The following is a 576,716-nucleotide window of genomic DNA, read 5'->3' on the forward strand; positions in this document are numbered from 1 at the left end:
AGCTTCTCTCCCATGGAACCTGTCATCTTGGCAACCCCCTTGTTCTCAGGCCTTGCAGCCCCTCACACTGTAAAATACTTTTTGCAACTATTTTAGTGTAATATGTTGCTGTCCCCAGCACACAGTCTTCTAGCCAAAATCCCATATCTCTTGGGAAGCAGGTGGCCTCATGAGAAGTGTAACTAAAGCACCAGTCCTGGAGAGCTAATTCTTCATATTTATGGGTGTGTCTAAGCTACTCTACCATGTACCCAACAGTCTTAGGACTTGATAGACAGCAGTAGAACCACCTGCCTAGTTTAGTGTTCATGCATCATCTCTACACAAGGTCTTCGTTCATTTTGCAAACATTTCCTTTAGTAACTCTTGTGTTTGCTCTGTACCAAGGACATACACTATTGCTTTGTGGAATGCTCAACTGTCCTGGGAACAGCTTCATAAGAAGGAACAGTCAGGATCTGATTCTCGCTTCAATAGCTAATGCACGTCATGCCCCTCCACCATGTGCTCTGGCATCATGATTTACTCTGATGGCAAGCAGGACTGCAGTTTGATTTTAGTAAATGACAGAACTTTCAGGAATGGGTCTAGTGTTGTGAGTGGAAAAACCAATCACTTCAAAGTCGGTAACTATCTCTAAAGCAGCAGGCAGCAGACCCTGTCATCTTAGAGTTAAACTTGAGGCAGATGGGAGGGTGGTGCCTGGGGTTGTGGCAGAGGTCAGTCGTAGTGCAGGGTGGACCTGAAGGTAGTGCCTGTAGGTGGGGTAGTTGTCAGTGGGAGTACTAGGAGGATGGTGGACTAAACGGTGGTGCCTGGGGTTGGGGCAGAGGTCTGTGGGGGCACTGGCAGGAGGGCAGACTTCAGGGTGGTGCATGGGGTTGTGGAAGAGATCAATGGGAATACTGGGTGGACTTAAGCATAGTGCCTGGCGTTGTGACAAATGATGTCAGGGGGTACTGGGAGGAGAGCAGACTTGAGCGTGGTGGCTGGGGTTGTGGCAGAGGTCAGTGGGGGCAATCGGTGAACCTGAGGGTGGTGGCTGGGGCGTGGCAGAGGTCAATGGGGGTACTGGGAGGAGGGCAGACATGAGGGTGGTGCCTGGGGTTGTGACAGAGGTCAGTGGGGGTACTGGGAGGACCTGAGGGTATGATATGACATGATATGGCATTTCTAACGGTATCAGGTAATATTATCTCCACCATAAATATCGCCGTACATATGGTCTTCGGGAACGGCCATAGGCGATATTTTTGGTGGGGATAATTTATGGGGTAAATGGATGGGGGGGTTGCGGGGGTGTCCCCTGCTCCCTTTTAAAATATATGGGGGCTGCGGGGGTGTCCCCCGCAGGTTCCATGGGGTAATATTGCCGCAAAAATATGGCGAAATTTTTGTACGGCGATATTATCACATGGAACCTTTATAACGCACCTATTCACAAGTGTTTCAAGGGTGATGCCTGGGGTTGGAGTAGAGGCCATTGGGGGTATTGGGAGGAGGGTGGCCTTGAGGCTGGTGCCTGGGGTTGGGGCACAGGTTTGTGGATCAGTGGGGGTACTGGGAGAAGGGCAGACCTGAGGGTGGAGCCTGAGGTTGCGGCAGAAGTCAGTGGTGGTACTGGTAGGAGGGGGGACTTGATCATTTTGCCTGGAGTTGTGGTAGAGGTCATTGGGGGTACTGGAAGAAGGGTGGATTAGAGGGTGGTGCCTAGGGTTGTGGCAGAGGTCTGTGGGGCTACTGGATGGGCCTGAAGGTGGTGCCGGGGTGTGGCAGAGGTCAGTGCAGGTAATGGGAGGAGGGCGGAATTGAGGGTGGTGCCTGGGATTGTGGCAGAGGTCAGTGTGGGTACTGGGTGGACCTGAGGGTGGTGCCTGGGGTTGGTGTAGAGGCCAGTGGGGGTACTCAGAGGAGGGTGGACTTAAGCTGGTGCCTGGGGTTGGGGCAGAGGTCAGTGGGGGTACTGGGAGAAGGGTGTGCCTGAGGGTGGTGCCTGGTGTTGGGGCAGAGGTCAGCAGGGGTATTGGGAGGAGGGCGGACTTGAAGGCGGTACCCAGGGTTTGGGGCAGAGGTCAGTTGGAGTACTGGGAGGAGGACAGACTTGGGGGTGGTGCCTGGGTTTGTGGCAGACATCAGTGGGGGTACTGGGTGGACCGGAGGGTGGTGCATGGAGTTGTGGCAGAGGTCAGAGGTGGTACTGAGGACCTGGTGGACATGCAGGGGGTGGCTGGGGTTGTGGCATAAATCAGAGGGGATACAGGGAGGAGGGCGGACTTGAGGTTGGAACATGGGGTTGCATCAGAAGTCATTGGGGATACTGGTAGAAGGGTCTACTTGAGAGTGGTCCCTGTAGTTGTGGCAGAGGTCAGTAGGGGTACTGGATGGACCTGAGGGTGGTGCCGGGGGTTGCAGCAGAGGACAGTTGGAGTAATGGGAGGAGGGCGGTCTTGAGGGTGGTGCCTGGGGTTGAGGCAGAGGTCAGTGGGTGTACTGGTAGGAGGGCGGACTTGAGTGCTTTGCCTGGGTCGTGGCAGAGGTCAATGGGGGGTTACTAGGTGGACCTGAGGGTGGTGCCTGGGGTTTGTGGCAGAGATCAGTGGGGGAACAGGTAGGATGGTGGGCCTGAGAGTGGTGCCTGGTTTTGGGGCAGAGAAGGCAGGCAGACTTGATTGCAGGGTCCCGGGTTTGGGGCAGAGGTCAGTGGGGGTACTTGGAGGAGGTTAGACTTGAGGGTGGTCTTGGGGTTGTGGCAGAGGTCAATGAGGGTACTGGGCAGACCTAAGGGTGCTGCCTGTGGTTGTGGCAGAGGTCAGTGGGGGTACCAGAAGGAGGGCAGACTTGGCAGTGGTGCATGGGGTTGTGGCAGAGGTCATTGGTGTTATTGAGGGCAGGGCGGACATGAGGGTGGTGCCCGGGGTTGCAGTAAAAGTCAGTGGGGATACTGGAAGGAGGGCAGACTTGAGGTTGGAACCTGGTGTTGCAGCAGAAGTCATTGGGGGTACTGGTAGAAGGATGGACTTGAGAGTGGTGCATCTGGTTGTGGTAGAGGTCAGTAGGGGTATTGGACTAAAATGAGGGTGGTGCCTGGGGCTGGAGCAGAAGTCAGTGGGAGTACTGGGAGGAGGGTGATATTGAGGGTGGTGCCTGGGGTTGAGGCAGAGGTCAGTGGGGGTACTTGGAGGAGGTTAGACTTGAGGGTGGCACCTGGGGTTGTGGCAGAAGTCAGTGGGTTTCTGGCCAGACCAGAAGGTAGTCGCTGGGGTTGCGATAGAGGTCAGCAGGGGTACTAAGAGGAGGGTGGACTTGAGAGTCGTGCCTGGGGTTGGTGCAGATATCAGTGCAGGTACTTGGAGGAGGGTAGATATGAGGGTGGTGCCTGAGGTTGCAGAAGAGGTCAGTGGGGTACTGGGTGGACCTGAGGGTGGTCCCTGGGTTTGGGACAGAGGTCAGTGGGGTACTGGGAGGAGGGCAGACTTGAGAGTGTGCCTGGGGTTGGGGCAGATGTCAGTGCAGGTACTGGGAGGAGGGCAGACTTGAGGGTGGTGCCTGGGGTTGTGGCAGAGGTCAGTGGGTGTACTGAGGGGATCTGTGGGTGGTGCCTGGGGTTGGAGCAGAGGTCAGTGGGGGTACTCGGAGGAGAGCGGACTTGAGGGTGGCATCAGGGGTTGAGGCAGAGGCCAGTTGGGGTACAGGGCGAAGGGTGGAACTGATGTTGGTGCCTGGGGTTGCAGCAGAAGTCAGTGGGGGCACTGGGAGAACGGCAGACTTGCGGGTTGTGCCTGGGGTTGTGGCAGAGGTCAGTGGGGGTATTGGTAGAAGGGTGGACTTGAGGCTGGTGCCTGGGGTTGTGGCAGAGGTCAGTGGGGGTACTGTTAAAAGGGCAGACTTGATGGTGGTGCCTGGGGTTGTAGCAAAGGTCAATGGGGTACTGGTAAGAGGGCAGACTTGATGGTGATGCCTGGGGTTGTGGCAGAGGTCAGTGGGAGTACTGAGGGTACCTGGGGGTGGTACCTGGGGTTGGAGCAGATGTCAGAGGGGGTACTGGGAGGAGAGTGGACTTGAGGGTGGCACCAAGGGTTGAGGCAGAGGAGGTACTAGGAGAAGGATGGAACTGATGTTGGTACCTGGGGTTGCAGCAGAACTCAGTGGGGGTACTGGGAGGTTGGCAGACTTGAGGGTTTTGCCTGGGATTGTGGCAGAGGTCAGTGAGGGTACTGGGAGGAGGGCGGACTTGAGGATGGTACCTAGGGTTGTGGCAGAGGTCGGGGGTTACTGGTAGGAGGGTAGAATTGAGGGTGGTGCCTGAGGTTGTGTTGTAAGTGGTGCCTGGGGTTGTGGCAGAGGTCAGTGGGGGTACTGGTAGGAGGGCAAACTTGAGGGTGGTGCCTGCGGTTGTGCTGAGGATGGTTCCTGGGGTTGTGGCAGAGGTCAGTGGGGGTACCTGGAAGACCAGAGTCTGGTGCCTGGGGTTGTGGCAGAGGTCAGTGAGGGTACTGGGGGAATGGCAGACTAGAGGGTGGTGCCTCTGGTTGAGACAGAGGTCAGTGGGGGTACTGGGAGGAGGTCAGACTTTAGGATGGTGCCTGGGGTTGTGGCAGAAGTTAGTGGTGGTACTGATAGCAGGGTGAACTTGAGGGTGGTGCCTGCGGTTGTGGCAGAGGTCACTGGGGGTACTGGGAGGAAGGTGGTTCCTGGAGTTGTGGCAGATGTCAGTTGGGTACTGGTTAGAGATCATCTTCAGGGTGGTACCTGGGGTTGTGGCTTATGTCAGTGGGGTACTGGGCAGACTTCAGGGTTGTAATTGGGGTTGGGTGGAGGTCAGTGGGAGGACTAGGGGTGGTGGACTTGAGGGTGGTGCCTGGGGTTGGGGCAGAGTTCAGTGGGGGTACTGATGGGAGGGCAGACTTGAGGGTGGTGCCTGGGGTTGTGGCAGAGATTAGCGGGGTTACTGGGAGGAGGGTGGTGCCCGGGGTTGTGGCAGAGGTCAGTGGGGTTACTGGCAGGAGAGCAGACTTCAGGGTGGTGCCTGGGGTTGCGGCAGAGGTCGGTGATGTGACTGTGCGGGTTTCATGGTTGAAAATGTGGTTGGGGCAGAGGTCATTGGGGGTACCAGTAGGAGGGTGGACTTAAAGGTGGTGTCTGGGGCCAGGGTTAGTGGGGGCATTGGGAGGAGGGTGGACTTGAGGGTGGTGCCTGGGGTTGTGACAGAGATTGGGGGTACTGGTAGGAGGGCAGACTTGAGGATGGTGCCTGGGGTTGTGCTGTAAGTGGTGCCTGTGGTTGTGGCAGAAGTCAATGGGGGTACTGGTAGGAGGGCACACTTGAGGGTGGTATATGGGGTTGCGCTGAGGGTGGTTCCTGTGTTGTGACAGAGGTCAGTGGGGGTCAGTGGGGGTACTGGGAAGACCTGAGGTTGGTGCCTGGGGTTGTGGCATAGGTCAGTGGGGTACTGGGAAGACCTGAGGGTGGTGCCTGGGGTTGGGGCAGAGGTCAGTGGGGTACTGGGGGGATTGCAGACTTTAGGGTGGTGCCTGGGTTTGTGGCAGAGTTTAGTGGTGGTACTGATAGCAGGGCGGACTTGAGCGTGGTGCCTGGGGTTGTGCTCAGGGTGCTGCCTGGGATTGTGGCAGAGGTCAGTGAGGTTACTGGGAAGACCTGAGGGTGGTGCCTGGGGTTGTGGCAGAGGTCAGTGAGGGTTCTGGGGGGAGGGCGGACATGAGGGTGGTACCTGTGGTTGGGGCAGAAGTCAGTGGGGATACTGGTAGGGGGCAGACTTGAGGTTGGTGCCTGGGGTTATGACAGTGATCAGTGGTGGAACTGGGTGGGCCTGAGGATGGTGCCTGTGTTTGGGGCAAAGGTCAGTGGGGGTACTGGGAAAAGGGCAGACTTGATGGTGGTGCCTGGGTTTGGGGCCAAGACCAGTGGGTGTACTGGGAGGAGCACAAACTTGAGGGTGGTGCCTGGGGTTGTGGTAGAGGTCAGTGGGGTACTGGGAGGAGGGCGGACTTGAGGGTATTGCCTGGGGTTGTGGCAGATGTCAGTGGGGATACTGGGAGGAGGGCAGACTTGAGGGTGGTGCCTGTGTTTGGGGCAAAGGTCAGTGGGGGTACTGGGAAAAGGGCAGACTTGATGGTGGTGCCTGGGGTTGGGGCAGAGGTAACTGGGTTTTGTTGGGATGAGGGCAGACTTGAGGGTGGTGCCTGGGTTTGGGGTCAAGGCCAGTGGGTGTACTGGGAGGAGCACAAACTTGAGGGTGGTGCCTGGGGTTGTGGTAGAGATCAGTGGGGTACTGGGAGGAGGGCGGACTTGAGGGTGTTGCCTGGGGTTGTGGCAGAGGTCAGTGGGGATACTGGCAGGGACGTCATTTAGAGGTCACCAGAGGTCGCAACTGCAACCTCTGAGGTCTCCCTTGCGACCTCTACAAAATAAAGAAAATAAAAAAAGTTTTTTTTTGTAATGCAAGCTCCTGGGCTGTGGCCAGCACCATGTGGCTATTTACTTCTGGAGTGGCTGGCTTTCTTGTTCAGGCCCCTTTAAAAAAAGAAGAAAAATAAGAACAGAACAGGAGTGCCACAAGTCTAAAACTTTCAGCACTGACCCTAAATAAGAAATAATAGGAATACCAAATAATGTGTCTTTCTGGAATTCTATACAATAATTGTTAGACTCATTAAAGGTTTATTTCAGGCACACTACAGGGGGTGAGTCACTGATTTAGTCTGTTCTTAAATGCCTCAACCCAGCCTTTCATTCTTCTGAGGTTGATAAATGAGTATCAGCACAGGTTGGGTGATATTGGGTGTATATTTTTTCTATATAAAGCGCTTAAGCGTAAGTGCTATGAAATAACACATCATTATCCTTTGGTCATGGACGTCTGCTTGCATTCACAGTAATTTGGTAATATGGGCCTATACACACTGATCTTAACGATACATATGACGATCCATTCTTGTATGAAATGTACATCACATTATAGTGATATCATGACCATATTTTTCGTAGTGTACAATGCTATGTGATGCCACGTCCTGTTTTGTCAATGGGTGAAAGGTCGTGTTCTATCGCTTCCCGCGATATCCCTTCGGGGTGGGGTCAGATGACATCACTTCCTGATGTCATCAGGGGGTCAACGGTCGTGTGATGTCACTTTCGCTGCCCCTGGCATTTTGGTGAAATGACGTCCCTGGATACTGGTAGGAGGGCAAACTTCACGGTGGTGCGTGGGGTTGTAGCAGAGGTCAGGGGGGGTACTGGGAAGACCTGAGGTTGGTGCCTGGAGTTCTGGCAGCCATCAGTGGGGGTAGTTGGAAGACCTGAGGGTGGTGCCTGGGTCTGGGGCAGAGGTCATTGGAGGTACTGGGGGGAAGGCAGACTTTAGGGTATTGCCTGGGGTTGGGGCAGATGTCAGTGGGGTACTGGGAGGAGGGTAGACTTTAGGGTGGTGCATGGGGTTGTGGTAGAGGTTAGTGGTGGTACTGGTAGGAGGGCGGACTTGAGAGTGGTGTGTGGGGTTGTGCTGAGGCTGGTGCCTGGGATTGTGGCAGAAGTCAGTGAGGTTACTGGGAAGACCTGAGGGTGGTGCCTGGGGTTGGGGCAGAGCTCAGTGGGGATACTGTGAGGAGGTCAGACTCTAGGGTGGTGTCTGGGTTTAGGGCTAAGGTCAGTGGGGTACTGGGAAAAGGGTGGGCTTAATGGTGGTGCCTGGGGTTAGGGCAGAGGTCACTGGGTTTACTGGGATGAGGGTGGACTTGAGGGTGGTGCCCGGGTTTGGGGCAAAGGTCAGTGGGTGTAATGTGAGGAGCGCAAATTTGAGGGTGGTGCCTAGGGTTGTGGTAGAGGTCAGTAGGGTATTGGGAGGAGGGCAGACTTGAGGGTTTTGCCTGGGGTTGTAGCAGAGGTCAGTGGGGATAATGGTAGGAGGGCAAACTTGAGGGTGGTCCTGATGTTGTGGCAGAGGTCAGTGTGGGTACAGAGCAGACTTAATGGTGGTGCCTGGGGTTGGGGCAAATGGGCTTACTGGGAGGAGGTAGGATGTGAAGGTGGTGTCTGAGCTTGTGTCAGAGGTCAGTGGGGGTACTGGCAGGTGGGCAGACTTGAGGTTGGTGCTTTGAGTTAGAGGGGACGAGGCACAGTTTCTAAGGGGTTTGCGAGTGCTGCGAGTGCTGCTTTGAGTAAGTGGTTGAGGCACAGTTTCGAAGGGTTTGCAGGTGGTGCTTTGAGTTAGGGGGGACGAGACACATTTTTTCCAAGGTTCGCGAGAGCTGCTTTGAATTCCGGGCCGAGGTGCCATTTGGAGGGGTTCACGGGTGTTGTTTTGAGTTAAGGGGGCCGAGGCACAGTTTCTCCAAGGTTTGCGAGGGCTGCTTTGAGTTACGGGGACGAGGCGCAGTTTAGAGGGGTTCACAGGTGCAGTTTCGTTGGGGTACTGGCACAGGAATTGTCGCAGGAGAGCAGTGGCGGTAACAGTAATTACTTGTAAGTAATCCATGATTACTTTTTTGCATGGTCCGGTGCAAAGCTTCTTTGACGGCACTAATTTTGCTTGCCATGGGGTCATGTTGTAGGCGTTCCGGGCGCAACTCGTTTTTCTTTGTGTTGCACGTTTCTCTGTGCTTTTAAATCTATGAATCGGCTCCCCGCAATGTTCTTGTAAATCAGGCACAGTGAGTCAAACAAACGAGGCCTTGAAAAAGACACTGGGCAGTGTCTATTTTTCAGTGTGGTAAAGGAGTCTGCCCTTGTGCTTTAAAACAATCTTCCGTGCGCTGCATGACAGCTGTGCCGATAAGGTCTGAGCCGCAAAATACACTTTCTTGAAAACAAAAGTGTGTTTTTCCACGTTCCATGACCTTAGAACTTGACCTTTTTATGCCTTAGGCTGCTGCTACTTCACAAAAAAAAAATGAAGGGAAATCCGAAAGTTCCAGTGTGTTAGTGAAATGAAGGCTGTCCTGGAGTGAAAGCTTTGTTGAAATGGTGTCCTTGATTTCCCAACCTGAGGCCTGTAGAAACTACGCTAAAGGCATTGGGTCATTCCGAGGTTGGAGGTAAGGAATTACCGGTAAGGGTGCCGATGCCGGTAATCCCTTACCTCCATATTCCGAGGTCCCTTTGGGGGTCCTTCCTTACCTCCTGCTTTTACCAGGAGTAAAGTACGGCACCCGCAAAGGTACTTCGGAGGTAATTGCGGTACCGTAATTTACGGTGCTGTAATTACCTCCTTCCCCATTCCCATTGAGCCCTATGGGGCAGAAATGGGAATGGGGAAGGGCAAAGGGTGAATGGGGAATTACCGGTCCCTCCAACCCTGGAATGGACCGGTAATTACTCCATTCACCATGCCGGATTTGGGACGGTTTCGGAGGCAACCATGGAGCTAATTACTCCATGGTTAGCTCCAAACCCGGAATGAGGCCCATTTTGACACTTCAAGTATTAATACGCAGGTTGCTAGTATACACCAGTAAACATTGCCACTGAAATAAGTCCATTAGCTATGTTTTAACACCAACTGTATCTTCAGAAAAAATTCCAGACATTTTGTAGGTCTTATTTGGGGACTTTATTTAATGCCACATAGACTCACCTGTTGGCAATATGCATGGAAGCTATGGGTGTGGGAGGGGCATAATACTGGGAATAAACATCATAACTGGTCCCACAAGAAAATGGAACGTTAAAGCCGTCTGGTTCACTGCACATTTTCTCTGTCATATTCAGAAGCGTGCATACGCGGGAGCTCGTGCCTGAGCTCACTCTTTTCTTGATGCCTTTGCACAGGTAGGTGCGATGTGCACAGGTGCATAGAAACTTGATGTGCTCATAGAACAGGTTTACGGCTACTCATTCGCGATGCGCCAGTTACAAACTTTCCGCAATTCCACGTAGGCGTGATTTGGTCTCCCTACATGCAACTAATTGGAAGCGTGAATGGGAAGGCACGGTTCAATTGGTCTTTATTTTAAATTTAAAATGTATATTATAAATTTCCGTGCTTTAAATCACAATTTACTAGGTTGTTCATAAAGCTTGGTTGATTTTTAGTTTAGGCTATTAAGCGCTACCCATAAGCTGATACTATAGCATTGGAGTGCAGACAGGGAGAAACGGCATATGATGGACGCGTGTAGGTGTTGTTTGGTTATTTGCTGACCCATTGACTGCCCATGGCCATGTTAATCCCTATGGCCATTCCCATCCAGGTCCTGCCCCATCCTGAAAAACACCTCCTCATGGGAACTCTTTGATCTTGCTTTAACAAGCCATACCATCAAACTTTGCACAGAAGTGCCTGGCAGTGTTTTTCAAAGCAGTCTTCTGAGAGTTAATGACTTAATTGGAGCTGTAAATATGCTTCTGGTGTGATAAAAATGACTTATTAACAAGGGGGGTCCTGGGAGTCCCTCTGCCAGACATTAGTCCTGGTTACGTGAGACTTACCCAGACTCTTTAGCTCACTATCTTTCACAGAGAAGAAATATCCCAAACATATCAGTCTTTGTCCTGCCCTGGGGCAGTCCAGCACCGAAATGCTAGGCAATTCTCCTCTGAACAAGAGTACCAACAGAAACCCCAGACACGTGTTTCAGTCTGGTTGGACCTCATCAGTAGGGTGGATCTGTGCCTCTCTAAGAATAGTGAGCAAGGGGTCCACGTCTGGATTCCCCTAGTAACTTAGGGTGAGACCCAAAGTTACTTAAATATGCAAATTAACAAGGGGGGTCCTGGGAGTCCCTCTGCCAGACATTAGTCCTGGTTACGAGAGACTTACCCAGACTCTTTAGCTCACTATCTTTCACAGAGAAGAAATATCCCAAACATATCAGTCTTTGTCCTGCCCTGGGGCAGTCCAGCACAGAAATGCTAGGCAATTCTCCTCTGAACAAGAGTACCAACAGAAACCCCAGACACGTGTTTCAGTCTGGTTGGACCTCATCAGTAGGGTGGATCTGTGCCTCTCTAAGAATAGTGAGCAAGGGGTCCACGTCTGGATTCCCCTAGTAACTTAGGGTGAGACCCAAAGTTACTTAAATATGCAAATTAACAAGGGGGGTCCTGGGAGTCCCTCTGCCAGACATTAGTCCTGGTTACTGAGAGACCTACCCAGACTCTTTAGCTCACTATCTTTCACAGAGAAGAAATATCCCAAACATATCAGTCTTTGTCCTGCCCTGGGGCAGTCCAGCACCGAAATGCTAGGCAATTCTCCTCTGAACAAGAGTACCAACAGAAACCCCAGACACGTGTTTCAGTCTGGTTGGACCTCATCAGTAGGGTGGATCTGTGCCTCTCTAAGAATAGTGAGCAAGGGGTCCACGTCTGGATTCCCCTAGTAACTTAGGGTGAGACCCAAAGTTACTTAAATATGCAAATTAACAAGGGGGGTCCTGGGAGTCCCTCTGCCAGACATTAGTCCTGGTTACAGAGACTTACCCAGACTCTTTAGCTCACTATCTTTCACAGAGAAGAAATATTCCAAACATATCAGTCTTTGTCCTGCCCTGAGGCACTCCAGCACCGAAATGCTAGGCAATTCTCCTCTGAACAAGAGTACCAACAGAAACCCCAGACACGTGTTTCAGTCTGGTTGGACCTCATCAGTAGGGTGGATCTGTGCCTCTCTAAGAATAGTGAGCAAGGGGTCCACGTCTGGATTCCCCTAGTAACTTAGGGTGAGACCCAAAGTTACATAAATATGCAAATTAACAAGGGGGGTCCTGGGAGTCCCTCTGCCAGACATTAGTCCTGGTTACGAGAGACTTACCCAGACTCTTTAGCTCACTATGTTTGGGATATTTCTTCTCTGTGAAAGATAGTGAGCTAAAGACTCTTGGTAAGTCTCTCGTAACCAGGACTAATGTCTGGCAGAGGGACTCCCAGGACCCCCCTTGTTAATTTGCATAAAAATGACTTAACCAGGTCTTCCTTCAGTTTATAAGTGTCCCTCACAGAAGTCCTGGAAAAGCCAACAGTTTTGGCTTGTGTATAAGTATTAGGCATATGCCCAGGTACTTGCGCCATGTTGCACCTGGTACCATCAATAGCCAGTTAATACCACTACGGCAGTGCCTGAAAAGTGTCTTTCCCATGCCTACACAAACGCCAGAACTGTTGGCATTGCCAATGCTTGTTTCCTCTGCAGGTTCACGCAGACACCTGAAAGAGCAGGTACAGCTGCCGACATATGATACACGTGCTTTGCCTGCCTAAGTGGACCAGGGGCTGTTAATCATAGAGCTTAACTCCACCTGAAGCTAAATTGCTAGTCATGCAAACTGCTGGCAAAGCGGCCATTCAAGTTTTTCGAGCCCCAGCAATCGCCACACCCAGCTTTAGGACTCGTGGCACATGACTTTTGAACATTGCAGGGAGCACAGATCCAATCCGGGGTGGGGGGCGGTTGGAAAATGTGTGCTCACATTAACGCGTATTACAGGCGTACATGCAGTCAAAAGAATAAAAGATGCCAGTGGAAGCTTTACGTGTTTGCCGAAGTGTCCGGGCCTTCCAGAGGTTGGCTGCCCTGGGTATACTCTGGCAGGGGTCATGCTAGCGTCACCTTTACAAACCATCTTTCCTACGTGGGGGTATTTTACGCTGCTGCCTCTACACAAGAGCAGATCTTTTTCGACTCTTCTAGAACAATCCAATTTTAAAGCCGCAGAGTTTAGTGTTTTTGGTTATTGTGCTATTTCATTGACAATATGCTCGTGTGCCGTTGCTATACAGGTCTGAAACGCTGACGCGCAAGTGATTTAAAACGCGTCTTTCGATGGGATGGCGCCAGGTTCGATGGGATTGGTCAGGCTATCTAAGGTGTGCGCCAGTGCTAAAAAATGCCCTTAAACCTAATAGTACTAGCTTTTCTGCCTGTGTAATCTGGAATAGAGCAATAGAGTATTGCCCATATCTCTAATGATTTTTGCCCAGTGGGATAATTGATGCAGTCTGATTTTTGTAAATTGTTTGCTGATTGGCAGCCGAGTGGCATGCAAAAAGAAAACGTATTTTGCCTGATAGTCCTATCTTTCACAACAGAAAAGCCAATAACCCTTTTTGTGTGTTCCTTATTTCAGAAACAGAAAAAAAAATAGTTTGTGTTCATGGTTTTCTTTCCTTGGTTCAAAATGTCATGGAAGGTGGGGTATAGATATATTTGGGGCACACCCTACTTGCTCTATTCCCTTTCATGTTTGTCAGAAATAAGTGCCAAAACTCTATCACTCCATTTAAACAATCTTTATGTAATATGGAGTGTGCAGAACGGCTTGCTCCATTCCATAATACACACGTAGCAAAATTGGCCCTAAGGGTATTTGCCCCATTTTTTACAGTCGTGGAAATATTAGATGGGTATCCTCATTTTAAATGGGGCGGAGTGGTGAATCAGGTCACAAAAGCAAGATGCATTTTTTTTAATTGTGTTTATTGGTTAAATAAAACCTTTTATATAAATAACAATTCTCATACAATTGTACAAATTGAGTTTTCCATGCAAGCCAAAAGAAATGTAAAAGAGCAAAATCAACTGCAAGACCAAACCCTCAATTTCTTTAAAATGTCTTTCCACAAATAATACAGATTACAATTCATCAACAATTTATGTCCCATAAAAATATAAAACCAGAATTCACCAGTTTGGATAGAGTGTACCCGAACACCATAAACTCTTTCATATAGTATATTGAGCTTTTCACAAGGTCTCTGGAGGATAGCTCATGGGCAACAATGCTGAGCAACACAGGTTCGATCCCCAGATCCACGCTTAGAAATCTCTGGGTATTAAGCGCGTTATAAATAACCCATTACAATTAGTAAATAGATGTCTAGGGCTTTCAACTTCCCTTTTACACAATCTGCACAGCCCATCCTCATAAAGTAAGTTAATCCAAGCACCCAGATTCATAAATGGGGGGAGTTCATTAAACCTTAAAAGCATTAAAAAGTGTGTGACCTCTACATTTTGCAGGTTTTTAATGTCATTACAGGGAGTGTCCACAGAAATGGATTGCCTGGAATATTCATCATATCTTGACTTCTTAGATGAGTAGACACATCTTTCGTTTCTATCCCAAATCGCTGCTTTGTTTTTTACTTCATTAAATTTAGTAGTCAGGTTGTTGGTAGTATCACACGTGCACCCTATATTTTCCAGAAAAATATCAATGTCATTACTCCACTCTTTCAAAGCCACAAAGCTTTCAAAGGGGCCTTCTTTAGTCAAGAAATGTGCATGTAAGGATTTAGTTTTATCCTGACTCATTAGAATTTTAATATAGAGGTTAAATGTTCAATTCTTTTTTCCTTGTAGCTAGGGAAATAATACCTAGGTCACTACAGTTAGTTTTGACCGGGACAGATTGAGACAGTCCTAGCTTAGTTCCCCATATCTTTCCCTCTAAAGTGCTTAGCTAAGTTGTTTCTTTCGAGATATAAATCTCTAGGCCTTATAAAATGGCCGGCACCACACATGTGTTATACAGTTGTATCAGCCCTTCAGTTGACTGACCTCCCGGTTTTGAATGAAAGTTTTTATTGCCTTGAACTTCATTAATACACTATCTGTAAGAGAATTAGAGAAGATCTCTGTACTCATGTTATCAGTAATCATTGAGCCAAGGTAAACATAGCTCGAAACGTCCTCATTTATTTTGCCTTGTATAGACCAATTAAACCTTTTTATATTTTGTCTGTTGGATTTGATAGTCATAATCTTGGTTTCAGCAAAATTTATAATCAATCCATTCTCAAAGGAGAACTTTACTAGCACCTTTAAGCTGTTTTGTAGACCCAAAGCTGTTTGGACAAATAAAACAACATCGTCCGGGTATGAAAGCCATGCCACCGGGTATTGTGCTATACCTGACAGATTATTCTTACAGTTCTGCAGTGCTGAGCCTAAGCCTGCTAGGTATATGTTGAAGAAGGTAGGGGTGAACGTAAAGCCTTGTTTTAACTCATGGTTAACCTGAAAATCATCACCTAAATCACCTTCCTGGTTTATTCTAATCTGAACTGTGTTGTCCTGATAAAGTGATTTAGCAAAATACAAAATTTGATTATTCAGTTTTCCTACATTCATTTTTCCCCATAAAGTTTGACGATTTACAGTGTCAAAAACTTTAATAAAATCAACAAGACACATATAAAGAGTCCTATTTCTATCCAACAGAGTGCCACAAATAAAAAACATGAAAATCCATTAATTAGTAAATGTGCTAAAACCCTTTCTGAACCCAGATTGACAAATACTGAAAATCTTCTCCTTCTCAATCCATATATCAATCTACTGTAAAAGTAATTTACTGAAGATCTTGGCACTAGAATCACTCATGGCTAGAATTTTATAATTCTCTGGAGAATCTCTTTGGCCTTTCTTATAAATAGGGATCAGCTGTGAGTGTTTCCAAGAGATAGGGATCCGACCCATGGTCGCAATGTTCTGGTAAATGACAAGCAGGATGGGTGCCCGGAAACTGGGATGGGCTTAAATAAAGCGTTTGGCATACCATACAGACATGGAGCCCTGGATGGTTTTAAGTCTTTGATTATTTTTTCAATGTCCTTCAGTGAGAATTTAAAACCCCTCTGTCTTCAATATCAAAATAATTGTCATTTTCTTCCAATATCCTCGCTCCGAAGTAACATTTTAAAATATGATTCTCCAATACATCACTCGAGATAGGGTTAATTTCTCTTCCTGTTAATTGATTCATATTGTGCCTTTGGTAAATATACCAACATTTTTTGGAATCTTTACCTTTTAAGACAGAGAACATAACGTTCCACTGGATGGAGGCCTTAGTGCCACTCTGCATCGTATACCAATGTTTAAAGTAAAGTCTTAATTTCCTAATCTCGCAATATTGCTCAGTGCCCACCTTCATGTTTTTCTTACCCAACGAATATGCTTTGCTAATTGTTTCTTCTTCAGTGCTACTTTTGGATCATATTTTTTCTGGTGTGTTCTATTTGCCGAGTGGAAATTTTTCCTCTGAGTAATTGCAAAATTAGAAATAAAACACTGGATGATTTGGTAAAATGAATAATTATTTTCAAAGTTCCTAACATTTCCTTTCATTACCCAAGACAACAAGCTTAAACCTATTCCTGGCAAATTGCCTTCCGTCTACCTAATTCTATTACCACTGTTACAAATTGAGAATTTTTCAACCTGTTGAGTAGGGGGAGGTAATGACAGAATTCTATAATTCTGTAGAGAATGCTTTTATGCCTTGCTTGACCCCTTAGCCCTATTTTCCTGAAGTGACAAGATGGAGGAGGGGCATGGCACAGAGATAAGAACTCTGATGTGCAGTCCACCACCGTCCCATCAGTGCTTCCTATTATTTCATGCTCGCTTCACATTTTCATACAGGGGTAAAATTAATAGATTCCTATCCACCATGGGTAACTGGGGTGCTCGTGTGCAGGTCAGAAACTGGAGTGCTCCTGTGCAGATCAGGAATTGTGATGCGACTGCGAAGAGTGGACACTGAGGCAGATCAGAAAGTGCAGCACTTCTGTCCAGTTCAGAAACTGCATTTTTTTCTGTGTAGGTCAGAAACTGTGATGCTCCTGTGCAGATCACAAACTGTGATGCTCCTGTGCAGATCACAAACTGTGGTGCTCCTGTGTGGATCAGAATTTTTGGTGATCCAGTGCAGACCAGAAACTGCACTTTTCCTGAAGATCAGAAACTATGGTGCTCCTGTACAGATCAGAATCTGTGACTTTCCTGTGCAGATCGAAACTGTAGTGTTCCAGCAGATCGAACTGGGGTGCTCCTGTGGAGATCAGAAACTGTGACGCTCATGCGCAGATTGGGAACTGAGGTGCCTGTCTGCAAATCAGAATGTGCTGCACTTCTGTCCAGTTCAGAAACTGCAGTGCTTCTGTGCATATCAGAAAATGTGGTTCTTGTGTGCAGATCAGAAACAGCAGTGTTCCTGCAGATCAGAAACTGTGGCGCTTCAGTGCAGACCAGAAACTGCACTGTTCCTACAGGTCAGAAACTATGCTACTCCTGTGGAAATCAGAAACTATGACACCCCTGTGCAGATCAGAAACTGCAGTATTCCTGCAGATCAGAAACTGTGGTGCTACTGCGGATCAGAAATGGTGGTGTTATGTGCAGATCAGAAACTGTGGCGCTCCTGTGCAGATCAGAAAGTGCAGCACTCCTGTCCAGTTCAGGAACTGCAGTGCTTGTCTGCATATCAGAAACTGTGACCATCCTTTGTAGATCAGAAACTGCAGTGTTCCCGCAGATCGGTAACTGTGGTGCCTTTGTGAAAATCAGAAATTGTGACACTGCTGTGCAGATCAGAAACTGAGGTGCTCCTCTGCAGATCAGAAACTGCTGAACTCCGCTCCAGTTCAGAAACTGCAATGCTTTTGTACAGATCAGAAACTGTGGCACTCCAGTTCAGATCAGAAACTGCAGTGTTCCTGCAGATCGTGAACTGTGGTGCTCCTCTGCAGATCAGAAACGGTGGCGCTCCTCTGCAGATTACAACCTGTGGCGCTTTGGTGCAGATCAGAAACTGCAGTGTTTCTGTGGATCAGAAACTGTGACACTCCTGCACAGATTGTACACTGAGGCACTCCTCTGCAGATCAGAAAGTGCAGCACTCCTGTTGAATTCAGAAATTGCCGTGCTTCTGTGCAGATCAGAAACTGGAAAACCCACGTGCAGATAAGGAACTGAAGTAATCCTGCAGATCAGAAACTGAGGCGCTCCTCTGAACATCACAAACTGTCGCACTCCGGCCCAGTTCTGTTACTGCGGTGCTTTTGTGCAGATCAGAAACCGAGGCTTACCTGCCGCAAACGGAAACTGCAGTGTTCCAATGCAGTTCAGAAAGCACACCTCACCTTGGATTTTAGTATACAAATATAATTTATTCAACGTTTGCATGATTGGACAATGGACTGAAGGCTGGATCAGAAAGGGAAAATATGCATTTTGCACACCATAGTTGCACACTAAAATCTTAGTGCCTAGACACATGTATAACTGGAATAACAAAGGATCGCCCATCCCAAACTTGCATATCAATGCTTCATAATAGCAGTAGACTATCTGTAACAAAGTTAAACGCTCAAATCTTCGGTGATATTTGTACATTGAGACATTGCTTCCGGAGCAGTAAAGTTACAGCATAAATGCAGTATTTTAGAAATACCAGACATTTGGCTTTTAGAAAAATATAAACATTTAATTTCGTTCCTGTTTGGTGGAGGGAAATGCACCTAGTGCGAAAGGGGTACCCCCTTGCTGTTGCATGCAGAAAAATGCGCAAAAAGGTTCAGTTCTATCCTGCTTTGCACTGTGCATTTCCATGCACTAAAAGGGGGAGAGCGTGACCAGTTTAGCTGCTCACAGGCACAATCTCTTTGGGGCTCCTCTGGGTCTTTTTGCCCTGTAAGAGAAAGGGTTGTACAACTGCACTATTTTACTTATACAACCGTAATGATGGTGTTTTTAGCAGCATTTTAGAAATACCAAAAATGCTAAGTATTTCACTACTCATAACCAGAACGGTCTTCTTCGTGGGGTGGGGCTGTGGCAATCTCGATTTTTAAGAAGGGGGATTGGCAAAAGCTTCACTGCTACTGGCCCATCACCTTGCTCGATAGCCCTCTAAAGGTTTTTCAGAAAGATTGATCTAGCCAAAGTGGATGCTGGGTGAATGATAATAATATAGTTTCCCCTATCCAATATGGCTTTAGAGAAGCTTTGAAATGGATCTCCAGGCACTCCACTTGTGCTTGATATTTGCCAAGTCCTTTTTTAAGGATAGGGAAACTAATTGCAGCGCATTCATGGACCTCTCCACATCCTTTGCTATGGTCGTCAGGTCTAAGCTGTGGAGAGTGATTTTGGAGATGGTTATTCCCCTAACACTTGAGAATTTTAATTGTGTTGCATAATTCGAACTAAGCGGTGGTGCGATATAGCAGAGGTGTGGAAACAACTGAATACATTAGCATTCAAAGGGGAGTCAGGCAGGACTGTGTCCTTGACCCACTCCCCTTTTATTATTTTCACACTTTGTTAAAGAAATGAGACATCTAGGCAACATGAGGTTATCAGTAATAGTGAATGCCGATGATATGGTCCTGATCTCCAGCACCTCGGTCGGCCTATAGAAACCTTTTACTGCCTATACGGTCTATGCGACCAGGTTGTTGCTCAAAATCAATGCTGCTAAATTGGCGTCCATTGCATTTTGCAAAACAGGAAGATCCTGCTCAGCTCTTAAGGTTTGGACTGGATCAGACCCAATTCAGTGTGTTAAATCTTATATTCACTTAGGAGTCATTTGTCATGAATCCATTATGGGTCATGAGTAGGGGTAGTCCAAATCCACAGAAACCTTTGTGAAAATTTGCGGAAATATTTGTCATATTTCTGCAGAGTTGGACATGCCATAGTTACAGAGTGGAAATCTGCTGAACGTGTCCAAACATTTCAAAATATACAGGTAATTGGATCATTTTGAAAGTCTGTGCAAATAAGAAATCTGCATTTTCTACAGAATACAGAATAATTGCAGCACATCATTTGACTGTCGCTAGTCATGAGCATCTGAACAAATCAACTACTAAAGTGGGCAAGGTACTGTGAAACATATTTAGTTTCTGCCATTTGTACAAATCCTAAAAAAAACATTCTTATTCTGAAGGTATACAAGGACAAAGCTGTCCTCGTGGTAATGTATGTATCAGGTCTATGTGGTTTTACCAGTTTACGTTTATTTCAAAAACAGGAAAATAGATTTTGCCCAAAAATATTTGGTCTCCCCAATCTTCTACTACTTTTCCATCACACAGAAAAGTGGGTTTCAAATGTACAGAAGATTGAAGTCATCTCAATCCAGAATACTTGAACAACCTGTGGGTATCACCGTAATGCATTTCTCACGAGTAAACATGGTATGCCAATGGCAATCATGTTTGCAAGAAGAATCTGTGAGAAGGTGTTTAAAATTAGTAAACTTGTAGAGGGTTGTGGCCGAGTAATTCACCAGGGAGCATGAGAAAGGGGTACATGAGGATGATTAGTGAATACCTCATTATTTTAGACTAGCTGTCCCTGGCCACGCATTGCTGTGGCTCAGTCTGGTTAAATGGAAAAGAAAGAAAAGAGAAAGGGCACGTTTCTAATATGTTTCATTTCACAATGGCTCTGGCGGTTCTCCAAGTTGAGGCAGTTTAACTTTCCCAGTGGCGCAACACATTCCTTTCGTTTCTCCATTAAATTTCAGAGCCTTGCAATAAGGACACACTTCAGTCATGGTGTCGATGAGAACATGCCAGCTCAAACTATAATCATCAGCTGGGTTGTACCGGAATGCAAGGCGATTGTATTTGTGTGATTTCTGAGCACAGAGTTGTGTGTGACGCTGATCTGCTGTTTCTCGTTGACGTCTTTCAGCCACTCTTAGCCTGTCACGTTCATTCTATTGAGAACGAAGCAGATTTGATGCTGCAGAACGCGATCGCAGTGCTTGCAACCATGCATCTTGAAGTCTGGCTGCACGTCGCTCTGCTTATTTCTCGGCGAGTATTTGAACCATGGAAACATTGAAATGGAATCATAAAATATTTAGTATAGCATGCGTTGCTTTTACATCCAACAGATGGTGCCGTTTTTCAGAAAAAGTAAGTTTTTACCTGTCACAGGTGTGACATTTCTGTATAGGAGGTATATAAAAACATGCGTCTATTCGAATGCAACGGTGTGTCAAAATGTCAAAGCAATCGGTGAAGAACTTTTGGAGATTAAACATTTTGAACAAATGAACATTTACATTTGTATTTAGATAGATAGATAGATAGATAGATAGATAGATAGATAGATAGATAGATAGATAGATAGATAGATAGATAGATGTGTAGAAATTCATTTTTTGGTGCACATTTTTCCAAAATGTGCATGAAGAACTTGCAAGGAGACATTCAAATTTAGGTCTCCTGTGAGGTGTTTAGCCACATGCATGAAAATAGGGTTTGTGAGGACCGTGATTAAGGTCCTAGTATTTTTTTATATGGTATAGGAATTCTTTGTTGATGACATTTCTTCACGTTCTCAGGCGAAGAAATGGTGAACATATAATGCAGGGTAGCAGCTCTTGCTTTTACAATGTATCTACCAAAGAGAATTGTCTATATCCCTTTCAAAGGATATTCTATCATAAATTGAACCAGTTTCCATATACTGGTAAATGAAAAGAACCTGTAGTGCAGCTTCGACTCTTGATAGTCAAGCTTGTTGAGTACGGATTTGGGAATCAGAAAGAGCAGCCAATTAGATATTGAGACCACGAGAGAGCACTTTTTTAAAAAAAAAATATTTTTATTGATTTTATACACGCATCATATAACTTGTGGCATGTAAATTGAGAGCGCTGCGAGCAGCTTTACAGTGCTTATAAGTACATGTAATAAACAGAAAGCACATAAACAACAACAACAGGTCAGAGAAATGTTCATGGGAAAGGCAGGTAGGGGAGGAGTGCGCAGATAGGAGCTCTTAGTTGGGTGAAGGTGGTCAGGGGGACTGTTCATGCTTCAGGATCATGTTGGGAGCGGAAGAAGGGTTCCACAAAGTCCTTGGCTTTCGTTGTTTCATCTCTGGACTTACGAGCAGGAGAGAGACTCCCAGGTCAATACCTCTGTTGTGCCCTTCCACCCTTCTTTTCAGTCAACTTTATCCATCCATCGTAGAGAGGGTGGTTGTCGGGCCAGGCCTGGGTATTTCTGAGTATAGTCCAGGAAAGGGGGCCACGTCTGGAAGAATTTGTCTCTATTCCCAAACCGGAGTGCAGTTATTTTTTCTGCTGCTATTATGTCCCAACATTTCGTCCACCACATTTGTACTGCCGGACCCTCTGGATTTTTCCAAAGCCAGGCCACTGAGATCTTTGCGGCCGTCAGCAGGTGGGAGCATAGTTCTGCTCTGTGCCCTGATAGAGGGAATTGGCCCTCGCCGCTTGCTACTAGTAGGACAATACCCGGATCCCATGGGATTGTCAGGCCTGTGATCCTGTTGATTTGATCTAACACGGCTTTCCAAAATTGGGTGGCCTTGGGACATGTCCAGAACAGATGATATAGCGTGCCTTTGACTGGGCATCCTCTCCAGCACGACGATGGGATTGACGGATTGCATTTATTGAGCGATTCTGGGGTCCGGTACCACCTGTAACAAACCTTGAATGCCCCCTCCTTGTTGTATACACATTTCGAGCTTCTATGTGCTCTCATCCAGATGTGGTCCCAGTGATTGGTAAAATGACAATTGAAACTGAGGCCATCCTTGAGGTTTTTTGTGACTTCAGTTATATAATATTTGCTGTGGAGTGTTGGAACAACTTCCACAGGTTAAATACTCATCACCGGTGCAGATGAGCTTTGCAATATTTTCATGTAGTGGTGATATTGAATGGGCCATTGTTTCTTCTTGCCTGAATGGGTTCCTACATGGTAGATGAGATGGAGAACCTATCATCTTCCTCTTCTGCTCTTTCTATTCAATTATCCCCAGGACTGGCGTATCCCATTGCCATTGCTTTCATTCTTCCTAGCCAAGTGAGAAGTGAGCAATTGGCTTCAGGACGCAATCATGGCTGTCGTTGGGTGCCTATTTTTACTCTTTTTTGGACTGAACTAGTTTTGGTGTGCGTGAGCCTACAAGCATCTTTGGTTTGGTGTATGCAGCTCTTTTGCACTGTTTGCAGGGGTTTTCAGTCCTTTGGCAAGAAACTGGTGTGGCATTAGGTACTTAGGTTATTGAACACGGATAGGAAGAGTGCAACGAACAGACCATACTAGGTGACTGTCAGAATAATCTTTACAAATGATTTACAGTGACTCTAAACACCCAAAGGTTTTGTAGGGCCATCATCCACATGAAAACTGTTGCACTATAACCTTAAAGTGGGTTTATTTTTTAATGTGTTTACAAAATACTTGCAAGCATTATGTACCTTAAACTAGAATTGTTTCATATGCATCAGCGTGGTCCTGGCATTTGGCTATTAACGAGGAAGAGTCCATTGACAGCATCTGTTAGATGTACACACTCTTCTAGGTACAAAGCTGATATATAAAATTAGAAGTTCTTATTGGAAATCTAGAGCATACCGCGATGTATTCAGAGGGTAACATAACTGACATTTCTTAAGTTTCTCAACTTTAGAATAACATTTGGTAGTCCACTCCCATTTTTTCTTCTGGAAAAAAAAGGAAGTGTGTGGATACAATTCCATCATTTTTCAAAATCATGCTGCATAGCTAGTAACAAAGAAAATCCCCAGGTGTGGCAAGATTATTATTATTGACTCGACAATGAATGACAAAAACGTCAGGGCGCTTCTGAATGGCTATGAGGATAATTTTGGAAAAACCTGGTGCCATTTCAAATCATGTTTGCCAAGCCAATCAATTCTAACATTGCGGCGATCCAGATCAATGTAATTTGTGTTCGAGTGCAACACATCATACGCCAGTGGATCCCGGGATATCCAAGTATGCAAACAGTTTTGCTCTGACAATCCATGTCTCATGTGTCATGTCTCATACTCATGGGAGGATAGCTCAGTGGCAAGGTGCTCTCCTTAGAAAGCGACATGGAGCAACACAGGTTCGCTCCACCGGATCCGCACTTAGAAACCTCTGGGTGTTAAGCGTGTTATAAATATCATATCATTTGTAAAGGAAGCCCAAGGTAAATGTGAGAAGACATTTCTGGTGGTCAGGTTTGTGAGTTTTGGAGAGAAAAGTATTATTTGCCCCATTGGCTGTGATTAATGCAGAATCCAGTGTAGGGTTTGTATTGTAACTTGGTAGGATATTTTGAAAGGTGTTTGATCTTTGGAACCGTGTTGTGAAATTGGAGAACGTTTTGGTAGTTTACTGTGAATGCAGTGCTGGTGGCCAATTTGATGGCTTCTGATCTGGTCGTATTACCATGCCTGCTTTTTTCTCTCACCAACTTCCATTTTGGGGCTTCCATTCAGTTAATATGCCCTTCCCCTAGGTGATGGAGTGCATGCGCTATTCTCTGCTGTTTAAAAAAGAAAAACAGTGAATATATATATATTTTTTAGATCAGTTCGAGTAGTGAACATTCCATTTGACGTTCGGTGGGCTGAATTAAAAGTGGTATGTATTTTGAAATATTATCCTGCCATTTTTAAGGGGTTGTATTGAATATTATGTGTCAGTCAAAATGTGTGCTCTTGTCATTTTGAAAAATATCTTTTGATAGTAACTTGATGTGTGTATAATCCATTGTGCAGGTTTATTTATGTGTACAATGTATGATTTCAACAATGGATTTTCTTAGCAGTATATTATATTTCGTCAATTCGTATGACGGTGGCAATTTTGAGATTTGTGTTTTTTTGTTTGATATTGTAATGTGCTTCAAATATAAGAACAAAAGATATTGGAAATTAAACATGTGATTTTAGGGATGCCCTGTGGGGACATCGATCAAGAAGTAATCCAAGGCAGACTCTATAAGAAACTGCTAGTTGTATGTGGCCTAAACTTACAGAGGATGGGGGAAAAATGGGGAGTTAATGAACCAAAATCACAGATTTCTACACACCTGAGGCTGTCCCCTTCATAAACTAGAGCTTCCTGCCCAGTCTCTCATTCCTCTTCTTTGAAAGGGTCTGCTTCGAGACTCCATGGTCCCCCACCCAGATCTCAGGATTAGGTCTTCTCAGTCTCAGTCTTCAGGGATCCCAAACTCTTTGTCTCCGTCTTCTCTGCCCTATTCTTTTCAGTGTCGCTAGTTTTCAGGGGATTCCCACACTATCTTTTCATGATCTCCTTGCTTGAATACTCCTCTTTGCCTGCGGTGTCTCAGGTTCGTGAAAAAGCTGATCTCTTGATGTAATTCAGAGCCAAGGAGGAGGTTATCTATGTTTCCCTAAAACCCGAGTTCCTGGGAGATGGTTGCACTTTCCTCCCAGGGTCTTCGTCTTGGTCTCCTACTTCACCTCTTTGAGCGGCTAAGTGCCTAGGGCCAGGCGGGCCCTGTTGAACCTTACTGTTCTGTCTTTCTAAATGTATCTTTCTCACCTCCACCAGCTGTTTTCTAATCTTTTGCTCAGGCTTTTCTTGGATCGTTGTGAGGGTTTGCGCTTGTGTCCTGGAACTGGTGAGTGGTTGGGATTTACTGCCCCTAATAGACACAGCGGAGCTTGTCTTGGAATTTAGGCAGTGGTCGAAGTGGGCGGGAGCGGTCGGGAGCGGTGCTCCTCTACTTCTTTTAATTAAGTTTTACCGTTCCTATACTTTTTATTTTAAAAAGAAACCGTTCTGGAACGGTTTCCTTTTAAAATAAAAATGTCGGAAGAGGTTGGCACTTGGACTTTATTGTGCATAGGAGGGGGCGTGGCGATGGGGTCTACGGGGAGCGGTGCAGGACAGTAGGGAACTTAGTTCCACTACTTCTTTTCGTACACTTCCACCACTGAATTTAGGGGGCCAGCCAATCCGGTCAACCATCTTGGAATTCACTCCCCTTCTTCCACTACTGCAGCTCTTCTGATTTGTTTGGGTATTAGGTTTTGTTTATCCCTGAGTATCACGATTGGTAGGGCAGAGTGGTTGGAAATTGTAGGGCCACCGTGATCCAGAGGCTCCTAATATTTTCCATTAAAGGGACAGTATTTGGAATAAGGTTGACTTTTTGATTTTCCCCTGCCACATGACAGGGGCTAACGGAGAGTGTCCTCCCCATAGCACCCCCAGGCCAATCATCCTCTGGATTGTGGAGGTACACAGCCTCCTTAGAAACCCCCTAGCAGTCCACAGATGTCACAGCACCATCTCACCTTGTGTAGTGTGCATCACATGTACGGTCCTACCAGAGCCTCGTTTTGAGTCCCACTCGGTTCAAAAGGAGCACGGGAGTTCCACCAGGTGCGTCATAATTCTCCAGCTCCATGGAAGTGACAATGCCTTGGATGGCAGCCCCTGTGTCTCACGCTTACCGGCTCCTGCTACCATCCCATTCTGAAGGGTATTGACTCTCCTGCCGGCCCTATCTGGGGGTTCGTGTTGCCTGCTCTTGTGCATGGCCCCATCTTGCTCTGCTTGCCTTGGGTCTTCCCTCTCATTTCTGCCATCCTTTCTCCAGTGCCTGGACCAGACCTTCTCTTCTCTGCATCATCCTTGTGCCTGATTTTACTTCCTGGCTCCTGGGCTGCCCACGTTCAGTGTTCGCACTGCCTGGCACCACATTAATATGTGGGTTGTCCCTACTTGTGGTGTTGGGAGATCACTCCCATTTGCTAGCTGGAGTTATCATCCTGACTAGTAACGGGGGTGGTTTTCCTCAACGTTTGCACCCACCACATTCCCACGCTACTCTCGATCTCCAGAAGACCCAGATAACAGGAACGCGGGAACAACAGGGGTCGGGGGGTGCACTTTGACACCAGAGTCAGGCAGTGGACATCTGCACAGAGTTGACAGTAGATTTCATTTGTTTTCTGAAGGTACATAAAAACCCAGTGTTTAAGCAATATTAATGTGAAGATAGTTGCTTAAAATGTGCTTGCGGTATCATTGTCTTTTGATTGTCAGCTTATCTGTCTTCATTGCGTCTAGTGGGTTACTTTATGGCTGCTCTTACAATCTGGTGCACTAGGTCGGGAAGAAGAACTGTGAAGTCTTAATTTGGCCACTTTAAGGATGATGCACATAAAATGCTGCAGATTTATTTATTTTCAGGAACGCGAATGTTACTTGAAATTAATACTATTGGAGAATTGTGTTGTATTTATCACAAGTAGACATTCTCTGTCGTGATTAGCACAAGCATCTGGGCAGCACTTAAAACCAAAACTCATTTTTTAATCTTGTGCCCTCACACCAACACCGACTAACTCGCCTTACATAAAAGGGACACTCATGTTCAATTCAAAATATTTATGCTTTAAAACATTGTTGTAACTTCTCTTAGTTAAATTGTGTTTTAGTACAACGCAGCCAATGGAAAAAAAAATCAAACTTCTAGCTTCCTGGTGCACAATCTTCTTCTTGTAAGTAGGTGCTCGAATACAACCGCCTTAAAAAGAAAGAAATGAAAGCTGCCTTTTTGACATCTTCAAAATAAGGAGTGGCAGACATGCTTTTTTCCAACATCTGCATCAGTGTTGCCAAGCCATCTAAATAAAAATATCTACTTTCTTTCGAGCTGACTCAGATGCATTTGCCTGCTTTACTGAGAACGATAAACATAATTGGTATCTACCTTAAATTTATTATGAGAAAACAGGCAGTAAAACAACTCCGGTGTATATTCAGCCATGGGCATATCAACACAGTAGCAGGTATATGGGAGCAGGGTGATCACTGCAGATATGTACCCTTCTGTGTAAAGATGCAATGGCATAGTTATGCAGTATATAAGTGCCAAGTTTGTACAGTGATTATACAGATATAACCCTACCATACTGGAGACCAGCTGCAGGCACACAGCAACTGCCCTGGCGAATGAAACTCTCTAAGAGCTGTTAATGTCAGGCTTTTCCGCTATGCTGTGAATGGTAGCAGATTCTACAAGTTTGGCGGTGCAGGAAAAAAAGTGGCGGTTATTACATCACTGCCACTTTTTTGGCCGATAACTGAATTACTGCAGTTTTCCCTGCACCGCCGAATTATAACTTTGGGGGTCAAGTGGAGGGTTTACCTCCAATAAACTGGAGGTGAATCTGCCACTTTCCCTCCAAAAGTCAGTGGCTTTACCGCACAGCAATTCCAACAGTGGTAAATCTTCCAAAACACCCATACTTAAAAATGGGGAGTTGCCACCACTTGTAATCCCGTAGCAAATCCACGGGAACAAATGTCTGTAATGGTCCTTGAGTTTGTCAGTCATTCGTGAATTTACTGTCAAATTACCACTAAACTCGGAATGCGGCACTCATTCTCCAAACCCACCCTTAGGACCTATGCTACCAATGGGAGACCATGATAGGGTTGAGGTGGGTTTAGACCCAGGAGGGACTCCATTGATTCATGAAAAAGAATCAGGGAGACAAGTAAAAGTGGAACAAAGGAAGGTCCTGGCTGGCTCTTGTTTAGTGAGGCAGTAGCGAAAATCATGCATTTTACTGTCCAAATTTGCAAAGTTGGAAATTCTAAGTATGATAGAACACACTCATTTTTACAGATGGTAGAATTCATGCAGTGGTTGTAAAATATATTCCATCTGATTGCTTACATACAGAATACAATGTATTTGGAACTCATATATATTTGAACTTTTTCTATTTGTATATTTGAGTTAAGGTTGAAAGTTAGTGCATATATGCACTGATAATCTGAAAATTATGTTTAAAATAAAAAACAGTGAACATTGTGCTACTACAGGTCTGGCGGTAACCATGCCGGTAAAACCGGCAGGTTGCCACCAGACACATAATGAATTACCGGCACCTGACTTCCCGGTGCCGCCGGGCTATTCCGAGTCCGGCGGCCGGGAAGTCAGGCGCCGATCATTTTTTTATTCCCCATTCCCATTGAGTCCCATAGGACTCAATGGGAATGTTGAACATGGAAGCACCGGCACCATTAATAATGGTGCCGGTGCTTCCGTGAAACTCTGCAGGCGGGTGCCATTCTACCCGCCAGGTCTGACCTTGGCGGGCGGGACGGCACCCGCCCGCAGAGTTGTACTGTGTCGGTCCGGAAACACTGGTGCCGGTACCGGCACCAGAGTTTCTGGACCGGCACAGTCGTTATGAGGCCCAATGTGTCTGACAGAAACTTCTACAGTTTATGTAGGTAGGTAGGTGAAACATTTATCCTTAACAAAATAAGTAAAGTCAGTTCTAGAGTCATGTATTTTTTTCAAATGTATTTATTATTGAGTTTCCAAAGTACATAACAGAATCCTCTTCCCCAACCACTCTTTCCCTCCTCCCTCCCTCGGCGGAATAGGCAGAGTACATTTAGCACATAGCTCATTTTGCCCGTACACTCATAGCAACCCCAACAAGCGTAATCTCTGTCGGCACATGGAATCACGAAAGTCATTATGTAGAAATGTAAGAACAGGACCCCAGTCTTACCTAAATTGTATTTGGTACCCTTAAATTGAATAAGCAACCCTCTCTCAGGCCACACAATTGCAGATCTTCATGATCTAATCCTGTTCGGTTGGGGGGGTCTTTGCGTTTCCATCTTTGCGCTACCACCAATAGGAAGGTGATGCTTGGTATCATGTATGCTTTTCTCTGTGGTTTTGGCGAAATTCTCTCATTTACATCTCCCATCTCCTTACGTAATGTATTAAAAGGTGTTTAAACATTACTGCAATTACATTTAATGTAGTAGCTTTATGGCAATGTCAATATCAGGTAGGAATGTCGTGAGCAAAAGTAATATATCCAAATGGTGGGCAAATACTAGCAATATGGATAATAGTAATGCTTCACAATTGTACTTTGCAATAGGGAGATTTACCTCTTTCTAATGTACTGCAATTGAAGGATTATTCACCCTACTACCCAAACCCCTATTCACCCTTTACTAGGACGTGGACCCCTTTTCTCTGCTAGAGCAACCACCACTTCCATTGCCCTATTCAACACCGTCCTTCTGAAGCGGAATTAAAAACTACAGGTTGGCTCGAGGGAAATCCCTCATGCCCAAGAAATGGAAGAGTCCAGGAATGTGACCCATTACTGCTTTGATTAATTGATTTCCAAAGCAGGGATAGGTATGTGGATTTCTGCAGCTTCCAATGCACTCTTCACTCATTACAGGCTGGGAACAGGGTTTAATTCCATGATGACATCAAAACCAAGCATTACATTCCTGGACCTTAGATGGAATGGGATTGGGTGAACAGTACCGGCACATTTACATCCTATAATGGACATGTGATCGTATTGGCCTGGCCATATCAGGTAGCTCTGCCTGGTACCACCCAGAGGAGGCTAGTTTGAGCCTTCTCAGCTTGGGAAAATGACCAGCACATGAGCACTATGATGGGTGGAGAGAATGGCTTCAGGGTACCGCCCGTTTCCCACTAAAGTTACCACTTCTCTGGCTCCTCTGGCCCTGAGCAAGGACATTCCTACCTTCCGAAGTTGTACTGTTACATTTTTGCAACTTCTGTCTTCAGTTTGATGGGAACAACAGTTTCTGCCTGCCTCAGATGAGTAGGCCTTGTTCCCCAGGTTCAGATCATGTTTGTAGGGACCGTAGATTTGAGTTTCTCTGTTTGCATTTACAAAGAATTTCAGCTCCTGGACCTTGCAGGTGTCTTATCCTTTCTGTTTACTCAAAACACTTTCTCCCAGCGTCCTTGGCAAAGTTGGGCACAGTAACTGCACTGTCAGCCCTGTATGCGTTTCTTAGGGAATTCAGTGCGTCAGGCCTCTCCCTGTGTTTTGAGCCTTTCCAATGCCTTCCATTCACTTCAATGCAGTTGTGGCTTCCATCTTTATTTTCATAGCTGTTCATGTTAGTTCCTTTTAGGTTTCTGCAATCAGTACATGTGTGTTCGTTTGCACCTAGCTAATGCCGCTATGTGTGTGTTCAGCCATGTCACCTCTTCCTGATTACTTTGGTGATGTCATCAAGTTTTGGTCCGTGGGGCTGCTTCAGTGGGTGGCATCTGTCATCTTGGGAGTACGCTGGGGGGGGTTGAGGTCCCCTCAAGACTTCTCATTGTGAAAGCCGATAGCCATGAAAAGAGAGGAGAGTGCCTTCGTTTTCATAGTAGCCATTCTGCTTTGCATTTTTTAAGTAGTGGAACAGCCACTGTGCCATTTCATTTGGTACTATAAATAGTATGCAGGGGTGAAATCACTTCTAAGCTGTTCGGTGGGTGGCTTTACTGCCTAGTATTCATATTGAGACCCATGTAAAAGCTCTTGCTTCGCTTCAGTCTGCAACTTGAGTTTTGGGCCATTACCTAGTTTTAACTACCCTAACTTTGGAGCGTGTGTCTTAATGAATGCACAGTATCTTCCCTTCAGAGAGTTAGAAACTCTGTTGTGCAAATTCTAACCACCATGAGTAGATTACCTTCCATGATTTTATTTTGCTCTTGCTGTTTTTTTCAGCTTTCTAACTAAACTAAGAATGTAGGCTCTTCTTCTTCCTAAACTCCTACCTGCTAGTGTGTGCTCAGACACCCATTATGCAATTGTAGCATTGATGAAGAATGTGTTTTAAATGAAAGGTTTTAGCTTTCCTAAACATATGTCTTAACTACCTTTTAATCTTTTTCATGAGTAGACTATGTTCTTTTCTTGTACATATATTGCAGACAGCCTGAGCGATCTTACAGTGTGTTTGGACATTACAAGATACATTGTAATATTTGAGAAGATGCCTTCAAGGGACTGTCAGCCGCAGCAGAAGGGGTATGCCAGCTATGTATAGGGAAGCATTGTTCAAGTTGAAAAAATACTGATAATACCTCATTAACTCAAATGTGTGAGATAATGTGGAAGTTGCTGGTCAAGATGCTAGACCAGTATAGATAGCAATTAAAGAACCTGTCATGAAAGCAGTCAGTGCAGTAAAAGATATTTATGGATCCTCAATTAGACAAAAGCTTCCAAAAAACCGAAGAAAATAAAGAAACCAAGAAAACATGTGTTAATCTGATTTTGTAATGCAGTCATGGTCAGGAAATAGTCTTATATACGAACTAGATCAAAGGCTGTGCATCAAAGGATCAATTATGGTATAGTTTTCTCCAATCTTTGGAAAACATTGAAATAATCAGATATGTCATGAATGCTTTGAAGAAAAATGGCAACTAGTAAATGTCATTGAAATGTCTTTGAGAGGTTTTGAAGTTAAAAATGGGATGAGTGAAAAGGAAGAAAATAAACAGCACGAGTCAAACAAAAAAGAAGGTGCTTCAGATGCTGCTCATTTTGCAATTAGGGAACCTGTGGTTCAATGGAAGTTTACTTCTTGGTGCAATGTTCATCAAGAGTCTTGTACACGTTCGCAATCCTTCCTTACTTGGTTTCACAACATCGACAGTGTTAAAAACCAGATCAGAATACTGCAAACCATAGAGGAGTATGAAATATGAGACTTCACTAGTTTATGGTGTCCCTCTTTAGCTTGTTCGGCCAAAGGACAATGTGCTAGTAAGTTCCATCACATTGCTATGTTGGCTGTGCATCATTCTAGAATGTCACACCTTCGTTTGGAACTGTATTTCTGCAAAGCACCATCTCTTGCTCTTGCACTTTTGAGTAAAGTACGTGGACTTTGCACACCAGGTATATTTCAGTTCAGACACTTGCACTGAAGGGTGTTGATTGCTCAAATTAAACTCTCACTTCCAGAGAAGGTTCAGGGTTTTTTATTGATTTCCTTTGCAGGGTGCTAGGACCATCCATCACGTTCTTGTCTAGAGATAGAATTTCCCACCCTAATCCATGCATACCCAGTTCCCTGGTTAGTAAACAGAGAATATAGACCATTACTGTCTAGTTTCTAACATAACTGCAGAGAGGCAGATAATTGTGTGAAGAGAAGGAGGCAAATGCTCTATGAGAAGTTCTGCCCTGTTTTGCCTATATGTTGGGAACCGTATATTGTGACAAGTAAAACACCAGTAATGATGCCTATAACACAAAAAGCCTTTGAGACAAGGTATCCATTGAGAAAACCCTTTCTCAAGTATCTTCGGAGAGCTGATGGTCTCTTAGGGGAGATCCCTGAAGACGTGTAAAGATGAATGAAAGAGAAGATTGGTGACATCACATGAAGCAAAGACGACGTGCCAACAAGAGATGCCAAGAGAGAAGGTGAATGGACCGTATAGAATCTGATAACGAAGTAAAGAATCGAGTAACCTTTCATGTGCGAAATGAAGATTGCACTTGTAAAGAGCATTGAAGAAAATGCAAACCATTTTATAAACTGTACAGATGCTGCAAAGCAAGTAGACTAAGAGTGATGATGGATGTGAGGCTAATTAGGTGGGGAGACATGGTCAAGTCCATCCACTGACAGCTGGGGTCCCAGCTTGCATGCTGCTAGTGAGTGGAATATTCGAGAAGGGTACAAGCATGCCAACCAATTATAGAGGGCCACGTAGCAAAGAGCCCTATAGTTTCAGAGCCAAAGAAACGTTGTGTATTTGACGACAATGAAGATGACATGCACTAGGGGTGGGCATAGTTGTCCACCTAACTATAGAGACCCAATCACAATCATATCCCACATAGAAAGTAAACCTGATGTTCCCTGTAGACCTATCACAATCCCAAGTAAGTCTTCTTTCTTTCTAATTTGCCACGTAGTATGACATCAATGATGACAAGTTTTTACTATATAAATGTATTTTTTCATCTGATGCATTGACAGATTATGTTGTGCGACGTCCATTGATGTCCGTTGTACTCCCTATTTTAGACAATTGATAATAAAACAGTTTTGCTTGCCAACTTCCTAAGTCAGTCTTATTATTTGGCATAAGAGTAAATTCTGCATCCCCATCCATCTAATAAAGCACTACTTCCCTTAAAAGGGACATACCAGTTCAGGTGGTAGCAGAGATAGGATGGTTAGAACCATTGCTTAGTAGGTTTCCAGAGTCTCAGATGATCAGACACCCTCTGCCATCTAGCCAGAATAATGCAAGGTTTCCTGTGGAGAGCGTCTGATATAGAATACTTGCAAGAGAATCGAGACAGGTGGGACGAAATCCCTCCTGGTTTCCAGAGGCACTTTACGGACGAAAGGCGAAAGTGGTCAATTGGAGGAGGGGAGACGATACCAAAGGCCTCGAGCTGAAGAGCGAATGGTGAGTAGACTCAGCGGAATGGCAAATTAAGGGGATGGGATTGTGGTAACAAAGATTGTTTAAAGTAAAACAAAGAGTGTTTTGAGAGCCTTGTCTTCCTACCTCAAGTCAGGTTTAGAGGAAGTCACTTCAAACCCCAATCGGGATAAAAATAGGCAGCACATAAACAGGTTATTGATAGGTAATGACAAACTCCAATTTGAGTATTTTTAGGGGCCTTAATGAAGAAGAGTACCATGGTAATGTAAAAAGAGTGGACTAGTCTGCCTGTCTGTGTGTTGTGTATTGAAAGGAAGAGTGTCGAAGAGCAACAAGAATAAGCTGTGCAAAGTTGAAGTAGAGATTACAAATGATTGCCTATCTTGGGTCATTGTCGGCACTGATGCAAAGATAGATTGAGGTTATTGAAAATAGAGGTTTTCAGCGGCAAAGGTTGGAGCTCATATTTGTTGTTTTTCTGAAACATATTTGTGCAAACGCTGGTAAGTATTGACAGTCAATTGAGACTCGTCACAATGGGAAATGTTACTCCACTGATGCACCTGTGTAAAACACTGCCAAAGCATTTGCCCAAGCTCAAACAGTACAATGCAGAATGGGAAAGGGCACAACAGATAAAATGTTGATGCCATGGCCGCAAGGGGGGTCACTGTCAAAAGCGGTATTGCAACACATGACCACATACTTGCATGCTGTGTACCCACGGAAGAAATTGTATAAGAGGCTAGCTATTTTAGAGCTTTGGAAGATGTACCAGGAGGAGAGGGAGGACCCGCCTCCAGAGGAATGCATGCTTAGCAAGCGTAAGGAGGAAGTTGTCGACCCTTCTGCTCCCCTTACCTCACCTGATGTAAATGGTGATAGTACTAAAGATATAAGACTGTATCCGTTAAAGAAACTGAAGGCGACAACCGGGTATAGTAAACCGATATATGAACCGCCTGCTTATAGCAGTGACGATAGCCCAGAAGAAACCAAGAGAAAAGAAGAGATTGTTAGGATCTTACAGGATAAGGAGGGGAAATGCGAACGATCAAATGTAACCACAGACATAGAACAAGAGATCAAGAGAAGGAAAGGAGAAAAGGATAGAGTTGATGAAATAGCGCTCGTGCAGAATGAATGGATGGGAGGACAGATATTGCTCAAGCTAGATGGGAAAATATTGAAGAAGTCAGGCAGAAAGAAGATCAAGACAAACAGGATAGAAAGACAAGGAACAGGAAGGAAGTCGGAAAGAAGATGAACACAAGAGAAAGAGCAGACAGAGGTGAGATGTATCAGGAAGAGCAGCAAAAGAAGGAAGAAAGGGCAGAGGAGCAAAGAAAATATAACAGACAGAGCAATCGAAGAACGAGATAGGCAAAAAAGGAAGCAAGAAGAGGAGGAATTGCAGAAATGAAGGGATAAAAGGATGCAGAGATGAAGGGAAGAGGAAGAACAAAGAGCAAAAGAAAGAAGAGAGGAGGAAGACAAGAAGAAGAAAGTTTGATGGGAGGCAAGAAAGAGAAGGGAGTTAGATGAAGAATTGGAGTGAAAAAGGAGACACCGAGAACGCGCTATGGATCGCATCCAGAAAGAATTAATGAAACTGAATCCAGTATTACATTGGGGCAATATAGAGGAGTTTCCTCTGTTAAAAGAGGCAACGCCAGGGCCATCTAGGGTAGCCTTAGAAGAACATTTTGACGTAGGGAGCATTTGAGATAGGATCGATAAGGCCTATCAAGACTTAAGGGAAGGTAGCAAATTGGAAAGCAGAAGAAAGGGAGATTGATCCTTGGCCTTCCTATCACGAAGAAAGAGACCCGTTTAGTCTCGAGCATAGAGCCTTGTCCTGAGACAGGCTGACTTTAAATAAGGATGAAGGAGGCGAGAGTCACACTAGCTGGGGGCTAGATATGTCAGATGAGGAGAGAGAACCCTTCCACAGGGAGGAGGGAGGAAGCGCACGTGGTCCCAAGGGATGCCTGCAGGCAGACAAGGAAGTGAGATGGTCTGATCTAGAGCAGCCTAAAGATAGGATGCCATATCACATGGCTTATCCAGAGCATCCTTAAGGACGATCGTGTAGTGAGAAGGGAGAGTCACCACCATATGTGAGCAGGCTGAGGTCATTGTCAGGCAGAAGGCAATCAGGACCCATTGTCCCCACTATGGATAGGCAGACGATGGGAGCCGATTGCGGATTAGGGTTCACGCAGTTCCCTTTATTGGAGAAAGGAGGGGCCAAACCAGATTATATTCCATGGCCGTAAATGGATAAGGATAACTTAAGATGTAAACTTCCCAGTTTAACGGCAGGGGCAGGAAAATGGATTTATGAGCTAGAGAAAATGTAGGAGGAAATACTTTAGCAATAGGGGACATTAAGGGTCTCCTAGCAGCTATTTCTTGGGAAAGAGCTGATGACATTTGGATGAGAGCAGGCTATTCAAGTGTCACGGCACATAACACAACGTACGATGGAGTGCAATTTACCAATTGTAGAGCAGATGTCTGGAGAGCTCTCAGGGTGCAGTATCTGGCACATTCGACATGGGTGCAATTATGGCACGTAAGATGAAAGAAGATGAAGATCTGCTTGCTTACATTCAAAATATTCAGAAGCGGTGGATTCTTGAAACGCGTGAATGGTGCGGAAAGACAGTGGCAGCATTCTACCATATTTTATGTCAAGGGTTGCCAGAGCAGGTACAGAGGCAGCTCAAGAAATTAGTGGTAATGGAAGCGAGACCATAGGCAGAAATACAGTTGACCATAGTGCATCCCTGCCGGCTATTGCAGGAGAAAAACAGGAAGAGGGAAGATGATATAAAACTTGAGGAAGCTAAGTTAGTTCAGAAAAAAACGGTCAAAATACACCATAGAAGCAGCGGTATTAACAAGCGGAGAAGAACTGGGAATACAACAAGCACTGGGTACATCACAGGCAAATAAACAGTGCCAGGTGGACCAAGGGGGGAATGGATTCATGCCACGAGGCAGAGGAATGGGTTATAGAGGAAGGGGTGGCTTTCAGAATAATCAAGGCAGATTTCAGAATGTGCAGAACGATAATCAGAATGTGCAAGGAAGATATAACCAAGGAGGGCTGGTCAGAAGGGCTCCTCCTGTATGTTGGAGATGTGGGATGACAGGACACACTGCATGGATGTGTGGAAGCCAGGGGTATGTACAAAATGGGTTATTCTCGGTTCCATGTGTTAAAATACCCGCAAAAATATCACCATACAAAAATATCACCATATTTTGCAGCGATATTAAGGCATGCAACCTGCGGGTGATACCCCCGCAACCCCTGCATTATTTTTGAAGGAGTGGGGGACACCCCCGCAACCCCTGCTCCCAAAAATCCCAAAAATGATCCACCCAAAAAATATCGCCTATGGCCGTTCCAAACGACCATATATACGGCGATATTTTTGGTGGGGATAATATTACCTGATACCCAATTCTCAAGAGGGGGGGACAGCTTATCCTCCAGCATATAGCTTACAAGCTAGGGGCGGGTTCGCCCAAGATCAGACAGTGCAACAGGCACAGCAATCACAGCAAGCACCATTGAATCCACTGAAGGGACAGTCACAGCATGCACCCATGCAGATACAGCAGAATACAAATATGGGGCAGTTATTGACACCTATAATAGAGGGTGTCACTGTAGTGGGAGGAAGCCCTTTTACTGGTATGGGGATATGTATGTACCCACAATAGGACAGCTGACAGGATGACCTGATGTGTTCAGTACTATCAGTAACACCAGACCCCCAAGAGGAACCAAGGTTTTATGTGACGATAGGAGGCAAATCCTTTTCTTTTTTAGTAGACACTGGGGCTACCCGTTCATGTATACGAGAGGGAAAATACCCAATGTCCGGAATTGCCATGACTGCTCAGGGATTCTCTGGAGCTACGACGCATGTTCATTTTACTGACAAATGATCAGTCTCTATAGGAGAGTGTGACTTATCTGTTCCATTACTGTATTCAAGGCAGACACCAGTTAACATTCTGGAGTGAGATTTAATGACGAAACTTAACATGACAATTTCTTTTACTGGTGAAGGCATAGTGTGTTCTGCTCCAGGGATACATTATATGAATGTGGGCAAATTTATATTGACATTTACAGGGCAAATGGCTCTGCGAGGAGTGCCACTAGAGCCAGAAGGTTTTCTTTATGGGATACGCATTCTGTTAACATGGCTACCCGTCCTAGTGGGAAAGATTATGAGAATACCTGAGAGTTTTTATTCAGGCCACAGATACCTATGGACGAAGAGGGGGGACAGACTATTCCCCTAGAATTAGATGCAGCCATAGTACAAGGGGAAATGGCCATGCTCGGAAGAACAGATGACGAGGGCAGGCCATGGAGAACAGTGATTGCCATTGGGGAAGGCTGTAGACTGACAGACGTCAATGAAGAAGACATGTTTACAGACAACCTAGAAGATGATGAAGTGATATTTGAGATGAGTATAACATATTGGATCAGAATAGAGAAAAGAGAGGTTCCACAGTGAATGATGATAATGCAGCAGAATCCAGCATTTTTTGACAAAGATTTAGAAAAAGTGCCCAGTGCTTTGTGGACTACAGGCCCCTATGACATAGGCCTATTGAAGGGGGTAGGGGAGGTTAAGGTAAAGCCGAAGCCAGGAGCAATTTTACCTCGAGCAAGACAGTACCCAATGTCTTGAAAGGCAGATGAAGGAATTTTTAAGACTATTTCAGCACTGATGGAACAAGGTATCTTAGTGATGTCAGAATCACCATGCAATACCGCGGTGTATCCTGTCAAAAAATCAAAGGGGTGGTCATGGAGATTTATTCAAGATATGAGACTGATTAACCTGATTGTAGAGACAGAGTTTCCTTTAGTTCCTAATCCGGTGACGATATTATGTAGCATCCCAGCAGAAGCACAATATTTCACGGTGATTGACTTGAAAAATTAGTTTTTCTCTATTGTTGAGAGAGTATAAGTGAGGCCAGATATACCAGGTTCCTTTCGGGCAGTGGTCGCTGTATGGCCGTGCCTGCGGCCTACGTCCACACTAGTGGTGTGAGATATACATACCATAGGCTGTGTGATTGCTCAGCTGGGCAATATTTCTCCAAGTCTAGAATTGGGAGTCCTATACCAATGGGCCTAGGTTTCATAAGGTGGCAGGTATCCAAATATATTAAACCAAGATGGATTTTACACCTAGATTTGAGAGTCCTGTATAGTGGAGGAAAGGCTGATGTTTCACAGTGCAGTGGTGTAAGAATATGGTAAAAGAAGATGGAGGTTACGCCTAGATTATGAGAGTCCTGTATAGAGGGAAGAGAGGCATAGGTATCACAATGCGATAGGATTAATCGTACAGTAAACCAAGATGGAGGCTACACCCAGATTTGAGAATGGTGCACAGTGGGAGAAAGGCCTATGTTCCACAGTGCGGTAGGTTTAAGCATATGGTAAACAAAGATGGAGGCTACACCTATATTTTAGAATCCTGTATAGTGGGCAAGAGGCCTAGGTTTCAAAACTCAGGAGGCCTCATCATATAGTCAACAAAGGAGGAGGCTACACTTAGGTTCGAGAATCCTGCATGGTGGTGGGGCCAGACGCTCCACAAGCCTATAGGTTTCAGCCTGTAGTACAGTAGGTTTCCGTAGTGTAGCAGTCATCTATGGTTTGTTGTACCTAGGTTTGAGACTAAATTTGTATTGGGAGATTGCTAGTGTTGAGAGCTTCCCTGAATGAGCGGTGCAGGTTAATAGTGGCAGTGATTACTTAGTGGTGGGCGTGTGCTACCCTGCGCTACTTATCTCATTGTTAGTCCACTCTCATGTGGGCTGGCGGGCGGGGGCGCAGAGAGAATGTTGTGGGTTTGCCACAGCGAGAGCTGCTGGCTTACCTGGAGTGCTTGTCAGGTGGGAGTGTTGTTATGTGCCACAACGAAAGCTGCTGGCTTACCTGGAGTAATGGTCGGCGGCTTTTTTTTTTTAGCAATATGTGATAGTGTGTGAGGTGAAAACCACTGCGAGAGCTGCCGGTCCCATAGATGCGATTGATGTGGGGGAATTTATTAGTGGTGTATTCACACGGTGCAGTGGGTTAGGAGAGTATTGGGAAGAGCCAGGTTCTAAGGGCCTTCCGGAATTTCAGGTGGTTTTCAGTGTTTCTAATGTGTAAGGGAATGGAATTCCAGATGATTGGCGCTTGGATGGAGAAGGAGGAACTGCCAAGCATTGTGGAGCTGTGGGGTGGGTCACTAGGCGAAATGCAGTGCGAGATCTGAGGTTTCTGGAAGGTTGGTAGGGGACAATTTTGTCTCACAGGAATTCGTAGCCGATGTTGTGGATTGCGTGATGGGGGATACACATGGCTTTGAAGGAAAGTCGTTGAGCAATAGGGAGCCAGTGGAGGACTCCCAGGATAGGGCTGATGTGTTCTCTGGCGGCCACGTTAATGAGCAGGTGTGCTGCTACATTTTGGATTCTTTGGAGTTTCCTTAGTTGGGATGCCGGGACACCCAAGTAGAGGCAGTTTGCATAGTCTAAGCAGGAGAGGATGATGGAGTTGATGGCTGAGGTGGGGATAGGTGAGGTAGGCGAAGACCTGCCTGAGGATACGTAGGTCGAAGAAACAGGTTTTGGATATGCTGGTGGTGTCTTGGGTGAGGGATAAATCGGAGTCAAATTTGCATCCAAGGTTTTTAACCAAGGTTGAGGGTGCCAGTGCTTCACCTAGTGATTCAGGTCACGGGATTGGTTGGGGGATGAGTGATGTTTTCCCGCAGACTAATATTTCGGTTTTCCCAGGGTTGAGGATGAGGTGGTTGGTTATCATCCAGTGATCAATGTCAGAGAGGCACGATGACAGGTCCGGGCTGCCAATCCTTCGAGTTTGGGATTTTGCAGGTGATCTGGGTATCATTTGCATAGTTGTAGCAGGTAAGGTTGTACAAGCGGATGACTGCGGGAATGGGTTGTATGTAGAAATTGAAGATTAGCGGTGACCTGGATGCTCCTTGGGGGACACTTTTACAAACTGGGCGTGCTATGGATGTGAACTGGTCGAGATGCATGATTTGCAACCGGTTAGAGATGAAGGAAGAAATCCACGAGAAGGCTGTGCTTTTGATTCATAGTGTTTGTAGTCTGACTAATAGAATTGAGTGTTCAATGGTATCGAAGGTCTAGCAGGATGAGAACCATGCAGCCGTCTGCGTCAGCTGCTCTTTGTAGGTTGTCCCAGATAGAGACTAGGGAGGCTTCTGTTCCCCTTAGTGGTCTGAAACCAGATTGTGCAGGGTCTAGGAGGTTGTTAGCTTCGTCAAATTGGTCAAGCTGTTTGTAGGCCACGCGGTCAATCAATTTGGCGATGAAATGCATATTGGAAATAGGTCGCTAGTTTTGGGGAAGAAGTGGGTCAAGCAATGTTTTTTGAGAATGGGCTTGGTGTAGCATGTTTTTAGGGCTTTAGGGAATGATCCTGATGTGAGTGAGTGGTTAAGGATTGCGCGTGTGATGTTACCTGCGCAGGTGTAGGTTCATATTTTTTTGAGCATTGCGGGTGGGCACGGGTCTTCCGGGGAGCCTGACGGGCGGCTGACTGCTACAAGTGACAGGAAATCAAGGTGTGTGATGGGGAGAAAGAGTAAAAAGAAGATTGTGATTGTTGCATGGTTTGTGTGAGGAGCTGAGGGCGAGTGGGCGGTGGTGGTAGTGTTTTTAGTTTGGCGATGATAGCGTTGTGTCTTTCATTGAAGAAGTGGAGTGAGAGGGTGTCGCATAAGGCTTGGGAGCTTGGAGAGGACAGGGGAGAGCATGAGGGGGATTTGAATTCTGCTATGTACTCAAACGCAAGACGCACAAGAATACACATAAAGATTGCTTAATGCAGAATGCACCTAAAATGAGTGACCACGTGAAACAAGATGGACGGCCCAGCCACGTTCGGGTGAATAGGAGACATTGAGAGGCCTCGGTGTTGCAGGAGGACCTGGTTCACCGAGTTAGCAGGAAAGCCTAAACTGAACAGCTCAGACAATAAGTGCATATGTTTCGCCAAGTTTACTAGGGAAAGAAAGGTTTCAATCAGCACCCACAATTACAGACAATAACAGTTCCCAGGCGTGAGACACAGGTCTCTTACATTAAGCAAAAGAAACAAGTAACATTGGAAAATGAGATTCCCACTGACTCTGACTCAATATTGAGAGGAAAGTAGCTCAAAGAAATCTCTAGAGACCAAGAAATGTAGGACACCTGCATTATTAAGGGCTAAGAATCCTTGTCAATACCAGGTAGAATGATTCAAAATGTGGTCTCCTCGTACGTGACCTACAGTTGGAGGATAATGCCTACTCATTAGATTCATAAACAGACTGACTGAGACCTTCGTTCCCATCCAGTTCTCGGGACAAATGTTACAAGATAATGCGAGGTTGAAAGCTAAACATCCTGGCTTGCAGTCTAGAGAATCAGAAATGGTCACCTCACTGGGACAAGTAGCACCTTGGTGCCATTCTCACCACCCCCAATTGTTGCTCATGTGCTGGTAACCTTCCTAAATGCCAAGGCTGATAAAGACACCACGGACCAATCTCTACCCACTTTTAACACTCATCTATCAATGTTGCAGCAGCCAATTACATTGCATTGTGATGACATGATTTTAATTGTATCATTTTTATAGGTGGTCTCATGCGGAGCCACCAGACAGAGTGCAGCCAGCAAATGTACCAACGCCTAAAGAATGTATAACTAGTTGATTCCCCTAACCAATCCTTTCCCACCTTAGGTTGTCTAAGATGAAACATCACCTGTGATGTCATACTCAGTTTTAAGCTACTTTCAAGTTTGGAGTTACTCGAGAGATGGGAGCTCGGCTTGATGTCCAGAGCTGTCCCTGTTTTATATGGTTTTTGTTAAATAAAACAGGTCTTTGTCACATGTTTGGACCCTCCCTTGGCATTCCCTCTTTGCTTTTCCACAGAGAGTTTCCAACCCACTTTAACATAACTGTTAAGGATAACCCAAAGGCCATTGCCATCTCTATTTAAGCTCCCTCTGGTATTTTCTAAACAAACCCCACTTTATAGATGTTAATAAGTATAGGATTAGGGGATGTGCCTTTCAGACACTCTACCCGACTAGGTGTGCTTTCTCTTACACCCCTGATGTTCCTCTCCCTGTGTCTGTATGCTATTCACACCTCTCTGCTGAGAAGAATCCTATTGATCCTTCACTAAAACCTTGCCTAAAGTCTCCTTCCAGGTGGCCAGGGAATATGCAGATTCTTCCTGATCCTGACCTTAGGGATGGTGTACTACAGGGGGATCACCTGGGAGGAGACAGGGCCCAGGGTGGTGAGGAGATCACCTGGGGTGTGACACTGTATTTGTCCTCTGAAAGGAAGTGCATTTCTGGGTTGCCAAAACAGATGATGGCATATTGCCATTATGGTGTCCCTGACCCTCATAAGATCTGCGACCAGTGGTGGGTACAAGCTTTGTTAAATCTGAGCAAGCCTTGTCAACAGAAAGATCTTTTAAGAATAAATACCCTCCTTACTCCCTAAGGTATACTGTAAAAGGATCTAGAGAAAAAGCCTTCAATCAAATGACTTCCTCTGTAACAACTAATTTGACAGTCCATCTTTTAATACGTTTAAGGGAAATAGACCTGCCCTTAAAATTAACACAATTGTGGAAAGAAACAATTTTGTTGAAGAGGACTACAAGTCCCATAATTCCTCAAGTACTGGGTTTAAGAAGATGGCTGAAGAGGCATGTTGTAGCAGTAGTCAGGCAATTAAGCCTAACAGCCCACACCTGAAGGAACCTGGGAGGCATAAAAGGCCCCCGCAGGTGCAGGCCGTTAGAAGGAGTGGAAGGAGCTGGTACTGTGACTGGAATGTGAGCTGTAGCAGTAGTAACAGACGGAATAAAGCACAACGCTGGCAAGGCAAAAGTGGGAGAACAAGAGTGACGTCAGAACGTGGAGACAACAGATTTCACCTGCTTGTTCTGAGACAGCCCTGTTCCCCCAAAATCTGAAGTGCAGAGGCTGGGTAGCGGAATGGGTGCAGGCGAGTTGTCTTTCCCCATGTGAGCCTGATTGCTGTGGTTGCCGTGCAGCGAAAATGCTGGCGAACAAGGAGCAGTTGTCATGCCGTGGGTTTCAGGAGTGACATGGGCTCCAGAAACTTGTGGCCGGATCGGAGACACCTTTTGCAGAGGTAGGGTTTGGGTCCTTCAGAAGCCTGAAGCAGTAGAAGTTGTGGCAGAAGTTGGGATAGCACTGAGACCCGCAGAGCAAGTTTCACAGAAGCTGATAAGTGAAGCTCAGCATTCTAATACCATCTGCGAACATTGCAGGCAACAGTATTCCGCTCCCTGTTTACTTGTATAAGAGTTAGAGCGAGTAAAAGTGGTTTGCTGAAACCGAAACACCTGAACAATGGAAATGTAGCACTCACGTATAATGTGAAAGATCTTTTACCCGTGAAAGAAGCTAACATTGCTTAAACCCATTGTTCACACTTTAAAAGATTGTTACTGACTCAAGGAGTGGTGGAGTGTCTCTAATTATGGCAGAGGGAAAGCTGTGAAGACTATTACTGTATACCTAAGATTGACAATACAATTATTGAAACCTTTAACTTTTGAAAACTAGGCGTGGTCGCGTGTGCCTAATTGTGATTCCCAAAGGAGGACCTGACTTTATCCTTCACTTTCACATGGGGATACAATTCAATACAAGTGTTTAAACCTTGTTAAACCTAAGGAAAGCCTGAACTATATTCTTTACTTTAGCATGGCATACCTTTAATTTCTAAGAAGTTAAAGTGTGTAAAGTATTGAAGAAGAGAACAATCATTGCCCAAGCCACGTATCTCCCCATATTAATAGTGAAACCAACCTTTCTCAGAGTTGAAAGCAATCTAACTATACTGTGAAGTTAACAACTGTTCACTGGCCTAAGTTACAAGTGTGCACACATTACCTGAAGCCATGAGATGGGTGCCAATGCTTCTGGGTAATTACTTGGGCTGATAACTAGCAGAAAGAAAGGTGTAGGTAAGGTTGGGGAAGGGAAACTGACTGCTTGTAAAGACTATTTTGAAGTTGACACAACCTGTAGTGTCGGAGGCTGTAGAAGACAGAGAAAAATGAGTCTTAAAGGCAAACCCAGGTTATCATTGTGGCTGACAGACAGGAGGGCCAAAGTGGCTGCCCCTTTTTGAAGAGAGTTTTTCAGAGGAAGTGTGCCTTGCCTACTTGATGTTGTTTAAGTACTTTAAATGATGTCTTGTCAAAGCCTGTCTAGAAGCACAAATCAATTAAGCTGTGGTAGTAGTCTGAAGTGCTAAAGCTGTGGTGATATATCCAAGTCTCAGTAGAATCAACATTGTAGTAGTCTAAACGAAGTGGAGTACTGTGAGGCAAAGATAACTGTCTTCATAGTGTGTCAAGTAGAAATGGAGTTGTTGAAGTGGAAGCAGCAGCACTAAGAAGTCATCCTGACAAATATACTATTATGAGGTCTAAAACTATAACCAAGAGAATACTAACTGTAAATCAAGATCTGTATATGACGGACAGTTGTGGATATTGCATTTCTTTTTTAACTATGGCACTTCTTCCTGAAGAGGGGACAAAAGCATGGGCTGGGGTTGTCATTGGTGCTATTTGGTGGAAAAGGAAAGTGGATATTTCACCAAGGAGAAGAGATTTGCTATCATTGGAACTTTAGTTAACAAACATTTACATTGACTTTGAAATATCAATAACTGATTTGAGACATTTCTTTCTTTCATTGAACATTAGCAGAATTGATCTTAAATCATGGGGAAGGGAAATCACCCAAGACATTATAAGGTTATTCAAAAACTGTGAATGGTTTTCATATTATGTTGTATTGCCATATATTTACTTTGTATATTTGTTGCTTAGCATGAGGGCGAGTTATCCTGTGTTATAGTGAATCCCCTTAGCTTTGGTTAGACAGATGAACCCATAGACCTGGGTCCTTTAAGACTAGGCAGCTATACTTAGAGATGGACGGGGATGCCGAACTTACTCGTATATCAATAAATCAAACTGACTCAGGAAGTTGGCAAAACTTGGTACCGTTTATTTGCAATTATCTAAAACAGGGAGTTACAACAGACATCAACGGACGTCGCAAAGCATGATCTTGGTGAATTTAATAAAAACACAACTTCTATAGTCAGAACTCGTCATCATTCACATCACACTATGTGGCAAACTACAAAATCCTACATAGGATGTGATAGGCTTACAGGGAACATCTAGGTATACATTCCATACTGACAGGGGTTATGATTGGGTCTCTAACATCAGGTGGACAACTAAGCCCTCCTCTAGTGCACGTCATCTTCATTGTCACAAAATACATGATGCTTCATTGGTTACACAAACTATAGGGCTCTCTGTTACATGGCCCTCTTGGTTGGCACGCTTGTACCCTTCTGGAATATTCCACACACCACCAGCAGCACGCATGCTGGTACCCCAGGTGCCTGTGGTTTGGTCTTGACCAGAACTTCCCCCCAATTAGCCTGACATCTATTACCACTCTTGCGGTGTGCTTCTCAATTAAGGCTTTGAACTTGGCCTTGCAGAAGCCCTCTGTGCCTGAGAATAAAGGGGAGTATGGCATGGTTTTATCTTCTGGTTTCGGTATAGCTCGACCCAAAGTCTATTTCAATCTGAACTTGTGACTGGAGACCACGTTTTCGAGCTCTTTGCTACATATAATACTATTCAATGATGAACTCTTGACGCCTTCAGTGTTTTTTTCATTCCACCTCAAACAGAAGTTTGTTTCTTTCTCACGCTCATATAGCTTCACAGACAACCAGGCTCACAGCGGCCTTGACTCTTGGTGCTCAGCCAGCCAGCCTTTCTTGGATTCTCCTTCACCATTAGCTATTGTCTAACTCCGCCACTCTGAAACCCTTTCCATTCACAGGGTTCAAGGTTTGCTAAAGTGCATTGTGGAACATCCACATTCTATATATTTCTATGTATATACATTGGCACATTGCCGAAATCTATTCACTATGTAGCCAGCCTCAAGATGACTTTATCTACTTGCGTTACAGCCTCTGTACAATTGTAAAATGACTTTGCATTTTCTTCAGCGTTTCTTGCATGAGCATCTTCGTTTCGATCCTGAAATATTGCTCATCTTTGACACCTCCTCTTCAGATCTCATGGAATGTCTATGTCCTTTTGTCGTTTGTCTTTTCTGGGTGCGTCAGTGGTGCTTTTCATGACGTCAAGAGGCCTCTTTCTCCATCCATTTTCACACTTCTTCTGGGACTCTATCCAGAAGACCATCATATCTTCGTGAATGAATATAGGGTTTTCTCAGTGGATACCTTGTTTCAAGAATAATTTGTAGTACAGGCATCCTCACTGGTACTGCCCATGTCACAATTTCCGGTTCCCAACATATAGGCAACATGGGGGCAGAGCTTCTGGTAGGGGCTTTTGACCCTTCATCTACACTCCTCCCTCTGGGCAATTCATCGACCACTCTCACATCAATCTTCACATCAAGACATCCTCGTCTCAAGAAATGCTTTTTTGGAGTCCATATCTTTATGACTCCTTTCAGGCATCCTGCTGATTTCACATGCTCATCAACACCCCAGGTAATAAGACTACATTGCCCATTTGGACTGCAACAAATCCATCTTTCCACATGCTTCTTGTGGTTCTTCAGATACAGGAACTTCGTTCCCTCAGGTGCATGAATACTGGCTTTTGCCTAGTCTCTGATTTCTTCATCTGTTATCTCTTTAGGTTTGAATCCGGATTCGACATCAATCACGATCTTCATTCCTACCGCTTTCTTCGCGGTCTTCTTGCATTGTGTGATTATTATTCTGATCACACAGAACCCAAACACGATCACCAACAAGGCTCCAGAGAACTTGAAAACGTTCGCCATCCATTGTGGAACCCATGAGAAAATTGACGCGAACCAGCTGTCATCATCAATGTCTTCCACTTCGTCTTCCATCTTGTAATGTAGGTTAATCAGCGTCGTTATGGCCTCCATCAAGGTGCCATTCTCATCATCGTAAGAAGGTATGAATGTGCAACATGATTCTCTGATTTTGGCACAAACACCTCCATCCTTAGCTGTAATCATATCCAAGACATATCTGTTCTGTAGAGTCATCAGTCGTATGGCTCTTAGCTCTTCCTTGATACTATTCAATCTCTATATCTTGGTGTTGATAGTCTGCAGAAGCTCCCATCTGGTTATCTGTAACCATTTGGTATTCTCCATCGTCTGGATCCCAGGCATAAATATAATAGTAAAAACTGAAGAAGTCTTGCTGAACAATCTGTGTTCATATGGAATGGCCTCAAAGGCTTCTTTCGATTTGGCTGAGAAATAATTTTCTCTCTTCATTCGATTTAGGAGTTCAGCAGATCTCCTTTTCCTCAGGTGAGCATCTGCTTTAGGAAACTCTCCAATATTCGGATCACTCTTTGGACTCACTACTGCTGGAACATGGACGATCACAATGGAACATAGTCCTCCCCAGTCTCTGGCCAGCTTCATGTATGATCTGGATCTGCAGGCCCAATAGTGATCCATTATCACAACTGCCCCGTCATTCATTCCTGGTACATCAAAGATTCGACCGCTCTGTTGATTCTATCAGACTTTTCTTGTACCATTATTTCTGAAACATAGTTCTGCACTAGCCAAAGGCACTATCTGTAATGGGCATCTTTTCTCTTTGACCCACGTCAGAAGCTTTGCAAGTCTCGGCCAGAGCGGTTTGCATCCATTTTCCACTCATTCAATAACTGGCTTGTGACGACCAGTTACTGCCAGAGCTCTGCACATGACTATGCCTTCTTCCCAGCCACCTGAGAAAGTACTGCTGCCAGATTCTCATATGCCTCTTTCCTTGTAGCTTCAAACTTCCTCATCAGTCTTTCCTTGGCAGTTGAGTTTCCTATTTTTCTCCCATCTGATTCCAGCTCCCTTCATGCCAGGTTGGTCATATCTTATCACATTATTTCTGGTGTGTGCTCTTTCTCTTTTCTTTAAGTCTTGAACATAGTCATCTTCATCTGGGGATGACCATTCTGTCACCCATACCAAGGATGCTGTTCGACCCTGGAACTGACCTCTTGTATGACAGAGTGCAAGGTTGTGAGGCAATGAGCTGTTTGAGCATCTATTTCAATTAGGTATGAATATCTTACACTTTCCCATAGCATAAGGCAGGAGTGCATATACATAGCAATCCTCCTTAGAAGTGCTTTTCCCCACTTCTTTCATGTGCTGATACCACATGTTGTTCCCCAAATGCGCTGTACTTTCTAAATAATCATTTAATTCATAATTATCCTCCCTTGCACTTCTCTTAGGTCTCTTTCTTGCCAGATGAGCTTGTATAAGCAACTCATGAAACACATCGGTATACATTCTTCCTACTGGGGGAAACCTTGGGGCACTCGTCAGAGAAATCGGTGCCTTCACGTGAGCTACTGGAGTAAGAACAATCACATAAGGCCTTGGCCTTCTTACAGTGTCTAATTCTGCAAAAGTAACTGGAGTCGGAAGGATTAATGCAACTCCTTCCCTTCTGGAACCATTAAAGTAAACAGTGTGGATCAATAGAAACAGAAAAAGATAATGGATGCTGAACAGTCATAGATTATGCACCAATACATTGGGCTCCCATCGATGTCTCTCCACCCACATGTCATTGACTCTGCTCACTTTCTGGAACTTAAATAGGCTCTATAGACCTGCCTGTAATTACTTTTAAGGAAGGAAAAACTTGTTTTATTCAGGCAATCTCGTTAGATGCTCCAGTAGTTGTCAAATTTGCTCTATGATCTCCACAAGTAATTGGGTGATTGCTGGACAATTTATAGGATCTCACATAAAAACATAAATGTTAGTGTTTCGCCAACAAGATAAGGATGTACTTTAAGTATATAGTAAAAGATCATGACAAGTAGTTTTGTAGGCACCGTCGTTGGATAGGACCATCTGTGCATCCGGAAAGATGTACAGGTAGTAGTCTGATCTGCTCTATAATTGCTGGCAATAATCGTCGGGCCATTTTTAGGATCTTGGACAAACGTATGTATATCAATGCTCCTCCCAACAAGAGCAGGGTAAGCTCTGAGTGTAAATATGAAGACAGCAAAATGTAGTCTGGGTATGTCAACATCTGACAGCACCATGGGCACATCCAAAGAAAAACTCAGTGAGAAAAGAGTCGGGGAACTGCTCCCTCTTCCAGTCATCAAGCAGAAAGTCTAAATCAGGCATTTTTCGTTTGCTCCAGCACTCCACAGTCCAATGTCAGCAAGCTCCTGTGGCTCAAGAACAGTGACTTTCTAACTCCTTGCTAGCAGCTACAAAGAGTGTTTCAGTGGAGCCACAATCCAAATGTACACTTTCATCTGTCTACTGGACAGTCTTTGTGTCCCTCTTCCTTGATCCAGTCTGCGTGTGCTGAACTTCTTCTCCTTGACTTGCTTCCGAATGGGTTCAGTGTGTGACGGTCTATCCACCATAGATTTTCACATCTAGGTGTATCCAAGCTCGTCTGCCTAGGACCTTGACTTCTGATGGAGTAATGTCCTCCACAACGAAAGGGCCGCTAAATCTGGGTTTGTGCCACTTTCTTGTAAAAGTCCTTATTAGAGCATTTTCTCCAGCAAACAATTTAGTTACACATAGTCTCTCAGGTCCGGTTGCTGTATGGTCTTCATCTGTGTTCTAAAACCGACACCCCTTCCGCTTGACTTGATCTGAAATGATAGAGATACTAGCGGTCATACATGTTAAGCACTCACGTAACTCATTTCCTAACAATTCTGCAGTTGTCTGGGCATTACTCCTAGTCCTTGATGGAGGAGTCAGAGGCATTCTCATTCACCTCCCTGTAACTAATTTGTGGGGTGTGAGGTGGTTGTCAGCTGGGCTGATTTCTTAATGCATATAATGCAAGGGGCAGGAATGCAGCCACCCCTTCTTCAGGGTCAGTTTCAACTTTGCTAGTCTCTCCGTGAGCAGACCGTTGAGGCTCTCACTTTTTCCATTCGCTTGCAGGTGATAAGCATTAGACACAAGTTTTCTTCTGCTTATCAATAAGCTAATCTGTTCAAATACCTCATTCACAAAACGGAGACATTGGCCCTCATTACAAGTCAGGCGGTGGACCATGGTGCTACTAGCACCATGGTCCATGCCGGATTCCGCCATGGTGGATGGCGGAATTACCGCCCCATTCCAAGGTGAGTGGGGCGGTAATTCCCCATTCACCATTTGCCCTTCCCCATTCCCATTTTTGCCCCATAGGGCATAATGGGGATGGGGAAGGCGCTAATTACGGCACCGTAAATTATGGTGCCGTAATTAGCACCAAGGTCGCTTAGCGCCTTAGACTTTAACGCCTGCAAAAAGCAGCCGTTAAAGTGTGAATCAGGCGTTAAGGGTTAACGGCGCCAACGGCACCGTTAAACCCTTAATGCCTGACTTGTAATGAGGGCCATTATCTGATCTCAACACCTCACATACTCCCCATCTAGGAAATACTAACTTTGCAGCACAAGTGGCATCAGGATGCGTGCATGGACCAGCTTCAATCCATCTCGAAAACGGGCACACTATCACTATCATATTCCTATATCCATTACAAATCTACAGCATATCAACAGAATCGATATATAAATGCTGAAAAGGACCATTTGGTCAGTGAATAACTCCTCCGACTGTTCACAGCATGTGCCCAGCAGTAAACGTTTGACATATGATGCACTTTACAACATAAAAAGCAACGTGTTCTAGCAGGTTTGGTACAAACCAGTTCTCCGCAATGGTTGCTGTGAGGCTCTCCCTAAGTGACATGCGCAGGGTAGTATAGCTGTTCTAAAGCCACCCTTAATAAGGCTACAGGCATCACCGGTTTACCAGTGCTGTCTTGTTGCCACAGTGCTTCAGAAGGGGATAAAGAACACCTCCTCCGCCTCCACAGGTCTTTCTCTTCCTGTGGAGCTCCACCTTGCACCTCCATTAACTGTGTTTGTGACAAATGATTAAAGCTTTCATTCACAACCAATATTCAACCATTTTCTCTTACACATCAGGAGTATCAAAAATAGAAATATCAGAAGAATATGCAACTCTTTTGGCCTCTTTGTCTGCGGCTTGGTTTCCAGGTGAAATAAAGTCAGTTCTCTTAGTGTGTGCTGCGCACTTAACTATTGCGATGGCTACCGGGAGTTGTAGTGCTTTAATAAGCCTGTCCAATAACGCGGCTTGTTGCACTGGAGGGCCGCTCGGAGGTAGCCCCTCCTTTTCATACATGCTAACCCTGCGTGCACGGTTGACATCATGTAGGCAGAGTCACTGTACACTGTCACTTCCTGCCCTGCATGATTCTCGAGCGCAACAACAAGCGTCACTAATTCTGCAGCCTGTGCTGAAAAATGAGACGGTAATCATGCACTTGCTTCCACCCACTTCAAATTCCCCATTGGCTCTGTGTCTTACCACAGTTTAGCCTGAATGTCTTTCTCCATCAGTTTGATCGATCTTCAAAGAACCATCAATAAACAGAACCTCCCCAGCTGCTAGAGCATTTTCCTTCACTCTCAGGGTTTCGTCATAAAATTCCCCATAGTTTGAGCAATCATGCACTTGCTCATCTACTGCCAGTGGTTCGGCTAAAAACGTGTCAGGATTCACCCTTTTACACCTGACTATTTTGATCGCTGGATTTGATACAGCCACCTCATAAGCAGAAGCTCTTTGAGACGTCAGTGTACCATTAGGTTTCTCCAAAGCAACAAGCAGAGTATGCTCAACAAATAGTGTCATGGAACACACAATCACTATGCTTGCAGATTTCTCGATAGCGAACGCGGCTGCCGCCAATGATTGTTCGTAAGGGAAGTGACCCCTCATAACTGGGTCCAGAATCCCACTGTAATATTCTATGGATGTATACCCCAATGTACTTCTCTGTCTGAGTACTGCTGTCATGACTGTCCATTTGTGTACGAGAATAAAAATAACTTTTTTAGTTCATCAAACCCTTCCTCCATTTCCTCAGTCCATTAAATTGTTTTCCTTATTCACCCGTGCCTTTCTTAAGCCCTGCAACAAGGGTCTTGTGTATGAACTATAATCAAATTACCCATGCTCCAACATAATTACATAGTCCTGAAAACTTTTCCATTTGCTTTATCGTGTGCGGTTTTGATGTTTTCAAGATCGCCTCAGCTCTTTTAGGTGTAACTTTCTTTTCTTCATGCAAGATTAACTGTCCTATGTACAACACCTCTTCCTGACAGAACTGCAATTTCTCTTTATCCACCTTATATCCTTTGTCTGCTAAAATAATTATTAGCTAATTCGAGTCTTGTCCGTCCTATTCTTCTATGTTGCTACAGACCAAAATATTGTATACATACTGCAGCACAACACTTGGCAAATCGATATTGCTTAGGTCCATCTGCAGGACCCACTTGAAAATCGATGGAGACTCACAGTACCTGTGGGGCAAACATTTACTTTTCAGCTTAGTCTGACGGAATGTAAATGACGTAAGATGTTGGGAATCTTTATGCAACAGGATTGAGAAAAATGCATTTTTCAAGTCAATCACCGGTAAATATTGCGCTTCCGGGGGAATGCTGCACAAAACTGTCACAGGATTCAGAACTAGAGGAAACACTGTCTCTAAAATCTGGTTAATCGGCCTCATATCCTGAATTAAACGCCATGACCCACCCATTGATTTCTTAATCAGATACACTGCGGTATTACATGGTGACTCCCACATCACTAAGATATCTTGTTCCATCATAGCCGATATAGTCTTGAAAATAACCTTGTCTGCCTCTCGAGACATGGGACACTGTCTTGCTCGAGGTAGAATTGCTCCTGGTTTCAACTTAATTTTCACTTCTCCCACCCCTTTTAACAGGCCTACATCATAAGGGCCGTAGTCCATTAGGAAATTGGTACTTTCTCCATAGCCTGATCAATAAAATGCAGGACGCTGCTTGTGGGATGTTTTTACCCATGCATCCAAGCCTTAACATAAAACTGTGCGTTACTGGCATTGAAAACATCATGATGGCCAGAACTCCCCAGAGAGTGCACAGGGAAAACATGAAGAATAGGCTGCCACCCATTTTTGCCTATATTGTGAGCCCAGGTGGGCACTGCCTAAAACCACCATTGGGCTACACACACAGTAGCCTGAAACCATTGGGAATGGCAATGCTGATTGCCAAAAGCAACCCAGAACTGTGGGGAATTCATTTTCTTAATGTCAAAAATTGATGCAATACCGGTACTCACCACTATCAGAAAGCCAGCGTTTTAAAACCACCAGACTTTTGTGTAACACTGAACAGATGAACCCAAACCAGGCCAAGGAAAGACTTGCTAAGAGGTGGATACAATGTAAAACTATATTCTGAAATGACTTGAAGGAAGTCATTATTTAATGTATATGTAAAAATTGTAAGTTTGATTTAAACTGGGAACTAAAGTGACATTTAGCTGAATTCTGCCTGACAACTACCCCCGACAGGAGAAACCTGCTCAGCCACTCTTCCCAGGCCTAGCTGCATCCTGCTGCCCCTGCCAAAAGGAGATGACACCTCTCTGATTGAATTAAGGGAGGGGTACCTGCAGACTGCAGGAGATTGAACAAAGCCCTGTCCTGGGCTAAGGCAAATGTTATATTGGGGGGTCGTAAAAATGGCTTCCTCTTGGGGGAAACTGGGAGGGGCAGTGCTTCTGCTAGCAAGCTGAGCTTGGGGGAAGTGGATAAACCAGTTATTCCACCATGTGATGTGGGAAGCCACACCCCTTTTTGACCAGGGCATAATTTTAAAAAGATAGATAACTCATAGTGCGGACTGGTCAAAATTATATAAATAATATCATTATTCTTGGGATTTTTCCTGGCACATTTTAAGAGGTGTTAGGACCCTGTGGTGTATTCTGGGGGGTTTCTAACGGAAAATAGGGTCTTACTCCAAATATCTGCATGTTAAAAATCTGACACTTCATCAATTAATGTCCAAACTCCTTGCGCACATTTGTGTAATTATTGGTAAATGTCCGACATTGGTAAACCGACCAAAAAGTGCAAAATGTTGTCATTTCTGAATCCCAGCTCGCAGGAACATGGTGCTTGAACAGAGACCTGTATTAATTCATCTGTAATATGTACATGTAATGTCAACCACTTGTGTATCTGGGAAATATGTATTTGAATCAAATATAGATTTGTGGGCAAACTGACCAGGGGAGGATCCTCTGACCCATAAACAGACCTCATCATGATGACAATCCATTTCCTTCCCCCAATCATGGGAGAGAGGAGGAATTGGCCAATGATAAGTGAGAGGGGCAGGTTTAGTTATGACCAACACACGCACCCACTTTCTAAAGACATAAAAAGAGCCACTGGAAGCCAGACAGGACATTCACTTTCCACTTTCTTGCGGGAAGCTTTGCCGGGAGACTCCAGACTTCAAATCCATCAACCTCCAGAGATCAGAGATCCAGAGAGACCAGAGATCCAGAGAGACCCGAACTGTGCAGTGCTGAGAGCAGAACCAGAGACCAGACTGCTGTTCAGAACCACCCGCCGGAAGTTCAGTCCAACCTGACAGACCTTGACGGCTCACTGTACTCACTGTGCAAAACCAATTTATTAGTTTAAAATAATCTAATCCAAACTATTTTAGCCTATTAGGACTGCCTCCTAGAATCGTGTCATTCTGTCATCTTTAAAACTGAAAACTGTCATCTGTCATTCTGAGCTTTAAAATTTCAAATCCGAAAAACTACCTTTATTAAATCGGCCGCATCTCTGGAACCGTTTGTGCTAGGAGCGAGATTCTAAGCTTTCCAACAAGCCTTGAACCGACTTCCTACTCCTTATAGTGCCTTCGTAATCGCACTCGACGCACGCGACTAAATTTGCCGCGATTTGACATTTTGCACAATTTCAGCCACGTGTAAAAATCAGCAGCTCCTTGCTTTCCTTTGCTAAAATTCGTTTTAACCTTCTAGTTACTCATAGAGCATTGCTAAAGTGAGCCTGAACTAATATCAACTAGATATCACCCACCCTGAACCTCTAGAGGGAAATAAAAGCATTTTTAGCAAATTTCTCACTTCATTGTCATCACATTCAAATCATTTTGGGCCTGTGTTTCAAACTTCTACCTGTTTTCCTCTAAGCTTGCTGGGGGGGAACTGAACTGAATTACATTTGATTGCATTCCTGAGGACTGTATGCTCTCCTTTTCCATCTCCTTACCTTGCATAAAGGGGGTTGGGGGTGAATTGTCAAAGAAAAGTGATAACATTGTCTTTTATTGAAGTCATATCAAGTTTATTTTCTGTACTGCATTTTCATTCAACTTGCATTATCCTTGAAGCCATAAAAGAATTCTCAGTTATTGTATCCTCTCTATATCACTTCTAAGCCATCAAAAAGAGTGTACCACTGTAACATTATCCATTGTTGATCATTATCATCCTCACAAGTGTGCTATCAAATATTAATCTACTATAAAAAAGTGTGATAGATATATATTGTTTAATTTTCAAATAAACCTTTTAAATTTGCAAAACAAACCTACTTCTTGGCTCAGCGGGGTCGGGGGGATTCTGAGAGAGGGGTGTGATATAAGGGTTGTCATCCAGAGTACATGAACTGGACATACAAATATATAAATAAGGGCTTCCCTTGGGCATCCCAGACAAGGCACCGACTTAGTGGGGTTGCTTGATTGGAGTCACTTAGAGAGTGGGGGCTCGTCCGGGATCTTCTGGGTTAGATTTAGCACTTGTGCAGCTTAATACAGTGTGCTAACTGACGGGATACATACATCCGGTCGGATCACCACGCTGTGGTATGCTGTAAAGCACTCCTCAAAGGAACGCTCTAAGGAAACAGTCTGTTTTGCAAAATAAAATACAAACTTCTGTAAGTCAGGAAGGAACTCAAAGTCCAGAATGACGACCTTGGTAGATATGAAGATAGCTAGGGAGCACTTCTTACATAAACTGTTTGTGAGAGGTGAATGGTCTGAGCAGGACCAAAATGTATGGTTGCAGGCGATCACACAACAGGTCACTACAACTGGGTCAGATATGTGGAGAGATCAGGGTCCCTTACATGCGGCCCTGAGTGAACTATATATAGGTTCTAAGGCCAAAGATGAACACAATAAGATTGCCAGGATAGCGGCATATTTGTATCTATATATGGGAGCCATGCAGGACAAATGTGCTGAAGGCCAAGATCTGGCAAATAGGCAACAGTTGGCGTTAGAAAAGGCCCAATCTGACCTGGACTCTTCTGAGCAGAGGCTGCACAGGAGCCAGGAGTCAGAAAATGATAGTAGACAGTACATCATTAAAATAAAGGAGGAAATGGATATCCTGCAACAGGAAAAGGCTGACCAGGATACCAGAATTCTGGCCTTGCAGAAGGAGCACCAAGACAGTTTGGACTCCCTACTGCAGAGCCAGAAAAAGCTGGAGCAACAATTAGATTTCAATAGGGCATGTGCTGAGCAGGTAGTCACCCTGCAAAGCCACCTAGATAGGGAAAAGGCAGAGAGCAATAAATTGATCCTGAAAGACCTGGATACCCAGGCAGAGTTTGATCAAGAGCGCCAGAAAGCTGGTGCCCTTCAAAGGCAAAGGGACGACCTGGTGGCACAGATGCAGACTTTTAGTCAGGAAAGGGACACCTTAGGCCAGGAAGTCTGCCAATTAAAATAAAAAATTGAAGAAAATCACCTGGCTCTCCAGGGGCTGGATGACCACCAAAAAGAGCATCACGACTTGCTAGAGCACACCAGGAGGGTGGAGGAGGCTCTGGCAAGAAAGGAGCAGGCCAGTAGGGATGGGACTCAGGAGGTAACCCTCCTGCAGCAGAGACTGGCCCAATACTCCAGGACCAATCAGGAGGCACAGAGAGAAAATGAGGCTCTCTGTCAGCCCAATGATAGGCTCCAGCAACAGGTAGCCATGCAGGCGAGAATGATAGAGTCTAGTAAGGCCTTAACTGAGGAACTGAAAGTACAGGCTCTTGCATTGCAACAGGGAGCAGGGGCTGACAGAGATGAGGTTCGCTGGGAAAGGGAAACTCCTGAGCATAACCTCAGGAGCCCTGGTACCAGAGGCCTTCATCTCTCCCAGTCCCTAGACTCTGCCACCCCCATGTCCCCTGGCGCGCATGAGCACAGGACCACAGGAATGGCAGATTACTATCCAGCCAAAAGTATGGGGCATGAGCCTATGAAGGCCAGTACCACCCAGGAATGGAGGGGCGGGCATCCGGGTATGGGCACCCAAGCACAGTGCAATTTAGTGGGGAACCCCAGGAGAGTAGGCCCATTAAGGGCATCCTGAAGACCTCTGCCCAGTTAGGTCAGTGGGGGGGTACCCATCAAATCCTGGCAGCAAGAAGGGATCTGAAGACTCCTCTGAGCATTACAGGACACAGGAGACCAGGTCCCCACATTCTGCCAGCCATTCCCAGGCTCGCAGAATCCAGGAAAACCTGGAAGATCAGACGGGCACCTCTGGGAGCAGTGCTTCGGAGTCAGAGGATGAATGGACCAGGGTGACCCGAACCAAAAAGGCCAATAAGGCAAAAAGGGCCTTTCTTAAGGACCCATTGAAACAAATAAAGGCAATAAGGAGTGTCATCACGCCTTATCATAAGAACGCAAAGTATTCTGTTTGGGAACACTTGGAGCTCTATGAGCAAATGATGGAGACTTTCCGTTTGAAGGACAGCAGTAGCTGCATCCAGTACGTCAAATGGACATTCTCCCCAGAATACTCCAGTTTCTTTGCAGGGCTGGAGGACCAAAACCTTTCAAGATGGTCCGCATATAGGGCGGCCATCTTGAAACATTTTTCTGTTCATAGAACTCCTCAAGAGGCTTGCAAGGCAGCCTACAATTTGCAATGTGGGCAGGATCAGGCTCCACAAGAATTCGTACAAGAATTTAAGCGTGCCTTTGCGCAGACCACCAGAAGGGTGTGCACTGACAGCAGAGAATTTGTTAATACTTTTTTCCATGCCTTGCCCAAATACATCATGACCCAGCTAGTGAGAGATTTTCACGAGAAGAGGTCACTAGACTGGGTCATTGAACAGGCTACCCGGATCTATGAGGTGCAGAAGCCCAGAGAAAATAAAAGTAATGCGCAGAAAAACCCCAAAACCAACAGCACCCCTGCTGCTGCTAAGGTGGCAGAGGTAAAGGTTGTCCCTCGCTCCCCTGATTATGTAAGTCCCCGCTACAAGGGAAACCGACCCATCCTGGGTTATGTGTGGACTCCTCCAGCCCAAGGGAGGAGGGGTCCAGCCAAGCACCTGACCCAGGGAACTTCCCTCCTAACGTCCCCCAGGAAGGCAGAAATTCACCAAACCCTGGGCAGAACTTTTTCCCCAGGTATCCACCCAATTTCCAGCCCCAAAATCATCCATCCTTCGTTCCCCAATTCCCTGAGCCCAGACAACCTAATCCGGGAGAGGGGAGGCCAAGGGTGGAGGGGTACCCGAATCTTCCCAACCCAGGGTATTACCAGAGAAGGGATAGCTACCCTTCCCGGGATCAGCCCAGGGGAGAAAATAGAGCTCTGTATCAGCCCGTGCGGGTTTCCCCAGTTAGAGCGCCAGGCCCAAAATATGGCACGGGATCTGGGTCACATACTGAGGGCTCAACAGAACCCTCAGATGAGCATGCCACCACAAAATGCCCCAAACTCTGGACCTGGTGCTCCAGAACAATGACGGGGGCAGCACCCCGATAACCCACCGGTTCCCAGGGAGGAGGCACAAGGGAAAGGGGGGTGTAAAGCCTTGGAGGAAGCTTCCTTCCCAACTTGTAAACAGCCCCTGGAAAACCAGGAACCGGAAACTAAATCTCCTTCCCTGAAAACCTGCCTCCCAAGGAGCAGAGGGGGGTAGGAGAAACAAAGGACCCAAACAGACCCACTTTGTGGAGGAGGTACAGGTCTTCCAATTTGAGGGAGAGGGATCCTCAGAAGAACCTGGGGAAAGGATCTTCTCCTTCAGAGATGGGGGAACTCCTCCCAAGGAAAAATGGGTCCAAGGGATGCCAATTCAGACTGGGGAGATGTGGAGACTGAGCTATCGCTGCCCATCATCTCATCCCAGAACCGACAATACCAAAATCCCATGGGTCACACCCATCCTGATGACTGCCTCCAAAAAGGGGGGGCGGCCCAGAACCCGAAACCATTTCCAGTTGCCAACTTTTTCTTTCAGATTCCCCAGGCTCTCCACAGAATTCTGCCCAAATCTCTTCGCTAGCAATGTCCAAAACTGGAAAGTTAGCCCACCAGTGGTCCAAAAATGTGCATTATCTGTGCTCCCTTGAGGAGAAGGAGGGAAGATATTATGCCCTGGTACAAGTACAGGGGCAGGGTACAATTTCGGCACTGGTGGACACTGGATCCCAAGCTACCCTTCTGTCCAAAAGGGCCTTTGATGAACTAAATGCAGGAAGGGGGGAGAATTACCATATTCCTCTCACCTCTCTTCCTGGACAACTGCAGAACTTTGACGGGAAGGAAATTCCTGTCGAGGGGACGGCAGACTTGGACATTAAAATTGGGCGACACAAGGTGAAATACCCAGTCATAGTAGTGACTCCAGAGGGCACCCCTTGTTTACTAGGGAATGACCTCCTGAGAAGGTTGTCACCCCTAATAGATTGCGTAAACAGGGTCCTCTGGACCCAGACTAGCCGACCAATAAAATTAAAACAGAGTGTCAACCATGTTAGTTTAAACTGCACCTGCCACATGGTTGAACAAAAATCTGACCAAGTAGAATTTCACTTCCAGAACAACCAAATTCCAGACGTGACAGTAATAGCAGTAGGACAACAGACTGGTGATGGGGGGTCCGCTCTATTTCTGAAAATCAATCTTCCTTCCAGTTTAAGGTGGTATTCCACACTGGAAGGAAACACTCTGAAATTCTTTACCAATCCACATTCAGACACTCCCACTCCTATAGTCCGGAAAGATGTGAAATCAGCTCAGAGCATGGCTGATATTCAGCAAATTGGAGAGCAGTTGTTCATCCCTGTTCAGTTAAATGATGGGAAGGACTCTGTTCTCGCTCGAGTGTGTGTGAACAATGGTAAGAGCTTCATCAGCGAAGCCATGTTCCGGCAACTCCCAAAAGATCCAGCCATTCCCACATTCAAACTGATAGACAAATGGGAAATGGATCTGGAAACACCTAATTCCAAACAGCTCCTGACAAGCAGGTGTATGCTCAAAATCTCCATTGGCAACAAGAGCATAGTCCATAATTGTTTGGTCGTGCGAGATGTCACTGCCGCCTTTTACTTAGGCAGTGACATTCTCAATCGCTTTGCCATTAGTTTGGACCTAATAAACTTCAAAGCTTGGTCCTGATTAGCAGATAATCCCATGGGTTTGATGATCCAGAAACAGCATTTAGGTCAGCTCAATTGCTACCTTATGCAGTTGAAATTCAGATTAAGGAGGAAGTCACCATCCCAGAAAGGACCCGACAATTCTCCCTGGAAGTGAAAGTTAAAAGAGGACAAAAATTGAAAAACCCTGATGCTTATATTCATCTAAATGCTCCTCTTCAACAGAAAGGGTTAGGGGTAAACCCAACACCATTAATCAACATAGAACATGACACCATTCCAATAGAGGTGGATAACAGCGACTTAAAGAGTATTACTCTAGCTGCAGGCACCATTATTGGAATGGCGGTTGATGACCGACATTTCTCCATTGATTTAGGAAATTAACTGTTAGGACCAATCCCCAAGGACTGTTTTGACAGTGACAGTGATGACAATACAACACCAGACAGGATTTTCACCCGGCATGGGGGGGGAACTTCCTGGTGTACACTTCTTGCCCTTATGGTAAGGAAGATGTGACTTGTGACTTCAAAGGGGATGAGGTGATTTTCCAGGTCTGTGAGGGCTGCCTTTCCCACCTGAAGCCTCCGGTCCAAATCAGCACTCTGACCAGGGACTTCTCCACCCAGCTGGAGGAGGCCACAGAGATAGCAAAACCAGAAGTCTTTCCAAGCTTCAGGCAGATGGTGGAAGAGAGAGTCAACCTAGCTGAGGCCTGCGTGACTCTGGAACAGAAGCAAAAATTGAAACAAGTTTTCTTGGATTTCCAAGATCTCTTTGCGGTAGACTCATATGACTGTGGTCGCACCGACATCCACACAACAACAATTCCCACGGACCCTGGCATGACTCCAGTGTTTGTGAAGCAATATCGCTTGCCTCTCGCATCCATGTAGTCCCTTACTGAAATAATTAAGAACCTTGAGTCCCGGGGAATAATCCGTCCAGTACACAGCACCTTCAATAATCCGGTGCTGGGAATATTGAAGCCAAACGGCCAGTGGAGACTCTGCGCCAACCTTAGGGAACTCAACAAACGGGTCCATACTTCCTGATGGCCTCTGCCCTACATTGACCAAGGGCTGGCCCAGATCCAGGGGTCACAGGTATTCACAGCAATAGACCTGACCAATGGATACTGGACCGTGCCTATCAGTAGGGAGGACCAATACAAACTGGCTTTTACCTTTGGGGGCCAGCAGTACACATGGACCCACACTCCCTTCGGATACCTCAACTCCGGCAATGAATTCAACATTTTCCTACATAAGGCCATGCCCGACCTGGGTGCGAGGGGTAACCTGGCTTATGTAGATGATGTCCTCATCAAAAGTTAATCGGTGGAAGAACACATAGCGGAGATCTGTTATGTTCTGACACAGTTGAGGGCCGCCGGAGCAAAACTTTCCTTTCAGAAAGCACAGTGGTGTAGAACCCGTGTTAATTTCTTGTGGCATGAGATTACTCCTCAGGGTCTCTGTCCCCAAGAAAAGAAAGTGGAAGCACTCCAGAAACTGAAGGATCCCACAACTCTGCAGGAACTAAGGAGCCTCCTTGGACTGACGAATTACAGCAGAAAGTTCATTGAAGGCTACGCAGAGATCACTAGACCTCTGATTCATCTCTTGAAGGGGGGGTCAAGTGGGAATGGGGTCCAGAACAATCCGAGGCAGTAAGACAACTCAAGAGAAGCCTCTCACAAGCGCCTTGTCTAGCTTACCCTGTCAGAAACAAGGAGTTCTTCCTGGTGACAGGGTTCTCTAATACATGCTTGTCGGCAGTATTATACCAAAAGCATGACAAGGTCAATAAAGTAATCTCCTATGCGATCAAAACTTTATCCTCTGTGAAGGAAAAATTCAACGATTGTGAGAAGGCACTCCTGACAACGGTGTGGGCATTGAAGAATTACCGCCCGTTTATCCAGGGAGAACACATCAGAGTGGAGACTCCACACCAGCCTCTGCAATATCTCCAAAGTGACAGAATCCGTGTCGGAAATGTGAGTAATTCCCTAATTACTTCCTGGATTCTGTCAATGCAAGGCTTTCCTGTGGAGGTCAGATATGGCCAAAACAAGAAGAGTCCCCTCGTGCAAGGTCTGGCTGACTTGCATGATTGTGCCAGAGAAAACTGTCTCGAGGACGAAAGTCTAAAAATCAAGGACAACATGGAGGCATATGTGGATGGATGCTCTTACCAGGTTGACAACAACAGGGAGAAAGAACTGGTGGCCGGCGTAGGGAATGCATGGGTGAATGAGTCCCCAGAACCCTCCGCTGGATACAAAATAGGTCCCCGAAGTAGTCAGGTGGCAGAATTAATGGCTGTGCATCAAGGCATCCTCACTGCTGCCCAAAATCAACTCCACAAACTGGTCATAATCACAGATTCGGATTATGTACGGAACGGGTTCGTAGATCACCTGGTTAACTGGAAAACCAGAGGCATGCTATGTGCTAATAACAAACCTTTGAAACATGGGAAGTTAATTCAAAACATTGATGACCTGGTCACCTCAAATGGGATGACCATCTACTGGAAAAAGATTAAGGATCATTCCAAAGTAGAGGGACCAGACAAAACTGGAAATGACTTAGCTGATCAGCTGGCCAAAACCGGGGCCATCCAAGGTGATCTTATAGAAATAGAGTCCCTGTTGGGGGAAATCCAGGTCACTGCTATCACTAGGTCCCAGACAAATGCTCACAATGATCTTTCAACTGCACAATGGAGTAAGGAAACCCCTGATGCTGATTTGATTAAAGCTCAGAAGGGGGATCCAATAATTGGTAAGTTTTACCAACACATTGAGGACTCTGAGAACTTTCCCCTGGCGGATACCGATTACATTGGGAAGGAGGACCTTAGAGTGTTGATGAAATGTCCAAAGATGTTCCGAATCCAAGACGGTTTGTTGGTAAGGAAATCCCAAGCTGGCCATGATCAGTGGGTGGTCCCTACCTCATTCCAAAGCATGATGTTAAGTCACACCCATGATGCGGCCACCGCCGGTCATGGGGGTTTCACACAACACTGGAAATCTTAAGAGAGGTTGCATACTGGCCACACATGGGCCAGGACCTCGAACAATACTTGAAGGGGTGTCTGGTGTGTGCACAATTTCAGCCATCATCCCTCACACACCGTGCGCCTCTCCAAAAGAGGGGGATGACACTGCCATGGTCAGATTTGCAAATCGACTTTGTAGGCCCTGTAATTCGCTCGTCTAGAGGAAACAAGTACATGTTGACCGTTAGATGCTTGTTTACCAAGTGGGGGGAATGTCTCCCAGCCCCAAACTGCAAGGCAGAAGCAGCAGCTGCCCTGATGATTAACCACATCTTTTCCCGTTTTGGTCTACCTCAAAGGATTGAGTCAGACAGAGGTAGCCATTTCACCAGCGAGGTAATGACAAAGATATGGGAGATACTGGGTGTTAAAAGGAAGCTACATATTGCTTACCGGCCAGCTTCTTCTGGAGCAGTAGAGAGATACAACCGAACCATTGTGAGCATATTAAAAACGTTTGTGGCAGATTCTGGGCCAAGTTGGGATATCTGATTACCTTTGGTCCTAATGGCCATCAGATCTACCCCTTCATCTGCAACTAAAATGTCACCATTTGAGTTGATGACCGGACGCAAGATGGTGCTTCCCCAGCATCTGCTCTACAGGACCCAAGAGAAGACACTGATAAATGCTTCCACAACTCATGAGTATGTGGAGAATTTAAGGAAACACCTTCAGCATGCTTTTGCCTATGCTCAGCGGAATCTAGAAAGATCAGCTGATAGCATGAAAACCCACTACGACCTGAAGACTACCAGGAAGGAATATACTGTGGGGGACCGGGTCTATCTATACAATTTCCAAAGGAACCAGGCCAAACAGCGAAAATGTTTGCCTACATGGAAGGGACCGTTTGAAATTATAGACAAGATCTCCCCTCTAGCGTATAAGATCCGCATCCCCAAAGGTAGTCTGGCGGAAGAGCAAGACAAATGGGTACATATAAATCAGCTAAAGTGTTGCCATCCCAGGCACACTCTTCAGCACCTGGAGGAGTCCTCTGCAATACCAGAGGGGACCGCTCCAGATTAATTCAGTTCCCATCCTAAAATATCCCACATATAGTCTCTAAAATATTATGATTGGAAAAAAAAATGTTTCATGATGATATCTTGTTTTTCAAAATAAGAATGCTATGATCTATTCTCGTGATTTATAAAATGTATATGTCGCCCCACTATATCAATAGTGGTGGAAAAATGTCTATGAATGGGTATTGCTGCTTTTGCTTTGTCGTCCTAGGAGAGAGAAAACCTGGAGACTGGCCAAGGAGGTGACCTGGGGATCGGGAGCTAAGATCCGAGGGGCCCGGGGTACCGTCCAATCCTCCCATCAGGACCAGCAAGGAGAACTGATTGATCGACTGGAGGGAGGAAAAGATGCTGAACTGTGCCATCTACGGAATTGGAAGAAGATGCGGCGAACATCCCAGATCTTGCAAATTCCATCACTGAAAGATCAGAATGGCCATCGCAAGAGGGGGGGCTTGTGGGATGTTTTTACCCATGCACCCAAGCCCTAACATAAAACTGTGCGTTACTGGCATTGAAAACATCATGATGGCCAGAACTCCCCAGAGAGTGCACAGGGAAAACATGAAGAATAGGCTGCCCCCCATTTTTGCCTATATTGTGAGCACAGGAGGGCACTGCCTAAAACCACCATTAGGCTACACACACAGTAGCCTGAAACCATTGGGAATGGCAATGCTGATTGCCAAAAGCAACCCAGAACTGTGGGGAATTCATTTTCTTAATGTCAAAAATTGATGCAATACCGGTACTCACCACTATCAGAAAGCCGGCGTTTTAAAACCACCAGACTTTTGTGTAAAACTGAACAGATGAACCCAAACCAGGCCAAGGAAAGACTTGCTAAGAGGTGGATGCAATGTAAAACTATATTCTGAAATGACTTGAAGGAAGTCATTATTTAATGTATATGTAAAAATTGTAAGTTTGATTTAAACTGGGAACTAAAGTGACATTTAGCTGAATTCTGCCTGACAACTACCCCCGACAGGAGAAACCTGCTCAGCCACTCTTCCCAGGTCTAGCTGCATCCTGCTGCCCCTGCCAAAAGGAGATGACACCTCTCTGATTGAATTAAGGGAGGGGTACCTGCAGACTGCAGGAGGTTGAACAAAGCCCTGTCCTGGGCTAAGGCAAATGTTATATTGGGGGGTCGTAAAAATGGCTTCCTCTTGGGGGAAACTGGGAGGGACAGTGCATCTGCTAGCAAGCTGAGCTTTGGGGAAGTGGATAAACCAGTTATTCCACCATGTGTTGTGGGAAGCCACACCCCTTTTTGACCAGGGCATAATTTTAAAAAGATAGATAACTCATAGTGCGGACTGGTCAAAATTATATAAATAATATCATTATTCTTGGGATTTTTCCGGGCACATTTTAAGAGGTGTTAGGAACCTGTGGTGTATTCTGGGGGGTTGCTAGCGGAAAATAGGGTCTTACTCCAAATATCTGCATGTTAAAAATCTGAAACTTCATCAATTAATGTCCATACTCCTTGCGCACATTTGTGTAATTACTGGTAAATGTCCGATATTGGTAAACTGACCAAAAAGCGCAAAATGTTGTCATTTCTGAATCCCAGCTCGCAAGAACATGGGGCTTGAACAGAGACCTGTATTAATTCATCTGTAATATGTACATGTAATGTCAACCACTTGTGTATCTGGGAAATATGTATTTGAATCAAATATAGATTTGTGGGCAAACTGACCAGGGGAGGATCCTCTGACTCATAAACAGACCTCATCATGATGACAATCCATTTCCTTCCCCCAATCATGGGAGAGAGGGGGAATTGGCCAATGATAAGTGAGAGGGGCAGGTTTAGTTATGACCAATGCACACACCCACTTTCTAAAGACATAAAAAGAGCCACTGGAAGCCAGACAGGACATTCACTTTCCACTTTCTTGCGGGAAGCTTTGCCAGGAGACTCCAGACTTCAAATCCATCAACCTCCAGAGACCAAAGATCCAGAGAGACCAGAGATCCAGAGAGACCCGAACTGTGCAGTGCTGAGAGCAGAACCAGAGACCAGACCACTGTTCAGAACCACCCGCCGGAAGTCCCGTCCGACCTGACCAGACCTTGACGGCTTATTTCAAAAAAATAGTGTGAGTACTCACTGTGCAAAACCAATTTCTTAGTTTAAAATAATCTAATCCAAACTATTTTAGCCTATTAGAACTGCCTCCTAGAATCGTGTCATTCTGTCATCTTTAAAACTGAAAACTGTCATCTGTAATTCTGAGCTTTAAAATTTCAAATCCAAAAAACTACCTTTATTAAATCGGCCGTATCTCTGGAACCGTTTGTGCTAGGAGTGAGTTTTAACTGTCATCTTAAAGCTAAGATTCTAAGCTTTCCAGCAAGCCTAGAACTCCTTATAGTGCCTTCGTAATCGCGCTCGACGCACGCGACTAAATTTGCCGCGATTTGACATTTTGCACAATTTCAGCCACGTGTAAAAAAACAGCAGCTCCTTGCTTTCCTTTGCTTAAATTTGTTTTAACTTGCTAGTTACTCATAGAGCATTGCTAAAGTGAGCCTGAACTAATATCAACTAGATATCACCCACCCTGGACCTCTAGAGGAAATTAAAAGCATATTTAGCACATTTCTCACTTCATTGTCATCACATTCAAATCATTTTGGGTCTGTGTTTCAAACTTCTACCTGTTTTCCTCTAAGCTTGCTGGGGGGGAACTGAACTGAATTATATTTGATTGCATTCCTGGGGACTGTATGCTCTCCTTTTTCATCTCATTACCTTGCATAAAGGGGGGGGTGAATTGTCAAAGAAAGTGATTACATTGTCTTTTGTTGAAGTCATATCAAGTTTATTTTCTGTTCTGCATTTTCATTCATCATTGCATTGTCCTTGAAGCCATAAAAGCATTCTCAGCTATTTTATCCTCTCTATATCACTTCTAAGCCATCAAAAAGAGTGTACCACTGTAACATTATCCATTGTTGATCATTATCATCCTCACAAGTGTGCTATCAAATATTAAACTACTATAAAAGTGTGATAGATATATATTGTTTAATTTTCAAATAAACCTTTTAAATTTGCAAAACAAACCTACTTCTTGGCTCAGCAGGGTTGGGGGGATTCTGAGAGAGGGGTGTGATATAAGGGTTGTCATCCAGAGTACATGAACTGGACATAAAAATATATGAATAAGGGCTTCCCTTGGGCATCCCAGACAAGGCACTGACTTAGTGAGATTGCTTGATTGGAGTCACTTACATACTGCACAAGCATCATCTTCTGTGGAATCTCTCGCCTTTCTGTCCTGATCCAATACGTAATGCTCATTTCGAACACTACTTCGTCATCTTATGGGTCATCTTTAAACATATCCTCGTCAGTGACGTCAGTCAATCTATATCCTTCCCCAACAGCAATTACCATTCTCCATGGCCTGCCCTCATCATCAAATCCTTTGAGCATGGCCAACTCCCCTTGCCCTATGGCTGCCTGTAATTCCAAGGGAAAAAACTGTCCCCCTCTTCAGCCATAGGTATCTGTGGCCTGAACAGACATTCATCAAGTATTCTCCTAATCTTGCCCACTAATCCAGGTAACCATGTTAAAAAATGTTTCCCCTTACTGAAAAACTTCAGGCTCTAACAGCGCTCCTCGCAGAGCTATTTGCCAAGTAAATGCCATGATAAATTCACCCCTATTTAAATAATGTATTCCTGGCATTGAACACACTATGCCTTCACCAGTGGAGGAAATCATCATATTTAGCTTCATCATTAAATCTCGGCCCAGTATATTAACTGGTGTCTGCCTTGAATACAACAACGAGACAGACATATCACACTCTCCTATAGAGACTGGCGATTTCTCTGTAAAATGAACCCTACTTGTAGCTCCAGAGAACCCTTGAGCATTCATGGCATTTCCTGATAATGAAAATGTTCCCTCTCGTGTACATGAGCGAGTTTGCCTCAGTGTCTACTAAAAAAGTTCACCAAAGAGGCTACCACCCAACTGTTATCAAAAAGGCAGTACAAAAAGCAGAGAAAGACTCCAGAAACTATTTACTTACTGACAAACCAAAATCCAAACTGGACTTTCCGAAGCCTAAATTCATCACTACATGCGACACGGAGGTAAAATCTCTAACGAAAATACTAAAAAAAACACTGGAACTTCCTTGAAATAGATCCTAACGTAAGAAAACATGTGGATGAAAAACCACAAATCAGCTTTTGACGAGCACCAACAATTAGAAATAAAGTAAGCCCAGATTTTTTGCATCATCTACCAAAAGCTCAACTAACTCAAATCTTCACAAATTAACCACTATTTGGAACATTTAAATGTGGTAACTGTAAGCTTTGTCTCCTCATGGACCATGGTAAAAAAGAAATAATGCTTCCTAATGGTTTCGTGAGAAAATTGAAAGGATGCAGCAACTGTAACACAACATATGTTGTATATGGGATTATCTACACTTGTCTGAAAATGTATATTGGTAGTACCAAGAGAACTTTGAAAATTAGAATATTTGAACATCTGAGGGCAATAAAAAAAATAGGGACCTCCAGAATTTCAAAGAAGAAAACTTGAAAATATTTGGAATAGAGAATGTCAAAAAACATCCACGAGGAGGTAATAGTGAAATTCTCCTTCGGAATACAGAAGCACAATGGATTTGTGATATGGACACGGTCACCAATGGCATTAACTCGGACACAGAGATGTCTCATTGCTTATGAACAGCATTATTCATTTTTCTCAAGCATTTACTAAGTATTATAGTACCCGGTGAAAATGACTACTTGAAATAACAGGTTACTCATTTTAAAATGAGCCTTGCCAAACTTAAGAGCATTTCTTTTCTCTTTTCTCTACCTTTGATTCTTGAAACCACCTTTCTATTTTTTGTCTTTTCCCAAACCATTTCTCACATTTACTTTGCCCAATAACTAAGAAATGTTTAATCATCAAATTATAAAAACGTAAATTGCTAGCCAAAATATACTCACTACTTCTACCACAGTTGAAACTAAACTGTAAAAAATATATATCTTCCTAATAAATTACAACATTGCATAATTAAAAATAGAGCACTCGCTGGACATAACTTTTTTCTTTTTTTTGACCGCGAGTACATCATCGCGCTAACGCAATGACGTCATCACTCAACTGTGCGACGTGAAACGTCATCGCGATTGGCGCATATAAATAGCGTAGAGCCACCACACGAACTATGCTCCCTACAGGAAGGATTGTCGATCTAAACAGCCAGACCCAAAGCCTAAAACCTACTTTTTCAAATCTGGCAGACCACAAGCCTTTGTCACAAAGAGACCACTTTCAGATAGGACCATACCGCAGAATGCCAGTACAAAACACTCACAAACCTTCAATATTCTTGCTGGGTGCCACAATTCACTTAGGTCAAGACATCATTGTGATATTAAAATGTCTTGGAAAGCTGAATTTGTCAAAGAAACATACACAGCAAAAGTTGCCTGCCTGTGGAATCTGTCACAATTTGGGCACAGTACCCACGGCTGCATGAATGACAGCTGTCAGAAGCCTGCAATAGAAACTGTAAACTTGTACAAACTGAAATCAAATGGTTGAAAACTAAGTGGCCTTTTACTGAGAGTAACCTATGTTGTAATTGTTTAAATGCCATGGTTTAGAATCTGGAATAAGTGTTGTAGCTGCTTGTTTTGAAATTACAAGTTTGTTTGAAGCAAAGGAAAAATGCAACAGAATAACATTTGAATTTAAGCCTGACTAAAAGCAACCAAACCAGTATAACAGCTTCCCCCCACAGAGGCAAGGCCTCTCCCTTCTGCTTCCCTCCACCAGGAAATCACACCTAAGTGATGATTATAGGGTGGGAGGAGAATTTGGACTGCAGGGGGAAGGAGACAATGGACATCCTCCAGCTTCAGGAACTGCCAAGTGTGAAGGGTCGTAACAAGGCTTGGCCCCAGGAGGAACTGGGAGGAGACTGTGTCAGGAACTGTGAATGGAAGCTTTGGAAGCGCTGGAAGCGTTGACTTGCGTGCGCTCTAGTCCTCACCCAACATGGTGGCCGTGCCTTTAAATTCTGGCTCCTCCCACAAACCGATGCGTTGTATCTGTTACACTACGCTCCGGTTTGTGTGGAACTTCGTTCGTGAATTTCCTCCATGCCATTCCTCCTCTGCTGCTGCCTTTGCCTTCCCTGTGCCTACCTTCTGTGTTCACCTTTAGTATTCTCCCAGGTTCCTGTTTCCTGGGTCTTTCTACTTCTACCTTGTGTATATTTTTTTTCCTCACCTGTTCTTACGGCTCCGACGTGCCTGAGCTACAGCCTCCTACGTCTCTTGTTTTCCGCCGAAGCATTCCATTCAGTTGGCTCGGCGTTTTCTGACTTTCGGCTACTCTTCACTCTACATTTCTCATTTGCAAGCTTGCTTGCGCTCTGCAAGCATATTCCTTTTCTTTTTCTGCTTGTGGCCTGGGTATTTTCTTGCACACTCTTTCCATACTTCCTCTTTTCCTACATCTTTTCACTATTATTTACGGGCATTCCTGTCCATTCTTTCCTCTGCTTGCCTCTATTGTGTTATCAATTTGAAAGGGTACCCCTACTTCTCTCCGGAAACCCTACTGTCACTGCCGAGTTTACAGACTCTCTCCATCGGTGTTGGAATCCGACTTTCTTCGGTTTCTGCTGGAAACAGACATACATTGCTTTGTGAAAGGTACACACAGCTCCCTAATTGAACCCATCTGGAAACAGGGTTTTTTCTGCCTTCGTGCTTTTTCCCTGGAACTAGGACTGGTCCCCTGGGGGTCCCCGCGGACAGGTTTCCATCTCTGCCAAGGTGGCCTCCGGATGGGCCAGACCCTATCTACATGAAAAGAAAGTCAAGACACCAAAGGACAAGACTCCAATAAGGAGGAAGGACCGCAAGAAGACGGGGTTGAATCCTAAGGAATCCGCCACAGAAGATTCAGATGAGGAGGAAGGGGAGAAGGCCTCTAATATTGACACACTGTTTCTGATGTGCAAGGAGATAGAAGGAGGTGGAGACAAACAACCATTTGTTGCTTTACAAGGACCAAAGGCACATTTTAAAAAGACTGATAATTTACTGTGTAAAATTGTCAAACACACAAAAATAACAGAATTGTTAGTGTAAATATTGGCTGCACATTTTAAAAGGCGCTGGAACTCTGTGACATGTTCCAGGAAGAAACGGCGGAAAATGTGATATCACACCAAATATATTTTTGATAGAAGCATGAAACTTCATACACTTATGCCTATATTCAATGCACACATTTGTAGAAATTTGCTCCTAAATTGAACATTGTGTTCCAGATAAAAAGGGCAAAATTCTGTAAAAAGCAGACACAAGATCTTACAGCAACGGGGTTTGGAGGAGTATCTGCCACACAAAATATGTAATCTATATATGTTATTATTATAGAGGTTGCACACATGGAAATATGTATTGTACCAAAAGTAGATTTTGTGTTCAAGAGGCTAGGGGTGGACTCTAGGCCTCATAAACCCACATCATAAAGATGACATGCTGTTTTTCTCCTCCTATCAAGGCAGAGAGGAGACCCTGACCAATCCCTGGCAGGGGGGCACACTTAGGCTAAACCAGCACACACACCCCTTTATCATAACCATAAATAGAGACAGCTGAGCACTCAAAAGAGACACAGAAATTCACCCACTAACCGATTGCTGGCGGAGCACCCTGCAGCAGGACCATCCATCTTCCTTGCTCCAGACTCTAGTGGTTTGACAAGGCAGAAAGGCCCCTTCATAGCTGAACAATTCTCAGCTAGGCCTTAAAATACCAGAACCAGAACCCCAGAAACTTAAGGGGAATCAAAGATACAGCCGGGCTGTGCTGTACTGCTTGCCTGCTGAAAATAATTATCATCAGAACCAAGAGATCCAATCCAGTCCTGTGCCGAGCTGTGACCAGAGCCATTGCAGACCCGATCCAGTCCCATGCCGTGCTGGGAACAGACCTGGTCCAGTCCGGTGTGCCCAGCATTCTGTCCTGACCAGAATCCCTGACCAGAATCCTGACGGTTCAGTTCAAACCATATATAGGGAGTATCTATAGAATAGAACTGTGTCACTAGTCTATGTACCTGGCTTAGTCCAATCCCTATCTTAAATCCATCCTATCTTGTCTTCAGAACCTGCATTGTTAGAAATATTTTTGAATTGCCTAAACTCTCTATCCTATACCTACTATCTTTCTCCTGTGCTGGTATTGTTAAACCTATCTTTGCGCTGATATTTTCATCTGAAGTAGGCGAGCTCCACTGCAGGCAGTCGCCCTGATTCAGTGGCTGTGTTCCTGTGTGGTATTCATTTATTCATAGTCATCCTCTAGTGTAAGAAATCCTTTTTGTGATTTTAAAGTGCATTCCTGTTCCCATTCTTGCGCCTATTTTGAAAAAACGACCTCCACTAAAACGTCCATAACTTCAATTGTTATGTTAGAAACAAAATTGTAGCTAACATCCACAGCTTTAATTTGCATCTAAAACCACATTCCAAATCCATGTAGTTCTCCGGTAATAGCGATTATCGTGAACGGAAAGGTTGCTGCGAATTTTCGTTTAGGGAATTTCTGACACGTGTAAAACTGCTTTTGATTGCTTCTGACCTCAGTTTTAAGATTTCACATTGCTTCTTAGTATTAAATCATTGCTAGTGTTTGTCTGTAACTATCTAAAGCGGCTCCCATAAGAATTTAAACAATTTCAGCAATTTAGCCCATATTTAGTGTTTTACCCACTCCATTCTCAAGATCACTTTAAAACCATTGTGACAGCTTGCCAATCAATTCTGTTTTTCTCTTGTGTTGCTGGGGGGGGAAATTGGGATTGATATTCTGTGTTGAATTCTGCCATTCCTGAATACCTGCTCTCTCCTCCTATCGCTTTACATTGCCTATTGGGGGGGTTAAGGGGTGTGCAGGGGTAAATAGTAACCACCCTGCAATTTGATCTGAACATACTCACAAAGGTATTATTTCTGTGCTGAATTGTTTTGCTCACTATTGCTCCTTGTGCATTAAAGAGATTGCTTAGTGTTACAGCATCCTATTGGTGATTATTGTATACTCATTAAACATAGTGTGATTAATTTGTAACTACATAAATAAATATTTTATCTTTGCAAACCAGCCTGATTCCTGGTTCAGTGTGACCGGGGGGGGGGGGTGTTCCAACAGAGGGGCGTGTTATGAGTGGTACATCGTTCAGAATAATAGAACTTTTAGACACAAATAAATAAGGATTTCAGTTGTGCATTACCCGCTAGGCGTTGACTTAGGTGAAGTGCTGGATTGAAATCACTTACAATCTTTTCTTTCTCTCTTTTTTCTTTTCCATTTGTCATGTATGGCCACTTTAGCAAACCAATCCAAACCGCAAAGAAAATTGTTATTTCAGTAAAACAAGTGTGATTTTGAACACTATATGAATACTTTTTCCAAACCAAAGGAGCAACCCTTCTGATAAGGGTAAGGGATTACTTGTTTAAGTACAAAAGCATTTTTCCCTTTGTTTGTGCAATATGTTGAATTAAGCAGTAAACATTATGTAAATTAACACCAATGTCAAATTTGAATTCCATTCTAAACTATCGGAATGGTGAAACACGTGAAGAGAGAGAACTTTGAAGAGAGACAATTTTGAAAATAAGGAGAATAATACATATGTGAAATTAGCAACAAACTGAAGTATTTAATTTTTCATTTCTCAAGACTGGCATCTAACAAACAAGGAAACCAAACAATCTAAGTTGGCGCAAAGATACTTTATCCCAACACTATTTTTTCAAGTAAAAAAGAGAAGGATTTGCCTCCTATGGTAACGTAAACCCTTGGTTCCTCTGATTGGCCTCACTGATAGTACAGAACACATGAAGTCACCCTGTGAGCAGTCCTATTGTGGGTACATACTTATTCCTGTGCCTGTAAAATGATTCCCACCGTCAATAGTGACACCCCCTACCTCTAGGAGTCAATAGCTGTCCTGGGTTTGTGCTCTGCTGTATCTGCATGGGTGCATAGTGCTTACTGTGGTTTCAAAGACTGTTGGGTTTGTGGTGCTTTTGCTTGATATACTGTTTGATCTTTGGCAAACCCGTCTCTGCTTTGTGGGCTATGTGCTGGAGGATAAGTGTCCCCACTCTTGAGAATTGCCCATTCAGTACATACCCTTGGCTCCCAAATGATCGCGCAATGTGTCCTGTTATTACACATGTCCAACACACAGATGGGGAGGTCTTGTAATGTGCCCTCTTTGCATGCCTTGATTATCATTCTGCACATTCGGAAAGCTGCTTTGTTTATTCTGAAAGTTTCCCTAATTATTCTGAAAGCCTCCTCTTCCACTGAAACCTCCCCTGCCTCTCAGCATAATTCTGTTCCCTCCTTGATCCTTCTTACATTGGTTATTTACCTGCGACATACCTGCTTTCTGCTGTGACCCTAGGACCTCCCCGCTAGTCAATATTGCCCCTTCTATAGCATATTTACACAGCTTTTTCTGTACTTGTTTCCTCAAGCTTCCTAGCATCATCATCTTTCGATTTTTCTCTTGTAGCAGTCGACAATGATGCTCAATGGTCAGCTCTATTTCTGGTCGTGGCTTTGCTTCCATACCCACCAACTTCTTAAGCTGTCTCCTCACCTGATCTGGCAATCCCTGACACAAAATATGATAGAATACAGGTATCAATTTCCCCCAAGGCTCTCACGTCTCCAAAGACCATCACTGGTTACAAGGGAAATTAAAATTCTGAATATAAGCAAGCAGATCTTCGTCTTCATGCATTTTACGTGCCATAATTGCACCTATATCTGACGTATCAGGATATTGTACTCTAAGCGCTTTCCAGACAGATGCTCTACAATTATTAAATCGTGCCCCATCATGCACTGTGTTCTCTGATGTGACACTTGAGTATCATGCTCTCGTCCAAATGCTGTCAGCCCTTTCCCCCCCCCCCCCCAAGTATAATGCTAGAAGACCATTAATGTCCCCTATAGCTAATGTGTTTCCTCCTGTCAGTTTTTCTAATTCATGGATCCATTTCCCCAGCCCCGATGTTAAACTGGGCAATTTACATCTTAAACTGTCCTTATCCATCTGGGGCCATGGGATATACTATGGTCTGGCCCCTCCTTTTTCTAACAAGGGAAATTATGAAATCCCAAAATCGCAATTGTCTCCCATCATCTGCCTATTCATAGTAGGGACAATGGTTCCCTTTCGCCTTCTTCCTGGTAATGACCTCAGCCTGCTCACATAGGGTGGCGAGTCAACCCTCTCACTAAGAGGTCACCTTTTAGGCCGCTCTTGCCTCGTGACTGGGCACTTTCAGATCGATCGTCTTTCCTTGTATTTCTTGATTCACTTTTTGTCCTCATCTCCTAATAAGCCTTCTCGATTCTGTCTCTGATGCTTTCTATCTCAATATTCTCCTCTAGATTTACTCTAGGGGATCCTGGCATTGGGTCTTGCGAAGGGAGTAACTCCTCTATGTCCTCCCATAATAATACTGGACTCAACTCCATTAGCTCTCTCTCAATGCGATCAATGTCGCGTGTCCTCTGTCTTCTTTTTCATTCCATTTCCTCATCTAATTCTCTTTGTTTCTTTGCTTCTTCCCTAACCCTTTCTTCTTCCTGTTTTTTCATTTCTCTTCTCTCATTTGCCCTACGCACCTCTTCATCTCTGCGTCTTTGCATTCTTTTACCTCTTCATTTCTGTGCTTCCTCTTCTTCTCTTTTCAAGCATATCTCGTTCTTCGATTGCTCTCTGCCTATTGTCATATTTTCTTTGCTCCTCTGCTCTCTCTTCCTTCCTTAGCTGTTCTTCCTGATACATTTGTTCCCATCTTTGTCTACACTTTCTTTTATACTCATCTTCTTTCAATTGTTTCTCTTGTTCCCTGTCTTTTTTATCTTGCTCGTCTTGATCGTCCCCTTGCCTTACTTCCTCGATGCTCTTCCCTCAAGTTTGAGCAATATCTGACCACCCATCCATTCATTCTGTATGAGAGCTATCTTGTCAGCTTTATCTTTTTCTCCTTTCCATCTCTTAATTTCTCGTTCTATATTTAGGGTCACAGTTGGTCGTTCACTTTTCTCTTTGTCCCATGGGACTTTAGAGATCACATCTTTTTCTAGAGTTCTCTCTGGACTCTCATCACTGCTATACGCAGGTGGCTCATGTATCGGATTACTGTATCCTGTCGCTACTTCAAGCTCTCTTAATGGATACAATCCTTCATCTTTCACACTATCGCCATTTACTACAGGCGCGGTAGGGGGAGCAGAAGGCTCAACACCCCCCTCTTTACACTGGTTAAGCATCCAGCCTTCAGGAGGCGGGTCTTCCCATTCCTCCTGATACATTTTCCATAGCTCTAGGCTAGCTAACCTTTTTTCCAATTTCTTTCCTGTGTACGCAGCGTGCAGGTATGTGGTCATGTGTTGCAAAACTGCTTTTGACAGTGATCCCCTTGTGGCCATGGCATGAACATTTGATCTGCTGTGCCCTTAACCCATTCTGCACTATATTGCTTAAGCTTGTTTTGGCAGCTGTTTGCACAGGTGCATGAGCAGAGTACCATCCTCCATTATGACAGGTCACAAACGACTGTCAATACTTAGTTATTTTACACGGAAAATACTTTTCAGAAAAACAATATAATATGAGCATGCACAATTGCCGCTCCAAACCTCTATGTCGCACTTTACTTCAATCTTCTTATTCAATCGACACCATTAACTAAATAAATACATCCGATGTTCCGAGACCCTTAAAAGCCTACTGGGTCAACGGATCTTAAACCATCCTAACTCTGCTACCAGGTGAACTCATAGACCTGGGTCCTTTAAGATGAGGCAGCTATACTTAGAGATGGATGGGGATGCAGAACTTACTCATACATCAATAATCAAACTGACTCAGGAAGTTGGCAAAACGTAGTACTGTTTTATTTGCAATTATCTAAAACAGGGATTTACAACAGACATCAACGGATGTTGCAAAGCACGATCTCAGTGAATTTCATAAAAAACACAACTTTTATAGTCAAAACTCGTCATCATTGGCGTCACACTATGTGGCAAACTACAAAAATCTGCTTGGGGATGTTTTAGGCTTACAGGGAACATCTAGGTATACGTTCCATACTGACCGGGGTTGTGATTGGGTCTCTAACATCAGGTGGACAACTACGCCCTTCTCTAGTGCAAGTCATCTTCATCGTCGCAAAATACACAACGCTTCACTGGTTACAAAAACTATAGGGCTCTCTGTTACATGGCCCTCTATAATTGGTTGTCACGCTTGTATCCTTCTGGAATATTCTACACGCTAGCAGCACGCAGGCTGGTATCCGAGGTGCCTGTGTGCTGGTGTTGACCATAGCTTTCCACCCAATTAGCCTGACATCTATCATCACTCTTGTGGTCTGCCATTCAATTAAAGCTTTGAACTTGGTCTTGCAGAAGCTCTCTGTGCCCGAGAATAAAAGCGAGTGGGGCATGGTTTTATCTTCTGGTTTTGGTGTAGCTCGACCCAAAGTCTATTTCAATCTGACCATGTGACTGGAGACCAAGTTTTCAAGCTCTTTGCTGCATAGAATACTATTAAATGATGAACTCTTGACGCTTTCAGTGTTTTTCATTCCACCTCAAACAGAAGTTGGTTTCTTTCTCACGTTCATTTACCTACTTGACAGATAACCAGGCTCATGGTGGCTTTGACTCTTGGTGCTGGGCCAGCCAGCCTTTCTTGGATTCTCCTTGGCCATTAGCTATTTTCCAACTGTGCCACACTGAAACCCTTTCCATTCACGAGGTTCAAGCTTTGCTAAAGTGCATCGTGGAACATCCATGTTCTATGCATTCCTATGTATATGCATTGGTGCATCGCCGCAATCTATTCACTACATAGCCAGCCTCAAGATTACTTTATCTACTTGCTTTACAGCCTCTGTACAATAGTACAATGACTTTGCATTTTCTTCAGCGTTTCTTGCATGAGCATCTTCATTTCGATCTCAAAATATTGCTCATCCTTGACACCTCCTCTTCAGATATTATAGAATGTCTATGTCCTTTTGTCGTTTGTCTTTCTGGGTGCATCAGTGCTGCTTTTCATTATGTCATCGGTCCTCTTTCTCCATCCATTTTCACACTTCTTCCGGGACTCTAGCTAGAAGACCATCATATCTTTGTGAATGCATATAGGGTCTTCTCAGTGGATACCTTGTTTCAAGAATTCTTTGCGGTACAGGCATCCTCACTGGTACTGCACGTGTCACAATTCCCAGTTCCCAACATATAGGCAACATGGGGGCAGAGCTTCTGGTAGGGGCTTTTGACTCTTCCTCCACACAGGGAAATCCTCAGTAGACTAGTGAGAGTGAGGAATTTTGATTATATTTTCTTTATTAAAATGGCATATGTTGATACATTATCAAACAGTTGTCTTCCTCCCATTACAGGCCCCTCACATAGGGTGTCAGAAATGGGATAGAGTCAGCTGATACAAACTGGGGATCCACTGTGTATATGGCAAACTCTGATCAAACAGAAGTCAGAAAAGGGTTGGTCTCAGCACATCCCTCCTTCTCGTGCCACTTGTGCTTCCTATTCAAAACATGGCTCTGATGCCTCCCGTACAGGGGAGGAAAGGAGATTTAATTTGTCATAAATAGAAACAAGAGAATAAGATCCCTTGTAACCAGTGATGAATATTGGCATATCTGGGAGTTAGGAGAATAACATAACTTCTCGCAGTGTAGGGTCCAATCATATTCCTTTTATAAGTGAAGACAGATTTAAATCAGTCCAACTCTCTATCAGTGGACTGGAACCCCTAGAATGACAGAGTGAACCCCTTCTCTATCCCCATTCTCGGATGGGGTTTGTTTTTCAACCCCTAACCAACTGGGCCATTCTTCCCACTAGGAAACATGTGGAGGGTAACACTTATAATCTCTTCTTTCTCCGGGTTTATCAAGTACCCAGTAGGGATAAAAGCATGATTTTCCTAGAGCTCATGGTGGAACTTCCATCTTGCTCAGCTTTGTATCTCATGCACATAAGTGGAGAGAGATAAAAGGGAATGTTAGGGTGCTACTTCTGATGTTTGGTGAGAAAGAAAGGAAAAATTGCCCCTTTGAATTTGTCGCATAGATTAGTATAAATTAAGAGAGGTGAGCTAGTTGGACATTTGGTACATGAAAATCCATGGAACTCTCCGCCCCAGTCTGATATTAGGCAAGGAGATGGAGAGAATCCAGAAAAACAACTTGAGATGAGAGGGCAGGGGGGCATTTTTTCATCTGACTCACAGAGGGTAACGGAGAACATTTCTGAATCCAATTACAGACAGAATGAGTCAAGCTTAATACAGGAAGAAAGTAAAACTCCAGAAATCTCCATAACATAAGAGACTCCTCTCCCTGAGAGAACAGGAACTTGTAATACACCTGAAACATGAGCATATAAAGAATGCAGGTGACCCGAGGGGGGTGACAAAGGTGTGGATCTCGAAGAAGTCAAAATGGACAGAAGAGATGAAGAAGATTGAGGAAGAGGAGTTGGTCGAGAACTCTACCAGATGGGGGGGATGTGGAGGAGCAGACAAATACATCATTGTTAAGCTCTGCCACCTCACCTCTGTCATGTTGGAACGACAGTGAAAGAATCATATGTATGACACCAGGCACTGTCCCGATGCCACATTGAGTGTACGAGAGATGTTACACACTCAGACAACCCTATTGAATGTAGCCTCGCACTGAGACAGTAGATGGATGTTGACATACCGCAATTAACAGTGAGGAACTGTAAAGAAAATCTAACAGTTGCAGAGACACATGGACGCACTGAAAAGATCTACATATTTTCAAAAGAATAAAAGATATAACTGCATCAACAAGAGAAACATGTAATCAAGTCTGAAAAACTCATGAGTATCAAAAAAACAAGTGAGAAGAGGTGAAGTAAATGTACATATGTGGAAACACAAGGTAAGGAGACATATAGAAGCTTGCTGCGATATAACATATAATGTGACTAGAGTGAGCATGTGGAAAAAGATGGATGTTGGACTCGTATTGAATCTAACCGAGCTACCTGGGAAACAGACCAAGGCTGCAGAGACAGGAGACGCTGGAAAAACAGCTTCATGTGAAGGATGGGGGAGAGCCTCTTGGCTTGGGATCAAGGATGTCGATCAAGGAATAACTGCAAGGCACAAAGGGGGTCAAGAGGATAAGCCTTGGACATGAGACATATTTCTCTTTGATTAAGATAAGAAGAAAATATTCACAAGTGGCAAGTATTGGATGATTAAAAATGTAGAAAGCATATGCAAGATGGAGTGATCAAGTCTCCAGAAGCCAAGAGGAATAATATCACCTAGTACAATTAAATCAAATAGCAGCAAATAAGAGGTCGAAATTGACAAATTTGTGGTCTCCTCACACATGACTCAGAGGGTGAAAACAAGGGCTGTTCATTAAACTATACAATAAAGTACTACTTTGCCATATTCTTTGGGTCTGTCCGGTTATTTGAGTCTGGGGCAGTGCCTTAAGCAGCACTACAAAATGAGCCGGGGATCATCAATGGGGCATGGCCTAATGGTGGGGGTCCTGCTGGCTCATTATGCCACGCCCACCTGACGATCCTCAGCTCAATGGGCTCCTGGCACCCTTGCCAGGCAGCCTTTTGTAGAGGTCAGCACCCTCTCCCCTTTGGGGAGAGGGTGCTGGTCCCAGCATTTATTTTCTATAGGCTTGCCTGGCAGGGGGCAGTGCCTCGCCAATTCAGCCTTAATGGTGGCATTGCACCTCGCCAGCTGGGGAGGGACAGCGTCACCATTGAGGCTGAAAGGGTGAGACCGCTGGAAGCAGATGCCTTTTTCCTAAAGACTGAAACTCCCGCGAATCTGCGGGACTTTCAGTATTTAGAAAGCAAGGCCTCTGCTTCCAGCGGTCTCATGTTTTCTCCATAATGGTGGAGCCGGCCCACGGCATCTCTTCCTTAAAGGGATGCCTTGTAGGTGCGGTGCCACCATTATGGCTGAAAGGCATTTTTTTCTGAAGCCTGAAGCACTCGCACACGAGCGAGACCTGCAGGCTGTAGGAAAAAAAAAACCTTTTTGGGTAGTGGCTGGGGCTTCCAGGGGAGATTGGTGGGCCCCGGCAGGGGCCCGCCTCAAAATTAAATTTCGGAGCCTGCCGGGTCCCAGCCCCGGCAGGCCCCGGCACACTTAAAGCCCTGGTCTGGGGTCATTTAGTATGGTAATTCCATTCTGCGCATAATAAACGCTTCAAGGTGCTATTGCACAGTGGTCTTAACGTTTCTGTGCTAAGAACTGTAAAGGGACATAGGTATTTTGAAAGCACATGCAAAGCATCAGTTAGCTCCCTAAATCTATGCCCTCCTCCAGGAAAATAACATAAAACACACCAAACAGTTTAAAAATATCTGCCTTATTTTCACATGTTCATATTTACAACACCAAAAAGAGTTTATTTTAGGCAGAATTTAACATTTTTCTTACATTATATATGAAGCATGCCTTTGTCAAACAATTAACCCAGATAACCACCTTTGTTATGATGCTTTAAGTCTTGAAAGTAGATTTTCAAGATCCACAGCGATTTTTGGCCTCTGTTGAATTGCATTCGGGTATTTGTAGTCTTCCATTCAAGGGGGGTGGGGGGGAATAATGCCACAATTGTAAACTTTTTGCTTAGCATAATTCATTTGTGTGAATACTTTACTATGGTTTGTGTACTTTTCAAGTTATCTTTATAAAACAGAGTATTGTTGATAGCCAAACGTGGGGCTAGAGGGGAGTTGTGGGTCATGAATATTTACACAGGATGTGGCGGGAGAGGTAACAGTCTTGGAGAATGGAGAGATATTTTCTCTGGTTATGGCCGTGTGCGGATTTTCAGGGCACAAGTCATGGATACATGTGGGTGGACATTGTCTGCCCACTTTTTTCAGAGGGTGGACACAACCCCTGTGGGTGCTTTTGAGTCCAGCATTGCAAGAAATGTGCTTGCTCAAGTGTTCGGCTACTAGGATTTCACCGCAAGTTGTCATGTTTCCAGTGGAAAAGTCCAAAAACAAAGGGGCCCGGAAAAAGTATCACCCTCAACAGGGATATAATAGCTGCAACACACAGCACCTAGGTGCTGTGTATTATGTTTCCAGTGCAGACACTTACCCACAAGACAACATAAAAGTGTCACTAAAGTACACGTCTCCTGCTTGGATTTTATTTCCTTGGAATGTTTTATTATAAATTGTTGGGTTTAAGGGGTGGGCACTTTTTCTACTTTGCGATCATAGTTATTGGACATTCTCCTCTCTCTGGTTATTTTTCCAGTTTGATTTAAAAAAATTAAAGGAAAATGCTCATTTGTCTTGTGCACTTTCTTCTAAGGGGAAAAGTCAATTGAACTAAATGTGTATATTTCACTTTAAGATATGTTCGCTTACTGTGCATATATTAATGGGTGGCAGCTTTTGATTTGCGCTCCACGGGGCAAAGATTGTCACACTGAGTGAAATGAGAGAGCTGTACCCATCTCTAGGTCGAAACAACACATTTTACAGCAAGAATAGGAAAAAATCCATATGATTTTCAGGAAAGTCTAAACATATAACATCTCAGGAACAGTCACCTAGCCTGATGTGTTGTCTTTGCAGCATTCTGCTGCTCTCACACACGAAAAACAGATTTAGCCTGCACACCCCCCCCCTCCAATCAAGGGTCAGGTGGTCCATTAATGAGGCTACCTTCCCATTCTGAAGTGAGCAGCACTTGCTCATTTTGCAAGATGCACGCCAACACGTCACCAGGCCTGAACACAGCAGGAGAGGATAGTGACAGTGAGCATGGCAAGGAGAACAGGTACAACTACAGCGTCTGCACCCATGTACTCAGCGCCTATGCACATAAAATTGAGCCCAATCCACACTTTTTTTTAGGACTTGAGCCCTGTTAATTTTGTTAACATTTGAAGACCTGAACATTTGCTTACTCTCAGTGCCTCAAGATCTCCCAGGTAAATAGGCTCTATCGTACTATATAGAAATCCTGCAGTAGACACAACCTACCGTCTGGCCCAGGGCCAATGCCTGCTCCGACATGACATCCTTCGAACTTTCTTGGTGGTTTTCTTTTGTAAACGATTGGAAGGCGAAAAACAAAGGTCTGGAGGGTTGCCCAGGGCAATGCCAGAGATTAAGATTAATTCTAAACCTTCCAGCCATCACCCATTTTGCTTTGCTCAGTCACCACAAGTGGGACGGGTATGCCCAGACGTGGGTCCCGTGCCTACCGGGCCCAGAGACCCAAGCTACCCCTCACTGATGAGGCCCAACAAGGCTGAAACACATCTGGGGATGCGTGCTGAAGCGACGTGACCAAGCAGTTCGGACTGGACTGCCACTTTTGAGGTGGGACCAAGCTTGATTTGCATACGGTCTTTTCCCTTTTATAATGAATTGGCAGGCGAAGAACGATGTTCTGGATGGTTGCCCAGAGCAATGCCAAAGGTTAAGATTCATTATAAACCTTACAGCATTCACCTCTTTTGTTTTGCTGGAGTTTTTCTTTTGACAGTTAAAATAATTTGTATATGTAGCTTCTGAAATAAAAGCTTATTGTTAGTTTGGAAAATATGGCCCAATATATACACAATAAAAATTAAAACAATTGGGAAACACCTGCAAAGACAGCAGTTAGCTTCCATTAGCAAAACACAGTGACCATATTTTTGCAATGCTTTCCACAGTCAGTTGGTGTTGTCAAAACAAAGTTTCAATTTTACCATTTACACACAATATTTCATCCAATTACATCTGGGAAGAAATGTGTTCCAAGTTCCTGAATTGCAGACTGGTCTCAAATCCCAGCTTCTTCATTTAACCAAAGTGTTTGCTCCCGGCCAAATCCTTTTCTCTGTCAAATTCAAAAGTCTATTTGAGGTATTCAGCTCACACGGTCTGCTACAATTCATATACTGGACGTCATTGTTTATTTCTATCCTGCCTTACTCATGGCAAAATGTTTTATTTAACTTCCCGTGATACCTTTCATAATGAAGACTCATTCTACAATACAATGTTCTGTAATATTACTATTTTTATGCAAACAAAGCCCCACCTCCCCCTCCCTTTTCTCCACCCAGAGCCAGGTCCAGGACCTAGCCAGCCCCATAGGGTGCGCTAGAGGGACAGCCTGCATAGCGGGTGGCCCCTTGCCCCCCCTGGGGGGTATCGAGCAGCTCTCCTCCTCCCTTGGATACAGAAGGGGCATCCCCAGGCACAACCGCACGCGGTTTCAGGCTCGAGGGAGAACTGCTTGGCTCTTTCACTTTGTTGCAGCCCCCCCACCCAAAGTCCCACCCTCCCTCTCCCTTCTATCAGGCACCCAGCAATTGTTTCCCAACTAAGTAGAATAGTGGAGCAAAGGAATGGGGCTCTTTGAGGAGGTTGCAGTAAGTACGTCAATAGTAAGAAATGTATGAATACGAGGATAACATTTACTTTTCAGCAACATGTGGAATTCTGTAAGATAACAAGCATTGTTGTTCATAAAATGCTGTAATTATGTTACTAACTTTTCTTTTTCTGTCACAGGCAGAGTTACAGGGCGGTCCTAGCCGGGGAGGAGCTTTGACGCTGCCGTTTCGGCCACAGGCGGTACCCGATGGCCGCACTCGAGCCAGGTTCGATGCGACGGGCACTGAGTCCCTTATGGACAGGTGACACTTCACGTCAACGAGATTCAGTGGCCCTGGAATATTGCTGCCTGGCAGTTTACAACCAGAGGCGGACATCCAATACTCTGCAAAACCGGAAGTGACACGTGTCACCCGGGGACAATAACATGTAATGCAAGCCCGAAAAAAACCAAAAGGGCTACCTTAGAAGTCTAAGGAGATGGCTTTACTTAGTGACTGGAACCGCCCCAAATTGTTTATGACTCCATAAATGTGATCTTATGTTTCCAAAATAGATACAAGTGTATCTGTGATTCTTATAAAGAATGTAACCATTGTAAGCATCTATGTCTTGGACTCTAGGGCGAGGGAGTGGGGCAGAGTGGGGGATGGCCCCGCTATGCAAATCCCTGGCTGCCTGTGCCCCACCCATACATTTGTGAAGTTGGCACCCATGCTGCAGTGATTGCGAACGAATCACTTGGGGGGGGGGGGCTTCTATGTCACAAACCTTCTTCCGCATTGAAATTTAGTGTCCCGGCCATTCCAGGTTTCAGAGATGTAAAAACATAAAAAATTCCGACCACTGTGTGACTAGGTTGGATAGTTTATAATAGATTTACTTTGAATTGGCTGTACACTGTATGTCCTCATTGTGAGCTGCGAAAACACCACTGTGAAACTGCATCGGTGTAACTTAAACGCTCACTTAGTTTCGTTTTTTTGTTTGTACAGTTCAGGGTTGGAGTGCGGGGCACACCATCGGGCAACGCAGTCCCTCCAGTTCTCCCTCCTTCCACCTGAACCTTGCACAACAGGGCTGGCCTGGGAAGGTTCGGCGGCTGTGCAGGTGAGCGGGCGGGGGAGGGAGTCATCCTGCAGGGGGGAGGAACTGGAAAGACAACACTCAGCGCAGGCCCGGCAGCTCGTGCCTCAGACGCCCAGAACCAGCAACCTTATTTAAAAAATTGTAAAAAAAAAAAAAAAAAAAAAACGCGAACACAGACACCGAGGTGTGGCTTTCGCCTCCACACGCTCCCAGTGCCAAACCAGGAGGGGCAGGCCGAGCACCTGCCATCCCGCCTGGTCTTTACCACACGAGCAGCGACTCTTGCCGGGGCAGGAGGGCCAGTGTTTCCAGCACCTTCCGTGGCAAGTTGCGGCCGCTGTGCAGCGCTCCTCGGCGGCGCCGCCTCAGTCTACCCACCTGTGGCCAGCAGCAGCAGGAGGAGGAGGTGGGACAGAGCCTGGCTCCGTGACTGTCCCTCCCCCCCTGCCCTTCTTTGGTTACACTCTCCTGCCTCGGCCTCCCCTCCTTGTTTGTTTTTCTTGGTGCGGGCGCGGCGCCACTTGGAGCCGGGGAGATGAGCATGAACGGGGGGTCCATGACCAGGCTGAACACGCTGGGCCGGCTGACCCACGCGGACTCGGGCCACGAGCTGAACGGCGGCACCCGCTACGAGATGAACTCGGGCAGCAGGTACGAGATGGGAGGAGGAGGAGGAGGAGGCGGCGGCGGCGCCGCCGCCATGTACAGCTACTCCATGGGACCCTCCGTGGACGGGGGTGGCGGCGGCATCTCCCAGAAGGTCTACTATGAGCAGCAGCAGATGCATTCCAGCGCAGGGGGCTACGCAGCAGCAGCAGGAGGAGGAGGAGGGTAAGAGCACTACTACCCCCACAAAACTGCACTGCCCATGTCTCTCACCGGCTCGCCCGCTGTCTCCAGCTTCCCCCGAGCGTCAGGTGTAAGCGGCTCTCGCCGCGCTTTGTAGTGTAAAGCCCGCATTGATTTAAACAAAAAACAACTTGGGAAAAGTGTGCCCCCCATCTATTCCTACCCGATGGGCGCAACCTGAGATCTCTGCGCCCCCCCCCTTTCACTCCTGGGGTAATTGAAATCTGGAGGTGCCCCATGCGGCAGTGGTTTGATCACCGGCTCGCGTTATTCGCTTGTGTTCCGGGACTGTGCTTTGTGATTGGGGCAAAGCGAAACCACAGCTTGCAGAGAAGAGTAGTTGGAGGGAGACATAAGATCACCTGGCAAGGGCCAACTTGAAATCGTCAGCGCTAATACACACCCCTTCGCCCCCCCCATGTGTAACACGCGGGAGCAAGGGTGCCTCTCAGCAAACCAGTTTCCTGGAGTTAATTCAGACGTTTTAAGAGAGAACACTGTCCGATTCCCACACATTCCAATCACGGAGATGTGTGTGCATATGTGTATTCCAGCCCTAGGCTGTGTTGGTACCGAAGGCTGGAGACACAAAAACAATTGTTCTCTTCATTGAACACTTGGGCGTGCGCGCACCTGTTGGCGTGTTTCAATTTTTCCATTTTTAAATACTTTCTATTATACACTTTTTGCTTTAATGTATGCGGATTATGCTAGTGTTAACCCACTCGTGAGTGTGATATGTCGCGGGGGGGCGCCGTGTAGCTAGATGTGCCGATAAGACTTCATGACATATGGGGACAGGCCAAATAAAACGAAGCAGTTCATGGCAGTCGCGTCAGGAATCAACGTTAGTCAACAGACAAAAGTAGAGGGACTGCCTATGAAAGGGGATGTGTAACGTCACAAGCACTCCAGCAGAGAAGCTTTTGTGCACACCAACTACCAAACCCCACTGCACCTCCCCCTCCCATTAGAATGTAGGCGCCAAACCATGAAGTCACTAATGACCCATCGATCAGTTTTGTGCGCTACATTCTGATTGAGGGGAAGGGGCTGGTCTTGACGGCAGAGGGACCTTAACAACTCTTTATTGTTGATTGTGGCCCTGTGTGTGTGCAGTGCAGGCGAACACAGCACTGCAGACAGTGCAGAGTGAGTAGCCCAGCTGACCAAGCGTGGCCCAGGAATTCAGAGGAGGGACCCAGGCCCCCCCTTGTTCGCCCTACCCCTAGCTACATCACTGGTTAAAGTGCATCGCTGCAAATTGGTGTTTTTCGTAACATGCTAGAGCGAATCCTATTCTGGTTGTTAAAAGGTTTGCGGGGTGCATGGTGTCTTCTGCTTTTCTACACTTAGATTATACCCCTAGCTTTTAAAAAAATAATAATAATAAATAAATCTCTAATGGTGCCCCCAGTTGTCACGTCACAAAGTTGCCCTCCAGGGACGTAATTTCACCAAAATACCAAGGGTTGCGTAAGTGACATCACATGACTCTTGATGTCCCCGAAGTGACATCACGGGAAGCGATGGAACACTACCTTTCACCCCTTGACAAAACAGAAAGTGGCATCACATAGCATTGTTACGAAGTACTCCACGAAAAGTGTGGTGATATCACTGTAATGTGATATACATTTTGTGCACAAATGGATCGCCATATGTATCGTTAATATCAGTCTGTATAGGCCCATATTATCAAACTACTGTGAATGCAAGGACATGTCCAAGGCCAAATGATAATGATGTGTTATTATATAGCACTTACGCTTAAGCGCTTTATATAGAACAAATATGCATACAATATCACATAACTTGTGTTGGTACTCATTTATCAACTTCAGAAAGATAAAAGGCTGAGTTTGCCTTGACTAGATTCGAACCTGCACCTTGCTGATCACACACACATCGCAGCAGCAAGTGCTCAACCCTCTGAGCTATTTTATGTAGTGGATACCATTAATCTGGTAACTGAGATTTAACAGCAGGCCAGTTCATCTGCAGGTCTGGTGCAAAGTTGGCCACATTTCAAGCCTGCATGGATCTACTTTTCAGGCTTCAGAGGTTGGCAAAATACATAACCGTGGGAGGGTTCATAACACTGTATTAAAGAATTTAGAGTAGTGCTGGGAAAGCAGCGCCCTCAGACGGAATCCTGCACTCTGGGCACGCGTTACCTCCTACATGAAAACAAACATCCTGAACAGCCTGCCAGGGAGCTAGGAAAGATAGACACATTACAACAAAGCATCAATTGTGGCACAATGAAATCGAGGGCCACTTTATGTGCTATGGTCCAACATTTCTACACTGTACACAAGTTTTTAGGCGCAAGGATTTTGTCAAGTGACCAAGGACACAGAGATGGAATGTCTTGTGATGACGTAACGGAGAGAGCGGCAAACAAAAAAAAAAACATGCTATAGCTGCAACTTGCGAAAAGCAAAATGCATAGTCCAAAATGGATGCTTATTCTACTCTTAATGCTTTTTGGAAGTTTTTGTCTGCATTTTGAATTTGAGATGTTTAAGAACAGACTAGATGAGTGACTCACCCCCTGGAGTGTGACTGAAATAAACCTTTAATGAGCCTAGTAATTATTGTGTGGAATTCCAGAAAGAGTAATAATTTGTTATTCCTATTCTCTCTTATTTAGGGTCACTTCTCAAAGTATTACACTTGTGGAACCCCCTGTATTTTTAAGAGGCCTATACAAGAAATCTAGCCACTCCAGAAACAAAGATCCACATGTCGCTGGCCACAGCCAAGGAGCTTCAATTGTTTCTTAAAAACATGTATCTTTTAAAAACTTTTTTTAGGGGTAGCAAGGGAGACCTAAGGGTTCGAAGAGCTGCCGACCCCCAAATGACATCCCTGATAACACCCCCTCCCCCTTTAAATGGCACATTTTTCATTCCAAGTTCTGCAGCTGGGTGGCGGTGCTTGCAGCCGTGGCCTGGCCAGTGTTTCGCCACATGGAGGGCCTATGGAAGAGATCAGGAGACAGAAATGGGGGCACTTTTACTTAATACATGCTTGCTTTTGCATGCTACCGCAGCAAGTTTAAGTATGAGCTTTTATAGGCTATCTACATTACACTGTGCATAGCCAATGTTTTGCCCTGCTAAATGGTACATCACTTAGACAGTTCAGGAAAGGGCTCAAAGACCTTCCTCTTCAAGGAATGGCTCCTCCTTAACACCAAGGTCCACACATCCTGACCTCCCCACTCTACATGTGAATCGGGGATCTGCTACCCCCAGTCTCCCCACCACACCCCCTGGTTGCTTGTAGGTCCCTCGATGCCAATTGCCACACTCGCCCACTCCTTTTTCTCTGCTTCACTCACTGTATTCTATGATTGTAAAGCGCTCTGTTGCATCCTGAAGCAAAGTCTGCACTCAGTAAATGCCATTATAATAATAATACTCCTTTCTCACTGTGCAAGGATGAAAGGCAGACCGGACCATGCCAGAACTCAAACACATGCATGCATGTTCTATAAAGACTTTGGGGCTATGTACAGATAAAAACCTGGCACAATGGGAGGGACCCTCTTGATTGACCTCCCTTGGCCCTCGTTAGTTTGATAACAAGTCGCGTGATTATAATCCCATACATACATGGGTAAACATTTTCTCTTCTGCCACATAACAGTAATCTACATTCAAAATAACTGCTGAGTGAAAGACCACTCGCCAACTTTTCTCATCAACTTTTTATTTCACCCTCTTCTTTTGTTAAGGATTGCTGAAGCGGAGCTCTTCAATCATGCTCTGGCATTGTCGACACATCTTAGTTTGCATGCCTGTGTAGTGTATACATAGGAGTACAAGTGTCATAAGGCAGGGACTCGATTATTTAACACCTGGCATGCACCAGATTGAGCTCCTGCTCAAAACAGGTGTGATACTATCAAGACACCATAGATCAGGGGTCTGCAACCTTTGGCTTTCCAGATGTTTTGGACTGTGACTCCCATTAGCCCTAGCCAGCATAGTCAGTGTGAGGGAACATGGAACTTCTAGCCCAATACATCTGGCGAACCGCAGGTTGCAGACACCTGCCCTAGATTATATGTGATCAAATTAACCCATTTATAGTGATTATACAAAACATGCATGCAGCTTGCTTTTAAGTACGAACTGCATGGTGTCTACAGTGCCAAAAAATGTGTTTGTGCATCAAATGATATGATATTTTATTTATATCGTGCCCATACACACGTGTTTCAGGGCGCGACGAGGCAAGGGAGGGGTACAAGGGAGAAACAAAACATCGATCTTACTAGGCCCAGTGACATTGAGAACGTGCAAGTGTAGGAGGATGTAGGGGGGGAGTGCAAGGGGCAGAGGGGGAAAAGTGCTGAACATGTGATCAACAGTAGGTAGTGCGGCCAGCAAGCCAGCAAATGGCAAGTACAAGAAAAAGGTACAGACAACGGGTGTCTATGAGTGCAGGAAAGGGATTGCAGATATAGACCCAAGTACACAGGTTGCCAGGAAGCAGTGCGGGTGTGTGGCTGGGTGGCCAGGGATCTGAGCCTGAAATCGGAGGGTAGACGGGTGCCCAGTGTCGAAACAGAAAGACCAGCAGGGTAGAGGAAGAGAGAAGGCAAAAGCAAAGAGGAAGGTCTTGAGGTGCTTCCGGACCCAAACATGGTTCGCCTTAAGTTTCAGGGAGGCTGTTCTGGAGGGAGGCCCCAGCCAAAGAAAGAGATCTACCCCCGACCCGTTGCTTGGAAAAGCGACTGACCCTGAGGGAGTTAAAGTTGGAAGAGCGAAGAGCTCTAGTAGGAAGGTATTTCCAGAGAGTTGAAGGTATTGTGGACCCAGGCCCCAGAAGGCCATGTGGACAATGCAAAGGGTCTTGAACTTAATCATTGCAGCCACAGGGAGCCAGTGAAGACATTTCAGGGCTGGAGAGATAGAGATAGGATCCCAGGGCTTGAGGCCAAGGACAAGTCTCGCAGTCCTGTTCTGGATGAGTTGCAGAGGGCGGAGAGTAGAAGCAGGCAGTTTTAGAAAGAGGCTGTTACAATAGTCCAGCCTAGAGAGAACCAGAGTTCTAGAGACAGTGAGCTTCTGGGGGAAGGAGAGGAAAGGAAGAATACCTCTGAGGAGGTGCAGTTGGTAGTTTGACTTCTTAGAGACATCGGAGATGTGTGGGGAAAAGGAAAGAGTGGAGTCGCAGATGACCCAGAGTTCTTAGCAAGAAACAAGCTTATATGCACTCATCAGTTGTCGCGAACAGCTGAGCTAGACTAGAATGGCACGTTGGTCCCTAGTGCATTAAGGGTGGCTCTTGTACCTCCTGCCATGCCCTGTTTATGTCACTGACTTGCTAACACTTTAAGTCTTCCACTTAGCAGCAAATGTTAACAATTAGTTGTCCTGGATGCAACTACCACCTTTTGCTCATATGTGCCTTTAAAAATGAGTTGCTGGGCCGCAACATTGAACCGTGCCTCACTGGACACTTGGATCTGGAGAGATGTGTGCATGCGGACAGGGGGTGACAGTACACACCCATTGAAAGAACTAACCCTCGTGCATCCGTACCATGGCCAAAGACGTGTATGACAATTAATTAAATGTCTTTGGGGCGGGGGCATTTCGGAGGAGTGGCTTTGGATGAGAAGTGGATTCCCTGATCTTGCAAAGGTTCCTCCGATGCCTCATTCTACTCGCAAACAAAACGAGATATCTTTGAACCCCGAAAAAGGCCTGAAGATGCACTAAAGCAGGGAGCCAATTTGTCCAATGGCCTTGGTTTTGTTTGCACATACCCAATTTGCGGATGCTAGGAGGATACTCGGGCAATACGAATAACCGCTATGCTTGTCGAGCTCTGCCTCTCTTCAGGGATTTAAGGGGTTGGTTGTTCAGGCTGAAGTATTTCAACTGGGAAACCACGTAGATCTTTCCCCTCCACAAATCTGATTCTTTCTTTTTTTTCCCAGCCTCCACGTTTTGGAGCTGCATTCGGGGGCAGACATTTGTTTCCTTGGTTGCCAGTATCCTTGGTTGACTGTTCCTGGAATCTACATGTGGCTGGCAACTCTCAAGGTATAGCCCTGAGCAGCCTGAGTCTCGAGTGAAATCTGTCTCCAGGGCAGAGGCTCTTTTTTTTTTTTAGGGGTCACCCTGCAGTATTGGCTCTGTCTCCGCAGCTTTGAATACCAAGCAGAGGGATTCCTTGAAATAACTCTACACACCAACGTATATCAGACGGGAAAAAGCCAGATTTTGTGTTGCCACTTTTTGAATAAGGTGAGCGTCCTGTAATACCTAGATGATGCAAGACCTCGTCTTCGCATTTGGTGCCACGCAGTCCTGGGCGTTCCTTAATTTGGTAAATTGAATGGTTTCTGGGCATGGTGGCTTGGGATCACATGTGGTATCAGTGAGTCTCGAAGTTATTAGGAATCTTGCCACATAAATGGAGACATGCAGGCTGGTTCGTAACTTCCGGCTGGTGGAAGCTATTGAATGACCAAGAACTCCATCATGGAGGGAGAATGCTGGCCCACACAGTGCCAAAACTATGGCAGTAACTACCTCCGATCAAGGGACAAGAAGAGAACCATTTGAAATTCAGGGAAGCCCTTAACACAGAAATAGAATTATGACCACCGTGTACCCAACATCTACTATGAATGAAATCCATGTCCCAAACAGGGAGAGGGGCCTTGTTCCTGCGAACCAGATTCATATGCGCCCTCCACCTGCTCCTGTCGGCACTACAACTCTGACGGTTGGGAGAGAGGGGGGGGCGCAGAAGGATAAAAAGATGAAATAAGGAATCATTATAAGTTTGCCGGTCCGGAAAAAGTGCAGATAATTCCTGGTGCCTGAAATACCGGCAATCCCCTCCATGGAGTCCTACATGGAATGGGGATTTACTGCCTTTCTGGCGCCTGTAATATCCTGGTAATACCTCAGGAGGATAGCTTGGGTGCAATATGCTCGCCTTGCAAGCAAGACGACGCAGAGCAACACCGGTTCGAACCCCGGTCGGCGCTTAGAAACCTCTTGGCATTACGCGTGTTTTAAATAACTGATTATCAACCATGGCGATCAACTCAAAACAAGAAGACTAGCGCTCCTGGATGGCCTTGAACTTAAAATGTATTTTTTTTTACTTCAAAAATGAATTCTCAAAAAGTTTACAGCACCATGTCCCTGCCATTATATCGCACGTTTTTCCGCCAACAAGTGCTGTGGCTTCAAACAAAAGCATTCTCAAGTCATTACCCCATTGGAGGATCATATACCCCTCGTGGTGATTGGGCGTTTAACGTGATATCCGTTCATTACCATGGAAGATAATTGCATTTGTGCTTTATCCTTCATCTTATGTTAGCACTTCTAGTTCAAAAAGCACACAACATCACCGTATAATGTGTATGAGAATTGGTCTGCAAACTGGTCTTGAGGCAACCTGCTGTGGGCTGATACCTTTGGCAGTATGCAGCGACTGGTCAGGGGTCGAAGTGTACGGAAAGAAGTAGTGGAACTATGCTCCCTGCTGGCCTGCTCCCGCTCCCCAGAAACCACGTTGCCACGCCCCCTCGCACGTGCAATCCAAAACACCTACTGTTTAAGGGAATGTTCAGTGCAGTGCACTGAAGTGTAAGTTTCAACTTCTTGGTACACTTTTATTTTAAAAATAAAAGATTCCGGAACGGTTTCTTTTTAAAATAAAGTATAGGAAGAGTACAACTTTTTTTTTTTTTTTTTTTTTTTTAGCACCTTAAGTGCCAAGGAGCTCGTCCTTTTTGCATAGACTTGCATAATAGCCTGGCACTTCACGGCTCGCAACCGCTTTCGGCCACTTTGACCCTCCCTTGCAACACTGCAGTAATATAACTTTAACTCCGAGTTCATGCAAGGAGAGAAAAAACACTAGCGCCTGCGCTTTTTAATTCCAGTTTACTGCTGCAAATCCGCCCTCTTCAGTCGCTAGAGGCTTGGACTTTGATTCTTAAGTTAGTGGCAATATAGTTTGGGAGTGCTGGCTGGCTGGCTGTCTGCTGCATGTCACTGGTTCGAACCCCAGCAGGCGCCGCTCTGACTTTAATCCTTTCAAGTTCATTGGGTGATTTTACCGTTAAAATGTAAAGCGGGGAGAGACCGTACAGCTTGTGGGGTGGTGTGTAGCAAGGGTGCCTGGGGTTTTTCTGGGAGAGCTTTCTTGCTGGCTTTTATTGACCTGCCGTGCTAGGTTTCCTCAGCCTTTGTAATGGCGGCGCTGTCCGGTTTATTATCTGCCTGGGGTGGCAACGGGTGTCTCCGCTTCCTGTGTGAGATCACCCATGGGCGGGGACGGCAGACGCGGGCCCACGCTGAAACCGAAGCCGCCCTGCTCACCTGAGCACAACAAACACCTGGGCGGCGCCGAGCGCCTCCCTCCTGCGCCGCCACAGGCCGCTCAGCCAGAAGGAAAACTGCTTGCAATCCTTCCATGTTTTGGAGCGTTAGGGACGGAGGGCCTAATTCACAGAAGCGTTTTATAATGGCAAATCCCCATTGGAAAACTCTCTGTGAATTAGGCCCTAAATGTCCCGTTTCCCTGCTGCTATGCGACTGCGCAAGAAAAGGTGTTTAGTGCGATAGACATGCAGAACACATTATATTCCCTTTTGTGCAGCCTTCCCTAAAATGTGTGCCAAATGGGGGCATAGCATTTTGAAAATGTTAACCAAAATAACTCGGCGGGTTCATGCCACTGCAGTAACTAAGGTTACCTTGATTGTCCTTCCATTCTCAAAATACATACCCTCCTAGCAGTCGCACCTTCTATCAGGCTAGGAATGTCCCCACGCTTGAGTAGCGCATGCCCAATCACAGTCCTATGCTAGCTTTTCGATGCTTCACCTGCAGACCGCATCTTTGAGTCCCCAGGTTCCGACTCAGCCTTTCATCCATCTGAGATTGACAGAGTGGGGCGGTCAACAGTCACACCTATTGTTTACAGTGCTGTGAAGCTCCAGTCTTGTGGCAGCAAGCACTATATTCATACCACGATGGTATAGCAACCAAAAGGATTGCTCGCAGGAAGTGTAGTAGATGAGAAGCGTTGTTGACATGCAGTCTTGCCGGATAACCTCGGGGGCGCAAGGCTACGAAGTGTTGATATCCAGCTCTTTGACTCTCTTCTGTCTCCCTGCCTTCCGCGTGATAGGTATTTGGGTATCTGGCGTATTGTATTGGGGGTACCCATTTGTACCGGGTAATCGTGTTTTTAACCGATTTTGGAGGCAAAACAATGACGAGGGCTAGTTTCCGTATTCCCTGAGTGCAGGACCTATGGCGACCTGCGCAGTGCCCGACTTCCGGTTTAATAAAACCTATTCACCTGTGTATCTGAATCTTTCCACTCTGCCTGTAACTTTTTCCCCTGTTTGTCCTAGTCGAATGGAATGTATTGTCTGGCAGCTCTGCCTCTGGTCGTTTGTGTTGCCTTTCCCTCTGCGCGGGAGATAAGCGCCAGCACTCCCAGGGCATAGGTCAGGCACTCCCCTCGCTGCCCGCCGAGCTCATGCCTGTGTTCTGTCACCCCTGGCATTCTTTCCATCCCAGCCTTGGATGGTAGCCCATTCAAGCACACAATATAAAAAAAGAGGCCTGTGCTGAGCTATGGCTTCCCTATACGTTTGTGAACCACTGCATGTGGGTAAATGTGGTCACCTTTGGGAAATGTACGTTTTGGCTTACTGCACAAAAACCCAGACTCATTTAAAATTGGAAAAGGTTGCTTTAATGTGACAGGCCAAAGCTTACAATTAAACGCTTACCTGGCTCACTGGCCTTACAAACTAAAGACATATTTCAAACAACCAATTAAATAATTAAACGTTCTCATATTTTACCCAACAATTAATTCATTAATTAAAGCCCTTTCCTCCCTAACTATCCCTTGGACAATACCGTCTCACCCCTTTTCCAGGCATCCTGCTTTCTCCCCGGGGCCATGCCCCTCCAGGCTCGATACCTGTTCCCCCGTGGTGGCCCGATTGTGCAAACAGCGCCACCCCATCCTTTCCCGTGTCATTCCCCCATTGTGCTTCACTCTCCCCACATCAAAAGGGGCCATGCCCCCGGCACCAGAAAAACCCTCCCCTGAGGTGTTCTTTCTGCCCCACCCACCCCACCAATTTTCCTACCTCCAACTCAACCAATCTCCCAGCCAAGAGCTCAAGTCTGCCAGATAATGATTGTTCCCCAAAAACCAGAAAGTTTACCCATCCTCTCTACATCTCATCAATCCTTCCTAAACCATCTCCTTATGGTCCAAAACCTGTACTACAACCAATGTACAAAATTATACCATCTCTCTGTTTATCCGCTTCCTTGCCCGCTCTAACGGACCCTCATTTCTCGCTCCCCTCCCACTCTCTGTGGCAAACACTTAGTCCCCACTACAGTTGCTTGAGGCCACACTTGTCGGACCCATAACAAAAAAACATTTTTAAAAAATGTTTTTTCTAAGAAGTGCCACACCCTTACCAGATCATTTTTCCCACCAAGACTAATCCCCCCCCATCTGGAGACCCATAGCTTTCCTTCAACCCAGCCAACATAGAAAGCAACTAATCCCATCCCAGCCCCCCAAACCCTGACCATCTTACCACATCTTCATAGTTGCACCCCAGTTGCCTGCCAACAACCCTTTTCTCAGCTTCTTTCCCCGCCCACTTAACCCACAATGTCCCAAAAAACAGATTTTTGACATCTGACGGACCTCCTAGCAGCATCTGAAAAAGAAATTACAAAATCACTTACAAATCAACAACATCCTATTAAATGCAACACTCCTGCTACCTACTGAAAAAATCTATAAAGACATTCCGTTTGCCCCGGTCCCTGACATACCCTTTGTATCTCCCTTACTCCCAGTGTCCCAACCTTTTCACCTACTCCTCTTAATAGCACAGCCTGCTACCTTCAGATGCTGCACCCCTCCTAAATGGATGAGTTCCAACCTCCTAACCTTTCCCACACCACTAGTAACACCTCCTCAGTACCCTAGCCTTTCTGGCCATCTCCTTAACCCTCTCCGGAAACACCCCACGTCCTCTCCTACCCGTCCCCCTATATTTCACCCCTTTCACCTAACCTTTAAACAATACACCTAAACCCACTTAGCCCCCCTTTTTCCTCTAAACTATTACCCTCCTGCTCACCCTTGCCCCCCCACCTTCCATCACCTTATTAATTTGGCCCTGCGTTGCCCCCACTGCACTGGGGGCCCACGTGCACTCCCGTCCATGCAGGCCTTTTACTTTATTACTCCTCTCGCCACTGCACCAGGGGCCAAACCTGCACCCCCGTCCATGCAGTCCCTTCCATATAACTAATCTTCAAGCTCCTTGCATCCATTACCACCAGTTTCCCACCTGCACCAGGGGCCCTAGTGCAACCCCGTCCATGCAGGCCCCTTTTCCACCTTACTCCTCTCCACTGCTGCACCAGGGGCCAGACCTGCGCCCCCGTCCATGCAGTCCATTCCACATAAATTCCTCTTCCAGCACCTTGCTTCGTTGCTCCACTTTTTTCCCCCAGCTACACCAGGGGCCCTAGTGCACCCCCGTCCATGCAGACCCATCTCATTACTTCCCCTTGCTGCACCAGAGGCGCTCCCGCACCTCCGTCCATGCAGCCTGAAACTTAGTCACCTTGTCGTGCGGCAAGCGTGAGGGCTTCGCCACTGTCGTCCATGCCCTCCGAACGACGGCCACCACCCCTTAACAATTTCCACAGTTACACCCCCCCTGCGGTCCTCCCCTACCTACGCGTCTTCCTCCTTACCCTTCTCCTACCCCCTTTAAGTCGCCCCCAAAAACCTTTCATCAAACCATGTGCCCCCCCTCCTTTTACGATAAACTGAGCCCGACCTACCAGCACACCCCAATTTACCTGGCATGCGGTCCTTCCCCCTCCCAACCCCCCACCTACTTGCCCCGCTCCTCGCCCTGACCCACTGCCCCTGGCTGAAACAATCTGTAACCGGATGCCGACCCGCACACCTGCTGCACTCGTGTTTAAATTTGCACATCCACCTCGGGCAGCCTTCTTTATTGAACGCCCAACATGCTGTCGAGGGCTGTCCTCTGCCTCCTTCCCCCGCCCCCTCATGGGCGGGACGACCAAGAAAGGGCCGGTAAGGCACAGGCAGCCCACTTGCTGTGTGCAATGTCGGGGCAGGCCTCGTTGGAGCCATTCATTGCAGCCAAAGATCCATGTCTATCTCCCCCCAGACCGCTTGACTGTCCTCTGCCATTCTCGCTCTGAATTCCTCATCATACCTTACCCAGGAAAAGCCCCCAAAACTCGTGAAAGCCTTCCTAATTACATCCATATATTTAAGCAGGGCCACGCAACGCTCCGGGAATTTTTCATAATAAACACTTGCATAACTGATAAATGCCGACGTCCAATTCTCAATAGTCACCGGGACCCTTGGGCGCGACGCCAGTTCCCTCTCTTCTTCTTTAGACCCCTCTGCTCTCACTTCCCTATGAAGCAATTTAAAAACATCTACAAATTCCCCCGCCTGAATCTTCTCCCTGGTCGCTGCCATCAAGTGCGCCCCCAACGGTTTTGTTATCCCCATGTATGTAGTTTTTCTCCTTGCCTTTCACTTTAATCTCCTTTTCTTTTTCAGCTTGCACCAATGGCTCCACCACCTTGTCCGTTTTGACCTCCACTGAGCAAATGCTCTTCTCATCCCCCAAGGCTTCAATGGCCTGTACACCAACTTCTTTCCATACCCCTAGCAGTCCCGCCCCTTCATTTCCCGTCCCCCTTCTTGTGACCCTCTCTGCCATGCAGATGACCATTCCCTTTCCCGCTCACCTCTTTCCACGCAGGTCGTCTGCAGTCTGGCATCCACACCGATGCTCCTCATCTCTTTTCTTAGAGGGCTCCTACTGCAGGTACAAAACATGTCAGCAGACTCACCCAGCCAATAGTTCCCCCGACCTCCTGCCCCCCGACCACCCTGCACCTGCCTTTCCAGATCCGACCTCAAACTTCTTCTCTCCTCCCCCCCTTTCCCTTACCGCCCTATAACCTTCTACCTCCCATTGCCCCACATAATCCTCCAATCCATCTTCATCACCCCTTAAATAGCATTGTGGATGCAAGCTCATGCCCGAGTTGAGTTGATCTTCCTCTTGCGAGCCCGGGGCGTCCGCCCCGCCACTCCTTTGACGTCTTCTCGGCGGGGCCGCAGAAACCCCTGCCTGGTCCTCTTCTCTCGGGCGAGGCGTTCCGTCCTCCACCCTGGAATCCTCATCGCTAGGGGCCGTGCTGCACCCTTTAGGCTCTCCTTGCGCTGACTGAGGAGGGGCCGTTCTAAAACCCTCTACCTCCACCTGACCAGTGGGGGCTGCGCAGCGCCCTCCGCCCTCACTCCTCCTACCCGGGAGGGCCGTTCCGTGCCCCACTCTAACCTCCTCAATTGATGGGGACCTCTCCCTCCTTCTCCCACCTTCACTCTTCTGCAGGTATTTACCCCCTCTTCCCCTCTGCCCTGTCACCCCCTTCTGCACCCCCTCACTGGCCCCACTGTGGTTCCCTTGAGCCACCTCCTTTTGAGCACTCCCAGCTTCCCCAGGGTTATCATTCACTCCCTCCCTCAATGGCTGCCCACCCGAATTCATTTTTCCCCCAGACGTCCTCCTGTCTATCTCCCTCCTCATCTTCCTGCCCCTGGATTCCCAAACCTCCCCTCTCCCCACCGCGGGGGTGCAAGCCACCACTGCCGCGAGAGCCCCATCTGCCGCTGCTCTACTCTGCGGCCTACCACCACTTATCTCCCCCTCCCCCGTGACCTCTCCACCAGTGACCTCCCCCACTGCCCCTTCCAACTGGGCCCTAGATGCCCTACTAATTATTTCCAAGGCCTCCCTCAGAGCCTTAGCATCAACCAGACCCTTCTTGCTGGCTCCCTGTCCCACCATCGTGCACTACTAATCTGGTTGTGCACTAAAATATATATACCCCTTGAAAATTAACCTAGCAAACCTAAGCCCCGAGCCCAAACTACCCGTGGACCTATACCCCAACTGGCCAACTACTAACTTTGTAACGAGTTAAATAAGCGCTTGCGAACACCCAACCGTTAATATAAAATCCCCAATGCAATTCTCAAAATTATTATTAATTAACAATTTTTTTTGTTTTTTTCTTTTATTTACCTACCTCTATTTACCCCCTTCAATACTGCCCTAGACCCTGCAACCCCCTGCCCTGGCAATAAAGTGCCACAGGAAAAGGAAAGCCCCAAAAACCAGCAGCCCAACTAGAAATGGGGCCGAGATGTGACCGTGTCACACTGCCCCCTGGATGCGTGTAAGCACCGCCGCACTTAAACAATAACAGCACGGTCCCTTTAAGGTGAGAACACTGCCCCCTCTGTCACGCGACGGCTACCGCGTGTATACTTCCCCTCGCAGCCGCAAACACGGGACCCGGCACTCCCCAAATGAGATATCCTCCCACAACCACAGTGGAAAAGAGGCACCAAACTTAGATGCCCAATATCCTGCATGCTCGATTTCCCCCAGACCTCCTCCTAAACCCCCCCCCCCACCCCGGACCGTGTTCCCCAGCACCTTGTTTTTTAAAGCCCACACCCTGCAGCAAGCTGAAAATTTTGCTGAGGCAAAATGTTGTGAAAGAAAGCCCTGCACCGGACCGCGGACAACGCTGGGACCGGAGCCAGATACAGTAAGTGGGGGTACCTTATCTACGGTACCCCCGGCTATAACAAACCTATAGTATTTAAGAATATGCTTACTAACTATACCTAACCTCCCCCAATACTAACAAACCATCCCTCTCACCTACGCTACCCTGCAGCACCGAAGGCCCAGCTACTTCAGGGAAGGCTCGGGAGCAGGCGACAGGACTGATACAATCACCAAGTCCAACCGTCGCCTGCCTCCCGAACCTTCCCCGGCCCTTAAATACCCTAGGGAGGCGCTCTGCCCCCCACGGCCACTCGCTGGCCATGTGCAGCGCAAAAAACCTCCCCCGGGGGTCCCCCTTATGTGCGCCGTCAAACTTCTAATGGCAGCAAAGCTGCATTGTGAAGTTTCTACTTAACTGAGGTTTGCCGGTGGAGTGTATTGCCGTTTCCTCCCTGTACCCTGGCCAAACACAACCTCTGGGATGTTTTTGGGCTAGGCTTCAGGACGTAGAAACATCGAACTTTGTTTTGTAGGGCCTGTCCTGGTCTTTTTCTAAGTAGTTTTCTGAGAGTTAATGGCTTAATTGCTGCTGTAAATGAGCTCCTGGTGTAATAAGTGGCTTAACCAAGCGTGTCTTCACCCACTTGATTTATAAGCAACATCTGTCTCCCTGCATCTGTTCTTGCACTGAAGTCCAAAACAAGCATTTGTAAAGCCAACACTTTGGGCTTGTGTATAGGTATTAGAATGGCGCTGACTTCCTGTTCCGGGGTATTGCCACCATTTTCCAGCAGTTGACATTTTATGGGCATGTAGTACCATTATGGCAGTGCCTGTTGACTCCTTATCCCATGGCCACACACAAGCCAAAAATGTTACATTTTGGGATAGCACTATCAACTGACTTTATTTTCACACCAGGTGCTAATAGCCTCCTAGACCCTCTGCTGTTCTAATCGCTTAGATAATAGATATTTCACATCTTCTGGCCCAAGACGTAGGAGGCGGACGTTTTCTTGCAATGATGACTGCTCAGTGAGTAGAAAATATTATACAACTGAACTATCCGCGTTTTGGGGGTAGAAGCCTCCGCCACTGAGGCTCTCTCATTTGAAAATCGCACTTCCTACACCTCAAAATTAGACCCCGCCCAACCCGGTGCAACCTTTACGTGTTCCCAGACTTCAATGTAATTCTTTCTTCTCCAAAGAGCTGCAGAATAATTGGGGAAGTGTCTCTGTATGCAGTATAAGTGTCTAAGGCACAGCGCTCCGGTGCTAGAGATTGGGTGTTAAAGGTTCATCCAAAAAAAAGTGGCATTATTATTTTGACTATTACTTGGTAGTGTTTAAAAATACGCAGTCCCACAACATGGCATTTTACTTTTTTCTGATCACAGAAATCTGATCATTAACAGGTTAGCTTGAAATCTCAGGTTAAATCTCCTATCGGGATTTACCCACCGGAGGTTTCATGTAACATCTAATGGTGACTGCAAGTCTTGTCCAACAAGCGTTCACAGAACCTGTTCAGCAAAGTTCACCCCTAGTCTCAAACATCAAATGAGCTTTTCCAGGGAAGGCTCTTTCAGGTTTGAATGAAACCATCTTTTAGAAGGTGCTTAATACGAAGTGCAGGATGGGGATTCACACCTGTGTTGTTCTGCAGTGTCTTGCTTCCAAGACAAACTGTGTCCCTGAGCTATCCTCCTGGCCCGTTTACACAGTCGGGCCCCTTTTGTGTTTGTCCTGCTTGCATTCTGATCCTTTAGGCCTCACTGTGTCCCTTGTCTCTTGGCCTTCTTCACAGGCTCCCCTTTAACCACCTTCTCTTCCAGCTTGCATTCTATGCCCCTCTTGTGGGTCTATAACCAACCTCTGGGGTTCAACCGGATTGGTCCCTTCAGTCGAAATCGCTAAAGGTCTTCCTCCCAGACCTCCGGATTCATGGATCCAGGTTGTTTATTGACTTTGATTCCATTATTCATTTATCCCCAGCTTTTCACAAGGATCAGTCTCCCCATGGCCTGCTGCAAAAGCATTTAAATGTCAGGTCTCACCGCAACCTCCTATGACTGTTAAATTTGCTAGGTTTCACTACGACCTGGAGGATCAGCATTTACTTTAGCAGGTCTCGTCACATTGAGCATCAGCGTTCACTTGCAGGGTATCCTGCTGGGCCTATAGCAGGCTTGACCTTCCCTCCCCTTGTATGGGGGTCCCGGTAGCCAGCAGTTGGGTCAACGAGGTCACTACCTGGAAATGGCGATTAACACGTAATTTTGGTTTCTAGCCTGCTCTGGACTGTGGCTGCCAGATGGACTGGACTTTCACAGCCCTTTTCATAATTCTGGTGAATTTTCCTACTTTGTTTCGGCTTTGTGGATAGGTACGGCTTGCTATGGGTTTTTCTTGGATCGGGGTTAGTTTGCTCCTAGTGGTTGTTTGAATCCATCCAATTGTGCTTCTTTGCAGTAGTTGATTCTGATCATCTGACCATTCTCCTCTTTATAGGAGGTGCACAACATTGCCACCATCCTGTAATCTCTCCTGTAAGTGTTAACCCTTTGTGTTGTATTGCATCTCCAGGAAAGTGACACGCAGTGTTCTGCGGTATCCCCCTCTGACTGCTGGGGTCGCTCTATTCCCTCACTCTGTATGTTTGGGTACTTCTTTAACCAATTTACCCAGACTCTACATTTGCCTTGTCAAACAGTGTCTGCTTCGGATGAGGGCTTCCAGTTGCAGACCATGGCAGGGTCTTGTGAAGTCTAGGGAGTTATGGACTTCTAATGAGGACATAGCGTAGGCTTGTAATCGGGCTGTGGTGTCTGGGTGTTGGTGTGAGAACAGCTCTGATGGTATGGTTCTGGATATCTCTGACTGAGGGTTCTTAAACACCCCGGGTGAAATTGTACCTCAAGTTGATGAGGGTGGCCTGCCTGCAAGATCCCACTTCTTGGGAGGCACAACGGCTAGTCGCTGGACTAACCCAGTCCCTTCATCTTCCGCCCCAAAACATAATAAGATGGGGTGTTCATCATACGCAACACATTGGGTAACAATCGTGTCTGCCTATACGGAGGGGGAGAGTCTCTGGGTTTGCTGAATTGGCAGCATTACAGAATTTTGAACAGTGTCTTGCCTTGGTGTCCCCCCTCCGTTGGTGGTTAGCTGAATTCACTGTGGAGGAAAAGGATGAGGCTGTGGATGTTAAGTTACAGCAATGTGAAGTATTGTGTCCTGTCCTTATGAAGGGTGAAGTGGATGGTGTTCTGAACAAGCCCTCACTTTTGCGTTTCCAATCATGAAACCATGGGATTTCCCCCTCCCCTCCCTTTCTGGGTGCTTTATCCGTTCGTGGTTCTACACCATGGCATAGGTTCTCACTAATACACTGCGTGCTGCAAATCTTCCTACCATGTGAGATGCATGCTAACCTTTTCTTCATTATGGTTTGAATTACATCTGGGTTTGTCTAATGCTCCTTTGTGTACATGTTCTAAATATGCAGAAAAAATGTCACATAGGCATGTTTGTCTGGCCTTAGTTCGGCTGAGTGAGGAAAACATTGCTTGCGGTAGATGTTGGTGTCAAGGGAAAAGGCCCTCATATGCTACCCAGCATGGCTCCAAGCAATTGGGACCCCAGCTCTCCCCTGAAGAATGCGTTGCTACGGGCATGATCTCCCAATGTCGCCCTATTCCTCTACTACCAACGACTCGTGCTTGGGTGCTGGTCAAGGTTGCAAAACCTGACCCCTCTCAGGGAAGGGGCTGTCCAGGAAATGCCGCATTAGACGGATCGAACCTCGACCACCATCTGCCCACACTCTCCCTCTGATCCTGGAGAAGGTCGACAAACCTGCAAATTGTCTGGGATCTGGCTCCTGAGGGATCCCACTTCGCGGCAGATGACCATCACGCTGTATCAGTGGTCGGTGCCAGGAAGCCATGCAGGTGGCAAACCTTGGGTTTTACTCTCCACAGATAACATCTAGATTACATACGATCTCCTGAGCTTTACACATGGCCATCACAAGCACCATCAGACGTGATATCCGGGATAACATCTGCTGCGGGACCACGTATGCCACAGGGAATCGTAGGGTCATGGTGCTGTGTAGTCCTGCATGAATGTGTAAAACACACATTCTGCGATGGAAGCCTCAATAGTGCCGAAAAACATTCTCCAGAATCAAACCTTTGAGAAGCTTGCGTGCGTGTAATGTCTGACAAGCTTCCTAAACGCAGCAAAAAGGCCCATTCAAATGATCACATTTGTTATTGAGGACACAACACATGACCGCGGTACCACTTCAATGAGGAGTCGTCAGAACTCCACACTACTTTATTTTTTTTTATTATTTTATTTTTTTTATTTTATTTTTTTTATTTTATTTTATTTATTTTTTTAATGCTCCTGGCTAAGTACATTTTTAACAAGGCAGATTCAGTTCAGGGACCTGCGGGTGAAAAATAAAAATACGTGTTCAGTTTTCTCAACATGGCACCTTTTTAATGGCATGTGTAGGACATTTCAAAGTGTTCCCACCTTTGGTAGATAAGAGATCTCCCGAGGCGCATGCAGATGACGTGTTTCCTCAGAATCGCTCAGAGTGGATGCTGGGGGCCTGGGGGGAAGCTGGGGTTAGAATTGGTGCATCCCCGTTTCACACCCAACAAAGTATAGTAGCTTGACTCTCTCCACACTAGTGTATGTTTCACCTACTTGAAGTCGATGACCTGATTCTTATGGGGCTGTGTTCATGGGAATACAAAAGTAGGGTAGAAGGTACTAGAAGGAAAGGCTGAGCCAGTGCTTATTAAACGCGGGGAACTCCTTAAGGCAACTTTCAGTTTCATAATTTTTTAATTGTCGCTACCGCAACAAAATTCAAGATTTTCGAATGTTTGACATCTGTTCAGACTACTACTATCTACTCGAGGGCCATTGGAGCCACAGCGCTTCAAAGCCATAATGCACAGCAGCAGGGGCTATAAAAATACCACCTAACATAACAAAAGGGGACCGACGACAAGAGAATGTGCCTTGACTCCACCTGCAATGTTAGCAGCCCACACTGATTGACATAGTCCCCCCCAACTGCATACATGTTTCAGCCTGATTGAGCTTCATCAGGGCGTTGCAGTCTAACTCCCGAAGGCACAGCAAGCTCATGTTGCAATATTGTAATTCTCATTTGGGATGAGACTTGCAAGTAAGCCAGAAAAAGGCATTGCCTGAATAATATCCCTTTTCTTCGTGCAACATTTCGACAGCTCAGTTGGAAGAAAAAAAAAACTGAATTCGTATCCTGACATGTGGCTGCAACATACTTACCCAACTACGCATCTCACCTTATTAGTCGAGTGCTGAGGAATTTGTAATTTACTTGCAAGTATTTTCTTTGTGCAGTGGCCAAATGCCGAACATGTTAGGAGGCCGCTGTGCCGAATGCACAATTCCTTTTTTCTGTTGCTCCGTTTCCCGGAGCCCTTGATCGCCTCCTTCCTTGTGTTGTTTCTTTCGCACTTGGATACTTGTTCCGCCTGAAATCTTGCAATGAACATTCCAGGGCAGATGGTTGGCAGGAAGCCAGAAAGTGCCAGGAGGTGGGCGACAAGCAGGGCAAGCTCTCTTAGCCTCAGACCCGAATGAACTGGGCCAGCTTGGTACATGCGAGAAGTTTGGAACCCATTTAGAAAGTACCGTTCTTCTTAGTGTCATTTCATTCTGTCAAAGGCATCGACTCGTGCACAGTGTGGGGGGTCTGGTGCTTACGTGAGAGATTCCCCCTAGAAAGTGACAGAAGATACTTTCTTGAGTTTATGACAGAGGATGTCCAGTGGAGGCCCTAGATTAAGCTGATTGTTTTTAAAATAAAAAAGGACTAGGGCGACTGCTATTAAAAGCAGTAGAGAATCTGTTTTTTTTTTCTCCAGAGAGCCTGTCTCCCCTGGACATCCTGTGCTCCTCCCCCCCCCCCCGCCCCCCCAGCTGGGGGGACCCAGAAACAATATTTTTACTCAAGGAGGGTCTCGGTATGAAAACGTTTGAATTGCCACTGGCTTATGAGAAGAGCTTGATTGCAGCCATTGCTGCAGGTACTGCCATGGTTTGGTGTGCTTGGAAGTGTATCGCTACAGGGTCCTGATTTAAGACGACTTTATTTACTGAAGTGACCTGAAGCAGTGTTTTTAAAGTGAGTGCCCACATTCAACGGAGAGAGACGCCATTTCCTCGTTGTTCAGGCACGTGGTAGATGGAAGTTGCAAAGGTGAGACCCAAGTATATTCACTTCTTTGTTTTTAAACAAATACATCTGTACACCACAGACTCCTCAATAAAAGTTCATGATCATAAAGTTAGTGAGTTTGACCGACAGAGAGAGGTCCACACAGCTAGACAAAATGGCTGCTGGTAAACTAACATTGTGTCCCGTCTCATGGATTAGAGGAAACTTCATCCACTTGGAGCCAGTGTTCATTTTTCCACTAACGAATGACTTCCTGCAGGACCTAGCAGAAGGCTAATTTGACTCACTACAATGTGCCACATACATCACAGCTCTAATTGTACCATCAATGTTTCCCAAAATGGATATGGAATGTTCTAGATCAGCTTTGGTCCTGCCTGCACTTGAAAATTGCTACATATGGCGCGTCTTACTCCTTTAACTGGTGGTTCAGAGTGCCGTGCCCTCACCCTGCCCAAAAAAAGTTCTGACCGCCAGTTCACTGGATTTTGGGTGGGTGCACAGATTACCACTTGCCTCCTCCAAATATATACAGGCCCTGAGTCCAGACAAACGGTTCATCCAGACCTTTAACTTTTTGGGAGAATAAATTCGAAGTAAACCACCTACTGGATGAATTGAATAGCAAGTGAGTATTGGGGTGAGAAGAGCGGTATAATAATCCTGTCTTCTGTCTTTCAAGCCTGTCGTAATACCTGTCCAGTACAATACCTGTAACTAAGCTTTAAGTATTCTTGTGATGTTGTGCACCCAGCTACCTAAGGGTTTGGTGCGCTCTACAAATAAATAAACAAACAAACCAGCAATAAAATAGAACTTGGATTTTTAAGTCTCAATCTCGCCATATGGAGTGGGGGGGGGGGACTTCGGGAGCTGTTCAGGGTAAATGGGACAGTTCAGTACATTTGCTGAGTGCGCACATTTTACTGATGCACAAAACCCTATCATGGTCTGTCAAGAAATCGAAACTTGGCTAACTGGATGACTGGTCTCAAAACAGACTTTTGCAGACCATGGGCAGAGAAACAGCCTTGCGTGCTAAGCTCGTGGCAGGGAGGGTTCAGCAACTCTGTACAAGGGAGATGGGCTAAGTGTCTCTTTGGTCTTACCGTTGTGAGACCCAGAAGAAGATTCTCCTACCTTTTTCAGACCGCTCCTTCACGATCTCCTGGAGCAACAGCGCTTCCTCCGTCACCCCATCCCGCGGGAGTTCCCAAAGAATCCATCCTTAGTCGCTCGTCTTTACACTCTGCACAACCTCTCTCGACAAGCTGATCTCCTTCCGTTGATCCGGTCCCCCTTTTTGCCGGCCATGCCGGAACCCTATTTCACATTCTACTCCTTGACCCTGCGGGTGTCCATTGACTTTCAACAATCAATTGGGTGGCCCTCCTTTCTCTAATGCCTAACTCTTCCAAAACGGATCCATCTTCTTTCCAACTCCCAGCGGCATACACTGTCCCTGCCCCACCCCTTTTCATCTCATTTGCATTTGGCTTTTCCAACCCAGCATCAAAAGCTTGCAAGCTGGGAGTTCTCTTTATTAATGACTTCAAACTCCAGCAAGATATCAGGGCGTAACCTTCTTTACAAAAGCAACATTTTCGCAACCTCAAAGATCACTCTGCGAGAACCCTTAACTCTACTCTGCTCCTAAGCCCAATTACGGCTTCAGCCTCCCCGTTAACTTTGCAAAACTCTAGATTCATTTTTGCATAACCAGATTAAATTTGCATACCTCCTAGATGTATTGTTGCATAGCCAGAATATTTTTGCATACCTCAAGGATTAATTGTTGCCTGGCCAGATGTTTTGTCCACTCCACTAGTTGAATTGTGGCATGGCCAGGTTTAATTCTTTTCATACCTCTTGTTACATGGAGAGACTCTCGCATAGCCACATCTGGCAGTGAAGAAATTGGATGAATTCTGGCAGGATTTAGGTGGTTTACACTGTGCTTTGCTAAGTGATTGATATTATTGCTTCTGCGTTGCTAGACTGATTCACACAGTGGGACTAGTTTCTGCCCCTTTTAATCCTGCCACCGGATTGCATACTATTTAATTGTGTGCACAGCTAAATCAAAGCTGCTTACTGGGGTTACCTGTTGCCCATTGGTACCTCGCTCTTTAACACACACTGTTGGCTCTTCACTATTGCTAAAATGGAGATACACAGCAGGATTGCAGCCAATCAACTCGACTCCTTCACTGCATAATACTAATTGCTGCGCATCGCGAGTTTTACACTGCTAGATTGGGTTTGCATAGCTTGACGGACTTCTTTCTGACTCTGCCTCACTCCTTGATTGCATCATTGTAATTGTTTTGCGCTGCTAATATTTTTTTGCACAAGCGTGGTGCTACTGACTCGCTCCTGCATGGCACAATATTGGTTGTGTTATGTTACTTGTTAAGTTACTTGGCATTTATATAGCGCTCTATATATCATTTGGTATGACCTCGCGCTGGTAGGTTGAACGCCCTCGGGAACCGTAGTTCTGGTCAGTAGAGATATAGAGTCGTAGGGTGCATGGGTGCACCGGAAATGTGTGCAGCTGATGTAATTGCTGGATGGTGGCTGCATCCTAGCGTTAGGTGTGGTGCTGGAGATATCAGTTGAATGTGTGCGGTTCGGTGGGTGGACACCTAGACTGGGTTCTGGCTGTGTTAGGCCTGAAAGACGCGTATGTGAGCAACTGGGCCGGAATGTGCTCGGCTTGCTGCGTTTTATTAGGGTGGCGAGGTGCCCTGCTAGATTTACTCTTTCGCTGCTAGATTGGTTTTGCATTGCTTGATTAGTCCCTGACCAACTTTACTCCACAGCAATCACATGATCTTCACTGTGCAGCACTGCTAGATGAACTCTGCACTGATGGATTAGTGGTTGCCCAAATGCACCGCACGCCTTGATGGCATGATTGGCACCGCTAGATTACATTTGCTGTTCTGCATTACTAGTCCGAATCTTGCACTAATGGATTGGTCATTGTCCAACTGTGCCCAAGCTCCTTGACTCTAATATTAAGCGTTGCATTGGGAGGTTGACTTTTGCACTGCTAGATTGATTCTATATGGAAAGATTAGTGCTCGCCCAAATGTACCATGCTCCTTAATTGCACAATAATCCGGTTTCACTTTTCTAGTACTCTGTCCCTTCATCGCCCATCAGTATTTCACCCCTTAAACTCTACACGAATTGTCCCCCACACATTAATCCCGCCCCACTGCACACATTGCAGTCCCACTAGACTTTATGAGAATATATAAAATGTCGCGCCGAGAAAATTAATTTGGCACATTCCCAGATCCTCCCAGATTATCTCTCCTTGCCAGGGGCTAACTTTGAGCTCAAGCTCTCCCAACAAGTAAACAAGTATGGATGATTCTCTGAAGGTAAGTGCACGGTTGCAAATGGGGAGCCTCACCACAGTTTGCCTTATGGAGCACTTTTATCTACACAAGACAGGCATGTGGAAAAATCACACCACACCTAGCAGGCGGATAGCAGAACTTGAGTGGAGAAGCAATAAAAGCAGGGTGGTTTGCTTTTGCAAAACCAACCAATCTAGGAGCGTAATTAAAGGCAGTTTTGCCCCTAAAAGATCCATGATGACCTCCATCTCATACCTCCTCAAACAAATTCATGCACAAGCAACAGATGACCAAGTCTCGCCTCAAGCCAGACACCCGGTGCACAGTGACTACATCAAAATGTACAAAGCTACCCACATCTTCAAACAACCTCACCACTGCTAGACCTGCACTACAGAGCAGACCAACCCTCAGGAGTCCAAATTGGTTACTACTTTCATCATAAAACATCTAACCACCATTCCACGCTAGACCAAGGATGACCAAAGCAGTCCCATGATGAACCTACTTGAAACAACTCACCACAACCAACTGGGGAAACCACCTAACCCAGCACTAAAAGCCGTTTGTTGTTCACGCAGGACTTCCTCATCCTGGCCAGCTCTGGAAATCCAACAGGCTCACCAGAAAATCTGTGTACCCCTCTAACATCTTCAAAGTGATACCCGGACTAGCACCTGTCCCCAAAGCCCTACTCGGTGCCTCTATTGGACAAGGGATTGTGTTTCATGACATCAAAACGGCATCCCCTTGCTAAAGCATCGAGGGGAAAAAAAAATACGCCCAACCCCAAAGTACTTAGTAAGCTACAATCCAATCTCTAATACACCTTTCATCACCACAATTATGTATCTGCCAAAAGCTATGGTAAAACGCATGGTGGCATAAGACTACATAGTAGCAGGCAGAACCACAGTAGGGAATAGGAGGGCTACGCACTGAAGGAGTTGGCAACCATGATGTGTGGGGCAAAGGAAGCCATTAGCAACTGTTTCACTTTCTGAATGCAGTGTCCTTCTACTGTGACGTCATGTCAGAGGATAATGGGTGTCCTACCCACCTTTTATGACCTCCCAGTAGAGGGCAGATGGCATATCCTCATTTTTTTTATTTATTTGTGTGTAGCTGTTGAGCAAGGCAAGGGGAACCTGCTATTTTTATGTTAGTTCCCTCATGCCCCCACCCCCTGAATACTGGTCCATGGGGCCAACGCTGAGGGTGAAAAACAAACGCAGGCGGCCCATGCACAGCAAAATGGCTGTATGTGTAGCTCTTTACTGTACCACTGCAGATTCGCTCTTATTCCATTTTAGATGCACGCAGAAACCCCTATGTCGAGTATATGCCACCAGCGCATAGCTGCCCACCTATAATTAGTTATGTTAATTTAGAGCACGCACTTTGTGCAGAAGATGTCTTTACCCCGGTATAAGCAACACTACGAGCTCTATACCATGCTCACTCTAAGCGGAATGCTCGCAGGGGCGCTTGCCCCAGTAGGTTGTCTCTTACATGTTGCATGTGGTTGAGAAATGTCTGCTAGAATAAGGCGAGTGAACTAGCTTACTGCTTTGTCAGTGGGCCGCATCTCTCAGCACGACTTAATGGGCAAAAGGATGCTTCCTGCTAGTGCTTAGTCGCCCCGGCCGCCCCGCCCGCTCTTGCTGTCCTGCTCACCACCCTCCTAAACTCTTTCACCCCTGTTGCATCCCACACTCTGGGTACACATGGCTGGTCCGCTTCAGACGTGTTCCCGCCCGCCCGCCAATGACGTATTCAGTTATACCTGTGCCTGCTTCTCTGGGGAGATCCCATTACCCCTAAGGGCCCCTGCACACATTCTCACTTGGGCTTTCCCATGTTCGTCACTTTCTTCATTCCCTCTTTATGCTCCTCCTTTTTCTGCTAGGAGGTGTTTGTCTTTTTTTTGTCCCTGCATGCTGTCCCCGTGCCCGATTGCCTCTGCTGTGTCCCTTCCCTGCGCCACGCCATATCCTGTCGCTCTGCTTTGTGCCAGGGCTCTTGCCACCCAAACAATATAATTGCCTTCCTCACAAAATAATTGGACAGAGATTGGAAAGCCCCTTCGAGCCCCCAAAATGGTTTCTCCGGAGTTCCCCTGGGGAAAATAAAAGTGCGTGCCTGAGAGCGGCCAAACCATGCACTTGCAGTGATCAAGAGTTACTGGTGTCAGGAGACGAGAGCTCTGCTATGATGTAATGAGCGCGAGCTGGCTTCAGACACAGCAGCGAGGGGCGGGTTATTGCCCCCTGAGAGGAACGGATGGTGGGGGATTAGAAATAGGATGCACACTGTATCAAATGACTACATTCAGGTGATCGTCACACAACGCCTTTCACTGTGTTTCTGTTAGTACTTTAAAACCCATATTCGATATTTTTTATGCTAAAATTACTTTGCATGCTGTTACTTGTAGGCTTACATGCAGGATGTGGAAAATTGATTGACTGTCCAATTCTTTATGCTCAACGTGTGACTAAACTATTTGAAGATTGTGTTGTTGGTTAGTTGGTTTATTATGGGATCTGTGCACGCTTCAAGGCACAGGAGAAAAGTGTTCGTGTTCTTTACACTTGACTTGTCATGGCGCCACCTGCTTTACACCAGCGCACCCATCTGATATTATGTCGCCAGGCCGAGTACAATAGTTAATTTCACATCCTTACTGTTCATGGCCTGTAAGAATGTCATTGTATTTTCCCTTGTTCCCTCCCTTACCTTGAAGGTCTCTGAAACACTTTGTGTATGGGCGCTATATAAATAAACTATCGTATCTACCCCCAGCGTAATTCTTTCCCATTTTCAGCACTGGGCAGGAAGTGACGTTGACCCTTTGGTGCATGGACACCGTTTCATTGGGATGCTGATGATGGTGGCTTAGAATGGGACTGAGCGGCAGAGGGTCTGATATGATATGTTATTTATAACGCGCTTAATACCGAGAGGTTTCTAAGAAAGGACTTGCAGAAGTGTTCCCCCGTTGAGATTTGTTTGGGCGAATTTGTGGTTCACTTGGGGTCCTCCGTTGCAAGACCGAGGTAGTCATTGAAACGCCTGGAGCCAGCGGAGCGTTTGGAGATTTGTGCCTCGCCTCTGCTGCTCAGTGGTGAAAGCCCCTGATGCCCTTTCTACTGCCACCAGACTCTTCTGTTCCGTTGAGGGCCAGAAGCTCCCCAAAGCGGCTGCGTAACTTTATATTGGCGAGGTAGGCAATGACAACGTGACGGCCCAATCTCCAAGCTAAGCATCTTGAAGTGTGACGGAGATGCTTCTGGAACCCCTGACGCATCGTCCAAGAATGTTGTGGACAGAGGCGTTGCTGGGGGCCGAGGGCTTGGGGATCTTTAGCCCCTGGTCTTTTCGTTGTAGCCCTGGATAGAATTTCAGAGGCTATAACCAAAAGGCTAGCTAGCCCTGATTCCCTGATTTTCCTGACATTAGCATACCCCTGGATATTTTCCAGACCTAGCAACACCCCTGGTTATGGATATTTCCTTGTCTGTTTTTTTTGCATGCGGGGACTCGGCCTCCCTGCCAGTAGAGCTACTGGATAAGGTACCCCTACGTTATCTGGTTGTTGAGGTTGACTCTTAACGATAAGGCTGCCCCCTTCCACCGTGGCACAACACTATGGCCAGAGCTGTGCAACGAGGCGCAATCTAATCACCACCCAGGTGGTTCACCAGTATCTTCAGTAACCCCTGGCATCTGCAGTTTTCCTAGGGAATTAAACCCACCATCTTCAGATGTCTCCATGAAAAGGTGCTTTAATCACTCTATTGAGAATGGGGCGTTTGTCGCTGGGTTTCTGATTGAAGGCCTCTCCCTAAGCCTGTTTCGGGGCTCTCTGTTTATAATGCATCTGTCATTTTACCGCTTCTTCCCAAATGCGTCCCACCGCCCACCCTAGCGGCAGTTACCGACTCTCTTTAAAAGGGGACATCAGGGTGGACCCTAGTAAGTACATGGACGAGACTAATTGAGGATTTTTGGAGGCCTGCTCTTGGCAGCAAAAGCTGATGGGGTTTTGGGGCGAGAGGGGGACGCCTTCCAGCGGGTACTCCTCTGCTAAATGTGTTACTGTGAATACGCCAGATGGCAAGGGTGGCCAGGTAGTGGGTGTTTTCGAAACCTAGCAGGAACTTTCCAACCTATTCCTTAAAAGGGAACATATGAGGCCCTGTGGCTGCTTGTCTTTAAAGATCTAAGCAGTCAAAGTCATTGTATGTGCGAGTAGAAGGGTTTGGTGAGCCGCAAGCGCCACCTAAAAGTTCAAACTAAAAATGAAATGTGCTTGTTTGATTTGCAATGAGTACCCCAACATGGGGATGGTTGCATTTCTACACTTTCGTCTGAGTCAGCTTGTGCATCATATGGAAAATGCAAGCGTAAAAGTTTCAAGCAATGCCAGATGAGGAAAAATCTCGCTTTGCAAAGACCCGTGTTTTATGACAGTTTCATAAGGTGAACTTTTTTTTTCTTTTTAAAAAGAACGAAACTATGCTTTTGAAATATGCAGATGTGTCTATTCAGCTGCAATTTAAATTAACACTATGCGCCTTATGCATGCTTGAAGAGGGCATGGATTTGGTTGTAGAAACCTGCTTCTTTGTACCAGCCTACCAGTGTGCTCAGAATGCAGACTGTAACTGGGATACAAACCTTCTTTCTGAGCTGCCTGAATGCCCCTTCCCGCTCTACGATCTGGCTGCTTCATAATGCCTACAAAAATCCCACCTATCGGCTGCCTCGTTTCATATTGTTTTTTTTGTGGCATCCTTTTTTAGCCTCTATGCCGGTATGGAAATAGAAAGGGGACATGTTCGGTTTTGCACGAATCCCTCCCTCCTACAGCCATCTTGTTCTCTTTGTTGAAATGTTTGCACATCTTGCATGAACCCGCTCACAAAAACGTCAATGCTGTTGCACACAGGTGCTAATGGCGATCCTGCACGTTTGAGGGCGGTGTCCTGTCTGGTAACAGCCCTGCAAAGCCATCCTGTTCAAGACTGCAAAGCCATCCTGTTCAAGACCTGAGTGTAGCACGGGTTTCATGACTTGGGCTGACAGGCCTTTACTGGCCAGGATGCACGCCACCTCATTAAGCGATGCACCACTTCAACCCTCCGCGCCTCCTTAACCTGTGGTGAATTTGTATGTATACTTCAAGGCCGTTTGAAGATGTGTTGGGAGACATCAAGGAATTCAGCTGAGGTGGCCATATCGGCATATTCTCAGGGACAGAAAGCCAGCGGGCAGCTGAAACCCTAAATGTTCACTGAAAAGCTATGAATCGCTCTTTGCCAGAAAGGTGCTAATGTAGCTGAAACCAGAGTAAAAAAGGCAGCAAGGCCCTAAAAATGTTGCTGGATACTGCAAATCCCAAGAGAAGTGACGGCCTGAAGGGACCAGCAAAAACAGCCTGTAATGTGTGTTGTAAAGCCCGCTTTTAGTGCCCTCAATTAAATAAGAATTTTACTTTCTCCTAAAACGACCATCATGGGGGCAGCTGCTCGTATGACCCTACCACACGCCAAGGCTTGAGACCCCATTTACAATAGAAAAGGTTGAAATACCCTGGCACAGTCTTTGAATACTTACGTTTAAAAAGCTATTCTAAGTGAAAAGGAATATACGAGTGTATGTGGTTTATGCATTTTTTTGCATGACTTCAGTTGTAGGGGGCAGCTTAATTTTTCAAAACGATTGGGGAACTAAAACAGTATACATTTCAATTATTTCTTAGACAAAATGAGAGCGAGTAGGAAAGTAAATGTGTTTTTGTGAAACTATTGGTTTTGTAGTTATTAGATATATGCGAGACTGTTTCAGTGTTAACCGCCTTTCGTGTCTGTAAGGAGCAGACTTCAATCCTAGTGAAGTGTATTCTTGTTCCAGCTTGTCAACAAAAAAATGTGCGCTGTGCAGGCGAGGGCTTGTTCAAATGCACTTGGGTTTTCTCCAGGGCCCAGAAGTAATGCTGGCAGATGGGATTACTAAACGCTGAGATGTGCCAACTATTGGCACCATCGTCGTACAAATGGAAGGTTTACAGCAGTCCAAAAACATGAAGCCTCCCTCCGCCCCAATTCTGTTTAATCGGCGGCCCTGGTCAGTTTGGAAAGTTCCTGTACTGAAAAGAGGAATCCTATTGGAAGGGGGAAAAGTGAATATAGCCTTATAGATCTGGGGAGGGTCATTATCGCGGGATAATGACCCTCCAGCGACAAGGACACCTCCCGCGGTCTATAAGGATATTCACGCATAGCAGTAGTAGCAATACATGTTTTGGTGTTTTTGTGGTGATGTAAGAAAGGTTACATTAATAGTGACTAAAGTAAATGGATAAACTTGGTATAGTAAATGTTTTTATTTAGTAGTATTTAAATGAAGTTGACCACATAAATTGAGCTTTGCAATTTCAAACTTGGTTCTGCTGGAGAGGGTTTAACATGAGCATGCTTTATGCGGCATGTAAAAGTGCAATCTTCCTGCATAAGAAAGTGAAAGCGTTTTCGCTTGTTTATACTTTTCTTTTGTTGTGATAAATGGGATGTTGCAGCAAGCAAAGCTCCTCGGAGAGAGGGAGTATCTTGTTGAATAAAATCTTGCTTGAAAATTGCAATGCTGTTTCCCTATTTACTTATGACGACTGTTGCAAATGCAGTCCATATCATGGGTTATTGACTGCACTCTGAACATTCCGATTGGCTGAGCGTAGGTGAATAACGATCTCCATGTGCTAATATCAGTTACGATACTAATGACACCTTTTTAGTTTTAATCACCTGAATCCATTTAAAGATTCAAATTGGAGTTTGTCCGCACCCCAAGCTTTTTCTTCTGTACATTTAGAACTAGTTTACGTTCGTGCTTTCTGAATCCACCCAGTCCATATCTGCACAATCGTCACCAATGTTAGTTGTAGAATTATAATTTCCCAGTTTGCTCCTCTGTGGATCATTTTGTTTATTATTTTTCGTTACGAATAATCCAACTCTTGCTATATATCGCGTCATTCCACATTCCTAGCTCTTGTAAATTGGTAATGATGGGGGTCATTACTGCCGAATCATATGGTACTCCATTTATCTCGGAAGAATGAAGGGCTGAATCGGACACACACACGGACACACACACACGGACACACACACACGGACACACACACACACGGACACACACACGGACACACACACACACGGACACACACACGGACACACACACGGACACACACACGGACACACACACGGACACACCACCCCCCCACCCCCCCCTCACCTTTTCATGGTACGTGACCATCCAATTCTGGATGGCAATGCATGCCCTTTGCCTGAATGGCGAGAAGACCCAGCTTCTTCTGGTCGGCCCATCTTCGGTGCTAAACAAACTTGACTTGCGATACTCTGCTTTTGACATTGACTGCACTCGGATCCCCATTTCCGCTGTAGTGAAAACTTTGGGAGTATACCTTGATGCCACCCTATCCTTGACTCACCAAGTGAATGCGATCTCATCCTCAGCAGCATACACTACCAAACTGTTAAATGCTGCCAGACATTTCTGATCCATAGATAGTTGCCTAAACATCACTCGGGCAGTAGCAGGTTCCAGGCTGCGTATTGCAATTTACTCTTTGCCTCCCTATCCAAGAAGGGATCAGATTCAAGACCCTCTCCATCACCCACAGGTGCATCTCAGAATCTGCATGTCTTACTTGTCCCAGAAAATCACCAAGACCTTCTCGTCTAGGCCCACTAGAACTCCCAACATCCATCGGCTGGTGCAGGCCAAATTCAAACGCACCAAAGCGGGAGGTTCAAGCTTTCCCTCCATTGCAGCCAACCAATGGAATTACTCTCTCATGCATTGAGAGCCGAAGAATCCTTTTGGGTTTTCTGCAGGGTCCTCAAAACCTGGTTGTTCACATAGTGCCTGAACCACCTTCCGCGCTTCTGCATGTAGCACACCATTGCACTCCACTACCTGTGTCTGTATGCAACTGTATAACTGTATCTTTATGAATGTAAGCTTCCTTGCCTAAATGGCCACATGTAACTAGTTCCTGCAACAGGGCCTTGATCTCTGTGTTTTGTGTGCTTTACAAATGCAAAAATAAATAAATAAATAATATGAAAGGTTTGCAAAAACATTTTTTCACCATGTTGTTCCTGCCCCTTCCTTCCGTTTCATGATGTGATCTATGTTTATGCTGGCGAGAGGTTGCTCTTGCTACAGTTGGCGGTCAGTCTGGATGCCCCTACCCACACCCTTCCCCCCCCCTCGTGGGTATGTGTCTGCATCTCCGCTCCGCTGTAGAGTGTTTGGTTAGCAGATCTCTGGACCTTCTGTACCGCTGGTTCATTCTACTGGAAACGAGGCCATCAGAGTACAAACATAACGTCTTGCTTATTTGTGCAGTGGAAACGCCACGTATTTCTTCTTAAGTCTATCTGTATACCCCAAAAGTACTTTTGGTGCTACCTCATTAGCCTGCTCTGACGTTGTTGTCCCCAGCTTCCCCACCCCTTCTCTGACCACACTCTGCTCCTTGTACTATTCCTTAACGTTCCTGTGTCCTAAATAATTCACTTATTTGTCCTCGCCAAATGCCGCTTTTCAGGCAAAAAGCATCAGACCGCAGGGTCCAGGCACAGCAAGGCGGGGATAAGTCAGTTGGATCTAGTTGACGTTTACTTTATTGGACAGTCTGGTATCCTGTACAAATGACAGAAAATATATAGGCAACCTTTGTAATGCCTCATCGCAAAAATGTTTTTGTTTTTTGCAATATGTAGCATTCACACTTCAACACGGAGCACACAAATATGGTCCTCTCCTAAATGTGGCTAAAGATTTTCCTTTTCCTGAACTAAATATGAAGGATTACTCTTTCAAGTACCACGCATCTTCACCATGTACCTACCCAAGCCATTGTGCCAAGCAACCCGATGGCTGCTTCCCCCGCACGCCATCTCCCCATTCCCACCCTCAGTTCCCTTAAAAGTTCCAGTCCCATTTACCTGATTTTTGTTAGTGGGAGCAGCACCCTTGCCCCCCCCCCCCCCCTTTCCTCACCCCGGTGCTGCTGCCACTCGGACTTCCTTCTGGCCACCATGGAAATGGTAGAGGGGGCTAAGAGTAGGGCCTCGTCATCCAGCATTGTGGTGGCCATCTTGAGTCTGTTTTTTGTGTGAATGAACAGGCCGGGTTATCAGTTTGGCGACCTGGGGTGTAATAAAAATAATACCTGATTCAGCCCTCCAGATCGGCTATGATTGATAAAGTATAAATCTACCTTTTTAAATCTACCTTTTTTGGTCTTGTCACAATAACACAACCCCATTCGCTGAAACAGAATCAAGTAGCAACAATTGGCACCTGGTCAACTGAAATGTCCACCAAGGTTCTATGAAATTAATGGAGGTGTCTTTATGAAACCGTTTCAGGGTGACTGCGACCAATTGGCTGTATTTCAGGAAAGCTTATCTACAACACTCCGATGATGTAGATGGTTGGGCAATCGCATAAACGCCCTCAAATTAAGGATCGGACGAGCTGTGTATAGCAAATATTTAATGATATATTGGGATCTCTTCTTCCATTGGCACAAGTCCTCCCCACTCCTAAAATTGCCTTAGTCCTCTATGGTGTCCTTTCTCTGGCTTCTTCCATAAACACCTGAATGAAGGGTACGCCAAGGAGTACGGTCTGTATGGGATTCGTAGTGTAAACCTAGCTGAGAACAGTGGTTGGGAGCGCTGCACCTTGGCTTTTTTAAATTAAGTTTTACTATTCCTGTACTTTTTTTTTTTTTTTTTTTTTTATTTTTTTTTTTTTTCATAAAGGAACCGTTCTGGAATGGCTTCGTTTTTTAAAAATAGGAAGCAGATGAAACTTGCACTTTACTGCATTGCACTGAACGTCCCCTTGGTATGATATGATATAGGTTATTTAAAACACGCTTAATACCCAGAGGTTTCTAAGTGCGGACCCGGGGGTCGAACCTGTGTGGCTCTGTGTCGTCTTGCTTCCAAGGCGACCATGTTGCCCCTGAGCTATCCTCCCAAGACAAAGCAGGCACTTTTGTTTGGGGGTTTGTATTGTGTGTGGAAGAGGGTGTGGCGGCTGGGTTTGTGCAGAGCATGGCAGGCCAGCAGGGAACATAGTTTCACTACTTCTTTTCATACACTGCGGCCACTGGCTGGGAAGCAATGGCGGAGTGCTGTGCATAGCGGGGGGTGTATGGGTGTCACAGCAGCAGGTATTGGTTGTATAATCGGGTTTGTTAAGATCGCCCGAGGGACGAATTAGGATTGAGTGGCGCAATTTGCAATTGGCAACATGCTCTTGGAAGAGTAGGGTCTTCAGGGCCTTCCTGAACTGTAGAGGATGGAGGCCGGCCGTCTTATCTGTGCTGGTAACTGCTACCCGAGACGGGGTGCATAGCAGTATCATTTAATTGCATTAAATCGGGTTTGCACAACTTTTTGCTGCCTCATACATTGGGCCTAACTATCTATGCGAAGGGGCGAGGGGGAAAGTAGGGGCATCTGTTCACAAATGAGTTAAAAAAAAAACATGTTTTTAATGTGTAATTTTTGTTACAACAAAAAAGTATATTATTATAACTAGCCCTTCTTAAAATTGCACATCTCGTGATGCAAAGACAAAAACCGAATTACAGTGTCTTCACACACCGGACATGACAGACTTGGTGACACTTTATCATAGAATTTGCGTGACTTGAAGGGCCATCAATAATGTCCTAAAATTCTGCATTGGGCCCACGGGCCTCACGTTGTGTACCTTTTATAATGGGTTTATTCAACAACAAAACAATCTGCCGAAAGATAGCAGTTCCTGGCCGCTGAAGAGTCCAAACCGGGGATTTTTTGAGTAAGCATTGAGGAAATTTGGGTCAAAGGGAGATGCACACCTAGTCTTAGGCAAGCATTGGGACGTTCAGGCGTTGATTGGAATGCACAAAGGAAATGGCTGCTTATGCCAAAGCAGAGTCTGACCGTCCTCTAAAGAAAGGTGTTTGTGAGGTAAATGGCAATGCTTGTAAATAGTGAGGGCACCAGTTATATGCTTGGCACCTGGAAGTGGCTACTCATGGCTCTCCATTTGAACCTCTATTGGAGATGTTGGTCCTCATGTTTCCTTGATGGAAATTCCTGCCAAGCAGTTACAAATGGCTTTGACTGCATCCATTTGCTGGTATGTGGGGTTTGGGTCATGTGAACTATCTTGGCTACGCAGTGGATTTCACTGGTTATTGGTGTCATTTCTATGCAAGTAGTGGCGTCCCCTTTGATTATTGGCTTGAACATGACTTTGTTTGCATTGACAATATTTGCAGTCCTGATCATCAAATTGCAGTTTCTCCACCATCAACTCAAGGAGGAGCTCATGCGTCTCTTGGTTGGTTGCACGATGCTGCCACTCGCCAAGTGCAAAAAATTGAAAGGGGTCTTCCCTAAACAATTTGACCCCGGGCATCACCAAACCATGTGACAAACCTACACTTCCCACCTATTTGAGCTATGAAAGCAGATGAGATTACACCTGTTCCTTGTTCTCAGAGTTGGGCAAAGTCTTCTGCATCATAATTCATTATGCATCATAGACTAGATTGAATTGACGACTCATTAACAAGTTTGAGGAAAACTGATTAGCGGTGGGGGTGTGTGGGCAATATTGCAATCCAATGCTAGCCGGTGGCAAAAATAGGACCACGTTTTAGCTAAATTAGTAGAGCTGCCATGCATGCAGAAGGCGGCGCTTGGGTGGAAATAGGCCTATAACACACAGTTCCATCTCAGGCACCATGCCTGGGCAGATGGTAATAACAAGTGCCAGGGATGCAGTCCCAGAGGTTATCGACCTCACTATTCTCCTGTAATAAAGAACATGACACCTCTATTGCAACTGTAATAGCCTCTTACAGCTGGCTGTCACAATGCCTGATCCATGAGCCATCACAGGGGCAACTTCCAGCTGCTTCTGGAGCCAAGCCTTGACTCGAGGGTCCCGTCTTCTGAAATACCTTCCTCTAACACTTTACAGCCATTCATTGATAAGGGACTGTTGGCTAGTAGACTGTATGCTGTGCCCTGTTTGAGTGTAGCACAGGAGATCACGCATCTAGCTGCATGTTCTCACTCGTTTTAAATTGCAAAACCGCATTTAAATGAATATTATTGAACACCTTGCAATCCTTTGGCAAAGCACGACCAGCTGCGTGCTATTGTGTTCTCATCTGAACAGATGCTGCATTGATCATATGTATCCATATCTGGACGATGTCTTGCATTCGAGTAAGCGAAAGACCAAGTGTTAAAGCGGATGGTGGAGCGTCCAGGGATTATAGGGAATAAAATGCCCCCTCGCCATGTCTTCATAAATAAACTCTGCCTTCAGCAATAACACAAGTTCTCAGTGACTTGCAATAGTCTTAGAATTGATGCTATTGGTACTTTAGCGAATATATAATGAGAAGTTACATGGATACATGGCGCAGAAATCAATTGATCACTGCTAATATGATGGAATGGTATTTTCAATTTTCATTGTATTGTCCTAAAGGAGAAGAGAGCGTGTGAGATCTGTAAACTTGTTACTTGAAATGGACACTTGCTTCCTCTCATGTGACCAGGCCATGGAGGGTTTTAAGAGATGCACGCTCAGGCGTTGAAGTTGACCTTTTTTTTTGTTGGTGTTTTGTAATGAGCACATGTGTATATATGTTTATATGTGAAACTTGACAACGGGAAGAAAAAAGGGGAGGGTAAATGTGTGGGATAAGAAAACTGTAAGGAATAGGAGAGCATCGAAGCAGGGGAAGACACTATAAAATGCTGTACACGATGGTGCTTTCCAGACTTGGTTTAAATATAACTCACTTCCTGGATAGGTGACATATTAGCTGGCGGCAGTTCTGTTGCCTTAGCTCTGTGGGTTCTTGTCACTGCAAAGACTATTTTTCCAAAAGGTTTCACCTTGAAGGATCCCGGAGTGAGTTTGTTGGTGTTGCCGGACCTCAGAATTCTACTTGGGAGTTACCTGGTGAGGTAGTGCCTGAGGTATTGAAGTCCGGAGTTCCGTACCATCCTAGTTATGCAGATGAAAGTAAAGGTAATCAGAAGTTGAATTGGTAAGCAGGCAAGTTTTTCAAGGCACCGAACAGGTGATCCGGTTCCTAGAAGCCAAAAACCAGGTGTGCTGCCCTATTCTGCATAGTTGGAGACGACTAATCTATGGAGACGCCTGGGGTGGTTATTACAATAACCCAGTTTGGACTAGTACAGAGACCAGTTGGGTTTTCTTAGACGCGCCCGATGAAGGTAGTATTCTGAGCAGCATGTTCAGTGTTAAGTGGCAGCTGCTTAACATTGCTGAGATGTACTTGCAGAGAGAGAGCTGTTTATGGAATTATGCGCATAGGTTATGTCGATAACACAGGGCTGTGGGCAGGGCTAAGATCAATGGCAAAGGACTTCAGAATATCGAAGGCTGGCCCGTTAACCACCTACTAGGATTTCAGATACTCCGGAATTAATGAAGAGGAGGGTATCAACCATCTGGGAAATGGTTGGACATGTGATGCACCAACTCTCCAGGTGGATCCCCAATTGTTTATCGTATAAATGGTCCAGGATGTCACTACTGGTGTGGATGTAGATATTAAAGAGCCAGGAGGAGGAGGAGGTGGAGGAGGTGGAGGAGGAAGAGTAGGAGGAGTAGGAGGAGGAGGAGGAAGCGGAGTCATTGTGTGGTACTACACAAGGGAGGGGGCATCGGGTTCAAGGTGGATTCGTCCCTTGTAACACATGCTTAACAATCTTTCAGAAAGAATCCCATCCATTTTAGGGCAACTCGCTTGACCTTCATGTGTGTTTCTTGTCTTGTTAGCAGGACGGAGTCTCATAAACGGTCTACACATTTGAGCTGATAATTGCTGAGCTTCATTGGCATTGAGGTTCTGCAGTACATCCTCTACTGTCCAGCAGTGAGGTTTCAGTAATTCTCCCTGATCTGAACCCTGATTGTGTAAATAGGAAGAGGTTACAACCTTGGTTACATTCCTAGAGTTATTTGGTTGCCTCTGATTTGGTTGTCCTTGCTTTAAAGGACAGCGTGGATATCGGGTGGTTCTTGGCTAGTGTCGATCGGTTAGCCCCTTGCCGCTTTAGCAGGTTCATAATAATGATTACATTAAGGTGGCATAATAATGATTGCATTAAGGTGGCAAAGACTACTACAGAAGACCGGGTGCATTGCAAAGGGATGTTGTCGGCTTTCCCATCAGAAATGTAGTCACATAGAGCAAGGGGAGACTTAAGCATTTGGAGGCATGGCTTTTTCAGGGATGTTTGAACTGTTGTCTTCCAGGTAGAGCCTTTGCAAGGCCTGGATAGATGGGGAGTATTTTTGGTGGCTAAGATGGGGGGAAAAATGGCCCAGTAAGTTAGGTGTAGCAACCGAGTTTCAGGTAACATCCACCTTGGAGATAAAGCAAGGTGCAATATTGTTCATCAGGGCTTGGGATGGTTCGGTAACGCCTGTGATTTGTGATGGTATGGTAGGCTAATTATAACTGGTTGTTAATTGTCTGGATGTATTCGTGGCTTGGTTGATTTGTTGGTGGACAAATGCTGCTTTCTTATGTTTGATTGTATATCTATACTTCCTGGTGTTTTTTCACAGTTTTTGTCAGCAGGGTTCAGCGATTTTGACCAGAAGCATTCCAGCTTTCAGTAATGTTACGAGGGGAAACCAAGTCTGGAACAATTGAAGTGGTTCTCAAATGAGATGGGCTTCATTTTTTCTCTTTGCTAGTGGAACATTGTTAAATCTGCAGGTGAGGCATCAAATGTTTTCGACGCCTGCTGTAACATGAAGTGACGAAGTATACCTTTCAGTGGTTCTAATGACTCACACAGGTGTGAGGTGGAGTTGTTGATTAGCAGAGCAAAGACGTTTAGGTGAGGTTACTGGCCATCTTCATTTGACCAAGACCCACCAAGAGGGCCTTAACAATGTCAGTCTTGAGTAAGGGAAAAAAACTGGCCGGGTTCAGTTTAGCTTATGTATATTCAGTAATTTTGTTCTTGCATTAAAATGTAAACCTTTCAAATTGGGATTGGTGTTGCTCTTTTTTCCATTGAATTCTGGGCAGCTGTCGCAACCACTCATGTGGTTGGAGGACAAGTAACATTTTGCTTCCCCTGCACAAAGCAGCCGTCCAGTGCCCCTGCAGATGTCTTCAGGGTAAGTGGGCAGGGGATAGGTGGGGGCGGAGCCCCGGGCCATCACCAAAAAACCACCCATCAGCTGGGGGTTGGGTAGTGTGGCTTGTGAATATGCAAAAGTAGATTGCGGTCTAGCTATTGTTCTCCTCATGCAGGCTGTTAGTACTTAGTTATCACCGAGGTCGACCTAAGTACTAACAGGCTGGACGAGGCGAACAATAGCTAGACCGCAATCTACTTTTGCGCATTCACAAGCCACACTACACAATTTTGGAATCTGAAATTAAATGACTACTGTGCAAATCTTCAATAAACAAAGAGGCAAGATAATGACCAAATAAAAGCCTGAGATCTACATGGTACTGTAATATTAATCCTGTGACTCATCAGAAATTTAAAGCAGGGAGTGGAAATGAATTAAAACGTGCTAGAAGATACTGAATCACTAGAGCAATAACAGAAAAAGTAAAACAAAAATAATGGAAGACCAAGGAGAAATATAATAAACCTATGTACTGCACACATGCACATATGGAAAATGCAATCACTTCAAAAATAAGATTACCTATTTGGACAGAGACATAACATCTGACTGGCTGTTTGAATGAGTTGTTTGAATGAGCATGCCCCTGATGAATCTGACTGATGATTTGAGACCGAAACATTACTCATTTTTGTATTAGGCCCAAAAGGGATAAGGTGCAGGGTCATACTGTTCACGCTCTTGGCTCACAAGGCCTAATTTCCGTAAGACCGACTGACTCCGCAGAGCCCCATTCCCACAGAAATCCACTTCCCCCTCGTTCCTCCAGTGTTGTGAATATTTAGTATCTTCCAAAGGAATGCGCCCTGCAAAGAGTGTGAGACAACACTAGGCTCATCTCCACTAAACTGCCATTAGACCTCTAACCCCCACCCAGCCAGTCTGGAGCCAGCCCCACACCACTGACCCTACACCCACACCTTTGCTTTCCCTGATAAGCCAGAGGCCCTCCTGTCCCAACACAAATCAAGCATTCCTAGAAGATCTAAGCATGCAAGGCTGTAACACGAGGTACTGGGAGATCAAAACCCTGGGTGGAGACCTTGAGTGCGAGAACTGTGGTATCAATGAAGCCCTGAATGTGTGGGTCAGCGTGACTGTATTTTATACCCCCCTTAATCCCCAGCATCATTTCCCGTGCCGCCCCAGGTGCCTTCTACAATGAATGAATAACCAGGCTTAGCATGCTTAGTCAGAAACCATGTATTAATGTGCGCCCGACCTTCACCGCAAGGATGAGCTCAGCTGACCCACGTGGATCCAGACCGACGGGAAATAACTAACCAATTACCGCCTGGCATCCCCGATGGAGTAGGTTCATGTGTATGGTGCCCCCAATCAGTGGCACCCATTTGTACTGTATATTATGACGATTGTGGTGTTTTTAAGCCCGGTTTTTGCAACTGTCGGAGTCCGAGCACTCTCGAGTAGCAGAGTCCTTTGCTGATATTTGTATTCTGTACACTTAAACCTTGTTATCCTTGCAACGCTATCTCCTGGCCTATTTCCTTAGCGGGTTGTCTTTATTCTGGAGTGTGCGTAAAAAAGGGACTTGCCTTCACTATGTAGGCAGTAGACTCATGATTTTTCATTTAAAAATATTGCTTTTTTTGTTACTTTCTCCTGCCTAAAAGAATTAAACCCCCAATGCAATCCCATGGGGAAATTCATTTCTGCCACTTTGTGTCTAATTCTCCATTCCTGTGGAGTGTTGTCCCCTTTAAGGTTGTGTGTTTCTGTACTGGCTCCCAATAAAAGGAGCCTCAACCGGCACCTGTGTTAGAACCGCAGTAGACTCCATGAATGGCACTTATGTCTCGTTTACTGCCTGAAGGATGATGCCGTGTGACCATGGTAATGCAGCCCCCACTGATCACTGTGCGTAGCCTGGATGGTTGTATACGAATTGTTTGTTTTACAACTGTTCGAATTACAATTGACCTTTTCACAATTGACCGAATTGTGAAGGTCAATTGTAACATATATGTGGGGGGAACCCCCCCCCACAACCCCCACCCAATGCCAAATATATTTATAACCAAACCAATATGTACGGTCAATTGTGACCCTTTAAATTCGGTCCATTGTAAACGAACAATTTGGGTAATACCGCCTGGTTCCCCCAGGCCACTGTCCAGCCATGTGCTCATGGCCATATGTTGGAAGCCCGGCTGCCCACAGCAACAGTCTTAAGTCTGTGTGACCACGGCAATGTTGGTGCTTGCTGGGTACCCCCAGAAACAATCCAGCTGGTCTGTGTGTCCATGAGCCAGACGCAACAATGGCGATGAGGTGTACTACGGCCCCTCTGTCCTGACGTTGGCTGCTCCGTGTTCTACAACCACTACTTGTCAGCGACATGCTAATCCGGCAGTGGGAGCCCCCTGCTGTCAAGCAGCAGCTCCAATGGCAACGGGGAGTTTTTCCTGCCCGGGCCGCAATATGGTGACGTTATTTTGATGATGTGCTCATTGATCAGAGCAGGATAGGAAAGCGAACAGTTGCGGTCCACGATTGAAGCTGCAATCAAGTGGGTGTAGCTATACTTCGCGCTGAAGGGGGAAAAAAAGGAAAAGGGGGAATGGGAAGTGCTTTCGGTGTGCCCCAGAGCTGGGGAAGGCCCCCTTGTGTTCCCAGACTGAGACGCTGTGCCCGGTGATTGGAGCAGTTGTGTAAAAAAAGAAAAGGAAAACAAGTTGCGCAGCTACCCGCGCTAGTTTGGCAACCACGGTGGCAGTGCATTCCCATCACTCTACCATGCCGGTGCTCCTCATGCAGTGTTCCCGGGCTGCGAGGGCGGTGAATAATGTGGTCCGTACAACTGCCCTTGCCATCCCGTCCGTTTGGCTGCTCTTTCCTATTCCTATAGTGCTGTCCTTTCAATGAAGCATTTGCCAAGTTCAATCAAAGTGCCCTCGCCTTGATCGGCCAGATCAAGGTTCCAGGGATTGTGGAAAAGGCTTGTTCGTGCGTGAGAGCAGATTTATTCTACACTCTGTGGTCAGGAAGAAATGGCTCCAAGTGTTGTCGATGCGCGTGCGAGGGAGAAATTAATCTGGCAGGCAGCAACAAGAAGGCATGACTGTTCTGCTGTCTCAAGTTCCAATGGCCAGTCTTCATTGCTAGAAGACTTTGCAACAATGACTGTAGAGTGGTTCTGGCAAAACTGGAAGGTTCCTAGAAACGCTTCAGAAATAGCAGCAGCAATTTACTGAGTTTGCAGATAATATCCAGCTGGATGCCAGCATACCATTGACATCTACAGAGGATAACTGAGTGCATGTTGGTCCAAAGATGGAAATTCGGGTTGTAACTCTGGGAATAAATGGAGCTGGAAAAACAACCATTTTGTTTAAACTAAAGCAAGATGAGTTCATGCAACCCATTCCAATAATTAGTTTTTATGTTAAAACTATGCAGCCGCTGAAGTAATTTAGAATGACTCCTGCCTAGGGGAGCCTTGCTACTGCTTAGTGCTGCCTCTCCTAAGCTGGCCCACTATCATGCCAGCGCTGACCTACTATCATGCCAGCGCTGACCTAGCCGCGGCCCTCCACCGAGAGGGTGCTTGTGCGGGCAGGCCTAGCTGGGGCGAGTGACACTGTCCACCAAAGCCCCGCCAATATCCAGATGCACTCCCGCCTAGTGGCGGGAGAGAACCTGTAGGGGCCCTGACCCAAGGGCTTGGAGATGGACCTGAAGTACTCCCGCCTGGGGGAGCTCATACGTGGCGCGGCCCAGACGCCATGGCACCAGTGTCTTGCTGCTGCCTGTCCTACCATCAGGACTGCAGTCGAAGTGGCCTCCGGGTGCGGCTTTGCCAGTTGATTGAATGTGTTAGTAACTATCCTGAACTAATATAAGTATGTTGTCTCCCAACCCCAGGACTGTATCTATATTTGTGGGCACGCTGCCCCAGGGCGCGTGCCAGGAGCTGGTCACACCCCTGCTCCCAAACAGACAATGGTGTGTGAGGTCGAACTGATTTTCTGCAGCCCCACAAATGCTCAAAGAGGACTCCGTAAATAAGTACTTTTGATGCTCTAAGCCTGCATGTCACTGATGTGCTTAAAGCGTTCCCAGTAAAAGTGTGTTAAACTGTGATCCCACAGCTTGCCAGCATGCTTACTATGGTTCCAGTAACTGACAGTGGTGTAGTCCGTTGGTTGGAGTTCCCTCCTCCGCTGCTGAAATGTTCCTTATGATGTTAGAACTGCCTATATGCCACCAGCAGTCCACCAACTCCGACCGGCACCCGCAAACTAAGCAAAGAGATGCTTAATAGTAGTTGTGGGTGTTTTAATGTTTCGTAACTGACTGAGTCTGAATGTATGTGGTTATTGTTTTACCCCATGGTTTCCATGGGGAACAAGTAGTGCTGTTTGTGACTGTTGATCTATTTGTCCCCTTTAAGGATGTGGGTCCTGACTGGCTCCCAATAAAAGGAGCCCCAGCCAGCACATGCATTAGAATGGCGGCAGACTGCATGAATGGCATTTCTGTCTGTGTCTCATTTACTGCCTGCGGGATGATGCCGTGTGACGGTGGTACTGCAGCCCCCACTGATCTGTGTGATCAAAGATCAGTGTGTGTAGCCTGGGTGCCCCAAGCCACTGTCCGGCCCTGTGCTCACGGCCATATGTTGGAAGGCCGGGTGTCCCCAGCAACAGTCTTCAGTCCGTGTGACCATGGCAATGTTGGTGCTTGCTGGGTGCCTCCATCAACAATCTGGATGGCCTGTGTGCCCACGAGCCAGCCACAACACCCTTGCGTGCAGGGGTGTTGCTAGGTCTGTAATGGGTCCGGGCTACGCTAATGTTGAAGACTGTCGGGACTTGGGGCTAGCTAGCCTTCTATCCTGGGCTACAACCAAAAGACCTGGGGCTATAGCTCCCTCAGCCCCCCCTAGCAACGCCTCTGCTCGCGTGCCAGAATGTTGGCATAGGCGTCAATGCTTGCAGTGCAGTTACTTCACGTGTTTACAGGTGTCGCAGAGTGCCAAAATAGTGCAAAGGCTGCACAGTGTTGGCAGTGTGACGTGTAATGTGCTGTGAGCTTTCCGATGGGAATTGTTGTAAAATGGGGGGCTTCAGAACAAACAATTATTGTTAGTCGACTCCGCAAATCCCTGCATTACGTTCTCCCCTCATTCAGAAATTGGGTTTGAAAAAACCCGTTTCACGACGGTAATGATATTCCGAGATATTTTCGTTTAACTCACAAATGACTCTGTAGCTGCCTGAAGCGAACCTTGAACTCCAAGATGGCTGACCTCGGCCCTGCCCACATTCCAGACGCTTTGTTCAAGACATAATTTGTCAGGCGTCCCGGACTGCAATGCTAAACACGGGTCACACTCGTTTTAAGGTCGCTCTGGTATTCACTTTACAGAATCACAAAGGCCTTTCACGCGAGGCTTCCACCAAGTAAATCATGTTGGTGTTGCCTCCTGTGCGACAAGCTCCCGGCAGCTTGGAATGCCAGGGCGCGGCAAAGCCAAATGGAAAACAAACACACGTTGGTTTTCTGGTTCGGACGGAGCGGCTGTGACTTTTCTGTTTCCAACCAAATGTGTTCTTTTATTTTTTTTGGTTTTCTGATACGAGGAAGTGTTCTGGATCTGCAAGGCTTCTGTGGAGCATGTACGAGTAACCCAGCTTACATTTTTCAGTGGCAGTGGGTTAACTATTGCAACGGTGAGAACCGTATTGCTTTGCAAATACTGTGGCATTCACTCCCGAGGCGGGGGTTTGATATGGCCTTTAAAGGCCCGGCAGCCCTTGCCAAGGTAGGCCCCTAGTGAAGTGAGGTCCTCGGCGCGATCTGTGGGTCGTTACCGGCCATGCCGGCCCCTCGGCAAGGGGATGATGGCTATTCTCAACCCGATATTTCACTGGGTTGCAATGTTTTTATCTTTTCTCTTCGGGAGATGAGCTCAGCGCAGAGTGCGTGAACCAATCTCCTGACAGAAAATAAAAGAAGGTAGAAAAAATGCCCGCCGCCATTAGAATGGAAAGGGACCATCATTTACGGCGTCATTTCAGGGGGGGGCACAAGGGTGTTTGTCCCCCCCAACTTTCATGGCACACCATTTTGTCCCCATTCATTTGGCTGGGGCACCTTTTCTTCAGATGTCATGTTACCCCCCCCCTCCCTAAACCCCCAACATTTTCAGCAAAGTTACTCCACTGATCATGTACCTTTCCGGATGACGGCAGCCATAAAAAATGGCCGCCATCATTCGAAAAGGGACTTAGTCCCTATTCTATTTTATGCCGTGGGTGGCGGTGGTGATTATAGAATCGCACCAGGCAAAGACAGATTGTGATTGGTCACTCTGTCTTTGCCATGTGCAAAGGTAAAATAAACTATGCTAACATACCTCTCAACATTTTAATTCCTCAAGGATGGTGAAAAAGGAGAATTTTGTTTTGAGTGGGTGCTTGCCCATTGAAATGAAGAGACTGGTATAGGCTTAGCGGGTCAATTCATTTACTCCAAGCGGTGTGACAACCGCCTAAAACATGAGAGTTGAGAGGTTCAAGCTAATTAACCACACTTCCTCGAAGGAGGTAGAATACCTTAGAATCTGTGGTGGCTGATGACGTTTTTTCACTGGTGCAATTTAACAGCCCATTTTTTGCAAAACATTAGGTAAACCGTTCTTTAGTTTTTACACACTTTAAATCCTATTCAGATGCATGCCAAATGAACTTGTTTAAGAGGGCAACTCCCACTTTTATGATACATTTTATTTGCTATTTTTCATAGATTTTTACTTCATCCCTCTTTTTAAATAGGTCTCGCCCAAGTGAAAGTAAAGATGCATATTGAAATCTCACATTTTTCCTCTGAACATCGATCTCTTGGGTGAGGCCAGATGGCATCTATGCATTCATGAATCTGGTGTCCTAAATAGGTCCTCATTGGCACTGCAAACATTGTGATGCTGTTGCCATACTGTATCTCATTGCCACTGTAAACATGCTGGGTCACCATAATACCATTTACACTGTGAGGAAGGTAGCCATGTTCCTCTGTATGCTGTTATTGTAGACGTGGGCGTAATTTTAGTGGGGGACAGGGGTGTTTGTCCCCCCCAACTTTCATGGCATACCATTTTGTCCCCATTCATTTGCTTGGGGTACCTTTTCTTCAGATGTGATGTCCCCCAACATTTTCAGCAAAGTTACTCCACTGATTGTAGAGGAGTGATGGGGATATGCCGAGCCTGTGGTGGTGTGCTCATGCTGCTTCCAGTGCATAAGTTCTTTGTAGGGCATGCTATATAAGAGCACCAAGTCATTGCACTCTTGCCATTGATGTGCCCAATTATATCTTTAACAATGTATGTTCACCTGTCCAAATCCTGGTCTTTAACCCAAGTTATTTCACAGGTGCACATCCTGGATCACATGAAAAAGTATTCTATGACTTTCACCAACTGCATGCAAAACAATGACCCAAGCAAGGTTCTCGAAAACCACAAGCCCCTCTCACAAACAATAAGGTTGTTAAAGATGTCTTATGGACTGTTGCGTAGTGGTGAATCAAAGGTCTTCGGGGTTATTTTGGTAGTTACTTGGTTACAGGAGCGGAGGGGGGCGGGGGGGTCCATGCCCCAGTCTGCAGAGGGCAGGATGTTAAAATCAACGAAGTGAAAGGTCTTCAGCCCGGACAAGGACTATGGGACGAAGGACCCCAAGCAACTTACAATAAGATCGTCTTTTGTAAACACCCAAACCTGGTGGACATCCGGCTAATTATTACTCTCTGGGAAAATGCACGCCCAACTGTGTACAAAAACCTGTGGAACCCTTTCGTTTAGAAAACAATAGTGGCTGGCCCTGTTCTGTAAAGGTACAGATGGGCTAAAAATGAAGCATTGCCGCCAAGATGACATGTCAGTGGTTCCAAGCATCGACATTCTCAGAAGCCTGCAATTTGCATCCGACAGCGGGTTTGTCTTTCGGGATCTAGAACCCTTGCCAGGACTAACTTGTGTCTAGGCTCCACTGCACTTAATCCGCATTGGTGTTTCAATGTGTCCATTCATGTGAAAGAAAATATATTAAATAAACTTTTTTCTTATCCATATGGAATATTCAAGTAGGGTCCGTATGGAACCTGTTCGAAACCTGTTTCTGGTACATTTTTTATGTACACATGCATTAGTTGGTCTAATTCGCATACCCTTCCCCCTTATTCCTCTTCTACCTGTTGACACGTTCGTTAAGTGAGCGAGTGGTGTCCAGGTTATTGATTATGTGACTGCAGCATGTAAAGCATACATTCCAGTGTGCCCTATTGCATTTGGACATCTTAGTCCAGGCATGTTTGTTTTCCTAATGTTTTGGAGCTCCTCATAGTATTGATTGGTCATTCCAATGTCAAGCCGACCAGTCCCGGACTGTAGATCCATGAACAGGCTGAACTTGAACCTCCTGAGTAGAATCGGGCTTCTTGGGATGAATGGTCAAGTGTGATTCTAAGATGGCATCCTGAGCTGAAGAAACTTTCACTACATTGCTTAAGCAAAGTCACCTTTTGGCATATGTTTGTGCAATGGTTTAAATTGGATTACTTTTAAGATTAAATCATATTCTAGGCTGCGACAAAACATTTAAGCAATTCAAAGTCTTTTTGTTTAAGCTGCCAGCAAAAGAAAAATTGGAAGGCTAACTCAAACTATTTTTTAGTAATTGCTCCGGTTGCCAAGACATGTTCTAATTGCATAGCTTTCTTCTGAGAAATTCACATTAATATGAGTGTTCGTAATGCCACTAATGTGCTAAGGTGCCAGAGTGACTTAGCTGTGAAGTGCAGGGGTGGACTGGCCTTTGCACCCTGGGCCTCTTTTGTGTGGTATTTCCAAATGTTCTCATAGGAAAATCATTGGGCTTGCTGAAAATGTGTCATTTGGGGCCATTTTGAACATTGTTTCCAGGGCCTCTTTTGGTCCCCAGTAATTATTTCCAGGGCCTCTTTTAGTTCCCAGTCCACCCCTGGTGAAGTGCTAAACGAAAGGAGACTTCAAGACCGGGTGCACTGGAGAGTTCGGCAGGGCACTTTGCAGCGTTTGGTTTTCTGATGCTCATTGTGTATATTAATGGACTTTATTGGTGTTTTGAATAGCGCCACATTACAACATAGTTGTTTTGAAGCGCATGTGCGCTACCTAGAGAGAAAGAGGGGTGCAGACTATCAGCAAATCCAAAAGCGAGGGGGTGTGGGTTAGGTTAGTGGGGAGAGAGGGAAAATGCAACATAGACCTTCTGCTGTGATGCATGAACTTTGGATCTGCCCGGAATTGTGTAGGGGTCTGTTTATTGGTGGTCTGTGTCGAGGACACAGAGGCATTTGTGTCCGAATGGCAGCCTCGTGTGTCTGTGGCGTTGAGGTGCATTGGCTGAGGCCGTGATATGCAAGTTTGTTTAATTTGATCTAACCACATCTGCCACACCACACTCAAAATCCAATAAAATAGACTGTTTCATTGACTAAATATATAAGCCAGTCAATTACAATAAAACCAACACGTGTTTCGACCCCCACAATAAGTCTTCCTCAGGGCTTGTACACACAGAGATAAAAGTCCATTCAGTATATAATTCACATTTAACAATGGACAATCTCAACATATTGCTAAATTAAAGCAAATTGGATAAATGCCAAAACAAATCCAGAAAGACATTTCGTTTTTTTAAAAAAATAACATCAAAACACAAAAAAAACAGATAAGGGAATGGGAAAAGCGAGGGTTGAAGAGACACCAATCATTGCCATGTTTTATTTCATGTGGATAAAGACTTATATTAAATCATTATATAAAAAGTTTTCCACATTCAAAGATGCACCTGCACCAAATCATCTTGTGACCACCAAACCACAAGAGGTGTCCCCTTTGCAAGGGAGCCATTACACAGCGGGGCACCAATTAAACTAGGGCAAATCAATCATATAGTGACATGGTGCAAAAACAGTGGGGCAATAGTGTAGGCTGCTAAGGGGCAAAATACAGTGCAGAAACAAACAAGGGAAACGATTAGATGTGCAGTGCTCTGTACATAATATTGCCCAAAAAATCCACCACCATATGTGGTTTCTGACACTGGTAACCCAACACAATTTTGATGACAATAGCCAAAGCTCCACCCCTCAGTCAGAAAAGGACACCTGTTCTAAATGTTCTGTGCACCACGTCCCCCCCCAAATGAGATGCTCTTTGAGGTGTTTAGTAGCAGAGCAGTGCTATGCAAGACAGTCCTGCATGCATTCACTGGCTCATTTATTCATTCATACACTCGTCCATCTATTCGAAGCAGCTACACGGACCTGTATAATGGGCACATCGAGTGGAAGCCTCCCTCGCATACAGAACAGGTATAGCCTAGTCAGGGGTGGGGGGGGGCAATCAACACGGTCATGCACCTCTCTGAGTAGGCACAGCAGAGGCCGAGCCTGTGCAAGCATCATCCACCACCCACGCACACAAAAGGCGCATGAAGTGCAAGCTATAGCCACAAGTTAGGTTACTGGGGTTTATACCGCGCACATTGCCATGTAGAGAACAATATTGTCCAGAATAAAATAAAAGGGCAACATCCATTACACACATTATATTGTCATGTTGCGTATCTCTGGGTATTGGGCTCAACCCCACCGAGCTGACACCTAGAGCTATTCAGATTTACAAGATACTTCAGTGGTGTGTAGCCGCAACTGTCAGCGGACGTGATACATACACATTTTTTGATTACACGTTTGTGTTGTCCTAATTACTTAATAGGCATTTAAAGAGTAGCCAGATGTTGTCAATTTGTTTCTTTTAATGACGATGAGCTGGTAGTGCCATCACGTGTTTTGACCCTCACACAGGGTCCTCTTCAGGGCTACCGTACCAATATAGATGTGTCAGGATTACAAGAATCGAAAACAGAACAGATTTATACATTGCCAAACTGATTTGCATGAACGTTCCACCAAACTGTTATTGAAGCTAAGCAGGGTCAGTTCCGTTACTCCATGGATGGGCGACCGAATGGGCATCCAAATTATTATTTTTAAATCGTGCTACTGTCCATCCTTGAAGGTTTTGCACTGATGCCATGTTTTGCCTTTTGCTGAATTGCATTCTGGTATTTGTATTCTCCCAGTAAATAATAAAAAAATAGTTCATTTTACAGCAACAGAGGGTTTCCCATCCCTGCAGTAACTGGGACAAACCTTGCTTGGGGGTACAGGGACACATGGATTTGCCTACATAGGTTGTACCTTGCTTAGCTTCAAAGCAAGGAAGGGGGTCAGCTCCCTCGGGCTATGTTGCCTTATAAATGAGCCCACCTTACAAGGCCACTTAGAGCAGCATGGCCTGGTGGGGCCGGAACGTTCCTCGCTTTAAAGCTAAGCAGGGTCAGTCCCGGTTACTCCATGGTTGGGAAACAATCCACAGTCATGAATGCTGTGTGTTTTCCAAGTTTGAAATATTTTACAACACACAGCATCCGCATTCTTTTTTCTAACCATGCTACTGTCAGTCCTTGAATGTTTTGCACTGATACCAATTTTTGCCTTTTGCAAATTGCATTCTGGCATTTGTAGTCTCCCAGTCACGATGCTGGGAGTAATGCTACAATTGTACACTTTTTGCCTAACATATTTCTGTAAGAATTTATATATTTGAGTGACAGTATTGTATGTGCAATTTTCAAGTTATCTTTATAAAACAGAGTATTGTTGAAAGCCAGACATGTGGGTGAGGAGTGGAAATGATAGGAGGGCAAGTAAGTCATGAGTATTTGCCCATGATGTGGCAAGAGAGTTTGCTATTTTGTCTTGCGCACTTTTGCTAAGGAGTAGGTCTATTGAACTACATTTGTATATTTCACTTTAAGATATATGTTCACTTAGTGTGCATATATTCATGAGTGCAAGCTTTTGTTTTTCGCTATGGGGGCAAAAGTACCTGGGCATATGGTTTTCTTGCAGCTAGTAATTATTTGTGCTGCTTAAATGCAGTTAGTTGGGGTTGTGCGATGTATCACAACAGTGACCAGGAGACTGCCCATAAAACAAGGGCTTGTAGCACGCTACTTAAAGTGTGTGATCCGTGACAAATAATTGAATCTCACTGCGCATTGCCTAAAAGCATTGGGAGTTCTCAAAGCCTGCAATCTGTTATACTGTCAAAAGAGTACAACATCATTTTGTGATTGATTGAACGTCTTTGAGCGATGGGTTGCAAGCGTTTTAGTGCCCACCGGCTATGGCTGAAGGCCATAGCTAGTGGTTTGTTAGTGTTTGGCCATGCCCACTGCCCATGTTAGTGGTCTGGAAGCGTTCTACAAATCTATGGAATAACAGAACCCTTGGAATTCATGGAATACACTTTAGTTGCAGGGATGTTAAGGTGAGAACTTAATGCAACAAAACCCCTGAAATTCAGCTAAAGCCACCTTAACTTCATGCCCCCTGTTGCACAGCCTATCACCACAATGATGAAATCACAGATCACATCACTGATGACATCACTAATTACATGTTTTATGAGAACACTGATGACATTACAAATCACCTCCCTGATGTCATCACTGGGGACAGCACTAATGACATTGTATTCCAGAATTATGAGTGTTTACAGTACAAATATAAATGTGCTACTATTGCCTATACATGAGATCAGAACCTATCTCAAAATGGCATTCAGATTACTAGCAAGTCTGGAACCACTATAGTTTGTAGAGAAGTACGCAGCAACTGACTTTTATCATTATGATGTATTAATGACTTGGGTATGGTCCTGAACGCCTGAATGTTTTTTTAAGGAGTTAGTTGTTTACTGTTGGTATTCACTACAGAGCAACTCATTATAGATATGTTTTTAGACAAGGATCTTCAATAGTAGTTCCTAGACAATTTGTATGTAATTAAGTAAGGGTACTGGGAAAAGTTTAGTTATTTCATCGATTCACTAGCATTAGCTTCGTTAAGAGTACTGAAATGCTCTTGCTTCATGGAAGGTTTTAGGATACTACTCCCTTCCAATATGGCATCTTTGTCTTCAATAATAACACTAAGGGTAACGTGTGAACACTGGAGAAATTGTAATAATGACTAAATCCAATATTTGGAAATGATGAATACATTGCTAGCAGACATGGACAGCTATATAAAAAAAAAAGTTTAAAAAGACCCCACTAAAGCGATTACTGGTCAGATTGAAGAAGTTGTCCGTTATGCACTAAATCGGGGCTGGATAACCAAGACAAAATTTGAATTTCTAATAACCAACCAAGGGCCCATACCCACTATGTATGCCCTTCCCAAAATCCATAAAAACCTCAACCCCTCCGGGAAGACCAATCATCTCAGGAAGTGGTTCAGTTTTGAAACCTTTGCAAATTTGTCGAAACCTTTTTAAAACCAATAAGCATACTTACTGCAACATATCTTCGAGATGACAAACACACCATCCATGCATTTGAGAATTTTCCCTTTGATCAATCCAGGCATTGGCTAGTAACTATGGACATTAAATCGTTAAGTATTCTGCAAGAACAGACCATTGAGTGCATAAGAAACCACCTGACACAGCACAGATACAGGAAAGAGTGCCCGGAAAACTTCATTATTGAACTGATGACTCTAGCCCTGTGTAAGAATTTTGAATTCAATGGACAATTTTACTTTCAAACCAAAGGGGCCACCATGGGGGCAGCCTTTGCGCCGAGTCTAGCCATCTTTATGTCTGAATTTGAAACAAGTAACATTCTTTCTAATAAGAACCCTTTTCAAAATCAGATTTCAAATTGGAAAACATTCTATCTATATGGAAGGCTTAGAGACAGATTTCAAACTGTTCTTACTTTGGCTGAACAATGTTGACCTGAATATACAGTTCACCATGGAATTCAGCAAAAACACAGGTCAATTTTCTAGACCTTCAGATACAACATGACTCAGGCACCCGAAAATGTAATTTGTTTCGGAAACCAAGTGACAGGAACACACTCCTCCAGTGGCCAACCCACACACCTCAGAGAGACCTTACCATACGGTCAATAACTGCATATCTGGAGAAATTGCACAGATCTGGTGAATTTTCACAATCGTGTCCATGACTTAGCTTTTTATCTGTCTCAAAAGGGTTATCCATGCAAACTGATCAATAAATAGAAGAAAAGAGCAAGATTCACTAACAGAGATGCTCTATTAACCCCTAAAAATGTTGACAACCCAAGAGGATAAAAGGATGGCATCTGTCATCACGTATGGAGCGCACACACTTTCCAAGTCCGTAAATTAATTTCCAAATATACCTAGGTTCGCCTTTAAACGTGCCATGAATCTACGGGGCAAATTGGTTCATTCCAAATTTGTCAAGCCAGTACCACGACTTGGCCTGTGGGACCTTAGAACGACCAACGGGCATTGCCCATGTGGCAATTGCACAGCCTGCAAGTTCACCAAGAAGTTAAAGGAATTCTGTTTTGGTAGTTGAACCTGGACCCTACGAAACCTAACCAATTGCAAAAATGTACAGCTGATGTACTGTATTGAGTGTCCATGCAGTTTGAGGCAAGTAGGCCAAACTAATGGGCAGGGGCAGCTCACATGGTCAGACTGGACCATAAAATGGCCTTGGGCACCAATGAAAAAGTGGCCAGCAGTTGCAAATGGATATTCAGTCCTTTAGTCACAGACTGTTTGAATAGTACCCAAGGGGGTGTTTTTTGTTCAAATGTAAACCAATTGTGATATTTAAAGAATATTTATTCAGCAAAAATGGTCAAAACTACTAGCTGCATAGTGAAGTAACTACTCAAACTGGACCACATTGGCCAAAAAAAGTGGCCCATTTTGACTGGCCTACACTAGCATTTTGCATTTTTGGTATAGTCATCGCCCTATTGCCCTATAAGCCAGTCCAAGCTTGGCGGCTCATCCACAATGGGTGAAGGGGCGTCCACCCACTGGCACCCTCACCCGTTGAAACACTGAGCACTCCCTCAGCTGCTTTTTCCAGCTGAGGGAGTGCTCCTGGAAAAGCGGCTGAGGGAGTGCTCCTAGGCTGGCTGAACTGTCAAAGGGAAACACTCTTTGCCTTTGACAGTTCAGTTCCGCAGCCGCACAGGATCACTGAGCCATGCAACGCTGGGGGCGTTTTGCTTCGCCAGCCTTGCATAGCTCATTGGAAATGCTGGCTGGGGCACTGCATGTATGTATGTATGTGTGAGTGGGTGCTCCTGCGCCTCCTTGCACATACGGGCAGAGCAACCTGGAGCAGGGCATTTTATCAACCACGCGCAGGCCCCTGCAGAAGGTACGTTGATGGCAATTTATTTTTTTATTTATATATGTGTATGCTTGTGTTATGGGACTGTGGTGGGAGCAGGATGGCTGGGAGCACTGGGATAGTGTTGGGAGCAGGGTGGGGAGAGCCCAGGGTCTGTACTGGGAGTAGGGTGTGGTGACGGCACGCAAAAGTTCATAGCCATTTCTACATACTGTCCATCTGGCACTTTTGGGGGGAGCTGGCCTGCCCAAAGTTTGCTCAGGGGGGGCCCAGGCCAAAAATGTTTGAAGACCACTGACCTAGAGTATCAGCACACAGTAGATGATATCACATGGTGGGTCCTTGATGTTGTCAAAGAATCTTCAAATGTTCTGGGAAGCCTTTTACAAAAAGACGCCAGATGGATATACAGATTAGATACTTACCACAGCGGTTTAAATGAGGAATTTTTACCTCCAGTGTGACTCTATGTCCACTCTTATCCAAATTTTGATTCCATACCGTCAGTGACCTGCGGTCCAACTACTTTTCAAAATCTTCAAACTAAACCTTTTGTACCAAAGCTTGGTGATTCACAATTTCTCTTCTAACCTTTCTCTTTGGTGATATGTCCTTTCCAGCATCAATATTCCACAACCTTCAGTGGCACCATGTGCCGCATCCAGTTGTGGATTTGGTCAAGTTTGAACTTTGAACCAATATCAATGAGACGGGCAAATGTCCTTTACGTTCATTGACGCTGACAATTAAACCGGTCTCTAATAGCTTATAGCAGGCTGTACACGTACAAAAAGTGCCTCCTAGTGTAGACTTAATGCGCACACATGCGCCCTTCTGAAATTGATTCTTTCTATATACTCTCCCTTTCTGCTTTTAGCATTGTTAAAAAGCACACTTTAATAAACAAAATACAATTGAATCCAATACGTAGCCAAGTGAAACTGAGTTGCCATGACTACACAAATAAACGGACACGCTGCGCCGCACACAGCTATTGCGGCTATGTGATTTGCACTACAGCAGTCAACATCAGGCTGCCATGACAAAGCTTGCCGGCCATTAGGGATTTTTCATCGACAGGACGCGCGCGTTCCAGGACCTGGGGAGAGAGTAAGGTATGTCTATGCGATCCGTTACCACGCTATGCATTGATTCCAGGCTATATGTTCACAGACTAGAAAAAAAACCAATTTCCTAATGTTCTTCCACAGGACACATCTGATCTGGAATTTGAAACCACTCGCGTCCTCAAGGAAGAATAAGTAGCAGTACTAGTAGCCGTCACGCCAGTACAGTCATGTGAATAGGACACACTCCAAAGGTATGCCCTATTGGAAGCAATTCTTTCAAATAGTTCACACATTGTGGTGGCTAACTAGCGCATCTAATGTTATCAATCTAGCGCTACCAATTGGGCTTGTTGCGCTTCCCTCACCGTTTCTCTGTTACAGTAGCGTGAGCACCTAGCATCAGCATTAATGTGTGCCAGAATATTCCAAGGCTGTCTCTCAACCACAAAACAAACGGGTAGGCTTTGCTTAACTGTCAGCTACTATTTGTAGCAGGTAGTAGGTACCAGCCACAATTACTGAACTTTATTCAAACCTAGAAGCAAATTGCTATTTACAATGTAACTCACTTATTTGCAGGGACACGCCCAGTGCTTTTCTCTGCCAGTAGGGCCCCACAAAATTTGAAGAATTAGTCATCAGGATCCCTAACTGTAACCGCTGAAATCTGGTATATCGCCATTAATTTTAAAACTTTTTTTACCCACGTTGCACTTGGTATATTCTTTTGAATCACATTCGAGGGCTGTTCTCACAACATTAGACACCCAAAACCTAAAATCTTTGACAAACTCCTGTATTATCCTCAGAAACCACTGATTTTTCGATCCAGCTGTCCTTCCAAGATTGGGTGCCCACTGCCCAGAAGACTTTGCAATCCCCATTTTCCTTGTCGGAGGTACAGGGTAAGTGTATATGTGGGGAGTTATGACATAGTGGGCACGCCACTATATATGATCCCTAGTATCTCACATTTAAGCATTTTTCAGAACATCGCTCTTCACCAGTTTTTTGTCTGCTTCCCCCTACGGTCTGTTTTTTCTGCCCTGAGGAAGGCGCTAGTGGATGCCAAACAGTTGGCACGCCGAAACGTGATAATATGCCATCGAACAGGAAGGAACATTGTAAAAATTTTGACACACCCGTGGGCAGACCGAGTGCATGAACATTTACTTACCATGCAAAATCGGGGGTATTATATAAATACCCTTTGAAGTACAAATCTATAATAACATAGATTAGCAAAAATAATTAATTCCAGATATATTGCTTGTATATTTTTTGTCATATTTGTTATTGTTACCTTGTATTTCTTCTATTTTGTTGCACAAACGCACTATTTGTTTCTGTTGCTTTGTATGTACAATAATGACACAGGCAATTTTCAATTTCACATACATTTGCTCTTTAAATATTGGAGATATTGGCGATACTAGCCGTGACTTTTTGCACGATATGATTTATCCAAAATAATTGAACTTCATGCAGCATGGACCTTTTTTTTTTTCTATAAGACGTGATCACTGGACATCGCGCTTTGCTTTTCTGAACCCAAAATATGCAGGAGTGATTAGTAGAAGGTAAAAACCACGTTATTTTAAAGTGGTCTTTTTGCCTTAATAAGCGTTGCACTTTGCACTTTACTCACGTGTGTCTGGGACTTTTTGGAGTTTTTCTGAGAACACAGTGACTTCTTTGTTTCTTTAAAGATATTAAGTGTTAGTATCTACCATAACTTTCTTGGTGTTATTCACACGTATCTGCCTTTAAATGACGAATATGGACTAATATTTTAAAATTAACATTTCTGTAATCCGGCGGCAGTGGCGTCGCTAGTAGGGGGGTTGGGGGGGCCAGGCCCCCCCCCCCTGTGAAACCCTGTGCCCCACCTACCTAAGAAGAGCAGTGACCATGTTCTCCCCCTTACTTTTGTCTGTGCCCCCCTACTTTTGTCTTTGGCCCCTCTGTGCCCCTCCTAAATTTGATTCCTGGCGACGCCACTGTCCGGCGGGGACGTGCAAAACGTGTTCAACTCTTTCCACTGACTAGAACAATAGGCATTGCCTGTGAATTGCACAACGTGTTGGCATTACACGTCTTATAGGCAGCAACATTGGCAGTATCGGCATCTGCGAGGAGAGGGGGGTCGAGACAACAATGTCTGCCTACTTTTTTTCCTATAACAGGAATTGTGTTTTAGTTGTGCCGCAGAAATGGTGGCCTTACCCAGCAAATGCGTGTTGGTCCTTCCACTTTTTGGGGTTGTTGGGGCACTTGGCCAGACGTAGCAAACCCATAATTGCATAGGTACAGGCCATTGGCCAAGCACACCCCAAACCCTATGCCAAGCAGTGGTGGCCCTGGTCCCTACCTCCACCGCTCAGTTTAAGGGTCAGAAGCACGGTTTACCAACTCTTACATAGAAGTCAGGCAAAAGGATACGTTATTAAGCGAAGACCAAAGTGACAAAATTAGATGTTCTCGTTAAACAAAAAATTGGACGCTGATAATATGAAATGAAAAGATACTACTCGCAGGTAAATGTAGCCATCCTCATCGTTTGGGCTGTCTACTACAGCCCTGTGGGCTTTGTGTGGTCTTCAGCACTGTTTGCTTTTATACGTGCACCATGCCCCACCCCGGTACCCGCCCCAGCCCATTTAAGTTGTTCATACCTTTCACTGTTTCAAGATGCCTTACAGAGCATAAAAAGAGTGTCTTCCTGGTTACTCCTTGGTGGCTGATCACTGAACATGTGAACGTGCAGCTCTGCACTTAAAAAAACATGGTTTGCAAATGGGTGCGCAACCCATATGCAATCTCCTGGTTTCTCACAGAACGTAAAGCCACTTCAATGGGCGTGAGGCTTGTTTTGTGACATCACAAGTGCGTGTCCTCGCTGTTCAGTGAGTAGATGGGGGCGGGTGAACAGCAGACATTCCTTGCAACACCAAGAAATACCAATTGATATTTAGAATTGTGTGGAGCACCTTTCCGGTTGGGCCTTGCTTGACTAGGCCTGGGGCGGTCCTGGTTCCCAGACCTGAACATTTGGCCACTGTTGGCAGCTAAGATGTTAATTGGCCTCCTATCTTTTAACACAGATTGGGACACTTACTTTTATAGTTTAGCATGCTCGTCATCCGTTCCCGTCACAGTAGTATGGCATCGACATAGTCGTCTGATTGGAGCATGTCTGTCATGTCATTGCGTGTTGAGGTGTAGGATAGCAACTTAACTGACATTTTAAAAAAATACAACTCTGCCCCCACCCCGTCTCTAAGTGACTGTAAATGGGAAAATTCCTGGTTTTTATTTTGCATGGGAGGGGGCACGGCGATGAGGTCTGTTGGGGAGTGGTGCCGGCCAGTAGGGAACATAGTTCCACTACTTTTTTTCCTACACTTGGACCACTGTACGCCACAGGTTTTCTTTGAAATTTCAGCTGCCATTTGGGTATGTAATTAAAAAGGAAGATTGAATTGGGATATGCTGAACTCTAAAGAGTACAATTACTATTCGAAATGCAAATCGTATAAGTACGTCCTCATAACCACATGACCTCCTGCACGCTCCTGTGTCTGCCTGTGTCTTGTATCATACCATTTCCTGTTAGTTCACTCTCATATTGCAAACTATTTGATGTCGGACACATGCCCGCAGGACTGCTACGAGCTCTGATATTTTCTTGTATATGTGTTTCTGGTTTAAAACATGTCTCTGAAATACATACACAATAAAACATTTTTTTAAAAAAGGTAGTTGGATGCAAGTGGGGAGATCATGCGGTGTGCACAAGGTGTGAGAAAGTTGTTGGCACCTAGAAGCACACGTTCTATAGTTGTAATACAATGAAAAGTAGTCATTGATGGGGTTTCGGGTACTGACACAATCTTGCGCAGGGATGTCCTCCCCACTGTGCATTGACGTACGTTGATTAGCCTGGGGAAGGGGGGGCGCTGGAGCCAGGAAATGACCTGACCTTTGTAGCTGTTGTAGCCAGGAGATCTAGAGCCCCGAAATTGTTGACTAGGGAGAAAGGTTATTACTGATGCATGTAATGTAAAGATGTTTTGAGTTTTGTGGGCCGATGTCAATTGATTGCCTAAACTATGATTGGGAAGTACCATGGAACAAGGGTTGTAGAATAAAAGTGCTTTTAATAAAATACCTCAAGTTAAAAGGGTAGACTGTTTAGGGGGGCAAACAACTTTCAATTGGAATTGATATTTGACAACTGCTCCCTATCCCCAATAAGTACTTTACATCCGAAAAATGGCATCTCCAATAGACCCTGAAAATACAACCCTATGCCATGAGCCTGTGGAAGGAATGCCATCCGACCAGGTTTGCCCACTATCCGCACAGATATTCTCAAACTCCCTGACATAAGGGGTGAATGTTTGTCTTCATTCAATACAAACTAACTGGTAGTCCCGCTGGACCAGTCCTTACTTCTGACAGCATGTCTGGCCAGCACCATCCAATGATGCTCAAACCTCTAACCTAGGTTCATCTTGACAGAATAACCAGGTCCAATTGAGGACATTACACATTGATCATTGTTCATAATAGTTCAAGGTTCATTGAGAACGCATACAGTGCAGAGAAAAAGAAGGTTCACACATTTCACATTTTGCACACCCCAAATGTTATTTGATATCAAAGGAAGTCCTAATACTAGATAAACTGATTTAAGCAAATGACACACACGGTACTTTTTCAACAATTCTTTATCCAGAAATGATTCAACATTGAATAGCCTTTTTAGGTTCTGTTATTTGTCTTTTCTACTGCGCACAGTGCCACTCTAGTGGTCTCTAACCACCAAGCCTTGTTGGAGGGTGCCGGGGTATGCAAACCCTTTAGATTCAGTCCCTTGCGGTACCCTGTGGAGCAGCAGGGACTTAAAGTGCAAGCATGCTGGGACTGTCATTGGTGTTGAGGAACTGCTTCATCTCTGTGATATTTAGGGGCTTCTTTCCATGGCCCTTCGGTTCAGGCCCGGACTGTGATTAGAGCATTCCAAAAAGCAGAATTTCTTCGGGGGTAATATTTCATACCTCCTCGTGTACTTTTAAGAGCACTGTCTTGCTCCATAAACACTTTTGTTTCAACATCTGCTCAGGGACGAATCGCCAGACTCGCTGCTGGAGAAACTTGCGGTGCCATGCAGAGCTCATAGTTGCCTCAATGATGGCAAGCCATCCAGGTCCTGAGGCAGCAACGTAGCCCCAAATCGCCACTCTCCCATGACTCTGCTTGACAGTTATAAGGGTCTAATGTTTGAACACAGTATTTGTTTTAAGCCAAAAATCCATTGAGGCCCAAATGGTCTACCTTGGTCTCGTCTGTGCAGACAACATTGTTCCAGAGGCCTTGTGAATCGGCTGAGGCAGGAAGGTTGTTGCTGTGTTTCGTTTGTTAATAGATCATTGGGCTCCAGTTGTCTATCCTTCCGTAATCACTGTTATTATAAAATGTCCTTCTGATATTGAAACTCAACCACTCCCGTTAGTGCAGGTGAGCGTGGCTGCAAGGTCTTTGGGTGTTACTCTGTGCCATTCCTTGTCGCTTTGTGGGTGATTTGCTGTTTGATCTGTTCTTGGAAAGGTGTTGGTATGTTGACTGGGTAGAGCGAGTGGTGTTGAATTGTCTGCCTGTGTAGAAGATCTGTTCTGTCCGTTAGAGCCCCAGATCCCTAAACATTTTTGTGTACCCCTCTGTAGAATGACTGGCACACATTTCTGTAATTTTTTTGGAGGTCGTTCTGATTGTGGCATGGAATGTTTCCACACGGCTTCATTGTGACGGCAAACCACAAAGTTTCTGAATTGTATATCTGGCATAAAATAATCACTGACGGTTTAATTGAGCTAACAAACCTGATTCTAATCCTGTGTGGGGCTCACGCGCTCTTTCTAGCAGCTGATCACCATCAATGTTTAGCTTGTTATCCATCATTATGCTAAAACTGAAGGTTGATGAAAGAAAGATTTTGAATAAATCATAACCTCTGCCATTGCTCTGTGCAACCCTCAGACTCTTGTTCAGCCTGCAATGCCATTGCAGAATGTGAAAGCCCTTTGCGAATCCGAATTGGTCCCGCCCCAATTATTATGGTGTGTTCGTTCTTCACCCCAAAACTGTGTCCCCTGAAACTCAGTGTGGATTTTCCTGACATAGGCAGTCAGACCTGTTTGTTGGCAACTGAATCTGCTGCATGAAATGGAGACCTCTGATCTATGCAGAGCCAAATCACTCCTATGAAAAGACCTGCTGTACTGGGTATAAAACGTAACACAATTTGGAAAGAGATCCTGAATCTCAGTTCTCACGAGATGAGGCAGTTTCTGGAGTAATTAAAGGTTGCGAGTGTGTGCACGCATTGGAACCGAATCCAGGAATAATTGAGCACAGGGAAAACAACCCACGAGCTCTTCCACTTGGCTTTGTGTGCCCCTGGCACTGGGTAGACGCAGGCATGGGTGGGTATGGCTTTAACCACGCCAGCACTTCGATTCCCGGGTTGGCTGAAGTTCAAGAGCGTCCCTTCAGAGCGTGCAGTGACCCGCTGCCTTCTGCTTCACAGGGAAGTCTTCCCCTTTCTTCTTCAGAGACCTCCCTCCTGCCGCAGTGTGTGTTTGCAAAGGTTACACCAGCGCGAATGCCGTGCAGATGGTGGATGGCGTGGCTACTCTTGAATAAAGGCCGAGGCATCCAAACGCGAAATAAATAACTGTACACTGCGGCCTTGCCAACAACCTACAATTGCCACATTGTCTTATCATGGCGTTCCTTTTATTCGAAGGATTTGTAAGGTTGTTGCTTTTGCAAGGTGAATGCTTAACCTGCTGCTCCATTTAGCTGTTTTGTGAAGAATCATTTTTGGCTCATGACGGTGCAATACAGATCGATAGCCTCAGAGGTCGAAGTGAGCGAGAACTAATAGTAGCAGAGTTCCACTTTTGCTTTTTACTGTTTGTTTATAGTTCTACTTCTTTTAATTGAAAGGCTCTTAGGAGCTTTTTGCTTCACTTGGGCTCTTTCTGAGTTGGCAAGTGCGGTAACATGATGTGCAAGTTCTGCTTAAGAGGTACATTTTGGGAATCAAGCCCTTATGCAGGAGAAGCACATAATCGTGAGATTATAATTTAGAAAACAAATGGGTTACTTCTTGGCTCTATGTATCCTTTTGGTGTTCATGTTTGCCCCTTTTCCATTTTTGTGCAGACTCAATTTGTGCATAGTTATTCTTCAGATAAACACAACTGCTAAGGGATGCCTTGGGGGGGGGGGGAGGGGTGTAGGCGTCAATATCGGCACTACCCCTGGAACATTCCAGTGTCTTTACAAAGGAAGAGGAGCAGGTTTGGAACAATGATTGTGCTACAATAAAAAATTAACGACTATCCCTCCTTTTAATTTGAATTTTAAAACCGAGATCCCCCCGTACCACTAGATCTCACCACACTTGAACTATAATACCTCGGAAAAGTGTCTGTTGTGTTGAATAGCATGTTTATATAGCACACACTAACCACAGGTGGCTCTCTGAGGAACTGATGTAGACAAATTGAATAAGCCGCAGCAGGAAATGGGACAAAAGCAACATGTAAAATGGTTTCAGAATGGCATGGGTAAAAGCTTCCAAAGCTATCCTGGCAATTGCATATAAACCAAAATATAGGAATAAAATGAAAACATTTCCAGAAGGATCCCCTTATTTTGCCTATCAAAATCACCTGGCTCTCTGCCCGTAAACACGTGTTGGTCCAGCTCTCAGCTGAGCCAGTGTCACAGTTGCTGTTTTTTGTTACAGTTCTCTCCTAGCAAGCCTTGATTGATCAGAAGCTTCTCCTTCCCTTGTGGGCTCTTTTGTTATTGTACTTACTGTTTTGGTGATGATGCAGGCAACCCAGTTTGCCGAGGTACTCTACATAGAAGGTGGAAATGTTTGGAAAGTCTTACACGTTTCAGCTCTAGTAAGACATTCATCCGGTTCATATTGAGACATGAAGGCACTGTGCTTTACAGTGACCTTAAAAAGTATGACTTGGAGGAAGGTGGTGTGGATTGTAGGTGAAGTAGTCAACACTGAGACCTTCTGTTTGATTGGTGATGGTGCCCCATTGATGAGACGGAAATTTACCTTGCCTTTGCCCCTTCCTACAAGCAGATTCCCACACCAACCACCAGATCGGTGCATGGGCACTGAGGACCAAGCTGAAACGTATGTGCCTGTTCAGGAACTTCTCATCTAAATGATCAAAATAAGGGGTTGGTAAGCGGGATCTAAAAGTAGCTTGTAGGTCTAGGACGTCACCCATTGAACAGGAGATGGAAGTGTGTGTGTGTGTGTCTGTGTGTATACAGTAAGCAGCAAATTGAACTTCAAAATGCGATTCAAGAAATGTCACTTTCTATTAAGTAATAGCACTCAATTATTGACATTGTTTTAGTACATTCTGGAGGAATCCGAATGTAGTCGTAGTCCTCTTTATGTATACAGGTGTGTGTGTGTGTGTCCTGGGGTCTGGGGGTCTGGGTCCGGCTATACAAATCTACACTGTTGAACCCACGTCTACCAAATTTGGCATGGATTCCTCTTTTGTCTGAGGCAGGATTGGAGTCTGTTTGGATAAAAAAATGTAGTCGGTAGACACCCTCATTTACTGATGCTCACCCCGATTCACTACAGTATATACAAGGAGGCCAAATTTGGAAAAGTGTCTGAAGCAGAATGTTTCATATGTTGGTTTATTCTTTTAAAATGTATTACTACTCTATACTGTTCGAAACTGTTTATTAAAGCAGTTTTGAAGAGAATTAAAAAAAAGTTTTATCATGCCACTCCAAATATGGGAAATGGCAAGGTTACAGATTACTAAGTTCATTCATTAGATGAGGGCACAATCACTCTGTTTTTCTTGGACATTTTCTCAAATGTGCTGAAGCCATTAAGTGACTGAAACATGCCGCACAAAAAACCAACATCACTTGGAAAAGCTCCATCTGATGCAAAGCGAAAATCAATATCAAGAGCTTCTGATCACACAGCGGCACAACTTGCCGACCAGAAGACAAGAGCAACTTTCTCCAGGGCAAATGAGATGTCAGAGCAAACTTGCTGACAAGGTCAACATCCTCCAGGGCACATGAGACGCCACTCGATCAGGACACGGGCAACGCCGGGTACCCCAGCTAGTGTGAAATAAAGGAAACCTTTTCTAATCTAGTTTTTAAAATTATAACAAGTAAAACCAAAGTGAATAAAGGATTATCTAATGCATACCTTTAGACCACTGATAAACACCTTAATTTTGAATTATTGTAAGTTCCAAAAAGAAGGCAGGGTGACTTTTTTTCATCATATTGCATACTTAAACTTTGATTTTTAAATCACAATTAGAAATTTGGTTTTGCTACATACTAATTAGAAACATGTGTTTAAAGTAACATGCATGTATAAGTATGGCATCAGTTGTTCTGCATCTTTCGGAAATTGTCTGTGTCAAGTCAACCATGCTTTTCTAAGTTATACACATGAACCAAAAGGGATGCAAATCTAGTCTGTTCCTGGCTTTTCCTCACAATGTCAGAGGAGAGAGTTGGTCATATGGTATTCTGAGAAAAACGAAAACCAGACGACTGAACATTAGAAAGAGGACAAACAACAAGAACTGCAACCTTCCCCAGGAATGCCAAGATGGTAACAGAAATCTGATACCAGGCTTCTAAAAGGACATATCCGAAAAACTGGGGGCCTAGTTGGCAGAAGGACTGGCCCTATAGTTGAAAGAAAATGTTAATGCATAAAATTCCAAGGAAGAAAGATTCTTCTCTGGATCTCAGGAGATCCACTTTGAGTGACCAAATACATTTACTACATTTTAAAGTTCTCTATCTATTTTTTGCAACATCTACTTTTTAAAACTTGAGTGAAAGATAGATTTAGGAAATTAATAACTATTTTAATGATACATTTACAAAATAGTATGAAATGAAGCATTTCCCACAGCCTTATTGGGACTGTCATATTTTAGGTCCTACATGAATTGCAATTAAATATACATTAAAGGGGCACGTCAGTGGTTTTTTAATTTATTTTAAACCTGCTTGGAATTAATCACGTTTTTAAGAACAGCAGCAGCCATGTACAAGTATCTCATTTTGCCTGGAAAAAAATACGACCTTCAGTTGGCTTGTGTGGGGGAGACATTCCAGGTTATCACCACAATTAGACACCATTTGTCAATAACATAACTGCAGGACTATTGAAGTGAATTAATGCGGCTCTAAATTTAAGAATGTTTGGATAATATTCCTGGGATTGAAGTTTTGTGGTTGAAACCAAAGACATGTTGGAGAGATTCACTGAGCTGTCTTCCCCAGTGTGGCAAATTGACAGACTCGTGGTGAATAGAGATATTTGTAAAAAGCCTGTTGCTGTCTCCTAAGGTTAATCTACTGATTACGTCACTGATTTCCTAAAAGATAATATGGGTGGGAATGCTCCTTTTATGGCACAATAAGCCAAACAAATGTTGCCATAGTAATTGCAGGTACATGGGATAAAGCCGCCCTACCTCACATGTTCAGGTTCCTCTTGGGCAATGCTGCATTTACTTTGCCCCTTGACCTGATACCTTGCATTCCTGGAAGAATTTTGTTGGTTCCAGTAACAACACACATGGGAACAGAAGTCTAGGTTCTGGCCAGGTGGAGCTTTCCCTCTCAAGGCAATCTACTGAAATTGAAACATCTCCAATGGTTAGTTTGGTGAAGAGACGGTAGAAGTCCACTCGGACCTAGAGAATTCTCCCTCCCTGTTGCGAGCGTTCAAATGGCCTGTTTGAGGCATGCTTGGTGGACAGGGACTCGCGGCCTAGCAATGAGAGGCCAGGCAGTGTCTCCTGAGAAAACCAAGTAGTACTTGCCTGTTGGGACTAGTCTGCATGTGACTAGAGCCAGGGTTGGAAGGTGCGGAAGTCTTTGGAGATGCTAAGGGTAGATGATAAGCAATCAGGGAAGACTCCAGAACTCTACGTGGAAAAGAAATCTGTCGACTATTTTCATGGCACAGAAGGTACATGTGCAAAAAGTGAGCCTGTAACCTAGGTAGGTTCAGATAGCGTAAGTGGAGCCAGAAGAGAGAGATGTGTGCCACTGGAGACCTTTTCCAGCTGTTCAGTTGCAGAGGCAGCTGTTGGTGCTGGGGGATAGGGGTGCCAGTGGGAGGATGGGGAGTCCAGGGGTGCAGCTGCCCCCTGGCTCCGCCACCGGAGCTGGTGGCAGTGTTCTGGAATAACATAATCACATAGCAGGAACCTGGCACAAGGCGCCACAAATCTGAAAGCTCAAAACTACGAACTGAATGTCATGTGCATAAAATATTCCTGGTTTACTCAGTTACAGCGCAACCCAAAGATGTGTGACCCAAGGGAACTACGAACACCCACTGGAGCTTATGGGAAGGTTCCACTGCACAACATGTCGCTAAAGAACTAGAAAGGCCTGGACTGGAGGTCTTCATAATCATGTCAAGAAGAGCCACCAAATTGTCCTACATTTCTAAACGAGACAACCCTTGAATCGAAAAACAGAACAAGGCAGGAGATGAATTGACAAGTATGGGGCATGGTTGGAGGCTTCTCTTGTATCTAAAAACCTGGCACCCTATTGAAACAGACAATTAACAATGGTTCTTCCTTTGCCAATAAAAGGGGCAATGGGCCATTAGCTCATTCTCCTGCAGCTGCATCTTTCCCCTTGGCTCCCTGGCCAGACCCACCACACTGCGTGTGGCTAAAGGATTGCCCCCCCTGGTAGATTCTGCAGTCAGTGGTAAATGTGGTGTTTCATGCATCACTTTTGGAGTAGATGGGGTGTGTATGACAGGAGTCTAGTCATTAAGGCCTACCCCTGTCTGGCCTGTTTTGTAAGGTTGTCATGCCTTGCCACTAGTTCACACCAGATTCCTTCTGTCTGCGTACCAGTGTTGGCAAAAAGAGTTTTTTATGGACTGGTTTGACATGCGCCAACTCGACCTAAGCTGAAAGCTGAGGAGAGGCTCTGACGTCTGCACAGGACGGAAAAACCTAAGTTTGCTTGAGAGCAGTGCATCATTTGTGGGGGTGTTTGCCAGGGCTCAGCCTGGCACTTATTTCTGAGCCCCAGCACTTATTGTCTTAGGCTCACTTTAATTATGAAATGGTGATAGCGCATCCATCAACCATAATGAGCAGGTGTGGGCTGTAGTGTAACCAACACTGTGGAGAGCAGCTGTGGGTGGTGGCAGAAGTGGTAGGCAACTGCCCACCTGCTGTGCCACAGGAGTCCTAGAAAACATTTGGGCCCTGGCACTTATTCTTTTACAAACTAAGCACTGCTTGACAGAGTATTCATTTAGGAGCTCCCAGGCTAATGTTACAGGTACTGCATGCACTCCCGAGAAGCAGCTCTCCCCAAGCTGTTCGACCCATTTCCACTCTGTTGCCTGCAGAGCTCCAGCACTAAATGCCACATGGGTGCCCCTTGCCAGCTCCATCTGGCATGTGCACTCTCAGATGATTTTGCCAGAGAGTCTGCCATATTTTAAAACCACCTCGAGATCCACAGGTTTCTCAGCTTTCAGACTCGGTTAAGTGCAGAACCCAAGAAAAACGTGGTGATTTTTAGAGCGGTGATCAGAGCAATAGCTTTCCTCAGGGCACCGGACGAAAGTCCATTCTCTCCCAATCTGAAGAAAACGGGTGGTCTGAGGCACAGACTTCATTGTTGGTACTGAGTTCCCACCCTGCAAATCTAGCGCGTCGGTCATGCAGCAGCCCTGCAGTCCCAGACTCGTATGCATATTTACATACATTAATGTATATACTCAATCATGAACGTAACTATCAAGACCAGTCCAGAATGGCTTGGCTATGTGCTGCTTATTCATCGGGGGGGGGGGGGGGCGCGGGGGCGATTCTGTACATGGGTGTAATGCTCTGAAGAGATATGACTTGGTGATGTGGTCAAAACAATGAAAATAAAGGGAAGCCATGCCATATGACAATACGCGAACAGGTGCACATTTCAGTGTGTTCATAAACGTCTATTTGACCAAGATGCGAGCGGGTGATTACCTGGCCAACTTTAAAGCGAATCGATAACCTACGTCCAGTTCACCAGATTCCAAAGCGGGCTTCAAAGCCATCGCCACTCGCAGATCTTTCATCGATTTTTACCCCCCTACGTCTTACCTCATAATTCAAGCAGTAACAAACTAGGGCACATGGGAGAAGTGAGGAGTGGACATTGGAAGGGTGGAGAAACCAGTTGTAAATCCTATTTATTTCTCAGCATGAATCTTTGTATAGCCTTCAAATTGTCTTACAGGTCAATGGCACGGGTAGCATGGGCCACCTACCAGTTATATTTCTGTAATGGGAATGAGAAGGATTCTAGATTAAAGCTTCTATAAATAACAGGCCCACTGTTTTCTCGTGGCATAGGAATTCTTACAAGGACCCATTGTCAACTAATGGGCTAACTCAGCGATCTGCAAACTTTGGCTCTCCAGATGATTTGGACCATCGCCCTCATAATCTCATGACCATGCTGCTGTCTAGGGATGATGGGAGTTGTACTCAAAAACATCTGGAGAGCCAAAGGTTGCAGACCCATGTATTAGTTCAGATTAACCGGTAGTCCTGGTAAGTTTTGTAGTCCATTGACTGACTAGGGTTATAAGAGCATTCTTTCATTATGTCCCACAAGTTTTCTGTCGCCACTGTTCATGCGGACACTGCCTATTTTTAGGATATGCCCTTACGCTGGGCAATTCAACAGCTGAACTGCCTAGATCTGTATCCCTCCCACCCTGTGTGTTACATGAGAATCCTATGTGTAAAAGGGGCATCCAACTTGGCATTCGGACATCCCACCAAGACACAAACAACCGGTAAAGGGCACGCTTTAGCAATCTTTTGGCTGATCCGGGGATTACTCTGGGCAGCCTGGCATAGGGCGTTGATTATCTGAGTTTTTGTGTTTCTAGAAGCCATTTTCCCCCGCAGTAAATGCTTGCATTTTTCTTCCAGATCAAAGGGGACAATTTCAAGACGTACAAACACTATCCAGGACCTCATGCAGTCCTGTGCGGACAACCTGATGCACGCGGAGCTCATCGCGCAGCCCGTAAGTAGTCTTTCTGTTAATAAACACGAAGTTAATGTTACTGATGCTGTACAGTTATCGGCGAGCTTGTTTGGAGAGGATGAAGGTGCTCTTTGAAGATAAAGTCTACTTGAGAATTAACCTGTGAAAGGTGCACCACAATCTCGAGTTACCTTGGGATATTTCAAGGCCTGGACTCATCATTTTATTAAATATGACCACCTTTGGACTGTGGGGTGGATTGGGTTACCATCCCTTCCCTTTTGTGATCCATCACTGCGGGTGGCTATTATCGGCTGGCTTCATACAGGACAGGTTTTTTTTTTAAACTCTGGTACTCGATGCTTTTTATCCTACAGGTAAAACGTAGGGATGGAGGTAGTGAGGTCAAACTAGGGGTCTAAGATCGGTAAGAGGGTAAAGCAGGAGACCAGGAAGTGGGATATTTAACTGCATTCTTTTAATGAGAAGATTTTTGAAATCTGACACCTGTAAACTTAATGAATGCACATGAGAATTTTTAACTAAGAGGGAATAATCCACAGCCATGATATAGTTGGTTCAGTGATTTATACCCAAGTGGATTGACTGACTTGCACAATAAAACTGGCAACACCAAACAGTACACGTTTGCATGCATAAAGGCAAGGTATTTCTCAAGTGTGAACCTAGCTAGAAAGCAACAGTGCGCTGCACATAGCAAATAGCAGGTTAGAGGTGGGCCTCTAGAGATATGAAAGGGACTCTGCTGGGATTGTGCTCCACGGTCATGCTCCTCAACAAAGCCCAACATGCATTGGGGCCATCAAGCAGCATTGTTTGGCAAAGCTAGAAGATGGCCCCTCTGATAACTGGCGTAAAAACATTTAATCGACTTCACAAATCACCAGACACTTAATTCAACAATTGTCACGTACATTGATATTTATTAGCCCTTCATCCGGACCACAAAGAATATGTTGTATCCTCAATTAATTCATTTTATGATAACAATAAATGAACAAATGTATGTCTATTGGTGGAGAGGCCAAGACATGTGTCAGTCTAGGAAGTGAGCGATGTGCTTAGAATGGTTCGGCTCCAACTCACAATGAGTGGCCGCAGAATGGGAATGCCCGTAATGTGGCGCTCTACGTTACTCTGCTCACATCAGTCTAGTGGAGGAGCTGGGAGAGCACTTCATCTATCGCATTGGCATAGGCCATCAAAATGTTTATTCTGATTGGAGTGCGCTTATAGCTCCTTAAATGCATTGGAAGAGAGTTAGAAAAGGCTCCCATGCAAAACAGAATGTAAATCCTTTGCACCGAAGGTTCCGCTGACAGATTAATAAACCACATTGAAGATTTCCTACCAAATCGACAGCGAGCTAGTTTTGAGGGTTGAAATCGGTGTATGGTGGCTGATTGTAACGCTCGGTAGGCTTCACAAGGCAAAGATGATGAATTGCAACTGGGTACCATGGTATCACGTCTTCCACTGACCTTAGCACCTATGCCAAAGATGTCCCTGGCCATGAGGATATGGTATCCTGCACCAGCTGGTTTCATTAAACCTTTTCGGCTAACGGGGGCACAGTGTGGCTCCATGTCGACTCTGTTCAGCGTTGTTTGTTGCCCATGTTGGAGGACATGACACAAGGGTCAGTATGTATGGTACTAGCAGCACTCCATGACCTTGGTTATTTTTCCATGCACTCAGTATGCTTCTTTGAAATGTCACTAGATTGTTGGCATTATTGTTTTGGTTCCATCTGCATCCTGTCTTTTATCTTGTAGGTCAAGGGCGTCTAGCCCTGCAGGGATTGTGTTAGGCAGATATGTGTCTCGCCCCCACAAGGTATGTTGCTACTGCTTTGGGGAGAAACATAACACAGGACTGTATCTCTTGACCATCTACTAATTCCAAGGTCCCCTTGGAGCACACTGCTTTACTCTACACATTTCTCCACAAAGGCGGGAGGAGGATGCTTTGGAAAACCTAGGCGGTAACACGCTCGTCAAAGAAAGCTTGGGTCCATGAGGTGTATGTAGCTGGATGCTGCCTGAAAGGACAAGAAGCAGCAGCCCATCAAGAGGTCCCGTTCTCCCAGTGACACCTTGAAGAAGCACTCCTCTCCAGGAATAGAGGTGGTCACTCCTTCTCCAGGGAGGAAGACACTTAGGACAAATCACTCCCTTCCAGACAACTGAGGGTCTGGGGGGACATTCAATTGACAGGCTGACATCTTGGCGAAAGCCCTGGCACCAGTGGCTTCAGCCTAGATGCTGGTGGTAGAGTCAGGGCCCACTGCCCTTCTTGAAGCCTGCAGAGGCAGCTCTAATGTACTCAACCACACGTCTGTTGGCTTGGTTTAATCCCCACCTGTGATCTGTGAAGACTGCACCCGTCCAGTGATATATGATATGATATGGCATTTATAACGTGTCTATACATAAGTGTTTCAAGGCGTGAAACCCCCTTCAGCTTTGCCTTCGGGGGTTGAAGCTACAGAACCAACTATCTTGGCCCTGGTGACGGTCACTGCCAGCAACTCACTAGACTTTGCTTCACTTTCCATGAGTCAATTTAGGTAAAAGATGGGGACATCTTCCAAGAGGGTGATCATATCTTATATGGATTGGGGCCCTTATCCTCTGGTGAGGTGGAGGACTTCCCAGAGTTTCACACAGCCCTGGCCTACGGGAAACTAGTTGTATCTTTCCAAAAGACAAATGCAAAGGATGTGGAATCCTTTGGGTTGTGAGCACCCATGTAGTCTGTGGTCCAGTTTGACCACACCGACCTCCTCAAGCATGGTCAGCTAAGGAAGACCCCCTCCCTTATAACCTGATTTTTGCTGTTGCTGTCATGGCTGCATGGCAGAAATGGGCTTCATCTGTGGACTGGGACTTTGCCAAAAGCATTGCTGGCTCCCTTTGATCCAGCTCTATCTTTTCTCTGCACACCCTATGCCAGAGAGCTTTGTGCTGCGGGCTCAAAGTCTACCTTTCCCTCACTCCCATACAGAAAGAGCAGGACATTGATGCAATGTCAGTCCATTTACTTGCTTTGGGCATATTGGCTGAGATGCCTCTGTAAGGAACTCGTGGTGGAAACAGTTAAGAGAGACAGAAGTGATCACGGTTCAAGGGTGCTTATTAAACTGTACATGTAGGTTGGAAAAATGGCTAATCTAAACCTAAATCTAAGATGGGAGCAAGCTACGACCATCAAATAACAAGGCAGTCCTAGTGGTGTCTTGTCAAATAAAAAGGACTATACTAAAAATAGATTGCCAATCCTTACAACTAAATATAAAAAGAGTATAGGATAAGGTTCACAAGAAAGAAAGACGTGTTCACAAATGATAAGTCGGGATGTGGTAGCCGGGGGCTCTCTCTTCCCCACGTTTTGAGCACAGGACAAGGTGGGACTCCTGAGCACAGCAGACTCTCGAGCTTTCCCAGGATGGGACAGTTCCATTCTTGGCTATCAGGGCGTTCGGTGGTTGTCTGTTTTCTACAAAAAGTCTCTTGCCTCCGAGGACCTGAAGTTGTCAAAATAACAAATGAAAGGTTTCTTTACGTCGTTGCGTTGGGTAATTACTTTTCACGCCTGGATCCCCCTCTTCCGGGCTCAGATCCACAAAATGTTCTTAGCGATACCCAGAGCTCTGGTGGTTAGATCTCTTCCTTCAGAGAGCCTGGTATGTTCAAAAGCATAAACAAAAGTTCCTTTCTGATTATACTTGGGTGGTGATTCTTCACCCCTGGGTCCCCCTCTTCTGTGCTCAGACCGCTCTCGAATGACCACCTCCCTCCGTCGGGTTCACTGTGGCTTGTATTCAAAAGATTCCTCTGTTGCATTCACATGTCGATTTGGGTGATGGTTTTTCAACCCTGGATACCCCTCTTCCGGGGTCAGACCCTTTTCGAATGTTGGCCTCGCTCCGTCGGGTTCTCTATGGCCTTTTCCATTGGGTGATGGCTTTTCACCCCTGGATCGACCTCTTCCGGGCTTAGACCCTTCTCGAATGTTTGCCTCCCTCCGTTGGGTTCACTACGGCTTTTGTCAAATCAATTTCACTTGTGGCTGTCAAAATACTTAATGTCTTTGTAAACAGTTCACTGTGGCCATCTCTGTCTGGTTCACTCTTGTCAACACACTGTTCTATGGGACTTCAGGCTTTGGCCCCCTCCATCGGCATCCCTCCGTCGGGTTCACTCTTGGTAACTACACAGTTCTTCCTCTTGAACTCAATATGCGGGGCTTCATCTTCCTTAGCTTTCCACGTATGGATAGGTCAAAGGCTTACGACTGTACAGGGGTTTTGCTAGACCCCTATATGACCACTTTGACCTTTTTCTTGCGGTTCTCCTATGGCCTTCGTGTATTGGTAGTTTCAACAAACGTGGGATCAACTAGAGTCTCTCGAGTGAGCATCGACGTGGTGCCGATCCCCTCTGCAGCTGGTTTTCCCTTAATGTTCACAGTTCTTTGAACTTGTCTTAATTTGCCACTTTGAGATTTCATTCAACACAGTTCGGTTTCTTATTGGTTCTCTTCTCGACTCACCGCCTGTGATGAACTGCTTGGCTTTCCTTGTATCTGGAGTCAAGGATGGTGCCACGGTAGCAGGCGTCTCTCCCCGTCCTGCTTATCAGCATATGCATGCTCCGTGTACCGTTGACATCTGCTGCAACACTCGCTTACGACTCCTTCTACGGAGGCTTTGTGGGTCTTGGTCGGACAAGGCAAGGTTGCTTCTCTCCTTGTCAACCTTTAGATTCTCACCACCTTTCTCCTCCTCTTGAACTGCTGTGTTTGGATAGCTGTCGCATCATGCCGTCTGCCTTGCTCGTCTTGTGCTCCACCTTTTATCCCTGTGGGGAAAGGAAAGGGCCGTCAGGTGCGTGTGACTCTGGTCAATTGCCTGCCTTTGCCTGACCCTTGGGTTGGGACATAATTAGTCCATTGTCTTTCATGGTGTAAGAAAGTGTTCGTGTCAGAAAGGGGGCAGGGGTATCCTTTGGTAGTGTTTATGAAATGGACAGGAGGGATTGTGGGAACAGTAGTGTTTTGTCAATGCAGATCGGGAGTTTGGGAAATAACCAGATGGACGTGGAAAAGAATGACTGGCAGTATTCGGGAAGGCAACAGAAAAAACGAGATTCTGAGAGAGGTTGTTTCCTACTTTAACAGGGTTTGGGCTCTTAATAGGTTTACCAGATGTGTAGAGGTGGTTGGATTTTGGTAAGGGAGACTCATTGGGCAGAAGGGAGGTTGAGTTGGTACAGCCTATGAAGACCTCAAGGACTTCATTCTCCTTTTGTTATTTCCTGGTATAATACAGTGTATCGTCTGGGAGATTTCCCCCGAGCGTAACCCCGGATCCCCCTACCCAGGTGATCCTCCCTCGCTCATCCACCCCAGGGTTGGGAACTGAGAGTGCCAGCCCTTCCATGGTCACCTGAATAAGGGATTTCTCGAGGTCTACTCGGGAGAATACCTTCAGTTTTCTCACACCTCCTGTGCCCTGGCCAAGTACACCCACACCCTGGCAGTACGATTTTCCAGCTACAGAGAATCTCCCCATGAAGGAGATGAAGGATGGGTGATCTCTGGTGGAAGAAGGCAAGGAGGCAGCATGACTGACACTGCAATTTTGCCTGGACATAGCAGATTGTGAGGCTTGTGCCATGGGCACAGGAACTGTTTTTCGTTGACATTCCTAGATGAGAATGTCTTGGTTTAGCTGAGAAGGCTAGACTAAACTCCTTGTTCTTCCATTTGATGGTGACAACCTGGTTCCGGCTAGAGCCGATGAAATGAGGTTGCCAGTTTCACCATTCCCTCAGCAACCCCAATCCAAAACAACTTAAGTGTGGACATTGTCCAGTCCGCTCAAATGGGAAAGGGGTTGTATGTTGGGGAGTAGCAGCACACCTCCTACTACACCTCAGGCTTGACGGGTGAAGTCACAGGGCTACTGCCTCCATCCATCCAATGCTCCCCTTATCCTACACCACCACTTGGTGAACGAGGTTTGGCAACTTTTAAAAAAAAGTGTGCCAGCAAGAAAATCCATCTTACTATTTTCTACCTTCTGCCTCCCTCCTTTATGATGGAGGAGAGGTTTCACTGTCTGGACCCCAAGGGGCCCTTCGGCTATTACGTCCCTCAGATCAGGGATCTTGGGGATGCTGACCAGTTCTTCACTGTTTACGCTGGTGCTTCTGCAGTTGGGGCTGTTCTGATCCTGTCCAATTTGGTAGTCCTCTGCATTTTGGAGTGTCACGATCTGCCCAGGAAGTAAGTGATGCTCTCAGGGCATTTTATACCAGAGGTCTGATGGCCGTCTCTGCCTTACACACGGGTGTCTCAGTTCCTGACATTTGTCAGGACACCACGTGGGCTGTGCTGCACATATTCACTAAGCATTACTCCCTGGATTCCTTGTCGGGTCGGGAAGCTCACTTTGGTCATGCAGTGCTTCAGCGTTACCAGATCTAGGTGGTGGCTTCTCGCTCCACCCTCTTCAGGGTTCTTTCCTGCTTTGGGGTCTTTCTAAGATGAGGAATCTATGGATAGGAATCTTTTAGAAGAACACATTGCTTACTTCTCAGTGATGTTCTTTCTGATGGACTAGTCCTTTCTCACAGATCCCACTCCATCCTCTCAACGTGCCGCCCGTGATGGAGCGCATGCCCACCTCTTGCTATTCCACAGTCCCACAGCTGCTACTGAATGCTAGTTGAAACAGTGGAACTGAGGTCCTGGGGAGCTGCTGGCTCTATATTTACTGCCCCTCGCCGCCGGACTTCATGGCTGCTCAACGCTGCTGAGCCGAGCAGACTCAGTGCCGCATTGCACATTCTGGTGGCTGAAAATGTTTCTGAGCACAACTTGTGCCGGAGAAGCCAGATCTAAGATGGTGACTCTAAGGGTGGAAGGAATAATCCATCAGAAAGAACATTACTGAGATGGGAAGTCCTTTGTTCTTCAGCTCTGAACCCGGCGACAAGAACAAAGCTTGCAGAGTCGCCAGCTTGGTGTTTTTGCTGCACATCTCATTTTATGTGTAATGCTATTAAGCGGGACGCAGTCATGCTCTGATGACCTTTCACAACTAGACGCGCCAGATAACAGTGTGTGACACTGCAAGGTTGCCAGCTCTGCTCCGTCATGTGTACGTCAAGGCCTTTGCAGGGTGTTTTTGGAAGCCTTGGACACTGGATGCTGTTCTGAGACTTGTCCGTATAAAATTGTGTGTGAAAACTAAACTTCGGTTGCAGAGCGGCATTCTTGGAAGTGTTACATTTACTTCCCAAGGCCACTTGGGGAAACCAAATTCCAGGAAATGAAGTCTGATTGTAGCATGTTAATAACAGAAGAATCTGTGTATTTATTTGCTTTTAAAGCGCTTACACAGCCCGTGGGCATCGCGGCGCTGTTACAAGAATATGTCTCTTAGTTGCGTATTTATAACACGCTTAATAGTTTTTAAGCGCAGGCCCAGGGATCGAACCTGTGTTGCTTCATGTAGTCTTGTTTCCAAGGCGAGCATGTTGCCACTGAGCTATTTCCGGGCTATCTTCCTTTGCTTTGAGTGGTTACACGGATTTCCCTTTTGGAGCATCTGTGTCAACAGAAGAGTTGGACCGAACAGCAATATATGTACTGGTCATGGCAAAGGAGTGCAAATGCACCGTGTGTCTACTCTGCTTGTGGATAGAGGGTGAGATATAAACCCAGGTTTAAGGCTGCATTCCGAGGTAGCTTCTGACCGTTCTCTTCGTACTGAGGTGAGATGCACAGTAGTTGCCCATAAGGCAGGGGTTTGCAAGCTTGTGCGCTTCAGATATTTTGGACTACGAGTCCTCATCACCCCAGCCAGTATGGTCTGTGGAAAGGGATTGTGGGATTCGTAGTCAAAAACATTTGGCGAGCCGCAGGTTGCGGACTCAAGCTGTGAGGATACTCCATGTTTCTAGATTATAAGGATAGAATGTTTGGTAGCCGGTAAGAGGAGGGATGGTAAATGTATGTAGGCTGCAAAATAAGAATAAGGGGGAAAGGATTAAGGGCATTTTTTCCCACCGTTCATACACTCTATTCATTTGGTTTCTAGAGAAAGGAAAGCAGCTGGAGGGCTGGGGGTGATGGTCTAGCACCCTCCTTCAGTATCAGCACTTGAGAATAATGTAGGTTGAAAGTTGGTGGGGAGGGGGGACACCCCTGCAACTGACCCACCCTCTGTCTGGTGAGACCAAGAAGTATTGTTTAAAAAAAAAAAAAAAAAAAAAATATATATATATATATATATATATATATATATATATATATATATATATATATATATATATATATATATATATATATATATATATATATTAAGGCTTTGGTTGCCTTAAAAGGACTGAGTTTTAGTGACCGAGAATACCTATTTATTGGGGGTCCCCAAAGATACCTCCCAATGAAGGGTAGCTAAGAAGCAATCAAAAAATAAAAGCTGGGCACTGGGTAGGAGATGGCAGGATAAGAAAGTTGAAGCACGTGGGGATAGCATAGCGGCAGAATGTTGAAGCCAGGGGGATAACATGGGGGAAGAATGTTGAAGCAAGTGGGGATAGCATTAGGGGAGAATGTTCAAGCCGAGGGGATAACATGGGGGGGGGAAGAATGTTGAAGCCAGGGGGAATAGCATGGGGGACCAATGTTGAAGCAAGGGGGATAGCTTGGGGGAATAATGGTGAAGCAAGTGGCGATATCGTAGTGGCAGAATGTTGAACCCAGGGGGATAACATGGGGCAAGAATGTTGAAAAGGAGCCGAGCATGGGGGAATTAATGTAGTACTACTTATTCTATTCTCTTGTGGAATGCAACTGGATTAATGTCCACGTTGCGGGGAGGGGACGGGTCGTCACTTGCTAGACTTTGCGCGGAAGCCTGGAATGTACTGCTTCCAGGAGACTTGAGCTGTGTTTCCAGTGCTGTTTTAGTTACTGCTCCACAGCACTGAAATTGCCAAAGAGTGTGCAGAGGGGACGATTTTTTTTATTTTGGTCTCCATCAAATTCAGCACTTCTTATGGGTCGGGCAAATGTCCACGTTGGATGCAGTTTTTTTGTTGCCTGGTCCTTTCATGCGGCATGTATTTCGTGATTTTTTTTTAAAATTTTATTTATTGAACAAAATGTATGGTGCATTTTATGTACTGTATTTTTTTCCGCGGCTATAAAATGTGATTTAAATTGAAAATGACATGCCAGTTAATACGATGTGAATCGATTCACTTGTCAAGGAAAGGTTAATCCAGTACCTTTTAAAGACTGACTAAGAGGAACCATCAGGCCATGACTTCACAGAGGAGTCCTACGACATGCACCTCATTAAAAGAAAGTGTTGAGTACAGAGAATAAAACAAAATGTTTGATATGCAGGGTCTAAAAGCAGCACCAGGAAAAATGGCCGGTCAGATGGCACAACGCGCTGAGCGTCCGTTTCTGACATCTGTGTGCAGTCTGCTGATATAAATCTAGAACTTATTTATTATTGTTTTTGGGCCTCATCCCCCAGTAAGCAGGAGTTACCCCCAGAATACTATCAGATAGAACACAGCATGCCAAAAACTTCCTCTCACCACAAAGGCAGGCTATACATTTTTGTCAGTTTTATATGGCACCCATTTTGCTTGAACCATTTGACTACCATTGAAAGAAGCATTAAAGTCCTGGCACTGCCTGTATATCCTTGAAGGGGCCTCCCACCTATTAACCCCCTGCTTCACGCATGCGATGACCCTCTTCTGAATTGGGGGTCTGCTTTTAACCCTATGTCATTGCATCTGCCCCGCTCACCTTTTTTTCTCCTGTTTCCTTCCTGCATGCCACGACTGTTTCTTCCCGCCCCCTTTATGCCCTTTACTGGAGCCTTCTGCCCCCTCACGACCTGGACTTTCGTGGTAGCCCGGGCTGTCATTATCAGTATGGTAAAGCCATGCTGCGCGCTAAACACCTGCTAATGGCATCACGGGAAAGACCTGTTACGTACATGTCTTTTTGATGTGTCTTAATGATCTTTAATACAGTGTGGGGATGGATTTGCCTACGTTTTGTCTTGTGTTGTGTGATATTTTAAAGGTTTGTTTGTAAACCAATAAAATAAAAAAAAATTAAAAAAAATACACATTACCAAACACACAGTTAATTACGCATAGGTATGTTTATTAGGTGCAAGTTGGCCAGGGAGGCAGAAGCAGCCCTGGTATCTGTTGGTGTTAAGCTAACCAGGCGGTACTAGGCTACAAGCTGGGGCTCAACCGCTCCTACCAATTTCAATCCCTAAAGTAAAAAGATGTGCTTCAGGCAGAATCATCAATTCGATTTCACTTTATCCATGGACGCCATTCAACACTGATGACTCTTAATCAAGTTGAGGAGCTTTTTGGATGGGTAGTCGTGTGAACTGGCGGCCTAATAGCTGAGAATGTGGATTTTTGTCTCTTGACAAAAGGTTACAACCTCAATGATTGGTGCTATGACCTGGGCTCTATAACACCTTTAGAAGTGGCCTAGCACTGGAACTGGAAGGCTACCTGTTTTGCTGGTAGGAAACCGTTTTCTTGTTGTACCTTTCCCTATTAACTTCAATTGAACCATGAGAATATCTGCCTTCTGATATGGGCCCCCATTGATTTCTGGGGTGAGTGAGGTCTGATTTAGCCTCAGTGGCCTGCTCGGATGTATACTAATTGACCTTTTCACAATTGACCTCGGGAGAATTGACCTAATTTAAAAGATCAATTAGAACATATATGCAGGGAGAAACCCCCCTCCCCCCCGCAAACCCCAACCAATCCCCTCATATTATTTATAATCCAAAACCAACCCAATACATATAAAATAACTAAAATAATATATAAAGGTCATTTGAGCAGAAGATCAATTAGGACCATTATAATTGGGTCAATTAGGACAAAAAGGTCAATTGTAAAAGGTCAATTTAGGTAATACCGCCTGCTCAACTCTCATTGTTTGGGGTGAACTGGCTAGCCTCTGCCGATGCCAGTACAGGGAGCACTGCTCTCCCTCTTCTTGCTCCTTGTGTGCTGCACAGCAGTACTTCCCACCTTAAGTGGATTACTGCAGGGCTACAGTGTGTCTCCTTCTCTGTAACCAACTTTGTTTATATGTATCCTAAACAGGATGGTGGCAGTGTGACCATTATGTATGCATTTCTTTTGACTGGTGGTGTCTTTTGACCATATACTCAAACCTGCTACTTATCATTATTTAAGCCCTGTTCTTGGATGGTATGGCCTTTGTTGGCAGTCTTCTTCAGTTCACAAGTAGGAATTCACTGTATATGGTCATGCAATTGTGTGGACTTGCAAGAAGCCTGCGGAAGCTCCAGCGTATGTTTGAGTTGGTAGAAAATGGATACTATGGCTGTATGACTCGTTACAACTTCCAGCCAAAGCGAGATCACTCTTGCTGGACAGTTGCTGGGGGTGCTGGTTGTTCTGGCATCTCCAATCGTAGGATTTCTGGTTCTAAACTGAGGATCTGAAGCCATTTGAGAGGTTGACCACTGGAGCCAAGTATCCATTGCTGATGGATGTACAGAGGGATATCTAAAGACTGCTGGAACCAGAATTGGCCAAGCCAGCCAATACATAGTGACACTCTGCCTTCTCATCGACAACAGTCTGGGAAGAGGTGCCTCCCTGCTTTGGACTGATGGTCACAACCAGTCTGGGGTCCTGCTCTGCTGCCCTCCCCTCATGGAGTTTGGAAGAGTTCCTGGGTATGCTACTTACCTGCATCCTCTGAGGAACGGATTGCCTCTGTCTATAGACCCAGTCTAGACTTGGGGCTGGAAGCCTTGGTGTGCCTCTGTAAAACTGGCGTTTCCCTGCTTTATTTGTATCTTGAACTTAATCCAGTTGTGTACCGGGTATACAGGTAGTTAATGCTGTTAGCACCTTGGGATAGCAAAGTGATAACCCGAGATGTTGTTAAAAAAAAAAAAAAAAAAGAAATTTAAATTCCGGACACAAGTGGCATCCCGTTCAATGAATTAAAATACTGTGACAAGATGGCTGCCGTGGATGTGGAAGGTGGGGCGCTATACAAAGACCCTCTTCCATTTCCATGGCGACCGGCAAAGCGAGATTGAGGAAAGCGGTGGGCGCATCCACCGCCACAATCATGTAAGAGGGGATGGGTATGGGGGGATTAGTTTAAAAAAGGATGGGAAGGGTGGGGGAGAACATTGCGGTGCGTGGTGGGCGAAGCACCCATCGAGTTTCATGGAGCACAGGCTGAGAACTAGAATATAATCCCACGGTATGAGGAACCCGATTGACTGCACCCCCAGCCCTGGGTGCTAATACATTGTATATTTGTATATACATATTCTGTCCATTGGTCACATATCCAGTCTCCTGCCCAAGCCCTCGGTCTGTCCTCTCTCACAAATCCACACGCCTGACCTCTTGAGTTGCTTACTGGAGCCTACCCAGTCCACCTAATTCCTAACCTTGGCCAAATGCACACACACACTTTAAGCCTTTCTGAGAATGTTTCCATACCCGGACTTCCATCCCCGAGGGCGTTCTACCACAAAGCACTTTGACGCCAAACAAATGGGAAAAGGCGCTATAGAAATGACCACTACAATATATCTGCATAGACATTCTAATCCGACTCAATCTTTAGAGTTGTTAATTGTACATTTCACCAAACCCCTGATCACTGAAGTGTAAAATGTACTGCTCCACTCTGTTACCAAATGAGTTTGTTTAGGTCCCTGTATGAAAAACAGTGTATGTTCCACTAGAATAGCATCCCAAAATCCTACATCAGTAGTGGGTCTCAGCCCTGGGAGAATTGAAACATTTTAAAATGGAGGATTGATGGGTGTTTCAGTATAGGTTTATATATACTGTTAGGTGGGGGAGAGGGGTTTCTGGGAAGTGAAGTGTAAGGGTGCAGAAGAAGAAGACTGACACAAAGGTGGCATGATGGTTGGCAAAGACTTTTATTCTTTTAGCAAAGAAAGAGAAGGGCCCATCTGTCCCTATTTCTATGATGGGGTTTCCCAGCCTCATCTGAAGACTAAAAAGGATCTGTCAGAATATCGGTTTACCTTAAGTGTCCACCGTCCTGTGTCAAAGTCCCTTGTACTGTACCGTACACTTAGAATTAAAGCAAATAAAGCTCAACTGTTTGTGGCCATGGGGAATGGCTCCCTTCTCCTGGGTTTGTGATCACAGTTCACTTCGGGAATTTCTATAGTTCTCACCAGGGGGAATGACTCCCTTCCCCTGGATATTCTAGTGTCTTCTCTATTTATAAATGGAATAAAGTTCCAACTACGGTTGGGCCACAGACCCAGATTCTTCTTCTTTGACGTGGCGGACCTAGTTCACTAACCTGCCAAGTACTTCCACGAGGAAGATCCTTTTACGTTCCTGGTTAGGGTCCCTGAACCTTTTTTCTCTTGTCCTTCTTGGGTAGGGGTCTTTGAGCATTCTCTGGAGCTCCTTGGGGTCTGCCCATCCACTGACACAAGGAAGAGGAGCTTTCATGCAGGTCTGATGCATACATGGGCCAATATGGGTATCCAGTCTGTTGGGCCAAGAAGTATCTGTTATTGCCTGCTTCCCTGCTGCTAAACCCAAGTCCTCTCTGGGTCCCTCGTACCTCCCGGTACCTTCGCAGGGATCTCGGTATGGGACCAATACTTTCAGGGACAGGAGTTTGCTTCCCTGCTTGGCTTCTTTCCGCATCTGCGATGGCAGCGCAGTTTCCCTCTGCAAGGCGTGGCCTCTCAGCGGTTCTCTTCACGCTTGCGACTGCCATTTGACCTCCCCTTCTGTGGTTCATCTTTTTCAGGTTTCTCCCCGTGACTGTAACAGCAGCATGGGACCTTTTTGTGCAGCTCAACTTCCAGTCTGCATTCTGGCTGACGTTTGGACTGCTCCTACAGCGCCCGTGAAGAAACGTTGCAGTGGCTGCACCTAAGAGTTTCCACAGCCGTTGCCTATTCCAGCTGGAGTCAACAGATTGCTTTGTCCATTGTCAGTTTAGTTTTCATATAATGTAGCCAGCTCCAATTTGGCTGATTGTATAAGTCCTTCATTCCTTTTAATGTCCTGTTCTTCATACTGGTGCGGCGCCACCCGTACTAGTACTTTGATAAAAGGTGATCTTCATGTTTACCACATTTTTCCTCGTCATAGTATTTCCAAGTCTATTGAGACTCTACTTTATAACAGTATATGGGTCTACTGTCTTCAGAAGGGTCATCCGAGGAAAGAGGGGTTAGAGTATGTGAAGGTGTGGGGTTGTTGGAAGGGCTGTACCCTAGATGTTCATCCTTATCCCTAGAGGGGGAGTCCTTCGCACTGGGATCCTTCTGCTGTGTCCTACCCCCAGGGGACTATCGGGTAGCAGCCTCACCTCCCTGGCGTCATGGAAAGGGGTTCCCCTCGGGGCAGACGTAACGACATCCAGGGATTTGTCACAGAAGCCAAACGAAATGGACCTGCAAAGGTTTTCACACACAAGTCTAACCAAAGTCTCACATGGTAAAGACGGCTGAACAGTAAGTCCTAGGACTAAGGATTTCAGGGGCTTCGTCTAAGGTAAAATTAAAATAAACAGGAACTTGCCAGCAGTAGCCTGTCCTCGCAGGCAAGTACAAAACCTACTCTATTTAGCCACACACATGCATAGGGTCAAGCGTACTAAAAGGTACAAAAAAAGTAGGTACACGTGTACAATCAGTTTGGTGTAAAACATGGGTCACACCCCACACTTAGGAATTCACACAGTTTCAATAGCTACACTGTAACAGTAACCTAAATTGGGGAGTGTTAGACAATATAGGCTATGCCCTATAATGTCATAAGGAAACGCCCAATAATAAGTCCAAACTCTAGCACAAGAACAGAGTTCACCAGAGTTAAAGGTAAGTAATTGGGAGTTGGCTACTTGGTCACACAGTTGGTCCCATTCTCCCATATGAAGCAATGGGATTTGGTGCTAGGTATTCTAGACCTTTCATATCGTAACAAATTCAGGATTCCCTTTTTGGGAGATGGTGCAGCTGGCCCGATATCTTACAATTAAGAAACGGGTGGGTTACGAAGAGTACCAGGATTACGTCTCCCTTGGGTGGGAAAGGGCTCTATACCTAAAGTTCTGTATTGGAATTCTGCCAATTGCCGTATTTCAGCACAGATGGAACAACGCCATTTCGAAATCATGTATTCTTTGCGGCGAGCCCGAGGAGACTGTTCAACATTACTTGGTCCTCTGTCCGGCCACTAACCCCTTGAGGAAGCGCTCTCTGAAACCTTTGTTTTTAAGTTGCGCCTGAAGGTCATTAGGTGATGCCATGGCAATGTGCCTGGACACTGCAGATGTAGAGGCTGTCCTTGCTACTAGTTACTGGAGTTGGGCATGAAAAATACATATAAGAAAGGCTATGGTAGTAGAATAATGCCTTGGGGTAGGGAACCCACTTTCATTAGCTGTCATTTCTGGTAAAATGTTGATCCTGCTTTTATTTGCTTTCTCTGGTAAAATGATGAATTTGTTTTCTGATTGGAAGTGATTTATGAGTGAAGTGATTATGATGTTGTTGCATTTGTGGTTTGTTACCTGTGTATTGCTTTTATGACTTTTTTTGTCGAATTAAAGCTAATAAAGTAAAGGATGGTGCAGCTACCTATTGCAGTCATCCAATGGGATTCCAGACAGGATGCCCAGACTCGGATTCCACCACCAAAGGCCGCACCCAGGTAGCTGCAGGCTGTTAGAATGGATGGGCAACAGGGGAACAAGAGGGTGTCCCAGGTCCTCAAACCCTTGTCAAGATGAACAATGACATCCAGTAAGTCAGGGCCATTGGGGAAAACTGCTCATCATTGGTTCTGATGTTTAAGGACTAGGGTTAACGGGGGCAGAGTGGACTTTGGATGACCCACATAACACCTCGGGTAGGATGAGCAGCTGAAGTGACGCAGCACAGAGCTGATGGGCAAAAGGATGAAGGACCTCAGGACTCCGACTCCAGCAGGGCTCCTCTTTTTGGCAGATGACAGAAGAGCAGCCAGATCCCTGGTTCACTATGAGGATGTCCTGCACGATACACAGCACCAGACTGCATGAGATCCCAGCAAGAGGGGGGGGGTGTCCTCACCTTGGATGCTGTGGTCTAGACACAGGACCATGCTCCAGTAATAATGACCTTCGTGATTATTGACTCTGAACTGGTTAGTCCCGCCAGTTCAAAGGAGGGAGGTACTGTGGAAGAGGCTCGCCTGTTGATTTAAGAATAGATTGTTGCCTTGCAATGGAGGGATTGGCCAATGATTTTTTCCCGCAGAAATTCTCAGGTGTGCCTCTGCAGTCTTCGGATACTTGGCTCCAGTGGTAGTCTGAGGAATGGCTCCAGATCCCTGTCTACTACCCCAAATCGTGGGCTGTGCAGATAGTTCTATCCATGACCGCACTGGAGACCATCTTTTGACTTGGCACTCCTGATGACACCACATGGAGCACATAGAAGTACAAGAATGGAAAACAGGCCATGTTTTAAGATTGAATTCCAGGAGAGATTGGTAGCTCATTGTGAAAGTATGTGTGCATTTGGTAACCCTACTAAAAGAAATATGTCTTAGTCCACGTGTTCAGAATTTGACTCCGTTTCCTGGGAAATGTGTGGTGATCGTGACAATAGCAACCCAACCACAGAAACACTCTTGTTTTTAGGGAGACCTGGATGGGATCCTTCATAAGTGAATGGTTGGCTTTCCTAATTTTCATATGAAACATCTGAAGTGTGTGCTCCGCTTGTGTTCTGGCCTTCAGTTTCTGCTTATTCCCCTTGCAGGAGCTGCATTATGGTGATGGGTCACAGCTGATGAGAAACCAGGAGCTGAATGAGTGCATGTTGCTGGCGGGGGAGAACATTGAAATCATCGGGGGACTTATTGCAGAAATGAAGCAGATGGGGCAGCCTTGTGACCAGTATCAGAGAAGGTAATGTATCTGGGCTCCAGTAGTTGTATATCCTTAGTCCCCAAGCAGGCCCAATGATGGGCGTGGAGGCGTTACTCAGTCAAAGTATTCCAGAACAATGCAAGTGAGTTGCCGTGCTAGGTTAGCATGTTGCGTCTCGTTCCCACCAGGTGGGATCCCAATTTTGTTACTAGGAATTAGGAATTAAAGGGATCTGATCTTGTTCCCCTTGATTGTAAGCTCAGGTTGTCTATAATAACACACACCAGGCCATACTTGTGGGGCCATTTCAAGCCCTAACTTATTCCTTTGGAGTACAAAACAAATTGAAGCGCCTTTCTTGTATTGTTTCTTACCGAGACGGCTAATATTGCTGCACACTAGCTCTGCCTCACTGCTTGTGTGCATTCTTTGCTGCACTTATCCAGACCCAGCCACAGTCCACTTTCTCTGTTTTTGGAGCAGCCTGTCCTTCTACTCTACCTCGTTCACTTCCAAAAAATATGCTCAAGGTCCGCAGTTCTGCCAGTACCTGTCCGGATGTCAGCAGGGGAGGTCTGCGTCCGATGAACATGGCTAAAACCACCACGGCTGTCAGTAACCCTTGCCATGGTTTACAAGCGGTGGTGACTGGCTGACCCTGGTTGGTTTGCCTATGATGGGGTTTGTAGCTGTGATGTGGTCGGGGAGCTTCCCTCCTCCTGTCGACTCACAGTAACGAGGTATGACACCAGGCTGTATAAGGGAACAGCAAGTTACTAAGCAATATAAAGATCAGAAGGGGTTAACAGACATTGAGCAGAAGAAATATTACACAAAAGATTCGTTTCCTTAACAATTGTGTACAGACTGCAAGGTAACCTAGACAAGGGATGGCAAGGACTTATTCCAGCACTTGTATCAGCACTCCTCCACTCCCATCTGCTCTGATACCCTTGCAAGTTATACAGTATCCAAATTACTGCAAAATAAAATGAAATGCACTCCTGAGGGTCTTTCTGACTGGCCCTTAGTAGGAAATGCTTGAATCTTGACATGCAGTTGGTCTGGGGGGAAAGAAACACTGTTGTGAAGACGCTGCCTTCCATGTATTCCTGTGCCTTTGTACTGTATGGCCCGAAAGGAGTCGTCCTGACTTCCGTTTTCGACTCGGGGGAAACTTGCCGGACTACTGTCCTGTAGTCCACCATCTTGATGTCCGGGAGGTCGCCATCAGGAGAACCCTCTGGCACCACGGAACCTGCTGGGAGATCTCCCAAGGATGTTGCTGCACGTTTGTGCAGGGTTGTGATGGGCTGGCCCTTTGTGTCCCTGGGTCCCTCTCTGGGCTGCCTCTCTTGGGTGTCACTCGTTTTCCCATTAGAAAGGGCGGGGCTGACTGGAGGTTAAGGTTCCTAACAAGTACATCATTAAATTACATTTATTTCAAGCTGTTGGTCAAGTTAAGTTTAAATAAAAACTCTTGTGCACATTAGTTGACGCGCACTTCACGTTTTGCACCTCTACAGGACTTTTAGCACATCTGAATATCCAATTCTATATTTTCCTCTGGCATCCATCTTGTTCACTATTGGTTTTTCCTCGAGCAGAGGTTTCCAGGCAATGCCGATGAGAACTCGGGATGTACATTGGTGACCGTTCAGGCCACAAAAGCAAACAAACCTCACGTGACTTTAGGGGAAGCCTACAATGTGACTTGTAATTGGTCACTGGCGGTGGCTGCCCATAGGCCAGCGAGTGATGCCAGGCCTCTGCATACTGGCTTATTTACGGCAAATACTATACTTATTAATGAAAGTACGTGCTTCTGTTGGTGGAAGAGGAAAGTATAACCCCTTTTGGAAGAGCTTCATTTTTTCAAACGTTCTCTATGGATATCCAGAAGACTCTCGTCATTGATGGTCCAAATACATTCTCTTATTTTGTGCATTCGGGTGTCAATTTGGGATTCACCAATAATTTGTCTTCTTTCTTGCTAATAGTGTTGTTTTACCTTCCACTGCCTAGTACAAATGAGAACGTTTTTATTTCAGAATCTAGGGTCTGTATGTACCCTGAGTTTCTGAAAGGCGAATCCTACTGAGTTTACCATTTATCGGATGATTTTTAATAAAGCTACACTTCAGGGGAAACTTTTTTTTTTAATCATAGTAGAACGCAATGAGGTTGCCTAAATAAAGCAGACCCCTAAATGGAAAATCGAGCGTCTTACATTATTTAAATATAGCATGTCCCTACATCCCTGACCCAACTACATGGATGCAATACTTTTATTTTGCCGAAGTCCTGCTAAGATCTTCTTGAAGATCAGGGGGCACGCCTGCCCACCGTCTAAGTTCCGGCATGGCGGGAGTGTAGCTTCACGCAACGGATAAGATGAAATGTGTTGAAGGGCTTGAAATGCCAAAGCAGGATTGCTGCTCTGTGTCCTCCCACCAATGTGCAATGTCCAGAGGCATAACCAAGAATCGCGCGTCCAAGCTTAAAAACCAGGATCTCTTTCCTGCCAGAACAATCTGCTTTCGGTCCTCACCTAGGCGCACTTTAAGGGGTACCAAGTTTTATGTTTCTTTGGAAAGAAGACCTTTTATGGGGAATGTGAAATGGGGTCCTTCACATCATAGTCCAGAGACGAATTAAATAATAAATATGGTTCTATGTGATATTTCTGCATTTTAAAGGCCGAACATTAAAAATACTGATTTATTTTTTTCCCAGACAATTTTGTGTGGCCTTTAAAATGTAGAAATATGAGATTCTGATCACCCCCCACCTCCCGGGAAGACGATCCCACCCTCTGCCATTGAATTCCTTGAAAATAAGGATGTTTTACCCCCCTTAATCGCCCCCTCCCCCTTTCACAGCCCAACACATTTCTCCTCCTCTTCAACATATTCCTGCGAGCACACATTTACCCCTCGGCCCCTCCCTTCCCCACCACAAACATGCGCCCTCCTCTCCTGCGTAGACACGCTTCAATGCACACACACACACCATGACACACACACACATACACAACCTAGATACACTTACCTTGCTACGAGGCCTTCCCTCTCCTGCCCGCCCCTGCACACACTCGTGTGCAGCATGGGCAAAACAGTTTGATTTAGAAAGACTGCTCTGTGATCTTGCCAAATCAGTCCTTTTTCTATTCGATGAATACAAAAAGAAATGTTCCCTCATTACCAAAAATGTACCCTACGAAGTTATTGCTCAGTAAATTGTGATGTAAACATACTTGTGCACATAATGCATTTTCAGCTGCATCTGCCAGGATCACTCTATGTAATTCTTCATCTGTGTGTGATCACGTTATCAATGATAGCCTCCAGTGCGGATGGCAACCACACATATTCTAATGACGCTCCATTTCCTCTCGACTCTGTACAGGGGAGTGTACCTGGGAGATTGCCCGGCATAATTAACACCATGCTTGCTTGCTTGCTTGCTTGCTGACCGAGAACCTTTTAAAAGCAATGTGCCCAAGTATGGATCATGTTGAACATCCATTTGGGGGAGGGGGTGCGAGTAATTGTGCTCTTCCTCACCATTTCTAGTTAAAGTTCCCTGAGAAAACAAATGACTTTGCTTTAAAATGTTTCTGATGGGTTTGTGTTGCGCTGATGGTCCTTTATGTTCTAAAATCAGCTGTTGCAGACAGGGGTGGACTGGGAATCAAGAGACCCTGGAAGAAATCTTCAAAGTGGCCCCATATTACATATTTTCAGCAAGCCCAACCCTTTTCCTATGAGAACATTTGGAAATAAAATATATTGCCACACAAGAGGCCCAGGGTGCAGAGGCCTACCGGGAAATCTTCATAGTCCCCTATAGGCCAGTCCCCCCCTGGAGAGATGTGGGTCCACTTGCCTTTAGCCCGCATCTATCCCTGTTCCCCATACGTGTTGAAGCACACACAGACCGGCGGCTCCTGTGTTTACCAATGTGCACTTTCTTTTTCAGGCATATGCAACTGCAGGATCAAATGCGCGCCCTCCACAAAGCGATCCAGGCCCCGCGTGGACGGAAGGGCTCCAAGGGTGGTGGGTTCTCCTCTCAGAGCGGCTCTGGGTGGGACGAATACACCAAGCGCATCACCACCGAGACCTTGAGTCATATCCGACAGCAAAAGGTAAGACCAGGCACCTTGCCTCCAATCATCTGTGGTTGCGCGCCCTTTCTTACGGTGCTATCCTTTGGTACTAGCAGAAGTGGATCCTGATCAGAGCTTTGTGAAACTGCACCTCAGAACTACCCCATTAAAATCCTGTGCCCCTAAATAATACTTTCTAAAGTGTATCGCTTGACCATTTGTTATTTAATCTGGCGCATTGGCCAGACATACATACAATGCCTTTCTTGTTCCTTGATATTGCAAGGAAAGGTAGCGGATTGGTTTTGGTAAGACTTTTCATGGGAATTCCTACTTGTTGTGTGGTCAGATGCTGTGACATTTCTTTCCTAACAATGGGTTCCATTCTCTTTGCTGAAACCGATATTGAACTTACTAGAGCAGAGGTCTGCAACCTTGCAGCTCTTGAGAGGTTGCACACTACGGCTCCCATGATGCCTTGTCATGGAGTATGCTGGCATGGACTGATGGGAGATGTCGCCCAAACATCTGAGCAGCCAAAGGTTTCATCAGTCGTAGGGCACTAAACACATTTTCATTGAATTGAAATCGGTCTAATACCATGCGTGGCTCATTGTGAACCCAGATATGAGCAGCGCCCAGCAATGCTTAATACCTTGAAGGAGGACCATGTTTTCTCTAACTTTACATATCGCCTCTTAAAATGGTTTGAGATTTCAAAGGAGATTCATTTATGAAATAAAGGGAGCCGGGAAAAGCATGAAGATTTTCTTGCCCCAACGTCAGTTCCGTTTTGCCCTCCTTGGCTATCCACAGTTCTTTGCTCATCGAAGTGTGCCGTGTGGAGCTCTTTAGATTCCCAACCTCATGAATTTAGAGGCTGTTCTCACTGAATCGTGTAGTGCTAGCATGTCTGGGTAAATCAAGAGACCAAAACATACATTTTTCGAATTTTTATTTTATTTTTTTAAACGTTTTTTCCTTGTAATTTTGTGGTAAAATTGCCTTCTTGTTTCCTAATTTTGAAACCACCCATTTCTGTTCCCATTCTTCTTTAGGAAATGTGGGTACATGTCTTCTATGTTTGATTTCAGTAAAGATTTTGTCTGATCTGCTCGTTTTCAGTCTGTATTCCTGTTCCAAATGTGATCTGGTTATGGCAGCTGTCGTCGAATGCTGTCCACATTCCAGGGCGTGTATTATTTACTCCTTGTTTGTTACTAGTTCTCAAGTTAGGTTCAGCCTTTCTTTACTGTAAACACTGCCTAAATAGTTGCCCCTCGGGCATCCATGAGTCCAATTACCTTCTTGGGGTTGTACTCAGTAACTTCAGGTTGACTGTATGGGTGGGTATTTGCCTATTATACCAATTTGTGGCCCTATTCTAACTGCACTTCCTAATTTATTATGGCGAGTAGATTATATTTCTAAAGTAGTAAATGCAGGTTTCCAATGGAATCCTCAACTTTGAAAAGCCTGTCTTTTCGGCCCAGATACTTCCACCCTTGTTCTTTTAACGAACTTAATTTCCGTCCCCATCTCTTGTGTGGTCAAGTCCTTGGGATGTCGATGGTTATGATGGTCAATTCCTCAGCATCTCCAGGTCTTTCCAGCTTGGTTAATTGGGGGGCAAATGCATCTACGCTAACACGTCCGCTGTGGATCTTGTCCCAACATGTTTCTGTTGCACCCGGTTTGTCAGTCCTACTTCTCACATTGGCATGATCCCTTTACGTTTGTCGTCGTGTCTCGTCAGTTTTCTCTCGTGTCGGTGTAGACTGTAGCTGTGTGAAGTTAGCTGCACATTGATTTATATTATGGGCGTGGTTTCTGCGTTCCACCTAATACTACCTGCTCTCACTCTTACCCAAACCACTTTCAGCCTACTGCATGCGCCATTTTCAAATGCCTTGCTTGTTGCCCTGGCCCGTGGTCTCCAGCCTGATGACCTTCTTCTCCAACTCTTCAATGCTCTTATACCTTTAGTGTGCAGGTAAGTTTATTTGATAGCACCTGCCAGCCAACGATTCTGATTTGGTAGCACTGGATGTACTTTACCTGGTGCGTCGAATTCCGTGTATCCCAGAGCAATGATCCCTGTTCAAAGAAATCAAACAGAGTCCAGCTTTAGTCTTTGGCCTCTATTGTCTCACTGACCCTGTGCATAGGTTGGAGAAGTAGCTCTAAAAACACTCTGTCCTTTCTTCCGTAGCATAAATGTGATGGGTGGAATTCAAGATGTGTGAACTGTGGAAAGGAATTGCAGATATGAAGACGGATCTGATCCTCGGCTGTTCTAAACGTATTACCAAATGTCCATGTTTGCCTCCAGTATATTCGGGTAGGCAAAAATGTTGTTAGTTTTATTTTTCATGGGTGATAATCAAAATATTCACCATTAGGAAGCAAAATGTGTGTGCACTCTGAATGAAAGTGTACCCTTTCAGCCAATTAGTGCGTATAGAAATGTCCGGCCTCCTAATTGGCTGACATATATTTTTGTGCCGTATGCAGCACTGTAAAAATATTTGTTGAGATCCCAGCAGCAGACTCCCTTGGAAATGGTCCTTTGTTGGCATAGATGACTTTTCCCCAAGCCCCTCGCCATTAGTTCTGCTCTATACGTGACCACTGCCTACTCCAGCTACATCCAATATTCTGTATGCCCTTGATGCCAGCACGCCGACTGGCACTCCCTTTAAATCATATTAACTAATTATCATCACAATATCTGCTCTAATAGAATTCCCAAGCGTGGGGCCCTTATAAAAATGACAACTAAACCGCCCGCTAATAAGGGTTTTGTAAACATTCTCTAGACCCGACAGTGCTTGGTAATCTCATCATACCAGCAGTGGACCCGAAAAGAGCAGTGCAGGTGATGCAGTGGAAAGACAAGCGGTTGTGAAACGTGTTCTGGGAAATCGAGCTTCTTAATTTGCGTGCAATGATTCAGTGAGACGAATGCCTTTCTGGGGCACGTGAATTTGCTCAGATTCACGTGCTATGCATAGTCTGGCAGTGGCATCCATTTGTCATTCCTCGGCTGCGTCTTCTAAAACTGCAGTGACAGAATAGGTTCTCCTTTCAGGCAACCCCTCCAGGTGCTGATCCGCAGAGCAGGCCCATGTGTCCTTCTCCTCTATGTGGCCATATTGCTGTGACCTTAAAATAAATAAAATATTGCACATCTCCATGTTGCTCAAACTAGAGAGGTCCAACTGGCCCCATGTCATCAGGTTCACTTCTGCCCAGTCCCAGCATGCTTGTTGCTAAAAGCTGGGGCTGGATGAAGGGCTCGCACGTGTTTTCGCCACCGTGACTGCACGTTTGCATTTTAAATGTGCAGATTTCACTGCAGTCTGTATTATTTCTTTGAATGGGGGTCCCCCGAACCTCCACATTTAACCCACACCTACACCACCACGCTTCAAACCCCCAACAATCAACACACATAATGTAAAAAAAAAAAAAGAAATCTACGAAAACGACGGCTGTGAAAACTGCACGTTTTAAATGCAAACGTGCAGTTTTACGGTGGCAAAAACGCAGTAGGCAGGTACGTGGGCTGCTAATGGCTTGCAGCCAGGTGGGAATTCAGCTGGACCAATTTACTTAGATTCAGAGCTTTGGGCGTTAAGCACCTGTGTCGCCATGGCCACCCTATCATTAAATACAGATCAGTAATTGCAATTGTTTATTTATATCGTGCTTGATACCCAGAGGTTTCTATGCGCGGACCTGGGGATCGAACCTATATTTCTCTGTGTCGTCTTGCTTCCAAGGCGAGTGCATTGCCCCTGATCTATCCTCCTGAGTCAATTGGCCAAATTCAGCAGGTACCCCTGCCCCACAAAGGCATTGGCATTGTTCTCTTCATGACAGCAGTGCATATCCTTATCAGATGGGCAGGCATTGAATATCTGGACTCATGGTAAATTTCCCAGAACTCCTCCCTGGCCTTGTACAAGGCACGGTTTATCAGCAGCTCTTTGCTGATAGGGAAATCACAAGGGAGTGTTAGTGGGTGCATCTCCATGGCGATTTATGGTGCTCAGACACAGGATGTTTCCTTGTGCCAACTTGGCAAAATGCCAGTATTTGCCTGAGCTTTGTTTGACGGTGCATGTTGAGGCCGCTTCCTGTGGCAGGATTAAAGTCAGAGGTAAATATTAAACATGGGTTCACTGGATCAAAGACTAACGACGTTTATCAAAGGGGAAGTGTGGCATGTCAAGTTGGAGTCCCTAATTATATATTTATACACGAAGGCGAACACTTGCCTTCATTTCAATTGACCTTGTAGCTCACTTACCTTTTTGAATGTTTTGTCGTTTATTGTATTTGTCTATAATCTAGTGTGCTTTGCGGCTGAATACCCATTTTCGGACAGAACTCTGGGAAGTAGCAAAACTGAAACAGGAAGTTGGGTAGAACCAGACCCTGGCACATAATGCTTTGATTACTTACTGGTCATCTCCATTATTCATTCCTACTCTGCTTCGTGACAGCCTTATCTCTCTCTCCCGCTTGCTCCTCCCTTCCTCCTTCAAATCTGCAACTCTAACCCTTATGGAAGAAAACCCTCAGCTGACCTAAACATCCTAAAAATGATCACCAGGCTTCCCTCCTTCCCTATTATTGAAAGGTCCTTGAGCGGGTGGTCTACTGTGAGGAAACTGGCCTTGGAGATCCACTTCAATCTGGCTTTCACAGTAAACACTCTGCTTATTTGCCTTATTTGCCCTTCTGCATGTCTCAGCGTTTTCTGATGCTCACCACTCCAAATTCTCTTCTGAACTCATACTTTTGGACCTCTCTGCTACTTTTGACACAGTCAACTAATCATGTCGCTTCCTAAATCTCATCACCTTGGTTTTCAGCAATCTGCTGTCACCTGTATCTGGAAGGATGATCCTTTTAAAATCCCCTGGAATTAACTCTGATCCCATCCCTCTCTGTGGAAGACCTCCTGCCCACAAAGATCAATCCTTGGCCCTCTAATCTTCACCCTCTATACCTATACCATAGGAAGAATTACTCATCCTTTAGCTTTGACTAAGCTTTTTTTGCTGATGGCACTAGTCTTTTTATCCTTTCCATCCTTCACCTTAGCCATCTTGGAATGGATTACCAACCGTCTCATGGCAATTTGTTAATGGATTATTCTCTGCTGCTTAAGCCTGCAGTCTTCAAAAATTGAAGTCCTCTTTCTCCCAGCTTCCAATGCCATCCTTCTCCTCTGATCTTCTTCCTGCCCGACCTTGTTGCTTTCTTGCCCAAGGCTTGCAACCTTGGGGTCATCCTTTGATCGTAACCTCTGAAATTAGCAATTCCTCACTACCACTGCCTCTATAGCTTGTATTTACCTAGTCAATATTCAGAATATCCATCCTTTTCTTACGGAGCACTCTACTAGAACTCTCATTTCTCCAGCATGGGGTCTGGCATGGATTCACATGCTCATGAATATTCCCCGTTGTCAGGCTGGGAATCCTCGGTAAAGAAAAATCAGTATCAGTTTCGTTTCTGATCTGTCTTTCGTAGTAGTAACCAATCACTGATCTCTGCGTCATACTGACCACAGCCAATGACTGCCATCTCCCTAAGCCCGCCTCTGGCAGCCATCTTCAGATTTTTACCGCACGTTCAAGTGTTGGGATCCTCGTGCTATTGCTCTCGAGCTTTAGTGCGTTTTCGTGCTTTTTCTTAGGAAAATTCTCTCTTTTTTCGGTCAAAGAGCCTCAAGCGCCACCTTTTCTTTATCCGATCAACGGGGACCCGTGTCGGATTTTTCTACGCCCCTCAAGGGTGAAGATTTCGTCGAGCCACGCTTTTGGAGGACTCCAGAAGTTTCTCAGGCCCATCTCGGACATGGCCCAGGAGAAGGGAATCTCGACGCCCGGAAAGCTGTTCAGGGTCTGCCCTGGATGCCAGCTTCAGAATGTCTTTAAGGAGGATGAACACTCACTTTGCCTCTACTGCCTGCATGAGGACAAGACGCATGTGGAGAAGGACTGTGCGTTTTGCGGCAATATGTCGGAGCGGACCATGAAGGACCGCCATCTGCGTCTCGCCAACTGGCTGGAAGGGAAGAGCCCGTCAGGTGAGAAAAAGAAGAAGTCCGAGCGGTCTTCTAAAACCTTTGAGGGCGCCCCGGCGACGGGGGCCCAACAGAAGGCCAAGCACCGAGAGTCCGCTGGCACCGGGAGCGCCGAACGGTCGGGCTCTACGGGTGCCAGGCAGGGCGCATCCTCCCCCGCGCCATCAACCACGAGCCAACGCTCTGGCTCGGGTAAGAGGAAGGCCGAGCACCCGGCGAAGCTCCTGGAGAGAACCCGGTCGAGCTCGAAGGCCCCAGCGGAGGGGGAGCGAGGCGGTGACCCTCCCCCCAAGGAGAAGGCGGTGAGCGCACCTAAGGTGGTGAAAGCCTTGATCCACCCGGCCAAGGCCTCTATCGAGACAGTCGCGGCGGCCCTGGCTCAGCCTGTGGAGGCTACACCAGTGGTGGTGACCTCGGGGCCCAGAGTCGCCCTGCCACCGCGGAGGGAGTCCTCTTTCATGCCCATCGACAGGACCCCCGTGAAACCTCCGATGGAGAAGAAAAAGGGGGGGCAGGAGGACGTCGTGGATTCGGCCTCAACCTCTGAAGAGGAGCTGATCGAAGTCTTAAGCCACAGCGTTGGCGTGGAAGAAGACCAGCCCATCGGGAGGGACCCCGACGTCGGATACGACGATAACGTCGAGGGTGCCGACGGGGCTCCTGACTGCCCGTCGGAATCCCCTCAACCAGTGCCGCAAGACAACTCGGTGGCCATTTTGTTGGCTATACAGTCCTTATGCTCGGAGATAAGGACGAGATTGCTGTTACCACCAACGGAGGAACCGCTCCCGACGGGGGACCCGGAGCGAGGCCCTTCTGGGAGCACTCCTCCTAAGACAATAAGGATTCATCCTCCACCTCCTTTTCAACCATCGCGCCCTGCTCAGCCCTCCTCCCCGTCCACGACCCGTGGAGATGATACGGGGACAGACACGGCCGCGACGGGTACAGACGACGAGGCTTACGACGAGGATCTCCCGTCGTCGCCTCCTCCCCGGGCTTCCCCGCCCGACGAGATTGGATCGTTTCATGCCATGATCGCCAGGGCATCTGGGCTTTTCCAGCTCTGCCCGGAAGAGAAGAAGGAAGGTTTCCTTTATCAACGGCGCGAGACCAAGAGGAAGACGGTCCTCGCTGTACCTCTACTGGACGATATCTGGGATGAGGGTCTCGCCCTCCTCAAGAACCCATCCACAACGCCTGCGAGAAGGGATTGGTACGAGAAGAAGTACCGGGTCCCGGACGCGGCCCACAGCCGACCCCGGACTCGGTCGTCTCTGCGGCGGCCAGGAAGAAAGCGGGGGGGGGGGCCTCGGCCTCTACTTCAACCTCCCCGCCGGACGGCGAGGGAAAGAAATTGGACACGATGGGACGCAGAGTCATCTCATCAGCAGCAACGACGATTAAGGCTGCCAACGCCTTGGCTATCGTAGCCCGCTACGACAGGGAGTTGTGGTACAAGATCGCCCCCCTGCTGGACTTCCTACCAGACGACAAGAGGGCGGAGGCCCTAGAAATCTTGCAGGAAGGAGAAGTGGCGTCGGACCACGCCATTACGATTGCGACGGACATCGCTGACACTGGATTTCGCCAGTTGGGCAACGGCGTGTGCCTTAGACGGCGTGGATGGCTCAAGGCAACGGACTTCCGGCAGGACGTGCAGACCAGAGTCTTGGACATGCCGTTCGACGGGAGCAACCTGTTTGGGAAAACAGTGGACGATTCCCTACAAGCCATCAAGACGGACACGGAGACGGCCCGGGCTCTTGGTGTTCTCCAGCAACGACGGCCGCCCTTTCGGAGCACCGGAGGCAAGCAGGGTGCCTCCAAAGGTTCCGGCGGGGGATATTCCACTTACCGTCAAGCGGCCCGTTCGTCTTCACAGGAAGCCTACAGGGGACGAGGCAAGTCGGGCGGACCCCGCCGTCGTCGCCAGGGAGGACAAGGCAGCGAAGCCTCGTCGAAGCAGGACTGAACCGGCTGTGGGGTCTGGCCCCCACCGAAGCATCCCAGTGGGAGGCCGGCTGGCGAACTTCGTCAGCGTGTGGGAGTCCATCTCCACCGACCGTTGGGTGCTGGACGCCCTGGCCCAGGGTCACGCGCTAGAGTTTCTAAAGAAGTGCCCGCGCGTCGCCCCCGTGGCCAGGAAGGAACATCACGTCCCTCAACTTCTCTTGGAGGTAAAGGCGATGCTCAAGAAGGGCGCCATCGAGCTCGTCCCAAAGAGGCTTCGGGGCTCCGGAGTTTACTCAAGATACTTCCTCGTGAAGAAGACGACAGGAGGATGGCGTCCCATCCTGGACCTACGACGACTGAACAAATTCATCAAGGCACAGAAGTTCCGGATGGTCACCCTCCAGCACGTCCTGGGTCAGCTGGAGGAGGGCGATTTCCTGTCGTTGTTGGATTTGGAGGATGCTTACTTCCATATCCCCATCCTAAAGGGACACCGAAAGTTTCTCAGGTTCGTGGTCCAAGGGCGTCACTACCAGTTCAGAGCCCTTCCCTTCGGATTGAGGTCGGCACCCAGGGTGTTCACCAAGTGCCTCGCACCAGTGGCGGCACGACTGCGCCTGGAGGGGATCCACGTCTACCCCTACCTGGACGACTGGCTCATCCGAGCAAAGACAAGGGAGCTTGCCGCGGAGCACACGGCGAGGACCGTCCAGCTACTCACGGACCTGGGATTCTCCATAAACTAAGTCCCACCTGGTGCCCGCGCAAGACGCACTGTTTCTGGGAGCGAAACTCGACACAGTGGCGCTTCTGGCCTCTCCGTCGGAGGAAAGGACGAGGGCCATCTTGGGCAAGGTGCAGCGGATGCTGGTTGCGGACGCGGCCAGGGTGAGGTCCATCAAATCCCTCCTCGGAATGATGTCTTCTTGCATTTATCTCATCCGCCTGTGCAGGCTTCGGATGCGCCCGTTACAGGAGTTCCTGGACGCTCGCTGAATCCAGACGACGGGCAGCTTCGAGGACAGGATCACACTTGACGAGAGCTTCCGACGAGCGATCTGGTGGTGGGGCACCCATGCGCATCTGACGGCGGGGATGGACTTCCAGACCCCGGGCCACCAGAAGACAGTGACCACGGATGCCTCCATGGAAGGGTGGGCAGCGCACACCGAAAATCTGCACGCGAGATGCCTTTGGCTTCCGATGGAGAAGTCCCTCCATATCAACGTCCTGGAGCACCGTGCAGTGTTTTGGGCCCTCGGGTCCTTTCTTCCGTCCCTCAAGGGCAAGGTGGTGAGGATCTTCACCGACAACACCACCACCATGTTCTACATCAGGAAGCAGGGCGGTACTAGATCCCCAGCCCTGTCCAAGGAGGCGCAGGATCTGTGGCATTGGGCCGTTGCCCAAGGGATGTTTCTGGTGCCGTTTCATCTGGCAGGAATAAAAAACACCATCGCCGACTCGCTCAGCAGAGAGCTGCGCTCGTGCCACGAGTGGGAACTACGACAGGATCTAGTGGACCGCCTCTTCCGACCGTGGGGCACACCCCAGATCGATCTGTTCACGACGGCGACGAGCTCCAAGTGCCGGAGGTTCGCCAGCAGGTTTCCCCAGCCGAGGAGCATGGGCGATGCTTTCTCGTTCCCCTGGGAGGGCCTGTTTCTATACGCGTTCCCTCCATTGCCGTTGCTTATCCGGCTCATCAACCAGCTCAAGAGGTCACGGTGCAGGATGATCCTCGTCGCACCTGCATGGCCGAGGCAGATATGGTTCCCGGACCTTCTGGACTTGTCAGCGTCCCCGTCAATCAAGCTGCCAGTTGACGCGGATCTTCTCTCCAGGGAAGGAGGCGCCACCCTCCATCACGACCCGAAGTCGCTGAACTTGCAGGCCTGGCTCCTGCAACGTTAGAATTTGGAGGCTACGACATACCGGCCGACTGCAGAGAGGTTCTTGCAAAGGCCAGGGCGTCCTCAACTCTTAAATGCTATGGACACAAATGGAAGAGGTTCTCTTTCTGGTGCCACGCACAGAAGATTAACCCTCTACAGATTACGGCTCCCCAAGTACTGCCGTACCTACTGACGCTGGCCAAGGCTGGACTGGCGCACGCGTCCATCAAGATTCATCTTGCTGCGATCTCCCGATACACCAGAACCACGGGACGGACGTCTTTGTGGTCTCATCGTCTGGTGAAAGAATTCATGAAGGGACTGTTCAGATCGTTCCCGCCGGTGAAGGCTCCGGCCCCGGCGTGGGAGCTCAACGTGGTGCTGACCAAGCTCATGGGACCTCCGTTCGAGCCTCTGCACTCGGCTCCGTTGAAGTTCTTGTCGTGGAAAACAGCGTTTCTTGTTGCCATCACCTCCGCACGACGGGTGGGAGAGATCCAGGCCCTTTCCTGCAAGCCCCCGTACTTAACTTTTCACGACACAAGGGTAGTGCTCAGGACGCACCCCTCCTTCATGCCCAAGGTGCCGTCGGACTTCCACATCAACGAACCCTTGGTGTTGCCTGTTTTCTTCCTGTCACCTTCGTCACCGGCTGAAAGGACTTTGCACTCGCTGGATGTGGCTAGAGCGCTGAAGTTCTACGTGGACCGCACGAAGAGTTTTCGGAAGACGTCACAACTTTTTGTGAACTTTGGACCTGTCAATCAGGGGAAGGCTCTCTCGAAGGCTTCCATTTCCACATGGCTCTCCGGCTGTATCATGTACTGTCATCGGTTGGCAAGCCGACCGCTGCCTGGCCGTCTGAGAGCCCATTCCACCAGAGCGATCGCAGCTACCACGACGTTCCTATCTGGTGTGCCCTTGCTGGACATCTGCAGGGCTGCTACGTGGAGGTCGACGCACACCTTCACGAAATTCTACTGCATCGATCGGGATTCCAGGGAGGAGTCCAGGGTCGGCCAAGCAGTGCTGCGCAACCTGTTCGCCTAAGGTGAGCCTGGTGAGGAGGTAAGAATTGCTTAATGTTGAGTTTTGAATGTAATGCTTAATGTTGAGCCTTTGCCACCTCCCGTGGTTGTGCATGTGTGTACTGCTATGTATTCTTTTATTCATGAGCATGTGAATCCATGCCAGACCCCATGCTGGAGAAGGAACAAGTTACTTACCTGTAACTGTTGTTTTCCAGCATGGGTCTGGCATGGATTCACATGCGAACCCTCCTGCCTACCCCTCTGCGGCTCTTCACTTGGTCATACTGCCACTTCACGTGCTACCAAATCTGAAGATGGCTGCCAGAGGCGGGGCTTAGGGAGATGGCAGTCATTGGCTGTGGTCATTATGACACAGAGATCAGTGATTGGTTACTACTACGAAAGACAGATCAGAAACGAAACTGATACTGATTTTTCTTTACCGAGGATTCCCAGCCTGACGACGGGGAATATTCATGAGCATGTGAATCCATGCCAGACCCATGCTGGAGAACAAGTTACAGGTAAGTAACTTGTTCCTTCTACTCTAGTGCTACTTATTTAATGTGGCTGTTACCTTTTGAAAGTCTCCTTGTTTTCCTATATATACATTGTTCTGGGTTTTCTCTTGTCCCTGGTATATGTCCCATGTTCATAAACTCTCATAAACTGGCTCACCACTTGTTCTCATCTTTCTGCTATTTACAGGCACCCTTTGGGGGAATGCCTCCACCATCTGTAAATTAATTATTGTAGGTAATTTCTGATTGAAATTGACATCTGTTCTTCAAATCAATACAACTGAAGGCAATCCGTCTTCTGACAAAACCCTGTCCCAAAAATGCTTTATATTTTTTCTTTATAGCCCCTCCTCCTCAAAACCAGGGTATAAAGTGCTTCACCTGGACCACAATCCTCCTGTCCATACCAAAGAAACTGGGATGATCTTACCACCTAGGAGGGAGTGGAGGACTTCAGTATTGTGACGACGAAGTGTAGGACTAGGAGTTATGTTTATTTCTGGTGAACAATCGGAACATTACCTCCATGTCCCTTGTCCTCATCCTAGTACTTACTCATGACATATATCAAAAATCCAAAGATCAGATCGGCACATCCACCATATGCAATGACAGTCCTTAACAGTGGGAGTTGCCCAACCCCATGGGGGGACACAACCACCCCCTAAAGAGAGTAAGAGGAGCATTGAGAATGTCCCTCACAGAGATAAACTGGGAAGGGGCTTAAACATGTATCCAGGCATCTCATCAGCACTACTCCAGCAAAGCTAAGGTCCCTTGAACATGATGATCGAACCCTGGGGACCGCCAGAGAATCACAGATGTACCAGGCAATGATCAGGGAAGAAGGCATCCACAGGAAATTAGAAATTGGAGAAAAATCCAACTTCCTACTTGAGAGCCAAGGAACAAGAGGAGAAAGACAGGCCTGGCACTCCCTTAAGCATATAAGGGCAACAACCGTTACTGTATTCTCGGAGCCAAAAGACCAGGAAGAGACCTCCAGTAAAGATGCCCCATCCAAGAGTACCCCTGCTAACTACTGGCCTGCATTAGCCCATGAGCGAGATCCGCCAGTCGTTAAAGGGAAAATAAACTGGCATCAGGAAGACTGCCAGGATCACAGGGTGCTGTAGGATCACCAGAAAAGACTCCCCTCAGAGGCTAAAGGCATGGACTACTAAGTACCTGTTCACAAAAAGCAAACCCAGGTCACCAGGGAGCACAAGCCCCTTATACGGTGGGGCCACACCGAATAACTCCTGACCAGAGACCCTCAGAAATAACCAAAAAGCAATCTTGACCTCTAGCCCGATCTTCTATAGCCGAGTCTCAGGTGGGATGAAGATAGTTACTTAAAGCAGGAAGAACTAGGTGACAATGGATGCCGGCACCCACAATCTCCAACGTGTCACCCAATTAGATCCAATTGGTCACAGTAGTCCCTAAAAGGATCTGAGGTTTGGTGGAAGCTGCGGGGGAGGGAGGACGGTGCAGGGAGGCAGGACTCTAAAGAGAAACACCCAAGTTCACTGAAATCATGCAGGACACACCCATACACTCTAAAATCATTTCTTAAGAGCATAAGGGGCCTGCAAGGGCGTCACCCCCATTTTTAAGATTGGCAGCTGGAAACTGGCCTCTAGCAAGCACCCGCCTGAGAATGTTAGAATTCCACAAGATCCTAGGTCGTCGGATTAGATCAAAACATATACAGCATGCCAGCAGGAACCAAAATCCATTGCGGGCAAATCCACAGACACAACCGTCAGTTGGCATGCACCTGGTGTGGTATAGGCCTCATCACGACAAATAACAATTGTGCCAAGGCCTGACCGGGAGCTCCTTTTTCAACATATTCCAGACACGACACGCCATAACATTGAAATGAACAGGCAACACGTCGTCCCTTACTTGTGCACAGTACAAGAGGCGGCTCTCCCTACAAACCTTCCTGGTGCTGTTCCACCAGTCAATCACTCCTGAGAAACCTTATGTAGTCTCTGTACCCCATTCTTTCCCAAAGAGAAACTGATGTTTCTTAGCTGCAGCCACAGGGTTCCTTCCCACTTCTACAGGGACCATAGCCTTGCAGCAATCTCGTCACCGCCTTCTATCCATGACTGGCAGGGATGATGCACTGTGCCCTGGCCATAAATTCCAATGCCAGGTACCTTGAAGTTGGAGAACATCAAGGCATCGCACCCGAGCAGCAGGTCTACTTTTCTTTCTGAGATTTTTCAGCCAGCATCACTCACCCCTACTCGTGGTCGGTGCATGAGCACCCACTGCTGCAACACAGGGCCAGTGACCACACCAGCACCCCCACTGAGAACTGGAAGCCCACTCGTAGGTACAGAAGGCCTTGTCTGTTGCAACACCAAGCGAGGGGAACCATCAGGCCCCTATACAGAGAAAAGTACATGAGACATGGAGAATAACAGTGACAACGTACTCCGTGCAAGCTCAACGTTCCCTGAAATGGTGTCTGCGATTAAAACTCACTGATGCAGCACTCCCTCCTTAGGTCATGGTCACTGTTGACTTCTTCCTTTGCTCAATCGCTGCATCTCCCCCAACGAAGCCCCATGGAGAGCCATCCAAACCCACCCTTGACCCTGATGGTCCCTGGCACTCAGCCCAACAGGATCTCCAGGGATGCCCATCCTCACCAGTTCTTGGGCCACCCTCTCCCTCTGAAGTCCAAACCTAGCAGGGACTGAGGGGGAAATAACAAACTGCATTTAGAATCGCAAAGCCTAGCAGAGGGGTCAAAACTTTGGGAAACCGAAAGACCAGCCCGGAAGGCCTTTCCAGGATTCACTGTCTGGACTACGGAAAGCAAAACTGGAGAATTGTAGGACATGCCATGTGCTTTATATCATGGTTCTCAGGCTACGGGGATATAAAGAAAAAAGAAAAGAATAGCCCTTTTTTAGGAAAGGGTTCTGTTGGAAGGTGTGTTGCCTTCATGAGTACTTTTTTTAATTTTTAGCAGCAGACTCAAAGTTCTCAGTAGCAACGGTATGCACTCTTGTCTTTTTAATCCACCCACTAAACCTTCCAAATGAGGCTCAAAAAGATCCATGGAGGAGCATAACTGTACAATGTGTGGTGGTCAGGAGGAAGAGTGGTGCAGGAAAGGCACTACCCCATGTCATGGGGTCCTGAAAGGGGTGTGGCAATGGCGTAGCCAAAACAAAGGCCCTTTCCGATTTGCATTTTGACGTGGTGGTATGACCTGTATGATTGTTCGCAAAGGGCCCAGGCAGACATTTGGCACCCATAGTGGTGGTAACCAGGCAAGTGGACATTTCTGGCAAAGCATTATTACCCAGCGGCATGTGGTTCAGTTTCCTCTACTAAATGGGTTGGGACTGGAAACTGTAAGCAGTTGCAAGACAGACTAGTCACAGTGAAGCTTGGGGCATCTAATTGCTGAATGGCTGACCATTCCTTCAGTTCTCAGACACTAGACAAGGTCCTATTTTGAATGAATTGCGACCCATTCCCTGAATAAAGTTCCCAGCCTGTGTTCAGTTCACTGAAATGGTACGTACGCCAGCTGGCTCTAATGGGAGAGAAAGTGGACGACACACAGTATGGCAGAGAATATTGCCAAAGCAATAATTCTCATGGCTTGCCACAATGTGCACATGTTATTGAAATGTATGCATCGAAAAAATGACAAATGTTGGTGTGGTCATGTACATTGAAAAGCACCATGTAGCTTAAGTATCTATTCCTCACAGCCATGCATCGAGGGAATTCGTCCCTGTGTGGTGAGGGAGGTGAGCCTTCTCCACAACACCCTCCCTAGGGTTCGAGGCAAGTAGGAACTCACTGGGAGAGAGACTCCCACCCCCCCCCCCGCCAACCGCACTTGGGGACAAGGACTCCCTTTCCTGTGAAGAACTTTCAAAACCATTACACATAATTGCATACACAGGACTCTCTAAAATGCCAATGACTAACAAGTCCCAAGACTTGGGTGAAGAAAAGTAAATCTATACCATTATCAAGGAGAACGTGTCCCTTTAAATACAGGTCTCCAATCAACTGAGATGAGTACGTTGAATAGCGATTACCTGCTGAACAACAGATAGGCGACCTTCCTTTGTAACACCTGAAGGAGGCGGAGCAGAAGTGAGTTGCGAAGCCCACAACATTCAAACCTGCGCAGAACAGAAGGGGGATATGCCAGAGATGGGGCACATCCTAGATGCAGGAAGCTTTGTTGGCTGGAGCCCAAAGCGAGGTGGTGGCGTGATCATGAAGGAAACGTCTTGGGCAGGCAGCCCACAAACCAATGCCAATAGCATCAGGAGAACGAAGCGGCAACCTGACCAGTTACCTGAAGGAACACTGGAATGCTCCAGGAGTGAGCGAGAATCCCTGGAAGAGACACCTGAGACAGCGAACCAATGGCAACGAAGAGTGAGAGAGAGGCACCCAGATGGGCATAGAGCCCGGAGACATTCCCCTATGTTGTTGAAGGTAACGGGGAGAACGGGAAGACCACAAGGACAAAGGAGAATCCTTCTACAGTTCAAGAAACTTGTCCCAGTACAAGTAACGAAAAGTTGAATACAAAACTGATCAACATAAATTGCTTTAATGTTAGAAAGAAGCCCATAGAAATCCATGAGAGGGAGAGTAAGCAACCTTGGATATCACTACCCTGGGAAAAGGGGAAAGTACCCAAACCTTCAACACAAAACAAAGGCAACATAGCAGAAAGAGAACAATATGAATGGAAGTACAGGGAAACCTCTAGGAATGATATTAATGTGAGAAAGAAGCTCATTGAAATCCCTGAGAGGGAGAACAAGAGAAGTTTGATCTCAATACTCCGTATAAAGGAAAAGCAGACAAGCTATTCAAGACAGGAATAAATGAACCTGAGAGAGAGTCTTCTGAATTGAAGTTCAGAGAGCTCACCAAAATAAACCATACACAAGACCGACAGTCGGTTAGATATATAAGTAGGGACTTTCCCATGGTGATGGGGGAAGTTAAGCCTTATTCTTTAATAAACCCATTTGGAAAATACCCTTAGAGTATCTAACTCTCCAGCTGTCCTTATTCTACCTGATCTCTCCTCTGCCTTTGACACAGTCAACCATTCCATCCTCATAAAACGGCTCCATAATACCCTGGGTATCTCGGAGCGGGCACTGTTTTGGCTGACCTCCTTCCTAAGTGACTGTCCATCCCAGGTTATTCTGGGCACCTTCTCCTCATCTACCTCTTTCTTCACCTGTGTTGTCCCCCAGGGCTCCAACCTCTCGCACGGACTCTTTAACAATTATCTTACGCCACAGGCACTCCTAATTTTCCACCTTCTACTCTAACTTCCAGTGTGATGCAGATGACTCGCAACTTTTCTTCAAACTTCCTGTTGACCCTCTTACTTCTTCCTTCAACCCGGACTGTTTTTCTGCCATCCATTCCTGGTGCACTGCCAACGATCTCTGCCTTAATGGCAGAAATACGTAGATCCTTCCTAGTGGGGCCCCTGCTCCCACCTTCTTCCCCTCACTCTGGCCATCCTCTATGGGCTCTCCCCCTTCTCCTTCATCTGAAGCCAGAAACCTTGGAATCATCTTTGACTCCGCTCTCTCCTCCGTCACATTCAGGATATTGCCAATAAGTCCCACTTTCAACTCTTCCTTCTAAAAGGAATTCTCATTTTTCTCACCTTGCTCCAGAAGCTCAATGTTACCAGCGCCCTGGTTCTCTCTAGTCTAGACTACTGCAATAGCCTTCTCTTGAATCAACCCTCTTCCTCCCTACGATTTCTCTGGCTAATCCAGAATAAGGCAGCAAGACTTATCCTTGGCCTCAAGCCCAGGTGCCACATATCTCCTGCCTTAAAAACTCTTCACTGTCTGCCAGTTGCTGCAAGGATCAAGTTCAAATCTCTCTGCATCATCCATAAGGCTGTCTGGGGACCACGCTCATCTGCAACTTGCCCTCACTAAACACTCTCCCTCTAGACCTATACGTTCCTCCGGTACCAACTCTCTGCATGGCAAGTGTTTTGCTAAACTGAGGGCCCGTGGCCGATCTTTCTTCAGCTGGCTCGCTCCTATGCAACAGCCTTCCCCTTGCTCTTACTCTTGAGCTGGGTCTCCTCAAATTTCCGGAAGCTCCTCAAGACTTTCCTTTTCACCTTGTTCTTCCCTCCTCTGCTAATCCCACAGTTGCTGGGATTGGTACCAGGGCCCTTGTGTCCATCGGGGCCCTAGCATGCCACACCCAATCGCCTCCACCCGCCCACAGCACTTGCCTTTGAACTCACTGGCCTGTGCCACTGTAGGCCTGCACTTATACACTTATTGCAGCTGAACGCTCGGTAGCACCTCCTACACTGGGGACTTACATCTGCTGCTCACCCACAAGCTTGGGAACTTACCCCCACGCCCTCTACCGCTCTACTCTCTCTGCACTTGTACGCTGTGAACGCTCACAAGGCCTAGAAGGTTTGTTTTTATCCTCCAATGTACTTCATTTTCAATCCCATATTCCCTTCCTGTTGGCCTGTGGTGCTTTGAAACCCAATGTACTTGTTGCTAGTGTTTTTAGTTAGTCGATTTCTATTTTATTGTTTATTTAAAATATATATATATATATATATATATATATATATATATATATATATATATATATATATATATATTATATAGTTTTATAGAACCTTGATTGGACATTCTTTATTTTGGAGTCTCTGTAGTATTGCTTTTTGGGGCACCTCACACTGCTCCTGATTACAGTGGTCCTTGGACCACTTTACCACAGAAGGGGAAGGGGGTATACCTGTCAGGCTGTGTCTTTTACCTTTCTAATTGGCATCACTACTGGTTTAGTGGTAGTGTGGGGGCAGAGTAGACGTTTACTCATTCCTTTACACCTGCAGAATGAGAATGCTGTACTCCTTCAGTCACATCCATACCGGGCATTTTTCTAATCACTGTGTTACTGTGTAGGCATGACTCATGTGGTTCTTGGCGCAGGTGGGGAAGCAACACAGAACCCTTGTCACAAAAGATTCTGTGTTCAGTAGAGCCTGAAAATAGAGGACGGAGAGCAGGAAACACTCTGGAGAGACAGCTCTGCTGATATCACAAGCTTTGCTCTAATCCTTCCTGGTTTTGTCATCTATGCCGAATTTTAATCTTTAGTTACTTTGAAATCTCCCATTTAAAATTAGTTTAAAATTATAATGTGTGTAAATATATAAATGCATATAGTGCAAATCAGTCTGGAATAAACCTTCTCCCGTAGGGAAAAATAACTGTTTTTCTCTTATTTTTAAGCGTATTAAACCATGTATGGGTGTTCCATACATAAACTGCGAGTTCCTGCTTCTGGTGCCGGTAATGTAAATAGTGAGGGGGTTCTACCTGGGCCTCTCAAAAACCTGTTCCAGTCCTGTTTCGGTTTACCGTTGATGGCGCTTATACAGTATGACAGGCGTTGGTCAACTCCGAAGCTGGTACATGGAGGAGTTTGTTGCGTCGTTTTTCCATTTTCAAAATAATTATGCAATTTTCTTTCAAAACATGTGTTCGGACATTTTATATATAATGCTGGCCTGCCACAGGTTCTTGTAGCATGAGGGCCTCGTTCAGCCAAGTCCCTTTAGCTGTGACATGGTTGGTATTTCACATTACAATGCAAAGCGATGTTGGCTGCAGGGCCGGCCTTTAGGCATGGGCGCACTGGGCCGTCGCCCAGGGCGCCAGACTAATAAAATGTACATAGGGTGCCATAGACTCTGCCGTGCCAGAATGGAAGAGCCTTTAAAAAGCTTCATGTAGCTGGCGCAGCATCTACCATGGTGCCCTATGTAAAATAAAAGGCTCCCATTGGCGGTGCTACAGTGATGCCCTACATAGGCGAAGAAAAATAAACGCCCCGGTAGGAGGAGCTTTTCACTTACGTTGGGCGCCTCTGCTACTTCAGCATGGGGGAGCAGCTCTTCTATTATGAAGGGTGCTGCTGCCGGGTGGTCCAGCACGCGAGCAGCAAGCTTTACATTTGAATATGGTGCAACAGCTATGCTAGCACAGGGCAGCCTATCAAAGGCTTCCCCGAGCTGGCGTGGTGGCAGCACCCTTTTTTAAGGGAAATTAGCTCCCCGCTGATGTGTTGGAGAGGGGAGCTTTTCACTGAAATAGGGCACCGCTGCCCAAAAAAAGAATACTTTGGGACTCGCCTCCTCCTTGTGGGAGGAGGAGGGCAGAGCCGAGGGTCGCTGTCATACCTTTCATTTTGTATAAAAGCAAACATTTTGGGAACGTAAGAAATTCTTGTGTTACCAAGATGCTCTTTGCTTTTATGCAAAATACATGTTTCAAATTCTAAATTGTGGTTATTCTTATTAAGAATGCCCATAATGTTTAATTTAAAACATGTCTGTGATGGTGATTCAGCAAGAAATCCTTTAGCGTGAGTGAGGGAAGTTGGACTCTGCTGCTTTCATTGGACACAATACTCATCCTAACAATGTCTGTAAATTGCAAGACGTTTATACCAATTGTGATCTTTTGAACATGTGAGGCTGGCTGTTTCTGCATTCAGTCTCGTGCCCAGTCTTCTGAAGCTGTGCTTGGGACCAGATCTGGGAGTTTCCTGGGTCAGCTGTGATCTTCAGGGCAGAAAAGCCCACTGTGCTGGTGCCGGGAGGTTTTTCTTTTACATGGGGCACCGGCCAGCGCGGGGGACCCTGGAAGAGCTCCCCAGAGCTGGGGTGGTGGTGGAGCCAGCATAAGAAATTGTTTGAGGGGTGGCTGGATGACAGTTTTGAAAGCTCGTCATCATAGGGTGAATTGATAATGCCTGTGTGGGCTTTTGTCCTCTGCCAATGTGTTTTCTGCTGCTGCCACATTAATGAATGTTTATATGTAAATAGTCTGCTGTCCCAGGTGAGAAATCTATCGGGGGCTTGGCATATCTCCCCCTGCCCCCTTCCTATTGGACCCCTGGGCTTAGCACTGTGACATCGAGCTAGTGTGCTGCCTTCTTCCTGTAACCTCTTCAAAGTGAGACTTAAGCCCTCCCGAGCCAGGGGTTGCTGCCACCCTATTTGAAAATCTCACAGCTCATGTGCTGACGCCGGTCACGCTTTCACGGAGGCGCGGGCGCCACATTTTGTTTCACCGTGTGCTGTCGGCTCGAAGGCCGGCCTTGGTTAGCTGGAAAGCCAAGACATGCATGTGGTTTGCCACATATGTCAGTACTTGGGCAGCGATGGACGGGTGCTTCGTATTTTGTAAAGTGTATGTCGCTGACATTTAATGCTGAAAAGTGTACGTGAAGGAAACTCTCGCAAAAGGCCACTCCCTTTTTAAAAGAGTACATGGGCGTGCGATCGCACTGTGGTGTCAAGCGAGTTGTTCTATTTTTTTCTCCAACAGAACTTGCATTTTGCAAAGTTGCTTGGGTGGGGCCGGCTTGGCTTTTGTGTTTTGTGTGGAGGATGGATTTTTGTTGTGTGTGCAGAAACTTGTTTTGCCCCACCCATTGAAGTAATTTAAGTTTCGCAAAGCTTGAGGACACTTACAGACACAACAAACTTCTGGATAATTAAGGTTTTTTTACGTGAGGTTCAACGAAACCTGATTTTTCTTTTTTTTTTTCTAGCAGTTAACACTCGCCAACTTTTTGTTTTTTTTAAACTATCCATTAAAACTATTTACATTTTCCCTGCTAAAAACATCAGCTTTTCAGTCCAGTAAAATCCCATTTCTATCCAGTGCGAGTGTAGCTTGTAGATTTGAGGAGTTTTCATGTTTTGATAAGTGCATGTAAGCTGAAAACACACAATGTAGCCTTCTAAAAAGAGTGTGTCCTCTTAAAGTGTTCCCTTTCCACGCGTAACTTTGCGGGGTCTAGTCCCCTGCAAGAGACAGTTCTGAGGGTGTCCTTGCCCTATCTAAGAGATCCATCATAACCAAGGGGTCTGCAACCTGCGGCTCGCCAGTTGTTTGGAACTGTGACTCCCTGATTCCCCACAATTGACTGTGCTGCCTAGGGCTGACGGTAGTTGTAGTCCAAAACACCTGGAGAGGCAAAGGTGGCAGGCCCATACCGTGATGGATACTCCTGAATCAATCAGTGTATAGGTGTGCATATCCCATAGGTGCAGTGTGGTACACAACAATTCATGCTGAGCTTCACTGATGCTGAGAAGAACAGCTGAGCTTCCAGGCATCTAGGGAGGGTTTGAAGTGCTGTGGCGGCTGGAACGGGTGAATTGATCAATTGACTACCTTTCTGATTAGTTGGTTACTTAATAAAGAGATTTCGAGAATACACGATCTTATAGTACAATAGTGTGTAGAGAACAGGTGTTGTAAATTCACCAGAAAATGCCTATACATTTGTTTTAAGTGAAGCTCTGTGTTTGGATTCCGGAAGCATGATGATCCGAAAAGAGGTTGATTTTGAGAATCGTGCCTGGTCTCCACTCTGTGTAATTCTATGGAAGGGCAATACAATGACATGTCCTGTCGCATTCCTTCTGCTTCTAAGAGCTAGAATTATAGGTGCTACTATAACTTGAGCTAATGGTACCCAATGCATTGGTGAATGCATGGGGTCTGCCCTGCTGACATTGGAAACTGTGACTGTAGGTTGCAAGGAGATGTCTGAGGCTAGCTATCTTAACCGCGATGTCCAGCAGCGAAGCCAGGATAGCGCCTGCAAAAGCGATGAGGGATGATGTAGGCTCAAATGGTAATTCAGTTCTTTGGGCTAGGCTTCTGACGGTGGGACACCAGCTCTTTCATGGGTGGTCTCAAAATCTTTTAACCGAAACATTGGTTATCCGTTAAACTACATTCTGTTGATATTGGATGAATTCACCCAGGGCTGCCAAACATGGCCCCTCTTAGGGGTGTCCCAGATTTCGTGTAAGCATGCCATGGAGCCCTGTGCCGGTGTTCAGCTTTACTAGAAGAACATGGTTCTGTTTCGAGTGGTTGGCATTTGTTGGCGTAAGCGTCGGGATGCTTGACTGTGTGCAAGACCCAAGCGCGGCTGAAAAGAAGCGATCTTCATATTCCACTAATCAATCCGAGTGAATCCTAGAAACTTGAAAGAAGGCGGAACCCACCACGGTGCGCGCAGCGAGTGTTTGTTGTGAGTCTAAGGGATTCTTGAGTGATTCAAGCAGTATTTTTGCATATCTTGAAAAATGGTATGTGCTGTAGATATAATTATAGACTAAATGATTGAACTCCATGGGTATGGTGGTGTATGGGTTATATTTACAATGAACAATTTGAGTTCCTGGCCCCGCAGCTGATAGGTGTAGGGATTTCACCTAGGACCTTGGGTAAGCAGTCCCACAGGACCAGTGCCGAGACCAGGCTCGGGGAGCTGCTGTTGTGGGGGCCTGCTTATGGCATGCTTCCTTCAAATAAAGGCCTTTGGGATAACTCACCAGGTGCCTGGTCGTCCTTTCAAACAGGTATGTTTTTTTTTTAAATCGAGTACATCCAGGTATTTGGGTCGCATATGGCTGGTAGTCCTAATGTTATTATTTACCCTTTGCAACCATAGAGTTATAAAGAGGTGGTTCTTTGTTACTGGGTCCCTTAAATGTGTATTGCTTTTCTCTCTAATAATTATGTCCAAATGTGTCATCTTTAATCCTCAAGTTCCATATTGGTGTTTCTTTAGCATGCAGTGCCTCATGCATAGTAACTTGTGGGGTGTCTACATTGTTCTTGAAGCCTGCACTCACTGCCTAAATCTGAGGTTTTTAATGAGGCTATAGTAGGCAATAGGTAGTCTTCTCTAGGCGTGACCTCCTAGTCTTTTGCATATCTATGCCCATTAAGCATTCCTCCAGAAGACACCAGCTTACCTGGTACACGACTATACCAACCTTCTCTCAGAAGTGCACGAAGTGGATGATATCAATATTGTTGATGTCCCAAAATGTGCCAGGAGAGCACCTGAAGCAGGAAAGATCACCATTATGGGCGCCTTAACAGTTTGTAGAGCCCTGGTGCGGGGAAGCAGCCTTGCGAGATCACGTCCAGCTGAGATCTCGTGAGCGAATCGCGCAGGAGCTACAGCACGCCAGACCCGGGGCGGACCGGGATACCTCCTGCGTCCAGGCCCACATCCTGACTCCCATCAGACATTATAAATGCAGGTGACTTTGAGCCAGAGCCTAATCCCACTGCAGTGGCTGCTTTAGAGACATTGCTACTCCTGTCACAGCCACATATGTGCCCACTGCCAATAAAGCCTCCCTCCTTGACCAAGCATCCAGCCATCGTTTAAGCCACCACACCTGGGTACTCCGGACCAACTTGGGATCTCTTCATGCCCGAACTGTGCATTGCAATCACATATATCCCTTACCTGACAGAACAGGAAATGTCCCCCCTTTCAACAAATTCTAATTGAATTGGCCCCACTCGCACGTAAGGCCTGGTAAAGATCCTAAGGTTGGATGCAAGTCGCGATTGCCTGACTTTCATAGGCAGCCTATCTAATGTCCTTTGAAAAAAGGCTCCCTTTTGCTATCGCATTTTGGGAAGTTCATTTCGGTAATCATCTGTGACATGTGCAGATTGTGTTGTATCACTAAGTGTGCCTTAAATAGCACTTTGAAGCCCTTGCAGGTGCCTCAGAGTCCACTGCAACCAGAACTCTAAGCTGTCCAATAAAATTTCAGATATTTAGCAGCCTAGATTGATTATAAGGGCGCCTGAAAAGGCAGCATGACATATGGGAATACATGCTTGCGCTAGATGGATTGCTTACGCTTCGATTAGGGATTGTTCAAGCTTCCCCTGCAAGAGGGGGTACACACAGAATACTTTTAAAACATTTACTCCCATATTCAAATCCCCCATTGTAGTGCTTCTTCAAACTATTTGTATTTATTTATATAGCGCTGTACATGGTGATTGTAATTGGTTATTTATAGCGCGCTTAATACCCAGAGGTTTCTAAGCGTGGACCCGGGGATCGAACCTATGTTGCCCCGCGTCGTCTTGCTTCCAGGCGGGCACGTTGCCCCTGAGCAATCCTACTGGCCCATGAGAAAGCAGACAACAAAAATGGAGAGCCAAATCTGTTAAAGGCGGGTTACATTAGGGAGCAAAGATGTCGAAGGTTTTTAGAGCGTATGGTAAAAGTTGTAAGGAAGAGGAATGACCTGAAGGCAGGAAGAGCTTTCCAGTGTATGGGAGCCAGTAAAGCGAAGGAACGAAAATGAAACTGCGCCCAGGGCTGCTTAGAGGCCGCAAGAAGAAATTGTGATTGGGAACCTAAAACGGGGAGGGGAATAAAAGGAGACGAGAGAAGAAAGATAAGCGGGAGCAAGGCCATGAGCACATTTGAAGACCATAGTAAGCACGTAAAATTTAAAGTAAGCATCTGCAATAGTTACCTTCTAAGCTGACTTTGGTACAGAATCTTTTGTTTCCAGTCCCAAACAGAAGGTGGTTCTAAGCACTCTTCCTCAGTGCTCACTTAAATACATTTCAAAATTCCACGTCAATCAATCCATCATATTGCCATGTTTCATTTAAAACCATCAGAAATCACTCTAGAAGTGTGTACAGCTGTAATGTTTTGGATGTACGTGATTATTTCAAATACGAACATTTTGAATACTAAAATGTCGAATTCGAAATGTTCGTGTTCGAAATAATCATCCCAAAGCTAAATGCCCTTCATAGACCCTGCTTCCCCAACCCTCTTACCTACCTTTTGGCGGCACACTTCGCTGTGTGCCGCCGACTCCCTGCAGCACCAGTTGCCTTCACTTCTGTGGATGGGAACCGGTGCTGCAAGGTCCTTTTATTTTTTTTGTGTTCTTTCAAAAACGTTCTTTGTTATGGATGCGGGGGACACCCCTGCCACCTCCAATTTTATTATAGCGAACAAGGGTTTGGGGGACACTCCCACTTCCCTAGTTCGCTATAATGAAAAACGAATGGTAGAAATGTTCGGCTGTATGTAATTTTGGTACAGCCAAAATGCGATCATTTCTACCATTTGTGTTTTATTTTTTTAACAATTTTTTTGTGTGCAATATTAATGTTTTACCTTTTATAAAACAAAAGCAACCAGAAAGACAAACAAATTGTTTCTGTTTTGCAGCAGGCCGAGGAGGCTGGATCCATTAATCCTGGGCAGCATTGCTAGATGGAGCTGAACACATTTGGCAATCCATTATTACTATGAACTCCAAGAGCTAACTCTACACATAGCACGGGAGAAACATTGGCTTTTGTTGTCAAAATAATATGTAAGGCTACAACTTGTAGTTCAGTCCATACCTTTACACAACATTATAGTGTTGACACACAAGGACAAGCTTGTTCACATGTGAGGCAAGCAGTACTTAGGCAAATTTGTACTCCTGTACCCACTGCTCATCCTTCACTTTCTCCAGGTACTGCTTGTTAATGTATGCAAAGCTTGTGAATTTAAGCTGATTCACAAGCGCCAGAAGACCAGTATTATTTACCCAGTAATAATCTTTCTGTGGCATGTATCTGTTTATATTCACATATGCTTGCCGTGCCTTCATGCAAGAAAGCAAAAGACCAATTCAAAACATCAGCTACACTCAGTTGCATTCATAACAAACGCACATGTCGTTTCAGAAAAACATGCATCTGAGGACATCGACACTTGAAGGATCATGCTTAGGATAGGGATACTGTGACACAAACATCCCTCTGGACAACCTGTGTTTTTTTATTTTATTTTAAAAGTATGTAATACTCCAAGACAGCCGCTAGATGGCAGCCTATTCAAAGCATGTGATTCTAAGCAGCTAAAGAAGGAAGATTACTCGATGAGCAAAATTGGTAATATTTATTATTACAAATCCAAAATTGTCTACTTTTATGAAGGTGGAACAAGGGACTATAAAAATCAAATGCTTCCTCAGGACGCCTCTCGATCAGGGGGCAGGCGGCCCACCAGGATACTTGGCAGAGCTTGTGCTGCCCCAGAGGAAATGTGAGAGAAGTTGGGAGAACCCCAGTTCCTGTCCATTCTATCTGTACCTTGATGCAACTTTCAAGTACTGCTTCTTCTTGGGCCATACCTTCTGTGCAACAGGCTGGCCAGTGTTTCTCTTTTCGGCCTGTAGGACTGCCGCTAACCGAAGTCTATTCAGCGGTGACCCAACAACACAGATCACCAGCTAGAGAGGCAGCGACAAATTAGAGGTGTAACGGACCATTTAATGGGGAAAAGAACTTTGAAATGGACTAGAAGTGTAGCGGGCTGCCATTAGAGAGCTTGCAGGTCTGTGTATGGAAAGGGATTGCGCTTGGAGCACATTTTCCGTTCCAAGCCAGGCCCTGTGCTGAAAGCGAAGACCATAATTGGCCAGAGGAACCAGCTGACACAGAGGACTAATCAATGAGGAGGGGGGGAGGGGCAGACAACACATGGCAATATGTGGTTTTTGAGTGTGGTCAGGGTAGGAGGCGGGCCGAGGGACCAGGTGGAGGAAGGATGGTGCAGACAATCGTGGAGGAAGATTGCTGAAAGCGTCTGCAAGTGGCGGTATTGGTTTATGAGAGAAAGTGGTACTTGGATGTGAAAGTGCATGCATGGTGGGCAGAGTGAGGGAATGAGACTAAGTGTGTGGGACTGAGTGAGGAAGGTGAATGAGAGAGTGGCAAAGAGAGTGACTCGGAGAGGATGGGGAAGAGTAGTGGTAGGCAGAAGACCATTGGAGTGATAGAGGGTGGAGGAGAGGCTGTGAAAGAGGAGAGTGGATGAAGAAGGGAAGAAGAGTTGAAGGATGGGAGAATAAGAAAAGAACATCATGGCAAGGAACGCAAGCATGTGAGATATAAAGACCAAGTGAGATCTCGGTCATTAGAAGGCACCACTTCTTGATATGCTTATTACAGACCCAGGTTAGGACCCACCTAGATTGGTTCCGCAGGACTTGAGAGAGACGGTGGTTTCTCTGCCCTGTAGTAAGTCAGACTCCTGGATAGTAGGGACAACCGATCTCCAGTGACATCTTGGGGCTTAGGGACACTGGTCTAGGGAGGCATTCGCCCACGGGAGATGAGAGAGGGACTTAGCAAGACCCTCTTCAAGAATTATCTTGAAGAATTATCCCTCGCTCGCCCGCCTCCCAGCCCGCCCCCCCCACCCCTGATTGGTCACTTCCTAGAAGTTGCTTGGGTCTAGCGACCCGTGCCGGTGCACCCACTCCTCTTTCTCATCCGAGGAGCTGGTGAGTGCGCCCCCCCATCCGCGACCCCATCCGTGTATTTTTAGTTTAATTTGGCTCCCCAGGCCCCGCGTTGCCCCATGCTTCCCTGCCTCCCCTTCCGTGTTATCCCTTGCCCGCCCGCCCCCCACCCCTAGTCCAGCTCCCCCCCGCCCCGACCCGCCCATCCCTCCCTTCATCACTGCTCCATCCAGGGCAGTCCTCTGCCCGGCAGCCCCCAGCGGCTAAGGGCCCCAAGGCCAAGGGCGGCTCCAACAGAGGCGGCTCCAGGAAGTGTCAGCCGGTGTCCGCAGGGGACGCCAAGGAAGCAACAAGACACCGACAAAACCGTAAGTGTTGGCTTGGGTGGGGGGAAGAGCAATTACTCTACTCCAGAAAGCTCCAGCCACTCTAACCTACATTTCAATGGCCCGCAGGATAATGTCAACTAATGATTGTTAGCATACGCCACACTTAGATGGAATCTCTAATAACCTCTCTATGAAAGTTGAATTTAGAATTGTTCCCACCTGCATTTAAAAGTGTACCCAATTGCACTTAGAAGTTGCGCCCATTAGCCTCTCTGAAAAGTTGTACTTAGAAGTTGCGCCCAACAGTCTCTGTGAGAAAGTTGAAATTAGAAGTATACCCAATAGCATTTAGAAGTTGTGCCCATTAACCTCTCTGAAAAGCTTAACTCTGAAGTGTACCCAATTGCATTTAAAAGTGTACTCAACTGCATCTAGAAGTTGCGTCCATTAGTCTCTCTGAAAAGTTGTTCATTTCAGTAGTATACCAACTGCATTTAGAAGTGTACCCAATTGCATTTAGAAGCTGCGCCCAATAGCCTCTGTGGGAGTTGAATTTAGAATTGTCCCCACCTACATTTAGAAGTGTACCCAATTGCATTTGTCGAGAGCGGATGAATGAGGAGAGCGAAAAAGTGAATGTGTAGTGTGGATGAGCGTATGGAGCGGATGTGTATATGGAGCGAATGAGTGTTTGAGCAGATGAGTGCGTAAGCAGACAAAAGTACAAGTGCGGGGTAGACACGTAACAGCGTGACATACTTAATATGCTTTGGCATGAAGGAAACACTTGAAAACATACATCATACCACACCCCACGCTTACTCTCTCCCTTACACCACCACTCAACTAGAACACAGAGATACTATGACACCATTCGGTATAACTGTTCTCACAGCAACATCCGCCGCTTACTCCACATCATTCTAAGTAAACACTGATGGTTACACAGCCCCCAGCCAGGTGTTCTCCTCAGGCTTAACGCAGCCACATTCGGTCTGGATAAATCCTGCCAGAATGAACACATACTCCTGATCTCTCAACCACCACACCTACAGCTAAGAAGCAGCTACCACTTGAATTCCGCACCAGCTGCACACATACCTGGTGTGCACATGCACTTTTGGACTCTCTCTACTCTCTCTACTGACCTAAACTTCGGTTCCCAAGGGCGTTCAATCTACCAGCGCCTTCAGACCATACCAATGGTATATAAGGCGCTATATAAATGCAAAATAACATAACATATTAAAAACCCTTTAACTATCTTTGAGAGTTGATGTGCTCTTGAGGCCATCTGTGACAATAGACAAATTATTATATTTATATGGCATGTACCACAATCACAGTTGTTGCTGGGGTTTTACATCACAAGTGTTGTTCTCCAAACTCTGCACAAACATTCAGTCTACTTGGCCACGTCACTATCATTCATTATTCCGACAAATGGAATAATGAATTACACGCTTGCGCTTTAACTCGTGCCACCGGGCCATTATCACACATGTCAGGCCTTGGAACAGGGGCGTAACTCCACAATACAGACTGCTGCCCAGCAATTGGAATGCTGAGAATGCAGTCTAGAATCTCTGGCAAATGCCCCATTCCAAACATTCTGACTTGAGCAGCAGCAGCCTCACCAACATTCAATTCCCTTGCCTTGTCGACCTCAGGGGGAGTCCTGTCTGTTTGAGATAATGACCCTTCTCAGACAAAACATAGTGGTGGGTCACTATCCTGCGATCGAGACCCCTCCCTCTGTCTAGAAGGCACATGTAGCTAGCCAAGCGGTTGGTAAAAGCAGTTTCAGCGCTTGGGGGGTGTAAATAACAATAAATAAATACATTACTGTGATAGTATGGTGTAGGTTGCATAAAAAAATATCATAAAACGGATCTGACTTCAGATGCGGGGGCTTGGTTGAGGGGAAAGTGGCCATCTGGATTGGGGCTTTAACCGTTATGGTTATTCATGCCCACGGCACACAACCCTGGTTGGGGTTATTTCTGGCCTTCAACTCGTGCAGCTTCGTCTACTGAGGAAAGTGCGGGCCTTGACTTCTAGGCCATGGGTACACTTGCATTTACTGGATTGTGTAGTAATGATAAGCAAAGGAAAACGCCAGTTCCTTCCTTGGAGTTCTGATAATGGATGCAGGTGTGAGTGAGACACGTGGCTGTGAGGCTTTCAGCTTTTCTCGTTCTATTGCCCCCATTTTGTGCACCTCTCCTTCACTTTTGTAACCACCTTCACTTTGTATGCACCTACTTCCCACCCTGCCCACGCATGTGTGGCCTGGTCTTACCTTTCTGTGCACCACTTGAAGGCCCATTTCATATCTGTGCCGCTCTTCTGGCTGTGCCTAGCTGTGCGTGCCACTCTTCTGGCTGTGTGTGCCACACTTCTGGCTGTGCCTAGCTGTGCGTGCCACTCTCTGGCTGTGCTTGCCACTCATCTGGCTGTGCCTAGCTGTGCGTGCCACTCTCTGGCTGTGCGTGCCACTCTTCTGGCTGTGCGTGCCACTCTTCTGGCTGTGCGTGCCGCTCTTCTGGCTGTGCCTAGCTGTGCGTGCCACTCTCTGGCTGTGCGTGCCACTCTCTGGCTGTACCTGCCACTCTTCTGGCTGTGCCTAACTGCGCTTGCCATTCTTCTAGCCGTGCGTGCAGATTGCCTTGTTTTGTCTGCTGATATTTTGTACTTGAATTGCAGACATCTCCCTTTCACGTGCAGCTATTGGTGCTTTTTTTCCCTTTTCTCTGCCTTTTTTCATGATTGTTCTCTTCTCTTTGAGGGTCATACCAATGAATCCACAGCTGCGCAGCCTCTGCTCTCTGGGGGGACGGGGAGGGCGCCGTATGAACACCCTATTCGGGAAAGCGAGTGTGCCATACTAGAACTGGTGCCTTATCAGTGCAGCCGCCCTGCACCGTTTAGGACAGCAGAGCCCTGCCTCCTGCTCTGACGCTACTCTTGGCAGGTCACAGCCACTTGTAATGCGTTACACTCTGCTTCATAGAGCCGAGAGCAACAGTGGGGAGGTGGTTGAGTCTAACGTTAAGGGGTTGGGGTGGGTACCTTCACTGGATGAAAGGTGAGGTACATGAGCAGGGTCGGACTGGGGCATACCATTGTCTCGGGCACCAATGGAAAAAGTGGCCCCCAGATGCAAATGGCAATTTATTCCTTTTGTGACACTGTTTGAGTAATATCCAAGGGGAGGTTTTTGATTAAATGTGATGGAAATTATGCATTTTAATTAATATTTATTCAGTAACACTGGTCAAAACTACTAGCCTCATGGTGAAGTAACTTATCAAACTGTCCCACATGGGTTAAAAAAGTGGCTCACTTTCACCCAAAAAACTGGCCCGCACTAGCATTTTGTTTTTGGGTTAGGGCATGGGCCTGTTGCCCTATAGGCCTGTCCGAGCCTGTATATGAAAAGGTCCAGGTGGGCACATGTAATCCCATTTCAGCGCTTTCCGCAAGGTTACATCTCAGGGACCAGAAAAGTTAATTTAATTTATGTAAGTTCATTAATACACCTATGTGTGGAGGCCATCAGCTGACAACCTCTTACTACTGTGGGTTCCTTAGTTGGGTAAGGTTTGTGTAATGGTTCCGTTTTTAAGGGTTTTCTGAAAGATAGGTGACGGCCTTGGAGACCCAGGACAGGAGGTTAACTTGGCGGTGCCCTTCTTAAGGGATTCCTCTTGTGGACTGAATCCTTTGTGGGCCAGGTGACATCCCGGGCTCCAGGTTGGCAGGCCAGGCTTCCTTTGCATAAACCAGGCATGCTCTGCGCCCTCCCGCTGGAGCCCCATCACAGCTCTCCTTGAAGCCTGGCTGTAATCTGAGGGGTTCTGGAGCTAGAAAAAGCAGTTTGGTTCCATATACACCGCTGACATATGACAATGTAACACAAAATAAGTGCCATAGAATGACTGATATGCCAATTAAAGCTTTTTATTCCATGGATAGAAGTCAAAGTGCCGACACGTGTTTCGACCTGATCAGTCTTTTTCAAGGCACTGAAGAACATGAGTTGACTGTGAACCAAAGAATGCAACAGAAAATGTTTTCCAAATTAATGTAGAAACACAAAATATAACCATTGACATAAGCCAAATAATAAAACGGAATCATTTTTCCAAATAAATGGAGCTAGTCTAGCCATGCCCGTGAGATTACCTGGCTGTGCTGATGGTGCCGATCCCAGGGATCTGGCTTGCTGATCCCAACTCGCTGTTCTCTTTGTGACTGTAGGGAGCTGGCAGGTCACTACAGTGCAATCAGTCCGCCCATTGCTCCTGCCTCGTAGATAACGCTACAGTACCAAGGTTTCTCTGCATCAGTAATGGCCCAAAATGTCGCCCCCGTAACTGCGACGGGAGCGAAAAGGAACACCCCCCCTTACACCACATATATATGTGGGGGGGTTAGGTGATAGTATAGTATTATGGGGCGTTGCGGGTGGGCTCTCCCCGCATGTGTATGTGGTGTAAAGGGGCATTTTCAGCCATCTCAATTATGGGGGTCGCAGTGATCACACAGATCCCTCTGCATCTGTAACCCGTTAGTGTTGTAATTCACTGTTATATTGCATGATGTGGCAGACCATGTCAGGTGTCTGCAACCTGGGTATCTCTGGATGTTTTGGACTGTTGACCCCATGATTCCTCGTCATTGAATACTCTGGCTTGGGCTGATGGGAGTTGTAGTCTAAAACCTCTGGAAAGCCAAATGTTGCTGACGCCTGGTCTAGCAAACCCAGTTGTGCCCACTCCCGTTCTTCAATGAGTGCTACGAGTCCAACGCCATTACAAATGAACATGTCGTACACGCCTTAAGACACAAAGAGATGAAGGCCAAGACTACCAGCTGGATTTTGATTCTGTAGAAAAATCTTCTGAAATGTCAGGGTTGTAAAGGGTGATCTTCTTTTGTGGCGACCACTTAAAAAGTAATTGGAAGCAAGTAGTGGATTTTTCACCTTGCACACCTGTGACGTGAACTATTGTACATGCAACCACTTTGAGAAGTGTGGAAATGTACTCAAAATTTGTGAAATGTCCCTTTCTGCCATGATGAAACTGTTGTCTTGCCAACCCCGCTTATGTTAACAGCAGGTCTATGAGAAAATGACAGTATAGTAAGAGCATTAGCAATTCTGGGGCCCTCCTTTGCTTTCCTAAAGAAGCTCCTCGGGGCTGTAGTATGCAGCATAATGCGCGGCGGGCAAGTGGCTGGGCACAATGTTCCCCCTGGATCAGTTTTCATGAACCTGACTCCAGGGGGCAGCACCTGATTGGAGAGCACGGAAGCCTGGCCACGCCAGCGGTATCTTCTTGTGAGGTCACCGGTAGCAAGGACACTGCATGCTGGTCGAAGGACTTTTCCTTAAAGGAGTGGCAATCTTTCTTTTTTTTTTTTTTACCTTGTTCAACTTTGTACTTAAGGGTTTAGATGACTTTTGGCCTTGCACTATGTTGGAATGTAAGTCAGTCTTGTTATGCATCCCTGGCCAGGAGTGCATGCTGATGGAATGTTGATCTATGCACGATAGACAGCCCAGGAGGTGGTGGGGGGGATGGGTGGGTGGAGGGGTGTGCGTTCGTTCGTTCGTTCGTTCGATGAATGTCAGTTGGGGGCCTGAGCTGGGAGTGAGAGGATCGCCGGTGGGTCTGTCCCTAGAATGTATACCTGTGTCTACCTGATCCTATGATGTACATACTGCAAGTAACTGGAACCTATACAAATGTATATATGTACAATAAAGCTTACTGGCATAACCTATGTGGCTCCACAGCTGGCCTGTGTACTTCAGGTCAGAGCCTACCCCATATCTTAACACTACTAGAATCCAAACGAAATAAAAGAACTTAGTATTTGTGTTACACGTTCCCTTTCTACCCACACAATGCATGTTTATTCCTGTTTTAGTTCTCTGCTGTGCTCCTGATGATAAAGGTGTGTGTTCCTTGTTTTTCTCCCCGCCTCAGCGCCTGATGGAGACTGCCGATTGGGGGTTTGATGCCTCGTCAGTGGAAATACAGATCGCCAACCATCGCAAGTTCCACAACGCCATTGCGGACTATCGGTGGGAGCTGGACAAAATCAAAGTGGACCTGGTAAGATCACCAATACGCCCGAGGTCACACTGGGCTTGGAGAAAGGGAAAGTGGGTGCAATGGTCGGCTGAGTGACGCTGTCACTTCTGCAGCTGCACGTTCATAAAGAGATCATTGTCACTTAAGTCATGCACCCAGGGGTGTTGCTAGGTCTGTAAAAGATCTCGGGCTATGCTAATGTTGGGACTCCGGGCTAGCTAGCCGTTTGGTTGTAGCCCCTGAGCTTCTACCCGGGGCTATAACCAACCGACCCAGAAATATAGCCCCCTCTAGCGCCGGATGCATCCTCTGTGCGGAAGACGAACATCAGCAAGGTATACTGGCCACTCTAGGTATACTCTAGGAACATCAGCAAGGTATACTGGCCACTCTAGGTATACTCTAGGAACATCAGCAAGGTATACTGGCCACTCTAGGTATACTCTAGGAACATCAGCAAGGTATACTGGCCACTCTAGGTATACTCTAGGAACATCAGCAAGGTATACTGGCCACTCTAGGTATACTCTAGGAACATCAGCAAGGTATACTGGCCACTCTAGGTATACTCTAGGAACATCAGCAAGGTATACTGGCCACTCTAGGTATACTCTAGGAACATCAGCAAGGTATACTGGCCACTCATATACGGTAGGAGTGGCTGATGAACGAAGTAGTACGAAGATAACTGCAGGGGTGGGTTGGGATTGTCAGCGCAGTTCGTTTCAGTGGGTGCAACAGCAGATCCAGGGGCTGGAAAGCAGGAAGCATGGTTACAGGGTCTGTAACGAGGCTAGGGTCATGGGTAGGGCTGAGGGTGCATGGTTTCAAAGGGCTTCAGAAAGGGATTCGCTTGTTTGAAGGGGTAGGAACGGTTGGCACCATAGGTACAGGTGCTAAATGTTCTACTGTCGGAGGGAGTTTGGCGTCCATACTAGAGGTGGAAGATGCCTGAGGTGCGAGAGAGTGAAGGGTCTTCAAAGGGTGTGGGTGGATTGGTGGTACAGGATGTAGCGGGGCAGGGAGTTAGGATTAGGGAAGGAGCTGAATGGTAGGATGATGTGGTGTCTGAAAGCAGGCACATGCATGGGGTTGGGGCTGGGTTGGGTTGGCTGCAGGGACTATCAGGCAAAGGTCTCAAGAGGGGCTATGTGGACGGAGGACGTGCATGATTTTTAAGTACTTGAGGTCTAGTGGGAATGGAAGGTACAGTGAGCAAAAAGCAGATGGCTGCGAACTCTCAAAGTGGTTACAAACCACTGAACAGGTTATCATGCCGTGTTCTTTCGAGAGAGGGGCGCCTGCTACCTTTTTTGTGTAAAGGAAACTAGGATTAACACTGAACACTCCAGAAACATTACATAGTATGTTGCTTCACTGGTGCATTCCTGGCTGAAGATTTCAAATAATAAAGATGGGATGGAGACGCCCCCACACAACTATGCCGTTGGTAGTTGGCTTTGAGTTGTGCCGCTATGGCACTGTAGGTTGGCGCTTCTGTTTAAACCAATGAATCTTCATGTCCCGGGCGTCCTCTACCGCCCCAACCAATTGCTTGAGATGAAGGGAGGGTGCGCTCCCTTGGGTGCTGGGAGCAGCTGCTCAGCATAGAGGATCGGGTATGCAGTGGCCGGGTATGCTTCCAGGTAACTCGGATGGAGTTTAAGGGGGCTGGGGTACCTTTTTGACTGCAGTCCATGCAGAGTGAGGCGCACGAAGTTCTCTGTATCTGTTATTTCCTCTATCAACGACTTCCCTACTCTATGTACACGTCATAATGCACTTTGCAGAAATACTTCCCCCGAACTGGCGCAATACAAAGCCTCTAAAATAATACTGATAAATAAAATATGGGCTCCCAGCCGCGAAAGTCCATGAAACCTCTCTGTCAACACACTCCCTGTATGTTCATTTCTTTGTCTTTTTAAAAAAAAAGAAAATGAAGTGGGTGAAGACGCCTTTCACTCGTTGTGCGATTGCTTTTGCCTGGGTAACTTTAAAGCGAGTCCATGTTCAGGGGACTGATGGGGTATGCGCCAAAGGATGCCATTTACCCCCCAAAACAACGAAATTACCAAAGAGGGTTATGCAGAAAATAAAGACGAAATGAGAGGTAGAAACACCCGAGCTCCAACACCAGAGACTGAGCGATCTCTCTGGTCAAGCTACCTGGTAATGTCTCCCTCTGACCCTCATTCCAGAAAAAAACATTCACTTCTTCAAAGACAAGAGGGTCGCCATCTGAAATAATCACGGAGCCTTCCCCAGGAACCCAAGTCGCCCTCTCACAGGGTGGCACCTAATGGTCCTTGGTGCTCAGTTTAGCTCTTCACTCCTACCCATGGCTCAAAGCCGGGGAGCGCTACTCCTGGCAAAACAGTACCTGCCTAACCTTCCCCATGCCACCCCTAACTCAAAGCACGTTTCAACACTGCATGTACGCCCTCTTTAGAAGATGCAACCCTTGGACCCCACCCAACCCAATTCACCTGAAGGCTGTGAAGAAACACTGCTGGCTCCCTCACCACACACCGACAGACCTGCATCTTGTTTACACCAGATCACACCCACTGTCAGCAGGTGCAAGAGCGCCATTCATGATCGGCGCTTCCTGATTGACACAGGGTAAGGGGGGGGGTGTGCATGTGCGCGTTCGTGTTCCTCTGTGCCATTCAGCAGAGAGACCTGTTATGCAAACACTTGCTTGCACTGATTGTGCAATGAAGCCAGATGGTGAATTGCACAGTTGTGTCCCCATACACTAATGTGCAGGTGTTGCACAGCTGCTTGTCATGTGTCCCAGGCATCGCTTGTGGGGTGGTGGGGGGGGGGATTTGGGCTTTGCACGGTCACTGATTGGTGATGGATGTCGTTCCTTTTGTAAATCTCTGCACCTCCAAATCCGATCATTACTGTTCTCCTACGTGGGAACCACATTCTGTGTGGGGGTGGAGGAGGAGGGGGTTGGGAAGTTGTGGTGGTGAGGGGGGGGGGGTACTTTAAGGAAAATAACTGTTTTTAGGGTAAAATCTTACTGCTTGACCAGGTGTATCATTTAATCCCCATGTCACTTGCTCCCAAAAACGTGTATTGTGGCTGTCGCTCTTAATGAAGCTGAAACCACCTCTCCCCAACTTTGTCAACATTCCTCGTGTTATGATCTCCCACCTCCACTATGACCACGCCCCCCAGCTGGCACGAGAGCTGACTTTTGCATTTCCTGCAGGCAGGGCCGGTGGACACATATAAGGCTAGTCCCGTTGAAGGTGTAGGAACCTTTAGTGCAGCCCCACCTCCTGCCCGCTCCCCACAGTGCCGGCACTTTGCGCATGATTGCCCCTCTAATCCACACTGGGAGCTGGCTTCCAGCGGAAGCCTTTGCAACCTTTAAAGCAATACACATAGACCCCACTACACTGCAAACCTCAACGGTCTAGTGGCTAAATTCATTTATTGACTGCAGGGGCAAAGCTACTCAAGGTGTGTTGCCGCAAACTTCCCAGAGAGAGGAACTGCGAACAAGATGCAGAAACAGCCTTTCCTCGTCCTTGCCTGGGGTGACCTTTTGGCAGTGATGAAAATGCGTCAAAGCACAATTTTTAGACCTCCTCTGGGCACCTAAAGCCCAAGTGCCAGCACCCTGTTTCACTTCCAACCCCAGGTGTATGGCACACGTTTCTGTGCAACCGATGCTTCACTGTCATTGTTTGTTAATGGGTCTTGTATCGCCACTTGCATGGCCTCTTGGCTCTCTGGCGGATCTATAACGGAAGGGGGGGCCCCAGGGTTATTTTGACGCTGCACAGGCCAGCGAGGTGGCCTGCGTGTAGAGTACCACTCCCGGGGGTATTTAAGGGTCAGGGAAGGTTTGGGAAGCAGGCGACGGTTGGGGACTTTAGATTGACCCGCCCACCCCCTTTTTTGGGTTGTTCCAGGGACCTGGTTTTAATTTTCTTGGGGTGTGGGGGGTGGCCTCTTTTTTAATTTGGTTTCTTCTGGGTTATTCTTTCTTTAAATATTACTGGGGTTTTTGAGTTTCTGTTCAAGGTTGGTATGGTTTCGGTAGTTTTGTGTGACCGGTTGGGGCTCTAGTTTTGAAGTTGTGATGTATAATATCTGTTGTTAATGTGGCAGGTCAGACTGGCTGCAGGTCATAGGAAATAGGAGGTTGGTGTAGAGGGGAGGTTTTTAGGGGTCTGGGAAGTAGTTTGGTTGCCGGGGGCATGGCCCCTTTTAGATGTGGGGTGAGGGAAGCACAATGGGGGGAATGGCGCGGGAACGGATAGGGGTGGTGCTGTTTGCACAAACAGGTTACCCCGGGGGAACAGGTATTTAACCTGAAGGGGCATGGCCCGGGGAGAAAACGGGACGCCTTGAGAATTGGTAAGGAGATGGTAGGGACCAAGGGATCGTTAGGGAGGAATTGGATTTATTTATTTATTTAATTGTTGGGGAAATGAAAGTGTTAATTATTAATTGGTTTGTTTAAAAGTGTTTGTTAGCCTGTAAGGCCAGGGAGCCAGGTAAGCGGTTATTTGTAAGCTTTGACCTGTCACATTAAAGCAACCTTTTCCACTCTAAACGAGTGTGGGTTTTTGTGCAGTAAGGCAAAAAGAGGGTTTGTGTGGAATTACTACAGTGTAAAATAGACAGTAAAAAGGCTGGGTAACGTAAATGATCCTCTGCAAGGCCTTGGCGTTTGTTGTTATTGTGTGCTCGCTGATGGCTTTGTTCTGTCTTTGCAGCGTGAGAAGGGAGCCATTTACCAACTGGAAGAGGAGTACGACACCTTGCTGGTAAGTGCAGCCGCAATGCTCAGTGTCGCATTGAAAGGCTACGCCTCTCGCCATCTTATAAGCCGCAGCCACGACTTGATGACACCTTGGACTCTGCATGATGTCTTAATACTGTTATACAAAATCTTGACAATTCTTTGATCTGATACCATCTAGGTTTAAATTGTGGTTATCTTCACTGGTAGAAGTTCTTTGTGCAGGGTACTCTCAGAAAGTATTGCTATGTCCCGTCTTGCCCATGCCCTCTCCAGGGATCCCTGAGCCAAGAAACGCCTCATCTCTCCAACTCGCTCCCCCCACACGCCCCGAAATGCAGCATAGTTGCTACTGGTAAGGACACTGTAGTGCTGGCTACTTTTGCCTCGCCTCTTTCCTTTTTTCGTTGTAGTGTGGCCTTTGACAGTTTGGCAAGTCCTTTATAGGGCAACCTCTACGTTAACCGATGTTTTGCCTTAGTTTGCAATCCTTCTTTCCCGTTTCCTAAAATACTGTTGTGCCATCCACCTAACGCTTCTACCAAGGGAAAAAAAACGCTCCAGCCTGAAGCTTAACTGGGCTGACTTTGGGGGGATTCCAGTAAACACTAAACCATCTCAAACCTCTCTTCTTGCATACATGTTTTATTCAGTTTTCTTTTTAGTCCAAACGTTGTTTTTTTAAAGTATTGATGGAGATCCCTGAATAAACGTAATTAATCTTGACCTCTTTTCAGGGATTTAAGTGGGCCAGAGCTGAGCCCTGGCAAGCTCCGAAATTTTGTTCAGAGGCGGGGCCCTGCCAGGGCTCACTAATCTCAGACCAAGCCTTGACCTCTACAGGACAAGGACTTTTTGTTCTAAAGCCTGAAGCTCTCGCACATGAGCGAGCGCATCAGGCTTCAGAAATAAATGCCTTTAATACATAATGGTGGCCCCACACCTGCAAGGCATCCCTTCATGCAACAGATGCCCCTAGGCCGGCACCACCATTTATTTATTTATTTGTTTGTTTATTTATTTAATAAACACGTGTGGTTCCTGCTCATTTGCAAGAGTTTCAGGCTTTAGTAAAAATGCCTCTGCTTTCAGCAGCCTCACCTTTTCAGCCTTAATGGTGACGCTGCCCCTCTGCAGCCTTGCGTGGGGCAGCACAACCATTAAGGCTGAAAAGGCACTGTAACCTGCCAGGCAAGCTTTTAGCAAATAAATGCAGAGATCAGCACCCTCTCCCCCAGGAAGGGAGGGGCGGGGGCAACATGTGGGAGGGTGCAGATCTCTACATAAGGCTGCCTGTCAGGGGTGCCTGTAGGCCCATTGAGCTGAGGCTCATCAAGGGGGCATGGCCTAACAAAAGGCAGGCAACACCTCGTGCTATGGCACACCCGCTTTATGAGCCCCAGCTCATTTTCCAGTGCCACTTAAGGTCCTGCCACTTCATTACCCCCCAGGCTCAGTGTCAGTGTGGCTCAAGGTGTGCTCGGGGGGGGGGGGGGGGGTATGGCTGCACAGGGGTGCCCCCATGGTGCAGCAATAAAGGACACCTTGCCTCCAGCTCATTGTCATGTAAATTGTGCCTGATTCTTTAATAAGAGCTGTTTACATGACACTGAGCTGGAGGCAAGGAGCAATTAAACACACTTTGCAAGAACAGCATGGGGATAAGTTCTCTTGTTCAGCTGATACTTGTTCTAACATCAGCCAACCAAGCCTGCTGTGGTAGGCGGGGTGGGGAGCGCACAAATCTCACACAGGGCGCTGGCAGACCTGGAGCTGGGGGGGCGGTGGGTGTGGGTGTGTGTGTGTGTGTTTTTCAGTGTTTCAAAAAAAGTGAAAGGTGTGTCTATTCGATCAGTCTGGCGTATCAGCCTTTGTGTGGGAGGAGCAGGGCTTTTAAGTGGGCCGAGGCCAGCTGGGGCCGGGCTCCGGCAGTCTCTAGAAAGGGCTCCCGAGCCGTGGCCCTGCCGGGCCCACCCCCAGCTAGCAGGCAGCCTGTGTATAGGCTGCACGATTACACGAGCTGCCTGAAGGTGTCAGCACTTCAGTTTAGAAAAAAGAAAAGGCATCGCCTTTTTCTAAACCGAAGTACTGACAGTTGCAAGCAGCAGTTGTAACCGGGCAGTGTGGGCTGCTTGATGTCTGTGTATTCAAAACAGGAGGAGGGCCGGACTGCCCAGCTCTCGTTTTGTTTCCGAGTAACTAGTCATCACCCAACTCGGAAACAAAAGGAGCGACTGGGCCCTCCAGCCCTCCTCCTGTTTCGAGCACACAAACGCCAGCAGCAGGCAGCATTTTCATTCAAGGAGTCCATGGTAAAAGCAGGCTCCTTGAATGAAAGGGCTGTGTGCGAGTTGGGGCACACTGGTGTCACACCTTTTGGTGTGCTCAGCCCATTCTTTTGTTTAAAAGGAGGGGCTGGGCGCATCAAAGATAATGCCAGTGTGACCCAGCTCCACCTTTTTTACCAGCCACCCCTGCCCTCCGCCCTTAATCGAGGAGGGGGCCTCAGTGGGTGAGTGCTTAGGCCACACCCCCTAACTAGACCCCACCATCCCCCCTCTATTTCCAATCCCACTTAAAGCACTGGGGAGGAGGAGTACACGAACTTCTTACCCAGCCCTCTCGTCACATTCATTAAAAAGACCAGTAACCATAACTCGCTCAACACAGTCCTGGCATTTAAAGGACTATGGGGGAGGAGAAAGGCTTGGTACTTCGAGTATTGGAGGTTTCATCTAAGTTATAAGGGCTGGTGCACACCCAAATAAGGTGATGCTATATATAGGCGACGATTGTACTTCCGCCACTAACATGCAGCATGTTTGCTTCCACTGTGCTAGAAATCGTCCTTTGAAAAAATGGATCAACTGCGCCAACTCCAGGGCATCATCCAGGCCACCTCCCGCGAGATCATGTGGATTAACGACCGCGAGGAAGAGGAGCTCCTCTACGACTGGAGCGACAAGAACACGGACATCACTAAAAAGCAGGAGTCCTTCTCGGTAAGTGAGCGGACAGCGCCATCTGGAGGCAGCTGTAACACACCACATTTCTCAATCCATAGCAGGTTTAATCAAATATCTATGAACTGATGTTTTGGCACTTTGTAACACGTGGTGTTTGTGGAATTTTTTTTTTACTTTAGCCGATTTCTTCATTTTCACCGTTTTATAAGCGTGTTGCAGACGTAGGTTGCTTCTGTTTTCTGAATTGCCTTCAACCTCTGAAGCAGGAAGTGACATCGGAGGTAGACCGGACACGCAGTCTATAGGTCATTAGAGTATTAACGGTACAAGGTAAATACGTGTACTTTACTGGTTAATGCCTCTTCTACTGGTTGCGGCCACTGTTACGATTTGTACTGCTGGTACTGCTATTCTTGGCCCTGGTGGGGTATGCTAGATAAGTAAACTTGGTTGCATTTTCTTTTTACTTTCCACCTTTTTGCTGTTCGTGGGCAGGATACCTGGCTCAAGAACAGTGTGAACAGGTTCAGTACCTGGTCGGGGGCGGGTGGGGGGATGGGTCACTCTGCCTTTCACTCCAGTAACCCCTCTACCCCCCTGTTCAGGAGTTATTCTAAAATACCAACGGGATTTTAGAAGAGACTCTCTACTTTGCAAAACAGATAGTACAGGCCTGTACCACACCTGGTTTGGTAGGTGACTGAGCAGGCAGGCTTATTTTAGGAGGGAGAGAGGGCTGTAGGAAGGTGCAAAGAACTTATCGCATACATATGGTTCAAAGAAACGCTTATACACTGGAAGTGATATAAACATACTGGTTTATTATATACACCGGCAAGAGAATTCTTTGGAAATGTAAATACTATCACAATTAGCCAGCACAATAGAAAACCATGGCAATCGTTCAGGTGAGTAAACCACAGTCTAAAAGACTTATAGAATGGCAGTATGCAATTCAAGGCAAGTAACTACAACTTTGTAGTAAACTTTGTATAATATTCTATTTCAGGAATAAATTGAATGGATAATTCAGTAAGTCAATTACTTTTGTAGAAAACTTTTTCCGAGTAGCAGTATGCCGTTCATAGGTAAGTAACAACGACTTTTGTAATAACTTTGCAATACTTGGTTTCAGATCAGTATGAAAGAAACCATAAACTCAAGGTAAGTTATTGTTACAATACTTTTTCAGAGCCTAGGTGTTGAGTCCTTCCCTATCTTGTTCTGATTGTCTTTCAGGATCCGATTGGAGGTCAAAAAGGTCAGGCACAAGCTGAGTTCCTGTAGAATTCTTCTGTAGCAAGTAAGTAACCGGGTTTGTGGGTAAAAAGGTTCAGGGAAGCTGACAGGCTCTCCATGAATGCGCACAAGCGTTGGGCCTGGGTGAAACACAGGAGCCGCAGAACAATTCTAGGTAAGTATTACCTTGAGTATCACAGTACATTAGCAGTGAAGAAGATGATGCAGGCGGACACCCTCATGATGCAGCAGCTGGAGGGACCCGGTCACCAAATTCTTGGTTTTCTCACAAAAGAAGGGATTTTGCAGCGGCAGTCAAGTAGAAAGGCTCACAGCAAATGAATCTTCTTGGCTTCTCATGGCTCTGTGGTTTTGATGCCCTTTTCAGGATAGCAGATGAAGAATGATTACTGCCCAGTTGGTTTGCCTCGCTTTCTCGATCGAGCACTCTGGTGAGGGGACTTCAAGTAGTGGAATCTTGCCTCTGGAGGTCCAGAAGGCGTCCATCAAAGTTTGAGGATTCGATCTCCGTAAGACGATGTGCTGCACAATGGTCGCAGGTCCCAGGGTATTGGCATTTTGCAGCCCAGCAAGTTGCAGTACGTCTCAAGGCTGATTGCTCCCACCAGCCCAAACAAAGGAGGAGTCCCCATTTGGAGCTCCTCTGTCACATGCAAGAGTCAACACTGCAGCAGTCACTCACCAGGTATCTCTGGTCACTGGAAGAAGCTGCAGACATCTTCTCTTTCTTTTTCAGATTTAGTTCCAGTGGATGACTGTGTACCCGGAATCCAGCCTCTTATGCAGTAACCCAGCCAATCGGCATTCATGCCATGTTCAAACATTGGGGGGGGTGGCTCTCCTTTCAGGACAACCAGCCTCCCGGTTGGAACTGGTTTCAGACAGGCATGCTAGAAGACCAAGACCAGCGGAGTTTTGGGATCCTCCCCTGCTTCCCGTCCTTACGTACACACTGTAGCCTTGGCAGGTTTCACAAATGATTCCCGCCCCACCCAGAACGGCAGAAGAAGAACCTAGAAAGAACACACCAAAAAGAAATGGACCAAAAAGAACAGAGCCACCATTTTGGGTCAGTGGTGACCCTTCTGTACATTACTGCAAATGTGAGCACAGCCTGCTAGTAGAAATTGCACAAATGTAGGTAGAACACGTCCACTGCCACCAGCCATTTAGGTATGCTTGTCACTGTAACAGAAATGTTACAAATGCATTGAGAAAGGGGATCCAGTGTAACCCCTCAGCACTCCACATACGGTGGTGTGTGCTGATCTCACAAAAGAAAAGGCTAGAGGGATAGAAAGTATCCCCACCCAGTCTTGGTAACATGTGTTCTTAGAAGGGAAATAAAATAAAAAGGGGAGCCCAAGGGGTTCCCCAGCAACACTGCACACAAAAAGATGTTTGTTGCAAAAGTAAATTACAGATGCCCATAAAGTTGGAGGAAAGCATGACTCCAAATATAAAGTATGGAGAGACCCCAAAATGTCTGAAGAGTAAAAGGATGGGGGATTGTGGGAAATGGATCCCACTCACACAGGAACATAAACAAAAAATTCACAAGTCCAGCAAAAAGTGCTGGGAGTCTCACAGGTGAAAGATAATTGGCATAAAAATGAAACATCTACCTAACACCCCCTCAGTGACAAAGGTTAATGCCACAGTGTGAGTAACAATGATGGTAATAAGTAACATCAGTTACCAAGGTCTCAAAACGGGATTCCAAGTTCTAGCAGCAATATGTGAAATCTCCAAAATAATAATTACGATGGATATGCGGGCTGTGCTTCTTTTCCTTCTTAGGTGTCACTTCCTATTTAATGGATTGAAGACAGTTCCCAAAATGAAGGCCAAAAAAAGCAAGAAGTACACAAATATTAAAAATCTGATTGGGGACATTTTAAAGCTGGAAAATCAACAATGTTTAAGCATTGAGTGAGGATATATTTTAACTGGGCACAGAGGTTTTGTCTCCATGAATCTAGATCCTGGCATTATTTCCCAAATATGTTTTTTTAAATGCATATGTATGCAGTGACTAACATCTCAAGGCTTTAAGCAATATGCCCCGAGTGGCAGGGGCATTACCGAGTCAGGTAATGCCCCGAGGCCCATAGATATAGGCCTGAGCGAAGCAAGATCTGCGTGACCGGGGTACTAAAAGCAGTTTTTTCTGTCCCGAAATGCTGCAGCGTTTCGGGACAGAAAAAAAAAACCACCTAGAAAATGGCCGCCGGGAATGGGAAAACGGAGTCAGTTTTCCCTTTCCATGGCGGCCATTGGGAGCGGATGCGCTGGGAACAGAGGTGTTCCCAGCGCGTTCGTACCTGAAAGACGACGGAGAAGAACGTAAGTGGAGTTGGGAGGGTGGGGGAGAGGGAGAAAAAAATAAATATCAGTTACTGATTCCCCAGCGGGGGATGAAGTCTGCCTCCGGCCGTGTGGAGGCTCAGAGCGGGGATGTCCCCGCGCCGAGCCTCTACACGGCTGGAGGCTGCCACGCCGCCCGCCATGGACAAAGGAGGTAGAAGGTAAGTGGGGTGGGGAGGTGGGAGGAAAGGGAGACAAAAAACACATACCTGAGTCTCCGGCAGGGGGCGAAGGCAGCTTCTCAGCCGTGTGGAGGCTCGGAGCGGGGATAGCCCCCCTTTGAGCCTTCTCATGGGCTGAGGTGCTGCCATGCCCCCCGCCGGGAACAATGGCTGTGGAATCCCGGTCGAGGGATTCCTAGCCGGGTAATGCCCCAGCGAGGGCCAATCAGAATGCTTGTTTCATTCTGATTGAGCCCTCGCCGGGGACTAATAACAAATACGCTCTTATTTGATAAGTCCTCGTTGCTGCAATGTCTTTTTTTCAGCACTGTGAATGTTTCATGTAACTATTGGGCAACGCAATGCTTCTTTTATCAACCTTAAAAAGATGAAATGCTGGGACTTGCTGGAGAAAGTGGCATTGTTTACCCCTTCCCTCTCAGCAAACTTTAAAGTGCAGGGATAACCCTTGATGGTTGTAGGTCCAGTCCAGTGTTTTCTTCTCTGCATTCACCCAGCTGTCGATGGTTACAGAATCATCCTTCCTTTATATGGAATGTTTCTGATGAAAAAATGGAACACCTGGTGTGATGTTTTGACATCTTTTCATTTTCTAGGGCAGTAATGCAGCACAGAGTAGTAAAAGCAATGACTCTTGGGATTTGTTCCAGACATCATGGCAATGTAGTGCATCTCTTCTATTGTACATAGATAACGTGTGGCCTGTATGAATTATAAAAATGCACAGACTGCTTGTCACATCCAATTCCTTAGGTGGTAAGAACATAACAAACCAAACTTTCTTTATGTGCCCAGGTGATATGATTGGTTATTTTATAACGTGCTTAATACCCAGTGGTTTCTAAGCGTGGACCTGGGGATCGAACCTGTGTTGCTCTGTGTCGTCTTGTTTCCAAGGTGAGCACGTTGCCCCTGAGCTATCCCCCCGAGATGCTCTTGGGTTTGATTGCAGTTTGCCCTTATGGCTCCTTGGCCTGCGCTTTATGAACATAGAGGCGACATGGATGTGTTACTGTGTGCAGTAAGTGACCTAACTGGGTCTATGTAGTACGTGAATGGGTACACAGCTGACCTTTTTACCTTTTGTATTTTGTTACCAGAAACTTATGAGCCAGCTGGAGGTGAAAGAAAAAGAACTGAACAAGCTGAAGCAAGAAAGCGACCAGCTGGTTGCCAACCACCACCCGGCATCAGACAAAATTGAGGTAAGACTTCCCACGGGGGCGGGGGATGACCTCATACCTTCCCTGTACCCCCACGGCTATTTGTGGTTAACCCAAAAAAGAGAAGAAAACAATGTGGCGAGGCTCGTATTTTTCTGTGTCTATTTGTTTTCGAAAAGAACACTCTAACCAAAAGGTATCTTGGGGTGCAAATGCAGAATAGTTTGTCACCAAATCGACAAAAAGAGTCAATTTCTCCTTGTTGACGCTCTCGTCAGGGGAATGAATGTTCGCCAAGGGGATGGATACGGTTGTGGGGAAAGAAACTGAACACGGGGGCAAGGGCCACCCAGGAAACAAGAAAACGAGTGCGGATGGCTGTAAAAGGTGGAACAAGGAAGGCATAGTAAAAGAAGTGACGGAGTATGCAGGATATACTCCCATTAAAAACAAAAAGCCCATTTTGGCAATAAAAAAAATCTCAAGACAAGCAACCCCAATTTATATCAAGAACCGAGTCTTAAGTGGGGGGAGGGGGAAGTCTGGTTTGTATGCTGAAACATGACAAATCTGACATATTGTATATTATCGGCAGTAGACTGTTGGACAGTTTGCAGTTTGGCAGCAACCCTTTTGAAAGTAGGTCTTTGGAGAGGTGGTAGATTGGGGAGTTTGGGCCGGGGTGTGCAAGCATAATTTCATTCTTTTTTCTAGGCATATGGCTCGATGTCCCTGCAAAGCTATAACCAACCAGAAGGCGCATTATAAATTAAACATTTCTGAACTGGAAACCAGTGCAGTGTCTGTATAGCTGAGGGAGGTGGGGGGGTGGTCTGTCTCATTGGGCGACTGGCCTCTGCATTCTGGCATCCCTCCAGCCTGTTCATAGATACTTTGGGAAGGCCCGGATGGAGTAACATTACGATAGTCCATATGGACAGATATAAAGCAGTTGGTGATGATGTAATCAGTTCATGCAAATAATCTGAGAATCTTCATCCATTTTACACAGGTCAAAAAATCCTGTTTGAGATTTCAAACTGAACTCCGAATCCGTCCTCACGCCACGGTTTTTCAAAGCAATAAAGGGTTGTGACCAGCTTCCAGCAGAGGTTGGCCAAAAAGCGGGGACAGTCTAACTGTAAAATGGTGACCGTCGCCCAGTTGGAAGGGAGTTGTGATGCTCCCAGTGTCGGGGTGCTCCTGCCTCAGTGGGTTCCAGTGATCTGGAAAGTGCCCCGCCAACCCAAAACGGCCTCAGGAGGTGTGGATCACTGTCTGTGCCGCCAGATGCTGTGGCGCATTACTTCCAGGCCACAGTACGGAGTGCTAAGGAGGAGCTTAGTGAAGGACACAGTATGGGCTGTTGGGTGTTCCAACCAAATGGTGCGTAGTGAAGCAAACAAGGTCAGCCCTAATATTGCAGGTCAGGAGGGATGCGGCCGCAGCGCAGAGGGATCCCTGGCGCAGCCTGTGTGTTCCAGTTGCTGTAGGCGGCCACGGCGAGTGATCGCGGCATTCAGTGGGCCCCAGGGAGAGGGGACAGGGAGGCCTGGACCTGTCATACCGCGACGATCTGGGGAGAGCCCCTTGTGCCCCAATAGAAAAATGCAGCCAGCCGCTGCAGTGTAGTGGACAGCGCCGGACTCTGTATGTGCGCCGTCCATCACCGCCGTGGAGGCGCGGATTCCCTGTCCTCCGCACTGCAGCCTCCGATCGAGACCGGAGGAAGGTCGATGTGCTGTCGGGGCTGCCGGAGGCTCGTTTCTCTCGCTGGAACAGCAAAATATGAACTATTGAAGGCTAGTTTTGCCTGAATCGGCCTCTAATACGGGAGCTCTAACGAGGCGCTGCCATCTTGGTCATTGCGCAACAGCTCCCCCCATAAAGAGACAATGTTAACGTGGTTACATGGAATATTAGTACCGATGAAAGGGCTTCTATTTTTTAATAAGTTATAATATAATATTGAACTGCGTAACTCCGAGCTAAGGACTAGGAACCTGATATTGATTTCACTTATTTTGTGTACAAGGACCATCTTTCACATAATTAACTATGGAATGTATCTAAATCAATCTTAAGACTACATTCTGCATAAGCACCCACCAACTTCAATGATTTAATTGGAATCCGGAAACTAGAGCCGGTATTTCCAGTGGTATGCAGTGCAGCACCTTAGCCTATGAGCACACTGCTACAATGAGTGCACTGGAGAGGTTATATACCTGCACCCCAGGGACGTCATTTGTGGTTTACCAGGGGAAGCAGTTGCGCCCCCGATTCCCCCTCTGCTACCCCTAGACCCTGTCCTCACTACTCCTGGGCCACTGGACAAAGTGGTAGTCTCAAGGGCAGATATCTGTGTTATGACTGAAAAAGGTGGTTGTAAATGCAGCTAAATGTGCCACAGCTTTTTTCACTTGGAATCTAGATCTTGTTAGCTGGAGAAATAAAAGGAACGCAGGAAAAACCATGAAGCAGCCACCACTAACAGGTTGGAAGTCCATTAGTGAAGAATGCCTGAATGGTTGGGTTTAGAGGCCGGGCTGTCTGTGCAGCTCATACCCAGTGCTGTAGCAACAGGAAGGGTATGGGTGCTAGGTTTAGCTAGCTGAGAATGGGCAAGATAAACCTGCAGTACTCAGTGACAGCACAGCATGAACACAAATCTCTTCAGTGTTTCTCGTCTGCTTTGCACATCCAGTGAGCCACTGGGCCTGTGATGAGAGGGGTGTGTCCTATTGGCTTCTGCCACCAATCCTGCCTGGTCACTGTGTGACACTTGACCCAGATCTGCCAGACCTGCATCCCAGGCACACTGTAGCTAGATGCAAGGTGAGCTAATTAATTTACATGAAGTTGCCCCCCACGCGCCGACTTTGAAGTAAACCATCTGTTGCTTCCTCAAGCAAAATCAATGTATATTTGTAAGGCTAGCTCAGGGACAACACACTTGCTTTGGGAACAAGAGGATGTTTGGTCACATCCCTTTTGCACGATACCACAAGCATCCCCAGACATGTTTCAGCCTCATTGGACGTCATCAGTGATGAGTAGCCTCACTCCCTATACCCAGCAGGCTTTTCTAGCTGTGATGTCGTGGAGCTGCTGGTGCTGCGGTTTACATTTTAAAATAAAAAAAACCTGCAATTACTGTGACGTGCAACACATCCCCTCTCCCATCTAACAAAAATAATAGTGGGTTACTTACCAAATAAGCAAAACAGAAAGGTGATGGCTGGAAGGTTCATTCATAACCACTGGCACAGCTCTGGTCAACCCTCCAGACAATCGTTTTTCTGGTTGGACTTGTGTTGGTCCGTTGAGGTTTTCAGTCTGTGGCTGGACACTTTGTGGTACAAAATGGCGTAACGTTGGGATTTAGGCCTCTTCTAGATGCTCTGTTGATTTACGGAGTGATGTACAATAGTCCATGTTGTTGGACGTCTGTTTACATTCAAAGTAATTTGGTAACATGGGCCTATACACACTGATTTTAACGCTACATATGGTGATACATTTCACACAAGAATGGATCTCATATTACAGTGATATAGTAACCATATATTTCTTAGTGTACTGAGGAACAATGCTATGGGATGCCACTTCCTGTTTTGACAAGGGCTGAAAGCTTGTGCACCATCACTTCCCATGATGTCACTTGGGGGCGTGGTCAAATGGCATCACTTCCTGTGATGTCATCAGAGGTCAAGGGTTGTGTGATGTCACTTTCGCTACACCTGGCATTTTGGTGAAATAACGCCTCTGCTGCACCTAATAAATTCAAGTACTCTGTAAAAGGACCTGTTAGTAGGGTCAACACTCGGGATCCAGGTACCAACGATGCTTCATACAGGTGAATGCTGCAGTGATTTGCTGTTCACATGTACACACAATTGAGGACATGATAGCACAGTTCTCAGTGCCATTCCTTATGCATTCATAATGAGGTAGGCAACGAATATTCCATCATCACTTAAGGAATAGTAAAAAAAAATGAATGGTAGCTGCTGTACGCATCCCTCATAAGGACATCTTGGTTTCACTGGGCCAACACCCTGCAAAATACATCAGTATGTGTGGGGATGCCAACTGTTTTAATAGGAGTGCATTTAACACACCTCTGACTCATGTTTGGATTTGTCTAGCTTTTCGAGATAATGCCACATATATTGACCGGGCAGCCACATGCACTTCTTTGTGTGTACTGTGTGAACTGTGAAGGCATCATGAAGAAAAGACACAGACAATAGACTTAAAGTTCATACAAAAGATTATTTATTAACTTAAATGTCAGGATGGTTGAAGGGCTAACTTGTCCTATGCTGCGGTGGGATTTCCCTACCTGAACGAAACTAAGGAAAGTCCGAGTCAAAGTTCAACTAAACGTCTGTGTCCAAAATCTATCCTAAAGCTAAAGAATGTGCAGGGATGTCAATAATGAAAGTAATGGTGATCAACATAAAGTTCTGAGCTTTGTCCAGCTCTTAGCTTCTTCTCCAGCTCCACCTGCCCCAAGGTCCAAGCAATAAAGTTCAAATGTTAATGTTCAATAGCAAAGGGGTCTTGAGACCTTGTTTTCAAGACAATGCAATGGTTGAGAAACAGAATGTTTCATCACTACACACTGTCCACCAATACAAAATGGAAAGCACAGTGCCCCACCACACAAACTACAACTAAACAACAGTGCCAAGGATGTTCACCCCACGGAAACCAAAGAACCAGGCAGGACAGAAGGATACGAACATCTGAATACACTGGCTCACCAAGACGGATCCACTAGGACAACACATCAACACGACCCCGACCCTGAACCATCCAAAGCCTTAACTGACCAGGGTCACACTAGATCACCTGAGAATAGATATCACCCACCCAGTCCCACACCTGAAGATTAGGTTCAGACGCACCCACCAATCCAAACCATACTAAATAGGATACAGTTGGATCAGCGCAACACTACCAAAGCGAATTGGCCCTCGAGAAACCAGCAACATCCCAACTCGCAGGTATACAACTCTAACGGAACCATAAGTACCTGAATCAGGATACAGACCCCACTAATCCAACCCTCAACCTTCTGCATACTTAAACCCACACAAAACCACACCACTATCTCTCCCCCAGCAATCCGCACGTACTTTACCACACCGCATCAACAACACATAAACTTCACCCACAGCACTCAAGGCCTTTGCCCGATCCGATACTAGCACCAAAGCCCAGCACTCGGTGTATACCGAGCTGAAGCTGCCAACAGCACACTACTTCTCCCACTCTCCTTCTCCCCTCTTCCCGACTAACCCTACCCACCCTTCCTGTTTACAGATTCGCCAGAGCGCCTGGGGACCATTTGGTGACGGTGCACTAAACAAGTACCGCTAACATAACAATTCCTTTAGTCTCAGGGTGCCCTTCCCCAAGACTTTAGTTCACTCAATGTCTTTGGACTCACACAGTTCCGGGCTCACTGGTCTAGGCGCAGTTGTCAGACCGCAGGCTCCACCCATCACAGATCACACAGTCAGTATCCACAGGATCCTCGGCCCACACAGGTTTTCCAGGCTTATTCCTTTGCACAAAGTTGTATTCTTGTAATCTCTCTTGGTTGGCCTCTTGCCGTATGTGCAATGTTCCCACTCCTTTGGCTTCTCCTGATTAGCTTCTTATCTCTGCCCAAAGTGTCACACTCCCCTTGCCTGTCTTTTGGTCTTGCCAAACTGAAATTGTCCATAAAATTCACTTTGTGGTGGTCTTGCTCATCTACCCCCTTGCTGTAACACTTTTTTTCACATGCGCGCTCATTCCTATGCGCTATCTTCCTATGGGCACTGTTTCTTTGACTGACCTCTGCTTTGCACATAAAACGTCTTATTCAATTCCATATTCAATAAGTGAAAGTGTAAAGCTGCATTCAATGCAACACCCAACAAATATTCACTTTCCTTATTTTCAAGATTTAATTCAGTTTGATGTTCGTTGTGCATTTGTTATACTTGAGTTCGTCTGTCTTCACTTTGATGTTTAAATATGCATCTGCCATGTTTTCCAGTTCGATATTCAATAGATATGCATTGCTTCAAGTTTTTAGTTAATTTGATATTCAATATACACTTGGTATGTTTTAAGTCAAAGTTGGTATTTCGTTCGGTATTCAATAAATGTTCATTATGGTTAGTTTCAGCTGTCTGTATAGTTCGGTAACTGGAATGCATTCATTTCACACTCGCAGCCCGTTTAGGAACGCCCGGTCATTGAGCATCCCTCCCCGACCCACACTGGTACTTGACGCGTTCCTGAACTACTCCCTCTGCTACTTCTCATCATTGTAGGTCAGTGGGCCAGCTCCTACAAGCCCCGCTCGCACGCTGATGCTCTGGTGCCTCGATGGAGAAGTGGACGGCGTTCTCCTTCCTGCACACTTCAGCAACACAGAGGCTCAATCTTTGGGCTGCTGGCCGGTGTCCTGGCTCCTCCACAGGTCCCACCAGAGCTGCCTCCTCCGGGGAAGGGGTGCCCACAGGTCTCCCTGCTTCTCTCCTTCTCCCTCTGAATACCTGTCCCTGGCTCTCAATTTATGCGCCTGCAACCCCCCTTCATTAGGTTTGCTTGACTTTGATTAAGGGGACATGCCTGATTCTCACTATACTTTATAGGCATCTCCCTTGTCCCAGTACCAGAGTGGTAAAATGTAGGTGTAGTGTTCATTACTCTTAGTCTCCTCTTCCTCGTCCCAGTCCTTCAGCTGTCAAATGTAGGGAATTGAAGGAAGAGGTTTTGCAATAACCCGTAAAAGTCAGGGAGGGTTAGGTTGGCCAACAATATGGAAAGGGGGATACCATGTCTCGCCTGCGGGCACCCCACTCTGAAACTCTGAGGACCCTCCATGCAGGTGATTCTCCTTCACTAGTCCTCCCCCAGGGACATGATCCAAGAGCGAGGGCCTTTCCCTGGCCACCTGAATAGAGGATCCACGGGTGGGGGGGGGGTTAGGTGCAAGGACACTCTCAGGTTTCCCACAGTACCTACTAATGTTTGTAACGTATGATAACAGTTCATTCATTTTGAAACTCAATTGGCTCTTAATTGGGAGAACCTTGGGGAGTTTGGCGTCTGTCAAAACGTCTTTCTACACTAATAAAACCCCAGCCCTCCCGGAAAATCGTCCCCATGTTGATGTGTATCTGTAAAAAATTAAATAAATCCTTACATTTTCTGATGTTTCTTCCCTCGTTTCATTTTTTTACATTTTTTATCGTGGTGTGGATTCCAGACTACTCGGCCATGCTGCTTGCTCGGTCGCTTTACATGCTCAAGAATTGTCCTATAGAAGACTTCAGTTTGTTGTGCTTAGGTCTTCAGTTCCACAATTTACAGAAAACCCGAATGTTATTTTTTGTTACAATCGGCATTAATCGTTAACCATTTTTAGTTTTGGCTATTAAGTGTGGCTTGCAACACCTATAAGCCAAAAGTATTGCATTAGAGTACAGATTGGGAGAAAGGGCATATGAGGAGGCACACCCAGCTTGTAGGTGTTTGGTTATTTGCACACCCATTGACTGCTCATGGCCATGCGAATCACTATGGCCAGTTCCTGCCCCTCCCCGCCCAAAACACCTCCTCGTGGAAACTCGTTGAACTTGCTTTAAACAAGCCTTATCATCAAACTTTGCATCAAAGTGCTAGTGTGCTTTCAAAGCAGTCTTCTGAGAGTTAATTACTTAATTGGAGTTGTAAACCTGCTACTGCTGTAATAAGAATGTCTCAACCACGTCTGCCTTCAGCGATTGTCGCTCACTGAAGTCCTGGTAAATCCATTGGCAAAGCCAACATTTTTGGATTGTGTGTAGCATTATGCATTTGCAGCCACTGCCATTAGATGCCCAGGCAGTCGCATCATTTATCACCTGTTACCATGAATGGTCAGTTAATACCTCTATGGCACTGCCTTTCCCATGCCTACACAAAAGCCCAAACTATTTGCATTGTCAATGCTTGTTGCAAAATAGAAATATCTTACGTTCTGGCAAGGCCCCACGCGAAGGGGCATAGTGTGAGGACATGCTGGCTAACTCTGTTGTCTTTGCAGGCCTACATGGACACCCTACAGACCCAGTGGAGCTGGATCCTGCAGATCACGAAGTGCATTGATGTTCACCTGAAGGAGAATGCGGCCTACTTCCAGGTCGGTAACTCCCAGCTTTCAGAGTGAGCCCGGTCCCAAACCTGCGCGAGAATATTGCTATTTACATTTGCGGCCTTGGCCTTCCATTTTCAAAGGTTTTGCAAAAGTTTTATACATTTGGCACCCTTGGTCCTGTTATGGCGTTGAGCAGCATTGCCTTCTCGCGTTTTCAAGTGAGGAGAAAACAGATTTCAAGATGTTTGGAAGTGTAGTCATTGTGTATTTTTTTTTTTGTGTGAAATGTTTTAGTGCTGTATCTTTAAGCCTAACTCCAGTTGTTCATTCTGTTATCAGGTAAAATAAGAGTGTTTTCTAATAATTTTGGACACCCACGTTAATCTGCACCTTCATTTGGAAACACGCCTTGCAATAAGGCACTACTGTCCTAGGTTCCATCTAAATAGCGACCAATACGCTTGTTTCTTATGGAGACTCTCAAATGACACTACAACTTAACCTTTTACTATCTCATAGCTCTCAAATCACCCGCTTTTGGCGGGTGTCACCCGCCTTGAAAGCAGATGCATCACCCGCCAAGTCCCTCATACGCCCATTTACTTCTATGGGCCTTTCACCCGCCAAAAAGAAAATCGGGTGTTTTCACCCGCCTTGCTGACAAAAAAGGTTGAGAGCTATGACTATCTTCACAAACTCTTCCCGTTCTGTCTTCCATAACAGCGCCACTTCCGCCTCCTGAACATTATAGAAACTGCTAGGCCAATGTCCATCGGCGTTCACCAAAAGGCACGCCCAACTTAGTGTTGAATGTTTTTAAAAGGATCTGTGATTGGTCACGCCCCTGAGCACCTCTCCGTCCCCCGCTCTTTGGGAAGTTTCTGAGATGACTGCTGTGTCCAATCTCTTGCAAATGCCAGGGATGTCTGCAAGTACAAGTTTTAGTTTAACCAATCACCAGGCCGCGCTTATGTTGCTGCTTTAGGAATGACCCACTTCTACTGACGGACGGGCACATTTCCAATGCTCCAATGTTGCCAAGAGTTTTGGCCTAATAAACTCGCAATCACACACATCACACTTCCTGACTTGTCACTCAGCATAGTGTTATGTTCACAAAGTGGGATCCGGTTTGGTAGAAGTATGATTTGGCGTCCTTCCTATATTAATGTGCATATTCTCTCGAAATGGAAAAGAATGGGAGCAAACGCGGGGCAGGATTTGTGCCATTGCAGCCAAAAAGTACATATTTGCCTTTCCGCCTCAACGACCTACCTTTCCCAATGGCAGAGAGGCCACATTGGATGTTTGCAGGCCAAACTGTTTCGCCGTGCTTTGCGCGGCTGCGTATCATGTTCTCGGAGTAGAACCGTGCAGAGTGGGAAGGTTTATTGCAAAGTTCTCTGTCATGAATATTGAACGTGTTGTGTTTCCTTGCTTTTCGTCTACATAGTTTTTTGAAGAGGCGCAAAGCACCGACAACTACCTGAAAAATTTGCAAGACTCCATCAGGAAGAAGTACACCTGCGACAAGAACATGGAATTGCAGCGTATACTGGACCTGATAAAAGATCTGGAGGTAGGGAAACCCCCCTCCAAACCCCCCAAGCATCCCTAAATTCATGTAGGATTACTAGCCAATAGGATTGGGTGAACAGCCTTTGGGTGTCCACTACTTCACACATGTCAACAATTTGTAACGCGCAGTCTACACGCTGTATTGCTGTGGCTGCTGAGGAGCATAACAAGTAAAGTTTACAGGGTCTGATGCATTGCACAAACACCCTCTCTTAAAAAAAAAAAAGTATTTCGCTGGGTTTTCTCGGGTATCCAGTCATTATATCGACAGGAAAGTTCATCGTTGGGGGTGACAATATTTTGTTCTCGCACTTTCTCCACATAGTATAGGACTGGAGATAGTTTATATAATCGTCCCAGTCCTAGAACATTTTGTGATTGCTTTTAAATTGAAGAAGAACAATCTTTGGTCCCAACAATGTTTTTTTTGGGGTTGCACTGACTCGGAACCTTAAAGGGATGGTCTAGTAAAAATTTTTATTTAAAAAATAGATGGGCCACATAAAAAAAAATACTAGCATTCTCCGTTTTAAAACTTCCTATGTAAAATTTTGAGCTATTCAAGCTCAAAATTCGAAAAAGCAAGCACAGGGGCGCAGCCATTTTGTGAAATGGAGGCCCTCCGGCGCTGGCTTTTGCGGCACTAATGAAGGAAAAGCCAGCCAGCTGTAGTAAACAAAGGCTACCGCTGGGTGGCTTTCCCTTCATTAGTGCTGTAGGCGGAGGACGGGGACCGGAGACCAGAGCAGGAAAGCTGCAGCTGAATCTCGGTAAGTGCTATTTATTTTTTTTTACAAAAAATAAGCACTAGCTGCGGTTTTTTTTCTAAGTTTTCCGAGCTGGATGAGCCCGGAAAACTTAGAAATAAAACCGCAGCTTTAAAAACGTTGTATTTATGTTTGTGGTCGCTTTTGAAGCAACCGCAAACATAAATACAACGTTATTGTGTTGGAAAACGCTGCGGTTTTTCTTTCCAAGTTTCTCAGGCTCCTCCGGCTCGGAGGAGCCTGAGAAACTTGGAAAGAAAAACCGCAGCGTTTTCCAACACAACCGCGTTGTGTCTGCCTGAATCTGCTTTTCCACTTGGGGCTCTCGGGCTCCCCACAGGGAGCCCGAGAGCCCCAAATGGAAAAGCAGATTCAGGCAGAAACAACGCGGCATTGCGGAAGACAACCGCGTTGTTTCTGCCTGAATCTGCTTTTCCATTTGGGGCTCTCGGGCTCCCCACGGGGAGCCCGAGAGCCCCAAATGGGAAAGCAGATTTAGGCAGACAACGCAGCTTTTAGCATTTCCCATTTGGGTCTCTCGGGCTCCCCACGGGGAGGCCGAGAGCCCCAAATGGGAAATCAGCTGCAGGTAGAAACACTATGCGGCATGTAAACATAACCGTGTATGTTTCTGCCTGCTGTGGCTTTCACTTTGGGTCTCCGGTGCTCCCATGAGAGCACCGGAGAACCAAAGTGATAGCCACAGCAGGCAGAAACACACGCGGTTGTGTTGGAAAACGCTGCGGTTTTTCTTTCCAAGTTTCTCAGGCTCCTCCGAGACGGAGGAGCCTGAGAAACTTGGAAAGAAAAACCGCAGCGTTTTCCAACACAATAACGTTGTATTTATGTTTGCGGTCGCTTCAAAAGCGACCGCAAACATAAATACAACGTTTTTAAAGCTGCGGTTTTATTTCTAAGTTTTCCGGGCTCCTCCAAAAACGTAGAAAAAAAACCGCAGCTTTAAAAACGTTTTATTTATGTTTGCCGCAGCTAGTGCTTATTTTTTGTAAAAAAAATAAATAGCACTTAGAGATTCAGCTGCAGCTTTCCTGCTCTGGTCTCCGGTCCCCGTCCTCCGCCTACAGCACTAATGAAGGGAAAGCCACCCAGCGGTAGCCTTTGTTTACTACAGCTGGCTGGCTTTTCCTTCATTAGTGCCGCAAAAGCAAAAGCCAGCACAGGAGGGCCTCCATTTCACAAAATGGCTGCGTCCCTCTGCTTGCTTTTTCGAATTTTGAGCTTGAATAGCTCAAAATTTTACATAGGAAGTTTTAAAACGGCGAATGCTAGTATTTTCTTTTTTATGTGGCCTATCTATTTTTTAAATAACATTTTTTACTAGACCATCCCTTTAAACAATGGACTTAAAACAGCTGCCGGTCTGGCCTTCTATCCTGTGACTTAATTGAATTGACACCTGCAGACATACATTTTAACTTGCAGTGGTTTGGGTAGTGTTTGAATCATTTCTAATAAACACAACTTGGTATGTTAAACGAGATATAAATATAAATGCAAGTATATTTGGATGCAATACACACCACCGCCTGCTGCATTGTGGGTGTGTATAATTTGCTGCACTGATTGCAAGTGACGTCACTTTGCAAGACGTTGTGTAAGTGCCATGTTTTCACTTCGGTGATTTTGGAAAAAAATGGACAGAAAAGGACTCGTTTAAAAAATAACACCAGCTGTGCCATACTCCATTTCTTTGCAATGTGAACCCCACGTGTGCAGCTCCCAGGCACAGTGTGGGTCAAGAAGGCATTTGTTGTATGTTCTCAGTAAGCATTTACTTTCAGACCTGTCCTGCAGGGGAATGAGGCAACATAATCTTTTCTACACATTAATGTAGCACACCATGAAATGGTGTATACTGAGATTGCAAGTGACTATCTTTAAACCCATATCTGGTTTTCAGAAATGCTACTTTTCATGGTTTTCTGGGTATTTTTTATTTGATCATGTGCCATATGAAATATAGCAAACAAAATGAGTGAGCGTGGGATTAGTTGGAGAGCAAATTACATATACCAGAATTAACAATCTGAAGAAAAAAAAATGTAAGCAAACCCAGAGTTGAGTTTCTAGGTGCTATACTGGACGCACTCGCTGAAATAGGTGAGGGCTTCCTGACGGGTCATTCCAGGTATGGAGAAGATTTGTTTGGAAAGAAGAAACTAATTGGCTATAGTGCTGCACTAAACTATGCAACTATACCCTCCTATAATAATGAATGAGAAAATGAAAGTGGAGGATGGGGGCAGTGAGGTGAAAAGATGACCAAAGGTTATGGGGTGAGGGGGAAGAGAAAACAAATGTAAAGAGAAATCACTGTCCATACTGGAAGGGATAACTGTAATTGGTACAGAAGCATTAACACTCTGTTTCTAAAGTTAGTCAAAACAGGGTGCACTCTTTGTTTTAATCAATTAAATTGTTCACAGCCACCTAGGACCTATTGTCTCATTGTAAACATTTGTTTCTGAACAGTGAATGGCAAAAAGTGTTACATGTATAGTTTATTAATCGAGACCCCGGGAATCGATACATAAAGTACTAGATTAATGGTCACTTCTTTTTTACCATACTTTTTTTTTAACAGAAAGAGCGGGAGAAAATTCTTGAATATAAGAGGCAAGTCCAAAATGTGGTGAACAAATCCAAGAGGATTGTGCAGCTGAAGCCCCGTAACCCAGATTACAGAAGCAACAAGCCCATTGTCCTTAAAGCACTCTGCGACTACAAGCAGGAGCAGGTATGTATGGCAGCTGCTCACTATCCACTTTGCTCTCTAGCCTGTAAGGTAGTGCATACTCCTCTAGCATTCAAGGCCAAATCTATGGAATTGAACTTTTCTGGCTGCACCACAAGAATGGAAACCGTATTCATGGTTCTTTCCAAATCGAAAACTTGAACCTGTTAAGGAAATAAAATACTTGGACATAGAGGTTTGTGATATATTTAATTAAAATGAAAGTGATAGAAAAAAGAACAAAAAGTAATTGTTAGTAACACTGCTGACGAGAGTGAATTCTAAAATTGGAGGATTTTTCTCCTTTGCACTTTTCCCTCCATTGATTGCAATGGACTACCCTTCTTTTTGTTGATTTTTGAACGTGTCTTGAGTTTTTGAAGGGAAATAACGCCTTCAACTTCACTTCCCTTTCGCTCATTGTTATGGTGAAACTGTTTAGTCCCTCAAAGTTTGTTTCTCTTTGCAATGTTTGTATTTTAGCAATTGCACCTTACAGTGCAGTTCAGTGGGGATACATGCTCTCCCCATAACTTTGAATCTTTTGAGATTTTATTCACTTTTAATATGTCCGTTAAACAAGCTGGTGGCAGCAGTAACATTTTACTTTTTTTGCTTTGTTTTACTCGTGCACTTTCGTGTTTACAGCAAATGACTACTAAAGGTGGCTACCGCCCTAAGAGGTCTTCTACTTGTTCTTTGACAATATTGTAGCTTGGCCTTCTTCCTGTTCTCACAGGTCAGGAAATTCCATACAAGGACATGCACTTGCCTGGGAGTGTGTGTGTGTGTGTGTGTGTGTGTCTGTCTGTCTGTCTGTGTCCCTGTTCCTGTCCCTGTCCCCCAAAGAGAGGGGCCTGGAACTGCCTGGTCCCAGTCCACATTGCTTGCTGTCAGAGCATACTGCTAGGTGGATGTGAAACCAGTCATTGTCCCTGATTGGGCAACTACTGGTTGTTTGAATGTGGCAGATCCATTCCATTGGTGGGCTTAGACTTGCTTCCACCTCTGAATATGGGTAAGAAGACTCCTCCTGCAGACCTTCTTCCAACCTACATTGGAGCCAACAGTTCTGCAATGAAGAGCAGCTCACTGATGACCCGGAGACGACTTATGCAGTGTATCAGCATCCTCTCCAGCCACTGGCCCGGTGAAGCACTGCTCTTTTGCAAGACCTCAGAACACCCTAGTCGGTGCTTCAGCCATTGGACTAGTGGGACCAACTAGTCTCGACGCATACTCGAGGTTGCATGCCCCAAGAGCCTTTGGAAGTGTCCCTGGACCTCCCGGTGGACTGACCAGCTCCCTCGTGGGCTATCTTGCTAGAGATGTCACTGTTCCGTGTTCAAGCCCAGAACTATGGTGGCCGCCAGCTTGTGCCATAATTCACCATTTCCCAAAATATCTGCTTCCTAGCATCAAAGAAACATGTCCCGGAGCTGCTTGTGTGGCTGTGACTGGAAGATCACCTGTCACCTACAAAGTGTTATCATTGCTGGAACTCCCCTTTCTGCAACCCGTGAAGTGTCCTGAAGGGGACTGTACCGCAAAAGTCTGCATTCCGCATCCTGTGGTGGTGGACCTTGGTGATGGTCCCAACCTGAAGAATCACTGTAACCTTCAACCCCTTGGTACCCCTCGACTGAACAAAGGACAGAAGATCATGACCCCAGCAACCACCAGACGATCCATTGTGTGACCTGGGAAAATCGGATTCCGGGTGGTAATTAAATGCAACTGTTCCTGTCCCCCCGTCCTCCATATAACATTTGGTGCAAAGCCTTTTGTGCCCTAACTCCCTCTTCTCTTTGGTCGTCAAACCTGGGTCAAGTATCCTACCCCTATAGATTTGTGATATATGGCTTTGTGTAATAATGGTTTATTTTCTTAGTGTGTTCTTAAAGGCCTAATAAATACCTGTATTAGTATACATGCTGCCTACACTGAATTAGTGTGCATTATTCTGTGTGAACTCATTGCAGCCCTAGACCACTTACCCACTAAGCCTTAACTGTTCCCCCATGATACCTTCATAGGGTTTTGGCTAAACTCTTAGACTCCCTGTCCACGATAACTAAGGCCGTCCCCTAAACTCTCCCCACGGGTCGATTTCAGAAATCCATCATAATACCCACCCCTCTCTAGGCCATTGATTAATCCTGTCAAAGGCTATGACAAAGTCCACAAAGGCATAGTGCATTTCTTCCACCAATGTAGCTGCTGCCCCTATGCCAGCATAGTAAGCACAAGGTAATTAGTTGCTAGGAGATTGCATATGAAGTTAGTTTGACATGGGGAAGATGCTCCTTCCTTCCCATTTTAACATTTTGAGTCTAGCAAGGCAAATTACTTCAATTCACTGGGCATGATTTTAGAGATTTTTACAATTACAATTGTGATTGTGAAGAGTCTGGAATACGCCCCTCAGAGCAAATCTATCTGAACACCGGTGAAAGCAACTTAGGTTGTTTAGCTGGAAACGGCTTTAGCGTAGTAGCATTCAAACCTTTTTTGTGCTCAGCCCCTCCCCTTTAGTCAAACTATTGTTTCTGGGTCCCACCACAAGCTAAAACTGGTTATATTTTACATTAAGAGCAGTTACTGCAATGCGTTTGTAAAGAGCCTTGAGCCACCCTTGGACATCCTTTGGGGCACCCAAGGGGGTGGGGGGGAGCCCTACAGTTTGAAGACCAATGATTCAGGGCCTGGATCAATGGGGCATCCGGCCTTTGAGGCACAATAATTGGTTAAACCTTTCACTTCACCAATTGTCAACTCCTATACGACCAGAGAAAGCCTTTCACTTACAGCTGTGACTGCCAAACTTTCAGAACCAGGGTCATGCACGTTACACATTGGCTATCCACGCCTCTTCTAATATGCCTGAACCTCCGACAGTTGTACTCTGGTAGCTCGATTAACTAGCCCTAAAACACACTGGTATTTTTCCTTTTATAAGAGCTTTCATCATTGCCCCAGGTTTATAATCCTCTTCCTGCTTCGCAGAGCAGGTTTCTCTGGCTCCTTACTTCTCTTTAGTTTACTCCTTGCATAATGGAGATGCCCATTTTCACCACTCGAATCCCCCAGTGTTAGTTCTATTCAATATACTACTTACATAATGGGCACATCCATAATGACTGTCAACTGACCCCACGCCCCAATTTTATTTCTCTGTTTTCTGGTTTTCTTACTCATCACAAAATGGGCATGCCCATATTGACCACCCCCAATACTCAAGGGGGGTGTTCTGCCATTCTAGTAGAGCTCATCTTTCTTCATTCTAAAACCATTTTGTAGTGATGGGATTTAAAAAGTGCAAACCTTGCTGGGAGGCAGCAAAGCCCCGTCTGCAGGACGCGCCCAGAACATTACAGGTCTCGGGACGGATAAGAGAGGCAGCTCATGAGATCTCCAGCTTCAATGGAAGGGAAAGCTTACTTCCACAGTGAGCGTGATGCTTGAGGCCGGGTGCTGCTACTCAATCGCAATTAATGGTTGATTTGTAGCATAAGGAGTCCATGGACTGAACATCCTAAGCATGGCACCGCTCTAGATAGATTTCAAGCAATTCTAGTATTCAGAGACCTGAGGTCAAGTTGCCTTGCAATTGATCATATGCAGTTGTTTGGTTGGAAAGAGCCAGGGTTGCTTGTAGCATTGACCTAGTCGCTGGTTTGATGCCGAGTGATCGCTGGAAGGAAACCCTATTTCGATTCTTTTTTTGCATGCAGAATTCAGCATACTTTTGAATTTGTTGTTTTGTTTTAGATATTTGGGAGGCCGCACATTGGAGGTGCTCATTGGGGATTTGGTAATATATTTAAGGTCAAGCAGGTAATCCCTCTTACCCGTGTTTGGTTTAAGGTTTTAAAACAGGAAGATGGCCCTTTACTGGCCACAATCCTAGACAGATCCCAAAGTATTTGCTAATATCGCTGTGTTCTGAAGCGTTCCTTTCATTTGGGTTGAATTTTCCTATAATATGGAGTGACGCTCATCACGCAGAGACAAGTAGGTGCCAGCACATATCCCTAATGAGTTTATAGCTGGTCAGATAGCACAGCGAGTAGAGCGCTCGCTTTGATATCCTGCAGAGCCTGCCTATGGAGGTTCGGATCCCGGCAGGGCCGAACTCAGCCTTTCATCCTTCCGAGGTCGATAAATGAGCACCACACACTGTGGGTAATAATAAGCTGCGCTCAGATGTCTGATGGTTCGTAGCGCTATATAAATGCACAGTTATTATCATTATTATATGTAAATGAAAAGCCCTTTGTCTCTTTGTGCCACAAACATCACTAGTGGGAAGAAACCACAGAACAGGTTGTCATGCCATGTTCTTTCTGGAGGGGCGCCTGCTGACTTTTCGAAAAAATATTCCTTTCTTGTGGAATGAATGGGTGATACTGTAATACATTTTGTTTAGCGGGGCAAAACATGTCCATAGAGTGGGCACACATGTTTGATTGCTCGCTTTGCCTGCTCTAGACACATGGGTGGCTTTTATTCAAGATGGCGGATAAGCCTGTGCGGCTGTCTTGAAAGTTTGCCATCAACGATATGCATTACATCAATAAAGGTTATGTAATTGTAACAACTCTGTTTCACACCAGAAAATCTGTCTACGATGGAGTTTTTCTATGTTTATTTCGGTTTTGCATGTGTATCTGCACTACAAACCTAGGTGAACGCGTTCACTAACACTGCTTCATCTAGAAATGGTGCAAATGAGCCTGTTCCCTTTCTTTCCATGACAATGCTCATTGATTTTCAACCCTCCATTTGTCCATGTTTTAGCTCATTATTCTTTTGGTTTCTCTTCCAGAAAACAATACGCAAGGGAGATGAATGTATCTTGAAGAATAACACCGAGCGGAGCAAATGGCACGTGACCGGCCCAGGAGGACTTGATATGTTGGTCCCATCTGTCAGCCTTATTGTACCACCTCCAAATCCAATTGCTGTAGACCTCTCTACCAAGTAAGTTACCAGGTCCATAGTGACACCTCTGGCGCTAGGTTTATTTCAGATGTTACACCCGAGTTTTGAGTCTTGCAGCACATATGGGAGAACAGGTCTGGCCTGTAGTATGTCCCCCCTCCCCTCAGGAAAAAGTCCATCTGTTTATTCCACACTCTTGAACTTCGGATAGACGGTCCTTGCCTCGCGACCTTCCACTTTCCCTCACCAGCCTTCATTATTGTGGCGCCAGCGGATCATGGCCACATCTACATTCAGCTAAATAAATAACTACGCTTATTTTGTAACACTGCCATCCTCTTCTACACGCAGTCCTGCTGGAGGGATCTCTGGCAAAACTCCATTACTTACTTCATGGCATCTCTGAGGAGACCGCCAACTTGGATCTTTGAAAGTTATTCTATTACCCTTTATTCTTTTTAACAGTCGGTACATGTGTTACTTAACTGGCTCTACTGTTGAACTCACCCTTGAGATTAGGTGTGTGCTGGATGTTTCACTTTTTTCTTTGTTTTCATTTTCTCATGGTGGTTTTGCTTAGTATTTCAAAGAAAAACCCAAAGGCATTTGTGGCTAACAGCATCCCAGCTATAATCCCTTGAAATTGGGCAAAAACTGTCAAAATTATTTGCAGCTGAGCATCAATCGGTGTGAATGTATGGTAGTATGCATTTCAAGCAGCTGTCGTGCTTTTCTTCCTATGGGGTCTGTGTTAGGGGAGTTTTCCTAAAGTCCCACTTGGATGTAAAACTGTAGTAACCTATCCCAGTGGTTTGTTGATCTCCAACTCTGAGTATCGGTCTGTACTAACTCGGAGACCTTGGTAGATTGGCAGAGCAGTCAGGCTTATTTTAAGAGGAAAATGAGGTAAGTACACTGAACCCAGCTAGTAATGCACATCAAAAGAACACATACATTTATATTAAAATATAGATTGATTATATTTACACAAGAGTCACTGTTAAATACTAAGCACAATAAACCAACACACATAGCTATACTTTACAATACTTTAAAAAGGCCCCTTCTTAGTTAGTTGCTGAACAGGCACAATTGTTAAAGGAATTTCACAGGTCTACCATACTATTGGTAATGTGCACCCACAAAGTAATACGGTAATTGCATTTAGTCAGCATACACATATGAGATAGTGATTTTTGGGAAGGAAACCAGTTGGTTAGTGTTATCCTAGCAGAGCTTCAGGTTCTAGAAGCAGTTTCCCCGCACAGCAAGTATTTTAAAGTCCGAAACGCAACCCTAGCTAAAAGATAGTTTGCAGAGGCTTAAAGTCTTGAAAAGCAACAGAAGTAAAAATTTCCTGGGGATACTTTCTAGTTTCTAGGAAAGAAGATTCAAGAAGACTTAAACATTGGAGACCTTGAGAAAGAACTCGCTAAAGGGACACAATGTCATGATTCCTGCCCCTCATGTCCCCAGCCCTCCAAGATGTTAGGCTGGAGCCAGGCCACGATCACCTACATGGCCCTCAAGGGCCTCTCCATCCCTCCAAAGACCCACTTGGAGTGTCAGACCTGGTGCTTGTGGCACCAGACTCAATCCCATAGGATAACATTGGGGATTGGACTTGTAGTGCATTGATGGGGACAAGATGGATGCCCCCACATATTTCGGTTCCCAGAACTGCATGTGCAGTCTGGTCTTTTGGGTGTGGTTCAGCCCAGAGACTATTTAAGCCATGCCCAGGCTGAGAAACATGCTTTGTGTTTTCTGCACCTGCAGCGTGACACTCACCGTGTTCGGATCGGTCTCCAGTAGGCCTGCATCTTTCTTCTGCGCTCAGCTCCTGCAAGAACAAGAACACCGTTAGGAACAGCCTTACCTTGCGGCGCTTCTGCCCATCATTCATCGCTCCTTCTGTTCTGCGGGCAACTTCGGCTGTGTCATTCCCATCCCGGCACGCCGCTTCCTAAGGAAAAGGGAAAAGAACAGAAAAAAGGCATTAGTAAGCATTCAGCAAATCTTCGCTTATTTCTAAAAACTGTACGAGCTTCAAACGCTTACCTGAATCCCAGCCGCTCTGGGGGAACTCTGTCTCCGGAACTTCTCATCCATCTGCAAGACGGAAAAAACACTCCAGGTTAGCGTGGAAACAGCTAGAGGCACCGCATACCGCGCTTACTCACCGCATTTCTTCTTCATAACCGGCATCCACGCTGAAAACGTTGCGGCACCTAAAAGACACAGAAAAAGAACGCAGTTCAATACAAATACGAACGGGTCGCATCACGCATCGCGCTCTCACTCACCTTCAGCGCTACTCATCTCAGCAGCACGTCGCCATCCCCGGACGCCGCCCATCATCTAAGGGAGGAAAGGAACGAAGTTAGAGAACTATTCAAAAGACTCATTATACTTATCTGTCGGACTCTTGCGAGTGAAGTAACTAGGCAGCAACGAGCCCGCATCATTCAACGCGCCCCTGTGCTGAAAGCAGGACGGAGAGCACACTTTCCAAGAAAACAAGGCCCAGTCTCCAGGCGAGTAGACTCCAGGGAAGGGTTCGAGGTCGTAAGAGGTCAGAACAGGCTGAGTGACGTCCCCGTGGATACCAGGTGAGCGTTACACACAAGCAGCAGCTTCAATCAGAGGTAAGAGGGGGTTGCCCTGGACAGCTGTACGTGCACTCCAATGCTCTGGAGCGACTTTCTGGAATAAGGTAAGCAATACCCTTTCCACCAAAGTACCTTAGGTTTGAAGAAAACCTTAGTGCTGGATGCTCTGCGATGTTTCAGATCTGGACCCAACCTACGGATTCCTTGGTCTGATGACGAAAGGCAGGACAATGGATGGGATCCATCAGCATCAGTCTCGAGGGAGGACCTCTGGCACAGCTTTCATCAACTTCTCTGGTCACTCTGCGGCTTTGGGGCCTTTTCTGCAGCACCAGCAAAGGACGCAATTTGCCTGGTCAATCTTCTTCATTTCCTATAGTCCCACACTCTGCTGAAGGGGGTCTGGGTGAGTTGTATTGGGTCTCTGGAGTGTCCTTGAGGACTCAGCAAGTATTTAGATGGCTTCGGCCTTTCCATGATGATGCACTTGAAATGGGCAGCAGGTCTGTTGGTTTTGGGGTACTGCAGCTCTGGAAACTCGCAGGGCCTTGGCAGATGACTCAAATCAAAGTTAGCCTTCGGACTGGTTGTTCCCACCAGTGAAAGGGAAGAAGCCGTCCTCTTTGGAGTTCCTCTCTGTCGCACAGAAAATGGGGTCCGGACAGCAGTGGTCGCTTCAGTGTTGCAAAGGGTCTGCAGGAGTCACTGGTTATCGTCTTCTCCTTTGGTTACTTCAGTTTCCAGTGGTCTGCTTGCTTCTCACTTCAGGAGCCTCACCAATTCCAGCTCTCACTTCTCTGCACTCTTCCTCAGCAGTTTACCGAAATGTGCTTTTGGCTGATTTTCTATACTCTGGCCTGGGGGACAGATGTATAGAAGGCCAACCTATGCTGTGTCGGGGAAACTCTGGGAGCTGTAGCCAAACCAATTCAAGGTAGCAGTGACGAGCAGTCTAGGCTAAGTCTCAAGAGGTGTGAGCTTGTAAAGGGTCCACACTGAGTATACACAATGTGAGTCACAAATTACACCTATACAGTATGTATACAAATTGTTGATTTTTCTATTGCCCAACAATACTATGAAAAATGACTACTTACGGGCAGAAGTATCACACAACTCTAATAATATAATGCATATATACAGTCACTAGAGTAGGGCATAATGCATATCAAACCCCTGTAAAGGAAAGTGTAGACTAGATTATGCACTACAGGTCCACAGAGAACCCTAGCTTAAAGAGTCCTTCCCTAAATTGTCTGGGGCCTTATGCCCAAAAGTTCAGGAAAAGTTCTGACATAGTTTGTAACGCTGGAAGAAATGAAGGTAGGGTCTCTGGGGTCCAGTGAACGATTCCAAGGGATAGAGGACACGTTATTCTAACTAACAAAAGTGCCCCTAACATTCGGAAGGCATGCACGAGCAAGCAGTGGCAAAGCTGAAGTATTGTAAACGTTTTAGAAAAGATAGCAAAACATTTAATGGGGGTTTAGGGGCAGGTTAGAACCACTGTAACTCACCCCCCGTACTCCAATTCTTCACAGGACTTGGCAGGTCATTGGAAGTGGTCTGAGGGCGCATCTTCCGCCATCAGTGTTAAGCAAGATTGTATGTAGTATCCCTGTGGGAGACTACACCAGCCTTGTCCTCTTGGCAATAGGTAACCCAGCCTTTGGTATAGGCCTGTACTACACAATAAACAAATTGGTAGAGTGACTGAGCAGCCATGCTTATCTCCAGAGGTGTCAATCTGAGCTGTAGAGATGCAACATAGAGATTCACAGTGATAAGTATTCAAATAACACTTATACTCAAGGTTTCTTGATTAAATAATTATTTATCTAACAGTCCATTTTAAAATAAGCCTTCTTTAGAAAGGGCAATGTGCAACAATAAAATACACTTAAAAAATACACTGCCCCAGCGCTAGTAAGTACGTAGATACCCTTTTGGAATGTCACACACACACTTCCTACACCCTCAGGTGACTTCAATTGCTAGGACACTGTGGACATTGATATATCACTTTAACACTTAAATGCAACTCTGGAGTGATGGAAAAAGTAAAAGGTTTGGGAAGGAAACAATGGTTAACACATTTCTCCAAACCGGTAAGTACTTTACAATCCCCAATGAAATATAGGTTAACCCTTTTCCAGCTATACAAGTGACTTATGTATGACTTTTTGAGGGACAGATAAACACAGTCAGAGGGTAAGAAGAGTCTGCAGGGAGCCAGGGCAGCCATTGTCAATTCAGCAAAGTCTAGGGGAGCTGAGGCACGTCTTGAAGATAGGGCAAAAGTCTTGCACAACGTTAAGAGAGTTTTTGTTGTAAATGAAATCACTGTTGGGCCACAAGCTGGGAGGCTTGTGAAGAGCAAAGCTGCAAGACAATCTGCAAATGGCAGCAAATGCAAGTCTCCAGTGAGAGCAAGCAAGCTACACACAACCACACATCAAGAGGTAAGTGCCCCTAGCTACACAGTACCTTGAGTCTGAAGAAAAGGTTCCAGCTGGCTTCTGTTCCTGTTGTAGTCCTGCAGATCCTTTTTTTCCTGGGCCTCAGTCATGGGGACAAGAGGGAGGACATCTGGGGACTCCTGCTCTACGGTTTGAATGTCGGCGTTGGAAATGGGCACACTTCAGATCAGCAGCACTTTGCAGTTTCAGCTACCGGCAAATAGCACCACTGTGGTTCTTGGACACCTTGTGGGCTCCCCTTGCTTCTGGGGTCCAGCACTCTGTTGTGGTGGCTCAGACTTGGAGTGTCCTGCTTTGAGGGAGTCTGGAGGATCTTCCTGGATCTCGGGTCTGGCTTAAAAACAATACGCTGGTCTTCCTGTTCCCTGGCACTTGGTTCCAGCATTAGCAAAGAAGTACAGCCAGCAGGGAGAGGGTTTCCAGTCAAGTTCGTCTTGGGGTCAGTCCCACCAACCCAAGGGGAGAAGTCGTTCTTTCCGGGCTTCTCTAGTCGATTAGAAATTCTGAGCTTCATCACTGCAGCAGGGCTTCACCGGGCAAAACAATGGCCCAGGAAGGTGCAGCAAGCTTCTCTTCCAGTTTCGTCTGTGTTTCCTTCATCTAGTGGTCGACTCTGCCTTCCTTGCAAAATACCTTGCTTTTATGCAAATCTCTCCCATTTCGTTCGCAGCCTGGCTGTCACTCACACAGCGGGGTGGCTGTCCTCCAAGGACAGTCAGCCAGCCAATCACCTTTTGGGTGCATTTCTGTAACCAATGAGACTAAGCGCAGGGAGTTTCGGGAACCTCCCTTGCTTTCTGCCCTGCCAGACACGTTGGAAACAGAGGCGGCTTCACCAGTGAATCCCGCCAAAGACAAAATGAACAAAGGGGCCAAACTGGGTTTGTTGCGCCGAGTAAATCTCATGAAGGACCTTACAAGCAAGAAATGGCGAAAAAAAGAAGACTGGGCCATTTTGACACAATGGGCACCCATGGGTACACTACTGCAAGCTGAGGATTCAGCCTGCGGCAAAAATGCATAATGGTAGGAAAAATAAACCACTGCCACCGGCCATTAATTATACTAAGGGTAACATAAAAATATTACATGAGAAAGTAGACCAAAGGGGATACCAAGTATGGAGGATGGTGTGTGCTGGGTCTATAAAGAGAGAAAGGTAAGTAAAGTCAATTTCACTATTACTCTTGGAAACAGTAGTTTATCCGAGAGAAGGTATTCAAAACCTTAAGAGAAATCCAAAGGACTTTTCTGTGACACTGCTCTGAGGGTGCTTTGGGTCACAATACAAAAATATGATGCCTATGGAGTTTGTTAGACTCCAAAACCGAAAGAAACACTCAGATGATAAAAACACACGAGAGAGTGGGGAAAAAGGTCTCGCTCTCGCCAGGATAAAAATGAAAAGTGCTGAAGTCCAGCAAAATAGCTGGGGATCTCTAACATAGAGGGGAATTAACACAAAAAATGAGAACGCTCCTTAACTATTGGCCTCAGTCCTTGATTCTCTGGTCGGTGTCTTTGGCTGGTGCAAGGACTCTCGGTGGCAGAAAGCAGCAAAACATGATGCAGGACCACTCTCGGGACTGGAGTCGACCTAGGTAAGCTGTTTCAGACGGTGGTCACCGCAGTACGGTGACCCAAGGGGACTTGCTTGTCACTCTCTGACTTTCCCTCCTATCATGGGTCCCCTTGTGGCTAGGACTCCGAAATTTCGCTGAGGTAAGCCTTGTAGGACCAACTGAGAATCCCCCAAGCTCCAGGCCTCAACTCAGAACAGTGATGTCGGCAGCACAGTTACCCAAACTCAGAGCTGGTCAGCCAAAGGGCAGTCCTGGAGCACTTCTGAAGGCTCTTCTTCACAGGGTACCGACCGAGCAGATGTTAGGAATGGATGTTCCCACCACTCCACGGGGGTCACAGCTCCCTCCCAGGACTGCTGAAGATCGACAGCAAGACAGGGCTCTTCCAGGACAGCAGCAGAAGTTGGCCGCCAGGCCTCTTTCAGACGGGTCTCTGGTCTCCTCCCGGGTCTTACAGCTGGACAGGAGTCTTGGCTCTTTCAGGTTTCTCTAGGTGCAGGGGTCCTCTTCCTATCCCAAAAGCTATGTAAGAGGAGAAGCTCCCACTAGCCAATAGCAGAACTAGCACCATACACTCCAGCAGTGGTCCAATCAGGACCACTTGCAGGAACACTCGTGCATAACACGCAGACACACTAAAACCAGTTTGTGGATTGGGACCAGACAGCCCCAGCCTACATCCTGCCAGCAAACACACATAGGCCTCCAGTAGCCCGCCAAAAGCCTCTGCTTTTATGGGCACTGGAAGTCCAAATAAGGATTTTCCTGGCCTCGGAGGCAAGGAAGAAGGCTAAAAAACATGATGGCTAAAGGACAAATGAAAAACCTTGTGGCATGGCCGTGTTTGGTCACTAGCCACAGTTAGTAGCCAAACACAGTAAACGATTTAAGGCTACAATGAAAAGCACCAAAAAATTGTCAAGTCACTGCTGCCAGCAGCTTGTCCATTTAGCACACCTAAAGTAAGCAAACATCCTCCGAGTGTTGGTAATAGGGCAAAAACAAAAATATACCCCATTGTATTGCATTGTAAAATGCATTGTACAATGCTAAAAAGTTACCACAAGTGATAAGTTACAAAAAATAGCAATTAAGTAACTACACTGACAGCCTGAAGGACATGTCAGTTTCCCCATAACAGATGAGCAAAAAAGAAATAGCACTGCACTGTGAAAAGCACAGGTCAGGATAAACAATAAAAGCAAAACGTTGGGGGTCCATTAAAATGGAAGGAAAGGTGCAGTAAAGGGAAATCTTTCCAAACTGCAGACTGAGTTCCGCAGCTCTGGAAGCTCACAGGATCTCGGGAGATGGCTCAAATCAAAGTTCGTCTTGGGACTGGTTGTTCCTATCAGTCAAAGGGAAGGAGTCATCCTCTTCAGAGTTCCTCTGTCACACATAAAATTGGGTCAGAACAACAGTGGTCGCTTCACGCTTTTGCAAAGGGTCTGCAGGCGTCTCTGGTCGTCTTCTTCAGTTACCTCAGCTTCCAGTTACCTCAGCTTCCAGTGGTCGACCTGCTTTTCACTCCAGGAACTTCAACTTTTATACAGTTACAGCACGCCCTCTGAAGTCCAACTAAGGGCTTAGTAAAACCATTCAACGGAGGCAGCACAAGACTCCACTCTTAGTATAAGGCTGTACCACCTGAGTACATGGTAGCGTAGACAGAGCATCCAGACTTATTTTAGGAGGGTTAGAGGGCTGTAGAATCAGTACAAAGAAATTGTAATACAAATGGTCCAAAGCACTATCAACAAAGGTGCTTCTGTAGTCCTATGGGACTCCACGGGAATGGGGACTTGGACTTTCTGCCACCTGATATCCCCGGACTAGTCCAGGTGGACTTGGATATCAGGTGGCAGAATGGTGTTATGAGTTCGGCAGCAGCAGTCACCTGCCGGTGATACCAGCGGGTTACTGCCAAACTCGTAATGAGGCCCATAGTCTTTCAGCAATGGTGGTATTATGGATTAATAAGTTTCCCCATAGAAATGGTGACAAAGCAAGGGGAGTTGAGCAGAATGATTTACTTAACTTCAAAAAGTCAGGTCAGAAGGCCAAACATGGCAAAAACTACGGGTGTCCCATAGAAGTTTATGGAAGGAAAGCAACAAAAAGAAAATATTTTTAACAGTGCCGGCACATGGGTATTTGATGGGAATGCAACACTTGTGCTTTGTGTAACTGGCAAATGATGTCAATGCATGCTGTCAGTGTCTGGAAAGAGGTCAATATCTGGTCGAAACAAAAAGGTAAATATCACAATAAAATAGCCAATTGCCAGTGCTGGGTCTTCTTGCCTTCAAGCTTTAGCTCTCAAAGGGTAATTTTTCAGATCCTAGACCTAGATTTTTAGTGGATCCCTCTGACTCCAGCCAAATTACCTGAGCTGAGTGAGAAATGTAAATAATAAAGTTCCCTTTTGAAGGAAAAAAAAGTCAAACTGTGCACCTTAGCAGTGGCAAATCCATCGACGAACAATTGATTGGCATTGCAAAATTATTTTTTCTTGAATATCTAAAATGTATTTTAATTTCCTTTCTAGGATTGAGCAGTACTACGAATTATTTCTGTCCTTCTGGAACCAACTGTACATTAACATGAAGAGTTTGGTGTCTTGGAAATACTGTATGCTGGACATTGAGAAAATTAAAACGATGACACTTGCCAAGGTGTGTGTATGAATTTTTATTTTTAGACTAGATGTTTCTTTAATCGACTTATGTTATGTACAAATACTTGACACAAATCATGTATTGTGCTATGCACCACGCCAGAGCCGGTCTTTTCCAGAATTGCCACGAAGCTACCCCAAAGGTGTGAAGGTGTTTAGTTACACCCCAAGGTTCTTTGGGGACCAATCTATATCTTTGTAAACCTGAATTTAGCTTTAAGAGCCAAAATCCCTGACTTGGATGCTCAACAAAAAAACAGTTGTAGGGAAGCTGCGACCGCTTGTTCTTAGTTGCCTTGCAGCGTCTTCCAGTCCACATGGTAGCGGGTCTTCTTACCGCGTCCCTGTTTCCATGGCATTCCTTTACCTCATAACCTCCATGATGCTATGCAGAGAGCCATGTGCACAGGCGAATGAGGGGGAATGGGAGAACGTGAAGGGCTTCCTCTCCCTTCACATGAGTGAGCCCCCCACTGCCTTTTAAGGGAAACGCATGGTTTTAAATAATTGGTTATTACAGGGGTCGTTCACATGTATAAACAGAAGACAAACAGCCAAAAAAAAAAGAAAGTGGTCTCACTGGGATCTTCTCCATACAACTGTGCTAACGACAGTGTGCATACAACTGTGAACAAAAAACTGTGCTCACAAAGGGACACCACGAAAAAGAAGGGAAGCAGTAGGAAAGCCCTGATCCACACCACAGAGTCACCTTAGTATATCGTTTCTTAAGCAACAGTTGTATTCCTCCTATTGGGAGCATTTCTGGTTGTTTGTATATTTCGAATGGTTGCTCTGGGACAGTAGCAACAACAGTGTGGTGGGTGAACTTTTTATAGATACACATGTTTGTAGGTGCAAAGTGCTTACTGTTATGATGTTCCGAACCTGGGTATGAGCCACGGAAACATAAATAGCGCCTATTCATGTAACTGGATTTACAATGAATGATTGGGTTGAGCATATTTCAAATTTCCTTTTTCAAGTATTATTAATGTTTTTTTCTGCTCATTTTTAACGTGCAACATAATGCCATGAGAAAATGGAAAAGTCTGATTCCTACTGAAATGCCTTGTCATTCACACATTTCTGGGTTTTGCTTTAGCTCAAAACAATGCGTCATGAAGATTACAGGAAAGTTGTGTCGGATCTGGAAATTCACTACCAAGAGTTCCTCAGAAACAGTCAAGGGTCGGAGATGTTCGGCGACGACGATAAGCGGAAGATGCAGAGTCAGTTCTCGGACGCTCAGAAGCATTACCAGACCCTTGTGGTCCAGCTTCCAAACTACCAAGGCGGAAGTAAAGTCATTCAAGTTGTTCAGCCTCCTACCCAGTCAACACAGCAGGTCATCACCCAGCAAACATCTCAGCACACAAGTCAAGGTTTGTTTTTCCTCTTTGCCAGGTGACCAAAATCCTTTGCCAGAGGGCATTGCTAAGCAGTGTCGATGCTGATGATTCTTTTGCAATATGTGATGAAACTCTTATCAGGTTTCCCAATTTTCTGCCGCTTGTGGGTTGATCATCTTAAGGTCCATTTGGTTCGTGTTTTGCCTCCACTTCCGACTGTGTGATCTTGAGCAATAATATCAAAAGGCTGCACACACTTGTCCAAAGAGGAGCAATCTAGTAATGTGTTTGCTCTGAAGCATAGAATTGTGCTTTGGAAATAGTTAGGGAGAATTCTCATTTCTCTGCTAATTCCCTTCAACCATAGAGCCCCCCAGCTCTTTTGCTGGACTTTAGGACTTTTAATTTTAACCCTGGAGGGCATGAGCCCTTTTTCTCACTCTCTCATGTGTTTTGTCCTGATTTGGATTGTGTTTTCTTTGATGTTGGAGTCTGACAAACTCCATAGGCATCTACTTTTTGTATGGTGACTGTTAGGGAGAATTCTCAGAAATGTGCTAATTCCCTCCACCTTAGAGACCCCCAGCAAATTTGCTGGATTTTAAGGACTTGATTTTTTTTTAACCTGGAGAGAGTGAGACCCTTTTTCCCACTCACTCATGTATTTTAATGTGATGTTTTAACTTTGTGCTTTTTTTGGTTATGGAGCCTGACAAACTCCATAGGCATCATGTTTTAAATTTTGTCACACAGCGCCTTCAGTGCAATGGCACAGGGAAGTCTTTCAGAATTCCCAAGGTTTAAATACCTTCTCTGGGATAAACTACTGTTTCCCAGAGCAACAAAGTGAAATTGACTTTACCTACATTTGTAGCTTTCTAGACCCAGCCCACACCATCTTACAATCGGGTGCTGGAGGGGTAACGTAGTATCCCCTTTGTCTAGCTTCTCATGTAACATTTTTATGTCATCCTTTCCTCACTGAATGGCTGATGGCAATGGTTTACTTTTAACTACTGTGGTGTGCATTTACCGCGGGCTGCGTTCGCAGCTGTAGTAAAGCACTCAAGGGTGCCATTTTTTGTCAAAATGGCAGCGGTCGTCTTTTTTCTTTGTGGAAATGTCCTTGAGATTTACTCTGTACACCAAACCAGGTTTGGTCCCTTTGTTCGCTTTGCCTTTGTCGGGATTCACGAATGAAGCCAGCCTCTGGCTCCAGGGGGTCTGGTGAGTGCAGGCAAGTGTGGGAGGTGCCCTAAACTCCCTGTGTTTAGTCTCCTAGGAGACCCAAATGCACTCTGTAGTGATTGGCCGGCTGACTGTCCGTCAAGGACAGCCACCCTGCTGGGTGACTGACAGCTAGCCTGGAATGAATGGGAGAGAACTGAATAAAAGGCGAGGCTTTTGGCTTGGAAGGCAGAATCGACCACTGAACGAAGGAACGGAGGAAGAACTTAAAGAGGATGCCTGCTGCAACTCCTGGACTGTTGGTGTGCCCAGTGACGCCCTGCTGCTGTACTAAAACTCCAAATTCATATCGACGGACAAGCCCCTGCAAGGACGACTTCTCCCTTTTGAGTTGGTGGGACCAAGCAACTCCAAAGTAAGCCACCTGGACATCCATCTCAGAGCTGGTTGAATTTCCACTGAGTTACTGCTGGAAACCGAATAGCCAGGGAGAGGAACACCAGATTGTGTGTGTTGCTTTTAAGCTGGCCAAGAGCTTCAGGAAGATCCTCTGGACTACCAGGAAGCAGGACTGACTGAGCCTGAGACCCCTCAACAGAGTGCGGGACCCCAGAAGCAAGGAAAGTCCATCTCGACAGCCAGGAACGCAGTGTTGCTATTTGCGGTAGTCGCAAGGAGCTGAAACACCAAAGTGCCACTTGTTTGAAGATTGCCCGTTGCGAGTGGTTACTATCCCATTGCAGTGCAGGAGTCCCCAGATGTCCTCCCTCTTATCCCCACGACTGCGGCCCAGGAACAGTGAGATCTGCAGAGCTGCACAGGAACAGAAGTCCTCTGCTGCACTTTTTCTTCAATCCAAAGGTACTTTAAAGTCTGAGAGAACTTAGCTCCTATTGTAGAGTTGCTTGCTTCTTCTACTACTCGCAAGCCTAAACAGCTTGTGGCCCTACCTTGATTCTTCTTTTCTTCAAAGACTTCTCAAACATCGTGCGAAGACCTTTTCTTACTTGCCTACCAGAAGTGCTTCAGCTCATATAAACTTTTGACCATTGACTTTGGCTTAACCTATTACACTGAATGACTCTGCTTGGGGAATCTGAAAGTATTTGCCTGCTTAAGAATATGTATGATCTCTTGTTTGTTCTTATAACCTTTTCCTTTGACCAATTCCTAAGAATGTTCTAAAAACAACAGTAAGATATTAATGTCTCCAGTACCCTAGCTATTGAAGTCACCTGAGGGTGTAGGTTATGACTGTGGGCATCCCAAAAGGGTCTTTACTGATTTAGAAACTAAGAGTGTGTAGTTTTGGAGTGTTTTTGTGTGTTGCTTTTATATTGCTTCCTTCTGAAGAAGGCTTATTCTAACTGACCGATAAATTAGTAATTGTTTATTCAAGAAACCTTGTGTGTGTTTATTTGAATACTTGTCACTGTGAATCTCTGTGTAACTCCCCTACAGCTCACATTAGCCCCTCTTGAGATAAGCCTGTCTGCTCAACGCACTAACAACCTGTGTAGTGCAGACTTATAACAAAGTTTGGGTTCCTATTGCCAGGAGGTCAGGGTTGTTGTAGTGCACCCAAGGGTACTGCACACAATCTTGTCTAACAGTGACACACAACACCCTCAGTGCAGTATCGCATATACATCCTTAAGATTCCTCTTAAGGTTTAAATACTTTTTCTTGGGTGGACTACTGTTCCCAAGAATAGTAAAATGAAATTTGACTTTACTTACCTTTTCTCTTTGTAGGTCCAGCACACACCATTGTATGTGGAGTGCTGGGAGGTTAATTAGTAGCCTCTTTTCCTACGTACTCCTGTACAATGTTTTATGTTATCCTCACTACTTTAAATGGCTCATGGCATTGGTTTAATTTTCCTACCATTGTGCTTTTCCACCGCAGGCTGAATCCTCAGCTGCAGTATAACACCCATGGGTAACCATTTTGTCAAAATGGGCCTGGTCTTCTTTTTTTGCCATTTTCTGTTTGTGTGGTCTTTCTTGAGTTTTACTCTACGCGCCAAGCCAAGACTGAGCCCTTTCTTAATTTTGCCTTTGGCGGGCTTCAGTACTGAAACCCGCCTCTGGCTCCAGTATGTCTGTAAGGGGAGGAAGTGATGGAGGTTGTCGAAACTCCCCTGTCCTTTGTTTTAAGGAATGCCCAAATGCACCCAATCCTGATTGGCTGGCTGGCTGGCTGGCTGGCTGTCCTTTTAGGACAGCCACCCTGCTGTTTGAGTGACAGCTAGGCTGTGCATGAATGGGAAAAACCTGCTTAAAAGGCGAGGGTTTTGGGAGTGAAGACGGAGTCGACAACCACTGGGAAGAACAACCCGGTGAAGAAACTGTGAACAAAGCTTGTTACATCCTCCTGGACCTTTTGAATTGCTTGGTGAAGCCCTGCTGCTGTGCTGAAACTCCTTTTTCTGATCGACAAGAGAAGCTGCGGTAGGGACCACTTCTTTCATTGGATTAATGGGACCAACTAACCCCAAGATGAACTCCACTGGACCATCTTCCCCATCCGGCTGTACTACTTTGCTGCTGCAGGAACCGAGTGCCAGGGGTCGAGAAATCCGTAGTGGAGTGCAACGTCTGCAATCTGGCTTGAAGCTCCGGAAGTCTCAAGGATCCTCCAGAAGCAGGGTGACCAGAGCTCAAGTTCCCCCACCAGAGTGCAGGACTCAAGGAATGAAGGAAGCCCAACCGGTGTCAAAGATCTGCGGTGGTGCTGTTTACCGAGCACCGAAACCGCCAAGTGCCACTGACCTGAAAAGAGCCTGTTGCTGCCACCGACCTTCGAATTGCTGCCGCAGGAGTCCTCCAGACGTCCTCCCTCTTGTCCCCCTCACTGAGGCCCAAGAACCCAGGATCTGCATCGCTGCAACCAGACAGAAGCCAGCTGGACCACTCTTCTTCTAATCAAAGGTTCTGTTCTGGCTTGGGGTACTTACCTCAGTGTCCTTAACTTTGCTTTTCTCAGTTGAGACTTAAAGTAGCTACTTTGCTAGAGTTGATTTCAGCTCTACCCTTCACATGTGTAACAGCTTGTGATGCTACCCTCTCTAACTCTGTGCAAGACTTTATCTAAGAATTGCCTCAGCTCCATAGACTGTGCTCCAATTGACTTTGGCTGTCCTGGCTCCCCGCATACTCTTCTAGTCCATTGACTTTGATGTTTACTGTCCCTCAGGGGTGATAACTTGGTTTATAACTATTATTGCTGGGAAAGGTTTTTATCTAGACTTCATTGGGAGATTTAAGTGCTCACATGCCTGAGAACCCGTTTAACCATTCCTTTCTACAAACCACAGAATCGACAGTGTACTAGTGATAGATGCCATTGCTGTCCTAGTTCAGTGTCGGACTGGGACAAGAAATAGGTCTGGACACCCAAAAAAAGGTGGCCCACCCCTCGCTTCAAAAAAGTGGACCAACCCTTGCCTCACGACCCTTGACCTCTGATGACATCACCGGAAGTGATGTCATTTGACCCCACCGAACGTGACATCCTGGGAAGCGATGAAACATGACCTTTCACCCCTTGACAAAACAGGAAGTGGTATGAAATAGCATTGTTCCTAAGTACACCAAGAAAAACATGGTTATGGATATGTGATATACATTTCATACAAGAATGGATCACCATATGTATCATTAATATCTGTGTATAGATCTGTATTGTCAAATTACTGTGAATGCAAGCCGACCAAATGATAATGTTATTGTATAGCACTTACGCTTAAGCTCTTTTTTATAGAACAAATATGCATACATTATCACCCAACCTGTGTTGGTACTAATTTATCGACCTCAGAAGGATGAAAGGGTGAGGTGGCCTTGCTGGGATTTGAACCTGCAACCTGCAGATCACGCATACATCGCAGCAGCAAGCGCTCACCCCATTGAGCTATCATATCGGCTATAGTAAAATGAGCAATTATTCTGTAGTGGATACCATTAAACTGGTAACTGAGATTTAACAGCAGATCAGTTAAGTTCATCTGCAGGTCTGGTGCAAAGCTGGCCCCATGTCAAGCCTGCGTGGATCTACTTTCAGGCTTTAGAGGTTGGCAAAATAGGGAAAGCGGCGCACTCACAGGACATCCCATACTCTGAGTACCCGTTACCTCATATATGCAAACAAACATCCAGAACAACCTTCCAGGGAGATGGGAATGATAGATACATTACAACAAAGCATTAATGGTGGCACAATGAAGTCAATGGCCACTTGATGTGCTATGGTCAACTGTACACAAGCTTTTATGCAGACGGATTTTGTAAAGTGACCGAAGACACCAAGATGGAATATCTGTGATGATCGAAAATGAGACCACAGCAGAAAAGAAAACCATGCTATTACTGCAACTTGTGAAAAGCAAAATACATAGGAACACAGCTGTGTCGTTTCTTCTCCTATTCAGCCCAATGTTAATTGTAGGTGTAGTCTAATCCGTCCTTCTCCAGACTCTTCAGATGGGGAGGGTATTTGTCACCCAGAGACGGATGGGCATTCCTAGAGGCCGGGGCTCCCGGGGGAGGCGAGGGCCGCCTTAGCAATTCATATTAACGTTAGGTAAACTGATTAAAATCTTCGAGGTCTCCCAGTTGTGATGTCTGATAGATAGGTGCCATCTGCGGGGGGAAAGGGGACGTGGGGGTTTTCAAACTTTTGCTTCATACCAAAAAGGTGGTATCTGTATGCTGAGCTTTGGCAAATTAGAGAGACCTGTTAGGGAAATTCAAATGAGTCCGCCCTTGCCTGGAAAATGGATAAAGCGTGTGTGCGTGTGTGTGTATGTGTGTTATCCCATTTAATCACCTTACTCGTATCGATCTTCTATCAGACATGGACACTTTCTAGCACTTAGCAATAACAGGTGAGGTGAGTAAGTGGGGGGGTCAAAAGGTGTGTGGGTGATATGAGGAGTCTGTTTTATGAATCTATTGGCGGTTGTTAGGCAAAGTTTGTATGCCGTACCCTCTGGGAACACTACAAACAACTATCACTACAGGTATAGGCAACCCCACCTTTGGTATACATTTGTACTACACAGTTTTGTTGGCGTGTTGAGCAGCCAGGCTTATCTCAAGGGGGAAAATGTGAGCTGTAGTGGAGTTACACAAAGATTCACAGTTACAGGTATTCAAATAAACTCTTACACTCAAGGTTTCTTGCATAAACAATTTATTTATCAGTTATAAAGCCTTCTTCAGAAGGGAGCAATAGAATAGTAACACACAAATATACTTCAGTACTGTACACTTTGAGTTTCTGAATCAGACAAGGCCCTTTTGGGATGGCCCACAGGCAAAACCTACACCCGCAGGTGATTTCAGTAACAAGGATGCTGGGGACATTAAAACCTTACTGTTGCCATTCAGAGTACTCTTTAAAAAGTAAGTGAAAGGAAAGGGTTATTTAGAACACAAGAATTTACAAATATTCATAAGCAGAGAAAATTCTTTCAGATAACACTTAGAAGAGTCATTCAATTCTCTTCAATTCAATAGGCTAAGCCAAAGTCAATAGGTAAAAGTCTTGCACTTCAGGTAATTAATGGAAAAGTCTTTGCACAAGTTCTTTGGAGTCTTTGATAAAAAGAACCAAATGTAGGGCCACAAGCTGATTAGACTTGAGTTGCAGAAGTTACAAGCAATTCCACAGTAAGAGGGAAGTTGTCTTAGGCTAGTGTTACAGTACCTTAGCAAAGAACAAAAAGATGCAGCTGAAGACTTCTGTTACTATACAGCTCTGCAGATCTCACTGTTCCTGGGCCTCAGTCGTGGGGACCAGAGGGAGGACGTTGGGGGACTCCTGCACTGTATTGGCACCATCAAAGCTGGCAACCAGCAAACTTTATTTTCAGTGGCTGTTTTGCGTTTCAGCTCCTTGTGGTACAGAAAATGGCAATAAGCACGGTTCCTGGCTGTCGAGGTGACTTTCCTCACATCTGAGGTTCCGCATTCAAATGAGGGGCATTGGACTTGGTCAGTCCTACTTAATGGGAGTCCAGAGGATCTTCCAAAAGCTTTAGGCCAGCTTATAAGCAAAGCACACAATCTGGTGAGCCCTCTCCCCGGCTCTACAGTTTCCAGCAGCAACTCTGAGGAAATTCAACCAGCTCCGAGATGGGTGTCCAGTCCAGGTGGCTTACTTGGGAGTTGATTGGTCCCACCAACTCAGAGAGAAGTCGTCCTTGCAAGGCTTCTCTGTCTATGTAAACTTGGAGGTTCGGTCCTGCAGCAGGGCTTCACTGGGCAAACAAACGGTCCAGGAGTTGCAGCAGCCGTCCTCTTCAAGCTCTTCTTCGGTTCCTTCATCCAGTGGTCGACTCTGCCTTCCAAGCCAAGAGACTCGCCTTTTATTCAGTTCTCTCCTATTCATTCCAGCCTAGCTGCCTTTCACACAGCAGGGTGGCTGTCCTTGCCAGACAGTCAGCCAGCCAATTGTCAGAGTGCATTTGGGTCTTCTAGGAGACTAAGCACAGGGAGTTTCGGGCACCTCCCTCACTTCCTGCCTACCCCAGACGCACTGGAGCAAGAGGCGGGTGTCACTCCTGAAGACCACCAAAGGCGAATGAACAAAGAGACCAAACCTGGATTGGCGCACAGAGAAAAACAGAAGGATCTTTCCACAAATACCTGACGAAAATAAGACCGGGCACCATTTTAACAAGGATGGCTGGATGCCATTTTGAAAAAAGATGGCTCCCGTGGTTAACATTACCGGGTCCGTGAACGGTCGCGGTAAATGTAAACCTTGGTAGTCCAAAACGAAACCACTGCCAGCAGCCACTCAATTGAGGAAAGGGTAACATAAAAGTGGTTGAGCATTTAGACGAAGGGGATACTAAGTAACCCCTCCAGCACTCTGTTGTAGGATAGTGCGTACTGGCAAGTACAATGCTAAGTAGAGTCAATTTCACTCTACCGCTCTGGGAAACAGTTGATCCCAGAGAAGGTATTTAAACCTTGGGAAATCTAAAAGATGTCCCTGTGTCACTGCACTGAAGGTGCTGTGTGACACAATTGAAAAAGATGATGCCTATGGAGTTTGTTAGACTCCATAACCAAAAAGGGACACCGAGGTAAAATTCGCACAAATACATGAGAGAGTGGGAAAAAGGCTCACACTCTCTCCAGGTTAAAAAAATAAAAATCAAGTCCTCAAAATCCAGCAAAGTTACTGGGGGTCTTCTAAGGTGGAGGGAATTAGCACATTTCTGAGAATTCTCCCTAACAGCGGTGCCTCTTAACAACGACATCCCAGGAAACCGCAGATTAATTCAAGGCCACAGAGCAGACCTGGATTATGCGAAGCTGCAGTTCGGTGCAGCTCTTACAATTTCACAAGACCTGTGTTTTAAATACAGTTGAAAATTGTCTACATTATAGTGAAGAAAAATGTATTTTTTTTTATACAGCTTTATTTAAGTACCAAAGCCTCCGGGCTGAATGTAGTGTGACAATGTTGTAATACATGTAGCTCCTCGTACAGCCTGCCGCTTGCGGTAACGAACTGAGGCGCTATACAAGGACCACCTGCCACATTACTTGGGTATTTACAGCTGGTTGGACTCCAAATACTGAAATTAAATACAACGTATGAGCCTATGAGGTGCAATTCCATGAGAAAAGACCGCCTATTTCTTACGCTCACCAAGGAGGCGGGAAAAAATGATTTAAAAGGGGTCCCTGATGGAATTTTTTAAAATAGTAATGAAGGGCAACACCAGCGCTTCCCTTCACTGTAGGAGAAACGACCATTGTGGCTGTCAACCGTGTTGGATTCTGGGTAGGCATGGGCACACAGGAAACATATACGCTCGCAAACAACATGCAGACACAAAACATTAAGGCACGAAATGCGCATGGTGACCTACCTTAACGTTACATGCGCAGACCCACCATCAGGTCTTCTGGCGCGGACCGTTCAGCAGGCACCAAAGAGCAGTTGCAGGAAATGCCGGTGGCGCTGCTGCAGCGAGCTGTTGCAGCACTGTCTGCAGCAGCGGAGTCGACAGGCAGGCACCATGGCCCCAACCTTAACTTTGCAAGTGAAGTGTTACTTTTTTACAAAACACAGGGAGCGGGTCGCCGCCATTCCCAGTGTTTTGTAAAAAAGTAACACTTCACTTGCAAAGTTCACCTGGCGGCTGGCGCCATGGTGTCTTGTGCCGACTCGCTGCCTGCAGGCCCTGCCTACTGTGACCATGCAGAGAAAACATGATCAGAGTAGGCCCCCCTGAGTCAGCGCGAGACACCATTGTTCACTTAAAAAATGGGCCCAGGCGTGGGCTTCAAACCAGCCCCTCGCCTGCCCCTCCCAAGTGATTTCGACTCGGTCACGGGCCAAATGGCCGATGGGCCAATCCCACCCTGTCCTAGTTAGTGACGTCAACTCGGGGTGTAAGAAGTGTGTAAGAAGCATCTCTAAAGAGTATCCACTAGCTTTGTGTTGATGCTGGAAAAGTATTTTAAAGTATATTTGATTGCTACATAAATTGCCCTTCTTAAGGAATGCTTATTTAAAAACTACTATTAAATAATTATTTATAACAACAATCTTGAATGTGTTATTTGGCTACTTGCATTTGTGGATGGTCATTGTTACAGCTCTACAGCTCAAATTTACCTCTTGAGATAAGCCTGACTGCTCAGTCACACTACATATTTCTTTAGTACTGGCCTATACTAAAAGGTGGGTTACCTAATACCAAGAGGACAAGGGTTGTGTAGACTCCCACAGGGTTTCTACATCAATTCTTGCCTAACAGCTTCTTACTCTCTTTGAGTTATAGCATTACCCAAATATATGGTTCATAACTTTCAGTAGTGGAAGAAACTGGTGATAGTCTATTCGCTTTATGCGTCTATATTTTCACTCTAGAGGATAGCAAATTCTCTTATGCTTTTCGTGTATCTTTTGCTTCCCACCAACATTTGCACTCTCATGATGACCAAAATAATAAGCTGTATGTTGTAATGTAAATTACAGCTTAGAACATGGTGATGTCATGGCAGAGTGTAGAACGTGATGTTTGGTGTGTTAGGTAGGTGACCATTGTGGGGCTTGCCAGTGAGAGGGTTGTGGTTTTGCATTTTGCAATGGGGGTGTTACGGGAGCAAGGGTGTGCTCAGGTTTTAGGGTTTAAGTGGAGCAAGGTTGTGCTCAATTGTTGTTCCTCTGATTATGATGGGTGGTTAAGGAGAGCAGGTGCCCTCATGACTAGTTGAGGGGTTTAAGTAGAGCAAGTGGGTGCCTGGAACGTGTGGAGGTGTTTACGTTCTAGTGGTTGGAGTTGTGCCATGGATGTATACCCAAGGAGTATTAGCTATGGTTATGAGTTGTCCTAGTGCCTGTCTTCTTGGGATTTGAAGCGGGTGGTGTAGCTGAGGTATTTGTGAGTTCAAGATGCCAAAGAGTTTTAGGGGTGGTGAGTCCAGATGTGGTTGGTGTGCAGTGTGTAGGGTTCAGTATGTCATGTTTTAGTTTGTTATTAGTGGGTCCCTCGATGGTGTAGGGCAATTGTTGTTGCTCATGTCTGAGCTGAGTGGTGCTCGGAGATGGCAGTTCCGATGCTCTGGGGGGCAGACCACAGAGGGAGGAGTATGGTGCATAGTTGGATAGGTTTGTTAGTCGGTTTTGATCCTGGAACAATAGGATGTCTGGGAGTGGGGCAGCTAGGGACGGGTGAAGGAGGTGGTTTTTGTTGTTTTCTGGCCTCGACAGTGTCGGTCGAGGGGCATGGATTATTGGTGTTCTAGTGAGCGAGAAGTTGGGAGTGAGTGAGGAGGTGTTGGTCCTGTCGCGCTTTAGGCATCTTTGAGTGGTCCGGTTGGCCTGTGAGGGTTTCCTCTTATGTTTTGAGTGCTGGAGTTATGGACATGGACGGCCGATGTGTGCAGTAACTCTGGTGCGGTGTGTGTTTTGTCCTGGTCACGGTTCCCTTATCACTCCGTTGTGTTTTCCCAAGGGAAGAAGAGGTGTTGTAATGTAAGCTTACAGCTTAGAGCATTGTGATGTCATGGCAGGGCTAGCTTAGAGAGTGGTGATGTCATGGCTGAGTATAGAACGTGATGGTTGGTGTGTTCTGTAGATGAACGTGGGGGGGGGGGCTTGCCAGTGAGAGGGTTGTGCGTGGGTATGGGGGAAAGCCCAGAGTCTTTCTCCTTCGTGTCTTGTCATCGATGTCCCCTACCATCCTAGTGTTCATCGTGAAGCAGTACCGGACTTGAACAGTAACGCTACAGTAAATCTACCTTGGAGTCCCTCGATCCTTACTTTTTTACACTGTATCTACATATTTAAATTGGCTATACCAGATTTAATTGCATTAGCATTACTGTATAGAGGGCTTGAGAGCACTAGCATTTACACAACAGGTATAAGCAGAATAATAATGATTAAATGTACATTATGAACAAAGGGTTTTTAATGTTTCTATTGACTATAGATGTGGATTTAGAAAATAGTATGACATTGTCCCCATCTTATGTGGAGATTAAATTATAAAATGTATTGCTATCGTGGATATATTAATGGGAACTAGTGATATAACAGTTCACAGAGATGCTTAATGCATTTTTCTCTTTTGTTATATCCCTATTTTTCTTATTCTTTCCTTGTTCTTTTTCTTTGTTTTTTTACTAATTGTCATACTGTATTTTTGTAGAGTCGGTTTATTTACTGCTATTTATTGAGGGTATTAGTCAAGGTCTATGTTGTCCAGTTTTATAGCGAACGATTTCGTTATTTATTTTTGCAATGGTTTGATTTGTAAAAAGCAACTGGAACATATAGCAATAGTATAAACGTTTGTATAATGTTCGCATCAGCTTAAGATGAGAGTGGATTCCACTCCCAAGATGGCGCACATAAATATTTCAATAGCCAGGAAACCGCCATCACAAGCTATTTATTATTGGACAGCTGGCCTTTATATCTATGATGTAATAAGGAGATGCTGTATTCACCATTTTAAAAGCATGCTCAGTGCCTGTCCGCTTGAATAAAGTAGTTAGAACTTTTTACTGTTAGTATTCACTACATTTTAGCTCATAAATGTATATTGTAGACACGGTTCGCAAATAGTAACTCCGAGATAATTGGTGAGTAATTATGTAAAAGGTACTCTGAGAGGCATAGCGCGTGACATGGTGTAGATAATTCTATGGCACTCGCCTTGTATTATAATACGTAGGAACAGTTCCTATTGAAGGCTTTAAAATTCGACTTCGTTCCAATATGCCTTTCTACTTTCTTGCCACCTGAGTCGCACGCTCACTGGGACTTGCGCTCTGCTTCTCGGAGTTGCAATATATGTGGGAGTGATTAGGAAACGGTGAAAACAAGCCTGAAGCGGTCTGTGGTGTTCGGACAGAACGCGTGGCTGGACCGTGTCTTAATTCGCCATTTTTACAACATGCTGCCATTTACAATCATGTTGTGCATGTTTACCAAGTAATTTTAAAATTGGTTTTCTTTTCTAAATAAATGCTGCACTGTGCACTTTACTCACGGATGCCTGGGATTTTTTGAACTTTCCCTTAGGAGAGAGTAATCCTTTGTTCCTTTGGAGATATTTTCAGTGTCTGCATATATATTATATATATATATATATATATTATACTCTGCGTGGTGTATTTTATTGTCTCTGTTTAAGGCTCTTTTTGTAGTTAATAATCGGTCCACCCCCCTCCAGAGTGAAGCCTGACTGCCCTGCTATGTTACCCATTGAAAGTGTTTTGGTGCAGCTAGGTTGGCTCCCTGGTTTACCGCTTGGGCCAAGCATTTCTAAAAACCACCCCAGAGGTCTGTGGAAAAACCTTCCTCTAAAAAGGTCAAGTCACAGAATCCATAGTCATCCAATGCTTTGTTGCTGCTGTTACATGCCTTCTTTTTCTGTGGTAGCATTTTTTTAAATGTTTGGTTTACATTCCAGTTAGAGAGGTCACTAAAGGTGTCTCGTCGTCTAATGGATATATCGAAGTTGATAAAGGACAAATGATCGACAAAGAGCAAGAGAAGCAAGAGATGCGTCTGCTCCTGGAGCTCCAGAAGATTCGTCGCCGGCTGGAAAGTTACGAGATAAGCTTGTTTCAAAGAAATAATTTCGATCTGGATCAAGAGGCCTTCAAAGACTTTGCTTTCCGGATATCAGATTTGGAGGTATGTGCTTTAGCTCAATGTCCAAGATCACCCATATTTAGCTGTCAGCTTATTTCCATTATTAACATTGTAGTGTAATGCTTCTTTGGGTCTGTGTTTATAGCCTGCGTGGGTTTATAGGGAGTTAAGGCAGCTTTTGCAACGTCCACCTAAGTAAGACTTTATAAAACCTTCGCTTGGGCAACACAGAAACTCCAACTCTTAGTATAAGGCTGTACTACTCAGTAGAGAAAGCCATGACCGAGCAGCCAGGCTTAACCTAGGAGGGAGAGAGGGCTGTAGGAAGTTACAAAGAACTTGTAGCATACATATGGTTCTAAGAAACACGTACACGTACACACTGATGTATTGTAAAAATAATGGTTTATTTTATATACACACAGGCAAAGCGAATTCTTTAGAAAGGTAAGTACTATTATAATTCATAAACACGATATAAAAACCAACTCTATACTTATGGTAAGTAGACCAAAATATAAACCACATTTAGAATAGCAGTATTCAATTCAAGGTGAGTAAAGCCACATTATTAGAGTTTTAGAATGGCAGTATGCAATTCAATGCAAGCAGACTCTATGGGTAGTAAACTGTTAACTTATTCTGTTTCAAACCATAATACAGTTGTACCACTAACATTACTTTCTAGAATAGTGGAACACAATAACTTTGCAATACTTTTCAGAATGACATCAAATTATTTACAGGTAAGTAATAACTATGTAACACTTATAACATTTTCTATTTCAGCAATATACAGTTAAAGCACCAACACATATCAAGTAAGTGCTTCACACACTCATTATATTTTCTTTACGGAAGCCTTATACTTTAGCAGTCCTTCCCTAATCTAGGGCATGAGAGTTCTCAGAGGCAGAACAGGGGTTCCTGGTGGTCCAGGGGCCAGCTGTAGGCAGAACAGGGAGTTAGGTTCCAGAGGATTTTTCAGCTAACGAGTAAATAACAGACTTTAGAGTTGGAAGAAGTAACAGGGACTTCATAAAAGGCTCACTAGGTGCATTCCAATGTTAGGCCTGGGCGAACGGTATGGACGAACTCCCAACTACACGAATCACCACCTTAGCCACACAGGAGCGACACAAAGACTTAAGGTAAGTATGACCTCAAGCCACACAGTACCTCAGCAGTGTAGAAGAGCTTGCAGGTGGGCACCTTCATGATGCAGAAGCGCAGTACCCGGTTTCTGGATTCTTGGTCGTGGTGATGAACAAAGGATACTGGATGGGAAATTGCAGCCGCAGTCGAGCGAAAAGTCTCACAGCAGAGGTTTCTTCGGTGCTTATTGTGGCTCTGTGGATTTGGCAAACTTTTCATGGTACCAGATGAAGAGCGGTTGTCGTCTGATCGATTTGCCTCGCTATCTCGGTCCAGAACTCCGGTGAGGGGACTTCAAGGAGTGGAATCTTAACTTCTGAAAGTCCATCAGAAGTCCAAAGGAGTTTCAGCGAGATTTGTTCATGGGAAGAGGTTGCACAGCATTTACCCTTGAGTTCCCAGCCTATGGGCGGTTTGCAGCCCAGGAATGCTGCAGCTTGTTATGGGATGGCTCGAAATGCAGGTCTTCTTAAGACTGATTGGTCCCACCAGTCCAAGGATCGAAGTTGTCGGGACTCTTCGCACATGAAGAAGGGGAAAGCCCTGGCAGTGGTTACACAGCAGGCATCTCTGGTCGCTGCAATCAGCTGCACCCATCTTCTCTTCTTCTGCAGCTCCAGTGGTCAGTTTTAATCTTCAGCTTCCAGATCCAGGCCATTTAGCTAGAAACCAAGCCAATCGGCACATACGCTACATTCAAACTTTGGGGGTTAGGGGCTATTCTTTCAGGACAGCCCGCCTCCCAGTTGGAACTGGTTGCAGGCAGGCATGCCAGAAGATAAAGGGGTGTAGCATTTCGGACTCCTTTCTCATTTCCTGTCTTCAGACACTCTGGAGCCTTGACAAGCTTTACAAAGGATTCCTGCCAAAGGCAAAAATCCAACGAGTACTTCCTCCACCCGGTATGGCAGAAAAAGTGCCAATAAAGGAAATGCACACAGAAAATGGCGAAAAAAGAATACAGCTACCATTTTAGATGAATGGTGACCCTTCTGTGCATTACCATGGCTGGGTTGACAGCCCACGAATAAAAATCACACAAGTCGGTAGAACATGTGAGGAGATTTATCATTTTTATGTTTCACCCCACAGCACTTTTTGCTGGACTTCTGGACCTTTTTCGGAAATCCTGAATCGGTGGAGCCTTTTTCGCCTCATTCATTCATATGGGCTTCTGTCTTTTGGAGCTCTGTTCTTTGTATTGTACCTGTCCTATGGAGTCTATTTTCCTCCATAACTCTTAAAGCCATCTGTATTTTACTACTGCAACACACAGCTCCTTATGGGCAGTGTTGCTGGGAACCCTTGGGCTCCTTCTTTGAGATTATTTTTATTTTTCCTAGAGTAACTACAGTTCTTAAAACTTTATAGTCTGAGAAATTGGCACACACCACCTTATATGGTGTGCTAAAGGGATACCTAGTATCCCCATTCTCTCTGCTCCTATGACTTTTTAGTCACATAGACAATCTCCTAGTTATGGCCGGTGGCAGTGGACATGTTCTACCAACTGTTGTGTAATTTTCCCACTGCGGGCTATGTCTATAGCCTCGGTATTGCACAATAGGGGCACCCAAATACTAACTTGGAGCCTCCCTTCTTTTTTCACAATTACTAGCATGGTTGTTGTTTGTCAACCCTTCTACTATTCTGGGAGGAGGAGGCCTGTGTGTTTTGCCTTTGGCGGGAACCCTGGGGTGCTCCGCCTAGGCTCCAGAATGTCTGGGCAGGCAGGAAGTGGGGGAGGAGTATTCCACCCTTCCTGTCCTTTGTCTTCCAGAGTGCCTGAGTGAACCATCTCCCACTGGTGGTCTGGCTGGCGCTGATTGGACAATGAAACGCCCCTTTCTGTAAACTGCTGAGGAAGTGAGTGCTGGAACTGTATAAAATGCGAGCCTCCTGGAGTGAAAAGCAAGTCGACCACCGGAAGATGAAGTAACCGAAGAAGGTGACCAGAAACACCTGCAGACCCTTCACAATACCAAGAAGTTACCACTGCTGTCCTCACCCCATTTTCTGTGCAACAGAGGAACTCCGAAGAGGACTACTCCTTGCCTTTGACTGGTGGTAACAACCAGTACCAAGACAACATTTTATTTGAGCCATCTCCCGGGTCCGAGGAGTTTCCAGAGCTGCAGGACCCCAATACCAGGAGACCTGCTGCCTATTTCGAGTGCATCGTTCTGGAAAGGCCAAATCATCCATGTTTTTGCTGAGCCCTCAAGGACACGCCAGAGACACAATTCAGTTCGTCCCGACTCCCTCAGCAGAGTGTGCGATTGCAGGAACCGAAGAATATTGACCGGGCGAATCCGTCCTTTGTTGGTGCTGCAGAAAAGGCACCAAAACTGCAGAGTGACCAGAGAAGTTGATGAAAGCCGTGCCAGAGTCCTCCCTCAAGACTGCTGCTAAGAGATCACATGCATTGCCCAGCCTTTCGTCACCGGACCAACTCATCTGGAGGTTGGGCCCAGATCTGCAACATCGTAGAGCTTCCACCACAAACGTTTTCATCAAACAAAAGGTACTTCGGGGAAAAAGTTATTGCTTACCTTATTCCAGAAAGTCACTTCAGATTGTTGTACTGCATGTAGAGGTGTCCAGGGCAACCCCTTCTCATCTCTGACTCAATTGCTGTTTGTGTCCCTTCAGCAAGTCCTTTAACAGGGTCTCCAGCTTTGGTTAAGCCTTCTTGTTTCTTCTGTCCTAGAGACTAGAAAGTATCAACAGGAACTTTTGACTTCTGCTGCTTTTCAAGACTTTAAGCCTCTCCGAACTGCCTTTTAGTTAGAGTTGCGTTTTGGACTTTAAAAGACTTGCTGTGCAGGGAAACTGTCTCTAGAACCTGAAGCTCTGCCAGGATAACACTAAGCAACTGTTTCCCAACATCACTACCTTATATGTGTATGTTGACTAAATGCAATTACTGTTTTACTTTGTGGGTGGGGTGCGCGTTATTACCGATAATACGGTAGACCTGTCAAACTGCTGTAACAATTGTGTGCATTCAGCAACTACCAACTAAGAAGTGGCCTTTTGAATGTATTGTGAGGTATACCTATGTGTGTTGGTTTTATTGTGCTAAGTATTTAACACTGACTCTGGTGTAAATATAATACATGTATATTTTAATTTCTGATGTTTGTTAATCTGCTTAGAATCACATGCTGTGCATAGGTCCGACATCCAGTGGTCATTGCGAGTATTGCATTTTGTTTTTCGTAGTCGAAAAGGGACGTCGACAAGGCGTGTCTGAAATACTATCCCTATAGTGACGTGCGTTGTACCCACAATCCCTCACGCGTCGAGGTCCCTCAGATTGTTTTTTTCCGCCCAGCTACTGGTCGCCTTTACGCGGAGCTCCTCGAGAGACATTGCAGATTTCTTCTCCTCGACCTTTGATCGTTTTCCTACTTAATATATAACACATCGATCCCTCCCTCGACGCAGTTGTGAAGCTGTCTCCGCCGAGCAAGATCTTCGACGGAGGGGACGAGCGGAGGAGATCCTTCGGCGTTGCCGAACACGTGGCCTGGCCTCGCAGGCCAAATACAGTAGGGAGAGTGGGGTCGTGGGACATCTCTGGTTCTTTTCTGAGAATGCCTTTCCTTTTCCCCTTCCTTTCCCTTGGGGTCGTTATCACGATTTATTGCCTCGGCTATGGAGAGGACACCCTTTAGGTTTTGCCCGCTTTGCAAGGGCAAGTTTACTTGGAAGGACAAGCATTCACGGTGTAACCGCTGCTTGCCCCTCGATCACAAAGAGGAGGGTTGCACGGCTTGTCGGCTTCTTAAACCAAAGACTCTAAAAGACCGTAGGGTCAAGAGGTGGGCGGCATACGCTATGTCGAAGGCCGATTATTCACCCGCCGCTGCTACCACCGACGGTGACGAGGAACGTGATAACACGACCTCCGCTACGGAAGTCGTAGACCCCTCTAAAGAGCGCTCGCGCTCTTCGTCGTCTGTCCCCGGCCCCGACGGGCTCGGCTCACGCCCTGCTTATGGGGATGAACACCCCGGCGACACTGACGCACACGATACCAGACATAAGCACACAACCCATGGCTCTTCTTCGTCAAAGACGAAGAAAGCATCAGCGCCCAAGGAGACGCAGGTTCCACCGGCGGCCTCCTCGGACCGTTCAGGTTCGAAGCCCCTCTCGCAGCCGCGACCAGCGACTGGGCTTTCGGCAAATAAGGGCGCCGCCCCCAAACCATCGGCCGGAGCGCACCAGCAGAGAGCGCACGCCGCCGTAGAACGATCGACACCCGTAACGTCGAAACCACAGCCCAAAGCTGACAAACGAGTCGCAGAGAGCTTGGCGAGGATCGTTGTAGCCGACGCCCAGAAGCGTACGCCGAAAGACACGTCGAGCGCTACGCAAAGGTCGAAAGACACGCCGAAAAAGCCCGAAGAAAGACAGGGACTACCCCCTTCAGTCGGGGGGACCCCCAGCACACCGGAAGGCTTTTCGGAAGGCGACGGGACACTTTCCTCGACGTTATGGGAGAGGTCGAGCCGTTTTCAGCTAGATGACACTAATTTTCCCCCGCTAGACCGCTCAGGGGTACCCCATGAAACCATGGAAAGGCTCCATCTCTGCATGGAGAGAATGGAGAGGTTTATGAACACCCAGAACCCTCCTACTCCCAAGAGAACAAGAGAAGGGCCTCAGGAGGACCCCAGGGCCAAATTCCCGAGACTATTCAATCCCCAGCAGGACACAGCCTCAGATTTCCATAATGTGTATGACCTCACTGGTGAGGAACAATACTTGGAGGAGGAGGATGAATTTGTGGACGATGAAGAGGGACAGAACCAGGAGGAAGGTCTGGAAGACAGCCCAGACATGGTAGGAGAAGGCTTCGGAGAAAATCCAGAAGAAGGACCTTCTCATCCCTGGCACTCCCCATCAGTATATTCAGACACTTATGTCCTGAACCTTAATCCTCCTGACAATTCACCTGTTAGAAACACGTCTCCCATTGACTATCAGCCCACATTCAATGCCCTGTTGCGCAGAGCAGCAGCACATTTCGAACTGGACACTGGGGAGATCTCTCCTGAAATAGACTTTGTGGAAAGAGTAATTAAGGAGAAACCCCCGGTCAGCCAGACCATTCCCCTCCTCGCTTCAGTGAAGAGAAGAATCATCCCTTCGCTATCCACACCCGCACTAATCAGAGGAGTTAATCCAAGAATTGAAAAACTTTTCACTCCTTCACCCTCAGACCCGCTGTACATCAGGGGACATTCCATTCCGGATTCCCTTGTAGTAACTAATACAAGGAAGAGGGCAGGGGCGCCGCTGTCCACCAGCGAGGCACCACCTGACAAGGAGGGCAAGAGGTTATATGCCCTTGCAAAGAGACTCACATCCTCGGCTGCCTTTTAGGCAAGAATTGCGAACAACAATTCTTTGCTAGCTAGCTACGCAGACGCGCAGTGGGCCAAACTGCGCAAAGACGCCGAAGAAGCGCCGGAACCTCTACGTACACGCCTGCTATCAACTATTGGCGAAGGAACCCAGGTCAACCAGAGTATTGTAAAGAACTCTCTGGATGCTGCAGAGACAGCGGGACGTTCCCTGGTTCAGGGAATACTCCTAAAACGCCATGTATGGCTGCGCAACTCGGGGTTCAAACCGGAGACACAGGCGTCTTTAATAAATAAACCTGCTGAAGACTCAAACCTCTTCGGGAAAGCGGTGGATGAGGCTCTGGAGATGGCTAAAAAAGAGTTCGATACTATCAAAACTCTTGACCAGATCTCTAAGCCCACTACCAGACGCGGCTATGGCAACAAACGCTTTTTTCGTGGCCAACGCCAACAGCAGAATCAGCAGCAACACTACCCTGCCACCAATTATCAGACCAATAGTGGGCAGTACAGCCAAAGAGGCCAGCGCCGTGGCAAAGGGAGAGGTCGGGGGTCCACCCCCAGAGGCCCCCAATAACACCAAGTGACGCGAAGATTCGCGTCCCCTCCCATGCAACACCGGTCGGGGGCCGGATAACATCCTTTCTTCCAGCATGGGAGGGAATAACGTCAGACCGCTGGGTACTTTCCACCGTAGCCCACGGATACTGCATCGAATTCAACGGTTCCCAAACATACAGACCCCCGAGGGGACGACGCATGACACCGGAACACCTTGCCATCCTTCTCCAAGAAGTACAACAACTGCTGGAAAAAGGAGCCATAGAGGTTGTGCCTCTATCTCAGGTAACGGAAGGTATTTATTCAGTGTACTTCCTTGTACCCAAAAAGGATCCAACCATGCGCCCTGTATTAGATCTGCGCCCAGCGAACAAGTTTATCAAACCCCAGAAGTTTCGTATGGTGACCTTACAGGAAGTGAGCCCACTGCTATCACAGGGAGATTACATGACAACATTGGACATGAAAGATGCATACTTTCATATTTTAATGTTGCCAGCGCACAGAAGATACCTCAGGTTCATGATAGAGGGCAAACACTACCAGTTCAGAGTGCTACCCTTCGGCATAGCATCGGCACCAAGGGTATTCACGAAGGTACTGGCAGTGGCAGCGGCCCACCTGCGCAGGTTGTCCATCCCAGTTTACCCTTACCTCGACGACTGGCTCATAACAGGGGATTCTTACGAAACATGCTTCTCCAATACCCAAAAGACTGTAGACCTTTTGTTCCAGTTGGGCTTCTCCAACAACGAAAAGAAGTCCAGCCTAGACCCCAGCCAAATCAACAATTCCTAGGGGCTCTAATTCAAACAAAGGACGGCCTCGTCTTCCCCTCCAACGAGAGGGTCCAAAACATGCTGTTTCAGATCCCTCAATATGTGACTGATCGAGAGGTGACAGTACGCAAAGCAATGCGCTTGCTAGGCATGATGGCGTCGTGTATTTATTTGGTACCTCACGCGCGCCTGCGCATGCGCCCTATGCAAGAGTGGCTCAACAGCCAGTGGTGTCAGGCCAGCGGACTATGGGACGATCTAGTGGCGGTCTCGCAGGCCTTGGTTCTCTCGCTACGGTGGTGGACAAAGGAAAACCTGGAAAGAGGGAAACCCTTTGCCACACCCGCGGCGGAAGCCACTCTAACCACAGACGCATCCCTCACAGGATGGGGGGCTCACCTATCCCATCAGACTGCTCACGGAGTGTGGACTCCGAACGTAGCATCCAAACACATAAATCTACTGGAGCTACTAGCTGTGTTCAAGGCGCTAAAAGCCTTCCAGGAACACCTACAAGGCAAGACTGTGTTGGTCCTTACAGACAGCACCACAGCCATGTACTACATCAACAAGCAGGGGGGCACCCACTCTCCAGGACTGTCCAAACTGGCCCAAAATATATGGAAGTGGGCTCTCAAACAAAACATGTTCCTACTGTCACAACATGTACCAGGGGAACTCAATCTGCTGGCAGACAAACTCAGCAGAGATTTCCCCCTACCCAAAGAGTATGAATGGCGACTGCACGAAGACATCGTCTTCGACGTCTTCACACAATGGGGATTCCCAGAAATAGACCTGTTCGCAACCCTGGAGAACTCACAATGCCAAAGTTACGCCTCCAGGTACCCCCAGAACCAATCCAAGGGGAACGGTCTGTCGATGCAATGGTCAGGGAAATTTGTTTACGCTTTTCCCCCCGACTCTCCTTCTCAACAAGGTGGTGCACAAGATGCACCAGGAACAAGTGACCATGATACTGGTGGCCCCAATGTGGGCCCGACAGCCATGGTTCGCTCACTTGATGGAGATGTCTCTATCTCCCCCAGTGAAACTCCCCTGCCCTTACAACATGCTGTCACAAGACAAGGGCAGGACTCTGCATCCATGCCCCCAGAACATGAACTTAGCAGCTTGGCTCCTGAGATCATAGAATTCGGACATCTACAGCTCCCGCAGAGATGCATGGACATCCTCAGGGAAGCCAGAAAACCTAACACTCGCCACTGCTATTCTAGCAAGTGGAAGAGATTTGTCATCTGGTGCAGAGGAAAAAGCATCAACCCGATTGACTGCTCTCCCACACATATTGTTCTATACCTGACCCACTTATTGGATTCAGGTCTAGTGTTCAATTCCATTAAAGTCCACCTAGCGGCACTTTCTGCATACACCACTTCCCAACTCAAAGTGTCGTGGTGGAAGATCCCTGTTATAAAGGCCTTCATGGAGGGAGTAAAGAGAATACACCCCCCGATAGCTGACCCAACTCCCGGATGGGACCTTAACGTGGTACTTACCAGACTCATGGGCTCACCATTCGAACCCATGCACAAAGCATCTCTTAAACACCTCACTCTTAAGACTGCTTTTCTAATAGCTATCACCTCCATCAGGAGAGTAAGTGAACTACAGGCTCTTTCTGTTCTAGACCCCTTTGTTACAGTTCACAGAGATAAGGTGGTTCTACGCACGCACCCAAGGTTTGCTCCGAAATTCATCTCGAAATTCCACGTAAACCAGTCTATAGAACTGCCAACGTTCTTTCAAAATCCTTCCAACTTGGGAGAAAAAACTCTGCACACACTAGATGTGCGCAGAGCGGTCATGTTCTACATGGAAAGAACCAGACCACTGAGGAAGACTAATCAGTTCTTCGTCTCGGTGGCAGCAGGAAGAGAAGGGGATGCAGTTTCAAAGTCCACTATTTCTAGATGGATTGTTCAATGCATCACTCTCTGCTATACTCTTGCTAAGAGAGAACTGCCCTTTAAGCCAAGAGCACACTCTACTCGCGGCACGGGGGCGTCCATAGCATTCATTGCAAATGTTCCCCTTGAGTCCATCTGCAAAGCGGCTACCTGGAGTTCTGTGCACACCTTTACAAAACACTACTGTCTAGATGCACACTCGAGATCTGACTCCCGGGTGGGACAGGCAGTATTAAGACATCTTTTCTCTACTGTTCCTTCTCATAACCCACCGCCAACTCCGGGTACTGCTCGCTAGTCTATGCACAGCATGTGATTCTAAGCAGATTAACAAACATCAGAAGACAATGCATTACTTACCGTAAAAGCGTTTCTGATGGTTGTATCTGCTTAGATTCACATGCGCCCACCCTTCCTCCCCGCTCGGATGGAAGGAACACAGACTTCCTTTTATATCTCTCTTTTCTGTACTCACTCACGTCTAGAAGGCTCCCTCAGGGCAGAAAAATACAAACAGAGGGACCTCGACGCGTGAGGGATTGTGGGTACAACACACGTCACTATAGGGATAGTATTTCAGACACGCCTTGTCGACGTCCCTTTTCGACTACGAAAAACAAAATGCAATACTCCGCAGTGACCACTGGATGTCGGACCTATGCACAGCATGTGAATCTAAGCAGATACAACCATCAGAAATGCTTTTACGGTAAGTAATGCATTGTCATACATTTGTGTGAGTGTTTCTTTGGTGTGGATTACTGACTAGGTTCAGTGTACTTACCTACAGCTCAAATCTTGCTGTTAAGATAAGCCTGACTGCTCTGCCACACTACCAAGGTCTCTGGTAAACTAAGAGTTTGGGATCTATAAACAACTGGGATAGGTTACTAAAGTCTTACCTCCAAGTGACACTTTAGGAAAACTCCCCTAACAAGTACTTACCTGAACTTTAATACTTTGACTCTTGTTAATCAAAACGACTGGCATTGCAAATCTCCTTATAAACCTATCTGAAAATGATCGACTTTGGAACAGGCGACCTTTGGTCACAAGGACCCAAACCATCTTGGGGTTGAACTTCATGAAAGCGAGGGAAGCTATTTTGTGTTTATTCGGGTTATTTCTAGTTCTAAGGCATCCAAGTACTTGCCTGTATTACACCGGTCATTGAATCAAATTCTATTTCTCCTTAGGCTGAATGTATATATAAGTTTTATAAGTGTTGGTGTGACAATATTTGACTAAAGGTTGTACTTGCTTAATATGTATTTTAAAGGCCTAATAAACTATTGTATTTTTATACCTTTGCGTCAAACTGAAATTTTCAGTGTTGCTGTGTATGGACTCATTGTAGCCCTCGGCCACACCGACACCTTTCCTGAGACTAAGCCTTTGCTGCTCTGCTACCTTTCCTTGATTGTGCTTTGCTAACCTCTGTGTCTTCCCTGTTCACAATATTGGGGTGGAGTTATCAAATACACCCACCTCCCCAGGCTGATTTTGGAAATCATCTTAGCAGTACTCTACCTAGAAATGTCTGTGGAGATGTCTTATTAAATATCGAATGTGTGCTATTGCAGCCAGTTCCCAATGTATTTGAAAAATGTGTAGTGGCTGTGGTCTGACAACTGGTAGATAATATATTTGCAGAAATAGATTCAGGATTCAGTGTTTGGACCCAACTGGTAAAAAAGTAACATTTAGTGCAAGAAATATGCAGGTTGATGTGGCTATTAACTGCACATTTGAGAATCTCACATATTTTCGGTAGGGTGGATTTGTCAAGAAATGGGTTGGGTCAGGCAAGTTATTCATGATATGATATGGCATTTATAATGCACCTATACACAAGTGTTTCAAGGCGCGACGAGGCAAGGGAGGGGGAACAAAGGGAAGACGGAACAACGATCCTACTAGGCCAGGTGACATTCAGATTGCGCAAGTGCATGGGAAGGGGAAGGGGAAAAGTGCGGTGGGGGGAGAAGGGGGAAGTGCGGTACAAGGGATAGTACAATAATTAAGTCTTCAACTTAATGTAAGTGGTATTGTATTGGTGGCATCGCAGCACTTCAAGAGCAGTCATTGTTTGCAGTTCAAATTGAATTATAAAACCAGTGCACAGTATGTATTGCTATAATGTGTTTCATGGATAAACATACATAGATATTGGTCACTATGGGTTAAGAACTTGTTGGAACAAAAAAAGATTTTGGAGCAAGACATTTTTATTAAATGGATTGTCTAAGCTCTGTGGTGGAGCGTGAATTTGGAACCTACCTTGTAAATTGAGCTTTGTGATGATTGATATTTTCCTTGTGTATTTGTTACAGGGCAGAAGAGGCGAGGCCCAAGCATTGTCGGCCGAGCTCAGCAAGATTAAGGAAATGATGGTCACGCTGAAGGGCTCTGACAAGTCTGCATATATGCAGTCCGAGCTCAGTTTGCTGTTTCAGAAAATGGAGAATGTCAACGATTTCTCTTCAAACTACTTGGAGAGGTATTGGAAATGTCAAATAGTATGCATGCGCAATTATTGCCATTTTTAAAGTCTGCACACAATAACAACCATGTTGGGAGCGTTCATTTCACGAAGCTTAATGGAACCCTTTGATTCTGAAGCCCTTGACCGATTAAGTACACCCCAGAATGTTTCCCATAGTTATAGCCAACATGCGTAGTCATCCGCGTATACCTCTCAGAGACTTCCCCAACAACTCTGGCAGCATGTATGAACGTTGCTAGTAGAAGATTATGCTCCACCACTAAGATAATGTTATTAAAGATGTAATAAAAAGTGATATATGTAGGATGGGATTAACCTTTTCTGAACTGAAACGCTCCTATATAATGCATTCAAGCGAAGGCCTTGTCCATATTGAGTGTTCTGTAGATTCATTGTAACCGGATTGCAACAGCGCCCCTATGCCCTCGGGCTTGGGCACTTTACAAATGTAATAAAGTAGATGTTCCCTCTTGAGTGAAGTTTCTTCCCACTTTGTGGGTCCCCCAGCATTTTTGCTAGACTATTGTATTTCTGGACTGATTCTCCTGAGTGAGTGGGATCTTTTTTGCACACTCACTCATTCTTTTACTCTAACCGTGGGAACCCTCCTTAACCCTTTTGGATACTTTTTTATGGAGTTATGCTTTCTTCCACATTTTATTATTGCAGCACACAGCACTTTCTGTGCAGTGTTGCTGGAAGCTCCTTGAGCTTTCCTTTTTATTTTACCTGTGTCAACACATGTTACCAAGGCAGGGTAACATCCTTCTGTCCATCATGTATTTTATTTTGTGAGATCAGCACACCCCGCCTTATGTGGAGTGCTGAGGGGAAACCTTGTCTCCCTTTTCTCACTGTTCCAGTAACTTTTAGTTAATGTTACAAGTTCATCTGAAATGGCTGGCGGCAGTGTACCTTTTTACATGACTTTTAGTGGACATTTGTCGCAGGTAGCCTTCGCAGCTGCGGTAGGGGACACATGGGTCACCATTTGCTTAAAATGGTGGCTGCACTTTTCTAAGCCCTGTTCTTGATGACTTCTTCTTAATTGAGCCTTCTTCTACCTGCCTTGGTAGGGTGGTGGAGGTTCTGATGGGTCTTTTGTCTTTAGCGGGTTTCCCTTGCAAAGTCTGCCAACGCTCCGAGTGCCTGAAAGGACAGGAATTGGGGGAGGTGACCGAAACTTCCCTAGTCTTTGTCCTGCAATGTGAGGCTGACTGGCCCCATTGAACAGCCACCCCCCCCCCCAAGTTTGAATAATTGCATGTCTGCTGATCAGTGGTCTCAGCCAAATTTCCTGCATAAAAGACTTGTGTCCTGGAGCAGAAATTCAGTCAACCACTGGAACTGAAGATCCGAAGGATGTCTGCAGCCACCTCCAGCGACTGCCAAAGCCATCTGAGGAACTAATGTTGTCCTGACCCCCACTTCTGAGCAACAGGGAAGCCCCAAGCTGGACAACTTCCTCCTTTGGACTAGTAGGCCTAACCAGTCCCGAGATCAACTTTATTTTGTGCCCTCCCTGGAAGAGCTGCGACCTCCCTGGCCAGCAATTCACCAATACCATTGGTCAGGTGTCATTTTTGCAGTGCAACATCACCCAAAGTGCGGTTTCATCCAAAACTTTGCAGGCATCCTCCTGGAACTCCAGAGACTGCACTCCACTCATGAAAATCCACTCAACCAGCTGAGACACTCGAGCTTGAAAAAGGTGCCAATGAGGCAGTGCTGTGAAGATCCTCTGCTGGGCTTCCACCTACTGGAGATCCATTGAAAGTTATTTTCTTCAGTCTCCAAGACCAAGAAGCCGAACCGGGGTCTGCTGTCGTGTCTCCTTGGGGACTGGCCTGCTGCACAAGCCTATTCACCGATGCAGCACTTTTCAGCCCCTCGTACTTACCCAGGGCCTGCTTTGTTGTTCATGTGCTTCAAAGAGGTGCAGTTAAGCTGTTACTTGCAACCCTTCCCAGGCCTACATTTAGCTACACTGGGGTGGGCAACCCATTGTGGTCTTTCCTAAAGAAACTGAACTGCTACTGTTCTGCAAACTAGAAGAACTCTTCAGAGACTCTTCCTTGTCTACTATTTATGTGACTTTCCTTCCTCAGCCTTTGGTCACTGGTTCCCAGTGCCCCCTTGACTCTGTGAAAGTCACTTAGAATAGGGTGGACTTCTTAAAGTTGGTTAAGGAGGGTTAACAAAAGTTGTGGATGTTGGTCTGCTGTTTTCATACTTGTTTCATACGTTTCTACCACTTTTGTATTACTTGAAAAGTGTTCTATTCTTATCCTTGAAGAGGAGGTGCCAAGCACGATTCACACTCCTACCGCCCATTTTGAAGTACCAGGCACATTCACGCTGAAATATGTGACGTATGATGAACAAATAAACCAGCAGAGAGCCGCAGTGGGACTCTGTCCAGTACCTATCAGAATAACAGCACCTATTGAAGTACCGACACCTAAGAAAACCTGGACAGTAAGATACCCATTGAGAAAACCATATCGACAAATGAGACGGAATGACAATCGCCAGAATATAATACCTGAAGAAGCTAAGAAGATGCTGAAGGAAGACGAATGATGTCATAAGAACCCGGACTGACTCACATATAGAAGATATAACGACCTGAGAATGATGATAAATGAGACAAAACGCCATGGACAAGTGACATCCTAAAGTCTAAAGTGAAACAATTGATGCCAAGATGTCAGAAACTTGTGCCATATGCACGATGAAGATATTCGGTTAGTTTAAACGTGTACATATGCAAAGTAACCGCAAGAAGCACAGAAATCGTGAGGCTTGCTCATGCTTAGTAGTATGATAGATTGCTGCGAGCGCCACATGTATATATTGATCTCAAGAGAGCACTTTATAAGTATACTTCCACTACGCACAAGAGCAGAATCAACCAAAGGTTACTAAAAGTCTCAAGAGGAGAGCTTTGCAGCAAACAAATCAAGAATTAAAGACGGAGAGAAGCTCAGACGAGGGTAACCATGCCAAGAAGCCAAGGTCGTATTGGTTGAAATAGGCCAACAGTGGATACAATTAATGAGAAAAAGAACAGAGTATCCTGTTCAGAAAGGTCAAGATAAGCCACAGATGGCAGACGACTGGCAGAATTGAATCGAATACACGAAATTGCATGAAGGAAAGACCAATTTCACAGTATCGGAATCACGTGACTGAGCAAGCAGAAGGGATGAGACTTTCACAACTACGCATGGACCCTTGCCATGCCCAAACAGCTTAACTTTACCAGACCAAGAAGCAGACTCGAGGCCAACCACAAAGAAATAATTGACACATGACTACTGAAGTGATGATTGATTGTAAGTATAATTGGAGGGAAGCTGGGATGCAGACGAACTCCCTGCACTTGGCCGGCTATTCTGCACGCTGCTAAGCACAAGTGGAAAAGTATGAGTGGGGTTGATGCCAACCCAATCATAGTGGACCATGTAATCTAGGGTCCTATAGTTAGTAGGACCAATGAGACGTCGTACTTTTAGTGACATTTACAGTAGCCATTTTGAAGGAAGGGCTTAGTACCCTACCTGACATTGTCTATCCAATCCCCTCACCCTGTTACCATATACAGATACAGTACCTATATTAAAGTTACCTTCCTAGAACCAATCAAGTTGCCTGCTAAGTTTTAAGAAATTACAAGCCAGTGATGACGAGTTTTTGGTATAAATGTAATGTTTTTTCTGAAATTAATTCGAGTTGAAGCGAGAAGGAAGATCGAGCGGTTGCTGATATTCATTAACTCCCCATTTTTTGTACTCGTCATTAAAGGGCCCCCCTTTGCCAAACTATTAAGTTTTCATTATTGATTTGGTGCAAGAGTATTAATCTGCATCCCCATCCATCTCAAGGGTGCTGCTACTCATCTTAAAGTGCTGTTTGGGAAACCCCCAATCTTATGGACCGGCTGGGGTCCCTACTGCACATCCTTTTTACTATTGCTTATATTATGTGTTTAATGCTACGGTGTGATAGTACTTAACATACTTAAATATTACAAGCTTTAGAATATATAAAATAAATGCTTATTTCTATACAACTACTTGTGTGTGTTTCCTTGAAGTAAGTGTATGCTCTGAATACTGTGTGCCTCGCTACAGCCAGCCTCCCTCCTACACTAAGCCTGGCTGCTCAGCTGTTGCTACCAAACCGTTGGGTAGTTCAGGCTAAACCTAAGGGGTGTCTTCCTGTTCATTCCAGGTGGGCTTTCCAAAGTCTTATTACTGATAGGGCTTTTGCAAAATCCCCTAACAGATCTGCTCTTGGATTTAAGCCAGCCTTTAACAGAGGGTATTTAGTTATCTGGTATGGATTCGCCTTGCTCTCCTCTTCGAGATCATTGGGTAGTTGGTCATGTCACTAGTTCAAGCTTTAAAGGAGGCTCATTGACATACAGCATTCCTTTTAGTAAGCAAAGTTAACGTGGGCCTCCGTTATATCACTTGTCAAGAAGACCAAATGTGCACATTTGCCTTGAACATGCCCGATAGTGCTAAGTCATGCTCTTTGTGTTCAGGAACAGACAAAACCACTGGCACGTTTTGGTCTTCATGAGTTTACTTGGAGAAATTCAGCAGCATATTCAATAAACACACACACACACACACTCAAGTCATTGAACCTCCTGTCTAGTCCGAGGCTTGTAAAGCTTCTATCCCTGGTGCTTTGAGGCTGAGGTTTGTGATGCAGAGTCTATAAGAGGAAGAGAGTCTCTTCCTACCCTCAGATGGTGATGGTGAATGGGGTGAAGGTATTCAGACATTTCCTCTTTGCTGAAATAACATTTCTGAAAAGGAACCAGACTTTTTTTAAAACAATGAACCTCCATTTAAGGGAGTGTAAAAGAACTCTTATTAGTCATCTTTAACCAAAGCAAGTATTTCATTGGCATCAGCAAAATCGACTGGATTCTTAAAGACGAGAATCTATAGAATGTCAAGCCAACACTGAATAACTGAATGGTATTAAAACAAGCTGCACCGCAAAGCTAGAATTCCTATAAAGCTATCCAACAATGCTATTTTGCTTTATGGTTTAAAAAATATTATCACTGCCAAGAATACTTTGGTTTGCCTGATGTCCTTCAAAACTAACCTCCCTTACAACACAAAACAGTAAGGTATATCTTCTAAGATTAATACTCTGAGAGACAGTGCCAATAGATTTCCAGAAACTGTCAATTAATAAACTACAATGTTTAGGTTTCCCCTTATATACCTCATGGCAGAAGATTTCTACTTTTCCTTGAGGGCCTAATCTGGATGATGCGTTAGACGAGAATAAGGTGCTCCTGCTCTCTGAGGAAGAACATTTTGCTTTGAATCTTTACCCTGAGATGACACGACTCATCTGGGCTCTTTTAAAGAGTACCAAAGAAGTGGGATCATATATGCTAGAAAGCGGGGGTGTGTGTTTAAAATTCTGCATAGAACATCTTATTAGGTTCCTTGGCTATTTGTTGTTGGTTTGTCACCAATTTTTCAATTTTCAAACTCTTCAATTTTGTTTTTCTTCAGACTGAGGTCCCTGAGGCTCTTGCTCCAGAGTATTCTTCAGGCAGAGGACTTGATCAAAGTGTACGAAGCCCGGCTCACGGAAGAGGAAACCATTGCGTTGGACCCTGACAAGGTGGAGGCCTACAGAAATACTTTGAAGGTGAGCAGAACGATGCACTGTACCCAGCATGAATTGTACAGATGAAGCAAAAGGACTTATGGTTAGGTGCTGGGTTTGAGTGTGGTATGGAAGTGCTTTGGTATACTCCTCCATTTAAAACCATTTAAGAGCTGTTGGACTTCATCCTCACATGCAGAGCCTAAATCTTGGTTGGGAGAAAGAAATGAAGATCTCTTTAATTTTTTTCATTGGAGCCCAGCTAAGGGGAGGTTGGGAGATTCCATCTCCTGGTCATAGTATACAGACATTGATTCCATCTTGTGGTCATAGAATAGAGACATTACACTTGGCTCTGTGCTGCTTAAAAAGATTCAGCAATGCCATCTTGGAACTATTTACAAATTGATACTGGAACGATGGATCATGTGGTGTGTATTGAAGTGTCACATTGTCAGATTGATACAAAACCCTTCAGCAGAGTTCCATTTGAGTGGGCATTACCATTTTAAGAGTTTTATCCAAGTTTTTGGTAATTCAAGAGGGTTCTAGAGGTTGTGATGAGAAACTCTCGTTCGCCTGTGTAGTCTTCGTAAGCAGGATGTTGCTCTTTCCAAGCTTATGAAAGCTCAGGTTTACACGCATGAAAATGTGGCTTCCTTGGCCATTGTGCAGAGCTGGCTGTAAAACACCTGGATGATATTGCAATCGAACCAAGGGCCACCAGCTTCTCATCTGCACAGAACCTTTAATATTATGCCACTGTGTCTTTCGCACAGTAATTACTATAGAAATGGCGATTCCAGGCCGAGTAGTGCCCTTGTTTGAATAGCTGACAAGCTCGTAGGCCCAATGGCCGGACAAGAAAGTTGGGTAATTCTGTCAGACGATCATTAGATCATGCTTCATAGACACGATCATCCTTGGGCAATGAGCTCTAACCTGTATGCCTTACATTTAAACTGACTAGTCCTATTCCAAAGGCAGAACCTATACTGGCTTTTATCCTAACCAGTGTCCATATTTTTATTGACCCAACTTCAGTTTCAGACTACGCAGCTATTCCTTTCATATTTAATTGCAGAGGTCCAACTGTTAGTAATTTATGTGCTAAAATACATGTTTAACATTGTGGGATACTGGCTTTGGATTTCTTCAGAATCCTTATGGAATCCTCTGCCCCCTGCCTACTGACCAATATTCCGGGGTATGATATCTCGGCCACAGATGAACACTTGGGTTACCTAGAGTATAGACCCCATGAGCCTACCCCATTGCAGCACCCTTTGAACCACAATAAGTAAGGAAAAACAGCTGTAGTAAAACCATGAATGGAAATTGGAGAACGAACAAGAATAAAGCATTGAATACAAAGCAGCTTAGTCCTTCCTACCAGCCCATGCACCATGGTGGCAAGTTAAATATAAATGCATGCCCACACCCACCCTCAAGTCATGCACTCACCCTCAGGAACTCGGCGTTGGTTCGAAATGCCCCCACAATTCTCCAGTTTCGTGAATCTCTCAAAACCTGGCTATTTGCAGCCACATCTGACCAAGGACTAATTCCAGTGGGCGCACATAGTGACGCACAGACCTCACAGTACTGCACTACTGTTTAAAGATGCCAGTGCAAATGCTGGCTACCCACACTCTGTACAGCGTGCTGCTGCTCTCGATCTAGGTCCGCGCTTTAAACAATAAAATAAAATAAAAATGCATACATGCCCTCAGTTCATGATGAAGGCTTAATCTAAATAAAATGAGCTGTGTAGCATCTTGGATGATTTCAGTATGCCAAGTAGTTAACCGACCTCAGGAGTCGAGCCTGTATCAGGGGCTGAGCAATTAACCTCTTTACACACAAACCTCTGATTACACATCCCAATATAGCTATTAGTGCAAGGACCGATGCCAGCCCTTCAGTGTCATCCCGGGATCTATATTTGTGGCCTGTGGTCATTTTTATTCCTGTAGATGCATTACAGTTTTTACCTGAAATGTCTTATTTTTTTTTAAATCAGTGCTAAAACATTCCCTCCTAAATCTGTACGACCATGTATGAGAGATCTGCAAGTGCTGACTGGGTGCTATTGTTTTCTTTGCTAGAAAATGAAAATTGAATTGGAGCAGAAGAAATCACTGCTGAAAAACATGGACACGGAGATGCAGAACACCATGCATATCAACGATAAACTGGGGCAGTCTCGCGTGAATTGTGATCTTGACGTTTCCAAATTCAGTGACAAAATAGGCCAGTTGAATGACCGCTGGCAAAGGATTGACAAAGAAATAGATCACAGGTAAATTGAAACCTTATTCAATGTTTATTTTTTTTATTTTTTTGCTGCAGAGTCTTGTAACACTTGCTAGATTGTGCACAAGCTAAATTTACTTTTTCTCATGAACATCCTCTGACATTACTCAGTCCTTGACCTTCCCATTGCACATCACAGGAGATTAAATTGCACGCTCTTTGACCCGAGGTGACGGACTGTTGTTTTCTTGTATTCTATTGAGCACTTGCCTGCATCCTTAAATAGTGCTATATTTAATGTTAATGGGTCAGTAGCACAATTGATGCATGGCCGGAAGTACTGTTTGCTTTTTCCTGACTGATTTACCAACCTGTTGTTTTAAGCGAGTCTTAATCCACTGCCTCATTTGGGATGCAACTCTGGACTGTACCGCTTAAAACTCCCTAAACTCTCGGGATTATGGTTTCCCAAAGCTACCCTGTCCTCTGTGCAAGTTGCCTTGCACAATTAGACCTGTTTACCTGGTTGGTGGCAGTTTGTATGTTGATTCAGAATAGGATTTACCGCGCTGCAGGGTGCCCTATATGTGTTAATGTCCAGTGGTAGTTTTTCCAGGCAAAATGTGTTCCCTTTATGTGAAAGCTAGCAGATTAAGCTGTATGTGGTTGTAGCCTCTGCCTGCCTCGGAGGGTGCGGACAGGAGAAGCCAAGGCAAGATCTGACCGATACCTGAATAGCATCTGGGATTCCAGAGGAGAGTCCACATGTTGAGCATTGGCCTGGGAGGTAGCCCAGGAAAGTTTGAATGTGGCAACCACTGTTGGTTTGAATGCATGCTCCTTCCTGACGGGAAGTTCCTGATAGTCCTATTTAACCCGGTCCATTATGTTCCTAAACCTGGGAGTTCTTCAGCATGAGAAGAAAGCCTAAGCTTAAAGAAACCTGGCAAGATGCTTCTCTACTGGGACATATTTGACCCACAACAAGCTTGTCTTTTCTGGGGAAACTGATTGATGGTTTTCCATAACATGTTGGCTGCCATGTGGCATAAAGTGTGCTGCAGTGTGTTCCAGGTGTGATTCTATCTCCAGAGAGTGCAATGTCATAAGGGGCACTGTGTTGTACTAAGATCCTGTTGTGGGGCGTGTCCCAGCATTTTCAAACATAAGATGCATTGTGTGCTGCAGCACTGTGCTCAGAGCACCAAGTGGCCGAGTATTGGTACTCACTTGAAGTGGGGTTCATTTTCAGAGTTTACAGAGACAGAATATTGGACATTTTTAATGGATATGGAGTTCTTGTCGCAGATCTGCCCAAATTAGAGTGCAGTGGCACAGCTTGATGTCAGTATACTATAGGAAGTTCAAGTCCTTGTACAAAGGGTCTATCTCATTGCACTGTGTGCATCAGTGGTGGTAGTTTTCCATGCCATCAGAACGGTGAATCGTGCTCCACAGCTGTGAAGTGCACACTTCTGTACGGTATAAAATACTGTGAGGGGAGACTATGGGGGTGAGCTATTGAAAATGCGATTCATAATCCAGTGTGGCTTGGCGGGGCATAGGGTGCCTGTACTCTGGCGAGGGCCCCGTGTGGCTGGTTCACAGACAGCTCCTTCTGCAGCAGCGAGGCAGAAGGTAGGCAGTCCGGAAAAGACCATTCATTCAGTTCTTTCACCTCACGCCAGTCCCTTTTTCCACATGGACAGTATCGGACCTGGCAGCCAGCGCAGAGCCTTATTTAGCTTTCTCCTTGTTCCCCTGTTATTGTTTTTTGCAATTCTTATTTCACTGCTCTTTGGTGCCACGACTCCCCTGGCGCATGTCGTGAGATGTGCCTCATGCGACCATTCGGTCCCAGCCTCGGACCCCCATGCTCTGTCTCGAGTGATTGGCGCTCGACCACCGCTGGGACACATGTGCAGCCTGCAGCGCTCTTGCTCACAGGACATTGAAGAATTGTTTGTTGCTGTGGAGAGGGATCTTCCACAATTCTCATCCGCCTCACCTCAATGACTCTCGTCAAGACAAGGTATGGCTCCACAGCTCGGCAACTCCTTCCCTGGGGTTCCCACGGATCGGGGTTCCTCGGATTCAGCTCCACCTGGCGGTCAATTTGGATCAAGAGACAGGGTCTCAGACGGACATGGACCCTATACCACTGCTCCTTCTGCCCGATCTTCGCTGATGGCTGATGGATGGCAATGTTTCAGTGGGATCCCCTTCGCCCAACCGGAGCCTATGCTGGTGGCGATGATGGACTCATCTCTTTTGGACTGGGGAGCTACTCTGGAGAGCTATGCGATTCATGGGGCATGGTCAGGATGGAAGCCCTACATACCAATCTGCTGGAGCTCAGGGTCAGTGGACCTGGCCCTCAAGGCATTTCTGCCCCTCATCAGGGACGAGTCGGTTCTGGTCAGGACGGACCATTCTACTGTGATGTTTTTCCAGAACAAGCAGGGTGGCACCCCACTACCGGCCCCCCTCTGCATTGAGGCGGATTTGATCTGGGAATGGGCCCTGACGGTGGGGATTTGGATTTTTGGCAATCCACCTGCTGGGGGATAGCAATGCAGAAGCGGATCAGCTGAATCCCTTGGGGTTCAACACCTACTAGTGGGAGTTGCACAGCGACTCCTTGTTGCCCCTGTTCCAGCGTTGGGGGGGGGGGGTTTACAGACCTGCACTTGTTTGCATCCCCCCTGAATGCCAAGTCCCTGGTTTGCCGCATGGGCAGGACGGGGTTGGGGGTCACTGGGAGATGCCTTCCAGATCTGTTGGCACGGCTGCAGGTGTTTTACGTGTTCCTGGCTACCCAGTCCACCCCCCCCCCCCCACCTACTGGTCTTTGAGAACCCGGTTTTCAGATCTGTTGTATTTGTGGTCCCAGGGTCCCATCAGAGGCTTCCTGATGCAGCAGGGCGGGGCAATGGAACATCTGGACCCGGCAAAACTGCCCCTGCCGGCCTGGTTCCTGATCAGCTGAGGCTTCAGCATGCTCCACTTTCAGATGACAACTGGAACATCATTCAGCAGGCCGAGTGGTCAAGGTAGAAGAGCAGATGGACTATGTTCTGCCATTTGGCTCGCAACAAGGGTCTGGACCCTATCACCTGTCCTCTGGATGATGTACTGGCTTTTTCAGCACACCTGGCTCATTCTAGTGTTCAAGTGGATACATGCTGCATGTATTTGGCGGCCATCAGGGCTTACAATAATTCCCCTGAGCATATGTTTTCGGCAATGTTAGGGAAATTCTCAGAAATTTACTAATTCCCTTCTATCTTAGAGACTCGCAGCTCTTTTGTTCGACTTTAGGACTTTAAATTGTTATCCTGGAGAGAGTAAGACCTTTTTCTCACTCATGTATTTTTCTTTGATATGAACAGTGTTTCTTTTAATTTTGGAGTCTGACAAACTCCATAGGCATCATCTTTTTACATTGTGACACACTGCACCTTCAGTGCAGTGACGCAGGGAAGTCTTTCAGATTTCCCTAAGGTTTAAATACCTTCTCTTCATTAAACTACTGTTTCCAAGAGCAGTGAAGTGAAATTGACTTTACTTACATTTGTAGCTTTCTAGACCCAGCGCACACTATTTTACAATAGGGTGCTGGAGGGGTTATTTATTATCCCCTTTGTCTAGTTTCTCTTTTAACATTTTGATGTTACCCTTTCTACAATTAATGGCTGGTGTCAGTGGTTTACTTTTTAGTACCATTGAGTATGTTTACTGTGGCTGCAATTGCAGCCAGAGTAAAGCACCCATGGGTGCCCATTTTGTCAAAATGGCCTCAGTCTTTCTTTTTTCGCCATTTGTTGTTGTAAAGGTCCTTCGTGGGATTTTACTCTGCATGCCAAACCAGGTTTGGTCCCTTTGTTTTGTCTTTGGTGGGATTCATTGGTGAAGTCTGACTCCAGCGTGTCTAGAAGGGCAGGAAGCATGGGAGGTTCCTGAAACTCCCTGTGCTTAGTCTCTTTGGTTACAGGAATGCACCCAAAGGTGATTGGCTGGCTGTCCTTACAGGACAGCCACCCTGCTGTGTGATTGACAGTTAGGCTGCAAATAAATGGGAGAAACATGCATAAAAGGTGAGGTCTTTTACACAGAAGGCAGTATCGACCACTGGACAAAGGAATCCGAAGAAGAACTTGGAAGAGAAGGTTGCTGCAACTCCTGGACCGCTGGTTTGCCCGGTGAAGCCCTGCTGCAGTGCTGAAGCTCCAAATTCGCCTCGACTAGTGAAGCCATGCAAAGGATGACTTCTCCCCTTGTGTTGGTGGGATCAATCAAACTCGTCTGGAAATCCTCTCGAAGCTGGCTCTACTTCCGTTTGCTGCTGCAGGAATTTGCTGCTGCAGGAACTGAGTGCCAGTGAGAGAAACGCCAGAACCGAGTGCATGGTCTTTAAGTCGGACCAGAGCTCCAGACTCCCAGGAAGCAGGACTAATCAAGCATGAGCCACCTCAACAGAATGCTAGACCCCAGAAGCAAGGAAAGTCCACTAGGTGTCCGAGAACCGTGGTGGTGCTATTCACGAAGTGTCGCTGAAGTTTGCCCATTTGTACTGCTGACCTTCAAACCGTAGTGCAGGAGTCCCCAGACATCCTCCCTCTTGTCCCCACGACTGAGGCCAGGAACAACAGGATCTGCCATACTACAACAGGAACAGAAGACAGCTGGAACCAATTTCCTCAGACCCAAGGTACTGTAAACTAAGGGGTACTAACCTCTTGTTGTGTAGCTTGCTAGCTCTCAGTTGAGACTTGCATATGCTGCCTTTTACCGAGTTGCTTGCAGCTTTGCCCATCACATGCCTCCCAGCTTGTGGCCCAACAATGATTTCTTTTGCAACAAAAACTCTATTACATTGTGCAAGACTTTCTACTTACCTTCAGGAGTGCTTCAACTCCCCTAGACTTTGTTCAATTGACATTGGCTGTCCTGGCTCGCTGAAGACTCTTCTATCCTCTGACTTTGTGTTTTGATCTGTCCCTCCAAAAGTCATACATTCTTTACTTGTATAGCTGGTAAAGGGTTAATCTACATTGCATTGGGGGTTTACAAGTACTTACCTGTTGCAGAAACGTTTTAACCATTGTTTCCTCCCAAAACCTTTCCATTTTTGACACCAAGCTCAGTATTGCCTTAAATGTACCAGTGCTATATCAATGTCCACAGTGTCCTAACTATTGAAGTCACCCGAGGGTTTGGGAAGCGTCTGTGTGCCATCTCAAATGGGTATCTACTGATTTACTGAAACTGTGTATTTTTGAAGTATATTTTAAGTGTTACATATTTACTCCCTTCTAAAGAAGGCTTATTCAAACTGACTGTTAAATACATAAATCATTGTTTAATCAAGAAACCTTGAGTATAGTTTACTTTGGACACCTGTCAATGGGAAACTATATGTTGCAACCCTACAGCTCATATTGACCCCTCTTTAGATAAGCCTGGCTGCTCAATCATTCTATCAACTTGTGTAGTACATGCTTATACCAAAGGTTGGGTTAACTAATGCCAAGAGGACAAGGCTGGTGCAGTCTCCCACAGGGTACTGCATATAATCTTGGGTACTGCATATAATCTTGCCTAACAGGCAGCCGACCCAGTGGTTAAAGCCCACCTTAAGGGGTTGTCTAGGCTTTCTCCTCCAGTGCATAGGCAGCATCTGGTCTAGGGCCTCAATGTGGTTCTAGGAGCTTTGCAACGCAAACCTTTCAAGCTGATGGCCTCGGTCGACATCCACTTGGTGATGCTAAAGACTGTTTTATTGGTGGCTCTCACCTCTGCTCGCAGGATTAGTGAGCTGCAGGCGTTGTCTTCGTGCAAGCCCTTCACCACTTTTCACAATGACAAGTTCATCTTGCACACTCACCCAAACTTCTTGCCCAAGGTAGTCTCTCTGTTCATCTGAATCAGGAAACCAGCAGGCAGTGGTGTTCTTCCTGAACCCAGTCAGAGGCAGGGAGGGCCCTGCATTCCCTGGGCCTCAAGAGGGTTCACAAGTTTTCTCTTTTGGACGAAATCCTTCAGGAAGTCAGAGGACATTTGGGGGCACCTCCCCCAGCTCTCAAGGCTTCCAAGGCTTCCATCACCCGCTGGATGGTTCAGGCCATTTCAGAGGCATACATGGCCATGGGAAAACCTGTTCCTGAGGGGATTCATACCCATGTGGTCAGAGCTAAGGCCACAGCTGTCGTGTTTCAGAGACATTCTTCTTGGGATGTCATCAGCAAGGCAGCTACTTGGGCCACTCCGTCGGCCTTTTGAAAGCACAATTCACTGCACTCCAGCTCCAGGCGTGATGCAGAGTTTGGTCAGGCAGTTCTGAAGAACCTTTTTGCTTCATCCTAGATATGAGGCAGGTTGTCACAGCTTCACCCTATGTTCTTGTTTGGTGGAATCACCCACAAGGATGGAGGAATGGGAACAGGACGTATGAGTAATTTAAGTTTATTTTATTTTTTAATTTATTTCTCCAGCATGGGGTCTGGCATGGATTCACATGCTCATGAATATTCCCCGTCGTCAGACTGGGAATCTTCGGTAAAGAGAAAATCCGTTTCAGTTTCGTTTCTGAACTTTTTCTCCTAATAACCAATCACTGGTCTCTGGGTCATACTGCTCCCAGCCAATGACTGCCCTCTACCGAAGCCCCTCCTATGGCAGCCATTTTCAGATTTTTACTGCACGTTCAAGTGTTGGGAGTCCTCGTGCTATAGCTCTTTTACTTTGCTTTGTGATTTTTCAAAGATTTAAACCTAATTTTTTCAGTCAATTGAGCATCAAGCTCCACCGTTTCTACTTCCCATCAACGGGGACCCATTTCGGAATTTTCTACGCCCCTCAAGGGCGAAGTTTTCATTGAGTCCCGCTTCTTGGAGGATTCCAGAAGATTCTTTGAGGCCTACCCTGCGTGGACATGGCCCAGGAAAAAGGGAGCATGACACCCGGATCCAAGCTGTTCCGGAGCTGGCCTGGATGCGGATTACAGAATGTCTTCAAGGAGGGCGAGCATTCTAGATGCCTCTACTGCCTTCACAAAGACAAAACTCACGTGGAGAAGGACTGTGCGTTTTGCAAGAACATGTCGGAACGGACCATGAAGGATCTGTGGATCCGCCTCACCAACTGGCTGGAGGGAAAGAGCCCAGCAGCAGGTGAGAAGAGGAGGTCCGAGCGGTCTTCTAAGACCTTTGAGGGTGCTCCAGCGATGGGGGCCCAACAAAAGGCAAAGCACCGCAAGTCCGCGGGCACCGGGAGCGCCGAACGGTCGGGCTCCTCGGCTGCCAGGCAGGAAGCACTTTCCCCGACGCCATCAACCACGAGCCAACGCTCTGGCTCGGGGGAAAAGAAGTCGCAGAACCTGGGTAAGCTTCAGGAGAAGCCCCGGTCGATCCCAACGGAGAAAGCCGAAGGGGAGCGAGGCAGCGACCCTTTCCCCACTCCCCCCACCAAGGTGATGGCCTCAAGCATGTTCAAGGTCGTCAAAGCTTTGATTCACCCGGCTAAGGCCTCTATCGAGGGAGTCATGGCGGCCCTGGGAAAGCCTGTGGAAGCTATCCCAGTGGAGGCAACCACGGGGCCCAGAGTTTCCCTGCCACCGCAGAGGGAATCCTCTTTTCAGCCCATTGATGAGACCCCTGTGAAAACCCCGGTGGAAAAAGAGGGGCGGTGGCCATCACAGACACGGATACAGCCTCTGAAGAGGAGCTGGCTGAAGTCGTGAAGATCCTGGACAAGAGGTCCGAGGAAGTCCGGTCCCACGGGAGGGATCCCGACGAGGCGGACGAAGGAAGCGACAGTGATGCCGACGAGGTTCCCATAGAGGCGGAGGATTCCACTGCCCAACCGTTGCGCCCGTCGCAGCCGGTGCCTGGGCCACAGGACAGCTCAGGAGCAATCTTGATGGCTATCCAGGCCTTGTGCACAGAGATAAGGACAAGATTGCCCTTAACCCCAACGGACGACCCAGCGGAGCCTGGACCATCGGGAAGCCCTTCAAGCAAGCGGAGAACTCATCCCCCACCACCCTTCCCGCATACGCGGCCCTCAAGGCCTTCATCTCCTTCCCCGGATCCGAGGGATGACACGGGAACAGAGATGGCTATGAACGGGGACAGATGACGATGGTGGTGACGACGGGCTGGGCCTTCCATCACCACCCCCCCCTCCCCCGGGCTTCCCCACCCAACGAAATTGGCTCCTTCCATGCCATGATCGCCAGGGCATCTGAGCTTTTTCAGCTCTGCCCGGTGGAACAAAAGAAGGAAGGTTTCCTCTATCAACGGCGTGAGGCCAAGAGGAAGACAGTCCTCTCGGTCCTGTTGCTTGATGACATCTGGGACGAGGGGCTGGAGCTCCTGAAGAACCCGTCCACGACCCCTGCCAAGAGAGACCGGTACGAGTAGAAGTCCCAGGTCCCGGATTCCACGCCCATGTGCCTTAGGGCACAGCCGAACCCGGATTCGGTCGACTCGGCGGCGGCCATGAAGAAAGCAGCAGGGGCGACGGCTTCAACTTCGAACTCCCCGCTGGACGACGAAGGGAAGACATTGGATGCCATGGGACGACTGGTCATCTCGTCGGCGGCGACGACTATTAAAGCAGCCAGCGCCCTCGCGATTGTGGCCCGGTACGACAGGGAGCTGTGGTTTAAGATCGCTCCTCTGCTGGACTTTCTCCCGGATGACAAGAGGGCTTAGGCCCTGGAGATACTGCAGGAAGGCGAGGTGGCATCAGACCATGCCATAATGGTGGCCACGGACATTGCTGACACCGGCTTCTGCCAGATGGGCAACAGTGTTTGCCTTCGCCGGCGTGGTTGGCTCAAGGCAACCGATTTCCGCCAGGACGTGCAAACCAGAGTTTTGGACATGGCTATCGACGGAAACAACTTGCTTGGCAAGACAGTGGACAAGTCACTTCAGGCCATCAAGGCCGACACGGAAACAGCGCGGGCCTTGGGAGTATTGCAACGACGACGGCTGCACTTTTGGAACTCCGGAGGCAAGCAAGGTGCCTCCAAAGGATTCAGCGGCGGCTCCTCGACGTACCGCCAGGCGGCCCGCTCCTCATCGCAGGAGGCCTACAGAGGATGCGGCAAGTCAGGAGGATCTCTGTCGTCAAGGAGGCGAAGGCGGCAAGGCCACTACCAAGCAGGACTGAACCGGCCGTAGTGTCGGGCCCCCACCTGAGCACGCCAGTGGGAGGCCGGCTGGCGAAGTTCGGCAGCGTGTGGGAGTCCATCTCCACCGACCGATGGGTGCTGGATACCCTGGCCCGCGGGCACACTCAAGTTTCTAAAGTGCCCCTGCATTCCTCCTGTGGCCAAGAAGGAAAACCATATCCATCAACTGCTGCTGGAAGTAAGGGCGATGCTGAAGAAAGGAGCCATCGAGCTCGTCCCAAAGAGGCTCTGGGGTTCTGGAGTGTACTCACGATACTTCCTCGTAAGTCCCAATTGTTCTGGATGGTCACTCTCCAGCACGTGCTGGGACAGCTGGAGGAGGGCGACTTCCTATCGTCGCTGGACTTGGAGGATGCTTACTTCCACATCCCGATTCCAAGAAGACATCGAATATTCCTCAGATTCATAGTCCGAGGACAGCACTACCAGTTGAGGCCCTCCCCCATCGGATTGAAGTCGGTGCCCAGGGTATTCACCAAGTGACTAGCACCAGTAGCGGCGCGCCTGGGCCTGCAGGGGATCCACGTCTACCCCTACCTGGACGATTGGCTCATGCGAGCAAGGACAAGAGAACTCGCCGTCGGACACACAGCGAAGACCATCCAGCTGCTCACGCATCTGGGATTTTCCATCAACTATGCGAAATCCCACTTGGTCCCGTCACAAGTTTCACTGTTTCTGGGAGCCAGGCTCGACACAGTGGCGCGATTGGCCTCTCCATTGGAGGAAAGGACGAAGGCCATCCTGGGCAAGGTGCAACGACTGTAGGCCATGGACGTGGCCAGGGTGAGGTACAACAAGTCCCTCCTCAGCATAATGTCACTGCATCTACCTCGTGTGCCTGTGCAGGCTGTGGATGCGTCCACTGTAAGAGTTCCTCGACGCCCGTTGGATGCAAGCGGCGGGCAGCTTCAAAGACAGGATCTCGCTCAACGAGACCTTCCGCCAAGCGATCCGGTGGGGGGGGCACCCGCGCACATCTCGCGGCGGGGATGGGCTTCCAGACCCCCGCACACCAGGACAGTGACGACGGATGCCTCCCTGGAGGGATGGGGAGCGCACACCGGAGATCTCCATGCAAGAGGCCTTTGGCTCCTGGAGGAGAAGTCGCTACACATCGTCCTGGAGCTCCGAGCCGTGTTCTGGGCCCTCAGGTCGTTCCTTCCATCCCTCAAGGGCAAGGTGGTGAGGATCTTCACCGACAACACCACCACAATGTTCTACATCCTGAAGCAGGGAGGCACCAGATCCCCAGCCCTATCCAAGGAGGCCCAGGATCTGTGGCATTGGGCCGTCGCCCAAGGGATGTTTCTGGTACCCTTCCACCTGGCAGGAATAAAGAACCCCATCGCCAACTCACTCAGCAGGGAACTATTGTCGTGCCACGAGTGGGAACTGCGGCAGGATTAAGTGGATCTGCTATTCCAACAATGGGGCAATCCACAGATCGACTTACTCGCGAGGGCGACGAACGCCAAGTGCCGGAGGTTCACCAGCAGGTTTCCCAGCCGGGGAGCATGGGCGATGCCTTCTCGTTCCCCTGGGACGGCCTGTTCCTCTATGCGTTCAGACGTTGCCTTTGCGACTCATCAACCAACTCACAGTCCTGGTGCAGGATGATCCTAGTCGCACCGGCGTGGCCGAGACAGATATGGATCCCGGACCTTCTGAACATGTCCACGTCCCCCCCAGTCAAACTGCCGGCGGACGCGGATCTCCTCTCCAGAGAAGGAGGCACCATCCTCCACCACGACCCGGGGTCGCTGAACCTGCAGGCCTGGCTCCTGCAGCACTGGAGTTTGGAGGGACGACATCCCGGCGGACTGCAAGGAGGTGCTTGCAAAGGCCAGGGTGTCCTCAACTCTAAAGTGCTACGGACACAAATGGAAGAGGTTCTCTGTCTGGTGCCGTGCACAGAAGATTAACCCTCTGTGGATTATGGCCCCTCAAGTGCTGCCGTACTTGCTATCGCTGGCCAAGGCGGGGCTGTCCCATGCGTCCATCAAGATCCATTTAGCGGCTATCTCCCGCTACACCAGAACTCTGGGGCGCTCGTTCCTGTGGTCCCATCGCCTGGTGAAGGAGTTCATGAAGGGACTGTTCCGATCCTTCCCGCCGGTGAAGGCTCCGGCCCCGGGGTGGGAACACAACGTGGTGCTGACCAGGCTCATGGGGCTGCCATTCGAGCCTCTGCATTCGGCACTGTTGAAGTTCCTGTCGTGGAAAGCAGTGTTTCTTGTGGCCATCACCTCCGCACGACGAGTGGGAGAGATCCAGGCCCTCTCTTGTAAAGCCCCATACCTGACATTCCATGAGATGAGAGTGGTGCTGAGGACGCACCCCTCCTTCATGCCCAAGGTGCCGTCGGACTTCCACCTCAACGAGCCCTTGGTGTTACCTGTTTTCTTCCCGTCTCCTTCGTCGCCGGCCGAGAGGACTTTGCACTCGCTGGATGTAGCTAGAGCGCTGAAGTTCTACGTGGACCGCACAGAGTTTTCGGAAGACATCACAGATGTTTGTGAACTTTGGACCTGTGAACCAAGCTAAAGCCCTCTCGAAGGCTTCCATTTCCAGATGGCTCTCCGGCTGCATCATGCACTGTCACTGGTTGGCAAACCAACCGTTGCCCGGCCGCCCGAGAGCCCATTCGACCAGAGCGATCGCTGCTACCACGGCGTTCCTATCTGGTGTGCCCCTGCTGGACATCTGCAGGGCTGCTACGTGGAGGTTGACACACACCTTCACGAGATTCTACTGCGGCGACCGGGATACCAGGGAGGAGTCCAGATTCGGCCAGGCAGTGCTGCGCAACCTGTTCGCCTGAAGGTGGGCCTGGTGAGGAGGTAAGAAATGCTTAATGTTGAGTGATGAAATGCTTAAAGTTGAGCTTTGTCACCTCCCGTGGTTGTGCATGTGTGTACTGCTATTTATTCTTGTATTCATGAGCATGTGAATCCATGCCAGACCCCATGCTGGAGAAGGAACAAGTTACTTACCTGTAACTCTTGTTCACCAGCATGGGTCTGGCATGGATTCACATGCGAACCCTCCCTCCTACCCCTCTGCGGCTCTTCACTTGGTCCTACTGCCACTTTACGTGCTACCAAATCTGAAGATGGTTGCCATAGGATGGGCTTAGGTAGAGGGCAGTCATTGGCTGGGGGCAGTATGACCCAGAGACCAGTGATTGGTTATTAGGAGAAAGACAGTTCAGAAACAAAACTGATTTTTTTTCTTTACCGAGGATTCCCAGCCTGACGGGGAATATTCATGAGCATGTGAATCCATGCCAGACCCATGCTGGAGAACAACAGTTACAGGTAAGTAACTTGTTCTTTATTTTGCCATTTGTATAGCCCCCAAAACCCAAAGGCATCTAGGCGCTTTAACTTAAGAATTTGGTTACAGGAAGTGCTTACAGTGGTTACAAACCAGGATAGGACCTGGTCCGTGAGCAGTATACAATCTAGGAAGATATTGCCTTGTTGCAGGGAGTTGCTTCCAGAATACACACAAAGACATCAGTGCAGAATGTTTAGTCTGGGAAAAGCTCGCCTCTTGTAACGGGGAGCTACATCCAGAGTATATTCAATAGACGTGATAGGTACAGGTTGTATAGTCTGGGGAAAAACTTGCCTCTTGTTACAGGGAGCTACATCCAGAGTATATTCAAAAGACATGATTGGAGTACTCGTAGTTCAAAGTCCCCTTTTCTGCATGCATCCCACCCGCCTTCCCCCGCTAATATGCCAGTGGTTTATAGGTAATATGAGTAGCCAGGTATCAAAGCATTCGATGTGTTCAACAGGGACTAAGGTGAGCGCCGGAGGGCGGGTTCTCGGCGGGGCGTTCCATGCCCGAGGTTGTGCCCCTGCGCGCTATCCTAAATTTAAAGGGGAATTTCGCTGCCAAAGGTTCCGGTACTGTCCCCATGTTGGGGACAACCACAAGGATGGAGCAAAGGGGACTATGAGTACTACAGTCACTACAGTGAGTAACTTTAATAACCCAGCCAAAGAGGAAGCGAGAGCGGCAATATTGTCCTTGATAGTTCTAGAGGAACAGAGAAGCACCTGTTTGGAGGAGATTTTCATAGAACAAAGAGTTTTGGTGACCTCATCTGGTGCTGTGGGTGAGAAGGAGGAGAGTAGGCATTAGGCAAGATTGTATGTAGTACCCTTTGGGAGACAACAACCTTGACCTCCTGGCAATAGGGAGCCCAACCTTTGCTATAGGTGTGTACTACACAGGTTGGTAGTGTGGCTGAGCAGCCAGGCTTATCTCAAGAGGGGTCAATGTGAGCAGTAGGGTTTTTACACAGAGATTCACAATGACAAGTGTTCAAATAAACTCTTACACTCAAGGTTTCTTCATTAAACAATTATTCAACTGACTGTTAAATAAATTAATAAGCCACCTTTTAGAATGGGAGCAATATATATACACAACACAAAAATACACCTCAAAATACACACTTAGTTTCTCTAAATCAGTACCCATTTGGGATGGCACACAGATTCTTCCTACACCCTGAGGTGACTTAAATAACTAGGACACTGTGGACATTCATATATCACTGGTACATTTAGCGCAATACTGAGATTGGTGTCAAATAATAGGGTTTTAGAATAAAGCAATGGTCAAACAAATATTCTGAAGCTGGTAAGTACTTTTGAACCCCTAATGCAAAGTAAATGTAACCCTTTCCTGGAGGAAAGGTAAAGCACAAAGTCAGAGGGAAGAAGAGTCTTTCAGGGAGCCAGGCCAGTCAATGTTAGTTGAACAAAAGTCTAGGTGAGCTGAAGCACTTCTTGCAGGGAAGTAAAAGTCTTGCCCAATGTTTTATTAGTCTTTGTAGCAAAATTAGAATCACTGTAGAGCCACAAGCTGGAAGGCCTGTGAGGGGCAAAGCTGCAAGCAACTCTGCAAAAGCAACCAAGACACGTCTCGACTGAGAACTAGCAAGGCTACACAACAAGAAGTAAGTCCTCTTAGGTTTACAGTACCTTTGGTTAGAAGAAAACTGTATCCAGCTGTCTTCTGTTCCTGTTGTAGTATTGCAGATCCTGTTGTTCCTGGCCCTCAGTCATGGGGACAAGAGGGAGGACATCTGGGGAATCCTGCACTATGAATGGAAGGTCGGCGGCAGCGATGGGCAAACTTCAAATCAGCGGAACTTGGTGGTTTCAGCTCCTCGCATCTCAGCAAATACCACCAACGCGGTTTCTCAGATACCATTCTAGACTTTCCTTGTATCTGGGGTCCAACATTCTGTTGAGGTGGCTCAGGCTTGATCAGTCCTGCTTCCTGGGAGTCCGGAGGATCTTCCAAAAGCTCGGTTTGACTTAAAAGCGATGCACTCAATCTGGTGTTCCTCTCCCTGGCACTTTGGTTACAGCAGCAGCAATGGAAGTACAGCCAGCCCAGAGAGGATGTCTAGATGAGTTCACTTTGGGGTTGATTGGTCCCGCCAACCCAAGGGGAGAAGTTGTCCAGCAGGGCTTCTCTAGTCGAGGTGAATTTAGAGCTTCAGCAGGGCTTCACTGGGCAAACCAATGGTCTAGAAGTTGCAGCAGGCGTCTCTTCCAAGTTCTTCTTTAGATTCCTTCGTCCAGTGGCCGACTCTGCCATCCATGCAAAAAGCCCGGACTTTTATGCAGGTTTCTCCCATTCATTTGCAGCCTAGCTGTCAGTCACCTTTGGGTGCATTCCTGTAACCAAGGGGAACAAGCACAGGGAGTTACGTGCACCTCCCTCACTTCCTGCCCCTGCCAGACATACTGGAGCCAGAGGTGGGCTTCACCAGTGAATCCCGCCAAAGACAGAATTAGAAAAATGGCAGACAAAGACAACCGAGCCATTTTGACAAATGGGTGCTTTAGTGCAGCTGCAATTTCAGGCCGTAGTAGAAACACACAATGGTAGGAAAAAATAAACCACGGCCACCAGCCATTAATTGTAGAAAGGGTAACATAAACATGTTACATGAGAAACTAGAAAAAGGGGATACTAAGTAACCCCTCCCGCACCCTATTGTAAGGTAGTGTGTGCTGGGTCTAGAAAGTTACAAAAATGTAAGTAAAGTCAATTTCACTTCACTGCTCTTGTAAGCAATAGTTTTACCAAGAGAAGGTATTTAAACCTTTCGGAAATCTGAGAGACTTCCCTGTGCCACTGCACTGAAGGTGCTGCGTGTCAGTGTAAAGATGATGCCTATGGAATTTGTCAGACTCAAAAGTCAAAAGAAACATCACAGAAAGCAAAAACTTGAGAGAGTGGAAAAAGGTCTCACTCTCTCCAGGTTAGAAAATAAAAGTCCTAAAGTCCAGCAAGAGTCTCTAAAATAGGAGGGAATTAGCAAATTTCTGAGAATTCTCCCTAACAGTAGGGGATGGAGGGGATAGAGGGGCCAAGGGAGTCATGTGTGCAAGTCGATGAGGGAGGGGAGAGGAGAGTGAGGACAGGATGTCCTGAGTTTTGCTTGTGCAGGGCCCTGGGAGGGGAAGACTGTGACGAGGAAGGACAACGACAACTGGGTAATGTTCCAATTAGTTACCAGTAATCTTCATTAATCGGAGTCCTGGTCTTCCATGTCACATTCATACCCTCCCTCTCGATGCAGCAAGAGTTTGATACCAGGTCGAGATGGGGGAGGTGGTCTTTTTATGGTCACATACTAGATATTTTTACTAAACGTAGTGGAAGGACTACGTCCAGGACAGGTTTTTTCCCTAGATTATAGTTTGGGTAGGGTAGTTGAGAATGTCTCTCTCCAGAGACTGAGCCTCAAGTATTCACTGATGAGGAAGACAAGGACTCGGAGTAATAATGATTATCGGTAAGTAATTGGACCACCTTCCAAAGAATTTATCATAACTACTTAAACATACTAGCACGTTGTCACAGATGGCTTTAATAGCATGCAGATTCTCCAGGAAGATTCAAGGGTTTTTATTTTTCACATAAAAAATAGAGTACAATGTATCAACTGTTGTCATCATCTAACTGATAGATTGGTCAGTTTTAAGACAGGCAAATGTTAAAGTGTTCATTGACATGTGTGGCAGGTTCTTGGAATTGTCTGTGATGTAATTGATGTTTCCATTTTAGTCAATAACTAGGAAAAATATTTGATGGACGGCTTCAGGGGGAGAATCACAAAGGGGGTGGAGTTCTAGTTTTAATTTGTGTTTGATGGGAATGTGTTCTGTGTAAACCAAGACAATGTTAATTAACAAAAAGAACAGACATGCAGACGGATCAACATTAAGCCAGGTAGGTTTGTTTGATGGAATGCACCCGGCTGGAACGGGGCCAGATATTGGGCGTCCTTCGCTCATCTCCCAAGGACTTCCCCTCCCTAGCCCATGGGTCCCTAAATCCCAGTGTGGTCAACAAGTGATGGGTAACCCATACTATCTAACAGCCGATCTTAGGGTAGGGCTTAACGGCAACAGTCTTATCGATCTGGCTCCCTCCAGGGATTTTCTATAGATACCCTATAGGAACACTCCACAGGATTGTCAATGTGGCTTGATGGGAATAAGTGACAATCGGAAATGATTTGGTTCAGTTTTGCCCTCCGTGTGTGTGTGTGTGTGTGTTTCTCTCTCTCTCTCTCTCTCTCTCTCTCTCTCTCTTGCGCTCTCTCTCTCTCTCTCTATTTCTCCCCTTCACTCACCTTTCCCCCTCCTTACCTCTTCTCACCCCTCAATACACTTCTCTTCTCCAGCTAAACCTTAACACACTATCGTCTCCTCCGCTTCACAATCTCTAATTCCCTCTAGACGTCTTCCCTGTCTATCTTTCTTTCTCACTCAACTTTAACAACCCCCTCCTCAACAACACACACAAGTGGCACCATTACTTCTCACAAATACAACATCTGCACTCTGCTCCAAGTCTGCCACCAACTCTGCTCCTCCATGCGCCTAGTCTTTGTTTACCGTCCCAATTCCTAACCTCACCACTGTCACCTGCACTCTGCCTTTCCTTCGGTCTCTATTTATACTGTTACTGTTGGTTGGTTCTGTCTCCCACTTCAATTAGCTCTGGTGCTCAGCTGACTCTAGGAAGCAATCTGTGGCTGCTTTTTGCCCGGGCCTGGGTTATATGGGCAAGGGGCTTTAAAAAAAACCTCCAAACCCTTCGCCCTTTTACTAGCTTTTGGTTGCTGCCTGGTGTAGTAGCAGCCAGGGACTCAGGTTGCTCGTTCTCCCTTTCGCAACAAAACTCACCAGCACCCGAGGAAAGCCAATTTGCTTTGAAGGTGTTTTCTGTGCCTTTACCGTCTCCCTGCAGTCTTCCCTCACAGTCGTTTTCTATAGGCCCACCTTATGACTGGGATTCGTCTGGGGTTGTTAAGTCGGGTGAAGGGTGTCTTGTTTCTTTTTGGTAGGGAAATTCCCAGTCTATCCTCTTGCTGTTTTTGAAGTTCTCCTGGCTTCTGTCTAGGGTTTTAGTTCCTGGCAAGTGCCCTGTGGGAAAAGTTGTGCTCAAACAATAAAAGTGAACACTGGCCAGAAAGAGTACCGGAAGGAATTATGTGACGTTGGTCCCATGGATGGCATTTGTGGCCAGGGACTGGTCAGTCTGGGGTCCCTCCATCTCTCCCTCCCCACCCTGACATAACCCCTGCCACAGATTGGAGAGTTGTGAAGACTGAGGAAACGCCCTGTAATCCAAGTAGGTTATGATGTCTGGGTCTTAATAAAATCTCCATAACTCGTATTCAGGTGGAAAATGCTTATTGCAAAAATCATCACAGTTGAAACCCAAAGTAATGAATATCTAGTTTTTCAGTCGCTATGGCCGATCTGCCCCAGAAGTCTGAGGTGATGAATTGTATATTTTTACCCATAAAAGGAATGACTCTTGAGTTGGTAGTGAACATCTGTAATAGGCTTGCCTTGCCATTTTGACACTGGATTCTGCTTTTGCTCTCCCTGAATGGACTGCAAGGTCTTCTGCTGGAAAGCCACTCCAGTGCCTTGCCTCACAAGAAAGGACAGTATACATTTCCTCTTCGCCGGGAAATCTAACATGACAACATATCCACTGTATCATGAAAAGACTTAGTGGATTTTATACTAGACTTGTTGCTTTATCCACTCAATTTGGAATGTTATATTGTAGAGCATGGGAGCTGGAAAAGCAAGGCCAGCAGCTGAGAAACTACAGACAACTGTGCCAAGGACTCGTCAAATGGATCGGCGACACAAAACATCGACAAGACGTCATAGAATCCACAAAGTTTGTTGATGCTAATACAGTGTCCAGATACCTTAACGAGCAAAAGGTATGTGTGCAATGGTACAGATTCGTCTCAACAAACAGTGATAGTTAAAAGCTGTTGGTGTGTGTGTGTGTATTGCTGGAAGGGGAGAAATGTGTTACAGTTCTATGTGGAAAAAATTAAGTACCTAGAACACAAAACTTAGAAGCAAAATGTTCAATGTGAAAATGAAACATATGGAACATATTACATTAGAAATAGTAAAACCTCAAAAATCAAAAGTAATCTATTTTTTGATTTAGCTTTTTTAACCCCACTGCATTTACTTTCCAGCACTCTAAAACTATGTTCCCTGTTACAGCGGTTTTTGCACAGGCCTAGATTTTCATTTCTGTGCATAATCTCCTAGACAGGAGAGGCCCCAGCACCTTTGCTGAATTTATAGATTTTTGGTCTGTTCCCCTGAGTGAGTGGGAACCCTTTTGCACACTCACTCATTCTTTTACTCCGTCTTTTGGGATACATTATTTATTTCTTTTTATACACTTTTCTTGGAGTTAAACTTTCCTCTAGGTTTTATGGCCTCTTTCATTGGACATTTGTAGCACACAGCACTCTGTGCAGTGTTCCTGGGAGCTCTTTGGGCTTTCCTTTTTATTTTCTGTTACAGGAGGATATTTGTATCCTTCCTTTCTTTTCCTAGGTGAAACCAGCACACCCCACCTTATGTGGAGTGCTGAGGGGGCTACATAGTATCCCCTTTCTCAATGCTCCTGTAACTTTTTGGTTACACTGACAGGCTAACCTGAAAGACTGGTGGCAGTGGTTTTGTCCTACCTACCCTTTGGGCAATTTTTACTTCCAGGCTGCACTCACAGCCATGGTAATGCACAGAAAGGTCACCATTGACCCAAAGTTTTGGCTGTTTTCTTTTTTCACCATTTGTTTGCATGTCCTTTCTTGGTCCTTCTTCTGCTGTGCTGGGTGGAGGAGGTCCTGATTTGACTTTTGCCTTTGGAAGGAAACCTTTGTGAAGCCCGCCAAGGCTCCAATGTTTCTGTGAGGACCAGAAACTGGGGTGAACCCTGTAACACTGGTATGCTTTGTCTTCTGGTGTGCCTGCCTGGAACCAGTTCCAACTGGGGGGCTGGCTGTCCTTCAAGGACAGCCACCACCCACAGTTTGAATGATGCATGGGGGTCTCCGTTCCTGCATAGGCATGAATCCTAAGGCTGAAGACAAGCTGACCTCTGAAACAGATGGATCGAAGAGGAAGATGTCCACAGCCACTTCCAGATGACCAGAGATGCCTTCTGAGTAATCGCTGCTGTCTGACCTCCCACGCCCTTGTTCCAAGTGTCAGGAGAACTCGGAAGAGGACTCTCCCCTTTATACTAGTGGGACCAATCAGTTTTGTGACTACCTGCATTTCAATCCATCCCACGACGAGCAGTAGCTTGCACAGTCTGCAAACCACCAATACTTTGGTGGATTCCTTCCCGACCTCCAGAAGTAAGATTGTACTGCTAGCAGTTCCCTCACCTGAGTGCTGGACAGAGAAAGCAAGATGAATTGGCCAGACGGTAATCTTTCTTCACCGGTGCTTCCCAAAAGGTGCCACAATCAGAGCCGCACAAAATCCTTTGTCTGAAGCCTCTTCACTCAACTGCTGATGTGAGATCCACTCCAGTGTCCCTTCTTCAGTCTGCCTGACCGAGAATACGGTTACCAGGTCTACTGCTGCTGAATCGTGGAAGCTTTGTGCTACAACTTCTTCTTAACTGCTAAGGTACTTTGAGACTCTTGGTAAAACTTATCTAGAATGTTTTGCTGCTCATTTGTTGCTGGAGTGCTGATTTGTGTGTTTGGGAGTATTACGTAAGATCTTCATAGCAATGCTAAATCTTCCTGATCTGTGTTAACCCCACAGCGTTTTGCTTTTACTGGTGGATTATTTTTCCTTATGCCTTACCTCTGTGAGTGGTAACCTTTTTTTTTGTTATGGGTGTAATTTTTAAGACTATCCATAGTGTCTTTTAAAAGTTATCCTCTTTGAAAACATTTTGGCAATACGTGTGTATTTTTGCTGGGTTACCATAGGGGCTTCCCTTTTAACTTTTGTCTGGCTAACCTTGTGAGACCTACAGTTCCCAAGGATAGAAAGGATATTTGGATCCCTTTTACATTTTGTTGAGTGAGACCAGCACCCCCCACCTTATGGGGAGTGCTGGGGAGATAGAGTACCTTCTCATTTTAAATGGAACTTTTATGTTACAAGGACAAACCTACCCTTAAAGGCTGTGGTAGTGAACCTTTTTATTAATGTGGTAGCATTTCTTGTTCCTTCCCCTGACCTCCAGAGCGGGGAATTCCTTTGTGATTTTATTTTTTGGCAGGAGTCCTGTGGACTCCCCGTCCAGGTTCAAGAGTGTCTGTGAAGGCAGGAAGCGAGGGAGGAGTTCGAAACTATGCAGCCCTTTGTCTTCCAGCCTGACTGTGAGAATACAGTTCAAACTCGTTCCTGAAAGGATTGCCAACTCCCTAAGTTTGAATGTTGCATGGCTATTTAATTGGCTAAGTTCCTGCATAAAAGTCAGATCCTGGAAGCTGAAGAGTTAGTCGACTCCTGGAACCAAAACCAAAGAGGAAGATGAAGAAACTGCAGCTGACATGATTTCCAGAGAGCATGCTGTGTAACCGGAACCTGCTGTATCCCTTCCTTCCAATCGACCAGGGGACTCCAAAAACCTCGACCCAGAGCCTTGTGAGACCCACTGCATTTTGAGCCACCCCACACCATGCTGCAACTTTGTGGGGCTGCAACACCCTGGGACCCTGAGCCATTGTGCGGTGCGCGGTCTTCTGAATTCAAATCTCACTGAAATTGTTAGCATCCTGCTGGATCTATAGAGGCACGATTCCAGTCCGGAAAGTCCCCTCATCAGAATGCTGGACAAATAGTGAGACTCCCACCGTCGATATTCTGTTTTTTGTGCTCCTGAAAAAGGCTCCAAATGCACAGAGCCACATCCTGCCATGAGGAAAACCTTGCCTAGAACATTCCCTGTGATCCTTACTGCAAACGTTTTCCAGTGTCCTGTCTTCTGTCTTCTTAATGAACGAATTCAACGACTGGGTTTTTGGCTCCAAATCTTGAAGTTCTCCTGCTACAAAATCTTCTTCTGTGCTGAGGTATTGTGCTGGCTTGGGCATTTACTTACCTTAAGTCTCTTGTGAGTCCTGTGTAGTTTTGGGGTGTTTACTGTGATTGGGAGGCCTCTCGTTCAGTGCACCAAGGCCCCTTCTGGAATCCTCCCCTGAAGCCCCTGGACCCTCAACTAACTTTAAAGTACTTACTTGTTCTAACAGTCTTCCTTAGGAACTCTGACTTTTGCTCCTTAAGAACTATCCTGACCTGCCTGTTGGACACTAGACCTTAGTGACCCCCCTCTTGCTACTGGGAACATTCATGTTCCAAGAACCAGGGACAGCCACCCAAGCCAATCAGGACCAAGTGCATTCAGGCATTCCTAAAGACAAAGGACAGGAGAGTTTCAGGAACCTCCCTCACTTCCTGCCCTTCCAGACGCACTGGAGCCAGAGGCAGGTTTCAGTACTGAAGCCCGCCAAAGGAAAAACGAACAAAGGGCACTAACCGGGCTTTACGCACAGAGTAAAACCCACAAAAAACCTCACAAACAGAAAATGGTGAAAAAAGACGACCAGGGCCATTTTGACAACATGGTCAACCATGGGTGCTATACTGCAGCTGAGGAGTCGGCCTGCGGTAGAAAAAGAAAAGCACAATGGTAGGAAAATTAAACCACTGCCACCAGCCATTTAAAGTAGTGTGGCTAACATAAATAATTTTACATGAGTAGGTAGGATAAGGGGCTACTAAGTAACCCCCCAGCACTCCACATAAAATGGTATGTGCTGGACCCACAAAGAGAAAAGGTAAGCAAAGTCAATGTCAGTTTACTATTCTTGGGAACAGTAGTTCACACAAGAAAAGGTAATTAAACCTTGTAAGAAATCTAAAGGATTTCTCTGTGACACTGCACTGAAGGTGCTGTCTGTCACCATACATAAAGTAAAGTGGGGGCCCAAGACGAGGCCAAGCACTGCGACGAACAGGGCGTGCTCATCTTAGCCATCTGCCTCCATCTCAAGCCATCCCTCCAGCTCCTCCTCGAAGAGGAAGACGGCTAACACCGGCGGGAGAAGTCTGAGAAGGCCAAGGCGCAGGGTAAACTGACCGACCTGCCCCTGAAGGCCCAGGTGGTCCAGGAGAAGTTGTCCTCAACAATGGAGCTGCTGGCGGCCACCCTCTCGAAGGCAAAAGGGGCTGACCTCAGGACGCAGAAAAGGGGGGGTTGCAGTGGAGGCCTCGACCGTGCTCCAGGGCACAGATATTTCTTCTTCGGACGAAGAGGACATGGTGTCTGTTCACACTGTCCAGGAGGGTACGACATCCTTTCATCACAGGATGTTTTTTCAGAGTTTTTTACCACGATTTGTTTGCCGAAAAAACTCATCACATTTTTTTGGGGAGTTGGAAAAATATATATATTGGGTGTGGGTGTTCAGGGATATATAAAAAATTAAAGGATGGGGAACTGGGGTCGGGGGACCCCCAAAAATAAAAAAATTGAGTTTTTTTCGTAAAACAAATCAGTGGTAAAAAAAGCCAGCGAATAAACATCCTGCGATGAAATGACATGGAACCGTCCGGGAGGACATGGGGAATGACTATGACGGTGGAAATGCCGAGGAGGAAGATGACGGTAAGATCGTCGAGGGGGACGACTGAGCTGATGGAAGAGGACTACGTAGGTGCTGGGACCAGCAAGCCTACTCCCCTTCCACCTGCCAGAGACATGTTGCTGGACATCCTGTAAACTCTCCACATGCTGGTGTCAGAGATCCAGAGGAGGATGCTGACGGCACCCCCGGTGCTGGCCCCCGTTATACCGGGCCCCCCGGCGAAGAAGAGGAAATGGCACCCCACACCGCATCAACCGCCTCACATACCCTCCCCCCTATGGATATGGGGATGGACACAGCGACTGACACGGACGGTGGTGTCTCCTCGCGCCGAGAGCTTCTCCACCAGACAAAATGGGACCATTCCACGCCATGGTCACCCGCGCATCTGAACTTTTGATGCCAGAGGAGAACAAGGAGGGTTTCCTTTACTAGTGCAGGGAGCTGAAGAGGAAGACCATTCTGGCAGTGCCTCTCCTGGACGACGTCTGGGATGAGCGTCTGGCACTGATGAGGAATCCTGCATCGGCCCTGGCAAAAAGAGACACGCTGGAGAAGAAATACCAGGTGCTGGAGTCTGCACCCAAGTGCCTGCGTTCGCAGCCCTCCCCGGATTCGGTAGTCTCGGCGGCAATGAGGAACAAGCCCTCAAATTGATCATCTTCAGCCTCCATTCCCCCGGACAGTGAGGGGAGGGAGTTGGACGCCACCGGTGGAAAGGTGATCTACTCGGCAGCGATGACGGTCAAGGCAGCAAATGCTCTTGCGATCCTGGCCAGGTATGACAGGGAGCTGTGGTACAAGATGGCCCTGCTGCTGGAATTTCTCCCCAACGACAAATGGGTCGAGGCGCTGGAAATTCTGCAGGAAGGCGAGGTGGCATCAGACCATGCCATCACTGTGTCCCTGGACATCGTGGAAACAGGGCTCTGACAGATGGGGAAAAGTGTCTGCCTCCGTCGTTGAGGCTGGTTGAAAGCCACCAATTTTCAGCAGGAAGTTCAGACGAGGGTCCTGGAGATGCCTTACGACAGAGACCATCTCTTTGGGAAGGCAGTCGATGAGTCGTTGCAGGCTATCAAGACCGACACTGAGACGGCCCGGGCCCTAGGCACGCTGCAGCAGCATCAGCCTTCCTTTCGTGCATTAGAGGCTAATCTGGAAGATCCTCAAAGGGTTTCGGAGGGGGATCATCCTCATACCCCGAACCCTTCCGTTCCAAACGCCAGGAGGCCTAAAGGGGTCTTTCCACAGCGTTCGGAGGTGGCCGCAGTCGTCATTGCTCCCAAGGCGGCACACAGGCCCTGAAGCAGGATTGAACTGACTAGGATGTCTGGGGGAGGAGGACCCACCCATGCACCCTGGTGGGAGGGAGGCCGACTGGCGGGCTTCGTCCACGAGTGGGAAAAGATCTCCACCAACCGATGTGTGCTGGACGCTCTTGCCCACAGGCACACTCTAGCATTCCAGCAAAAGTGTCAGCGGATACCACTGGTGGCCCAGCAGGAGCAGCACATCCTTCAGCTCGTGCAGGAAGTGCCGGCCATGCTATGAAAAGGGGTGATAGAGCTGGTTCCAAAGCAATTCTGGGGCTCCAGAGTCTACTCCAGATACTTCTTAGTAAAAAAGAAGACTGGGGGCTGGAGGCCCATTCTCGACCTGCGGTGTCCAAACAAGTACCTCAGTCTCAAAAATTCAGGATGGTCACGTTGCAACACTTACTCGGCCAGTTGGAGGAAGTGGACTTCCTGGCGTCGCTGGATCTAGAGGACACTTACTTCCACGTCCCCATTCACGACAAGCATTGGAAGTTCCTGCGCTTCGCCGTACAAGGACAGCACTACCAATTCAAGGCCCTCACCTTCAGACTGAAGTCGGCACCCAAGGTGTTTACGAAGTGCCTGGCACCAGTGGCGGCTTATCTATGTCTGCAAGGTATAAATGTGTACCCGTACCTTGACGACTGGCTCATCCGGGCCAAGTCAAGGTAGATCGCTGTTGAACACACGGACAGGACCGTCTGGCTGCTGTCGGATTCTGGATTCTCAGTGAACTATCCAAAGTCCTGCTTGATTCCATCGCAGGACGTGCTGCTCCTGGGGTCCATGCTCAGCACGGTTGCCTGCCTTGCAACCCCACTGGGAGAACAGAATAACAGCCATTTTTGGCAAGGTGCAACAGCTGTTGACACGGACGATTGCCACGTTACGGACCATCAAGTTGCTGCTCGGCATGATGTTGTCATGTATATACCTGATCAGGCTCTGCAGGTTGCAGATGCGGCCCTTTCAGGAATTCCTGGATGCTCGGTGGGTCCAGGTGTCCGTGAACTTCCCAGACAGGATTGTGCTCGACAAGGTGTTCCGTCGAGCGATAAGGTGACAGGGCATATGCTCCAACATCACCAGGGGCATGGATTTCCAGAGTCCACCATACCAAGAGGCTGTCACCACGTATGCATCCCTGGAGGGCTGTGGAGCCCACACCAGACGTCTCCATGCCAGAGGCCTGTGGCTACCAGAGGAGGGGGATCTCCGCATCAATTTCCTGAAGCTGCGGGCAGTGTTCTGGGTCCTCAAGTTGTTCCTTCCGTCCCTCGAGTGCAAATGTTTAGGGTTTTCACTGACAATACCACCACAATGTTCTACATCTGGAAGCAGGGGGGAACTAGATCCCCAGCGCTCTCAAGAAATGCACAGGACCTGTGGCATTGGGCCTTCGTCCAGGGGATGTTCCTCATTCCTTTTCACCAGGCGGGAGTCAAGAACACCATCGCTGACTCCCTCAGCAGGAAGCTGCGCTTTTGCCATGAGTGGGAGCTTTGGCAGGATCAAGTGGACAACCTCTTCCTCAGGGTGGGCAGACCCCAGATCGACCCAGTTACGACGGCGACAAACTCCAAATGCGGGAGATTTGTCAGCAGGTTCCACCAGCCGGGGAGCATGGGGGACGCGTTCTCCTTCCCGTGGGAAGGCCTGTTCCTGTATGCATTCCTGCCATTGCCTCTCCTGCTGCGAATCATCAATCAACTCAAACGGTGCCAATGCAGGATGATCCTAGTCACCCCAGCGTGGCCGAGGCAGATTTGGTACCCAGACCTTTTCATTGTCATTCTCTCCAGTCAAGTTGCCAGTTGTCGCTGATCTGCTCACCGGGGAAGGAGGTGCAATTCTGCACCACAACCCAGGATCACTGAACCTGAAGGCTTGGCTCCTGCAGCCTTAGAGGTTGGAGGGTACGAGCTGCCGGCGGAATGCAGGGAGGTCCTTGCCAGAGCATCCTCAACACTGAAGTGCTACGAGCACAAGTGGAAACGTTTTGCAACTTGGTGCCGGATGCAGAAGATCAACCCTCTGAGGACCACGGCCCACCGATTCTTCCGTACTTGTTGTCAAGGTGCATCTGGCGGCTATCTCCCGCTACACCAGGTCTCCAGCCCGTACTTCTCTTTGGTCCCACCATCTAGTCAAGGAGTTCCTCAAAAGACTGTTCATATAGTTCCCGCCACTGAAGGTGCCCGCCCCAGCGTGGGAACTGGACGTGGTACTGACAAGGCTCATGGGGGGGCCCCCTTTGAGCCTATGCATCAAGCCCCTCTCAAGTTCCTTACATAGAAAACTGCTTTTCTCTTGCCCATCACCTCTACCAGGAGGGTAGGTGAGAGCCAGGCCCTGTCTTGCAAGTGACCTTATCTGACTTTCCACTTTTCCACCTCAACGAGACTTTGGTGTTGCCTGTGTTTTTTCCGACGCCTTCGTCACTGGCTGAAAGGACCTTGCACTCGCTGGATGTGGCTCATGCTCTGAAGTTCCATGTGGCACACACAAAGATTTTCTGCAAGACGTCTCAATTTTTTGTGAACTTTGGTCCTGTGAACCATGGGAAAGGCTTGTCCAAGGCTTCCATTCCAGGTGGCTCTCCGGCTGTATCACGCACTGTCACCGGTTGGAAAACCGATCGCTGCCCGGCCGTCTGAGAGCCCATTCCACCAGTGCAATCGCTGCGACGATGGCGTTCCTGTCTGGTGTGCCCTTGCTGGACCTCTGAAGGGCTGCTACGTGGAGGTCTACGCACACCATCACAAGATTCTTCTGCGTCGACGGGGATTCCAGAGAGGAGTCCAGGGTCAGCCAAGCAGTGCTATGCAACCTGTTCGCTTGAAGGTGAGCCTACTCCAGAAGGAACAAGTTATTTACCTGTAAATGTTGTTTTCCAGCATGGGTCCGGAATGGATTCACATGCAAACCCTCACTCCTGCCTCTCTGCGGCTCTTCTTGGTCATACTGCCACTTTACGTGCTACCAAGTCTGAAGATGGCTGCCAGAGGAGGGGCTTAGGTAGAGGGCAGTCATTGGCTGGGGGCAGTATGACTCAGAGCTCAGTGAATGGTTTATAGGAGGAAGACCGTTTGTAAGTGAAAGTGAAACTGTTTTTTTTCTTTTACCGAGTATTCCTGGCCTGATGACCATGCTGGAGAAAAACAGTTACAGGTAAGTAACTTGTTCCTTGATGACACTGCAGTGTTCAGCCCCACTTGGGAAGAACATCTTCATCACATTGGCTATGTGTTACAGGCTCTTGAACCAGCCCTTCTGACCATAAAGGCAAGCAAATGTCAAATTGGTCAGAGTAAGGTGGTCTACCTTGGACATGAGGAATGAGGAGGTGAGATGAGTCCTTTGACTAGTAAAGTACAAGCTGTACATGACTTGGCCACCCCCACTACTCAGACCCAAGTGAGAGCCTTCCTAAGTCTTAAAGGGGCCTACTACAAGTTACCTTTATAGAGAACTATGGGACCTTGACTTCTCCCCTAAATGTTATCTCTTCCCTAAAATGTCCAAAGAAAGTCAGATGGAATGAAGAGTGTGCTAAGGCATTTGAATGGCTGAAAAAGTCCCTCAGCAAAGCTCGAGTACTAAGAGCTCCCGATTAGACCCACGCCTTTATTGTACAGACAGATGTATCTAAAACAGGAATAGTGGCCGTCTTTAGTCAACTGGGTGAGCAAGGCAGGCAACACCCTATTTGCTTCATCAGTAGAAAACTGAAGGACCGAGAAACAAGTTGGGCAACTATCGAAGTGTTTTGCTTTTTGTGGTCTCTGAAGAGGTTTAGGCCATACTTGTGTGGTTCTACTTTCCTTATTCAGACAGACCACAAACCCTTGACATGGTTAATGCAAATGAAGGGGGAACATCCTAAACTGCTCAGATGGTCGATCAGCCTCCAAGGGTATGATTTTACCATTGAGCATAGGTCAGGTTGCAATCATCAGAATGCTAATGGTCTCTCCAGGAAGTATAAACAACTGGAACAAGAGATTCATCCAGGAGTGGATCAATTCCTTCTGTCCATTAGTCTCGGGGGGTGGGGGGGGAGGTTGAATGTTAGGGGACAGTTTCAGTTTCTGTGCTAATTCCCTTTAACCTGAGATCCACAGCACTTTTGCTGGACTCTAGGACGTTTTCATTTTTACCTGGAGAGGGTAAGACCCTTTTTCCCACACTCTCGTGTATTTTAATGTGATTTTAACTCTGTTTCTTTTGGTTTTTGGAGTCTGCCAAACTCCATGGGCAGCTTTTTACATTGTAGTACACATCACCTTCAGTGTAGTGCTACAGGGAAGTCTTTCAGATTTCCCCAAAGGTTTAAATAGCTTTCTCTTGGATAACTACTGTTTCCAAGAGCAGTAAAGTGAAATTGACTTTACTTACACTTACACATTTCTAGACTCAGCACACACTATCTTACAGTAGGGTGCTGGAGGCGTTACATAGTATCCCCTTTGTCTAGCTTCTCATGTAACATTTTGTATGTTACCATTTCCTCGATGAATGGCTGGTGGCAGTGGTTTACGTTTTACTACCGTGGTGTGTCTTTACCGCGGGCTGTGTTCGCAGTTGCAGTAAAGAACCCTTGGGTGTTTTTTTTGTCTAAATGGCCCTGGTCGTCTTTGTTCGTCATTTCTTTTGGAAAGGTCCTTCTTGAGATTTACTCTGCGGGCCAAACCAGGTTTGGTCCCTTTGTTAATTTTGTCTTTGGCGGGATTCACAAGTGAAGCCCGCCTCTGGCTCAAGGGTGTCTGGTGGGTGCAGGAAGTGAGGGAGGTGCCCGTAACTCCCTGTGCTTAGTCTTCTAGGAGACAGGAATATACTCCTAGGTGATTGGCCGGCTGGCTGTCCGACAAGGACAGCCACCCTGCTGGGTGATTGACAGCCAGGCTGGAATGGGAGAAACCTGCATAAAAGGTGAGGCTTTTTTGCTTGGAAGGCAGAGTCGACCACTAGACGAAGGAATCCAAAGAAGAACTTGAAGAGGACGCCTGCTGCAACTCCTGGACCGTTGGTTTGCCTGGTGAAGCCCTGCTGCTGTGCTGAAACTCCAAATTTGTATCGACAGAGAAACCCCTGCAAGGACAACTTCTCCCTTTTGAGTTGGTGGGACCCATCAACTCCAAAGTAAGCCACCTGGAAATCCTTCTTGGAGCTGGTTGAATTTCCAGAGTTGCTGCTGGGAACCGAAACGCCAGGGAGAGGAACACCAGATTGTGTGCATTGCTTTTAAGTTTGCCAAGAGCTCCAGGAAGATCCTCCGGACTCTCAGGAAGCAGGACTACCAAGCCCGAGCCACCTCAATAGAGTGCTGGACCCCAGATGCAACGAAAGCCCATCTCGACAGCCAAGAACTGTGGTGGTGCTGTTTGCAGTAGACATGAGGGGCTGAAACACTGAATTGCCACTTGGTTGAAGATTGCCGATTGCTGTTGGTAACCGTCCCATTGCAGTGTAGTAGTCCCCAGAAGTCTTCCCTCTTGTCCCCACGACTGAGGCCCAGGAACACCAGGATCTGCAGAGCTGCACAGGAACATAAGTCATCTGCTTCATTTTCTTCTAACTAAAGGTACTGTAAAGACTAAGAGCTTACCTCTTTTGTTGTAGATTTGCTTCTACTCTTCACAAGCCTAACAGATCGTGGCCCTACATTGATGCTTTATCTTCACTAAAGACTTCTAAAACATTGTGCAAATACTTTTCTTACTTACCTGTAAGAAGTGCTTCAGCTACATAGACTTTTGCCTATTCACTTTGGCTTAGCCTGTTTCACTGAAAGACTCTTCTCTCCTCTGACTTTGGAGAGGGTTGAAAAGTATTTGCCTGCTTGACAATATTTGTGATCTCTTGGTTGTTCTAGTAACCTTTTCTTTAGCACATCTCGGCGCTATTCTAAATGCCAGTGTAACATATCAATGTCCACAGTGTCCTAACTATGTATGTCACCTTAGGGTGTAGGAAGTGTCTGTGTGGCTTCCCAAATGGGTGCGTGCTGATTTAGGAACTAAGAGTGTGTATTTTGAAGGTATTTGTGTGTTTCTATTATATTGCTCCCTTCCAAAGAAGGCTTAATGAACTGACCAGTAAATAAATAAATAATAGTTTTATCAAGAAACCTTGAGTTTAAGTGTTTGTTTGAATACTTTCACTGTGAATCTTTGTGCAACCACTCTACAGCTCACATTGACCACTCTTGAAATAAGCCTGGCTGCTCTACCACACTACCAACTTGTGTAGTTCAGACTTATACCAAAGGTTGGGTCCTATTGCCAGGAGGCTGAGATTGTTGTAGTGCACCCTAAGGGTACTACCCCAAATCTTTACCTAACCAGCTGGTGGCAGAGTTTACTTTTTACTACCTTTTGAGAAGGTTACTAGCAGGCTGATTTCTCTGCTGCAGTACAGCACCCATGGGTGACCATTTTCCCAAAATATCCCTGGTCTTCTTTTTTTGCCATTTTTCCATTTGTCATTTCCTTCTGAGCTGTTACTCTAACTTTTAGAATAGGTTTGAGTCCTTTGTGTGTTTTTCCTTTAGTGGGCTTAAGCCTTGACTTCTGCCCAGGCTCCAGTGTGTCTGAGAAGGCAGGAAGTGAGGGAGGAGCCCAAAACATTGCTGTCCTTTGTCTGTAGGAATGCCTGGCTGCAACTAGTTCTAACTGGGCTGCTGGCTGTCCTAGAGGACAGCCACCCCCCCAGGTGATTGGGCAGCTGGATGTCTGTGATGGAATGGGATCCCACATAAAAGGCGAGGATTTTGGAACTACAGCCAGGGTCGACCACTAGAACAAGGAATCTGAAGATGAGTAGAGATGCCAGCAGCACATTCCAGGACTGCTGAAACACTGGTGAAGCCTTGCAGCTGTGCTGACCCTGTTTTCACATCGACAGGGAAGACCCGCCAAGGATGATTTCCTCCCTTAGGCTGGTGGGACCAACTAGATAGACTCAAGACCTGTTTCGTTCTGGGCCAACCCCTGACTTGCTGTGACCTTTCTGGGCTGCAATATCCCAGTACCCGGGGTCCCTGAACCATCATCAAGTGCATCATCTTCCAAGGAACGAATCTGGCTGAAAATTTGCAGGCCTCCGTGGGGGTCCTACAAAAGCAGGAATTCTTCATCAAAAGTCCCCTCACCATATTTGAGGACTGTGGAAAATCCAACATGGGATATTCGTTCCTTCTAGGTGCTGAGGAAAAGGCGCCAAAACCACAAAGAACCAGTGAAGTTTGTTTAATCCATTTCAGCCGAGTTTCTCTCCTGAGTGCTGCTGCAGAAGTCTACCAGAGGTCCCCCCTTTCGTCACCACGACCAAGGAGCAGAAATCATGGTCTGCATCACTGCATCAGGAAGGAATGCAGCTACATATTCTGCTTCATCATTCAGGTACTGTGGGGCTTGGGTTATAACTACCTTTTGCCATTTTGTTTGTGCTTCCTGGCTTGGGACGTGCTACTTTCTCCAGTTTAGAGTTGACCTCAACTCCTTTGTGAGGCCGTACAGCTTGTGCACCATCAGGTAGGGTCTTCTTAAACTCCTGGGATTCTTAAAGAACTACTGACTGTTTGGTGACCATTTCCTTTGAAGAACTGCAGCAGAACTACAAATATCCACTTGACTTTGGTTGTCCTGGTTTCCTAAAGGCTTCACTTCTCAACCATATTGGCTTTGGCAGTGCTGGTTCCTCCATAAGTTTTAAATTGTGTAACAATTTGTATCACTAGGAAACAGACGAACCACATCCCTCTGGCAAAAAGACCATTATAACAGTTGCTAAAGTGTGCTCTATTTAACTCTGAAACTTTCGCTCCAAGCTCAATTGTGTAAAGGTGATCTGCTGATACTGACCTTTATTGATGTCACTCTGTGTGCTGGACATGTAAACCATAGAAATGTTACTCACCTGCATTATTGTTTCTGATATAGTATTCCATTTTCCATTCAATGCTATTGTTAGTTGCTGTGTTTTTAGATCAACTAAAGGGCTTTGTGTATGTATCAATAAATACATTTTATATAAATGTAAGAGTTTACTTGGACCCTTGTGTTTACTGATTTCATTGTACTGTTCTACAGCTCACATTCTCCAGCATGGGGTCTGGCATGGATTCACATGCTCATGAATATTCCCTGTCGTCAGGCTGGGAATCCTCGGTAAAAGAAAAAATGGTTTGTTTTGTTTCTGAACTGTCTTTCTCATATAAACCAATCACTGAGCTCTGGGTCATACTACCCCCAGTCAATGACTGCCCTCTACCTAAGCCCCTGCCCAGGCAGCCATCTTCAGATTTTTACTGCACGTTCAAGTGTTGCGAGTCCTCGCGTTTCGTCGTTTGAGTTTTTCTGCGGTTTTTCACTTTTTTGATAGGAAAACTCTATTTTTCGGTCAATCGAGCCCTTGTGCTCCATCGATTATCCTTCCGATTAAAGTAGGACCCGTTTTTCATCTCTTTTCACTCCCCTCCAGGGCGGATTTTTTCGAGTGTTCTTCTTGGAAGCTTCCAGAAGTTCTTCGGGCCTACACCTCGTAGATCATGTCGGATGAGAAGGATGGTTCTTACCTCTTCAAGCCTTGCTGCGGTTTGCGGAATGTGTACATGGATGACAGACATTCCCAGTGCCTGTACCGACACATAAAGAAGAAGATTGGGTGATTTGACGTGGCTTCACTAAGTGCACAATGAAGGACCGACACCAACGGCTGGAGAAGTGCCTGCAGGCCAGGGCCTCTACCCCGGGTGGCTCCCAGGGGCATGCCTCTTCCAGATCCAGCAAACCTGAGCGGACTTCTAAGTCCATTTGAGGGCATCCCACCCGTGGGGGCCCAACACCAGGCCAAGCAGCGCAAGTCCGCTTTAGTCGGGGTAGCCGCTGCTACGGATCACGCGACGGTCAGGGCGCTATCATCATCTCCTTTGGCATCGGTCTCCAGCCACCAATCTAGCTCTTCGTCCAAGCTGAAGTCAGCTACCCCGGGGAAGCTGCGAGAGACACCGGAGAAGGCCAGGCAGAAGAAGGCCAAGCAGGACAAGGTGTCTGTCCCAGCCCGAAAGGAGAAGGCCAAGCAAGACAAGGGAGCTAGCCTCACTGTGAAGGCCCAAGTACACCAGGCCAGGTCATCCCCCTCCATCGAGTTGGTGGTGGCGTCACTCTCGAAGGACATAGGGGCAGACCCAGACCAGGGTACCCTGACGACAACCAGAGTGTTTGTTCCTCCCAGGAGGGAGAATTTGATCAAACAGGTTGAGAAGACTCCAGAGAAGAGGATGCGGGACCTCAGCCTGAGACAGACCCCTACAGATCCAAAGGAGGGGGGGGGCGTGAAGAACTCCAAGGGGTGGACAGTTCTTCGTCCAAGGAGGATGAGATCCTTTGTGTCCACACTGCCCACAGTGACGACGACAGGGACATCGGAGAGTCGCCGTCCTGTGGCGGAGGGCGACGTCGACGGTGATACCATCTATGGGGACGATGATGAAGGCCCTGGGCCCAGCGCCCCTTCCCCCCCAAGTGCCCTCTAAAGACTTTTTGCTGGACATCCTTTTGACCCTCCACATGCTGGTGTGGGAGATACAGAGGAGGATGCCGACAGGCCCGCCACCGGCCCCCGCCCGTGGCACCAGGCCCGGCCACCCAGTTGACACTGGGGGAACTGCTGAGAAAGAAGAGGAGACATTCCACACCTCCATGCCAACCATTGTTACCCTCCCCTCGTGAGGGGACGGAGTCGGACACAGCGACAATGGGCACAGACTACGACGGCAGGATGGCCCCCACACCCCATCACCTCTGCTCAGAGCTTCCCTGCTGGACGAAAAAGGGATCCTTCCATTCCACGATTGCCCAGGCATTGGAGCTTTTCCAGCTTACGCCGGAGGAATCGAAAAAGGAAAGCTTCTTATACCAGCACCAGAAGGCGAAGAGGAAGACCATCCTTTTGGTCCCGCTCCTGGACGACGTTTGGGATGAGGGGCTGGCGCTGCTGAGGAACCCCGCCTCAGTGCTGGCAAAATGGGACTGGCTTGGAAAGAAGTACAGGGTGCCGGACTCTGCACACAAGTTCTTGCGATCTCAGCCGTCTCTGGATTTGGTGGTCCCAGCGGCCGCCAGGAAGAAATCATCCAGCTCGGCATCGTCTTCATCCGCATCTCCAGACAATGAGGGAAAGAAGTTGGATTCCATGGTAGAAAGGTCATCTATTCAGCGACGACCAGAGTCAAGGCTGCCAATGCCTTGGCTATTGTGGCCAGATATGACCAGGAGCTTTGGTGCAAGATGGCTCCACTCCCGATGACAAGCGGGTTGATGCATTGGACATCCTTTAGGAGGGCAAGGTGGCGTCAGACCACGCCATCTAGGTAGCTCTGGACATCACAGGCACAGGTTTCTGCCAGATGGGAAAGAGTCTGCCTGCGCCGTTGTGGCTGGCTCAAGCCCACCAACTTTAGACAGGAGGCCCAGGTGAGGGTTCTGGACATGCCATTCGACTGAGACAACCTGTTGGGAAGGCCATGGATGAAACCCTACAGGCCATCAAGATGGAAACTAAGACGGCCCGTGCCCTGGGCACTCTGCAATGACGACGGCTGTCCTTGGGACTGATCCTCTTACTGCCAACCCTCCCGTTCTACGACCAAGGAAGCCATCAGGGGGTCATTTCAAGGCTTTCGGGGGTGCCCGACATCGTCAAGGACCACCTCGACCTCCAAGCAAGATTGAACCGGCCAGGACATCGAGCCCCCACCCATGCACCCCGGTGGGCAGCCGGCTGGCGAACTAAATCAGCATGTGGGAGACCATCTCCACCGACAGATGTGTGATGGACGCTCTCGCTCACGGACACACCTTAGAATTCCAACAAAAGAGTCTGCGAATACAACTAGTGGCCCGGCAGGAACAACACATCCCTCAGCTGCTGCCATAAATCTGGGCCATGTTAAAGAAGGGGGCGATAGATCTGGTCCCACGGCGACTCTGGGGCGCCGTGATAGCTTATTTATATAGCGCCTATACACAATGTGTTTCAAAGAGCTTAAGAAAGAAGACTGGGGACTGCAGGCCCATTCTCGACCTACGACAACTCAACAAGTACATGAAGTCCCAAAAGTTCAGGATGGTCACTCTGCAACACATACTCGGCCAACTGGAGCAGGGAGACTTTCTGTCGTCATTTGAGCTAGAGGACGCTGACTTCCACGTCCCGATGCATGCAAAGCATTTCAAGTTCCTGCACTTGGTCGTCCAGGGAAAGCATTACCAGTTCAAGGTGCTTCCCTTTGGACTGAGGTCGGTACCCAGAGTCTTCACCAAATGCCTGGTTCCAGTGGTGGTCCATTTGTGGCCCATTTGCGACTAAAGGGGATCCACGTGTACCCTTATCTGGATGACTGGCTCATCCGGGCCAAATCAAGGGACATCACGGCGAAGACCGTCCGGCTGCTGACGAACCTGGGGTTCTCAGTGAATTATGCAAAGTCCTGCTTCAATATCACTCTGTTCTTGGGATCCAGACATGGTGGCTTGCCTGGCAGCTCCGTCGGAGGAGAGGATATCGACCATTCTGGGCAAGGTGCAACGGCTATTGGCACAGAAAATCGCCACAGTGCCGACCATCAAATCGCTGCTCGGCATGATGTCATATACCTGATTCGGCTCTGCAGACTGCGGATGCGTCTGCTCCAGGAGTTCCTCGATGCCCGTTGGGTCCAGGTGTCCGAAATCTTTCAGGACAGGATCGCTCTCAACAAAGAGTTCCGTCAAGTGATAAAGTGGTGGAGGGAGTGCTCCAACATCGCCAGAGGCACAGACTTTTAGGGCTCCCCCATACCAAGAGACTGTCATGACGAACGCTTATCTGGAAGGCTGGGGAGCCCACACCGAATGTCTCCATGCCAAAGGCCTGTGGTGACCGAAAGCGAAGACGCTGCATATCAACGTTCTGGAACTACGAGCAGTGTTTAGGGCCCTCAGGTCGTTTCTGCCTCCTGGCGCTCTCCAAGGAGGCACAGGATTTGTGGCACTGGGCCATTGCTCAGGGGATGTTCCTCATACCGTTCCAACTGGCAGCAGTGAAGAACACCGTCGCCGACTCTCTCAGCAGGGAGCTACGCTCTTGCCACAAGTGGGAGCATCGGCAGGATCAAGTGAACAGCCTGTTACTCAAGTGGGGCAATCCCCAGATCGATCTGTTTGCAACAGCGACAAACGCCAAGTGCCGGAGGTTTGCCAGCCAGTTCCCCCAGCTGGGGAGCATAGGTGACGCATTCTCCTTCCATTGTGAAGGCCTGTTTCTGTACACGGTCCCTCCGTTACCACTGTTACTTCGAGTGATCAGTCAACTCAGACGGTACCGCTGCAGGATGTCCTTCACACCAGCATGGCTGAGGCAGATCTGGTATCTGGACCTTCTCAGCATGTCAACATTCCCGCCAGTCAAGCTGCCAGTGGTCGTCTATCTTCTCGCCAGGGAAGGAGGTGTGATTTTGCACCACGATCCGGGTTTGCTGAACCTGAAGGCCTGGCTCCTGCAGCATTAGAATTCAATGGCTACGAGCTTCCGGCGGACTACAGAGAGGTACTCACCAAGGCCAGGGCGTCCTTGACTTTGAAGTGCTATGAACACAAATGTAAGCGCTTTGCGACCTGGTGCCAGTCGCAGAAGATGAACCCTCTGGAGGTCACGGTCCCTCAGGTACTTCCGTATTTACTATCTTTAGCTAAGTCTGGGATGGCGCACGCCTCCATCAAGGTGCATCTGGCGGCTATCTCCCGCTAGATCAGATCCCCAGGACGACCTTTCTTGTGCTCTCACCGTTTGGTTAAGGAATTCATCAAGGGACTGTTCTGCTCATTCCCACCGGTGAACGCTCCGGCCCCCGGCGTGGGAACTCAACGTCGTGCTGACTAGGCTCATGGGGGCTCCATGCAAACCTATGCATACAGCTCCGCTGAAGTTTCTGTCGTGGAAGACCTCTTTCCTCGTGAACATCGCCTCTGCAAGTAAAGTAGGTGAGATCCAGGCCCTATCCTGCAAACCACCTTACTTGACTTTCCACAAGGCAAGGGTGGTGCTTCCGACGCACCCTTCCTTCATGCCCAAGGTGCCATCGGACTTTCATCTCAACGAGCCCTTGGTGTTAACTGTTTTTTTCTGACGCCTTTGTCGCCGGCTCAGAGGACTTTGCACTTGCTAGATGTGGCTCGAGCGCTGAAGTTTTATGTGGCCTGCACAAAGAGTTTCTGGAAAACTTCTCATCTTTTTGTGAACTTTGGTCCTGTGAACCATGGGAAGGCCCTGTCCAAAGCTTCTATTTCCAGATGGCTCTCCAGCTGCATCTCCCATTGTCACTGGTTGGCAAACCGACCGTTGCCTGGCCATCCGAGAGCCCATTCTACCAGAGCGATCGCTGCTACCAGAGTCGGCCAAGCAGTGCTGCACAACCTGTTCGCTTGAAGGTGAGCCTGGTGAGGAGGTGAGAGATTGCTTCTGTTGAGCCTTCCCACCTCCCGTGGTTGTGCATGTGTGTACTGCTAATTATTCTTTATTCATGAGCATCTGAATCCATGCCAGACCCCGTGCTGGCGAAGGAACAAGTTACTTAGCTGTAACTGTTGTTCTCCAGCATAGGTCTGGCATGGAATTTGTTATGGATTTCAATCAGGTGACGCACACCTTAGTCTCGGCCTAGTATGCAGCGTGCAATTGAAATGCTTAGGTTTTTATGTTAGATTCAATATTGAGATGGTACACCACTCGTATCACACCCCCTTTTCAAATACCCCGGGTCACAATGGGCCTTGAACCAGGCTGGTTGATAAAATGTAATATATATTTTAAAATCAAAAAATCATACAATTTTTAATAAGGGGAAGCAGTCAAGAATGGGATGATAAGAACAATAGGAATTTAAGCAATGTACTTAGTTTAACCTTCTATTGACACATCTACAGAACACCAGGGAATAGGAGCATCTTTTGATCTTAGGTAAGATGGCACTTGATTTAGAATTTCCCCCTGCAGTATTCCCTCAACCCACAAATAATACATTTTGAGTGGATAGACAGAAGCAGCAGGTAATCGGGAATGACCAACAAGAAACGGAATTAAAATCTTACATTCCCTCCCTAGACAAGAGAGAAAAACTATTTCAAACCCCTGGCAATGCTAAAAATGACACTCTGAAATGGACAATTAAATAATGAATGTGTGTGAAAAACCTTGGAACAAATACAATTCTTTACTACAGCAACAATGCAAATATACTAACAATCCCTAAGAATGGATAACCAAGAGCATACAGTTAAAAAATGAGTGGCAGGTTTAACACAGATTGCAGAAAATGACACGTTGGAAACTTTGCAAACTTTTGCAATTCCCGCCTAAAATTACCAAAACGGTTTTTAATAAAAACTGGTGGAATTAGGGTGCAGTTTCGGGGTGTAGCTATAGATCTTGGGTACAATATGGAAGTGAAATTAGGTCTCTAGCTGGTAAATTGAGTGAGGTATACAAGATCTAGAAAAGTGCGTTTTTAGTCAAATGGAGCGGTGAAAAAGGAAAGGAAATCAGTTTTGACAAGAACAGTTTTACTCTACACTAGAGTATTCAGGCTAGACTACCAAAGAGGGACACAGTAAGCTCAAGGGTTGATTCACAAATTCAAACCTAGCTCCCCAGCGCCCGCCCCGGCGGAACCAGTCCGATCACTTGAAATAGGATTAATAGTTTAGGATTTCACAAGACAGAATTATTACAGAGATGGCGCTAGCACTAGGAATCAATGGCATGGTGACGAGAATAATTGTGAGTTTGAACAAGGTATCAGGATAAGGATAGGGTGACTTAAAGAATGGGATGAGAACTAAGACAAGATAGGGTATGGTTTTAGGTGGGGTGGCAATTAATACTCGGTCCACTTTTTAGTTTTTGGATTTTAGAGAGTCAGCGTTCTGGTCACCAAATGGATCTGGTCTAGCAAAGGACAGCCAGACAAAATCAGCAGGACAGGATCAGCTGGGCAGGTACTGGTTACCGGGTAGCACTTATGGACTGGCAATTCTGGTCACTGGATAATATCGGTCATCAGGGTAGCAGGATGGCATCAGCATGCAGTAAGTGGCGGCAAGCCAGCTGGATCAGGATGCCAAAGGTACCACAGTTTTCTCCTTGTTAATGGGAGATTTAGTGGGTTATTATATTGGAGGTCTTTCTGGGAATGCGGTCAGCACTGCTTGGGTGCTTTAGTGGGTCCTGGTGTAAGATCAGCAATGCTTGGCATTGTAGTTGGAGTCTGGATCTGAAAGATGATGGGCACCGGAACGCAGCGTGGGAAATCGGGAAGAGTGTGTCTCTAGAGTCTTGTCAGGGACCCTTATTTATAGTGAAAAATGACATCAAAGAATAGGCTGGGCAGGGTCAACTACGCACGCCCCTAAACTACTTGGATTGGACAGGGGTGCTAGTCTCCGCTTGCCCCCAACTGATTGAATTTCCAAGGGAATGATGTCAGGTTTATGAGGTGAGTTTTACAATGTCCAATAACTCTTACATTTACTTTATTGAAATTCTGATTTTGCCAAAAAACATACATTTCTACAATTGCAATCTCTTGGCAAATTATACACACAGGTTACATATTATATGCAGCACATATCAGTCCAATCCTCCAGTCTGTGCGACCTTGTTTCGCCTTTCTGTTGCATTTTGGTCATTTTAAACATGAAAGATTTGTCCTACAATTCCCAGACTTTGTACACAGATGTGAATTATCCCCAGGGATGTATGTACAAAATGTTATGTTCGCAACATTAATACTTTCCTTGTAATCTGTCATTTTATAACTTCTGTGCCCCATACAGCAATGCGTTCTACCAAGTTTTAAAAGAAAGCCCATAAAATTAGATTTGAAACTTCAAACTTTTCATATTTTTACTAATTCTTGCCGCAGAGATAAAGTGTCTTTAAAGTTTCTTTATAAAATAGTCTTTGGCACAAAAAGACAGTCCATTGTCACTTGAATTTTCTTTCCTTTCTCAAACTGCAACCAACTGTCATTTCCTTCAAGGCAAATTTGGGGTTTCTCATCTTAATTGAAGATTTTATTGCCCCTTCACACCTAACCGGTTAGTGTCCCAGGACTGCTATTGTCCCAGTCTGGAGCACAGACAAATGTCTGACGAGCGTGTGAACTTTGTCCTGGCCCGTTCAAAGTTTTTCAAGCTGGCAATTATCAGTTTCATGTCCTGGAAGTTTATGGTGTGTCTCCCTTCCTTGGGGAAGTTTCATGGCTGGCAACTGGAATAATAGGTTTTTCTGAGAGCTTGCAAATCCAGCCCATGTGTTTTAAACTCTTTAATTTCGTATTTTTGGTCCTGAATTAAATAAACCTGTGAAAGAAGATGGCCTATGTGGGTATTATCACCACTAACATAATCCCTTTACATTGCTAATTAAGCAGGCTTTCATCAACGATTTATTTTTAAACAGGCCAATTTTATTCTTCAGTCAGCAAAGCCCATTTTCCACATGTTTTAAAAACTGCTAGCATTTCTTTCTTTAAATTCAGTTTGGTAGCTCCCTCAGATGCCCACACTGTTTTTGCAGCTGTAGTCCTTTCCTTGAATGCAGGATTTTTATCTAAAGCATGGATGCATTTGACACTGACCTGCCTCAGAGAGTTAAAGTCCCTTTGAACTGCAGAGCCTGGATACTTTTTGGAAAGAAATAAACACGTGTTTCCGTGCAAGTGAAGCCTGCCTCTGGCTCCAGAGTGTCTGGCAAGAGCAGGAAGTGAGGGAGGTGCCCGAAACTCCTCTGTCCTTCTTCTCTAGGGAAACCTGAATGCACCCAAGTCCTGATTGGCTGGATGGCTGTCATTGCAGCACGGCCACCTTGCTGTTTGAGTGACAGCTAGGCTGGAATGAATGGGAGAAACCTGCATAAAAGGCAAGGTTTTTTGGCTTGGAAGACAGTAGACCACCGGACGAAGGAATACGAAGAAGAACTTGGAAGAGATGCCTGCTGCAACTCATGGACCGTTGGTTTGCCCGGTGAAGCCCTGCTGTTGTGCTGGAGCTCCGAATTCGCCTTGCCTAGAGAAGCCCTGCAAGGACAACGTCTACCCTTAGGTTGGTGGGACCAATCAACCGCAAAGTGAACTTGTATGGACATCCTCTCTAAGCTGGCTGTACTTCTGCTGCTTCTGCTGCTGGAACTGAAGTGCCAGGGAGAGGAAAACCAGATTGAGTGCATCACTTCTAAGCCGGTCCCAAGCTCCAGGAAGATCCTCCGGACTCCCAGGAAGTGGGACCGACCAAGCGGAGGGCCACCGCAACAGAGTGCTGGACTCCAGATGCGAGGAAAGTCCAGAGTCGTAGCCAAGAACCGCAGTGGTGATATTTGCTGAGACGCGAGCAGCTGAAGCCGCGAAGTGCAGCTGAATTGAACTTTGCCCATCGCCGTCACTGACCTTCCCATTGCAGTGCAGGAGTCCCCGGACGTCCTCCCTCTTGTCCCTATGACTGAGGCCCAGGAACAACATGATCTACAGAGCTGTACAGAAACAGAAGCCAGTTGGAACCATTTCTTCTAACCAAAGATGCTGTAAAACTAAGGGGACTTATATCTTGTTGTTGTAGCCTTACTTGTTCTCAGTTGAGACTGGTCTGGGTTACTTTGCAGAGTTGCTTGCAGCTTTGCACCTGAGAAGCCTCCCAGCTTGTGGCCCTACATTGATTCTACTTTTCTACAAAGACTTCTAAAACATTGTGCAAGACTTTTACTTACCTGCAAGAAGTGCTTCAGCTCACCTAGACTTGTGTTCAATTACATTGGCTGTCGTGGCTCCCTGAGAGACTCTTCTTACCTCTGACAGTGTGCTTTACCTTTCCCTGAGGAAAGGGTTAATTTGCTTTGCATTGGGGGTTAAAAAGTACTTACCTGCTTTAGAATATTTGTATAACCTTTGTTTTATTCTCAACCCCTTTTTTCTTTGACACCAAACTCAGTATTGCTCTAAATGTCCACAGTGTCCTAGTTATTTAAGTCACCTGAGGGTGCAGCAAGTGTCTGTGTGCCATCCCAAATGGGTACTTGCTGATTTTAGAGGAACTGAGAGTGTGTATTTTGGATTGTATTTGTGTGTTTATATTGCCCCTTCTGAAGAAGGCTTATTGAACTGACTGTTAAATTAAGAATTGTTTAATCAAGAAACCTTGAGTGTAAGAGTTTATTTGAATACTTGTCATCTGACCTCTGTGTAAGAACACTGCTGCTCACATTGACCCCTCTCTCTTGAGATAAGCCTGGCTGCTCAGCCACACTACCAACCTGTGTAGTAAAGACTTATACCAAAGGTTGGGTTCCTATTACCAGGAGATCAAGGTTGCTGTAGTCTCCCAAAGGATACTGCACACAATCTTGCCTAACACTTGGTCACTTTGAAAAACCATACCCCTCTGCAATCAGAACATGCTGCAAAATTCAAAAAGTGTCGAAACTGTGAGTCTGATAATGTATTTCATTTCTCGATTAACAATCTCTGCCAGACTGCTTATTTTGTTGAAATATTTACATTTCGTGTAATGGCATGGCAGGCAAAATAAGCAACCACAACTATTGCCAGAGAAAATGAACATAATATAGTAGAGTGGAGCAGACTGCCCATATACTCCCACTGGGTTACATTCTTAAAATCTTTGTGCCTTTATGATGCAGGAAATAGAACATTTCTTTTACCCTTTCGTTTACCATATTTGCCTTCACGACTAAAGGCTGCAAAATGCAAGCTACTTTTTTTTCATCAACTCTAATGAAAACAATGACATTCTGAATTAGTCAAGTTTCTAGTTCAAATGTGGAATGAAACCGGAAGACAAGTTTAAAACTGAACTGTCTTGGGAAATTGACAGTTCCTTTGATATTCCAAATGACTGTTGGAAGAAAATATGGATCAGAATCTTTAATATCCGTGTTGCAGCGAATTAATAAAACACTATCTATTTTTGTAATGCTTAGATCCCTTTTCTAGATTTGCTTCTCTTCAACCTGATACATGTGGGTCATGCAATTACAATGGAACCTGCTTTAAACACAAGATCTACAAATGTAATTTTGTTAGCACATTTTGGTCTCTATCTGCTCTATATTGCAAAATATGCTTTCATTCTGTATCCCTCTAACATTGGAATATATTGTAAGTCATTCAATGTATTTATTGCTCTGGTATACCAGTTTATTACTAAACAAAACCTTAACAACAATGGATGAAGGAATTTATTATGTTCTATTCATAGAATTGAATCCTGTATTGCTAGTTGAGGTCATCAGCCGCAAAAATTCAAATTAAAGTGGGCTCCAATTATTGAATTTCTCAATAACAACCCTCTGATTGATCGAATTCAACACTTTGATTGCAAGTCAAATGTTCCTAAACCTCCATGAACTTTTACTGAAAAATATTTTAGTTCTGATTTTTACCCCCTTCTCTGCCTGTTTCTGTAACGTTAGTCGTAATTTTATGTTCAATTATTAGAGTTTGATAATCATTTGCTGTTATATGACCAGATCATACTTTGTCTAACATTAGACATTATATTTAACATTGCATATAAATATTATATATTTCTGCATCATATTGTATTTACAAAATTTCAATAACAAATATTTTAATAAAGTTGAAAACAACTGTAGAGCACACGATTTCGAATTATCCTTCTTCTGGGAGAGAGAAGCAAAAAACATGAAACAATTGAGAAATAAATGGGCCACATGCGTCACTTCATTATTCTCCCTTTTACACAGAACTTGAATGCTGAAATTAATGGGAAACGTCACAGCGTGGAAGAAGTTCAAAAGAATGCAGAGCAGTGTGCGTCATCGATTAAGGTACACCCACATTACTACTTTCAAGGGAAGTGGTGTTTTAAAATGTTTATTCTCTGTTTTAATTTATGAAAATTCAAGGTTGGTTTGCTGCAGTTTTTACCATGGATTAGTGGCCACATTGCAATGCCTTACATATTTTACAAATTGACCAGTCACTTTATGCACTGAAGTGAGAGTTTTGGGATCATGGATTACTCTATTAAGAAGAGCATTCCTGTGGGTGCCGGACCGTATAATATTTTCATGTTTTCTCTTGTTCGGTCTGTACAAAACAAATACATGAGGAACATTGGTTAAACATCATTCATGGAAGAGAGTTACCATCACTCCTCTCGTCAAAAAAGCGGGACTAGATCCCAAGGATCCCGCTAATCTTCGCCCCATCACCAATTCAAATTTTGTTCTCAAACTGTTGGACAGGGTAGCTACACAACAGCTCCAACACTATGTTGAAGAACAGGAGATTCTACACCAACAACAATCCGGCTTTAGAGCATCTCACAGCACCGAAACAGCTATGCTAGATCTGCAGAATCAGATGTTGACGATGCTGGACGATAACAAACTGGGGATGCTGATGCTTTTGGACCTCAGCGCAGCATTCGATCTAGTGGATCACAGTCTTCTTATCAAGGCGCTTAGGGAGAGCGTTGGTTGCTCGGAGGGAGCTATTGACTGGCTCTTATCCTTTCTTTCCAACCGCCAAGCGAGAGTTCACTGGGGTAATAGTTTCTCCGATTCTTGCGACATCTTATTCGGAGTGCCCCAGGGTGCTAGCCTATCCCCAATGCTCTTTAACATTTACATGCGCACTCTGTGCACCCTTCTGGTGAATGCCGGAGTGTCATTTACCAACTACGCAGATGATACCCAACTCATATTGGAGTTGGGGGGTAGGAACCACGCCACAGATAGTGAAACGCTTACCAAGGTTTATAAGCTAATTGACGACTGGATGCAGGCAAATTGGATGTGCCTGAACGACTCCAAAACAGAATTGATGTTGTTTGGCTCCAGTCGTCAGTTGGAGAAACTGGGAGCAGAGTACAGCTCTTTTCAAATTAAAAATGCCACTATCCAAGTGGTCCCTAAGGTGAAGACCCTAGGCATGATGGTCGATTCAGTTGTCGACTCTCACGCTCAAACTAACTTCCTCCAAAAAAATTCAGCTTATTATCTTAGGCTCATGAAAGCAATCAAACCATTGCTTAATGAAGCAAACAGGGCAACGATAGCCAGAGCCATCATTCTCTCACGGCTAGACTACGGGAACGCCCTGCTGCTGGGGGCCACTTCCAAGGATCTATCTAGTTGTCAGGTGATCCAGAACAATGCGGTCAGAATAGTAAAAAATCTGAAAAGGAAAGACCATGTTACTGAAGAGAGGCTAGCGCTGCATTGGCTCAGGGTAGAGGAGCGCATTAAGTTCAAAGCCCTCTGCTTGGTTCATAAATGCCTGTATGGCTCAGCGCCTTCCTATTTGAGAATACACTTAAGGCCCTACAACCCCACCAGAAACCTTCGCTCGGGTGGAAAATGTCTTCTGCTTGTGCCCAAGTTTAAGCTAAAAACAGGGTTGGGTAGATCCTTTCTCGTGCTGGCTCCCAAACTGTGGAACAGCGTCCCTGAATCACTTAGGTCCGAAGCCAGTCTCCCAGTCTTCAGGAAGAGGCTGAAGACATACCTCTTTAGATAAGAATCCGTGGGCGCAGGTCCTAGTTAGAGTTCGTGTCGCTTAATAGCTAGCTGTACCGTTTGTTCGTCCCATTCGTGTTGTCTGTCTTTGGTCTTGCAGGAGCAGTGTTTTATGTACAAGCGCCCTGATGCCTGTGGGCTATCGGCGCTATATAAAAACTAAATACATACATACATACATACATGGAGCCTCTTGCCACAGCATTGCTTTGATCTCCACATTCTGCCCAGATTTAAATCTCCTGGTAGAGATTTCGTGTATGTTGAATCAATGGCAAAGACCGTCGTACACATTTACGGGTAGGCTGTATTTGTATACTGTTAACAGCATGCTTGGTCGAAACGGTCTTCAGGCTGATTTAGCTGCTTTCTGGCCCGAGATCATTTGCAAATGTCTCGACTGATCTTATAAGAAGACAAGTGTGTCATCAGAAAAGATGTATAATCCCGCATTTATCAGGGGCTTGCTATGTGATTGCATAAATCAGACTTGACCATTGAACATAAATGCGGAAGTGCAATTGGCTAAATGTGATTTAATCAGCTTATGTTCTAAGGGGTGTCGAACACCAGGCCTTGTGGGACTCAAACCTGTCGGGTTTTCAGGATAACCTGCATTAAATGTCATGATATAAAATTGCATGCGTTTAGAATCAAGATTTATATCATTAGAATGAGGATTGTCCAGAAAACACGGTCTCCATTAGCCTTCTCAAGAGGATGGCCTGCTACTAGGTATCCAACATGCAGGCTGTACCATGTCTGCATAAGTTTGGAGTTCCTTCTTGGTTTTGAAGATGCGTCTTTTGGGAAGAAACCCAAACTGCCTACTTCAAAAGATGTCCATATGATCCTGAATGCATTTGTTAACAACCTTGACAGTGCCTTATTAACCATGAAAACTACTATTCAAGATAGGCTGGTTGTTTGAGAGTTTTTTTTTTTATTAGTGTTGATATTTAATAGATTAAGGGGATGCTTGGAGGGGGGGGGCTCAGTGTTGAGTTCATGACTGTGACAAATGATTGTTTGCTTTTAAAGCAAGAACTGCAAAATAAATTGCTGCTTGGTGCTAGAAGCTCAGGTGCATATTGCTCAGTTTATGAGAAGAAGTTCACCATAGTTTGAAGTGGCCTAGCATGGTGACCAATTAAGTGAAATCATTGACATGCAGATGTGTGGGAGAAGAGAGCAATAGATGGAAGACATAACGTGGGTTTCTGTTTCTTTTCCAAGTTCAGAGAGTTCCTGGATCACCCCTTTTGGGTGTCTTCAGTGTGAGAGGTGTTCAGAGGAGGCCTAGCATGAAACTGCAAGCATGGAGTTTCTCTCTTTAGGTAGGGTGAAGGAATTGTAGGGTACATTCCATCAGTATCCAAGAAGCATATCTTCTGGGCAGTGTATATGATCACATCTCTGAGGTCTCTAAAAAGTCAAACTTCCTACTGCACCTCCTCAGAGGTACTCTGCCTTTCCTCTGCTTCCCCCAGAAGCTCATGGTCTCACAAGCTCTGGTTCTCGCTAGGTTGGACTATTGCAAGAGCCTCTTTCTAAATCTACACTGCCTCTACTCTCCGCCCTCTGCAACTAATCCAGAACAGGACTGCAAGACTTGTCCTTGGCCTCAAGCCCTGGGATCATATCTCTCCAGCTCTGAAATCTCTCCATTGGCTCCCAGTGAATGCAAGGATTACATCCAAAACCCTCTGCATTCTCCAAGAGGCTTTCTGGGGCCTGGGCCCAAAATACTTTCAGCTATCTCTCCGCAAATACCTCCCCTCTCGAGTTCTTCGCTCCTCTAACTCCCTCAGGGTCAGTCGTTTTTCAAAGAAACGAGCTGGGGGTAGATCTGTCTTCGGCTGGGGCCTCCCTCTGGAACAGCCTCCCTGCCACTCTAAAACTTGAGGAGAACCATCTCCGGTTCTGGAAGCACCTCAAGACCTTCCTCTTTTGTTCTGCCTTCGCTCCCCCTCTCTCCTGCTGATCTGTTCTCTCTTGGCACCATGCAGCTGGCCACCCTATGTCCTCTGGGCCCAGGTACCTGCTCACCATCCCACACAGCCTCCGGGCCACCACTTGCCCTGGGTTCTGTATCTGTATCCATACAGCACCCCCCCTCCCTTTTTCTTCCTGCACTAATCAGACCTACTCCGTCTGCTGCCTTAAACCTAGCACTTGTAAATTGCTGGCTGCACTACCACTGTTTGTTGTCTTTATTATTTACTTATTATTTTTCTGTTTCTCCTTTGCTTCGCACTTTCCACTTCTCCCCCCCTTCCATGCACTTTTCCCCTCCCCCTCTCCCATGCACTTGCGCGGTCGCAATGTCACTGGGCCTAGTAAGATCGTTGTTTTGTTCTCCCCTGTTCCCCTCCCTTGCCTTGTCACACTTGGAGAGACCTGTGTACGAGCACGATAGAAATAAAATTTCTGATGTTAATCTGCTTAGAATCACATGCTGTGCATAGTCCGACATCCAGTGGTCACTGCAGAGTATTGCATTTCCTTTTTCGTAGTCGAAAAAGGGGACGTCGACAAGGTGTGTCTGTAACACTATCCCTATGGTGACGTGCAGTGTACCCACAATCCCTCACGCGTCGAGGTCCCTCAGATTGTTTTTTTCCTCCCAGATATTGGTCGCCTTTACGCGGAGCTCCTCGAGAGAAATTGCAAAAACATTTACTCGACCCTTTGGTCGTTATTTAAGATTATACATTACAATAGAACCCTCCTTCGACGTAGCTGCGAAACTGTTTCACCGCCGAATAAGAACTTCGACGGCGGTGACTTAGACGGAGGAGAGCCTTCGGCGCTGCCGAACACGTGGCCTGGCCTCGCCGGCCTAAGACAGTAGGCAGAGTGGGGTCGTGGGACATTTCTTTTTCTTTCTGAGAATGCCTTTCTCTTTACCCTACCTTTCCTTCGGGGTCGTTATCACGTTTAACTGTATCCTCAGCTATGGAGAGGACTCCCTTTAGATTTTGCCTGCGCTGCAAGGGCAAATTCACTTGAAAAGACGAGCACAAACGGTGTAACCGTTGCTTACCCCTCGACCACAAAGAGGACGGCTGTGCGGCCTGTAAGCTTCTTAAGCCAAAGACTTTAAAGGACCGCAGGGTCAAGAGGTGGGCAGCCTACGCCATGTCTAGGTCTGATTCTTCACCTGCCGCCGCCGAGTGTGACGAGGATAGTGATAACACGACCTCCGCTTTGGAGGTTGTAGACCTCTAGGGAGCATTCCCGCTCCTCGTCGTCTGTCCCCGACCCCGACAAGCTCGGCTCATGCCCTGCTTATGGGGATGAACACCCCGGCGACACTGACGAACACAGAAAACACAAACGTAAGCACACAACCCACGGCACGTCTTTGTCGAAGATGAAGAAAGCCCTAGCGCCAACGGAGACGCCGGGCCTACCGGCGACCTCCACCGACCAGAAGGGTCGCAAGCCCTCCCTGCCACCGCAGACACGTCTAGCGACTGGGCTACCTGTAGACAAGGGCGCTACCACCAAGAAGGCAGGCGACGCGCCTCATCAGAGTGTGGTCATCGCCGAAAGAGACTCGGCACCACCTTAAGCGACGCCAGACCTACCCTCGGAGGAATTAATCATCGAGAGCTTGGTGCGTATAGTTCCCAAGGACGGCCAGAGACAGACGGCGAGTGAAATGCCGAAAACCGCTCACAAGGCCAGGGAAGCACCGAGGATACCGGAAGGAAGGCAGGGACCGCTCCCGCCGTCGAAAGAAGGCCCTAGCCTCCGAGAAGGTTTCTCAGAAGGCAAAGGGACCTTATCCTCGACGTTATGGGACAGACGTAGACGGATACAGGCAGAGGGACCTCCTTTTTCGCCTCCAGACCGTTCTGGTTTACTATACTGGACAAGCTGGACAGATTCATGTCCACTCCTGAAAATAAAACACCTAAGAGACCAAGGGAGACGCTTCAGGAGGACCCTAGGGCTAAATATCCTAGATTATTTAACCCCCTCCAAGAGGACGTGAATACTTATGACCTCACTGAAGAAGGCTCTCACTTCCAGGAAGATGAGGAGTTCTTAAATAGTGAAGACCAACAAAACCTAGGAATAGAATAAGGTTTTGAGGAAAACACTAACATGGGTGAGGGGTGCTTCGAGGAAGACCCAGATGAAAGTGGCTCACAGCCCTGGCAGTCACCAACAGAGTCTACAGACCCTGACATCTTATACCTTCCCTTTCCTCAGACCACACCAGTCAGGAATCCATCTCAAATAGATGATCAACCCCCCTTCAACGCTCTACTTCGGAAGGCAGCAGCGCACTTTGAGATTGAAACTGGTGAAATTACCCCTGATACTGATTTTGTAGAAAGAATCATTAAAGAAAAACCTCCCACTAGTCAAACCATTCCCCGCCTCGCCTCAGTTAAGAGACACATTACTCCATCGCTGTCCACACCTGCACTGGTAAGAGGGGTCAATCCCAGAATTGAAAAATTGTTTATTCCCTCTCAGTCAGACCCATTATACATTAGGGGTCACTCAATTCCGGACTCCTTGGTGGTAACTACCACAAGGAAAAGAGCAGGGGGTTCCGCTGTCAACCTGAGTAAAAGAATGACGGCCTCGGCAGCTTTTTCAACCAGACTTGCCAATAATAATAATACACTACTGGCAAGTTATACTGATGCCCAATGGGGAAAATTACGGCAAGACCTCGAGGAAGTCCGAGCCCTTAAGAACTCGCTTATTGGCCACAGTAACAGAAGGAACTCTGGTTAACCAGAGCATCATTAAAAACACTCTTGATGCTGCAGAAACGTCTGGCCGTTCTTTAGTGCAGGGAATTCTTCTGAAGCGTCATGTCTGGCTCCGCAATTTATTAAGCCAGAAACCCAGACGTCACTCATTAATAAACCAATAGAGGAGTCTAACCTCTTTGAGAAGGCAGTGGACGACGCACTGGAGACTGCGAAGAAGGAGTTCGACATCCTCAAGACCTTAGACCAAATCTCAAGGCCTCCCAATAAGCGAGGATTCGGCAACAAATGCTTTTTTCGAGGCCAACGCCAACAACAGCAGTACACTGCAGGCAACTGGTCCTCTACTCAGGGAACCAGTGGCCAGTACACATAAAGAGGACAGCGCCGTGGCAAGGGCAGAGGTGGGGGCCCCACTCCCAGAGGTTGCCCGGCTACTAACACCAAATGACCCGAAGATTCCGGTCCCCTCCCATGCATCACCGGTCAAGGGCTGGTTAACATCTTTCCTACCAGCATGGGAGGGAATAACTTCAGACCGTATTATCAACTATAGCCCATGGGTACTGTATAGAATTCAGTCGGTCCCCCAAGTACAGACCCCCAAGGGGACGACGCCTGTCACCGGAATACCTCGCCATTCTTCTTCAAGAAGTGGAACTACTGCTACTAAAAGGAGCAATAGAGGTTGTGCATCTATCACAGGTAACGGAAGGTATTTATTCAGTGTACTTCCTTGTACCCTAAAAGGACTTAACCATGCGCCCTGTACTAGATCTGCGCCCAGCGAACATATTTGTCAGACCTCAAAAATTTCGCATGGTGACCCTACAGGAAGTAATCCCCCTACTTTTGCAGGGAGATTACATGACAACACTGGACATGAAAGATGCATACTTTCATATTTTAATGTTGCCAGCGCACTGAAAATACCTCGGGTTCATGATAGAGGGCAAACACTACCAGTTCACAGTGCTACCCATCGGCATAGCGTCAGCGCCAAGGGTATTCACAAAAGTACTGGCAGTGGCCCACCTCCGCAGGTTGTCCATCCCAGTATGCCCTTACCTCGACGATTGGCTCATAACGGGATTCTTACGAAACATGCTTCTCAAATACCCAAAAGACTGTAGACCTTTTGTTGCAACTGGGCTTCTCCATCAACGAGAAGAAGTCCAGCCTAGACCCCAGCCAGATCAAACAATTCCTTGGTGCTCTAATTCGAACAAAGGACGGCCTTTTCTTCCCCTCCGAGAGGGTCCAAAATATGCTGTTTCAGATCCCTCAATATGTGGCCGGTCGAGAGGTGAAGGTGCGCAATGCAATGCGTTTGCTAGGAATGATGGCGCCATGTATATATTTGGTACCTCATGCGCGACTGTGCATGCACCCAATGCAAGAGTGGCTCAACAGCCAGTGGTGTCAGGCCAGCGGACAAAGGGACGATCTAGTGGTGGTCTTGCAGGCTTTGGTTCTCTCGCTACGGTGGTGGTCGAAGGAAAACCTTGTAATAGGGAAACCATTTGCCACCCCCGCAGTGGAGGCCACTCTAACCACAGATGCATCCCTCACAGGATGGGGGGCTCACCTATCCCATCAGACTACACACAGAGTTTGGACTCTGAGTGTAGCGTCCAAACACAACTTGCTGGAACTGCTAGCAGTCTTCAAAGCACTGAAGGCTTTCCAGGCACACCTGCTAGGGAAGACAGTGATGGTCCTCACAGACAGCACCACAGCCATGTACTATCTGAACAAGCAAGGGGGCACTCACTCTCCAGGACTGTCCAAGCTGTCCCAGAACATCTGGAAGTGGGCTCTCAAACACATGTTCCTGTTGTCACAACATGTAATAGGGGAACTCAATCTGCTGGCAGACGAACTCGGCAGAGACTTCCCTCTGCCCGCAGAGTACGAATGGCGGTTACAAGAAGACATCGTCTTCAACGTTTTCACACAATGGGGATTCCCAGAAATAGATTTGTTTGCAACTCTGGAGAACTCCCAATGCCAAGATTGCGCCTCCAGGTATCCCCAGAACCAATCCAAGGGGAACGGTCTATCGATACCATGGTCAGGGAAATTTGTTTACGCTTTTTCCCCCCCCGACTCCCCTTCTCAACAAGATAATGCACAAGATGCACCAGGAACCAGTTACCATGATACTAGTGGCCCCTATGAGGGCCCGGCAGCCATGGTTCCCTCACTTGATGGAAATGTCTCGATCTCCTCCATTGAAACTTCCCTGCCCGTACAACATGCTGTCACCGGACAAGGGCAGAACACTACACCCATGCCCACAGACCCTGAACTTAGCAGCCTGGCTCTGAGGTCATAGAATTTGGACATTTACAACTCCCTCAAAGATGCATGGACATTCTTAAGGAGGCTAGGAAACCTAACACTCGTTACTGCTATTCCAGCAAATGGAAAAGATTTGTCTTCTGGTGTAGAGATAAGAGCATCAACCCAGTTGACTGCTCTCCCACACAGATTGTTCTTTACCTGACTCACTTATTAGACTCAGGTTTGGTCTTTAATTCCATTAAAATTCATCTAGCTACACTTTCCGCATACACCACTTCTCAACACAAAGTGTCATGGTGGAAAGTCTCAGTTATTAAGGCCTTCATGGAGGGAGTAAAGAGAATACAACCTCCTATAGCTAACCCAGCTCCCGGATGGGACCTAAATGTGGTACTTACCAGGTTTATGGGCTCACCCTTTGAACCCATGCACAAAGCATCCCTTAAGAACCTCACTCTTAAAACTGCTTTCTTAATAGCTATCACCTCCATTAGGAGAGTGAGTGAACTACAAGCGCTCTCTATACTAAACCCCTTTGTAACAGTTCCCAAGGATAAGGTGGTTCTACGCACACATCCTAGGTTTGCACCAAAATTCATTTCTAAATTCCATGTCAACCAATCAATAGAACTACCAATGTTCTTTCAGAACCCTTCAAATTTGGTAGAAAAGTGCCTGCATACACTAGATGTGCGCAGGGCTGTCATGTTTTATATGGAAAGAACTAGACCTCTGAGAAAGACTAATCAGTTCTTTGCCTCAGTGGTAGCAGGAAGAGGAGATGCAGTTTCAAAATCCACTACATCTAGATGGATTGTCCAATGCATCACTCTCTGTTTCTCTCTTGCTAAGAGAGAACTACCCTTCAAGCCAAGAGCACATTCTACTCGAGGCACTGGGGCTTCCATAGCATTCATTGCAAATGTCCCTCTGGAGTCCATTTGCAAAGCGGCAACCTGGAGTTCTGTAAACACCTTTACAAAGCACTACTATCTAGATGCCCACTCTAGATCTGATTCCCAGGTGGGGCAAGCAGTGTGAAGACATCTTTTTTCTACTGTTCCTTCTCACAACCCTCCTCCAACTCTGGGTACTGCTCGCTAGTCCATGCACAGCATGTGATTCTAAGCAGATTAAAAAACATCAGAAGACAGTGCATTACTTACCATAAAAGCATTTCTGATGGTTGTATCTGCTTAGATTCACATGCGCCCACCCTTCCTCCCCGCTCGGATGGAAGGAACATAGACATCCTTATCTTTCTCTCTTTTCTGTACTCACTCACGTCTAATAGGCTCCCCCAGGGCAGACCAATACAAACAGAGGGACCTCAACGCGTGAGGGATTGTGGGTACACTGCACGTCACTATAGGGATAGTGTTACAGACATGCCTTGTCGACGTCCCCTTTTTTGACTACGAAAAACAAAATGTAATGCTCCGCAGTAACCACTGGATGTCGGACTATGCACAGCATGTGAATCTAAGCAGATACAACCATCAGAAATGCTTTTACGGTAAGTAATGCATTGTCATGAATATCATTAAGCAACATATTGAAAGATTCCCATTCTGTCTATTTGGCATTTACAATTTGTGCCAATTCACTATGTGTTGTCACTTTCCCCGGGGGAAGCCCCTTCTCACGAAGCTAGGGAGGTGAGGCCACTACCCGATAGTCTGCCTGCGGGTGGTATAATGAGGGGGGCACCTCCCACGTTCCATCTGTGTGTGCCCCCACCCCCTCTGGTCCCCATTTCAATTATGTGTGCCCCCCTCTGGTCCCCCTTTCTGTTTCTGTGCACCCCCTCTCTTCCCCCACTTTGATTGTGCGCCCCCCCTTCCCCCTCTGTTCCCCCGTTCCGTTGCTGTGTGCCCCCGCCCTCCTCTGATCCCCTGTGCCGTTTGTGTAACCCCATCTTCTCTGGTCACCCTTTCCGTTTTTGTGCCCCCCACCCCTCTGGTCCCCCTTCTGTTTCTGTGGACCCCACCACCCTCTGGTCCCCTGTTCCGTTTCAGTGTGCCCCCCACACCTGTTGTCTGGTCCCCCATTCCGTTTGTGTGACCCCCTTCCCCCTCTGGACCCCTGTTCCATTTCTGTGTGCCCCCCACCCCCATTGGTCCCCCGTTTCTTTTCTGGGTGCCCTCAACCCCCCTCTGGTCCCCCTTCTTGCCCCCCTTGATGTCCCCCCTCTGATTTCCCTGATCTCTTCTCCCGCATCCCCTCCCCTTATCGCTTCTTCTTAATTCCCCCAACCCCCCATTCATTGCAGGAGGTGTTTTGATTCACTAAGGGTTCACCATCAATGACTTTTGCCAACGCTTGGATTTTACTTTTGAAACTTTGGGCCTCATTACGGGTCAGCCGGTCCCGAAACAGCAGTGGCGGTAAATTTGCTGCCAATGTTGTTTCCAGACCGGTTGATTCCGAGTCCTGCAGGCGGCAGGTGACCGGGCAGAAGTAACACCACCCGCCTGCAGGTGGACATGGAAACACCGGCTCTGTCATAGACGGAACCAGTGTTTCCATGGTCCCCATCCCCATGGAGTCCTATTTCCATGGGAATGGGGATTTACTGAATTCCGCCTCCAGAATTACCGGGTCACCAGGGTTGTAATGCCCCGGTGATTCCAGCAATCACGGAGGTGGTATGGTATTACCAGTCCAGTGGCAGCCTGCCGGTTTTTCCGGCACGGCTAACGCTGGGCTCATAATGAGGCCCTTTGACTCTTGGTGCTTCGCCCCCTCAACTCTCATGCTGGACCTCCCCTGGGTATCATACTCAGGTTGGCCCTGAATCCTGCTGTGCCCTTCGTCACTGAATCCTTGCCTACATTTTCTGTTTCCTTGCAACATTATGTGTGTTTTAATGACCTCTGCAACTGTGTTCACTCTCCCCTCTGCTTCCCTGCTTGTTTTCACTGTTTTATTCTCTGTTCTCTTCTCCTCTCCTTTCCTCCTTCTCTCTTTATCCTCCCGCTCCCTTATTTTTTCTATGCTAATTTCTCTCGTAATTTTCCATCTGTACCAGAAATGTCGTCGGGCCTAGTATGGTAGTTGCCTGTCTGTTCCCATTTCCTTCCTATCAGTGTTTTAGCACATGCACTATCTGAAATGTCGCCAGGCCAAGTATGATAGTTAATTTCACATTCTTGTTGGTCATGGCCTCTAAGAATGTTTTGTGTTTTCCCTTGTTCCCTCCCTTTTCGCTTATAGGTGCTATATAAATAAAATATCATATCATCATATCATATATCATCTAGGGAGAAGGACGACCATCTAAGGTGTTAGCTTTATAGGAATATCACACCCTCTAGCCTCTTCTTCCTCTGCTAATCTCTTTGTAGAGACTTAGGTTTACGTGGTATTGTAAAGTAGACTACCTAAAAGTCCTGGAAAGTACTGAGGTGAAGAAGAACATTAGGAATATAGCTAATTCAAGAACTGGGATGAGGTGGGACACAGGAGCAATGAAGAACCATGCTAAGAAGGAACTGCAGCGGTATAGACTTCCACAGAGGCTTGGTCCCGCTTACGGAATAAAGACCAAAGAACTGCCTGAAAGAGGGACGCAGTCAACTAGGATAGAGACTGTGAAGCACGAAGGAGATGCGTAGAAGGCCAGGAAAGAGCTGAAAGGAGTCAATTCCCAGATTCAAGAAGACAACGGGACTCCTTCATCGACAGATTCCAGGCGGTGCAGGGAGGTAAAAACCTTATTAATTTATTTCACAATCAGTTATAAAACATTCACTAGAAGGAGTCAATCATTATTACACAAGAATATACTTCAGTACTTTACACTGTTTGGTTCTGAGGCATTTAAACTAATGATAATGTGTTATTTATATAGCGCCTTTATCCAAAGCACTTTACAGAGCACATATTCACATACAATATCAACCAACCGAAATTGGTACTAATTTATCGACCTCAGAAGGATGAAAGGCTGAGTTGGACTTGCCGGGATTCAAACCTGCGACCTGCAGATCACGCTCAGATCGCAGCACCGAGCGCTCAACCTGCTGAGCTATCTTACTGGCAAACTACTTGAAGGAGGAGCAAAATGGCATAAGTTAATAAAAAAGATTAGTTAATTTTAGACAGTGCAAATAGTTTGAGTTCACGAGAGGAGTCAATTCATTGCAATAGGTCAGGCTAAAGTCAATGGGCTAAAGTCTTGTATAGGATAAAGCAGTTCTGGTAGTTAAACGGAAAAGTCTTTGCCAAAGTTCTCAGAAGTAGTTTGTAAAAGAAAGATTCATTTGTTGGGTCAGAAGCTGACTAGGCCTGCAAGTTGCCAAAGTTCCAAGCTCTTTTCGCAGTGAGAGGTAAGTTCTCTCGATTGGGTTTTCACAGTACCTTACAATGAAGAAAAAGATGCAGCTGAAGACTTCTGTTCCTGCAGATCTCGCTGTTCCTGAGCCTTAGTTGTGGGGACAAGAGGGAGGACGTCGGGGGGGACTCCTGCACTGGGACTGGTCAAAGCTGGCACTTGGCAAATCTTCAATTCCGGTAGCTGTAGACAAGCACACAAACTGGTGTCCCTCTCCCTGGTTATTAGGTTTCCTGCAGCACTCTGAGGAAAATACAATCAGCTCAGAGAATGGTATCAGGTGGCTTACGAGTTGATTGGTCCAACCAACTCAAATGGAGAAGTCGTCCTTGCAGGGCTTCTCTGTTGAGATGAACTGAGCGATTCAGACCTGCAGCAGGGCTTCACCGGGCAAACCAACGGTCCAGGATTTGCAGCAGCCGTCCTCTTCAAGCTCGTCTTCGGCTCCTTCGTTCAGGTGGTCGACTCTGCCTTCCAAGCTAAGAGACTTCACTTTTATCTAGTTTCCTCCCATTCATTTCAGCCGAGCTGTAACTCACCCAGCAGGGTGGCTGTCCTTGACGGACAGTCAGCCAGCCAATCATGCCAGAGTGCATTTGGGTCTCCTAGGAACTCCTAGGAGACTAAGCACAGGGAGTTTCGGGCACCTCCCTCACTTCCGGCCCACCACAGACACTCGGGCGCCAGAGGCGGTCTTCAGTCATGAAGCCCGCCAAAGGCGATGAAACAAAGGGACCAAACCTGGTTTGGCGCGCAGAGACAAACTCTAGAAGGACCTTTCCAAAAAAAGAAATGGCGAAAAAAGAAGGCCGTGGCCTGTTTAAACAAAGGGGGCTCAGACGCCATCTTGAAAAACATGGCTCCCGTGATTTAACGTTACCGGTGTTCGCGGTCGGGAAAAATCATGGTAGTTCTTTGTAAAACCACTGCCACCAGCCATTTTGAGAGGAAACGGTAGCATGTGACTGCTACACGAGTATCCAGACACAAGGGATACTAAGTAACCCCTCCAGCACTCTATTGTAAGATAGGGTGTGCTGGGTCTAGGAATTTAAAAAGACTGGTAAAGTCAAATTCACTTTATTTTCTCTGGGAAACAGTAGTTTATCCCAGAGAAGGTATTCAAACCATGGGAGAGCCTGTAAGGCTTCCCTGTGTCCCTGCACTGAGGGTGCTATGTGACACAAATGAAAAGATGATCCCTATGGAGTTGTCTAAAACTCCATAACCAAATGAAACACAGACAGAAAACAAATAGAAATAAAAAGTCAAAAGTCCCATTTGGCACTAAGGTGGGAGGAATTAGCACATTTATGAGAATTCTTCCTAACAACGGTGACGCGAACGCTAGAAGCGGCAGCCACACCATCACTGCAAGGGCCGGGAAGGAGATCCGCAAGGCAAAGGAACTGAGACACACAGAAACCCATGCAACACTCCAAGCAGGAGAAGGACCCCATGAAGAACTGGCCATGTATCCCGGCTGCAGACAAAGTAAAAGGAGGGGTGTGGGGACTGGTAGGGGCTGAAAAGTGAGAGGCACACACCCTGTTATGAGAATATGAGCAGGACTATCTTCCTTGTGACAATCCTGGGAAAGCGAGGCAGCCAAGGAGACCCAAAGAGGGGGAGAAAAACCGGGATCAAGGACCCAACCCAGTAGAGTGATACGAGTCATCTTCCTTGTGGCAGTACTTAGCAGGGAAGTGAAGCAAGTGGGCCAAGCCAAAGAAGAAGAGAGAAACCAGGGTTGCAGACCCTCACCACTGAGTTGGGTGTTGAAAGTGTGAAACCTAATGGGAAGACTAGGGGAAGGGAGTCATTCCACATGGTTGTAGGGGACTGTGTCATAACTACCAGGAGAAAGGGAGGCATTCCCCTGGTAACGTGGACCGGAAGGAAGGTCCAACAAGCCTGGGAAAGGGAGTAATTCCCCATAGCTAATTTGAGATTTACACCAAACGCCACAGCGCGGGAGGGAATCTCCTGGCTTGGGAAGTAACTATTATTTTTGAACTTTGTGACCTGAGGAAGGGAATCGTCCCGCCAGGCCTATTGTTTGGAACTTTGCTACCTGGGGAAGGGAGTCATTCCGCCAGGTTAAGCCAGGAGAAGGAAAGCATTTTCCTTGCCCAGCGGGGAGACATTGGGTGGAACTTGGACACTAACCCAGGCAACAGAGGCATTCTCTTGGGATCAGCATAGTGCTTCGTTATTTGTCTGTAGTTAAGGGCCAGAGGTAGGGTTTTCTTGACACAGGACAGTAGACATGTTAACTTTAACAGACATCTTGACAGTCACCTTAGATCTTTAGTTAAGGCGGAGAAATTGGGAAAGAGGTTTTCTCTTGCATTACTTTTACTAATTAGCCCCAAATATGCAACCTTTGTGTCTTTCTGCACCCTTCCAAAATCTAATGGAGCTGTGCAAGTTAAAAGGTGTATAGGTTAATGCAGCTATTGGCTGTATGTTTGTCCCCCTGGACCTTATTTACAATGATTGTCTGGTAGAAAGATTGTGTGAAAAGTAGTTTCGATTTGCTCACACTGAAAGCTGGAAAAAAAAAGTCTGACATTTTTAGACAATTTAACCATCACTTGTTTGGCAATTGTATCTAGTTTGTCAAGTGGTAGGCAAAGATTGGTGTACTAACCCTGTGCCAGACTACACAACCCTTGTCCTCTTGGTATTAGGTAACCCACCTATTGTTATAGGTCTGTACTACACAAGTTGGTAGTGTGACTGAGCAGCCAGACCTATCTCAAGAGGGGTAAATGTGAGCTGTAGAGCTCTAGCAATGAAATCCACCAATACAAATAGCCAAGTAACACTTATACTCTAGGTTTGTAGTTAAAGTAATTATTTAAAATAGTTTTTAAATAAGCATTTTTTTTAAAAAGGGCAATATATGCAGCAGTAAGATACACTTCAAAATAATTGTTCAGAATTCACACAAAGTTAGTAGATACTCTTAGAGATGTTTCTTGCACACTTCTACACCCTGAGGTGAATTCACTAACTAGGACAGTAATTGCATTTAGATATCACTAGTACACTTTGTAAATTCTGAGGATTGTAGGAAGGAAAGGTTAGAGGAAGGAAAAAGGTTAAACAGGTTTTCAGAGCATGTGCGCACCTTTTAAATTTTCCATTGAAGTCTAGATAAAAACCTTTCCCAGCAATATTAGTTTAAAACCAATGTATCGCATATGAGGGACAGTAAGTATCAAAATCAAATGGAATAGAAGAGTCTGCAGGGAGCCAGGACAACCAAAGTCAATTGGAGCAAAGTCTACAGAGCTGAGGCACTTCTTAGATGGTAAAGGTCTTGCACAAAGTTAGAGAGTTTGTTTGAAGAAAATTCACTGAAGGGTCACAAGCTGTTACACTTGTGAAGGGTAGAGCTGAAATCAACTCTAGCAAAGCAGCTACTGCAAGTCTGAACTGAGAAGAGCAAGCTACAGACACTGAGGTAAGTACCCCAAGTCAGAATAGCACCTTTGGTAAGAAGAAGAGGCAGCAGCTACGAGCTCTTTTTGGATCAGCAGCAATTTGCAGTTTCGGCGCTCAGTAAATCCCACCACTGTGCATCTTGGTCACCAGTTGGGCTTCCTTCACTCCTTGAGTCCTGCACTCTGGTGAGGTGACTCGAGCTCTGGTCGTCCTGCTTCTGGAGGGTCTTGGGGAGACTCCTGGAGCTTTTGGCTGGCTTACAGATGTTGCACTCGACTATGGATTTCTCAACCCCTGGCGCTTGGTTCCTGCAGCAGTAAAGAAGTACAGCCAGTCGGGGAAGGTCTTCCAGTGGAGTTTCTCGGGGTTAGTTGGTCCCACTAACCCAAGGGAAGAAGTCCTCCCTTCCAGAGCTCTTGTCGATCAGAAAAAGGAGTTTTAGCACAGCAGCAGGGCTTCACCGGGCAGTTCAACGGACCAGGAGGATGCAGCAAGCTTCGTTTAGTTTTTTTCGGCGGGTTGTTCGTCCCAGTGGTCGACTCTGCCTCCAGTCCCAAAACCCTTGCCTTGTAAGCAGGTTTCTCCCATTCATACACAGCCTGGCTGTCACTCAAACAGCAGGGTGGCCATGCTGCAATGACAGCCATCCAGCCAATCAGGACTTGGGTGCATTCAGGTTTCCCTAGAGACGAAGGACAGAGGAGTTTCGCGCACCTCCCTCACTTCCTGCCTTTCCAGACACACTGGAGCCAGAGGCGGGTTCAGTACTGAAGCCTGCCAAATGCAACTTGAACAAAGGGCTGAAACCTGGTTTGGCGCGCAGAGTAAAACCCAAGAAAGACCTCACAAACAGAAAATGGCAAAAGAAGAAGACTGGGGCCATTTTGACAAAATGGTCACCTATGGGTGCTATACTGCAGCTGAGGATTCAGCCTGTGGTAGAAAAGCACAATGGTAGGAAAATTAAACCACTGCCACCAGCAATTTAAAGTAGTGAGGGTAACATAAAACATGTTACACGAGTAGGTAGGAAAAGGGGCTACTAAGTAATCCCCCAGCACTCCACATAAGATGGTGTGATGGACCTACAATGAGAAAAGGTAAGTAAAGTCAATTTCACTTTACTATTCTTGGGAACTGTAGTTCACCAAAGAAAAGGTATTTAAATCTTAAGAGAAATCTAAAGAATTTCTCTGTTGCACTGCACTGAAGGTGCTTCGTGTCACCATACAAACAGTAGATGCCTATGGAGTTTGTCAGACTCCCCAAAACAAAGGAAACGCATAATACAAATCAGGTTAATACACACGAGAGAGTGAGAAAAAGGGCTCACTCACTGCAGGGTTCAAGAGTTAAATTCCTAAAGTCCAGCAAAAGAGCTTGGGGGGCTCCAAGGTTGAAGGGAATTAGCACAGAAATGAGAATTCTCCCTAAAATCAAGCCAGTAAGAAAGCTTTGTGAGTTAAGTGCTGGTTACTGCAATCTGTATAAACCTGCTGTCGTTGGTTCAATTCCTGTCGCAGATAATCCCTGTGCAGTCGAGCCATCGAAATTAGTAATGTCCACATCCATTTTAAAGAACGAGTAATTTAGTTTGTGTGTGCTACAGAAATGATTAAATTATATTATTAATATATTAAGTACCAACATAAAGGCAGCTTTGCCCTTCTCAAATGTTTGAGAGATTTGTTCTGTGTTGAGGTTTTCAGGTCTTCATTTTGTGCCCCCCTGTTAGGGACAATTCTCAAAAATGTGCTAATTCCCTTCACCTTAGAGACCCCAGCAACTTTGCTAGATTTTGAGGACTTGATCGTTTTACCTGGAGAGTGTGAGCCTTTTTCCAACTCTCATGTATTTTGATGTGTGTTTTACTCTTGTGTTTTCTTTGGTTATGGAGTCAAACCAACTACATAGGCATCATCTTTTCATTTTTGCTACACAGCACCCTCAGTGCAGTGGTACAGGGAAGCCTTTCCAGGCTTTCCCAAGGTTTAAATACCTTCTCTGGGATAAGCTACTGTTTCCCAGAGTAAGTCAAGTGAAATTGACTTTACTAGTCTTTTTAAATTCCTAGACCCAGCACACCCTATCTTACAATAGAGTGCTGAAGGGGTTCCTTGGTATCCCCTATGTGTAGATACTCATGCAGTGAAATGTTTTCTAAATGGTTGTGTAATAAATTAGTAAGTGGTTTACCAAGAAACCTTCAGTATACGTGAACCACTGTGATTGAAAGTCCTCTGTGTAACTACTTGTTCTGCTCACATTCACTCTTGATAAGCCTGGCTGCTCAGCTCACTACCAAAAAAACTGTTTGGTACAGACTTATACCAAAGGTAGGTTTGGCTAACAGCTGTAGTCCTAATTGTGTGTAGTGGTCCCAGGGGGTACTGCATGCAATTCTGCCTAACACACATTTTGGAGAATTCTCCTGAACACTCGTCCCCCCAGACTAAGGGACAGGAGAATTTAATCCACCCCTGGATGAATCTCCTTACTCCAGTCGGTCAAACATTCTGGAGAGACCATCAGCATTTTGGACATTACATCCTGACCTGTGTTCAATGGTATCCATCTCAAGGGTTGGTGGTCAGTCTGATTCAAAAATGTAGATCCATACAAGTATGGTCCAAACCTCTTCAGTGACCACACAATAGCACAACATTCTCTTTCAATGGTTGCCCACCTTGTTTCTGGCTCCTTCAGCTTTCTGCTGATGAAGCAGATGGGGTGATCCCTACCTTTCTCATCCAGCTGACTCAGAACTGCACCTATACCTGTATTGGAAGCATCTGTTTTCACAATGAATGTTTGACTGTAGTCAGGAGCTCTTAGGACTGGAGCTTGACAAAGGGCTTTCTTAAGTCCTTCAATTGCCTTGTTGCACTCCTCATTCCATCCGACCTTTTTAGGAAATTTGGGTGAGGAGACCACATTCAAGGGAGAAGCTATTTCCTATAATAACCAGTGATACCTAAGAAGGCTCTCCCTTGGGTTTGAGTAGAAGGGGTGGGCCATTCTTGTACAGCTTGTACTTTGATAGGCAATGGCCTTATTTCACCTCCTCCTAACTCGTGTCCAAGGTAGACCATTTTGCTCTGACCAATTTGACATTTACTTGCCTTTATGGTCAGATAGGCCTGCTCAAGAGACTGCAAAACATATCCTAGGTGGTCAACATATTCCCTTCCAAGTAGGGCTGAACACTGCAATGTCATCCAAGTCTGCCATGCGGAAGTACTCCATCCTGTTCAGAACTTGATTAAGCATCCTTTGGAATGTTGCTGGTGCACTTATTAGTCCAAAAGGCATTACCTTAAACTGGTAGAGGCCTGCTGGGGTTGAAATGCAGTTTTCTCCTTGGCATGGTCTGTCAGGGCTATTTGCCAATAGCCTGATATTAAGTCAAATGTTCTAAGGTACTTGGCTGAACAAAGTTTATCCACCAGATGATCTGTTCTAGGTAAAGGATGGACATCAGTCTTAGTGACTGCATTTAGAGCTCTATAGTCCACACAGACTCTCAACTCCTTGGATCCTGCCTATTGTACTAGCACAACTGGACTAGACCATGGACTGGAAGAGGGTTCTATTAGCCCAAGATCAAGCATCTTGTTGACCCCTTCCTTTATGTGGTTTTCTGACATTATCTGACATCCTGTAACCTCTGCTTTTAACAGGTAAACAGTCACCAGTGAGAAGATCATGCTGGCCCCAAGGGGTCAAACCTGGCGATAGTGAAAACAGGGAGGCAAACTGATTTAACAAACTTGCACTCTTCCTGTTGTTCCATTGTCAGATTAGAAGAGAGATTAACTCCTATTTTCCCATCTAAATGTTGTCCCCTGAGGAGATCGGGTAGAGATTCTCTCTTCCTCCTCTTGAGCTGAAGCTAGAAGCAAAGCTCCCACTTCTGGTCTAGTGACATAAGCGTTTAGACAGTTGGTGTGAAATAACCTGGGGGCCTCCTTAGGATTGCATAAGTCCACCAGATAGTTGACTTCTCCAAGCTTTCCCACAGCCTTGAAGGGTCCTATCCATAAAACCTGTTGGTCTTGAGTAAACTCAACCATGTTGGCCTTCTGGTCATGCCAATGCTACACCAGAGCCTGGCCTGCTTTTAAGTTATCAGATGCTTCTGTCATGTGTGTCATTCTCCACCGGAGACCTAACACATAGTCAGCGACTCTCACTGGCTTGGGAGAAGGAGCACTGTCCAACCCCTCCTTTATTATGACCAATCGACCTCTAACTGGATAACCATAGAGAAGCTCAAAGGGATTCAATCCAACTCCCTCCTGAGGGACTTCTCTATAAGCAAATAGAAGGCATGGCAGTAGAAGGTTCCACTTTCTTCTATGGGGTTCATCTAAAGCACCTATCATGCTCTTCATGGTACGGTTAAACCTCTCTACAAATCCATTTGTCTGTGGATGGTAGTCAGTTGAGAACTTGTAAATTACTCTACAGTTTTTCCACATGGCCTGCATGTAGTGGAACATAACGTTTGATCCCCCGTCAGAGATGACTTCATTAGGAAAACCTACCCTGGTAAAAATACCAAGTGGGGCCTCCGCAACAGATTGAGCTGTAAAAATACTCGTAGGTATGGCTCCAGGATACCTAGTAGCATGGTCTACTACAACCAATATAAATCGATTGCCTGAAGCGGTTGGAGGGTCTAAGGGACCAACAATGTTGATTCCTACCCTCTCAAAAGGGACTCCCACGACTGGGAGAGGCACTAAAGGTGCCACATTCTTGGCTCCACTCTTACCAGAGGTCTGACGGCTCCTACAGAATGTATTTACACCAGACCCCAACTTAAGCCAGTAGAAATATAGAGAAAGCCTTACCTTGGTCTTCTTGAAGCTTAAGTGACCAGCCAAAGGAATCTCATGGGCTAACTGTAGGAACTGGGGAGTGGTCTCCAGAGGCACTACAAGTCTTCTGTAGTCCTCTGGGATAGACTCAGTTGGTTCACTGTAGAAGAGGCCATCTTCCCAGTACAACCTATGCTTGCCTGGCTCATGCCCGTCCAGCCGGGAAGCTGCCTGTTGGCAAAGACCTTCAAGAGTAGGACACTCCCTTTGGCCTATGCTGAAGTCTCCCCTACAGGGGCCACCTTCTGCACTAAAGCTGCAGCTCAGGATGGTCTTTAGGATCCAGATCTCCAACAGGGGTAAGGTCTTCCAGCTCTGAATCTTCAGCTGCTGATTCAACCTTTCCTGGTTGTTCCTCGCTCAGCCTCAGCTGGTGGAGTAGTCACAGGTGTGACTTTGGACAGTCCTCTTGGGGATGTCCTTCCTGGCAGCACAGGTGTGTGTTCTGGATTTTTCCCTGGGACTTTAGGTTTCCCCTTTGTCTAATTCTTCCTGGAAATGGCAGTTAGTAGTTCCTGTGGGCTAGGTGTTATAGATTATTCTGTAACATCATCTGGAGAGCCATCTAAGGTGCTCCCTTCCTGGCCCTCCTTGTCTGCTCCTGTTTCCTTCTGCTGGGAGGCCTGGGGGTGCTTGATACAACTCCAAGAGTTTGTCATTCCCCAACAGGACTCGCCCAGGCACCTCACTCTGTACACTAGCAGGTATCTTGACAGTCATGTTGTTGCACTGGATGAGAGCTTGTAGTCTAAGAAGCATTTGGACAGGGCCTCCAGCAAGCTTAATGAGGCTTTTGGGTGCCTTAGCAACATCCTCAGCCTTGAAAAAAGATTCATCCACTACAGTAATGCTGGCCCCAGTGTCTCTAATGGCAGGGGTCTCCTGACCATTTACAAGTACACTGTCTTTTATAATATTCTTTGGTGTTATCGGGAATCGCATTATAGACATTTAAATTCTGCTGTTCCCACAGACCCAGGGACACTAAAGAAACACTGGCATAGATTCCAATGGGGTCTTCAGCCAGTACTTGAAAGTTACCACTTGTCACATGGTATTGTTCCTCTCGGGAGAAGGCTAAGGAGACAGTGTGGATCCTTGAAGGTTTACCCTTGCATATGGGATCCCCTTTCACATGGTCAGTAGACCCACAAGCATAACATTTTCCAAATGTTTTGACAAATGGGGGTCTCTACTGACCTCCCTCTGGTTTGGCATCAGAGGTTTCACTAGCCTGATTCGGTTGGTTTCCCTTGTGGCTTACCCTTCTTATGTTTGGGGCCAGGGGCGTAGGAGACCCATAAAATCTGGGGGGACAGGGGACACCTTGGGGACTTGGGCGGGGAGAGGCAGGAATTGCCTGCTCGCAGATACTCCTTTACATCTTTCCCCCGTCGCTGACATATGCAGTAGATTGTACAGGATCTTACCCAAATGTATGGAAATAATTTGGTCTTAATAATATTCCCCCCCACAGGCCTTGTTTTTCTCTTCCACCTCAGTTGGTGTGATCCGTTTCACTTCTTGTGTTTCTCCAGGTCTCCCGGCGTTGGACCTTTAGAGAGATCTTTTATAATACTCTCACCTGCTCTTTAAGTGCAAATGCTTTATGGAGTTTCGCCAACCCATCCTATCCTATTCCACTTGAACCCTCAATGATGGAACATGAGTGTGCCCCTTTACAGCAGTATATGAGATGCAATAGTACCTCGGCACCAGGGTATTCACTGGATTTACATGGATAGCGGAACAAGTGCTGTTGTGAATATCGAGACTCTGCTTTATTTTTTCTGGGTCACCCAGATGGCTTATAGTGGTCTCTATTAAAACTTGTCTAAAACTCATTAGTCAGCTTTTGGTTGGTACCAGAAATTCATTTGCATCCCTATTTTAAAACAAGCGTTGGCAACGCCAACCGTTTGGGTTTTGATGTAGGCATGGAAAAGGCACTTGCCAAGCACCGCCATAGTGGTATTAGGTACCCTCTGATGGTAGCAGCTGCAAAATGGTGCAAGTACTGGACATTTAATGGCAGTGCCTGGCAAATGCCCAATACATATACACAAGCAAACACTTGCCATTGCTGGGTTTTAGCAGGACTTCAGTGAAGGAAATGCAAAGTGCTAATAGAGTGGCTGAAGGCATCCCTGAATAAGACATTTGTATTACACCAGTAGTATGTTCCCAGCTCCAATTAAGTTATTAACTACACAGGGATTTGTAGTATATGATATATGGCCGTTATAACACACCTATACACAAGTGTTTCAAGGTGCGATGAGGCAAGGGAGGGGGAACAGAGGGAAGACAGACAACAATCCTACTAGGCCAGGTGTCATTCAGATCGCACAAGTGCATGGGAAGGGGAAGAAGGAAAAGTACTGAGGGGGTGGGTTGAAGGGCCAGTGCAGTACATGGGATAATAAGAAAAATAAAGTAAAAGTAAGGTCAGCAGGTGGCAAATGACAGGGTAAGTACAGACAACAGGTGTCAAGTGCTGGAGGTGGGAATGTAGGGATACAGAAAACAGTCCCCAAGTGCGGGGGTTGCCGGAAGGCAGTGCAGGAGTGCGACTAGCGGGGAGGGGGCCTGGGTCCGAGATCAGAGGGTGGCCAGGTAACCAGTGCAGTTTCAGTATCAGCCAGGAAGTCAGCAGGGGAAGAGGAGGAGAAAAAGCAGAAGCAAAGAGAAAGGTTTTGAGGTGCTTCCGGAGCCGGAGATGATTCTCCTCAAGCTTCAGGGAGGCAGGGAGGCTGTTCCAGAGGGAGGCCCCAGCCGAAGAAAGAGATCTACCACCAACTCGTTGCTTGGAGCGTCTGATCCTGAGGGAGTTGGAGGCGGATGAGCGAAAAGCTTGAGAAGGAAGATATTTAGGAAGAGAGAGTTGAAGGTCTTGAGGCCCCAGGCCCCAGAAGGCCTTATGGACAATGCAGAGGGTTTTGAACTTAATCCTCACAGCCACTGGGAGCCAATGCAGAGAGTTTAGTCCTGGAGAGATACGATCCCTGGGCTTGAGGCCAAGGGCAAATATCGCAGTCCTGTTCTGGATGAGTTGCAGAGGGCGGAAAGTAGCAGGCAGATTTAGAAAGAGGCTGTTGCAACAGTCCAGCCTAGAGAGAACCAGATCTCTGGAGACAGTGAGCTTTTTGGGGAAGGAGAGAAATGGAAGAATACCTCTGAGGAGGTGCAGCTTGTAGTGAGACTTCTTAGAGACTTCAGAGACGTGAGGAGAGAAGGAGAGTGTGGCGTCAAAGATGACGCCAAGGTTTTTGGCCTCACAGGTGGGAGCAGGAAGAGGGCCAAGAGAGGCTGGCCAGAGAGTGACAGGAAAGGAGGGAGTGGGTGTGCCGATGATGCGAATCTCTGTCTTACTGGCATTAAGGCAGAGATCATTGGCGGCACACCACTCCTGTATGGCGGGCAGACAGTCAGAGATGAGAGGGAGAAGAGGTGGATGACGGTAGCCTGAAAGTGAGCTGTCATCCGCATAGCACTGGAAGTTGGGACAGAGCGCGGCAATGCAGTGGCCAAGAAGTACCAGGTATTGGTTGAACAGCCAGGGAGAGAGGTTAGACCCCTGGGGAACACCACATGTCGAGATAGAGATAGAGGAGAGAAAGGACCCAAGTTGAATCTAGGTGGGTCGATCAGAGAAGAAAGAAGTTAGCCACGCCAGGGCCTGACCGGTGATCCCCAGGTTATAACGGAGACGGTTGAGCAGGATGGCATGGTTGACTGTGTCAAAGGCAGAAGAGAGATCAAGTAAGATGAGGACACAGGGGGTGTTGGAATCAAGGTTGGAGAGCAGGTCTTCACGGATGTTCAGGAGAGCAGTTTCCATGCTTCTGGCAGCTCTGGCGCCAGACTGATGATCATGGAGACAACCAACATATTCAGTGTGAAGATTGAGCTGGGAGATGGCCAGCTTTTCCAAGAGTTTGCCCAGGAAAGCAGTGATGGAGATTGGGCGATAGTTAGCTGGGCAAGGCGGGTCGGCAGAGAGTTTCTTAAGGAGAGGGTGCACAAGGGAGTGCTTCAGGGTTGAAGGGAAGACTCCAGTGGTGAAGGAGTGGTTGCAGAAGTCGGCCAGTGCAGCAGCCAGGGAGTCAATGTGGTCCTTGATGGCTTTGGAGAAACAGGGATGAACCTGTTTTGATGAGACTTTCATAGATCGAACTTGTCTCGAAACCTCGTCTGGGGAGAAAAAATGCAGAGAAGGAGGGGGAGAGGTGGCCGAAGAAGGGTCAGAGGAAGAGCAGGGAGTAGAGGGAGGAAGGGGAAAGGAGGAGAGGACAGGATGTCCTGAGTTTTAGAGATGAAATGAGAAGCCAGTGCCGTGCCGTGCAAACATCCCTAAGTCAATGGCTTTATCTAAACCCGAAGCACATCCTATGCCATTTCTGCCCTACACCACTCTCCCTGTGTTCTGGTTTTTCCTGAACCCCTCTCTCCCCTGCACACACTAGTCACCCCGTGCTGCAAACCATCCCCATCTTTCATCTGCACTCCATTCTTGTTCCCATCTCTCCCCTCCCTTGCTCCTCTCTTTTTCTATCCTCTGCACCCTTTCAACCCTTTTTCACTTTGCATTCCCCCTCTCTACTGCACCCCAGTCCCTCACTTCCCATTCCCCCATGGCCAGAACCCCACCCACAACTCTCATATGTACACTTACTCAGCACTTTCTCCTCAGTCTTCAGAGCACCCTCGATATCCTTGGGCGCTTTTCTACAACTATTAGTCATGCTCCATTGTCGTACCTCATTTTGGGGTCTTCTCCAGGTCACTGTGGGGGCAAGGCCCGGCCAGTGCTGTGCACACATGCTTGTATTTATTATTTACACTATAATGCTGCTTGCCGCTTGCCGGATGCTGCCCCCCCCATACCGGCCTGCACCGCACTAGTCTGAGACCACATGTTTGCCTCACCTGCACTGTATGCAGTGTCAGTATACATACACTCATCGCTCTGTGATGATGAAGTCCAGGTATGGACCCAGCAGGGGGTTGAGGGGGACAACTGGGTAATGGGGATTATAAGCCACTTGAACTTCCATAAGCTAGTGCACTGTTCTGGATGTGCTAAGGGAACGGAAGGGAAGATGGCAACATGCTTCTTTTCACAGCAACAGCATTAATACTGCATAGGGACCCCTGGGAGCTCTCTGAGGCAAACACACAACACAAGGGAAAGGAAACTGCAACAGAGCATGGACAGGAATGTGCACTGGCACGCAGGTCCATGGGGGAAAAAGGCCCGCTAACAAGGCCATACAGTGCTGTCTTGGGTCACTGTCACCAGGTAAGTAGCATGATGTAAGTGACTGGCCTGCACTTATTTTCAGGGTGTTGAGCTGTGGGGTCAGGTCTTTGTAGTATTTACACATTAGCCTGCAGTGCAGGTCTAAGTAATTTCTCATTTCTGCATTCATGAAAAACAGACTATTCTTTGTAGTCGACACAATTTCCAAACAGTCATCTCACTCTCATGGCTTTTTAATTCCCACAAGGCGCAGGTGGCATGGCGGTGGTGGTGCTCTGACCTCACACTACACTTATGGTTCCTAAATCTGAATTCGAACTCTGCAGAGCCTAAACAAACTCCCCCTCTGGACCCGGGCCAACCGCTCCCTGCGACGCACACCTCCCCTCAGCCACAGCCACCACAGTACCGTAGTTGAGTTCAACTGCTTCAAATGAATCCACAGACATGTGAGTTCATCCCTTTGCTGCGGGTACAGGCTGAGGCAACTTGCAGTTCACACCCACTTTTATGGTCCTCACGAATGCCCTCATTATCGGGAAGACCACACTGCACAATGCACCCCATTATGAGCTTCAACATAAACAAATAGCTTAATTTTCCAAACAATGGAGACCTTCCTAGAACAGCGCTCCGGTGTATGTGCTCCAGTTATGTCACCACAAACCAGTTTACCTGCGGAGACCTACAAAGAGTTCCACCAGCGGGTAAAAATCGGTAAATATTGAATGTCTCTGAGCTGGGGGCTTTTTTCTGAAGTCGCATAGGTTTAAGATACACTTGTGAGCACATTGCGTAACACAGGGTTCTTGTGTGTTGATTTATCATTTATGTTCTGTAATGGGGCATTGTGATACCTGAACAGTGCATGCAACACATCAGGGATGTATGTATCTTGCTCATCGTTTAAAAGTGCATATTGCGTGCACAGAACAGCCCAATTTAGCACTTGTGTGCTGTTGGGTCACCTGCATGCAATTTGAAACCTTCACGGGGCATGGGGCGAAGCCTGTCTTTTCCTATTATCAGGAAATAAAATGAGGGTTCGACCCTCAGGTTTTTCAATTCATGATGAAATATTAAGAGGCCAGGATTCCATGATCAGTTTGCAACATGCTGCACGTGTTTAGAAACTGTATAAATATGACGTTGGCACATTCCCCCTAATAAATCCTTCCTATGCTGGCCTGCACTGCACCTGGTATAGGGGGGCCATTTGACTTACCTTAAGTACGGTAGCTGAGGTCTCAGGAGGTTGAGTCGAAGTCAGAGTCTGACTCTGTCTCCCTCGATATTAACACACGCTGTTAGTCAGTCACTCTCAGCAGGAGCACGCGTCGCTGCCTGGCTTCTCCTTCATTCTGGAAGCTGAGGCTCGGCAGCAGTGCACTGCGCAGGGGCACATGCATTTCCCCGGCCTGGGCACATTCCAAATGCGCAGGCTCAGGGCACGCATGAGCAAGCAGCAGAAGTTCTTGTTTTAGCCCGCTGCTGCAGACAGTCTGAAGTTAACTAGTACTTTTGCACGCATGACCAGGGATGTCATTTCACCAAAATGCCAGGGGTAGCGGAAGTGGCATCACACGACCCTTGACCTCTGATGACATCACAGGAGGTGATGTCATTTGACCCCACCCTGAAGTGATATCACGGGAAGCGATGGAACTCAACCTTTCACCCCTTGACAAACAGGAAGTGGCATCACATAGCATTGTTCCTAAGTACATTACGAAAAATATGTTTACGATATCACTATAATTGATGTACATTTCATGCAAGAATGGATCGCCATATGTATCGTTAGGATCAGTGTGTATAGACCCATATTACCAAATTACTGTGAATGCAAGCAGACGTCCATGGCCAAATGATAATGATGTGTTATTATATAGCACTTGCGCTTAAGCACTTTATATAGACAAAATATACACCCAATATCACCCAACCTGTCTTGGTACTCATTTATCGACCTCAGAAGGATGAAAAGCTGAGTTGAGGTGTTTAAGAACAGACTAAATGACTGACTCACCCCCTGAACTGTGCCTGAAATGAATCTTTAATGAGTCTAGCAATTATTGTATAGAATTCTAGAAAGACACATATGAAAGTGTTAGACTTGTGGCACCCCTGTTCTTTTTTTTTTTTCTTCTTTTTTTTTAGAGGCCTGAACAAGAAAGCCAGCCACTCCAGAAGTAAAGAGACACATGGTGCTGGGCAAAGCCCCAGGAGCTTGCATTACAAAAACAAAACAAACAAAAAAAATGGACACTTTTTTTTATTTTCATTTTTTTTAGGGTTAGCCAGGGAGACCACAGGGGTAGCAAGGGAGATATCAGAGGTCTCCGTTGTGACCTCTGGTGACCCCTAAATGACGTCCCTGCGCATGACATCTGCAGCCTGCAGTGCAGGCTGCAGACATATTTTACATGTTGAAGTGACACAAATTCTTGGGGGATAAATGACATTATATCCCCCCCACCTAAAATTGTGGGGGGATTTGTCCCCCCTGTCCCCCCCATGTCCTACGCCCATGTTTGGGGCCCTCTTTTGGGTTGGAGGTATTAGAATTCTCTTTGCCATCTTTCTTTTGCTGCTTCCCATCATCCTTCTTCTGAGTTGCCCCAGAATCCTTGTTGTGAGTAGCCCTATTGGCAACCCACAAGTCAGCAGCCTTTGCTAACTTCTGTGGATCAATTTCCTTAGTCATCCAAATGCTGTCTCAGCTCACGAGAGCAGGCATCAAAAATAGATTCTAACAAAAATAGATTTCTCATTCCTTCAAAACTGTTAACTCTTTAACCCCTTACCCAACCATCTATGTTTTTCAAACATTCACACACCCAGGTAACCCAAGGGGTACGATCATGCTTTCTGAGGGTCCTAAACCTCTTAAGGTACTGGGAAGGAGTTTTCCCAAATCTAGCTATCAAAGCTAGCTTCACATTTTCATACTCCAATCTTTCAAGTTCCCCCACCTGCATTACAGCATCCGTTTTAACCTGGGGGAGCCTAGACGAAAGCCAAGGAAACAACTGATTCCCTGTGAAACTGAATCCCATAGTTACATTGAAAAGCAGCCAACCAATCTAAAATATCATGTTTCACCTCATACATACTCACAGGTTCTTTGCATTTGCAAGGCCTCTTAGGACTGGAAGACCTAGAAGACACTGGGAGAGAACCATTTTCAAAAGACAATTTCTTCATATGAAATTCATGATTCAATTCCATTTCTCTGAGCCTGAGTTATTGATGTTTACTACCAGTTTGCATTTGAATTCATTTGAACTCTAGCTCCAGTCTTATTGTTTCAAGAGAGACACATTCTGGACTCAGTACTGGACCTGGTAGGGTCCCTGTGGTTATAGTTTGATGACCTAAAGCTAGTAAAGGTGCAGTGGGGCTCACATCCTGAGACTCCTGACTCCTCTAACTCATCAATAACATTAGAGCTTGACTCTGAATCATTATCATCCACATCAACATTATCCACATTTACTGAGGGGGTAGGGGTTATAGTTCTACCTCCCAGTCTTTGATGATTCAACAATTTCTCAATTCCTTTTCTTGCCTTTAACAGAGAGAGACCTGACTTTACACATCATTCAGTTGATCTACTGTCCCCTGGGTCCGGTACACATTATACATAAATAAACTAAAGTAAACTAAACTAAACTGTAAGAATGATCAGGGGTTCCTGTCTGAAGTTATCCATATCTGGCATTATAAAACAATTGCTTCTCTAGTGTTGCTTATCCTTGTGAAGGTTATTTTAACAAAAGTAAGAGCAGCACTCTCAGTGTAACAACTATACTTTATACTCACAGCTGTACACCAGTGTTAGGCAGAATTGCATGCAGTACCCTCTGGGACCCCTACACACAATTAGGACTACAGGTGTTAGCCAAACCAAACTTTGGTATAAGTCTGTACCACACAGTTTTTGGTAGCGAGCTGAGCAGCCAGGCTTATCTCAAGAGTGAATGTGAACAGTACAAATAGTTACACAGAGGACTTTCAATCACAGTGGTTCACGTAAACACTTTTACTCGAAGTTTCTCGGTAAAACACTTACTAATTTATTACACAATAATTTAGAAAACATTTCACTAGCAGAAGACAACTTACTATTCTATACGAATACACTTAAATACAAAACTCTAAGATTTTGAGACAGTTTGAGCTCCCTTGAAATAGGGGCCAAATGGCAGTTCGGTAACTTTAGAAGTGAGCAAAAAGGGCAAAGTAAGTAGAATAGATCACATATACTTGTTAGACAGTGCAAATAATTTCAGTTCACCAGAGGAGTTCAATTCAAGTCAATAGGCCAGTCCAAAGTCAGTTGTCTAGTGTTCTGGATAGGAAAGAGCAGTTCTGGTATCAAACAGTAAAGTCTTTGCAAAAGTTCTCAGAAGTAGTTTAGGCGAAAAATAATCATATGTCGGGTCACGAGCTGATTAGGCCTGTAAGTTGGGAAAGTTTCATGAATTTTCACTGCAAGTGTGGCGTTCTCTCAATCGGGTTGGCACAGTATCTTAATATGAAGAACAAAATGCAGCTGAAGGTGTTGGTTCCTGGCAGGTCCTGCAGGTCTCACTGTTCCTGAGTCTCAGTCGTGGGGACAAGAGGGAGGACGTCGGGGGACTCCTGCACTGCACGAGATTGTTGAAAAATCAAACAAGATGGAGTCACTTCAGTTCCAGTAGCTTTAGATTCAAGCATTCATGCTGGTATCCCTCTCCCTGGTTAATCCTAAACAGCCTTGAGAATGGTATCCAGGTGGCTTACGAGTTGATTGGTCCCCCCAACTCAAAGGAAGAAGTCGTCCTTGAAGGGGCTTCTCTGTCGAGATGAACTTGGCAATTCGGACCTGCAGCAGGGCTTCACCGGCAAACCAACGGTCCAGGAGTTGCAGCAGCTGTCCTCTTACAGCTCTTTTATAACGAACTACCATGATTTTTCCCGACCGCAAACTATTTGTAGCTCTGGTACCATTAAATCACAGGAGCCATGTTTTTCAAGATGGCGCCTAATCCCCCTTTGTTTAAACAGGTCCCGGTCTTCTTTTTTCACCATTTATTTTTGGAAAGGTTCTTCTCGAGTGTTTTTCTGCGCACCAAACCAGGTTTGGTCTCTTTGTTCATTCCCCTTTGGCGGGCTTCAGGAGTGAAGACCGCCTCTGGCGTCTGAGTTTCTGGGGTGGGTAGGAAGTGAGGGAGGTGCCCAAAACTCCCTGTGCTTGGTCTCCTAGGAGACCCAAATGCACTCTGTGGTGACTGGCTGGCTGACTGTCCGGCAAGGACAGCCATCCTGCTGGGTGAGTGACAGCTAAGCTGGAATAAATGGGAGAGAACTGAATGAAAGGCGAGTCTCTTGGCTGGATGAAGGAACGGAAGAAGAGTTTGAAGAGGACGGCTGCTGCAACTCCTGCACCATTGGTTTGCCTAGTGAAGCCCTGCTGCAGGTCCGAATCACCAAGTTCTAACCGACGGAGAAGCCCTTACAAGGACGACTTCTCCCTTTTGAGTTGTTGGGGCCAATCAACTCAACAGTAAGCCACCTGGACATCTATCTGGAGCTTGTTGTATTTTCCTCAGAGTGCTGCAGGAAACCGTAGAACCAGGGAGAGGGACACCAGTTTGTGTGCTTTGCTTACAGCCACCAAAATTTAAGTTTGCCAGTTGCGAGCCTTTGACTGTCCCAGCGCAGTGCAGGAGTCTCCCAACGTCCTCCCTCTTGTACGCACGACTGAGGCCCAGGAGCAGCGAGATCTGCAGGAACTGCCAGGGACAGAAGTCATCAGCTGGCTCTTTTTCTTCATTGTAAGGTACTGTAAACTAGGACTGAGAGTACTTGCCTCTCACGGTGAAAGTGCTTGAAACGTTTGCAACTCACAGGCCTAATCAGCTTTGACCCAACATAGGATTCTTGTTGCTACAAACTACTTCTAAGAACTTTGGCAAAGACTTTTCCGTTTACTTACCAGAACTGCTTTATCCTATCCAAGACTTTAGCCCATTGACTTTGGCATAGCCTATTGAATTGAATTGACTCTTCTGGTGAACTCAAAATGTTTGCACTGTCTAAAGAATAATTGTAACCTTTCTTGTTCTAATAACCTTTGCCTTTACTCCCTTTGAAAAGTATTCTGAATGCTACAGTAAGATATTCAAAGTTAACTGTGATTGTAGGTTGTGTTTGTGGGCCATTGCAATAGGGACTTAATCTGATTCAGAAACTTGGAGTGTACAGCATTGAAGTATATTTGTGTGTTATTTTTATTGCCTCCTTCTATTGAATGTTTTATAACTGACTGTTTAATAAATTAATAAGTGTTTAACCAAGAAACCATGACTGTAAGAGTCTATTTGAACACTTGTGATTGTAGACCTCTGTGTAACGGCATTACTGCTCACATTTCCCCTCTTGAGATAAGCCTGGCTGCTCAACACGCTACCAAAACTGTGCAGTACAGACTTATACCAAAGGTTGGTTTGCTTACACCGCTAGTCATAGTTGCTTTTAGTATTCCCAGAGGGTACTGCATTCAAACTTTGCCTTACGCCCCCTGTGACTGCCTAAAATACTGTCTGAGAACAGGGAACAGGAATTGCTAGTTTTCAACGGAGGACAGCATGAATTGCCATGCATTAGTTTAAAATATCATTTTAAATCATTACTTCAAAATAAAGTTTTATTAATTTATGATGACATATATTGACCGATATTGGAGCATTATTTAGTCTCCTTTCTTTGTTTCACCTGTATAAATATTAAAGTCTTGTTCCTTCATTGGTTTGCAGGATTATGAACTCCAGCTAGCATCCTACAGTTCAGGCCTGGAAACTCTACTTAATATACCAATAAAGAGAACAATGGTCCAATCGCCTTCCGGAATTGTTCTGCAAGAGGTAATGTATTGCTTAATGTCATCTAATTGCTGTGTTTTGTGAAGGGTTTTAGTTTGTTAGCGCAGCACCTTGGCAGCAGGTTTTGCTCCGTGTCATGTTGGAAAATCATCTTGATTTGTATCGGTGAATAAAGACAGATGTGCATTGCTGTGTCAGTCATTTTTCACTCTCCTTTTTGCCAACCATGTTAATCACCTGGGTGTTTGCTGTCATTTTTGAAATCCTGACTTTTTGCTGATGAGGAAACCTCTACCGAAGAGTCGTGAGAAGCTGCAACTGTATTTAAATGCACTTACCTAAGGAAGCCATATGGCTGTCGAGGCAGGGATGCTACAAAAGTGCCTCTTTTTGTTGTGCACAGGAATCCTGCCTCAGGCTTTCTCTCCATCTGATCAGTGACAACCGCTGGATACCCCTCCCCCACGAAGCCCTCTGTGCATCCCGTTGAGCTCCTGACTCTTGTCAGAGAGTAGTATAGAAGTGGGACCCCCTCTGATGCCAAGTGGCTCTGTTGCTCCTTTCCATATGTTTTAGGGAGAATTTCCATTTCTGTGCCAATTCCCTTTAACCTTGGAGACCCCCAGCAGTTTTGCTGGACTCTGGGCTTTTTGATTTTTACTCCTGAGTGAGTGGGACTTTTCCCTCACACACTCCTGTTTTTTATGACTAGGACTTTGTATTTATTATTATTTGAGTCTGTGAAACTCCATAGGCATCGGCTTTTTGCATTGTGACACAGCACATTTTGTGCAGTGCCACTGAGAAGTCCCTTGGACTTCTCTTAATGTTTAACTACATTTTTTTGGGTGAACTACTGTTCCCAAGAACAGTAAGATGACTCCTGTCTTACCTTTTTTTGTGGATCCTGCACACACCACCCTATGTGGAATGCTGGAGAGTTACTATGTAACTCCTTTATCCCACTTCTCATGTAACATTCTGTTACACTAACTAGCTTGAATGGCTGGTGGCAGTGGTTTGTTTTACAACCTTGTACCATGTATCTGCAGGCTGATTCCTCAGCTGCAGTACAGCACCGAAGTGTGACCATTTTCCCAAAATGGCTCCGGTCTTCTTTATTCACCATTTCTTGTCAGTTAGTCCTTCTGGGCTTTTGCTCTGTAAAACATCTGTTGAATCCTTTGTGCATTTTGCCTTTGACTTGCTTCATCCCTAAAGCCTGCCCAAGCTCCAGCGTGTCTGGAAAGGCAGGAAGTAAGGGAAGGTCCCGAAACATCCCTGTCCTTTGTCTCTAGGTGTGCCTGAGTGAAACCAGTTCTGATTGTCCTGCTGGCTTTCAGCTAGGACAGCCACCCTGCTGGGTGATTTACAGCCCTAGGGCTGTGAATGAATGGGAATTTGCTTAAAAGGTTTAGGGTTTTGGCACTAGAGACAGTCGACCACTGGAGGACAACATCTGATGAAGACGTGTAGAGACGCCAGCGGCACCCTCCTGGACCGCAAAGTTCCCGGTGAGGCCCTGCAGCTGTACTTTCCCGGTTTTCGTTTTGACTGGGAAGACCCATATGGGACAACTTCCTCCCTTGTGGGGGGAAGGGGGGGACCAACTAGCCTTGAGACGAGCTTCATTTTGGCGCAACCCGCGACTTGCTGTGACTTTCCAAGGCTGCAGGATCCGAATGCCTGGGGACCCCTGACCATCATCGAGGGCATTATCTTAGGAAGTGCGAATCCAGCCAAAACCTCGTGGACATCCAGAGGACCGTACATAAGCAGGAAATCTTCATCCAGAGTCCCCTCACCAGAATCCAGGACCGAGGGATCAAGTAACTTCTAACCCGTGCTGTTCGTGCATTCTTTGGCGCTGAGAAAAAGGCATCAAAACCACAATAGGCTGCTGAATCCAGGAGAATCCATTGTGGCAGAGTCCCTCTCTCGAGTGCTGCCACAGAAGCCCGCCAGACATGGGCGTTGCTAGGTTTGTAAAAGATCCGGGGCTAGAGCCCATTGCAAGTTTGCACTTCACATCATCACTCTGCTTCTACCTGTCGCGCCTTGAAACACTTGTGTATAGGCGTGTTATAAATGACATATCATAGCATATCATATGCTCTTCCATTTAAATATAGCCAGTGAACGCCATGTGGCATTTAAACCTCGCAACTGATATGATTTAACTCATGATGAGGGACAGTCGGGGTGGCGGGGATGGGGAGACAAGCCCTGTGGGAGGCGCTGACCGAGGTGTGACAATCAGGATGTGTTGGTGTTAATTTGGAGCTTGCAGTAGGAAGGGCTTTCACATGAGGGCCAGCCAGCAGCTAGAACCACGTTTATCATGCACACAAAGACCTGACGGGGCATTTCAAGTAAAGCACAGGGAAGGTGGCACTGGCAGCTGTCCAATTATGACAACAGATGCAATCTGCTCCAAGCACCAATGGAAAAGGGGTCCACTGTGACATTAACAAGTGGGGGCGACGGGTGCAGACAAATATCCCACGTCAGAACAAAGAAATGCCAGCCCCAGCCACCCTGAATTACCAACTGCAACCATTTGGCTGAGAACTGTCACCCCATGACAATGTGTGTCAAAAACAAAAAGACACCTGCTTCCACAAAGCCCAACACAAAACTCATCTCTGCTGGCCGCCACTGAAGCCCAAACACTGAATAGCTGTTTTTTTTTTTTTTTTTAATCAAAGATTTTATTGATTTGAAAATTAAAACAACATTATACTTATCTCTCTGCAATACAGGGTAGGGACGTGGGAAGGGGGGGGGGGATAGGAACAGCAGGAGAGGGAGTGAAGGGGGGGAGGTTGGGAGGGAGAGGAACATATGCAACATCAACATTTCCAGGTAAGGGTAATGGGATGGGGAGAGTGAAACAATCGAGAAACAAAAGCATCTAGAAACTCAACTTCCGGGACCACGGTCCAACAGAACGTCAACTTGACATAGGATGACCTCGTGGCATAGTCTATTCATGGCAGATTCGTTACCCCCACTTTCCCAGGGCATCTCTCAGACTCAGAGGCTGCAGAGCCACCCCTGTCATTTAGCTAGCCTCTTCCCATCTTCTCCATATTTTGTCCGCTTTTTGCGGGCAACCCCTCGCCGCGTACACTATGTTCCATTATAGCGCATATGTCCACATCTGTGACCCACTGGTCATAGCTGGGTGTACGTTCCGAGCCCCACAGTTGCGCAATGTTCCGCCTGAGAACGGCCATCGCAGTCGACCAGAGCAATTTCTCATAACGGGAAAGGTCAGTTTCACTGGAGATCCCCAGGAGAAGGAGTTTTGGGCACCTCTATCGCTTTACCCATAATGCTAGACAGTTGATCACAGCATTTCTGCCAGCGCTGCTGTATCTTACTATATTCCCACAGAATATGGAAAAAGGTACCTTCTTCTCGTTTGCAGCATAGGCATCGTGCATCCAAGGATTTGCCCCAGCAGAAGAGGGTCACTCTCAGGTAGTAGGTGCGGTGCAGGATCTTCAGTTGGACCAGTCTTAGCCTTGAGGAAACGGTTGTTTCACGCAGGTACATCAGGGCCTCCACCCAGTCCTCTGGTTGAAGTGGACCCACATCTCGTTCCCACTTTGTCCTCAAACTGGTTAGTTCCGGTGTCGCAAAGGATGCTATCGCATTGTACATGGCAGAGGTGACTTTCCGGTCCACCCGGTCCAGAACTATGTTTCTCTCTAATGGGGAGCTTTCCAGCATGTCTTGTGTTATGTGTCGATGGGTCGTCCAAGCATGTTTCAGCTGCATGTAGTGGTACCTTTATGTGGCTGGGAGGGAGAACCTCAAATGCAATGTCTCGAATGGTACCAGGTTGTCCTCGTGTACCACATCTCCTATGTTGGTGATTTCTCGCTGGACCCATTCAGGCCATCTGGGCAATTTTCGTGTTTCGGGAAGGTTGCAACTGTTCCATAGGGGTTGCGCCAGCGTTAATTTCCCGCCCCATCCTAAGTACCGATGTGCTTCCTTCCATATTCTCACTATATGCGTTACCATATCTGTTTTTGGTGTGCGGTTCAGCACTGAATAGCTGTTAATTAATTTAACCCCCCCAAAAAAAAATATCTTGGATGGAGCATGGACACAGGCGTAGCGGTCTTTGGCAGGCTGCAGGGCTGCAGTGCCGTCCTCGGGGAAACAGCATTCCATATCATACACAACTAGTGGCAGCTGCCTGATCATCAATCGACATCCGACTGAATGTATAACAAGTTACTTTGCCAGTAAGCCATGAGTGATTAACAAAAGCACTACACGGTCAGGATGATCAATCACAGATGTGTTTAGTTGGCCCGGCCCTCCCCATGTATACGGACAGAAAGTTGGTGCTTTCTTTATTACACACTCACAGTAGACAGTCACAATAGCAGTAAAGGCAATAACTCCGCGCACTCGCAGCAAGACTGTGATGGTGCTTCAGGCGGCTCCTCAACCTCCAGCTCGCACTAGCGCCCGGCGACCCCCCTGCAGAGTACAGTGCAGATCATCCTGCAGTGACAGGCCCCCATATGGTCTAGAGGCCCTCCGGTGCCAGGGACAAACTTCACTGAGTCACAGTGAGTGCAATTGGTTTCACTGCATTGTAAACAGATTTTACAAGTACCCCCTAAATGCTACTAATTTTATCGCTGCATATGGATTAAAGTCAGGGTGGCCTCCCCAAAATTCTAACATGCACATAGAGGCTGTGCAAAGGCGATCTACATATATGTGCACATGTCCACATGGGAGGACGCCATGTAACTGGCAGGCAAATGGCATGGAAACTATTGGGAGTGATGTGGTGTATTAAGAGTGTGATTTTTAAACTGCTTTAATTTAGTGAAATGTTATACAACTGATGTGTAAATAAATGTATATTCTTTTACTCAGAAACCTTGAGTCAGTGTTTGTTTGAATCATAGTAAGTGCTGTCCTTTGTGTAACTATTGATACTGCTACAACTAGTCAAAGAGGCAACACACTCGGCAGGACACACCCTCGACGCAATTTTCGCCAATGAAAAACTCATCACCACGGCACTGCCAATACAAATACTGTGGAGCGACCACCTCATCATCCCATTCACGATCACCATGCCCACCCAAATATGCATCCAACCTGCTAAACTCACAGCCACCACCAAAAGAAACTGGAAACACGTGAAAGAAAGCAACCTATTCGAACAACTGGAATTAACCAAGCCCTCAACCACAGAACTAGAATTAGCTGACCTAGACGGGAAAGCGGAACTACTACACAAATAGATTGCAGACACAATAGACAAGATCACCCCTGAAAAACTATTCACCCATCTAAAAAACAGAGCAACGGAAAAATGGTTCACCCTACTACTGAGCACCATGAAAAAGGAAAAAAAAAGATGGAACTGGAATGGAGGAAAGAATACAACTCCGACAAAAAAACACTGCTCCAAAAACAAATTGGCGCATACAAGAAGGAAATTCAAAAGGCAAAGAGAAGGCATTATGATGACAGAATCACCAATGCCACCAACACACAAAAAGAAATGTTTAACATCATTAAAGAGATGAGAAACCCACCAGGCTTTGATAATACCCCAACCCCCTCAGAGAAACTTTGCAACGACCTGGAAGACTACTTCAAGAAAGAAATCAATGACATTCGACAAACCATACAAGAACTATCAACCAACCACGAGATAGAACCAAAAGAACCTAACACAGAACCACAGCACATACTCACAAACTTTCCAGAAATGTCAGCAGAGGCATCCGCAATGCTGGTAAAACTCAGCAAGAAAGCTGGATCACTCATGGATACCTGTCTCCGAACATCTACAAATCAATCCTCGCACAAGGAACGCCAGCAGAATACTACATAAACCTTCTAAATTCATCACTAGCAACAGGGACCGTACCAAGGATCTTCAAATCGGCATATATCAAGCCACTTCTAAAAAACATAAGTCGTGATGTAGAAGACCTCTCCAACTACAGGCCGATCTCAAACATAACCTACCCGGCAAAAGTCCTGGAAACCTACATGCATAAACTTGCCCAAGAATATGTAGAAAAACACCACCTACTAGACCAAGCTCAAGTCGGTTTCACACCAGCAAGAGGAACGGAAACAGCACTACTATCCATCTGGGATGACCTAAAAACCAACGCAGACTCGCACAACCTCAGCCCTTATTCTGCTCAACCTCTCCGAAACCTTTGACACAGTTAGCCATCACACCCTGACCAAAAGACTAGAAGACATAGGCATAACAGACATGGCACTACTCTGGACTAAATCATTCCTAGCAGACAGAACAGAAACCGTACGGCTTAAACCCTTCAAATCCACTCTACGAGTTAACGACTCTGGAGTGCCACAAGGATCTTCACTGTCACCACTATATTTCAACATCTACCAGACTCTGGTCATCAAAATCTTCAAAAAATACAATATTACTTGCTACAACTACTCAGATGACACTCGAATCAGCAAATCAAAGATTCCGAAGCTGATCACTCCGCTCTAATCGACTGCTTGAAAGAAATGTTCAACTGGATGAATGCCAACAACCTGAAAATCAACCCAGGAAAGACAGAAATCATGATCATATCCAAAGACCAAGAGAACGAAACAGTCATCCCGTGGCCAATGGAATTAGGAACTGCACCAACACCATATAAGGTAGTAAAAAATCTGGGAGTCCTGATGGACAATACACTAACCTTAGAACCACAAATAAATGCAACAGTGAAGAAATGCTTTTTCCTCCTCCACACGGCAAGAAGAACCCTACCTTTCCTCTCCATCATGCACAAAACATTCACTATCGTCACCCTCACCATGTCAAGAATCGACTGTGCAAACAGCCTCTCCCTCGGAATACCAGAATACCGCCTGAAGAAACTACAACAGATCCAAAATGCTGCAGCCAGAGTACTCCTCAAGCTATCCAGAAGAGACCACATCACTCCTGCCCTAAAAACACTAGACTGGCTCCTAGTAAAACATTGCATCACCTTCAAAACCATGTGCATAACGCACAGGGCAATTAGTGGACAAGGAGCAAAATTCCTACAAAAGAAAATAACAATCTACAGACCAAAGAGGCCCCTCTGATCCAGCAACGAAATCCACCTGGAACTAAAACCATACCTTCAGAAAAAACTTGGAGGCACCTCCTTCTACCACTTAGCCGCAAAAACCTGGAACAACATCCCAAAAGAGATCAGAAACACCGAAGATCATCACAAATTCAGGAAACTACTGAAAACCTGGCTCTTCAAGACCACAGACTCAACCTGGTAATCGAAACAACAGGGAAAAAGGATGACGGAACTGGAAAGGACACTAACATCCCTAGAAACGACAGGGAAGCTCCCGCAATGTCAGACAGGTGACAGAGGAAAGGCAGAAACATAGGTGACACCCATTCAGACAGTCCACTATCCTGGCAATTCCCCCCCTTCACTCCACCTCAGTTGATACCATGTACCAAATATCAGTTGGATTGCAGAGACACTGGCAATCTCCACACTAGCTGAGTGGTGGACATTGGCAGATGCACTGGCCACAAGTGCAGGTAAGGAGGACAGGAGAGGCTATGATGGAGGCTGGTTAAGGTGGGGGCCAGATGTGAAAGGGAGCTTAATGCAAAATAGGCCCAGATCAGGACAGAGGAGCATCAAGAGAGACTTCTAAAGATGCCAACTAACCAATTCTACTAACAATTTCCACCTCTGCACACACCTCAAACTCCAAACCAAACACAACCACAAACCTACAGCACAACAAACCGCACACAATTCACTGCACTGCAACAACAAAACAAAAACCCCCCAAAAAACACAGACCTCCACAACAGTACACAACGACTACTGGCTGCAAACACCCCACGCCCAGCCAATGGACCCACTGGGCTGTGGCCGTCAACAGCACATCACTGCTCTCTTGCACTTTTCCTGCTTCCTCCCACTAATGCACCCTGCCACCCTCTTGCAGATCCGCCAGTGCGCCAGGGGACCACACCGGTGGTGATAGTGCGCGGTACAAATGTCCTTTAACATTAACTTGCTCTTGAGAAGTCTGGCTGCTCAGCCATCGCTACCACTTGTGAATTTGTACTGTCACTTGTAGTCTTAATTGTGTTTGTTGTTCCCAAAGGGTACTGCATATAATTCTGCCCAACACACTGCACAGCAATGATCCACATGCAGAGTAACTGCTCAGTATGTGGAGAGAGACTGCAGGCCCCCAGAGCTGGTGATGCAGGCAGAACACTGCCCACTTCTCTCACCTGACATCACCCCTGCACACTCCTGGTGCTTTCCTGTAAATCCTGGTGTATAAATGCTGGACTGCATGTCCCAGGATGCAATATTATATGAGTCCACAACTCTGGAAGGGGCGATTATTTCGCACTTGACATTGAATACATTGAGTGCTCCATAAACTGTCCTATAGGCCTCACTGAGCTCAACACTGAACCCCCACTCCCCAGAAAAGCCTATGTGATACACCCATCTGATTGTAGTCACTGCTAGACAAAGACATGCCTGTTTAGTGCACCTAACATGCACACTTGCGCATCAGACACTCAGCATTGACCGAAGCTGACACTTTGCAGAGGGCCACCCCTACACTGTTTCAGGGTCACCGCTGAATCCATTAATTACAACCCTGCCAAGTGGAGGGGCATTTCTGGGAACAAAGACCGCGTGATAAAAACCAGGATTTGCTGCCCAGGAGTGGCCTGCAGCTGAATCCTTTTCTATGACTGCAGAGCCGCCAATAATGCTGTCAAGGGATGGCAGGTGGGCATACAAGCCCCATTTCCCTTCACTCTGTCCCTCACTCCCCTCCCTCTGGACCACCTGCCGGTGCACTGCTGGATGGGGCACTGGGAGTCAGATATGATGGTCCGAAAACCACCTTCCACCATGCCTCTCTACTCCCAACTTCTCTTCTTGTGCTCATATTCCTGTCATTTTATTCCTCTATTCTTCAACTTCATTGTGCTATCTTCCCCTCACCTTTCACTGTTGCTCCCTTCCTCATCATCCCTCTATCCTCTCCTCCATGTTTATTCTTTCGCTCCTTACCTCTTTGCTTCCCTCCACCCTCATTGCCACTCTTTCTTCTTAACCCACGCCACCTCTTCCCTTCCTCTTTCCCACCCCTCCCTGTGCAATACCCACGTGGAGATCAGTAAACATCTGGGTTATTTATTTATACTCACCTGAAACTGGAAAACTTATAATTAACCCTTCCCGATGGAGCACGCGCGTATGTCACACCCCAGCAAGCGGCAGGGGCTGGCCTTGCCCGCCTTATATGGAACGGCCAGGGCCCAGGAACTCCCATAAGTAGTGTCATAACTTTATTTACAAAACCAACAACACGCATGTCACCTGACCCAGAGGTGACTAACTCCGGTCCTGTACCCCCAAACACACCTCACCAAGTTAGTACAAGAGTGAATCGAGTAATCATCAATCAGCGATTGCCAACATCATGACATTAATATCAGCATTTATTACAACAGGTTGCTTTGCCACCAAAATTGGAGAAAAAGAATTGCAACAAAACCTCACAATACTGTCTTTCCCAGAGGAGGGCGGAGGGGGCTGCTGCTGCGGGCTGCAGCCTGACTTGGAGACTCATTTAATTTTATGACTCTGCATCTATGTCTATCCCCAATCCCTCCAGAACGGTACCAGCTGCTGCAGCCTCTGTCGCCCACCTGTGTTATCAGGCCCCATCTCAGGCTGAGAGGTTAACACTTGAATCCGTCATTCGGGCTGCCTGCAGCTCGTGCCGGCGACTGCAGCAGCGCTTTGTGCGAAAAGGGCATGTTAAGTGGGGGTTCTAGCCGGCCTGCTTCGTTACTAATCTGGCCTCATCCCGCTACATAATGATAATGATGCGTGTATTAATAGCGCTTTTCTCATGTTTTTATATAGCGCTTTGCTGGAGGAAATCATGTATATGAGGAAATCCCTCGCCGTACTCAGGAACATTTTACTTGCTTTTAGAGGCGCACTGCGGTGGAGACTGAATACTCTTTTAAATAATAAGTTGGACGACATCTTTAATAAGGGGTTTAATTGTTGCCAGTACAGTCTAAGCCCCCTGTGGGTCACTAATGAGAAGCTCACCTCGGCACCCGACATTGTGAAAATTAGACTTTGGGGAACGACTGGACACTAGTAGCTACGGTCGAGTAGTCGACTGTAAGAAATGCAAACTGTTCTCCTACGCAACGCACCTGCAGTGTTCCACTACACAATGCCCTTGCACAGGCAGCGTCGCCAGGCCACACTCTGGCCCTCCAACAACGCGCCCTTGCCAGACTCCGCTAGGAGAGACTACTATGGTCGGAGTTTGCAGTGGAGTCCCAACAATGCTATTTACGTGATGCCGTGTTTCACCTCCAAGTGAGTCCCGCTATGTCTGGGTTTGCCATGGGTGCATTCATGTGAATTCAGAAACCCTGCTAGCAGACTGGGGGTCGGACTGTCACTGGAGCATTAAAGAATTCTCTCAAAAAGGGAGGAAGGAGCAATACATTGCGTGGGAGGTCCCTGGGGGGCATTGGCAAACAGTAGAACGTAGGCCACGCCGCGGGCAATTGCCAATACGGTATTAATACCGACCTACCTTATCTGGCGCTGGTGCACATGCCACCGCCGACATAGGGCTCGGCCGGCACTGCAGCTTCACAGAGGGGCGTGGGTAGGTGATGCTCCTGGAGGTGTCACAGAATACATGGTGGCGGCGTTGTCTGACTCTTGGAAGCTCGAGTTCCTTGTAGCAGGCCAGGGACTGGGAGCATGTGGATCAGTGTCTACCGGCACGGGGCTGGGCGTGACCTGCTAAGCCTACTGGCTTGATATGCTCAAGTGCACATGCAGGGAAAGACCCAGGGCACGTGTGTTTGTGCCTGGGCGATGGCTCGGCTCCCTGCTGCACAAGCGCAGACTGTTCATCTCCAGGCAGCAGCACGACTAGCAGCCCAGGGCAAGGAGCCAGCGATGTTCATTTTGATTCAAATCACGAACATTGCTGCTGCCTCCTGGCTTGCCTGCATGCTGCGTCGTGCCACCCACCTTTTAATGACACTGCAATGGATGTTCGGGGTTAGCCTTTGCTTGTAGCCATGTGATCTTCATCCTGGGCTACAAGCAAAGGATCCAGGGCTATAGCCCCTCTAGCTCCCCCTAGCGACACCCCTGCCGCCAGACATCCTCCCTTTAATCAGCACGACCAAGGACCAGTAGCAAGTGTCTACTACTCTGCAACAGGAAGGCATCCAGACTTCCTGTTCTTCAGTTCACAGGTACTGTGGGGATTGGGGTACATCTACCTTTTGCCAATTGTTGTGCTTCCTAGCTTGGAGTACTATTTTAAACCCTTTTGAGTTAACCTCAACTCGCCTGCACTGGCCTCACGGCTTGTGCTTCTTCAAGGTGGTTGAACTTCTGTGATTTTTCCACTGATATACTGATTTTTAAAAACATTTTCTAAGAGAGCATCAGAACTTTGAACTGGCCCATTGACTTTGGCTGTCCTGGCTCCCTAAAGGCCCCCTTCTGAACCTATTGGCTTTGGCAGTGCGTGTTCCCTTACAGGTTTTAATTGTTGAACCCTATATTGCAGGGATAAAAGACTGCCTACATCCCTCTGGGGGAATCTGTTTTTCGAAGTACAAAGTATGTTCTGTTCTAACTAGCTTTTCCCTCCTTATAAACTCAATATTGCAACAGTGATCACAAGTAAGTGTTATTACTGACCTCAAATGACATCACTCGATGTGCTGGAATATGCAGTTTACTTGTCTGCTTTATTGCTCTTGTTGAATTAAATTCTAAACTTTGGGATTAATGTTATTAGTTGCTGCTTTTTAAAGATGTTCTAATTATTCGTGTGTGTGTGTGTGTGTGTGTGTGTGTGTGTGTGTGTGTATATATAATCTATGTGTTATACTGTTATACTATAACATTAAGTGTTAGTGTTTACTGGGATACCTGTATTTACTGATTTCATTGTACAGCTCTACAGCTCACATTACCCCCTCTTAAGATAAGCCTGGCTGCTCAGTCACACTACCAACTTGTGTAGTACAGGCCTATATTAAAAGGTGGGTTACCTAAACACCAGTTGGACTCTACAAACTCTTACCTAACAATCTGCTCCTTCTTGGGACGCAGCAGAAGCAGTGTGGCATCAAAGAGACTCTCTACAGGGGTCAGCAGTTGGGAATAGTGGCAGTGATAAAAATTCGGCTCCAAGAAGTCCCCTGGTCTCGGAGAGCAGCACTATCAAGAGAGATGATCTTGGGCCACAAGTTGGGCATGAGAGTCCTAGGTTCCAACTTGGATTGGGGCCAATGCAGCAGATAGTAATTTGCAGAAGGTGAGCAGCCCACAGGATGGCCCAGGGACACTTTCAATGTCCTCTGATGGTGGGCTTCTTATGCAGGGGTCCTGCAAGTCCAATGGTTGAACTGCTTACAAGGTTCTTCTGTGATTGCAGAATGGCTACACCAGGAGATGGATTTAAAAGTGCTGGTTATCTGTAGCAGCAGGATTCTGGGTCTTTAGCATGGGCTCCTTCCTCAGGGTCTTGGCTGAAATGACGATCTGATGAATGGCTGCAGGACTAAGCCCCTGCCCGCCCTCATCTTCATCCAAAATTCAGGCTCAGGATCTGCTCCAACCCACCCATTGCAAGTACCTGTATCATTCCAACTCGTATGCAAGGAATTGCCTTTGCTCATTTGTTATGGGGAAACTGACTAGTCCTTCAGAATGTCAGTACTGGGAAACTGTTTCTTGCATCTTCCAGTGCAGTGCAATGGGGATACTTTTGGACCTACAAGGATTTTTGGTTACTTTTAAATGTGCATAAAGACCAGCTAGTGGCAGCAGTTACATTGTTTCCATTTTTGCTATATTTTAGCCTTTGCGTTTAACATGTTTTGCTACTAGCTGTGTGTTGGGTAAGATTTTCATTTCAGTGATACATCTTCCTGACCTGTGTCAACCCCAGGACTTTTTGCTGGACTTTGGGATTATTTTTCCCTTATTCCTAGGTGACTGGGACTCTTTCCCCGCTCACCTAGTCTTTTACTATTTTTATGGGTGAGCCAGACCTCCCCTTTCTGTAAACTGCAAGGAGAGTTTTCAGAAGTTGTGCTGTAGTTCCTGATAAATACTATGATCCTGGAAGCTGCTGACAAGTCGACACCTGAAGCTGAATACGAAGAGGAAGATAGGGAAATTTGTTGCAATTTCCAGGAACCATAGAGGCTGCTGTGTACCCGGAGCCTGATGCAACCATTCCTTTCAATAGACCTGGGGGTGCCGAATGCGATGACTCCTAACCACAGGCTGGTGAGATTCACTAGTCCCAAGTCCTGCAGAACCAGTCATGTCTCAACATGCTGTGACCTTCCTGTGCTGCAAAGCACCAATACCAGGGGACCTTGAGCCTGAGTGCAGTACATGGACCTCCAGAGACACAATGCGAATCCCTGAAACCCCCTCACCAGAGTGCAGGATTGAGAGAATGAAGAGAGTTCGACTGGTGATGTTCGTACTATATCTGGCTCCAGTAAAAAGGCACCAAATCCACAAAGCTGCGAGTACTTGGGAAGAATCCTTTGCTGAAAGCCACCTTTGGCGACTGCTGCTGCAAGTTTCATTCCAGTGTCCATTTCTTCAGTCTCCAGACCAAGAATCCAGGGACAAGGTCCTGTGCTGGTGCATCCTGAAGGCATCCACCCACCCAGGAGAATAGAAGCTCTTCTATTCTCCTAAGGTACTGTGTTGGCTTGGGTAATACTTGCCTTGAGCCTTGTGTGAATCCTGTGAGGCTGAGTGGGTGATTCATGTGGTTGGGAGGTTGCCCATACCATTCGCCCAGGCCTAATACTGAAACACATATAGGGAGCCTTCTGTGAAGTCCCTGAACACTTTTAACTAACTTCAAAGCTAATACTTGTTAGGACAGTTTTTCTGAAGTCCAACTAAGGGCTTAGTAAAACCATTCAACTGAGACAGTATAAGACTTGAGTTAGTATAAGGCTCTACCACCTGAGTATATGGTAGCATAGATGGAGCAGCCAGGTTTATCTTAGGAGGGAGAGAGGGCTGTAGAATAAGTACAAATAAATTGTAGTACACATGTGGTCCAAACAAACACTGAAACACAATGTGTTGTAAAAATAAAGAGTTTATTTAAATACAAGTTGACCCAGATAAATCTAGGGGGGAAATGAGTACAATCAGAGATTATATAAACACATAATAAAACCACTACTATGCCTTAAAGTACACAGATCAAAGCATAGACCTTATTTAGAAAAGTAACAGTATGTCTAGGTAAGTCAGACCTTATCAAACACATTCGGTATAGGGCACACTTATTCATGGGGAGTAAAAACCATTAGTTATTTTTAGATCACTTTCTGTAATACAAGAGTAATAGACCCTGTCAGTTACGCAGTGACATTAGCACAGAAATCACATAATCAACCTACCGTGTTACCAGGGTACTCAATAGTGGAACACAGATTCAAGGAACAGTATATGCCTAGAACTACTTTGAGGATAGTGCTTATTCTAGGTGAGTAAGACCTTTTTGGTGTAATATACAATTACGGTTGCTTTTCAGCTCAGTGGAACACAGTCTAAGATTAGCAAGAACTCTTTACACTAATTTAGGATTGCACCAAGCAGACAAAGGACTACACCAAAGAACACTTCAAGTATGGCACACACTATTCTAGGCAGGTAAAACCTAATGTTGTAATATACTATTACAGTTGCTTTTCAGATCAGTGGAACACAGATTGAGGTAAGCAATAACACTTTGAATTATTTTGGGGTGGCACTCAGCTAACTCAAGGAAAGTAAAACCTATATACTTTTTAAAGGAGCTATCAGTAACTTAAAGGTATGTATAGACTTAGGGCTGTTTTAGCATATGTATAAAATGACCAGGGAAAGCAAAACCCAATTTTACACTTTATGAATGACTTCATGTTATTCAAGGTAGGTAAAACCTAAGGCAGACTTATTCTAAACAGGCTATAAGAGAAACAAGACACATTTGGGAACCTTGTACACCTACTCTCTGAAAGAAACAGTAAAGCCAACAGCATTACTTTTGGGAAAGAGGCTAAACCATTTCACAGGTGAGTAAAAATAGCCTTACTTCTGATGTTTGTTAATCTGCTTAGAATCACATGCTGTGCATAGGTCCGACATCCAGTGGTCACTGCGGAGTATTGCATTTTGTTTTTCATAGTCGAAAAGGGACGTCGACAAGGCGTGTCTGAAATACTATCCCTATAGTGACGTGCGTTGTACCCACAATCCCTCACGCGTCGAGGTCCCTCAGATTGTTTTTTTCCGCCCAGCTACTGGTCGCCTTTACGCGGAGCTCCTCGAGAGACATTGCAGATTTCATCTCCTTGACCTTTGGTCGTTTTCCTATTTAATATATAACACATCGATCCCTCCCTCGACGCAGTTGTGAAGCTGTCTCTGCCGAGCAAGATCTTCGACGGAGGGGACGAGCGGAGGAGATCCTTCGGCGTTGCCGAACACGTGGCCTGGCCTCGCAGGCCAAATACAGTAGGGAGAGTGGGGTCGTGGGACATCTCTGGTTCTTTTCTGAGAATGCCTTTCCTTTTCCCCTTCCTTTCCCTTGGGGTCGTCATCACGATTTATTGCCTCGGCTATGGAGAGGACACCCTTTAGGTTTTGCCCGCTTTGCAAGGGCAAGTTTACTTGGAAGGACAAGCATTCACGGTGTAACCGCTGCTTGCCCCTCGATCACAAAGAGGAGGGTTACACGGCTTGTCGGCTTCTTAAGCCAAAGACTCTAAAAGACCGTAGGGTCAAGAGGTGGGCGGCCTACGCTATCTCGAAGGCCGATTCTTCACCCGCCGCTGCTACCACCGACAGTGACGAGGAACGTGATAACACGACCTCCGCTACGGAAGTCGTAGACCCCTCTAAAGAGCGCTTGCGCTCTTCGTCGTCTGTCGACGGGCTCGGCTCACGCCCTGCTTATGGGGATGAACACTCCGGCGACACTGACGCACACGATACCACACATAAGCACACAACCCATGGCTCTTCTTCGTCGAAGACGAAGAAAGCATCAGCGCCCAAGGAGACGCAGGTTCCACCGGCGGCCTCCTCGGACCGTTCAGGTTCGAAGCCCCTCTCGCAACCGCAGCCGCGACCAGCGACTGGGCTTTCGGCAAATAAGGGCGCCGCCCCCAAACCATCGGCCGGCGCGCACCAGCAGAGAGCGCACGCCGCCGTAGAACGATCGACACCCGTAACGTCGAAACCACAGCCCTCCGCTGACAAACGAGTCACAGAGAGCTTGGTGAGGATCGTTGTAGCCGACGCCCAGAAGCGTACGCCGAAAGACACGTCGAGCGCTACGCAAAGGTCGAAAGACACGCCGAAAAAGCCAGAAGAAAGACAGGGACTACCCCCTTCAGTCGGGGGGACCCCCAGCACACCGGAAGGCTTTTCAGAGGGCGACGGGACACTTTCCTCGACGTTGTGGGAGAGGTCGAGCCGTTTTCAGCTAGATGACACTAATTTTCCCCCGCTAGACCGCTCAGGAGTACCCCATGAAACCATGGAAAGGCTCCATCTCTGCATGGAGAGAATGGATAGGTTTATGAAGACCCAGAACCCTCCTACTCCCAAGAGAACAAGAGAAGGGCCTCAGGAGGACCCCAGGGACAAATATCCGAGACTATTCAATCCCCAGCAGGACACAGCCTCAGATTTCCATAAGATGTATGACCTCACTGGTGAGGAACAATACTTGGAGGAGGAGGATGAATTTGTGGACGATGAAGAGGGACAGAACCAGGAGGAAGGTCTGGAAGACAGCCCAGACATGGTAGGAGAAGGCTTCGGAGAAAATCCAGAAGAAGGACCTTCTCATCCCTGGCACTCCCCATCAGTATATTCAGACACTGATGTCCTGAACCTAAATCCTCCTGACAATTCACCTGTTAGAAACACGTCTCCCATTGACGATCAGCCCACATTTAATGCCCTGTTGCGCAGAGCAGCAGCACATTTCGAACTGGACACTGGGGAGATCTCTCCTGAAATAGACTTTGTGGAAAGAGTAATTAAGGAGAAACCCCTGGTCAGCCAGACCATTCCCCTCCTCGCTTCAGTGAAGAGAAGAATTATCCCTTCGCTATCCACACCCGCACTAATCAGAGGAGTTAATCCAAGAATTGAAAAACTTTTCACTCCTTCACCCTCAGACCCGCTGTACATCAGGGGACATTCCATTCCGGATTCCCTTGTAGTAACTAATACAAGGAAGAGGGCAGGGGTGCCGCTGTCCACCAGCGAGGCACCACCGGACAAGGAGGGCAAGAGGTTATATGCCCTTGCAAAGAGAGTCACATCCTCGGCTGCCTTTTCGGCAAGAATTGCGAACAACAATTCTTTGCTAGCTAGCTACGCGGACGCGCAGTGGGCCAAACTGCGTAAAGACGCCGAAGAAGCGCCGGAACCGCTACGTACACGCCTGCTATCAACTATTGGCGAAGGAACCCAGGTCAACCAGAGTATTGTAAAGAACTCTCTGGATGCTGCAGAGACAGCGGGACGTTCCCTGATTCAGGGAATACTCCTAAAACGCCATGTATGGCTGCGCAACTCAGGGTTCAAACCGGAGACACAGGCGTCTTTAATAAATAAACCTGTTGAAGACTCAAACCTCTTCGGAAAAGCGGTGGATGAGGCTCTGGAGATGGCTAAAAAAGAGTTCTATACTTTCAAAACTCTTGACCAGATCTCTAAGCCCACTACCAGACGCGGCTATGGCAACAAACGCTTTTTTCGTGGCCAACGCCAACAGCAGAATCAGCAGCAACAGTACCCTGCCACCAATTACCAGACCAATAGTGGGCAGTACAGCCAAAGAGGCCAGCGCCGGGGCAAAGGGAGAGGTCGGGGGTCCACCCCCAGAGGCTCCCAAGCCCCCAACAACACCAAGTGACGCGAAGATTCGCGTCCCCTCCCATGCAACACCGGTCGGGGGCCAGATAACATCCTTTCTTCCAGCATGGGAGGGAATAACGTCAGACCGCTGGGTACTTTCCACCGTAGCCCACGGATACTGCATCGAATTCAACAGTTCCCCAACATACAGACCCCCGAGGGGACGACACATGACACCGGAACACCTTGCCATCCTTCTCCAAGAAGTACAACAACTGCTGGAAAAAGGAGCCATAGAGGTCGTGCCTCTATCTCAGGTAACGGAAGGTATTCATTCAGTGTACTTACTTGTACCCAAAAAGGATCTAACCATGCGCCCTGTATTAGATCTGCGCCCAGACAACAAGTTTATCAGACCCCAGAAGTTTTGTATTGTGACCTTACAGGAAGGGATCCCACTGCTATCACAGGGAGATTACATGACAACATTGGACATGAAAGATGCATACTTTCATATTTTAATGTTGCCAGCGCACAGAAGATACCTCAGGTTCATGATAGAGGGCAAACACTACCAGTTCAGAGTGCTACCCTTCGGCATAGCATCAGCACCAAGGGTATTCACGAAGGTACTGGCAGTGGCAGCGGCCCACCTGCACAGGTTGTCCATCCCAGTTTACCCTTACCTCGACGACTGGCTCATAACAGGGGATTCTTACGAAACATGCTTCTCCAATACCCAAAAGACTGTAGACCTTTTGTTCCAGTTGGGCTTCTCCATCAACGAAAAGAAGTCCAGCCTAGACCCCAGCCAAATCAAACAATTCCTAGGGGCTCTAATTCAAACAAAGGACGGCCTCGTCTTCCCCTCCAACGAGAGGGTCCAAAACATGCTGTTTCAGATCCCTCAATATGTGACCGGTCGAGAGGTGACGGTACGCAAAGCAATGCGCTTGCTAGGCATGATGGCGTTGTGTATTTATTTGGTACCTCACGCGCGCCTGCGCATGCACCCTATGCAAGAGTGGCTCAACAGCCAGTGGTGTCAGGCCAGCGGACTATGGGACGATCTAGTGGTGGTCTCGCAGGCCTTGGTTCTCTCGCTACGGTGGTGGACAAAGGAAAACCTGGAAAGAGGGAAACCCTTTGCCACACCCGCGGCGGAAGCCACTCTGACCACAGACGCATCCCTCACAGGATGGGGGCTCACCTATCCCATCAGACTGCTCACGGAGTGTGGACTCCGAACGTAGCATCCAAACACATAAATCTAGTGGAGCTACTAGCTGTGTTCAAGGCGCTAAAAGCCTTCCAGGAACACCTACAAGGCAAGACTGTGTTGGTCCTTACAAACAGCACCACAGCCATGTACTACATCAACAAGCAGGGGGGCACCCACTCTCCAGGACTGTCCAAACTGGCCCAAAATATATGGAAGTGGGCTCTCAAACAAAACATGTTCCTACTGTCACAACATGTACCAGGGGAACTCAATCTGCTGGCAGACAAACTCAGCAGAGATTTCCCCCTGCCCGAAGAGTACGAATGGCGACTGCACGAAGACATCGTCTTCGACGTCTTCACACAATGGGGATTCCCAGAAATAGACCTATTTGCAACCCTGGAGAACTCACAATGCCTAAGTTACGCCTCCAGGTACCCCCAGAACCAATCCAAGGGGAACAGTCTGTCGATGCAATGGTCAGGGAAATTTGTTTACGCTTTTCCCCCCGAATCCCCTTCTCAACAAGGTGGTGCACAAGATGCACCAGGAACAAGTGACCATGATACTGGTGGCCCCAATGTGGGCCCGACAGCCATGGTTCGCTCACTTGATGGAGATGTCTCTATCTCCCCCAGTGAAACTCCCCTGCCCGTACAATATGCTGTCACAAGACAAGGGCAGGACTCTGCATCCATGCCCCCAGAACATGAACTTAGCAGCTTGGCTCCTGACATCATAGAATTCGGACATCTACAGCTCCCGCAGAGATGCATGGACATCCTCAGGGAAGCCAGAAAACCTAACACTCGCCACTGCTATTCTAGCAAGTGGAAGAGATTTGTCATCTGGTGCAGAGGAAAAAGCATCAACCCGATTGACTGCTCTCCCACACATATTCTATACCTGACCCACTTATTGGATTCAGGTCTAGTGTTCAATTCCATTAAAGTCCACCTAGCGGCACTTTCTGCATACACCACTTCCCAACTCAAGGTGCCGTGGTGGAAGATCCCTGTTATAAAGGCCTTCATGGAGGGAGTAAAGAGAATACACCCCCCGATAGCTGACCCAGCTCCCGGATGGGACCTTAAAGTGGTACTTACCAGACTCATGGGCTCACCTTTCGAACTCATGCACAAAGCATCTCTTAAAGACCTCACTCTTAAGACTGCTTTTTTAATAGCTATCACCTCCATCAGGAGAGTAAGTGAACTACAGGCTCTTTCTGTTCTAGACCCCTTCGTTACAGTTCACAGAGATAAGGTGGTTCTACGCACGCACCCAAGGTTTGCTCCGAAATTCATCTCGAAATTCCACGTAAACCAGCCTATAGAACTGCCAACGTTCTTTCAAAATCCTTCCAACTTGGGAGAAAAAACTCTGCACACACTAGATGTGCGCAGAGCGGTCATGTTCTACATGGAAAGAACCAGACCACTGAGGAAGACTAATCAGTTCTTCGTCTCGGTGGCAGCAGGAAGAGAAGGGGATGCAGTTTCAAAGTCCACTATTTCTAGATGGATTGTTCAATGCATCACCCTCTGCTATACTCTTGCTAAGAGAGAACTGCCCTTTAAGCCAAGAGCACTCTCTACTCGAGGCACGGGGGCGTCCATAGCATTCATTGCAAATGTTCCCCTTGAGTCCATCTGCAAAGCGGCTACCTGGAGTTCTGTGCACACCTTTACAAAACACTACTGTCTAGATGCACACTCGAGTGGGACAGGCAGTATTAAGACATCTTTTCTCTACTGTTCCTTCTCATAACCCACCGCCAACTCCGGGTACTGCTCGCTAGTCTATGCACAGCATGTGATTCTAAGCAGATTAACAAACATCAGAAGACAATGCATTACTTACCGTAAAAGCATTTCTGATGGTTGTATCTGCTTAGATTCACATGCGCCCACCCTTCCTCCCCGCTCGGATGGAAGGAACATAGACTTCCTTTTATATCTCTTTTCTGTACTCACTCACGTCTAGAAGGCTCCCTCAGGGCAGAAAAATACAAACAGAGGGATCTTGACGCGTGAGGGATTGTGGGTACAACGCACGTCACTATAGGGATAGTATTTCAGACACGCCTTGTCGACGTCCCTTTTCGACTACGAAAAACAAAATGCAATACTCCGCAGTGACCACTGGATGTCAGACCTATGCACAGCATGTGAATCTAAGCAGATACAACCATCAGAAATCCTTTTACGGTAAGTAATGCATTGTCATATACTTTGAAGAATGGCACAACACACATTCAAGGTAGGTAAGAACGTTTGTAACTGTTCACTCTCAACGTTGTAGTTACGAACTAACTCTTTCACGTAAGAACTTGTAAGTAGTTTAAGGTTAGTTAGGGTCCAGGGACTTCAAAGAAGACACCCTAGGAGGATTTAAGCAGTGGGTCTCGGCGAACCTGATGAGAGCACTCCCAATCACAGAAAACACCCCAAAAGCTTTACAGAAATCACACAGGCTTAAGGTAAGTAAATACTCCAGCCAACACAGCCAAGAACCCTTTGTCATGAAGATGGAAGACGGGCCTTTGGAAGGAATTTTGAAGTAGGGATCAACGTAGAAGGCTCCAGGCAAGAGTTTCTTCGCAGCTGGGTGTGGCTCTGTGGTTTTGGCACCCTGTTCAGGGGCCAGAAGAAGACTGAATATATCTGGGATTCTCCTCATTTGCAAGGCCAAGCACTCTTATGAGGGGGCTTTTAGGAGTCAGATCATGTCTCTGGAGTTCCAGAAATTCAGATCAATTTTCAGATCAATTCGGAAGACCATGCACCGACAATGGCTTGAGGTCCCAGAGTATTGGGGTATTGCAGCACCGCAAGGTCACTGCATGACGTGGGATGGCTCAAATGCAAGTCTTCTTGAGTCTATTGGGTCTCACCAGGCTCTGGGTTGGGGTTGTCCATTTTGGGGTCCCCGGGTTGATTGGAAGGAAGGGCTACTTCAGGCTCCGGTTACACAGCAGGCTCTTGGTCGCTGGAAATTGTTTCAGCCATGTTTGCTTCATCATCCTCTTCGGTTCTGGTTCCATTGGTCGACTTTTCAATAGCGTCCAGGTTCAGAGTTTTTATCAAGAACTACAGCACAACCTCTGCATTCCCTCCCCGAATTTTACAGAAAGAGGCGGGCTGGCTGTCCAATTGGGACAGCGAGCCCCCCACCGTGAGTTATCTTTCAGGCAGGGTGGAAGACAAAGGGCTGCAGAGTTTTGGACTCCTCCCTCGATTCCTACCTTTCCAGACACTCTGCAGCCTGTAAGTATCTCTCTCTTAGTATCTCTCCAAAAACGTTATAGTCTGAGAGATTGGCACACACCACCTTATGTGGAGTGCCAAGGTGATACCTAGTATCCCCCTTCTCTCCGCTCCTGTGACTTTGTCACATAGATAATCTCCTAGTTATGGCTGGTGGCATAGACAATCTCCAAGTTATGGCTGGTGGCAGTGGACATGTTCTACCGCCTATTGTGCCCATATCCTTGGTAGTGCACCATAGGGGCACCTAAGTACCAACTTGAGGCCTCATTTCTTTTTTCACTATTACTAGCGTGATTGTACTTTGTTAGCCCTTCTTCTACCATTCTGGAAGATGGAGGCTTGTGTGTGTGTTTTGCCTTTGCCAGGAACCCTTGGCTATCCCTGCTTAGGATACAGTGTGTCTGGGTAGGCAGGAAGTGGGAGGAGTTTTCCACCCCCTGTCCTTTGTCTGCCAGAGTGCCTGAATAGAAAAAGCTCCCAATGGGGGTCTGGCTGTCCTGATTGGACAGCCAAATGCCCCTTTCTGTAAATTGCTATGAGAGATTGTAGAAGAGTGTGTGCTGGAACTGTATAAAAGGTGGGACTCCTGGAATGGAAAGCAAGTAGACCAATGGAAGCTGAAGTAGCCGAAGATGACCAGAGCTGTAGAACCCCAATACCAGGAGACCTGCTGCCCATTTAGAGTGCATCATCATGGAAAGGCCAAATCCGTCCAAATCTTTGCTGAGCCCTGAATCCGATCCAACTCGCCAAATCCCCCTCATCAGAGTGAAGGGCTGCAGGAAGCGAAGAAGATTGAATGGGCAAATCACGTCCTTTGTTGGTGCTGCAGAAAAGGCACCAAAACCGCACAGTGACCAAAGAAGTTGATGAAAGTTGTGCCAGAGGTCTTCCCTCGAGACTGCTCCTGAGAGATCCCATCCATTGTCCTGCCTTTCGTCATCAGACCAAGGAATCCGGGGGTCAGGTCCAGTGCTGCAACATCGGGGAGCATCCACTACAAACGTTTTCTTCTAATCAAAGCTACTGTGGGGAAAAGGGTATTGCTTACCCGATTCCAGAAAGTCGCGTGCACGTAGAGGTGTCCTGGGCAACCCTCTCTTACCTCAGACTCAAGTCGCTGCTTGTGTCCCTTTAGAGTCCTTTACACAGGGTCTCCAATGTTGGTTAAGTCTTGTTGCATCTTCCTTCCTAGAGACTAGATGGCATCCACAGGAACTTTAGATTTCCACTGCTTTGCAAGACTTTAAGCCGCTACAAACTGCCTTTTAGCTAGGGTTGCCTTTCTCGCTTTGAAAGACGGACAACTGCCTCTAGAACCTGAAGCTCAACTAGGATAACACTAGCCAACTGATTTCCTTCCTAAAAATCACTATCTTATATGTATGCTGACTGAATGAAATTACTGTATTACTTTGTGGGTGCTCTGTATTACAGATAATACGGTAGACCTGTCAAACTCCTGTAACAATTGTGCACGTTCAGCAACTACCAACTAAGAAGTGACCGTTTGAAAGTATTGTAAAAAGTATATCTATGTGTGTTGGTTATTGTGCTAATTATTTAACCATGACTCTTGTGTAAATATAGTCTATATTTTAATATATATTTGTGTAAGTGTTTCTTTGTGCATTAGTGACTGGGTTCAGTGTACTTACCTAGAGCTCACATCTTCCTCTTAAGTTAAGCCTGACTGCTCTGCCACTCTACCAAGGTCCTTGCGTAGTACAGACTGATACTAAGAGTTGGGGGATCTACAAACCGCTGAGATAGCTTACTAAAGACTTACCTCCAAGTTAGACTTTAGGAAAACTCCCCTAACACTATGGCATTTGTCTCATTAAATCCTAATAGAGAATTGTTTGAAACTTCTAAAAGTCCTTTCCTGTGACTTATGAAGGTACTTAGCTGGACTGCAGCATTGTTTCCTGGTCCCCCATGAAGCCTTGGTTTCTTGGACAAACTCATTTTACAAGGTGTCGGTCATTATCCCACTCCCAAACTCTAACAGACCCTTGTCACGATAGATGGCAAGGGAATAGGGAACACCCATCCCTCAGCTCCAAAACTAGAACAGGAGGAATAGACATACCCAATCACATTGTACAAAGCTCATTAGGATACAGCTGGGAGCGCGCCGTGCCATCACACACAAGCAACTACCAAACAATAGATTTTACGGACAACTCTCCATGACATTCTGAACAACCAACTGAGAGAGAGCCATGATAGGAGGACACAAAGACTGAATACATAGGCTGACCAAGATGGGAAGTACTAGGACGACTCATCAATAGCACTCTGGCCCTGAACCACACCAAGCTCCAACAGACCAATATCACAATAGATAACAAGGGAACAGGGAGCACCCAACCTCAGCTCCCACTCCAGAGGGAGAAAAATTAGACACACCCAATCACAGTATACAATGCTCATTAGGATAAAGCTGGGACTGCACCGCACCATCACACACTACAGTCAGATGGCCAATAAGAAATCAGCAACAACCCCACCCATAGGAATACAACTCAATTGGAACAATAAGTATTAGAACCAGGATACAGACCCCACTAACCCAACCTTCAAATCTCTGCATAAATAAAAAAACTCACACAACCACCTCTCACCCAGCAATCCGCATGCACTTTACCATACTTCATCAACAACATATAAACAACACATAAACAGCACCTACAGCTCACAAGGTCTTGTCCGATCCGATACTTGCACCAAAGCTCAGCGCACGGTGTATACCGAACTGAAGCTGCCAACAGCACACCACTTCTCCAACTCTCCTACTCCCCCTCCACCCGACTAACACTACCCGCTTTCCTACTTGTTGACAGATCTGCCAGAGCACCTGGGGACCAATTCCGTTGGTGACAGTGCGCTATAGAAGTATCTTTAACATAACATTATTATAGATTTGAGTATAGTAAGTCACTGCAGTTCATTATGTGCCATAGGAAGTAATTGGGTTCCAGTAGCCACTGGTGGTTACAATGTTTCTGTTTCTAGGGTTGAATTCAGGCATATTCGTGTCCAGTTCTTTTACTTGCCATCTTCAGTCCCTTGGGGGCGGTCTCTTTTCTTTATGCTGCTAACCATTTCCTCCCTCCTTTCTAGGACTCAAATAGGCATAGTACACTCGTGTTAGGGTAGTGCACTATGTTGTGTTTCTTGGAGTGAGGTGTTTCACAAAAGAGACCATTATCAGAAATGAGGCTAAGACTCAAAGTACTCCTGTTTTATATTTTGTATTAAAATACATGTTTATCTCAAAATCACCAAATGCAGATTGCAGCATAAACCCATGGGGATCCTTCCTGTGATTGCACAATCTAACAAAGGAGAACCTAAGATGGGCTTTTATCCCAGTAATAATAGTGTTCAACAGTTAAATCCTGTAAGGGAACAAGCACTGCCAAGCCAATAGGTTCAGAGGGTGGCCGTTGGGGAGCCAGGACAGCCAAAGTCAGCGGGCCAGTTCAAACTTCTGATGCTCTCTTCTTAGAAAATGTTTTAAAATAGTCGGTTCAATAGAAAATCACAGAAGCTCAAAAGGAGCCACCTTGAAGAAGCATAAACTGGGAGGCCAGTGCAAGCGAGATGAGGTCAACTCAAAAGGGTTTAAAATGGTACTCCCCAAGCTAGAAAGCACCACAAATGGCATTGCGGCGCTGGTTACAGTGGATATTCATATCTTAGTTACAGTAGTCACGTAAATACATACAGCATGAGATGGCATTGTAGCTTGTAGCGCATAGGTGTAGATATCATAGTAGTGCGCGGGTATATACAGTGAGCTAGCAGCTAGTTGAAGAGTGTAGTTTTTAGATTTTTTCGGAAGGGCTGAAGAGAGGTTTCCGCTCTGAGGGCTGTGGGTAACGTGTTCCAGAGTTTAGGTGCCAGATAGGGGAATCCTAGACCTCCTGCCTTGGCCCTGGTGATTCGTGGCACTGTGTTGGTGTACTCGAGTCTAGTGGGTCTAGTGGATTGTGTTCTGGCTAGAGAGTCCGATAAGTAAGAGGGTGCTGTTAGGTTGATACATTTGTGTGCGTTGGCGAGAATCTTGAAGGAGATTCGGTCTTTAACTGGTAGCCAGTGAGCGTTTTCTCTTGCTTGGGAGATGTGCTCTCTTTTGGGAATACTTAGAGCTGCTCTGAGAGAGTTGTTTTGAGTGGTTTGGAGTCTGGCTAAGTTTTTTTTTTTTGATGTCCCCGCTAGGAGGGAATTGCAGTAATCCAATTTAGCTCCTATTGTAGCTCTTGCAATGGAGAGGCAATTGTCTTTTGTTAGAAACGGCTTTATGGCATTGATTAGTTTGGTACTCAGAGCGGAGGCTGATACAATGGCGCTGACTTGCTTATCCATAGATGGTGTAGCATCAATGTGGACTCCGAGCGTTTTAACTGACGAAAGGACTGGGATGATACAGTTGTCAATGCAGAAGTTTTGATAGGTTGGACTCAGTTTGGCTAGCGTGGATTTTTGACCTAGAATGAGGATTTCAGTTTTATCCCCGTTGAGGCATAATCCATTGGTGGCCATCCAGGCTTGGATTGTGGAGTAAATTTGTTGAAGGGTAGAAGCGTCTTTGAAATAGCTCCCTGTGAGGGGAAGGAGCACCTGGGTATCATCAGCATAGTTTGTGTATGTGATCCCAAGTGCATCCAGTTTATCGAAGAGTGGCTTTGTGAATAGATTATAAAGTGTAGGGGCTGTACAGGATCCCTGGGGAACACCACATTGTATGATAGTGGGTTCAGCGTTTGCTATATTGGAGAACACTTTCATGGCTCTGCCTTGTAGGAAGGACGTGATCCAAGTTGCTGCGTGATTGGAGAAGTGCGCAGCATGTGTGAGGTGGTTGGTGAGGGTCTTATGGTCCACGAGATCAAACGCTGCTGAGAGGTCTAGGAGCAGGAGTAATGCAGGCTTACCCATGTCAAGGATAGAAGTGATTTGTTTTTTCAGATCTAGTAATGCGGTTTCCATTCCGTGTCCTTTGCAGAACCCTGATTGTCTCTTACCAAGGATAGAGTTGGTTTCGAGGTACAGTTGGATTTGCCTGTGGGCAGCCTTATCTAATATTTTAAGAAGAAATGGGACGGTTGTAATTGGTCTATAAGTATTTGGTTGGGAAGGGTCTAATGTAGGATTTTTTAGGAGTGGACGTACCCACGCTTCTTTGAGGCAGTTGGGGACTATACCTGTCTTGAATGAGGCGTTTATGAACGCGGTGATTAGTGGAGCGAGCTGCTCCGCGCATTCTTTGATAATTTTTGGGGGGCATACATCGCCCTTGCATAGCGATGGTTTGAGATGTTTTAGGATGTCTAGTACGTCTGTCTCGGATGTTTCAGAGAAGGAGAAATTGGGATGGATGTTGCCTGAGCGTTTGTGGTGGGTTTGCTTCTGGTGCTTCTGTTTGGGTAATGCTTTGTAATGGTCAGAGATTTTGTTCTGGAGGTCTATTTTTTTAGCATGGCAGCTTGTATGCTGGAGCACCAGGCTGCATCTTAAATGATTTCGTCCGTGCAAGTGGGAGGTACTGTTAATTCTTTAAAGATGGTAAATAGCTCTTTGCATTGTGAGTTGGCCGAAGAGATTCTGTTGTAGGATTCTGATTTGACTTTGAATATAGATTCTTTGTATTTTTTAGCAATGGTTCGGAAGATATCTTTAGTGGCGTCACAGGGGTTAGCCTGCCAGGTTTTTAGCGCCTGCCGTTTGGAGTTGCGCATGTTAAGGAGCTCTTCTGTGAACCACGAGTTGGAGTGGAAGGATTTCTTTTCTTTTTTGTTTTCTGGCAGGGCGACTGTGTTGATGGCGTTAGTCAGTGTGTCTCTGAATAGTTCCGCTAGTATGACCGGGTCGGGAGAGAATGGTGGTGCTAGGCATCGGAGGTTGAGATAGGCACTGATGTTCTCTGCAGTGGGTTTTTTTGTGCTTCTGGCTACTGTGGCCGGTGCTGGAGTAGTCGGCTTGGCGCATGGCGTTATGGGGATGGTGAATAGCAGGCAGTTATGGTCTGTCCATGGGAGGGCAGTATTGGAAACCATGTTTGTGTCGCAGTTGTGGTCTATAATCCAATCTAAGATGCGACCTTTTGCATGTGTGTGAGAAGTGACTTTCTGAGAAAAGCCAAGTTCACTAAGGTCCTTTGAGAAGGATGTGGCAGTTTTGTCATTGGCGTTGTTAAAACCTAGATTGATGTCGCCTAGGAGTAGCGTTTTGGTGGACTTTTTAAAATTGTTTCCTAGGAGGTGGGTAACTTGTCCTATGAAGTCTGCCGGAGTTCCTGGAGGGCGGTAAACCACATGTATATTTATGGTACTATTAGGTGATGAGGCTATTTTGGCAGAAAGGATGTCTACTATTCCTTCACCCAGTTGGGGGTATAGGTCTTGATAGATATGCTCTCTTTGAATATTACGGCTACTCCTCCTCCTGTTTTGGTTAGCCTGTCCTGTCTGAGGGTAGAGTAACCTTTGGGAAGTGTGATTGTGATGGCTGGGCTGGAGGCTTCGTGAAGCCAGTTTTCCGTAATGGCCAGTATGTCTAGATCTTGGTTGGTGATGAGATCATTAACTTCTAGCGCATGGGCGTTGAGCGGGCGAACATTGAGCAGGGCCCATTTGTAGCGAAGGTGTTGGTGGTTAGTTTTGGTAGGTTCTTTGATTTCTGATTCAAGAGATGGAGAGGATTGTTTAGTATTCTTGTAGGAGGGGGTCTGGTGGTGCACCTTGGTGCTGTTAGTGCTGGAATTTGTTGGGCAGAGGTGAATGGCGTTGGCTTTGCGGGTGGTCCTAGATGCTAGGTGCTTATTTCTGAGTGAGATAGAGGAGGGTATGGTGGCAAGGTTCATAGGCTGAGTGCGGTTCCTAAGTCTGAATAGTCTGGAGTGCAGTGTGGTGGGGTGCATGGCTGCGAGCGTGGTGTTGGGATGGCCTAGGCGGGAAGTCTATGGTGTTGGAATTAAGGCTGCTGTTGTACACGTGGGTGTCTTGACCTGGCCTAAGATCGCGTGTGAGCAAGGTGCCTAGCATGCATATGAGTAGCGGCAGAATGTGCATGTTGTAGTGGGTTGGCAGTCAAGACTAGTCAGTCTAACTGGCGTTTATTCCTTAGTGCAATACTAACCTGGGCGGCTGTTAGCACTAAAGGCAATATGCAGTTACTAGAGAGTAAGGATCAATACTAGCAGTGCAGTCAATACAGTTGGAGACAATAGTGGCAATACAGATACTAGAAGTAAGGATCAATACTAGCAGTGCAGTCAATACAGTTGGAGACAATAGTGGCAATACAGATACTAGAAGTAAGGATCAATACTAGCAGTGCAGTCAATACATTTGGAGACAATAGTGGTAATGCAGTTACTAGAAGTAAGGATCAATACTAGCAGTGCAGTCAATACAGTTGGAGACAGTAGTGGCAATGCAGTTACTAGAGGTAAGGATCAATACTAGCAGTGCAGTCAATACAGTTGGAGACAATAGTGGCAATGCAGTTACTAGAAGTAAAGGATGAATACTCGCAGTGCATTCAATACTGGCTAAGGAACAGGGAGCGTACTATAGGCTATGGCGCAGTAATGGCAGTACTGGGAATATCTGTGCAACGTTTGTGCTAGTAAACAGAATATTTGGGGCATTAGGAGTCTGGCATGGTAACCTATCTGTATTTCCATACGCTGTAACTGATTACACAAGGCAAGAGACAACGCACATAGTGACTATGCCTTTGTTATACATGCGGCCACTAAGGCAGTTAAGCAATATGCTACAGACTGTGCGATAAAACATAATGTGGTATGCCTTTGTTGCATTACAGAGTGCTTGCTGGCATGTGGGTACAGAGTGGCAGAGATCCAATATAGAACAGCGTGGGTTTTAAGAGTCTATGCACTGTTCATTGTTATGGTCTGAGGCTTTGTGAGTTAGCTTAACATTGAGCACTGTAGAAGGTGTGCTTACCTGGGGCTGAGTGGAGGGCAGAGTTCTGGGCCCCAGGCTCCTTTGGCTCCGGACAGGCTCAAGACAGGGCTGCCTTGTTGGGCAGCCTTTGTGGGTGTGCCGGCGTTCACCTGCCTTCATGTTGCAGTGTAGCAGACCCTTGTTTCTTGTCCCTGGTCGTGATGACGAAAGGGAGGACATCTGGTGGGCTTCTGCAGCAGCACTCTAGAGAGGGATTCGGCAGCAATGGATTCTCCTTGATTCAGCTGCCTTTAGTGTTTTTGGTGCCTTTTTCTCAGTGCCAAAGAATGACTCTGGATCAAGATTTCCTGCTTCTGTAGGGTCCTCTGGATGCCCATGAAGTTTTGGCCGGATTCGCACTTCCGAAGACAATGCACTCGATGATGGTCAGGGGTCCCCGGGCATTGGATTCTGCAGCCTTAGAAAGTCACAGCAAGTCGTGGGTTGCACCAAAATGACGCTTGTCTCAAGGCTAGTTGGCCCCACCAGCCCAAGGGAGGAAGTCATTCCGGGTCTTCCCAGTAAAAATGAAAACGGGGTCAGCAAAGCTACAGGGCTTCACCTGGCACTTCGCGGTCCAGGTCGGTGTTGATAGCATCTCTTCACATCTTCATCAGATGTTGTCCTCCACTGGTCGACTCTGCCTCTAGTCCCGAAAACCTCGCCTTTTAGGCAAATTCTCATTCATTCACAGTCCTGGGCTATCAATCACCCAGCCAGGTGGGTTTCCTCCTGGACAACCAGCTGGCCAATCGGAACTGGTTTCACTCAGGCACACCTAGAGACAAAGGACAGGGAAGTTTCGGGACTGTCCCTCACTTCCTGCCTTTCCAGACACACTGAAGCCTGGGCGGGCTTCAAGGCTGAAGCCTGCCAAAGGAAAAATGCACAAAGCACTTAAACCCGATTCAAACAGAGTAAAAGCCCAGAAGGAGCTAACTGACAAGAAATGGTGGAAAAAGAAGACGGGCCATTTTGGGAAAATGGTCACCCTTAGGTGCTGTACTGCAGCTGAGAAATCAGTCTGCAGATACATGGCACAAAGGTGGTAAAAAAGAAACACTGCCACCAGCCATTCAAGTTAGTGTAACAGAATGTTATGAGGAGTGGGATAAAGAAGTTACTATGTAATCCCCCCGCCCCCCAGCACTCCACATAGGTTGGTGTGTACTGGATCCACAAAGAAAAGGTAAGTAAGACAAAAGTCCTCGTACTATTCTTGGGAATAGTAGTTCACCCAAGAAAATGTAGTTAAACATTAAGAGAAGTCCAAGGCACTGCACAAAAGGTGCTGTGTGTCACAATGCAAAAAGCAGATTCCTATGGAGTTTTCGAGACTCCATTAAATAGTAAGAAACACAAAAAATCCTAGTCAGAAAAACACATGAGGGAGTGTGAAAACAGTCCAGCAAAAGAGCTGGGGTTCTCTAAGGTTAAAGGGAATTGGCACAGAAATAAAAAATTCTCCCTAACAGTGGCCCTCTCCGTAGCAGCTTCTCGGCCAAACTGAGCTGCTGGGCTTCTATACTGTGATCTCTCCTCCCCCTGGATGGGTCTCTGGAGAAGGGACTGCCTAGTGTATGGAAATGCTTTACCTTAAAGGGAAATGTCTCTTTTCCTGCCCAAAACATTCTTTCTCTGCTCCATCTCTCCCTTTGTTTGTAGTAAATCTTTGCTGCGTTCTCACCCTTTTAGCTTCCCCTCCCTCATTGTCGTGCCTCCAGCAAAACAGTCTCAATACCCCTGGTGGGGCATAGTACGCCACTCAACAGATACGTCTAGACTCACTGAAAAAACTACAATGGTGACTTGGCACAGTGTAAAAGCAGACCAACGTAACCTGGCAATTGGTTTTAGGTCTGTCTGGCTGCCTGGGCTCTCCCAATGGTTACCCACAGACCTTCTAGAACATTTAAGGGGATTTGGGGTTTTCCTATGGTGCTTTTCCCCTTCCTTCCAGAGGGGACTCATTGAGGGGAGGTCTTGATATCCACCTTGTACTTTCTCTGTGCTCGTCCTCCTCTTGCTTGGGCTGGTGCCGCGCCCTATCAACCTCACTCTTGACCGTACCCAAAGTTAGGCATGGGAGTTCGCCACAAGTGCAATCTGTCTTATCCCTTTTCTGGGTTCTTTCAATATTCTAGCTTGTATGTGAATATTTCACAGTATTTTCTTACTTGTGCAATAATAGGAGTAAAGCCTGATTACTCTGCTAAGCTACCCATTCAAAGTTTTGGTCTAACTCGGTGATCATCCTGTCTGTCCACCAAGGATAGCGCTATTCACACCCTTCACCAGAGGGCTGTCGGAAAAACTTCCCAAACAGAGCCCAAGCCCATTAATTGCTAGAGACTTCATAAAAACGAATGCCCATCACATAAGGCCAATCAAGCATCTAAACCTAAAACTGACACAGGTCTTCTAAGGTAAGTATAGAAAGTCCTTTATAGTGTATTTGCCTGGCTGATAAACTCTTGAAGATAAAACTTGAATGATTAAGAGATGGTCTATGTTGGAAGGAATAGGTTGATTCAGACAGAGCAGGCCAGAGTCCAAATGTTTGTGTAATTGGGTACAAATGGTTGGTTTTCTGAAGCAATATACAACAATTACAATGTGAGGTGTTTTACTTTTTTGGGTCTTATTGGCTTTAGCTGTGCTACACACTGACTCGCTTTCCCATATATGAAAATGTGGTTACTATGAAGAAGTCTCATATGTGGGTTGTAGCTTTACATATCCTTGTACATATCAATTGAACGGTCTAATGAACATTGTTATAGATTTAAAAAAAATGCAGGTAAATCCAATGTCTACTTTTCTCCAGTGATGTCAACTAACCATCTCATTAACCACATCCCATTTAATTGGTGTGTACTGTTGTGCTAACTACATTTGGTTAAACCTATTTACTGCTTGATTGAAGAATGTTCTCTTGTTTATGTGCCACCTTTTACCTCTCCTCCAGGCAGCAGATATTCAGACTCGCTACATAGAGCTTCTCACAAGAGGTGGAGATTATTACAAGTTCTTGAACGAGATGTCAAAGAACATGGAAGATCTAAAGGTAGGTGAAGGGCTCCTTATTTTTTTTGTACTTTTGAAATGCTATCTTCCTATTAAAAACGTGGTGTATGTTATGTTTGCATTAATGTGTCAATAGTTCTTTAATAAACGTCCCATGTCTCTAAAGGCGGGCAGTGAAATAGATTAGATGGTGAGTGTGGGGCCCAAACAAGTTCCGATCAGATTTCTGCATAACGTTTCCAGTCAGCGGTCCAAACATTTTAGCCTGTTAAGACTTTTCTGATGCTTGTTAATCTGCTTGGAATCACATGCTGTGCATATAGTCCGACATCCAATGGTAACCGCAGAGTATTGCATCTTGTCTTTCGAGAATCGAAAGGGGATGTCGACATGGGCGTGCCTGAAACACTATCCCTAACGTGACGTGTAGTGTACCCAAAATCCCTCGTGCGTCGAGGTTCCTCAGATTGTTTTTTTTCCACCCAGTTTACTGGTCGCCTTATGCAGAGCTCTTCAAGAGACATTGAGATATTGTTAGATTTACCGACCTTTGGTCTATTATCTTCTCATTACCATCCCTTCCCTCGAAGGCTGATTCCTGACCTCTGCCGAAGCCTGCTACTACGGACCTTCGACAGCAGTTAATCCGGTCCGCCCTTCTGGCCGGCCTACACAGTATGGAGAGTGGGGTTGGGGTGGACATTTCCTTTTTAAGAATGCCTTTCCCTTTCCTCTCTCTTTGTTCCCTTGGTCTTGTCGTCACTGTGTTATTCCTGCGCTATGGACAGGATTCAATTTAGATTTTGTCCTTCATGCAAGGCAAAAATTCCTGTGGAAAGACAAACACCTTAAGTGTAATAGGTGTCTTCCCCTCAAACACAACGAGGTGGCCTGTGCGGCTTGTAAGCTCCTGCATCCCAAGACCCCAAAGGAGCATCGAGTTAAACGGTGGGCAGCCTACAGAATGTTGCAGGCCTAGAGTAGTTCCCCCCCCCCCCTGCCCCCACAGTCACCGTGTGTGATGAAGGGCTTAGTGATGACCAGGGCTCCAATTCGGAGGCCAGTGACCTAACGGCGGAGCCGGCCCCAATAGGCACAACGTGAGTCCTGCTTTGGGGACTGTACATCCCGGCGACAAGGATGCACACTCTTCCCACACTAAACACACAACCCCCAGTCCGGCTTCGACTAAACAGTTGAAGCGTCCCAAAGCGCCAACAGGCACACCGGATAGTTCGGCAGTGGCCGCCGATCCTCATGAACGGCAGCCCTCCCTGCAACCGCAGGTGCGGCATGCGTCTGGGCAGTCTAAATGAAAGGGAGCTACCACCAATGTTCATGCAACCGTCGAGACGCATCAGAAGAAGGCACTGGCGCCACACGAAGCCCCGGTTGCGCCAAAAACAACTGCGCAACCACCGGCCTAGTCCAAACATTTTCCTGTGACACCAAGTATTACCGAAAGCATCGCTAAGATCGCTTTGGCGGCAAAACAAAGAACTGTCGAAGGACTCGTTGCTACCTAAAGATAGGCTTAAGGACGCGTCCAAAGACACTCCACAACCACCAGAACCTTAAAGACTTTTCAGAGAGCCCTGTGTCTCTTTCTTCAATGTTAAGTGAGAAATCTCAGCGTTTTAGAGGAGGAGATCAGCTTGAAGAGCCTCTTCCACCCCTAGATTCTTCACGATCCTCATTATGGACCAGGGAGAAGTTTGAGGGGTGTATGAATAGGTTAGAGAGATTTGTGGAATTCTCAGAGAAGTTCACACCCAAAAGGACTCGGGAGGAGAGCCCTTTTACTCCTGTAGCAAAAGACCTTTGATTTCTCTCAGGAGGAAGAGACTTATGACCTCATTGAAGATGAGATCCCTCTAGACCACGATTGCACAACATACAGCCCGCGGGCCAAGTGCGGCCCGGCATGTTATTTTCTGCGGCCCGCGGCAATTAAGGACTTTTCTAATGGAAAGTAGCCCGCAATCGACAACGGCCACCCTCCATTAGGAAAGTCTTTGTTGACTTGCCTTGCTCCTTTGAACTCAGCAGGGCTGCCAGAATGCAGGTTCTGCTCCCTGGAGCCAGGCGTTCAAGTTTGCTATAGATCGCCCAGGGCAGTTGGCTGCTGCCTCTTGTAAAGGAGGGGGAAGAGCCATAAACATGTAAATACCCTATAAAGAAGATTGGGGCACCTATATGCGCCTGGGGTGATGGCTGCTTTCCTACCTATAAAGCACTTTGAGACTCAGAGTCAAAGTCACATCCCTTTGTGTGCCAAGAAAGACACATGCAGAATGGGCGTTCCATGCAGCGCCTGCTACGGTGTCTACATGTGGTGTGCACATCACTTGGCCTCAAGGATACATAGCTAACAGCAGGACGGCTCCAGTAATTAATAAATATTCCCCTACAATAGACATGTACCCCCAGCTCGGGTGTATTCCACACGATCCGCGCACACACCTAAAAGCATTGTGCTTTCATTTAAAACGGAATGCACATATATATATAACTGGGATACCTACCCGATAGCAGAGAGCTAGCATTATCCACACATGTTTTCTGCATAACAGACAAATCTGCTGAACAATAGACAGTGAATGGCACCGACAGCGGATATATGTACACAAAGTAAACCATGTCAGAGGTCGAAGTGGGTGGGAACGGTGATCCCAAACTTTTTATTTTTGACTTTCACTGTTCCTATACTTTTATTTTAAAAAGAAACCTTTCTGAAATGGTTTAGTTTTAAAATAAGTGTAGGAAGAATTTGAAGCTCGCACTTCAGTGCACTGCACTGTACATTCCCATAAATAGCAGGTGTGTTTGGTTGGGGTTTTGGATTGTGTGTGGGAGGGGGCGCAGGAATGGGGTTTGTGCGGTGCAGACCAACAGGGAACATAGTTCCACTACTTCTTTCTGTACACTTCGACCATTGAACAATGTAGGTTGCACAGTGCAGAGATATTTTGATGCCAAAGCCATTTAGCTGACTCCCAAAGGAACAGCCATCTCTGCTTTATTGATATGCGTCCTTGAATTGTTTTCGGCCAAATCCCCTCACCTCTCTTGTGTGTGCACAAATGGAAGAGTTCACGATTTGCATGACCTGATTTATAGCAGACCTCTCATAATCCACACTTATGCGTGTTGAGGGCTGCCAACATGGCATTCTAAGCATCCTCCTCGGTAAGAACACTAACTACCAAAGGCATGGGGATGATGTTTGTTGTGGGGGTGAGCAGGCATGGGGATGGTGTTTTGTTTGTGGGTGCATAGTGTTTGGTTGGGGATGGTGGCCATGGGGCATAGTGTGGGTGTGGGGCCATGGGGCATAGCATTTGGTTTTGTGGGGTGGTGGCCATGGTGCATAGTGTTTGGTTGGGGGTGGTGGCCATGGGGCATATTGTTTGGTTGGGTGTGGTGGCCATGGGGCATAGTGTTTGGTTGGGGATGGTGGCCATGGGGCATAGTGTGTGGGTGGGGCCATGGGGCAAAGTATAGCAGTAAAAAATAACGAATGTCCAGACAAGGGTCAATAAAATATATATACTTTAATTAAACAGACCATATGCAATAGCTAAACAGAAAAAATGACATAAACCCACTTCTGTTGAAAGAACACCTAATATGCAAGTCAGTAAGATGAAGCACTCTCCGTGTTGAGACAAGGGGTGAAAAGGGCCAAAAATGTGTACTGCAAAATGTAAGTTTGAAATACAAATAAAGACCGGTGCACCTCAAAAATGTATTCTTTTTCCTTCTGTATAATAAAAATTGGGGATTGAAAAACCCTCCTGCCATGCCCCCATCCCGCCTACCGCCCCTCCCACATTTACTTTTCGGCACTATAGGCAGCATGTAAGACACATTCAGCCCCTTGGCAAAATCAGTTGTGCACCCCTGCTCTAGACCAATTCATTCAAGATGAATACCCCTTTGATACTGTGGATGATCCCATTGACCCCACAGAGGGTTGGGAAGACGACCACGACTGGCCAGTCGACTTTCAGCATGGGCATCACCTACCCCAACACCGGACCCTGACACCCTGTGCATGGATTCCCTTCCTACCACACCTGCTCGACAGGCCTCTCCAGTTAACGACCAGATGGCGTTTAATGCTATCTTAAGGAGGGCAGCAGAACATTTCCAGATTGCCACTCAGGAATCTATGTCGGAGGCTGATTTTGTCGAGTACATCCTAAAAGAAAAGCCACCTGCCAGCCAGGATATTCCATTGCTGAATTCTATCAAAAATCGCTTGGCTCCTTCATTGTTGACACCCGCCCAAACCAGAGCTGTCAATCCCAGAGTTGGAAAAAACTGTTTCGCCCTTCCTCTTCTGATCCCCTCTATATCAGGGGACATGCTATTCCAAATTCCCTGGTGGTAACTACAACCAGGAGCAGGGCGCACTGGGGAAAAGAGTCACAACTGCTGCAGCATTCTCCACTCGCATAGCTAACACCACCACATTGTTGGCTAGCCATTCAGACGTACAATCGAATATGCTACAAGAGGGCCTTCAAGAAGTCCCTGAACCGTTGCAGGCTCAACTGCTTTCCATTGTGGCTGAGGTCAAACAAGTTAATCACAGTATTCTCAAAAACACTTTGGATGCTGCAGAAACAGCTGGCAGGACCTTAGCACAAGGTACCCTCCTGAAGAGACACACCTGGTTACAAAACTGGTTTCAAACCAGAAACGCAAGCTTCATTGATAAATAAGCCGGTGGAGGAGACCAACTTATCCGGGGAAAGCCATTGATGAGGCGCTTGAAACAGCTAAGAAGGAACATGACACCCTCAAGACCCTGGATCAAATCCCCCCTGAGGCCTTCCCAAAGAAGAGGGGGTGGTTCTCAACGTTCCTTTCATGGCCAATCTCACTCCCCTCACAACCAATATGGCTTTGGAAATAACTGGTCCTTGCTGCAGGGAACCAGCTATACCACCTGTATCCCCCAAGAGGTCAACGAAGTTGGAAAGGAAGGGGCCGGAATTCCACCCCAAGAAGCTCCCCAGCCTCAGGTCAGAAATGACCAGCAGATTCGGGTCCCCTCCCATGCCTCCCCGGTCGGGGGATGTCTAACACCATTTCTTCAAGCATGGGAGGGGATAACAGACCATTGGGTACTCAAGACAGTCACCCACGGGTACTGCATAGAATTCTGCCGGACCACCCAATTCAGACCTCCATGATCAAGACGCCTGGCGCTGGAACATCTGCACATCCTGCTACAAGAAGTCGAGATCTTGCAAGAAAAGGGAGCCATAGAAGTCATACCTCTTCTACAGGTAAACAAGGGTATTAAGTGTACTTCCTTGTACCCAAAAAGGATTTCACCATGTGCCCTGTGCTAGACTTGCGTCCAGTGAACAAATTTGTCAAACCTCAAATGTTTTGTATGGTCACTCTGCAGGAAGTAATACCCCTGCTCACACAGGGTGACTACATGGCAACATTGGACATGAAAGATGCATACTTTCATATTTTAATGTTGCCAGCGCACAGACAATACCTCAGATTCATGATAGAGGACAAACACTATCAGTTCAAAGTACTACCCTTCAGCATTGCCTCGGCATCAAGGGTCTTTACAAAGGTACTGGCAGTGGCAGCAGCTCACCGGTTAGACAAAGTTTGTATACAGCACCCTCTGGGTTCACTACACACAACTCTGACTACAGGTATAGGCAACCCAACCTTTGGTATAAGCTTGCACTACACAGTTTTGGTAGCGTGTTGAGCAGCCAGGCTTATCTCAAGAGGGGAAATGTGAGCTGTAGTGGAGTTACACAAAGATTCACATTTGCAAGTATTCAAATAAACTTACACTCAAGGTTTCCTGCATAAACAATTATTAATTTATTTATCAGTCAGTTATAAAGTCTTCTTTAGAAGGGAGCAATATAATAGTTAATAATTAATTAATATCTTACTGTTGGCATTTAGAATACTCTTAAAAGGTGCTAAAAGGCAAAGGTTATTAGAACACAAGAAATCACAAATATCCCTAAGCAGGGCAAACCCTTTTAGATTCTCTTAGAAGAGTCATACAATTCAATAGGCTAAGCCAAAGTCAATAGGCAAAAGTCTTTGTATAGGATGCAGCACTTCTGGTAAGTAAATGGAAAAGTCTTTGCACAAGTTCTTAGGAGTCTTTGAAGAAAAGAAAAATCAAATGTACGGACACAAGCTTGTTAGCCTTGTGAGTTGTGAAAGTTACAAGCACTTCTACAGTAAGAGGTAAGTTCACTTAGACTTGTTTTACAGTACCTTAGCAAAGAAGAAAAGATGCAGCTGATGACTTCTGCTCCTGTGCAGCTCTGCAGATCTCACTGTTCCTGGGCCTCAATTTCTGGACAAGAGGGAGGACGTTGGGGGATTCCTGCAATGCACTGGGACGGTCAAAACCTACAACCGGCAAACTTCACTTTCAGTGGCTGTTTGCGTTTCAGCTCCTAGTGGCTACCGCAAATAGCAACAACGCTATTCCTGGCTGTTGAGGTGAGCTTTCCTTGCTTCTGGGGTCCCGCACTCTGTTGAGGGGGCTCAGGCTTGGTCAGTCCTGCTTCTTGGGAGTCCCGAAGATGTTCCAAAAGCTCTAGGCCAACTTAAAAGCAACGCACACAATCTAGTGTTCCTATCCCTGTTTACAAGGTTTCCAGCAGCAACTCTGTGGAAATTCAACCAGCTCCAAGATGTATGTCCAGGTGGCTTACTTTGGAGTGGATTGGTCCCACCAACTCAAAAGGAGAGGTCGTCCTTGCAGGGGCTTCTCTGTCGATGCGAACTTGGCGTTTCGGCACTGCAGCAGGGCTTCATCGGGCAAACCAACGGTCCAGGAGTTGCAGCAGGCATCGTCTTCAAGCTCTTCTTCAGTTCCTTCGTCCAGTGGTCGACTCTGCCTTCCAAGCCGAAAGACTTGCCTTTTATTCAGTTCTCTCCCATTCATTCCAGCTGTCACTTACCTGGCAGGGTGGCTGCCTTTGCCGGACAATCCGCCAATCACCACAGAGTGCATTTGGGTCTCCTAGGAGACTAAGCACAGGGAGTTTCGTGCACCTCCCCACTTCCTGCCTATCCCAGACACTCTGGAGCCAGAGGTGGGCTTCACTCCTGAATCCCGCCAAAGGCAAAATGAACAGAGGCCAAACCTGGTTTGGCATGCAGAGAAAACCTCTAGAAGGACCTTTCCACAAAGACATGGCGAAATAAGAAGAGCGGGGACCATTTTGTTAAAGATGACTCTGTGCCATTTTGAAAAAGATGGCTCAAGCGGTTGCTTTGCTGGAGCTGCGAAAGCAGCCCGGGTTAACTGCAAACCATGGTAGTTCGAACGAAACCACTGCCACCAGCCATTCAGAGAGGAAAGGGTAAAATAAACATTTTACATGAGGATCTAGACACAGGGGATCCTAAGTAACCCCTCCAGCACTCTATTGTAAGATAGTTTCTGATGTTTGTTAATCTGCTTAGAATCACATGCTGTGCATAGGTCCAACATCCAGTGGTCACTGCAGAGTATTGCATTTTGTTTTTCGTAGTCGAAAAGGGGACGTCGACAAGGCGTGTCTATTTAAACCTTGGGGAAATCTGAAAGACTTCCCTGTGCCACTGCACTCGAGGTGCTGTGTGACAAAACGTAAAAGATGATGCCCATGGAGCTTGTCAAACTCCAGAACCAAAAGAAACAGGTAAAAATCACATCAAAATGCACGCAAGAGTGGGGAAAAAAGGTCACTCTCTCCAGGGTAAAAACAAAACAAAGTCCTCAAAATCCAGCATAGTTGCTGGGGGTCTCTTAGGTGGAGGGAATTGGCACATTTCCGAGAGTTCTCCCTAACACTGCTTAAATTCAGTTCTTCTGACAACAGCATTCGATTGGAAATTTGTCAAAGTTGGCCTCAAGAACACACCAACTCACAAAGTGTTCTACATGTTTTCATAGACTGCTGTTTAAAAGTCAGTGGTTTGTCCGTGCACTTTTGGCCGACATACATTTCACCAGTTTTGTTCTTGATAGGGGGATCCCACTCCCCCACCCAGTCACACCTCCAGCTCCTACACCTTCACTCCCCGACCCCCACATACAAATGTGTTAGGCAGAATTGCATGCAGTACCCTCTGGGACCACCACAAACAATTAGGACTACATGTGTAAGCCAAAACAAACTTTGGTATAAGTCTGTACCACACAGTTTTTGGTAGCAAGCTGAGCAGCCAGGCTTATCTCAAGAGTAAAGGTGAGCAGTACAAGAGGTTACACAGAGGTCTTTCAATCACAGTGGTTCAAGTAGACACTTACACGCAAGGTTTCTTGGTAAAACACTTATTCATTTATTACACAATCATTAGACACTTATACGCAAGGTTTCTTGGTAAAACACTTATTAATTTATTACACAATCATTTAGAAAACATTTCACTAGAAGGAGGCAACTTAATATTGTATACCAATACACTACAAAACAAAAGTCTACGTTTTTGAAACAGTTTGAGCTAGTTACTTAGAAGTGAGCAAAAGGGACAAGGTAAGTAGAATAGATCACATATGCTTGTTAGACAGTGCAAATAGTTTCAATTCACCAGAAGAGTTCAATTCAAGTCCATAGGCCTAGGCCAAAGTCAATGGGCTAGTGTTCTGGATAGGAAAGGGCAGTTCTGGTATTAAACGGTAAAGTCTTTGCAAAAGTTCTCAGAAGTAGTTTGTACGAAAAAGAATCGTTTGTTGGGTCACAAGCTGATTAGGCCTGTAAGTTGGGATAGTTTCATGAACTTTCACCGCGAGAGTAGCGTTCTCTCAATCAGGTTGGCACAGTACCTTAGTATGAAGAAACAAATGCAGCTGAAGTCGTTGGTTCCTGGCAGTTCCTGTAGATCTCACTGTCCCTCAGTCGTGGGGACAAGAGGGAGGATGTCAGGGGGACTCCTACACTGCACGGGATCGTTAGAAAAAGCAAACAAGATGGAGTCACTTCAGTTCCAGTAGCTGTAGATTCAAGCACACAAGCTGGTGTCCCTCTCCCTGGTTAATCCTAACCAGCCTTGAGAATGGTATCCAGGTGGCTTACGAGTTGATTGGTCCCAACAACTCAAAGCAAGAAGTTGTCCTTGAAGCGGCTTCTTCGTCGAGATGAGCTTGGCAATTCGGACCTGCAGCAAGGCTTCACCAGGCAAACCAACTGTCCAGGAGTTGCAGCAGCCATCCTCTTCAGCTCTTCTTCGGTTCTTTCATTCCAGTGGTCGTCTCTGCTTTCCAGTTCGAGACTCGCCTTTCAAACAGTTCTCTCACTTTCATTCCAGTCTAGCTGTCACTCACCCAGCAGGGTGGCGGGTCTTGCCAGACCACCTGCCAGCCAATCACGCCAGAGTGCATTTGGGTCTCCTAGGAGACTAAGCACAGAGAGTTTTCGGGCACCTCCCTAACTTCTTGCCCACCCCAGACACTCGGATGCCAGAGGCGGTCTTCACTCCTGAAGCCCACCAAAGGCACACAAACAAAGGCACCAAACGTGGTTTGGCACGCAGAGACAAACACTAGAAGGACCTTTCCAATAAGAAACGGCGAAAAAAAAAGACCAGGTCCTGTTTAAACAAAGGGGCGTAAGGCGCCATCTTGAAAAACATGGCTCCCGTGATTTTTAGCTACTGGTGTTCGCGGTCGGAATAAATCATGGTAGTTAATTGTAAAACCATTACCACCAGCCTTTTCAATAGGAAAGGGTAGCATTTGACTGCCATGAGTGTTTCGACACAGTGTAAAACACACATCAAAATACATGAGAGTGGGGAAAAAAGGCTTGCACTCTTTCCAGGTAAAAAAAATCAAGTCCTCAAAATCCAGCAAAGTTGCTGGGGGTCTCTAAGGTAAAGGGAATTGGCACATTTATGCAAATTCTCCCTAACAAAATGTATCGGTAATTGGTTGATTTCGACCAAAAGTGCACGAACAAGCTGCTGACTTTAAAGCAGCAGTCTTTGAAAACACATTTTACGCTTCCAAAAATAGCTCAATAGTTGTATATTTTGATATTGTTTCAAGGGGCTCTCTAGGAGCAGGCCCTCTCTAGCTAACCTGGGGATGGGCAGTCCCACCCTAACCCAAGCGTTCCTCAACCCCAGGCCAGCCACTAGAGATCAGTCACCTGTACTATCTAGTCTGATTTAGGGTGATGGTCTAAAGGCAAACGCTTTATCTCTCCAACTCCCTCTCGGAACAATCTAGATGTTCCCTGACTCAAGGGCCCCAAGGATAGTCTACAGTAGTTTGGTGCCTAAAGGACATTGTTGGGGAAAGAATTTATTTTCATTGCTTTTGGGCTATAGACATCAATGGGACACCTCACTTTTGCCATGGTCTTGAACCGTTTCTGAATTTCTGGAGTTAAGTGAAGCCTTTTTGCTTCACTTACCTCTGTAGGTGCATCTGTTTTGGGGGCCCCATGGCACTCTTTGCAGTAGAACTTTGTTTTCCATAATAATATTCTCTGCTTTATTTTTTCCTTGCAGACATCACCTTTTGTGAAGTGTGGTAGGGACACTTTGAGTCTCTAACTTTGTTTTTGGCAATTTTGTGGTTACTTGAATGTGTCCAGGATGCGCGTGTGGCAGTGGATACTTTTTTACTGCTTTCTGTTTTAAAGTTTTGTGCACTTTTGCATTTTTTCCACATAATGCCATTTAGAGTACCATATTCTCCCAAATGGCTGTGCCACAACATTTTCGCCTATCCTTTGACCATCTTGTAGGTTGACCTTTTGGCCCTGCAGGAGCCAGATTTTCTTATATTGAGAGCCCTTTCTTAGCTAAAGCTCCAGCTTTTGTGAGCAGAGCGGTGGTCTGTGTGTGTGGTAGATGTAGGGGCTGCCTATGTCTGGATCCATTACACATCCAAGCCAGGGTGTCGGTTGCTGGGCAGATGCAGTTGCCAGAGGCTATCCAGGATTGGACATCCCCTGCAAAGGTTGAATGGTGCAACCCCAGCCTGGGTCCTAGATACAAGGGGGAATCCTGGAGCCGTTCAGCAGTTATTAATTGAAGCCAAGACCTCTACAAAGAAGAGCAGCCAGCTGAAGAACTGGACGTAATCGTTGGAAGCTAGCTCTCTGCACTCTTCACTTGCTCTGCAAAGGCCTTCCTCTCTGTATTAGGGAGTTCGTCCACCTATTGCAGACCTGTAGAAGACGCTCCTTTTAGTGTACAGGGCTCCAACTCTTAGTGCAGTTCTTAACTACCCAAACAGGTTTGTTAGCTTTGGCTGAGCAGCCAGACTTAGTCTAGGAGGCAGAAGGGCTGTAGTAGAGTACAAAGACCTTTTGAGCACACAGTCAAGAAGACATGTACACACTTATAGTAATATATATAGTTATTTGTTAAACATACTTGGCAATGTTAACTTCACTTTTCAATTCAGGTAAGGGAAACGTTATACATATACACAGTAGGACTTTTGCCGTTTGAACTCAATTTAATGGTATACCTTAAGTTAGAATCTAGGTAGGGGAAAGAGTTTATTCAGGTTAGCAAAAGTACATATCAACCAACAATCACAGAATGATAATACTTGTAGGTTAAATTACTTTACACACACTTGCATAATAGTTGGAAGCAATTCAAGGTAAGTAAAAGCACTTGGCAGTTGCATTCAGATTCACTGTTTCAGGAAAGAAAGAATGAATGAATCATGAACCAACACAGAGCAGGTAAGACTTGGGGCCTCATCACGAGTTGAGCGGTAACGCCGGCGCTATTACCGCCGGCGCTAATAGCCTTACTGCCAAACCCCCGGCGCTACTAGCGCCGGATCACTGGTTTGGCGGACGGGTTATTGCCCATTCTCCATTGGGCCTATTCGGGAATTCCTCATTCCCCATTGGGCCCCATGGGGAAAATTCACGCTATTACCGCTGGTGGATTTCCCGCCGGCGGTAATCGCGCTGAAAATCGGCAAATTTGCTGCAGATTATCCGCCAAAGCCATGATCTGGCGGACCCTTAAATGCGGCGGTAATAGCGCTACTGCCGCATTTAAGGGTTACCGCCAGACTCATGATGAGGCCCTTAGTCTTTAAAAGTCAATCACTATCTAGTTATGAGTGTCTCAGAGTCAAAAAAAACAAGGGACACACTGAAGATGGGCATTAGTTCCGGAAGAAGACTTGTAGCAAGTAAGTACACTTCTTTGTTGGGAGAAATGGTTCGGGGGCTCCAGAGAAGGCTCCCTGTAGGCACACAGGCTTTAGGCCTTGGCAAACGTGTATGGGCAAAGCCCCAAACGCACAAATCAGCACTCCAGCATTGCAGGAGCAATAAAGCAACTCTAGGTAAGTTCTACTAAGTCTTCATGTACCTTACGAGTGAAAACACTGATGCAGCAGGAGGCCCTCGCAGTGCAGCCAAGGCAGACCCGCTCACCGGAATCTTGGTCATGGAGATGAAAGGGTTGTATATGAATTGTTCGAACTACAATTGACCTTTGCACAATTGACTGAATTGTGAAGGTCGATTGTTACATATATGTGGTGGAAACCCCCCGCAACTCCCATGTTACATATATGTGGGGGGAAACCCCCCGTTACCCCCATTTTTTTATATATATATTTCTGAGGCTTGTGGAAACTGCTTAGATCACATGCTGTGCATAGGCCGACATCTAGTGGAAGCTGCAGAGTATTAGTTTGTTTTTCGAAACTCGAAAATGGGCGTCGACACAGGGTGTGCTAGTAATACTATCCCTAGTGTGACGTCCCCTGTACCCATGATCCCTCATGCATGTAGGACCCTCAGATTGTTTTTTTCCACCATACTTGTCGGGAAGCATTGCACGGAGATCGCTGGCTTTCAGCCATTTTGACAAAAAACGATATTTATGTCCCCGTTCTTCCACTCCCACGTCGAAGACATCGAAGATCGACGCCGGTCTGAAGAACAGACAACCGTCGAGAGCTGCTCGACAGACTTTGGGCCTCGGAAGGCCTCTGGCCTCGGCCCTACAAGTAGGGAGAATGGGGGGTGGAAACATTCGCAACACTCTTGTTATTATTTCCTACACACACAAGCCGGCTGTCACAAGGTGCATATGGAGAGTACTCCATTTCAATTTTGCCCCAAGTGCAACCGCAAGTACCCTTGGGTTGACAAACACGCCACCTGTAATCTTTGCTTGCCGAGGGACCACAAGCCAAGCGCTAGTCCCCGGCCCCGGAGGATTGTCCGGCTGGGCAGTTATGGGGACCACACCCGGCGACACGAGCGCTGACATCGCTACTACACCTAAACACATAAACCACAACTGGGACTCGACCCGCGTGTCGAGTTTTCGTAAAAAGGAGACACAGAGAGAGCAGTCCACGGAGTTGGTGTCCTCTGGGCGTTCCAGGTCGAGATCGCTTCATGACACAAGGCAACCGTCCACAGTTGCCAAAGGTGCCTTGCTTCCCCAAGTCACGGAGGTACGATCGTCAGATGACGAATCCGATCTCTACCCCCAGGCCGCACACCGAGAACCGGCTCCGGCAGCCCGTTCGCCGTTGGTTCCCGAGTGTCGACGTGCACACTCAAAAGAGAAAGTGACCCCCTCTGAATCGGGGGGAAACAGCAGAAAAAGTCAGTACACTCTGTCTGCTTCACATACACATAAGGACACATGTAGATCTTCAGATAGGGATAGTTCCAAGACCCCTGTCTCTACACCTAATGTCAGGATTAGTCAGGCGAGTACAAAGGCAGCGAATATGGCAAGGGAAATGTGCACTAAATCACACAGTGAATAGCTTCGAATTAAACTACGTGCACAAAGGAACAACGACTCATGTATGCTAGAACCCAGGAGTGCAAATAGAGTGTGACAACAAAACCAATATATGAAAAGGGATGTGGGGTAAGCACCTGACCGCGAGGAAAGTCGGCAAGCGCCTTACCCCCAATTGTTGTTACAGGTACTGACAGCGCTAAACCCACGTGGAGGGCAAGCAATGACAGGATCTGTGAACTAACACTCTTGATGGTATTAAATAAGGGAACTAAAGAACTGTACTCACGAGGACGAGATAAACCTCTTGAATGTCAGCTAGCCCACGAATCCTGTTGATGAAACTGGGACCCAGAAAGGCAAGAACAGCAATGGGAGGAAAACTAAATACCTAAGTTGGAATAGTGATTACAAATTAGTGAGGAAAACATAAGCATTCACACAGGAGCTAGCTACAACCGCACACCACACCTAATAATCAAATGGGAAATAAATGCAGAAGTGCAACGGAAAACATGGAATGGATCCCAATAGAAAGTAAGGATCAGGAGCAGGGAAAAACGAAATAACCAATGCAAACTTCTCCCTACCCCTCCAAGGAAAAGACAGGAAGCTAATCTAAGAGGAAGGCTAAGGCATACGGGTTTACAGCAGCAAAGGACAGAGTCAAAGAAATATAGAACACAGACAAACTGGGCTGCATCTAAAAGGGGAAAGCACTGAGAAATGCTGCCTGCAAACAGAGCAAGACAAAAAGGGAATCAAGGGAGCAGAAATCAATTAGCGCATGAATCCGAGATTCAGGGCGGAGGAACAAGAAAACAGGAACTAGGTACAAAGGCAAGGAACAAGGAACAAGGGACTAGTCACAACAGGAACACTGCAAACGATGACCAGCGCTGGACTGAAGTAAGACTGAGGCTTTTAAAGCTGCTTAACGAGCACACGCCTCAGGTGTGCTGATTGCTGCACCTGCAGCCACAGCTGTTACCTATCCTCCACCCAACCTAGTCCTGCAAGGGTGGAGGTGGAGCAGTGGGCCAGGCATTCTGGGAAGCATAGTCATTTGGTTAAAGAAGCATGCTGACTGCCAAAAACCTGTAATGGATCCGGAAGGGAAGTAGCTTGGAAAATAGGGATTTAGCGCTCCCAATTCATCACAGCACTGTAGCATAAGGTTCGGAGGAAAGGTCCAGTAGGGAATAAACCCCAAATCATGCCCCCAAGTGGTGGGAACGGGAGCGAAGGGAGCGAGTCGTGACACCTAAGACTAAACCTATTCCTTCCTCTCCTTACGGTAGGGGAATAGAAAAGGAACCTTCTTAAGAGGTGGTCATACCCAGCTCCAGAAAATGGAGTAGTGAAGACATAGATAGGGTAATGAGCAGAATGTCTTCCCTGGCTGATTCCTACTCCAAAAACCCAGAACATTTCCTCTTACACTCCAGACGGCGCTACTCCCTCAGTATCCAGGGACTCTCATCCCCCTAGTAAAAAAACCTCTGTTTCAGTCTCCAACTCAGGGCCTAGTTTCAGACCCTTCAGTATACAGCCTTATCCGCATTATAGTGAGGATCCACAACAATATACTGAGGATCCAGATGTACAAATGTTGGACGACCAAACCGGGGTAGATTATTATGGAGATGAGGGCCAGGATGGGGAGGAGGGAGATGTCGCAGAAGTCTATAATATAGACTCTCCCGTTGACAAAGAACCTCAGGTTACCGACTTTCCAGTAGATAACCAGCCCCTGCTAAATGAGGTCTTAACTAGAGCGGCAGAACACTTCCGCATCGACACTCAGGGGGCACAAGAGGAAAGGCACTTTGCAGAGGAGCTAGTGGGAGACAAGGAACCCATTGCTCAAGCCATCCCTATTCTCAAATCTATCCAACGGAGAATAGATCCTTCCCTCCTTAATCCTAATCTCACCAGGGCTGTGAACCCCAGAATCGAGAAGATGTTTAGGGCCGCCCAGTCTGATCCTCTTAACATAAGGGGTCAACTAAAGCCCGACTCCTTAGTTATTACTAACACCAGAAAGAGAGCAGGAACTCCGCTATCTTCATCCGAGGCTCCTCCAGACAAGGAGAGCAAAAAGATTTATGGGTTAGGAATGAAGGTAGCCTCCACTTCTGCTTACCAGGCGAGAATCGCCAACACCACCACTCTGCTGGCAAGCTATAACTGCCACCAGTGGGAGCAGGTAGCTGCTCTCATTGACTGCGCACCGGAACCACTAAAGGGTCAGTTGGGCCAGATCGCGTCGGAGGATAGAGCCGTGTCAGGTTGCATCCTCAAGACAACCTTTGACGCCGCAGATAATGCAGGCCGGCTCATAGCAGAGAGCACTGTCATTAAGAGGCACGCCTGGCTAAGACAGTCAGGGTTCAAACCCGAGACACAGGTGACCCTTATTGACATACCGGTCGAACCTAATGTCCTGTTCGGCAAAGCGGTAGAGGAAGCGTTAAAAACTGCCAAAGACGAGTATGATACTCTGAAGTCCCTAGGACAATTGATGAACAAGCCCACTAATCAAGAGGGAATGGTCATTTCCGTCGCTCACGCGGCCAGAATTTTCAACGGGGCTCCAATTATACACAGGGACAGGGTACATCATGGGGTGGAAACCAACAGTCTACCCAAAGTTAGGGCAGAGGTAACAATAGGGGTGGCGGTAAGGGTAGAGGCAGCCCCGGCAGAGGCGGCGGTACGCCTCCCGCAAAGCAGTGACGTTCCGCTCAGGGTCCCTTCCCATGCATCCCCAGTAGGGGGGCGCATTTCCAGCTTCACCCAGGCATGGGAAGGGATCACATCGGACAGATGGGTGCTGTCCACAGTGTCCGCAGGATACTGCATCGAACTTCTAGAGCGCCCCCGCAACCACCCTCCACTACAGAAAATACATTCCCTGGACCACCAGAAGATCCTCCTCGAGGAAATCGTCAATCTTCTCGCAAAGGACGCGATAGAACTCGTCCCGGGCAACCAGGTAAACAAGGGTATTTATTCAACTTACTTCCTTGTGCCAAAAAAAAAGATTTGACAATATGCCCAGGATTAGACTTACACCCTGCAAACAAGTATGTCAAGCCCCAGAAATTTTGCATGACTACTCTACAAGAAGATCACTTGGCAACATTGGACATGAAAGATACTTATTTTTATATTTCCATGTTCCCAGCGCACAAAAGTTCCTTGCGCTTCAAGGTGTACAGTCAGCACTACCAGTTCAAGGTGCTGCCCTTCGGTATAGCCTCGGCTCCAAGGGTATTCACCAAGGTACTGGCGGTGGCGGCGGCACACCTAGGCAGGGAGGCAATCCCAGTGTACCCTTACCTGGATGACTTGCTCATCACGGGGGAGACCCCAGTAATTTGCAGATCCAACATCCAAAGAACGATCGACCTCCTCTTCGAATTGGGTTTCTCTATCAACGAGAAAAAATCAAGGCTGGTGCCGAGCACCTCCAAACAGTTCCTAGGAGCTGTCCTAAACACTCAAGAGGGGTTAGCCTTTCCATCAGAGGAAAGAATTCTGAATATACTACTGCAAATTCATCAATACCAGTCAGGTCGCCGTGCTTAGATCACATGCTGTGCATAGACCAACATCTAGTGGAAGCTGCGGCGTATTAGTTTGTTTTTCGAAACTCGGAAAGGGGCGTCGACACAGGGCGTGCCAGTAATACTATCCCTAGTGTGACGTCCTCTGTACCCATGATCCCTCACGCGTCTAGGACCCTCAGATTGCTTTTTTCCGCCATACTGGTCGGAAGCATCCCGCAGAGTTCCCTGGCTTTAGCCATAATTTTGCAAAATATCATATTTCCCCATTTTATCCATCCCAACGTTGAGTCACCGAAGTTCGACGCTGGCCCGGAGAAGAATACAACTGTTGAGAGCTGCACGACGGACTATGGGCCTCAGAAGGCTTCTGGCCTTGGCCCGGGCCTTGGAAGGCCTCTGGCCTCGGCTCTGCAAGTAGGGAGAGTGGGGGGTGGTACATACTCTACTCATATATATATTTCTGAGGCTTGTGGAATCTGCTTAGATCACATGCTGTGCATAGGCCGACATCTAGTGGAAGCTGCGGAGTATTACAGTTTGTTTTTCGAAACTCGAAAATGGGCGTCGACACAGGGCGTGCCAGTAATACTATCCCTAGTGTGACGTCCACTGTACCCAAGATCCCTCACGCGTCTAGGATCCTCAGATTGTTTTTTTCCGCCATACTGGTCGGAAGCATTTTGCGGAGTCCCCTGGCCTTAACCATACTTTTGCTAAAATATAAAATAATAATCTATTGACATCCTTCCCCACCCCAACGTCGAACTTCGACACTCGACGCCGGCTGGAGAAGAAATCGACCGTCGGCTGCTGCACGACGGATTTGGGCCTCGGAAGGCCGCTGGCCTCGGCCCGGGCCTGGTAGGCCGCTGGCCTCGGCCCTGCAAGTAGGGAGAGTTGGGGGTGGTACATACTCTACACTCTTGGTATATAGGTACACCTTATACATTTCCTACACTTAACAGCCCGCTGCCTCAAGGTGCGTATGGAGGGTACCCCTTTTCAATTCTGCCCCAAGTGCAATCGCAAATACCCTTGGGTCGACAGGCACGCCACGTGCAATCTCTGCTTGCCGAGGGACCACCCCGAAGTGAACTGCAGAGCGTGTAGTAGGTTTAAACCTAAGATACTTAAGGACCGTTTGACGAAGCGTTGGGCCCACCACGCCAGGCGGGCGGCCATGGCAGTGGAGGGCGCCTTCAGCGATGGCAGCGACGCCGTACTTTCGGACGGACGGCGAGGGCATTACGGCGTTGAAAGACAGCCGAGCGCAGGTCCCCGATCTCGGAAGGTCATCCGGCAGGGCGGCTATGGAGAAGACCCCCGGCGACACAAGCGCTTCACATACTACACACACTAAACACACTAAGTCCAACCGAGACTCGACGACGTCGAGTTCTCGGAAAGAGGCACAGACAGAACGGTCCGATTCGGTGTCCTCTGGGCGCTCTCGATCAAGATCGCCGCATGACTCCAGGCAATCATCCACTCTTGCCAAGAGTGCCTCGCTCCCTAGGCTAACAGAAGTTCGATCGTCGGAAGACGAAGACGACTTCCACCCCCAGGCCGTGCTCCAGGAGTCGGAGCCCGCAATTAAAGCCAGCGAGGCCCCACGCTCGAAGGACAGGGACACCTCTCCCGATCCTCGACGCCAGGCGTCGAAAAACTCCGGAGCCACTAAGGGACAGGGAAAACATTTTTCTACGCACTGGGAGGGGGGAAAACAGCAGAAGAAACTACCTGTACATTCTTCCACACCTGTGAAACACTCCACCCCCCCTAAACAGACAGACAAGCCCAGGTCTGCTGATAGGTCCACAACCAGCAAAGCTACTCAAGATAAATCCCATAGACTTGCTGATAAAGTCATTCCCAGTTCCAGAAAATGGTCCAGTGAAGACATAGATAGGGTCATGTCAAGAATGTCTTCTTTGGCTGATTTTTATGATAAAAATCCAGAACATTTCCTCTCGTATGATCCACAAGGGGCCACACCCTCAGGCTCTACTGATCCTATCCCCCCGAGTAAGAAGGCCCGGTTTGAAACCCCGATGAGGTCTGAACCCTTCGAGGTACAACCTTACGCAACACCATACTCACTGTATCAAGGAGAGGCTTCCTTTTGTGAAGACCAAGAATTTGGTATGATAGAAGAGCAAACCGGGATGGGCTACTATGGGGATGATGAGGACCAGGAAGAAGAAGAGGATGACCCGGAAACATACAGAGTAGATTCCCCGGTAGAGAACGAAGCCCCGGTTACCGACTCCCCGGTCGATAACCAACCCCTCATAAATGAGGTTCTCGCTCGCGCAGCAGAACATTTCCACATTGACACCCACGGTGTACAGGAGGAAAGGGACTTCGCAGAAGAGTTAGTGGGAGAAAAGAGGCCTGTTGCCCAGACCATCCCTATCGTTAAATCCATTCAGCGGAGAATAGATCCGTCCCTGGTGAACACAAACCTCACCAGAGCAGTCAATCCCAGGGTTGAAAAACTTTTCAGGGCGGCACAGTCTGACCCTCTCTATATAAGAGGACATCTGAAGCCAGACTCCCTAGTTGTCACCAACACTCGTAAGAGGGCTGGGACACCCTTGTCTTTGTCAGAAGCTCCTCCCGACAAGGAGAGCAAAAAACTATATGGTTTCGGCAGGAAGGTAGCCTCAACGTCCGCCTATCAAGCAAGGATTGCTAACTCCACCACCCTGTTGGCCAGCTACAACTGCCATCAGTGGGAAGAAGTCGCGGCTCTCATAGCCTCTGCTCCTGAACCGTTAAAGGGCCAATTAGCTCGTATTTCCGCAGAGGGTAGAGCCGTGTCTGGTTGCATTTTGAAAGCAACCTTCGACGCCGCGGACAACGCAGGAAGATTGATAGCAGAAGGTACTGTTATCAAGAGACATACGTGGTTACGGCAGTCTGGTTTTAAGGCAGAAACACAGGCATCATTGTTGGACAAACCAGTGGAAGCCGATCTGTTGTTTGGTAAGGCGGTCGAAGACGCACTGAAAAATGCCAAGGACGAATACGAGACACTCAAGTCCCTTGGCCAGTTAACCAATAAACCCCCTAACCAGAAAGGGAATAGTAATTTTCGTCGCCCACGCGGCTAAAATTCCCAGAGAGGATCTAACTATTCCCAGGGGCAGGGTACACAGTGGAACAAAAACCAACAGTCTACCCAGGGTTACGGCAGAGGTAATAGGAGAGGTCGTGGTAAAGGCAGAGGCAGCCCCAGCAAAGGAGGCGGCACGCCTCCACCAAAGCAGTGACGCTCAGTTCAGGGTCCCTTCTCACGCAACCCCAGTAGGGGGACGCATTTCAAACTTCACCCAGGCTTGGGAAGGGATCACATCAGACAGATGGGTGCTGTCAACAGTATCCACAGGATATTGTATAGAGCTACTGCAGTGTCCCCGGAACCATCCTCCACGACAAAGAGTACACTCCTTAGAACATCAGAAGATTCTCCTCGAGGATATCGCCATTCTTCTACAAAAGGACGCGACAGAACTCGTCCCGGGACACCAGGTAAAAAAGGGTATTTATTCAACTTACTTCCTTGTGCCAAAGAAAGACTTGACAATGCGCCCAGTATTGGACTTACGGCCTGCCAACAAGTATGTCAAGCCCCAAAAATTTCGTATGATCACGCTACAAGAGGTAATCCCCCTCCTAAAAGAGGGGGATTACTGTCATGATCACTGCTTCCAAGGAGTCAGGAACAGCCCAACGTCCTTGGAAGCAGGCCCCTAACCGTTATTTTAGGCACCAGCCGGTCCCCACGGGGACCTTTTGGACCTTGTCCTGGCGCCGGTGGCACCAGGCTCATCAAAGCCATCGGTCCCGGCACTGGAAGCGCCGGGCTCATAATATGTATGAAGATGCTTGGGTGGACTTACCTGCAGCAGACCATGCTGCTTTCTTACCAGCCACATAGGAATCCTCTGTGAACAGGAACTACTTTCTTACCTGGGTGGGGCAAGCTCCACTCCCTGGATACAACACGGGAACTCTTCTGGAACTGGAACTCTTTTCTTACCTAGGCGTGGCCGTGGAGGAAGACGCCTCATCACTCCAAGGCTATTTAAACCACACCCGATTGAACAAACGTGCTTCGCGTTATTCTGCATCTGCAGCAGAACGCTCACCGAGTCTGTTCCAGCCTTTCTTCCTTCCGATCCTGAACCTGCAAGAACAATACTTACCACTCCTGTATCCAGTATTCAGCAGCACCTGCAAAGACAAGAAACAACAGGTCAGCACTGCAACCTTTGCACGCAGCGCTTTCCTCACCTGATCCATCGGCAGCGAACATTTCTTCACGCTGCACCTCCGCCTGTGAAGACAAAAGCATTGTTATTACTTACCGGCACTCCGCGAATTCCGGATTTCTTCAACGCTGCAACCCAGAATCTGAAAGACAAACGAAGAGACATTAGACAGGTATTTACTCACGTCCATCGCTCTTGCCACAGTAGAACGCCTGCAAATACTCCGGCGTTTTCCAGCATCTCTTCAGCACGAACTCACAGCTGCAAGGGAAAAGAGACAGTTAGAGCGCTTGCATTTACTTACGCATTTCCAAGCGCTTCATTCCAAGGCTCTGGCTCCAACTTCGGCTCTCTTCACACCATCTCTTATCTCAAGAGCCCTGCAAGACAAATAGGAGAAAGCATTATACAGAGTCCTGTTCTATATTAACGTGCCCACGCACCTAAAGACTAAAAGGACTAAAAAGGTGTCCAGAAACTCACCGCTCGTGCAGTTAACGACGGTAGCGATCCTCTGATGTCAAGAGGCCTATGTTTCACCAGTGAAGGAACTGGCAACGGCACCCTGCATCAGACGCAGATGGAGAGTCCAGCATTCACCTATCTAAGGTGAGCATGTTGACCTGGGGGCTCTACGGAGAAGCTAAGAAGAGAGAGAGAGAGAGAGAGAGAGAGAGAGAGAGAGAGAGGGACATTCCACAACCCAGATCATTAAACCCCATATTCTTTCACCTGCAGAAATCTCACTCTTCGAGTTCGACACACAGTGCGAAGAGGTTCGGCCCCAGAAGCAAATCGAGTCCTGCACATCACTTTTCGGGTCACAGACACCTTCCTGCCAAGTCCAGCGCCTCCGTGGGAATCAGGTGAGAGTTACAATTACATGGCAACCTTGGATATGAAAGATGCTTATTTTCATATTTCCATGTTCCCAGCGCACAGAAAGTACTTGCGCTTCAAGGTGGACAGTCGCCACTACCAATTCAAGGTACTGCCCTTCGGGATAGCTTCAGCACCAAGGGTATTCACCAAGGTACTGGCGGTGGCGGCTGCACACCTACGCAGGGAGGCAATCCCAGTGTACCCTTATCTGGACGGCTGGCTCATAACGGGGGGAAACCCCAGGAATTTGCAGGACAAACATTCAAAGGACTATCGACCTCCTACACGAGTTAGACTTCTCAATCAACGAGAAGAAGTCAAGCCTGGTGCCAAGCACCTCAAAACAATTCCTAGGAGCAATCCTGGATACCCAGGAGGGGTTGACCTTTCCTTCAGAAGAAAGAATTCGGAATATACTACTGCAAATTCCGCATTATCAGTCCGGTCAACAAATAACGGTACGCAAAGCAATGCGTTTACTGGGCATGATGGCGTCATGCATTTACCTGGTCCCCCACGCGCGCCTGCGCATGCGTCCCATGCAGGAATGGTTGGCGAAACAGTGGTCTCAGGCAAGTGGTCAGTGGGACGATCTAGTGGTCATTTTGCCAACACTGGTACAAAGCCTTCACTGGTGGACAAGAGAGAATCTCGCACAGGGGAAACCCTTTTACGATCCCGAAGTACAGGCAGTAGTCACTACAGATGCATGTCTGACGGGGTGGGGAGCTCACCATCTCCACCACACAGCTCAGGGTCTCTGGTCTCACTCAGTGGCCAAGAACCACATCAACCTGCTAGAGCTTCTGGCAGTATTCAGAGCGCTTCAGGCGTTCGAGCCCCATCTACTAAACCTGTCAGTGCAAATCCGGACGGACAGCACCTCAGCCATGTTCTACCTGAACAAGCAAGGAGGGACTCGCTCGCCAAATCTGTCCAAGCTTGCTCAGAAAATCTGGATATGGGCACTCAGACGGAACATCTTCCTGTCATCACAACATGTTCCAGGGGAACTCAATTCCCTAGCGGATGCTCTGAGCAGAGTCTCCCTCCCAGAGGAACACGAATGGGTTCTTCACAGAGAGGTCGTAGAAGATCTCTTCTCTCAGTGGGGTTTCCCCACTATAGACTTATTCGCCACAAGCGAAAACAGACGATGCCCAGGATTTGCATCCAGGTTCCCCCAACCAGACTCCCAGGGGAACGCCCTGTGGATGAACTGGTCAGGGATGTTTGCGTAAGCTTTTCCACCAACTCCTCTCATCAGGAAAGTGGTGAACAAGATGAACAGGGAATCGATGATGCTCGTCCTAGTTGCTCCCATGTGGGCAAGACAACCGTGGTTCCCACACCTACGCAGGATGGCGGTGTGTGAGCCCATCAAACTTCCAGCCTGGTACAACCTACTGTCCCAGCACCAAGGTCAAACAGTGCACCAGCAACCCAACTCAATGAACCTGGCAGCATGGCTCCTGAGGTCATAGAGTTTGGACACCTGAATTTGCCACACAGGTGTATGGACATCCTAAAGGAATCTAGGAAACCAAACACAAGGCACTGTTACTTTGACAAGTGGAAGAGGTTCGTTATCTGGTGCCAGAGTAGACAAATCAACCCAGTTGATTGCACTCCTTCCACTATTGTTACATACATGCTCCACCTGCTAGATGCAGGATTGGTTTTTAACTCACTGAAAGTACACCTGGCAGCCCTCTCGGCTTACACCACTTCCCATAGCAAGGTTTCGTGGTGGAAAGTACCAGTAGTTAAAGCCTTCATGTAAGGAGTAAAGAGACTTCACCCTCCTATTTCAAACCCACCACCAGGGTGGGACCTTAATGTGGTGCTAGCCAAGCTCATGGGCCCCCCTTTTGAACCCATGCATAAAAGCAGTCTCAAACACCTGACTTATAAAACGGCCTTCTTAGTAGCTATTACTTCTATAAAAAGGGTCAGTGAAATTCAGGCTCTGTCAGTGCAGGATCCCTTCTTTACTATCCATAAAGACAAACTGGTTTTACGCACACACCCTAGGTTCTCACCTAAATTTATATCAAAATTCCATGTAAACCAGTCCATCGAGCTTCCGGCTTTCTTCCAGAACCCGCAAAGCTCGGCTGAGGTGAAACTACACACCCTAGATGTGCGTAGGGCGGTCCTCTACTATGTAAATAAAACAAGACCGCTAAGGAAAACAGATCAACTGTTTGTCTCCGTAGCTACAGGCAGAGAGGGGGATCGCGTCTCTAAAGGTGCCATCTCGAAGTGGATTATTAACTGTATCTAGCTGTGTTACTCACTCTCTGAAAAGACTCTGCCTTTTATGCCAAGGTCCCACTCTACTAGAGGCATTGGGGCCACTCTGGCTTTCATTGCAAATGTACCCCTTGACACCATTTGCAAAGCAGCTACTTGGAGCTCTATTCACACTTTTACTCCGCATTACTGCATTGACACCCATTCCAAGGCAGATACACAAGTGGGACAAGCGGTTCTAAGACACTTATTTGCTCATGACCCTTCTCACATCCCACCTCCTTCTTCTGGTACTACTCGCTAATCTATGCACAGCATGTGATCTAAGCAGATTCCACAAGCCTCAGAAGGGATACATTACTCACCGTAATCGTATTTCTGATGCTTGTATCTGCTTAGATTCACATGCGACCCACCCTTCCTCCCCTCCGAGAGAAGGCGCATGATTGCTTGTAGTCTTACCTTTCAGTCTATCTGCATGCTACCTCATGTCAGAAAAAATACAATCTGAGGATCCTAGACGCGTGAGGGATCTTGGGTACAGTGGACGTCACACTAGGGATAGTATTACTGGCACGCCCTGTGTCGACGGCCATTTTCGAGTTTCGAAAAACAAACTAATACTCCGCAGCTTCCACTAGATGTCGGCCTATGCACAGCATGTGAATCTAAGCAGATAGAAGCATCAGGAATACGATTACGGTGAGTAATGTATCATATATATATATATATATATATATATATATATATATATATATATATACACATTTCGAGGGGATTGGGTCCTCCGACGTATTCCATATCTATGACGGGTAATGTCCACAGCTGTGCTGCTTCGGAAAATCTTCGGCTCCTGCGTCGATGCGCCGTCCCCGAGGACCTCCTCCGATGGCCGACGTCACCCGATGTGATAAGTAGGACGCACGATGCCCAAAGCCTCAGTTCTGTTTTTTCCGCGAACGTGTTCGCTTCGTGAATCTTGGTACGCCTCGACTCTTTGGAGTTTGCTGTTTTCTTCTCTGTTGGTTGAACCTGTTCGGTTTTTTGTGAAGACTTGTTCGTGGCGATGTCTACTTCGTCTTCAACCCCGCGTCCGGGCTTCAAGAAATGCAGGGACAGTGGGTCCAAGATGTCGGTCACAGACTCGCATTACGCCTGCCTCTGGTGCCTCGGGGAGGCCCACGAGACAGACGACTGTGTGGACTGCCAGTCGCTCACGGCCAAGGCCTTGCGGGAACGCAAGAAGAAGCTGTCGGTAGGTCGGGTGTCTAAGCCCCGGAAGTCGAGGTCTGCGGGGCTTTCGACGGATGACTCGAGAGGCGACTCTCTGCGTCATCGTCGGAAGTCCAGTGGGTCTCCTTCCAGGAGTCAGTCTCGCCACTCCTCCACCTCTTTGAGGCATTCCCGGAAGCGCCGGCATCGGTCGCCTTCCCCGTCCTCTTCCGAGGACTCCGCCCATTGGCGGGTCGCTTATCCCTCCATGCAAGCGACACCGGAGGAATGGGCTTCCTTCGGGAAGCAGATGCTACCGATTCTTGAATCGCAGGGCACCGGTCCGTCCACGCCTCCGAGTGGGGTCGGTCGGCACCGGTCGAGAGACACCGCTCGTACGCCTTCAGGCTCGGGTGGTCGGCACGGCTCACGGGAGAGGTCCCGCTTGGACAAGGGTAGCCGATCTCGCCATGCCTGTTCCAGGTCCCGGTCCTCGACGCGCTCGAGACCGCCTGATCCTATGCCGTCTTCGAAGAAGACGTCGACGCCTGTGGCGCCGAGGTCGTCGATGATTTCTCTTGAGGCTCCGCCTCCGAGGGGGTCATCGACGCTGTCGGCGCCTAGGTCGTCGAGAGACACGCTCGGAGCTCCAGCTTCGAGGCCTGTGTCGACGCCGTTGACGCTGGCGGCGCTGCAGCTGACATCGACGCTGATTCGCTCGACGTCAATGCTGTTTCTGTTGACGCCGGCGCCGACTTGTTCAATGCCTTTCGAGGCGTTGGTGTTGGAGGGGCCCCGTGGCACGGGGTTAGCCCCTAAAAAGGCTCTGGCTAAGGTCAAGCACAGCTTTGGTCCCCAGATGTCTTCCTCTCACCGCTTGGAGTACATTTCAGAGGGTGATGAAGGCTCTGATGAAGGCTTGGTTCCAGTTACGGTACCAGATGAGCTTATCTCGGGCCATAGCCAGTTTGATGACCTGAGGCAATCACTACATGATGCCAGTGGATTGGACACCTCTCCGGAGGTGGAGTTTTGTAGGCCGGACCTGGCACTCTTCATATCGGCGCCTTATGTCTTGGGTCACCGAGTACTTGGGTTGGTCGGCTCCCCCAGGGGAGTTCGTTCAGGATGATCTCACGGACATCCTTGATCTTGGTCCCCCCACTGACCCGGTATTGCTGTTTCATATGGCTCTGCAGAGAATGTTGGTGGCGGCTTGGACTGCTCCGGAGAGTCTCCCGGCAATGGGCAAGTCTTTGTCGTGAAAATACCGTCCAGCCAGTAGTGACCCTTGCTACTTGTCCAGGAACCCCACTCCGGAGAGCTTGGTGGTGCAGGCGGCTACGGCCCCGGCAAAAGCAGGCGTCGTATCCTACCATCCCTCCGGATAGGGACGACAAACGTTTTGACGACTGGGCGAAGAAAGTGTTTTCTTCAGGGGGTATGGCACTTCAGGTGGCCAACTCCATATGTGCCTTGTCTCGTTTCACACACACTCTGTGGAACTGTGTTGCTTTAGCGGCTGAACATTTTCCCGAAGGGGACGAACATGATGGTTTCCTTGCTATGGTTCAGGATGGCAAGGATGCCATGTGTGAGGCCGTTCAGTCGGGTTTGGACATGGCAGATTGTGTCTGCCGGTCCATGGTGGCGAGCACCGTAATACGCAGGTTTGCGTGGTTGCGTAAGTCTGGGTTCACTCCTGATGTGCAGTCCTGGCTCCTCAACATGCGCTTTGATGGTGAACATCTTTTTGGTAGCAAGGCTGACGAGAGCCTTGAGAGGTTGCAGACCTCCAAAGCTGCAGCAAAGTCATTGGGCGCTGCAGTTCGACAACCTCCGCCTTTTCGTCCTAGGGGACAGCAATGGAGGGGAGGTTCCTTTCGCTATTACTCGTTCTTCAGTAAAGCGAGAGGAGCTAGCAGTCAAAGAGGCCACCGTAAGAGTGCCAGAGGTGGAAACAAGGGTACTCAGGGTGCCAAGGCCGCTCGGGCAGTTGCCTCTTTGCCCTCAGGCAACGCCGCAGCCGCTACCACTCAGTCATGAGGCCAGGTCCCATTGTTCGCTGGTTGGGGGAAGGCTGGCGCAGCATCTTGTAGAGTGGCGAGCCATTACTTCAGATGTGTGGGTTCTGGAGATCATAACCCACAGCTACTGTCTTCCTTTTTGGCAGAGGCCTCACGACAATCCACCTGCGAACCTTTCTTTGAAGAGTCCGGATCCGCTCCTTGCGCATGAAAATCAAGCCCTGCTGGAGCAAGGCGCCATAGAACTTGTGCCTGTAGCGGAGAGGAACAAGGGATGGTATTCCCCTTATTTTTTGATTTCGAAGAAAGATGGGGGATTGAGACCCATCATGGACTTGCGCGGTTTGAAGAAACTCCTCAGGAAGGACAAGTTCAAGATGGTTACTCTCTCTCAAGTCCTCCAGGCCCTTCAACTTCAGGACTGTTTGGTGTCTCTCGACCTCAAGGACGCTTACTTCCATGTGCCGATCCATCCCAAGCACAAGAAGTACCTGAGGTTCGCGGTTGGCGACTCGCACTTTCAGTTTCGGGTCCTGCCGTTCGGATTGACCTCCGCCCGAGGGTTTTCGCCAAGCTCATGGTGGTGGTGGCAGCGCATCTCAGGAAAGGGGGGATTCACGTCTACCCCTATCTGGACGATTGGTTGATCAGGGGGAGCTCTCCCGAGCAAGTCCTGGATCATCTGTCCGTCACCTGCCACTCCCTTCACAAGCTGGGCTTCTCCCTCAATTTAAAGAAGTCCCATTTGACACCAACACAGTGGCTCCAGTACATCCGAGCAGTGCTCGACACATCCCTGGGGCAGTGTTTTCCTCCGCAGGTGAGGGCTCTTCACATTCAGCAGATGGTGCACAAGTTTGAACTTGCCCAGAATCTCCCAGCGTCCGAGTTCTTGAGACTGCTCGCCTCATGGCATCCTGCATTCTTCTGGTGCCAGAGGCTCGTCTGCGGATGAGACCTTTGCAGTGGGCACTCAAGCTCCAGTGGTCTCAGTCCTCCGGCAGGCTGTCGGACCCTGTTCAGGTGCCACCCTTGGTCGTCCAGGACCTTCTGTGGTGGGCCGCTGTCGAAGGCAATCTGATGAAGGGGGGCCCCATTTTGGCTGCCCTGGCCGGAGGTGACGATCGTGACGGACGCATCCCTTTCGGGATGGGGAGCTCATGCCAACAAGTTGACAGTCAGCGGTCATTTGTCTCCGTCGGAGTCCAGACTCCATATCAATCTGTTGGAGCTGAGGGCCGTCAGGCTTGCCCTGAAGGCTTTTCTGCCGACTGTGCGAGGGAAGAGTGTCCTGATTCTAACGGACAACACGGTGGCCATGCACTACCTCAACAAAAAGGGGGGCAGGGTCACTTCCTCTGTGCAGGGAGGCGATGCAGCTCGAGTTCTGGGCCATCCAGCAGGAAGTTTCGATCTCGGCTGTTCATCTGGCCGGAGATGACAACGAGACGGCGGACACTCTGAGCAGGCAGAGCACGGTCTCTCACAAGTGGGAGCTGGCTCAGGAGAATCTCCTGGAGATCTTCACCCTTTTGGGGGACCCCTCAAGTGGATCTCTTCGCCTCCAGTGTCAACCGGAATTGCGAAAGGTTCTGCTCGCGGGAATTTCCTCCAAAAGGAGCCTTAGGAGACGCGTTCGTGGTGGAGTGGTCATTCCCACTGCTGTACATGTTTCCTCCAGTCCCCGTCATCCCGCAAGTACTGCAGAGGTTACAGAGGTTCGGTTCCCGGATGATCCTCATTGCTCCGGCGTGGGCCCAGAGGACGTGGTACCCGGACCTTCTTGACTTGTCCATCTGCCCTCCACGTCGTCTTCCCTACCGAGACGATCTGCTCTCACGGGAGGGGGTGAGGTTCTCCATCCAGAGGTCAGATCCCTCAACCTTCAGGCATTGCTTCTGAAAGGTTGAGGTATAAGGATTGGGACCTCCCTGAAGACGTGATGGAGGTTTTGCTCTCGGCCAGGCGGCCGGCAACAAAGTCTCTGTACCGTTGCCGTTGGAGAAAGTTCTGCGACTGGTGCAGAGTTAAGAATGTGGATCCTTTTGAATGTGACATTCCCATGGTTCTGTCTTTTTTGCTTTTCCTTGGCCCACAGGGGCTTGCAAGTGGGGACTATTAAAGGTTACCTGGCGGCTCTGTCCATATTTAAGCGCTCATCTGAAGAATGTTCCTATTTTAAGATTCCTTTAATTTCTCAGTTTTTGAAAGGGCTCACTAATGTGTTCCCTCCGTCACCTTTTCTGGTGCCCGGTTGGGATTTGAACCTTGTTCTTAAGTTTTTTATGGGTGCTCCGTTTGAGCCTTTGCATTCTTGCCCTTTGAGACTGTTGACTCTGAAAACTGTGTTTTTGGTTGCGGTTATTTCCGCTCGCAGAGTGAGTGAGTTACATGCACTTTCAGTTAAGCCACCCTTCACTGTGTTTCATAAGGACAGGGTTGTCCTTAGAGTTCGTCCTTCTTTTCTTCCGAAGGTGGTTTCGGAATTTCATTTGAGCCAGAAGGTTGTTCTTCCGGCGTTCTATCCTCCTCCACATCCTGGTAAGGAAGAGGAGAGGCTCCATAGGCTTGATCCTAGGAGAGCGTTGAGCTTTTATATTTCGCGCATGTTCCGGGTCAGAGTGGATGATCAACTTTTCATTGGTTACGCTGGAAAGCGTTTGGGACAAGCTGTGACGAAACAGACTTTGTCTCGTTGGATTATTGTAGCTATCTCCGAGTGTTACCGCTTGGCGGGTAAGGACCCTCCGGCTGGCTTGCGGGCCCATTCTACCAGGGGAGTGGCTGCGTCTACTGCCCTGCAGAGGGGTGTTCCTATTCGTCACATCTGTGATGCAGCCACCTGGGCTTCAGTACATACTTTTGTACGTCACTACTCCCTCGATTCCATCAGAGGGCAGGATCTGGCCTTTGGCAAGGCAGTCCTTTATTCCGCAATTTGATTGGGCATGCTAAATTTGTGTTCTAAATTCTTTTCCCACCTCCTTGCTTGGTACTGCTTTGGGAGTCTGTCATAGATATGGAATACGTCGGAGGACCCAATCCCCTCGAAGAACAAGTTACTTTCTTACCTGGTAACGTTTACGTTCTTTCGATGGGATGGTCCGACGACGTATTCCATATCGCTCCCTCCCTACCTTCCCCGCTGCAGAATTTCTTTTGCGATTGCAGCTTGCGTTCCGCAAGGCCTTGTGTGTCTGACTGGCAGAAAACTGGTGGCACACGTTCTGGGGGAAAAAACTACAACTGAGGCTATGGGCATCGTGCGTCCTACTTATCACATCGGGTGACGTCGGCCGTCGGAGGAGGTCCTCGGGGACGGCGCATCAACATCGACGCAGAGGCCGAAGATTTTCCGAAGCAGCACAGCTGTGGACATTACCTGTCATAGATATGGAATACGTCGTCGGACCATCCCATCGAAAGAACGTTACCAGGTAAGAAAGTAACTTGTTCTTCTTATATATTCCTACACACACTAGCCCGCTGCCACAGGGTGCGTATGGAGGGTACCCCTTTCCAATTTTGCCCCAAGTGCAACCGCAAGTACCCTTGGGTTGACAGACACGCCACCTGTAACCTCTGCTTGCCGAGGGACCACCCCGAGGCGAACTGCAGAGCGTGTAGTCGGTTTAAGCCGAAGACTCTAAAGGACCGTTTGATCAAACGTTGGGCCCACCACGCCAGGCAACGAGAGGCCATGGAAACGGATGGCGCCTTCAGTGATGGCAGTGACGCCGTGCTATCGGATGGCGAGGGCAACGTGGCGTCGAGACAGCCAATCGCAAGTCCCCGACCTCGGAAGGTTGTCCGGCACAGCAGCTATGGGGAACACCCCCGGCTACACGAGAGCTACCCACACCACTTCCACTAAATACTCGAAGTCCAACCAAGACCCGACACGCGTGTCGAGTTCCCAGAAAGAGGCACACAGAGAATGGTCCACCGAATCAGTGTCCCCTGGGCGTTCTTGTCATGATCGCCGCATGACACCAGGCAAGCATCCACTGTTGCCAAGAGTGCCTCTCTCACTAAAGTAACAGAGGTTCGATCGTCGGAAGACGAAACCGACCACCATCCACAGGCTGCACTCCAGGTGTCGGCGCCAGCAGACCGCGTGACGGTTACTCCTGTGTCCCGACCTCCGCACTCTAAGGAAAGGGACACTACCCCCGAATCTCGACGCCATACGTCGAAAAGCTCAGAAAAGGTGAAAACACCAGGGAAGCACTCTTCCACTCACGGGGAGGGGGGAAAGCAGCAGAAGAAACATTCTCAGCCTTCATCTGCACCACAACATAAAGACAGGTCAGTCTTCTGTAAAAATATCCAAGACCCCTGCACAAAGCCATAGGTCCAGTCAGGATATAGCAGGGAAACCCTCCCAGGAAAGGGTAATCCCCAGCTCTAAAGAATGGTCAAGTGAGGATATAGACAGTTATGTCTAGAATGTCATCCCTAGCAGACTTCTATGCCAAGAATCCAGAGCACTTCCTCTCATATACCCCTGACGGGGCTACTCCCTCAGGGTCTAGGGACCCGCAACCCCCTGGTAAGAAACCTCAAGTTGAGGCGCCAACGCAAAGTCTGTCTTCTGACCCTTTCTACGTACAGCCATATTCTCAGTATGATGAGGATCCATTAAATGTAGATCCAGAATTGGCCACGTTGAACGACCAAACTGGGATGGATTACTATGGGGATGACGAGGACCTAGAGGACGAGGGTGACCCAGAAGCCTACAGAGTAGACTCCCCAGTAGGCAAAGAACCTCCGGTTACCGACTCTCCTGTCTACAACCAACCTCTCTTAAATGAGGTTTTGTCTAGAGCGGCAGAACACTTCCGCATAGATACTCAGGGAGCACAAGAGGAGAGGGACTTTGCCGAGGAACTAGTGGGAGAAAAAGAGACCCGTTGCCCATGCCATCCCTATTCTCAAGTCTATACAAAGGAGAATAGACCCTTCCCTTCTCAATCCCAACCTCACCTGGTGTCATGATTCCTGCCCCTCATGTCCCCAGCCCTCCAAGATGTCAGGCTGGAGCCAGGCCACGATCACCTACATGGCCCTCAAGGGCCTCTCCATCCCTCCAAAGACCCACTTGGAGTCAGACTTGGCGCTTGTGGCACCAGACTCACTCACCCCCATAGGATAACATTGGGGATTGGACTTGTAGTGCATTGATGGGGACAAGATGGATGCCCCCACATATTTCGGTTCCCAGAACTGCATGTGCAGTCTAGTCTTTTGGGTGTGGTTCAGCCCAGAGACACCTGGGATACCCAGAGACTATTTGAGCCACGCCCAGGCTGAGAAACATGCTTTGTGTTTTCTGCAGCGTGACACTCACCATTTTCGGATCGGTCTCCAGTAGGCCTGCATCTTTCTTCTGCGCTCAGCTCCTGCAAGAACAAGAACACCGAACAGCCTTACCTTGCGGCGCTTCTGCCCATCATTCATTGCTCCTTCTGTTCTGCGGGCATCTTCGGCGGTGTCATTCCCATCCCGGCACGCCGCTTCCTAAGGAAAAGGGAAAAGAACAGAAAAAAAAATTAATAAGCATTGAGCAAATCTTCACTTATTTTCTAAAGACTGTACGAGCTTCAAACGCTTACCTGAATCCCAGCCGCTCTGGGGGAACTTTGTCTCCGGAACTTCTCTTCCATCTGCAAGAGGGAAGAGACACTCCAGGTTAGCATGGAAACATCTAGAGGCGCCGCATACCGCGCTTACTCACCGAATTTCTTCTTCATAACCGGCATCCACGCTGAAAACGTTGCGGCACCTAAAAGACACAGAAAAAGAACTCAGTTCAATACAAATACGAAAGGGTCACATCGCGCTCTCACTCACCTTCAGCGCTATTCATCTCAGCAGCACGTCGCCATCCCTGCACGCCGGCCATCATCTAAGGAAGGAAAGGAATGGAGTTGGAGAACTGTTCAAAAGACTCATTATACTTACCTGTCGAACTCTTGCCAGTGAAGTAACTAGCCCGCATCAATCAACGCGCCCCTGCACTGAAAGCAGGATGGGAGAGCACACTTTCCAAGAAAACGAGGTGAGCTGTGGATCAAAGGGAGGGGTTGGACCCAGGGTAAGAAAGGGTTCAAGCACACAGAGACAATAGGGAGTTAAACTCTACCAATCCTGTGTTTCAGGCCCAGTCTCCAGTCAGGTAGACTCCAGGGAAGGGTTAGAGGTCCTAAGAGGTCAGAACAGGCTGAGTGACGTCCCCGTGGATACCAGGTGAGGGTTACACCAGGGCAGTAAACCCCAGGATCGAAAAACTGTTCAGGGTAGCCCAATCAGTCCCGCTGTACATAAGGGCGCAACTGAAACCTCACTCCCTGGTAGTGACTAATACCCGAAAGAGGGTGGGAACACCCCTATCATCGTCTGAAGCTCCCCCCAACAAGGAGAGCAAAAAGATCTATGGGTTGGGAAGGAAGGTAGACTCCACTTCCGCCTACCAGGCAAGGATTGCCATCTCCATCACCCTGCTGGCGAGTTACAACTGCCATCAGTGGGAAGAAGTTGCGGAACTCATCGACTCCGCCCCGGAACCTTTAAAAAGCCAGCTGGCACAGGTTGCGTCGGAGGGAATAGCCGTGTCCGGTTGCATCCTTGAAGCAACCTTTGATGCCGCGGATAATGCCGGCAGGCTGATAGCAGAGAGCACTGTTATCAAAAGGCATGCTTGGTTAAGGCAATCTGGGTTTAAACCTGAGACACAAGCATCCTTAATAAACGAACCGGTGGAGCCTGATCTACCGTTTGGCAAGGCGGTAGAGGACGCATTAAAAAATGCCAAAGATGAGTACGAGACTCTCAAATCCCTCGGCCAGTTAACCAACAAACCCCCTAATCAAAGAGGGAATGGCAATTTTTGTCGCCCAGGCAGCCAAAATTCGCAAAAAGGCTCCAACTATTCCCAGGGGCAGGGTACACCATGGAATAACACCAACCAGCAGTCTACCCAAAGTTATGGCAGGGGTAACAAAAGGGGACGCGGTAAGGGTTAGAGGCTGCCCCAATAAAGGCGGCGGCACGCCTCCCGCAAAGCAGCGACATTCCGTTCAGGGCCCCTTCTCACGCATCCCCAGTAGGGGGACGCATTTCCAACTTCACCCAAGCTTGGGAAGGGATCACGTCAGACAGATGGGTGCTGTCCACAGTGTCTGCAGGATACTGCATAGAACTGTTAGAGCGTCCCCGAAACCACCCTCCACGTCAAAAGGTACATTCCTTAGACCACCAGAAGATCCTCCTCGAAGAGATCGCCAATCTTCTAGCAAAGGACGCGATAGAATTCGTCCCGGGACACCAGGTAAACAAGGGTATTTATTCAACTTACTTCCTTGTGCCAAAAAAAGATTTGACAATGCGCCCAGTATTAGATTTACGGCCTGCAAACAAGTATGTCAAGCCCCAAAAATGTCGCATGACAACTCTCCAAGAGGTAATCCCCCTCCTGAAAATGGCGGATTACATGGCAACATTGGACATGAAGGATGCCTATTTTCATATTTCCATGTTCCCAGCGCACAGAAGATTCTTGCGCTTCAAGGTGGACAGTCAGCACTACCGGTTCAAGGTACTGCCCTTCGGTATAGCCTCGGCTCCAAGGATATTCACCAAAGTACTGGTGGTGGCGTCGGCACACCTACGCCAGGAGGCAATCCCAGTGTACCCTTACCTGGACGACTGGCTCATCACGGGGGAGACCCCAGTAATTTGCAGATCAAACATTCAGAGAACTATCGACCTCCTCTTCGAATTGGGTTTCTCCATAAACGAGAAAAAGTCAATTCTGGTGCCAAGCACCTCCAAACAGTTCCTAGGAGCTTTCCTAAACACACAAGAGGGGTTGGCCTTTCCATCAGAGGAAAGAATTCGGAATCTACTGCTGTAAATTCCGCTATATCAGGCCGGTCACCAGATAACGGTGCGCAAAGCGATGCGTTTGCTGGGCATGATGGTGTCATGTATTTACCTGGTCCCCCACGCGCGCCTGCGTCCCATGCAAGAATGGTTGGCAAAACAGTGGTCTCAGGCAAGTGGTCAGTGGGTCGATCTAGTGGTCGTTTCGCCAACACTTGTACAAAGTCTTCACTGGTGGACAAGAGAAAACCTGTCAAAGGGGAAAACCTTTTACGATCCCGAGGTACAGGCTATAGTCACAACGGACGCATCCCTGTCAGGGTGGGGAGCACACCTTCTCCACCACACAGCTCAGGGTCTCTGGTCTCACTCAGTGGCCAAGAATCATATCAATCTGCTAGAGCTTCTGGCAGTATTCAGATTGCTTCAAGCGTTCGAGCCCTACCTGTTGAACCTGTCAGTGCAGATCCTGACAGACAGCACAACAGCAATGTTTTACCTGAACAAGCAGGGAGGGACTCGTTCGCCAAATCTGTCCAAGCTTGCCCAGAAAATTTGGATATGGGCACTCAGACGGAACTTCTACCTGTCATCTCAACATGTTCCAGGGGATCTCAATTCTCTGGCGGACGCTTTGAGCAGAGATCCCCTCCCACAAGAACACGAATGGTGTCTACACAGAGAAATCGTAGAAGATCTCTTCTCTCAGTGGGGTTTCCCGACTATAGACCTATTCGCCAGAAGCGAAAACAGACAGTGCCCAGGATTCGCATCCAGGTTCCCCCAACCAGACTCCCAGGGGAACGCCCTGTGGATGAACTGGTCAGGGATGTTTGTGTACGCTTTTCCACCAACCCCTCTCATCAGGAAGGTGGTCAACAAGATGCGCAGGGAATCGATGACGCTCATCTTCGTTGCTCCCATGTGGGCGAGGCAACCGTGGTTCCCACACTTACGCAGACTAGCTGTGTGCGAACCCATCAAACTCCCGTGCTGGTACAACCTACTGTCCCAGCACCGAGGTCAGACAGTGCATCCTCAACCCAACTCAATGAACGTGGCAGCATGGCTCCTGAGGTCATAGAGTTTGGACATCTCAATTTACCTCAGATATGTATGGACATCCTAAAAGAATCTAGGAAGGAAGCCAAACACGAGGCACTGCTACTTTGACAAATGGAAAAGATTAGTGATCTGGTGCCAGAATAAGCAAATCAACCCAGTTGATTGCACTCCTTCCACTATTGTCACCTACATGCTCCACCTGCTGGATGCAGGGTTGATATTTAATTCACTGAAGGTACACCTGGCAGCTCTGTCCGCATACACCACCTCACATAACAAGGTGTCGTGGTGGAAAGTACCAGTGGTTAAAGCCTTCATGGAAGGAGTAAAGAGACTTCACCTTCCAATTTCTAACCCACCACCAGGATGGGACCTTAATGTGGTGCTATCTAAACTCATGGGCCCCCCCCCATTCGGGCCCATGCATAAAAGCAGTCTCAAACACCTGACTTATAAAACTGCCTTCTTTAGTAGCCATTACATCTATAAGAAGGGTCAGTGAAATTCAGGCTCTGTCAGTGCAGGATCCTTTCTTTCCTGTTCATAAAGATAAACTGGTTTTACGTACACACTCTAGGTTCTCACCTAAGTTTATTTCTAAAATTCCACGTTAACCAGTCCATCGAGCTTCCGGCTTTCTTCCAAGACACCCAAAGCTCAGCTGAGGTGAAACTACACACCCTAGATGTGCGTAGGGCGGTCCAATACTATGTAAACAAAACCAGACCGCTAAGAAAAACAGACCAACTGTTTGTCTCCATAGCTACAGGCAGAGAGGGAGATCGCATCTCTAAAGGTGCCATCTCTAAGTAGATTATAAATTGTATCCAGCTGTGTTACTCCCTTTCTGAAAAAACTCTGCCTTTCACGCCAAGAGCCCACTGTACAAGTGGCATTGGGGCCACTCTGGCTTTCATTGCAAATGTACCCCTTGACACCATTTGCAAAGCAGCTACTTGGAGCTCTATTCACACTTTTACTCGGCACTACTGCATTGACACACATTCCAAGACAGATACACAAGTGGGACAAGCGGTTCTAAGACATTTATTTGCTCCTGACCCTTCTCACATCCTACCTCCTTCTAACACTGCTGGCTAATCTATGCACAGCATGTGATCTAAGCAGATTCCACAAGCCTCAGAAGGGATACATTACTCACCGTAATCATATTTCTGATGCTTTTATCTGCTTAGATTCACATGCGACCCACCCTTCCTCCCCTCTGAGAGAAGGCGCATGGATGCTTGTAGTCTTATCTTTCTATCTATCTGCTTGGATAATCTGTACTCGTGCTACTCATGCTACCTCATGTCAGAAAAAATACAATCTGAGGGTCCTAGACGCGTGAGGGATCATGGGTACAGTGGACATCACACTAGGAATAGTATTACTGGCACGACCTGTGTCGACGCCCATTTTCGAGTTTCGAAAAACAAACTGTAATACTCCGCAGCTTCCACTAGATGTCGGCCTATGCACAGCATGTGAATCTAAGCAGGTGTTAAGACGGATTTCTGAACTCTGTCCTGGAGGCGCAGAGGTTCAGAAGGCTAACCTAGTTTCTTGGAACAGGGTACCCTTTGGACAAGCCAGACCAATCAGGGTAGCGATCGCGGCGGTCAAGACTAGGTCTCAAGAGGGGTGAGGGTGACTGAAAGCCCGCAATGAGCACACAAAGCAAGGACACTTACAAATTACTCCAAGCAGGTGTTATATTAAAAATATATACACATTTATTACAAGGCCTTTGTAACATTGACCGTAGCGAGAAATCACAATAAAACTCAAGTAAACCAACACATACCAAACCAATACAATATATATACAAATACAAACAAGTCTAACGGGTTAGACACACGAAATGTGTGGACCACCTAGATGGGGAGGAAAACAGGCAGTGCGAATAGTAATTAGACCCAGTCCGCCTTCAGAGGCACCAAACTAAAAGGAAGTCCAAGCCCTACGAAGAGTGGAGCCTTGTGCTCAAAAGTACCTGCACACGCTGGTGCCAATGGGCAAAAAGGGGAGTCTCTTCGAGGGAATCAGGCAGTTTAGTTCAGTGAACAAATGAAGATGAACAGAGCTCCGCGACTCAAGCGCACCTCCACAGTGGGCAGAAGCAGAGCGCGAGTACGGAAAGGCGTGCTGTTAGACACAGCGGGGAAAAGCTATGGGTTCCTGCAGGAGGGCGACCAGTTCCTAGCTATGCTACTCACCGGTCCCCGATGCAAGCAGACCCAGGCTTCTCAGCGTCAGTTTCAGTGATGGCAGGTTCAGATAGGAGCAGGGGACGTCTCGTCGTCGTGTAGATTCCACAGCAGCAGAAGTTGAGTTGAGGACGTCCCAAACGCAGTGAACCCGCACAGTTTGTTACCACAGCAGGGCAACGGAGCGGCCGTGTGTATTTCAGCCCAATGTACACTACTCACTTCAGACCTGGGAATGCCAAGTGTACGAATCGTGTGAGAGTGACAAGGACTCGTAATACAACACAACCTGACGGCGGTTACAGAGCAAGACTCCTGGGTAGGCTGGTCAGTCTGCTGGATGGCCCAGAGACACTTCCGAAGGCTTACGTGCAGGAGATGGTGAAGATGCCGAGAATAGTTGTCCCCACTATTCCAAGGGTCGAAGTACCAGTACAGGCCTTCTCGTTCGATCAGAGGTAGAAAGGGTTTCACAAAGCGACAGCAGTGCAGAGGAGCAGTCCTTCAGCGGGTCACCAGCGATTCCTCGGTTCAGCCTCGCGGTTGCAGGATACTTGGCTCCTGTATTCCTTTGTTCGTGAGAACTCAGGAGATCGACCTGGTAGTGGCGTTTCCAGCCCCCTCTTATCCACGGTTCCCTTTGCGCCAAAACGGAGGGGACCCAATGGGAGATCCGCTCATAAAACACTCACACCATCTGTGGACCTCATCACAGACCACAGGGGTCCCAGGCATTCACACCACCCTAGACTCTCTGGCGCCCAGGATGTGTATTGGGACCAGACATCCCAGCCCCCATCCTGGAGGCACACACCAGGCCTGTAGAAGCCCTCGAAAGCATCTGTGTTTCGCAGGAAAGTACATGCCCAAATAAGGAAGGCCCCGGGTCGGCTCGACCTGGGGGAGGTGAAGGGGGCAAGACGGTCAGCGGACAGGACAAAGAGCCTCGTGGTCTGGCCATTTTGGGAGCCAGGCCACCATTTTGGGCTAAGCGCGAGAAACGCGCTTAAAACGCCAAAATGAGCTGAAAAACACAAACGATCGCTGCCACCAATCCCGTCCGTGATTCACTTGCACCGTTCATTTATAATCCAAAGAGAGTATTTATGGCCTGTAGAAGACTAGAGACCCAAGAGAGCAGTAACTTAGCTTACAGTGCCCTCTTGTGCCATGTTGCGCGAAAGCTGTAACATGATAAAGAAACTACGGAAAACGTTTCCCGGTACTGACTGTCTTAAGGGCATGTCAGTTTCCCCGTAAGAATGGAGAGAAAGCCCAGAGGAGTGCGGCAGAAGGCTGCACTTCTCTGGCAAAGTCTAGATCATGGTGAAAACAAAAGCAAAAAGTTTAGGGGTTGCCACATGGAAGGAAAATTACCCACAATTAAGAAATCTTTCCTAACAGCAGGTACAAGCATCAGAAATAGGATTACGGTGAGTAATGTAATATATATATACATACACACACACTCACACACTCCCCCGCGGGCCAGATGCCAATAGCAAATTCCAAAATTGCGGACAAAATCAAGAAAACACTGTGTAGTGAAGATCGATGTTTAATGTTTAAAAAATAGCCCAAAAAAGTATACAGTACAATGAGAAGCAACACAAATACAGACAGAGGCAGGACGCTGTGGTGCACGACCTGCAACACAACGTGTTTCGCGCTACACTGAGCGATATATATATATATTATGGTCAATTGTGCAAAGGTAATTTCGAACCCTTGACATTCAGTCATTTGTGTTCAAACAATTTGGGTTCGAACAATTTGGGTAATACCAATGAAAGACGTGACACTGAAATGGCTCTCCAGTAGCAGTTCAGTGGAGGCACTCTTATCAAAAGGTTTCATCCCGGTTCTGTGATTTTTGTGCTCTTTTTAAAGCACCAGTGAAGAACGGTTACTGCCCAGTCGACCTGTCTCGTTTCCTCAATCCGGCAATCTGGTGGGGTGTCTTCAGGGCGTGGAATCCTGCGTCTGGAGGTCCGGAAGGAGTCCATGAAAGTTTCAGAAGCATTTGATCTTCGGAAGGCGATGCACTGCACAACGGCCACAGGTCTCAGGGTATTGGAGGTTTGCAGCAGGTGAAGGTCACAGCTCGTCATGGGATGGCTCGAAATGTAGGTCATCTTGAGACTGATTGGACCCATCAGTCTATGGCAGAGAGTCCTTTTCAGTGATCTTCTGATGCTTGGAGGAAGGGACCAGACAGCAGCAATTCCAAAAGGCATCTTTGGTCATCTGGAAGTGGTTGCAGGCATCTTCTCCTCTTCCTCCTCATTGATTCTTAAATTCCAGTGATCAGCTTGCCTTCAGCATCAGGATCCGGGCCTCTTATCCAGGAACCCAGATAATGAGCAGCCATGCACCATGCATACATTGGGAGGTGGCTGTCCTTCCAGAGCAGATAGCCTCCCAGTTCTTCCCAGTTTCCTGTCCTTGCAGACACACTGGCGCCTTTTGCAGGCCTCACAAAGGGATCCAGCCCAAGGCAAAAGTCAAACCAGGACCTCTCCCAGCCCGCACGGCAGAAGGACCAAGAAAGGACAAGCTATCCTGGGAAGACCACACCCCAGGGCACAGCACTATTTATGAAGTAGACCCCACGCCCTAAACATGGGGCTGGGAGATTCCTCCTGAATCCTTGTTGAATGCTAGAATGTTGCCTTTAAAATACATTTAGGCACACCACATGGCTTGCCGTATTTACAATCAAGCCTTTGTTTCTTCTAAAAGTATTACAAATGTTGACCATTTATTTAGTGCTCCCATTGGACTTAAGTTTGAAATCTTTGTCAAATACCAATTCATGCAAACATCTTCAACATATGAGCTGGAAAAGCATCACCTTCTGCATGCTTTACACATCGTTTCTGTAATATTCTGAAGTTTAAGGTTGAAATTCTTTTCTTTCAGTTTTTTGTATTTGTTTGAATGTATTTTTCTCTCTGCTGCCTTCCGGACATGCCCTGTCCTCCTGCCTTACCACTTGTACATATTACACACTTGCTAGTCATTAAACATCTTTAAAACTTTATCGGCTCCACCAACCCTCCTGACTATAACACCTCCTTTCTCCCACTTTGAGACCCCTCTCATGATTCGTTGACATTGTTGAATTAATGGGGGACACAACAATTAACCCCTTGTCATCAAGGTAGTTGTGATCAAAAACAAGACCTAAAGCAAGCTTTTTTGTGTATGTGTATAGAATTGTTAAAATGTGTATAGAATTGCTTAAAACATGTATCTGAACAACCAAAGGCAGATTGCAAAATTAACCTCTGGGAATCCTCCCTGAAATTACAAAGACCACTAAAACGGGGATATTAAGATTTACTCCACAGACCCCTTCCCCCCTCAATGCAGGAATAGAAACTAGCTGGCGTTCTCCCAGCCCTTTTTCTGGGAGTCGTGGAGCATTTCATACAGGTCTGTCATTACTAATATTTCAAATAGTCCAGACTTCTGCCCAAACCACTGGTTGTGGGATTTCTGAGGTCTCGTACCCCACTGACGGCGACAAAAGCATCCAGGTTAATTCTCACAGGCAGATGAGTCGTCTGTTTCCCTGGTCCCATATTGTTTCTGTTACAGAGTTTACCACAAGTTTGGTGTCTAACAGAACTTGTTGTACTCCTTAAGTTTTAGCCTGAAATATCCAAAGGATTTGTAGCAATGGCTGAGCAGCCAGGCTTTGTCTAGGAGGGAGAAGGGCTGTAGTGAGGCACACAGTACTTGGAGCATAGATTTGTTTAAGAAAACACAGACACATTAGCATTTATATAAAAAATAGCAATTTATTTTATATACACTAACGCTTTGGAGCTAAGTCATGTAAATACCATTCAGATAATAATATCTCAGTAGAATGAAAGGTAGCACTCTTTAAATCAAATGTAAAGCAACACAAAAGTGTGAGAAAACCACTGTTACTAATAAGCAAACTTGGATCTGCTCTTGCAACTTTAGTAAACCCCTGTTCAACCAATCCTCAAAAGTCCAACCCTATACTAAATGAGTCTCACAGGGTCATGGTTGGAATTTTGGGTCCAATGACCAAGGGCTGAGGCGGAAGGATGCAGGTAAGCAGCAGACCGAGCAAAGTATATGAAAGTGTCTTCAGGTTTGCAGGTAAGTGTTAGGCAAGATTGTATGTAGGAACCGTGTGGGAGACTACACCAGCCCTGTCCTCTTGGCCAACCTTTGGTATAGGCAGGCTTGTACTACACAAGTTGGTAAAGTGACTGAGCAGCCAGGTTTATCTCAAGAGGGGTCAATGGGAGCTGTAGGGTTGTAACATAGAGATTCATAGTGACATGTATTCAAATAACACTTATACTCAATGTTTCTTGAAAAAAATATTTATTTATTAATTTAAGTCAGTTTTAAAATAAGCCTTCTTTAGAAGGGAGCAAAATGCAACACTCAAATACACTTCAACATACACTCCTTCAGTTCAATTAAGTAAGTAGATACCCTTTTGGGAAGGCACACAGACACTTCCAACACCCTCAGGCGACTTCAATTGCCAGTACACTGTGGACATTAACATATCACTTTTCACACTTAAACTGTAATACTGAACTTATGGCAAAAAGGAAAAGGTTCGGGAAGGAAACACTGGTTAACAGGTTGATCAAACAGGTAAACACTTTAGAATCCCCCACCACAATGTAGGTTAACCCTTTCCCAGCTATACAAGTAAGGTATGTATGACTTTTTGGAGGGTTAGTTGAACACAAAGTCAGAGGGTAAGAAGAGTCTGCAGGGAGCCAGGACAGCCAATGTCAATTGAGCAAAGTCTAGGGGAGCTGAGGCACTTCTTGAAGAGAGGCAAAAGTCTTGCACAATGTTAAGCGTTTTGTTGTAAAGAAGAAATCACTGTTGGTCCACAAGCTGGGAGGCTTGTGAGGGACAAAGCTAAAAGCACCTCTGCAAAGGGTGGCCAACGCAAGTCTGCAGTGAGAGCAAGCAAGCTACACACCCCTTAGTTCACAGTACTTTAGGTCTGACGAAATGCTTCCATCTGGCTTCTGTTCCTGTTGTAGTTCTTTCAGATCCTGTTGTTCCTGGGCCTCAGTCGTGGGGACAAGAGGAAAGACGTCTGGGGACTCCTGAACTACGATTTTTAAGGTCGGCGGCAGCAACGGGCGCAATTCAGATCAGCAGCACTATGCGGTTTCAGCTACTCACAAATAGCACCACCGCAGTTCTTGGACACCTTGTGGACTTTCCTTGCTTCTGGGGTGCAGCACTCTGTTGAGGGGGCTCAGGCTTGGTCGGTCCTGCTTCAAGGGAGTCTGGAAGATCTTCCTGGAGCTCGGGTCCAGCTTAAAGGCGATTCACTAGATTCTAGTGTTCCTGTCCCCTGTAACTCTGTTCTTGCAGCAGCAAAGAAGTACAGCCAGCAGAGAGAGGGGTTCCAGTTGAGCTCGGATTGGGGTCAATTGGTCCCACCAACCCAAGGGGAGAAGTTGTCCTTTCTGGGCTTCTCTAGTTGATGTTGAAAGAGGAGCTTCAGCACTGCAGCAGGGCTTCACTGGGAAAACCAACGCTCCAGGGGGTGCAGCAAGCTTCTCTTCCAGTTTCTTTCTTTGGTTCCTTTGTCCAGTAGTTTGACTCTGCCTCCCTTGGAAAAGACCTTGCCTTTTATGCAATCCACTCCCTTTTATTCGCAGCCTAGCTGTCACTCACACAGCAGGGTGGCTGTCCTCCAAGGACAACCAGCTGGCCAATTAACTTTGGGTGCATTCCTGTTGCCAAGTAGATTAAGCACAGGAGAACCTCCCTTGCTTCCTGCCATGCCAGACATGCTGGAGCCAGAGGCGGATTTCACCAGTGAAAACCGCCAAAGACAAAACGAACAAAGGGACCAAACTTGGATTGGCATGCAGAGTAAATCTCAAGAAGGACCTTTCCAACAAGAATTGACAAAATGGGCACCCATGGGTGCAATACTGCAGCTGAGGATTCAGTCTGCAGTAAAAACACACAGTGGTTGGAAAAAGTAAACCACTGCCACCAGCCATTAATTGTAGAAAGGATAACATAAAAATGTTACATTAGAAGGTAGACAAAGGGGATACTAAGTAACCCCTCCAGCACTCTATGTAAGATAGTGGGCTCATTACAAGTTTGCTGGTCAGGAAACAACGTGCCCGTAAGCTTACCGGCACCATTGTTTCCGGACCGGCAAACTACGAGTCTGCGGGCGGGTTGCTTTCCCGCCTGCCAGGTCTGCCCTGGTGGGCGGAACAGCATCCGCCCGCAGTCTTTCATTGAAACACTGGCACTGTTATTAACGGTGCCCGTCTTTCAGTGGTCCCCACTCCCATAGTCCTGTCGGACTCTATGGGAATGGGGAATAACATAGTTGCTGGTGCCTGACTTTCCGGCAGCCGGGGTTGTAATACGCCGGGGTTACCGGCAAGCCTGTTTACAGGTCTGGCGGCAGCCTGCAGGATTTACCAGCACGGCTACCGCCAGACTCGTAATGAGGCTCTCTGTGTGCTGGGTCTACAAACAGAAAAAGGTAAGTAAAGTCAATTTCACTTTAGTACTCTTGGAAACAGTAGTTTATCCAAGAGAAGGCATTTAAACCTTAAGATAAATCCAAAGGACTTCCCAGTGCCAATGCACTCAAGGTGCTGTGTGTCACAATACAAAAGATGATGCTTATGGAGTTTGTGGACTCCAAAACCAAAGGAAACACAGGGTTCAAATCAAATAAAAATGCATGAGAGAGTGAGAAAAAGGTCTTATTCCCTCCAGGATAAAAATGTAAAGTCCTGAAGTCCAGCAAAAGAGCTGGGGGTCTCTAAGGTAGGAGGGAATTGACACAGAATTGAGAATTCTCCCTAACAGCAAGTAATTTGTTTGGCAATTTAGAGCCCAATGGGTTGTTCACCCCAATGGGACTTCGGATGCCATGTAGGGCGGTGCAAGTAACACTTAACTGCAGCCCTCCAAGAACACCTGAAAAACGCAGAAAGACCATGGTAAGTACCTAGGCTCGAGACAGTACCATATCAATGAAGAACTTGGTGCAGCTGGTTGGTCCCCAAGGTGAGGCGACGGTTGTCCCTTGTTCGGGTTTCTTGGCCTGGATGGCTGAAGAAGGAACTTTGGAGGGAAGAGATGGATGCACTCGAGCAGATGTACGCCCAGCAGTGGATCTTTGCAGCATTGGTGCATTAGAGCCCTTCACAGACTTTGAGTCAGCAACGGTTGTCGTCAGGTAGATTTTTCTTCGGTTCTCGATCCACGACTCAGTTGAGCAGACGTCTAGGAGCAGAAAAGTGTCACTGGCAATCCAGAAGGATGCCCAGAAGGTTTCTGCCAGATCTGCGTTTCACGAGACATTGCACTGCAAAACGGCACTGGTACCAGGGTATTGGGAGTTTGCAGCCCGGTAAAGTCACAGCACTTTGTGGAATGGACCAGAATTCAGGGGGTCTTGAGACTGGTTAGACCCACCAGCCCAGTGGAGGAAGTAATCTTCAAGAGATCTTCCCTGTTGCTTGGAATTTGGGGTTTGGTCTTCAGCAGTCACTGAACGGCTCTGGTGGGTGCTTGGAAGTTCCTGGGACATCCTTTTATGAATTCCTCTTTGGATCTTAAGTCCAGTGGCCAACTCTGAGGTTCAGCTCCAGGACCCATGCCTTTTATGTAAGGAAACTGGCTGAGCCCACCAATCACCATTCTCACCTTTAATGCAAATCTGCAGCGAGGCTGTCCAGGGAGACAGCAAGCTTCCCGGTTCAAACTGGTTCCAGGCAGGCACACTTCAGGACAAAGAACAGGGGTGTTTCGGTTACCTCCCCACTTCCTGTTCTGTCACTGTCAGACACTCCGAGAGTCTTGGCAGGCTTTCCACAGTAAGCTTGTCAAAGACAAAAGACTTATCAAGACCTCCCCCACTCAGGCATATAGAAGAAGGACCAAGTAATAACAAGACCTCATGAACAGGGCTTAAAGTACTTCCACCATTTCATGCAAATGGCGACCCTTGTGTCCCCTACTGCAGCTGCAAGATTGCCTGTGGCTTAAGTCCACAAAATGTTGCACAAAAAGGTACACTGCCACCAGTCTGTCGGATGAATTTGCAACAGTAACTAAAAGTTACTGGAACAGTGAGAAAAGCTCCCCTCATCACGTCACATATGGTGAGATGTACTGATCTCACTGTTAGGCAAAGTTTGTATGCAGTACCCTCTGGGACACCTACACACAACTCTGACTACAGGTATAGGCAACCCAGCCTTTGGTATAAGCTTGTACTACACAGTTTTGGTAGCGTGTTGAGCAGCCAGGCTTATCTCAAGAGGGGAAATGTGAGCTCTAGTGGAGTTACACAAAGATTCACAGTTACATGCATTCAAATAAACTCTTACACTCAAGATTTCTGGCATAAACAATTATTTATTTATCAGTCAGTTATAACGCCTTCTTTAGAAGCGAGCAATATACTAGTAACACACAAATACACTTTAATACTGTACACTCTGAGTTTCTGAATCAGACAAGACACTTTGGGGATGTCCCAGAGACACAACCTACACCCACAGGTGACTTCAGTAACATGGGTGCTGGGGATATTTATATCTTACTGTTGGAATTCAGAACACTCTCAAAAGTTGGTAAAAGGCAAAGGTTATTAGAACACAAGAAATCACAAACATTCTTAAGCAGGGCAAAGCACTCAACCACTTCAATAAGCTAAGCCAACATCAATAGGCAAAAGTCTTTGTATAGGATGCAGCACTTTTGCTAAGTAAATGGAAAAGTCTTTGCACAAGTTCTTAGGAGTCTTTGAAGAAAAGAAGAATCAAATGTAGGGCCACAAGCTGATTAGAATTGTGAGTTGTGGAAGTTACAAGCACCTCTACAGTAAGAGGTAAGTTCTCTTAGACTTGTTTTACAGTACCTTAGCAATGAAGAAAAGATGCAGCTGGTGACTTCTGTTCCTGTGCAGCTCTGCAGATCTCACTGTTCCTGGGCCTCAGTCGTGGGGACAAGAGGGAGGATGATAGGGGACTCCTGCAATGCACTGTGATGGTCAAACCTTGCAACCGGCAAACTTCACTTGCAGGGGCTGTTTCGTATTTCCGCTCCTCGCGGCTACTGCAAATAGCAACAACGCGGTTCCTGGCTGTTGAGGTGTGCTTTCCTTGCTTCTGGGGTCCTGCACTCTGTTGAGGGTGCTCAGGCGTGGCCAGTCCTGCTTCTTGGGGGTCTGAGGATCTTCCAAAAACTCTAGGCCAGCTTAAAAGCAATGCACACAATCTGGTGTTCCTCTCCCTGGTTATACAGTTTACAGCAGCAACTCTGTGGAAATTCAACCAGCTCCGAGATGGATGTCCAGGTGGCTTACTTTGGAGTTGATTGGTCCCACCAACTCAAAGGGAGAAGTTGTTCTTGGAGGGGCTTCTCTGTCGATGCAAACTTGGCATTTCAGCACTGCAGCAGGGCTTCACTGCGCAAACCGACGGTCCAGGAGTTGCAGCAGACATCCTCTTCAAGCTCTTCTTCGGTTTCTACGTCCAGTGGTCGACTCTGCCTTCCAAGCCAAAAGACTTGCCTTTTATTCAGCTCTCCCATTCATTCCAGCCTAGCTGTCACTCCCCCAGCAGGGTGGCTGTGCTTGCCGGAAAGTCAGCCAGCCAATCCCCACAGAGTGCATTTGGGTCTCCTAGGAAACAAAGCACAGGGAGTTTCGGGCACCTCCCTCAATTCCTGCTTACCCCAGACACTCAGGAGCAAGAGGCGGGCTCCGCTCCTGAATCATGCCAAAGGCGAAATGAACAAAGAGACCAAACCTAGTTTGGCGCGCAGAGAAAATCTCAAGAAGGACTTTTCCACAATGACATGGCGAAAAAAGAAGACCGGGACCATTTTGTCAGAGATGGCACTGCGCCATTTTGAAAAAGATGGCTCCCGCGGTTGGTTTATACCGGAGCCACGAGCGCAGCCCGCGGTAACTGCAAACCATGGTAGTTCGAACGAAACCACTGCCACCAGCCATTCAGTGAGGAAAGGGTAACATAAAAATGTTAAATGAGAATCTAGACACAAGGGATACTAAGTAACCCCTCCAGCACTGTAAGATAGTGTGTGCTGGGTCTAGAAAGTTACAATGGTAAATCAAGTCAATTTCACTTTACTGCTCTGGGAAACAGTAGTTTAGCCCAGAGAAGGTATTTAGCCTTGGGGTAATCTGAAGACTTCCCTGTGCCACTGCACTGAAGGTGCTGTGTGACACAATGTAAAAGATGATGCCTATGGAGTTTGTCAGACTCCATAACCAAAGGAAACACTGAGGTAAAATTCACATCAAAATTAATGAGAGAGTGAGAAAAAGGGTCACACTCTCTCCAGGTTAAAAAAAATCAAGTCCTCAAAATCCAGCAAAGTTGCTGGGGTCTCTAAGGTGGAGGGAATTGGCACATTTCTGAGAATTCTCCCTAACACTCACCAAATACAATACAGGAGGGACAAACTTGTGTCCCCTGCCCTGGTAACAGTAGTTAACCCAGGTTAAAAACAAATGGAAGCTTGTGGAGCTTCCTGCAACACTGCACAGAAAGTGCTGTATGCTGCAATAGTAAAAGGCAGATGCCAGAAAAGATGGAGGGAAGCATAACTCTGTCAGAAAGTTGCAAAAAGTGATAAAAAGGGTTCCCCGGTATAGAGTAAAAGGATGAGTGAGTGGGGAAAAAGATACTCGCTCAGAAGAATTAGTCCACAAATCCAATAGTGCAGAATAAATCCTGGGGGACTCACAAAGTGGGGAGAATCGCACTCAAAAAAGAAATTCTACTTCCGTTTCCCAATATTTTTTGCTGTTCGAGGGCCTATTGAACCGCTGTCTTCTCTTTGAGTCTCAAGGCTTAGCCTCCCTTTGCCCTATCTCCTTCTCCTATGATCTCCTCCTCCAATGATCTCCACTGTGGTTGCAGAGTCTCGTATTTCCTCCCGCTTTCTGGGCCTGCCTCGGGCCATGCTGAGCAACCAGAACTTTAATAGTCTGGCTAGCTGGTCTCCTGCCTTTTTGTTTTCAAATGAATCGCCTTCTCTCCCTTTCTAGGTTTACTCTCCGAAATTACTCTATATATCTGGTTCCCCCTCATGGGATTTATCTTCAAATCTCCAATCTTTCTTCACCTTCTACCATTCTGGATCAGTCTTGTCCAAATCTTTCTCGTATGCTCTTCACCTCTTTTGGCACAATTGTCTTTGTGCCTCAGTTTTCTCATAATCTTTTTTTACCACTGTGGGCATAACTGTCTACCTTCCTTGCATGTCCATCACCATCTCCTACACTCCTTTGGGGCACAGTTCCTTCTTTTTTCTCTCTGGGAGACACCCGATCACCTTCACCCTTTTGGTAGCACCGCTCTCTGCTCTCCAATTCTCGCTCTCCTAACTTCACCCCTTAGGCTACAAACCTATTTACCTTCTTAACCCCTACGGGCCCTATGTCAATTCCGTAGATGATTCCTTTTAGCCCCGTATTCACCCCTTTTTTGGACAATAATCTTTACCTTCTTCATCCCATTGTGTACAAATCTCTTTGCTCTCTGGGCCTCTGACTGCCTCCTGCACTCACTCTTCTAACTGCGAATTACCTCTCCACCTCAATTTCTAAGTCTTTGGGTGACCCTGCTATTCCCATCTCTTGATCTTGGCGTTGAGCCAGCACCCCAACCTCTAAATCTTTTGTTATTTTCCTGCACCATAATGTTTATATTCCTTGGTGACTCTTGTGCCTGAATCTCCAACTCTGGGGGACTCTTGCACCACCCTCCCCCTCTAAAACATTTGGTGACCACTGCATGCACCCCCTTAAGTCTCTGCCCAAGCTCCTCCAGTCGCACCCTGGACTGACATGTGGAGGTCTCCTTCCATCTCTGGGGTCTTCTCTCCAGCTCCTTTTGCAACTAGCTCCTTCTCCGGACATACTCTGCAGCAGGTACTCTACCAGATTGAGCTGCTGGACTCGTATACTGTTGCGTCTCCTAACACTGGGTAGAAAACTGCACAAAGCTCATGTGTCTGGAAATGATTTTTCTTAAAGGGAAATGGACATGGAAATGGAAATGGTTGATGATTTGGGGGTCTGGCTATTGGTTGCATTTACTCTTCCTAGGGTTTTCTAAAAGAAATGTGGTTAATGTGGAGTTTTTCTTGGTGCTTTGTGTCTTCCTTGTCTTGGAGTGGGGACTCAATGAGGGATGTCCTGGGGGTTAACCTTGTAATTCTGGGCTGTTCAACCAGCCCCACGACATTCCCCAGAGTTATGCAGGGGTCTCTGGCACACCCTGTACAATCTTCCTATCCATCATTTCAATTTTTTTTAAATTATTTTGCATGACTATTTCAAACATTGTCTAACAATGTAAAACTTTTTCTAAACATTTATGTTTACAGATGGCTATATTTTCAAACTTTTCAACCCTCCTTTAAATGAGCAACAAATACCGTGCACCGATTCTTGCATAAATAAATGCCATTGTTACCAAACCCACGCACACTCAGTTTATTAACCTGCGAAGGGTAAGAAGCAGAGTCAGACTGTACATTTAACAGAGATTATGCCATTGACTATTTTGAATGACCAAGCTAAGCGGATTCTCGTAGGCTGTTTAAATCGGTATTCTCCAATCTTTTTTATCCATGTATGCAAACAAAATTGATAAGTTGAATGCATAAAGCTTGTGATTTGTGGTAGAGTTAAAATGTGAATATTGTTTCTGATACAACAGATCATTGTTTAATAAAGAGCTTTTTTTTTTCTCCATGTACAGATGAAAAATACACGGATTGAATTGTTAGAAGAGGAACTAAGACTTGCGAGAGACGCAAACTCTGAAAATACTAACAAGAACAAATATTTGGATCAAAATCTGCTGAAGTACCAGCAGGAATGTTCAGATTTCAAAACAAAAATTCTCCTTTTAGAGGAAATGAAAAGGAAGGCCGAAATGGATGGTAGCACTTCTAAGCAAAACCTGGAGAAATGTTACAGTCAAATCAAGGAGTTCAGTGAGAAGATGGCAAGACTGACGTTTGAAATCGAAGAGGAAAAGCGACGGAGGAAGGCAGCAGAGGACAGACTTGACCAGCAGAAGAATGAATTTGAGCAGGTACAACAAAAAAAGCAAAATGAATTGGAATCCATCAACTGGCAGAAATTAGAGTCTCTGAAGACAGTCAAAGAAAAGGAGTATGAAATAGAAAAGTTGAGGGTTCTTCTTCAGGATGAAGGTGCACGTAAGCGGGAATATGAAAATGAGTTGGCTAAGGTAAGAAGGGATTGTAATGAGGAAATAAGCACACTGAGGAGCAAATACGAAACAGAAATCAATATCACAAAGACAACCATACACAAAATATCAAAAGAAAAGGATGAGGATACGGGTGAGATGCGATCACAGCTTGATCGACTAAACAGTCAAAATCGGAGCCTAAATGAAGAAATTAAGAGACTGAATGATGCCATTGCGCAAACAAGTGAGCAGAAACGGAGAGCCGAAGAAAATGCTCTTCAGCAAAAAGCGTCTAGTTCAGACATCACACAACGGAAACAGCAGCTTGAGCTGGAACTCCAGAAGCTGGTCCAGCTACGCTCTGAAGATACTGTTAACTACAAAAAATCATTGGATGATGCTGCAAAGACCATTCGCGATAGAAACAAGGAAATTGAGACACTAAAGATTCAGCTAAAGGATGAGGTCGCACGCCAGAGGCAATATGAAAATGAACTGGCTAAGGTAAGAAATAGTTGTGATGAGCAAATTATTAACCTTAAGAACAAATATGAGACTGAGATAACCGTCACAAAGACAACCATTCAACAGGTTACCATGCAGAAAGAAGAGGACGTGTCTAGTTACAGATCAGAAATTGACAGTTTAATTCGAGAAAAGAAGGAAATGAAAGAGGAAATTAACAGACTGAAAAACACTCTGGATCAGACAAAAGAGCAACTTAAACTAAGTGAGGAAAACATTCGCCAGCACAAAACTACTGGTTCTGAGGTGTCCCATAAAAAACAACAACTGGAGATAGAGCTGAAGCAAATCCATACGCTCCGCTCAGAAGAGGAGGTTAAGTACAGGAAGTCCCTTGACGATGCTGCAAAGACCATACAGGACAGGAACATAGAAATTGAAAGGCTGAAAAAGCTGATTGAAGTTGAAACCAGTGAGAGAAAGGCCCTGGAGGATGAGCATGCTCGCTTCCAGAGAAGTCACTTTGATTTGCAGAAAGAGAACATTAGCACCTTGGAGGCAATAAGCAAATTAAAAATTCACCATGAGAAGCAGATCCTAATGCTGCAAACCGAACACGAAAGGACATCCCACGAGAAACAAGGGAAAGACCATGACATTGCTAAACTCCAGAGCAGCCTAAGAGAGCTACAGCTCCAGAAGCACAAAGTGGAGGAGGAAAATGCAATGTACAAAAAGAATTTACTGGAGGAGTCTGCGAAACGGAGGATGGTGGAAGAGGAAATGCAGAGCTTGACTCGATCCTACAAAGAGCAAATGAACAACGTCACACATCTCACTCAGCAGATGGAGCAAATGTCTCTCTTAAAGAAAAGGAGCGAGGATGACTTTAGGCAGCAGCGAGAGTCTTTAGATAGTCAACTTAGGGAGAGACAGCATGCTGTTGATGAATTTAATAGGCTCAAAGCAGAGGTAGAGGCCTTGCGCCGCCAGCTGTTGCAGGAGCAGGAAAACCTGAAGCAGGCCCACCTTAGAAACGAGCATTTGCAAAAGGCTATTGAAGAGAGGAACAAGGGTCTGAATGAGTGTAAAATAGAAATCGATAGACTGCAGTCTCTCACTCAAAACCTCACCAAGGAACACCTGAGATTAGAAGAAGAGCTGCGAAACGTTAAGCTGGACAACGACAACATCAGAAAGAGCAAGGACGAAGTGGATGGTGAAAAAAATGCCACCATTGTTGAGCTAAGGAGTCAACTGCAAACGAGCAACTCCCGAAGCCTAGAACTTCAGGGGCTCATTAATGAGTTACAGAAAGAAAGGGGAAATTTGAGACAGGAAATTGAAACTTTCCAAAAGCAGACGCTAGAGGTATTCACATATATTTCCTCCTGACTTTTGTATCTGTCAAGCGAACCCAGTAAATCAAATTATCAGCTTTCCTTATTGATTTTAGAGAAGTGTGTTCCAATCACTTTTATCCTGACCCATTTATCCTGTTTGGTCTTGCACCCTATTATTTGCTAATGTACTAACAAACTCTTGAATGTAAACTACTAAAGGGCGTATGATTGCCATTACCCCCGCTCTTATCCCTGCCTGCTTCTTATTTGCTTTCTGATTGTGACATGTCAATGACAGAAGTGAAGGCCTGAGATACGCATGTTTGTCCTTCGCATAGTTTTAAATGCCAGAGGAGGGACTTGCCTCCAACAGGTGCGCAAGACTGTTTAATTGTGAGAGGACTAGGCAGCAGGAATGTTCACTGACATGTCAAATATCTGTAAATCAATGTTGCAAGCACTTCAAGTACGAAATGCATTAGCTTGACTAAAATATGCAAATACGTTTCCATTTTACTTATATTTATAAATAGCTTCATTGCACACTGACTTTAAACCTTGTTTCAAGTCGTACAACTATGTGGCTTTATGCCAGCATTGGATTTAATATATTCATAGCGATCTTTCAAATATATACATGTATATAGTATGTATGATATATGTAAAAGGAATGGTAATGGCAGCAAGAAAGAGGGAATGCATCCATGGCTTCTCAGTATTATGATTCTTTAATACCAGTAAGCACCTCTGGTGATGATTGGTTTATACATGTCACCAGAATCCCAGGCGCATCATAAATGACATATATCCGATCATATCAAGTTGTGCATTGTTTTCTTAACATATGAAAAGGGTCCTCGGCATCCCATTGTGTGAAATCTGTATTTCATTCCAATGTCTGTGAACTAGGCATAGACAAACTTACGAAATATATGCACTGTGAATGCTACCACGATATCAGTGAATATTGTGATATTGTAATGTTCATTAGCGCGCATATTCTATATACATGTAATTTAGACATAAACACGCAGTGTCACATAAAACGAAATGTAAGGATGTACCAAAATTGTCAAATGTGCTATGCTAATACATTTTAATTCCAACTCTGTATGCCTGTTTTTAATTTTAATTATTGTTTCATGAGTTCTTCTATTTTTAATCCTTCAAACTGCTTGTGATCCCTTGTTCTAATGTTCTTTCTATCTTCTAATTGGGTGCTCCCTTCACCGTCTTGATTTCCGTACCCAATGTACATGTACCTTGAACTGTGTAACATGTGCTAACTGTATTAAACCCCTGGCTCCTATTGCAAACTCTCCTAAGCCTGATGACCATTAATACATTTTAATTTCTCTAACCCAAAGCTACTCCCTAGATTTTAAAGAAACTAATGACCTTCCTTCAAAGATGTTTCATTCTAGTTTGTATTGCCATGTGTTAGTTGTAACTTTTGTGTTGGTTGTAAATGCACAAGCAACGACTAGAAAGGCAAACAATAGTATACAATCAAAACCAACTTGTACTTTAGGACATATTACAATGTTAAATTGATGTACAAAAGTGAGCTTGCAGTGTGCATAATAAACATTGTTCTCCATTTTCTTTCATCCAGGCATCTAAAAGGATTCAGGAATCCAAAAGTCAAATTACAGAAATCACACAAGAAAGAGAGAGCTTGCTGATGAAAATCAAACTCCTGGACCAAGATAAAGCACGGCTCCAAAGACTGGAAGAGGAGTTGAGTCGTGCTAAAGCGACACTGGAATCTGAGACACGCCTGAAGCAACGGCTGGAAGAGGAGAAACAGCAAATTCGCAGTGATTTGAACCAGTGGAAAAGTCAGCTCACCCGCAAGGAAGAGGATATCCGAAGGGTTGAGTCAGAAAAGGAAAAGGCAGAGAGGGAGAAAAAGAACCTACAAAGTGAAATTGAGAGGCTGCAAGCTGAAATTAGGTCAATTGAGGAGAGATGTCGGCGCAAGGTGGAAGAGACAAGCAGATCCAGCAAGTCTGAGTTGGAAGCCCAGCGCTTGGCTCTGATGAGGGAGATGGAAAATCTCAAGAAACGATCTGTAGGCTCTAGCATACATACTCAAACAGAAGAGGAACTCTCAGTTGATCACTCTAAATTTGTTTTTGATGGACTGCGGAAAAAGGTAACGGCCCGGCAGTTGCTCGAATGTCAGATCATAGACAAAGCAACTTATGACAAGTTGCTGAAGGGGCAGAAGTCTATAGCCGAGGTTGCTGCAGACATTGAACCGTATCTTAAAGGGGCTGGGGCAATAGCTGGAGTGTCACCGACACCAAAAGATAAATATGCATTTGTAGAAGCTAAGAGGAAGAAGCTGATAGCTCCTGAAACAGCTGTTATGCTTTTGGAAGCCCAAGCAGCCACAGGAGGTGTAATTGATCCACACAAGAATGAGAGGTTAACTGTGGACAATGCCATTGCCAGAGATCTAGTTGACTTTCCAGACAGAGAGTTAATTTATGCAGCAGAAAAGGCCATCACAGGTTTTAAAGACCCGTTCTCTGGAAAAACTGTAGCAGTCGGGGAAGCAATCAAGAAAAATCTGATTGATAGAAAAACTGGGATGCGTCTGTTAGAAGCCCAGCTTGCAACTGGCGGCATTGTTGACCCAGTGAATAGTATTTTCTTACCAAAAGATGTGGCCTTGTCACGTGGGCTGATTGATCGAGACCTGTATAACAGTCTGAGCAATTCAAGTGATGTTTCAAAGAGCTTCATTGATCCAGTCACAAAGAATGGAGTCAGTTACATGCAGCTAAGGAATAAGTGCAGAATAGAGCCACACACAGGTTTGCTTCTCTTGCCAGTAATGAAGAGAAGTATGTCTTTTCAAGGAATCAGACAGCAAGTTACTGTAAATGAATTGGTAGAGTCAGGCATTCTCCGTGCCACAACCGTTGATCAACTCGAAACAGGGCAGATCAGTTTTGAAGAAGTTAACGAAAGCATTAAAGATTACCTTCAGGGATCCAGCTGTATTGCAGGCATATACAATGAGGCCACAAAAGAAATCATTGGAATTTATGCAGCAATGAAGAAAGGCTTGCTTAGACCAGGCACCACTCTCGAGCTTCTTGAAGCACAAGCAGCCACTGGTTTCCTAGTGGACCCTGTCAATAATTTGCGACTACCAGTCGAAGAAGCCTATAAAAGGGGAATAATTGGGATAGAGTTCAAGGAGAAGCTTATTTCTGCAGAAAGGGCTGTCACAGGGTACAAAGACCCTGAGACTGGCAATATCATCTCTTTGTTCCAGGCAATGAACAAAGAGATCATTGAAAAAGGCCATGGCATTCGTCTACTCGAGGCTCAGATTGCAACTGGTGGAATCATTGATCCCAAAGCCAGCCATCGTTTGCCGGTAGATTCGGCCTATAAGCGTGGCTACTTTAATAAAGAGATGAATTCTATTCTTTGTGACCCAAGTGATGACACCAAAGGATTTTTTGATCCCAACACAGAGGAAAACCTCACATATTTGCAGTTGAAAGAAAGATGCATTGTGGACAGCAAGACAAATCTCTGCCTGCTGCCTCTGAAAGAGAAGAAAAAGGCAGTGCAAACATCCCAAAAAAATACACTTAGGAAACGGAGAGTTGTTATTGTTGATCCTGACACTAACAAGGAAATGACTGTACAAGAAGCATATAACAAACGTCTTATTGACTATGAAACCTTTGTTGAACTTTCTGAACAAGAGTGCGAGTGGGAAGAAATAACAATTACAGGATCGGATGGAAGCACACGAGTTGTTTTAGTTGACAGAAAAACAGGCAATCAATATGACATTCAAGAATCAATGGAATCAGGTGTGATAACCAAGGCAGAATTTGACAAGTATCGTTCTGGAAGTTTGACCCTCACTCAATTTGCCGATCTGATCTGCCAAAAGAATGGCTGTGATGATGTATTAAGTGCCACTAGGTTTGATTCAGTGAGTAGAACCCCCTCGTCACCAGGCTTTAGAGGTAGTTCCATCACCAAAAGTGGTTCCTTCTCAGATCTTCTTGAAGACCTGAGTCCAATTGCAGCTGTATTCGATACTGAAAATATGGAAAAGATTTCGATTTCAGAAGGCATCCAGCGCGGCATTGTTGACACCATTACAGGACAGCGTTTGCTGGAAGCCCAGGCATGCACTGGAGGCATAATAAATATTTCCACTGGTCAAAAGCTTACACTCCAAGATGCTGTTTCACAGGGTATGATAGATCAAGAAATGGCAACAAGGTTGAAACAGGCACAAAAAGCCTTTGTCGGGTTTGAAGGTGTCAGAGGGAAGAGTAAATTGTCAGCAGCCGAAGCCATGAAGGTCAACTGGCTTCCATATGAAGCTGGCCAACGCTTCCTTGAGTTTCAGTACATCACTGGCGGTCTTATTGATCCAGAGGTTCAGGGGAGAATAAGTACAGAGGAGGCCATTAGAAAGGGGATGATTGATGGGCGTGCTGCACAGAAATTACGGGATGTCAACAACTATCCTAAAGTCCTTACCTGCCCAAAAACCAAATTAAAGATCTCCTACAAAGAAGCAATTGATCGATCAATGGTGGAAGACAAGACTGGATTACGAATGATTGAAGCTTGTGCAATGTCCTCTAAAGGCATTAGTAGTCCATATAATGTGTCCTCTGCTCCAGGCTCCCGATCAAACTCACGCCCCAGCTCGCGTAGTGGATCCAGGAGAGGTAGTTTTGATGCAACATCCTCCTCCTCCTCCACATCCAATACGTACAGTTATTCCTATCAAAGTGTTGGTAGCTTTACAGGGTTGTAGGTAGCCAATAGTTTGAATAGTCACAAATATTTCGCTGACACAACAGTGTTTGTGGTGGAAAAAATATAATGTCATTGTATAGCAGTTTTACGTAAGAGTCATTATCCATATATTTTTGCCTTGCCTTGTTTAAAGTTCACCAAGAGCCAATATGGATATGTTTTTTGGGTAACATTACATATTGGGATTGTAAAGCACTAGAAAATGAGGTATGCTTGTCAACATACTTTGTTTCTTAACCTTAACAAGATTTAGACTTTTATACTTCATCTGTTCATAACCTGTAGATCTTTTTACCCAAAGTTAGACATTTATACCTAAAGAAAGTAATGGTTTGATATGAAAAATATGGATTGTCACGCTTTCTGATGTTCAGCTTGGCCTGCAATCTTAGCTTTAAAAAAATGCAAACTCCATCCATGTACCTTGCCTTAGCTTTTGGACATTTTTCTCTTGTATCACCTGGACTCTAATGCCACGTTATCTGTGTTTGCATTTCTAGGGGAGCATAGGCTATGTTATGTTGCATACTCCTTTTCTTGTAATCTATATGAATTGGTATCTGCAAATGAGGAATAAAACTTTAAACTGGTAAAACAGTTGTGCTTTTTATTTTTTATGCCTGAAAACGGCAAACTTGCGTATGCTCAGTGTATTGGGGTCCTGTACCAAATAAAAACTTTCATAGCAAGATGGAGGTTGAGCATCAAATTTGAAACGTCTTAAGTCAGTTGTGAGGACACATCTATAAATGGAAGTAGATCTATCTATGCATAGTGAAAGTGTCCCCAATGAGGAGCTGCCACGCCTACAAGGGTTCGATATTCCTCCAGACCGACTCATGCCTTCGTCCTTCCCAGATTGCACGTTGAGCACCCCACATGTTGGTAATAATGAAGGTAATTAGTAATGCCTGTTGGCACATGCCCTGAAACCGGAATTTGCTATGCAGCAAATATAAAACACCACATATTATTATTCAGACTAATACTGTGTCCAGCACCTTTGCCTAGCACGTGGGATAATGCAATCTGGAAGACCTTAGCAGTAACTAGCAAGGGTATGAGAGGTGGTGATCCACAGAACTGCTTGTGGAAAGATCTTTGGGCGAGCAGTTTTGAGGGCGGGATGAGTATTTTGTACGCAGCCCGGGGCAAATGGGGATCACACATTTCGCAGAAAGAGGCCTGCCAGACTCCCCACACATGGTGGAAGGAGGTTCATGACATGAGTAGCTGCGCAATGCAGAGAGGCAGTCAGGATCAGATGGGGAGGATTCCACAGGAACAAATAACTCTGGAAGAGGTGAAGCCAAGCGTCGGATTCTACCGGCCAAGTGCCAGGCCCATGTTATTTTTGACTGTTTATGCCTGATTTATTCAGCTTTTTTCACTGATATGTCCTCAACAGAGACATACATGCCATTTGTGCCTTCTGGGGCGTCTCTAGCCCCTCAGTGTCCATCATTCACCCTGCTATCCTAGAGCAAGTTTCCTCACATAGCCTGCTTTGTCCAGAGGAACCCATGCCGGGAATCTCTCATGAAATCCAGTATCTAGTCCAATGGCCAAACGGTATCCCTGCGATTGAGTGAGTGGTATACGGATGTAGCCGTGTGTGCTATGCTTGCTTGGCACTGCCATGTCTTAAATTGCCAAATATTACCAATATGTGATTATTGTCCCGGAAGAGACCTATGGCAGTTTAATGTTGTGGGCCCTACTTATTGCATATCCACTCTTCCATGTTTGGAAGGAGGCAATCCTGCCCTACTGTGTGTTCACTCCCCACCGCCTGGTTACCCACACTCCTCAATTATGTTTTAATGCCTAAGCAAAGGTCTCAAAGCACAGAGGAAGAATTTAACTGAGAGTAATGCTTCAACCTGCAATCTGCCATGACTCTCCTGACCTCAAAGCTTTTTCCTGGTGCCAACAGTATCAATGTTCCATTACCATACAAATTAGGCATGGTGCGAAGAAACTTTTAGTATGAGGCAGAAGATACCCAAAGTTAATGTTGGCTTCCTGAAGAGTGAAAACTCTTACCTGTGGCTCTGTATCATTCCAGCTTCAGCAGCTCTTCAGCATCACAGTAGTTCCGCTGACCCCCAGCTGTGCTGTCTGATTGAAGCTATTCAACAGCTGAACTGAAAAATAAACACCGGACCTGAACTCCAAGTGTCCACTACCAGAAACTGATGAAGATGGTGGTGTGTTCCACCACAATGCACACCCTTTTGCAAGTCTGCCATGGCGGTCCCGAAACAGTCGCATTTTAAACATTGGCCCTGTACTTAACGTTCTGCATTTTCTAACCTCTGGGTGGCAGTTCAGCATGAGGCTCAGTATCCCACTCAGCCAATCATCTGCCTACCGATCTTTACCGCTATTTCCTACCACAAGAGGCTTGCCCCTGGTTGAATGGATGCAGTTGCTGAAGCACCAGCAGGGCACTTGATAATCTGCTTCTTAGTCTAAATCCCCAAATGATCATGGACCTGGCAGTTCACCATACCCGAGAAGGTGCATACTAAGGAACGCTTGCTTCATGGCCTTTTCTACACCACAGGCTTTCCATATCTTTCATGTGTTCTAAAGTAGATTTTTCTTATACTTGTATGTACGTTCCTTTGGTCAAATGGATTCTGTTTTACTCTGTATTCTTTACTACACACCACCCCCTGCAGAGAGGTATTGTTGATAGATCAACCACAGGTATCGGCGGGTGATCGGAGGAAGGGAAGGAATGCATTTGCATAATTTGGATTGTGACCACCTGCTCCTCCCCCTTGGACTGGAAGATCCCTATTAAGTGGAAATAAAGCATTCTGGGCTGATTACATGACAAGGAGAGTGGCAAGCATTGGGCACTGTCCAGGCATGGGATCAAAAGACAATTAGAAGTCAAGATAGATGGACAACTTCTATTTTTTTTAATGTCGTTGTTTATTTATTTATGTATTGAACATTTGTGTGGCTCCTATACAGCAGAAAGTATTTCCAGGTGCCAAAAAACGAACGGGGAACAGATAAACAGCAATACACGGTCCTCCTAGGCCTTGGGACATTTAGATCGTGCAAGTGGCTGCAAAGGAAGTGCAGGGGGGGGGTGGGCATGTCATGTGGGAGTCGGGGGAGAGGTAGGGAGGCATCGAGGGGGAAGGTGCCCCAGGGGCTGGACAGGTGTAGGGGTTGGGCAGAAGGATATTCGGGGGAGGGAGAGGTAGGGAGCTGCACAGTGCACAAAACTCCCCAGGCGGCCTTTTAGGAATACTGTCAAATAGCAAGTTTTAAAAACGCACCTAGATGCAGATATATATGGATCCAGTCAAAATGCAGCATTTTAAAGACACATCTAGATGCAAATAGTTAGAAATACTGTCAAAATGCAGCTGGAAACAGATTCAACAGGCAGCTAGTAGCAGGAAGACAAATTAGATAAGAGAATGTGGGCCATAGTGGGGGGAGGATTAATGCATCAGTATCGGCAAGTGAGAAGTTTAATAAAGAGTGAGGGAGGGCAGCCAGGATGAATATAACAACATTATCACAAGCAAGCCGAGTTGAAATATCCCAGTAGTGAGTGGCAGTCCAGAAACAAGGCAGCAAACGGGCCATGCAGAAAGTAATGTTGAATTTGGTAGGCAATAGCAGAGGTAAGGTTAGTCAGAAGTTGTGGAAATGGGTAACAAAGTCAATGCAGGCAGGTATGAAGACTGGATCCTATTGAAGCATGTGATCTGTGGATGCTGGCGGTGGACAGGGAGATGGGCACCCACCAGGCCCAGACAGGGTAGTCTCAGTCCTTAAATGGTGGTCCTTCGATTGGGGCTGGCGTTCACCTGCAAGATCCCGGCTGTTGGTGTAGAAAAAAGTGGTCACAGCCATTCAGGGGGCACAGGAGATGCTGGTGCCTGTCTCAGAGGCCGGCAATTCACCCGGCGGCCATGATGGAAGGCCCAGGAAAGTGAACAAACGTGCCAACCTCGGGGCCTCAAGGTCCTTGGAGCGAGGTGCACTGCCAGGAAGTATTAAACCCTTTATTGGGTATAAAACAGGGGATTAGATTTAACAGAGCTTCCAGGGTGGGGTTCCAAATGTAAATTAGGGGCTGCCTTCTTGGTGAGAAACATTTACACACACTCTGGGGATTAGAGCACCCTGCATTCATTTCATGGCTGGTTGAGTCCTGACTTTTAGTGCACTCAGGATGTTGCGTCTGCTCCCCTTGCCTTCTTGCATACCTGGCACCACCATGCCTAGTGTCCTTTTTCATCTGTACAGGGGTCTGTCTCTCAGATGTTGGACCCTGGGGCCATCAGACGTCTTCCTCCCAGAACATGACCTGTTCTGTTGTTGGATTTCCCAGACCCTCCTAGTTAATTGTGGTCTTCATCACTTTCACTTTGCTCCTGCTCGAGGATTTGGGGACTCACACTCGGCCCATGCTTTTCCCCCTCATCTGTTCTCCCCGTTGGTCTCAATGTTCTCCTGCCAATCTCATTTCTCTCCTGCTTGGCTATCTCTCCTTCTTACCGTCTTGCCCCTCTATCACGCCCTCTTTCCCTTCTCTAACTCTTTCTACCACTTTCTCCATTCTTTTTCCACACTTCTACTTTATCTGCCTTCCTCCACATTTTTCTCCTTTCCCCCTCCTTCTCTCTTATTCCTGTTTCGACTACCTTTTCTGACCATCTCTCATCTCTACTCGTCCTCTCTCCTCCACCTCTGTCCTCCGCTCTTCCTTCACCTCTGTTCTTCCTTCTTCCTCCTCCACCTCCATTCTCTTCCTCTTTCACCTTCTCGCTGCACTGCCAAGCTCTAACCAGTGTGCACTAGGACCCCAACTGGCTCATAGCGCTTGGGTTTGCCCAATAGCACTTTAAAATGAGGCATCAGCACCCGTGAGATGGATGGGGATGCAGATTAAATACTCTTACATCAAATCAATAATGACATCTCAAATGGTTTGGCAAAGGGAGTCCGTTTAATGACAAGTACAAAAAACGGGGAGTTTATGAATATCAGCAATTGCTCGATTTGCTTCTCGCTTCAACTCCAATTAATTTCAGAAAAAACACCTCATTTATACTAAAACTCTTCATTGATGTGTAACGCTTAAAATTTGCCATGCGATTCTATTGGTTCTAGGAAGGTAACTTTAATATAGGTGCTATACCTGTATATGGTAACGGAGTGAGGGGTTTGGACAAACACTGCCAGGTGGGGTATCTAAGCCCTACCTTAAAAATGGCCACTGTAGATGTCACTTAAAGTACAACGTCTCATTGGTTCTACTAACTATAGAACCCTAGATTTCTTTGTCCACTATGATTGGGTTGGCAACAACCCCACTCATACTTTTCCACTTGCTTAGCAGCATGCAGAATAGCCGGCCAGGTGCAAGGAGCTCGTCTGCATCCCCAGCCTCCCTCCAATTATTGCTATAATCATCTCTTTAATGGTCATGTACCAATTATTTTTTGTGGTTGGCCTCAAGAATGCTTCTTGGTCTGGAAAAGTTACGATATCTGTGCCTGGCACAAGACCATGAGTAAGTGTGAAAGTTTCATCCTTTCTCGCTCGGCCGGTCACATGATTCTGACAACGTGAAATCTTATTATTATTCATGCAATTTATGTATTTGATTTAAATTTGCCAGCCACCTGCCTCCTGTGGCTTATCTTTGACCTTTCTGACAGGATACTCCGTTCTTCTTTCACAAATTGTATCCACTGTTAGTCTATTTCGGCCGATACGACCTTGGTTTCCTGGCATGATTTGCATACATCGGAGTTTCTTTCTGTCTTTAATTCTCGATTCCTTTGCTGTGGTGCTCTCCTCTTGAGACCTCTAGTAACCTTTGGTAGATTCTGCTTTTGTGCATAGTGGAAATATGCTTATATGAAGTGCTTCTTTTGAGGTAGTGGAGTATAGGTGGCGCTTGCCGCAATCTATTTCACTACTAAGCATAAGCAAGCCTCACGATTTCTGTGCTTCTTGTGGTTCCATGCATTTGTACACATTTAAACTAGCTGAATATCTTCATCACGCAGGTGACATAATTTCTGACATCTGGACATCGATTGCTTCCCTTTAGGTGCTGGATGTCCCTTGTCCATGCTGTTTAGTCCCTTCAACATTCTCAGGTCGTTATATCTTCTATATGTGAGTCAGTCCGGGTTCTTGTGATGTCACCATTCGTCCTCCTTCAGTATCTTTTTAACTTCTTCTGCAGTTGCATTCTGACCGTCTTCATTCTGTCTTATTTGTCGATATGGTTTTCTCAATGGGTACCTTACTGTTCATGGTTTCTTGGGTATTGGCACTTCAACAGGTGGTGTTATTCTGATGGGTACTGGACAGAGCCCAACTGCGGCTCTCTGCTGGTTTATTTGCTCATCATACATCACATATTTTGGCATGAACGTTCCTGGTACTTCAAAATTGACAGTTGGAGAGCAAATATTGCTTGGGACCTACTCTACACCAGCACATCACCTTAGATACTCCTGATTCTCACTACTTGCAACTTCGCACCACTTTTATCCCCGGATGGGGTAGGGTCTAGGACGAGCATTATTTTTAGGTGCTATTGAATTTTGTTGTTATGCATCCACTGCCATCTTTATTTTTTACACAAACTGCATGTGCTACTGCTGGTTGTTAGGGTCGTTGTCCCATCCCTTATACAACAGATGCGAAGAAATGTGGTCTGCAGACTCACAAACCATGATGTTCCAACAATCCATGCATCCCTCTCTGCATTGTTTGATTGGCGGATTACCACTTTGGTGCCTCCTGGATTAGTGAGGGACTATTAAACCTTCACAAGACCGAGGTAATAAAGAATAGGCAAATGGTTTAGGGTGAAATGGAACTTATATATTCTAGTGAACTTGACAATGATTGGACAATGGGGAGAGACCAAACGTTTATGGGAACAATCCCAATTGTTAATTGGGGTAATGGAGCGTTTATGCTCCACCTTGCAGCAGGAATGAGCAGAATTAAAGAAAATTATAATCCATAGTGGTCATCCCCATACAGAATGCCCCAATCTGCACACCCCAATTGGTAATAACCTCTTGTATGTGTGACAATCAGATGGGCAGACTAGAAGTAGAGGTCAGGAAGACTGGGGACCAGGGAGGCCCATTCTCTACAGGATGAGTCCCGTACAAATACACATTCACTCATGGGCTGGTATCAATTACACAAAGGTTTTGGTGGCCAGCCAATCAGGCGTGCCTTGGATGTCACCAAATACTCCGGTCCACTGATAGTCTTTCTATTTGGCCCATCTGGGACAGTGGACTAGTCGAAACTAGTCTAAACCATTACAGCGTTTGTAGGGCTGGGCTCATAGTGGACCCTTGTATGCACAACTGCCATTTTAGGGCTGCCTCAAGGTTCCCACAAAGTGGGTGACCTAAACCAAAATGATCGCTAGGACTAAGAAATTCTTTAGTACTCCAATGGGTACACTACTGGTTCACCTGGCTATTAATGCAGTAAATTTGGTTGTAGCCCTGGTGAAGCCAAAAGTAGAATACAGCTGCCCTGCTATCAGTCTACTCTGGAACACAGGTGTAATGTGACCTAATGACTGGAGGCAAACATTTGGTTTCTAAAAAGCACCCCTGTCCTTAGAGCCATTTGTGCTACTATTGGACGGCAAAAGAGAAAGGATTGCAATGAAAGGGGGACTTAAACAGAAGTCACTCTGGCCCCAAAAATGAGGTCAAAAACCAAAAGGAAAAAGCAAAATGTTGAGGGATTCTACAAAATGGGACAGCAGAACTATTAAAATGTAATTCTGACCTAACACAATCCCAGCCCCCTCTTCTCCAGATTTGCCAGAGCACAAAGAGTACAAGCAAATGGCACTGGAGTGCAATATAAAACTCAGTAACATAACATAGAGCCCAAGGGAACCAGAGTAGTCCATTCCTGACCCAAATGACAGTGCAAGAAGTGCATGCTGTCAAATGCCACTGGTGAACAGCATTAGACGAAGCCTAGTTTGCTAGAGTCTATATCCCCAGCCCTGGTCACAGACAAAGACCAAAGGTAGAATCTGAGCCGGGCATGGTTAGGATTTGACAATAAAAATGCTCAGCAATTCTAACAATATTCAAATGTGTCCTGATAAGTATTTGGTGTACACCAAAAAACCTGAATTGGCTGCTTTCAGGAGTCAATTATATACAGAAGCTGATGGAACTCCACCATTATTGGTAACACCGTAGTAGTATAAACTACTGCAATTCAGTAGATTAGCAAATTCTTTCTGGAGGCTTCATTTTCATAAACATTTCTTCTATTGTCGTTATCCTTTTCACCATTGCTTGGGTGGCAGAACCCTTTGCCAGTACATATCGGACTCTCGGTCCATCGTCGGGGCTGATTCTGCAATCAACATGAACAGAAAAAACAAAGTAGTGTATACATAACATCAACTATCGATGCAACAAAACAAAGTACAGTCCATACCTGTCCACAAACATCTATAGAGTAAAATGAAATGTGTGTATATGTAAAGTCTATCTCATGTTACTTTATGTGCAACACTGCAGTGGTTTCTAAATAATAGTTAAAGGTAAAGTAAACGCATGTTTTACCTCCTCCTCTGGTATCAAAAAGTGTCTATGGGCAAATGTTCATAGGAGATTCTGAAAAAGATATAGACTTTAATTAAGAAATGCATCCTACGTTTCGTTATTGAAGAAAAAGAGGTTTTGTTAAAGAGGAGTTTGAATTGTAAAAATATACTGAAACATACCTTATTTTCTAAGGTGGGGAAATCCTATGCAGACTCTGGAGCTTAAAAAGCAGTCTGTGCCAGAATGGCTTTATTTGCTAATGTATTGAAATGCAGTCGTTTATACTACCAGGGTGTTGGCAATACTGAAGGGGGTCCATCAGCTTCTGTATACGGGTAAGGTTTGAGCCATGTAGGGGTGACCATTGCCTGGTGGGTGAGAATAGCTATAGCCTGACAAAAACTCTGTTGCGAAATATTTGCTAGTAATAGTAATGGTAGCCCCCTGTCATGGGAACATCAAATTCCTGCTTTTGGGTATCTTTTGATAAAGGGGACCAGAATGAAGAAATAATTTTGAGGTTCAAAGCCTGGGGAGGCTAGAGCACAAATAAGAAAAGTCAAGAGATTCAATAAGCATGAGGCACCCAACAAGGCTGTCCACAGCCCTGGAGGGCCCGGACCAGATACACAAGTACATGTCGAGTGATCCATGAAGACTGAAGGTGGGGGGGCCTGCATCCCTGAAACTGTGAATAGAAGATCATCGAATTTGGACTCTGCTCCATTGAAGAGTAGAAAGTTCACTTTCTGCTGGAGTTTATGATATTATTTATCCAAGGAGATGTTCCACGTTCATGAATTCCCTTTGGAGTTCTCTGGTTTTGGCTAATTGATCAGCAAAATAATTTCCTGTCTTAATGGAGACCTCACCTTTCGAGTGGTTGTATGTTTTTCCAAACTAATGTCATATTGTTTGACATTACTAAATCATCGATTCTTTTTTCTTTTTTTTTTCTTTTTATTAGTTTTCTGTGTTTCTGGGGCTTATTGTTGACACACAACATACCTGTGGTTTTCCATTTCACCATGTGCTTAACAATCCATTTTGAGCATAATCTGAGTCGGTGATGATTACTAGTTGATTCATGGCCGTAAGGAGAGCTTTATATATGGTCATCAATTCTGCCACCTGACTATTACAGGGGAACAATTGTATAGCCTGTTGAGGGTTCAGGGGGGTCATCCATGCAAGCATTTCCGATACAAGCTACTCAATCCTTCTAATTGTTTTCTTTAATAAGGTAGGAACGCCAAGGCACATAAACTACAGGCAATCCCTGAACGTTGCTTTCATCATACTCCCCCCTGAGGAGAAGATGGATCTGGTGGCTACATCCCTGCAACTGTGATGGATAGACTAGTCAATTGAATTGGAACATTAGATCCTTTTAGAAGAGGACCCAACACTGGTTTTGGTTCAGCACCATCCTGACACTGTTGTTTGATTGTGCCCTTTTTGCGTTTAGCTGAAAGCCCTTAAGACTTCTCCCAACTTTTAAGATCGATTTCCAGAATCTGGCCTGGTGGACAGATTCTAGAAGACCACCCTAGTTATCATGAGCTGGGAACTCTGAGAGGTTAGCCAAACCCCAATCAAGGTAACAATGGAGAGCCTTCAAGGCTATTATAAAAGTGCGAGTGGATTCAGGGGCTCTCAGTGAGTCCACAACATATAATGCACAATTCAATATATTTAGACGGGTAAGTATAAACATAGTTATTTATTCAAGGCCTTCTACACACACACTGAAAAATTAAACCAACAGGTAGTATTATCACACAATGCTTCTATGATACAAATGTTTGAGGCTTGTGAAATCTTCTTAGATCACATGCTATGCATAGGCCGACATCTAGTGGAAGCTGTGTATTACAGTTGTTGTTTTCAAAACTCGAAAAGGGAAGTTGCCACATTGTGCCAGTAATACTATCCCTAGTGTGACATCCACTGTACCTATGGTCCTTCACGTGTCTAGGTCCCTCAGATTTTTTTTTTTCTGCCATCATTGTCGGATGCTTAAATGCAGAGTTCCTTTTCAGCTAACGACATTGATTAACAACGTAATTAGAGCTAGTTACTCTCTGTCCTTTATATTGCTGTTCTTTGACGATCGTCTTTGACAAAGGTTTTAAGGACAAACGTCGGACTCAGAACTTGCCTTGACAACACCCCTTCAGCCTTGGAAGGCATCTCCGGGCCTTGGACAAGACAGTAGGGAGAGTGGGGGGTGGTCATATCTTAGGCTACTAAGAGAATGCATATTTCCCCTTCCCCCTCTATATTCACCAAGCTGCTTTTCCAACCAATCGTGGAAAACACACCTTTTAAACTTTGCCCCAATTGCAACAAAACATTTCCGTGTAAGGACAAGCGCCGTAGTGTGCAACGTCCGTCTTCAGAGGGTTTACGATGAGCGCCACTGTAAAGTTTTTCAATTGTTTAAATCCATGACCCTAAAGGGCCGAAAGACAAAATGTTGGGCCCACCATGCCATGCAGGCCGAGGCCCTCATGGACATGGAGGGTGCTTCCAGCGACGGCATCATTGCCGTCTTTTAAAAAGGATGAAGGTGATAGGGAACCTTCGGATTCCCACATGCTAGCCCCCAACCTCATCAGACAGGCCGGCAGCGCTGTTACGGGGACGGCACCCGGCAGCATTAGCACACACAAAGCACATATCCCAAGGCCAGAAGCCGACGAGAACACTTTCGACACGGCTGCACACAGCGTCATTGGGATGGTCCACTAGCTCCCTGTCCTCTGGGAATTCGAGATCGTGTTTGCCTCACGACAGGCCCCCAAAGTCGCGAAATAAATCCAACTCAGCTGCCGTGTCCAATACAGCAGTCAAAGATCGAGCGTCGAAAGACCCTTCTGTCTGCCAAAATTTGACAATCTTAAATACCGTCGAAATCGGCAAAACACCTGCTGACTTCGAAGAGTTCGCATCTGGTGCCAAAACATGTCCCTGAAACACTTCTTAAAGGGAGAACTTCAAAAGAACACACTTCGAAGAGTCACCATTCCCATAGGAAGAAAGAGAGTACATCACATAAAGATAAAGCAAGTGTTTCTCAGGGTAGAGTACTATAGCTGCAACTATGAAACACAAAGTGCATTACCTGCCACTCCTGTAACTATCCCAAGTTCCTCAAAGTAGTCTGCTGAGGATATTGAAAGAGTAAAAGACGCATGTCTTTTATGGCCAATTTTATTGGAAAAAAATCCACAAGCAATAGAAAGCTTACAAGACACACACCCACCAACTAGTGGCACCACATCCTCACAACCCCCAGCAAAAAGGGTACAGCCAGACACCCTTCAAGTCACCCCTCAGCAAAACCCAGACCAATTTGAGCTCTATGATCCTAATACAGACTCTGAGGAGAAGGATACCCTAGGGGAGGTAGATCATTATTATGATGAAGATGAAGAAGACATTTACGTCTTACCCTCTCCAGATCACGTAGACCCGCCAGTGGTAGACTCACCGGCGGATCGCCAACTACAATTTAATGACCATGCTCATGAAAGTAGCAGATCCATTTGCAGATTCAAACTCCAGAAACACCATTCGACAAGGATTTTGTCAAACACATAATGGGTGAAAAAAAAGATGTAACCCAATTTATTCCCATTCTTCAATCAATACAGAGAAGAATTCAACCCTCTCTAGAAACATCAAATCAAACGCGGGAAGTAAACCCTCTTACTGAGAAAATGTTATGCCTTGTGCCCACAGACCCCCTTTACATCAGGGGTCAATTAAAGCCAGACTCACTGGTAGTTACCACGACGAGGAAAAGGGAGGGAACACCTCTAGCTTAATCAGAAGTGCCCCCCGATGAAGAGAGCAAGAGGATTTACACACTCGGGAGAAAACTGACCTCTTCAGCGGCATGTCAAACAAGAATTGCCAACAACACCACTTTGTTGGCTTGTTACAACTGCCACAAGTGGGAAGAGATTGTAACTTTAATGGCCTCAGCCCCAGAGCCTCTAAAGTCCCAACTGTCGCTCGGAGTAGCAGAAGGAAAGGCAGTGTCTAACTGCATCTTAAAAAATAACTTGGATGCAGCAGATAATGCTGGTAGAATCATTGAAGAAGGTACACTCCTAAAGCGCCATGCATGGCTGTGCCAATCAGGTTTTAAATTAGCAACGCAGGCCACACTCCTCAATATACCTATCGAGCATAATGTCTTGTTCGGCAAGGCGTTTAAGGATGCGTTAAAGAGTGCTAAGGAAGAGTATGACACTCTAGGCCAGCTCACTAACAAACCATCAAGCCAAAGAGGCAGAAATAATTTTCGTCGCTTCAGGGGACAAAATCCACACAGGGGTCTCGGGTACAGCCAGAATAAGGGGTCATCCCCAGGGTTCCAATCAAGAACAAGCCTCTCAAGGCTTCCAAAGGGTCCAGCGAAGATCTCGCGGCTGGGGGATGATATCCTCATCGGAGGTTGAGCAACTCCTCCAAAGCAATGACCACCCACTTCAGGTCCCCTCCCATGCCACTCCAGTAGGACGGATAACACATTTCACCCACGCATGGGAGGGAATCGCCTCGGACTGGTGGGTGGTTATTGAATAGAGTTACTGCAGCGACTCTCCAGCCATCACCCGCGTCAAAGATCCACCAAAAGGGAGGAGCAGTGCACCCTTCTGGAAGAGGTTGCAGCACTGTTAAAGGACACTGTTGAAATTGTCCCGTCGAACCAGGTAAACAAGGGTATCTATTCAACGTACTTCCTTGTGCCAAAAAAAATCTAACAATGCGCCCAGTGTTAGATCTGCGCCCTGCAAACACCTATGTCAAGCCACAAAAATTCTGCATGACAACGCTACAAGAAGTAACCCCACTGCTAAAGCAGGGGGACTATATGGCAACCTTAGATATGAAAGATGCCTATTTTCATATTTCAATGTTCCCAGAGCAAAGACAATTCTTGCATTTCAAGGTAGCAAACCAGCACTTCGAGGGGATTGGGTCCTCCGATGTATTCCATATCTATGACAGTAATCACCACAGCTGTGCTGCTTCGGAAAATCTTTAGGCGTCTGTGTCCTGCGTCGATGACGTCGATACGCCGCCCTCGAGGACCTCCTCCGACGGCCGACGTCACTGGATGTTATAAGTAGGACGCACGACGCCCGTAGCCTCAGTTCCGTTTTTTCCGCGAACGTGTTCGCTTCGGAGATCTCGGCGCGCCTCGACTCTTTGGAGTTTCTGTTGTTTCTCGGTTCTTTGAACCAGTTTGTTTTGTGAAGTTTCTTCTTTGTGAAGGATGTCTACCTCGTCTTCCACCCTGCGTCCGGGATTTAAGAAGTGTGGGGACTGTGGGTCCGAGATGTCGGTTACGAACTCGCACACCGTCGGCCTCTGGTGCCTCGGGGAGGCCCATGACATGGACGACTGTGTCGACTGCCAGTTATTCACGGCTAAAGCCTTGCAGGAGCGCAAGAAGTTATCGGTAGGTAAGGTGTCTAAGCCACAAAAGTCGAGGTCTGCGGGGATTTCGACGGACGATTCGAGAGGCGACTCTCCGCGTCGTCGTCAGAGGTCCAGTGGGTCTCGGTCCCGGAGTCTGTCCCGCCACTCCTCTGCCTCTTCCAGGCACTCCCGGAAGCGCCGTCATCGGTCGCCTTCCCCGTCCTCTTCCAAGGACTCCGCCCGTCGACGGGTCGCTTACCCTTCCAAGCAGGCGACGCCAGAGGAATGGGCTTCCTTCGGGAAGAAAATGTTAGCAATTCTCGAATCGCAGGGCACCGGTCTGTCCGCGCCTCCGAGTGGGGTCGGTCGTGATCGGTCGAGAGACACCACTCGCACACCTTCGGGCTCGAGCGGTCGGCACGATTCGTGGGAGAGGTCCCATTCGGACAAGGGGAATCGTTCTCGCCATGCCCGGTCCAGGTCCCGGTCCTCGACTCGCTCGAGACCGTGTGACTGTGATGTCTTAGAGGAAGACGTCGATGCTGGTGGCACCGAGGTCGTCGACGGACTCTTTCGAAGCCCCGCCTCCGGAGAAGTCATCGATGCCATCGGCGCCCAGGCTGTCGAAGGACACGCTCAGGGCTCCAGCCTCGAGGCCTGTGTCGATGCCATCGATGCTGTCGGCGCCGCATTTGGCGTCGACGCCGATTCACTCAATGCCCTCGATGCTTTTCGAGGCTGTGTCGACAGGGATACCCCGAGGCTCGGTGGAACCCCCTAGAAAGGCTCTAGCCAAGGTCAAGCATGGCTTTGGTTCACATTATGTGCCTTCTTACCGCCATCTTGAGTTTATTTCAGAGGTGGATGAGGGCTCTGATGATGGCATGGTTCCTAATACGGTGCCAGACGAGATTCTCTATGGCCAAAGCCAATTTGGGGACCTGAGGCAGTCCATGCATGTTCTAGTGGAATGGACACCTCTCCAGAGGTGGAGTTTTGTAGGCCTGAGCCTGGCACTCATGCCGACTCCTCGTACCGGTGCCTTATGTCGAGGGTCACAGAGTACTTGGGATGGTCTGCTCCCCCGGGGGAGTTTCTTCAGGATGACCTTACAGATATCCTCGACCTTGGTCCACCAACTGACCCGGTACTGCCGTTTCATATGGCTCTACAGAGGAGGGTGGCGGCGGCTTGGACTGCTCTGGAGAGTCTCCCGGCAGTGGGCAAGTCTTTGCCGCGAAAATAGCACCCAGCCAGTAGCGACCCCTGCTACTTGTCCAAGCACCCCACTCCGGAGAGTTTAGTGGTGCAGGCGGCTACGGCCCTGGCAAAGCAGGCACTGTATCCTACCATCTCTCCTGATAGGGACGACAAGCGTTTTGACGGCTGGGCGAAGAAAGTGTTTTCTTCAAGGGGTTATGGCGCTTCAGGCGGCCAACTCTGCTAGCCTGACGGCCCTCAGCTCCAACAGATTGATATGGATTCTGGACTCCGACGGAGACCAACGACCGCTGACTGTCAACTCGTTGGCATGAGCTCCCCATCCCATGAGGGATGCTTCCGTCACGATCGTCACCTCCGGCCAGGGCAGCCAAAATGGAGCCCCCCTCATCAGATTGCCTTCGTCGGCCCACCACAGAAGGTCCTGGGCGACCGAGGACGGCACCTGAACAGGGTCCGACATCCTGCCAGAGGACTGAGACCACTGGATCTTGAGTGCCCATTGCAAAGATCTCACCCGCAACCTGGCCTCCGGCACTTACGCTTGGTTCCTGAAAGGTTGAAGTATAAGGATTGGGACCTCCCTGAAGACGTGATGGAGGTGTTGCTCTCGGCCAGACGGCCCGCAACTAATTCTCTGTACCGTTGCCGTTGGCGTAAGTTCTGCGACTGGTGCAGGGTTAAGAATGTGGATCCTTTTGCATGTGACATTCCCATGGTTCTGTCTTTTTTGCTTTCTTTGGCCCACAGGGGCCTTCAAGTGGGTACCATTAAAGGTTTTCCTGGCGGCGCTGTCCATATTTAAGCGCTCGTCTGAAGAGTGTTCCTATTTTAAAATTCCTTTAATTTCTCCGTTTCTGAAAGGGCTCACTAATGTGTTCCCTCTGTCACTTTTCCAGTTGCCCGGTTGGGATTTGAACCTGGTTCTCAAGTTTCTGATGGGTGCTCCGTTTGAGCCTTTGCATTCATGCCCTTTGAGACTGTTAACTCTTAAAACTGCATTTTTGGTTGCGGTTACTTCCGCTCGCAGAGTGAGTGAGTAAAAGGCACTTTCAGTTAAGCCACCCTTCACTGTGTTTCATAAGGACATGGTTGTCCTTATAGTTCGTCCTTCCTTTCTTCCGAAGGTGGTGGAATTTCATTTAGGCCAGAAGGTTGTTCTTCCGGCGTTTTATCCTCCTCCACATCCTGGTAAGGAAGAGGAGAGGCTCCATAGGCTTGATCCTAGGAGAGCGTTAAGCTTTTATATTTCATGCATGCCCCGGGTCAGAGTGGACGATCAACTCTTCATTGGTTACGCTGGAAAGCGTTTGGGACAAGCTGTGACGAAACAGACTTTGTCTCGCTGGATTATTTTTGGCTATCTCTGAGTGTTACCGCTTGGCGGGTAAGGACCCACCGGTCGGCTTGCGGGTCCATTCTACCAGGGGTATGGCTGCCTCTACTGCCCTACAGAGGGTTGTTCCTATTCGTAACATCTGTGATGCAGCCACCTGGACTTTGGTACATACTTTTGTACGTCACTACTCCCTTGATTCCATCCGGGGGCAGGATCTGGCCTTTGGCAAGGCGGTCCTTTACTCCGCAATTTGATTGGGTATTCTAAATTTCTGTTTTCTAAATTCTTTTCCCACCTCCTTGCATTGGTACTGCTTTGGGAGTCTGTCATAGATATGGGATACGTCGGAGGACCCAATCCCCTCGAAGAACAAGTTACTCTCTTACCTGGTAACGTTCTTTCGATGGGATGGTCCGACGACGTATTCCAAATCGCTCCCTCCCTGCCTTCCCCGCTACAGAATTTCTTATGCGATTGCAGCTTACGTTTCTGCAAGGCTTTGTGTGGTCAGACTGGCAGAAGACTGGTGCCACACGTTCTGGGGAAAAAACTACAACTGAGGCTACTGGCGTCGTGCATCCTACTTATAACCTCCAGTGACGTCGGCCATCGGAGGAGGTCCTCGAGGGCGGCGTATCGACGTCATCGACGCAGGACGCAGACGCCGAAAGATTTTCTGAAGCAGCACAGCTGAGGTGATTACTGTCATAGATATGGAATATGTCGTCGGACCATCCCATCGAAAGAACGTTACCAGGTAAGGGAGAAACTTGTTCTTCCAATTTGAAGTGCTACCTTTCAGAATAGCATCCACTCCAAGGGTATTCACCAAGGTATTGGCGGTGCACCTGTGCAGGGAGGCAATCCCAGTGTACCCCTACCTGGACGACTGGCTGATCACAAGGGAGTCACCCCATATTTACAGGCAAAACACACCAAGAACAATAAACCTTCTTTTCCAATTGGGTTTCTCAATAAACAAGAATAAATCAAACCTTGTACCAAACAAGACCAAACGATTCCTAGGAGCTTTCATAAAGACGGACGAAGGGCTAGTCTTTCCATCAAAGGAAAGAATCTAAAACCTACTGCTGCAAATACCTCAGTATCAAGCCGGTCTCCAGATGGCGTATGCAAAGCTATGCATTTGCTCGCCATGATGGCAGCTTGCATTTACCTGGTCCCACATGCAAGACTGTGCATGCACCCAATGCAGGAGTGGTTGGCAAAACTGTGGTCTCAGGCACTTGCACTTGTCTCAGTGGGACGATCTAGTGGTCGTTTTGCCAACAATAGTACAAGCCCTTCGCTGGTGGACAAAGGAGAATGTTAAAGGGAAAACCCTTCCACAGTCCTGTGGTGCAAGCGATAGTTAACTCTCGGGTGGGTGCACATCACCTTCATCTCATAGCACATGGTCTGTGAACCCACATCACGGCACAGAACTATATCAGCCTGAAGGAACTTCTAGCAGTATTCAAAGTGCTCCAGGCCTTTGAAGTGCAGTTGATAAATCAGTCGGTACAGATCCTCACAGACAGCATCACTGCAATGTTCTACATCAACAAGCAGGGGGGCACACATTCTCCAAATCGGTCCAAGCTCGCACAGAAAATATATAAATGGGCACTCAACGGGAGATGCTCCTCACTTCCCAACATGTTCCATGGGAACTCAACACCCTAACGGACTCGCTAAGCAGAGATCCACTACCAGAAGATCACGAGTGGCGACTCGACACAAGCATTGTAGATCGCATTTTCTCGCAGTGGGGTTATAAGAGAAAACAAGCAATGCCCAGACTTCATGTCCAGGTTTCCCCAACCAGACCCCAAGGGGAACACCCTATGGATGAGTTGGTTGGGGAAATTTGCTTACGCTTTCCCCCCCAACTCCACCAGTGAACAAGGTGGTGAGCAAAATTCACAGGGAACAGATGACACTTATCCTAGTTTCTCCCATGTGGGCGAGACAACCCTGGTATCCACATCTGTGCAAGCTGGCGATGTGCAATCCCATCAAGCTCCCGTGCCAGACCAATTTTATATCCCAGCACGGGGGAACATTACACCCTCAACCTCACTCAATGAACTTGGCAGCTTGGCTCCTGAGGTCATAGAGTTTGGATATCTTAATTTACCACCAAGGTGTATGGATGTCCTCAAGGAGGCACGTAAACCAAACACCATACACTGTTATTCTGACAAGTGGAGGAGATTTGTAATTTGTTACCAGTTTAAACAAATAAACCCCATAGAAAGTACTCCATCTCACATTCTTCATTACATGCTCCACTTGCAAGATTCGGGGTTAGCTTTGAATTCTATAAAGGTTCAGATTCGGGGTTAGCGTTGAATTCTATAAAGGTTCAAATGGCGGCTTTATCAGCATACATCACCTCTCACAATGAAGTATCATGGTGGAATTTCCCATCATTGAGGCATTTATGGAGGGAATAAAAGACTACTACACCCTTCTATTTCAAACCCACTGCCATGCTGAGCCTATGCATAAGTCAAGTCTTAAACACCTCATATACAAGACTGCTTTCTTGGTGGCTATAACCTCCATAAGAAGAGTCTGTGAACTTCAAGCTTTGTCAGTGCAAGACCCATTCTTTGTCATCCACAACGACAAATTGGTATTACGAACACACCCTAGGTGTTCACCTAAGCTTGTTTCCAAATTTAACATAAACCAATCCATTGAGCTACCGGCCTTCTTTCAGAACCCAACTAGCTCAGCTGAAAAGAAACTCCATACACAAGATGTAAGGAGGGTGGTACTTTACTATGTAAACAAGACCAGACCGCTCAGAAAACTAGCCCATCTGTTTGTCTCCATAGCACCAGGCAGAGAAGGACACTGCATTTCCCAAAGTGTCATCTCTAGATGGATAGTCAGAAGCATACAGCTCTGCTACTCATTATCAAGCAAACCACTGCCTTTCACACCAAGAGCTCACTCCACAAGGGGTAGAGGAGCTACTTTGGCCTTTATCGCAAATGTCCCGCTGGACACCATTTGCAAAGCAGCTACATGGAGCACTTTCACTCGGCACTACTGCATTGACACTCATTCTAAAGCAGATACCCAGGTGGGACAAACGGTTCTAAAACATCTATTTGCCACTGGACCTTATCACAACCCACCACCTTCTTCTAACACTGCTCGCTAACCTATGCATAGCATGTGATCTAAGAAGATTCCACAAGCCTCAGATGGGATACATTACTCACCGTAATTGTATTTCTGATGCTTGTATCTGCTTAGATTCACATGCGCCCACCCTTCCTCTCCTCAGAGTAGAAGGTCCATAGATGTTTTATCTGAGCTTTATCTGATAAATATCTGCTATAATACGTTTTTACTCACGCTACACTTCATGCAACCTCATGCCAGAGACAAAACAATCTGATGGATGTCGACCGTGTCAAGGACCATGGGTACAGTGGACATCACACTAGGGATAATATTACTGGCAATCCCTGCCAATGTCCCTTGTTGAGTTTCAAAAACAACTGTAATTTTCTGCAGCTTCCACTAGATGTCGGCCTATGCATAGCATGTGAATCTAAGCAGATACAAGCATCAAAAATATGATTATGGTGAGTAATATATCCCATACATTCACCATAGGTTCAAGTATGCATTAAAAAAAAATTTGCCAAGCAAGTAAGTAAATTAAATGCAGTAAATGATGACACCAGATCACAAGTAAATTTCCTAACTTAAGCTGTCCAACCCTGAGAAGAATGGGGCTTAATTTTGCCCAAAAGTCATAGGCGCCACAATGCTTTGCCTCAGAACGGAATGTCTGAAGGTAATTCTAATTTTCTTGTGTTGGTGATGGATCAAAATACTCTTCAATAATTTTACTAAGCTAAGTAAAAAGTTGGAATGAAAGGCTAAAACACAAAGGGACTTAGTCCCAATGTTCTCCTGTGGAGGATGGGAGGGGGGGCAGACACACTGCATTTACTTACCCCACCACCCCCCTACTCTGATTTTCCCAGATGATTTGATGGATCATCTGGGGGTTGCTAGAGGTTGAATTTCACACTGCTGGATCCAGTGAGAGCTGTGAGTACAATGATTCATTCCATTGGATACAGATGCAAGATGCAACCCAAGCTAACAAAGAAATGCAAGAAACACCAATGCAGGCCTCTTTAGGACACTTCACGGGATGGGGGAAGAGGAGTTCCAGTGATGGTCTCTGCACATAGGTGATGACAGGTGTCTCTCTAGTTGTGGTCACATAAACTTCTCTAGGATGGGATCCCTTGATGCTAGGATGCTGAGATTTGGAGAGGAGGCGACTTGTGGCACAAGCTGTGGACTAGCGAAGTTCTGGGTGCACCCACAGAATGGTGATGGCTGTGGCAAGATAGCCCATGAGAGAGCTAGTCAAGCCATGAGGTGGTCCAGGGAAAGCTTAGGATGGCTGGACCCTTGAGCAGGCATCAAGGCTAGTTGGTCCCACTAGTCCAACGGCTGAAGCAGTGCTCACGGTCTTCAGAGATTAGGTAGTTCAACAATGCTTCACCGGGCCAGCACAGGAAGGGATGTCGGGCCTCTTCAGGAGTTTTCTCTGTCTCTGGATCTTCAGTCAGCTGTACTTTCACAAGGGATCTTGGCTCCAAGGGTGATCTGCAGGAGTTCTGTTCTTATCCAAACTCTATTCTGGACGCAAGTACAAGCCCAGCAATGATAGGGAAGTTGCACCATTCAAACAACCAGTAGTTGTCCAATCAGGGACAACTATTCATTTCACACCTAGACTCACTGTCACCATGGATGTGGAGTGGGACCCCCCAGAGAGAGAGAGACACACACACATACATACCCCCCCCCCACCCCAATATGGCCACAGAACAAACAAAAATCTCTTGGCATAGCCATTTTAGGGCACTAGCCATGTTTAGTAGCATGTATGTGCTACCATCAGCTCTTCTTTAGGCACGTATAAAAGTTACCAAAAACCCCAAGTGTAAGATCTAGTGTGATACAAAAGTACTCCCATTGTACTGAATTGTAAGATGCTTTGTGAAATGTAAAAAAGATAGAAAATGAAAAAGGGAAACCTAGTTCCCCAGTAATGAGCTGAAGGACTGCTCCGTTTCCCCATGACAAATTAGCAAAAGGTAAGGGAAGTGTACCTTAAGGCTTTACTTCCCTACAAACAGTCAGAGCCTGTTGAAGAACAGCAAAAAGAAAGGGTGTCCACAGGCACTATGAGGTTGGGGGTGCAAAAAAAGGAAAAAGAAATCTTTCCCAACACCAACTAAACCTAGTGTGAAATTGAGGTATTGGACTGCCTGCATCTTAAATGTACTGTGTGATACCACTCCATCACATGTCAAAGAAGGGCACCAATCATGGTTTTCTGTCTATTTCTGCCTTGAGAAGACGACTATGCTTTGTTGGGACATTGGCACCACAAACTTAAACTGTTCTCCCCAGTAACACATTGTGGATTTTGTTCCATACGTATTCTGTGGTCTCCAAGGAAAGTTCACAATATTGATTATCCTTAAAGATTCCTAAATTATTTCTGGTATTTTGATAATATGATTGAACTACAATCTGTACTCCCAAATGCCTGCTTTCCAGTAAGGAATGTAAGTAGCTCTAACCAGAATAGGAAACCAGACCTGCAGCCAAGGCCTTATGGTAATTTCCTCTCCATTCAGGATGAGGAGAAGCGAGTGGTGATGGTAAGACCATCAACAACTGGTCATGTGCAACCCCTTTCCCATAGTTTAGAGTGCTGTACATATCAGAAGCAGTTACAGAATCCCCACGGATCCGATTTCCCAAGCCTGAACACAGCCATGTTGCCAAATCCACTCCTAAACAGAGAACGGGAATCTGGTTCTTCCATAGGGACTATGTTTTGCCATAGGCTGCGGCCTGATAATCCACTGCACACTACAATTGTTTATCCTAAGCACTATTTCCAGTGAGTGAACATTGTCATCTTTGGGCATTCAGAATACAAAATGGGGCTTGTGTGAGACCAGGAAACCTTCTAACAGAGCTCAGTACAATATCTAGCAACAAACCTTTTACAGGGTTTTAGTAAACAGGAACAGCCCCGTTATTTGTTAGGTTTGTTTTTAATTTACACTGTTTATAGCTAAAATGTGGAATGCAAATTATTTGGGAAATCCCTATCCATTTGTGGTTCATAACAGACCACCTTCGATGAGTTATTCTTGTTGGCAGCAACAACATGCTTTTTAGAAATGTCACTCCTTTGGTGGGCATGATGGGGGCAGTGTCAGCCTTGTAGTGTCCCAGGCAATTTCTGTTCGATGGAAAGGGGCTCATATTTCAGAACACATTCATAAACAATCCACAAACAATTAAGGCAGCATCTACTGTTTTCTAAAGGTGTGCGGTAGCCCACAATGCCTCACCATTCGTGTCTTCTAGAAGCTAATCTTAAGCCTGCTTTACGAGAGAGCTGTATTTGGCAATATGTTTGCTTGAATCCCGATTTGTACCTATGCAGTTTACAGGCTTCCTGAGTTCCTAGATGGCTACCTTCTCTGGGCAAGTGTGTGGTATTTTCCAAGTATCCTTACCCCCGCTTGCGTAGCTTCGGTCTTGCAGCCATAGCGCACTTCTCCAGTGGGATGTAGAGCTACAAAGTACAGTAGAACAAGCTACTGGCTCAAAGGAGAAACATTCAGAAGTGTTTGTTGAGGGGCGGGGGACCAGTCCCTGGCATGTGCATAGTCGCCAGTGTGTGATCCTAAATATTTCCCCCAACCAAGTCTAGCATGTCAGAAATGTCTTCCTGTTGTTTCTTGGCCAGTCTTTGGGCCGGTTTCTCTGAACCAGTCCACGGCTGATTCTTAAAATCCATCTTAACTGACACCAACAACCTCCTAGCGATATAGCAATCTGTCTTTAAACACATAGGCAGCAAAGAGACTGCCACCATCCAAGTGGTAGACAATGATCTCTGCAGCCTTAATAATGGTCACCCATTCCTCCTGGAACTCCTTGTTCTCTCTGCAGGCTTTGCCACAGTGAACCAACAAGCCTTTGATATGCTACAGAACTGCATGGGAATTAGTGAGACCATGCTCCACGGGTTCACCTCATACTAAAAGGATGGCATATGTTTGTCCAGATGTATACCTCCAGGTCACCCCTACAACTTGTAAACTTGGGGAGTCCCACAATAAGCCATCATGGAGCCCTTACTGCCAGCCACAACATCCACCAATATGCAGATGATCCTCCACTCTTCCACTAAATACCTTCCCCAAAGACATCCACTGGATCAATGCCTGCCTTGCCCTGATACAAACCTGGATATCCAGCGCATACTTCAAACTGAACCACACCAAAACGGAATTCCTCCTCCTCTCCAATTACACCAAACACACCCAGAACCAGTTCTAGCTGTCTGCCACGAACATAGATGGCTTCACACAGTAGCTGACACCATGTGCCAAGTCAAAGTGATTCCACATTGACAGTCATCTCTCCTTCAAAATGCACATAGCAAATAAAACCCAGACAGCTTGGTACCAACTAGGTCTCCTCTAGAAAATCAAGTCTTTCCTTCCAGAAAATAACTTCTAATCCATGGTACAGGCTCTAGGGTCTCATTAGGAGTTAGGCACAAATTCGGGGTAAATCCTCCAAATAATTGCCCTGAGGAATTATTGTTACTGACAGTTGGCCAGGTGGAATTTCCGCCTGATTATAAGTGGTGGTGGCAGTGTAATGCCCCATTTGTTTTGGGTTCATTGGACCCAATGGAGCTTTTTTTGCAAAATTACCACAGCGGAATGACTGCAGCGGTAATTCCGCAAATTCTGCAGATTTATTTTTTTATTTTATTTTTTTTCCTGGCGTTTAGTGTGAAGATTTACCTCCAGGGTTTTGCTGGAGGTAAATCCTCCACTCAAAACCAAAACTCATAATTTGACATAGTGGTAAAATCGGTGGTAACTCTGTTATTGCCAATTTTACCACTTACCGCCTAACTCATAATGAGGCTGCTTGTCCCTTTTACCCTGAATGGTGGAAAAACCTTCTCACTGGCCTACCCACATACACCCTGCCACCAATGAGAAGTATCCTCCATGCTACAGCCTTCCTCATCAAAACCTTACCCAAATTTGACCACATTACACCTAGACTTGTTGAACTACATTGGTTGCCCCTACAAGCACCGATTGCCATCAGGACTACCTCCATCATTTACAAAGCTGTCACTTTGCCCACTCCCTCCTATAGGGCCAACACAACAACCATATCTGGTGGACAAGGTGCTACAAGAAGCCAGAACCTGATCAGGTTCGAGCTGCAAACCTGCAAAACAGATGAACAGCTCTGTAACCTCATACCTGTCAACATTGGACTCATGCCCACCTTCATGCAATTAAAAAACAGACCAAGACCCTCCTCGTAAGGGAGCACTGTCTTCATGTGTTGTAATACATCAATTCTACCCCAACTGACTCAACCTCACCCCTAATTTCTGCTCTTGTTGCTTAACTGTAATGTAACACAGCCATGTTGTAACTTTCCCCCCTAATGTGGAACCCTATTAACCTCTGATGTACAGTGCTCTGCTACTTCCCGAAGCAAGGTCCGTGCATAATAAATACCCAAAATAATTGGAATGCAGTTTCACAGTGCTGTACTGTTGGTTCATGCATTCAATAAGAGCTTCTTAGTAAATGAGACCAAGCAGAAGTGCGAGTATATCATTATACCAGGTAGTTAGCTCTTCTTCAGCATATGACACTTCTCCCTCCAGAAAAAGGAAGGTGTCAAAACGCAAACGAGCACAAAACCTTCCTCTTTTCAGGAAAAAGGGATTGCATGTTGGTGCGTTTGCTCGGACCTCAGGATTAAGCCATAAATTTCAGTGAGAAGAAAGGGAACAGAAACAAAAAGCACAAGAAAGCGTCCGCCTCTTCATCTTGTGCTTTGTCTTCATCTTCCCCTTGTTCGAGGCACTTTGAGGCTTTCCAGGGCAGTGTTGAAAAGGGGAACTATATGAAGCGTGACCTGGTGGTGGAAGTCCTCCAGGAGGTGCAGAGGCGTACCCAGGATTGTCTAACAAGTGGGGCCTTCAGCTAATGTATTTTTTTTTTTTTTATTTTTTATTTTTTTTATTGGTTATATTACAAACCTTTAAAAAAACAAAAGAAGGAAAAGAAAAACCAAGCTAAAATTTATACATTCATCTCAAATCAATACAAGGCCTCCTCCCTTCATCTATTTTCCCATAACATAGTCTCGGGTGCAGACCTCACGACATCCCAGCGATCAGGTCCACCGAGATATTGTGTAGACGGTCTTTTATAACACGAAGGAAAGAAACCAAAGCATTACTGTTGGATCAAGGAGCGTGTGAGCAGCGAAGTACTGCATTTGAATCTGCATTTTATCTGCCAGGATCCAGGCACTGCGAGTGCTACTCTTGCCTGGCCCGGACTGCTTCCTGGAGGGGGCGGAGTCACCCGGACCACGTGTGTGATCACGTGACTGGCCGCGAGCAGAAAACTGCGCTCGAGCCGCCTGAGCGGCGCATTACTGTTGGATCAAGGAGCGTGTGAGCAGCGAAGTACTGCATTTGAATCTGCATTTTATCTGCCAGGATCCAGGCACTGCGAGTGCTACTCTTGCCTGGCCCGGACTGCTTCCTGGAGGGGGCGGAGTCACCCGGACCACGTGTGTGATCACGTGACTGGCCGCGAGCAGAAAACTGCGCCCAACCCACCCTTGCGGCGTTAAGCACGACGGTGAAAAGGCCATCATCTAATGTGCTAATTCGTATTTCTTTTGATTCTAGGTGTAAAGTTGGATTAGTCCCTACCCTTTATAGGTCTATACTAACTTTATTTAGTAGGTTGAGATTTTTTGTTTCTATATTAATATTAACTATGGCTAATGGATTGCGTAGTGGGCGGTGTACAGAAGCAATACTAAAAGCTTGTACTGAAACCAACAATGACTTCCTAGGCCATAAAAGGAGTACTCCTGATAATGAACTATTGGTTAACAATACTTTAGCTGAGGAAGCTAAAGATGATAACTTAAATAGTACTGATACTCCAATACAAACTACCTACTTGGCTCAGATTCATGCCGAGCCTACTGCTAATATGTACAATTTTATAAAAGAGGAAGCTAATAATGTTGCTAGGGTGAGCTTGGCAAGTTGTATAACCCCATTATTACCTTGCACCTTGAACGAAGACCCGTTTAGAATTACTATGAGGAAAATGGCTGAACTAGATGAACAAGTTAACCAATCTATTGATATGATGACCCCACTTGTCCATAGGTCATCTAATAAGGGGATTTTTAACTCCACCTCTAGAAATCGTATTGTGAAAACTCATAACGAAATAATAGGTGACGGAGACACTGAAGTGATTTCACATGCTTTATCGTATTCCCCTGAGCAAATCAAAGCCCATAGAAGGTCTATAAATGACGATCCTGAGGGTAGCACATCCGATAAGGGAAGTGCTGAATTTCAATCTCCTAGCCCCCTTCCTGTGATCACAAAAATATTAGATCTTCTGGATAAGGGCCACGAACTTACCCACTTGCAACTAAGGGAATTAAAGGCAACTATGCATTTTCTTTGTTCCAAGATGGATAAAATTGAGGGCTTTATAACTGCAATTGATACCATGAGATATTTGCAATATGAAATAGGTGGACAAAGATCTAGAGTGGTTACAAATGATTGTCATGAGAGAAGCACGCAATGTTCGCTCCCTGATCACCCAGAACGTAGCAACTCTGGGCAAACATATGGGGTATCATCTGAGATACTGAAGTGCTCTTGTGAGAACGATTTGAGTGAGATTAAGGCTTCGATAATTGCATTAAATAATACAATAGTTTCACAACTACTTAATAAACCACAGCCTTGTGATATGCTGCGTAGTCCTATTGCTCAAGTGTTGACATTAGATCAGCCTGATAGTCCTTCAGTCTTGCTGGATGAAATTGAGAAGCAAAAAAAGGCAGGAATTGAAAATTTGCATACTGAGGTAACTTCAACTTTTATGTCTCCTCGGGCTAGAAGGATGCATATGCGTGCTGTGAAAAGACTTGCGAAAAGAAGGAGGGAGGAGAAGAGCATAAAATCAACTTCTATCCTAGAAATTGCAGATGAGGAGATCATTGATTTGGATCAGTTGTCCAAAGAGAGTCAGGATGCCCTTACACCTGCAACTGAACCAAGTGTAGAAAAAGAGGGTGGAAGCCTTGGCACCTCTGAATCATTGAAGGTAGATGTGCATACGAATATGGGAAAGAACGAAACTTATATTACAAAATTGGCAAAATTGAACTCTCAGAAAACCTTAACTTCTAAAGCTGTGATACATCAAGATGCAGTCACGATTATTCCAAAGGTCCACTTAATCCAGGGAAAGGGAAATGTAAAGCCTAACTCGGATTGCATCATTCAAAACTCACCAAAAACCACCTTAAATGAATATTTCCCTTTAGTAGGTAGATGCTGCACGTCGAAAAATCAAATTAAGCATGAGGACGGAGGAATTAGTGTCCCCCTAAAAATACCTCTGAGGAATTCATATAGTGAGATATGTACTAGCGCCTCGAATACTCAAACACATGTAAATAATGCACATAGATTGAGTAATGTAATAGAATCAGGAGTAGGAATTGGAAATGGTAACAAAATGAATGTAAGTTGTGACAATGCAATAAGGTCGGATAATTGCTTACTGGATAAAAAGGAAAATGTAGTGATGGTAAATGGCCGGGGGAAAAAAGCGGAAATCTTTGAAGTACCTTCTAAGACCCATTTTGGGAATTTATCAACAAATGAATTAAACAAGGTGAGTACCCTTTTTGCCCCGAGCCACATCTCCATCCATGGCCCTGCACTGAGTAAGTCCCTACCTGGGAATCAAATTAACATGATTAACTCAAATAGGGAATACGATCTACCTGTTAGTGGGAGTGCACTTTCACCTGAGCCAAATCCCTGTGTGGTTTCTACGACAATCCCACTGGCTGTATCTTTAATGAACACAGAAAAAAATACACCTGCTACTAGGCCTCATCGAAGTGAACTGGCAACGCAGTGCATTATTGGATTTGAGGGGGATGTAAAGATATTGGCGGATAATCGCATTAATCGATCCTATACATTCTCCGTATTCTCAAAAATACCTCAATTGAGAATAATTAAATCTGAGGATATTACAAGGGTTTCTCTGGCAAGTACAAATAATCACAGGGCTATTTGTTATCTTGCCTCTGAGGCTATAATGAAATTTATATGGTTCAATCGTGAGGAAATAAAAAAGGAGGGTCTGACGCTGTTTACTTTTGATCGTGAGTCGGAGGCTTTAATATTTCTAGAAACACCAGGCAAGGGTATTGAAAAAAACTAAAATTGCAGGTGGTCCTTGCGTGCAATCTGAAGCAGGGTTGGAGGGAGGAATGCTGGAAATTTTGAAACTTGCAGCCAATACAAAAGGTCTACCATGGTTGGAACCTATGCTTTCGGCAATCTTATGTCCGAATCCACCGATCCCTGCGAAATAGCTATGCATTGATACGCGCATGCAAATTATATCTTGGAATTCTTGTGGGTTTGTAAACTTGATGAAATGGCACTCTGCTTTAACCTATTTGGAACAACCAACAATAATAATGATACAAGAAACGATGAAAACTGACCGATTTGTGATTCCCGGATATTTAACTTTTACATCACCTGCAAGGAGATCTTTGTTAGGTCGTCCATCTGGGGGTTTGTTGGTTGGAGTCAAGATTTCCTTGCAGGCTCAAGCAGAATTAGCTTGGGAATCTGTCAGTATATTGGCGATTCATCTTGTAATACCCGCATCTAGGTACTCTTCTCTTACGATAATTTCCCTATATTGGAATCCAGCTGCCCTCTCAGTTGACGAAATGTTAGACGAATTAGATGCATGTTTATTAGATATATCTACCAGATACCGCACTTGTGAAATCATTATAGGCGGTGATTTTAATTGTGATTGTAGAGATTTGACTGTAATCCATAAATTTAAATCATCCACTCTTTCTCGTAGTAGAGGAGTCAAATTTAGAGAACTCCTCACAGAGTGGGATATGGATTTAATGGTCAGAAACGACATGAATCTTGGTAATACATGGTCAAGAGGAACGATGCATTCAATGATAGATTATATATTTATATCTCATAATCTGTTTATGCACATGGCACCCCTAGAAATAGGACGGATTGAGATAGGCGATCACGCACAACTTTCTACCTTTTTGCAACTAAAATGTAATTCACTTATACCTAATATAACCTTGGCAGTGGTTGAAATAGATCGTCCTTTCCATTCCATCAGATGGAACCAAGGAATATGTAACCTTGTTGTTAAACACATTTCCTCAGAGATTGAGAGGACTAGAAGTGCAGGGGGAAATTATGATTATACATTGTGTATGCATTATCCAGATATAGTTGCAATAGCTCTCGAACGATTTGGCAATATACAAAGTAATGTGCAACATGCACATCCATATGATCATACATGCAAACTATTAAAAAGGGAGAAGAACAGGGCATTGAGATATTTAAAGAAAGGCAACTTGGGCAGTGAAGTTAGTAAGATAAGGAGGAATGGAATACTATTAGCCTATAAACATAACTTGAGATCTGCTCGTATTTCAAATTATAACGATGCAAATTGTACATTAATTCGTGCCATTTTAGCTCATGACACACGAGTAATCTGGCGCACTTTGAAAGCTGATAATAGACGCGTGGCAATGTTTTCGTTAAATTGTATTCCTGAGCACATTTGGCAAACTTTTATAAAGGCTAAATATCAACTGCCTTGCAAATTTCACTTTGTCCCTGATGTTTCTCTTGATTATTCTAATATCCCAAGGCTGAACTGGGATTGCAACGATATTATATGGGCAATCTCCAGGTTGACTTATTCAAAAGCTGCAGGACCTGATGGCCTTCCCCCCTGTCTTTATAAGGCAGATCCCGTGTTGTGGGCTGACATCATAAACTTTAAGTTTGATTCTATTATTAAATCTGGGGAAGTTCCACCCTCATGGCTAACCGCCAATATAGTACCTATATTTAAAAAGGGTGATCCATCTCTCCCGGAAAATTATCGTCCAATATCGTTAATTGATTCTGAGGCTAAGATCTTTTCTATCCTTCTCTTAAATGAATTGGAGAAAGTAATCAGAGCGAATGATTTGTATTCGAAATATCAAACTGGATTCAGGAAGTTTATGAGTACAACCCTAAATGCTTTTATCATGTCGCATGTTATTGCTGGAGTAAAAGAAAGGAATTCTAATCCTGTATATATAGCAATGATTGACATGAGTTCTGCTTTCGACACGGTGGTCCGCAATTTATTGTGGAAAAAAATGTTGAAGTTAGGGATTCCATCTGTGTTGATGTATTGGATCATTAAGTTGCATACAAACACCTCGTATAGAATAAGGATCTCGCCAGAAGGTGGTACCACAGCCCCTATATGTACAACAATAGGTGTGAAACAGGGCTGTAACCTCGCGGCTACCTTATTTAATTTATACCTATCCGATCTTGGTGAAAATTGGGAAAAGGGTGATTTGTTTTCTGTTAAAGTGGGGAGTATTCATTTGAAATGGATTGCATTTGCTGATGATATTATTTTGTTTGACCCTACTCCGGTAGGGCTCCAAACCAAACTCTCATTATTTGAGAATTTTGCAAAAGCACATAATTTGACACCTAATCCAGCAAAAACTGCCATTATGACCTTTGGAGTGAAATCAAAAAATGCGAATTTTAGATGGCAAATATTGAATACACAAATTTGCCGTGTGAACAATGCTATCTATTTAGGGTATTATATATCAGCCCTTAACTCTATTAACGCATGGTCAAATATTATTAGAAATAAAACTCGACCACTATTATCCCAAATGAAAAGGATTTATAGCCAATACTGTAAATTCTCTTTAATCCCACTAATAGACTTTATGACATTAAAAATTGAAAGCGTCATATTGTACACATTAGATATTTGTCTGTGTGACATGACAAGCGTGCTTGATAGTATACAGGGCTGCCTTTTGAAATCTGCAATGTTTCTCCCGATGTCAACTCCAAATGCCATTATTCGACATGAACTGGGTCTGGTTTCATTATCAACTCGTTGGAAATGGAGACAATTGTCCAATTACGTTAAAATTCATTATCCTCCTATTAATTCATTGTATATCGATTTAAATAAAATGTTGGGCATGCAAACTCCAAAATCCTTTTTTAATTATCAATTGAAAATGCAACAAATTTTAGATAATGTAAATACAACCGTTGAGGACATGCAATATCGTCCCGGTTATGTTAAGAAAAAACTTTTTGAAATGGATTGGTGTATTACTATTGATTTAATTAAAACCTATGCGTTGTATAAGGAATACAGTATGCACGTAAAACAGCGCATTCCACGTTATGACCATGTTTTGTTATTCCCTTGTGAAGATATCCGAAAGGTATATATTCGCTTTAGATTAAATCTATACCATACACGGGAACGGACTAAGAACTGGGAAATGAATAAATTAAATGATTGCGTGGGATGTCGATTTGTTGAATGCAATGAATCGTACGAAACGTTGAAACATCTTATACTGTATTGTCCGCATTTTAAGAACATAAGGACACTCAAATTGAGGAAATTCGCGGAAATTGAATTTGAGGACTGCCTTGAAGTTTTGTGGACCAGAATGATGCAGGGATGTCACAAACCCTTAATATATGAATTGGCAAGTTTTTGTAAGCACATCGAGAATGAATTAGAGCTATTTTTGTAACTGTAAAATGATTATTATTCGTAATATTTTAAATTTTGTAAAGGTTCTGCATGAATTATTGTGTATTATGAACCAAATGCAAATAAAAAAAAAAAAAAAAAAAAGCATATAACAACACTCTGTTTGACCCATCAAACAGAGCTCTCCACCAGTCATCACAAGTGAGGCACTGAAAATTCATTGTTACTGGGCTGAAGATGTTAACTCTCTCAGTCTCAAACTCGGGGCACATTATGATTAGATGTTTAAGTGTTTCCTTTGTGGAGGAACAGAATCGACACACAAGGTCCGAGTCCGGAGATTGAGACCAATAGCAAAGATGTTCTTTAGTTGTCATAGCATTCAGCCTAAACTGAAGGTAGGCGGCCCGAGCCCACTGGTCCGGGAAGCAAGCTAAGTATGGAGGTACATATCCGTATGCTCTTGCCTCGGCCGGCACTTCACGCATGGACTTAGAATTAGCTCTTTTGTCACAAGTCTGGATCCAGTCATTTCTTCAAAGCTTTAGTTTTGCAGCATCTGGGTTTTCAAGCAGCAGTTGCATCGTAATATCGTACGAGCTAAGCACATCATAGCATATCTTGTTCCATTGAAATGCAATTGTAGGTGCTTTGGCGAACTGTAGGCTATGTAAAATCTTCATCTGAGGCAATACGGTGTTAGAGTTTACTTTCCTAAAAATGCTAAGAAGATTCCAAGCGACTCTTGCTTGCATGGATATGTAGCCAAGTTCGTATCTAATACAAACAGTGGAGGTGCCTTTAGGGAGATGGAGAACCCTGGTCAAGAAGCTGTTTTCTAAAGAATTCCACACTTCAAACCCACAACCAAAGGCGTTTTCGCCAGCATAAATCAGAGACGGTACCACCTTCTGCTGAAAGAAGGTTAACGTCGGGTTTAGAGTAAATTTCCCAAATTTTTTGTTAAATATGACTGCTTGGCACGCCAATTGACGGCATTTTCTCTTGACTAAGTTCACCCAGGGAGCGTCATTTCTGCTGGCACTTAGTTGCATTCCTAAGTACCTGGTGTTAAAGACGCGTCTAATGGGTTCTTTGTTCGCGTACCATTTGAATTTCTGCCGGTTCAGATTGGATCCTTGCAGTCTTTCAAGGACCATTATTTCGCATTTCCCTCTGTTGATAACCAACCCGTTATCTATTAGGTATTTTTCCACGGCATTTAGTTTGCGCTGTAGACCTATGGGAGTAGAGTCTATCAGAATGATATCGTCTGCATAGACTAAATAGTCCACATGAGAGTCATGGAGTTTTGGCGGGAAAGTGCGTAGGCCACTAAATACGTCCTTGATATCGGATATGTACAAGTTAAATATAGTTGCCGCGAGCGGGCAACCTTGTTTGACACCTCGGGAGGTGTCGATGGGTACAGATAGATTACCCTTTTGATCTAGACGGACTCTAATGGTCGTGTTTGTATGTAGTTCATGAATGGCGGCCAGCAGACTTGCAGGGCAATTCCATTTGGTCAATTTAGACCACAGTAATTCTCTGTTAATACTGTCGAACGCCTGAGACAAGTCCACCAAGGCGAGATAAATCTTGGAATTAGATCGCAAAGCTTCCATTTTCAATAAGTTTAGTATTAAAAGGTTAATACTGCAACCCAAGCCTTTGACGAATCCAGTTTGTCTAGTGTCCATCTGATTGCACTTTGTTAACCACTCCGTCAGTTTTTGTTGGAGGAGAGTGGCATAGACCTTACCCAATACATCGAGTAGTGCAATTGGTCTATAATTCTTGGGATTGCGACGATCGCCTTTTTTGAAAATAGGTATAATCACTGATGATTTCCAAGACAAAGGGGTCTTGCAGTTGTTGACAATTCTTTTGAACAGTAACTCACAAAAGGTAGTCCATAGTTCAGGTTGGAGTTTAAGCGTAAAGTTTGTTAAGCCATCAGGTCCGGGGGCTTTTGAGTTGTGCAGGTTCCTAATGACTCTCAATATCTCCTCATAATCAAAAACCAAGTCCCAATGTGACAACGCTGGAGGACTCCAGTCAACAACCTCATTGTTGTTACAAAAAAGGTTGGCATAAAAGGATACCCACTCAGACTCAGAGACCAGGTTTGCCTGGAGAGCATGTTGAGGGGCAAAGTTGTCGTTTATCAATCTCCAGTATTCAACAGCATTAGAGCTCTTCATTTTTGATAGCATCAGCTCCGCGTCATTCTGCAGCATAATAGCTTTATGGGACTTGAGCCAGTTCTTGTAGCTTTGTTTGAAATTTCTTATAAGCCCATTTGCAACAGTAGGTGTTTGTTTGTGGGCCAATCTTATCTGCCAACGTAAGAGGCGTTTCCGTTGTTGCACCTCAAGATCAAATTTGTGCTTTGGAAAGAAGAGACTGCTGCCCATGTGATTCTTGTGTTCTTGGTATTGGGTTAGGAGATGGCTGTACTCCGTAATTTCAGAAGTCTGAAGACCTCTCAAGATATTGCCTGTCTCAGTATGATCTAGGTTTAGGCGAATCCTACCGACTCCTGTTCTAGTTGAAAAGGCCCAGCGATCCTGGGGCCTTTTGTCAATTGCCGCAAATGTCAATACCACCATGTCATGATCACTATGCTGCATTGTTTGGACAGACAGGCTGGTCGTTCTCATATGAATCCCACTGGATACAATGATGTAATCCAAGGTTGAACTTAGGTCGCCTCGTCTCCATGTGTGGACAGCAGCAATGTCGCCTAACGTTTGGCCGTTCAGCATCATCAAGTCACGTAACTCCATTTCCAGAGACCATTGGGTTGCCAAATGTAATTCTAAGTTGTTGGGAGTCTTCTTGTGATCTGATGTGTCCTGATGATCAAAACAGTCGATATTGAGATCTCCACAGACTATCAGGTCAATTGGGGGGCAGGCTTCCAACTGCTCGTCCAAAGACTTGGTGACTTTGTCTATGAAGTTTATGGCTCCACTGGCCGCATGGTTCCAGTAAAGATTAAAGATGCAGATGTTGGTTGTTGCGCCAGCAGCCATGCTTCCCACCCCGACCGTGGTCACTTGAATATATGGAGAAATGTCAATTGAGTTCAGGATCCGAAGACCTGAATTAATCCTGACGGCTACCAGAAGGCCTGACATCGGTCTCCCCCTAGACTGTTTGAGGGCTGGTGTATAGGCAATTTCGAAACCTTCCAAAATGGGTTTTTCACGTAGCCATGTCTCCTGTAGACAGATAAGGTCCAAATCATCAGCCCAGGTGGTATTAAACAGATGACTAAAGCCCCTTGTGTTCCAGGAGCCCAAAGTAAGGGTTTTGTCGCTATTAGGGTGCTTGGGGACCTGGCGTTAGCATGGCATGATATTGTTTAAAGTTTCAGCAACCCAAGCCCACTCATTCCCTTGTACCCTCGGCAGCGTATCAGACCCTAGCAGATCTTCGGTGTGATGTGCTTGACTTGCTCCTGTGATTGTAATCTTGATGTTATTTTGGCTAGATGTCTCGTTCATGGGCTTACTGGTCTTCTGTGCCAGGGGGAAAGATCTTAAATGAGAAGCTACAGTAACCCTCCCACATGAACGAGCTGGAGGGTTTTTGTAATCTCTTCCAACCTCCAACGAGTTCGCAGCTTTATTCAATGCTTCTTCTGGGATCCGTATTGGGGCTAAGGAAATATCAAAGCCCAGGGACATTAGGACCGGTCCAGCTTGGAGCAGTGTATCGGCTATCAGTTTAGACTGAACATGTAGAATAACTGCATCATTTTTACTTTCCTCAAAAAATTCTACAATTTTTATGTCGTCAGATTCTATTGCCCGTAGGCTCGGTACCAGATGACAAAGCCGTAAAACATTATGCCGATTCATTATCAAGTCATCAGCAGAGTCGATACTTTCTAAAAGTACTTGGTGGTGAGAAGGCTCATTCGTCCAATATTTGCTCTTAAGGGGTTCATTTGTTGTTTGCTTTTTCAATGATAGATTTCTTTGCGCAACCCCAATGGCCTTAGGTTGCAGCGACTTAGGCAGAGTACCCCTGGAGTTAGAGCCTAATGAGTCATTCTTGGCGACTACCGAAGATGGCAGGTTGATACAAGGGGCAGAGGGAGCATGTGCCTCTGGATCTTCCGTCTTGAATTGGCCGTTGTTAAATAGGTCACACGTCTTGCGACGTTTCTCCTCTAGCGTCATGAAGGATTTCGACCAGATGTCCGTGTCATCTGTGGAAATAGTAGATGGCCCAATTATCTCGCATAGGGATACAAATCTGGTAGATTTCGAGGCTGGCACTTGTGAATGAGTGGAATTATGGCCAGTCGGGTTTGATCCAGTGTCAAGCTGGTTAATCATTTGAGGACAGGCTGCACTCAAAGGACCGGCTGTGTTGCCAGTCTGCTTGGATGCATCAAGTGGGCTAGCCGGTAGAGTGTCAAACTCAGCAGCCCCTCCACGTCCTCAGCTACTGCATCTTCATATACAGACATGTTTAGCAAGTCCTCAGATATGTCGCATAAGTTGATTGTTGGTTCAGCGGCCGTGTCCAGGTCGCTAGAAGCAGCATTTACCAGAGGTTACGGTGCATCCTTTATCCCTTTTAAAATTGTTTTATTAACATTTACATTCACCATTTTTATGTTACGCAGAAATTTCCTAGAATCATTACCTCGGTTCCTTTTTTTCATTGGCAAGTTTTTTGATTTTTTGGCTTCGTTGCCTCTACAGATTCCAGCTTTCGGACCTGTGATGGGGCCACTCGTGGGATGCTTGAAAATGTCAAAGACTGCAGCAGCAGCGTTATTTCCATGTTTTTGTACAGCATTGGACACTTCTTTAGTGGGATCAGGAACAAGATTTTGATTAGAAGAGGCAGCCAATTGGGGGTCCTGAAGAACCAAATTCGCTGCAGCTTGAGTTTCCGCAATAATGGCCTGAAAATTGGTCGATAAGGGTGGAATTGGATCAATGGCGGAGGGGGCAAACTCAGCCGTTTGCGAACCTAAAGGGCATAGAGCCGGCAACAACGAGAATTGATCCTGACCAACTTCTGCAGTCACTTTTTCATTACAGGCCAATTTATCTAGACTTCTCTTCGATTCAATAGCAGTGGCCTCTGCAATCTGGGCACATGTGGCTAGAGGAACCTGAACAGATGAACAAGCTACAGGGTTGTTTGGAGTTTGACAGTTTAGTACTCCTCTATCTTCAGGAATTCCAATATAGCCAGGCTTATCGATTTTTTGTTGGAAAAGGTGTAAAGCCTCTTTTGCCACTTCAGCCAATAATTTTCTATCTAAAAAAGCGTTTTTGTTACTGTCTGTTAATACACCTAACGCCAGTTCCACCTGTTTATCAGTATACAGAGATGTGTTCATTAAAATCGTTTGAGAGTTCTCTAGTTCAACAATCTTCGTATTCATACCAAAAATTAAAGCTGTTAAATCTTTCATGTTGTCGTTTGTGTTCATACATTTTCAAAAATGGCGCCAGAGCAATTGAAGTTGATGACATAATAAGCGTCTGAAGCTCTTGCATGCTTGGTAATGGGCGTTTACTGCCAGTGCTATCCGTTGGGAGGCCTGTAGATCGCCTTTTACTCAACGGAAGGCGTCTGATTTTTGGAAAAGGACGCTCCATTAATGATGAGTCCGATGAAAATGAATCTGACGTAGCGTCAGAATGAGAGCCCACGGTTGAAGGTCCATCCATACGTTGGTACGAATTCGACACTGTACCATTTTGCGGTGTAATGGGGTCAGCTCTTTTTGCTGTAGCAAGATTCTTCTGTGAGCATTGAATGCTCGGAGAGAAACTCGAGCGTCTGTTTCTTCTTTGATACACCTTGGCCATAGAAAAGCTCTGCGGAGGACTTTTATCCCGCTGTGCAGATGGGTGCGCCCCGGCCACAGAAATAGTGGACTCCCCCACAAGGGCTGTAGCACCCGGCATAGAGTTTTTTAATGCCGAGTTGTTCGATCTGCTTTTATTCAAATGCTTGAGGTCCATTAACAATTTATTCACTACTTCCAAGGAATTTCTTCGGTTGTTAGGGTCTTTTTCTTGCAGAACCGACAACGTCTCCCACTCAGCATTTGCTAAGGAACCACGAGAAGAAGATTCTGACTCTAGATTTTGAGCTGGTTTATCCACTTCATCGAATGTGAACGCTGTGTCAGAGGGCCCAACATCGGGCATTGTGTTTAATGACGTCGCCGGCGACGGTAGCAGCTTTTCGTGTGCACTGTAGAATCTTATACGCGGAGATCCGCTACCTGTTTCTTTTTGCATTAGAGCACAAACTGCCTCACATGCACCTGGGCTCTTTTGAAGAACCTGAACATCAGACGTTACACCAATAGGCCAACAGAAAGGCAATTGCGCAATACCACAGACATGTTGCATTGTACTACTGTCATGTGGTGCGGCACAAGTTGGAAGTACAGCAGAACCACATGTTGAAGCCGAATTAGACATCACTATCGGGATTTTCTGTGCTTCATATGGGCTGTCACGCTTATCAGATGGCTCATCACATTTACTTTGACACGGGGAGCAGGATGGAGAGTCATGGAGGGTGTCCATTTGGGATGGACTAGGCTGGACGATAACAGTGTCAATAGTGTACTGTGTTACAGATGGCTCGGCCACGGACTCCGGACACCCACCCTCAACGGACCCTCTCGTGTGCCCGACATGTATAGGAAAGTCTGAATTTACTTGCGAGATAGCAGACACACAAACACTTACTGTAGTTTCATCGTTGTTGTGTGTGGGGGTCAAGTTCACGATTGACTGCATCGGACGTTCCGCTTCATTCATGAACTGTACGCATTCAGCAGCAGCAGGGACCGAAACAGGTGTGCGGGGCGCCTCCGAGGATTCCGCCGAGAGCCATGAGCGTTCAGAGTCGTTTCAGGTAGACTCACGCGCACGCTTCCTTTGGGCTCGAGTCTTTATAGCGGCGCTCATAGACTTGCCTTTCGCCTGAGCCGCTGTAGCGTTTGTTCGCATTGTAGCCTCTACAGCAAACAATATGTGCGGGGAGCAGGGGAGGCCGAAAGGAAACCAAGAAGAGAATCCCGGAATCCACGGACTCCTTAAACTCTACCGGACTCCGTTTACCTTTGTGAGGCGGCACCAGCGCGCCAAACGGCCGCACAACAGCCGGTGGGCTTGTCTCCTGTCGGGCTTAACGCCGCAAGGGTGGATGGCCCAGCTTAAGATGGGCAGGTGGGTCACGTGGCTTGTCACGTGTCTTGAGACAGCTCCGCCTCCTCCAGGAAGCGAGATGTCCACGGCAAGAGCCCCTTGTCAGCTCGCAATGCCAGGAAGGAAAAAGCAATAAAACGAGGTTTTCCACCTTTAAAGTTCAATTCGCCTTTTACAGCATACGCTCGCCTCTCGGGCGGATGGCCCAGCTTAAGATGGGCAGGTGGGTCACGTGGCTTGTCACGTGTCTTGAGACAGCTCCGCCTCCTCCAGGAAGCGAGATGTCCACGGCAAGAGCCCCTTGTCAGCTCGCAATGCCAGGAAGGAAAAAGCAATAAAACGAGGTTTTCCACCTTTAAAGTTCAATTCGCCTTTTACAGCATACGCTAATATATTTGGGACCACCACACAGAACTGCAATTAACATCTGTAAATGCCCACACGGTGCTTTGAGTGGGCATTTATAGATTTTGGATGGGCTGCGCCCGCTCAGGTCCTACCCTGTCTATGCCTCTGGGGAGGTGGCAGAGAGCCTGGGGTTCAATGTGATGGACTCCACAGATCCTGACAGTCAATGCAAGATATGGCCGTTCAAACCCACAGCAGAGGGGGACTGCCTTTCATTTCAAATATTAAGTAAAATATATTTTGAGAATGTAAGGACCCAGGAAAATTGCTACACCACAATTTCTGTCCACAGGAGAGAAGAAACATTTTTGTAAAAAAAACATCCATAAAGATGATGGTCTACCTAAACTGATGGGATGTTCTTTGATGGAATGTTAAGTCTCTGTAAGAGATCAAATGGATATGAAGGGGGATGCTGCAATTAAAAATGCTTGCACTGGTGCCCCCTGAATCAATGGGGGCAGAGGGTTGCTTACATTTTGGGGCCATGCAAAGACAGGCTGTTTTTGCCAGATCTAGCCTTCAACAGGGTACACAGCTTTGAACATAAAGTCCTTAATCAGGAACATGTCATGCAAAGGATGGTTTGCAGAATAGCTTTTAAAACAAATAATCAGACAGACTCAGGAAGTTGGCAAAGTCTCTTTCAAATGTTTTAATATCAATTGTCTAAAACGGGGAGTTACAACGGACATCAACAGATGCTCGATCATGCTCTCAACGCATATCACATTTTAAAATGCATTCTTATACAAAAAAATGTGTCATAAGTGACCTACTTGCCAAATAAGAAAAACCTATGGGGTATTGTGGTTGGCTCAAGGGGTATATCTAAGTATACCATCTATACGGACTGGGATTGTGATAGGACATCTACTGTCGGGTGGACAACTTAAGCCTGCCTCTAGTGCAGGTAATCTTCAACACTTATTGAGTACAAAGAATACTATTGGCTCTTAAACTATAAGGCCCTTTGTTATATAGTATGAAGTATAAGTAACCTGGAAAAAGACTTAGCCAAATCCTTGCAGAGTACATTTATTGCTCAAAAAGAAATTGCCCTTATAACTGTGATGACACGTGTTTCGGTCCTCCAAGGACCTTTTTCAAATCAGGGCTATTGATTTGTATTAACATCATATAATCATAAAACAAATGAAAACATAACAAAATAATCACATTGGCACCCACCCAATTAGCCCCACATCTCTCATCGCCCATGCCTTCTGCCATGAAGACTGTATTTGAACTTGGTCTTGTAGTAGATTCTCTTCTCATGGGAATAAAAGGGAGTACAGGCACACGCTTATCATAGTTCTAGTCTGCATGCCCAATTCCTATGTCACGTGACAGGAGATCACAATTCAGGCCATTTTATAGCATTTAATTATCTTGAAATAATAAACTTGTCACTCATGGTGTTCTTTGTTTGCACCTTAACACAGGATTCAAGGGATGATTCAGCGTCTCACGGTTTCTGTTCTTCATGGATAGATAACCAGTTCTTGGCTGCCTTTCTTTCTTGACACCAGGCCAGACAGCCCTTCTCGCTTCTTCCATGCCTTTAGCTATTCTTTGCTGCAACACAGTTTTCAATCCTTCTTTCTCCATAGCTATGAGTTTACCAAAACTGTGACACTGATGTCCAGATTCGACATATATATATATATATATATATATGTATATATATATAATGGCGGCTTTGCCTACATTATTCACTACATATAGCCATCTTATATGATTACTTGGTCTACTTGCGTTGCTGTATCTGTACATCCATTGAAAGACTTGCATTTTCTGCAGTGCGACACACACATATGCAATGTTCTTTTTGCATGTCAACATTCACTTGATTCCTTATTTCGTCATCAACTTCTATAAGGTCCATACATCATCATCTTCTTAATGCATCACTCTCAATTCCTGTAAGGTCACCAGCTTCTCTTTCTTCTTTTTTCATATTCCTTCAGCAACCTCTTCCAGGAGATTGTCATCTCTTCGTGCATACATCTGGTATGGCATTCTTAAGGGATACCTTTCCTCGGACACTTGCCGCGGTATGGTCACAATTACCTCTGATTTCTTTCATCAGTCAGTTCCTTGGGACTAAACTCTGATTCGACATCGATCATGACCTTCATTCCTACTGCCTTCTTCACTGTCTTCTTGCTCTTTGTGATGATGATCTTGATCACACAGAATCCAAACATCACCATCAATAATACTGCTCCAGGAAACCTGAAGATGTTCGCCATCCATTGTGGAATCCATGAAAAGATATACACAAATCAACTGTCATCTGCAATGGCCTCTGTCTCATCTTCCATCTGATTGTGTAGTTTCCTCAGTAACGATTTTGCTGCAAACTCCTCCATCCATCGCTGTGATCATATCAAGGACATATCTGTTTTGGAGGGTCATTAATCGTATCGCCCTCAATTCTTCCTTGATAGCATTGAATCCCTTTATGGTGGTGTTGATCGTCTGCAGGAACTCCCAGCGAGTGATTTGTAACCACTTTGCATTTGCCATCATCTGGATCCCAGGCGTAAAGATAGTCATGAAGATTGAAGCACTTTTGCTGAACAGTCTGTGCTCATATGGAATAGCATGAAAGGCTTCTATTCATTTTGCTGAGAAATAGTTCTCCTCCTTTGTTCGATTAAGAAATTTGAACGATCTCCTCCTTCTCAAATGGGCATCTGCTTTTGGAAATTCTCCAATGTTGAAGTCACTCTGAGGAATCACTAACGCTGGAAAATCGATGAGCACTAAGGAAAACGTGCCTCCCCAGTCCTTGGGCAACTTCATATAGACTCTGAACCCACAGGCCCAATATCGATCAATCGGGACGGCTGTCCCTGCTTCCATTCTGGCGATGTCTACTGTAATTTTACAGCCTTTATTACTTCCCACATAATTCTTTCCTTTTCTTTGAAAGCATAATGTTGCAGTCTTCAATGGGAACACAACTATAGGACCTGATTCATCTTCTACCGATGTCAATAGTTTGGCATGGTTGGCCCATGACTTTAAACCGGCATCGTTTACTCTCTGCACCTCCGGTAAATATTCTGACTTCAATAGATGAGCTGTACAGGACATCAGTCCTTCTTCCCATTCCTTCTTGGATTTCACTTGTCCATAGACCACGACCTGTGTTTGTTCCCAACATCCAAGCCATCCAGCTACTTCAGCTTTATCAGGACAGTTCAGTCTCCTCATCTCTGCAACTACTACCTCTTCCTGTCAATGGATACGTAAGCATCTTACTTTTCCATGCAGGTTCCTTTTCCATCTGTGTTGTCTTGATATAATCATCCTGGAATGGAAACGACCATTTCGATCTCCATCGCAAAGTAGCCCACTTCCTTAAAATTGTCCTCTGGTCATACATGCTGCAAGATGGTTGAGTCATCTGGCATCGTGTTCTGGGACTTCCTGGAAATGAAAGTTTGTTCTGTACTCATGGCATAGTGTATGAGAGCACACATGTAGCAATTCTCCTTAGTTGTTTTCTCTCCCACCTTTCTCACGTGCTGATACCACATGTTATTACGTAGTTGTAATACCTCTTCAATTATTGTGATTAGCAGTCTTCTAATTGCTACCCCATTTTTAGGCTCCTGTAAAAAGTGTGAATATCAACATCTCTTCTGACAAGAGCAGGATAAGCTTGAAGGATAAACACAAAACAGCAAGCACAAAACAATGTACATCACTGTCTGTGAGGACCATAGAGCTAGCCAAATAAATACTCAGTGAGAAACGAGTCGGGCTATTGCTCTCGTTTCCAATTCTTAATCAGGTGTTGACGTTCAGGCATAATCGTGATACATCAATATTTCTCTCAAGTTCATTTTCAAAGATTCCTGTGACTCTCGGCAAGGAGTACCACTCCTGCTATAATTTCTACAAGGAGTGTCAATGGTGAGTCACAGTCCAAATGCAAATCTGCATTTATCAGCTTGCAGCTTTATCATCCTTCTTCATCATCGATCGAGTCTGCACACGCTGAAATTCTTTTTTTTAAAGTTTTTATTAATTTTCCACAAAATAACTTAGAATTTGTAAATACCATCCATTGATGCATCACATTATTTGTCTGTTCAAATCTCCCACTGCCCCAGCCCCCCCACCAAAGCCTATTCCACTGCAATGTCTATGTAGTGAGTTAAACTGCTTGGAACTACTCCCCTTATCTCTATTCCACAAATTATGTTGGCACATGTACCGGAGTCAGGGTGACTTCCTGTGTAGGGGCTGTCAGTTCTTGTATCGTCTGTTTCCAGGCCACTAAGTCTACGTTTTGTTCCCCCTGTCCCTGGCGGGATGCTTCCTGCCACAATGCTGTTTCGCCAATGCCCATTTCTGGAGGCCCCTCTCCCACATCCTTATCGCTGGACCATTGCATGCTCTCCACCCTATTGTTATCTTACGCTTCACCAAAATGTATGCTAGATCTCTCAATTTGCTAACCTGTCTCGCGTTCTTTGGTCTCAGAAAGATTCCTAGCAGGCAACCCTTAGGGGAAGCTGCTCCTGGTGACAAGCTGATCTTAGCCAGGGTCAGGGCCACTCCCTCCCAGTATTGGCGAATCTCCAAGCAGGCCCTGAACATATGCACTAGGTCTGTGTGGATCAGGCCACATTTCGGACAAGATTGTTCTGTCGCTTTACTTAATTTAGCAATCTTCCTGAAGGTAAATATGCTCTATGGGTGACATATAATTGGATCAGCTGTAGCTCTGCATTTCTGGACACTTTCTTGTGATACCCCATGGTTCTACCCCAAGCTGCATCCAACAGCTGCTCTTGCACATCTGTTTCCCAACATTTCCTAATCTGTATTAGATTGCTATCTGGCCTTGCCATTAGTACCTCATATAGTCTTGATATTGCATGCCCTCCTTTGGAGACGTCATATAACGTTTCTATCGTTTCATCCTCCAACAGTATTCTATCTGATCCCGGCCATTTAACTGTAATTCTATGGATAAGTGATTCCGAAGCGACTGCACTAAAGGTCACAGGTCACCCCTCTTGTATTATATCACCTATTGCCACCACCCTCTAGGCTCCCAGTACTTCCTAATTTGCAGCCTAAATTGTGCATCTTCAATATTTAGTGTCACCAATGGGAACTGGGGCGAGTATGGTATATCTTTGCCCAGGAAGTGGCAGGCCCTTTGCCATATCACCTTACCTAGCTTCAGCAGCAGTGGGGGCTTGGAGTCCTGTGATTCCATGGTCCACACATCTCTTTTATAAAGAATGGGGTGCATGCCGGTTGCAGTAACTCCGTGTGCTGAGTTAGTTCATCTGACAACTAGTACGTGAGAAACTGGAGTTGGCACGTCACAAAATAACCCTCAAAATTGGGCACTTTTATCCCTCCCTGTTAATATGGTGTCTGCAATTTCTCCAATGACATCCTACTTCTCGAGTTGTGCCACAGGAAGCTCCGGCAAATAGTGTTCAATATCCTAAAAAAGGCCTTGGGTATATTATATGGAACATTCGTAAAATAATGGAGCTGCCTTGGGAGCACCACCATCTCCAACAGCGCGGCTCTACCCATTAATGAAAGCGTTTGCTTGGCCCAGAATTTCATGGACTTCTGTATTTTATTCACCTCCTGTACCATGTTTTGTACGTGTTTTTAGGGTTATGGGAAATGTCTACTCCTAGATACTGAAATGTGTCTGTTTCCCATTTGATCGGTAACACGCTCTGGGGTTTACCCAAGTACCCTGCAAGGGGGAATAAACTTGACTTATTTGCATTCATTGTAATACTGGAAAGGTCTGCAGAGCGCTCAAACACATCTAGTATATATTGCAAGTTGATTTCTGGGTGTTGTAGGTAAAGAAGCATATTATCCGCATACAGTGAGATCAAGTGTGTGCTACCCTTTATTTTGATGCCTGCCTCATGATATTCCTTCCGTAAGTACATAGCTAGCGGCTCTAAGGCCAAAATAAATTGCATAGAAGACCATGGACAGCCCTGCCTACTACCTTTGCTTAATCCCCATTGTTTCGATATAGTGGTGCCTGTCTTGACTCTTGCCACTGGGTTGCTGTAAAGTAGCTTTACCCATTTCCCATATGTAGGATCAAACCTTTAATCACCACCAATAGCCATGGCCATCTGACCGTATCAAATGCCTTGACTGCATCCAGCGAGGTTATTGCCATGAACTGAGTGCTGTCTTGGTCTGGTCAATGATGTGGTGCAATCGCCTTAAATTGCACGTGATATTCCTATTTGGAACATTACCCGACTGATCCGGGTGTATGAGTTTGCGGATCACTGGCTTTAAGCTGTTAGACATTAGAGCCATCAGTATCTTCCCATCTTGGTTGAGCAGTGAGAGGAGTCTGTAAGAACCACCTTCAGTGTCTGGTTTGTTGGGCTTTAATAGTGTGACAATGATAGACTCCCTTAATGACAGTGGTAAACTGCCGTCATCAAGCAATTCGTTTAGCATTGCCAATAATGCAGGTGTGACCTTTGCCATGTATTCTTTACAGAACTCGATAGGTAGTCCATCTGCCCCTGGGGCTTTGCCCGACGGCATCCTGTGTATAGTGTGTTCCAGCTCCTCTTTGGTTAACATCAAGACTGGATGCTGCTTCTGCATCTAGCTTTGGGAGGTCTATCAGCTCTAAAGCTTCTTCCACCTCCGTCTCCTGGGTTTCTGACATCTCCTCATATATCCCCTTGTAAAAGTCATAAAAACATTCATTTATTTCCTGTTGTGTCTCACAAATCTCCCCATTGCTCGCTGCAATAGCCCGGATCATGATCCGCTCAGTTTTGCTTTTGTATAACCAGGCTAGTAAGAGTCCTGGGTTGTCCCCGTCTGCATGCTGCCACTCCACATATTTCCTATAACGCAACATGCTAACCTATACCAGTGTTCTAAACACTATTGCTGGATGGCGACGACCTCATAAGCTTTCTCGCTGGGTAGATCCTTCTGTCCATTTATGGCCTCTAATTTGATTTCCGCTTTATGCAAGTCACCCTATATTGCAGCCTGAACTCTGTTCACCTTGGTGATTGCAGTTCCTCTGATCACCAGTTTGAAGGCCTCCCATAATGTGCCCGCTGAGGCCACACATTCCTTTGTTATGTGTAAAGTAATCCTGCACCCCTTCTCTTAAATGTTCCCGGACTGCTCCATCCCTCAAAGCCATGCTCCTAAGTCAGGATGTCGGGATACGCGCTCTTGGGCGGTAGCCTGCCATGTAACCAGCAGTGGGGCATGATCTGACAACACCCATGCTTTGTAGTTCGCCCTTTCAAATTCGCCCAAGGTGTTCTCTCCAGTAAATATATAATCCAATCTAGTGTACAGATCTTGAGGAACACTATAATGCCAATATCCATGTGTCAGCGGGTGTAGAGTCCACCATATATCACAAAGTTTAAATGCTTGCAACAATGTATTCAAGGCCTTGGCGGAGGGTGCAGTGTGAGTGAACTTGTCATCAGATCTGTCCAGTGTAGGGTTGAGCATGCAATTAATGTCCCCTCCCCATATCCTTATGCCATCTCTGTGTGGACTTATTAATGGGTATAATGTGCAGAAGTAGGGCGCAGTATCCTGGTTTGTTGCATATGTGTTGATGATACAAAATTCACTGTGTTCCACCCGACCTCGCAATACAAACATCCTACCCTGTTTATCCTGGAAAGTCTCTAGCACCCGTAAAAGGTACCGATGGTGCCACCCATATTACACCGCTAGCATATGCAGAGTATGACGAGCCCAGAGTTGTGCCTCGCTATTTTTTTAGCAAGGGCAATCTGTCTCTCCTTTTGTGAGGTACCTTTCTTGCAGGAGTACAATGTCAATTATTTTATGCATAAGTAATTCTGCTACGTTTAATATAAACTACTAAGGCCCCAGATATTCCAGGATACTATTATAAATTCCCCCATTGCACTTAAAATGTCTGATGTTTACAGGCAGTCCAATGTTAAAGTTCGGCATATACAGTGTGGAGCAATAGGCTAACTCCCATCTAACTACCCCAACTCCCCTGCCCACCCCCTCCCAACAATTGCCCAGCTCAATACCTTGTTCTCAGGCATCCCCACTTCTTGCCTCTGCTCCAGGGTCTTGTCCCGGTGCTTAAGGCGCAGCAGGTGGATACGTAACAGCTAGTATCTGAAACAAAAAACATAAATCCAGTCTTAAATAAGCACCATGTCATTGGCTCCTGTATTTGACAACTCCTGGTTCTCCTGAATTACTCTTCTAATCATTCCCAGTGTATGCCTAGCGGTAAACCATTGACATACGATGCAGTTTACTACATAAAATGCAACATTTTCCTATCAGAACTTCCGATCCAAGGTAGTCTCCTGGCTGAAATTGGAGACCCATTAAGATAATGAAGTGCCCTGCGCTACCCGTACACATTGTAACCACGTGTTCCCTCTTGCTTACTTGTACATTACGGCCCTATAATATGACTGCTGATTTGTATATAATACTATGTACCTTATTTTTGTATCATGTATATTCTCTGTGTATTGTAACTAAGCCTTGAAATTTCTTGTAAATGCTGCCCCCTCATACCCCTGGGTACACTCGCGCATTATAAATAATAAAAACAAACAAAAAAACAAACATGTTCTAACTGATTTGGAATAAACCATTCGTCCGCAATTGTTGCAGCAAGACTTTCCTGAGTTCCATGCGCGATGTAATGCAGCTATTGAAGTGCGACCTTCAATAATTCTATTGGTATCACCAGCTTTTCAGTGCTGCCCTATCACCATAATGCTACTGTGGGGGATAAGGAACACCCCTTTGCTTACATAATCCCTGCGCTTCCTGCGGAGCACTTCTTTGAATCTCCATTACCTCGGTCATCTGTAATTCATTAAACCCTTCGTGCATCACCATAACTGTGACTACTTTCTCTTTGACATTCAGTGTATCAAAACTTGAAATATCTGGAGAATATGCAACCCTCTTGGCTTCTAGACCTGTGCCTTCATTCCCGCAAGAAATAGTCTGTTCGCTTAGTGTGAACAGCGCATTTAACGACTGCTATGGCTACTGGGAGTTGTAGTGCTTTAATAAGCCTGTCCGATAAGGATGCGTGCTGCACTGGAGTGCCGTTCGCACAGAGGTAGCCCCTCCTTTTCCAATGCGCTAACCCTGCGTGTACGGTTGACATCACATAGGCAGAGTCACTGTACACCGTCACTTCCTGCCCTTCGTGTTTCTCAGGCACGACAATGAGCACTACCCATTCTGCTGCTTGCCCCGAAATGTGAGACAGTAGTCTTGTACTTGCTACCACTTCAAACTCGCCATTCGCTCTATGCTTTATTACAGCTGCGCCAGAATGTCTTTCTCCACAGTTTGATCGATTTTCGAGCAACCGTCAATAAAGAGCATTTCCCCTCCTGGCAATACATTTACTTTTATACAAGGTATATCATAATAGAATTCAACATAATTTGCACAGTCATGCACATGGTCACCCTCTGTCACTGGCTCAGCTATAAATGTTGCAGGATTCACTATTTTACACATGATAATTTTGATTGTTGGGTTTGAAATCATTACTTCATAGGCAAAAGCTCTCTGAGATGTCAATGTGCCCTTAGGCGTCTCTAAGATGGCAAACAGAGCATGCTCCACGAACAGCGTAATAGAGCAGCCCATCACAATGCTTGTAGACTTGTCAATTGCGAAGGCGGTGGCTGCAATGACTATTCGCAAGGAAAGTGTACTTTCATAACTGGGTCTAAAATCCCACTGTAACACACTAGAGACTTGTACCTCAATGTGGTTCTCTGTGTAAGCACTGCAATCATGACTGTCCCATTTGTGTGTGAGAATAAATAGAATTTGTCAGCATAACTGGGAATCCCCAAAAAAGGAGCTGTACAAATTGCTTTTTTCAACTCTTCAAATCTTTCCTCCATTTCCTCAGTCCATTCTATTGTAACTTTGTCTACCTGTGCTTTTTTTAAAGCCTGCAAAAAGGGGTTTTGTGTATCAACTATAATCGAACACCCAGGCTCTAACATAATTACATAGTCCCAAAAACTGTTGCATCTGTTTTACCATGTGCGGTTTTGTGGTTTTCATAATTGCCTCAGCCCTTTCAGGTGTCATCTTCTTCCCCTCGTGTAAAATCAACTGTCCTATGTATAACACCTCTTCTTGGCAATATTGCAATTTTTCCTTGTATACCTTGTCTGCTAGGATAGTCATCCACTGAATCGAGTCCTGCCTGCACTCATCTTCTGTAGTGGTACAATTTAAAATGTCATATACGTACTGTATTACCATGCTTTTCAAATCAACATTGCCTTGGTCTATCTGGAGGACCCAGTTAAAGATCGATGGAGACTCAGAGTACTCTTGCGACAGCCTAGTATGTTCCAGACGAGTCTGACGAAACGTAAATTAAGTCGTTCTTGCGAGTCTTTGTGCAACGGGATTGAGAAAAATGAATTTTTCAAATCATTCACCATAAAATATCGAGCTTCTACTGGGATACTGCATAGTATAAATATTGAGCTTCTACTGGGACAGTACATATTATTACCGCCGGGTTAGGAACTAAAGGAAACTCAGCGTCTACAATCTGATTGATTGGTCTCATGTCCTGCATGAATCTCCATGACCCTCCCTTTGATCTTTTCACAGGATACACCGCTGTGTTACATGATGATTCTGATGGTACCAGAATGCCTTGTTTCATCAGTGCTGAAATGGTCTTGAATATACCCTCACCAGCCTCTCGAGATATGGGATACTATTTTGCTTGAGGTAAAATTGCCCATGGCTTCAATTTTATTTTGACTTCACCTATCCCCTTTAACAGACCTATGTCATAAGATCCTGTGGTCCAAAGGATGTTTGGTATCTTGTCCAAGCCTTCAGAAAATGCTAGATGCTGCCGCATTATTGCCTTTCACTGTGGGACTTCCCTTTTCTCTATTCTTATCCAGTATGTAATGCTCATAAAGAACACCACTTCATCGTCTGTTGGGTCATCTTTAAACATGTCATCATCAGTAATGTCAGTCAACCTGTACCCTTCTTCAAGAGCTATCACTGTCCCCCATGGTCTGCCCTCATCATATGTTCCTTTGAGCATTGCCATTTCCCTTCGTACTATGGCTGCTTCTAACTCTATAGGGATAGTATGTCCCTCCTCTTCGTCCATAGGTAACTGTGGTCTGAACAACAAGTCATCAGGCATTCTCGCCATCTTCCCCACTAAGCCAGTTAACCATGTTAATAGAATGCTCACCCCATAAAGGGAAACCTCTGTCTCAACTGGAATGCCTCACAGAGCCAATTGCCCTGTGAATGCCAGTATAAACTCGCCCATGTTCATGTAGTGTATTCCAGGAGTGGAACACTATTCATTCGCCAGTAAATGAAATCGTCATTTTAAGTTTTGTCATCAAATCTCTTCCCAAAATGTTAACTGGTGTCTGCAGTGAATAAAACAATGGAACAGACATGTCACACGCTCCTATAGAGACTGGTAATTCATCAGTAAAAGGAACTCGACTTGTAGCTCCACGGAACCATTGAGCATTCATGGCATTTCCCGACATTGGATATTTTCCCTCTTGTATACACGAACAAGTAGCCCCAGTGTCTACTAAAAAAGAAAAAGATTTGCCTCCTATTGTCACATCGACTCTTGGTTTGTCTTGGGGGTCTTGTATCACAGATAGTACTGAACACAACAAGTCACCCTGTGAGCTGTCCTATTGTGGGTATATGCATACCCCCGTACCTGTGAAGGGATTTCCTCCCATCACAGTGGCACCTCCTATTCTAGGTGTCCGTAATTGTCCTTTGTTTGCATTGCATACTGCTTTGTCTGCATGGGGGCGTGTTGTGACTGCCCTTGTGGTGGATTAATGTGTACTTGTTCTGGTTGTGGTGTATGTTGCATTTGTGGTGCTTATGTCTGATACACTGTCTGATCTTGTGCAACCTCTTCCCTAGGTTGTGTGCTATATGGTGGAGGAAGAGTTGTCTCCCCTCTTGTAAATTATCCATTCTGTACATTCCCTTGGCTCCCACATAAGCGTGCAATGTGCCCTGTCCTCCCAGAAGTCCAACATATGGGAGGAGACCACCTGGCTATTCCCCCTTGGTTGAATCCTCCTTGCACATTCTGATTCTCTTTCTTTGCATTCTGAAACCCACCATGAGGGTTTTGAAATTCACCTCTTCCCCTATATCCCATACCTCTGCCTCGTGGCATGAACCCATTCCCTCCTTAGTCCATCGGGCATTAATTATTTTCCTGTGATGCACCCACTGCTTGCTGCACTCCCAATCCTTCTCCGCTCGTCAATACAGCCCCTTCTATGGCGTATTTTGACATTTTCTTCTGAACTAATTTGGCTTCCTCTGTTTCCTAACCTCATTTTTCTTCTTATTTTTCTCCTGCAATAGCTGACAATGATGCACTATTTTCAACTGTATCTCAGCCCATGGTTTGGCTTCCATTCCCACCAGTTTCTTCATTTGTCTCTGTACTGGCTCGGGCAACCCTTGATATAAAATGTGGTACAATAATGCCACTGTTTTTTCCCACAGCTCCTTCGTTTCAAGTTGCCACTGCTCTTGAATATCCTGAATGTAAGGAATAGGGTCTTCATCTTCTTTCATTTTACGTGCCATAATTGCACCCATATCTGATGTCAGGATACTGTACCCTGAAAACACTCCACACGTCTGCTCTACAATTATTAAATGGCGCTCCATCATGCACTGTATTTTGTGCTGTCACACTTGCATATCCGGCTCTCTTTCATATGTCATCGGCTCTCTGTCCAATAATGGCTGCCAAGAGACTCTTAATGTCCCCTATGGCCAATGTGTTTCCTCCTGTCATTTTTTTCTAATTCATATATCCATTTCCCAGCACCCAATGTCAAACTCGGGAGCTTGCACATTAAATTATCCTTGTCCATCTGCAGCTAATGGAATATGCTGTGGTCTTGCTCCCCCTTTTTCCAGTAAGGGAAACTGTGCAAACCCTAACTTGCAGTCGGCTCCCATCATCTGTCTATCCATTATGGGGACAAGAATTCCTGACCGTCTCCTCACTGGTTATGATTTTAACCTGCTCACCATATGGTGGTGATTTGCCCATCTCAGTATATGATCGTCCCCAGGGATGTTCTGGATATGGTATGGGATCTGGCGTCCTATCCTTAGGTTGTTCCAGATCTGACCATCTTACTTCCTTGTCTATCAGCAGGCTACCTTTGGGGGTACATGCACTTCCTTCCTCCTCCCAAGGAGAGATTCTCTTTCTTCATCTGACATATCTTGTCCCCAGGAAGTATGACTATCCTCCCATTCACCCTGTTCTAGGTTCAGTCTGCTTAAGGCAAGGCTCTATGTTCAAGACTAAACTGATTTTCTTCTTCATTTTGTGGTTTAAATACTAAGGGTGTATACCCTTTCCCTCGACTTTCATAGCTGCTACTTCCCTTTAATTCCTGATAGGCCTATGTCCGACGCTTCCTATGTTGAAATTTTTACTTCTAATGTTACTCCAGATGCCCCTGGCGTTGCTTCCTTTATCGGAAGATACTCTTCTATTCTGTCCCATCGTATTGCTGGACTCAGCCCTACTGGCACCTTCGAGCAAGGCTAAATTCAGAATCTTGTTGTCTACTTTTTTGTTCTAATTCTTCTTCTAGTTCCCTTTGTTTTCTCACTCTCTTCTGATTCTCTCTTCCTCTTGTCTTATCTCTTCCCCCTCACTTCTGCTCTCCTTTCTTCCTCTTAATCTCTGTATTCTTCTGTCCCTTAAAGTTTGTGCTTCTTCCTCTTCTCTCTTCCAGCCTTGTCTTCCATCGCTCGGTCTATAATCATATTTTCTTTGCTCTTCTGCCCCTTCTTTCTTCTTTTGTTGCTCCTCCTGATGCATCTGCTCTCAGCGCTCTCTGCTCTGTCTTTTGTGTTTCTTCTTTCAATATTTTTTCACGTTCCCTGCCTTTTCTGTCCTGTTCATTTTAGTCTCCTCTTTGCCTCACTTCCTCAATGCTTTTTCCATCTAACTTGAGTAACATCTGTCCTCCCATCCATTCGTTCTGCACGAGCGTTCTCGTCAACTTTATCTTTTTGTCCTTCCCATCTCTTAATCTCTCATTATATTTCTTTTGACACATTTGATCGCTCACTCTTTTCTTCTTTATCTTGTATAATCCTAAAGATCTCCTCTTTTCTCTTACTCTCCTTTGAACTATCGTCACTGCTGTACGCGAGGGGTTCGTGAATCAGATTACTATACCCTGCCACCACCTTCAGTTCCTTTAATGGATACAACCCTTCGTCTTCCATATCAACACCTTTTGCTTCAGGTGAGGGAAGGTGAGGCGAAGGCTCAACACTTTCTTCCTTGCACTGGCTGAGCCTCCACTCCTCAGGTGGCAGAACTTCCCTCGCTTCCTGGCACATCTTTCAAAGTTCCAAAATAGCTACTCTTTTCCCTAATTTCTTCCCCTTGTACGCAGTGTGCAAGTATGTGGTCATGTGTTGAAATACCGATTTTGACAGCGATCCCCTTGTGACTACGGCATGAACATCTTTTCTGCCATGCTTTTTACGCATTCCACACTATACTGTTTGAGCTTCAGCATGTGCTTTGGCAATGTCTTGCATAAATCCATCAGAGGAGTGATATCTCCCATTGTGACGAGTCTCAATTGACTGTCAATGCTTACCAGTTTTCACAAAACGTCTTTCACTGCTTTTCAATACTTTTGTAAAACAACAAATATGAGCGCACTCCAGCAATCACCGCTCAAACCTCTACTCTTCAATTATCTCTGCCTGTCTCTGAATTGGTACCAATTTCTCCACTACATTATCTACTTATAGCTTCTCAATTCTTCTGAAAAATAATTTCACAGCTTCTACTGCCTCCTCAATATTTCTACTTCAACAGACAAACATGACAAACTAGTCGACTTTACACATATACTTAAAACGGTCCCATAATAACCATTTTTTTTCTCTTTACCTCTAATCAAATATTCTGTACAGAGTTTAAATGGTCTCCTTATAGGAACCTGTTCATATGTGGCTTAAGGACTCCGACTGGAGTGTGAGATGACTTCTTTTGGCGCTTCCTCTATTCTCTTCACACAATATTTCCAGTTTCTTTAAAATTACCACAATCCCGCCTCCTTAATTTGCCATTCCCCTCAATCTACTCACCATTCAGTCATTTGACTCAAGGCCTTCGGTATCGTCTCCTCCTCCAACCGACCACCTTTGCCTTCCATCCACAAAGCACCTTTGGAAACTAGGTAGGGATTTCATCAAAGAGTCGATTTTTCTTGCAAGATTTCTATTCGGCCGCTCTCCCCAGGAAACCCAGCAATCCTCCGGCTAGATGGGAGAGTATGTCTGAAACTCTGGAGCTTATCAGGTCGATGGGACTAAAGGTCCTTAATCAGTAAGATGTCATGCAAAGGATGGTATGCAGAATAGCTCTTACACCAAATAATTTGACAGACTCAGGAAGTTGTCAAATGCTCATTCTACTGTTTTAATATCAATTGTCTAAAACAGGGAGTTACAATGGACATCAACGGATGTTCGATCGTGCTCTCAGAGCATATCACATAAAAACGCATTCTTATACAAAATATTTGTCATAAATGACATCATACTAAGTGGCAAATAAGAAAAACCTACAGGGGATTGTGGTTGGCTCAATGGGAATACCCAAGTATACCTTCTATTGGGAGTGGGATTGTGATAGGTCATCTACTGGCAGGTGGACAACTTGAGCCTGCCTCTAGTGCAAGTCATCTTCAACACTTATTAATTACACAGAATACTATTGGCTCTTAAACTATAAAGCCCTTTGTTAAATGGCCCTCTTCAATTGGTTGGCATGCTCGTACCATGTCTGGAACATTCGGCTCCTTAGCAGCACGTAAGCTCATACCCAGGTGCCGGGAGGTGGACATGACTTTGCTACCCACCCAATTAGCCCCACATCTCTCATCGCCCATGCCTTCTGCCATAAAGACTGTCTTTGAAATTGACCTTGTAGTAGATTCTCTTCTCTTGGGAATAAAAGGGAGTAAAGGCACACACTTATCATAGTTCTGGTCTGCATGCCCAACTCCTATTGCCATCCTCAGCTCACGTCACAGGAGACCACAATTCAGCCCATTTTATAGCATTTAATTGTCTTGAATTAATAAACTTGACGCTTATGGTGGTCTTTCTTTGCACCTTAACGGGATGATTCAGTGTCTCACAGTTTCTGTTCTTCATGGATAGATGGATGGATAGATAACCAGTTCTTGGCTGCCTTCAGTCTTGACACCAGGCCAGACAGCCCTTCTCGCTTCTTCCATGCTCCCAGCTATTCTTTGCTGCAGCAGTTTTTGATCCTTTCTTCTCCGTGGCTATGAGTTTATTAAAATTGTGACACTGATGTCCAGGTTCAACATATATATTATGGTGGCTTTGCCTGCAGTCTATTCACTACATATAGCCAGCTTCTATGATTACTTAGTCTTCTTGCGTTGCTGCATCTGTACATCTGCTGAAAGACTTGAATTTTCTGCAGTGCGACACACACACATGCAATCTTCTTTTTGCATAGTAATGTTTACTTGACTCCTTATTTTATCATCAACTTCTATGATGTCCATACATCATTATCTTGTTAGTACGTCACTCTCAGTTGTTATGACGTCACCAGCTTCTCTTTCTCCTTTTTTCATATTTCTTCGGAAACCTCTTCAAAGAGATTGTCATCTCTTCATGCATACATCTGGTATGGATACCTTTCCTCAAACACTTGTTGCGGTATGGTCACAATTACTGGGGGGGGTGGGGACTTCCTGCAGAGGCATTCGGCTGCTTCGCTACACCTTGGTAATGACTATGGGGGTTTCAAGAAGGCATCAGATCCATTTCTGAGACAAGCATGCTGGAGATTCACAAATGTCTACAACTTTGAAGATGCCTTCTGAAGGTTTCATGTTTGGGGACTGCATCGAACAGAAAGTTCACAGGATGTTCAGAAACAAGCATACTGATAAACTTAAAAAATAAAAGGAATAAACAGCTGTCTGATCCTGTAACTGGGAGCTACAAAGCTAACTTGCCCAAGAGTAGGTTTCATCAGAAACAATGTTAAAAGCCTCTCGAACCTACCACTAAAGCATTGCCTCTAGAGAAGCAGCAGAGGCCCTGTGATTATATTGGCCTGGTCGGGCCACGATGATCACATTTTGCATAGAACTGTGTTTGATAACCAAGGGATATTGGATCATGAAGTGGAGAAACAAAATATGATTCTTGCCACCTTCTCCACTATCCAGGGCCAAATTTAGCACATTGGGAAAGACCAAGAGGAAGGTCTGACTGATTTAGAAGACCTGCAAAGGAGGTGAACTTGAGTTCCCAAGGAGATCAAAGGAACAAGGTTCGACTGCATTATTTGTATTGTACCCAAACAATCAAGAAAGTACTAGATAGTCCTAATCCTGAAGCATCTGAAGAGGTTTCTATCCCACTTATGTTTTAAGATAGATAACCTCCAACAGGTTTATCTTGGCAGGGGATTGTCTTGCATCCCTGGGCTTGCAGGATACATAATTTCACATGCTTATAAGAATGTCTGATCAGTGATATCTCGGGTTTGCAGTGGCATTCCCTCATTTCCAGTTCTGAACCCTTCCTGCTCTCTTCAGGTTCAAGGTAGCGCTTGTAAAGGACCGGAGGGGGGTGTCTGTACTTCCGCTCTCTATATGCTAGAGGAGAGGCACAGAGGACTCCAGCCAAGATTCTCTATTATTGGTATGTGGCCGAGCAATCAAGGTCTAGCTTCTCAGGAGGTGATGCCGGCTGGTTCTTAAGTGCAGTGTAGTCCCCAAGCACCCACAAAGGAATGTCCGCACACTGTATCAGTTAGAACACAGTCTTTATATCATTAAAATTCAAGGTTATGTACAATAACACGATAACTCACTTTGTACTCAGTTCTCTATGGTGGCAAATATACAGTTCTACGTGGTACCCCAATTACTATTAGATCTCTTTAAAGTGCATCAACAGTACGGTTAAATGGCACACAAATCAGTTTGTAAAGGAAACCAACCATAGAGGTAAGAGGAAAGCAGTTGGTAAGAACAATTGGCAGAAATACTGGTCACTACCGTTAAACACAGTTCTGTGTGGAGATCCCCCCACCTGGTCAACCTGTAAAATAAAGATACAAGCCCAGTCCATATATTGTTCACAAGAGACTTCCCAATAGTTCTGCAACCCAAAAGTACCTGGCATTGTAGCGTTCCTCGTCAGGGAATCGACGGCCCTTCTTGAGTGCCCTCCCTTTAAGACAGGAGTCACGGGTCCTTGAAAGTCTGACGGAGAACAGGGTGAGCCACGACGGTGAAGTGGCAACTTCGTTCCTAGCGGTGCTCGTTTACAGGGAAGCGTAAAGGTCCTGCAAGGAAGAGGCATGTGGGGCACCTCGATGTCGATAGTTCTGGACCGCAAAGAGTTTGAAGAACTGTGGCCCAGCAAAGGCGTTGAGTCATCGGCGTCTCAGTGGTCTTTGGGTGGTGGGAAACCCACCGGTAGATACTCCTTGGTGCGTCGACGGTCAGGCCTTCTCCAGTGGGATACAGCAGCGATGATGCCACCGATAGCGTCCTTGAATCAAGAGTTCTTAAGCAAACGGGAGCACGGCGGCTCCGGTCGGCGACAACGGTCGTCGAGGGTGGCGGACAACAGTCTGGCGCTTCTCTTTGGGATTCCGTGCAATCCCCGTCTCGGGTCGGCATCCTGTCGAAGATCTGTCTACCAGGGAGCTTAGGCAAAGATCAGCTGGTGCATGATGGTCCCTCGTAGCTCGGGAAGAGGGCGCCTTACCAGGTCCTCTCTGGGTCAGTCCTTGGAGACACAGCAGCTTCCAGATTGTGAAGGAGAGCAACAGAAATTCTTCTCTTCCAGCAGGGCTTCAAGGTCAAGCTTTTGTTTCATTCCAGTTACTCGTCATAGTGGACTTCAGTTTTTGAACACGATTCCTAGAAGTGAGAGGTCCCCAGATATACTGTAGATCTCCCATTCATTCCGCTGGGTCACACTCAGGCGACCAATTGGTCAGAAGGGCATTCATGCAGGCAGGCAGCCAATCAGGTGCATAGTGCATTCAGGCCATTCACTTCTCTCCAGACACTCACAACAAGTTATGTGTATTGGGACAAGTACCCAGCCATTGAACACTCCACACTGCATTCATACCGGTTTCGGGCAGGGCTGTCTCAGTCATTGTGTCAAACACCAGATACTGGACACCCACAACACAGAATGCGTATTTGTCACACACTCCATTCAACCAGGTCCCACCCACACGCGTACCCACAACATACGGTCGTTGGGAAGGCTCCCGCCAGTCTGGTCAGCACTTATCCACACTACCATATATGGAACTTCCACCCAACAGGCGGTCAGGGGGAAGGGACAGAGTGAGGGCTTCCTGGGACTTCGGGAAGATCAAGGTAACAGGTGATGGAAGGCAAGAGGTCACAGGGCCATCTTTTTTCCATCAGGAATCTACCGATTCCAATGACAGGGCCTGGGCATCCCAAAATGGAGGACGCTCAGGGCACCAGTCAATTCAGCACAGAGCTGCCACCAGCCCGTATCCTGTTCTGTCGGCCACACACAAGTGCCCAAAAACATACACTAGGGACACAGGGTTGTGCCCCTACCCATGGGTGCCATAAGAGTATCCCATGGGTCCATTCACCAAAACCAAAGGCAAGAGCTGCACCGCCAGGAGTCCCACATGAACTCCTGCGCGGAAAACACGACAAAACACATGATAAAAGGTAGTAAAGGACAAGGATACGGAGGCCCTGTCTCTCCGATGCATTTCCAGCATCAAAGCGCTGTTTTTTTTAAATGAGGGTCCTGGCACATGCTGCCACCCTCTGGAGGGAACACAGAACTTTGTATACTTGGATTGGCTGATCAGAGCCCCTTTTAAGACACAGTAGACCATCGATGACTTGCAGGACTTCCCAAATTATGATAGCCTTGTAGCTCTTACTCAATTTGGAGAAGTCATAGCTCAATTCAGCCCAAGATCTGAAGTAGATAGGGGCACACTTCAGAGCAGACCTGGAGTGGGTTCTACTTTCCCAGGACCGGGCAGAGGTACTAAAAGAACTGTCGAGGAAGAGCTTAAGCATGGAGTTTACCATGCAAGGCCCTTTCTCCAGATTAAAACGCACATTGAACGTTGTGTGCATGCAGTTCTATCAGCAAGACTACATCTACAACCGGTGGCAGGTCTCATTCACAGGCACTGGAGGCCAGCCTCCCGGGACCTCTAGGCCCTCTTAAGAGTATATGGCAATCTGAGGGTATGTCTGGAATGCTGCTTGCAGAACATGAACCTGATTAAGAAAACCCTTTGAGCTGGCCATGGCTGACCATTCTTCCCACTGATACCAGAGATGGAGAGTTACTCTGGATATGGCACTGCTTCAAGAAAACAGGGAACCAGACGTGACACAGCACTCCACTGGAAACACCTGGTGGTGGCCCTCGGAGCCCTTCAATGGCTCAAGGAGCAGATCAGGGGAAGGCAATGGTCATATGAACAGACAATAACACAACTATAGCCTGTGTGAACAGACAAGGAAGTACAAGATCTCAGCAGCTGGCAGCTCTTGCCTTCAAATTGGAATGTTGTGGATGATCTACATCAGAGGGGTAGAAAACATCTATTATATCAGCCAGTGTTTGCCTTCTCCCAGGAATGGGCATTGAATCTATGGGTCTTCAAGGCGATTCATTAGATGTTTCGTAATCCATCCCAGGACCGTTTTGCATCCCATGAGAACCTGGTACATCCAAGATTCTGCTCTGATCCCTTTGTAGGAAGGCACTGGGTTTGGTTGCACTGCATAGGACGTGGCCACCAAACCCGTTATGTTAGATCTCCCCCACCCCCTTCCCCAGTTCCTTTAATTTAAAGGGTTATTCAGAAGATCAGGGACCCAAGATTAGTAGTCACCTTGGAAGCTCTTTATTGGCCAAGGAGAAATAGGTTCTCTCTGCTTCTTTAGCTGTCAGTAGATCACTTCTAGCAGATTCCCTCCTGCCTTAGCCAGTCACAGGGCATGTAGAGAGCCTCATCACAACTGGTGGAGTTGGGGGTATATTGAAGTTGAAAGGAAGTGCCTTCAAGAAGGAGTTACCAAAGCCCAATTAGCTTTGTCATTCCAAAGTTCTTGGCCTCCGGTCACCCTAAAGGCATACAATGGGCACTGAGAAAATGCTACAACCTGGTGGGGCAGAAGTGATATCCTCCACTCTCCTGTGGGTTTTCTGTGGTAATGATGTTTCTTCAGTAAGGATTTTCTGTAGGTCTCGCCATGGCAAACCTAATTGCTTACTAGGCAGCTAGCAAGGCCTTTTGAGATTCATGGGAGGAGGGAAGATTAACACCTCAACATCTTAAGAGGTTTCTTTTATCTCTGTCCAGGGCTCCATCTGAGGTTCCTCCTTGGGATCTTCCCTTGATTATCAAGGTTTTACAACATCCTCCTTTTAAACCCATTGTGGCCATTGATTTTAGGTTCCTGGCTTGTAAGCTAGTGTTCTTAATAGCTATAACTTCTGCCACGCAAATAGGAAATATGGGGACCCATTTGATTGGACCCCCCCTATCTGACAGTATTGCACCAGCGCATTTTGATAAAATGTGATCACTCATTTCTTCTGAAGGTTATCTCAAAGTATTGTTGTACCCACTCTGTGGTTCTGCTAGCCTTTTTTTTACCAGAACCAACCTTACATGAAGAGGAAATGTGGAATTGCATACACGTAAGGATGGTGGAGTTGCCTAATGCTGACATACCATCCTCTCTGAGAAAGTCAGACAATCTTACTTAGCCGTGGTTACATGTATGTAGGTATGCATGGGATTTATAAATGTTTAACTTTGCTGAGAAGCAATGGAGTTTTGTACAAAGGGTATGCACCAAGGGTGTTGATTAAACAAAGGTGCAAGAGTGGCAGAGGATCTGTGCTGGGAAAGGAGAGCTGGTGAGAAGCTCCATCAGTGAACGTGGGAGTTGTCCCCATAAGTAGGTGGAGCCACTACTTGTTCATGTTGGCTCATGAGGTGGCGGGTGTTCTGCTAGCAACTAGGACCCAGAAGTGGTCAATAGAGGACATGCCAACTTCTTGGAAAAATGCTCAGGAGTGCATTACTTAATATTTGCAGGGCAGCCATATATACAGACACTTATATTTCCATGAAGCACTACAGGCTCCATGTATTTGTATTTATTTGAAGAAGAGTGATGTCAATTTCAATCAAAATGCACTTACAATAACACTTACAGATGGTCGAAGCAGTCCCTGGAAGGGCGCTTGTACAAAATGACAAAGATGAGAACATGGGGTGATCCAGTCTAGGTATGAACAAAGTAGGACATTGGCCAAGGACAAAACGTTAACCGGGGGAGGGCGGAGCGGCAGCAAGTACTGCTGACTGGAGATGAATACTATAAAATTTACAAAATTACATTATTATGCAGTACTGCAGGGAATTGTTAGATCAGGTAGAGGGGGCTGGTGAGGGGGTGCAGATAGCTCCCACTTTGGCCAGTAGGTTAAATTTAAACGGCTCTTGAAGACATTCGCACTAGGGCTGATGTTGATTGTGATTGACAGCTGGTTCCAATGCAGTAGAGTGAGTAGGGAGAGAAAGCAGACATAAGAGGAGGCACAGGGTAGGGCATGGTACAGGGAGGTTGAGTGCAGAGAAGGAGTGGAGGGAAAGTGAGAGTGAGTAGATGGAGATAAAGCTAGCCAGGTACTGTGGAGCAAAACCATTGATAGCTTTGCAGACTGAGACAGAAATTGAAAAGGGAGCAGTTGTGTATTGAAAAGGGAGCAGTTGTGTAAGGAGAGTGAACAAGCATGGTGTCAGTGAAGTTGAGGACTTTGTCCAGAGGAAGGAAGGAGAAGATAGAGAGGCCAAAGAGTAGACCAAAGCAGTAGTTGAAGTCAGTCTTCCTGCCACAGGCAATGTGTAGGGTCGTGCTTCCTGTATGCTTGGTACAAGTGTTCTGAGCAGAGGCATCCACTGAGGGAAGTGGGTCTCACTGTTCAGTTTCTGAATAAAGGTGATGGGGTGTGCAAAACAACCTTTCATGTTTTGTATGTATTATTTATAGGCCCCTGCCATCTCAGCCTTTGGTTTTCCAGACAACGGGGGAAGTGGAGGTAAATCTCTGATTGCTTACCTGTAAGCTTCATTACCCCTAGTCCACCTCTTCCTCAGTTCAGTGCTTAAAACCCTCCTCTCACACACCTCGGGTGGAGAAGGGGGAAGGACAATCATATTTGGTAAATGGTTCCTATAATGGATGTGAACACCTCAAAAGTAAGTACTGTGAAGAGGGAGAATAGGGCTAGGGGTAATGAAGTTTACCAGTAAGTAATCTGAGCATGAACAGGTGGGAAGAAGTGCTTACTTCTTTAAACTTTCATTGCTGTCCACCCCTCAGGATGTGAGAGTGAAGGGTAGAGAATTGGGGCTTACCTGACGCATCCATTCTTGCTCATGCTTTCACCCCCCCCCCCCAGGCAGCGCAGGTCAGTGGTGGCCAGTCGGTTGGGCAAAGGAAAGCCATCCCCCTTTAATTAGGTGAGCATGTCTCTCACCTGTGGTTCTAAGAAAGACGCTGCTCTTTTCTGCAAGTGCCTCCTAATTTAAGTTGCAGAAAGAAGCAGCACTTATATCTGCAACACCAGGCCACAGCCACATTGCGCACTATGAGATTTATATCCCCCTTTCAGGTGTAGTCAAATGGTCTCTGCGCAAAAGGAACAAACCACGCTATTGTGAAGCTGGTGGGGCGTAAGAAGTGTGGTACTGTTGGCCTCTTATCGCTGTGTCAATAGTGTTGCATCCTCACATTGATGCATGCTGTCTGAGGAGTTGGCTTTCCGGCTCACCTCGTGGTAGTGGCGACAAGCTGGTAAGTGTAGAAAATAAAAAGTGTACGTGGGCGAAGTTTCTTTTGTGCGTGTATGAAGGTGTTGCTTCACATGTAGGTGTATCATGCATGCAAGATGCGTGCAGGATGTTTCGAGGGGTACTTGCGGCGAGACAGCAGTTTGAGGCATTGCCAGTGTGTGTGCGGGCAGGGTGGGGTTAAACTTCACTCCACCTGAACACATAGTTGTGGGAGCAAGACGGGTCTGATTGCTGTTGGGTCAGGGGCTAGTGGGTGGTGAAAACTGCACTGGTGCATTAGCAAAGCCAACATAAGTGTTCGTATGCATGCCTACTGGCCTAGATTGGTAGTGTAGCCACCATGGACATGTTCTCTTAGAGGCATGGCATGTTTTACTGGCATTATTGAAAAGCCAACCCAATCTGTTTTGAGATGGCCATACTTCCTTATATTGGTGTCATCTTTTTGTGACATTGTTTTTTTTCTTTTTCTGTCTGTGTTAGCAATGCCACCATGATAAGTGTTCTTATGTGGGCATACTGGCCCAGATCGGTGCAGCCAGAATGGCTATGATTTTCCACAGTGGTGTAGCATTTTTGTATGGTGTGATGAATCCAGGTAAATCGTCATCTCTCCCCAAGGGGGAGCCCACCACCTTTGAGACTAGGGAGGTGAGCCTGATATGCTTAACTAGGGCTACAAGTACCATCCCACACCTTCAGATGGTAACAACTGTTCAGGCTATATAGGGCTGGGTGGTATGAAAAATCCATATACCCTTTTATCATAGTTGATTCGACTTCTGACTCCAACTATGCCCACACTCCACAAAAAAACAGTGAAGGGACGAATGGACCAAACACCTGGAGGAGCAGTCGGAGAAGAACCAATTGAGAGAGCAGGTCCTGTGGACTTTACTTGCAGGAAGTGCAGCAGTTGAAAGAGCGAGAACGCCAGTCCTGGCATACTGTGACGCAGGACTCGCTAGAAGCAACAAAGCAAGGTGGATGAAAGGCTGGAGCAGCCCGCAGTGGTGGTCAGAACAAGGACCAAGCACCTCGGAGGGCTGAACTGCAAGGCAACTGAGAAGCCACCTAGATGAACCCACATGGAGCAAGCAGGTGGATTGACTCTCCAGAGACCACTGTGCGGCCCAGTTGAAGAGTCACGTAGGTGGCTCTCTGGCACCAGGAAACCTGATCCGACTTGATGCCCCTCCAGGAAGCCCTGCTGACAGCAACCAGGTATGCAGTGGTTCCCGCAGAGAGGTAGCTGGGCAGACGAGCAAGGAAGAAAAGCCCCAGAGTGGGGTGTGAGGAGAATGGAAACTCCAGAGTGGGGGGGACTGTGAAGAAGCCCTAGAGTGGGGAGTAAGCACAAGATAATCCTCAGAGTGGTGAGTGAGAATGAGTAAAGCCCCAAAGTGGGTAGAGCCCTAGGAATCCCAGGAGTCTGGAGTGAGAATGAGCGAAGCCCCGGAATGGGGAGTGGGAATGAGTAAATCCCTGGAGTGGGGAGTGAGAACAAGAGAAGCCCCAGAGTAGCGAATGAGAAGGAGTAAAGCCCCAAAGCGGGGACTGAGAACCAGTAACGTCCCAGACTGGGAGAGCCAGAGGAATCCCAGGAGTGGGAAGTGAGAATGAGAGAAACCCCAGAATGGGGAGTGAGAAACTAATAAAGCCCTGGAGTGGGGAGAGTCAGAAGAAGCCCTGGAGTGGGAAGTGAGAACAAGTAAAACCCCAGAGTTGGGAAAGTCGTAAGAAAACTCCCATTGGGGAATGAGAATGAGTAAAAGCTCGCAGTGGAGAGTTAGAACAAGGAAATCTCCAAAGTGGGGAGAGAAAGAAGAACCCCAGAGTGGGGTGTGACAAAGAAGAAACCCCCAGAGTGCGGAGAGACTGAAAGAACTCCACTGTGGAGAGTAAGAAGGAGAAAGACCCCAGAGTGGGGAAGAGATGCACTGAAAGAAACCCCAAACAGGGACCAGACCCAAAGAGGCCTGGCTAGAGGATCTGTACAACATTGAAGTCACCAAGAACTGTATACACTTGGACTACAAACATAGGCAAGAGGCTTATGATAAAGAGGGATACCGTTTGGGTTCGGACCCCAGCAGCCATCCCTTTTAATGGTATAGTTCCCTAATCTGCTTCTGTTTGTTTTGTTTTCCATTTTTCTTTTGTAGACTAGGGAAAGCGGTTGGGTAGAATTGCATTCTGGACTGAGGAATTATTTATGTACAGACACCCTGACACGACCCATTTTGACTTTCTGTTGCCCAAAATAGGGTTTTACCTTGTAGAATAGGGAAAGAATAGGCTTGGACTTTGAATGAGAGAAAATAAAATGCCCTTCAACCATACCTTGGTGTCCTGATTCTGATCTAACACAGCAGGCATTAAGGGAAAAGTCAACAGGAGTACGTTCGTATGTGGAAATAGTGGCATACATTTTTGAAGTCAGCATGGACCTCTATGGGCGCAGCTAGCATTTATTTGTGTAGTATTTATAAAGCACCACAACTCGTAGGCATCCAAGTTCTCAGCATCAAAACCTAAAAGAAGGGGAAAAAAGAACAAAAGTATGCTGTTAAAAGTCATTTTTTGTAGCTGGTTATGAAATTTCAGAAGATTGACAACTCTAATGTCTCCTGGAAGCTCGTTCCATAACTTGGCTGCCAGATCCTCCCATGGCTATTGCTCGTTTAACCCTGGGAACCAGGGCCAAATATTTGCTTACACAAAGTAATGATTGACTGGGACAATATCATTTAAACTAAACTGTGTGGTAGAAGGGTACTGGCCCATGAAGGGCCACAAAAAAACTGATTTAAAGCTTTAAACTTGATTATAAAAAAAACAGTGAGCCAGTGGAACTTCTTTAGAATGGTGGAGATATGTTATGTTACTTTGCATTTATATAGCGCCTTATGTACCATTGGTATGATCTCAAGGCGCTAGTAGGTTGAACACCCTCGGGAACCATAGTTCAAGTCAGTAGAGAGAGAGAGAGAGAGTCATAAGATGCATGTGAGCACCGGTTATGTGTGCAGCAGGTGTGGCACTCGTATGATAGCTGTTTCTTAGCAGTAGGTGTGGTGGTTGGGAGATCAGGAGTATGTGTTCGCTCTGGCAGGGTGTTACCCAGACCGATTCTGGCTGCGTTAAGTCTGAGGAGAACGCCTAGGCTGGCGGGTGTGCAGCTGCTGGGTTTAGTTAGGATGATGGGGAGTATGTGGCAGGTGTTGGTATGAGAACAGCTATACCGAATGTGTCATAGTATTGCTGTGTTCTAGTTGAGTGGTGGTGTATAGAAGAGAGTAAGCGTGTTGATGTGATATGGTGGTTTTCAGTAGGTGCTTGAGATCGAACGCACATCTGAACCATTTATTCAATCTGTTTTATTCACTCAGTCAGTTCGATTCCTCTATCCATTCCGTCACTCGATCTGTTTCACCACTCGAACTGTTGCGTCTACTCCATACATTGAGTCTGCGCCATTCGTTGTGATTACTCTATACATTCTATGTACTTCAACCATTCCATGCACCTTAACCGTTCCATGCACTCCAACCATTCCATGCACTCCAACAGTTCCATGCACTCCAACCGTTCCATGCACTTCAACCCTTCTTGCACAATGTCCGTTCCATGCCCTCCATCTGTTCCATGCATTCCATCCGTTGTATGTACTCCCTCAGTTTTGTGCACTCTATCTGTTCAATCAGTTCCATGCATTCCTTCTGATCCATGCATTTCGTCCAATCCATGCATTCCGTCCATTCCACACACTTTACCCGTTCCACCCACTTCATCCGTTTCACCCACATCATCCGTTTCACTCACTTCATCCGTTCCACTTATTTCATCCGTTCCACTCACTTCATCCGTTCCATCCACATCATCTGTTCCATCCACATCATCCGTTCTACCTACTTCATCCGTTCCATCTACTTCATCCATTCCACCTACTTCATCTGTTGGACCTACTTCACCCGTTCCACCTATTTCATCCGTTACACCTTCTTCATCTGTTCCACCCACTTCATCTGTTCCACCCACTTCATCCGTTACACTAACTTCATCCGTTCCACCTATTTCAACTGTTCTATCGGCTTCATCCTTCCACACACTTCATCCTTTCCATGCCATCTATCCGTTCCATGCACTCTATCTATTCTGTGCACTCCATCCGTATCATGTACTCATCCATTCCATCCTCTTGTCCACTTTATTCCTCTCGTCCACTTCGTTCCTTTCGTCCATTTCATTTATTTCACCCATTTCCTTAATTTCAACCACTTCACTGCTTTCATACAATTTATTCCTTTCCTCCACTTCACTACTTTCATCAACTTCACTCGTTCTATTCAGTTTATCCATTTTAATTTACATTAGCGGTTATTAGATTTTGATTTCTCACTTGGATCATGATGCTGGATTGTTATTTATGATATAGCAGCTTTGGGCTAAGGTCATTGAATTGTTGTTATCCAGTTTGAGTTAGGAGTCGATTTTAGGGGAAGAGCCATGTTTTCAGTAATTTGCAGAAAGACATGAGGTCCTCAGTGAGTCGGATGTGTGGTGGAAGTGCGTTCCACAGAGTGGAGGCCAGGGCTGAGAATGATGATCCACCGAACCTGACTGAGTTGGTTTTTGGTATGACTAGGAGGCCAGCAGAGCTTGATCTTAGAGTACGGGGAGGATGATAGGGTTTTAGTTTGTCTTGAAGATATTGAGGTCCGGTTTTATGCATTGCTCGGTGAGAGATGCATAAGGTTTTTAAGGTCACCCTTCGGGCAACCGGAAGCCACTGCAGAGTTTTGAGGGCTGGGGATATGTGATCTCTTGGGCCAAGTGCTAGTAGCAGTTTGGCTGCAGCGTTTTGTGCCCTTTGTGGTTTAGTCAGTTGATACGCATGGACTCCGAGGTAGAGTGGGTTAGCATAGTCCAGTCTTGACATAACAATTGATTGGACCGCAGAGAGTCTGTTGGGAAAGGAGAGGTATGGAAAATGCACCTAAGAGTTTTGAGGGGGTAGTGGCAGTACTTAGAGACATTGTGGACTTGGTTAGGTCTGAGTCTAAGGTGCATCCAAGGTTTTTTACTGAATTAGAGGGTGTCGACGAATTGCCCTCGGCAGATGGCCAGGGTAGCGGGTGCGGAAGAAGTTCGGTGTTGCCACATACCATGATTTCAGTTTTGGAGGGGTTTAGCAAGAGGTGGTTTGTGGTCATCCAGTGATCTATGTCGAGGAGGCAGTAAGCGAGGTCGGGTTGGCAGTTGGGTTTTGAATTCAGGAGTTTTAGGATTAGTTGTGTGTCATTGGCCTAGTTGTAGCACAGGATATTGTGTGAGCGGATTATTCGTGGGAGGGTGACCATATAGAGGTTAAACAGGAGGGCTGATAGGCATGCTCCTTGTGGAACTCCAGTGTTGACTGGTCGGCCGTGGGAAGCATAGGAGAGCGTTTTCACGGATTCCCAGGGAGGGGAGGCGGTCAAGGAGGATCGAGTGGTTGATTGTGTCGAAGGCGGCGGATAGGTCAAGAAGGATCAGTGCGGCGCATCCCGCAGAATCTGCAGTGTTTTTAAGGTCATCCCAGATTGAGGTTAGGGTGGTTTTGGTTCTGTGTCGGGCTCTGAAACCCGATTGAGCGGGGTCTAGGAGATTGTTGGCTTCAACAGAGGCATTTAGTTGGGAGTAGGCGGTTCAGTCAATGAGTTTGGCAAGGAACCTTGTGTTTGAGATGGGGCGGTAGTTTTTGGGCTCAAGAGGGTGGAGAGAAGGTTTTTTTTAGAAGAGGCTTGACATGAACAGTTTTGAATGCGTCGGGAAGAATTCCCGAGGAGAGGGTTTCATTTATGATGGTTCTTGCGTGTTCTCCTGCGCAGGTAGATGCAAATATTTCTTTGAGGGTTGTGGCTGGGCAGGGGTCGAGCGGGGAGCCGGATGGTTAGCGGGCAGAGAGAAGTTTGAGAAATTGGTCAGTTGATATTGGACTGAAGGAGTTGAAAGTCGGTTGGGTAGCCGTCACAGGCGATGGAATGGCAGGTAGGGTGGGTGGATTGAGTGGTGGGTGTAAGAGAGCTAGTTTGTTGGTTAAAGAGTTTGTTCTTTCTGCTTTGTACTGGTGATGGTGCTGGGCCAAAGTGGATCTCAGGGCTGTTTTGTCTTTCTGCCATTTGCGTTCAAGGGATTTATATAGTTGTTTAGTGGTCTTCAGTTCTGCTGTGAACCATCTAGGAAAAAGGCCATGGCGGGCTGATGGTTTTCAAGAGGGGGTGAGCGGAATTAGTGAGCTGTTGAGCCATGAGTCAAAGGCGTCAGAGGTTAGGTGTTCATTGGGTGGGCGGGTAGGGGGAGGAGACTGAAGGAGTGCATCGGCTAGGTTGGGAAGGATTTTTAGTTTCTTTCAGCATTTGCGTAGATTCAGAGGTTCTGGTTTGGGTAAGGGGAGAGGGTTGGGTGAGCGAATGGCGAAAGAAACAATGAAGTGATCGTACCAGATGATAGGGGTGGGGAGGTTTAGATGTATCAGGTTGTGGGAGCTGATAATGAAGAGTATTGGTAACAGTATGTGGTGCAGTATTCATAATGACATTGAGTCGTCTAAGGACATGTACATGGGTTCCAAGAAATAGGGCACTGCAGTAGTCTAGCTTACAGCAAATAATTGCTCTCACAACTGTAGAGCAATCGCTTTCAGACAAGAGCATTCTGATCTGTCTAAATAACATGAGATAGAAACCCAAAGATGATGCAATCGTTTTAGCATGCGCCATCATTGCCAAAGAGGAATCAAGATGCAGGCCTTTGGATTTCACTGAGTTTTGTAACGTGAAACTATGAGATTCAATCAGAAAGATTTTGATTGAGATTTCATAGCTAGTTATAAGCCCTAGCACTGGAAATCTGTAGGAATTCAGTATTTTCCTAATTAAAGGCAAGCTAATCATGTATTCAAACATTGGCAATCTCAAATATTTGTTTAACCTGAGCAAAGTCACGAGACACATCACCAGAAAGTTAGATTTGATGGATGGGAGAAAAAATGGAGACCCGAGAGTGAGCGTCTTGTACTGGAGTGGAGAATACGGGAAACTACTGGCCAATGTTCACCTCTTCAGGAAGACCGGGTGTTACCACTGACGGGATGATGTTGTAAGTGTCTCTAATCCCAATGGGAACTGGTATTTTAGGACACATTTCCTGGTCCCCATGGATGCATTTGATTCAGACGTGATTTGCCTATTTGACACTATCAATGGGGATTAGAGCGAGATTAGAGCTGACCTATTGCAGGTAGTTTACTTCCCGAGTCTATATAAGGGCCTGCACTGACATCCCATTCATCATAGCAGGTTCCTGAGTGGAAGTGGTTGGGATATCACAGTAGCATGCACTCATAGCCTTGACATCCTCTTCTGGTTCTTGCCACTCCTCATCTATTAGGCACCCGATACCCATTGGCCCTTCTTTCCAATTTTGAGGACAATTCCTAGCCAAATTTCCTGGCTCTTTACAGGAGAAGCAAACGCGGGTTGCAGGTCTACTGAGCTTTCTTTCTTCTCTTTTTTGATCTTTTCCTGACCCTTGAACTTTGGTCTTTCATCTGCTCTTTTTCTAGTTTTTACAGTGGCCCCAGTTTTATCCAGTTGGGGGAGAATGGGACGAGTAGACCCTAGACCTTCCTCATCACGTCACTCCGATGTAAAGAGTGGATGTGTTTATTGGCCTCAGCATACTTCTGAGCAGTTTCAATTGCCAGGGTGAGAGTGGCTTTGCTTAATTGTAACACTGCTCTTTAGGGGAATGGTGGCAATGAGTTTATAAATTGTTCTATGGTTAGTCTGAGAGAACTTTGGCTATGTTTTTGCCTCTGAACCATAGGGAGAGGGTGTTCTTAAACATTTCTCCTAACTCAGTAGGTGTCTCACCCAAGTTTAATTTTAAATTCCATATTTTATGGTGACAGAATTTACTAGTCTGTGCCACCCTCCCATAAAAGTCCTTCCTTGATATAGGTAAAGGATGCTGTTCCGGGGGAAGATTTAGGAGTTGGTAGGATGTTTGAAGTTCGTCCTTTAGAAGGGGTCCCAAATCGCAAAGCTTCAAATCATCACTCCATTGAAATTAAGCTGCTAACCAGCCAAAACTAAAAAAGAAAATTGCCTAAATCCTTCTCTTCCTTGTAAGGCTGTAGGACTCCTTGAGGAATGCTGGGGTTTGTTTGCACAGCTATCCGTTTCTCAAGTCCTGCTTGCAAACTGCCTCAATCTGACAGTCTGCTAAGCGGGCTACTACTTCATCAATGGATGCCATGCTTACGGGTGGTGTGATGGTGTTTTCCAACTTCTCTCCTGATTCTAAATCTGACACAAAATTCAGAACTGGTGTCAGACCCCTGCTCTGAACTTTTTTGGCTTCTGGGAAGTTGTTCTGGGGGATAGAATGTGGGCCTAGTCGAGACAGTTGGTAGATCTATTGTGGTTAACCCTCTTCCTGCAGGCTCAGCTCCCAGCCTGTTAGATCTGATATAGGTGTGGGGGTATCTGACCTTCAGGAGACAGTTGTTAGATCTATTGTGGTTAACCCTCATCCTGCAAGCTCAGCACCCAGCCCGTTAGGTCTGATATAGGTGTGGGTGTATCTGACCTTCAGAATGAGGTGGTCCCAGTACTTCAGATGGTATGTAGACAGAGGAAGGGTATCATGGAGAAGTTGGTCCTGAAAAAAATAAGTCCTGATGTTTACTAGGAATGCTGGTTTTGCCTAGAAGAATCAGCTTCACCACTGAGACTCTATCCTGGTCTTCTGCCTGTATAATCTTTTCCCCACTTCGTGCAAACACTATCCGTTACATGAGGGTTTCAACTTTTATCAGTTGGACTGTATCCCAACGTCTGACACCATCTGTGTGGCAAGCATGGTATCAAGAGAGACACAGACTCAAAAGTAACAGTTTGAAAACCTTTGTTATAAAACTTTGTAGGGTTGGTGTAATGCCTAACTGGCACTAACTCTAATGGAGTTGTTCCCTCAACCGATGCTTCTAACGGCCATCAATGTCCGCAAGTCCAAACCCAAAGTCTGTCTTTGTCAAAACCTATGCTTGCACTCACTCCTAAAACAAATGTGATCTGGGGTCTTCTTAAAGAAAACTGGTGGCTTAAAAAGAAATGCAAACCAAAGGCTGGGTTCAGGTAGCCTTACTGTCCGGTTTAGTTCTGCCAGTTTAAAAATAGTTATATGCAAAAGGGGTGTCCTCAGAATCTTCCAGGTAGGGCTCTTGAAGTAAGCCAATATAGTTCACAGTGTATCTGGGTCTCTTGGAGTTCCCTTCCCCCAAGCTCTGACCCTTCCGGTTTCTTTGAGGCCTCGCAGGGTTCCCTTCCCCATGTCTAGACCTCTCTACTTTCAAAATATGTCTCACAGTTTCTTTTGTGTCTCCCAGGGGTTCTTTCCCCAAGCCTAGGCCCCTCTTGTCTCAAAGAAGATTCACAATTCCTTTGGGTCTCTTGGGGCTCCCTTTCCCGAGCGCTGACACCTCTGGTTCCAAAAGAAAAGACACAATTCCTTTTAGGCCTCTGAGGGTTGCCTTCCCCAATTAGGCCCCTCTTGTCTCAAACAAAAGTTCACCTTGTCAGGATGTACCTTTCAAAGCACAGTTCTTTCATGAGCAGTATCAGAGACTTTCGAGAGTGCAGAGCTCTTGCTCCTCCCAAGTGTGACCACTCTGATTTCTGACCCCTCTCCCTACATCCTGTGCTTTTCTTCTGGCACCTTTTCCTGCCTGTGCTTTTTTCACTTTCTATTCGAGTGTATTTTTGTATAGTGCCAACCAACCCGCAGGCTTCAGAGCGCTCACTCAGACAGAACAGACAAAAAACAGGCAAAAGGGAAGGAGTGCAGAGGGTCCTGATTTAGCTTTAATCAGATAATAGTCAGTGTGGCATTGACTGACATGCCAACTCCATCAAACAGGAGAGTTTTAAGAGTGTTCCTAAATTGTGACAGCAATGGCAATTGTCTGATGGGAACGGGGAGACCATTCCAGACTCTAGGACCCCAGGCGTCAAAGCTAAGATCCCCATTTGACCTCAGCTTAACTTGGCATTGTAATAAGAGATCCTTATCATTAGAATGTAAGAAGCGTCTAAAAGGCTGCTTCATGATCCGTGACTGGAGATATCTTGGAGCCGTGCCAGCAAGGCACTTGTAGACCAAGTAGGATGCCTTAAAGTGGACCCTTTTGCGGACAGAGCGCCAATGCAGCTTCCTCCGTGCATGAGAAACATGTTCTCTGCGCCACAAACCGCACAATGCACGTACTGCGCCATTTTGTATTACTTGCAGCTTTTTTAAGTTGGCTGCAGTGGGGCCAACTAGTAAGCTATTGCAGTAATCAATTTTTGAGTTGATAGGGGCTGTCCCTATCAGAGTTCTGTTTCCTTTTGAAAGGTAAGTTCGGATTTGCCACAGAAGATGTGTAGTATAGGTACAGCTGGCGCTAATATTAGCCACTTGTTTTTCGAAGTTTAAATTACTATTGAAGAAAACACCTAATGTTTTAACAGATCTGGAGACCTGAATGGTGGCTCCCCCACTGAAAATGCATCATATTGAGGCTCAAGAGCCTTAAGTTTGGTCTGGCTGCCGATAATCAGGATCTACATTTTTTTTATCATTGAGTGCCAAATAGTTGTCTTGCATTCAAGTTTTTATGGTGTCATACACTTTAGTGACCAATCGTGAGTCTGCCTCATAAGAACCCGAGAGTTCCAGGATGATCTGGGTGTCGTCTGCATAATTTGCAAAAATGACACCCATGCCATCCAAGACATCAAAGCAAAGCTCAGAATAGATGTTGTAGAGCAGAGGAGACACACTGGAGCCCTGAGAGACTCCACAGTTAAGAACCGATTCCTCTGACTTAAAGTCCCCCTGGCCGATGCTTGCTCTCCTAGGGCCCAGAAATGAAAACAATTAGCTGCTAATTTAGAGCAGCCTCCCACCTCCGTTAGCCTGTCTGCCATCTTTCATGATTAACAAGATCAAATGCGGCAGACAGGTCTAACAACAACAGCATAGCCACTTTCCCTTGGTCAACTATTTCAGTTAACATAGATTTGACATCAACCAGTGTTGTTTCTGTGCCATAATGCTTTCTTAATCTGGATTGTTTGACCGACAGTAGACCTGTCTCCTCATCAAAAGCATCATACTGAGCGCAGGCAGCTTTATCAATACTCTTGAGGAGAAAGGGTACATTAGTAATATGGCAGTAGTTCAGTGGTTCATGTGGAACAATCCCTTCCTTTTTCAACAGTGGGGAAATCCAGGCTTCCCTGATACACTCTGCAACTATCCCCTGTTGAAATGAAAGGTTTATGAAGGCTGTAACAGGGACTGCAATGCTTGAGAATTTATTTTTAAATAGAGAGGCAGGAAAAACTTTGCTCCTGCAAGATGTGAGTTTAAGGTTTGCCACAATGATAGATAAAACGTGTTATTATTACTGCCTCTAAAGCTGCCTCAGGACGTCTGGGAGTTTTTATCTGAATATTCTCTTGGTCTTTGACCTTTTGCAGAAAGTTATTATGGATATTCTGACACCAAGTATTGCTAACGGTTAACAGTGATTCCTGAGGTTTTCCCTTCCGTTCTCAGAGAATATGAAATAATTCTCTGGTGCTGGATTTTGCCTGAAGAATACGTTCCTCTGACTTTGCTTTTTTTGCTGCAAGCATAGTGGCTTTAAAATGCTTGACTGATTTGTTGTAACGGGCCAAAGTGTCAACTGTCGTCAATTTCCTCCAGCCTCTTTCAGCTGCCCTTTTGAGCTGTCTGGCTGCAAGGACCTCGGGAGAAAACCACTGGTTTACAAATCCCTGTGTATCCTTTTTACCGTGAACATATTTGAGTGGTGCCAGTTGATCAAATGCGTCATTTAGAATGTTTCGCAGTTTAGAGGTGTAAGAATCTAATGAGCTAATGTCCGCAATCACCAAAAGTGAAGGCGCGACAATTGCTGAAAATGCTTCCAAAGATACATTCAAGTGCATCGACGTAAGGTGGGCGATGCCGATGCGCATACTCTTTTAGGCTTGTGGCCTGATAACATGATCGAGAAAGAAATAGTGTTATGTCAGACCAACAGCAGGATTCCACATTTATGGCTGAGATAGTTTGCATTCTAGTCAAAGTCCCATCAAGGGTGTTACCTCCCTGATGAGTGGGAACTGTAACACATTGTTTAAAGCCGAGGTTTTCAAGAAGATTTAACAGAGAGCACAGGAATCCTGATCTGCCAAATTATTGGCCCAGAGGTTAAAGTCTCCAGCAATAAGGAATGGGGTCTAGGGTTCAATATGGGGGCCCAGGAAAGCTAAGAGTTGTTCACGAAAATCAGGCATGGCAGGAGGGGGACAGCAAAGAGCAAAAAGACTAAGGGTGGATGTAGGACGAAAGTGAAGTTTAACTAAGATGCCTTCACAGGTATTAAGGGAGGGAATACTAGATACATAAAAGTTAAGGTTATCCGTAAAAATTATAGCATCACCCCCGCCCCTCTGTCCCTCACAGTCTACATGTAAAATATTGTAACCTGCTGGTGTAGCCAGCTGTAATGAATGTAGATTTGCGTTACAGATCCAAGTCTCAGAGAGGAGCATAACATCTACATGATTCATTGTTATATAATCTGCTACTTTTACGGCATGGTTAGCCAAAGAGCGTGTTTTAAGTGCCACACTAGTGCTAAGGTTGCTTTTGACTTTGATAAGAGTGTTAGAATCACCAGCACCCTCCTCTACTTTCCTTGATATAGTTGTCTCCCGGAGTACAGGACCAGGAGGCAAACGTTCCCCCAAAGTCTCATGCCCAGGAGATTGATCCCGTAGAGAAGGGGCATCTTCAAAGATGCTATCACGCTTTTATGCCTGCAGCATTGATTAGCGATTTTGTGGAATGGGCTTAATGAGTTAGTTTCGTGACATGGTACCTGGTACACCTGGAGATGTGGAGTTTGGAACAGGGGGCGCTACGTATAGAAACTGCTGCTGATACCGACAAATAGACGGGCCCTCCTGCCCTCTCCAGCACAAACCGGCCCATTAGTGCCAGGCGCGTCCGCCCCTGCGTGCCAACTTTAGCCTCTTAGGGAGTCTGGGAACTGTAGTTCCTATATTTTCTGACCACACATACAGAAAAAAAGGTTTCCGTTTTAACCCGTGCGGTACACTGAACAATGGGAAAGCAAGTAGTATTACTGAAGGTAAAAGGAAGGTTATTGTTGTTATTGTTATTTTGCATTTATATAGCGCCTTATATACCATTGGTATGGTCTGAAGGTGCTGGTAGGTTGAACGCCCTTGGGAACCGAAGTTCATATCAGTAGAGAGAGTAGAGATAGTCAAAAGGTGCGTGTGAGCACCGGGTATGTGTACAACTCGTGCGGCATCTGTGTGATAGCTGTTTTCTAGCGGTGGGTGTGGTGGTTGAGAGGTCAGGAGTATGTGTTCGTTCTGGCCGGATTTATCCAGATCGGATGTGGCTGCGTTAGGCCTGAGGAGAACGCCTCGCTGGGGGGTGTGTAACCAGCAGTGATTACTTAGAATGATGTGGAGTAAGCGGCGAATGTTGATATGAGAACAGTTATACCGAATGGTGTCATAGTATCTCTGTGTTCTAGTTGAGTGGTGATGTAAGGAGAGAGTAAGCGTGTTTGTGAGATATGATGGGTTACATGCCCTTTCGGAGACTTCTAATTCATAGAGAGGCTATTGGGCATGCTTCTAAAATTCACAGAGAGTACATTTCTGAATTCAACTTTCACCGAGAGGCTAATGGGCACATTTCTGAGTTCAGCTTTTCACAGAGAGGCTATGGGGCACACTTTTAATCTCGGCTTTCACAGAAAGGCTTTTGGGCGCACTTCTAAGTGCAACTTTCCACAGAGAAGCTATTGGGCACACTTCTAAATGCAGCTTTCCAATTGTACTTCTGAATTCAACTTCCCACAGAGATGCTATTGGGCATACATTTAATTCAATTTCACAGGGAGGCTATTGGGTGGACATCAGAATTCAAATTTCACAGGAAGGCCATTGGCCACACTTCTAAATTCAACTTTCCACAGGGAGGCTATTGTGCATACATTTAATTCTGTTTCATCGGGAGGCTATTGGGTATACTTCTAAATGCATCTTCTAATTGTACTTCTGAATTCAACTTTCACAGGGAGGCTATTGGGAACATTTCTGAGTGCAACTTCTAAATGTACCTCTAAATTCAACTTTCATACTCTTCAAAAATTCACCGTCTAACTGCACTTCTGAATTCAACTTTCCACAGAGAAGCTATTGGGCATACATTTAGATTCAACTTTCACAGAGAAGCTATTGGGTGTACTTCTAAATGCAACTTTCTAATTGTACTTCTGAATTCAACTTTCACAGGGAGGTTATTGGGCACATTTCTAAAATCAACTTTCCACAGAGAGGCTATTGGGTACACTTCTGAATTCACTTCTAAGTGCACTCCAAATCAACTTTCACAGAGAGGTACACTTCAAATGCAGCTTTTCACAGAGAGGCTGTTAACAGTCACCTTTCTGTCTAGATGCGACGCAAGCTAGGGTTCAGAGTCCCGAGTGAGGGGCATGCAAACAGTCACAGTTCCATTTCGATGCGACGCGAGCTACAGTTCAGATTTAAGTGCTAGTGTGGCACAAGCTAACAGTCACATTTCTATCTAGTTGCGACACAGGCTAGGTTTGGAATTCTACGTGCGGTGTATGCTAAGAATCATATATGCTAACAATCACATTCTGTCTAGATTTGGCGCAGACTCAACTTGAGAAATTCCATCTAAGTGTGGCATATGCTAACAATCACATTTCTGTCTAGATTTGGTGCAGACTAAACTCAATTCCGTCTAAGTGTGGCATATGCTGACAATCACATTTCTGTCTAGATTTGGGGCAGACTAATCTTTGTGGTTCTCTCGGGGTATGGTACTGGTTAACATTATACTGCAGGCCATTGAAAGGTAAGTTAGAGTGGCAGGAGCTTTTTGGAGTAGAGTAATTGCTCTACTCCCCACCTATGCCAGCACTTACAGTTTTGTCGGTGTCTGGTGGCTTCATTGGCTTCCCCTGCTGACACCTGCAGACACTCTCTGGAGCCGCCATTGTGGGAGCCGCCCTTGGCCTTGGTGCCCTTAGCCGCAGGGGCTGCCGGGCAGAGGGCTGCCCTGGGAGGGTTCAGGATATTGGCCCGTTGACCAATCAGGGGGCGATGGGAGGGTTGGGAGGTGGGATTGGGCTTGGGAAGGAGGGGGAAGGAGGAAGGGGACTAGAGCGCCGGGTGCACAGGATTCCGGCACACCAGGCACCAGGAAGAGGGGGCAGCCAATCAGGGAGGGTGTGGGCGGGCAGACAAGGAGGGGAGGCGGGCGGGAGAAAACAAAGGGAAAAAGTTACCGGCGAGCAGCGAGCCGGGCCCAGGGGGCCACCCGAGGCACACTACGGGTCAGGATGGGGGCCCAGGAGGGTCTTAGCCGTGTGGGGTTAAGGGGTAGACAAAACAATTAAAATACAAGTAAAAACTAATTAAAAGGCAAATGAAACTAAACCCTGCAGCTTTAAAACACACAAAAGTGGAATGTGGCAAAAAGACAGGAATGCAAAGTAGCAATGAGGTATAAAGGCCCCTGAGGGACCCTCGGATGTGGAAACAAAGCAGTCACCACACACAAAGAGATACGCCAGACATGAGGTTCTGTTCCCAAAATCTAGGGTTTATTGCAATCTAAAATAGTCCCAGTTTGCCAAGTGGTCCCACGCCCCGCGACGTGTGTCTAACAGACCTCGGGGGACGCAAGAGAGCGTGAAACGTACATCAGTTACATACATACAAACGGAGCATCTTACAATCAGTAATGACACATTTGATGCTGCCCCCTATTAATTTCCCTTTGAATTAGAGTCGATGATTGACCAGTGTGAGCCCGAGAGCCCCAAATGGTAAAGCAGATTCAGGTAGACACAACGCGGCATTGCGGGAAACAACCGCATTGTGTCTGCCTGAATCTGCTTTTCCATTTGGGGCTCTCGGGCTCCCCACGGGGAGCCCGAGAGCCCCAAATGGAAAAGCAGATTCAGGCAGACACAACGCGGCATTGCGGAAAACAACCGCGTTGTGTCTGCCTGAATCTGCTTTTCCATTTGGGGCTCTCAGGCTCCCCACGGAGAGCCCGAGAGCCCCAAATGGGAAAGCAGATTTAGGCAGACAACGCAGCATTTAGCCGGGGCCTGCCTGTGGACATGGTGGTGCCCCCACATCCCCAACCACAAGCACGGCCGCTGCGCAAGGGAGGGGAAAGGGCACGTGGTGAGGCAGCCCGTACGCAGCTGTTGGCTAATTACTTCACCTAAAATCACACCCCTGTGGAGTGCACACAGCCCTGGCACATACAAGCTGACAATCAATGATGATGACATAAGGGACAGTCAACTGTCACAACCATACCAGCCTGAGATTGGTCACCTGGAATTGTTACATTGTGTGCATCCCTACCTGCCGAAAGACAACCAATGCTGTGTCACAAAAAAAACACACATTTATGCTACATGAATGACTACCCCCTTGCAAAATACAACATGAAAATAGCACCATGTCACCCAACCCCTCCCCAGCCCCGCCACCCAACACACCATGGCATGTCATGCAATTTGAAAGCAAACAAAGCAATGCACAAGACCTGACACAAGTGTCATAAAGTGCACTGTCCTAAATGGAAACTGCCCACACACAATATGCTCCCAGTAATCAATAACAAACAGCACACATGAACAAATACTTACCACCAACACAATACAGCAACACACCATGAAACATTGAAAAAACATGACAGTACTAAGTCAAAGTAGTGGTAGTCTTACAACCTGAATAAGCCAGCACATCGACCCCTTCCAACTGTAGAGTGTTTCTGCCACGCAAATGTGTCAGTGTACTGCATACAACATGAACTCCATCTGCAAAGGAGACGGCCTTGTGAAGACATGAGGAAGCAACCTGCAAATTAGGAGGAAGACATGGATGCACAAGCACATATCAATACACCATGCAGTGTACAATACAACAACAATACCCACCAGGGATGTACACACAGGATGTACACACAGTATTGACTACAGACTGCCCACACAGCTCATGGGAGCCCAATGTCACTGTGTAAGTCACTGTCACTTGGTCACACCCTTTGCTAGCCCATGGAAACGGAAAGCAGGAGGGGTGTGTGTGTCACAAACCCAAGTATCTAACCCAAACTCAGGACAAGCCTGCATGTGCCCAGCCGGAATACAGTGGATGCCCATGGGAGTCACACAAGGCAACACACTGTAAAAAAAAAAAAAAAAAAAATAGCCATGTGGGGGTCATGGGGGGCACCCAGGAGGTTCGAGGACAGGGTGCACAACAACACCCACCTGCGTGGATGTTGAGACAAAAAAAATACCTCCATGGGCTCATGGCCTGCACGGCTATGCCATTCGGGAGAACTGCTGTCACTCTCTTCACCCTCTGCTGCTGCATCAGGAGGTGGTGGCACCATGGCAACAAGAATGCGGGTCTGGAAATTCTGATTCTGGAGGATTAAAGTGTGGAGATCCCCATGCAGCATGTCACGGGTTGCCTGCACTTCTGCACGCATGGCCTCGCGGGATGCCCGGATCTCCTCACGTGTTGCCTGCAGCTCAGCTGAGAGCGAACATGTGAGTTACTCCAGCTGCTGTTCTGCCCTAGCATTTCGGTTAGCCTCAAGTTCAAGCAGACTCTGCCTGAGGTTATGGAGTTCCACCCTCAGGGCTTCCCTGTGGCCCTGTGACTCTATTGATGTGGATTCACCCAGAGTCTCCAGTGCCGCCCGTCGGTCCCTGTTGGACGCCAACATGTCTTCCCTGTGTGATTGGCAAATGGAGTCTGTTGCCTGCTGTTGTTGCTCCATCTGCCTTTCAGGGGTGATAATGGAAGTGGGCACCCTCTCCATTGCCTGAGCCATCATTTCTACTGATGCTGCCTGTTGGGTTGCCATACCGTACATGGAGTTTTCCCATACAGTATTGCCTGGTGGCGCACGGCCACCGCGTCGGCGGGCACCACACCTGTTTGGGGCAAGGCGATCTGCACCTTGCTGTGCTGGCACTGCCTGAGGCTGCAGGACTGTATTCCTCCTCTGATCTGCGTGCCCAGGAACAAGATCAGATGCTGTGGATTGTGACCCTGCATCCATAACTGCCAAAGGCGGACCTACCAACAATGACATCCCCATAGAGGGTTCTACCCCTGGTCCAGGTGGTTTGGACAGAACAGAATCCCTGCCAGAGGCACTGACCTGCAACAGCACATATGTCTCATCATCCGACTCAGCACCTGAATAGAGGTCTGGGGAGCTGCACCCAGAAGCACCCCTCGACAGTATGGTCTGCAGTACCAAAGTATTTTCACCCACCACCACACCACGTCCCCCACTGGTGCCTGGTCGTGGCTGAGAATCCTCCTGGGTCTGCACCATCTCCTGAACCTCACCAGCATCAAGTGCGTCGTCACCTGCAAAAACATGAAACACAAGAAATGGAAACAGGCATGAGCATCATAGCACACACATAGGCCTGACAAGACAGAGATCCTGTACATGGTTAACACATGTCCCACATGACAATAACCCTGGCATGCATGCACTGTCAATGATTCTGAAGGGGTGTCAAAAAGACAGACAATGAGGACACCAAGATGGAAAAGCAACACATTCGCAGCATGTCGTGTAACACTGGCATCACACATCATCCTGTGAGTGACATGTCCAATACACATACATGATACATGCCAGCACACAGATGTCATGTAGCATAGCCATGGTAAATTAGACAACTACAGCGCTATGTCAGTGAATGAGTACTGTCACACATCCATGTCACATGGACATGATGAGAAGATTAATGCAGAATAGTGTTGCAAAATATGCATGTGCCGCGCACTGCAACACATCCAGTGTACAATTAGACAGAGATTGTAGGTAGATGTACACATAAATGGGTGGTCGCTTCAACATGACAGGAAACAACTATCATGTTCCACATGCAAACAGGCCCTAAAAATAAATTTCAGCAGGCCAATACTCCCTCACCCTGAATGGTTTAAACATTCACATAACCAGGTAACTAAAGTGGCACAATGTGGGGTGTAAACAATGACAGAAGCATGTCACATATGTGGCATTAGGGATGAAAAAAGCATATGAAAAATGGGATAATCTAAACAATCAGCCTGAATGAACACAGAAAAAATCAGAATAATGTTGTTGCAAGATGATAGTTCAAGTGCCACAGCAGTAATATGGGTCTAATTGGATGCTGTGGGCAGAATGGATACTGTCATACCCAAATCAAAGGCACATGAATGTATTGGAGGAAGCACATGGGTGACCCATAACACTCAGGAGTACACACTCTCACCTGCCACTCAGTCAGAACCCGTCACCCAAACAACATACACAGGAATTACACACACATGCATGGGCTCTCACCGGACAATGTCTCGTAATCAGGTAGCTCTCCCACGCCTTGGATCTGTTCCTCTGTGACGAAGGTCCCAGCAACAGACTCATGTTCAGTGAGTTTGTTGTCCTCTGGTGGACACCCACCGCCAGTCACCAGAGTAGCGGCATGATTTGAGGCCAGCTTGTTCTTTGCTCTGCGTTTCAGGTCACTCCACCGCTTGTAGCAATCATCAGCTGTGCGCCTCACAAACCTAAGGGCACTTATGCGGTCCGCGATGGTCTGCCAGTGTGCCCTACGTTGACCAGGTGTGGTCTTGCACCCTGCAGTCACCACCATTTCACGGCTATGTGCCGACACATAGGTCACAAGTGCATCAAGTTTGGGGTTCATTAAAGCTCCGGACTGTGTAGCCGTGACTGGGGTCTCAGCATGTAGTGCCAGAGCACCCTTCTTCCTCTTTTTCAAAGGTGGAGCAGAGCCTGAGTGGCTTGTGCCACTCTGGTCAGTAGGGGCAGAAGCGCAGGTGGACTGGGCACTGGGAGTGTGCGAAGGTACAATGACCATAGGTCTTGGTGCAGGCATTGGATGAAGTGTGATGTTGGCAGGGGCAACTTCAGTTTGATGGACCAGGACCGACACTGTCCCGGCTGGGAGACTCAGAGCTGGGGTGGACAGAGCTGCAACTGCCCCTGCAGCCTCCCCACCCTGCCTACTTGGGGTAGCAGATGACATCACTGCCCCAGATCCACGTGGCCTGGTGAAACCAACTTGCACCGGCACACGTGGCTTACACTTGCTGACCTGGAAGTCAGCCTGGGAGTCATCCCGTGCCGGGTCAGGTGCCACAATGGGCTGGTCCAACAAGGGCTGAGCTGGGATGGTGTCAGCCACGTTTCCCTCAACCTTGGGGGGGGCATGGGTGTCCCCGATTGGTCCTCCACACATGGGGGTCTAGGGGCACCCTGCAAATCCTGGCCACGTCCCCTACCGCGCCCACCTTTTGGAGGTCAGCCAACTTTGCCTCCCTTAGCGCTTGGTTGCCTCCCAACCATGGCACTGATGTTGTTGTGCGTATGGGAGTTGCAGTAAAAAATTGTCCTGGGCAATTGGGGGTGAAAGGGGTAGGGCACTAGATGGAATTCGTACCCTAGTGCTCTAGCAAGGCTGTCTGTGACCCTTGGGGGAAGATGACGGGTCAAGCAATGCACAGGCACCCCGAAAACAAAAAGTAACATGCACGCAACCCCTCATAGACCACGTGTGTGGAAAAATGAACCCGCACTACGCTGTGGCACCCAGAAACACAAAAATAAGCGTACGCGTGTTACACACAGCCTACAATGACCTCTGAAGGGGTACGCGACACACGGGGCAAGCACAGTTGGTAAATGCGTGTGCGACTCACTGTCTGCCTGGAAAAAGAACGTGAAAAAAACACGCGTGTGCGTGTTGGCAACACCCCCGCCAAAAGAAGATTTGTACGCTGTCTGAGGAGACAGGACAAAAGAAGAAGTGAACGCTGTTTGAGGAAACTGGCCCAAAACAAAATGAACGCTGTCAGAGGTAACAGGGAGTACGAACTTGAAACGCTGTGAAGTAATCCCGTGTGAACCAACAAGAAGTACAGAATTCACCCACTCGCTCTCCACGAAAAGCATGTACAAGGAAATGGGGTCCTACACGTACCTTTTGAAGCGGCCCACATGTACAGCGTCACTTACACGTGTACGCGCTAAGCCCCTTTCCTCCAATTACACGAGCTGAGACTCGGACGTGCAGTTTTTGGACGTGTACGATGAACATGCACCCGTGTTGATGGAAACGCCCGTGCGCGTCACGTCAATTACACGCGTATGCCCTTTCCTCGGATTACATGCATTCACACGCGGACATGCAGATTTTCATGCGCGCTGAACCACTATGCCCACGTCACGAGGGAAACGCCTGCGCGAGTCACATCACAGAAGCGTTTACGCGCTAAGGGCCTTTGGTCCAATTAAACCACGTACGTGTGCTGACGCGCTTACGCACAAAGGGCCTTTCCTCGAATTATACGCTGACGTGAAAGATTTTCACGTGCCAAATCACTCCGTATCAAGCTGGCCACACAACAACACACGGAAGACCACGCTCCTGCCCAGAACGCCAAATTACTGCCCCCCAGAGCCCCGAGCACACTCCCACCTGCTGCTGCTGCCTGCCTGCTGCCCACGTGCCCTGGTATTTGGTGCCTGCACATCAGCCAGGGTTCCAGTTGCTGTGTCCACCCCTGCTGGAACAGAAGACTCCCGACTGGGATACCATCGCTCCACAGCCCAGCCCAGGACCCAGTTGCCCACCCACGCCTGTCTCGGGGGTCGCCATGTCGGGACAAACACCATCTGAGACCACTGGCGACCCCCAGCCAGAGAGGCAGAGGGCCACCAGCTTCAGTGTGAAGGAAGTTGGTGTTCTGGTGGAGCATGTCCTGGGGCAGTATGATGCCCTCTTCTGAAAATCACGCGCCAACAACGAAGGACGGGAGAGGATCTGGGATGACGTAGTGGTTGCCATCAACGCGGAGGGGGTGGCAACCCGCGACATCAAGCACGTCAAGAAGCGCTGGGAGTACTTCAGGTCCAGGACCCTGTGCAAGGCCTGGCGCCTCGCGGAGGGGGGCCGGGTCAGCATGAGTGACATCCAGATGAGGGTCCTGGAACACATATGCCCAGCGCTCCGCGCCCAGATCCTTCAGAGGAAGACCCGTCTGGAGTTGAGCAGTAAGTGGGCAAGCATTGTTGTGTGAGACAGGGCATGTTGCAGTGTGCTGGTAGTGTGGTACCTGCCTGTATGTGTGACATGGGCCATGTATGGATGTGTGTGTGCAGGGACATCATGTTCATGAATGTGGGACCAGCAATGTCTGAACCACATGGTTGGTGAATGAGTTCCAATGCAACATGGTGAGCAGTATGGCAAATGCACACATGAAAGCATGCCAGTGTCTGTTCTTGCACATGGTGGGGGTGTGAGGGATGGGTGCTGCTGTTATGTACATGTATGGTGCACGTGTGTGTGTGTGTGTGAGAAGTGTGTCTGTGACTTTGATACACCATGGATTCATGACACATGTCCGTGATGATGTGTACATTCACTCATGCAGTGCGGTCACTGTTGTATGCACTGTGTCTATCCAATGTGTCTGTGGTGTACAAGGCATGATACATGACCCTCCGGTGATGTGTGTGCATGGGATCAGTGTGAGCCATGATACATGTGAGTTTGAAGGCAACATTTGGATTAATAGAGGCCCTTTACCATGGATGCTGATGTTGATTGCAGGCGCTGTGCCTGTTTATGCATGTGTGTTGCGTGCATTCACTCATGTGTTGTGGAGGGACAGGATGGAAGTGACGTTAGACACTGCCACTCATGTGTTATTGCTTCCTGTCTAGGCGAATATTGTACTGTACCCTGATGCTTGTGTTCTATGTCTCCCTCTACGCAGCGTCAAGTGAAGAAGAGGGCGGAGACGGCACTGTCGAGCCAAGCGGCAGGGATGCCTCCACTGGTTGCAACGCAAGGCCCAGCCACCCTCCCAGGACTTGCCATCATCCAGGAGCAAGGGGGCTGGTGCCGCGTCTGCCATTACGGCTGTGGCGGAAGGGCCGGGTGAGCCCCCACAGGGGCTTGCAATGGCGGAAGACGGTACGGAGACATCCAGGTTGGTGGCCTCCACAGAGGAGGAGGAGCCCGCTACTGAGTGCACATGGGGCCTGGTGGGGGCAGTACCACTGGTGGAAGTGGTGCAGTCCAGGGCCAGGGTCAGGAGGCAGCACAGGTCACCGCAGAGGTGCCTGTGAATGTCCCTGTGCTTGACCCTGTGACTGCACCACCATGCACCAGCAGGGATGTCCCGTCCCAAGCCCGTTCGCAGGTAGGGGAGAGTGCCATGTCCTCTGCCTCTCCACTACCTAAGGAAGAGGGGTCCAATGAACGTATGGGCTCCGTCCTGATTGGTGTCATGTTGCGCACGCATGACATTCGTGATGACGTGCGTTCTTCCTGGGCACAGAACGCACGCCATTACGAACAGCAGCGTCGTGACGTGGCACTGTTGGGAGGGTCCTGGTTGGTGGGTTCTTACAAGTGACGCGCACTCTGGCGGACCTCTCCTCCTCTGTGGAGACTATGTGCCAGTCGTTCTCCCTGCCGTCTTCCGGCCCAGATTCCACCACGGCCCCCTGTGCACCTGGCCTGACCAAGACAGCCAGCTTGGTGGAGATCCCATCCCATCCCTGCCACAGTCGGGAGTCGGCGGTCCAGCAGGGGTGGACACCACAACTGGAGACCAGCTGACGGAGGATGTGCAGGCATCATCGGACAGGGCACATGGACAGCAGCAGCAGTAGGAGCAGGCTCTAGGTGGGATCAATGATGGCTCGGGACCATCGACATCAGGGGGCAGGCATTGGTCAGAGGGCAGGAGAACCCTGGAATGGATGTGTCTTCCGTGTGGCTGCAGTTGCGCTAGCGTATAGGTGCGGAGTGGTGGCGGGCGGAAGAGGCGCGGTCCACCATGGTCAGGACGGAGTTCTCCATGTGTCGGGCGTTGAGGCGGGCAGAGTGCCTCGAGGCGACTCGCAGGGAGTTGGAACAGGCCATGAGTGCCTCCCTGCTAGACCTCGGGGCCAGGACAGAGGCCCGCCTCCAGCAAATAGACATGGAGTTCGATGATGCCCTGGCCGAAAACATCACTGAGTGAGCCTCAAGACTTGCCCGTCGCCATTGTAAATAGTTTATAGTGTTAGGTTTCCTTTTTTTTCTTTATTTTGGGGCTTTCGGACTATGCCCCACACTTTTGTAAATAGTTTTTTTGTTAGGTAGGTTATTAGATAGGTTTCATTTGTTTCATTGGGCTCATGGACCCTTGGAAATTTGATTGTATATAGTTGGACGTTGGATAGATTTTGATTTTGCACTTTTTCTTTTGATTTCACCATGGATCAATGGATTTTGTTTTACGTTTCCTTTGGATTTGCGTTGGTGGAGGGAGAGTTTGGACTATTTTTTTTTTTTAGATTTCTTTGTATTGGTTATACTTTTCATTTACTCTTCTTTTGCACATGCTTTTCATTTCATGTTTGCTATTTTGTTATGCTTTCATTTTATTGATTTATTTTTGTACATAATACATTTTCATATTTTAGTTCCATGTGTGGGATTTGCTCATTGGGTTAATGCATGTGAAAATGTGGGTTTACACAATCAATGCCAACGAGTGTGTGTGTCTGACGGACATGTGTTGATGTACATAGTTGACTTTTGGATTGTGTCTTGAGATGGGCATTTCAGTGTGGGTTTGATTGGGAAATCATTGCATCTCAGTAATGGGGTGGTGTGCTGTGGTATTTTGATGTAGAAGTGGGCCATGATTGTGCATCTTTATTTCATGTAGGGGGGGACATGAGTGGGGGCCTGCTGGCAGGTGCCCCTCACTGCTGGGGGACATAAGTGGGACATGAGTGGGGGCCTTCTGGCAGATGCCCCTCACTGCTGGGGTGTGGGGGTGCTGTGGGACATGAGTGGGGGCCTGCTGGCAGGCGCCCCTCACTGCTGGAGGGTGGGGGCACTGGGGGACATGAGTGGGCGCCTGCTGGCAGGTGCCCCCACTGCTGGGGGGTGGGGGTGCTGAGGGACATGAGTGGGGGCCTGCAGGCAGGTGCCCCTCACTGCTGGGGGGTGGGGGTGCTGGGGGACATGTGTGGGGGCCTGCTGGCAGGTGCCCCTCACTGCTGGGGTTGGGGGTGCTGGGGGACATGAGTTGGTGATCACTAGTGCAACGTGACACGTGGCCTGGCTGGGGGGCATGGCCATGGGGACGGGTTGCCTGCGGGACATGTCCAGGGGTACAGGGTAGTTCCCTGTGTTGTGGGCTGCCTGCAGGGGCCGTGGAGGGGGTAGAGGGGACACCTGGGAGGACCCACACTGCCAATTCACGTGTAAGACTCCCTGTGCACCACACTGGATACACGTAACCCGCTCTGACAGCAAATTTGCGAGTGAAAGTTCCCGCACACCCCAGTAACACAAGTACCCCGCTCGCACAGGGCCAATTGCGTGTGAAAGTTCCCGCACACCCCAGTAACACACGTACCCCACTCGCACAGGGCCAATTGCGTGTGAAAGTTCCTGTGCACCCCAGTAACACACGTACCCCCTCGCACAGGGCCAATCGCGTGTGAAAGTTCCCGCGCACCACAGTAACACACGTACCCCGCTTGCACAGGGACAATCGTGTGTAAAAGTACCCGCGCACCCCAGTAACACACGTACCCCGCTCGCACAGGTCCAATTGCGTGTGAAACTTCCAGTGCACCCCAGTAACACATGTACCCCGCTCGCACAGGGTCAATCGCGTGTGAAAGTTCCCGCGCACCCCAGTAACACACGTACCCCGCTCGCACAGGGCCAATCGTGTGTAAAAGTACCCGCGCACCCCAGTAACACACGTACCCCGCTCGCACAGGGCCAATTGCATGTGAAACTTCCTGTGCACCCCAGTAACACATGCAACCCGCTCGCACAGGGCCAATCGCGTGTGAAAGTTCCCGCGCACCACAGTAACACACGTACCCCGCTCGCACAGGGCCAATCGTGTGTAAAAGTACCCGCGCACCCCAGTAACACACGTACCCCGCTCGCACAGGGCCAATTGCGTGTGAAACTTCCTGTGCACCCCAGTAACACATGTACCCCGCTCGCACAGGGCCAATCGCGTGTGAAAGTTCCCGCGCACCCCAGTAATACACGTACCCCGCTCGCACAGGGCCAATCGTGTGTAAAAATCCCTGCGCACCCCAGTAACACACGTACCCGGCTCACACAGGGCCAATCTTCTGTGTAAGTTCCAGCGCACCACAGTAACACACGTACCCGCTCGCACAGGGCCAATCACATGTGAAAGTTCCCGCGCACCCCAGTAACACACGTACTCCGCTCGCACAGGGCCAATTGCGTGTGAAAGTTCCCGCGCACCCCAGTAACACACGTACCCTGCTCGCACAGGGCCAATCGCATGTGAAAGTTCCCGTGCACCCCAGTAATACACGTATCCCGCTCGCACAGGGCCAATCGCGTGTGAAAGTACCCACGCACCCCAGTAACACACGTACCCCACTCGCACAGGGCCAATCACGTGTGAAAGTACCCACGCACCCCAGTAACACACGCACCCCGCTTGCACAGGGCCAATCGCGTGGGATGTACATCTGTTCGGAGGGGTGCGCGGGGAGATTTACTGGTGTTTTCGTGGTTCGGGGCCTGTGCGCCATGTACGGGATTTGTGCGCTGTGCATGGCGCACGGGGAGGGATTGGGGGCGTAACTGGTGCTGCTGCAGGGTCGCTGCGCCACTCTGCGCCACGGCTGGATTTGGAGGCTAAAATCCATGAATATTTTGTGCGCGGAAATGGATTTTAGCGCACGTGGCTGGCGCAGAAAGTCGCACGCGCACACTGTGCACCAGCCGCATGCGCCACTTGTGCGCTGAATTCTATGAATTACCCTGTTTGTCGCCCTGGCAGAGGTATGTCTGGAACCAAGTGATCTATCGAGCACTTTTGTGCCCCCGTATCTACGAGGAATCTATGCTCTTAATTCCCGATTTTCATCTCTACATAGGGTCCTTTCTGGTTTACGGGAATTGACACTGATTCCGACCCCTGTCCTGGGCTGTCCTATTGGGGCAACAACACATCATCCGATGTGTAGTCACCGCTGTTATTATAGTATGCACCTGTCTGGTTATCAAAAATGTTCCCCCCTCTCCCTCTATTTCCCATTTGTGCACCTTGCTGATTTTGACTCTGAATAGTTTGATTCGGAGCCTGGCCTAGATTCTGTGCACCATTCCCTTGATCATTCTGATGCTGCTGCATGTGATTTCTGTTGTGACCATTTGTTCCCATGTGCCCTCTGTGAGGCCTTCTCTGACTATATCCGCCTCTATTTTGCAAATGCGGACATTGTGCCCACCAGTGTCCTTCCTATCTGCAGTATGCACATTGATTTAATCCCAAAGGCCCTCCATGCATATTCGAATTTCCCCTACTCTGTGCATTTCCCCTTCCCCTGTGGTGTCCTGCTATCTGCTGGAGTAACACCCCTACTATCGTCCGCAGAGCTTCTATTCTTATTTGCAAAGGATACTCATTACAGTTCTCATTTATCTCCCCCACCGAAGTCCTAGGGCTTGATATCCATCTCATTGTTTCCCGCACACACAAATGCAATCTTTGACTATAACCTATCTGTCCGGGTGGCGGCAAGGATTTCTGCATATACAGTCTTCACGCTCTCTTCCTGCCCTCTCTCAATATTCCTTCTCCTATTCGCCATGTGGCGAGTACTTCAGAATACTCTTCATCCAATTTATTCTTTATTTCAAACAGTCGCTTCACATGCTCTTCTATTTCTTCATCTCTCCCTCTACAACGGGCTAATGCATTTAAATCCAACAATCGTTGCGGTGGTAACTTCCCAATTAACTTTTTCCATTGTCCTGACAAATATTCCCCCATGCATTCCAATACCTGTCTTTTGTTGTTTCTTCTGAAGTCATGTAGGGACGCTAGCGTGGATACCTCATCATTATCGTCTATATATATTTGTGCCTGTTCTTGCAACTCACGCTTTCTCTCCTTACTGATCGCGCTGCAAGTTACTCTCGTACATTCATTCTGCTCAATTCCACTCATGGGAGCGGCAGTATGGCACCCTCTTGATCAGGAGGTGCAGCGGGGGCAGTTAGAGTGGGATCCGTCTGCTGGGGCCGTGGTAATTGCGAAACACTCGGGGCTGGCTGGCTAGTGGGCATTGCAGTGTCTGGTGTAGCCTGTGGCTGTGCTGGTGTTGGGAGGGGCTGAGCAACAGGAGGGGGTTGAGCGGCGGCTACTGCCGTAGTCTTTTTAGTTTCACTCCTTGGGCCCTGTTTTGTTTCAGTTAAGATTCTGTTTAGTAATTCGTCTGATGAGTGTAGCTCTCTTTGTGGATATATTTTGTCTATGTTTAATTCATCGTGCCATCTCGCCTTTCTCAAGCTATTACTCCACTCCTCTTCCTCCTTCTCTTCAGCTTTCTCCGTCTTTGACTTATGCCTGCGCACATGTTTCTCTCTACTTCTAAATCGGAGCATTGCTTCCCTCCTCCAGGCCCTAAGGATATCAAGTGCTCCAGGGCATGCTCTTTTACTTATCAACACCTTTTCCAGGTTATCTATACATTCCATCTCAAAACTCCCATCCCTTGGCCACTGAAGATTTTCCTGTTTTCTGGTTTGCTTATGCCAAGTTTCACAAAACATTATCGCTCCCATACCATCCTTTATGTACATATCGTAAACCGGAGTTCCTCCCGGAGGTGCTTCCTGGCCAGTTTCCAAAGATTGTTCACCGCAGCGGAAAAATCCCGCTAAGGTGGACAATACCCCAGGCATGTTTTAACCTTACCCTTGGCTAATCAAACTTACTCTGGGTGTTTGATTTTGCAAAATCAACTCTCAACCAATATCAGGATTACTTACGAATCGGGGCACGACTCACCTGATCAATCAATTTGTCTTTTCAAGACACAATTCGTCTGTATACTGATGCAACCAATGACGTTGTGTCTGCGTATCTCAGCTCTGCCTCGTTTCGGGACCCTCACCTCCTTGCTCACTGGCCAGGGACATCGATCAGGGATCAGCTGTGTACAGATCTGCAGCAAGGAGTCTCATCACTTACTCAGGGCGCCCCGAACACCTCTTGATCCCAGCTCGATCGCTCCGTCCTCGCCATTCTTACCGCCTTCCTTATTTTGCAACGTACACGATGGAACAAGTGGGGGAGGGTCCCTGTTCGGGCACCATCTTGAAGGGGCCCCTGAGGGACCCTCGGATGTGGAAACAAGGCACAGTCACCACACGCGAATAGATACGCCAGACACAAGGTTCTGTTCCCAAAATCTAGGGTTTATTGCAATCTAAAATAGTCCCAGTTGGCCAAGTGGTCCCACGCCCCGCGACGTATGTCTAACAGACCTTGGGGGATGCAAGAGAGCGTGAAACCTACATCAGTTTCATATATACAAACGGAGCATCTTACAATCAGTAATGACCCATTTGATGCAGCCCCCAATTCATTTCCCTTTGAATTAGAGGAGATGATTGACCAGTGTGACAAATATGACACCTTAGACCACCATTTTTAGTGACAGTTTGCAATCTCCAGTTTTACAGACACCATTCTTTGTTTGCGAGAACACAGCGTTTCTGTTTTTCATGGGCAAGCTGCGCGTAGGAGACTGGCACATACCAGGCCTCACCATCTCTAAGTTTCGATTCTCGCTCTAGAAGTCAGCCCACTCTCCAGGGCCTCACTGGACCTAGAAAGGGGGCTGTAAAGAAGATCATAATTCAACTCTTTAAATGCTAGTTTCGTATATTGCTATTCTTTCAGGCGACTCGCTGGCATTCGTATACTGATTAAATGCCTTTCTCCCTGTCTTCAAGGATACGTGAGGGAGGGAATCGGGCATTCCTGTCTGGCTCTCCAGTGTAATGTTTCAACACGTTTCTTAGCCTTGGACCATTGAAGCGAAATAATATCTACAGCAAAGCAGTTTTACATGAGGCAAAGTGGCAACGTTCGAGAGAGCAGAGAGAGAAAACAAAATGGCGATTCTGGTTATCTTAAAATGGCTTCACTCTAGTTAAACTAATAGCTACGTAATAACTAATGACTAATGAATATATATTCTTACACTGTAAATTTAGTGGTTGGTCTTCGGCCAACCAATTATCATTCATTTCCGGACCCTCAAGTGGTGCTTAGTTTTTCTGGACTGACAGGATGCCTTTGTTTTTTCCCCACCGTTTATCTGTCTGTGCCTCTTGCACACTTTCCACTTTGCTGTGCTTCTTGCACACCTTTTACTTTGCCATGCATCTTGCACTGTTTTTTTACTTCACTGTGCTTCCTGCACCCTTTCACTTTCTCATTCGGGTCAGTCGCACCCTCTCTTTGCTTCCCGTTCTTTAGAATAATCACTTTTTACTTTTTTTCTGCTTTCGTGCCGCTCACACACCTTTCTTCTGCTTCCTTTTGCCTTTTGCACTTCACCGATGTGTCACTGTACCCACTCCTGCCACCTGCATGTTACTGAGTTTCTCTCTATCTCTCCTGCAACGTACCCGGTAGCGCAGCCCTGGCGGGATATCTCATTGGGATATGTGGGTCGAGGTCGGAGTCTCACCACCTCCTCCTCAGAACCCCTGCGACTGGCACATGTTTAAGGGGAATGAGCACTGGCATGGATATGGCCAACAGGTCACAGCTTTCCCCAATCTGGCTCTATGGAGACACGCTCCCTCACCACACTGCAACCCTTCTGACACACCGGGTCTTGGTCCTGGTCTCCCGTTCTCCTCCAGATCCTCCAGGCTCTTCCTGCTGTTACGCTCACCTTGTCTCTGTGGGGGCGTTGGGTGCTGGGCCTCGTCACTAAGATTGACAGTCTTCTCCGGATTCCGTTCCCTGCCCTGATAGCTTTAGAGCTGTTCCTAGAAAATAGGGAAAGGATGATGAGTTGTGGGCAAATCTAGGGTTGTGACACCCCTTTATGGATGGTTGGGCTGGATGACTCGCCTGATATTTCGTAAAGATGAACTCTCCGTCCTGCTGTTCATGCAGGGGCGCAATTCTTCGTTGGACCAGTTACTTCACTGGTCATTGATGACTGCCCAGGCCCGCTGTGGCTTAGTCCTGTTGGTTTCTGCTTCTTTTCTTTAACAGTTTTGTTGATTGTCCTTGTACTTTAACTCCCCTAGTCTTCTTTCGTGTTTTTCATAAAGATTGGCTATTGTCAGTGTGTTAATATTGTCTTTCTTTCCTTCCCCAGGTCTTGCTGCGCCTTAGAGATCTCTGTGCAGTATGCGAGAGGGTCGCCACGATGAAGAAGAGTGACACCGCAGTGTTGGGGGTTTGTCCTTGGCCCCATGCGTGCCCGCAAGCCCCCACCCTGAAAGGACCACACAGTTCACACGTCCTTCCAGTTCGGGCTTCCCGGTCTCTCTGCGGTGGCCGGGAACGCGGCGTTTATTTATACAGCACGCGGCAGCGTGCAACGTCACGCCGCCGCGTGCGCGTCCCACACGGGGCAGCGCCACACTCCTCCTTTTTCGGGAGGAAACACAACTACTTTTATTACTAAACACTGCAAACCACACAACACAATAACAGCAGCATTGTACGCCCATACCCCTTTAATGTCAGCCACCCGGGTGCCCTTTAGTCTGGCATACTGTCCACATGCCCCAGCACGTATTCGCTGAGGTAAGCAGGTTTCCCTCGCTCAGCCCTCTGGGGGTACCTCCCGCTTACATCGGCACAGGAAGTCCTTCCGCAGCAGTACCCCGGACAGGGGAATGCGGTGTGCCCACGGGACCTCCAGCGTCCTCCGGCACCTCTGCGACATCCGGGTCCAGTGGTGGTTCAGTTTGTGGATCACCCAGCTTCTTAAAGAAACTGACGTTTCGGGTGACGGCAGATTTTCCATCCGAGGCTGTCACCATGGACCCCTTTACGGCTACCACGTCCAATGGCTCCGGCTCATAGGGGAGCGAGAGCTTCCCATGCGGGTGTCGGTTTCGAATGAGCACCTCGTCTCCCGGTTCCAGCCGCTGGGGGCGGAGACCCCTTCGCAAGTTTTCCTGGTCAATCCTGACCCGCCTGTCGGCCTCGACCTGCTGGTTGTCAATTACTCCCGGCTCCTTTTCCCAGACCTCGGGCAGTAGGCCCCGGGGACATCGCCTGAACAGAGCCTCCGCCGGGGCTACCCCCGTGGAGGCATGTGGGGTAGTGCGGTACACTCGCAGGAACTGGTAGAGGGCTCGTTGAAGTGGCTGCCCTTGTCCATGGGCAATCCTGAAGGTCTTATTGAGTGTCCGCATCAGTCTTTCGGCATCACCATTAGCTCGGGGCCACAGCGGGGATATCTTCCTGTGCTGAATCCAGGAACTCCGAGAACCGCTCACTTTGGAACGGCGACCCATTGTCCGAGCACAGAGTGATGGGGAAGCCAGGGGCCGCAAACACCTTCTCCACGGCCACGACCACATGCTCGAAGGCCACTGAATCCACGAACTCCACCTCCGGGTATCGGGAGTATTCATCAACGATTATGAGAAAATGGGTGCCTACGGATGTCGACCCAAAGTCCGCATGGACGACCTCCCAGGGTCGGGTCCCCCGGGGCATCGCCTCGATGGCCGGCTCTCGTTGCACGGGAGATGCCGCCTGGCACCACACACAGGCCGCCACAAAGTAATCCATCCTTCTCTCCAGTTCCGGGAACCAGACCTTCAGCCGCAGCCTCGCCTTGGTCTTTGCGGCGCCCTGATGTCCATAGTGGGCCAACGCGATGACCTCCGTTATCTTGGATTGGGGAACCACTATGCGATCACCTCGGAGTAGGAGACCCGATTCCGAGAAGAACAGCTCGTCCTTTACCTTCCACAATTGTTTGAGCCCTGTCCTCGCCTCCTGGGTCCGCCCCGCCAGTGCCTCCAAGATGGATTTCCAGGAGCCGTGCTGCATTGAGTGCTTTAGGATCTGGAAGCACTCATCCTCGGCTGCAGCCGCCTCCAGGTCTGACCGGGGCATCGCATTTGGCGTGGCCCCTCCACCACCATTCGAACATGGTCGTCGGCCTCCTCCGCACAGGTGTCGTACTCCTCTCCCCTGCGCACTCCAGGATGCCGGGAGAGGTAGTCCGCTGCGTTATTGGCCCCGGGCCGATACACCAGGGTAACCCCATACTCAACCAAGGCAAGCATCCACCTCTCAATCCTAGCCGGGGGCTTCGAGGATGACCCAGCCAGAATGGGAAGCAATGGCTTGTGGCCTGTTACCACGGTCACTGGATGCCCCAAGACTTAGAGTCGAAAATGTCTGCAACCCCAGAGGACCGCCAGCGCCTCCCGCTCGATCTGGGAGTATTGTTGTTCCGTCTCCGAGAGTGCCTTGCTGGCATATGCCACTGGACGGACACTCCCGTCCCGGTCCACCAGAGTTAGCACAGCCCCCAGGCCGAACGGACTGGCATCCACGATGATCTCGGATGCCAGCGCCTGGTCGAAGAATGCCATGGTGTCCTCTGCTGTTAAGGCGCTCTTAATGTCCTCAAAAGCTGACTGCTCCAGTGGGCCCCATTGCCAGGTCGACTCCTTTTTCGTCAATGCCCTGAGCGGCTCGGACCTTCATGCGAGATTTTGAATGAAGCGCCCGCAGTATGTCACCATACCAAGGAAGCTCCTCACGTCGGACACCGCCTCGGGGGGCTGCGCCTTCTTAATGTCCTGAACCTTCCTCGGATCGGGCGACACCCCCCCTCCTTGAACACGAACCCGAAGAATTCGATGGAGGGGCGCAGGAACTCACATTTATCCCTATGAAGGGTGAGGCCCAGTGACTGCAGCCTCTCAAAGGTCTTTCCAAGCCTCCTCAGATGGTCCACCTCTGTCCTTGCGAACACCAGAATGTCATTGCTGATATTAAGGACGCCCTCAAGATCTGCTAGGGCGCCCCATATAATGTTCTGAAATACTTCTGCAGCCGATGACACCCCAAAACTCAACCTCTTGTACCTGTACAGCCCACGGTGGGTGGTATAACGTTGTTATGTACCGGGACTCGGGGTGGTGGACAACCTGATGATATCCTGCTCGAAGGTCGAGCTTGGAGACGAAACGGGCCCCTTGTACTTCAGCAATAATATCATCGATGGTAGGGGTGAGATGCCGCTCCCTCTTAATGGCCTTGTTGGGTAGCCTCATGTCCACACAAATCCGGACAGAGTCAGGTTGTTTAGGTTTTCTAGCCACCACAATGGGGGACACCCAGGGCGTCGGGCCCTCGACCTTTTCGATAATGTCAAGACTCACCAGGCTGTCTAATTCCTTGTCCACCTGCTCCCTGAGATGGAACGGCACCCTGCGGTGCTTCAGGGCGATGGGCTGCACAGAGTCATCAATGTGCAGCCGGACCGGGTCACCGGTCATCTTTCCAATGCTGTTGAAGAGGGCAGCATACTTGTCCAGGAGATCATTGATGTCTTCCAAGTAGACCGAGTACGCAAAACTGACAATTCTGAGAGCCTCGGCAGCAGCACAGCTTAGGAGAGTGTTGTTACTCACAGGGGTCACATAGAACCGAGCCCTGATCCGGGAGCCCTCATGCTCCACACTTGCCACGAAGGCACCATCCAGCGGTATTGGTTGTAGTCCTCCAAAAGCAAATATGCGGGCTCTCGGCGTAGCCAGGTCTGGGGGCGGGGCAAGGGCGTCATAGTGTCCCCTGGCCATCACATTGACCGACGCCCCCGTGTCGACCAGCACCGGGACCGGAGAGTGGTTAACCTCCACCACACACCTCGGCTGCCTCCTGCTCTTCCCCTTCAGGACTTCCACACTCGAAACAAAGAAGAAATTCTCTTCCTCTTCCTCATCTGCCTCGTCCACCTGGGCCTCCTCTTCACCTTGCTCCACCTGTGCCACATTTGGCGGTCGGTTCTGGCGCGGAGTCCATGTCCGGGCCGGACCTATAGGTACCATCACGGGCAGGGCCGCCTTGCACACCCTAGAGAAATGGTCAGGCAGGCCACACCTGCCACATGTTCTTCCTGCTGCCGGGCACTCTGTCGGGTGAGGAAGGTCGTAACCACACTTCTGGCACGACTCCCCTGATCTTCCTGCTCTGTCCCGGGGTCCTCCGCCGAGCCTTCTCATTCCTCGGCCGCCTCGCCACACAGCACACACTTCCTCCGACTTTACTGAGCGGGACCCCGCCTCCATCTTGCTGGCCCGAGCCTCTGCCACCTCATGACACCGGCCCAGTTCCAATATGCGGGGCAGAGTAATGCCCGGCTCTCTCAGGATCTGCCTCCTGAGCTTGCCGGAGGAGCACGCCTGAATCAGCATCGTGCGCATCATGTCCTCCGCGTCCCCCCATGCACAGCCCAGGGAGAGGCGGCGCAGGCAACCATAAAAGGTGTCCGGTGTCTCATCGTCCTTTTATTTGGCTGACAGCATGACAAATCTTTCATAGTCCACGTTGGCAAGGGGCAGAAAATGTGCAAGGAGCACCGGCTTGGCGGCATCATAGGATTGGTCCACCGGAGTAAGTGACTCAAAAATTTCTTGGACCGCAGTCCCCGCCGAGTACAGCATAGTGGCCACCATGCTGTCGTCGTCCGTCACCTGAGCAGCCCTGAAATACATGTCCAGGCGGCCAACCCACCTCCTCCACCGGGGCCCCATGCTGGAAGGTGGGCCCGATGCATCAAATTCGGGAATGGGCTGCAGGGCAGTCTGGGCTCGTGCCTGAGCCATGACAGGGAGTCCTTGCTGAGCACCTGGCTGTGCCACCGGGGGTACAGGTAGAGCCGCCGCTGGTTGTTGAACTGGAAGCACTGGGGGCTGTAAAACCTGCTGATGTTGCGCCGTTTGGCCACCTTCCTGAGGAAGCTGTGCAGCTACGGCGGCCTCACCCTCCTGATCATCAATGTTACTCATGGGCTTGAGTGCACAGGCACCCCCACCTAGTGTCCTGAGGGCCGCAACTCAACCACCCACCACCACCATGCCGACAAACAAGAAACCCCCCCCCCCCTCTTCCAGGCACAGCAACAGTCCAGCCTGGGGGAGAGGCAGTGATGACCTGTCCCTCGCTCACCTGGGACAGCTTCCAGCCACCAAGGAGAAGAAGACACCCACTGCAGCCAACCTTGTGATGATGAAGAGGACAAAGAAGAAGCCACAGCGTCCTGATGATGAAGGGGACAAAGAAAACGCCGTGTTTCCACCTTGCATTGGTCCACAGGGGTGTGGATGTTCCAAAAATTAAGCTACAGTTGTGGAGTGGACTAAACAGGCCCTGCCATGTTAGTCCTTCCCCTAGCTTCCACACGACGTAGGAGTCCCAAAACTGGATGCAAATTCACAAACCACGCATGGGCGTGCAGGTTAGTCTGCCTGCAAGTGGAATATCACAAAATTAGACCTGGATCACATTCACCCTCCAAACCGGAGCCTGATGAAGTTTCACGGCCTCAGAGACAAAATGGCTGCCAGCCGCGTGTACGATCCGCAGCCACGGTGTGAAACGAAACATCCGAACGTTCCGTTTCAGGGAAAAATTCCGGAATGCCTTCACCGCCGGGCCCGGGCACCCGTTGACACTCGTCGCCACTGTTGAGGGTTTGTCCTTGGCCCCATGCGTGCCCGCAAGCCCCCACCCTGAAAGGACCACACAGTTCACACGTCCTTCCAGTTCGGGCTTCCCCGTCGCCCTGCGGCGGCCGGGAACGCCCCGTTTATTTATACAGCACGCGGCAGCGTGCAACGTCACGCGCCGCGTGCACGTCCCACACGGGGCAGTGCCACACGCAGTAAGCAGATGATGGTGTCGCGGTATGCAGAAGATAGGAGTACTGGTATGTAGAGCTTCACGTAAGTGCGCAAGTGGTTTAGGCGCTGTGCGTGTCTTCAATGTGCTAACCTGTCTCCCTTCTTCTTTTGCAGCGTAGCGGTCATGTCGAGATGTCTTTTCCAATGTTTGTAGGCTGAATAATCATAGTGTGATTGACAGAGGGGAAAAGGGAATCCCCTGACCTTGTTTTTATTTGACTGGGGTGAGTCCCGTTTTTTAAGGTCAGTCTCTGCCACTGGTATCCTGTCATGGAAGTACTGATCTTGACAGCACACCGTATGATCTAAAATTGGGGAAGATAAATAGGTGTTGAGGTGAAAGCCATGATTTTGTCTCGTCTGACCCTCCTCACTGCCTTTTTCTGTACTGGTACGATATTTCCACCTCCTTCTTGGATCCGAGACAGTGGGACCTGCATATCCTATAAAGGCGTGAGGGACTTCTTCCTCCTTGCTTATCATCCTGTTGAGACCCATCTCGTCTGGGTTTTTCCCATGGGCGCAACCCCTAACTCCCCTACTCAGGTGATCCTCCCTTGCTTGTCCACACCCAGGGTTGAGATCCAAAAGCGATGGCCTTCCCTTGGCTACCTGAATAGAGGATTCTCTGGGTCTACATGATAGAATACCCCCAGGTTTCTCACACAACACTTTAGTCAACTTATGTTCTATTTCTTTAGGTTTACGTCAAGTTCAACGTGCACCTTGTGCAATGTATCGCTTTCCTTCTTTTTAACATCTAGCTCCTAATTTGTGGAACACGTTACTGTCAGACATTTGCTTCATCACTTTGCCGCAATATAAATCATCTTTAAAAGATAATTTTCTGTCTTTAGCTGTTTAGCTTTCCCCTCTGCTCATTAATTGTGTCCCTTATTGAAGATTGATGCCAGCTGCATATTTCATTTATCCATGTTTACATCATTTTCGAAAAGTAGGATAAAATTCAAATAAAGAAATGTGACTTGTTGCAAAAAGAAATTACAGAGTTGATTAAAACTTGAAAATGATCTTGGTCCTCTGGATCTATCTATCTATCTATCTATCTATCTATCTATCTATCTATCTATCTATCTATCTATCTATCTATCTATCTATCTATCTATCTATGCCCGTAACATTGATCCATTGAATTGGATTAGCATTCCTCACAGAGTATTAAGCTAGCTTTTAAGGATTAGTTTGATGCCTAGCCTCTAGGATGGATTAGCCCTTTTGGATTTTACAGTGAAGTTCTTTCCAAATTTTCTACTAACTCAACTGAATAATGGGATGAATACAACAGGTGTAGATGGGGTACTTTTGCTTTGGTTGTCATGTTTCGACAGATGTTATTTCAAGAGGTAAAAGGGAGTTAATCTCCTTAAGTTGCTGTTTTATTGATTGATATGGCATTTTAAATGGTTTATAGAGCTACTTTATGGTACACACTCCATATATATAGAGCCATAGGTATAGGGCTGGGTTTATTTAGCATGATCCAACGTATCTTACATTCTAGTACAGGTCTAAAGTTTGATTAGGAAATGCTTGCACGTGTTATCAGTATCTCGGAAAGGAGGTAAACAAGGCTACATAATGGCACTGCTTTTTTGTTTAATTTATACATACACCAACTCTAACTGCAATTGATTCATTACCAATGAAATCAGGAGGCATGAAAGATATCTTGACTCACTCTTTCTTAAGCTCTGTTAGATTATCTCATACTCCATTGGGTCTTTAACAGACAATTAATGCTATATGCCTATTCACACTGGAATAGATTTATAATTGTTCGAGAAACAATATCGACACTATGGCCCTGATTCACAGAGCGTTTTCCAATGGGGTTTTGCCATTATAAAATACTTCTGTGAATTAGGCCCTATGTATTTTGTATAGTAATAGAGGACAGCGACAGTTTATTACATTGCAAACCAATAACAGGCAGACACAGTCAGGTCTCCAGATATGCATCATTCATACCAGGAATTTTTACACATTAAAATCTTCCGAATATAACTGCTTTTATCTTCCTGTGGGTATTTATATATGCACTATCGGAGAGAAGAAAGCAGGCAATGTGACATAAACCAAAGCATTTTGGTTGTTATCTGCCTGGATGAAATCACAGTCCTGTAGGTAAGCAGTCTGAAAACAAGACATTTGCTCTCTTAACTGTGTTCAACTTGCTTTTCTGAAAGACACAGCAGACTGTGAGATAACAAATACTTCCTTTTGCTTCGGTTCTGCTGTGTTTTGTGTCTAGAAGCTCATTGAGAGAAATATGCATGTATATTTATTTTGCTTGCATGCTAAGGTCCTGTCAGCAATAAGATATAACAATTGGGAAGTTTCCTTTGTAACAAAGAAATTACTTTTTTTTAATACTACATGCTTGCATTGTTCAAAGGTATTTTGCTAAGTTACTACATTGCGTGCACTTATCAGGCTGCATCTATATGCTGTGCCCATACATATTAGTGTGAAGGAGAAGGCTTTCCACAAATACAATGCATTGTTTGAAGCCAGATATCTTTGCAACACAATTATTTTGTTTCTAATGTGTTCTATTAATTTTCAAGTTTATTCATGTTTTGGTTGCCTGTCGCATACATTTTGCACCCTTTTGTGAGGCAGATGACTTTTACTCTTACAATTTAATTTACACTTTGACTATAAAAAAGTGTGTAAAATACTCCCACCACAAAACCTTGCTCAAGTTTGAGTGATTGCAAAAACAGGTTTCCCAGCCTCCTTTAAAACTTCAAGACTACAATTTGAACATTCAAACTCTGACTCTCCAACTTCTGCAAGCAAAAATTATGGTTACATTTGTAACTGGATTAAAACTAAGGTAGACATGTCGCAGAACTGGCAATCCAGACAGATATCTAACTTTATGTACCGGTTCATGCAGTCTTCCTTGAACTTCTAAACACTGTGATTATTATTGCCTGAATTAATAATTTACTGCCCGTTGAAGGGTGCAAGGCTAACCGCCCATCCAGCTTTTGACCATGAAATGAAATTCGTTACATGCAAGGGATTCTCAGAGTGTTAGTTCTCATCTTTTCCACTGGTGAGAGGGTGCTTGTGATACTGTGCTCTGTGCCGTATTGTGAGCGAAATCTGCTTTTCTGTCACAGTGTGGACTGCTATTGTTAGAGAATGTTTCCATACAGTTAACTTGTTACATGCTTCGTCTGGATGACACATACCTTTTACTCTATTGTGAAGAAGAAAGCTAATTTATACTCCTTTGAAATTGCATTTACTCTCAAAGTTTAAAAATAGGGAGTAAAATACTCAAACCTCACAATCTTATCTCGAGCACTGGACACAATATTTTCTACGTCCGGTCTAGCAGCAAACTGACCCATCCCAAAGCCTTCATATATAGGCTTCAACAACCTGAGAAAACCATAACTGAAACAAATGATTATGAAAGCAATAAAAGCCCTTCATCGTCTCTGCAAAGATGCCTCTTTACGCCTTGAGGGGACGATCTGAATCAGTCAATTGTCAATTCACCTTGTTTCTTTCAAATTTGATCACCTGACTCAGAACTTTCGAGACGATTCCTATCTGAATGAAAACTCTGTTACCCACCCCTCTGATTGTGTGCTTGTAATTTTCTGTTGGTTACTTACAAAAGCCCATTGTCCATGTGTCTGCACACACTATGATTCTGGGAACCCCACTCTAAAAGTACTGTGTCATCAATATATAAGCCAGCCAACTATGTACACGCTAACAATGTGACTATTATTCATTTGAAAACAGGTCTTTCTAGAAGCCACAACAGAACCCTTACGAAAATAGCTTAGCTTACATATTTGAACATTTTGAAGAGTCTCATATTTGGAGAAGAGAAATATGAAACATAAAAGACACAAATATGATAAATATATAATCAACATGACCAATAAAGTAACTTAAAATATTATCTTCCCTCAATCCCCCCTTTTGCACTTTTGTGCAACTAAACACTTTTACTAAATAGATTGCTAAACTGATCCCTCCCCTTGTTAAAAATCTGACCGGTGCTTCATGGGGCCTGTGTCAATGCAGACAGACCTTTATTAAGCCCCTAATCATACATACCGGACACCAATATATATACATACAATGAATACAAAAAGATATGTTCAGCTTACACTAAGGGAAACTTATTTTCCCATAATAACAGAAAACATGCTCTCTTTATTTAGCTTTTTCCTAGATATAGTTGGCAGATTTGTTTCTTTGCATTTGGTTTTAACATCCATAAGTACCTTAGGAAATGCCGAATGTACCATTTATGGTTGCAATCAGAAGCCATTGACCAAAACTGTGATATAAAGAAACAACAGATGGGAAGTTCAATGTAAGCAATTTTACCAAATTGTCAAAGATTGATCATGTTTTATTCCAAATTAAAACATTTCTTGCACAAACTCTTGCACTTTATCAATCTTCTGGCACACACTGTAGCACCTTCTTAAAACACCATGTCTAGTGAACTCTAAATAATATAAACAACAGATTCATTCAAGAATCAGAGTGTAATGTTTGCCCACGATATGTCTAAATTACACCATATCTTCAGACCCAATATGTAAGATTCAAGGCAAAGCTTTATTAATGTGTTATAGCCTTTTCATAGGCTTTTCAAATGTTACAATAAACATAAGAAGATAAAGAGCAAAAATAAGAAAGTAGAAATGGAAGGAAGAAATTCTAATAAAATTCAGATACCATTTTCACAGTTTCTAAGAATACACAGAAAGTATTTTGCAAAAATATCAAACCATATCCGTGATAACTCATTAATCTCAATATCGAAACTTAATTTGTTATCATATATTTCTTAAAATCACACTTTCATTTCATAATTCAACCAATCTACTCCCAAAACTCGAGATAGACTCGTAGCCAAACAGTTGGTATAACATTAAGGGGACAGGAAATTAGATGTATGGGTCTGGGGAAGGGCAGTGACAGATATAGGGGATACTATCTAGACTTAAACTCTCTTAATTTAGGTAGATGAACTTGGAATTTTTACACGACCAAAGGAACTATCCCTGATATACGAGTTGGAGGAATTCTCCTTTCTGTACCTAGAGGAAGCATGGGGCATGCTTTCCAAGGTACAAGAACCAATCGGGAAGACTGAACACAAACGTTTGTCAAATTGGAAAGGGTTTCAAAAAAAGAAATAAACAAATACTGGGAAATGGTATCATTAAAAAAAATTATATATCGAGAATAACAAAATCCTGAGGGGTCTGCAGATTCTTATATTTCCAGATTTTACTAATGAAATTATGTTAACCTAGTGGATAAATGGGAGGAGAATTTGAATGGAAGCTCCAAAGTAATGCTCGAATTATAGGTGGAGCATGCAACAAGAGAGCATCTAAGAGCAAATAGAAATGACAAAGAAGGAAATTGTAGCGATGAAGGCTTTGGAGATGACCAAAGAGAAGAACTATCAGAAAATGTACGATATTCTTAAAGAATATCAGGACCAAGTGAATTTGCATAAAATGAGAACATTCTTTTGGGGTGATAGAGATTATTGTGATGACCGTGTATACACATTACAAGAAAAGTTTAACAAACCATCTCACTCACCCTCAAGAGGAAGTACCCCCAATTCATCACTGGGGAGCTCAGATATTGAATCAGACCAAGATGGAGAAAGTGGCAGTAATGAGGAGGTCAGACCAACTAATCCTCAGATTGGGAAAAGTATTTATGAACCAAATAAGGACACATCATAAAGGTAACAGGAACATAATCACTAAACAAGTCGGTTTTCAAATATCAACAAGTTCAAGTACTACAATGGCAGTTTAAGTGGAGAGGAAGGAGGGTGGGCAGGAAGCCCAACAGACCCAGGTGCCCAAAGTGACTTAAACAAAAGAATGACCAGAGCCAGCACAAAAGATGTGACGAAGAGGAAAAAATAAATAATCTTGTGATTCATTTATCTGAACAACCCTGCCGTCAGTGGAAACATCCTTATTAAATAATGGGCTCTCGTTTGCACCATCCACCTACTATTACCTGGCAGAATTACAAATAGACCTTTTTAGATTCACCCGAAAACTAAAATTAAAAAATAATGTGCAACTCAAACACCAAAAAATAGGTTTATATATAGTCAAAAGCCAGAGCGTAGTAAATTCTCAATCAGAGATATTGAAAACACATACCTCTTAAGATAACAAATGGAAGCATTTGACATAAAAAATGTTTTCCAAGAATTATATTTAGACCACAAACCCTAGATATGGAGGCGTTAAACCCTAAATCAAGATTTATCCCATCAACGGCAACGGATAACGTGATGGACACTTTTCAGAGAGCAGTAGAAACAAAAAAAGAAAGTACAAATATGATGACAACCTATCAAGGAATGAATGCAAAGCTCTGAGAATCCTGGCCCAAGACATAACTATTGTGATCAAAGAAGCAGACAAAGGGGGAAGCATTGTAGTCATGAACAGACAGGACTATTTTGTAATGGCAATTATCCATTTAGAAACCCTAAATTGCTACTAGGTCTAACACTCAGACCCTAGAAATCAAGTGACAGAGGACCTAGGAGAACTGATTTTAAAGTGGCATTGACAAGGTCTCATAACAGATTCAGAGAAAACATATCTAACTGTGAAGGAACCAGTATTTCCCACTATGTATTTTCTCCTGAAAAAACATAAGCAATATGAACGGATACCGGAGGCAAGAGCCACCCTGAGTGGGATTGGATGGGCAACAGAAACAATATCTGAGTATTTGGACAATATTACCTGTCCGTTGGTCATTAAATGACCAGCTTGCCTAAAGGACACTACCAGTGTTTTGAATATCATCAAGCACACAACATGGCAAACAGACTATCTCCTGGCCACATTGGATGTTCAGTCACTGTACACATCAATACAACATAACCTGGCAATCAAAACATTGGCATACACATTTCGAGATAGCTCTGCTTCTTATTATCAGCATCTAGAAATGTTAAAGGAGCTGTTACAAGCTACATTGGAGCAAAACAAATGTATCTTTAATGGTACATACTATGAACAAACCAAAGGGGTTGCCATGGGCACTAAGAAAGCACCAGCTCTCGCAAATGTGTTCATGGGATTTTTTTAGGACACCTTTGCATATACTGACCAGGCGTTTCAGGAGAAGGTGACAATGTGGTCAAGATACATTGATGACGTCTTATTGATAGGGAAAGGAATTCAATATGAATTAGATGTATTCATAAGGAGATTAAATCTCAACGATTTTGATATTTCCTTTACAGGAACCTCAAATCCAAATGACATTGACTTTTTGGACCTAACAATAAATGTATCAGGTGGCAGACTCAAAACACAGACCTATAGAAAAGCAACAGAAGTGAATTCCACCCTCTATGCCAGCAGTTGCCATCATCAGAGTGCAATACAGAACCTAACAATTGGGGCAGTTTATATGGACACAGCGCATTTATGTGGAAATACAGAACTTTGATGAAGAATGTAACCTCCTTACCAATAGGTTTCAGGAAGGGGGGTACTCGTCACAAAGTATAAATAAAGCTCAAATGAAAGCACGAGGGCAGAAAGAAATGAAACTCTAAAACAGAGGATAAGATAGACTAATACAGATACATATAAAATTAACTTTATAACAAAGTTTTGCAAGGATCACAACAAGATCACTAATATACTGAAGAAGCACTGGCACTTATTACATCTTGATAAGGATTTTACAAAGTATACAGAAGACAGACCCTCTTTGATTTTCAAAAGGGCTCAGACCTTGAAGAACAAATTAAGCCCTTCTTATTTACCAACTGTAAACCCGGAACCGTTACTGACATGGTAACAACCAGCGAGAAAGGGTTTTAAAAAATGTGGCATGTGCACTATGTGCAAGTATGCACATTTAAGCACTCAGGAATGTATGGATTCAAGAGGAACGAAAATCCGAATTGAAGAGAACATCAATTGCAAATCTAAATAAGGCATCTGTGCTGTAATATGTGTATGTAAGAAAATCTACATAGGTAGCACAATTCGAGAACTGAGAATCAGAATCAGAGAACACATTGCTAAAATTGGAAGCCAAGATCCCAAATTTCCATTGGCGCAGCAATGGCAATCCGTACACCAATTGCAGAACAACAAAGACTTGAGGTTCATTGGTTTAAGGAAGATTACCCTGGGGAAAAGAGGTGAGGAGCGCCTTTTGAGACAGATGTAGGCAAGGACAATTTGTAAAATGCGAGCCACTGAATTTGGTCTAAATACAAACCATGAAACAGGCTAATTTTTGTGACTGAGGATCTTTTCAGGATCAAAATAGTTAATTTGTAAGGTGGAGGTTACTAATTATGTACTTGTAAAAATATGATAACCTGGAAATTCTGATGAAATCGACTTCTACTTAAATGCATGTAAATGAGTAGTTGGTATAAATATGGGGTTCGCTGACAAACATGAAATCTTTTGATCTATACACCTGTAGGAGCATTCACTTTAGTAACAAAGAGTTGTAAGATTTAAATTAATTGAACAGTGTTTACACTGGAGGAACAAGGAGGGTTTGTAATCAGGACTATTTGTTTAATGTAGTTGTGTAGGAATACGCTTTAACTTGAACTTTAGGTCTCAGCATAATTTGTATCTGAAAGTAATAAGGTAGATTAGCTTGTAGCACGCAGTTTGAAAATATATATTTAACATAGTGATGTAAGGACACGCTTTAGACTGAGCTTTTGGCTCTATTAATATGTGTATCTATTAGGATTAAGGAAGACTAGTGGGCAGCTTGTAGCTTGGGATCACAGGGAGCTTTCCCATAACATGGCCGTGGGACGCGATGACATCTCACATAAAACGTGTGACATTACCACTTGTTTACAGGCATTTAAGCCATCTGAAATGGCATCCGCGGCACGATTTTGCACGTAGGGCACTTGAGAAGCCTTACTTGAGGAGAACCAGGTAAGGACTGATGGGGATATTGGCCAAAGTATGAGGCAATTGCTATCGGGGGGTGGGGTTGTTCCTATGCCCTTAGATTGACTAAAAATAAACAGAACTATATATGGCGGTTTTGAAGGCACTTGGGCAGTCTGATATTTCCCAAAAATAAAGGCAATATGAACATTGATTTTGTACTATGCGAGAGGGGAGACATAACTTGTCAGTGACTAAGGTGTAGAGGGATTATTTATGGGTAGCTGAAGTACTCGAGTAATGTACAGATAGAGATTCTCTTAAAGGTAGATGAACTTGGAATTATTTACAGGACCAAGGGAACTATCTCTGACATTAGAGTTGGAGGTATTCTCCTTTCTGTACTGAATAAAGTTTAAGGAATTACAAGGAAATGTAAAGAATAATGATGGTGAGTAGCGGTCTCTATAGAGATATTGATAAAGTCTGTACTATTGGTTATGGAGGTCACAATGAAGGGGAATTGTCACAAAGGGTTTATATTTTGGAGTATATGAATAAGTAAAATGAATGCTAAGTAAAGTTGAACTCTTAACAATCATGTTGGTATAAAGTTATGAGTCGAATCACGTTTCTTTTGACAGAACAAGCAACAATGACAAGTAGTAAACATAAGAATGCCACCGCTATGTGTATCAATATACCAAATAATTTAGATATTTGTAAATCTAAACCTCTGTAATGAAAAGAACAGTTTAACTAATGATGCATGGTACTGTCTCTCTCTTCCTACCAATCCTACCTAACACCATTTCCTTTTGTTCTGGCCACATAACGAATGATTTGTACATATATGTAATGAATGTAGTTGATACAGAATATGATGTATCCACCTAAATTATGAAAGTGCAGTAACATTCAGCCCAGTTTTAAGAAAGGGCGCTTAATCAGTTCACAAATAAATTGCAAATAATGAGCAAAAACCTTTTTCATGAGAGAATTTTAGAGTACAAATTTAGAATATCTAAACTTAAAGTCTACAGAAGGCCGAGAGCTTGGAGGAGGTACACAACCTGTGTCATTAAAAAGATCTCATGGCCAGCTATCAACCTCTCCCAGAATATTTCTGTCAATAACTGATCTTCCATTCCCACAAATTGGCCCAGAAATCTCGCCCTCAGATCCCAAGTATCCTTACACGCAGTCAGAATATGTTGGATGGTCTGGAGACCAGGAGCCACACTTTGTGGACACCTTCTTTGTGGATATCTGGCTTTATCACGGCAGAACATTACTTTGTATGGAGGAGCGTCAGCCGTACTCTCAAGAATGCACACCTCAACCTCCAACTGGTGGATTGTCTCAGGTACCTTGGCAGATACCCCGCCTTTTTGTCAGTGAATCTTTCTAAACCAATTTATTAAATATTAACAGAAGAAATCAGTGTAATAAAGAGATACAATAGACAATTATCCATACAATAAAAATGAAAAATATATTGAGAAAAAAAGAAAATGTAATAACAAAATTCATTAAATTTTTAAAAAAAAATATATATATATTTACAAAAATAATAATAATACAAATAATAATAATAAATAAATAAATAAAAGGGGGCAGAAAAGGTGTGATGCAAAAGTCAAAAAGCAATAGCAATTCATAACATTGACCTGAAAACAACCTTCTAGAAAACTTTGGCATAGCAACAAACCAAGAAGCAAAAGACATGAACATTATAATGAGTAAATTGAAACATGCATGTCTACTTATCTGAATACAGGTAAACTCGACACAGGAAGCTCCAACGACTGACTAACCCTTATCCAAAAAGGCCTTCCATATTTGATCAAAAATACATCCTTCCCCATTCACAGAATATATCACATTTTCAATATTGCTTGTGCGATACATCTCCTCCATCCACATGTTCAACGTCGGGTGAACATCTGATTTCCAATTTCTCAGGATCAGTTTTTTCGCCATCATAGCCCCACGTAAAATCCATGTAATCTGATGTTTCCCTAAATCGTCCAGCATGGTGGATTCTCCCAGTATTAGAGTTTCAAAGTCAAATTCCAAATCTGCATTGACAACCTTGTTCATCATACTTGTCACATCCGACCAGAAATTCCTCACCCTGTGACACTCCCATAGCATGTCTTCCATAGTGCCACGAAAGTGACCACATCCCCAACAGCTGTCTGACTGTGTTAAATTTCGTTCCTTAAGTCTTACTGGTGTCCAGAAAACTCTATTCAAGAGCATTACTTGTCTGGATCTCTCTCCAACATTCAGGGACATTCTTTTAATATTCCTACATAAGTCACTCCTCCTCTCTGCAGTCATCTCTTCTCTCAGATAGCAAGACCATTTGTCCTGGAGCTTCGCATTAGCATTAGTGAAACCACTCAACATTTTATACATTTTAGATGCTGAATGATCACTTCTGCCAATCTGTTGAATAGTTAGAGCCAAATCAGAGATAACCAAAGATCGAATGTTCACTGCTCTCCTTAACTTTCTGTATTCGCCATAAGTACCTGTAGGTAAATCAAACTCTAGTTTCAAAATCCAAAATGTTTTCCAAGTGGTCCCATCGAAAAGATCTTCAACTTTAACAATCCCTGCTGCGAACCACTCTGGCCAGAACAAGGTCTTATTGTTCAGTTTGATATCCGGGTTCAACCAGATTGATGACATACCCGTCTTACCAGGCATAAACCCGGCAGACTGTTCATATGATCTCCATGTGGTTCTAAGGAAACTTGTTAGAACAGAAACGTTTTCCCGATCTGTCGTGACAGTGGAAAGGAGAGCCCGAGGGTGCAAGGGGCCAGAACCCTTTGCCTAAGCCACGGTCCATTCATCTTCCATATCTTCCAAAAAGGGCAGGACATGCCTAAATGAAAATGCTTGATGATATAGTTCGAAATTTGGGACATTCAATCCCCCTCTGTCCTCTTGCAGCTGCAACTTCCATATTTTTAATCTCTGTGTTTTCTTACTCCTGCTAGATCCCTTGGGAAAAATCTTTGCCACAATCCTGCTGCAACACCTAACAACATGGACAACGGAGGAAAATCGGTTTGCTAAGAGGCAAACAGGTTTCACGCGGCAAGTAGGTACAGAAATTAACCCTTTCCTACTCAACCTAGTAAAGCAAGAAGCCATGACGGCAAAAACAACAGTCTGGATGGCGTTTGTAGACCTTCACCTAGCGTTCGACACCATAAATCGGCAGCTCTTATGGAATAAGCTTGAAAAATGGAACTGCCCAGATCACAACCTGCAGCCTATCAAACTGCTGTACTCTGAGACTAAAATAAGAGTAAGACTGACCAATGATGGAATACACACAATCGAGATAGAAACCTCGAACGGTCTTAAACAAGGATGCCCCCTGGCAGCGACCTTATTTAACTTGTTTACAGCAGAGATGGAGCAAGAAGTGAGTGATCCTGAACTTAATCCACCCAAAGTAAACTCCACACGATTGCCTACAATGATGTATGCCGACGATATAATACTGCTGGACAAAACTCCAAGTGGCCTACAACTCAGCATGGACTGATTATCGACATATATGGGCAATCACAAGCTCAAAATTAACATCAAAAAAACTAAAATCATGGCCATTAGGAAACCCAAAGCCAGGGAAAGGAGCACAAACATAAGAATCGATGGCCAACAACTAAATGTAGTAGAATCCTTTAAATATCTGGGAATTACGATCAACCAGACAAAAGACAAAGCACCATGGGCCAAGATGCTCCAAAAGAAAACCCTCACGCTTGCAAGACAAGGAGCCATATTACACAAAAAGTATTGGAAATGTTAGTTTGTGCCAATAACAACATTCTACAAAACCAAAGTTATCCAAACATTAGTTTATGGAGCAGAATCCTTGTTAAAGCTGGATCCAAAGATCTGGGCCAAACTGGAGGCAACATTCTGGAGGAAAATATTAAACCTACCTCTGAGTTTTCCAACACCACGAATACGCTTCGAGCTGGCATTACAATCTATAAGCTCGAAAGTGTAATGGAAAAAACTATATCCATATCAAAAGATAATGATAGAAGATAAAATCCCTGCAATTATTATTATTTTTTTTAATTGATTTAGTTGAAAACATCAACTTTTCAATATAAACGTATTTGATATATTTGAAATATTACAATCTTATAATATAATACATAATTAGATATCACATTTTTTTTGATTAAAAGAACAATGAGTTCATTTAAATCACCATAAAATCAACTATGTCAGCAAATAACACAGACTATATAGCTGGAATATAAAAAGCTAGAACACTATTGAATCAACAACCTTGTACGATTTCAGTTGAGGAGTAATCATTCACTCACAGATCTTGTATATCAAGGGTTTCTAGAGTATCTATAGTGTCTAACTGCAGTGAACGTAAATAATGTACTGTTGCAAGCTGTACTGCCAATGACTGAGAGCCGAAGATAAGGGCCCAACATTGTCTCTGATCACAGAAAACATATGTGGCACAATATTTATGAAAATGTGTTTGTCTTTTGGAAGACAGCACGAGACATTGCATGATAAGATGTTCTAGGGTTTCGGGGGTTTCCGGTACATTGCAAAAACGACATATATTTTGATCTCTTTACATTAAAGATCTCTTGTTTGCCATATGTGAAAATGAAAACGCAAAATCAACTGTCGATAATATGGAGACTGAGCTTTACAAAGATAACGTTCCTTAGTACCTCTTGATTTTGGTGGAAAACGATGACTGGTGGCATTTTAATATATGAGGCATTGCTGTTGGTTGTCAATCCAGGCCATTTGAGCAATTTTGGCCTTGCCCGGATTTGTTATCAAAAGATCAATATTGACATCAGCATGAACCAGTATCTTCTATGTTGATGTAAGCCAGTCTCGAAGCAAGATATGTTCTGTGCTGAACATATAGGTGGAGAGCATTTTGAGTAAGGTATCTGTCTGTGTTGATATAAGGCATTTTCTCAGAAGTGCACATTGTTTCCAATGAAAGGTCGAGGACAATGGATTGATTCCCAGCTCATATCGTATCCAAGATATTGGGATACATGGAGGCAGTCGGAGTACTTTTCGCTAGAATTTGGCTTCCCATTTGACTAGGGTGTGCAGAGATATTGGGGGGCCTGTTTCCAGTCCATATAAGATTGCTGGTGTGACTTTCATTTTCCAGAAAATGACACCCGGTGAAATGGAAAATTTGCCATATCTGGCCAGAAGGATACAAGTCTGGGAAATAGACGACAAGAGTTTGGAGTCTATGAGATCTAGATGTTTTGTGGCTTTGAGAACCGGTTCAAAGATCATGCCCAGATATGTATAGGCAGGTACGATCGACAGATTGTCATTGTCGATAGACTAATGCTTGAGTGTATGAATTCCAGGATGGGGATTGTGCATGGCCAATTGGGTTTTAACTGTATTGACTTTGAGTTAATTTTCTAGAAAGTAGGAGTGAAAGATGGATAGTAATGTTTGGAGCCCCGCAGGCGTTTTAGAGACTAGCACAATGTCATCAGCATACATGAGCGCTTTTATCGGTATTCCATTTACTCTCGGGGAATCAGATGTAGCCGCTTTAAAGTTAGTTTTGACGTCCTGAATGAAATAATTGAAAATGGCCGAGGCCAAGAGACGGCCCTGCTTTGGGCCACGCGCAGTGGGAATTGGTTTGGAGAGTAACCCATTCAGATTAAGCCTAATTTGTACAGAAGTGGAAGAATGAAAGTGATAAATTATATCAGATAATGTAGATGGACAATTACCTATGGCTAGTTTGGTCATTATTTCCCATCTGTGAAAGGCACAGTGAGTAAAAGCAGTGGCTGCGAACTCTCAAGTGGTTAATAACCACTGAACAGGTTATCAAGTCTGTTCTTTCGAGAGAGGGGCGCCCGCTACCTTTGCAAAACTATTTTTCAAGGAACCTGGGATTGGTAACCCTAGGTCTCCTGGGGGCAACCAGACGTGGTCTCCCTCTCACTGTGCTTAGAGAGGCATCAGCTTCACCTCACTGATGATCCCCAACAAGGGTGAAACACGTGTATGGGGTTGCTGGTGGTACTCTCGTTCAGGTTGGAATTGCCATTGCATTTCGGTGCTGGACTGCCCCTGGGCAGGACAAAGACTGATATGCAAATGGATATTTCCCATCTGTGAAAGGCACAGTGAGTAAAAGCAGTGGCTGCGAACTCTCAAGTGGTTAATAACCACTGAACAGGTTATCAAGTCTGTTCTTTCGAGAGAGGGGCGCCCGCTACCTTTGCAAAACTATTTTTCAAGGAACCTGGGATTGGTAACCCTAGGTCTCCTGGGGGCAACCAGACGTGGTCTCCCTCTCACTGTGCTTAGAGAGGCATCAGCTTCACCTCACTGATGATCCCCAACAAGGGTGAAACACGTGTATGGGGTTGCTGGTGGTACTCTCGTTCAGGTTGGAATTGCCATTGCATTTCGGTGCTGGACTGCCCCTGGGCACGACAAAGACTGATATGCAAATGGATATTTCCCATCTGTGAAAGGCACAGTGAGTAAAAGCAGTGGCTGCGAACTCTCAAGTGGTTAATAACCACTGAACAGGTTATCAAGTCTGTTCTTTCGAGAGAGGGGCGCTCGCTACCTTTGCAAAACTAGTTTGATCATAAGTTTGACTCTGGAGATCGAGTCAAACGCAGAATGTAGATCTACAAACGCGAAGTACATCTGTTGTTTTTGTGCAAGACATTGTTGTTTTATCGCATTCAGAAGAAACAAGTTAACTGCTGTGCCCATGCCTGCAACGAAACCTGATTGTTATGGGTCTCGAAGTTGATGACATTGGGTCCAGGCAGAAAAGTCACGCAGGACTAGTTTTGCGAACGTTTTTCCTGGGGTATCAAGCAGAGCAATAGGTCTGTAATTATGGGGGGAGGAGTGGTCGCCCTTTTTGTATATGGGCACAATAATGGATGTTTTCCAGGATACAGGTAGATTTTTGATAGCTAATATATGTCGGAAAAGTTGATCTAAGATTTGTGCCCACTGATCGGGATTGTTCTTTAGCATGATATTATTCAGGCCATCTGGTCCAGCTGATCTCGAATTGAGATGAAAAGGCTCAAGCTGTTCCCGCCTTCTTCACATATGTAGTTGCAGTTCCCTTAAAACTCACTCTGTGGCGCTGTCTGCAGTTTTCAGGCTTGAAGTTTTTCTTAGTAAAGATTGTGTCGAAACTCGAGCATTTCCTCCACCTCGTAGTCGGAGCCACACCTCGTTCTGCAGACAGAAGTCGAACCTGCGGGAGCCCCGGGGATCCTCGTGCAGCGAAGGAAACGAGCGGGGGTATCGAGCATCTGGATTTAGGAGTGAGGAGATGCACAGATTCAAGACGAGTAACGAACGATCCATCTGATACGTGCACACAAGAATACACGCTACTTTTCAATGACCAGCATTAACCACGGCTTCAGAAAAGCGATGCGAATATCGGGCCCTTTGCACCTGAGTGCCTTCAAGCTAGTTGACACCATAATTCTCCAATCCAGCCTAGCCGAGAT

General features: G+C 46.4%; 1 protein-coding gene across 3 annotated transcripts; it reads left to right on the forward strand.

Annotated features, from left to right (window-relative positions):
• The first annotated feature begins 87,164 nt into the window (after window positions 1–87,164).
• On the forward strand, window positions 87,165–459,644 carry DSP (desmoplakin). Of its 3 annotated transcripts, none has more exons than XM_069613475.1 (24): window positions 87,165–87,911; window positions 158,033–158,129; window positions 175,000–175,148; window positions 179,091–179,259; window positions 213,262–213,390; window positions 218,115–218,165; window positions 220,981–221,142; window positions 226,016–226,120; window positions 234,177–234,272; window positions 235,681–235,806; window positions 239,178–239,330; window positions 244,156–244,310; window positions 253,495–253,621; window positions 254,729–255,008; window positions 268,120–268,346; window positions 280,445–280,611; window positions 286,170–286,308; window positions 288,375–288,568; window positions 306,860–307,022; window positions 332,864–332,947; window positions 366,427–366,534; window positions 399,942–400,040; window positions 451,965–454,262; window positions 455,850–459,644. In XM_069613475.1, the coding sequence occupies exons 1-24, from the start codon at window positions 87,616–87,618 to the stop codon at window positions 459,045–459,047; spliced, it is 8,772 nt and encodes a 2,923-aa protein (XP_069469576.1). In that variant the 5' UTR covers window positions 87,165–87,615; the 3' UTR covers window positions 459,048–459,644. The 3 variants fall into 3 exon arrangements, with proteins under 3 accessions (XP_069469576.1, XP_069469577.1, XP_069469578.1); XM_069613476.1 differs by having other exon boundaries at window positions 87,171–87,911; window positions 451,965–452,930; XM_069613477.1 differs by having other exon boundaries at window positions 87,176–87,911; window positions 451,965–452,303.
• The last annotated feature ends 117,072 nt before the right edge of the window (window positions 459,645–576,716 follow it).

Source organism: Ambystoma mexicanum, chromosome 5p (genome assembly GCF_040938575.1).
Source record: "Ambystoma mexicanum isolate Mex_15411 chromosome 5p, UKY_AmexF1_1, whole genome shotgun sequence".
Lineage (NCBI taxonomy): Eukaryota > Metazoa > Chordata > Amphibia > Caudata > Ambystomatidae > Ambystoma > Ambystoma mexicanum.

Excerpts from the sequence above, each read along its gene's own strand:
- DSP (XM_069613475.1), top strand. The coding sequence starts at position 87,616 with ATGAGCATGAACGGGGGGTCCATGACCAGGCTGAACACGCTGGGCCGG. Across the intron at positions 253,622-254,728 it reads AAACGATGACACTTGCCAAG|CTCAAAACAATGCGTCATGA; the intron begins GTGTGTGTATGA and ends GTTTTGCTTTAG. Across the intron at positions 332,948-366,426 it reads AGTGTGCGTCATCGATTAAG|GATTATGAACTCCAGCTAGC; the intron begins GTACACCCACAT and ends ATTGGTTTGCAG.